At 36.9% G+C, this 576,716-nt stretch overlaps 1 protein-coding gene and 1 pseudogene across 1 annotated transcript; both read left to right on the forward strand.

The window, feature by feature from the left end:
- Positions 1–52,923: 52,923 nt before the first annotated feature.
- Positions 52,924–461,193, forward strand: GPR158 (G protein-coupled receptor 158). The gene is made up of 11 exons (XM_063101441.1): positions 52,924–53,825; positions 105,630–105,735; positions 274,143–274,245; positions 288,384–288,607; positions 340,538–340,606; positions 410,292–410,401; positions 434,204–434,442; positions 449,373–449,511; positions 454,733–454,838; positions 458,722–458,868; positions 459,718–461,193. Exons 1-11 carry the CDS (start codon positions 52,924–52,926, stop codon positions 461,191–461,193), a joined length of 3,621 nt encoding a protein of 1,206 aa, XP_062957511.1.
- Positions 461,194–509,130: 47,937 nt separating this feature from the next.
- On the forward strand, positions 509,131–515,994 carry LOC134381067 (interleukin-1 receptor-associated kinase 3-like; annotated as a pseudogene).
- The last annotated feature ends 60,722 nt before the right edge of the window (positions 515,995–576,716 follow it).

Consider the following 576,716-nt stretch of genomic DNA (forward strand, 5'->3'; position numbering starts at 1 on the left):
GTCACCTGCTGCTTTTGGTTATTCCAGTCCATATCTGCTAAAGACATTCACAGTGTCTCATGTCTCCCTGACAAAATATTTCTAACAAACTGAAAATAAAATTACCAAAGACACTTCCTTCATATGGCCATACCTGATCAACCTCAAAGATCTCTGAATCTTCTTTATTCTGTCATCATCTAAATCTCAAAATTTAATTAAGGATTTTTCCAGACTTCTTCCATAGAAGTGGAATATTTTTAGAATCTTTTCTAAAATAAATGGATTCGTGAGGATCTGGAAATTATATGTAAGGTTTCCTACAAATGAAATTTGGCTTTTATAGTGTTTTGGTACCTGTGAATCTGTCGCTTAATAAAAATCCTCCAGACTTTCTCTGAGTGATGTTTTTCTTGACAAAGATACAGACCTAGGCTTCCCAGTGTCCTCCTTGGGTGTATGGCTGTGCTCAGGTCAGCTGTGATGATGTTTTTCTGTTGCTTATAACACTATACCTGGAAATGCGTGATCTGTAAGAAAACAAAATGTTTGTGAGGCTGGGAAGTCCAAAGTCCAGGGAACACATCTGGTGAGGGTCTTCTTTGGTGGTGGCTTTACAGAAATGCAGGGGTCTCACAGGGCAGACAACAGAGGAGCAGAAAGAGAGAGACTCTCATGTGCTCTCCTTTGAAAGCCCACCATTATTAATCCATTCATTGTGGCATGGTTCTACAATCTAATCACCTCTTCAAGGTCCCATCTTTCAGTTACTGTAATAAGATTTCCTACCCTCTTAACACTGTCACAGTGGGAGTCAAATTTTGGGGGGCACTCAATCCAAGGCAGATGGTAAGCAGCCTGCCCAGAGAGTCTCCCGAAAATGGCTTCTAGGAATTTATCTACATCTTTAAAAGATTGGTCAGCATCCAGAAAGAATTTACCCTACCAAGGAGGCCATGAGTTCTGTTACTCAGCACAGGCACTTCCCCCAGGCCTAGTTTTTGGGGCGTGGGTCCTGAAATTCTTTCTGTGCCATACTTATGTAACCTTCCTTGCTCTGTACCTACACCGCAGCCTGTGCAACCTCCCTTCCCCTTCCCTGGGATTTTAGGACCTGGGAGTTTTCCACTATGTCCTCTTACAGGCTTTCCATGGGCAGGCCTGGACTGGCATATCATACAAGTGTAACTTCTTCACTGCACTCCTGCTGTACCTTACAGGCTTTGCTTGTGGTGCTGCACAAATGCTTCAACCAACTAAATTGAATCTGGCCAACACAAATGCTGGAGGGATGATTCAGTGCATGGAAGCACATAACAATACTGCATTAGAAAATGATAGTTTTTCTGTTCTTTTCATGACAATGATAAACCTCTTTGAATGTTTCCTTATGCCTGTGAATAGATGATCAAAATGGATTGAGCATATTTTTATCTCAGTGCTTATGAATATTGGCAAAAACATCTATTTTTAGTTTGTTATGGAAATAACTCCAATTGGGAAAGGTAGCTTTAAAAAAAAAAAACCACTAACCAAAACATAATCAATTGGAAAAGAATTTTGATAAATTCTTTTATTTTTCTTCTGAGGGACACAGCAAATAATGGGAAAAGGAAAGTGGAAAGGGCCACTCATCAAAAAATACTTTAAGGAATTTGCTGGCTTCTATTTCAAGAAGGTTCATATCGACACTGCTAACATAGACAAATGACGGAAAAGGAAATGCTGCTCATTAGTTGGAAATTTTCTGAAAGGCTGATTGATAATATTTTCGTATGTTTGAGATAATCAAGGACAGAAAGCAATGTCACAGGATATGAGTTACTCCCCACGATGGTGGGGAATGCTGTTGATATATTGATGCCTATTTTCTGTCTGTCATGCAGTGTGTCTGTCCTTCCCTTCCCAGCCAGTTCCCTTGATCTTTCTTCCTCTGACCCTTTCACATGGCTGACTCCTTGCTAAGGCCTTTTCCTAAGAATCTCTTGCTGATGATCTAGTCATGCTGTACTTATACAAAGCAAAGTGCTAGAAATAGGTACTCAGGGCATGACACAGCTTTCCTCCTCCTTGGAAGGGATAATAGCCTTACTCAAGACTGTTTATATTAGGTCTTAAGGTTTTTGTACAAGTCGCTCATGATCTCTCACAGATTCTAAAGGCAAAAATCTACGTCACTGAGCCCAGGTAGGAAAGTCATAGCATTGCACAGGATAATGATGGCGTTTCCAGTTTGGGGTCTTCTTCTAGGCCTCAGTCAGACCCATTTATGGGGACGAGGTCAAGTAGGAATGTCTGGAAAGGACTTGCTGTAGCCAGGCTCACTTACTCTTTTGCTTTGTATTTTTAAACACTAGTATTATAATTTTTGGCTATAGAAGTAGTAATTTTGACAATAAAAAAAATACAGGAAAAATAAAAAGAGCAAAATCAAAATCCCACAAAATACCACTGCTATTAAATTTTGGTGTCTTTCTTTCCACATTATATTTTCTGAAAAGAAAAATATAAATATTTGACAAGGTTTTACTATCTATACACATATATATGTGTATTTATATATATTAATTGTATTACAAGATTGGAATCATGTACTACATAAAATTTTGTATCCTATTTATTTTCACTTAGCCCTATAAGGTGGCCATTTCCTGATGTCTTTAAATATTTCTTGAAAACATAATTTTTAATGGCTGCACAATAGTCCACTAGATATGACTGTACCAAGATTTACTAAACTGTTCTCCTACTGGTCAACAATGCAGATACTTTTACAGTTTTTGCTACTATAAAGCAATGATAAATAGACTTTAGGCAACACTTGTATTCTCAGTTTTATTCCTTAAGGTAGATTTCTGGAAGGACAATCACTGGGCTAGGTGGTAGGAGCATTTCTGGGTATATACATATATCTTGCACAGTCGTCTTTGAGAAAGTCTTTGCTAAAATCTAAAACCCCATCGTTAGTGTTTGAGAGGCCCAGCCCCACTGCAACTTCATTAGCAGTGTTTGTGTGTGTTGGGGAGGGGGGGGTTGTGTGTGTGCAAACATATCTCTGCAAATAGGTAAAATGAGATAGATAAGAAGAGGTGGTGTCTGATTTTAACTTGAATATTTTATAATTAGTGAGATTGAGAATATTTTACATAGATAGTTGGATAGATCAAATGATCAGCTATTGGCCTGAATTATATTCATTTTCCCGGTGGATTTGTGAGGCTAAGAGATTTAGATCTTTTTTTTCTTTTTTTCCCCTTTCATGTTCCTTTTTATCATAGCAGCCAAAATGAAACTAGCTTTGCATATTTAGGAGGAGGTACTCTATATGTATTGAAATGAAATGTAAATTGTAGAATTATCCTGGCATTTAAGGACTAACTAGATCACACAAACAAAGCACACAGCAGCAGTAGAGGAAGTAGGGAGTTGAAGCTGGTAGAGCAAACAGTGGTCTTGTTGGAGGATTTGAGACTAAGTAAAAAATGTGAGAAAGAAATTAATAATAATAAATGGAGTTGAGGGATAATAATTCCCTCAACTTCACTCTTTCAATAAATCCAGTTGCCATTGCTGAGATAGGCAGCTTCTATACATAACTACCTGGGAAGCTTAGAACATAGAAGTAGAGAGCACTGGTTTTGCACCCAGGACTGGGTTTGGGCCAGGCAAAAAACTTAGTTTTCACCTGACCTCAGGCAAAAATGACTTAACCTCTTTTAGTGTCAGTTCTATAAACTGCAATATGGGGATTGCACCACCTACTTCATTATGTTGTTCTAAGGATGAAAAAACAGAATTTATATAAGCCTACAGCACAGTGTCTGATACATAATAGGAACCCGGTAAATGGTAGCTGTAACTGTGGTCACCTAGCAGCATGACACTGCATCTGCGGCAGCATTTTTTACAAAGGTCATGGTGCCGTGTCTTTGTGTCGTTCCTGGACAGTAAAATGATGGTAAAATTCATTTAATTCCTTCTTCCTCATTCTAATTAATGCAAATTTAGCCAGGCATCCTGTTAGTTGGTTTGATTTACCACCCACCCCATTTCTGGGTCAACTGATATTGTTTTTCTGAACCCAGGTGGGAACAAAAATGACTGAACTAGAGGAAATACAATAAAAAGACTAATCAAATGTATATCAGTGAGTTTTATTCATCCTCTACTCCTTTTAGTCTCTGGGTGTGACTAGCAGAATATGACAATGAACAGAAACGCAGACTCAGAGGTCTCTGATTCCAAAGACTACGCTTTAAGCATTGCATACTTCTTGTTACCAGCAGTGTTGGGACTCTTCATCTCATGCCTTTTGGCTCATTGAACCGTTTTATTTGTATTCATTTTCCATTTCTTTCATGGTTTAGACTCCACTTTAATCATATAAACCATACACACATGCATAACTTGACTATGAAAATTTGAGCCTATTAGAAGGATGGGATATTTTCTCTTACACCTGTTCCCAGCTCCCCTTTCTACTCCTTTTGCCCCACGAGGCAAAACGCATCTATTTTTTTTTTTCGCACCTATTTGAATAATAGATACATTACTATTAGTTAAGGGATTTAACCAAGATAAGTCAAGATCAAAGACAGAAATAAGGACATTTTTTGTATGATGCATGCAATTCAAATCTTCCCAATGACAAAGTCACTGTTGAGATTGACAGCGACATCCATTTGTTCTCCTGCATTGCATTAGCACTGTCCTTTCATGGAAAAAGGGTTAATACTCAGCCAGTCCTTCCAGACACCACAGGAAATGGCTGGGATAGCAGGGATGCTTCTGACCTAAGGCAGACCCTCCCCCACAGAGCCTGCCCGAGTTGGAGCTTGGAGCTGCGCTGGCACCGGCAGGCTCCCTCCTTCATGGTTTGGTGGGCAAGGAATCTGGTTGCTATGGCAACTTCAGCAGCAATTTCAGGCTAAAGGGAACATTCCCTAAGGCTGCTCTCCATCTGTGTATCCTTGGCGATTTCCCTGGCTTGGTGAAGTCGGTGGGGAATCACTTCCTCCAGGGATCTCTCCCAGCTCAGGGATGGTATAAATGGGCAGGGGAACTGCATTGCCATGGCAGCAACTCCTCTAGTTCTTCCATTCGAAGAGAGTCTGGCTCAAGGGATCTGCCTGGTGCTCCCAATGGCAAAATCAGCAAGGAACTGCATTATCATAATGGTTTCCACACAGTCTTTCCAAGAGACGGTTTGGCTTTGTGGGTTGGCTGCTGGGGAACTGGGCAGGGAGTTTGGCTGAAAAGGCCCTGTTCCCAGGGACCTCACTGCCATGGTAACGTCCCTAGTGGCAGGGACCAGGCAGTTCTCTCACCAGCTAAGCCCTGACGCCACTTTTCAGGTCTGTTCTTGTTCCGCGTATGCTGCCTTTCTTCTTTTTTACAAACCCCAGGGATTCTGCTGGCTTCTCCTAATTCTTAAGATCACTGTGATGAAGTCTTTCTCCTGCTCTGGACTAGACTTAGCTCAGGACACTGTCTTGACCTCTGCTCGCCTTCCCTGCTGTCCACGACAATTCCACACAAAAAAAGTGCCCTATGAGAAAAGGCAGATTTTGCATGCAAGATAACGGGGACACAGAGCAATCACATGAATAATCATGGGTACGTCCGACCAATTCTGTAAGTTGTGACTGCGCTTATCCATGTGAGGGCGCCCTTTCCCTTCGACCTCAGATTGCCTCCCGGTTACTGGATTTGGAGGCTTTGGTGGGAGCAAAGGCGGCTTTGCTGTTCGGACACTCTGGTTGGAACGTTGTTTTGATCTGTTCATATCAGCTGAGAGACTATGGGTGAGTCACATACTCTTTCTGGGTGTCCGTTTTCTCATTTGTAGAAGGAGAAAGGAAAACGTCCTCCTTGTCGAATTGTGGTGAGAACCAAGAGACGTAATATGTAGGAAAGTACTCTGGCAATACTTTACAAACCTTGATAATTTCAGTAATTTTCATTCCCATGGAGCATTCTTAATTGATCGATGCATTCAGTTATTCACTCAATGGATGAATTATGGAGCTCATACTAATACTTCCCTGAAGGCAGGTTACCTAACCTCCAGGAGCATCACGTTTCTCATCAGTACAATGAGATATCAGCAGTCTCAAAGTGCGATTTTGGAGATTAAATGAGGTACTGAATATAAATGTATACAGCAGTCCCACGCAGAGAATACCTGCTCAATTAGTGCTAATTATCAGTATCGATTGCCTACTATGTACTCCTATAGATTTCTCCTCTGAAGTCTTGGTTAGCTGTTATGGCTCAGGCCTTCCTCATTATGCTCTCCAGTACTTTTTTAGGCTGAAAATTAGCCAAAAGGATAAGACTGTAAAAATCCCCCCTGCAGATAGTAACTGTGCTCCAGGACCAGGGGTTATTTGAAATGACCAGAGGGCCCAAATACTTCCCAACAATCTTCATACTCAATGGTGGTTAGCAAATTTGGCCCCAAATTTTGGAGCAGGGACAAATTGTTTTGGGGAACTTCCCCTCTTTGTTGCCTCTTCTTCTTCTTCTTCTTTTTTTTTTTTTGTCATGGTTGTCTACCTCAACCAAGAGTCAATACCTCTTGTTGACACCCTCTGGGCTGTCACCCAGACCTGCCCTCCCTCGAGTGGTGCCACAAGCTCTCAGACTTTCTCTGTGTCCTCCCTTCCTCCAAGCTCACCTGACTATTCCTTTCAAATACAACTCAGCGTTCAGCACTCTAATCAATAATTTATAGATAAGACATTAAAAAGTAATGAACACTTAAAACACTGCCCCTCCCAGAAAATATTTTTGCAGTTCAACTGGAGCTTTCAAAGACTTCAGTCCTAACCCCTTGTGAAAGCTTTCATAGCTACATCAGCCTGCGGTGACTTGGCCCTCCCCTCCCTGAGCTACCACTAAATCTACAGCATTTCAAATTTAATTGTTTTTTGTTTGTTTGTTTGTTTTTTGGCGGCTAGTCAGTACAGGGATCTGAGCTCAGATTTAATTGTGCTTTAATTATTTCATGTGCTAGTCTGTTCTCCCCAATGAGATTGTAAATTTTGGGGGGGCAGGAATTTTTTTTTTTTTTTTTTTGTACCAGCAGTGTTGGGCATAAAATGAACTCTCAGTAAAACTTTTACAATTGATTAATAATGGTGACAATTCCTTCAACCAGGAAAATGTGCTTTTAACACATGGAGTTACATTTGGAAAGTTGAATTCTCCTAAATCCCTGATTGATTCTAGCAACAACTATTTTGGGGGTTCTGTCTCTATGTAATTCTTTGTGAATAACCACAGTAGGATAATTCTACTTCAATGAGAATATTATTTCAAGTGGGATAGCTTTAAGAGCATTCTTAGGATGGCTTTATATAAATTTACTTCCAAAAAGGCAGTTATGGACCTGTAAATACACTTTATTTGAAATGTCTAAGTATTTCTGATAAATCACTGGAGATCTTAGTTCCAGGAAGTCCAGGTTTAAAATAGGCCCTATTAAAGGAAGCGATGCATAATGGAACTGCATCTTCCTTATCGATTAAATATTTTTAAGATGTGCCTTTTGCTCAAAACCAAAGGACAGAAATATAAGAAAAGCATATTCTAAAATAGTTAAGTCAGAGAAAATTAACAGGTAAAAGAAAAATAAATGTTAAAACTAGTTAGGTTATCTCAGTTTGTAAGGAAAGTTGTTGTTATTGTTGTTGTTTTCTCACTTTCAGCAATGGGAAGGACACAGTCCTTCAGTTATAGGACCCTCCAGAAAAAGGCTGCTGATCTCTAGCTTCCCCAGGTACAATTTTTTTGGGGGGTGGTGGCTGGCTGGTAAGTGGATCTGAAGCCTTGACCTTGGCGTTATCAGCATCATGCTCTAACCAAGTAAGCTAACTGGCCAGCCCTCCCCAGGTATAAATTAAGGTAATGTTAATAATATCTCACAAGGTGTTATCAGCTGTCACATGGATATATAAGGGTAGAGCTGTTCTAGAAGGAAACATGAAATTCCTTTTTCTGGGGATAAATTAAAATGCCCTTTGAAAAGCAGTGCATTAACTCACAAGAGTAGCAGTGCATTAGCTCACAATGGTCAAAATAACATCCTCTATAAAGCCAAGGAGCCTGGCTTTCCTCTTGAGGTCTGCTTGCAGACAATTGAGTTATGCTCAGTCACACCAGCAGATGAAAGCTAGATGCAGAGGACTTCAGGGTTAGTTTTCCCTTCAGAAAGTCACTAGAGGAAAAGTTGGGTATCTTGGGTTATCCTATGGGGACAGAGACTGAGGAGGGAAGAGACATGGCCCCAGTTGCCCTGGTTCCCATATTCGGAGAATGTGGGAGTAGGGCATGTAGTGGGTGCTGTATAGATCACCCAGACGCCCAAGTCCCTCTTCAGGACTGAGGCATTCAGTCCCCTGGTTTCTGGGAGTGTTGGCTATTGAAAGTTCACTACAGAGTCCTTCCCAGGCAATTGCTAACAGCTGAAGAGAATTGCCTTGCCCAAAGTCAGGCTCTTTCTCTGGAGGGAGCTGCCACCAAGGACTCGCTGATGGTGAGAGATAGTAATAAAACCCCAGCCCTGTTGCCTCACTTAGGGCTTTGGAGGGCCATTCCAGCCCTCACGCTCCCTGTGTGATGATGGCTGAGGCCTCGTTGACAGTACCACAGCTCGATCCTGCCCTTTGTCAGTCCTACTTCCTTCCCTCCCTCACGAATGTTGATCCCAAGTGCATTCCCCACAAACTTCCTCACCCAAGTCTCCATTGTGGAGTTTGGTTCCTGGGGCAACCAAACTGAGACAGAACATCTTTTTAATTTTGAACGAGGATTGAGACTTTTCTGCCAGGAAAATTTACCTTGGATCATAGAAACCTAGAATCCTAAAACGTGAGAGGGCAACATTAGACAGTTTTATAGAGGATGAACTGAGCCCAAGAGAGATTGAAGGGCTGAGGTCACACATACACTGCAGTGTGGCCAGATCTAGACCCCAGCTGAGAGAACTCCCAAACTAGTGTTCTGACCCAACATCATGTGACATCCCTGAGATCTCCATGATGAGAGGCAGACAGCTGATAGGCAGGTGGAAATTGACTTGCTCCTGTCAAAGAAAGGAGTGATGAGAGACATTGAACTCATAATGGCTCCCCCATTCCTGCAAAGGCATTTAGATTTGTGTCGAGAAGGAGCTTCAGGGAGGTGTCTTGGTTCCATGGCTGCTGACATTCCTCCAATGTTTTTTTTTTTTTTTTTTTTTTTGATGCTGAGGGGGTTATGTTATGAAATAGGTAATAAATGCTGCAGAGAGGAATGAGGAGCTAAAGAACCCTCTAGGCTTCTATAGCTCAGCTGGTCCCATAATAACAGTCTTGGCAAGGAAGGCTGCTGCCAGAGTAACAGCAATAAAGTAATCCTGAGCTTAGGCAATCTGCAGAGTTAGTAAGTGTACAAAGCATTCCAATGATCACACTGTCATTGTTTAGTAGGTCATTCTTACACAACTCTTTCCAGGCACTGATTCATTTCCCCAGATATCACTCATGTGTTACTGCTTTCCCTTACTGAATGAATCTGAATCTTTCCAGTTTCAGAGGGTCTGTCTGTAGTGTACATTGTTGCTTTCCTTTCTGGCAATATTTCCCCCTCCTTGCTTCCTAGCACAATGTGGGTGGGATTGACGCCTGACACCCCCCACCCTCAAAGGGGCATTGGGTCCTGAATGACGTAAACCAATCAATATAATCCCATCCATGCTGCTGTGGTGACTATCTTAAAGATTACCTTCCTAGTTCTAAAACTATGACTGTCAGCCCCTGACAGTGCCCTGGTCTCAGTGACTAGTTGCAGCTGGGTTTGAAGACCCAGTTGGGTCAACTAGAGCGGAAAACTTTTGATGGCTGGAGAAATAAAAGTTTCCTCTCCTCCTAAGCATTGTGATGTGGAGATAGAAGGCCTGGGACTGATGCATCCATTTGTCCATCTTATCTTAAAGGAGTCTAGCTTGAGGATGAAGGTAATACACAGTGGAAGGCAGAAGAAAGACAATTACCAAGACTGTGCTGGAGTCCTGATCAAATGGCATGTGATTTTCACTCTGTCCTTGGACTTTTCAATCACACATGCAATACTTTTTAAAATAGTTTGTGTTGGGTTTTCTGTTTCTTGCAAACAAACACATGCCACTTGATATGCTTCCTGTAAAGGCCACCTCCTGTACATGGGGCTACTCTCCTGTGCAGTTTTATTTAGAACCTAGAGAAGAGCAATTACAAAGTGAACATAAAATGCTTTCCAGAAGGAAGTCAAAAGACTAGCTCAAAGAGCACCCGTAGATGGATTTTACCCAATGGTGTTGGCTTAACTTAACCTGGTGCTTGAAGCCTCAAGTTGTAGGTCATGTTTATTGGCCTGTCTAAATATTGAGCTTCCCTAAGTAGTTTGTAGGATCTGTGAAGGCAGCAGCAATGTGTCGTATGACCTGAATGTAATCCTACAATGCTGAATAAATGTTTTGCATCTATTAGGTGCTCAGAAAGTAAGAGCTGAACTCAAGTAAATTCAAGTCCTGTCCCTGCTACCAGCACATTTTCTAGAAGTTGGGGAGAAAGGACACTTCCCTCGACACTGTCAAGTTTGGGGATATAAAGTAAACTCCCTTGGCCAGAATTCTCTTCTGCTTAATCACTAGCAGCTAGAGCAGGGCTGGCCCAAAGTAGGCACTCGAATATTTGTTAAGTAAATTCACTTTGAATGTAAAACCACAAAACTCAAGTGGTCACTTAATTTAGCACAGTTCTACTTTTCCTTTCTTCAAAATCCTGTTTTATCCTTTTTCCTTTCTCTCTCTTAACGTGCCTCTCTTACAGACTGATTCTCAGCCGTAGAATGGTGGCTACAGAGGTGGGGATTGGAGGAAATGGGAAGATGATGGTCAAAGGCTACAAACTCTAATCTCAGTTAGACAGAAGGAATAGGGTTTTTTTTTTTTTTTTAGATCTATTGCACAGTGTGGCAAATACAGTGAATAACAGTGCATTGTACATTTCAAAATTGCGAAGATAGTAAATTTCAAATGCTCTCACCACAAAAAAATGATGAGTATTTGAGGTGATGGATTTGTTTATCAGTTTGATTTAATTCTCCCACATCGGCGGCTGGCTGGTTAGCTCAGTTGGTTAGAGCACTGTATTACAGCGCCAAGGTCAAGGGTTCTGATCCCCTTACTAACCAGCCACCAAAAAAATAAAAATACAGTTAAAAAAATTATTCCACATTGTATTAATAAATCATTAAAAATCACTTTATACCCCTAAATAGATACAATTATAAATTGTCAATCTACAATTAAAAAACAAACAATTCTCAGCCAATAACCGTGGGTCAAAAGTAACCAAGAGAAGAACGGGTCTCGTTTGCATTTTCACCAGCAAATTCCGATAGCTCCCTCCATCTGTCCTCGTGTATTTACTTAGGTAACAGGTATTTATTGAACATTTACTATAGCTAGGCGCTGTGGATACTGAAGCAAAAAAGACAGGTAAATTCCCTTCTCTCGTGTACTCTAGCAGGATACAAACATAAAGTATCCTTGCAGCTAGTGACCGTGCTGGCAGGAAAATACCCTGGGGCAAGGGACCACACAGGAAACTGGGGTGGGGTGGGGTGGGAGTGGGGTGGTTAGAATAGTCAAAGAAGGCCTCTTTGAAGAATTAATATTTAAGCAAGGATCTAAATAATAAAGAGAAAGCCATACTGAGATTTGTGGGAAGAGCATCCAGGCAGAGGGAACAGCAGATACAAGGACCCTGAGGGGAGACAAATGTGGTTTGTTCCAGGAACAGCGAGGAGCTGGAGCTCAGCGTGCCAGGAGTGGCAGGAGATGCCCCGACGCCCAGTGGTTCGCAGGGCAGTGGAAGCCCTCTCCTCTCTGCGTGTGTCTGTGACACCACCTGCTGCCTGCTTTTCCTCCTCCCTTCCTGCCCTCTCCATCTGGTTCCTGTTTTACTGAACCTTTTAATGTCAGAGTGGACCGGAGTGCATCCCTTGGACTCGTTCTTTATTTTCTTTCTCTTCTCTGTCTTTTCTCCTATCTTTTCTCTTCTCCTCTTCCCTCCCCTCCCCTTCCTGATATTTAAAGCAGTCCCAGGGCTTTAAATATCATCAATATACTGGGATGGGGCAGCCTAGACTTCTCTTAGCCTTAGACTTATACATTTAACTTCCCACTTGACATGTCCACTTTAATGACAAAATATGCATCTCAAAATTCACATGTCAAAACAGCACTCTTGATTTCGCCTCATTTCAACATGTACCTCCTGAAGTTTCCTCTGTCTTATTGATGGCACCAGTCAGTTGCTCATGCCGAGGACTTGAGTGCCATGCTTGAGTCGTCCTTTTTCCTCACTCCTCATATCCAGTCCATCGCCTGGCTTTGTGGTTTGACCTTCAAAATCTCAAAGCTGTTCACTTTCCTCCATCTTCACTGTCACTAACCCTTAATCTCTCTCACATGGACCAGCTTGTCCTTTTGTTTCTATTCTGTTTCCTTACTTGTGAAAAATCTATCTTCATAAAACAAACGGAATGGTCTCTAAAAAATAAGTAAATCAGATCATGAGAATTCTCTGCCTAAAACTCTTCAATACCTTCCAATAACCTTTTTATTGTGGCAAAATATACATAGCATAAAATTCACAATTTTTCAGTGTGCGATTCAGCAGCATTAAGTGCATCACAGTGTTGTGCAACCTGTGCCACCATTCGTCTCCACACTTTCTCATCCCAAACTGAAACTCTGTCCCCATTAAACTACAACTTCCAATTACCCCTTCCCACAGTCCCTAGTAACTACCATTCGACCTTCTGTCTTTATACATTTGACTGTTCTAGATACCCCATATAAATGTAATCACATACTATTTGTCCTTCTGTGTCTGGTTATTTCACTTAGTCTAATATTTCCCGTTTCATCCATATTGTAGCATGTATCAAAACCTTATTCTTTTTCAAGGCTGAATAATATTCCATGGTATGTATACACCAAATTTTGTTTATCTGTTTATCTATCAATGGACATTTGGGTTGTTTCCAGCTTTTGGCTATTGTGAATCATGCTGCTAGAACATCGTGGTACAAATATCTGTTCAAGTCTTTGTTTTCATTCTTCCGGGTATGTACCTAGAAGTGGAATGCTGGACCAACTTTATGTTTAATTTTTTGAGGAACCACCACACCGTTTTCCACAGCAGCTGCACCATTGTTCATTCCTAAGGAAATTCCTAACAATTTCATTATTCATTGCCCAATGGTTCCAATTTCTCCTCATTCTCACCAACACTTGTTATTTTCTGTTTGTTTTTTAAGTAGTAGCCATCTCATGTGTGTCAAGTGGTGTCTCATTGTGGTTTTCATCTGCATTTCCATAATGATGAATGATGCTGAGAATCTTTTCAAGTGCTTATTGGCTACTTGTATATCGTTTTTGGAAAATTGTCTATTCAAGTCCTTTGCCCATTTCTGAATTGGGTTGTTGTCATTGTTGTTGAGTTGTAGGAGTTCTTTATATGTTGTGGATATTAACCCCTTATCAGATATATGATTCACAAATACCTTCTTCCATTCTGTGGGTTGTCTTTTTACTCTCTTGATTGTGTCCTTTGAAGCATGGAAGTTTCAAATTTGATGAAGTTCAATTCATCTATTTTTTCTTTTGTTGCCAGTGAATTTGGTGTCATATACAAGAAACCATTGCCAAAGCCAATATCACAAAGCTGTTCCCCATTGTTTTTTTTATAAGAGTTTTATAATTTTGTTCTTATGCTTAAGTCTTTGATCCATTTTTAGTTATTTTTTGTATATGTTGTCCTAGTGACTTTAAAAATAAAACCCAAACTGGATCTAACATACCTTTTCAACTTTATCTCAGCATTCAAACCTCCCCACCACACTCTATGACACCCATTATGGCCTCTTTTCTGTATTTTTAACACATTAAGGGCTTGCTAACATCTGAGCCTTGTATTTGTTCCCTCTGTCTAGGTTACTGTTTGCATTGCTGGTTCATGCTCATGCTTCAGGTGTCAGCTCAAACAATATGTTCTTACAGATGCTTTATCTGGCTGCTCAGTCTTTCCTAGCTCTCCCTTCTATTCTCCTTCCCTCCCTTTCCGGGTTATTCTTTTTGATCCCATCCTATTTATTTCTTTTGTAGCACTTAGAAAGTCTGAAAATGCTATGTTTATTTGTTTGCTTGTTTCTTGTCCATCTTCTTTTCCATAAGTGAGGGAATGTGTCTCCCTGGATCACTGCTATATTTCTTGCATCTAAACACTAGTCAGCACAAGTAGGTCCTCAATACAATTTTGATAAATGAATGACTGCCTACAAGAATTAGTCATTGAATAAATGGGAAGTTAGCTCATAGAAGCCTTTAGTCAAGAATTCTCAAAAAAAATTTACATGCTTTCTGCTTAGCCTCAGAACTGTGCAAAAGTATCTTAAGTTTATCTTTTAAGGTGCTTAATCTATCAGTCAGGAATGTTGTGGATCTCAAAGATTGCTTATTTTCCTTTATGCTTGAGATACTATGTATTAAGTAAAGTCTAAATTTCTCTGTGTTTGGATTTGACTGATGATGTAGTATGAATATGTTTGTCCCCCCAAAGCTCCTGTTGAAACTGATCCCCAGTGTGTCAGTGTTGGGAGGTACAGCCTAGTGGGAGGTGTTTGGGTCAAGGGGGCAGATCCCTCATGAATAGATTAATGCCCTTTGGGGAGGGGGGCACTGAGTAAGTGAGTGAGATCTCAGAGGAATGGATTACTTCCCAGGAGAGCTGGTTGTTCAAAGGAGTCTGGCACCTGCCCTCCCCTCTTTTTCTCTCTTGCTTTTCTCTCACCACGTGATCTCCTTGCACACATCAGCTACCTGCCACTTTCCACCATGAGTAGAAGAAGCCTGAGGCCCATGCCAGATGCAGCTGTCCCAGAATTGTAAGCCAAATAAACCTCTGTTCTTTATAAATTACCCAGTCTCAGGAATTCTGTTATAGAAACACAAAAACAAACTAACACAACCAACTTTCCTGTTTGTCCATCCGTTGATGCATGCTGACCTATTGTTTCACTCTGAGAACTGAGGTGTGGTAAATTTTGAGAACCTGAAAAATAGGCCTGTCTAGAATAAGGGAAGGATGAGTGTAGGGTGGGGGCGAGGTGGGTATTCAGAGAAAGGATTGGTGGAGCTACTTGCCTGTAGGCAATATTCTATGAAAATTGCCCTTTGTTAATTTTTTAAATTTTAATATTTATTTGTACACATTTGTAGGATACAATGTGTTCTTTCAATATGTGCATATACTGCACAATGATTTACTTAGGGTAGATAGTACAGTTTTGTACCTATTAGTCCACCACTTTTCCTTCTCTCCAATACCCACCTCTGGTAACCATTATTTTACTCTGTACTTCTATGAGAACCACTTTTTTTTTCTTTTTTTTAGGTTCCACATAAGAGTGGTATCATGCAATATTTGTCTTTTTGTGCCTGACTTACTTCACTTAACATGATGGTTTCCAGTTCCATCCATGTTGCTGCAAATGATAGGATATCATCATTTTTTAAAAAAATAGCTGAATAGTATTCCATTGTGTATATATACCACATTTTTTAAAAAAGCCCATTTATCCATTGATGGACATTTAGTGTGATTCCATCTCTTGGCTATTGTGAATAGTGCTTCAATGAATATGGGAGTGCAGGTGTCTTTTTCATATATTGGTATTGATTTCATTTTCTTTGGTTATATACCCAATACTGAGATAGCTGAGTCACAGGATAGATCTATTTTCAGTTCTCTGAGGAACCTCCATACTGTTTTTCACAGTGGCTGTGCCAATTTACACTCCCACCAGTAGTGTAGGAAAGTGCCTTTTTCTTAGCATCTTCACCAGAATTTGTTATTGTTTGTCTTGTTGATAACAGCCATTCTAACTGGAGTGAGATGATATGCCATTGTGGTTTTAATTTGCATTTCCCTGATGGTTAGTGATGCTGAGCATTTTTACATGAGCTGTTGGCCATTTTTGTGTCTTTTTTTTTTTTTTTTTGAGAAATAACTGTTCAGGTTCTTTGCCCATTTCTAATTGGGTTATATGTTTTTGTGTTGTTGAGTCAGATTCTTTTTGTGTTGATTTTGTATCTTGCCACTTCACTGAATTCATTTATTAGTTCCAGTAATTTTTTTTGGTAGAATCTGGGGTTTTCTTTGTATATGACCATGTCATCTACAAGTAAGAGTAGTTTGACTTCCTCCTTTCCAATTTGAATGTCCTTTACTGCTTTCTCTTGCCTTATTGCACAGGCTAGAATTTCTAGTAGTATGTTGACTAAAAGTGGGGAAAGGGGGCATCCTTGTTTTGTTTCAGATCTTAGCAGAAAACCCTCCAATTTTTGTCCATTCAGTATGATATTAGTTATGGGTTCATCATATATGGCCTTTATTGGGTTGAGGTACATTTCTTCTATACCTAATTTGTTGAGTGTTTTTTATCATGAAACAGTGCTGGATTTTATCAAATGCTTTTTCTGCACCTATTGATGTGATGGTATGTTTTTTTCCTTCTTCTGTTGATGTGATGTGTCACACTTATAGATCTGCATATGTTGAGCCATCCTTGCATCCCTGGGATGAATCCCACTTGATCATGGTGTATGATCTTTTTAATGCACTGCTGGATTTTGTTTGCTGGTACTCTGTTGACAATCTTTGCATCTGTGCGCATCAGGGATTTTGGTCTGTAGTTTTCTTTCTTTGTTGTGTCTTTTTTTGGTTTTGGCATGAGGGTAATGCTGGCCTCATAGAATGACTTTTGAAGTGTTCCCTCCTCTTCAATTTTTTGGAAGAGTTTGAGAAGAATTGGTATTAATTCTTCTTTGAAAGTTTGGTGGAATTTGGCAGTAAAGCCATCTGGTCCTGGGGTTTTCTTTGTTCGAAGACTTTTGATTACTACTTCAATCTCATTACTGGTTATTGGTCTGTTTAGGTTTTTTAGTTCTTCTTGATTCAACTTTGGTAAGTTGCATGTGTCCAGGAATTTATCCATTTCTTCTAGATTTTTCAGTTTGTTTACATATAGCTGTTCATAGTAGTCTCTTATGGTCCTTTGCATTTCTGTGGTATTGGTTGTAATGTCTCCTTTTTTATTTCTGATTTTATTTGAGTCTTCTCTTTTTTTTTCTTTATTAGCCTACCTAAATGTTTATTGATTTTGTGTATCTTCTCAAAAAACCAATTCTTTGTTTCATCAATCTTTTGTACTGTTTTTTAATCTCTAATTCATTTATTTCTGCTCTGATCTTTGTTTTTTCTCTTTTTCTGTTGATTTTGGGTTCAGTTTGTTCTTGTTTTTCCAGCTCCTCAAGGTGTAACATTAGGTTGTTTATTTGGAGTCTTTCTTCTCTGTTGATGTAGGCATTAATTGCTATAAACTTCCCTCTGAGAACTGCTTTTGCTGTATCCCATAGGTTTGGTATGCTGTGTTATCATTTTCATTTGTCTCCAGAAATTTTAAAATTTCCTTTTTGATTTCTTCTTTGACCCATTTGTTGTTTAGGATCGTATTGTTTAATTTCCACATATTTGTATGGTTTCTAGTGTCCCTTTTGTTGTTGATGTCTAGTGTTATTCCATTGTTGTTGGATAAGGTTGTTGATATGATTTTGATTTTTAAAAATTTGTTGAGACTTGTTTTGTGTCCTAACATATAGTCTGTTCTAGTGAATATTCCAGAAGCTGCTGAGAAGAATGTGTATTCTGCAGCTGTTGGATGAAATGTTCTATAAATGTCCATTAGGTCAAGTTGGCCTATGGTAGAGATTAATTCTAATGTTTGCTGGTTAATTTTATGTCTTTATGATGTGTCCTTTGCTGAGACTGGGATATTATAGTCCTCAACTATTATTGTATTGGAGTAGATCTCTCCTGTTAGATCCAATAGTAATTGCTTTATATAACTGGGTGCTCTATAGTTGGGTGTGTATACATTTAGAATTGTTATATCCTCTTGTTGAAATGATCCCTTTATCATTATATAACGCTCTTCCTTATCTTTTTTTTCTAAGATAAGGAAGATAAGACTTGGCTTGAAGTCTGTTTTATCTGATGTAAGTATAGCTACTCTTGCTCTTTTTTTGGTTTCCATTTGTGTGAAATATCTTTTTGTTTCCCTTCATGTTCAGAAAATGTGTGTCTTTATTGGTTAAGTGAGTTTCTTGTAGGTAGCATAGTGTCAGTTTTTGTTTTATAATCCATTCGGCCACTCCATATCTTTTAATTGGGGCATTTAATCTGTTTATATTTAGGGTTACTATTGATATATAGGGACTTGGTACTGCCATTTTTTTCTTGTTGTTTTGTGGATGCTTTTCTTCTTCTTCTTTCTGCTCTTACTATTTTCCATTGCATTTTCTCTAGCTTTACATTTTGCTTTCTCACTATTTTTAGTATGTCTTTTCTAAGTTTTTGTGTTATGGTTACTGTGAGGCTTACAAGAAACATGTTATAGTTATAACAAATTATTTTAGACTAATAACTTAACTTTGGTGTCTGAGAAAAAGGAAAAAAACCAAAGCCAACTCTACACTTTGGCATCATCCTGTTCTATCCGTGCCCCACATTCTCTTGTTTCAAGTTACATTTTTTTAATATTGCCTTTCTCTTATATGGTTGTTGCATATGTTAGTGTCTTGTTAGGTTTATCCTTCAGTCTTCATATTAAGGATGTAAGTGGTTTATTCACCATCCTTAGGACATTGGAGTATTCTGAGGTTGTGTGTGAACTTACTTTACTTATGAGTTAAGTACCTTCAGATATTTTCTTGGTGCTCCTTAGTGTTTTCTTCTTTTAGATTGAAGAACTCCCTATAGCATTTCTTATAATGCAGGTCTAGTGTTGATGAATTCCCTTAGCTTTTGTTTGTCTGGGAAAGACTTTTTCTCTTTGATATTTGAAGGTTAGTTTTGCCAGATACAGTATTCTTGGCTGACATTCTTTTTCCTTCAGCACTCAATATATTATCCCATTCTCTTCTAGACTGTAGAGTTTCTCCAGAGAAATCCACTGAGGGATGTACTGGGGCTCTGTTGAATGTTATGTGTTTCTTTTCTCTTGCTACTTTTGGTATTCTCTCTTTGTCTTTGGTTTTTGGTAATTTGATTATGATATGCCTTGGGGTGTTCCTCCTTGGAATGAATTTGACTGCCAACCTCTGAGCTTTCTGTACCTGGATGCTGTCTTCTTTCTCCATTCTTGGGAAATTTTCAGCTATTATGACCTTGAATATGCTTTCTACATCTCTGGCTTTTTCTTCTCCTTTGAGTATGCCAATTATGATGTGGTTATTTTGCTTGAAGGAGTCCTGTATTTGCTGTATTTCTGTTTAATTTTTTTTCTTATTGTTTTTTCTTTTTGCTCCTCTGATTGGATACTTTCATGTGTTTTATCTCTGAGTTCATTGATTCTTTCATATGTTTGAGTAAGTCTGCTGTTGGAGCTTTCTAGTGAGTTTTCCCAATTCAGATAATACATTCTTTATTTCTAGAATTTGTATTTGAAAGGGTATCTACAACCCAAGGAACCAACTAATACAGAAAACAAACAGTAAATCAGAAAGAAAGGAACAAAAGACACCTAAGACATCCAAACAAAAATCAATAAAATGCTAGGATTAAATCAACACTTTTCAATAACAACTCTTAACGTAAAAGGCTTAAATTCCCCAATCAAAAGACACAGACTGGCTGACTGGATTAAAAAGGAGGACCCAGGGCTGGCCCCATGGCTCACTCGGGAGAGTGCGGCCCTGGGAGCGCTGAGGCTGCGGGTTCGGATCCTATATAGGGATGGCTGGTGTGCTCACTGGCTGAGCATGGTGTGGACCACACCATGCCAAGGGTTGCGATCCCCTTACTGGTCTAAAAAAAAAGGAGGACCCAAGTATATGCTGCCTTCAAGAGACCCACCTCACCCATAAAGACTCACCTAGACTAAAAGTGAAAGGATGGAAAAAGACTTACCATGCAAACAGAAATGAAAAATGAGTTGGAGTAGCTATTCTTATATCTGATAAAAAAGACTAAACTAAAAACCATAAAAAGAGATAATGAGGGCCACTACATAATGATAAAAGGATTGATCCATCAAGAAGACATAACAATCATAAATATATACACACCCAATGTTGGAGCAGCCCGATTTATAAAACAAACTGTTAGACCTAAAGAAGGAAATAGACACTAATACCATAATAGCAGGGGACCTGAACACCCCACTGTCAATATTGGACAGATCATCTAGGCAAAGAATCAGCAGAGAAACACAAGATCTAAACAACATACTAGACCAATTGGACTTGGCAGATATCTACAGAACATTCCATCCAACAACCTCAGAATATTCATTCTTCTCATCAGCACATGGATCATTCTCCAGGATAGGTCACATGTTAGGTCACAAATCAAGTCTCAACAAATTCTAAAAAATTGGAATTATCCCATGTATTTTAAAATTAGAAATCAATAACAGGTGAAAATCTGGAAACTATACAAACACATGGAAATTAAACAGCATTCTACTTAATGACATATGGGTCCAAGAAGAAATCAAACAGGAAATCAAAAAATTTATTGAAACTAATGAAAATAATGATACATCATACCAAAACCTGTGGGATATTGCAAAAGCAGTTCTAAGGGGGAAATTTATTGCATTACATGCTTTCTTCAGAAGAATGAAAGATGGCAAGTGAACAACCTAACACTTCACCTTAAAGAACTAGAAAAAGAACAATCCAAACCCAATGTTTTTAAAAATTGATTGTATTCCTTTGTCATGTTTCTTATTCTTCTCCTGAATTGTTTTTCAGATATCTTTTAATTTTCTATCTGTATTTTCTTGTGAGTCCCTGGACATCCTTAAGAGTGTTATTCTTCGTTTTCTGTCAGACATATTGTAGATCTGCTGTTTTTCTGCATACATTGCTGGTGCTTTGTTTGTTTCATTTGGTGGTAATATAGTTCTCTGTTCTTTCTTGATCTCTGTGTCTTTATGTTGATACCTAGGCATTTGAGGAGACTGCTATTTGCTGCTGGTTCTCTGGAGAAGGCTTTTTGTGAGGATTGTTAATCACATCCGGGTCTGGGCTGTGTGGAAATTCTGGCCCAGGACAAGATCTTTCCTACAAATTGAGCCCCCTGCAGTTCTTTTGCCCTGACAGATTTCCACTAAGACCAGCTGCCCACACTGCACCCAATTTTCCCCTGGTGGGGGGCCTTTCTCCTGCACTCCAACTGCTTCCCATGGCGCAGGCCATGTATGTGTCTCTTGTGATAATTCACAGGCCTCTGGGTGGCTCTCCTTCCAGTTAGTTGCAGCTGTCTGAGACTATGTGGGCCCAGGGGAATCTTGCCCATGGCCTTTATGGCCTGTGCGCTGGTATGGTGTGCTCCAAAGCTCTTCTTTCTCCTGTAGACTCCAAGCAGGTTTATGCGAAGGGTGCCATTGCAGCTTTTTCCAGCTTTTGGAACAGCTCATCTCTGCTTCTATACTGAGCTGGCTGAGAACAATAGACACTGTCCCTGTACTATCTCACTGTTGCCTCTCATGCCTTGATGAACGCTGCACATCTCTCCTCCTCCCCCAGCTCCAGCAGTTCCAGGTCAGCAGTCTTTGCTTTTTAATTGCTGTAAACTGGTTACTTACAGGAAGGTGAGATGGCAGGAATCGTCTATTCTGCCATGTTGATGACGTTACACTTCTCTTTGTTGATTTTTGATGATTGTATGCACAGACTCCTACTGGTTTGTAGGAAGTGATTCTTCTCTAAGCTGTTCATAAAATTACTCAGTCATGATAAATATTGAGTTGGGCAAGATGTTTTATCAGATAATAATCATTTCCTCTGGTGACTTTATCCTGGCAGATAATTGCCACTGCTAAGCGAGACAAAGAATGGTTTTTCATAGATATCATCTATCAGGCTGAACAACAGAATAAGCAGGGTACAGGGAATGCTTCCCATTCAAGACACTTTGGAGAAACAAGAAGAGTATCTTCTGTAGAAGAGTGAACAATGGTGGGCCAGCTGGACATGTGTTCTAGGTCTGATGATTATGTCCATTGGCCAGGTGGTGTTCAGGAGAACCTGCATGGAGATGTCTTTACTTTGTGTGAATCCTTTCAACATGTACAGGAAGTTGTGGCTGCCTTGTGCTGTGACTATATCCCAAATGAGCTAGAGTCTCTAACCACATTGGTTTCCATATATCTATATCTATATCTATCTATCAATATGTATGTATGTATGTATACACACACATATATGACGCAGTCTTGTACTGCATGACAATGTTCAGTCAACAAAGGACAACATAGATGGCACTGGTCCCATTAAGGTTATAATGGAGCTGGGGATGGCTGGTTAGCTCAGTTGGTTAGAGCGTTGCCTTGTAACACCAAGGTTAAGGGTTCAGTTCCTCTTCCTGGCCAGCCACCAAAAAAACCCAAAACCCAAAACCCACAAGATTATAATGGAGCTGAAAAATTCCTATTCTCTTTTGCTGTCATAGCCATCATAATGTTGTAGTGCACCATATTTCCTTCTCTTTGTTTAGATATGTTTTGGTACACAAATACCATTGTGTTACAATTGCCTACAGTATTTACTGCAGTAACATGCTGTACAGATTTGTAGCCTAGGAATTATAGCCTATGCTGTATAGCCCAGATGTATAGGAGGCTGAACCATCTAGTTTGTGTAAGTTCACTCTATGATGTTCACACAATGATGAAATTGCCTAAGAATGTATCCCCATGTTAAGCAACACACGACTGAATATATATATATATATATAGAGAGAGAGAGAGAGAGACTGTATATATATATATATATATGTGCATACAGTATAAAACCTTCTCACTTTTTACTGTGCATATACTGTATGACAAGAATTAAAATCATATGTAATACTCTTCTGTGAAATGTTTTTTAAAATTTAAACATACTACGAACATTCTTCACGTTCATATTTCTCATAACTTGTAGTAGAAAATTCTATCATATGCCCAATAATTTATTTAATAAATCTTTTAATATCACATAGTTTCTTTCTAATTTTTTCACTATTATAAATAATAACACAATAAACATCTTTGCATAAAACTATTTTTGCCTATTTTTGATTGCTTTCTTTATATAAACTTGTATAAACTTTCGATACATATTGGCCAATCTTGCCCCTATTTATAACCCCACAAATAGTATATGATTATCTATTTCACCCCTTCCTCACAAACCTTGGTATTTTCTCTTTTTGATTTTGTCTTTACTAATACAAAATGGGAAAGTGGCATTTATTCTTGTTTTATTTGTTTTCTTGGTTACAAATGAGATTCTCCTGCCCCTTTGAAGGAAGGGATCCCATCCTATGTAATTCCTTCCTAGACACAGTCCCATCATCCCCTTAGGGTTCTCCTCAACCCAGACTCTGAAATGTCATTGTTCTCTTGTCTTAACTTAGTCTGTAAAGTATTCCCAAGACAGGATCTATTCTGTCTTCTCATTCCTCCTTTCTGGAGTCTGTTTCATATTCTCTTGACTAAAATCAGCTCTTCATTTTTCCACTTAGAGAGTTTCTTCTTGTGAACAGAAGGAGGAGAGGGAGGGGGGAAATGAGGAATTGGTAAAGAGACACGAAAATCAACTATATTGTATATTGATAAATTTTAAAAAAAAGAAAAGAAAAAGAAAGAAAAAAAGAAAGTTCCTTCTATCAAGTATTGCTTGAGAAGCTAGAAGCCTTGCATTGGTTGTGCAGCATCCCTCAGTCCTGAGCATATGGGGGAAAGGGGGTTCGGGGGCCCCAGAGAGCCAGGCCCCTTGCCACCCCATGCATCCTCCCCTGTGTCTCCCCAGCTTGGCTTGGCCAGGAAATGGCTGGTTATTGTAATAACCTGCATATTCTCTACTTCTCCTGACAATTTTCTCATCATGTTCACTTTCCAAATACATATCCAGAGAGTCCTCAGCTGTAACTTCTCTGAATTGTTCTTTTCTTTAATTTTCACATTCCTCTTAGTCTCCAGGGTCATTCATTACTGATGTGCGTCCCTCTTCCTCCCCCTCTCCTCATCTCTTTCTCCCTCATTCTGCTCCTGCCGGTCAGAGGTGTGAGCAATGGCTCGCGTCATCCCTGGTCCCTCGTGCCATCCTTGGTCTGTGATGCATCACTTTAATGACACTGCTGACACCTACACAGTTCTCCTAAAATTCCCCCATTAGTCATTCCTTTGGTCAGGGCTCTTACGGTCCTTTTAAAATTCATAAATGCTCTTTTGGAAGGTGGCACATCTAGACACTTTTTAGCTATTAGTGCGTCTTATCAACTAGGTTCAGAGAACAGGGACATGAAGCAATTTTTAATAAAGGGGTTGGGTGATGAATAAATCTGAAGCATTGCCTTGGAAGAGGTGCTCCAACAAGGACTAAGCAGCCCTGAAGTGGCTCCAAAAGGCAGTAGAAAATGCTGACAGACGTGAAGAGAGACTGCAAGAGCCAAGTGCCTACTGAGATGGGTGGGAAGAATGGGGACAACCCTCCTGCTGCTTCCTTCATCTCTTCAGACTGACTGATTTTTGGCAAGCAGGTTTCCAGACCATCCTATAACTTATCACCCAAACTAGGGCACTTTTGAGAATGAAGTGGAGGAACTCTTAAAAATTATAGAGAACCAATAGGTGTAAACAAGGATTGTCCCAGACAGACAAAGACGGGAGATCCCCCTAGCTCCAGGAGGTACTGATGAGGAATCTGTCTGCAAGGTTTAATAAAGAATTTTGCATTTTCTCCTAGGAGCCAAATTTAAAAACCTGCTTCCATCTACCAAGTCCACACATAGTCAGAAGACATTTTATTCACTTGAAATGTTTTAATGTACAGAATTGTATTTATGTATTCTTGGTTCAAAGTAAAAGTATAAACACAGATTCCAAATGGAGAGGTGGGTTGGGGCCAGGTTGTGAAGGGCCTAATATGCCATGCTGAGGAGTATCAACTTAATCCTGTTTGCAAAAAGAAACTGCCAGGGGGACGATGCAGAATGGCCTAAGGTTTATAAATACCACCGTGGGGATGGTGTAGAGAATGTGTGAGTGTAGCAAACACGTTGGAAAGGAAGGCATTTTTGACAGGAAGACTTGTGTGACCATGGTCCAAGTGCAAGTACTGAGGAGCTGCGTGAGAGCTGTCATGGAGGTCACAGAGTGACACAGCTGTACTTGAAATACACTGTGGAGCTAGGATCAATAACACTTGGAGAATTATTTGGTGGGGAGCAAAGTAGAAGGTATCCAAGATGACTCAGGGATCCTGAAAGATTGACTAAGTGAAGGACAATGCTATCAACCCTGATTAGGGACACAGGGTTGTCCCTAATTGAGTATCCCCCCAAAACTTGACCCTTACTGTGGCAGAGTTAAGAGGGTGGGAAATCCTATTATGGTAATGGAAAGGTGAGGCCTTGAAGAGGTGAATCGATTCTGATGACCAGGCCCTAATGAATGGATTAATAATGGTGGTCGCAGGTGTGGTTCTGAAGGCTTTAAAAGCTGAATGAGAGTCTCGCTCTGCTCTGCTATTTTCTGCCATGTGAGACCTCTGTATTGCTGTAAAGCCACCACCAGAGAGGACCCTCACCAGATGTGTTCACTGGACTTTGGACTTCCCAGCCTGTGTAAACTGTAAGCAATAAATTTTGTTTTCATTGTAAATTACCCAGTTCCGGGTATTCTATTATAAGCAACAGAAACTGACTAATACACAAATAGAAGAACAAGATTGGGAACGAGATAAGATCTACATTTTATATAAAGTTTAAAGAATGTGTATTATGTTGCAGGGCTTTGCTGGTGCTTCACTTACCACCTAACTTAATTTTCTCAACAGCTTTCTTCAGTAACTTTGTCATCATACCCATTCTGCAAAGGAGGAAACTGAAGCACAGAGAGGTTAGGTGCCTCTGGTCACCCCGCTAATATATGGGGATATATATGGTGATAGGATGTGAAGCCAGCAAGAGCCCCTGCTCTTTATCACTGTGTCTTCCTCTCTGAGTAGAGTTTTACGTATGTGGAAGTGGTGGCAACTCCAGGGGTATCTAATTGTCCATATACATTTGGCAGGTGCAAATTCATTCTTTTCTGATTTGTTTTTATTTTCTTTATATTTCAGTATATTTCACAAAGCTTGACTCAGAGTCCTATACTCTGCTCTTTTCAGATGATATCCACTTTCACAGCTGCAGCCATCACATCCACCCCTGGGATGACTCCAAAGCACTTATCTCAGTCCTTGACAAACAACTTCCCTAAACTCCAGTGGCACCTCCTCAGCTGCCTGCTGAACACTCTTAATTGCATGACTGCTGCCATCAGTGTATCAGAATGCTCAAGCCCCTGTTGAGGATCTGTAACTAGCCAGCTGTGTTCACCCAGAAGAGTCACGTATCTTTTCAGAGCTTCAGTCTTTCTTTCTACACCAAGAGGTAGTTTGAAGTAGATCTGCAGTACAAGATTTAAGGCCTAGAAGCAGCCTTACATGTCTAGTTATTGACAGAGGCTCTTTAAGGACTCTGTCTAAGGACTCTGCCTAAGGTTCCTATAGTTACAACTTGCACTATCCAACACAGTTTAAATTTCAATCTAAGTTAGTTAAAAGTATATAAAATTAAAAGTTTCTTCCTCAGTCTCACTAACCACATTTAAATGCTCAATTGTCACATGTGACCAGGGACTACCATAACAGACAATGCTGACATAGAACATTTTCATCAACACAGAATGTTTTATAGGATAGTGCTGTAAATTAACCAATTATTGTGTCTAAAGCCATCATGTCTAAAGCCTCCCATTAGCTCAGACATCATATTCCCCATGTCTCATAGTAGCATATAGCACCATTGTTATGGACTGAATTGTGTCCCCCTCTAAATTCATATGTTGAAGCCCTAATTTCCAATGTGACTATACTCATAATTGGAGATAGGGCCTTTAGGTTAAAGAGCTTTTAACCTATAGATTAAAAGAGGTCATTAGATGGGGCCCTAATTTGATAGGGCTGGTTTTCTTATAAGAAGAGAAAGAGATACCAGAGATCTCTCTCTCACTGTGAGTGCACAGAGGAAAGGCCATGTGAGGATATGGTGAGAAGGCGTCTGTCTGCAAGCCAGGAAGAGGCCTCACTCGAAATCAACTCTGATGGCACCTTGATCTTGAACTTCTGGCCTTCAGAACTGTGAGAAAATAAATTTCTGTTGTTTAAGCTACCCAGTCTGTGATATTTTGTTATTATGGCAGCCCCGAGCTGACTACTATAACTGTTCTCTAAGAAAGCCAAACTTGAAACTCAGGTATGAAGAAAAGGGATACCACACTTCCATCCACCTTTCTACCCAAATCTAACACACCTTCTTCTTCTCTACTGAATTGGGTCTTCTTTTTGAAAATATCTTGAATATTCTCCTTCCTTTCCGTTTCTACTATTATCCTAGTGTGCACTCATATTTGAGATACTGAGCTACCTGGCACTATTTTTTCTTACTACCACACTCAATTTATAAATTAACATCACCATAGGTTATTTTCACTTATATCATCTTCTGTTATAAATCTCCAGAGGTTCTGTATTAACTCTCAGGCAAAGCCCAAACGTCTTACCCCCAAATTCACAGTCTGGCCACCATATACCCTTAATGCCTGCTGACTCAAACTGTGTACACTCTACTTTAATAATTACTGATCTTGCTCCTTATTCAGGTGTCTTGTCCCAGAATGTAAGGTGAATTCTGTCATACACTGTGATCATTCAACCTCTTCTTTGTCCTTACAGTCCCCATTGCGACCCACAGCTTCCTCTCTTTCTCTTGTAAACCTCATTCGGCAGCAGCAACATCACCACGATGGAAATTACAGTAAAAATGGCAATTGACTGAGTGGTTACTATGAGCCAGCAACTGTACTAAGAACATTAGATTTATTATCTTACTTAATTTTCACAAAAGCCCTTGCGATCAATATTGCTGTAGTCATTTTGTAGTTGGGAAAATGGATTGCTTATATTGCTTAAGTGAAGGCAAATCCTGGCTTGTTCTTCTTTGCCACATTCTATCCTCAACATTCAGTTGGTGCTTGGTACCAGAATATTCATCTTTTCAAGTGTGGATCCTGTTTCTCCTACTAGCATGGAAGTTTTTGAAGGCAAATCCTGTATCTTCATTTGGGCATCAGAGCAGATCTTGAACTGTACTGATTTTCTCTGTACTTACCTGTTTCTCAGCGACTTGCAAGCTTCTTTTTCTAAATCCTATCCCTGAAATGTTGGCAGTCCTCAAATCTCAGTCACAGACCCTCAGCTCTTCTTGTTCTGTACACTTTGCACTGTAACTCCATAACACCTTTGGCTCTATTGCCAATTGTAAGCATGGTGGAGTATTGCTCCAGAGGCATCAACTTTTGAGCAGTTCAGGGCTGCCTGGCATGCAGGCCAAGCAGATTCCTGCAGCAGAGAATACCCCTATGCAGAGAAATGCCAAAATGCCTCCGAGAGCACTGGAACTCTCTGTTGTGACCTCTGACAGGGCCTGCATTAGGGGGAGGCAAGTGAAGCACTTTGGGCACAGAATTTAAGAAGGTGCTCACTCTCGGGATTGTGGACTTAGTGAACCTGCACTTGCACATCCCTGAGAGCAAGTTCTGGCTTGACCTCTGTGGTTGGCCTCAGGGATAAACTTGGGGCACAAACAATGTCCAATACAGTCTCATAGCCCTTCTTACATTTATTATAATGTAATACATTTTGCCTTACATTATTGATAGAGTTTGGATGTTTGTCCCCCCAAAACTCATGCCAAAGTCTGATCCCCAACTTGACAATGTTAGGAGCAGTTTGGTTAATGGGGATAGATTCCTCATGAATAGATTAAAGCCTGGGGAAGTGGGGGTAGTGAGTGAGATCTTGCTCTATTAGTTCCCGTGAGAGCTGGTTGTTTAAAGGAGCCTGGAACCTCCCCTCTCTCTCTCTTGCTTCCTCTTGCCATGTGATCTGCTTGTACCCTTTGGCTGCCTCCTGCTTTCACTTTCTGCCATGAATAGAAGCAGCCTGAGGCCTGCACCAGATGCAGCTGTCCCAGAATGGTGAGCCAAATAAACCTCTTTTCTTTATTAATTACCCAGTTTCAGGTATTTCTGTTATAAGCAACAGAGATAGACTAATGCAATTATAGTTAGCTATGTGCAGGTCTTTCCCCTTATTAAATGTTAAGTTTCTTTCCCCCTTATTAAATGTTAAGTTTCTTGAGGGGAGAAATGTACTTATTTATCTTTCTAGCCCCTCCTCCCCAGTGCTTTATAACACACCAGTTACTCAAAAATCTGGTTGTGATGTTTAATTGAATTCCCTCTATCCTTGGCCTATCCCTGTAGCAAAAGGCTGTGTGAGAGTTCTGGTTCCATTTTCCCTCTCTGAATTTTATCCTAGACCAGCAGAGATAATATCTATAAAAGATTTAGGGAAGAAAGGGAGTCGATGTAGGAACAGGCACAGGAGGTATTAGTTCAGGAACCAGAGCGAGAGCAGAGATTCTCCGAGTGTGGCCCTGCATCCACGCATCAACCTCACCTGGAACTTGTTAGAAATGCAAATTCCCAGTCCTCACCCAGACCTACTGAGTTAAAAATTCTGGCAATAGGGACCAGCAATTTACATTTTTATAAGCCCTTTGGTTGATTCTGAGCTAGAGAAAGATCAGGTAGTGTGTCAATCTTAGGGCTGTAAAAGATTTCTTGGAGTTAGTCAGAGGGAAGAAACCATAACCATAAGTTATCAGTGTCGTTTGGTAGCAGAGCAGAGCCAGACTGACCTTGGGGAATGTGGTTCTATTAAAAAAAAACAAAACAAAAAAACAAAACTCAAATGCTTAGGCATTAAAGAGAAGGGTGTAGCTTATAGAGAATTCAATCTGTTGAATAAAAACTGAAAGAATGAAAAGCCTCCTGAAGGAATTTAAGAGCGTCAGGGGACACTTAAGCCTTCTCAGAGGAGATCCAAATTCAGAGCAGACAGGAAAGCACTGCAGGGGACCATATTGGACACAGGGACCCGACTCTTGAAAAAATGCAGATCATCTTCAGTTTGGTCCCATAAAAACAAAGAAGGACCAGCGGAGTTTGAAAGACAAGGAGGAAAGGACATGTTAAGACTACGTGCTTTGGAGAGAATAGGGAAACTTACATGGCAGGCTTCCCTTAGGACTAGGAATGCAGGAGTATCCATGCCAGGCTCATCCAGATGTGGGAACTGACTTTTCACTGGTCATAGGCCTTGTGTTAGGGTTCTCCATAGAAACAGAAATAAGACAATGTGTATATATATGTGTATATATATATACATACAAATACAAGAGAGAGAGAGAGACAGAGAGAGAGAGAGAGATTTTAAGGCATTTGCTCATGCAATTGTGGAGGCTTGGTGAGTTCTGAAGTCCCTGGAGACTCAGAGAAGAGCTGCAATTTGAGTGCAAAGGCAGTCTGTTGGCAGGATTCCTTCTTGCTCAGGTGATAGTAGTCTTTGTTCTATTCAGGCCTTCAACAGATTGGATGAGGCCCACCCACATTACAGAAGGTAGTCTGCTTTACTCAAAGTCCAGCAATTTCAATGTTAATCTCATCCAAAACACACCTTCATAGAAACATCCAGAATCATGCTTTTCAAATATCTGGGCACTGTAGCTAGGAAAAGTTGACACATAAAATTAACAATCACAGGTTTGCACACAGGAAAGCTGCCTGCTGCTACTGCACTGGACAATTAAGAGGAGGAGAGATCTGACAGGGAACTCCTCCCTAAAAGGATATAGGACTTTATTCACTTTCTCCTCATTTCTATTTATAAGCTATCCAATACCCTAGTTAGAGGAAAGGAATGAATTATATGAATTTATACATATAAATCAAGTACTATTTCTTAATTGTTTGAGACACTATATCTAAAATTTTTATTTAATTTCCCCAACGTTCTTTCAATCAAGGCTGTCCCAACTTCTAGGTCCTCGGCCTTGGCATGATTTAATTGCTTTTCAGGTATTTCCTGATTACTCTTCATATCTTTTGACTCTCTTTTCCCTGCCTTGCTTCTCTCTTTACTTACTATGAAAATTAACTATTTCAGTTTTGGGTTGTTATGAATAATATGACCATGAACATTTTATACAAGTGTCTTGGTATTTATGTATGCTCATTCCTGCTGGGGATCTTCCTAAAAGTGACATACATGCATGTCTTAGACCATTCAGGCTGTTATAACAGAATACATAGACTGGTTATTTATAATCCTATAAGCAACAGAAATTTATTTCTCACAGTTCTGGAGGCTGGGAATTCTAAGATCAAATCACCAACAGATTCAGTGTCTGATGAGGGCCCACTTCCTGATTCATAGATGGTGTCTTTTCACTGTAATCTCACATGGTGTAAGGGGCATGTGAGCTCTCTGGTGTCTCTTTTATAAGGCCCTAATCCCTTTCAGAGCCCTCATGATCTGCTCACCTCTCAACGTCCCCATCTCCTAATACCATCACATTGGGGGTTAGGATTTCAACATATGAATTTTGGAGGTACACAAACATTTAATACATAGCAATGCACATGCTCATTTTTATTAGACTGTGTCAAATTAAGTTTCCACAAGCTGCGTCAGAGCATTCCAGTTGCTCCACAGTCTCACCAATACTTGGTACTGTCTAGTCTTGCTATTCTGGTGTGTTTGAGGTTAGTATCTTATTGTGGTTTTCATTTGCATTACTCTGAGTACTAATATGTTTGAATTCCCTATGACCGTTTTAATATCTTTTTTGGGGGAAGTGCATGTTTAAGACTCTTGCTCTTTTTTCTGTTGAGTTGTTTCCCTTATTTTTTGTCTTTCTTTATATATTTCGGATACAAGTCCTTTGTAGATTTGGGGTATTGTGTGTACCTTCTCCTACTCGATGGCTTGTCTTCTCACTCTTAGTGGTATCCTTCGGTAAACAGAAGGTCTTGATTTTAATGTAGTTGAATTTATCAGGCTTTTCCTTCATGGTTAGTGCTTTTATGTCCTGTTTAAGAAATCTTTCTCTACTCCAAAGTCATGAAAGTTCTGTTATGTCAGGCTCTCTCTTTAAAAATTTACAGTTTTACTATTCACATTTAGATAAACTCTTACCTGGAGTTGACTGAAGGTATGAGCTAAGGTCAAGGCTAATTTTTTCCCATGTGTTCCAGGTTGAGTTCCCTAGGAAACGGAATCTGGCACATTGAGATTTGTGTGCAGGAGTTTTGCTGAGGTTAAACTCTCAGGCAGAACCTAAAAGGGAGCAGGATCCGAGGGAGGGAGACGTTAGGCTGTGGTGACGCAGTTGTAATAGTGACCTAAACTATTTCCACAGGGATGTCTTGAGCTGGAATGGTCCTTCAGAGACCAATCTAACAAGGAGCCAGGACGCTGAACCCTTACATCCACCAGTCATCAGATACGGGCTTCTCTCAGGGAGCGAGTATAATCTTGAATGAAGTAGCTTTCTTTGGCTAAGGGAAATTCCCAGAGAAGGATGCAGCTCTGAGCCACCAGCAGCCAAATTTCCCAATCACTGGGGAAATGCGTACCTCAGTCCTGAAGGTGGATCTGTGTAATCCGGTTGACTCAGAACCATTTATTGAAAAGATTGGCTTATTCTCACTGCTCTGTAAGCCATCTTTGTCATAGATCGAGTAACATGGGTCTGAGTTTGAACTCTATTCTGTCTCACTGGTCTCTTTGCCAATCCTTGAGCCAATGCCACCATGTCTTAATTACTGGAGCTTTATCATAAATTTTGATTTCCAGGAGTTCAAGGACATTCTGTTTTTCATGATCATATTTTCTATCCTTGGCCCTTTGCATTTCCATTTAAGTCCTAAAATCAGTTTATCAACTATCACACAAATAAAATGTCTATTGGATCTTTAGTTGAGCTTACATCGAATCAATAGATTCATTTAGAGAAAAACTGACATTTTTACAATATTGAGTCTTCTGTTTCATCATCTATCCTTCCCCTCTTTTGGTCTCCTTTAATTTCAGTAAATATATTTGATAGTTTTCTATGTAGTGTCTTTGTAAATCTTCCCTTTTTTTTTTGATACTGCTGTAAGTTTTTTTTTACAAATATTTCATTTTTAAACTATTTATATTGGTGTAAAACACAATTGACTTTTTGTATATTGTCCTTGCACTTGGCAACCTTATTAAACATATTTATTAATTCAAATAATTAATCTGTAGATTATTTTGGCTTTTATACAAGCACAATTATGTTGTTATTGAATAATGATAGTTTTATATCTTCTTTCCCACTCCTCTATTTTTTAATTTCCTCTTCTTACTTTTGGAACTCTGAGACAATTATGAATAAAATATTAGGTTTAATAGATGTACTAGGTAATTAAAGCACAACTTATTTAACCAATACCTGATTGAAGGACAATTAAATCGATCCATTCTCTTTTTCATAAACAATGGTACAGTGAAAATTGTTTTCACATACATTTTTGTGCAGTTGTGTCATTCATTTCTTAGAATGTATTCCTGAGTTTTCTGGGATACCCAGTCAATTAAACACATATAAAGTAAATAAAACATTTAAAAATCAAGCATATGTAGCTGTCAGACAACAGTGCATTTTCTTAGTAATGTGTCTTTGGAGTTACAAGGGGATCACACTTATATGGAAAAGAGTCTATGATCTTGAAATGCAAATCTAGGAAAAGGAAGGCTTTTGTGAGATGTGAGTATATGTGCCCGTTTGTGTGTCTGCTGTGTGGTACCCCTGACTTCCTGGGATTCTAACACTCTTATTGTATTTTTGAAAATCTTTTTCATAGTTTCAGAATTGCCTGATATCTTGACTTAAAAAAATGCATTTTCAACCTTTTTTGATATTGCAAAAAGAAAGCAGAGAGAAGCGGGGAGGGAGGGGGAAAGAGAGAGAGAGAGAAAGAAGTAGGGGAGAGAACTAAAGGGAAAAAAGAAAGTGTAGATGAACAGTTGTCCTCAGTCTTCCATTTCAAGGACTGTAATTCATCGTCTCAGGGCAGGTATGTGGCAGTTAGAAATCAGAACCATGTGCAGGACATTCCTGGCTTTGTTTCAAAAAGTCCAGTGAGAACAATAATTCCTCTGAAAAAGTTCACTTGGTCTGGTATTAGAAGAGGTTTATAATCCCAGAGCAACAGTAACCCCAGCCCTGTTTACTGGCGGTATCCCAGAGAGGCAAGAATAATAGTTTTTTTAGTGTAAATATGTTCCAAATATTGCATGGAGCACACTGACACCACAGAATTATTTGTCTGAAATTTAAATGTAACTGGATACCCTGGTTTTTATTTGTTGGTTTGGATTTTGCTAAATCTGGCAACCCTAGATCACAGGCATCTCAGAGCTCAGCTTTGAATGCGGCAAAGATTCCTGTGGCCTATGCATGACCTGGCATGCATCAGAGAACTGCTGGGTCTGGATATGTACAATCAGTGGTAAATGTCCTGTATAGACTCCAATGACTGCACCTCCACCCCTTGTCCTGTTTGGGGCCTGAGAACTCAAGTCCAATTTGGTATGGAAGAGGACGATCTTTCAGAATGGTTGAGAGTGAATTTCTGATTTGCTCATTGAGGTGAAGCATTAAAGTAAAAATTAAATTTGTTCCTAGAATACAGTAGTCCCCTGTTATCTGTGGGGAACACATTCCAAGACCTCCAGTGGATGACTGAAACTGCAGATCATACTGGACCCTATGTATACTATGTTCTTTCCTATGCATACATACCCATGACAAAGTTTAATTTATGTTAGGTACAGTGAGAGATTAACAACAATAACTAATAATAAAATAGAACAATTATAACACATACTGTAATAAGAGTTATGTGAATGTGGTCTCTCTCTCTCTCCAAATATGTTGTTGTACTGTACTCACCTGTGTTCACACTGTAGAAAGCAAAACTGTGGATAAGGGGAGACTACTGTTTTTAAAAGCCACACTCCATTTACATCTGAGTTTGTCAACTGAGATTCTTACTTGTGATGATTCAAAAACAAAAATCAAAAATGTTTGGTTTCAAAACCTGGGTGATTAGCAGCTTGACTCTTTTTTCCCAGTGGTCAGATCTCAAGAGAATGCTTTGTTTTTGTTGGAGAGGAGCAGAATTCAGGATTCAGGATGGATGTGTGGTGACAGCTGCTCGCTCCTGCATCTGAATATGTCCTCATATGGTTCTTCCATTTTCCCTGGGGTGTTCTGAATTGCAGAGTACTTGGTATGAGAGATCTGCCCAGCTCAGACCCAGAGGGCAGGCACCCGGCTCACCCTGCTTAGTCACAGGCAGCACTCAGACCTTCATGATGGCAGTAGGAGGCATTGGTGAGTCTTGGTTATGAAACGTGTGGCCAGGACCAGGCTTTGCAAATTCAGCCCAACTGAATGGGGTCCTCATTCAGCTATGTGTGTAGGGGAACTTTGGCTCTAACCTGCATGCAGCTCCCCTGACCCTGGTGAGTTCAGCTGGACTTTGAGCAGTTGCAAGGATTCTTTTGTCCCCAAGACTGAGAAGCCTAGACTGAAGGTAACCACATTTTCCTCTAGGCTCACACCCTAAACTTGGCCTTAATGCCTTATCACTCCTAGGGCAAGAAAAAACCCACAAAAGTCCAACCCGGTGAGGAAAGATAGATAACTTAGAGATTTTAGAAAGAAGATCTAGAATGGCCAGGCTGAACCACCTTCTCAGTGCTACTTTTCCCCCCAGCTCTCCTTTGATTTCCTCTGACCTTTGACTGGGGGCTATTTTTATTGATTTGGTTTGGGTGAGGATGTTGTGGAGTGAGGGAAGTAAGAGGTGCTTTTCTCACTAAGAGGGGGATGAGTCTAAATAAGGAAAAAAAAGATTCCAAAAAAGGAATTCAGGTGGGTATACTACACACAGATAAGAGCATTTATTTATTTATCTTCACTCGTAATGACTAAAAACCTACCCTTTAGCACTGTGGCCCAGTACTGTCCTGGTACTTGCCCCAAATCTTGGAGGGTATATTTGTCTGTTTCTTTTGCTTATAACAGAATACCTGAAACTGGGTAATTTATAAGGAAATAAAATTTATTTCTTACAGTTTCAGAGGCTGGGAAATCTATGGTCTAGGTGGAGCATCTGGTGAGGGCCTTCTCCTGGGTGGGAACTCTCTGTGCAGGGTCTATGGTAACCAGGGTGTCAGATGGAGAGATGGGCTGAGCAAGAGAGCTAACCTGCTCACTCACTCTCCTTATGAAACCATCAGAACCATGCCCACGACCACCTATGAAACTGTCAACTCATTACTCTACAAATTGATTAATGCATTCATAAGGGCACAGTCCTCACAATCGAGTCATCTCTCAAAGTCCCCACCTTTCAGATATCATAATTGGATATCCTAGCCACTTGACACTGTTACAGTGGGGATTAAGTTTCCAATGCATGAATTCTTTGGGGGACACACTGAACCCATAACAGAGGGAGTAAGGTGTGAGGGCAGGGAAACCCAGTTTTCTTCCTAGACATTGTAATACACAGCCAATAAACTAGAGGAGAAAACAACTTTGTCATAATTTTCAGAAAGTTCTGTAGTGGCTTTTAGGAATTCTCTAATTCAGAAGTCATTCGGCAATATGGATACTTATTTCTGGGCTTTTTTTTTTTTCTGAGAACTACTCTTTCTTTGAGCTCTGAGGGAATGCTATATAAAATCTAAAATCCTCTGCCTATATTTAAGAGAGATTCTGTGATCTAGCCTTTCCTACTTCAATTTTTAATTTACTTGGAATGAATTAAGTAGTAAGAAGCTCAGATTTAGGTTCTTCAAAAAGTTCATGGAAAGATTTGTATTGTCTTTTAATTCCATTTTTCCATGAACTTTGGGAAGTACCCTTGTACCTGGACTAAATTCTATTATTATATGGTACTGAAAATATGGCTACTTTTCTAGCTTGCTTATGTATCTAACTGTCCTTCCTACCATCTCTCACTGAACAGCTGCTCACTTCCAGTTTCTTGATGTTTAAAAAAACAGCCCCACAGGGAGGATTTCTCTTGCTTCTTATCTATTGTCAGAGAGAGGTCTGACCCGACACCTTTGACTTCCAAATGAACACTGAGATCAGCCTCTCTCCAGTATGCAGCTCTTTTCTTCTTCTAAGAGGATTTTAAAGAGAGCGTTGCGGGAGAATATTGTGGGAGGGCATCCTTTTTTCCCTGAGTTCACATCTTAAATCCTTTTTTAGGGAAGGAAGATGGGAATGGCCTGTGGAGATGCTCATAAACTTTTCATTTCATTTTATCTTAATTTTTAAAAAATTTACAGAGAAATTGAGTTGAAAGTACAGATAGTTCCCATTACCCCCCCCCACACATAGTTTCTGCTATTATTAACATGTTACATTAGTGTGCTACATTTGTTACAATTATGAACCAATATTGATATATTATAATTATTAACTCAGTTTTACATTACATCCCTCTTGGTGTTGTACAATTCTACAGGTTTTGCCAAATGCATAATGTCATGTATTCGCCATCACAGTATCATATAGAATAGTTTCACTGCCCTAAAAATCCTCTGTGCTCCACCTACTCATCCGTCCCCCTTTCTTTCCCTCCCTCCAACACGCGGGCAAAAACTGATGTTTTTTTTTTTTTCCCCATTATCTCAAACATTGATCTTCTCTTTGTGTTGGGAACATTCAAATCCTGTAGCTAATTGAAAGTATACAATAGATTGTTAATTATAGTCACCCTACAGTGCTATAGAACACTAGAGTTATTCCTCCTATCTAGCTGTGATTTTGTGTCCATTAACCAACCTCTCACTATCGCCCGCTCCCCGCCGCCACCAGGTTCTGGACAGAAACTCACAAACCTTTGTTTTTCTCTTTCCCATCTTTTGTCTGAGGGAATCCCAGAAACAGCTATTGTCAAATATGGGAAAGGCTTAGTATTTATACCTAGTTTTTAGGCGCCATTATTTTCATAATATATGTTATTAAATATGTCAGACTAAATTTGCCATGAATCTCATCTAATTTCAGTATTATTGTTTATTTGTATTTAAAAATCTAGGACAATTTCATCTGGGACCAGGCTGTTCTGTCATTGATCACAACTGGCTTTCTGGAGAATGACGCTGTGCCTCTGTGATCTCGCTGTGTGCCCCATGCTGGAAGCTTAGCTTCCCTCCCGGTGGGGACTCAGCTTCTCATTTCCTCAGCCTTCTGTTCACGATTTATGGATCTGACAGAGGATGTTGTTGGCTCCATCTGGAAAGTGGGTCAGCCAGTGTTTGAGGAGACACTTTGGAGCCTGGAATAGTGTACTGGATATAGACTACATAGATTTAGAGACTGATAAGGAAGGGAAGAAAGAACTTGACCCCCAGAAAGTGAAATCAAACTTTAGTCTGAAGTAGACCACTGTTGAAGATGAAAGCTCAGTAAAGTATTTGACATATTTTGAACAATTCACAACTATTATTAATACAAAGACCTAGTTGAAGGAAGGCACTGAAGAAAAATCCTTCCTGATCTCAAATACCTCCCCCAGAGGCCTACCTGAGCACCAAAACTTTCCACAAATAGGAAAGGCCACTGGGCTAAGGTCAGTGAGAAAGGCTGACTGTGTTACTCAGCAGGAGATACGAGGGTGCTTCAAAAAGTATATAGAAAAATTGACCTGAAAGATAATATGAATATGTCCATGCACTTTTTGGAGACCCTACTATGTCAGCACTTACTGGAATATTTACACCATTGGTTTGTCAGATCTGTCGGCCCAGTGAATTGCAAAGGGTGAGCAGTTGTCATACAGCCCATGAGGATCATTCATTTGGGGCCAAGGCCATAGAAGGAATAAAAACTGATAGTGATTTATTTCCATCCTTTTTCTTCCCCCTCTTGCCTTTTCTATTCGTTTCTTGAGCTCCTTTAATTGGCCTCAGGACCCTTGATTAACCATAATACTAGGTTCAATACAATTTTTTAAAAAAATTATTGTGGGACATTTTACCTATCACCCATTTCAAACATATAAGCCAATGATTTTTAGTAATTTTACTGAGGCCACTATTTACAGCTACCACTATTAATTAGGTATAGAACATTTTCATTCCCCCAGTAAGATCCCTCATACCCATTTACAGTTAATACTTGTCCCCATTTCCAGGTCCAGGCACCACTAATCTACCTTCTGTCTTTATAAGTTTGCCTTTTCTGGACATTTCATATAAATACAGTATGTGGTCTCTTATGTCTTGTTTCTTTCACCTTGCATAATGTTTTTGAGCTTTATCCATGATATGGCATGTGTTAGCAGTTTGTCCAGTTTTACTGCTGAATAGGGTTCTGTTATATGGCTGTATCACATTTTGTTTATCCATTCAACAGTTAATGAACCTAAAAACAAAACAAAAAGCAGTTGATGGACTTTTAGGTTGTTTCCAGTTTGGGGCTGTTATGAATAATGCTACAGTGAACATTCATGTGCACATCTTTGTGTGGATGTATGTTTTCATTTCTCTTGGGTAAGTACCTAAGAGTGGAATTGCTGAGTCGTATGATGTATGTGGGTTAAATACATATGCACGAGCTTTTCTGTTTGTGGGGACATAATAGGCTATATTCCTCAGTCTATCATAGAACTGTAGAAAAGGAATAAATTTTAATGGCCATTTGGTTCATCTGTCTATTCAGTCAGAATTAAATATCGCACATTTTTTTGATATATGGATATAATTTCTACTGGATACCACAAATTATTATTCAAGGAAAAAGACTTTCTTCAGTTTGTGGTTAATCCATGTCAATAAAGAACAACCTTGACATTCAGAGAAGCTTTCTTATTACTTTCTTCTTTCTTCCTTGAATTTTAATTAAATTTTAATTTTTTACTTAAGAAATCTGATTTGAGATATAAAAACAACAAGTTGAAACAGCAACTTTTTATCATATGTGGTACTCATGACATTGCAGATTCTTGAAAATTGTTTCTCTTTTTAGCCCTCTGTTCTGTATTCTGCTTTTACTAGGCAATATATAAGAACATGCTATTTCTGTACAGTGCTCATAAGAACTCATTTCTCCCTGGATATTTTGATGAGTAATGGTCATGTATGCTTTAAGTCAGCCCCATTATCGAAGAACATTCATTGACACAGAGAACAAAAGAGCTGAAAACCTCTCTAAAATTCTCCTGTCTGAGTAGGGAACTGTTGGTAAAGGCCAGGCAAAATTTTCCCTGAAACTACTCATTCCAAAGGAAACATCAAAATGACAAGTAGAAATGATTTATTTATGCCACAGCAGTCAAGCTTCTGCATCAGACCTACTTACTTAATGCTGGTACCAAAAGCAATCAAAGGACAACACTTTTTAGTACATTCTAATAATACTGCACAGGTATGAGGTTCTCTTTTTCCCTTTCTTTGGGGACAATTCAGACTTACAGTAATTTTTGAGCACTTAATGTCTGACAAGGAATAAGGAGGCGGAGGGGAAGAAAAAGAGGACGAAGTGGAGGAGGAGGAGAGGAGGAGAAAAGACCAAGTGACCAGAGGTTAGATAGAAAATTTCAAAGTATATTTGTCTCCTTTTTTTTTTTTTCTTTAGGGACAGCAGAGGTCTGGTGGAAATATTTTGAAAAGAACTGGCATGCCAAATATTACAGTTAAAATAAAGTCATAGATCCGTAAAACTATTTTGTATTTGGACTTACACTTAAGTTTGGTATTTTCTTAGCCTGAAGATATTTCTATCAGGATACATGCAATGATTTTCTTCTTTCACTATGTTTTGTTGGAACTGTTGAACAAAATTAAGGCTGTCAAGGTGGAAATAATTTTCTAAAGTTTATTGGGAGCCAAATCTGAGGATCGACCTGGGAAACACCATCCAACATAGAGAAGTGCTCTGAAGCACTTTATAAATTACAATTTCTAGTATATTACAAATAGACATTTCTCTGATGATTAGTGATATTGCACATTTTTTCGTTTACCTGTTGGCCATTTGTATTTCTTCTTTCCAAAAATGTCTATTCATCTCCTTTGCCCATTTTTTAACTGGATTATTCTTTTTTTATTGTGTAGTTTTTTGAGTTCCTTATATATTCTGGATACTAATCCCTTTTTGGGTGTATAGTTTGCAAATATTTTCTCCCATTCCTTAGGTTGTCTTTCTCCACTGTTGATTGTTTCCTTTGCTGTATAGAAGCTTTTAGTTTGATATAATTCCATTTGCTTATTTTTCCTTTTGTTGCTTGTGCTTTGGGGGTCTTATTCATAAAGTCTTTGCCCCGTCCTACTTCCTAGAGTGTTCTCCCTATGTTTTCTTTTAATAATTTTATGGTTTCAGGTCTTAATATTTAAGTCTTTAATCCATTTTGAGTTGATTTTGGAATATCAACTCAAAATGGGGAGGTACAGATTGAGTTTTATGCTTCTGCATATGGATGTCCAATTTTCCCAGCACCATTTATTGAGAGGCAGTCTTTTCTCCAATGTATATTCTTGCTGCCTTTGTCAAAGATCAGTTGTCTGTAAGTATGTGGGTTGATTCCTGTGTTTTCTATTCTGCTCTGTTGGTCTGAGTGACTGTTTTTATGCCAGTACCATGCTGTTTTGGTTACAATAGCTTTGTTAAAATGACCGAGAATAACAAATGCTGGCAAGGGTGTGGGGAAAAGGGAACTCTTCAACACTGTTGGTGGGACTGTAAATTAGTACAGCCACTATGGAAAACAGCATGGAGTTTTCTCAAACAACTACAGATAGAACTACCATATGATCCAGAAATCCCACTACTGGGTATATATCCAAAGGAAGGGAAATCATCATGTTGAAGGGACCTGCACTCTCATGTTCATTTCAGCTCTATTTACAATAGCTGAAGTATGGAACCAACCTAAATGTCCATCAATGGATGACTGGATAAGGAAAATGTGGTATATATACACAATGGAATACTACTCAGCTATAAAAAAGAATGAAATTCTGCCATTTGCAGCAACATGCATGAGCTTGGAGAAAATTATGTTAAGTGGAATTAGCCAGACACAGAAAGAGAAATACTACATGTCATCACTCATAACTGGGTGCTAAGAAATAAAGAAGAGAGAAAGAAAGAAAAAAAGAAAGAACAAATGAACCACAATAATACATTGAACTTTCAGAAGGAGAGAACAAACCTAGGGATACTAGAGATGGGGGGGGGGAGGCAGGGAGAGGGATTGGGTCAGGTAAGGGATATAAAGAATAATTACAATTTGTAATTATGAATATGCTAACAAAAATATATATAAAAACCCTAAATAGACTGAAAAGGCTGAAGAAAGCAGAGACAAAGGACAAAGAGCAGATTGGTCACTTAAAAATTACTTTCCTTGTAAGAGGATAGGGAGACAGAATAATAGGAAAATGACTGATTAGTTAACATCAGGTTACTTCAGGCTGTCTCTTTTGTGTAAGGATTAAAGCAGAGGGAACTTCATTATCATGCCTTTGGAAGATTTAAACTGGCAAGTAAGGGGAAATTGGCTGTTTATCTCTTTCTCCTGACTCAGAAGGGGTGATTCCATTTTGGTTTTTAGTCTGATCTGTTGGGGTCTAGTACAGAAACTGTCCAAAACAATGCCTTCTGATAATTTTTATGTACAGAATGTATTTCTGTGCTATGTTTGTTTCTTAATTTTATTTTTCTATACAATCCTGCCTTTAAGATGATATTGGAAATCTAGACAAAATCAACATTACTGGATTATTTTCCCTCAAGTTTTTTTATTTTTATTTATTTTATTCTTAAATTCTATTTTATTTATTGAATCAAAATCGATTATACATACTTTTGGGGTTTCAACATTGAGATATGTTGATCAAATCAATATTACTAGCATATATATTGTTACAAATCGTAATTATTCTTTATGCCCCTTGTCCAATCTCCCCTTCCCCCAGTCCCTCCTCCTCCCCCCTCTAATTAGCCTAGATTTCTTCTCTCCTTCTGAAAGAATCATGCTTACTCTGTTAATTTGTTGCCTAGATGATCTGTCCAATGCTGAAAGATGTGATTGGGCCCCCCAATATTATCATAGAGCAGATGCTGCTTCTGTCACTCTAAAATCGGCTTGGTGGAAAGAGACATCCTCTTCTTTTCTTTGACTCTGCTGGTGACTCTCCTTGTGTGAGTGCACTTTAGTGGTTGGTGGACCATTTGCGTGGTGCTTGTGGTGTCTAGTCACTTTCGTGGAAGCTATTGTTATTATGGAAGCTGCAGTGGGTCACCTACATGGAGGTGCTGTTTCTGGTATGCTCCTTGGCACTGGCAGTACGCCTGGTTGTGGAGTGTGTCTGGTCCCCTTCTCCATGTCTCTGGTCCCTGGGCAGGCCCCAAGTCACTGGTGCCATGTGCCAGGTTGTGGGAGGTGTGTCCAGTCCCCTTCTCCATGCTTCGGGACACTGGGCAGGCCCTGAGGCACTGGCACAGTATGCCTGGTTGTGGGAGAGAGGTCCAGTCCCCTACTCCATGCCTTAGGTCCCAGTGCAGGCCCCGAGGCACTGGTGTGGTGTGCCTGGTTGTGGGAGTGAGGTCCAGTCCCCTTCTCCATGCCTTGGGTCCCAGTGCGGGCCCTGAGGCACTGGTGTGGTGTGCCTGGTTGTGGGAGTGAGGTCCAGTCCCCTTCTCCATGCCTTGGGTTCCAGTGCGGGCCCCAAGGCACTGGTGTGGTGTGCCTGGCTGTGGGAGAGAGGTCCGGTCCCCTTCTCCATGCCCTGGGTGCCCAGGCAGGCCCCAAGGTACTGCCTGGTGTGCCTGGTTGTAGGAGGGTGGTCCGGTCCCCTTCTCCATGCCCCAGGTCCCTGGTCAGGCCTTGAGACACTGGTTTGGTGTGCCTGGTTGTGGGAGAGAGGTCCAGTCTCCTTCTCCATGCCCTGGGTCCCTGGGCAGGCCCCGAGGTGCTGGCATGGTGTGACTGGTTGTGGGAGGAGGGTCTGGGCCCTGGCTCCATACCTTGGGTCATTGGTCAGGACCCAAGGTGCTGGCTAGGTGTGCCTGGTTGTGGGAGAGAGGTCCATTCCCCTTCTCCTTGCCTCGGGTCACTGGGCAGGCCCTGAGGTGCTAGCACAGTGTTCCTGGTTGTGGGAGAAAGGTCTGGCCCCCTTCTCCATGCTTCAGGACCCTGGGCAGACCCCGACATTCTGGCACAATGTGCCTGGTTGTGGGAGAGAGGTCCAGTCCCCTTCTCCATGCCCTGGGTCCCTGGGCAAGCCTAGAGGTGCTGGCATGGTGTGACTGGCTGTGTGAGGAAGGTCCAGTCCCCTTCTCCATGCCTCAGGTCCCCATGCTGGCCTTGAGGCACTGGCGCAGTTTGCCAGGAAGTGGGAGTAGGGTCTGGTCCCCAGATCCAAGCCTCCCATTCCCAGGCAGGCCTCAAGATTCTGGTGGTGTGCCTGGGCCGGAACTAGTTTTTTGACCTTTGCTTCTAACAGGAGGGAACTTCTTGTGGGAACCAGTACTTGAGCTATGTGGTTGTTTAAATTGCTGCTTTGCTGCTGTTTCCCTAGGGAAGGTTTTTTGTGCAGCTCAGGGTTTAATGGCTGACCTTATAGGTACTTCCGGCTCTCAGAGACCCAGTGGATCTGTGTTCTGTAGAATCTCTGATCTGGGCCTGAGTTTTTTCATCAAACTGCACCCCATGCAATGCTGCATTCCTGACCAGTCTCCTCTGAGTGGTCCTGTGCTGATTGGGGGGCAGATCAGCTGTCCTTGCTGCACCCCAGTGTTCCCCTGGTGGGCCTGTCTCCCCCACCCCCGCCCGTGCTCCAAACACTTCCCATGGGATGGGCCCTGCCCTGGTCCCTTGCAATGACTCACTGGCCTCTGAGTGGCTCCCTTTTTCTGATTTTTCTGGCTCCTCGCTCCTGTGTGGGTCCATGGGAACCCTAATAGTGATCTTGCTGTCCTGGGGGCCCCCAGGGCCCCTTCTCTCCTGCCACCTCCAAGCAACTCCATCTGAAGGGCAAAGCTGTGGCTTCTGCTGGCTCCTGCTCCATGCGCTCAGCAGCTTAAGCCTTAAAGCAGCTGCAGCCCGAAATGCTCAGAGCAGCTTTTTCTTTCTATCATTGTGGCTTCTCCCGCCTTCACGAACTCTGTAGGTCTCTCCTCCTCTTCCCCTGAGCTCCAGCGGTCCCAGCTTGGCTGATGTTACATTTTTATAGTTGTAAATTGGTTGATTTGTGGGAGAGGGTGGTGCTGCGGCCCGTCCCGTCTATTCCGCCATCTTGACCGGAACTTCTTCTCTCAAGTTTTTACAGGCAGCTTAATATTATTCTAAACTTATTTTTCCTAAGTTTGTTTGGATTTACAAGGTTCAGCTCTTTTATTATTATTATTTTTTAATTGGCAGATTAAACTTGTATATATTTATGGTGTGCAACACAGTGTTTTGAAATATATATACATTGTGGAATGGCTAAATTGAGCTAGTTAACATATGCATTACCTCACATATTTATCATTTTTTTGTGGTGAGAACACTTAAAACTCTTTTAGCAATTTTCAAGTGCACAATACATTGTTATTAGCTATAGTCACCATGTTGTACAATCGACCTCTTGAACTTATTCTTCCTAACTAACTGAAAGTTTTATCTTTTGACCATCTCCCCATTTCCCTGCCCCTACCTCAGCCCCTGGTAACCATTCTACTCTCTGCTTCTATGAGTTTGACTTTTTAAGATTCCACATATAAGTGAGATCATGGAGTATTTGTCTTTCTGTGTCTGGCTCATTTCACTTTAGCATAATGTCTTCCGAGTTGTGTTGCTGCACAAATTTCTGCTCCTCAATTCACCAGTGAGGAATCGTCATGAATTAGTGTGTCCTATTGTGTGCATGATATGCACACATCATGTTGGCATGGCCCTAGACACTTGAAGTTCCCAACTTTCAAAAGCTCCTTTGTTAAGATAGAAAGCCAAGCCCTAAACTGATCATGAAGTTAACCCCCATTATGCCCAAGGTAATATGCTGATGAAAACAACATCACATGCTCTAACAACATATGGATACATGTGGCATGAGGTGCTTGACAAAATTCAACAAAGCAAAAATAATAATAATCCATTTCCCATATCTTCCTATCTGCAAAGTCCCTTTTTTCAGTAAATTTTGTTCTTGCTTATTGGTGGGAGATAAAAATAAATAAATAGATTCACACACACACACACACACACACACAAAAAAAAAACCAGGGGGGAGAAGAAGACATAACAATTACAATTCCTTGAAGTTGACATGACAAGCGTACAGAAAGGAGGTTGTTGGGTGGGAGAGGGAGAAGGGAGGAGGGAGGGAGGTTTCAGTAATGGGCAACAATAATCAACCACATTGTATATCGACAAAATAAAATTTTAAAAACATTTGTTTCAAATTCTTTGGTTGTTCTTATTTCTTGATAAGAAAGGGAGCCAATCTTTGGATTGAATGGAGTTGAGTTTTCCATAATTTGGTATGATTTTTAGTAAGTGCCATATTGGCTTTTCCCTGTGCTGGTGAAAGTTAGATCAGTGTCATGGAAGGTCATTTAGGTAAATGCTTTGCCTTAGCACACTCAGGATTTTTCTACATAAATGCCATTGCCTTCCTGGTGTTTTCTTCCCTTGTTGTCTGGAAGTTCTTTAGGTGTCTTCAGGTTTGCAGAATAATTTTATATGTATGTGGAGTAGTGGAGGAGGTGGGGGAAGCTATTAGTTTGGGTCAAAGCCCTAGTGACTATGTAGATATGTTTAGTAGTACTTAAAGTAAAGCACTTCACTGGGAATGCAAGAACAGCCTAAGTCATGCCTTCATAGTGAAAAGCAGAGGAGATGACACTGGAAAGAGTTGGAGTGGTGTTGGAAATGATGCTGACAGGAGGTAAGAGTTTTAAGGGTAGAATGGAGGCAGATGAGAATAAGCTGCTAAGTAAAAAAACATAAACATCTTGAGTAAGCTTTCTAAGTAGGAAGTAGACAGGCTAGAGAGATTTTTTTTTTCTTAGAAGATTCCAGGCATCTTTTCCTTCATTAATGCTGACTTTCTCATTCTTCCATGTAAAATGTGTGGGAAAATGTAAGCATATAAGGGAAAGAGATTATAATGGTGAAAAGCTTGGTGCAAAGCAGTGGTTCTCTAAGTGGGATCCCTGGACCAGCAGTGCCAACATCACTTGGGAATTTGTTAAGAATGTGGATTCTCAGGCCCTATTTCAAATATACTGATCAGCAGTTTTGGAAGTGGGGCCTGTGCCTGACTAAAGCTTTCCAGGTGAATCCAGCACATGTCAGCATTTGAGAACCACAGGTATAGTGACTAAGAGCATGGCATCTGGAGCCAGATGGCTATAGTACATGGGGCAATTCAATTTTTTGGTTGTTTGTTTCACATACGTAAAATAGTAACTGGTACCAAACTCATAGTGTTCTATATAATTAACTGATTAAATAAGCTGAAGTATGTAAAATTCTTAGAATAATGCCTGGTCACTGTGCTATATAAGTGTAATAATAATAATACTCTTTACTGGTTTTACTTTTTTCATGGGCTAGGTTTCACAATTCATAGCAAGGCTTTGCATTTACCAGGGATCTTTTCTCCCAATATCTTAGAGTTATTTCCTCAAGGCAATATTTCTCAGCAGGTGCTCCTTAAAGCATTTGCACCAAAATCACCTGAAGTGCTTATTAAGATGCAGGTTTTCAAGTCCCACCTAGATCCACAGAGATCAGAATTCTCTAGTGATACCTCTGCATCCTGAAAGTTCAAAACCACTCCTCTTGGATAACAAAGACTATAATCTTCATTTTGCAAATGGGCCCAGGAGACACAGGGATAACATATGCTTAGGGAAACCCAGAATCTCGGTAACACCAGGAATAAAAACTGGATTTCTGACTGTGTTATATTAAAAGACTATGCTATTGCTTTGTAGCTTTATTTGCCTTATCAGGAATTTGACTGGGGTTGTGCCACTTTGTTTACTGAGATCCAGCATTATTTAATTTAAAAATAACATTCGCCTTGTAAATCTAGGAGTATCAGGAACAATGAGTTCCTGGAAAATACACCTAGATCATTATTTGTCACTCAGCTGTAATTGTTCCGGCTGTGGATCATGTATCTGATACATCACTCTTATTTTACACATACAGCAAAGGGGCTCAGAGAGGTTGAGGAAATTGTCAAAAGTCACACAATTAGATAATGGCAGAACCAATTAGTATCCTTTCAGCATATTCCACTGTCCCAATCCTTGCTTATTTAAATGATTTAAAGCAGCACTTAAATATTTTTTATAATTCTACATATACTGCTGACATAAAGTCTGGTCTTAGCAACTTTTTTTTTTTTTTTTTTTTTTTGGGTGGTGGTTAGCTGGTACAGGGATCCAAACTCTTGACCTTGCTTGGTGTTACAACACCGCATCCTAACCAGCTAAGCTAACTGGCCAGCCTTGGTCTTAGAAACTTTTGATTTCCTTTAATTCCTTTTATTTAAAGATATGCTAATATAACATCTTTCTTTTTATAACAGTGATTAATCAATCATATAATGACAACTAACAACTCATAATTCCGTTACATATTGTTTTCCCATCAGTGCCAATTTGACTGTTCTAAAGCAATTAGATTGACTTTTCAGGTTGTCATGAAAAAGCCTTGGGCTTTTTCACATAGGACTTTCAGGTCTTGAATTCATTGTTCTATTACAGTTAAGTTCCTACACAGTATGAATGTGCGTTTAGACAACTTAGTTCTTAATTTTGAGATATGCACAGAGATATTTATCTGCATCCACAAATTACACTCGTACGATTGGGGGGGAGGGGATATTCACCTCAGGCCCACTTCCTATCTTGATCATTGTATCGAACGATTTTACTTTTGTCTCAGTTGTTTGTACTTTTTATATTACATATGAACTTCACCTTATTGCAGTTATCTTCTTCCATTCTCTTTCCTGCTAAGGAGAGAATATCTGTAGTCTCACTGTATTCATACACTACTCCCTCTATCTAAGGTAAGTTTCTTCCCGTCTTGCACTTAGCTAGTTCACTACTACCTACTATCTAGTTATTGACTCCTCATTCTTTAAGTCTCTCCTCAACTGTCACCTCCTCGTAGAGTTTTTCCATTATCTCTTTATATAAGAAGCTCCCTGCTCCCATTCCTTGCACTGTTTGTCATTTCACACTGTTGATTTCTTCATGGTACTTATCACAATATGTAATTACCTTGGGTTTTATTTTCTTTTTTTCTTTGGCCTTTTTATCTCTCTCTCCACCAACTTGGCTGTAAAAGCCATGTAGGCAGAAGATGTGCCTATTTTGCCACAGTACCAAGCACAAAGCCAGATATGTAGTAGAGGCCCAGTGAACATTTTTTGAATGAATGTGTCTTAAATGAGTGTCTGCTTAGAGGGGTGTGTGTTAAATATTGGTTATTTGTAAGAACCTCTTTTGGCTTATTTTCCTCACTGATGGACACTAACACGGACACAGGATTGTCTACCTACTCAGTTACCCTGACTCAAAACCTATTAAATGGGCTGGGTCTCCTAGAGCATTCAGACCGGGTTGCCTTATCTTGAGTGGACCTAGGATTTTTAGAGCCTTCTGATCCACAATGCACTGTCTTCTAGAGCTTGTACTCTATGATAGCTTCTGGCCACAGATGGCTATTGCATACCTGAAATGTGGCTAGTGTGACGTGCAATGTGCTGTGACTGTAAAATGCACATCAGATTTTACAGATACAGTACAAAAGATGTAAAACACATCATTAATGATTTTTATATTGTTTACTTATTGAGATAATAAAGTGGATATATTGTGCTAAATAAATTAAAATTATTTCCACTTTTTTCTTTTTTAATGTGCTATTGGAACATTTAAAATTATTTATATGGATCACATTTGTGACTCACATTATATTTCTATTGGGCAGTGCTGTTCTAGATCCAACTCACTCACCCCACTCGTTTTGGCAACACTGGCTGAAGGGGATCCACTGAAGTGAATGCTAACAGTGCAAGAGCCTTTCATAGTCTGCTCCTTTTTTGTTAGATGTTCAGTAAGGGAAGGACTGGTACCTCTGGAGAGTGGCTGAGATGCCACTTGTGTACAACCTCAATGTCAAATCGTGACACCCAGATACATTTTGTGTCCCAAGACACTTTAAACGTCTTGCTGGTGGTCACAAATATTTCTTTTAAACAGTGCTGCAGCTAGAATCCAGGTCTTTGAATTATGCTGAGTCATCGAATTACTTATAGAAGAAAATCATATCTTACTTTTTAAGTTAGGCACTAGAAAATTTTTAATTGTTAATAAGTTATGTAGGTTTTCTAAAAACTCAGTTGAGGAGGAGATTATACTTCAGTCTTTAGACGGTTCAATAAATGGAAAAGTATAGAGTATATTTTGATAAACTAAACAAACAGAAACGTCTTCTGTTATTGTTGCCACATATGCTATAGTAGAGCATTACACTGAGATGATCTTTACTTAGCATAGGAGCATACGTTGCAAAGCAAAATTTAAACAAAAAGTCTGATATGAACATGAAATCTACTTGTAAGTAAATAGAAATCTAATAACCATTCTTTGCATAGCTGTGAAAACTCACCTGGAGACCATGCATTGCAGCTTGGAAAATTGGTTGCTATGTGTTATTCCAAAAGCCCTCATCACTGGCATATCAGGCAGACTTCTCCTCTTGGGTGAAGAGATGGGATTTTTAAATAATTAGCTTCATCATCTTGATCTTCTGGTTCATTCATTAATTTAGCAAATATTAAGTGAAAACCTACTATGTGCCAGATAGTGTTCTAAGTGCTCAAGATATTACAGTGACCAATGCAGATACAGATTTTTGCTCTTTTGGAGCTTATATTCCAGTGCTTAGGTATTTTCTTAATGGAGAGAATGAAATAATATGGTACAATTAATCTAAGCAGTGCTATCTTAGAATGTTATGAATGACATTTTTGTTAGTTGAGAATTGAAGTGAATTTGGGATTTTCTATTTGTGCCTTTCTGGGAATTTGAAAATGGAAGTACATATGGAAAGTGAAGGTGCATAAAACACTACATATTTAGTACTAATTTATTTTCAGAGTGTCTGAAGACACTCTTACATTCCTTAATAGACTTCAAATAAAAAATTAGACGTGTTAAGAGATTTCCCAATAATTTTGGTGTGTGTGTGTGTGGGGGGGGGGTTGGCATACTTATCCAGCTATTTTTTCTTCTGCTGGGGTATCCCAACCTATAGCTAACCAGAAGTAAGTTCAGTCAGAATGATTTCCTTTCTCACTCAACACAGACTCATTCTCTCACCGTCCACGGGTCTTGCCCCTTGCACGTGCTTTCTCTCTTACACATTTTTACCTACATGCACTTTCACAGGACCCCCCTTCCACCCTGGTCCCCACTCAGAGATCTCTTAAATATGGCTTTGCTCGTTTATTTCTTAAAGCTCAGCTAGTAAATGTCTCTACAACTCCTTCATAGCTAAGACCAGCCTCGAAAGTAGGTTTTAATAATGTCTTTCATCGACAAGGAAGAGGATTTGATAATTTGCCTAAAATGAGCAGATACTCAGGAGGACACCTCTCCATCCTACGTCCCTCTCCTCCGATTTCAGTCAGAAATGAACACTATTCCCTTCTCCCTCTTTTCCAGGCAAAAGAAAAGGGTGATTTAACTAAGCATGCAATACGCCAACATCCTCCTCCTCAGTGCGTCCAAGTTTCCTTCGCTCGGAGCCCCCCAAGCTCTGCTTCTCCTCTCACTCCCGCCCACCCTACCCCACCCCCGCAGGTTTCCGAGTCATCAGGGAACGCGAGTGGGTGAAAGGACTCGGTGCTGCTGCCGCGCGCCACCGCCTCCTCCGCCGCCGCCTCCGTGCCGCCGCGGGTTCAGCACTGGACAGCTCCCGCCCCAGCCCCACAAGCGGCAGTGGGCTGATTGACACAGGAGCCGACCAAACCGGGACCGAGACGACTCGAAGCCGCCCTACAAGGGTTTGGTTGAGGCCAAGCTGTCTCTTTAAAGTGGCTTTCCTCCCGAGAGCAGGGAGAGGCAGGAGTGTGGTTTGTGGCCAAGCCTAAAAGCTCCAATTAACCAGCTGCCTGGCCCTCTCTCCTCTAGAGAGACAAACGTCTTAAAAGAAATCTCCGCTCCTTGGGACTCGCCGCTGCGCTCGCGGTGCTGGCTGTGTGCGCGCTGCGCGCCTCGGGGTGAAGCGGTCGAGGAGGAGCCAGAGCCGGGAGGCGGGAACGACCTGCCACGGGTGAGATGATGGAGCAGCATTTTCGGCGGCCGCGGCGGCAGCAGCAGCAGCAGCAGCAGCAGCTCTTGAACACACCTCAATGAGAGTGGCGGTGGAAGCAGCTGGGCAGAAAGACGTAAGCAGGCTAACTATAGCAGCCGCGAGCGCTAGGAGATGTAACCTGTTCAGCTCAAGGCTGCAAGGTGCGTAATTCCGAGCCGACCCACTGTGGAGCAGGTGCAGCCAGCATTGCCACAGGTGATTTGATTTCCTGTGACGGTAGCTTAGCCATCCGGCCCAATCTTGAAACAGTCTTACTGTAAAGTCCTTTTGGACTGGGTGCCATCTACAGAAGGGGGAAGATTCCCAGCGAAAGTCTGACTGTTGATAAATCAATGACCAAAATTTAAAAAGTGACTCTTCCCGTTACCTCCTCTCCTTTCTGAGAGACAGATGGGAGCCATGGCTTACCCCTTACTCTTCTGCCTCCTGCTCGCTCATCTGGGATTGGGAGCTGTCGGCGCCAGCCGCGACCCTCCGGGACGGCCGGATTCCCCTCGAGAGAGGACCCTGCGGGGGAAGCAGCATGCCCAGCAGCCGGCTCGAGCCTCTGCCTCGGACCCCTCGGCTCCCTGGAGCCGCTCCACCGACGGCACCATCTTGGCGCAGAAACTCGCCGAGGAGGTGCCCATGGACGTGGCCTCTTACCTCTACACTGGGGACTCCCATCAGCTGAAGCGAGCCAACTGCTCCGGCCGCTACGAGTTGGCTGGCCTGCCGGGGAAGTCGCCAGCCCTAGCCAGCTCCCATCCTTCCTTGCACGGGGCTCTGGAGACGCTGACACACGCCACCAACTTCCTCAACATGATGCTGCAGAGCAATAAGTCGCGGGAGCAGAACTTGCAGGATGACCTGGACTGGTACCAGGCGCTGGTGCGGAGCCTCCTGGAGGGCGAGCCCAGTATCTCCCGTGCGGCCATCACCTTCAGCACCGAGTCGCTGTCCGCGCCGGCCCCGCAGGTTTTCCTCCAGGCCACGCGCGAGGAGAGTCGCATCCTGATCCAGGACCTGTCCTCCTCCGCGCACCACCTGGCCAACGCCACGCTGGAGACCGAGTGGTTCCACGGCCTCCGGCGCAAGTGGAGGCCCCACTTACACCGCCGAGGTTCCAATCAGGGGCCCCGGAGCCTGGGCTATAGCTGGCGGCGCAGGGACGGGCTCGGCGGGGACAAGAGCCACGTCAAGTGGTCTCCGCCTTATCTGGAGTGCGAGAACGGGAGTTACAAGCCGGGGTGGCTGGTTACTCTTTCCGCTGCCTTCTACGGGTTGCAGCCTAACCTAGTCCCGGAATTCAGGTAGGGAGGGGGGAAAAGGCAAAATCAAAGCCTTCCTTCCGGTTTTGCGGGTTGGTGAGCGGGTGGGGATGGAACACTTAGCGGTGACACTCACGCCTGCAGCCCTCAGAGCAGAGACCCGGGCTGAGGGACGCCCCGTGCCGGCGCATGTGCTTAGGGGCGAGAAGTGCCCCAAGTCTGTCTGCTTCAGGCACTGAGCGAAACTCGTCTCTGGATCAGTTACCCAGCAGGCGGCAAGGGACCCGGGAGCACTCGGTAGAGCTGAGACACCTCGGCTACTCTGTTTCCTTCCAGCCCTCGAGATAGCAGGGAGGGTTTTCCGTCAGGGATGATGATGCCACGGAACTCGGCGAGCCGGGGGTGTGCAGGCTAGGCACAGAGTGGGGAGGAAAGGGAGCCAGGGGGAGAGAAAGTCTCTCGTTTCTGTCGCTTTCGGGGTAGCCTCTGCCTGCTTCCTCCGTGTGCGGTTAGTCAGTTACCAGCGTGTATAATTAAAGCCGTGCCATCCCCTGGGCAGTTCTGTCCCCTCCGCCGTGAGTCAGTCTCAGCAGCGTCTCTGTCTCCAGGATCCAGGCTTTGCAATTTGGTCAGTGTACTCCTTCTACAATCCTCCCCCTCCTCCTAATCGGTTTTTCCTTCCTTGGTGCCTTCTTTCTTCCCGTTCCCTGTATAAGGGCTTTCCAGCCATTCACCCATTCACACAGTTTAGAGCTGAACCTCGTTATCTCAGAGACAGTGGAGTCAGTTCTGACTGAATTCACTTGAGGGAAACTTTAACAGTTCTGTATTTCCTGTCTGAAGGTGTAGCATTTGAGGGAAGCTGAGAATTTGCAAATTAGAAGATTGTAACTTTTGCCCTGCCCTTCGAGGTGAGGAACTTATAAAAACAATCTTTAAAAGTGGATGTGAGGAAGGAACAGAAAGGAAAGAGTAAAATCTCCAAGGAGGGTTTGGGATCCTCTCCATTTCCCACGATGGGAAGCTCTGGAAAGAAGGTTGCTTCTGTACTTTTCCAGAACCTGGGCAGAAGTAAGAAATCTTTGTGTATGGTGTTTGTTTTGTTACTGTTTTTTAATGCTTTGGCACAGCCAGGACAGGATGCTGACCTGGTGAAATTACCAGGTCAGGTACTGGGTGGGCAAGTGGGAAAGTCAGAAGGCATGTTTGTTTTGGCACTGCCATTTACTGCTGAATGACCTTGAACAGGTTGCTTAACCTCTCTGAGCCTTAGTGACTTATTTATCAAGTGAGGGAGTTGAACTACATAGTTTCTAGGGAACAGTCCAGTTACCAAATTCTGTAGCTTTTAATGCTGGCAACACTTGAAAAGGCATAAAAAACAACACACTTTCTATGATTCTGTATGACCATATTGTGTGTGGGGTGTGTGTGTGTATGTGTTTCTGTCTCAAAGATCCTGTCTTAAACCAGAGTTACTCTCTCCTACTTTTAGGATAATCTCATTTCCTCCTGATTCCTGTAGGATCCTATTAGGAAGAGCTGAGCCCAGCTTTGAATCTTTGCCATATCATTTGCTCACAAGAGGAAAGATCAGCAGATGCCAATCACTGCCAGCAAACTGTTTGTGGCCTTTAGACAAGACTTTTCAGGGAGTCCCAGGTCCCAGGATCAATCAGTCTGTCTATGTATCCATCTACCTACCTGTCTACCTACTTTTTTTTTTTTTTTTTTTAAGATGACCAGTAAGAGGATCTTAACCCTTGTCTTGGTGTTGTCAGCACCAGGCTCTCCCAAGTGAGCTAACCAGCCATCCCTATATAGGGATCCGAACCCATGGCCTTGGTGTTATCATCACCTCACTCTCCCAAGTGAGCCACAGGCCAGCCCTCCTACGTACCTATTCTAACATTTACCTCAGTCTTTGTGCTAACTACTTTGCATGTATTATCTTGGTTAACCCTCACAGCAACCCTATGAGTTAGGTTGTATTATTTTCCTTATTTTACAGAAAAGAAATCTGAGGCACGGAGGGGTTAAGCTTCTTGCCTAAGATTGCATAGCACTTAAATACTAGAGCCAGGATTTAAGCTCACTTCATACTTTAACCACTAAGCTAAACTCTTTGTTTTTAAAGGTGTCCTAGGGGTGCTGCATACAATGTAGCTGCTGCATAAAAATACATGTATTTTCAAGGGTCAGATGTGGGACTGGGGATGAATACCGTTCATTTCAGAATGATTTCTCTTCAGAATCAGAAAGCATAGGTCACCTAAATAAACTCAGCGCCCTCTTTCCACCAGCCAATATGAAAGGCTGAAGACACAAAGGGTCTGAAGTTGTAAGAGCTCACATGCCCCTTACCTATTATTTTTTTGACAATGTTCAGAAAATAGTTTGTTTCTTTAAGTGCTTTCATAGTCATCGATGGTGTTCTTCAGCCAAGGCACAAAGTCTAGCCATTTAGTGTCTGGCTCTCTACAGAAGCTGGCTAGTCTCAGCAGCACCATGAAAAGCAGAATAAGGGCTCTCCTCAATAATAATAATAATAATAATAATAATAATAATAATAATAATATTGTTTATATTATTAATTATATTACATAATTAATTATATAATTATAATTATAATTATATAAATATTATTATTATAATAACATTTGCTTCATATCCTGTGCCCCTCAAGTACAGTATGGAGGATGTTAGTTATAGTAATTGGAAGAAATCATAAAGGGATCAGATAGTTCTACCTGTTGTTTCTATAGATATAGAAACAGGACTGAAGTGACTTGTCCAAAAATCACATATCAAGTCTGCAGCAACAACAGAAATGACAGTCAGGCCTCCTGCCTTAACACTATGCATAACATGCATATACCTAAAGCATATTTCCATGGCTCTCTGGACCTTTGCACACACCTATGTTGGGGACATACTTTATTCTCCATCATCTTTTAGGACAAAAAAATTAGCCCATAGGATACACAGCTGTTGATTTTTAAAAAATGATTATACTGTTTATTTCACACATTTGAGAAAATAAATAGGTCTCTTTTGTCTCTTCAGACTCATAAAAGGAAAGGTTTTTTTTGTTGTTGATGTTTCATCATCTAAGATGGGCGTTCTGAAATTCTACAATATAGGTAAATAATATTAGACAGATATGGCAACAGGGTAAACTTGAAATAAATTTTGGGGAAACCATGATTAGGGGCCCTAGTCATGTTTCAAATAGTATTTTAAACATAAAGAGTGTTGTTTGCAAAAATACGTATCTATAATGAAAAGTCCGTTTGTAATGATTTACTAATGGAAGAGCAAAGGAGGAAAGCCTTCATAGTTAAAAATTTTATTTAAGATCAGTTAAGATTTCCCCAGGTCTTGCTTCCAAGATTCAGGCATTTAAATTACATTGTATTTTATTTTCAGAGAACGTAAATCAAAACATGAAGTTCGAAAGTAATTTGAAGAACATGGTCAACTACCTTTTTTTGGTTTTGGGGTGCGGTGGGTGCAGCTGGTCAGTACAGGGATCCAAATCTGTAACCTTGGTGTTATAAGGCTGCACTTTAATCAATTATCTTTTTATATTAATATTTTTCACTGTAGAAAAAACCTCTCAGAATAAATTTTATTTCTCTTTGCTTCAGAATGACACAAGTATCCTAAAATTTAAAACCTAGCATAAGACACACACAGGAAAAGAAGTTTATTCCTCATATTTTTATTTCAAAAAATGGTACTACTTCCTCTTAACAAATTGTCTCTTGAGTCTTTTGTTATAGACCTAGACTATAAACATTTTTGTTCTCATTTTCCATCCTAGCAAAAAATAGAGAGTAATGATTTAAAGTATACTTTAAAATATTTTTACTTATAACATTAGGTTTGTGATGTTCTTGTAGAGTTTTGCTTAAAATTAGTTTTAAGCAAAACTTTGCTTTGCATAGTAATTTTTCTTTGTGGAACTTAAAGTACTATGGAGCTGGATCCCATTCTGCTGAAGGCACCGATACCTTTCTGACAGTGGTTGAAACTGCTCAGTGCCTAGGACTGGTAGAAGGTACTGAAGTGTTTGTTGAATTTAAGTGAAGGTGAGTTCCCTTGGGAATTAATTTTTTCTTGATGAGCTGAAAGGGTCTTCAGAATTCATTTGATTTTATCTTCTTATTTTACAGTTGAGGAAACTGAGCTTCAAAGAGTTAAAGGAATTTGCTAGAAGTGGCACAGCTCTTTTGTGACAGGTTAGAATGAATGGGAACCAATATTTATTAAGCACCTACTATATGTTAGATGCTTTATTTATACCACTGTATTTAATTCTTAGAGCTCTCAGATAGTTAAAACTTCAGAAAAGTTGAGCATCGTGTGCAAGGTAACACAGCTAGTAAATTAGGTAGCCAAAATCAAATTTGGATCTATCTAGCTAAGAGGACTGTGTAGGCTTTCCATGACCCTATACTGCTTTCTATCTCTTGATTCCCCAATTTTGTTTTCACCTTGTTATTAGAAACTATAAGATGGTATGGGTTTGAACTAATTGATGTACATGGCCTAAATAAGTGATACACATTTATTCCTTTTAGGCTGATCATACAATAAAGTATGTTGTGTAGTGAAAATAGTATTAGACTTGTGTCAGAACTTTTCCTCAAGTCTCAGTTTTGTCTCTGGCTGTATCACCCATCTAGACGTCAGTTTCTACATAATTAAAATGAGGAAATGGACTTGATGATCGCTTCATACTTTGTAGCTCTTTGTTCTATATGTTCTTAAGAGGCCCATCCGAGGGTCAACAAGTAAGCTTTGCAAACAGGGCTGACCCATAAATGCATTATTTTGTGGAAATGATATTGATGGAGGGAGGAATGACAATGTGGAGGAAGAGGAAACCCAGTGAATGTCAGACTTGGTGTTTGCTAAAAAAGCGAATCGGGGAATGGAGGAGAGATCACAGCAGTGTGGAAACCCCCTTTTAGAGACTAACAAACATCACTGCCACTGAGTGAATACCTGAGCGGTCCCTCCACTCTCTCCTCCACACACAAACACCCACACACCTCCGCCAGTGATTTTAGTACAGACTTATGCTTTCAACAAAAGAGGGCAATTCATACACTATAAGAGAAATGACCCTTTTGATCTAGGCCAAACATATCCTATGTCTTTTTTTGTGGGAGCTGGTAGTGGTGAAGAGGCTTATCTAAAGGAATAACACAGAGGTGTTTTTCTGTGTTATAGATCAAAGGATTTTCAGATGAACTTCTGCTACCGAGGCTGTTGAGTCTCAATTATGTCATCTGTAAACTGTGAATAGTAATGTGTATCTCCTTTGGGATTCTGTAAAGACTGAATGGAGAATTGTCATCACAGAGGAAGGTTACTAAATATTTTTGTGTCATAGCATCTGTCTTCACAAACACTGTCCTCAGTTGACCATGAATTTTCTCAGTTTAGCTATATTTTTTCTTTTTTTCTTAGCTCAGCTGAAGAGATAGTTTAGCTGTATTTAAGTCATGAGATTTATATTAATTTATAAATTATATAATGGTTTAATTTTATTCCTAATTATTGTGAAGGTTTGTAATGGCAGTGGATTTTGGTGGAAATACTGACCTTGGAGACAGAAGATGTTGACACCAGCCTGGACGACATCTTTGACTATGGTGTTACCATAGGTAGCAGTTGCCTCTCTAGTCCTCAGTTTCCTCATCTGTAAATGGAGGGGGTTGGACTAACCTGTAAGGCTCCTTTTAACCCTAAAAGTCTATGATTATACACATAATTCAATGTGTCACTCTATCTTTTGAAGTTTTATTTGATCACATTTCTGAAATCAGTTAATGTATGCTCATATAAATGCAGAACATGTCCATACGTTCAGTGTTTGACTTTATAATGGTCATCTACTCATAGAATATTTAGAGAAAGCCCTATCAGTGTATACTGAGTTAAGTATATAAACTAATAGAAATGAGAACTCTATTTCAAAATAAAAATAAGCATAATCTGGATTTCCAGATCTTGAAAGACTCCCCTGAAATTTACGTAAAGTCAATCAGATTTCTAAACCATGGGCCTCAGTATACCTGTGTAATTTCCCTCAAGATAATCAATGTTTAGAAGGTCCTTTGTTACACTTAAAAACAATGTTTTCAATTTACCTCTGTAGTTGGCTTTAAAATTTGAAAAAGGGCTATTTATTGCAGTGCAGCACTGGCACAGGATTGTCTTGCCATTTTCCAGAATACGCATTTGGATGGAAAAATGGGATTTCCCACACTGCTAAATGAGTTACGAGAGTATATGTTTACCCTTTGGAAAGGAAACTGGTGCCCTCACTAGACTGTCACACTCTCAATTTCTGGATAAGCCAAATGTTACTCTCAACCTCAGAAAAGCAGCAGTTTGTTGTACACTGTTCAGGTTTTAAGACTACCCTTTTTCAGCCTTAACAGTGTTATTGAACTCAACAGACACTGCATTTTGTGATTATGTTGTAATATATACTGGGATGCCAAGAAGTATGTTGTTGATGCTATTTAACACTTGGTTGGTACAGAAGCATTAGGGCCCTCTCTGTTCTCTCTCTTCAGGTCTGATTTGGCGTTTGAGGGGTTATTTAAGTAGAATTACTAAGATAGCACATTGGGATTTTGATAACTTTGGCAGCTTGATGGCCATTATGTGTAAATAGGCAGCTTACTGGTACTGGGGCTATGCTTGGGAGAGTTTGCAGCCAATAGTGTTACTAGGCTCTTTCCCAGCACAGCTATGTCATATGCCTCAGTAGGGCTTGTTTTGCTGGTCTGCTTTTCATCTTTTAGTAACAAACCATTTCTATGTGTAATTTCCACTTTGGCTAGGCATTTACTCATCCAACAAGTCTTTCTTCCCACGGGAAAAAAAACTTGACCTGTAAAAATATTTAATGGATGGCTATTGCATGAAATAGTTCTTCAGTTTAGGAGAAGATTAATTCTCTTGGTTAAAAGTCTTTCACAGTACTCCCCACCCCCAGCCCCTACCTTCCCTACAATGTCAAACCTAGCACAGGAGCCATGACTAAATTTGCTTTTTTACAGTTAAGGATATTATAGTGCCTCAGAGCAATCACAGGATACATCTAGTTTCATTACCTTCATTATAGGTAGAGTTTATAGAAAATACAAATTAGCTTGAATATGATCTGACCCCAAGATAAGTAGGAACATTTATTTTCCCAAAGAAAAATCTTGCTATCTTTTTGTCCAAGAAGGTGATGTCCCTTTGCCTCTGTCTCTTTTTTTTTTTCTCTCTCTCTCACACACAGAGTTACTAACAGTTGTAATTAATTGAGATCTAGTTAATTTGTATTCATTGTAATATCTGTTGTAACCTCCCCCCATTTGAGAATATATCTAAACAAGACAATGTAGGGTTTTTAAAAATCCTGTCCAATTAGCAAAATACCCAGTGCACCTATAACTTAAAAAAAAGTTAACTTAGATTTATGTAAGGTTTTGGTTTATTTCTTTAACCTCGTTTTCTCATCATTTATGTGTTTTGTCCTATGTGTGTGCCCTGTTATATTATTATGGAAGTGTGCCCTGTTATATTATTATGGAAGGACTTGTATAGAATAGCAACACATGGCTTTTAACTGAAAAAGAAGAAAAAGTGTAATAGTAAGGAATAATGCATTTTATCAATTTTAAGATGCACCATTTTCACATTTTGATGTCTCTCAGATTGAGAGCATATCATATGCAATTAGCATTTATTTTCCCTTAGTGGTACACAATATAACAGTGCATCTTATGATTAATGGCGTCTTATATTTGATGAAATATGATATTAGGAAATGGGAGAATAAATTCCAAGGTCTCTTGAACTGTATAGTTCTATTATCATTGGTAAGTTATCAAGATGCAGCAAAACATGGACATATGGAAACATGAAATGTAGACCTTAATGCTGTATATAAAATAAATTGCTATTTGTCTTCATAATAATTTTGTTTTAAAAGACAAGCTATACTAACATTTTCTTTTCAATATATATGAAATACACAAAATATTGGGCCTGAAACTACAGAAACTTTTATTTTCAGAATAGGTAAGGTAAGGATTATCAAAATCTTTCCCACGCCATCTGGCAAAGTATTTCACTCACACTATGGGAAAATGCCTAGGACAGTGAGAATAAAAGACCACTGATAGACTAAGGATAGGAAGAAATAGGTGTCTCCCCTTTCTGAAGTGCTTAAAGCCTTCACAGTGGAAGTAAAAACTTGCATAGCAATGTAACTAGTTTTGGCCAATGAGATTTAAACAGAATTGTGGTGGAGATAAGCATTTTTCTTTTTTCAAGTAAGTTGCCTGGAATAGAATGAAGAATTTGGTATTTCCCTTATTTGACACCTCAGATCACTGTGTAGAGCAGGGTTTCTCAACACCAGTGACATTTTGGGCCACATAACCCTTTGTTGTGGGGGCTGTCTGGCTCACTGTAGGATGTACAGTAGCACCTCTTGTCTCTACTTACTAAATGCCAGCAGTAATTCCTCTCCTCCACCCAGTGTGGCAACCAAATGTGTCTACAGACATTGTCAATATCCCCTGGGGGCAAAACTCCCTGTGGCTGAAAGCCACTGTTATAGAGAGGAACGCATATGATACATAACACATATCCTATGCTACTCTGGGGTTATCCTTATTTCTAGAGTTCTGTATGTATGTCTACATGTACGTGCATATATATATCTGTGTGTGTGTGTATAGACACACACACACAGATGTATATATACATTATATATGTACTCATATATGTATATGAGTTTGTATATATATAAACTCATATATGTATGTGAGTTTGTCAGATCACATTTGCATTTATATGTTTAGAATATAAGATCACTGTACATATAGAATCTGACATGACTGAGAACTGGAAAATTCTGATGAATCAATGGAATAGTAATTAATTTACATTTGTATGCCACCATGGCTCAAAAAGAATATCTGACCAAATTTGCAGAATATGTTGCTAGGCATGGTTTTACTTATATGGTTAAATGTTTTATATTTAAGGTTTCCCATTAAAAGATGCATTTTGAAAGGAAAATGTGTGTGTGTGTGGGGGGGGTTATCTGGGGGAGGACAGACAGAGGAGAGAGGAGAGTGAATAAATGGAGATGAATGAACTAGGGGAAACTATTAGCAATCTCTGATACTATGGAATGTTATTTTACTTTTTCACAAAGTCCTGTTTGCCACTGTGCAATTTTATAGTTCTGATGAAACTGAACTATTCTTCTTTAGCAGGTAGTTGAGGAATCAAGCTCCTGAAGATCAAATCATTATGAAGATAAGTAGACTGTGCTTGCATTTCAGAACTTTATTTCAGGAAGTGAAAGCTATTACTGAACTAATGCACAGCTTATCCCACTAAAGGAATATTAATACCTTAAAATATCTATTTAAAAATATTCTGTTTGCCATTTTAACTCTATGGATTCAACTAGAAGTTGTTCAGAATTTGAACTTATTAGAAAAGATATCCTAGATGAAATTATTGAAATACTATATTACACAGACCTTAATTAAGGCTTTAATAGACATATGTTTAATGATGCAGTTTTTCAGAGTACTAATGCTTAAAATTCTATGTCAGAAGAAAGCTTAAAAAAAAAATGACCACATGGTGAAAAAGAATGATTAGGCTTCACAGTGCAAATTATTTTAGCACGAAGTGATGAGTGACTATTTCTTCACTCCCTATCCATGAACACGTAATATATGTGAGCTGCAGTGACAAGGCAATGAGGAGCCTGCTCTTGTACTTTGTGTTAATTATGGAGAAGTGAGAGACGATATTGTGAATGTCAAAGATAAGTCCCAGGCTCATGAAAAGAAAGATGAAGATTATGATTTTTCCGGGTAAGTCAAACTTTTGAGAAAATTGTTTCAGATATTGATTTAATAATTAGTTTAATACAGTGCTCTGAAAGTTATTTAGCAATATACCCATCTTTCCACTTTTGTGAGGAAGAGGCGAATAACAACAAATGATACTGAGGCATTCTTTAAAGAAGCAATGTTTTAGTAAACATGCTGTGAAAAACTCCTTTTTTGAAGAATTAGAATTTTACAAGTAAAAGGGATTTTCGAGATCATGTAATCCAATTTATTTTTATGGGTAAGGAAATTGAGACAAAGGGAAGTGGGACCATCTCTTGCACTAGTTATAACTGCTGGGAACTTGCCGTTTATTACGAGGCATGTATAAAATGACACTGAGTCATCAAGTAAAGGCTAATTTACGTTCACTATTCACTTATCCCATACCTGGCTGGGCATCAGGATCACCTGAAGAGCCTGATAATATGCTCGTAGGCCCTTCCCAGCCCTTGTGAATGAGATAATCTGGGATAGATTAGAAGTTAAAACAAATTCTTTATAATTCAGAAGTAGCTAGTACTTAAACACAAACTTGGGAAAAAGTAAACAGTATTTGATAAGATTAAAACACATATAATTTGTTTTATGAGATTTTAAGAATAAAAATTAAAAATTGTAAATGGTTAGCAGCTCAGCTTTAGCCATTGAAATAATTTGCTTACAGGCCATTTTGGGTACCTGAAGCATTCCAATATTACTATCAGTTTTGCAAATTTTAGAATGACTAGCAGGTTCTTTATGAAAACAGGGAGCTCACAGGTACTGACAGCGACTCAGTATCTGGAAGGAGGAGCCACTGGGCTGCCTACGTCTGTTTCTTTCTCACTTTATTTTGAGTTCTTTGTTTTCTCACCTTTAAAATAGGGGGCTGTCATGAGAGCAAGCTGCTTCCTGTTATTATGATGTTTCTTTACATAAACATCCTGTTCCCCAAACTATTCTACATGTCCTTCAAGTACAAGGACCACATTTTATGACTTACAGTATTCTGTGCCTCTTGAAAGTGCCTTACATATTTCGGGCAGGCAGTATAGAAAATTGTCTATGAGGAGGGGGTTAGGGATTATAAACCTAGGTTTGAACCCAAGAGTTTCCACTTTCACTTACTGTGTGACATTGGGCAAGTTATTTAACTCTCGCTGTGGCACAATTCCCTCATCTGCAAAAGGTGCACAATACCTCTCATTGTTATAAAGAGTAAACAATCTTACATATGTAACGAGGCTAACATAATTTCTGGAATATACTATTCTTTTCCAAAAAATTGTAGAGTATATAACATGCACCTGGCTAGGGAGACAGATGCTGGGGATACAATAATGAGGATGACAGACAAAATCCTTGCCCTCATGGACTTTTTTTGTGGGGATGGGAGAAGATAGATAATAAACAAGTAGAATAGAAAAATAAATAATTCTTGATAGAAACAAGTATTATAAGGACATAAACAGGATAATGTGGTAGAGAATGGCCCAGAGGTAGGGTAGGATGTGTTACATAGGGTGGTCTGAGCTAAGAAGTGAAGGAAGAGAAGGAGACAGTCATGGAACAAGCTGAGGTAATCATGTTCCAGACAGGGAACAGCAACAACAAAGCCAGTGTTGGTGGGATGCAGTGAGAGGTGAGTAATGTGGTAGAAGATGAGAGTAAAGTACACAGAAGGTGCTCAGTGAATGACTAAAATGTTATGGTAGTGTAGAAACCTGTTAAGTGCTTTAAAAAATTCTACTCCTCTAGAGTGTAAATTGTGAATGCATTTTTGTTTTTTTCCCCATTGGATGCTTTTACTGTAGTGTTCTTGTTTTATTTTGGCTGTCTTTCTTTTTCCTTCTTCTTACAGTCGTGGCTGTCCTGCCCATTGCCTCTCTTAAGCTCTGAGAGCTTGGGTTTTCCAGTTTTTTTTAATGAGATTTTAGTGAAAGATGCTATTTCTAATTGCTCCATTCTCAAATGGGAATGAATAAAGTGGAATATTTGAAAGTCAAGGGAGGTAGAAATTAAAAATCTGGAATTTCTTGCAAAAATCAGTTCGGTGTTTTTTTGCTCTCAGGCTTAAACCTGTAAAGGGAAACACGTTCCAGACACAAAGAGCAGGAGAATAAAGGGAGAGGCACAGCAGGTAAACTCATGGCAAAGTATTTCTTCCTCACCAGCATGCCTGAGATGACATCCTGCAGGTCCCTGACCTCTTTCAAGCTGGCAGCTGGCAGGTCTTGTCACTTGCCATTTCCGGACGCATGCTTTGTTGCCTTTTATAGTGAGGTCTAAGATGGTGAGGTCAGGAGCTGCCTGAAAAACTGCCAGTAAGAGGCACAAGGCACAGTAGTGAGATTGGAAGAGCCAGAAGCGAGACCCCGAACATCTGAGAAACGAATTTGGATAAGGCAGACTTTACATGACAGAAAAAAAATTCCCCCAAACTGTAGGCAGAATATCTCTAATGATGTGTATTAACAATGGAAAACTGGGATTACGAATTTTAGGAATAAAATTATCATTAGCTTCTTTAACATGACAAATGTAAAATTTGGCTTCTTTATATGCTTTTTTTATTAGCCCTCGCCTCTCCATTGTTTTATTAACTGTATTTTTATTTTTAATTTTTCTATTGATTAACTTGATTTTTGCATCCACAAATTTTAGTTTATTCTGTTCCTTACTTTTTTCCCTTTGCCCTCCTATTCCCGTTGCCTATTCCAGTATTTTTAGATAATTAAAGATGATAACACATATTGTGTCTGTTACAAAGGAATCATGTCTTATTTCTAAGATCATGCAACTTTTTAAGTCATTTATTCTATTTGTTAAAGAAAATTCACATTTTTGTTGAAGCCATTGTTCCTGGCATCCCATAATTTTTACAAGTTGCTTTAGGTCTTCTACAGAACAACTATCAGGGAAATCCTTTCAAATTATTGGCCTTCTGGATTAATTCAACAACTATGTGTTGAATGCAGGTCCTCTTATTTCTAGAATTCCTCTTCTTCCTCCTCTTTTTTTTTTCCACCCTGTGAAGCACATTCTCACACACCTTTTTCAAAAAGGATATGTAAAAGGTAACATTTCTAAACCTTTCCATGCCTGAAAATGTCTTTGTCTTCATGCATGACTGATTGTTTAGAATACAGAATTATAGGTTCAAAGTCATTTTGTCCTCAGAATTTTAAAAGACATTGTTATATTGTTTTTAGCACTCTTTGTTGCTGATAAAACTCTGATGCTAACCTGATTTATTATACCTTTGTGTAATTCTTTCTTTTCTCCTCATGGCAACTTTTCTTTTTCCCTGGGTTCTGAATATTCATGATGATGTGCTTGGATGTGCTCACATGTGATTCTTTTTATTCATTAACCTCATCGCTTAGTAGGCCCTTTTAGACTTTTCCACTCAGAAACTTTCTTTATAATTGCTTAAATTATTTTCTACTGTTCATTTTTTCCTTCTGGAACTCCTACAGTTGGGTAATTGACTTTCTGGACTGATCTTCATACTCCTTAACTTTTCACTCATTTTCTATCTCTTTTTCTTTACATTCTGGGAGATTTTCTTCTATTTTCCTCCTTTTTTTTGTTGAATTGATTTTCATTTGGCAATCTCTTTTAATGTTCATGAATTCTTTATTGCTTTCAGATTATTTATTATAATTGTACGTTCATTTTCTTAATTCTCTTTGAAGATATTAATTAAAATATCTATAAATTCTCTTTTGTTCCTTGAATTACTGCTTTTTGTTCCAAGTTCAGTTGTTTGGCTTATTTATATTTGTTCTTCTCCTTTCTGCTACCAGTTCTCCTGAAATGTGATCCTTAGTTGGCCATTAATTTTATGATTGAAGGACTAGGTTAATTTACATAGTTAGATGGCATGTACCTGTGGCAGACGTGCAGGACTAGTTCCTCAGTAGATCTCTCCCATGGCTATCAGGCTTCATTCAGATTAGGATGCCTGAGAAGGAAGTTGTCAGTCTCTGCCCCACCCTTAGACCTTTACTCTGGGAGAACTAACAACTATTCTAGGAGCTTTAGCTCTTCCGAGACATTTCTTTCAATGTCTTTTCAGAACAGTTGTTGGTTTTTAGCTTGGAAATAAATGCCTTTACTGCACATAAGGGAAGGGATGTGCCAACTCTTTTATCTGTTTAGAAGGAAGTCTTTCAATTAATCACCTTCAGGTCTGTGTTAGTTTCCATTTCCGCTCTTGATGCCTGCTGACTTTGAGCTTAAAATCTTTCTGGAAGCTATCCTGGAAAGGCAGTTTCTACTTCTGCTCCAACCCTCTCCTGAGCATGTCCTGGGCTTATCTGCTACCACACTGGCTTAGCATCAGTATGATCCTGGAAAATTCTGTCAAAATTCTTTGGTCAGCTATTCCTCCTCACTGTACTTATTCCCTCTTGTACTTATTTACTGCCATTACAGTTGGATGGGGGGTGGGGAGAAGGTAAGAGAAACATATGCTCCATTCATCATCTTGAACAAGATTTTGAACCTAGGTCTTCTGACCAGTCTTCTTACCTTTAAACCTAGGGTATGGAAATCATATTTACTACCTGTGTGTCCTCAGGCAAGCCATTTAACCACTTTGTGTCCTAAATTTCTCAACTATTACTTAGGGAAAATAATACTGACCATATATAGTTGCAATATAAATTGGGGAGAATAATATCACTCATACAGTTTCAGTGAGGATGTCTTAAGGAAGTCTAGCATAATGTTTAACACATAATGAACATCCAGTAAATGATAACATAAAAATAGGGTTCAAGCCATACAAGTAAACCCTATGTTTAGTTTATGTTTTAGATATCTAATTAAAGCTCCTTATCTTAAATTCCAGTAGGAAATATTTTTATTTGGATGTATTTTCTCTTCTTACTTCTGGATCAGCTATATATATTTTACTATAAAAAATTACTCCTAAAAATTACCATGAACAGCTGACTTGTTCTTATTATACAAAATATTGAGGTCTACAAAAAATGTTATTTAGAATTTAAAAATTTGTGTGGATTATCAGCTGTGTCATTTGGATTTAAGATCTATATGAATAAAAGCCAACAGAAAGAGAGAGAGCAAACAGTATACTTAGATTTAAAAATTTATTAACAGAAAAGATATAACTTTGCTTATATATTGAAGTCAAATGCTAACATAAATGGAATGTTTAATTAAATCATCAGGAAATCTCAAGGTATAAGACAGCTATTATATATTTTAAGACAGATTACAGTGTTCACATTAGACATTTATTTTCTCTTACAGAATATGTTTTGTTCTTATTTTTCTTCCCTAGCAATTCAAAGAAGTATAACTTTGGATATATTATGTAACTTCTCTGAACCTTATTTTTGTCATACATAAAATGAGAAAAGCATTTTCTTTCTTATAAGACTATTTGAATTAAACAAGTCAGTAGAAATGACCTACTGGGTTCCCTGACAAGAAATTGCCTCACCCATTCAGAAACGGTCATATCTGAGGAAGTGTTAAAGAACACTGTGGGTATGTCTGATAAAATAAATTGTAGCTCAAAATTATTTCAGTGAAAGTCACAAAAATGAGATATTAGTTAGCTACCTCTGCAAAAGCAGCAGACTCAAAGTATGTTTTTCAGGGGAACAATCAGCTATTATAAGACTCTAAACCTTAGCAGTTTTAAGAGATGTGCTGCGTTTAACTTTGAAAAACTTGCAAGAGCCCCAATACACAAAGATTGTATTTATGGATGGAGAACAGATGTCCTATCATGATTAACCTTACTTCATTTTATACTTATTGGTTTTCTTTTTAAAATCAAACTAGTTATTTTTTTCACACAAAATACACAGACTTTCCTAAGGAATACTTGACCTAATTGCCAAAAAGATTTCCAAGAACAAGAAGCCAGACAGATGGAAGATGTGTCTACTGTGTAAAGTTTTGGCAAGCTTCTCTGGTCACGTCTGCTGCAAAGCAGTGTGGGGGAGGAGAACATTTTCTTGCTTTAAGACAGACTGCTGTTGGGCCCCACCTGGGGGCCTGGGTTATTGAGATGGGGACCAGACCCCCTGCCCACAACCAGGCACAACACCAGTGCCTTGGGGCCCTGCTTGGGGCATCGAATAAGGGACTGGACCCCCTGCCCACAACTGGGCAGACTGCCAGCACCTTGGGGCCCCAACCGGGGGCCTGGGACATTGAGCCCAGGCTAGCACCTTGGGGCCCCACCCAAGGACCCAGGGCACGGAGCTGGAGACCAGACCCCCCTGCATAACCAGGCACACCACCAGCACCAAGGAGCATGCCAAAAACATCACCTCCATGTGGGTGGCCCACTACACCCACCACAGTAACCATGGCTGGTGTGAAAGTGTCTAGATGTCACAATCATCATGCAGATGGCTCACCAGCCACTGGAGTACACTAACACAAGGAGAGTCACCAACAGAGTCCAAAGAAAAGAATAGGATGTCTCTCTCCACAAAGAGAGAGGCGGGGCCCTGAGGCACTGGTGGTGTGCCTGGTTGTGGGCAGAGTGGTCCAGTCCCCAGCTTGATGACCCGGGCCCCCAGGTGGGGCCAGACAGCAGTCTGTCTTAAAGCAAGAAAATGTTCTCCTCCCCCCCACTGCTTTGCAACAGACATTCCAGAGTGACAGAAGAAGTATCTGCTCTATGATAATATTCAGGGACCTGAACACACCTTTCAGCATTGGACAGATCATCTAGGAAACAAATCAAGAGTAACCATTACTCTTTCAGAGGGAGAGAAGAAATCTAGGGTTATCAGTGGTGGGAGGGGGGAGTGAGAGGGGGATAGGGAGAGATTGGACAAGGGGCATAAAGAATACAATTCATAACAGTATACATACTAGTAATATTGATTTGATCAACATATGTCAACATTGAATCCAAAACATATGTATAATCAATTATGATTCAATAAAATGAAAAAATTTTTTTAAAAAGGCAGACAGCTGTCACATTCTTATAGATGTTTTGGAGGTGATAAGTTCTTAAAAATCACGTTACCACAGGAATATCAAGTCATGGTTAAAACTATGGATAGTTATATGGTTGGAAAGTAGATTTAAATTAATTTCTGGCAATATTTTGGGAAGATAATTTATTTTTTACATAATGGCACTAGAGAACAAGACTGCCTCTTTAATTTGGCCTTCTAAATAAGCAGAAAACCATTTGATAATGATATTCTTATACAACTAATGATACTTGTTTTGGAGAAATGCAAGAGACAAAAATGAACTTATCTTAAGGCTGCACAGTGGGTCACCATACAGCAATGAGGAAAAAATAAGAGTATTTATTGTGAAATTGTGTTCAGTCATTAATGGGTCAAATACACTTGGTTGTCACAGGATGTACAATTAGTATGAATATTATTATTAACTTAGCACTCTGGCTATGAATGGGGTTCAGTTAGGTTCTGTTGAGGGTTTGGACATCATGATGATAAAGCAACTTCTACTATTATGCCACTGACATTTTCATTCTTGTTGTTTGTTTTAAGAGAGCATGCTGAAAATATTTCTGATCAGGTTACTGAGATTTAGGGGATTAGCCTTAAGTTTTAGAAATAATTTTTGCTTTGCTGCCCTGATCTGTACCAAATGTACTTGGTGGAATAGATGGAAGAGTTCGACTTTGGGCCCATATATTGATTCTTAAATATGCAGGGTTTTAAGAAAGAGTTGATTAAAGATGAGAACAAACCAGGTGAATAGTAGAAGAGAAAAAGTTTGGAGAATTGTGAAATATCTTACTCTAGAGAACTTTCTTTTAAAACAATTTTTTTTTATTGAAACATTGATTGTACATATTTATAGGGTACAAAGTTGTATTTCAATACATGTATACAACATGTGTTGATATATTCAGGGTAATGAGCCTATTCATCATTGTAAAACTTTACCATTTCTTTGTTATGTGCACATTTGGGCTCCTCTTTTCTAGATGTTTGGTTACATACAGCAAAACATTATTGATTATAGAATTCTGGGCCAACTGTACACAGAGTTGATGATTCCTATCTCACTATACTTTTGTGTCCATTAATCAGCTTTTCACTATCCCTCCTCCCTCCTCCTCTTTCCTGCTTCTGGTAACCCTAGTTCCTTTTAATAGTTCAACTTATTATTACTTGTTTTTGTTTGTTTACTTACTGTTGTTGTTATTGTTGTTCTCATTATCTTAGCTCTCACACATGATGAGAACAACACTATTTGTCTTCCTGTGCCTGGCTTAATTCACTTAACATAATTTTCTCCAAGCTCATCCATGTTGCTGTGAATGGCAGAATTTCATTCTCTTATGGCTGAGTAGTATTCCACTGTGTATATGTACCATATTTTCTTTATTCAATCATCTGTCAATGGACATTTAGGTTGGTTCCATATCTTGGCTATTGTGAACAGAGCTATGATGAACTTGGGGGTGCAGTATCCTTTCAACATGATGTTTCCATTCCTTTGGGTATATACCCAGTAGTGGGATTGCTGGGTCATATGGTAGCTTTCTCTGTACTTGTTTGAGAAACCTCCATACTGTTTTCCATAATGGTTGTACTAATTTACAATCCCACCAACAATGTATAAGAGTTCCCCTTTCTCCACATCCTTGCCAGCATTTGTTTTTTCTGTTCTTTTGATAATGTCCAGCCTAACTGGGGTGAGATGGTATCTCAGTGTGGTTTTGATTTGCATTTCCCTGATGATTAGTGACGCTGAGCATTTTTTCATATAACTGTGGGCCATCTGTATGTCTTCTTTTGAGAAATATCTATTGAGCTCCCTTGCCCATTTTTTAATTGGGTTATTTGTTTTTTTACTGTTGAATTGTTTGAGTTCCTTGTATATTCTGGAAAATAGCCCCTTGTCTATACATAATTTACAAATAGTTTCTTCCATTCCGTAGGTTTTCTTTTTGCTTGTTGATTTGATTGTTTTCTTTGCTGTGCAGAAACTTTTTAATTAGATGTAATCCCATTTGTTTATTTTTACTTTTGTTACTTGTGCTTTTTTGGTCTTATTCACAAAATATTTGCCTAGTCCTATGTTCTGGAGCATTTTACTTGTGTTTTCTTCCAGAAGTTTTATAATTTGAAGTCTTACTTTTAAGTCTTTAATAAGTTTTGACTTGATTTTTGTATATGGTGAGAGAGAGGATTCTAGTTTCATTCTTCTGCACATGGATATCCAGTTTTCCCAGCACCTTACACTGAAAAGGCTGTCCTTTCCCCAATGTATGTTTTAGAGCCTTTTTCAAAGATCGATTGGCTGTAAGTATGTGGGTTTATTTCTGGGCTTTCTATTCTGTTCCATTGGTCTGTGTGCCTGTTTTTTTATGCCAGTACCATGCTGTTTTGGTTACTATGGTTTTGTATTATAATTAAGTCAGGTAGTGTCATGCTTCCTGCTTTACTCATTTTGCTCAGGATTGCTTTGGCTATTTGAGGCAAAGTCTTTTGGCATTCTATATGCATGTTAGGATTACTTTTTCTATTTGTGTGAATAACGTCATTGGTAATTTGATAGGGATTACATTGAATCTGTATATTGCTTTGGGTAGTATGGACATTTTCACAAAATTAATTCTACCAATCCATGAGGATGGTATGTCTTTCCATTTTTTTGAGTCCTCTTTAATTTCTTTCACCAGTGTTTTGTAGTTTTCATTGTAGAGATCTTTCACCTCCTTGTTTAGATTTATTCCTAGGTATTTAATTTTTGGGGTAGTGATCATAAATGGGTTTGCTTTCTTGATTTGTTTTTCTGCTAGTTCATTGTTGGTGTATAGAAATGCTAGTGACTTTTGTATACCAATTTTATATCCTGTGACTTCACTGAATTTGTTTATCAGCTCTAAGAGTTTTTTGGTGGAGTCTTTAGGTTTTTCTCTATAAAAGATCATGTCATCTGCAAACAAGACAATTTGACTTCTTTTCCAATTTGGATGCCGTTTATTTCTTTTTCTTGCCTAATTGCTCTAACTAGAACTTCCAGGACTATATTAAATAGGAGTGGTGAGAGTGGTCCTACTTGTCTTGTTCCTGTTCTTAGAAGAAAAGCTTTCAACTTTTCTCCATTCAGAATGATATCAGCTGTGTATTTTTCATATCTGGCTTTTATTGTGTTAAGATACTTTCCTTCTATACCTAATTTTACAGTTTTTATCATAAAGGGATGTTGACTTTCATCAAATGCTTTTTCTGTGTCTATTGTGATAATCATATGGTTTTTATCTTTAATTTTGTTGATGTGGTTTATCATGTTTATTGATTTGCCTATGCTGAATCATTCTGGCATCCCTGTGATGAATCCCACTTGATCATGGTGTATAATCTTTTTGATATGCTGATGGATTCTGTTTGCTAGCACTTTGTTGAGAATTTTTGCATCTAAATTCATCAAGAATATTGGGTTGTTGTTTTCTGTGTTTGTTGGGTTTTTTGTCTGGTTTTGGTATCAGGGTGATGCTGGCCTCATAAAATTTTTCTTCATAAAGTCTGGGAGAAAAATCTCTGCTTGAGTTTTTTGGAATAGCTTGAGAAGAACTGTTATTAAGTCTTTTTTAAAAGTTTGGTAGAATTCAGCAGTGAATCTGTCTGGTCCTGGGCTTTATACAGATTCAATCTTGTTACTCATTATAGGTGTGTTCAGGTTTTCTGTCTTCTTGGTTCAGTCTTGTTAGGGTGTATGTGTCCAGAAATTTATCCATTTCCTTCATATTTTCAAATTTGTTGGCATATAGTTATTCATAGCAGTCTCTAATGATTTTTTTTGTATTTCTGTGGAATCAGTTGTAATGTCCCCATTTTCATTTCTGATTTTTGATATTCTTGATATTTTTGATATTTTGATCTTTTCTCTTCTTTTCTTGGTTAGTCCAGCTAATGGTGTGTCTATTTTGTTTATCTTCTCAAAAAACCAACTTTTTGTTTCATAGATTTTTTGTACCTTTTTTTGTCTCTATTTCATTTAGTTCTATTCTGATCTCTATTCTTTCTTTCCATCTACTAATTTTGGAGTTGGATTGTTCTTGCTTTTCTAATTCCTTGAGGTGTAACAGGATATTTATTTGGGATCTTTCAACTTTTTTGATGTAAGCACTTATTGCAATAAAATTCCTTCTTAGTATTACTTTTGCAGTATCCCACATATGTTGGTAAATTGTGCTTGTATTTTCATTTATTTCTAGGATTTTTTTAAAATTTCCTGCTTTATTTCTTCTTTTACCCATTGGTCATACAGGAGCATGTTACTTAATTTCTATGTATTTGTATAGCTTTCCAAGTTTTGTTTGTTTTTAATTTCTCGTTTTATTCCACTGAAGTCTGAAAATATACCTGATATGATCTAAATCTTTTTAAATTTGTTGATACTTGATTTGTGGCCTAACATATGGTCTGTTCTGGAGAATGACTGTGTGCTGGTGAGAAGAATGTATGTTCTGCAGTAGTTGGATGAAATGTTCTGTAAATGTCTGTCAAGTCCAATTGCTCTAAAGTGCTATTTGCATCCAATATTTCTCCTCTATTTTTTTGTCTAGATGATCTGTTGAATGCTGAGAGAGGTGTGTTAAAATCCTCAACTATTATTGTGTTTGGGTCAATCTTTCCTTTTAGATCTAATAATGGCTTTATATATTTGGGTGCTCAGATGTTGGGTGCTTATATATTTATGATTGTTATACCTTTTTGCTGCATTGATCCTTTTATCATTATATAATGTCTTTCTTTATCTATTTTTATAGTTCTTGGTTTAAAATCTATTTTATCTGATATAAGTATGGCAACTCCTGCTCATTTTCGGTTTCCATTTGCATGGAATATCTTTTTCCATTTCTTCACTATTAGTCTATGTGTGTCTTTATGGTGAAGTGAGTTTCTTACATGCACCGTATAGTTGGCTCCAGTTTTTTAATCCATTCAACCAGTCCATATCTTCTAAGTGGGGAATTTAAGCCATTTCCCTTCAGGGTTGTTATTGAAAGGTGTTGCCTTATTCCTGCCAATCTATTGATTTTGAAGGTTGTTTTAGATTTCTTGTATTCCTTTCTTTCCTCCTTTTGTTGTTTTTCTTTGCTGTTTGGTGTTTTGTTGTGCTGTTGTTTGTTTGTTTTTAGGTTTTGTAGTAACAATACAGATTTTCTTTCTCATTTGTGTATCTGTTCTATAGTGGTTTTTATTCTTTCTCATGTATGCCTGATGATAGTTATTGTTCTTTCAATTCCAGATAGAGGACTTCCTTGAGGATTTCTTGTAGGGCTGATCTTGTGGTAGTGAATTCCCATAGTTTTAGTTTGTCTGGGAAAGACACTATTTCTCTTCTGTTTCTGAAGGATAGCTTTGCTCAGTATAGTGTTTTTGGTTGGCAGCTTTTTTTTTTCTTTTAATATATCACTTTGAATACATCAACCCTCTCTCTCCTGGACTATATGATTTCTGTTGAGAATCTGCTGTTAGTCTGGTGGGGATTCCCTTATAGGTGATTTGATGCTTTTCTCTGGATGTTTTTAGAATTCTTTGTCTTTGACTTTTGATGAATTGACTATAATGTGTCTCAGGGAGGTACTTTTCAGGTTGAATGTGTTTGGGGATCTTTGAACTTCATGGATATGGCAGACCATGTCTCTCCCAAACCTGGGAAGTTTTGGCTTTTACTTCATTAAATAGGCTTTTCATACCTTTTCCTTTCTCTTCCTCTTTTGGTATACCCATAATATGTATGTTTATATGCTTAAGGTTGTAGGCTATCTTCATTTTTTAAAATTCTTTTTTCTTTTTCTTTTTAGTCCAACTGGGTTAATTCAAAAAGCTTGTCTTCTAGTTCAGAAATTTTTTCTTCTGCTTTCTAGTCTGTTGCTTAAATTCTGAATTGTATTTTTTATTTCTTCAAATGAATTCTTCCATTCCATGGTTTCTGTTTGTTTGTTTTTTTATAGTTTCTATCTCTTTGTTGAATTTCTCATACATGTACTGCATTTTTTTTTGACTTCATTGTGATTTTTATCTATTTTATATTGCCTCATATTGACCTTCCTTAAGATTGCCATTTGGGATTCCTCTCCAGGCCTTTCACCAATTTACTGCTGTTTTTGGTTTGATATTGGAGAATTATTGTTTTCTTTGTGGGAGTTATGTTTTTTGTTGTATTATGCTTCTCATATCTCTGCATTGATGTATGGGTATCTGGTGGTGTAGTCACTTCTTTTAATTTTTGGAATAGTTTTTGAGGGGAGAGACTCTTACCTATAGATGTGTTTGATGGTTGGGTTGGGCAATGTAGGTTTGGTTCTGGGTGAGCCTACTTGCTATCCATACCTTCTCTGCTGGTTCACGCAGGCTTGCTGTGTCAGGCAGGCCTGCTGCTTCAAGCAGGCCTCTGGAGCTCTCAGGTTAGGTGGGTATGGATCCAGACCACTGTTTCAGAGGACTGGTACAGTCCCTGCTTACTATCCATGGGGGTGGGGGTGAGGCTCTGAGCTCCTGGGGTAATGAGGGCATTAATCTGGGTAGCCAGCATACTCCCCCAACTCTCTACTGGTTCTAGCTGGATTACTGTGGCAGGTGGGACTCTGAGATCCCCAGGAAGGAGGGCAGGGACCCATGTGACTGGCACAAGGGACAGGCACAGTCCCTACTCACTGTTTTCTGGGGTGGAGGTGGCATTGAGTCAGGTGGGGTTCTGAGTTCTCAGCGGAAAAAGATCATGGACCCAGGCAGCCAGCTCTCTCCCCCAAGCTCTCTGCTGTGGGGGTAGAGCTAGGCCACTGGGACATTGAGCTCCCTTGGCTCCTATCCCCAAATAGTGACATTTAGAGGCAGCCAGGGACTAAGGGAGGTGAAGGGCACTCAGTGCTTACTTCTCCTCTGGAAAAGCACAGTCATGTGGGCTCTTAGCAGCTCCCCACACTGTGCTCACTGCCCACCAGGGCCTCATGGTTACTTTGCAGCATGATTTGCATGTATCTGTGGTGGGAGCATGGGCTGGCCCCTCTCCCCTGCCTACCTTGTCCCAGCATTGCAGGGTCTTTCCAATCTCTGCATCAGTGTTGGTCAGGTGCTTCCCCTGTCTTTCTATGTTGTCATATTGAGTTTACAAATCTTCGCGGGGGGCGGGGGGGGCAGGGGGTTCCTATTTTGCTGGACTCCATTGTTTTCTCCTGGACACTCTACAGATAACCATCTACTTGTTGCTTTGGACTTTTCTTGCATGAGAGACAAGAGCTGGGTGCCTCTAGTCAGCTATCTCACAACAAAACAAAACAAAACAAAGAAAACCTAGGGAACTTTTAAGGAGTTATTCTCTAGTTTCAAATTATAACTAGTTTCAAATTATTCTCTAGTTTCAAATTATAACTTTTTTCTATTCAAAAAATGAGTTCACTTAGAAATTATAAAAAGTAATGATCAACCAAAAGAAAAAATTCTAAGTACACACATCCTTAATGTTCAGGGATAATCACTGATAATATTTTGGCATATATTTTTTGTGTAAAACACATGTACTAAGAAATATTCTTCTTGTTTCCTAAAAATGTATATCAAACATCATATACTGTGTCATTGTTTAGATTTCAAAATATATTAAATATTCTTCTATTGCACTATTTTTAGTGGCTGCATATTGTGTCCACATATTCAAGGTTTACTAAAAATGTAGCCTTGATTTCTTACAGTTAAACAATTTACTTGCCAGAAGATACGGTAACTAACAGGTGATTTATAAAAGTGCTATCCAGATCCTATTCAGATTTTTCCTGCAACCTAAAAATCTAGTCTGTTACCATTTTATGGATGCTGCCAGAAGGCCTGAGCCTTCTGGATCCATAATGACTTAATTACTTTAGAGTTTCAATTCTGTCTGTCTCAGTTCCCAATTCTGCCCACTTCTCATGGGGGCGATACAAAGGGTCCATGATGGTTACCTGCATGTTCAGTGGGTTGTGTTACAGGAGGGGAATTCTGAACTCAGGGATTCACTGCTTTTATCATAAGCAGAAGGAACCATGCTCTTCATCTGGGAGGAGACATTACCTTATCCTTCAAGGCTGCTTATTATAAAACACAACCTTATAAATGGTCCAAGTGGAGAAGTGAAGACCTTGCATTCTTGGCATAACCAGCAAGACTGTGAAGGCTCATGGCAAATTGCTTCTCCCAACAGGTCCCTTTTGCTATAAGAATCTTTAATTGGCACTTCTGGACAGATTTCTTGCCTTATGGTTGTATTACTATTTGGGGGGATTTAAAATTTTTTTTTTTACCAAATTGTAGGATAGAATATAAGGTTATATTCACTACCAGATTTATTTTATATAATTCTACTTAAGAAGTCACAAAGATACAGTTGGTAGTACAAACAGGTTTTGAGGTATGTGGGCTTCATTTTTTCACTTATTAGACTTTTAAGGACTCAGATAAGTGTCAATGCTACTTTTCTTTATTATTCTCTGGGTGCTGGTTAGCTACTTTCAACACTATTTTACTTAGTCCTCTGAGCTATGAACAAGACAACTATGCATTTTATGCCTAGTAGTGTAGTGAAGATCAAATGAGATAATATAGTTAAAAATTCATTGAAAACTGGAAAGAACTATATGACTGTGGGAATTTAAAATATAATGTTTACTACATGGTATTTCAATTTGCAGAGCAGGGTTTATAGAATGTATTCACTTTGCTTTTTAGTCATATAACTTATTATTGGTCAAGTTTAGCAACAATTATTATTTTAAATTTAAATTTAAATTATTATTTAATTATTTATTTTAATTGATTTTTCATATTCATGTAAGCTAAGTTCATAATAACACTCAATTATGCATCTCTGGTGAATGTTCAGAGATTATTTTTCCTACTTTTACTCTGATTTTAGCAAACATGGCATTTAGATATGGCAAAATTTGAAAAAGAGACTTTGTCTTCTAATTACTGTGTTATAATTGAAAGAGAAGAGAAAAATAGAGTCTCTTAAAGTTGATTGACAGTTAAAGAAATGATTGTATTCAAGAGGTTTTTGTAAAAGAATAAACAAAATTCACATCCTGTACATCCTGTATTGGTACACATGACATTCATCCACCAACATCTTACCACTAGAACCATTGTTCTCAGCATAGAAACTCTTTGGTCCTATGTGAAACTGTGTGTGTGTGTGTGTGTGTGTGTGTTAGAACTCAAAAGTAAAAGAGAGGAAAGCATTGGAACTTTGTAGCATGTTGCTGGCAACAAGAACATCTTAACATTTCCTTATTACAGGGTGGCCTCTACAAATCGTCACATTAGGTAGGTCCAAAACCTGTTTTGACCTGAGTTAACCTGCAAACCTATCAAAGCATGTCTGTGGCTTTGAAATTGCTTGAGAAATGTGGTACAGGAAAGCAGATCACTTTGTTTTCTTTAGGCAGCTTTCTTACTTTTACATGTAATACATACATTTTATGGAATATGGTTTTCTGATCTCTGTTCTTCCCTTTGTGTCACTGCTGTTTGATCTGTACACAATTCTATCTCTTCATCTTCTAAGACAAACCCTTAAATGATCTCAATCTGCCTACTGGATTGACCATACCTAAATACCCTAGTCATGGCACAATGCCCTACCAGAGTGCTGAAAAGAATACAGAGAACCAGTGTTAATTCAGTAATGGTTGTCAGGTTGACTAAGCTACCATAATACTACATACTACATCCACTTCATATCTAACATTGTAACTAGCATAGTTAGTGCTCAATGCATTTTGTGTGAATGAATGAATTAATTGTATCTTTGCTTTTTTACCCCACTAGACCATAATCTTTTTTTTTTTTTTTTTTGTCTTTTTTCGTGACCGGTACTCAGCCAGTGAGTGCACCGGCCATTCCTGTATAGGATCCGAACCCACGGCGGGAGCATAGCTGTGCTCCCAGCGCCGCACTCTCCCGAGTGCGCCACGGGCTCGGCCCTAGACCATAATCTTTTAAAGAATTATATCCTATGTTTTGCAGCTATATCACCAACTAGTATACAGTCTAACATGTAGTCAGCCCTCATACACACACACCACATTGTCTTTGTATCTATCCACATATTTATCTTTAGTGTGTGTGTGTATAAAATCAGTTTATTATTTTGGCATATTGATACTGAAATTATTTCTGCTAAACATAGTCAAGCAGCTGTGATACAGAGAATAATTAATAGACTTCAAGCCAAACAAAGTTTTGAGTTCCTTATCTGACACTTAGGAACTATGTGTTTTCAAATAAGTCATTTAATCTCCAGAACTTTACTTCATCTGTAAGATGGGGATACTACTTACCTCTCAGATTGTTTCTGGAGAGTTCTTTATGACTGAAAAATGTTACAGGATATGTGAAAAATTGGCTTATTATTGTCATCTTTTTATTTAACCTTTGGCTTCCGAATCCTGGCTGGTGTCTTGATCCCTGGCTTTGCTCACTCAATGGCTTGTGATTCAAGTTCTAGTTATTAAAGGGAAAGTTAGCCATGTCCTGACATTTAATTTGCCTATATTTACTAAGTTAGCAGACAAGTACTTCAGCACAGGGATTGTGCCTGATGTTTTACATTTGCCAAGTATCTTCTCTGTCATTAATGCCCTTGGAGAACTATATTCTTGGTGTTCTTGTATTTCTGTAGTTATGGGCTTGAGCTAAAATGATAGAGTTGTTGTGTGGTTTTGTAAGCAATGTTTTCTCAGGATGAGAAGTCCCAAGTAAGGAAGACAGGCAAAGATGACTTTAGCTAAAACTTAAAGTCATTGAAATGTGAATCTAGTTATATAGTTATATGGTATCAGAAAGCAAATCACTCTTCCTCCACCTTCAAAAAAATCTCTTTCCCTTGACCTCACCCCATTTGCAAATAACCTATGAAGTGTGTTCTTCTGTTCATATGCTATTCTATGTGCAAATAACTTTAATTAAATAATTTATACATGAGGGTACTTCAAAAATTTTGTAGAAAAATAGAATTAAAAGATAATACAAATCCTTCTATGAACTTTTTGAAGTACCTCATATATCTCATTTTGCTTACTTTTTCATTCACAGAACTTTAATAAAATTCTTAGTGTTGCTACCTATATAACCAGTCCATTTCTCTACTGCTGTATGGTATGCATTATACGCTCCTTTAAGACATGAGTGATAATTTCTTTGAAAGATAAACACAAGAGCAGAATTTCTGGGTCAAAGGCAGGAGTAAATGAGATTTTACTAAATACTGTATGATTGCTCTCTATACAGGCTGCATCAGTTTATTTACCCATCAGCATGGCTCATATAGCCTCACATACCTGCCAAGACTTGGCATTATACAGCTTTCTAATTTTTTTCTAGTCTAATATTGTGAAGTGATATCTCACTATTGATTTAATTTGCATTTCTCTGATTACTAATGAGCATAAGCATCTCTTCATGTGCTTGTAGGCCTGTTGGGTTTACTTTTCTATAAACCATTTGGTTATATCCTTTGTCCATTTTTCTATCATGATTCCTTTAATTTTGTTGAGTTACAAGAGACGTTGATGTAGTTGAGATATTTCCTTGTCAATTTTAGACATTGCAAAATCACCCGATCTGTCATCTTTTAGTTAACTTTGTCTATAATGTCCTCCCTTGAACAGAATCTTTAAAAATTTCTGTTACTTACTTAATAAAAATTTTTCCTTATACTTTATGCTTCCAGGTTTTGTTTATTGTCTTAGTCCATTTTGTGCTGCAATAACAGAATACCTGAGACTGGGTAATTTATAATGAGCAGAAATTTCTTTGGCTTACGGTTCTGGAGGCTGGAAAGAACAAGATCAAGGAGCCGTACCTTGTGAGGGCCTTCCTGCTACATCATCCCATGGTGGAAGGTGGGTGGGCAAAAGAGCCTTAGAGTAGAGAAAGAGCAAGAGGGGCTGAATTTGCCTTTGTGACATACCCACGTTTGTGATAACAACATCAATCCATTCACGAGGGCACAGTCCTCATGACTTAATCACCTCTTAAACACCCAACCTCTCCACATGTTGCACTGGGGATTAAGTTTCCAACACATGAACTTTGGGGGACACATTCCAACCATAGCATTTATGAAGTATTTCAATACCTTGTTGTAAAAATATTCTCTTATGCTATCAATTATTAACTTTATAGTTTTACCTTTCAGTCAGGTCTTTCACATCTGGAGTTCATCTGTGTACACAGTATTGGGTAAGGGTCCAATTATTATTTTTATCCATTTAGTGAGCCAAGTTCTGAGTACTGTCATTCTTTATCATACAAGTAAGTGCCTTATATCCATATATCTGTCTTTGTGCTCTCTATTTTGTTTCACAGCTTCCCATGTCTGTCATGGTTAGGTATTATGTTTTAATATTTCGTTAGGCAAGTCCTCCCAACCAAATATTAAGTATTAATTATTAAGTATTAATATTAAGTCTTTTCTTTTTCACAGCTGACTTTTATTATTCTACTTAAACTTAAAAAAATCTAAGTTTCTCAAAAATCTATTAAGAATTTTGACTTGGTTGTGTGTTAAATTTATAGCTCCATTTGATGAGAACTGACATTTTTATTGCGATAAATGATCTCCCTTCAGAGAATAAGATCTCTCTCCATTTATTCAGATCACCTATTGTTCTTCGTGAGAGTTTTCATAATTTCTCCACAGAGATTTTGTGTATTCTTAAGTTAACTACTAGAGAATTTATGGGTTTTGTTGCTATTTTAAATGTCATCTTTTTAGCTACAATTTTTTATTGGAGATTGTTGGTGTGGAAAAATGCTAATGATTTTTGTTCTTTCATATTGTATCCAACTACTTTGCTGAATGTTATTGTTCTCATATTTGTCTGCTGATTTTATTGCTAGATAAATGATCATATCATCTACAAATAATGACAACTTAATCTCTTCTTTTCTGATCTTTACATCTCATTTCTTTCTCTTTACTTATTTTTTGTTTTCATAGAATTAGTTGGGATTTTCACTGCTATGTTGCACTGTACCAGTGATATAGTAAGCATTCTTGCCTCAAAGAGACCTTCTTACAGAAAAGTGTCTCCACTAAGTACAATGTCACTAGAGGCATTTAAGAAAGTTTCTATTTCTAATTTGCTATTAAAAAAATTTAGGCAACTTTATAAAATGCTTTCTTACATTGATTAAAATAATTTTTCTCACTTCTTGTATTAATATTGTGGATTTCATTGATATGTTTTCTCATGTTACAACACACTTTCATTCTTGATAGATACTCCACTGGAACATAGTGTATAATTATTTTAATATATTTTAACATTTTTTTAAAACAATTTTTTTATACATACACGTGGGGTACAACATTGATTTTCAATAATTGTGTACAACATGTGGTGGTTAGATCAGTAGAGTTAGGTTATTCATCATTACAATACGCAATCATTCTTTGTGTCCATTGACCAATTCCTTAACATTTGTTTAAGCAATATTTCCTTTAGGATTCTTACACCTACATGCATAGTTAAAATGTGACCTTTTAAAAATTTTTATTATTACTCTTACGTGGTTTAAAACCAAAATCACATAAAATGAATTGGATAGTTTTTGTTCTTTTTTGTTTGAAAACTTAAGAAAATAGAAGAACTAACTGCTTCTTAAAAGTTTAGTAGGATTCATAGATAAAGCCATCAATGTCTGAAGCATTTCTGGGAAGTGAATGATTTAAATTTCTTATGCTTATTGTTCTATTAAAGTTTTTATTCCCTCTCAGGGAAAATTTGGCATTTTACACTGTTTATTAATTTATACTTTTAAATCTTTTCCTCTAGTTTTCTTAAGTTTCTTAGAGAATAATTAATCACAATACTGTTTCTTAAACATTCCTTTGTATATTTGCACTCTGTGTGTTGTTCATTTGCATATTTTCTCTTTAATTTTCGATGTCTCCTTTTTCTTTTCTTTGAAAAAGAAAAAAACCTAGTTCTTTAACTAGGTTTTTTATTACCAAAAAGTTTTTACTATTTTAAAATAATTTTAGACTTTCAGAAGATTAGCAAAGATAGTACAGAAAGTTTCCATATACTCTTTAATTGGTGATGAATATTCATGGGATACAAAGATGATTGTCACTCCTCGTGCCCAGGATGTGAAGGCCAGATCCATACTGGCAACATGTACCTTACCACAAATTGCATTTGTACCCCAAGTCCCCCACCTAATTATCCCCAACTTCCCTCCCCCTCCCCTTTGCCCCCAACTCTGCTTTGTATCCCAAGGTATGTGTTCTCCTTCTGCAAGTCCAATGCACCACTGTGGTCTTTCTTTCCTTCCTTCTTTCTCTCTTAGCTCCCACTTATGTGTGAGTACATGTGGTATTTATCCCTCTGTGCTTTGCTTATTTCACTCAACATTAAGTGTCTCCAGGCTCATCCATGTTGCTGCAAATGGGAGAATTTCATTCTTTTTTATGGCAGAGTAGTATTCCATGCTGTATATATACCACAGTTTCCTTATCCAATCATCCAGTGATGGACACTGAGGTTGGTTCCATGTCTTGGCTACTGTAAACAGAGCTGCAATGAACATGGGAGTGCAGGTATCCCTTCAAAATGATGATTTCCATTCCTGTAGGTATGTACCCAGAAGTGGGATTGCTGGATCATATGGAAGATCTATCTGTAGTTGTTTGAAAAACTTCCATACTATTTTCCATAGGGGTTGTACTAATTTACGGTCCCACCAACAGTGCAGGAGCGTTCCCTTCTCTCCACACCCTCGCCAGCATTTGTTATTCACTGTCTTTTTGATTATAGTCAGTCTAACTGGGGAGAGGTGGTATCTCAATGTAGTTTTAATTTGCATTTCCCTGATGACTAGTGATGTTGAGCATTTTTTCATGTACCTGTTGGCCATTTGTATGACTCCCTTTGAAAAATTTCTATTCAGCTCCTTTGCCCATTTCTTAATTGCATTATTTGTTTTTTTTACTGTGTAATTGCTTGAGTTCCTTGTATATTATGGATATTAATCCCTCGGATGCATAGTTAGCAAAAATTTTCTCCCACTCTGTAGGTTGATTGTTTCACTCTGTTGATTGTTTCCTTTGCTATGCAGAAGCTTTTTAGTTTGATATAGTCCCATTTGTTTATTTTTTCTTATGCTGCTTGTGCTTTCAGGGTCATATTCATAAAGTCTGTGCCCAGACCTAGTTCCTGAAGTGTTTCACCTATATTTTCCCTTAGTAATTTTACAGTTTCAGGTTTTATATTTAAATCTTTAATCCATTTTGAGTTGAAAGATCGCTACAATGAGAACTACAAAATACTATTGAAAGAAATTAAAGATGACACAAAAAGATGGAAAGATATTCCATGTTCTTGGATTGGAAGAATTAACATTGTGAAAATGTCTACACTACCCAAAGCAATCTACAGATTCAATGTAATCCCCATCAAAATACCAATGACATTCTTCATAGAAATGGAAACATATGGGACAACAAAAGACCCCAAATAGCCAAAGCAATCCTGAGCAAAAAGAAAAAAAAATAAAGTGGTAGGCATAACACTACCTGACTTCAAATTATACTACAGAGCTACTGTAACCATAACAGCATGGAATCATCATAAAAATAGACACTCAGACCAGTGGAGCAGAATTGAGGACCCTGAAATCACCCCTCATGCTTACAGCCATCTGATATTGGACAAAGGCAACAAAAATCTATTATGGGGAAAAAACTTCCTCTTCTACAAGTGATGCTGGAAAAACTGGATATCCATATGCAGAAGTAAGAAAATAGATATGCACCTCTCACCATATACTAAAATCAATTCATATACTCTTTACCCAGCTTCCTGTAGTAATTCATCTTACATAACCATAGTAAAAATATCAAAACTAAGGAAGTAATATTAATAGAACACTGTTAACTATAGACTTTATTCAGATTTCTTCAATTTTTCCACTAATGTACCTTTTCTGTTCCAGGATCCAAAGTAGGATACTGTATGTTATGGGCTGAATCATGTTCTCCCAAAATTCCTATGTTGAAGTCCTAACCTCCAGTATCTTAGGATGTGACTATATTTGGAGATAGAATCTTCAAAGAGTTAATTAATTTAAAGTGAGGTCTTTAGGGTGGGCCATAATCCAACATGACTGGTGTCTTCATAAGAAGAAATTAGGACACAGATCTGTACAGAGGGAAGACCATATGAAGACACAGACAGAAGACAGCCCTCTACAGGCCAAGCAGAGTGGCCTCAAAAGAAACCAATCCACCTCACACCTTTACGTTGGACTTCTAGCCTAAAGAATTATGAAAAAATGAAGGTTTTTTTTTAGAGAAATATTCCCTGAAATCGGTGATTTTCACACTACTTTTAAGTATGGTGATTTATTTATTTACTTATTTATTTTTTAAATTTTTATTGAATCAAAATTGATTATACATATTTTCGGGGTTCAACATTGAGATATCTTTATCAAATCAATATTACTAGCATATATAGTGTTACAAATTGTAATTATTTGTTATGCCCCTTGTCTAATCTCTCCCTATCCCCCTCTCTCTACACTTTCCCCCCTCTAATTGCCCTAGATTTCTTTTCTCTTTCTGAAAGAATAATGGTTACTCTGTTGATTTGTTGCCTAGATGATCTGTACAATGCTGGGAGGTGTGATCCGTTCCCCCAATATTATCATAGAGCAGATACATTTTCTGTCACTCCAAAATGGGCTTTGTGGAGAGAGACATCCTCTTCTTTTCTTTATCTGCTGGTAACTCTCCTTGTGCCAATGCAATCCAGTGGCTGGTGGACCATCAGCATGGTGGTTGTGGCATCTAGCCGCTTACACAGCAGCCATGGTTATTGTGGTGGCTGTGGTGGGCCATCCACATGGAGGTGATGTTTTTGGCATGTTCCTTGGTGCTGGTGGTGTGCCTGGTTGTGGGGAGTGTCCAGTCCCTGGCTCCATACCTTGTGTCCCCGGGTGGGCCCTGAGGCACTGGCACAGTGTGCCTGGTTGTGGGAAGTGGGTCCAGTCCCCTTCTCCATGCCTTGGGTCCGTGGGTGGACCCGAAAGTGCTGGTGTGGTGTGCCTGGTTGTGGGAGGGAGGTCCAGACCTCTTCTCCATGCCTCAGGTCCCTGGGTGGGCCCTGAGGCACTGGCATGGTGTGCCTGGTTGTGGGAGGGGGTGTCCAGTCCCTGGCTCCATACCTTGGGTCCCCAGGTGGGCCCCACGGTGCTGATGCAGTGTGCCTGGTTGTGGGAGGGGGATCCAGTCCCCTTCTCCATGCCTTGGATCCCCAGGTGGGCCCCAAGGCACTGGCACAGTGTGCCCGGTTGTGGGAAGGGGGTCCAGTCCCCTTCTCCATGCTTCAGGTCCCTGGGCAGGCCCTGAGGCACTGATGGTATGAGTGGTTGTGGGTGGTGGTCCTGTCCCTGGCTCTGTGCCTCCTGTCTCCTGGTGGGCCCCAAGGCACTGGTGGTGTGCCTGGGCTAGAACTAATTTTTTGTCCTTTGCTTATTTCTAAAATGGGGGAACTTCCTGTGGGAACCAGTACTTGAGCCGTGAGGTTGAGCTAAATTGCTACTTTGCTGCTGTTTCCCTAGGGAAGGCTTTTTGTATAGCTCAGGGTTTAATGGCTGACCTTATACATACTTCCCACTCTCCAGAGATTTGGTGCATTTGGGTTGTGTAGAAACTCTGATCTGGGCCTGAGTGTTTTCATCAAACTGCACCCCATTCCATTCTGCATTCCCACCCAGTCTCCTCTGAGTGGTCCTGTGCTGACTGGGGGGCAGATCAGCTGTCCTTGCTGTGTCTCAGTGTTCTCCCAGTGGGCCTGTCTGCCCTACTGCCCATGCTCCAAACACTTCCCATGGGACGGGCCCAGCACTGGTCCCTTGCGATGACTCACTGGCATCTGAATGGCTCCCCTTTTTCAGTTGTTCTGGCTCCTTGCTCCTGTGTGGGTCCATGGGAACCCTATTAGTGGTCTTGCTGTACTGGGGGCCACCAAGATCCTCTTCTCCCCTGCCACCTCTGAGTAACTCCATCTGAAGGGCAAAGCTGTGGCTTCTGCTGGCTCCTACTCCCTGAACTCAGCTGTTCCAGCATTAAAGCAGCTGCAGGCCGAAACGTTCAGAGCAGTTTTTTCTTTCTCTCATTGTGGCTTCTCCTGCCTTCATGAACTCTGTAGGTCTCTTCTTCCCCTGAGTTCCAGTGGCCCCTTCTTGGCTGATGTTACATTTTTATAGTTGTAAATTGGTTAATTTGTGGGAGAGAGTGATGCTGGGGACCATCTGTTCTGCCATCTTGACTGGAACTCGAAAGGTTTGTTTTTAAGTCACCCAGTCCGAGGTACTTTGTTATGGCAGCCCTAGCGAACTAATATACCATATTACATTTGGTTGTTATGTTTACTTAGTCCCCTCCAATCTGTCTCAGTTTCTCAGTCTTCCCCTGTCTTTCAAAGATGTTCTCTTGTGTTATCAACTATGAATTGACACTTTTGAAGAGTACTGGTCAGGTATTTGGTGAATGTCCCTCAGTTTGGATATCTTATGGTTTCTCATAATTAGAGTGGGGTTATGAACTTTTGGGACAAAAACAATAATGGGGAACTTCCCTTTTCGTTACACCATATCAGAGAGTACATGAGTATATGGTATCAATATGTTTTAATATTGGTGATGTTAACCTTGATCACTTGGTTAACATAGTATTTGCTAAGTTTGTCCACTTGGAAATTATTATTTTTTCCTCTCTGTATCAGTTCATTTTTGCTGCTTATAACAGAATATCTAAACTGGGTAATTTATGAAGAAATGAAATTTATTTCTTACAGTTTTGGAGGCTGGGAAGTCTACGGTCCAGGGGGCACGTCTGATGAGGGCCATCTTCTAGGTGGCTTTCTACAACAACGCAGAGTATTACGTGGCAAGCACAGGCTGAGCAAGAGAGAACTAACTTTCCCAGTTGCTCTTCTTTTAAAGCCATCAGAACCACACCCATTATTCCATAAATGGATCAATCAATTCACAAGGCCACAGTCCTCACAATCTAATTAACTTTTAAAGGCCCCACCTTTCAAATAATATAATTGGATTTCCCATCCTCTTAACACTGTTACAATGGAAATTAAGTTTCTAATACACGAACTTTTGGGGGATACATTTGACCTATAGCACTCTACATTTTGGTGGACACATTTGACCCACAGCACTTTACTTTATTCATTTGAAGTGAGTCACTAAGTTAATCTCACACTCAAGGGGAGGTGAAGTAACTTCTTCTTCCTGGAGGGAGGGGTATCAAAGACTTCTGGCCATATGCTAAAACCACTACATTAATAAATAAATATTTTGGGGGAGATATTTTGAGGTTTTTCAAATATCCTGTTTCTGTCACTGATATTAATATTCATTACCAGGTCTTGCCTGCAACAATTATTACTGTGGTATTCTAATGATGACTTTCCAATTCTCTCATTCCTTCTACACTTATCAATGGAAATACTTCTATAAGAAAAAGTTGTCCTTTCTTCTCCATTTATTTAATCATTTATTTATATGAGTACAAACTTATGGATTTTTGTGTGTGAGTTATAATTCAATATTATCATCATTTATTTTGTTGCTCAAATTGCTCCAACTGTGGAAATTGAGAACTCCTTTAAGTTGGCTCCTGTGTTCTTTTGACATGCCTGTCCTTATTCTTTGGCACTACAAGATGATGCTCCAGGTGTATCTTGTGTTTTCCCTGCCCCAGGCCTAGAATTAGTCATCTCTCCAAGAAGAACCCTGGTTTATTTTACAGAAACATGGGTTTAGAAGCCAAGATATGGGTGCAAGGTGTGCTTGCAAAAAACTAATTTTTGGTTTTGTTTTTGTCCTGCATCATTTTGTTCTTTGTGTTGTTGACTTCTACCTCTTTGTTATGTGTATATTCTGAGTCTTTGTGTTCTCTCTGGTACTTCCTCACTTCTACCTTCTTGAACTAAATATTAAAGTTTTTTTTAAAAAACTTGTTTCCTAATAAAAGTACAGTATTTAAAGCAAAAGATTTCCTTCTATTTCACCTATGTCCCACATAACTTTTTACTTCTAGTGTTTTCACTGTCATTTAATTCTAAATATTATTTTTCAACTTATGTGTAATTTAGGAAATTTGTCTTTATTTACCAAACAAATGAGATATACTTAAGCTATCTTTTTAAGAAACTTACTTTATAATTTAATGCATTATGTATAAAGACATAGTATGAGATTGATCTTTGGGAAGTTATGGTTCTCTTTGAAATATAATATGGTTTATTTTTGGTAAATATTTGGTAAATATTCTATGCAGGCTATAACAGAAAGTAATTTGTGAGCCATATGAAGAGTTCTATTTATGCCTAATAACTTAAGTCTACTAATCATAATGTCTAGATATCTGCTTATATTGCTTCCTTTTGTTTGATCTATCAGTTTCTCAGAGGTGTATCAAAATTTTCAACTACAATTGTAGAAATATTTCTCTCAAATTATACCAATTGTTGATAAATACACACACATGCACACATACACACTTAGGTGCATATATGTTTTTGATAGCTATATCTTCTTGACTGTTCCCTTTCCCAATATACTATGTCTATATTAGTTAGGTGTTCCAGTTACCTATGTTTGCATAACAAATTACTGCAAAACCTAGTGACATAAAACAAGCATTTTATTTTTCTTATAAGTTTTTTGGTCACAAATATGAGAAGGGTTTGTTACTGATGTATGTAGTGTCAGCTGGGGCAGTTGGAGCAGCTGGGGTTGGAAGGTCCACTTCTACTATGGCTTCTTCACTCATATATTTGGCAACTGGGTTAGGATGTTTGGAATAGCTGGGGGATGTATGGGCACTACTTGGTAATCTCCGTCTCCACACAGTCACTCCATCTGGCATTGTAGGCTTCCTCACAGCAGGATAATCTCAGGGTAGCTGGGTCTCCTACATGCAAAATACTCTTATCCCTTCTCAAACAGACCCCTCTCTCCCCTCTCATCTCATTGTGGAAAGCAGATCCATAGCAGCATTATTCACAACAGCCAAAAGGTGGAAGCAACCAGAGTGTTTATCCACAGACAAATGGATAAATAAAATGTGGTATATACATACAATGGAATATTGTTCAGCCTTATAAAAGAAGGAAATTCTGACATATGCTACAACATGGATAAATCTTGGGGACATTACACTAAGTGAAATAAGTCATTTGTGAAAAGACAAATACGGTCACACACTGCTTAACAACAGGGATACATTCTGAGAAATGCGATGTTAGGCATACAAGCATCATAGAGTATACTTACACAAACCTAGATGGTATAGCCTACTACACACCTAGGCTATATAGCCTATATCTCCTAGGCTACAAACATGTACATGTTACTGTACTGAATACTGTAGGCAAAGGTAACACAATGGTAAATATCTGTGTATCTAAACATAACTAAATATAGAAAAGTTACTGTAAAAAAACAGCATAAAAGATAAAAAATGGTACACCTGTATAGAGCACTTACCATGAATGAAGCTTGCAGGCCTGGAAGTTGCTTTGGGTGAGTGAGTGAGTCAATGATGAATGACTGTTAAGGCCTAGGACATTACTGTGCACTACTGTAGACTTTATATATAAACACTGTACACTTAGGCTACAATAAATTTATAAAAAATATTTTTCTTTCTTCAGTTACAAATTAACCTTAGCTTACTGTAACTTTTTACTTTTTAAACTGTTAAATTTTTACATTTTTGACTCTTTTGTAATAACTTAGTTTAAAATACACATTATACAGCTGTACAAAAATATTTTATTTCTTTATATCCTTATTCTATAAGCTTTTTATTTTTAAAATTCGTTTCTTTTTTTACTTTTTAAACTTTTTTTGCTAGAAACAAAGACACAAACGCGATCATAAGTTTAGGCCTACACAGGATCAGGACCATCAATATCACTATCTTCCAGCTCCACATCTTGTCCCACTGGAAGGTCTTGAGGGGCAATAACATGCATGGAGCTGTCATTTCTTGTGTTAACAATGCCTTATTCTGGAATACCTCCTGAAGGACCTGCTTGAGGCTGTTTTATAGTTACCATTTTTACATAAATAGGAGTACACTCTAAAATAATAATGAAAAAGTATAGTAAATTCATAAACCATAAGCATAGTCGTTCATTATCATTATTAAGTATTATGTACTTTACATAATCATATGTACTATACTTTTAAACTACTGGCAGTGAAATAGGTTTGTTTACACCAGCATCACCAGAAACGTGAGTGATGCATTGTACTACAATGTGACAATGGCTGCACCATCACTAGACCATAGGAATTTTTCAGCTCCATCATCCTATGGGACCACTGTCATATATGCAGACTGTTGTTGACTGAAATGTCATTATGTGGCACATGACTGTACTGTATGATTCACATATATGAGGTGCTTAGAGTAGCTGAATTCACAGAGACAGAAAGCAGATTGGTGGTTCTATTCCAGGAGCTGGGTGGAATGGGGGAATGGGGAGCTGTTTAATGGGCATAGAGTTTCAATTTTGCAAGATGAAAAGAGTTCTTGAGACCGGTTGCACAACAATGTGAAAGTACTTAACACTGCTACTGAACTGTACACTTAAAGATGGTTAAGTTGATAAATTTTGTGTTATGTTTTACCATAATTTTTTTTTAAAAGCTGAAAAACAAAATAAAACAAAAAATACTAAGCAGCTCCTTTTTTAGTCCATATCTCTTTTTGTATTTATCATAGGCATCTAGAAAGAGCCAGATAGTATTCTGTACATTTGCCTAAAAACTTCCTCAGGTGACAGTGTTGCCAAACTATCCATCTACTATGTAACAAAGGTCCCTATTTCTTCTGCCTCCAAAAACATTTTCTGCATTGCCCTTCAAGACTCACCAGCAGATTCCCACTCTCATTAACTAAAACATGTACATTAGCTTCGAGACGAGGCAGAGGCAGAAGCTGAAAGGGCCTCAGTTTTGCCCTGGTACCCCATCATATTAACTAGACGGGCTGCTACTGCCAATATTTTGTAGTGATGGAGCAGAAAATTACTGTTTAAGGTGATATGGGGAAGAAGGAAAAGCAGAATTTCAAAGCTTTCCTTCAATCTATCCAGTCTCTCTTTCCATCCGTTAATCCATAACAGTTCATGATATTTTTGGTTTGCTTGGGAAGTCTCTCTCTTTTTTAGGGGGGAGGCAGTTTGGGGGGATCATTGTCAGGTTAGCTACTCCTTGCTTCTCTTTAGCATATGCAGTCTCCCCAAGGTTAATTTTGGGGGTAGACTGACTTGGAAGCTGAAGGAAAAATGTTCAAAAAAAAAAAAAAAAAAGACATGGGCCATGGAAGTTTTAGTCTTGTGGGGAAAATAGATAATTAAAAAATCAAATATTATAATACAGCATCCTAAGTGATAGGAAAAAGCTAAGCACAGGGTATTATGAAGAGGATAGAGAAGTGGTTTCTAAGTCAGACATACAGTTCATGGAAGGCTCTAGAAAGAGGCCATGTAGGAGTAAGAATGTAAAACACAGTTTAGGCAAGGGGACTTCAGGTACCGGGGTACTTTAAAAAGTTCATGGAAAGATTCGTATTATCTTTTAATTCTATTTTTCCACGAACTTTTTGAAGTTCCCTTATATAAAGGCATCTATAAAGGAATGGTTTTGTGAGATAGCATGAAGCTTTTTAGGACCCCAAATGTAATTCTGAATTGTCTGGAACAAAGAATGCATGCATGCATAAGAGTGGTTGGAGAAGTTAAAAGTAGGAGGGGCCTGACTGTAAAGTTATACCAAGGAGTCCAGATTTTATTCTTTAGGAAAGCAAGAAATATTAATTTTGAGTGGGGAATTGTCAGAATGAGATTTACATGTTTCAAAGATTACACAGACATCAGTATATGGTACTTAAGCTTTAGTGTCTCTAGTTTGTATGGGCACCTTCTAAAGTTCTGGAATAGGCACTAGCAAATGTTTACGGTCAACTGTTTTTGTAAAATTTTCAAAAGGAAGCCATTTTAAGTACAACGGTCGTTCTACTATAATGTGCCTCCACTATAACGTTCCACTGTAATGTATTACTACACTTTCCCCAGGCTGTGGAAATTTTTGGAAACTAATAAGGGGAAGTTCAGGATTATTTAGCGTGGTTTTAGTAATATTCATTAAATGGTTTGTAGACAGTTTGGTGTATAGCTAAGTTATCGGTAACCATCCTGGTATAGAAATGGCTTCTGGTAACACCCTTACTAACCAATGGTGCCTACCCATCCAGCAGTTATAACACCAAGAGGTAGGGCCAAAGGTCACATTGTGATATAAATGTGTATTCATGATTTTGTATTTGCTTCTTAAAGAAGGATCATAAACCGTATACACTTCAGGACTTACAAACCAGGACCTATACCTGGAACAATGCAGACAGGACCAGTGAGTATGCTATTATTAAAATTTCTTAGCCCCGTGAGAGATGAAGGCCTGAACCAATGATCAAAATACAAGAAGCCAGATATAGATAGGCGGTTTCAAGATGGCGGTGGCTGCGGTGGTTGGCGTGGAGTAGCTGAGGTGGAAAAGGCGGCCACTGGGCCTCAGGCAGCAGGGAAACTTGTGGACCTTCCTCTTGCCATCTCTTAAGGGAGGACCGCTGCTGGTGGCTGGTCGTGGGGGGTGACCGCCACTTTGCCCCCGGCAGGAGAGGCTGCCTCATTTACAGGCAACAGCTTTGAAGTGTGGAGCAGGAAAAGAACTGTTTCTTAGCTGCAAAAGCGAGTCTCGAAACAGGGAACACTGCGCCAGGGCTGCTGTAGATGCAGCCAGGATCCCGGAGGCCGGGGCCATGCTGAAGGCGGCCAGCTGCCCTATTCGGGATTCGAGGTTTCAGGCCAGCATTAAAGAAGATTCCCGGGAGCACCCGAGCCGCGCCACGACTGAACAGCCCGAGGCGGCGGCGGCCGAGAACAGGAAAGGCAGCAAACCAGAGACAGAGAGTGAGCTCCCGACCTGGCACAACCCTGTGAGTGACCCCTGGACCAGTCCTGTTTGGGGGGCTGACGCCCACCCAGCTCCCGCCTCCATCACCAGGCCACTCACCGCCCCGGGGCTGCCTCCATTTTCCCAGGTGCTGGCAGCTCCACCCGGCTCGGCCATCACTGAGCCTTCCCACTTGCTTGGCCCGGTGTCGGGCTTTCCGGAGCCTGCGGGCTGGCCTCCCCTCACACTCCCTCTGTGGTTCTCTGGCGGGTTGGTGGCGTGGGGCGTCCCCGGCCAGTGTCGGGAGGGCAAGGAAGTACGGGCAGGCCGACTGTCACTCCACCACACCCTGGACTCCGCCCCCGGTAAACTTCCTGTTACTGGGAGGCAGATACCATCTCTGCGGCCACCAGTTCGGAAAAAAGCCTAACCAATTTCTGGTTGGGAATAGTGTGGTAGGAGAGTTCCCAGGTCCGCTTGAACCTGCCGGAGAGCCGGCTGCAGGTGGGCGCTAGACTCGGTTTATACCGGGGGGATACAAAGGTGAACAAGTCCCGAGAAAGATCTACACAGTGCTACAAAGGCACCCAGAGCGACCGGTCGTCTGTGCCTACCAGAAACCTGGTAGACTTCCTGGGCGAGGTGGTGCCGAGCAGGGTCTTGAAGGCCCAGCTGATAGACGAGGGCTGCAGAAGACACGCCCCAGCCCAGCACAGTGCGCACAGAGTGGGCAGACGTGCGGCCAGGGAGGCGGAGACACGATAGAAAGCACATACCCTGTGGGGTCGCCACTGCGCGATCCAACACCCTGGGCCAGAGCACAGGAACAGGGAGAAGTCCTGCACAGGAAGTGAAAGCTCAACAGCGATCACACACCCTGTGGTACGTGATCCACCAGCCCAGCAGAGTCCAAGCTGACCAGAAAGGTGGCTCCCCGGAGAAGCCCAAGACCCGAGGCAACCACACACACAAGGCACTAGAGGCCAACAGAGCAGCCACGGAGGTAGCCATATGAAATTGGCAACCACAGCAACATCCTAGTTAGTCATTAGTCTCAAACCGGTGGACTGTGAAACCCCCGGCCACAATGAATAACATCAAAAAAAAGATACCAGAAATACAAAAAATCAAGAAAGTACACCACCAAAAGTTAATAAATCTCAAACTCTAGATCCTATAGAACAAGAAGCCCTTGAAATGACTGACAAGGAATTTCGAGTGATAATTCTAAGGAAACTGAATGAGATACAAGAAAACACAGCTAGACATCATGATGAAATGAGGAAAAGTATACGGGATCTGAAAAAGGAAATGTACAAAGAAATCAATGTCCTGAAAAAAAATGTAGCAGAACTTGCTGAACTGAAGAAGTTATTCAGCGAAATAAAAAACACAACGGAGAGTTTAACCAGCAGGCTTGTCGAAGTTGAAGAGAGAACCTCTGAACTTGAAGATGGGCTGTTTGAAATAACACAAGCAGACAAAAAGAAAGAAAAAAGAATCAAGGACATTGAAGAAAATCTGAGAGAGATATCAGACAACCTTAAGCGCTCAAATATCCGAGTCATGGGTATTCCAGAAGGGGAGGAAAATGGAGATTCCATTGAAAACATATTCAACAAAATAGTGGCAGAAAACTTCCCAGGTATAGGAAAAATCACAGATCTTCTGATCCAGGAAGCTCAACAATCTCCAAACATATTCAACCCAAAAAGGCCTTCTCCAAGACATGTCATAGTCAAATTGGCAAAACTCAGAGACAAAGAGAGAATCTTAAAAGCTGCAAGAGAGAAGCGTCAAATCACCTATAAGGGAGCCCCAATCAGGTTAACATCAGACTTTTCGTCACAAACCCTAAAAGCTAGAAAGGAATGGGATGATATTTTCAAAATACTAAAAGACAAAGATTGCCAGCCAAGAATACTCTACCCTGCAAGGCTATCCTTCCGAAATGAAGGGCAAATAGTATATTTCTCAGACAAACACAAACTACAGGAGTTCACTACCACACGACCACCCTTACAAGAAATCCTCAAGGGAGTACTGGGTTTGGTTCCTGAAAAATAACTACCACTGCCATAAAAACCCAAGAAAAACCAATACCCACTAGCATAATAAAAATGGCATTCATGAAGAGAAAACAAGCTAACAAAAACACTATCTACAACCTAAGGAACCAACAAACACAGAAACTAAACAGTAAATCAGAAAGCAAGGAACAAAAGACACCTAAGACAACCAAACAACCAATAAAATGCTAGGAATAAATCAACACCTTTCAATAACAACTCTTAATGTAAAAGGCTTAAATTCCCCAATCAAAAGACACAGACTGGCTGACTGGATCAAAAAGGAGGACCCAACTATATGCTGCCTACAAGAGACCCACCTCACCCATAAAGATTCACACAGACTAAGAGTGAAAGGATGGAAAAAGATTTACCATGCAAACAGAAAAGAAAAACGAGCTGGAGTAGCTATTCTTATATCTGACAAAATAGACTTTAAACTAAAAACCATAAAAAGAGACAATGAGGGACACTACTTAATGATAAAAGGACTGATCCATCAAGAAGACATAACAATCATATATATGTATGCACCCAATGTTGGAGCAGCCAGATTTATAAAACAAACTCTATTAGACCTAAAGAAGGAAATAGGCACTAATACCATAATAGCAGGGGACCTGAACACCCCACTGTCAATATTAGACAGATCATCTAGGCAAAGAATCAGTAGAGAAACACAAGATCTAAACAAGACTCTAGACCAATTGGAATTGGCAGATATCTACAGAACATTCCACCCAACAACCTCAGAATATTCATTCTTCTCATCAGCACATGGATCATTCTCCAGGATAGATCACATATTAGGTCACAAATCAAGTCTCAATAAATTCAAAAAAATTGGAATTATCCCATGTATCTTCTCAGACCACAATGGATTAAAACTAGAAATTAATAACAAACGAAACTCTGGAAAATATACAAACACATGGAAATTAAACAGCATTCTACTTAATGACATATGGGTCCAAGAAGAAATGAAGCAGGAAATCAAAAAATTTATTGAAACTAATGAAAACAATGGTACATCATACCAAAACCTGTGGGATACTGCAAAAGCAGTATTGAGGGGAAAATTTATTGCATTAAATGCTCACTTCAGAAGAATGGAAAGATGGCAAGTGAACAACCTAACACTTCACCTTAAAGAACTAGAAAAACAAGAACAATCCAAACCTAAAGTTAGCAGACAGAAAGAAATCATTAAGATCAGAGCAGAACTGAATGAAATTGAAAACCAAAAAACAATTCAAAAGATCAACGAATCAAAAAGTTGGTTTTTTGAAAAGATAAATAAAATTGACAAACCATTAGCATGGCTAACAAAAAAAGAAGAGAGAAGACTCAAATAACAAAATGAAAAAGGCGATATTACAACTGATTCATCTGAAATACAAGGAATCATTCGAGACTACTATGAACAACTATATGCCAACAAATTTGAAAATCTGGAGGAAATGGATAAATTTCTGGACACACACAAGCTCCCAAAACTGAACCGTGAAGATGTAGAAAATTTGAACAGACCAATAACAATAAAGGAGATTGAAGCTGTTATCAGAAGGCTCCCAACAAAGAAAAGCCCAGGACCAGATGGATCCACAGCAGAATTTTACCAAACATTCAAAGAGGAATTGACACCGATTCTTTACAAACTATTCCAAAAGATTGAAACGGACGCAAATCTCCCAAACTCATTCTGTGAAGCAAACATCATCCTGATACCAAAACCAGGTAAAGATATAACCAAAAAAGAAAACTACAGGCCGATATCCTTGATGAATATAGATGCAAAAATCCTCACTAAAATACTAGCAAACAGAATACAGCAACACATACGAAAAATTATTCATCATGATCAAGTGGGATTCATCCCAGGGATTCAAGGTTGGTTCAACATACGCAAATCAATAAATGTCATACACCATATTAATAAACTCAAACACAAGGACCATATGATCATCTCTATAGATGCTGAAAAAGCATTTGATAAAGTTCAGCACTCATTCATGACAAAGACCCTCTATAAGTTAGGTATAGAGGGAAAGTATCTCAACATAATTAAAGCCATATATGCCAAACCCACTGCCAATATCATCTTGAATGGGGAAAAGCTGAAAGCTTTTCCTTTAAGAACAGGAACTAGACAAGGATGCCCATTCTCACTACTCCTATTCAACATAGTGTTGGAAGTACTAGCCAGAGCAATCAGAGAAGAGAAGGAAATAAAGGGCATCCAGATTGGAAAAGATGAAGTCAAACTGTCCCTGTTTGCAGATGACATGATCCTATATATCCAACAGCCTAAAACCTCTTCAAAAAAAACTGTTGGAATTGATAAATGATTTCAGCACAGTAGCAGGATACAAAATCAACACACAAAAATCAGTAGCATTTCTTTTCTCCAATAGTGAACATGCAGAAGGAGAAATCAAGAAAGCCTGCCCATTTACAATAGCCACCGAAAAAAGAAAATACTTAGGAATTGAGTTAACCAAGGAGGTGAAAAATCTCTATAATGAGAACTACAAACCACTGCTGAGAGAAATTAGAGAGGATACAAGAAGATGGAAAGCTATCCCATGCTCTTGGATTGGAAGAATCAACATAGTGAAAATGTCCATACTACCCAAAGTGATATACAAATTCAATGCAATCCCCATCAAAATTCCAAAGACATTTTTCTCAGAAATGGAAAAAACTATCCAGTCATTTATATGGAACAATAAAAGACCACGCCTAGCCAAAGCAATGCTGAGCAAAAAAAAAAAAGCTGGAGGCATAACACTACCTGACTTTAAGCTATACTACAAAGCTATAATAACCAAAACAGTATGGTACTGGCATAAAAACAGACACACTGACCAATGGAATAGAATAGAGAATCCAGAAATCAACCCACACACTTACTGCCATCTGATCTTTGACAAAGGCACCAAGTCTATTCACTGGGGAAGGGACTGCCTCTTCAGCAAGTGGTGCTGGGATAACTGGATATCGATATGCAGGAGAATGAAACTAGATCCATACCTCTCACCGTATACTAAAATCAACTCAAAATGGATTAAGGATTTAAATATACACCCTGAGACAATAAAACTTCTTAAAGAAAACATAGGAGAAACACTTCAGGAAATAGGACTGGGCACAGACTTCATGAATACGACCCCAAAAGCATGGGCAACCAAAGGAAAAATAAACAAATGGGATTATATCAAACTAAAAAGTTTCTGCACAGCAAAAGAAACAATTCACAGAGTTAAAAGACAACCAACAGAGTGGGAGAAAATATTTGCAAAATATATATCTGACAAAGGATTAATATCCAGAATATATAAGGAACTCAAACAACTTTACAAGAAGAAAACAAGCAACCAATTTAAAAAATGGGCAAAAGAGCTAAGTAGGCATTTCTCTAAGGAAGATATCCAAATGGCCAACAGACATATGAAAAAATGCTCAACATCACTCAGCATCCGGGAAATGCAAATCAAAACCACACTGAGATACCATTTAACCCCAGTTAGGATGGCTAAAATCCAAAAGACTCTGAACGATAAATGCTGGCGAGGTTGCGGAGAAAAAGGAACTCTCATACATTGTTGGTGGGACTGCAAAATGGTGCAGCCTCTATGGAAAATGGTATGGAGGTTCCTTAAACAATTGCACATAGATCTACCATACGACCCAGCTATCCCACTGTAGGGAATATACCCAGAGGAATGGAAATCATTAAGTCGAAGGTATACCTTTTCCCCAATGTTCATTGCCGCACTCTTTACAATAGCCAAGAGTTGGAACCAGCCCAAATGTCCATCATCAGATGAGTGGATACGGAAAATGTGGTACATCTACACAATGGAATACTACTCAGCTATAAAAACGAACGAAACACTGCCATTTGCAACAACATGGATGGACCTTGAGAGAATTATATTAAGTGAAACAAGTCAGGCACAGAAAGAGAAATACCACATGTTCTCACTTATTGGAGGGAGCTAAAAATTAATATATAAATTCACACACACACACACACACACACACACACACAAACACACACACAAACCGGCGGGGGGGGGGAAGAAGATATAACAACCACAACTACTTGAAGTTGATACGACAAGCAAACAGAAAGGACATTATTGGGGGGGAGGGGGGAGGGAGGAGGGAGGGAGGTTTTGGTGATGGGGAGCAATAATCAGCCACAATGTATATCGATAAAATAAAAATTTTTAGAAAAGTGTATAGATATTAAAGCCTAAATAATTTGTATATGAACCTGAAACTAGAACAAACTAATAAAACAAATTTCTGATATCTAAAAAAAAAAAAAAAAAAAAATACAAGAAGCCAGCAGACAGTCCAAACTATGGCACCTGGCAATTGTTTTGACTTGGAGGCCCATTCACAGAGAAAGACAATTAGGGAAGTGAAAGTTTGATGGGCAGAGGATGGATCTAGTTTCAGGCGTCTGATGGACAAATAGAGGAAAATGCTGGTCTGCAGTGCAGGTGAGCACCCAGGTGTTTGGGGGATACTATTTGCTACATTTTCCATTCTCCGGAGGCCACTTACCAAGCTTTCTTTGGCCCTTGCTTTCCCGCCCTGAGGCCACGAAACAGCAGCCGCTCTCTCGCCAGCCCCAGACGCATCCCAGAGGCCCCCGCTCACCGGATGTGGGAACAGCATTTCCGCCCCAGAGGCGCCCACTCAGGGGACGCAGGGTGCACGAGCCGCGGGGTCCTTCGCCTGCCTTGCACGCTCCTGCGGATCAGGCCAATTAGGTGTTTGGATCTCTCAGTTCCTTTTCCGTCGGCTACTCTTCCGCACAAGCAGAGGTTTTCTTCCCACTCAACCCCCCAAACCTCCACTTCCCCCACAGGAAGGATGCAGCGCCTTCCCAAGGGCTTTGTAGGTCTCTGGGCGCCAAGGCCCAGGCGCTAATGAAGATGAGTCAGTGCTGATTTCCCAGCTGGGGAACGTGTGGCTCATTAGTTTTGATCGTTTTGCACAAGCTCGGAATGTTTCAGGAGCTGCCTGTAAGGTCTAGGGCGACTTTTTGGTTCCCATTTATGAACTTGGAATTAGGGCGGAAAGCTCTCAGTGATTAAGATACCTTTTCCTGAAGCCACTGTTCTCCAGGAAAGGGACCAACCACAGTAATTGCAGCCTCCTGGAATTCCAAGTTAGCTGATGTCCCTGAGCGAGCTGGAAGATTTCGAGATTTCCACTATTTTAGGACTAAGCTCTGGCAGTGTAGTGGGATAAGTTGAGGAAAACTTGAACTCATTATTACTAACAATTGTGCAACAAATAGAAGTGCATATTCTCATTAGTGTACAAATACTTTCTAAATAAGATATTCGAGGGAGAATATACAAAAATGTAGTCGACTACAGTAGTCCAGCGGGGAATTTGATGACACTGGTGATTTAGTGTATGAACTGCTGTAATTACACCTTGAACAGTGAGCTGAGTTAGAAATTTCACCTCAGGCTTATGACCACCCGTTAAAAAACATTTTAACCTGTCTTTCTACTCCCATCTCACTTACCTGCTTCAAGTTTTTTCTTTTTTTCACATAGCACTTCTTTCTTTGTAACATATAGTATAATTTACTTATTTATTATACCCATCCTTTATTATCTGTCTGTCCCACACTAAAATTAAGCTCCATGAAGACAGGATTTTTTTTTTTTCCTGCTTACTGATGCATTTAAAAGGCCAAGAACAATTCTTGCTCATGAATGAAGGAATGAATATGTTGTTTTCTAAAGATCTTTAAGTAGAACCATAAGTGAGATTAGATATTGGCATGGCCTATGTGGAATATAATTCTATTCACAGTCCTAGCAGTGAAAGTGATCAACAAGTCAACAAATGTTTATTGAATTCTTGCTTCACTCCAAACATAGTTTTCCAAATTCTTCAGAATTTAGTAACCATTCATCATTAAGCATTTTGATACATATTAAAGCATCTTATACCTTTTGGTGTTCTTTGGGGGCAAGGCGTATGTGGCTTGCCTTTGTGTCCTCCACAGCTTATCTTACAGTGATGTGCACCTACTACACAATAAAAAATTGTTGAAAAAGCAAAGGGGTGAACTGGGTCAAGGTATTAAGTTACTTGAGAACCTAGTTATTTATCACGTAAGGATTTGTTTTATGGCAGTATGGCCCACAACTAGTATTTTGCAAACTGGGGTCTATTATTCTAAAGGATTTGCACATTTTCTAAGATAACTTTTGGGTTTTTATTTCTATAATCATCTGAACAATTAACTTAAACATATTCTGGGTTATCTGGATGACCAAATACTGGCAGTAGGCTTCAGTGTCCCTGTTTTGTTTGTGTTTGTGTCTCTTTTGAGCATGTTAGCACTAGGTAGTGTAGTACTTTGTTGCAGGTTAAAGAACAGATGTGGACTAAGAAAGTAAATGATGTATTCACCCCAAATGAAGCCCAAATGACATTAAGCCATTCTGTCTTGAAGACTTCACAGTAGTTTAAAAGGAGAAAAGAGATGAGAGAATGAGTCATAAGATGTGGTTGCTGAACTAGCAGTCAGTAGCATATTTCTGTTTTGAGAGGTGGTTTAGTTTTGGCAAAGTATAATAGTCGGTTTTCTTAATATTTTAAATTTAATTTTGTTGGTTTTATAATTTTGTTTGCATTTATTTTGTAGTTTTATGGGTGTTTTTTAAAAAATAGCTACAAGAGGTATAAAATAAGGAATTTGAGCCTACTTTCATGTTTTATATCTTCAGATAATATAATGAAACTAGTTTAAGTTGGGGGAGTGGAACCTTGAAAATGTGTTTTTACTTTTAGCAGTTTTTTGTGGGATGTTTTAGTGGGATGTTTTACTCAAGTTTGTGAAAAACTACTTTGTAATGTGGTAGTTTTATAATGCTTCAGGCTTCAGGGCCCAGAACACAGAATATTTATTTCAATAAAATCCAGTTGTGGCAGTTCAGTGTATTATAGATATTTCTGCAGCAGCTGCTGCTAATGTTCTGTTGGTGGCGAAAAATGAAAGGAAGGGATCTTAGAAAAATGTAGAGAGATTGTTTGGAGAAAACCGAGGAAATGGGGGAATTTTAGACAAATTTAGAACTTTTTTAGCTTTTGGCTGGCTCTGAATTTGTGAGTTATCTTTCTTAGTGACTCTTCAAATGGCTAAGTGAAATGCAGTCTTTTCGTTTGAAGTTTTTTAAAAAAAGTTAATCAGCATTTCTGTAGGTGATGCAAATCTCTATGCTTGGTGTGGAACAATGGGAGATCTAAAGAACTGTTTAAAGTTATTGTGATAGAAGATCAGAGGAGAGAGATGCTTATTTTCAGATACTGTCTGGACCTCCCAACCTTCTCATCTCCAGTCTTGCAATGGGAAATAGGAGTAGAAAGAAATGAGATGAGGGCTTTATTTTGATTTACTTTAATAGAAGGGGTAGTGGGAGCAGGTATTATTTGAGTCAAGTTTTCTAGCGTGTCCAGAACAATATTGTCTGGAATTCTGGCAATCAACAGATATTTATTGAGCAACTATTACATGTCAGGCATTATATGAAGAGCTGAAGACAGAAAACAATGCAGAGTCCTTTCCATTGGGACTTAAGATAAAAGTAATACTTCATGATTTTTTTCTATTGTGTATCTTCATTTGGTACACTTTAGTTGAATATGAGTGGACAATTTGAAAAATTGTAGTGTATTCTTCATGCTGATTTGTCTGATTTTCAGAATGAAATAGAGTTAGAAACTGTAAAGGTTCAGATTAATTTTTTAAATATCTTTTTCTGTTTTTAGGGGTGTCATGAAAGTCGACATAAATATTCAGAAAATGGACATTGACCAATGTTCAAGTGATGGCTGGTTTTCAGGAACTCACAAATGCCACCTTAACATTTCAGAGGTAAGAACGCAAAAATAAAACCCTCTGAAATCAGAAGCTTGGAAATGTGTTACTTTTGAATATGCTGTATTTGTGTGGATGAATGAACAAGAGGCATCATACTGGGGAAAAAAATTCTATGCAGGTCTCAGTGCTGCCAAATGAACTGAAAGAGGAGGAGAAAATAAAATTTGTGCTGAATAACTGTACATTTGGGGGATAAGAGAAGCCCAAAACTAAAATTATGTCTGAAGTTTGACTTTATTCAAAGGGTGGCCCTATTCTTCAAAATGGGCTGGAAATTTAAAATAACTGTGAAGTGAGAAACCAGTCCCATGAGGGGTCAACAAGATTATGCACATTTTTATGGAATATGATGCTTATTAAGACAATGGTGATATTCATTCAGACATACTGCCATCTGCTAGAAAAGCAATACAGAAGGTATGGCAAGGCAATTTTGAAAACAAGGAGAAAACTGTATATAGGGACCTGAAAAGGAATTGTGTATATTTGTGTGTGTTTGTCCAATTTTCAGTCCTATCTGTGCTTGATTTGATGAGACTCTGGTTGATAAGGAATAGGTGTAGAGATAGTGCTTCTGGATATGACTGTCATTCGTCTTTGGTAGTTTCAGAGCAGAAATGTAATACTAGTGATTTTGTTTTCAGTAATCTATCTCTGAGGTCTCAAAATGCTATTAAACAAATGTGCAATGAAGTTCCTGTTCTTACATACTTGGGCTATCCTAATATTGATTCTATGAATTTGTGAGGAAAGTCAGCCGGATTTATTTAAGATAGAAGGGATACTTTCACAAATGTTGTAATCTACATTTTTAATTTGAATTTTTGACATTCATGAAAGGCAGTTTTACATAGTACACATAGTTTAAGATAAGGAGTATTTAATCAGAAGGAAATTTAACAGTATGCACTTATTTCTGCTGTTACACAAACAAAAAAGTGCACAGAGATATGCATAGGTGTACATGCATGTATATGCATGTTTATATGCCCATTGAATGTTTACCATGTGTACATCCTAACACACATACCCTTGACCACACACCCAAATAACCTTCCACTCTTCCTCATGTCCCCTATACACTCCACACACCACCACTCACCCCCACACTCTCTACCACAATATCCCTCAACCCTGCTGCCCCCTAATCCCTTAGAAACCTCCGCAATTCCCCACATCCCTCGAAATCTATCACACCTCTCCACCAATCCCCATGATCAACCCCACTTCCTCAGTACCACCCCCTCTCCCACATCTCCATATACCTCCACACAGCCAACCCTCTACAGCTGCATCTCACTGCCCACTACCCCACCCAACCGGGACCCAAAGATATGTGTGAGTGTTTCTTTCTTGTTAACTCACAAAAGTTAAGGTCCTGTTTTTGCCTCCTTTCCTTATTTGTTCCTATGATTTTGAACATTTCTGAGCCTCCAATTCCCTTTGGATGACTCTGGCATTTCTAAGGATGTGAATTTCAGTCACTGATTTGGTGAATATCTTTGGCTTGATTATTATCTCCATTCTAATGTCATGTAGCCACTTAGCATTGTCTTTTAGCCAGAATGTACTTTTTTCTGCATGGGTGTCATATTGTGGATATTGATCTGTGTGTGTGCTCATTTCTGTTTCATTTCTTGTTTCAGAGGTGCTCCTGGGTGGTTCAATAAGCAGTCTTTCCAGAAACAAGGAGATACTTACTTTTCAGTTTGTTACAGTTGCTGCTTGCCTCCAATAATCTTAGTGTGATTTTTGTGTCCTTATAGCATATCTATTTATTTGGCTAGATGGTCATGTTGCGAGAACTTATTTATCCTTTTGGAAGATTGATTTATTTTCATTGCATCAGGATTATTAGCTTTCCGGGTTTTGTGTCATTTTATGTATTTTTTTGGGGGCGGGCAGCTGACTGGTACAGGGATTAAACCCTAGACCTTGGTGTTATCAGCCCATGCTCTAGTCAACTGAGCTAACCAGCCAGCCCCTGTTTTGTGTCATTTTAAAGCTTTCAAATAAACTGAGTTATTTTAAGATAGAATATTATCCTCTATTCTGATTAACAGTGATTAGGTTGAAATGTGTAACTTTTGGGATTATGTATGGGGACATTATATTTATTCAGTTCCTGTTGGAAAAACATAACCTACAGGACAACTGACAGTTCAACGAATTTTATTTGAAAATGTAGAAAGAGGTTCAGTGATCAAAAAATAATATCAAAAACATGAGATCTACAGAATGCATATTTCGAGCAAGAATCTGGAGCCTTCCTATCCCCTTTCCTTGCCTAAGTACTGGAATTGGGAGTAGGGGAATTTTGTGTCCTGGGCTGGGCCTATGAAGCCCTTGTTGGGGTAGTGTGCCTTACACAGGGCTGTCTTAGAGCTCTTTACTTGTTTTTTTTTTTTTTTTCTGTTGGGCTTCTCTAAAGTCTTGTGGATGGTGCTGGTCACTCTAGACATCTGCCACAGTTCTAGACCACATCCTCAATGTAGTTACTAGGAGTGGTCTGTCAATTTCTTCCCTATACTGAAGTGAATTGGATATTAGAAGCTGGTTTCTCTTGAGGTTTTTATTGCTTGGGAAAGCTGAAAGAAAAATTTCTTGCTCAGGTCATTTTTTATCCACTCTGGTTCTCCTTTTCCTTGTTACAATTCTGTTACTGACCTCAAGGATCCCTGTGTAAACTGGCTTATTTTGGGAAATGCTTAACATGATTCACATTTGTAGGATGTAGGGTTCTGTCTCTATGAATATCCATATTGTTAGAAATATAGATACTCATCATGGTTTACAGTGAATTTTATCTTGCCAATGTTTAACATTCTTCCCTTGTAGATCATTGAGGAAGTTACAAATTTTAAAGGTATAAGTGAGGAAAACTTTTCACTTTTTAAATTTTTCTGGTGCATGTTGACTTTCCAGCCTCTAGTGTATGTTAAACCAGACTAGCAGGTCTGATGTTAGGAATAGATAAGTGGTATGAGACCAATGACAAAATCCTCAGGAGCATTTTAGAAAGGCATGAAATGGTTTGTGAAGAAAATAATTTCTTAATGAGTTTCAGTTGACACAAGTTCTAGGAGGCCACTAAGTGTTTTTTGAAGGACATAGTGAAACAAGATCTGAATCAATACCCTAAACTGGATTGCAGGATTATTCTGGCTATTTTTATTACTGATCCAGGTCACTGCAAAATGGACTTGATCATGTTTTAGTATCCATTTAAATAATTCTTGTCCTATTTTCCTATCAGTGTTTGTTTTCAGTATACAAAATTTTCTCTTACAGAATAGTTTATTGAAAACATAAAATAGATTGATGCTAATTTTCGTTTTAAGTGTTTTATTTTGCTTTCTTTCTACTATAAGAATTTTTTAAAATCGTTATTTGAAGTAGGAAATATTAGTGCCTTGAAACTTTTTGGTTTTATTCCATTAGTAAAAATGCTTTAAGCATCAACCCATCGTATATATATATTTTAAATTTACAGAGTATATGTACCTTTTGTAATACTTACATATTCTGTATATTATAAATCAAAAAAGAGTAAGGTTGAAATAAAGATGAAATAATATTTTAATGTAAATTACATTATTGTGTAAAAATAAGTATTTATAGTATAATGACAGCAATGTAATCAACTGATTCATAATTTTTGCAAAATTTTTAGCAAGAATGTTATGATCTATTATATCATGATTTTTGAAAATCTTAGTTTATACTTAGTAATGCAGTGATTCAGAGGTCTCTAAGTTCAGTTTAGTTTTATACTTAGTTTTAATATTTGTTGCAGTTGAAGAAGGTACCTCACAAGGATATATCAATCCAAACTGAAGAAATAAATTATTGGCTATGTTTCTAAATTATGTTGTTCATTTTTGAGTTTTATCTACCAATTTTGCAAAAGATTTTGCAGAAATACAGCCAAAAATTTTTCATTTTACCTGATGTCAATGTGGAATATTTTAAAACTGATTAGGAAATTTCATTTCCAAGTTTAAACTGTAGGGCTATGTGAATATTTATAGTTTTTGGCAACAAAACCCCATATAACACTGAAAATATTTTCAAATATCCGTTTTCAAAATGCTCACTTCAAAAGAATTTCTCATGAATTATTAAAATGTCACTTTTACTTTGAAGGTATGGCTTATGTATTGTTTTGAAAATATCTGCTACACAGACACTATTGACAACCCCTTGTCATCACAGAATAGGTCAGCAAATTTAGAATATTTGCCTTTTTTGTGAAGAACAATGCGTAATCAGTCTTTAAGTTTAGAAATAAGTACTTCAATTTGAAATAATCTTTTTTTTTAGAAAATCTTTGTGTGGGAAGATTTTCTGGGTTGCATGCCATCTCAATATAAAAATTAGTAACTATTATATAATTTAAGATATAATATACTATATATTATGCTATATACTCTGTAAATCCATCTAAATGGCAAAATATAAATGATAATAAACTGAAATTTGAAGGCAAATGAAGGAACCAAATAATCGCTGTTAATATTTCTGTCTTGAAACTACCAATTTTCTTTCAGGATATCTCAAGTGCCTTATCAGATTTGTGGTCATATGAAGCGTGGACTGAGGGGGGGCCTTAATGTTTATCCAAGCCTTAAATATTAGCAAAACTTAACATTTCTTATTTTGTATAGAAAAGTTACACATAAATAGTAATTCTGGTATTTTCTTCTTGCTTGTCAGTTAATTTCATGTGTCTTTACTTTGGAGGCCACTTTTTGATGTTATCAGATTCACTGTTCTATCCAGAATTACTGGAATGGTTGTGTCATCTACTCAGTCGGTGGTTTTATATTGCTGTAAGATTTTTTCTTCCTATCTCTCCTTTTCTATGGAATGTTTTGGGTGAGAATCTATTTGTAACTCCTTACTACTCCATTAGATGTAAGTTAATGAATCTCTAAAGATATATTTTTAAAAAGGTTAAAAAGGTAAGAAAGATTATAATTTATTATATGAAAAGAGGAATTTAATGCAAAGATCCAAAGAAAGCAGGAGATGTTCTTTCTTTTTTGAAAACCCTCTTAAAAACAGAACTTAATTTACTCATTTGACTACAGGGTTTAGAGTACTTTTCTAGAGATCTTTCGTTTAATTTAATCTGATTTAGAAAAAAAAGTCACATAGAAACAGCTATATATCAGTTCTCATTTTGTGGCTGCTGTCTTACTATTTATTGCTCTTCTTTTCTTAAGAAATTTCTGTTTTACAAATATTATTGTTCATCTATCTCTAGAAATGTGTTGTCCAATACAATGGCCACTAGCCGCATGTGGCTACCGAAGTTTAAATCAGTTAAAATTAAGAATTCATGTTCCTGGTCTCACTAACCTGATTTCAAGTGTTTAATAGCACATGTAGCTAGTAGCTTACCATATTGGAAAGTGTAATGGACGGCTCTGCTCTAGAATATGGTCTAGTTTATAATGTAGTTAAGTCACACAGGTTTTTGAAAGCTTTCAAATCCCTGAATTTCCTTGTAGAGCTGAATCAGTAACATTGTCTTTAAATTCACCGAGGGACATTTAAAGACAAACTTGAAATTAATCTACTGTATTAACTCAATTGAAAATAAATAATGAGAACTTTGCAAACTACTTTTAATGCCATTATTTCACCATGGAAACTGTGACACTCTTCCAGTAAATGGAAAGAAGTACTACTGGTAATTGTCTAAATATTTAAATTACTGTATTACCATTGTATTTGTAGCAAAAAAAATTTTTTTCTCTCATTACCAGTCCAAAATAGTTATTTAATGTAAAGCTGCGCTCTCACATTAGAATGTAGGACAATGATCAGGTGTTCATTGGTGCCTAGCACAGTGCCTGACACTGTATTGAATTGATGGAGATAGCTCACCCTGCTGTCAGATGGCCTTCCTATAGCCATTACTTTTGATTTATTCCACTGGAATTGCCCAAAACAAAGTTAAACTTTTATTTTTTTTTCATAGTAGTAGCCATTCAGATATTTAAAGACTGCTGCCAAATACCTTCTAAATCTTCTTTCTTCTAGCGAAATATCCTTTGGTCCAGTCAAGTATCCTTGCTTTACCAGCTTAGCCAAAAGAAGCTATACCACAACTGTATGGATCTCCATTTGTTTTTGGAGTTGTGAAGCCATAACTTGTTTGATTTTGTTACACAATCCTTCTTTCTAAAATTAATAGAAACAGATTGTATTTTTCTGAGATTTTCATTATGCTCCTGAGAGCTATTTACACTAGAGATTCTGGAATTATTTAAAAACTAGGGTTAGAAATCACTGTTCCAAAACCACTGTATTGGGTACCTGATAAATCAGTTAAGGGAAAGCTGGCTCTATTTCGGAGAAAGATGTTTCCAGTAACTGAACCAAGAGTTTGCCACAGTATGCCTTTATCTTGTGGTTGGGGCAGAAAGAGAGAGAATCTGTAGTAGGAAACTAAGTTACATTAAACTATCTCTTGGTTGTCTAGACACTGTTAGAACACTATACATTTTTCCTTATGTACTGTTGCCAGCTGGTTTGTGTGTTGTGTTCTGGTTAAATCCTAGACCAGTATTTCTAACACTGTCTCATGCAACCCAGTTCTGACTTTAGTCTACTCATATCTAATTAGGTCTACTTGGCTTCTCTGTTTGAGGCCCATTTAAAAAGTTTGCTGAACTACTATTTTCAGTAATTCTTATTATAATTATTATGATTAATAACACGTATGCTTTCTTTTCCATGGGACACCTTTTCTAACAGATTACTTCAAATTTATTGTTCCCATTCATGCACTGTATGTTTATTAGCACCTGCTGTATGCCAGGCACTGTTTTAGGGGTTGGGGATACAGTGGAGAACAAGACAGAAGAAATCCATAATTTAAAAAAAAATCATTTCATTCTAGAGGGAACCAGAGAACTTAAAAACGTATCAATTGACTTTACCTTTTTCAAGTAATAAATTTGCTAAGGGACTAAAATGTCATACATTAATTTTGAGACACAGGAGTGAATAATCCCTATCATAAAAGACAAGTCTTCACACATTTTCCAGAAATGCAAGAATTTACCTATTGGATTGACAAATAGTAAAAAAAAAATTATTGTATATAGTCTTGGTGAGGATATTATCATGCATTGTTGATAGGGATTTTAATTGTTAAACTTTCTGGCCATATGGTAAAAATGTATCACCATTAAAAAGTGTGCACTTCTTGGCTCCATCTGTTCTTTTTTGTACTTCTACTTTAAATAATTTATCTAAGGAAATATTCTGAAATTGTCATAAATATATATGTACTAGACTATTTATCACAGTATTGTGTATTGTAACAAAAATTTGGAAACACTTAAATGTATAGCAATAAAGAATTGGTTAAATAAATTATAATGCATCCAAAAAGTATGCTATTGCTATTTAAAATGAATATCATTCTTCATTTGTTGACATGAAATGATATCCACGCTATATATTAAAGAAAAGAAGCAGGTTCTTCAGTATAGTTTAAGGGTTAATAAGAACTTGGGGATATAGAGAAAAGGGGTGTTTTGTGAGAAAATCTTTCTGGAATGTACGAATATTTAGAAGATGTGTAGAGGCTTGGTAAGAAGCATCCAACTCTTTTTTTTCCTGAAAGTCAGCCCTTCTAATTTTGAGAAGTGAAATTTATAACTATGGAAATGTGTGCAGGGTGATTTGTATGAGGTGAGTGGATTAAAGGGAAGAGGGCATATGCAGTTTCAAAAGAAAAGTCGATCTTTTAAACGTTAGTGGTGCCTCTATCTAGAACTTGCAAGTAGTTGGGAAGAGGATGGAAAGAGTCAATTTGAAGAACCTTGAGAATATCTGTGAGGAGGCGGCAGATTCATTGCTATCCTCAGAGACTCCTTTTTCCTTTTTGGCTCACAGCAAGCATTGCTAATGCAAACAAAAACCCTAAAATCAAAGGTTACATTAGGAAGTGGGTGAATCTATATTAAAGACTATGGATATGTTTCACATTTTCTATTGCTTCAACTCAATAGATTTTATTAAAACTAGATAATAAAGTTTCTCATTAATATTAATACTAATAATGGCTGCAGCTACTTAGCAGTGCTTGCTTTGGGTTAAGAATTTTTCTATGTGCTTTACATGCTTTAATTTAATCTTTATAGTCTCCATTTTACTGATAAGAAAGCTAGGTTTATAAAGGTTAAATAACTTACCCGTAATTACACAATTAATAGTTGGCAGAGCTGGGATTAGAATCCAGATTTATCTGATTCCAGAGCCTATGCTTTTTTTACTACTGTCTTATACTCCTTGTTATCTTCTGTAAAACATAACATATAAATGATAAATTCATTTAGGATTAGGAGTGAGCATGTATGGGATGTTTTAGATTAAAAATTACATTTAACTTTGGGGATTGGGTAGCAAAGATTATAGGATATTGCCCTATGCTGGGAGTCACTTTAGATGTGGTGCATTGGCATTACGTAAAGTAATAGCTGTGAAAATCCATCATCTCCCTCAATGAGGAGAGGAATTAAAGTTCCCGTAGGCTCTGGATTTGTGTTTAAGTGTAAGGTTGTGCATTAAGAAGTGATTGAATGGATTAATGTTAACTTCCAGTGAAGGTTGTAGTAATTTGTTATAGGGCTTTGTTCAGGGCCTTGTGATGGTCAGAATGTACATCAGTTCTTTGAATAATGATGTAGGAGATACGTAATTAAGAATAACAAATTCATTGAAAGTTGAAATCAGAATCTAAAAAGATACTGCTGGGTTGGAGAAATGCATACCTCTATCATGGTGAAACTTAATAGGGACAAAAGTAATACGTTGAATGTGAATCAAAAAAGCACCTTTTTGAGCATAGGAAGAATGATGTGGTTTACTTGCAAGCACATGTGAACAATATTTGGGAGAATAATTGAAGGTTCAGAATGAGTCAGCAGTGCGGTGTGGCTGGAAAACAGTAGCAAAAAGCCAACTTATTTTTAGGTTGTTCTTTAGATCTGAGTAGGTTTACATCTCACTGTATTCTGACCTTAGCAGAAAATGCCTGAAATAGTTTCACTTCTCATACATTAAAGTTTGTGACAATTTTCAGTCTCGTACATTAAAATGTGTATGGACAAAATGGAACCCCATTCAGAAGAAAGAGTCTTATTAAGGACTTTGAAATCTTGTTTCTTTTGAACAGTAAAAGAAATTTGGGATGACTTTTCAGGGATGCAAAATCCTGTGGGTGATCTGATAACTGTCTTCAACTATCAAAATAGCTATTATGTAGATATTTACACTTTTTCTCAAGGGACCCATGGACTAGTCGGTGAATTATTGGTAAACCAATAGGAGCTACAGACAGCTCTGTGTAGCTCAAGGTGAGTGAAACTTTTTAACGATCAGAATTGTCCAAATTTTGAGATATGTTTTTAAATAGAAGATTGTAAACTTGAATGTCAGAGTTATTCAACCACATATTGCCAGGATGATCACTTGGTGAAGATGCTGCAGGCCTTGGTGTTTTCAGCGGTGAGAGGTACCACGTGACAATTTTGTGAGGCTCCTAAAAACTTCGTACAATATTGGCTGTATAGGTACCTTTTTAAGTTAACATTGGTCTAGATACCTTTTTAAGTTTCTCTGCAACTCTAATATTTTGTACTTCTAATATACCGTAAAAGGAACCACTAAAAGGTTTTTCCATCCAAAAGAACACTCTCATCGTCCTTACGTTGGCAATACCTTGAATTCTCCATTTTATGTTGATGTGCCTGCCAAACCTGAGATTTTCTGCTTTTTCTCTGTGATAATGTTAAAGCAAACTATTATTCAGCATAACAACCTTTATTCAATCTAGCTTGTAGGATTTGATTTCCAATCACCCATTAAACAATTTTGGTATCGTGTTGCAGGACTGATAAATTTTGATGGAAGTGAGATGGAAAAGCCAAACAATGTTTAGTTGCTGTTAGATTACAAGTCTGGAACAATCTGAGTCAGAAAGGAGGCCATATGGGGGCACCATTGTTTTTCTAAAAAATTCTGATTTGCCTCTTTTTCCCAAAAGTGAAGTGTCCCATTGGCACAAATTTTATTTTTCAATCTCTGTATAAGAAAATAATTACTTAATAATAATAAAGTCATATTTGTTTATACTTAATTACCATGTGAGATAGATACTATTGTTATTGCTATTTTCTAGATGAGGAAACTAAGACTTAAGACTGGTTTTAAGAAACTTGACCAATGTTGCAAAACTAGTATGGTAGTTCAGGAATTTAAACTTATAGGAAGGTAGTATAGGTGATGAATGGTTGTTTGTAAAAAGAGTTACTGACTGGTAGTGGCCTGTGGGCTGTTCGTTTTGTGGTTCTACCTACGGAAGCTCAGCTGAGAGACATAGTGGGATCTTACTTGTGTGGGAAATTAGGTAGAGACCAATTAAGAAGAACTGATCTAGCTTTTGGGTGGCCAAAACAAATTTCCAAGAGGGTGTGGCAAGCTCGCATACATGTTGGGTTAGAATCAATGTATAAGGGATCCCATCTTGTAAGTGTGTGAGTGGTGGCAGGAGAAGTTTCTTGTCCGTGGTGATACATTTGGTTCAGTGTATGACAGTGACTTGGAATGGTAGTAATGTCCAGGGAACAGAACCCAAGGAATAAGATCCATCTACTTGGATAGAGGTTGGTGAGGACTGTACACATTGTCTGGGCATCAGCTGAAAGGTTGGTGTTAAGGGAAAGGACCCACCACTCCTAGCAGAGAATTAGAACACAAATCAGAATGCAGGAATAAAACAAAGGTGAGTATGGAGGATTGCAGCTCATTGTGTGCAGGGATATCAAGAGGACCCACTACACTTATGATAATGTGTAAGTCGATTTTGGACTCTAATCACTGCTGAAGGCAAAACACCTAAAATATTGCCAGGCTTCTCTGTGGCATAGGCATTAGGATAGGGCCGAGTTTAAAGGCTGATCTGTAGCATATGCAACTGGTTGAGAGTAGGCTGGGGCAAGAGGATTAACTTCATACACCAATGGATATGAACTCAAAGTACCAGACTTTCTTGATCTTTTCAATTCAGTGAGAGAAAATCTGGTGAAATATGAAGTTAGTGAACAGATTTGGAATATGTAGCTAAATTTGTAACAGAGTCAATCAGAGAAAAAAATCCTACCTAGTGAACCTTTGCTTTTGTCATATTCAGTAGCAGAAAATTGCTACTTGTCCAATTCTAGATATGAGGAACAATCAGAATATACAGTAAGTGCCTGAAGGTGACTTTTGGGGGGTTAAATATAGCTTTGCATCATTAGCTTATGTGGGGAAAAAATCCCATTATGACAGCAAATCAGATCTAATCTGGCACTCCCTGTGCTACAATTATATAAAATATGGTGGAAACTTGTCAAAGCCTTCAGTGAGAAATGAGGCTACTGATGCTTGGCAGCCCCCTTTTTGAGCACAGTGAAGAATCATGTTGCTTAGCTACGGCCCTTGGCTGATTTGGAAAGCTTTAACTGACTGTATTATACAAGAGTTAAACTCCATTCCTTGATTTCTTTTTTTCCCCTAAGATAAAAAAACTTATTTTCCACCTTGACTTTTTTGGTATCTTTACCAAGTTATTTATTTGTATTCATCCAGGACAGGTTTCGATTTATCATTGTTTTTCCCTCCCCAGGGCTTATAGATTGAGAGAGAACAAGTAGGTGGTTGATGATACAAGCAGAACATAAAGTATTGAGATAACTTGAAAATGCTTTTGCCCTCAAAGTAATACTCGTCTATTTTAATTTTTTTTTTGTCATTTGAAGTCATTGCATTTTTCCCTTTTCTTCAGTTTATTCATAGTTTGGGTTGCTATTGTCTTTAAAATGCACAAGATTATAATTAAATGTGTAACATTTAATTATATTTTTGAATTTCAAAATATACACTCACATGTATGTGTATGGACGCGTGTAGGGAACAGTGAATGTAATTCATGAAACGAATAAGAGTAGGGCTGGAAGTAGAACAAAAAGCCTTTGAAAACAGAAGGATTAAGAGAAAAAACCAAGAACTGTACGTGGAGAAAACATACAGCAATTTGTTACACATGAAGTAGAAGAGTGTGTAAAGTGAGAAATGTTAGATGGTCAGAGCCAATTTCAATAGGATTAAAAATCCTCAGGGACTCATGCGTCTGAGGGAGACTTTAAGAGGCTTTGGTTCACGCTCTGTCTCCAGAAAGAAGTATCTTTACACTGTTCTAAATATTTTATTTTTATAGCTCTTCAGGAAGAGAGCTGTCCCTCAGCAATGCTTTCTATTATTTACCATAATTATTGTAATGAAGTGAAGCCATGACCTAATGTTGATTATGTAATTATTTCAGTAGATTTTATCATTGGCTTGTCAGTACAATCTCTGTTTTATGCATGCAAAAGCAGTTTTTCCCTGCTGATACTTACAATTCTGTGATCACCTGAAGGAAATTCTGTAGAGTTGATTTTATACTTACATTTGGAGATAGGATAATGCAGAATTGTCTCTAGAGGCTTGGCCTCATTACTGTTACAACTCTTTCAAAGCCCAGACTTCATAGACTTACAAGCTGATCAACACTGTTTATGGGCTACGTGTTTTTATGCTTGTTAGCAAATCAACTTTTAAAAATCTGCCACCTTTTAAAATATATTTGTCTAATGCAGTCATTTTCAAATTGTTGTCCTGGGACCCCTGGGGTTCTCAAGACCCTGTCAAGGGAGTCTGTGAAGTTAAAACTATTTTCATAATAATTCAGAATCATTTGTCTTTTGAGCTCCATTCTCCTGTGGGGATACAGATGTTATACAAGGTGTGATATGGAAACAGATGAAATGCAGAGAAAGATGAAAATCCAGTTTTCTTGTAATAAACCAGACATTAAAGAGATTTGCAGAAATATGAAACAATGATACTCTTCTTGCTAATTTTTTTTGTTTGTTTTGAAAAATATAGTTGTTTCTCATAAGTATTTGTAGTAACATGTTATGGGTTTATTGTCATTTTAAAACCAATTAATAAATATTTTTGAAATTTCTCAGCTTTGATATCTAAGATGGTGAATATGAGTAGATATAACCCACATAAATTAACTCTCTTGGGATACTCAATAATTTTTGAGATTATAAAGGGGTCCCAAGACCAAAATGTTTGAGAAGTCCAGGCTACTGCATAATTTTTACCTTGATTCCACTTCCTGGTTTCTGTGTTTTTTTCTCTCTTCCTTACTTTGATTCTACTAACATTTTTACCACGCACCGTCTCCCCTCTGTCTTCCCTCCTGATTATTACAGCTTCAGACCTCACTGAACTCTCAGCCTAGTGTCATCAGAGTTGGTGAATGACAGGACAATAATCACATTAAATAAAATAGCAGTCCATCCAAAATAAAATTTCACATGTTAAGTTTGATATGTATTTCTTACTATAGTGAATGCATTACAGGCAAAAATATTCATTTATTATTTCACTTATATAGTTTGAATAAAAAAGACACTTTTAGGATTTTTATTTTGACTTCATTTTTAAAACAAATTTGACCAAAATGCCAAACAAAGGATGGAATTTTACAGTTCAGTTAGTTTTTCATATCGGAACTTTAAATGTAAATTGAAAATCATTTACATGCTGAATCCTGTAGAACTGTATAGACTGTTGCAGCCCTAAGTATGTATAAAGACCAATGTGTCTATCTGGCTAGTGTTGTTTATTAATAATTTGGGTTACAAGTCAGAGGGCATATTCAGGTAGTTCCTCAAAATTTTCTTCTGAATATTGGTCTGAAATTTCACGCCTATCATTTGGTAAGCTGATCATGAGCTAATTAATTTTTGTTTTTAATTAGCAGATTGTAAATTCAGTAAGCATCGTTTTTTGTGTACAGTCAAGATATTCTTAGGACTAAATGAATACCCTGTGTATGTGCAAAATGAATAGACAATTTGGTGTTTTATTCCTTTCTTGAAGTAGCTCAGAGATTCCAGAATCTTTTTTTTTTAAGTGAAAGATTTTACAGTTTTCTTTTAATAAGCAAAATAATTTATTGGTAGCTACACAATGATATTTTGCCACCCCTGCTGCAGTGAGGAATGAGTTGGAGCTAAGGGTGGGGTTGGGAGGAGGGATGAGTGGAAATGAAAATCTGCCCCCTTTCTCCTTGGTCGGAGTTATTAGCTCTTGAGATGTAGCAGTGCTTGGTAGCCTTGTCTCCCTGGTGGCAATGTGTTAGGCTTTCCCTTTTCCTCCCACATCCGGTCACTTGTGATGTCTCTTGTCAGTTTTACCTCACTATCTCATGAATCTGCAAATATTTTTTCTTTCATTGTTACTGCAACTGACTTAGATTCTAGTCCTAATTATTTCTTGCTTGAACTTTTTTTTTCTTTCATGGCCTTAATGATATTTTAGTGTTTTGATATACTTACATCCAGTAAAGTGATACTGTTATCAGGCAAAGTAACATATCCATCATCTCACATGGTTACCTAGCTCCTCTTTGTGTGTGTGTGTGTGTGTGTGTGTGTGTGTGTGTGTGTGTGTGTGTGTGACAAGAGCACCTAAAATCTACTCTCTTAGCTTGCTTGAACATTTACAGTACTCTCTGTCTTCAGTTTTATTCCTCTCCAATTAATTACCTGCACTTCTGCCAATATGATTTTTAAAATAAACAATTTAATATGATAATTATATCATGCTGTATTTTTTTCTTGAGACAGTATTGCCCAGTAGTTAAAAGTGCTGGCTTTGGATTCAAACTGCCCATGTTTCTTAACCTTTCTATGCCTCAGTTTTCTGAAAAATGGGACAATTCTATAAGACGGATGTAAAATGCTTTGCAGTACATTCTCCAGAAATGTTAGCTATTCTCTATAGCACTTTGTATGCTTGAAATTATTAATTATTTATAATTGATTATTTGTATCGATGTTCTATGCTAGATGGCAAGCTTCATGAAGGCAGAAACTACATCAGTGTTGTTCGCCACTGTATCTTAAGTGCCATAGCAATGTCTATAATAAAGACAGTCAACAAATATTTATGGTTGGCTTTCTAAATCTAAATTCCTTCTCTTCTACAATACCCGCTGCTTGCCTTTCATGAGTGTACCATGCTGTTTCATGTCTCCATGCATTTATTTGCACATGCTGTCCTGTTGAATAACATACTCCTTTGTCCTTTGGCCACCTTATAGATTCCTGCTTATCCCTTCAGTCCTAGGGTTGCTCCTCTATGATTCCTTGGCAGCCTGTTGCCTACTTCAGACAGAACAGATTGTTTTCTTCTATCAACCACTATAGTACATTGTACTTACTTTTATTATAACACCTATAATGCTGTGCTAAAATTATTTGATTACTGTTAATTACAGCAACTACATTTACTGGATGCTTTTCCTTTCACTTTGTCGTATATGACTATGTATGCCTGCATATACATACAAGTATATATAAATGTATATAAAGTTGTATTTAATTATCAAAGCAGTACCAGAAAATATCTATTATTTTTCCAGTTTTACATCTGAGGAAACTGAGGCACAGAAATTTTAAGAAATTAATATAGATTACATATATCAATTAAGAATTTGGACTGATCAGCTGCTGATACAGGAGTACCTTGAGGCAAGGGTTATGACCTACTCATATACCTCATAGGTAAGGCTGTTGTTGTGGTTTAAATTCATGTGTAATATCATATTTATGTAATAGAGTATCTCTTATGGTCACTGATTCCATCACTATCTTACACCTGTAAGAAATACTTAGATATTAGAATTCTACTATAGTTTCCAGGCACTCTCATCTCTCCTTCAGGAATAGAAAATTCCAGGTAGAGCCTGATTACTTATGAACTCTTCCTAGCATCTGAAAACCTTCTTGGATATTTGGATTTTAGGTCTAACTTTAATTTGTTTTATGTTTTACTTCATTTAACTTATTGTAAGCATTTCTAATTAAAATTGAATAGTGGTTCAATTAAAATTAATGGTTTTAATTCTTATTGGAGAACTTCTATTATCATATGTACTATAATCAACCACTATTATTTCTAGAATCAAGTAAAAACTCTGCATATGCCATAATGACTTAGTTATGTGCTTTAGTTCCTATTGTTTTTCATTTGTGATAAATGCATTTTGTAAAAAGAGTATAAAGAATTTGGAGTAGGTGGCTCTACAGAGTAGTGATTATTCTCAATTCACCACTATCAAGTATTTTTGTCGTTTTTCTAGATTTGAAAGAATGAACACGATACTTTTAAAAACTGCATCTCTCTTTCTTTTTGACATATGAATAGTGAGCTTTAGAAACACTATTTAGCTAAATCCTTATAAATCCTCTTCCACAAACCAAACCACCAAATTAAAAATTAGGTTTTGTTCTCAACATGAAGTTTTGCAATATATATAAGTGTATAATTGGAAAAACTTATCTTCATCAATCTCAGCCTTCCCTTTTTTCTCTCCTCTCTCCTTCCATCCCTCGCTCCCTCCCTATCCTCCCCTTTCCCTTGCATTCCTTTGCCCTTCCTTCCTTATTTTGTTGCATTGTCTCTTTTATTTTCTTCCTCTCCTTTGATCTCTTCCTTTTTTTCTTTTCTTTTCCATTCTTTTCTTTTTTTTCTTCATCTCCACTACCTCCCAGAAAGAAAAGTGAAAGTTTGAAGCTCTAATTTCTGATAAATGCTGTGCTATGAAATGGCACAATTTGGGCCAAGGGTCTGGGAGTCCCAAGCATTACTAGATAGTAGTTGCATTATCTTTTAAGGTATGGTTGAACTTTTGATATCTGTTAATTGATAAAATAACACAATAAATCCATAATTTCATATGTCATTAATTATAACAGCTTTTGTATTCCTTTGGAAAATAAGACATAAATAGTCAAGATACATTTTAAATTTAAACTAGAAGGATAGCTTGGTGTAGTTTTTTGAGCTTTTTGAACTACTTGTGATAACTTCATGACTCCATAGAGATTTATGAGCTGCAGGTTATGTACAACTTTCAGAGTTTTGGGTTTTCCTTTCTGAGTCATCTAGTTCTGCTTCTGAAAAGGCATGTAGGATTTAAACCAATCAAACAAAATCAAGAATGGATTAGAAAGCAGGATTTGTTTCCATGCCAGCCAAACCAAATGCCAATCCAGCAGATCTTCATTAAGCCTAGTGGTAGACCTTCAGAACATGATCACATTTAGGTTTCTTGTTCTGGGCTCTGATTAGAATATGTTCTATTGAGTTGTTTCATACATTTGTCTTTATACATTTTATAGGTGTTATGGGCATGGAGATCAAGGAAATTTGATCCTTCTTCAACTTTATAACTAAAAAAGAACCCAAAGGCAGTATTATGTGGTCTAATTATATGTGTCAATCACACATTGTAATTCAGAACTGGAAAGATTATCTTCTGAGAAAGCAGCTTCATCATTAGGAGAGGTTTGAGTGAGTATGGAGTGAGGGAGTGAAGTATTTATGAAATGAAGAAACTGGAAGGGAAAACTGGAAGAGAGAGCCTGCCTCTGAAGCTAATTCTTGTTAATAAAGAGCTAATTTAGACTTTTCTTTGTGTGGGAGAAAAAAGAGGAGATGAGGTTCTGGGAGGCTCATTTTCCTTTGTTGGAGACTGGGGTTGAAAAGACGAACAACAGCAAGCAAACTCAAGATTGACCAGTTATGATTCAAAAAATATTGTTATCACCAAGCTTGCCTGGTTGGGGCACACTACCCTATATTTCTCTACTAGAGAAGATATAAATGAATAGTTTGTTTAGTTAATCTTAATAATATGTTTCTGCCAGTAGAATTTACAGCATCTTTCTTTGAACATTTCCTTCATTGTAGAAAATTCTATTGGACAGGCTGGCCTATTGGTATCTGTTATTTTTCTGTTTCTGGATTTAGCTATTGAAGATACTGGGGTAAACAAAACAAAGCTGATAATATATGCCAGGCACTTAAAATAGTAATAGTTAGCATTCAGTATATCTTAGTTTTAGTTATCATCACCATCTATTGAATATCAACTCTTAGGCAGTGTACTGTACTAGGAAATATGGAGATTTTATAAAATAGTACAATATGCAGTTCATGTCTTCCAAGGCTTGCAATCTTGGTAAGAAGATAGAATATCTATCTTAATATTCAAGATAAGTGGCAAAACAAATCAACTATTCTAATACATATTTCCAAGCACATTGGTTAATAGTCTAGTGACTTAAGGCTGAAATTCCTGATAGGGCATCCTATATCCTAATGGTGATTAAACTATTCAGTTCAAATGAATTGGCACCATAAAGTATCAAATAAGTGCTCTGAAAGTTCAGAGATGGAAGGGTTCACTTTTGACTAAAGTGATCTGGAAATACCTGAGTATTCATGCCTTTAAGAGTAGGTAGATTTTTGATTAGAAGAGAGAAGGAAATGTGAACTTCGTTGCTGTATCTCTTAAGTGCTTAGTACTTAGTGTGCCCAGTGCATTGTCTGCTGAAAGCGAATAGCTTGTTATGAAATACAGGGGGAATGGAAGAATCAGAAGTCTATATCATGTACTTTGTGTTGGATTCTTATGTGATAAGATATATGAATTCTTATTTCAAATATGCATACCAGAGTTTAATACCAAGAATCGATCTATCAGTAAATATTTACTAATTGGGAGTAGAGCTGCCTTTCAGAAGAAATTCCTTAAAATTCTTTACTCATGAGCCAAGATTTACCTTCATGAAGATATCCAACTAATTTGGACCAACTTCCTCAATGGTTTATTTATCGATCATCAGTTGCAAAGATGTTGATTATGGGAACATCTTCCTGAAAATGAATTCCTTTTACTTTTAATAAGAAGGTGGGGAAAGTGATAAATTCTGAAAATAATTGGATTATGACTACTTTTGCTCCTAATGAAATTTCTGGAGGAGTTTTTTCTTTCCTATGTAATTTTTTAACTCAATTAGTATCCAGTGCTGAATTTTTACTTTTGTATGGAATAAGACAACAACTCTTTTCTGCTTTCTTATCTTATTATGTGGTTTACTGGACTTCAGTAAAACTTAGGATGCCCAACTAACTTTTGAATTTGGTACAGCTAAATTTTTATGGCACTAGGATAGTTGCTGGACAATTCAAATACATTTTTCTGTACCTAGACCATTAGGTGAGTTACCTTAATGGAGGCATTTTTAAGTGTTTTGTATTTAGTAAATAGTTGATTGCCTCTGTACTTAATAGTTGAGTGTATGTGCTTAACAAATATTGGCTGAATGAGTAAATGCATGGCTTGAACAAATGAAATTTTTAAAATTTATTTTGAATCAACAAGTATTTATTATACATGTTTGTGGGGCACAGAGTTATGTTTCATTACATGTATATAATATGTGATGATCAAGTCAGGGTAATTAGCATATTCATCATCACAAAATTTATCATTTCTTTGTGGTGAGAGCATTTGAGCTATTCTAGCCATTTGAGAACATCAATACATACAATAAATTATTGTTAGTTATAGATGCCAATGAAATGTTTATATAGATTAAACGTGGCAGTTTTCTAAGAAAATTATTAATTCAAAGGACCTCTCAGTAGCTATATGGGTTTGTGGAACATGCAGGAAAACCCAAAAGAGGAGGTGGCAGTTGTTGATAGCATAAAACAACCTAGCCCACACTGAGGGTAATTAATCCGCAGATGTAGACAAATATTGGAAGTAGACCTGGTGAATCTTTGTTTCATTAAACAGTGTCAGAAGCTAGATGGAAGGCACCAGATGCTGAAATAAAACACATTTTAAAAATCTGGCCAGTAGAAGAGCTGACCATTAATTTCATGAAAATATATAACTATGAATTACAGTCATGGACTTTTTTTTTTTTTTTTTTTTGGTGGCTGGCCAGTACAGGAATTGAACCCTGGACCTTGGTGTTATCAACACCATGCTGTAACCAACAGAGCTAACAGGCCTGCCCTGTAGACTTTTTTTTTTTTTTAAAGCTTAAACATAAGAATGAAATTATACAAACAAACAAAAACCTCAGTATTTTATGAATGATCAAATTCCTGGGGGAAAACTAAATTGAGAATAAGGTTTCCTATATTTCTTGATCTCCTCTGTCTCTATTGACAGATAAGTGAATGAGGTATGTGGAAAGGGTTAATGTTAGGAAAAACACACATCATTTATTAGGACCAACTGTTAACAGAAACTTCAAGGTTGACTTCTGGATGAGCCCTTGCCTATTCTCTCTCTTCAAATAATGCTTTTCTTCACCTTATTTGAAACATTTTAGATTTAGACTGGAATTTCCTTGGCTTAAGATTAAAACCAGAATAATGTACAGAAGAAAAATTATTTTATTTCTTTTCACTCAATTAGTCTTGAGTGTACTCTCTTTTATTTTTACCTTTTTTATCAATAAAATCTGAATTAGTGGAATCTTCCTGTTATTTGCAGGAAATCTCAGAGAATACATATTGTGTGGTCAGTTTTAAGGCTCATCCAAATAGAAATAAATGCAGTAGGTCTGAGCATTTTCCTCATTGTATCTCCCACAAATTAGCCCAGTACCTGACTTGTTATTCCACTGGATGTCCAGTTCCTGGCCATATTCATTCCCATACCATATCTGGAATTCATAGGCCTGGTAACATGGAAGGTCCCAGGCATAGTTCACAAGAGTTGAGACATAATACAGGTAGCAACAGACAATGAGTTCCTACTGCTGTGAGATCAAGTGCAATCTTGTCATCATGGCCCTCAAGGCCATCTACGCTGATTTTATCCAATTTCTCTAAACAACTTCCTTTTCTGCACCTTTTTCACAAGTCATACTGTTTTTCACATATGTCATGAAAATCCTTTTTTCTAGCTCTTTGCGTATTATGTTCTCCCTGCCTAAAATGTTACATTTTTTAATTTAATTGTATCTGCAATCCATCTTTTATGTCATGCTCTGCTAGTTGACTATGTTACTTGATCATTATGTGTCCTCGGTGCTAGCCACAAATATGATGCCCGACAAAGAGTGGGTAATCAATAAATTTCTTGTTTAATGAATGTTTGAAATTGTGAATCCTCCATCTTCAGTAAGATTCAGTTACTTGAGGATTTCCTTTATGTTTAGCATAGAGGTTTATATATAAAAGACATAATAACTATTTATTTCATGTTTCCACGTGTTTCTAGCTAAGTAAAGTAGGAAGAAATGAGACAGGAAATGCTATATGACATTAGAGGAGAATTGATGGGCAGTAAATATTTCTAGGCTTTTGGGTACCTAATTTTCCTGTTCTGGGTCCCAATAATATGGCCTCACCACACCTACTTAGAACAAGAGTCATCCTTTTTATCCACATATTCATAGATATTGCATTGTTTAATGATCTGAGTTTGAAAAAATAAATAAATAATACCAAATTACTGGTATTACTCAAGTAATATCAGAAATATCCCAGGACAGGAGCCACTGCTTTTTCTTTATGATATTTTTCTGCTTATTGGATTAGAAGATAGGTTAAAACTCCATAGTGTTACCTATATGAATATAATTCATATCTTAGAATGTAGACAGTGACATCCAACAAGATCAGGAAAGGTGTGTGGAAATCCAGAGGAATCGAGAAGTATCCACTGTTGCTTTCTTCTTTATTTTCTGTTTTCAACTCTTCACAGTGGTGGAAGTGCAGACCCCAAAGCACATCTGAGTCCTCCTTTTGCATCTCAAGCTCAGCATCAGGTATGCCAAACAGCCCAGTCCTCAGCTCTGAAATAGTGAAAAGCTTGAGGAGTGGGGATGCTCTTGACTCTAACACCATCCTGGGTAAATGTTGGATGGTCATGGAGAGCAATTATCAATGGAGAAGGTTTGCCACTCCTCACAATGGAAATGGTCATCATCTTGGGGTCCTTACCTCTTCACACCCTAGGTATTTTTAATTCCAAACAAAAACCTTGGTATTTAACCTCCATTCTCCTGGATTTCTGGTTCACTCAACTGGAAATGGATGTTTCTTTGGGCAGGCACAAACGATGCTGGGCCTGTTCTGTTCACTTGGTTCATTAGTGCTATAGTTCTCAGTAAAGCTTTGAAATAACATTCTATAGTGCCTTTATGATCTATTATGTTCAGAATAGACATTCTGGTCAATTACTAAGGGAATTATTTATGCATTGTAAATAGGTGTTGAAGAGTGATCTCCAAATTAACTGGTTATTCTGAAATCATTTCGTTGGAGGCTTCAGATGCTTTGGTGAGGGTCAATGGTACCTTTTGGTTGATTTGGAGATTTTGGGGAATGTGTAACAACAATGGTACTGAAAAGATCCAACTTGTTTTTTCCACCATTCTTTTTAGCACTAGCTGACGTCATTCTCCTCTTCCTGGGAAGGTAATTTGTACTGTGACTTTCCATTGAGATGACAATCTTTTTTTTATTGATTTTTAAATTGATGTTGCATCAACTATATTAACAAATTATTACCTTCTATACCTTTAAAACCTAAACTTAGTCTTGTACAACACAATTTCTTCAACAACATATAAGGATTTTTAAAATTTAATTTCTTCTAGAATAATGAGGAAGAGGTCCCTCTTTGAGCCACTTACTTATTGGAGCTAAAACTAAGAGATATTGCATTCGTGCTTAAAAGAGCTGTAAAAATCATCCTCAAATTCATCATGGAAATCTTAAATAAGGGGAACCCTAAATCTGGGATTCTACCTTCAACTCAAAGCAGATTGGAAGGAAGATGGTTATTATGGGCAATGTCACTCAGAATTTTCTAGGACACAAGCAGAATATAATCATAAAAAGTATGCAAATTTTCAAAAGCCTACCGTGGAGAAGATATTGGTAAGATGTGGCATTTTTTTCCAGTGAATGATGCTCTATAAGCATGTGAGCCATGATGCGACTATAATGTACATAGTACTTTGATAGTTTTGGGCTGTGCTGTAATTAATGATGTGTAAAGTGGTTCTGAGTTGTTGATGGGATGACTATTTTTAAAAAAAGAGAAGAATTTCCTTTGGAAGAAAATTATAAAATTTGCCTTGGGACAAAATCAGCACAATGAATATTTTCCTCTTTGCTAATTTAGTAATTATAGAAGTAATACATCAGTGATACAATTATCGGAACAATAGAAAGTTTTACTCCTGACTTTTCCAAATAGCTGTCTCAGTCTGACTTAATTACTGTGGCTAAGACTCAAGAAACTTTTTTTTTTCTCACTAAGGTTTATACAACCACCTTTACTTGGGGCTTTGGCTTTGTTTGTGGTGTTTGTAAAATACTATCTAAGAAAACCAACGCTGCTTATATGAGTTAGTTATTTAATTTCTTTTTCTTTTCTTATTTCTTTTGAAACATGCACAAAGACGCCTTAATAAAAACTGTCTTTCTCCATGGTAAAACAGGACAAATGGATTTACAAAACCATGTGAGCTGATACACACTCTGAAAATGGGTTAGAAAAAATACTGTATGATGTAGTAGATCCTGAAGAGCAAATCTTATCACCTGACCAAAACATAACTGCTTTAGTTTAAGATATTGTTGTCTCTGAAGAATTCTGGTTTAGTTTTAAAAATGGTAGACAAAGGCTTTCTTTAAATATTTTGACTTACTCACTGATCCAGAAAGTTTTGAAAGGCTTATAAAAGAATGAGATTGTAGGGCATATCTAAGTTATAAAATTATAAATAATTTAGAAATAAGAAATAAATTGTGCTTCTAATAATATTATTGCACTGATACTATTGCATTTAATTACAGGATGAGCATTCCTAATCCAAAAATCCAAAATCTGACATGTTCCAAAATCTGAAACTTTTTGAGTGCTGACATGACACCACAAATGAAAATAACCTCATGTGATGGGTTACAGTCAAAACTTTGTTTCTTGTACAGAATTACTAAAAATATTGCATAAAATTGCCTTTAGGCTATATGTATAATGTGTATATAAAACATAAATTAATTTTGTGTTTAGACTTGGGTTCCATCCCCAAGATATCTCATTATGTATATGCAAATATTTCAAAATCTTAAAAATCCAAAATTTGAAACATTTCTAGCCCCAAGCATTTTGGATTAGGGATACTCAACCTGTATATGCAATAAACAAGGAAGCTCAAGAAGGGAAATGGGAAAGGAAACATATTTTAAAGATCTAAAATACCTTGCTATTTTTGTTAGAAAACAGTTGAGTATGTGATTGTTTGGATTCCAAAAATGCTTTTGAAAGCATATTAGTGTAATGTATATTTTGTTTGATTACTTATTATTTCTGATACATTAGCAAAGTAACTTTCTCCTCTTTTGGAAATATCCAGCTACTAGAAAAATTCTTCAACTACTTTTTCCGAAGAGTTAGCTAATTTGGAGGTTCAGCTACTTCAATAATCAGACCTTGAAATCAACACAGAAAGTCCTGGGTGCAGTCTTTCTATGTCTGTTACTTCCTGGAAATTCTTGTAGGTTTTGTAATGACATCAAGTGTTCTATGGGTCTGGACTCCCTGCTGTTCCTGGATGCTTTTCTTCATCAGTCTCTTCAATTATGTAAATGATTTGTATTCATTCTCTGTCTCTGTCTCTCTCTCTTTCTATTTCTCTGTGAATAGCTTACTCAGAGCAACACTAATATTGCTCTAAGTAGATAGTTTTGACAGTGATAACTGTTTTGTTTTTCTCTCAGGTTCCGTTATAGTTTTCGATATATTTCAGTTCAGCTTTGTTCATCAAATCACCAGATATGTTATTGGATGGCAGGGTCAGAATGGCTGAGTCTTATTTCTCATGTGCCATATTAGTTTTGTATTGCTGCATAACAAATTACCACAAAGTTAATTGTTAAAATAAGTTTACTATCTCACAGTTTCTGTAGGTAAGAAGTCTAGGCATGAATATGCTAATGGGGTCCTCTGCTTAGGGTCTCACCAGGTCTTAAGGTTTCAGCCAAGCTGTGGTCTAACTAGGAGCTTGGAGTCCCCTGTCAAGCTCATTCAGGTCACTGGCAGAATATACTTCCTTGTAGTAGTAGGACTGAGGTCCCTATTTTCTTGCTGGTTGTCAGCCAAGGGTCTCCCTCAGCTCCTAGAGGCTGTCCTCAGGTCCCGGCCATACTAGAAGCATGTTTCTTCAAAGCCAGCAGTAGAATTTCTTTCACATCAAATCTCTTTACCTTTTGAATAAGTCTCTCCTGATTAAGTCAGACCCATCAGAACAATCTCTTCTTTTAACTAAAAATCAGCTGATTTGGGATTATATCTGTAAATTCTTTTATCTTAGTCATGTAACATAATTTAATCATGGGAGTGAGATCTATCACATTCACAGAACTGTTCATACTCAAGGGGAGAGGATTTTAAAAGATATGTGCAAAAGCGGGTAGGAATCTTGGGGGCCATCTTATAATTCTGTCTTCTACACGTGACATGTCTGTTCAATACTGGAATTTCAATTTCCAGTTTTGGCTCAGAATCAATGTGTTGAGTTGCAGGTGTATCAGTGAGGGCTGTGACATTGCTTCAATAGCCCTCAGGCTGCCATCTGTCATAATTACCTGGTGCTTGCAATACAATTAGTGAGTACTTTAGACTTTTTATAAAAACTTATGTTTGGCAACAAAATAAACACTAAATATCTTCCTTAATTACTATCATAATCGAAAACTATGAAACTGTTTAGAAAAAGATGTGTATTTATTTATAGATAACTTCCAAGAATCTGTTGGAATTCTGTATACCTTATCATGATTTCCACATGGGAGAATCCGATCTTTTAAAATAGTGTGCTTTAGTTATTATCCTTGGTTGTTCTGTTCCATGCTCTAATTTAACATGTAGGTATATGCTCAGCAAATCTGCAGATGAAACAAAGCTGATAGCATTAGTAAATGTATTACAGTTACAATATTGAGATCCAAAAAATATTCTAGCAATAAAAATAATAGGCTGAAATTAACAAGATAAATTTTGATAGGGATAAATATAAAGCCCTGAATTACTGTTTTTCATAGACGAAAAACGTTTCTTCAGGTACAGGTTGATAAATAGATGGCTTCGCATACCTCTTAATAAGTGTGAAAAAAACTTAGAAATTCTGATTAATGTTGAGTTCCATGTGAGCCAACAGTTGTATGGGCCAGCCAGAAAGAGCTGATGGGCTATTTAGGAATGAGGGAAGCAGTAATTCTGCTTTATCTTCTAATCATAGAGGAAGTAAACTACATCTGCTGTTATTTTTTCTTTTGCTAACTTATCCAAAATAATTTCTCAAAGTTTGAAAACATTTTTGATAACTATTTAAGCATTCTTATTTTGTCTATTCTCTTTATTAAATACATATCACTTTGTATTCATATTATGTTATTAATTTGTATCAGCATTTACTTTGAATGGCCCTTAATTTTTGGCTACTGTTTGCAAGTTACATAGGTCCATTTAGACTTGTTTTGCAAATTTCTTGGCCTTGGACCAAGCCTCTGTCTTCTGTCCAAGAGGGATAGGAAATATGAGGAAGTTGAAAAATCCTTCCCTTTCTTGCTCATCCTTTCTCTCTTATATGCCTCCTGACTTTGGGATGTGAATGACTTTCTTCTACTAAATAGAAGTAAAATATGGTTTTACCAGTAGATTCCAAAGCTGTACACTTAAGAAATGAAAATAATCTCCTAGTCTCCAGGAAACTAATTCTATGAGATACTTTTAACTACCAGAGAATGTCACTTTGTTCCCAGAGCCAAATAGAAAGGTGTAAGCTATTTAAGATAAAACGCCTCAAACAGAATTTTAGACTAGGTGTAAGAAACTGCTCTTTGAGGATACTTGCTCATCCTACGTAAAGCATGCATGCATGCATGCACTCACTTATTCATTTTTTATGCATTTAAAATACACTTAATATAGAGCTTAACTGCATTATAGGCACTGTTATAATTTTTATATCTTTATATTCTAGCTTAAAAATAAGAATGTTTCAGTATAATCAATGACATTAAACTTAAAGGCCTCTTTTAGCCTTTAAGCTTGGCCGCTAGACTGGTTTCCTTTCTTCCTTTCTTCATTCCTGTTTTATCATGAAATACGAGTATAGCATGCATACAAATGAATGTATATAATGTATATTAATAGTGTAAGTAATAATTATAATAAAATAAAGACCTGTGTAAATACCATTCAGCTTCTAAAGCAAATGTATGAAGCCTGTGGGTTTCTACCAAAATACATCTCCCTACTATTACCTACCAACAGCTCTCTTTTTTAAGAGAGTTATTATTTTGAATTGTTAAAAAATAATTTTTTTTGCTATTTTTAATAGTTTTACTACATTTGTATCTCTAAACAACAACATGTTTAGCTTTGATTTTTGAAATATTTTATAAATGCAATTTATACTTACTTTGCTTAATGTACAGTTTTTGATATTCATCCTTATAGATGTGTGTAGCTATATTTATTCTTTCTACTTCAATGTTGCTTACTATTCTGTTGTACAAATATACCACAATTTATTTATCAATTCTATGGTCAGTTTTTTCAGTTTTTCCATTTCTTTTTCTGTCAGGAACAGTGCATCAATGAACATTCTTGGTTATATTTCCCAGTGCATGTAAGCAAGAATTCGTCTAAGGAGTAGAATTGCTGGGTCATAGACTGTATACATGCTTCACTTTATCATGTAGTGCTAAATTGTTTCCTAAAGTGGCAGTACCAATTTGTACTCCCACCAGCTTTGTATGAGAATTCCAATGAGAGTTCCACACCCACGGGTGTTAGTATTGACTAACTGTTTAATTTTGGTTTACATGGATGTCTTAGTATGTTCAGGCTGATTTAACAAATTACCATAAATTAGGTAGCTTATAAACAACAGAAATTTATTTCTTACAGCTCTAGAGGCTGGAAAGTACAAGATCAAAGTGCCAGCAGATTCAGTATCTGGTGAAGGCTCTCTCTTTTGGTTCTTAGATGGTTCCTTCTCCCTGTGTCCTTTCCTGGTGGAAGGACTTCAAGTTTCCTCAGGCCTGTTTTATAGGGCACTAATCCCATTCATGAGGGGTCCTCCCTCATGACGTAGTCACCTCCCAAAGGCCTTACCTCTTGATCCTGTCACATGAGGGATTAGGTTTCAACATATGAATTTTAGGGAGACCCAAATATTCAGACCATAGCATTGGAGGATGTGAAATGGTATCTCATTGCAGTTTTAATTTTCATTTCTCTGCCTACTAATGAGATAAAATTTTTATTTGTAAGTTTATTGATCTTTCATGCTTTTGCTACATGAAATGACTAATATTTGTTTTTCTTTTTTCTATTTGTCTTTTGGATTGCTTATCTTATTGATATGTAAGACTTAATGATAGCATGTTATGTATGATAATACTTTGGTCTCTTAATCTGATGTAAATATCTTACCTCGATGGTGGCTTGTCCTTTTGTGATTCTCTTTATAGTGCCTTTGAGGAACTAAAGTTCTTAATTTTAATTTATTAAGAATTTTATAAACCTTTTTCTTTATGATTTGTGCTTTTTGTATCTTATTTAACAAATCCTTCCTTACCTCCAAGTCATAGAAATATTTTTTCTGTAATTTCTTCTATGAGTTTTAAAAGTTTTGGCTTTCACATTTAAGTTTTTAAAAATCTATTTGGAATTGATTTTTGTTATAGTAGGAGGTAGGAATTCATTCTATTTTTTTTTTTCATATGAACCAAGAGTTAGCAAACTTTCTGTAAAAAACAGGGTAATAAATATTTTAGGCTTTTCAAGTTGTATGGCTTATATTGCAACTACTTAACACTGCCATTGCAGCATGAAAGCAGCCAACAAAACAAATGAATGGACATTGTTGTGTTCCAATAAAGCTTTATGTACAAAAACAGGAGTCTCACTGGAATTAGCCTGTGGACTATAGTTTACCAACCCCTATTATGGATAACTAATTGTCTCAGACAACTTTTTGGTCTTTCTTTACTGGTATCTAGTGTCTGCTCTGTTGTATAATGTTTCCATATATGTGTAAGTCTGTTTGTAGACTCTGTATTTTTTCTTTTTCATTGTTTTAGTTGTCTATCCCTGTTCCAGTATCCCACTTTCCTAATTGCTATAGCTTTATTGTATTATTTCATATCTGGAAGAGCAAAAACTCCCTACTGATTTTTTGTTAGATATGTCTTGGCCTTTCTTGGCTATTCCTTTTCTAAATAAATCTTAAAATCAGATTGGCAAGTTTCATGAAACTCCATTTAGAATTTCATTGAATTGTATTAAATCCATATGGAGAGCTAATGTTAAAATATTGAATTTCTGTTTTTGAACACATTATATCTCTCCTTTATTTTGGTCATCTTTAATGTCTTAAGATAATGTTTATAATATTTTTTGATGTCTTGCACATAACTTTTTAGACTTATTTCTATCTCTTATTTTTTTCTATCTACCTTAATTTGTGTGGCTATAATAAATAGTATCTTTTTTAAAGTTGCTTTTCTAATTCTTTATTGCTGATGTGTATAATTTCAATAAAATATTATATGCTGATCTTCTGTGCATTTACCTGGCTAAACACTCTTAATAATTCTAATACTTTCTTTAGGGTTTATCTTATTGTCTGTGTATGATGACAGTTTTGTTTCTTTCTTTCCACTCATATTTTTTATTTATCTTATTTTATTTCACTGACTACAACCTCTAATACAATGTTGAATAGGAATAATGAGTAGGAATCCTTTGATATTTTCCTTCCTTTTTAAAGAATGATTTAACTGATTGACTACTGCATATGATATTTGTGGTAAACTTTTTGTTTGTTTGTTTGTTTGTTTGTTTGTAAGATATACTTTATTAGGTCAAAGAATTTGCTTTATTTTTTATTTTGTACCTGATAAGTACAGTATTTGGTTTGATTCTTTATCTTTTTTCCCTTATGACTCCTTCAAGGAGGCTTATTTTTCATGTATTGTATGGCCATGTTTCTCAAAATGTCATCTGTAGAAGGTCTTTTAGGCCTGGATCAAAGTGTGTTCTTTGAGAAATTGTGTTTGCTTTTGTTAGTGTCATCACTACCATCTTAGGACTCCTGTAAGTAGATTGTTGGCCTGAGACTTTATGTTTTTATAGCATTTCTTAAAATTTTATTTTTTTATTGACATGTAATAATTGTACATATTTATGAGGTACAGAGTTTATTCTGAGGCCACATGCCCACATTCACATAAAACACCAAATGTCTAATATTTCTGACCCACTTCATCAAACCAATATGCCTTCTGTGAAACTAAGTCTATCACACCTCTGGTCAACTGAATAGGAAAGTGATCAGCTTATTTTTCTTTTTCTTTACAACATTCTGTTTTTTATGTCTTTTGCATTATGCTGATACAATTTTGTTTTCCTCTGCTGAGAAATTTTTAGTGCAAAGTCTCTTAATTTGCTAATTAATTCTGATAGACTGGTTTCATAGTCTCAGCAAATCAGTGTATGATATGTTTAGATTGTGAATAGCTTAGCATGGAAAATGATGTAATTTCAATGGAGTAAATTAGAGCCAATTAACATGGTAGAGTCAGTTGTCTTTTTGAATAATGCAGATTTGTTTAGAAAAGCACTCTGTTTTAATTGTAAAATGATCTACACTTTTAACCATTATGACTGCCTTAGCCCTTTTCCTTTTGGAGCTAATAGAAAAGGAGAAGATAAATGACAAGAGCAGGTAGGCCATATGTAGCAAAACAGAGAGGTAGGCACCTGTCATCATACTTTGTTCTAGGTCAGAGTATGTTAATTGACCATAACATGTTACTAAAGTGCCTTTTGTGACTGTCTTTAATGTAATACTCAGAGCATCTAAAAATAAGTGATGTAATTATAAATTTATAATTGTTTCTTCTGAGGAAGTAATAATGACTTATTTCTTGCAAGTAAAATAAGTTATATCACTTTCTAGAGCTTTCTATGTATCTTTTAGAGTTTGGGATCAAATAGAGTAAATAGAGATCTAGCTACAATATTAGTAAGTGATGAGTTTAACACGTTAATATTAGTGTCTACAAGATAAACGAAATTTCCCGAAGTGAACAGATGGCTTACGCAGGAATGGCATATTTCTCATGATTCAATGGTGAGAATTGAGGTCTGGAACGCTTTAGAGAAAAATCACATTCTTTGGGTACGGACTTGTGCAAGTTGGTTTTTAGAAGCCTGGTATTGCTTTCAATAATAGTGGATAATTATTATTATTTTCCTTAGGGGAACATTGTGTGGAATAATTAGTTAAAGATTGCAGTGCACTTTGGAAGACATTCTATGTAACTTCTTAGTATTTTTCACTTGTGTATCAGAAGAGAATGAATATGGACAAAGGAAACCTGTGAGAAAACTTACATTTCCAAATTTTGTGATATAATTTTTCTGACATTTTATTTTGTTAAAAAGTTTAGTTTACTTTCTTTTCAAAGGTGCTATTAAAATTTTATTTCTTGTTAAGATGCTGCTTCTCATTATTTAGAAAAAAAACCCTGCTGCTGTGTGATAACCACGTGTGCCTAGAAGTGGCTATAAGGTCCAATACATGGAACAATATGTTTTATATAAATGTCACATTTTGGTTGGTATTTGGAAACTTTTTCACCCTTATTTGATAACATAGGGAATTTGTTTTCAAGAACATCATTTCTAATTGACACATATCAGGTGTTTCTGACTATGGCTCTTATTTCCCAAACCAGTGTTGTGGTAGCTATTTTCAAAGATTCCTCCCTTTCAATGAATCATACTTCTGGTATTTATGCCCTTGTCTAGTCTTTTACACATTGAATCTGGGCTGTTTCTTCATAATCAATAGAATGTGACCAGATTGATGCTGCACATATTCTAAAGCTAGGTCCTATGAAGCCCTGCAGCTTCCACTCTGATTTCTTGGAATGCTTGCTGTGACAGAGGCTAGTTGCCATGTAAAAAGTCCAACTAACTTGAGATTTTCATGCTGTAAGGATGCTCAGGTGAGGCGTTTGGAGAGATCATGTGGTGAGAGAAGAGTTGGCCTGTCCATACAGCTGTTCTAGCCATCCCAGCTGAAATGCCAGATCCGTGAGTGAAGAAACATTTTGGATCTCCAGATCAGTCAAGCCCTCATATGAGTCTAGGCCTAGTTGTCATCTGACTGAAACTGCATAAAAGAACACAAGAGCTGCCCAGCTGAACCTAATCCACACATAAAACTATGCAAGATAATACACAATTGTTGCTTTAAGCCCCGAAGCTTTGGGGTGATTTGTTACATAGCAGAGAGAATGAGAATAATGGCAATGAAGACTTTGACAGTGATTGCTAAGTTGTTATCATAGTGTTTCTTCATTTTGTTTCCCTTTGCTAATAGTGTAATGCATATCCTTCATATGCCAAGATGGTGTTCTTAAAACCTGTCACTACGCTATCTAAAAGAGTACCTTTTCCAGTCTCCAGTCCTATCTATGGGCTTCATGCTTTCTTGAAAATAGACTTGAGACTCTGTGACCTATTTTTAATATTTCAAGAAGCCTAACAAAAATGGTATATTTACCCAAGATAAGACTGCACAGTTAACACATTTCTTTGCTTTTGGCTAGATATCTATCAACCTCTTGATGTACCTCATTGAAATGAATTATACTTAAATGCAGAAGTTTTATTGTTTGTTTTTGGTTTTGGTAGAATATTTTAAAATGTGGGATTCTTGTGAGGAGAATAAAAAGGGTTTTTAAAATGTATACTGAGCTTTATTAATGTTTCCCACTGTCTAGTTCTCCTTCCCTTCCAAGCCCACAGAAAACTGCTTTCCTGCTCCTTTAGATTTGAGTTGAACTGTGTGTCTGGTTCTGGACATGGACAGAGGGCTGTGAACAGAAATGATATATGTTATTTCTGAACCCAAGCATTTTATAGCGTTATGAGATATCCCACTTTCTCTCTTCTCAGACTACAGTAAGCAAAAAGTTCATGTGTTCTGGATAGTACAGTTTCAAGAAGGTGAAATATCTGATGTCCTGGATCCCTAATAGGCCATGAAGAGAAAAGTCCCCTATAGTCTTGAGATGGGCAAGACTAATATGAATGAGAAATATTTTTTCTTTTGTTGTGTAAATCCACTGGGATTTCAGAATGAATTTTTAAAATGTGCCCTAAGCGAACCTATCTGACTATATAGCAAGCTACTAGTTAAGGTACTTCTCACTTAAAATAAAGACTTTACAGCAAGAGTGGGAGAGATGGCATACTTCACTGATCTGTAAGCACCTACCTCTGATTAGTCAGTCATAGAAAGCACACAGCAGGGAACTGAATGAAAGACCTTTCAGTTGGCTACAAAGGAGAGGGAACAGGTAAGACAACTGGGATTCCACAGAGAAGGTGATAGTAGATGGAATTTTTTGGCAGAAGAACTAGGAATGTGGGGCTCTGGAAACAAAACTTCCTTTTCAGTTTTGTCCAGAACTGTTCCTGATTTTTTTTTTTTTCTTTCCTTCAGCAATCCAATCTCCACTTTGATGCTTGGATGATATTTTCAAAATGAAAATCTGATGTTATCCCCCTGCTTAAAACATTTCAGTAGCTTTACATTGCTGATTGGATTAAGATCAACATTCTAGGATTGGTGTGACTTACCAAACTCCTCTTCAGTTTCTCAGCTTCAGCCATACTGTATTTCTGAGGGCATGTTCTTTCTTTATCTGAAACCTTTTTTTCATTTCCCATCCTTCCAACCTCCCACTCTTCTCCTAGTTAATCCCACTCAGCCTTCAGTTCTCAGCTCAGTCTTCACATTCAGGAATCTTGCTCTGTTATGTTTCTTTGTGAGAGGTTTTTATGGAACTGTGTTTCTTTCTTTGAGAACAATCATCTCAGTCTATAATTTATATGTTTAAGAGCAATTATTTGATTAAAAGTTGTCTCTCACTCCATGAGGATAGAAACTTATTTGTGTTTCCTTATTCTATGCCCAGTGTCTGAGAAATAACCAGTACATAGAAGGTGGAATGAATGCCTTTGAAGGCCCTTTACTGTGTATGGCCAGAGATGTCCAAATGGATTTGAAGAGTAGGAGGGAAGAATGATCTATAGTACATTGCTGGCCATCCCTAATCAGATTGCTGGTTTTTTTTCCTAATGTGATTAGGTTCTATTTAATGGAATTATACAAACTGGGATTGACTACTTCACATGAGTAGAGTGGGGTTTCAATCGTCTGTTTTATATTCTAAGCTTCCTGAAGGCCCTGTTTCTTTTTCTTGCTCTAAGAGGTAAAAGACAAGCTTAGCACACAGTCTGGAAAATAAACTATAAATAGTAGCTGCCGTCAATAAATATGTGTTGAATGAATGAATGATAATGTTTTATAAAATGCTGTGAGCAGTTCATAACCTTATAAATATTTTTTGATAATGAGTGTGAGAATGATCCTAGAAAGAATCACATAGGAAATTGCTTTTTGTCCCTGAAAATGCTAGTGAAAACTTTAATCTGGCATCTTCTTTAAAGTATTTGGTTCACATTCAGTGATTGTCTTATTTTAATTTCACCACTTCAATAATTTATTTACTCAGATTAAATTGTAAGTGCCATTACCTTTCATTGGACTATTTAAGAAAATATATTTGAGAAAGATAGTGTTACTTCTCTTCCGGGTTTTTTCTTTCTACTTTCTCTTCCTCTTTAAATTTCAACCAAATGTGACTAGAACCTCTTTTCTAGACCTGATTATTAGCATTATAACATGGAAACAAAAATTATTAAATGAAATAACAATCAGGATTTAAAAAACATGAACAAAGGATCTCTAAAATGTTCATGAAGGTTGTATGTTATCATTTTTATGGAATTATTTTGGAACTGTGTGTAAAGAAAGAAATTCATAACCTCACCATCATCTCATTGGCTAAAAATGTGCCTTGCAATTTGACAAGCTTCTTTTTGGCAAAATGTATCCTTCATTTTGGATCTGTGGTTGAACCCAGTGTTGTTTTAAGTAAGAGTGACATCTTATCTTTTATATATTTAATGATAGGGCCCAAATTCTTGGTTATAACTTTTTGAAAATATATGAGAAGGGAATTATTTTGTGTGTGTGCCCAACTATACCTAACATACTTTGCACATAGGAAGTGCTAAGTAAATGTTGAGTTCACTGAATTGCAGAAAGATTACTCAAAGAGATGAATATTTCACAAAAATTAGTTTTCCTTAACCCATTACTTTTAATTTCATCATCCTATGACTTCCACTATAACTAGACATATTTGCTAGAATAATTTAAAATTAATATAAGTTTGTGGAGAGCACTGACAAGTTCCAGTGCCACCAAAGTACAAGTATCTTTTTGCAAGCAGTAACCTTAAATGGAGTGCATGCAAAAAGTGTGTCCTGTGTATGTACTCTGAATATACATTTTAATATCACACACAACAATTTTCTGAATAGTTTATATGTGAGATAAAGTGAATACTTAATCAAGTGAGGTCAAAGAATACTATTCTATCCTGTGAATAGGATTAAAAAGTAAACTGTTCAACTTGAAGAGAATGTTTACTTGAATATGATTGTCTTAAGGTGCTTTGTTATTTCTTGATCAAGGGTTCTTAACTTAGGATCTACCTATGAGAGTGCCTGGATAAGCTTTAGGGTATTTGTGAAGTCTTTGTTATTTTATATAAAATATTCGTTATATGTACATTTTCAAGGGAGAATCTTCCTGCGTTAGATCAGATTTATAAATGAGATCTATGACCCTAAGACTGATTGAATTATGTACATGAAATTGGTGAATTTTATAGTATGTAAATTGTATGTACCTCATTGCAGCTGGATTTCCCCCCCAGAAGCTCTGAATTAGTATTCCCAATGAAAGGCATTAAAAACACTATAGCAGACAGTTAGAAACCTGGAGATATTTTGTGTGGAATTTTTTTTATTTCAGTTCTGCTCTTCCTTCTAGAATGCCACCAAAACAGTTTCTATTTTTGTGTGCAGACTTCTATTGTCCACATGGAAATGGAGTCAGAGACTAAGGTAGGATATATTAGAATAGATTAGTCGTGATGTAATCATGCTGCTAACCTTGGCATTCACAGTGAACATCAAATAAGGTCAATAAAAGGTCATTGCTTTTCAGTGAATTCTTTTCAAATGATCCAATAATATGTAAAGGCTGAGTTAGGAACTTCCTAAGTATTTGAAAGGGTGCTTTATATCCTTATGTTATTTTGTTTTTGATGTTCTCTAAGGTATGAGTCAAAAAACCTACGCTTTAGCTGTTTTTTATAACCTATTTAAGCAGTTTCTTGTGATTTTAAGCCAATGATAAATAATTCTTGTCTCATATTTTTCACCTATAAAATGGAGATAATGCTACTTTTTCTATATACCTTAACGTCTCGTAGGATCTTAATATCTCATGACATAGAACCTAGCACATGATTGATGCTTCATTCACTTTAAAAAAATGAGCCAGTGAATTTCTGATAATAATAACAGTTAATTAATTGATGGATTAATTTTAGTTTGAATAGAGCAGATGGTATACATAAAAAAAATAGGGGAACATGAAGTTGGATTCTATTTTAGATTTTAAATATATATTAAAAATACCCAAGAATAAATTAGCATATGATGACATAATAATGTCCTAGTGAGCAGAGTTTGTGAAGAAATTCTATTTTACATCTTTTGTCTATGAATGGCTTTATTATAATGATTACAATGGGACCAGAATGATAAAATGACTTTGAAAAATGTTTGTATATTATATGTTAGTTATCTACATGGCTAAAAGACTGATTTTTCAGTTACAACCCTCCCCCAAACCCCTCCCCCTTTAGTTTTATATTGTAGCGTAGACCTACAATATAAAAAGACCGGGGCTTAAATTCTAGTTTTGTTTTCATAACTATAGCACCTCATGACTATAGGATCTCATAACTATAGGACTTTTGGCAAATCAGTTGTTCTGACTCATTTTCCTTAACGTAATGACAATAGATAACGTTATTGAACACTTACTATGGACCAGGCGCTCATGTAGACTTTATATAAGTTAGCCATTTAGTCCTCACTACAACCATAAAATGAAATTGTAACTATTTTCCCCATTTTCGGGGTGAGAAAACTGAGGAACAGTGCGGATGTTGCCAGGCTGTATCACATGTTGTGTGTATATTACTACCAGTGCAGTAAGATCCTGATATACAAAAGTATTTATCCTTTAAAATTTGTATTGTATCTGTGGTACCATTCAGTTTATTTAGTTTTAGTGCACTTATTGAAACTGTCAGTTCTCTTGCTAAGTCTCCTAGAGCTGAGCTCACTAAGGGTAAAAGGGAAAAAATGCTGTTTAAAACTTATGAGCCTTTCAAGGAAGATGATTCTGTTAGAAGAACTCTATGGATTCTTTGTGTTGTTGAAGAATACGTGGTCTTCTGTTTCACCTAAGCAGCTTGATTCTTTGTTCTCCTATTTGTAGGGGAAGGTTTGGAGCTGAGTTTGGAAGTAGACTTGGTGAGTTGACATTTTCTGTACAATAGAATGAGAAGGATTTGGAATTCCTGGAAGGCATGACTGAAGTATATGGGGAGGGGGAGATATAGGGAAATTCAGGCAATAAGGCAAGCAGTTTGTGCCAACAAGCCATCTACTTTTGGATGTCCCCAGTGCACTTCAGACCCAGCACACCCCAAACTGATCTCAGTAATACCACTCTGCTCCAACCTAGTCCTTCTCCATCCTTCCTGTCCGGTGAACGACACCATCTACCAACCTGCACAAGCCAGACATCTACAAGCCTTCCTTTACATATTCTTCTTCCTCATCACCTTATTCAAGTCCTGTTGATTTTACCTCATACATATTTTTGTCTATTTTTCTTAATATCCATCCAGCAACACCTAGTTTGAACTACCTAAAACTCAACCTTTCTAATGGATCTCTTTACATCCATTGTTGTCCCTTCTGCCCTGTTCTTTCTGCTGCGGTTAAGAGAGTTCAGAGTCTGATATGCTTAGTTTTTGATGCTTATCACTGCTTTCAGGATAAAGTTTAAATTCTTATCATGACATATAGCATCATGCATGCTCTGGTCCTGACCACTTTCTTATCTTTCTCTCACTGGTCTTAGATATTTATGCCCCAGTGAGGATGGCTTTGCTTTCTTTTAGATCATCTAATGTTCCACACTCCTTCATACCTCAGAATACCTACATGCCCAGTTAACTCTGCTTGGATTTCTTTCTCTCGTTTTTATCTACTTAGTTCAGTCTCTCCTTTAGCATTTCTTTAGAGAAGCTTCTTTTGACTTCTGACTAGGTTTGGTTTCACTGTTATTTGCTTTCATGGCATCCTATCCTGTTTCTTCATAGTATTTATAATAATTTTTAATTATGTATCTATTTATGTGATTATTTTACTTGGGTCTGTCTCTACCATTAGACTTCAAGCTACATGTGTTTGTTTTACCCCCAGTTTTATCTTTAATTCCTAACACAAATGCTTAACATAACAATAACTCAAATATCGAATGAATATAAGAATTGACATTACAGAAAGCCATCTTATTTACATACTGCAGGATTTTCAGAGAGATGTCTCTTTTAACTTGTGTTCCTGGAAGACAGACATATTCTGTTCCATCCACTCTGATCACACATTTGTCAAATGGCAGGGGAAGTTAAAGGTTTAGAATGTGGCAATAGACACCGAGGACTTTTGAATATTACCTGTACACAGTTCCAGAGTATGTAAACTAAGAACATGATATCACAGTATTATGATAAATTTCTTTGTGGCCAAAAATGCCCAGTAGTGCCCTTCACTGGTTCTTTGGTGATGATGAATGCCTCCTGAGTCATCTTAATCCAGCTCACATCCTTCCCATCAGTGGACTCAGAGGGTAGCTGTCTGAAATCCAGATCAACAGCGGTGAGCAAGGGCATCTGATACTCAGAGGTCAGAGAAACATTTCGGAGCTACAGTATAAATATAGACACTTAGTCCAGTGGTATTAATGTAATTAGTAATGTTTCCAAATAGTTAAAGTCATTTAGGCTCAAGTTTTCCAAATTCTTTCTAAACTTCTTAAGTGTTATTTTTAGGAACATATTGTTTGCTTATTTGCTGTTTTGATTCTTTTGTCACATTTTCTTAATGAGGGAAATTTTTGATTGGTGCTTATTCAGATGATAGAAATAGTACAATGTACTCACTACTCTGGTAGATGATTTATTTTGTACTTGTATTTTCTGTCTCCTCTCTTTTGCTTTCCTCTCCTTCTTTACCCTCCTCTCTCTAGCCCTTTCTCAAAACCCTCTCTCAAAACCCTATCTCTTATTTCATGCTTAAGTCAATCTATAAATATAGACAGAAAGACATAGAAATGTCAGCTTTCTGTTTTGAGCAGGAAATTACCTTCTCAGAATATTTATAAAAATGGATTACTTTTCTCAGGAGATTCATTCATCAAGACAGAAGTTGGTCCTCCTGTACGAAATGGAATGGAAATAGAAACAGTCAAAATATACTAGGATAAACAGAGCAATCAGAGATTGGGTGGGGAGGGGAAGCCTAATTTGGAAGAAAAAAGTTGGCTGCTTGTGAGGCAAAGAAATAGAACAGCAAATGTTCTTTCAAATTGCAGCAAGAGAGGAAGGTTATCCAGAGATGTTCTAGACTTTTAAAATTTTATCCAGGACTGCTTTTAACTGTGGCTGAGCTTCTAGAACTATAAATGAAGTCCTTGCTTAGGTCAATATCATAATATTATGGGATTCTAGATCACAAGAGAAGGAGGACATCCTAAGGCAAGAAAGGCTGTCTCTTACCCAAAGTCACACAACTGGTTCATGTCATAACTGGGATTATAATTCAGATATTATGAGTACCAAACATTTTTTTTTAATGTCACTGCTTACAAGGACTATAATTGATTTCTGGTTCCTGGAGATGCACTCCCATGTCACCTATGTCCTTTCTTATCCTCTCTGCTTTGCTCTATGGGATGTGATCATTAGGCATCCATCCAGTCATACTTTCACCACTAGTAACCTCATTGTCAATATTAATATTTCCTAATGAAGAATGGGATGGTTACCATGGCAATCTAACTAGTTTATCCTCACTTTTAGCCAGGGAGAAGAAGTTTATTTGATAAATGAGCTACAGTTGAAAATCCGTCTTAAAAATATTCAAAGACTTTCTTAAGGGAATTGATACCTTCCCTTTTTTTGTGCAAATATAGCATGAAGTAAAGATTTTTGGTTCTATTTTACCATTATATGTAGAAAATGACATTTGCCTTGATTTAAACATATTTTGAGATAAAAAGACTTATAAGGTAATTCACAATGACTACAACTAAAGTCGCTCCAGCAGTTCTACTATAGACTTTAATTTATTAGAGAGAGTGCAGTTATTTGCTTCCCAATTCACTCTACTTTTTTATTGGTTATGAATATTCATGAGATACAAAGCTGATTATCATTCCTGTGCCCAAGATGTGAAGGCCAGATCCATACTGGCAGCATGCCCATTACCACAAATTGCACTTGTACCCCATGTCCCCCACCCATTATCCCCAACCTCCCTCCCCCTCCCCCTTTACCCCCAACTGCACTTTGTGTCCCAAGGTATGTTCTCTCCCTCTGCAAGTCCAACACACCACTGTGGTCTTTCTTTCCTTCCTTCTTTCTCTCTTAACTCCCACTTATGAGTGAGTACATGTGGTATTTATCCCTCTGTGCTTTGCTTATTTCACTCAACAAAAGTGTCTTCAAGCTCATCAATGTTGTTGCAAACAGGAGAATTTCATTCTTTTTAATGGCAGAGTAGTATTCCATGGTGTATATATACCACAGTTTCCTTATCCAATCATCCATCGATGGACTTCGACAAGTATCACTTCTACATGATGATTTCCATTCCTCTGGGTATATATCCAGAAGTGGGATTGCTGGATCATATGGAAGATCTATCTGTAGTTGTTTGAGAAGCCTCCATAGTGTTTTCCATAGTGATTGTACTAATTTACAGTCCCACCAACAGTGCAGGATCATTTCCTTCTCTCCACAGCCTAGCCAGCATTTGTTATTCACCGTCTTCTTGATTATAGCCAGTCTAACTGGGGTAAGGTGGTATCTCAATGTAGTTTTAATTTGCATTTCCCTGATGACTAGTGATGTTGAGCATTTTTTCATATACCTATTGGCTATTTGTATGTCTTCCTTTGAAAAATGTCTACTCAGCCCCTCTGCCCATTTATTAATTGGGTTATTTGTTTTTTTACTGTGTAATTGCTTGAGTTCCTTGTATATTATATTCCCTTGTTGGATGCATAGTTAGCAAAAATTTTTTCCCACTCTGTGGGTTGTTGCTTCACTCTGTTGATTGTTTCCTTTGTTGTGCAGGAGCTTTTTAGTTGATATAATTACATTTGTTTATTTTTTCTTTTGCTGCTTGTGCTTTCAGGCTCATGTTCATAAAGTCTGTGCCCAGACCTAGTTCCTGAAGTGTTACACCTATATTTTCTCTTAGTAATTTTACAGTTTCAGGTCTTATACTTAAGTCTTCAATCCATTTTGAGTTGATTTTAGTATATAGTGAGAGGTGCATATCTAGTTTCATTCTTCTGCATATGGATATCCAATTTTCCCAGCACCACTTATTGAAGAGGCAGTCTTTTCCCCAATGTAGATTTTAGTTGCTTTTGTCCAATATCAGATGGCTGTAAGTCTGAGGGGTGCTTTCTGTGTTCTCAATTCTGCTCCACTGATCTGAGTGTCAATTTTTATGCCAATACCATGCTGTTTTGGTTACATTAGCTTTGTAGTATAATTTGAAGTCAGGTAGTGTTATGCCTCTGGCTTTATTATTATTTTTTCTCAGGATTGCTTTGGCTATTCACTGTCTTTCATTGTTCCATATGAAAGGTAAGATTTATTTTCCATTTCTGTGAAGAATGTCATTGGTATTTTGATGAGGATTGCATTGAATCTGTAGATCACTTTGGGTAGTGTAGACATTTTCACAATGTTAATTCTTCTAATCCAAGAGCATGGAATATCTTTCCATCTTTTTGTGTCTTCTTTAATTTCTTTCAGTAGTGGTTTGTAGTTCACTCTACTTCTTTTGTACCTTCTTTATGCATTGAAGAAAAAATTTTTTTCTAGACATAGTTCTTCTCTGCTTTGTGTGGTTTAGAAAAAGAAGCAAGATGGCAGTACACAGCTTCCTCTGAGATTGTCCTTTTGCAGTTGGGATATTTTTCTTTCCACCTGGCCCATTTATTCCATCTTTGAAGTCACCATTTTTATTGAAGTTATTTACACAGTGCCTAAGATTGTTTTGATTTCATTGCTCAACTCTTTAAGTTTTATTTTCTTTAGGAGATATTAATTTTCCTCCTATCTTCAGAAAACATGCTCATGCACACATGTGATCAAAGTAGTCTATTATTTCATGTGGTCAAATCACATTCAATGTAACATGTGAATAATAGGCTTGCTTCTGAAGCAAGCTAATCATTATGTCTTCAAATAGTAATGCTATAAAAGGAACATGAAAGAGCTCTATTGAAGAGAAAATTTTATAGTAAGTCTAATTTATATGTATTCCCTTCTCCCCAATCAGTATTCATTAGTTAGCAACAGAGGTGATTTAATCTGGCTTGTAAAACAACTTACTTTTCTATGTTAAATTTATATATACCATTATGAAGAAATTGATGACAACCAAAAAACAAATGATCAAATTCCAAGGTAGATGAGTGTATGTGTTTGAGGTTACAATGTGACCCACACTCTTGATGTATCCCAAAACCATTTTTCACCTCTCCCCCAGGGGAGATGGAGATGCAAAAGATTACTCAAAGCCCATTTCTCCTGAGCAGTGAGAGGCCCAAAAGGGTTAATTGTAGACAAATCCTTCAAGGGAGAAGAATTCTTGGAAACTAACCCTGAGTCTGAGTCCAGTCTTCTCTCAGTATTTATTGTCCAGGCAAGAAAGTTAAAGAAAAAGAACATAGGTGGCTACAAAAAGAACAGTAAGATAGTTGTCATGGCAACACTCAGTTCCCTAAGAAACTTAAAGTAACAACTGAAGACTTTCCCATCATTAGGTTTAGCTGTACCAAGGACATCTGCCCTTAGAGCCAGCATTTTTGCTGTGTTACAATTCTTTATCTACAACAGAGACTTTAGCCCTGGGAAAGTGTTCTGTCTTTACCAAGCTTAATATTTTTATGTACAATTCTAAAAAGTTAGGCCCTGTGAAATACATTTGTTTTATTAATGTTAGTACCCTCCACACCCATTAATGCAGATGTCTAAAAAACTAATTTTGCTTGATGCCACCTAACCATCAAAGCCATGTCACTTAGGCATTGAAGAGACATTACAAAGTATTTAGATTCTACCAAGTGTTATAAAAATGAACTAAACTACCTTTATTGTGTTCTTTGGTATATTGTAATGAATTAAGTAAATCTTCAATTGTAAATATAGGTTGTTCTTCATCATCCATATTCTAAATTCTGACTTTTGTGTGTGCTGAGAAGTGAAGCCTTATAAATGCTGATTTATGGTGACAATGAAATAGCAATTACTGTCAGGAAAACAATGCTGCTGGAAATACAGAAATTATCCTTGTTTGTAAAAGTGGTTGGGGCCATTTGTTTAGGAAAAAATATATTAGATTATGATAATTTAATAAAATTTTCAGATCTAGAATCCTAATTATAGCCTCTTGGTATTAAAGGAATATGTGCTAGGATTTTGCTTAAATCACCGTAAAACGGTTCCTGAAAGTTCAGTTCCATATGCACTGTTCCACAGTTCCATAGGAAATTTTGTAATTTGAGTTTGCTTAGAGATATTTTTCTAAAAGTGTGGTCCAAGGCTATATTCATCAGAATCATCTGGGGTACCTGTCAAAAACAGATTCTGAAGTCCTTTACAAACCTTCTGAATTACTGACTGAATAAGAATTCCAGGTGATTCTAATACCCCATAAACATTGAGAACCACCGGTTTATTTAAGTAGTAATCCTTTTCTTTTTATAGACCTCTTCCCATTGAACTCCTGCACTTGGTCTTTACTTTAGCTCTACATTAACAACAATAGCAGAAGAGATAAAAGACTTTAATATCAATAACAACCTTTTCAACACTCTTCCTTCACATGCTGCCAGGAAGAGAGATTCGGGGAGGTTTTCAAAGGGGAAATTGAAAAGTGAATGTTTGATACTTGATTGCTTCCATGCCTTTTTATTCATTTCATTGGTCCAACACAGACATGGCACCAAAGAATGATCATGATGATGACTTTCATTCATATGGCCTTCTACTGTTGAGTTATCATATATTATTTTTTTAAATTCATATAACTCACACCTAGAAGAAAATTTGGATCATTTAACATGTGAAGAAAATGATACTTAGGTTATATGATTCATTCAAGATTACACTCCTGATTGTTGGCCCAGCTGGGATAGGAACCCAGGTAACCTGACTCCCAGACCATTGATTTGGGGGAGGGCGGGGGCATGTTATTACTAAAAGTATTGTTTATTGCAATTATATTTTTGAAGAGAAAATTGTTTTGTGGCTAGGACATCATCTTTGATTTGTTATTCCTAATAGTCTCACTGCTTTCCAGGTCTGTTTCTATTTATTGTTATGTTGTGTGAAAACAGCTGAAAAACACATCTCTTATTGAGTGAGCTTTGTGCAAATTGTAGATTTCAGAGGAATTGTATCCCTGCTGCTTGAGGTTGAATTTGGTAACACTTTATTTTAGGTGTCAAGACATGGTACATTTAATTAGAATTCACTGTAATAACATTGATCGGTGTGAATTCTGTTGATTAATTGTGGATGGTAGTGTTACCATATCCTGAACAGAATCCACCCACATTCTCTTATGTTCACTGGACTCCTCTCTTTCTTGCTCAGTTTTGATTTAGAAAAAAACCCAAAAGACAAAAACTGATTTCTGTTTCTTCCTTTGGAATGTTTAATTGATGGTTATTGGACATGCTCAAAGTGTCCTGTGAAATGGGAATAAGAGTAAGGTCTTTTGACCTCCCTGATTATGTGACAACTCAATTGAGAAGTTATTAAATTTGAATGTAGACCATTTTGTATAACATGCTATGGTGATAAATGCTGCTGTTAAACAAAATTTAGACAGAGAGCTAAAAAACAGAAAGTATTAGTCCAAGCAGATCAGTAGAAATCCTTATAATTGAACCTCATCTGGAAAGAGATAAGGCAAGAGGGATACTCTAACTTGAATGAGAGAAGTGTCACTTTTTGTGCATGAAAAATGGTTGTCCAGGAGAACAGAATTTGCTGAGCAAAGAGACCATTTTTAATCAAGAAAAATGCCTTCTCTGTAACAAACCTAAGCGAGAAACTTACCTCAATCAATTCCAGAGATTTTGAATCAAGAAAAGTATAGGCAGGTAGAATGATCTGGGAACAAATTTGTCACAGAAGCAGTAAGGACATAAACAAAAGAGCAGTGAAGCATATACCTGAGAGACATTTTTTTTTTTCACAGCCATAGTATTACAAAAGCATCCACCTATTAATTTAACTTAAATTGAAGCTTTGAAAAGAAAACTAAAAAGTAACATGACTTTTCAGGTGGGATTATAATGAGTAGGGTAGCACATTCAGCTTCTGTAGGGAAAAAAATCAACATAAAAACTGCTTCTAGCAGAATGATAGATATGATATTCATAAGCTGGGTAAAATAAAATAAACACAATTTTAATTGAATAGCTAACTTAAAAAAAATAGATGTAGGGGAAATTCCCCCAAAACAAACAAGAAACAACCAAAACAAACTTCAAGTACAAAACAACTAGAGAGTTGAAATCAGGGACCTAAGTCATTTTGGCGACTCAAGCTGCTGTGAGAGCAAATGCTGGTATGAAGACACTTGTCTTGGGGATTAATGGCTTTCTGGTGGAGAATTCTGCAGAGACTAGACCCAGGGCCATCAAAAAGTGGCTAAAACTGGACCGTCAAAAGGATAGCATTCTTCAGAGAAAAATGGCCTGGGAAAAAACTCAAAATGGATTAAGGATTTAAATCTACACCCTGAAACAATAAAACTTCTTAAAGAAAACAAAGGAGAAACACTTTAGGAAATAGGACTGGGCACAGACTTCATGAATACGACCCCAAAAGCACGGGCAACCAAAGGAAAAATAAACAAATGGGATTATATCAAACTAAAAAGCTTCTGCACAGCAAAAGAAACAATTCACAGAGTTAAAAGACAACCAACAGAGTGGGAGAAAATATTTGCGAAATATACATCTGACAAAGGATTAATATCCAGAATATATAAGGAACTCAAACAACTTTACAAGAAGAAAACAAGCAACCCAATTAAAAAATGGGCAAAAGAGCTAAGTAGGCATTTCTCTAAGGAAGATATACAAATGGCCAACAGACATATGAAAAACTGCTCAACATCACTCAGCATCCGGGAAATGCAAATCAAAACCACATTGAGATACCATCTAACCCCAGTTAGGATGGCTAAAATCCAAAAGACTATGAACGATAAATGCTGGCGAGGTTGCGGAGAAAAATGAACTCTCATACATTGTTGGTGGGACTGCAAAATGGTGCAGCCTCTATGGAAAATGGTATGGAGGTTCCTCAAACAATTGCAGATAGATCTACCATACGACCCAGCTATCCCACTGTTGGGAATATACCCAGAGGAATGGAAATCATCAAGTCGAAGGTATACCTGTTCCCCAATGTTCATCGCAGCACTCTTTACAATAGCCAAGAGTTGGAACCAGCCCAAATGTCCATCATCAGATGAGTGGATACGGAAAATGTGGTACATCTACACAATGGAATACTACTCAGCTATAAAAACGAATGAAATACTGCCATTTGCAACAACATGGATGGACCTTGAGAGAATTATATTAAGTGAAACAAGTCAGGCACAGAAAGAGAAATACCACATGTTCTCACTTATTGGTGGGAGCTAAAAATTAATATATAAATTCACACACACACACACACACACACACACACACACACACACACACACACACACACAGAAAAAAAAAAAACCGGGGGGGGTGGGAGAAGATATAACAACCGCAACTACTTGAAGTTGATACGACAAGCAAACAGAAAGGACATTGTTGGGGGGGAGGGGGGGAGGGAGAAGGGAGGGAGGTTTTGGTGATGGGGAGCAATAATCAGCCACAATGTATATCGACAAAATAAAACTTAAAAATAAATAATAAATAAAAATTAAAAAAAATAAATAAAATAAAACAGCAAAAAAAGAAAAAGAAAAAAAAAAAGAAAAATCTCCACTTGGATGCAAATTTAATAAAGAAACCTGTCTGACACCTCGGTGCCTCTGGTTTCAGGAGTCAGGGGGAGGAGATTTCTTTTTTTTTTTTTTTTTTTTTTCCCGTGACCGGCGCTCAGCCAGGGAGTGCACCGCTCATCCTTATATAGGATCTGAACCCGCGGCGGCGGGAGCGTCCCTGCTAGCGCAGCATGCTACCGAGTGCGCCACGGGCTCAGCCCTTTTTTTTTTTTTTTTTGGGAGGAGATTTCTTGAGAATTTGCAAAATACAGGCCTCACACCTGCCCTCATCTGGTCTGGAGTGTGAACCTAAATGACCCACTTTGTAGGAGATTACAAGACATTTTAAAGTAATCCTTGCTTGGAGGCCCTCCTACAGAGCCTACCTGAAGAAAGTACAAATCTCTCCTGAAAACCCGTCTGTGATCCAAGACCTCAGAATTCCCAGAGACTGAGTTTAGCAAAATAGTATATGATAAAAGATGACAACCACATTAGGAAACCATGAGCAAGTTAATGAAAATGGCAAACAACAGATTCAGATTTCCATGTACTTCATTCAGGTATTGAGATTACCAACAAAATAAAACTTAATACTTAAAGATTAAAATGCACAAAATAATGCTTAAAGATGGGGTGGAAAAATGAGCAATAAATGAGAGATTATCAGATTTAAAGACAAATGAATATCTAGAAATATAAATACAAATAATAAATTAAAAACTCATAAATTAAATATTTTAGATTCAGGTGAAGAGAATTAATGACCTAGAAGATTGATTCAAGGAAATTTTATCAGACTGCATCTGATATTCATTCATGTCATTGTGTGTTAATAATTTGTTTCTTTTTATTGTTGCATAGTATTCCACTGTATGATTGTATCACAGTTTGTGTATCCATTCACCAGTTGAAAGACATTCAATTTATCAAATTTCCAGTTTTTAACAATTAGGCATAAAGCTGCTATAAATGTTCATGTAAAGGTTTTTGTGTGAACATCGTTTTTACTTTCCTTGGTGCATACCTAGGTGTTGGACTGGAATTCAGTAAATGCATGTTAAGCCTTATGAGAAAGTAGCACACAATTTTCAAAATAGCTCTATTACTTTGTATTTCCAATAGAAATATCTGAGAGTTCCATTTGTTTTTCATCCTCCCCAGAACTTGAAATTTTCAGCTTTTAAAAAATGTTAGCTACTTTCATAGATAGTGTACTTGTGGTTTTAATTTGTATTTCCCTAATGATTAATGATGTTGAGTATATTTTCCTGTGCTTATTTGCCATCTTATTTTACACCTTTTTGGTGAAATTTCTGCTGAATTTTGTGTGTGTGCCCATTTCCTAATTGGGTTGTTTGCTTTCTTATTATGAATTATCCATTTATATATACTGGATATTTTTGTTTGTGATGTATTATCACAACTTTTTATATATTAGCATTATTTCCCCCTTAAATATTTGGTGGAATTCAGGAGTGAAACTCTCAGGATCTGTGAATTTTCTTGGTTGGAAGGTTTCAAACTACAAATTCAATTTCTTTAGTAGGTGTAGTACTCTTAAGGTAATCTATTTCTTCTTGAATAGTTTGTGTCTTTCAAAGAATCAGTCAATTTTTCTAAGTTGTCAAATTTATGAGCATAGAGTTGTTTGTAGTATTCTTTTATTAGTCTTTTAATATCTGTGGGGTTTTTAGTAATGTCCTCTTTTTCATCCCTAATGTTGACAATTTATGTCTTCTCTCTCTCTTTTACTAAGAGTAGAAATTTATTAATTTTATTAATCTTTTTAAAGAACTCACTTTCAGTTTCATTGATTTTTTGTATTTGTCTTTTTTAATTTCATTGATTTCTGCTCATACTGTTACTCTTTCTCCTCCTTTTGGATTTAATTTGCTCTTCTTTGCCTAATCTTAAGTCAGAAACTTTTATTACCTAAGATCATTCTTCTTTTCTAATATGATCATTTAATGTGTTAATTTCCCCTTAAGCATTGCTTTGGATAAGTTTTGATATGTTGTGTTTTCATTTTAATTTAGTTTAAAATATATTTAAATTTCCCTTAAAATGTTATGTTTTGCACATGGATTATTCATGAGGGTATTGAATTTTAAATATTTGGGAACCTTCCTGATTTTTTTGTTACCTTTAAAATTGCTAGTCTAATTCTTTATAGTCACAAAACATACTTTATATGATATATATTCTTTTAAATTTGTTAAGAAAATCTGTGGCCCAGAGTATGGTTTGTCCTGGTAAATATTCCATGAACACTTAAACATAAAATATATTTTGATATGGTTGGATGCAGTGTTCTATAAATGTCGAATTGGTTGATGGTATTTTTCAGGTCTTTTATAGCCTTACTGATTTCCTTTGTACTTATTCTGTCAATTTCTGAGTAAGGAGTGCTGAAGTCTTCTGCTACAATCGTATATCTGTCTCTTTTTCCTTTTAGTTCCATCAACTTTTGCTTCATACATTTTGAAGCTCTGGTGTTAGTTGCAAGTATATTTCAAATTTTTATGTCTTCTTGGAGAATGTCTTCTTTACCATTGATTATGTAGGGTCCCTCTTTACCTTTGGTATTATTCCCTGTTCTGAAGTCTACTTTTTCTGATATTAATGAAGCTATTCCAGCTTTGTTTTGATTCATGTTAGAATAGTATATCTTTTTCTATGTCTTTATTTTAAACCTATGTTTGTTTTTATATTTAGGATAGATTTTCTTTTTCAAAGCATATGTTTGGATCTTGCTGTTTTGTCTGATCTGACAATCTGTCTTTTATTTTGCATGTTTAGATCATTTACATTTAATGTAATTATTGATATGGTTGGGTTAAAATGTAATATCTTGCTATGCATTTTCCATTTTTACTCTTGTCCTTTTTTTCCCTATTTTTCTGTCTTCTTTTTAAACAATTGGGTATTTTTTATGATTTCATTTTATCTCTAATTTGGCTTTTTATTTATGTACTAAAAAAATACTTTAATGGTTGCTTTGTGGTTACAAAACATATCTTATTTACGCAGATTCTACCTTCAAGTAGTAGTATTCTGTTTCACATGTAGTATAAATACCGTACAACAGTATTTTCTTTATTTCTTCTTCTTATCCTTTGTGCTATTTTTGCTCTATTGTGGTATTTTACTTTTCTATATACTATAAACACACAACACATTGCTACTACTTTTTATTTAAACTGTTGATTATCTGTTAGAGCATTTAAAAACAAAAATTGATTTTATATTTTCTTTTGTTTATTCCATTTCTACTTCTATTAATTGCATGTGTGTGTTGTGTATAGATCCAAGTTTCTGTCTGGTATCATATTATTTCTGCCTGAAGAACTCTTTTAACATTTCTTATAGGTATGTTGGCAAAAACTCAGTTTTGGTTTATTTGTGAAAAAAATTGTTTTGCCTTCATTGTTGAAAGATAATTTCACTAGCTCTAAATTTTGGGTTAACTTTTTTTTTCTTTCAGCACTTTAAAGATGGCATTCCATTGTTTTCCAGTTTTCAGTGTTTCTTATTAAAAGTCCACTATAATTTTTACCTTTGTTTCTGTCTATGTAATATTTCTTTATTGTCAGAGGCATTCAAGATTTTTTCTTTTTTTTTGGTTGTCAGCTGTTTAAATATGATATGCCTATGGGTGTGTGTGTGGGTATGTGATGTGTGTGTGTGTTTGTCTTTTTTCTTCCTTTTTTCCCCTTTTGTTTTAGTATATATTCTAATTGAGGTTATCTGAGCATCTTGGATCTGTGGTTTGATGTCTTTCACTAAATATTATGTTCTCTCACAAACCTTGGATGATTTCTTCTGATACCTGACCCCCCCTTGTATTAATTTGGGTACTTTCTATTTACCTGTATCCAAGTTCACTGAATCTCTCTTTGGCTGTGTAAAGTCTACAGATTAGACTGTCAAAGGCATTGCTCATCTTTGTTACTGTGCTTTTCATTATAACATTTCCATTAGATTTTTTCTTATAGTTTTTATCTCCTTGCTGAAATTACTCACCTGTTCCTGTATGCTGTCTACCTTTTCCAATAGAGCTTTTAATGTATCAGTAACAGCATTTTAGATTCCCCATCTAATAGTTCTGACATGTGTACAATATTTGAATCTGGATTTTTAGATCATTTTGTCTCTTGACATTGTGCGTGTGTTTTAAAATTTTGTGATGGTTTGTAATTTTTTTTGGTTGAAATCTGGATATCTGGTATAGGTCAGTAGCAACTGAAGTCGATAGCTTTTTTGCCTGGAAATGGGTATGCCTCTCCTTACGTTAATCCTTCAGTGTGATATTTACATCAATATGGACAGGAATTGGTCTGGGTTTTGGATTGTTGTTGGTGTAGTTACCCTCATTGCACCATAGGCTTTCAATTCCAGTAGTTGTTACCTTGTGCTTAGGGTGATAGTTTTCCAGGAATTTTTTTCTCAGTGTGTACTCTATACTCAACTTCAGGTTTTCTCTTTGTGCTGTGCTTTAGAGAAAATTTCTCTCCATATTCTTGCCCAATCTCCCTGCAGTGTACAATTTTTACTTCTTGCCTATTATCCTCCTGGTGAGAGTTGGAGGGATATTTTTTATCACTTTGATTAAGTTTCTGTTTCAGGCAGGTACTATGCCCATGAGTTCAGGAGTATGACTTTCTCAGTGCTCCTACACTATGCCTAGTTGTAGATCTGGGACTGGTATGTATTCCTGCTCTTCCCACAAATGTAGAGGGTTTTCTTTCCTTTCCTTTTTCCTTCCCCTGGCTTCCATGTGTTTTCACTAGTGCCCTGAGTGTGAGCATATTTTTTGGCCTTCCCCAAGTATTGGAGAACATTTTATTATTGTAGGTAAGAAAGGGATGGTAGATTCAGGTGAGTTTTCATGTCTTTTTTGAAGTTGCTGCTATTACCTTTCTCAATGCCTAAACCATATAGGATGCAATCTCAGGACTATCACCATTTTTTTTTCTTTTGTTGAGCATCAAGTCAGGACTGTGGAGAAGAGCTTGCAAGTGGTGTGATTCTCTCTTATATATGTGACTCTCCAGAATTCTATATTCTTGCTAGCCCACACTTATCCTTTACCAGTGTATTCAAAATTTTAGCTGAATTCTTCCTGATGTCTGGCAAATGCTTACATCTTGTCTCTCCTTGCAGATGCCTATTTTTCTTTAGATTTTGGGTTAGAGTTTGCTGCCCTGCCACCTCAGCATTCCAATGAGTTCAATGAAAAGTTGGGGGTTTTCATATCATTCAGACTTTTCTTGGTTATTTTTATTGTATTAAGGGTGGGAGCAATGCTCTTTTCAGCTTTCTACATCTCAGGTAGAAGCTGGAAGTATCCATTCATCATGTTTTATTGGGAGAGTATGAAAATGTGGAATATATATGCATAGAATATATTTACAAATTACCGAGGTCTTGGATTTGAGATATCTCAAACAGAACTCCCACTGTAACATAATTTTTATATTCTTACATTCACCTTTCCACCATTAAAATGGTAAAATTATAATAGCTAAAACATACATAGTGCATACTATGTGCCAAACACAGTTTTAAGCATGTTTCACATATTACCTCATTTAATCTTCACAACAGCTTCTGTATAACTTATAAAGAAACTGAGGCTCAATGAGGTTAAGTCACATGCTCCAGGTAACACACCTACTAATAGTAGATTTGAGGCTTGAACCCAAGTGTTTTCAATAGCTAAGCCTTACTGCTTCTCAGATAATAGTATAAAAGGATGATGAATCAGGATAATTTAGAATTCGAAAAATATCTAGTCCTGCTCTTTTATTTTACAAATGAGAAGTCTTAGATGAGTTAAATGACCTATGCAGGGCTAAATACATAGTTTGTGGCTGACTGAATATAGAACCAAGATCTTCCATTTCCCATCATATTTTTATTTAATAATAGCATTTGATTACAAATGGGAGTACAGTTCCAGTGCTCCAGGCAGGGATATTTATTTTTTAACTATTTCTCATATGGCTAGTGGCTAAGGCACTTTCCCTCTAGTCATTTATTAACTAGTATGTTTGACTACAGAAGTTGTTTCTTCCACTGAGGCTTTTTCAATAATAGCTGACTAACTTTTGTTAGTCTTCTGAAAAACTGAATCTTAAATATATAGTCTCTTCTATTTAATAAAATGCTCCCTTCCCTTCTATTTAATACAATGCTTATGGAAATTCATATATGATTTAAGGGCAGAGTTTCCATCTTATATTCTTCTTTTTTCTTTTCTACCTTTCTATGATGGTTGCATACACATAACAGAGCATATTGGGGCAAGGGTCAGAAAACTTGGATTGTTTATCACGTTCTATGATGTACTAGCAATTTGGCCTCTGGCAAATGTTTTAATATTTTTGAGCCTCCGTTTTTCTCACCTGTACAGCATGGCATATGAGGTTCAAATTAGATCATTCATTCATCCATAAGCATTTATTGAACTTTTATTATATTCCAGACACAATGATGGATACCAGGGACACAGAGTTATAAGACATAGCTGCTACTTCCCCATGAGTTCCTGATTTAGTACAGGGATTAATGTGTACATAATTATGACATGCAATGGAAAATATAAAAGTTTACTATGGGACAGGCAGACCTGAAAGAGTCAGAATATTTACAGAGGGTGGTTTTAAAATGTGAATAACAGTTTACCAAGCAGATGATATGAAAGCATTCCAGACCAAGGGAAGAGCTTTTAAAATATCTTCTAAGTGTGCATCCAGAACTGGTTGAGGCCCACAAATGTGGGGATTACCATTATTTTAAAGAAACTATGTATCAAGGGATTATGAAAAATATGATTTGAATTTTGAAAACCATCTTGTAATGGTTGTAGATAATAACCTTAGAGAAATGCTAGTATTAAATTCATGAATAAGATATGGAGATAGAATGACAAATCAAGACTATAATTGTAAGAAATTGAATCCTGCATGTTTTCATTACCATGGGTCATGTTAACATTTTCATTAATTACCTTGACAGCAAAATCATTACACAATTGGTGACCCTATGAGGTCACAAAAATATAACAAATACTAAGTAACATTGATTAGAATGTCGGGGTTAAATAATTGAAGGTAGGATTGGCTGGCATCATAGTCAAAATCCATATAGTGCAGAAAAACCAAGAAGTAAGAAAACTTACTCAGATTCAGTATGGCTCTTTTTATCTGGTTTGTCAATGACATTTAATAGCAGTAGCTTTTTGAAAATAATTCCATATTCTATATCTCTGATTTTCTCACATGATTGAATTCCTGTTACTACTATCCTCTTGTATAATGCCTTTTAGAGTACACTCGGTAAAATTTGCCTTTAGAGGTTAGAATTTAAGGAGAAAAGTATCAGGCAAAGAGTTTGAGAGCAGTAAATAAGGCTAAATTTAGTATAATGTCTTGTGAGAAGAACACAAAATTTGAAGCCAATAAATGAAAGACTGGACTTTAAAGATGTTAACTTGAATTTTGTAAATTTGAGCCAAATTTTGTACACAGAGAGTTGCTTCTATTTCTCTCTATGTGCACACACACACATATATGGAACAAGAGAAATTTATTTCCTAGACAAAACTCAATATTTTCTTGTTTAGGCCAATTCATTTTATCCAAGAACTTTTGTATTATTTTCTACAAAAGACACTTATTTGTCCAGAACTGTGTGGTTCATTAAGAAAGCAAACAATGATGGACCATGATAAAAATAACAAGAGTTGTAAGACAGTGGAAAGAGAAATCAGTCACATTGAGTTGGATGTAATTTTTCCCATTAGGAAATGAATGAAAGATTTGATTAATTATGAAGACAGTACCCAAAAGGTATCTTTTGCTATTAGTAGAAAATGGTCTTCTACCATTCCCGATCAAGGACATAGCTCATTAATTTCTAAATAACACTAAGATTTTGCAGTTTTTCCTTTGTTTATTAACTGTAAAATATATATCCTTAATACACTGCTGTCTCATGAGTTTAGAATTCCTTTTCTAGTGGAGAATACGGGAATTTGTGCTGTTGTTTATTTTTTGCTCTTGTCCATATGAGGAAAAACTTGTAACATAGTTACTGTGTGGAGTCAGGGCAGATGTCTGACCATTAAACTGAACCTGGTTCCAGACTTCACCACTTACTTAGTAGGCATGATCTGCCCAGGCTCAGTATTTTTAAATAAATGGGGATAATCTTCACAATGAGGTTAATCCATGCATAGGAGATTAAATGAGATATTATATACTTAACACAATGGCTATCAAATATTTGTCCCTCAAAAAGTGGTGGCCATTAAATTATTATTGCTGGTGGTATTATTTTTGGAAACAAATTGGCAAGAATTGTGACCACATTTCTTGCAAGGTTCTTGTAGGCACTGTACTTTTCTAGATAGGTATTTAGGATTGGAGAGAGAGAATGTCAGAAAATCAGATGCAAAAATTATTTCTTCATAGCAAGTTATATTCTTGCTCCTGTGGATCATTCTGTCTTCTTGACTCTGGTTTGGGGATTTTAATAAAGTTTTTAAAATCTATAGCTTCTTATAATTTAAATGATGTAGGTTTACTTACAAATAAATTAATTTCTTTTATTTTGCCATTGTTGCATCAACTACATTTATATTGTTGTTGTATAATCAATTAACTAATAAAAGATGAATAAGATTCCAGTTATTGGAACCAAGGGGAGAACTGCTGACTAAGAGTAAGCAAACAAAATGTCTTTAGAAGGAGGATAGTGGGAGAAGCTTTGTTAATCACCAAGATTTAACAGAAATTTTAATCCATAAAATCGTGTCTTAATTTTAATACTCTTGTAATTAAAAACAAAAGGAGTAGAAATCCCTCTTTAAGTCAGCTTGGTTTATAATTCAGTTCATGAAGGCATCTTTTTGCTAAATTTTCTGAGTCGTGCTTGTGACTCATTGGGCTGGCTTTGATGATGATGAGTCATTCCATATTTTCTGGGAATAAGGCTACCTATCATTACTTTGTCTCTGGTGTGCAATGAATAGAAAAAGTGTGCCATCACAGGTGATAGTATAGATAATAAGGGGAAAATCCAACCTCTATGATTTGCCTGTAATCTCTTCTATCTGGTAAAGGGTGAATGATTCACGCAGTAAAAGAGATACTATTCCAGCAGGTGTTCTAATATTGTCAAGAACTTCCTTCTTTGCCTCTGGAGAACATGGAAACAAAATTCTCCATAGTCATTGACATTCTCTTTGTCTTTGAAAACAAAAGGCTACATTGGGGTGAGATATTGGTCTTATCTTTGATTCATATGATGTCAAATTGTTGGTCAGCTTATCAGGTACACATCTAGATGTATAAAATGCATGGAAACTGAAAGTAAAAATGAGAACAATCATTAACATCTGATAATATTCTAATCTCTATTGATTTAATACTTAAAAATGAAGAGGGTTTGGAAGTTGACTGCTTTGTAAGTATTTAATTTGGAGATTTCCTTTACCTATCGTTTCCCAATCTGCTCCTTTCCCTATTCTTCCCCATGTCAGTATTTCCCCTTGTTACCCACATGTATCCAAAATCCTGAGTCATTCATAACTCTTGTTTCCAATTACCTACATCAATTCTGTTATTGAGTTCTGTCTCTTCCTTTAAAGTACATCCTATGTCCATGTACTTCTCATCATTTTCACTATTAAATCCATGGTTCAAACCATCATAATGTTTTATGTGGTCCTCTGTAGTAGTCTCCTAATTGGCAGCTCTACTTACATGCTTGCCCTATCTAAAGTCTGTTCACTCAGCCAGAGTAACTGATTTAAAAAACAAGTCAGATTATGTCTGTTCCCTGCTCAAAACAGGGGAAGCAATGGCTTTCCTTCCTTCCTTGGGTTGAATGTCCCCCCAAAACTTAATCCCCACTGTAACTGTCGAGGGTGGGAAATCCTGTTGTGGTAATTGAAAGTGGGGCCTTGAAGAAGTGATTAGATTGTAGGACAATGCCATAGTGAATGGATTAAAAATGGTGATCATGGACATGTTTTGGAGAGCTTTAAAAGAAGAGTGAATGAGCGGTTAGTGTCCCTTTCTGTTTCCACCGTCTTGTACTGTGAGACCCCTGGGTCACTGCTGCCACCACCAGAGGTGTTCCTTGGACTTTGGACTTCCCAGCCTCAGAAACTGTTAGCAATAAATTTTTTCCTTATAAATCACCCAGTTCCGAAATTATTCTGTTTCCGAGTTTCAAGATGGCGGCGGCTGCGGCGGCTGGCGCGGAGTAGCTGAGGTGGAAAAGGTGGCCACTGGGCCTCAGGCAGCCGGGAAGCTTGTGGACCTTCCTCTGGCCATCTCTTAAGGGAGGACTGCTGCTGCTGGCCGGTCGTGGGGGCTCAACGCCACTTTGCCCCCGGCAGGAGAGGCTGCCTCATTTACAGGCAACAGCTTTGAAGTGTGGAGCAGGAAAAGAACTGATTCTTAGCTGCAAAAGCGAGTCTTGAAACAGGAAACACGGCGCCAGGGCTGCTGTGGATGCAGCCAGGACCCCGGAGGCTGGGGCCGCACTGAAGGCGGCCAGCTGCCCTATTCAGGATTCGAGGTTTCGGGCCGGCATTAAAGAAGATTCCTGGGAGCGCCCGAGCGGCGCCGCGACTGAACAGCCTGAGGCGGCAGCGCCGAGAACACGGAAGGCAACAAACCAGAGACAGAGCGAGCGCCCGACCTGGCACAGCACTGTGAGTGATCCCTGGCACAGCTCTGTTCGGGGGGTGGATGCCCACACGGCTCCCGCCTGCACCACCAGGCCACTCACTGCCCCGGTGCTGCCTCCATTTTCCCAGGTGCGGGCAGCTCCGCCCTGCTCGGCCATCACTGAGCCCATTTGCTTGGCCTGGCGCGGGGCTTTCTGGACCCTGCGGGCCGGCCTCCTCTCCCACTCCCTCCGCGGTTCTCTGGCGGGGCTGGGGGTGTAGGGCGTCCCGACCAGTGTTGGGAGGACTAGGAAGTACGGGCGGGCCGACTGTCACTCCACCACACCCTGGACTCCGGCCCGGTAAACTTCCTGTTACTGGGAGGCAGATACCATCTCTGCGACCACCAGTTTGGAAAAAAGCCTAACGAATTTCTGGTTGGGAATAGTGTGGTAGGAGAGTTCCCAGGTCCGCTTGAACCTGCCGGAGAGCAGGCTGCAGGCGGGCACTAGACTCGGTTTATACCGGGGGGATACAAAGGTGAACAAGACCCGAGAAAGATCTACACAGTGCTACAAAGGCACCCAGAGAGACCGGTCGTCTGTGCCTAGCAGAAACCTGGTAGACTTCCTGGGCGAGGCGGTGCTGAGCAGGGTCTTGAAGGCCCAGCTGATAGACGAGGGGTGCAGAAGACACACCCCAGCCCAGCACAGTGTGCACAGAGGGGGGAGACGTGCGGCCAGGGAGGCGGAGACTCGACAGAAACCACACACCCGGTGGGGTCGCCACTGCACGATCTAACAGCCTGGGCCAGAGCACACGGAACGGGGAGAAGTCCTGTACAGAAAGTGAAAGCTCAACAGAGATCACACACCCTGTGGTACGTGATCCACCAGCCCAGCAGAGTCCAAGCTGACCAGAAAGGTGGATCCCCGGAGAAGCCCAAGACCCGAGGCAACCACACACACAAGACACTAGAGGCCAACTGAGCAGTCACGGCGGGAGCCATACCAAATTGGCAACCACAGCAACATCCTAGTTAGTCATTAGTCTCAAACCGGTGGACTGTGAAACCCCCTGCCACAATGAATAAACACCAAAAAAAAGACACCAGAAATACAAAAAATCAAGAAAGTACACCACCAAAAGTTAATAAATCTCATACTCTAGATCCTATAGAACAAGAAGCCCTTGAAATAACTGACAAGGAATTTCGAGTGATAATTCTAAGGAAACTGAATGAGATACAAGAAAACTCAGCTAGACATCATGATGAAATGAGGAAAAGTATACAGGATCTGAAAGAGGAAATATACAAGGAAATCAATGTCCTGAAAAAAAATGTAGCAGAACTTGCTGAACTGAAGAAGTTATTCAGCGAAATAAAAAACACAACGGAGAGTTTAACCAGCAGGCTTGTCGAAGTTGAAGAGAGAACCTCTGAACTTGAAGATGGGCTGTTTGAAATAACACAAGCAGACAAAAAGAAAGAAAAAAGAATCAAGGACATGGAAGAAAATCTGAGAGAGATATCAGACAACCTCAAGCACTCAAATATCCGAGTCATGGGTATTCCAGAAGGGGAGGAAAATGGAGATTCCATTGAAAACATATTCAACAAAATAGTGGCAGAAAACTTCCCAGGTATAGGAAAAATCACAGATCTTCAGATCCAGGAAGCTCAACGATCTCCAAACGTATTCAACCCAAAAAGGCCTTCTCCAAGACATGTCATAGTCAAATTGGCAAAACTCAGAGACAAAGAGAGAATCTTAAAAGCTGCAAGAGAGAAGCGTCAAATCACCTATAAGGGAGCCCCAATCAGGTTAACATCAGACTTTTCATCACAAACCCTAAAAGCTAGAATGGAATGGGATGATATTTTCAAAATATTAAAAGACAAAGATTGCCAGCCAAGAATACTCTACCCTGCAAGGCTATCCTTCCGAAATGAGGGGCAAATAGTATATTTCTCAGACAAACAAAAACTGCGGGAGTTCACTACCACAAGACCACCCTTACAAGAAATCCTCAAGGGAGTACTGGGTTTGGTTCCTGAAAAATAACTACCACTGCCATAAAAACCTAAGAAAAATCTAAACCCGCTTGTACAATAAAAATGGCATTCATGAAGAGAAAACAAGCTAACAAAAACACTATCTACAACCTAAGGAACCAACAAACAAAGAAACCAAACAGTAAATCAGAAAGCAAGGAACAAAAGACACCTAAGACAACCAAACAACCAATAAAACGCTAGGAATAAATCAACACCTTTCAATAACAACTCTTAATGTTAAAGGCTTAAATTCCCCAATTAAAAGACACAGACTGGCTGACTGGATCAAAAAGCAGGACCCAACTATATGCTGCCTACAAGAGACCCACCTCACCCATAAAGATTCACACAGACTAAGAGTGAAAGGATGGAAAAAGATTTACCATGCAAACAGAAAAGAAAAACGAGCTGGAGTGGCTATTCTTATATCTGACAAAATAGACTTTAAACTAAAAACCATAAAAAGAGACAATGAGGGACACTACTTAATGATAAAAGGACTGATCCATCAAGAAGACATAACAATCATAAATATGTACGCACCCAATGTTGGAGCAGCCAGATTTATAAAACAAACTCTATTAGACCTAAAGAAGGAAATAGACACTAATACCATAATAGCAGGGGACCTGAACACTCCACTGTCAATATTAGACAGATCATCTAGGCAAAGAATCAGTAGAGAAACACAAGATCTAAACAAGACTCTAGACCAATTGGAATTGGCAGATATCTACAGAACATTCCACCCAACAACCTCAGAATATTCATTCTTCTCATCAGCACATGGATCATTCTCCAGGATAGATCACATATTAGGTCACAAATCAAGTCTCAATAAATTCAAAAAAATTGGAATTATCCCATGTATCTTCTCAGACCACAATGGATTAAAACTAGAAATTAATAACAAACAAAACTCTGGAAACTATACAAACACATGGAAATTAAACAGCATTCTACTTAATGACATATGGGTCCAAGAAGAAATCAAGCAGGAAATCAAAAAATTTATTGAAACTAATGAAAACAATGATACATCATACCAAAACCTGTGGGATACTGCAAAAGCAGTATTGAGGGGAAAATTTATTGCATTAAATGCTCACTTCAGAAGAATGGAAAGATGGCAAGTGAACAACCTAACACTTCACCTTAAAGAACTAGAAAAACAAGAACAATCCAATCCTAAAGTTAGCAGACGGAAAGAAATCATTAAGATCAGAGCAGAACTGAATGAAATTGAAAACCAAAAAACAATTCAAAAGATCAACGAATCAAAAAGTTGGTTTTTTGAAAAGATAAATAAAATTGACAAACCATTAGCATGGCTAACAAAAAAAAGAAGAGAGAAGACTCAAATAACAAAAATTAGAAATGAAAAAGGTGATATTACAACTGATTCATCTGAAATACAAGGAATCATTCGAGACTACTATAAACAACTATACGCCAACAAATTTGAAAATCTGGAGGAAATGGATAAATTTCTGGACACACACAAGCTCCCAAAAGTGAACCGTGAAGACGTAGAAAATTTGAACAGACCAATAACAATAAAGGAGATTGAAGCTGTTATCAGAAGGCTCCCAACAAAGAAAAGCCCAGGACCAGATGGATTCACAGCAGAATTTTACCAAACATTCAAAGAGGAATTGACACCGATTCTTTACAAAGTATTCCAAAAGATTGAAACGGACGCAAATCTCCCAAACTCATTCTATGAAGCAAACATCATCCTGATACCAAAACCAGGTAAAGATATAACCAAAAAAGAAAACTACAGGCCGATATCCTTGATGAATATAGATGCAAAAATCCTCACTAAAATACTAGCAAACAGAATACAGCAACACATACGAAAAATTATTCATCACGATCAAGTGGGATTCATCCCAGGGATGCAAGGTTGGTTCAACATACGCAAATCAATAAATGTGATACACCATATTAATAAACTCAAACACAAGGACCATATGATCATCTCTATAGATGCTGAAAAAGCATTTGATAAAGTTCAGCACTCATTCATGACAAAGACCCTCTATAAGTTAGGTACAGAGGGAAAGTATCTCAACATAATTAAAGCCATATATGAGAAACCCACTGCCAATATCATCCTGAATGGGGAAAAGCTGAAAGCTTTTCCTTTAAGAACAGGCACTAGACAAGGATGCCCACTCTCACCACTCCTATTCAACATAGTGTTGGAAGTACTAGCCAGAGCAATCAGAGAAGAGAAGGAAATAAAGGGCATCCAGATTGGAAAAGATGAAGTCAAACTGTCCCTGTTTGCAGATGACATGATCCTATATATCGAACAGCCTAAAACCTCTACAAAAAATTGATAAATGATTTCAGCACAGTAGCAGGATACAAAATCAACACACAAAAATCAGTAGCTTTTCTTTTCTACAATAGTGAACATGCAGAAGGAGAAATCAAGAAAGCCTGCCCATTTACAATAGCCACCAAAAAAATAAAATACTTAGGAATTGAGTTAACCAAGGAGGTGAAAAATCTCTATAATGAGAACTACAAACCACTGCTGAGAGAAATTAAAGAGGATACAAGAAGATGGAAAGATATTCCATGCTCTTGGATTGGAAGAATCAACATAGTGAAAATGTCCATACTACCCAAAGTGATATACAAATTCAATGCAATCCCCATCAAAATTCCAAAGACATTTTTCTCAGAAATGGAAAAAACTATTCAGACATTTATATGGAACAATAAAAGACCACGAATAGCCAAAGCAATGCTCAGCAAAAAAAATAAAGCTGGAGGCATAACACTACCTGACTTTAAGCTATACTACAAAGCTATAAAAACCAAAACAGTATGGTACTGGCATAAAAACAGACACACTGACCAATGGAATAGAATAGAGAATCCAGAAATCAACCCACACACTTACTGCCATCTGATCTTTGACAAAGGCACCAAGCCTATTCACTGGGGAAGGGACTGCCTCTTCAGCAAGTGGTGCTGGGATAACTGGATATCGATATGCAGGAGAATGAAACTAGATCCATACCTCTCACCGTATACTAAAATCAACTCAAAATGGATTAAGGATTTAAATCTACACCCTGAAACAATAAAACTTCTTAAAGAAAACAAAGGAGAAACACTTCAGGAAATAGGACTGGGCACAGACTTCATGAATACGACCCCAAAAGCACGGGCAACCAAAGGAAAAATAAACAAATGGGATTATATCAAACTAAAAAGCTTCTGCACAGCAAAAGAAACAATTAAAAGAGTTAAAAGACAACCAACAGAGTGGGAGAAAATATTTGCGAAATATACATCTGACAAAGGATTAATATCCAGAATATATAAGGAACTCAAACAACTTTACAAGAAGAAAACAAGCAACCCAATTAAAAAATGGGCAAAAGAGCTAAGTAGGCATTTCTCTAAGGAAGATATCCAAATGGCCAACAGACATATGAAAAAATGCTCAACATCACTCAGCATCCGGGAAATGCAAATCAAAACCACATGAGATACCATCTAACCCCAGTTAGGATGGCTAAAATCCAAAAGACTATGAACGATAAATGCTGGCGAGGCTGCGGAGAAAAAGGAACTCTCATACATTGTTGGTGGGACTGCAAAATGGTGCAGCCTCTATGGAAAATGGTATGGAGGTTCCTTAAACAATTGCAAATAGATCTACCATACGACCCAGCTATCCCACTGTTGGGAATATACCCAGAGGAATGGAAATCATCAAGTCGAAGGTATACCTGTTCCCCAATGTTCATCACAGCACTCTTTACAATAGCCAAGAGTTGGAACCAGCCCAAATGCCCATCATCAGATGAGTGGATACGGAAAATGTGGTACATCTACACAATGGAATACTACTCAGCTATAAAAACGAATGAAATACTGCCATTTGCAACAACATGGATGGACCTTGAGAGAATTATATTAAGTGAAACAAGTCAGGCACAGAAAGAGAAATACCACATGTTCTCACTTATTGGAGGGAGCTAAAAATTAATATATAAATTCACACACACACATACACACACACACACACAAACCGGGGGGGGGGGAAGAAGATATAACAACCACAATTATTTGAAGTTGATACAACAAGCAAACAGAAAGGACATTGTTGGGGGGGAGGGGGGGAGGGAGAAGGGAGGGAGGTTCTGGTGATGGGGAGCAATAATCAGCTACAATGTATATCGACAAAATAAAATTTTTTTAAAAAAATAAATAAATAAATAAAATAAAAAATAAATAAATAAATAAATAAATAAATCACCCAGTTCCAAGTATTTTGTTATAAGCAATAGAAACCAACGAATACCCTTCCCTTTACCCTTCAAATAAAACCTGAAAAAACTTTTCGTGGTTTACTGGAACTATTTTTCTTCCTTGAATGTGCCAAATTCTCTCCAGACTGAGGGTGTTCTCTTTGCCTAACATACTCTTATAGACCTTTACAAAGCTCTCTTCTTTAGATCTCAGATCAAATATGAACTCTTCAAAGAGGACTTATGAGTCCCCCTTTTTAAAAATAATGTCTTAGGTTAGAGACCTCAGAAGCAGATTCTGCCATAGATATTCTTGCGAAAGTCATTTACAGTGGAAGTTCTCTCAAGAGAAGGGGAATGAGAGAAACATTATAGGACCAGGGGAAAAAGATAAGAAGGGATGTTGGGTGAACTGGGGACTTCAGATGGGTTGCAGGGGGAGCCCTAGAACACAAATCACCTCATAGACGTAGTACCACCTTGAGGCAAGGAGCCTGGCTATTGGTACACTACATCAGTCAATTATTGGCTGCCCCCAAGGTAGTGATAATGGCATTCAATCTCCTGGGTGAGGCAGCTCCTATTCAGTTGAGGGCAGTTCTCCAGAGAAGCAGATAGCTGTGGACCTGTAGCAGACAACACTCATGGCAGCTGAGGGTGGTTACATCATGTAGTGAGGAACATTGAGACATTAATAGAATTCACTACAAGTAGCCTTCCCAATTATGTACCCTGCCTAACTTTTTGTTACATTTATTCCTACCTGTCATTTTATTATCTTTATCTGTCTATCAATCTATCTATCATCTATCTATCTGTCTATATCTTCCCTTTCCAAGATTAAAAGGAAACCATTATGAGGATAGGGATTTTTGTCTAACTTATTGTTCTATCCCTAGTGCCTATATAAGTTCTGGATACATTAAAAGGATCAAATAAAAATAGTCATAGCTAACATTTGTCAAGTGCTTACAACATGCCAGGTATGATTCTATAAGTCTTAACTCATTTTCTTCTCATAATTTTTAAAGAAAGATACCATTATTATCTCCATTTTACACACGAGGAAACTGAGAGGGGCCAACTAACTTGCCCACAGTAACGTATTTAGGAAATGGTGGGTGTAGGATTCAACTTCAGGCTGATTCTACTGCCTCTCCATAAATATTCATTGAGCATTCAAGGGATAAGCCAATTGGGTTAGACTCATCAAGCAATTTCTAGGTAGTTTCTACATTTCTATTACCCTGTTGCAGCACTGTAATGAAATAGGAGCTTAGTAAAAATTCATCCTTCAGAGCCTTTCCGCACCCGTGTCCTACAGCAGAGGCTTAGGTAGCAAAAGGCTGACATTCTCCCTTCTCTACCCATTGCTTGTGACCCTAGCCTGTACTTTAATTAGCTTTCCATGACTTAAGTCATTTGTTTATTGCATCGTGTACATATCATAAGAACTTTACCAAGAGTTTAAAGATCTAGGTTCTATTCCTAGGTCTGACATTGCTATCTTTGTGGACTGGGGCAAACTTTCTCAGTCTCTTTGAGCCTCAGTGTCTTGGTTTCTAAAGTGAGAAGTTTGAACCAGATGCATAAATTCATAGACTTGAGGCATAGTAATGTTTGGTATCAATCTTAAAGGGTTATTGTATGAATTAATCAATATATAAGTGAATGAGTGAACGAAATGTGTAAGTATCATTTGAGTTTCCAAAGAATTATTTTGTGTTGTTTTAACTGTTTGGACCAGGAAGCCAGAAAGCGTAAAAAGTTATGGACCTAACTAGTAGGAACCATGAGCATTTCTTTTATGTTGTCCTCAATACATGCTACGTATGTTTCAATCCTTTCACATCGGTGTTATTTCAGAAACCAGGAAATATGCTCTGTTTTATCTCTTAACCCAATCTCCCATACAGATAAAGCTTACTAAAGCTCATATGAAGATAAAAGATTCTGGGGTAAATCAGTTCAGAATCACTGATACCAGGCAACATAGGTATCAGTGGCATGTAACCATATCTGTAGACAGAAAACTAAATTTGGGGACAACAGACATTGAGTTCCATTTTTGCTTGTGTCAGTAGCTGTATAATTGTGTTTTGAGGCCCCTTCTGATGAGCTAGAATGTCCCCTGCAAGAACAGTGAAATCTCAGAAGTTTTTATATGATGTTTGCTGTGTTGTACATTGGAAAGAGCATTCATAGGCTTGGGAGCCAGTCTTATCTGGGTTAAAATCCCATTCCTGCTCCTTAATAGCTGAGGGCATTGGGAGAGGCACTAAACATTTCTGAACCTCAGGTTCCATCTGCAAAAATGAGTAAATGTGAGGATATTGTGAGGGTTGTGCCTGACAGAATGCCTATTGAGACATTTAGAAACTCAATAAATGCAAACCAATAATAATAATAATAATAAATAATAATAATAATAATAATTTAGATTATGTTCTGTAATATTTAATAGGCTACTTCTTGGACACTATTCTTATAAATTGTCTATGCTGCATAGTAAGGCTTAACTTTAAGGTTACAGATAATAGAATCTCTGCTTGAATTTAGCTGTTTTCATTTTAATTTTCCTGTCTTGTTTTTGCAGCAAATATTCATATCTTAATTTAGCAAACTTTTGACCTTAAATAGTATTATTCAACAAAATAGATAATTTTCAGAGGAATTTTTTAAAACAGTTCTTCTTAAAAGAAGATTTAAAGTTGCTTCATTATTTTATAAACAATGGATTTTGCCACTAAACTAAGTACCTGTTAGAAAATTTCCTTTATTAAAAAAGAATTATTGTGAATTGACATCATGTATATTTTATATGTTTGTTTATTTATTTAATATACAAAAATCACTTGTATTTCTATACACTTGAAATGAACAATCTTAAAATAGAGAAAACACTTCCATTTACAATAGCATCAAAGATAATTAAATAGGAATAAATTTAACAAAAGAAGTGCAAACTATATCTTCTGAAAACTATAATGTATATTTTAAATCTAAAATGCTGCTTTTAATTCTCTTAAGAGTATAATACAAGTTTGTTTTCTTAAGTAGCTTAAGGTACATTTTTATCTTTCTCATTCGTTTTTTAACTTTTCCTTTAGCAGTTCAGCCAGAATCCTGGCTTTGAATTAAAAGGTGCATTGTCCAAACCTTTGGATAAATCATAATCTTAAACATCCTGGCCTGAGTACTTCTCAGAAGTTTTCTCCTCCACCTCCTCCTCCTCCTCCTCCTCTCTCGTTACAGGCCTTCTATATTTCTCTGCCTAGGCATTTTTGAGCTTAGAAAGAATGCCTTAGTTTGTTGTTTTTGTTTCTTTGCTGTTAGAGCTCTTAATAAGGTTGTTAAGAAAAAAAAAATCTCCATGTTTATTTATTTTCCCCAATCAGAATAAAGAGCTTTTCACTTTGCCCTTAAGTTTCTTTCTTGTACTTTCTTTCTTTGTTTCTTTCTTTAGCTGGATATTTACACAATGCTTGTTTATTTTCCAGACTATTTTTTCAGTAATGATTTGAGGTTGTGTTTAGCATGATTGAAAAGGTTTCTCTTAAATTTGTTTTGTAAAAGAATTATATTTTCTCCAAGTTCATCCATGGTGCTGTGAATGACAGAATTTTGTTCTTTTTATGGCTGAATAATATCCCGTTGTGTATATATACCACATTTTCTTTATTCAGTTGTCCGAAAATGGACTTTTAGGTTGGTTACCCAATATCTTGGCTATTGTGAATACAGCTGTGGTACACATGGAGGTGCAGGTATCCCTTCGACATGATGATTTCCTTTCCTTTGGGTGTATAACCAGTTGTGGGATTAAAAATTATGTTAAGTGAAATAAGTCAGGCACAGAAAGAAAAACACTGCATGTTCTCACTCATGTGGGAGCTGGGAAAAAAATAATAAATAAGTTGAACTGTTGTTAAAAGGAGAGAAAAACTGCAGTGACTAGAGATGGGAAAGGGGAGGAGGAGGGGGAAGTGAGAGGCTGGTTAATAGATATAAAATTACATCTACATAGAAGAAATAAGTCCTGTTGGTATACAGTTGATCCAGGAATCTATAATTAATAATCATTTACTGCATGAGATGAAATGCTCATATCACAAGGAAATGATTACATTTTGCAATGATGAATATACTAATTACCCTGATTAGATCATCACACATTATATACATGTATTGAAATATAACTATGTACCCCATAAAAATGTACAATGTGTTTCAATAAGAAACTATTTAAAAATATCTCTTTTTTAAAAAAGAATTATATTCTTAGAATAGTTTGAGTATATTTTCAGTACAAATTGTATTTTTTTATTTATGTGTTTGTTTATTTCTGTATATGTTTAAGATGTAAAACAATGTTTTTTTTTTTGTTGTTGTTTTTTTAAGTTTTATTTTGTCGATATACATTGTGGCTGATTATTGCTCCCCATCACCAAAACCTCCCTCCCTTCTCCCTCCCCCCCTCCCCCCAACAATGTCCTTTCTGTTTGCTTGTCGTATCAACTTCAAGTAGTTGTGGTTGTTATATCTTCTCCCCCCCCCCGGTTTGTGTGTGTGTGTGTGTGTGAATTTATATATTAATTTTTAGCTCCCTCCAATAAGTGAGAACATGTGGTATTTCTCTTTCTGTGCCTGACTTGTTTCACTTAATATAATTCTCTCAAGGTCCATCCATGTTGTTGCAAATGGCAGTATTTCATTCATTTTTATAGCTGAGTAGTATTCCATTGTGTAGATGTACCACATTTTCCGTATCCACTCATCTGATGATGGGCATTTGGGCTGGTTCCAACTCTTGGCTATTGTAAAGAGTGCTGTGATGAACATTGGGGAACAGGTATACCTTCGACTTGATGATTTCCATTCCTCTGGGTATATTCCCAACAGTGGGATAGCTGGGTCGTATGGTAGATCTATCTGCAATTGTTTGAGGAACCTCCATACCATTTTCCATAGAGGCTGCACCATTTTGCAGTCCCACCAACAATGGATGAGAGTTCCTTTTTCTCTGCAACCTCGCCAGCATTTATCGTTCAGGGTCTTTTGGATTTTAGCCATCCTAACTGGGGTTAGATGGTATCTCAATGTGGTTTTGATTTGCATTTCCCGGATGCTGAGTGATGTTGAGCATTTTTTCATATGTCTGTTGGCCATTTGTATATCTTCCTTAGAGAAATGCCTACTTAGCTCTTTTGCCCATTTTTTAATTGGGTTGCTTGTTTTCTTCTTGTAAAGTTGTTTGAGTTCCTTATATATTCTGGATATTAATCCTTTGTCAGATGTATATTTTGCAAATATTTTCTCCCACTCTGTTGGTTGTCTTTTAACTCTGTGAATTGTTTCTTTTGCTGTGCAGAAGCTTTTTAGTTTGATATAATCCCATTTGTTTATTTTTCCTTTGGTTGCCCGTGCTTTTGGGGTCATATTCATGAAGTCTGTGCCCAGTCCTATTTCCTAAAGTGTTTCTCCTTTGTTTTCTTTAAGAAGTTTTATTGTTTCAGGGTGTAGATTTAAATCCTTAATCCATTTTGAGTTGATTTTAGTACAGGGTGAGAGGTTTGGATCTAGTTTCATTCTCCTGCATATGGATATCCAGTTATCCCAGCACCATTTGCTGAAGAGGCAGTCCCTTCCCCAGTGAATAGGCTTGGTGCCTTTGTCAAAGATCAGATGGCAGTAAGTGTGTGGGTTGATTTCTGGATTCTCTATTCTATTCCATTGGTCAGTGTGTCTGTTTTTATGCCAGTACCATACTGTTTTGGTTATTGTAGCTTTGTAGTATAGCTTAAAGTCAGGTAGTGTTATGCCTCCAGCTTTATTTTTTTTGCTCAGCATTGCTTTGGCTATGCGTGGTCTTTTATTCCATATAAATGTCTGGAGAGTTTTTTCCATTTCTGAGAAAAATGTCTTTGGAATTTTGATGGGGATTGCATTGAATTTGTATATCACTTTGGGTAGTATGGACATTTTCACTATGTTGATTCTTCCAATCCAAGAGCATGGGATATCTTTCCATCTTCTTGTGTCCTCTCTAATTTCTCTCAGCAGTGGTTTGTAGTTCTCATTATAGAGATTTTTTGATATACGTACACATAGTAAAGTGATTACTACAGTCAAGTAAATTGACATATCCATCATCTCACAGTTACATAAGGTGTGTGTGGAGGGATGGGTAAGAGCACCTAAAATCTACTGTTTTAGCAAATTCCAGTATACAGTAAGATATTATTAACTATAGTCTTCATGTTGTAAATTGGATGCCTAGACTTATTCATCCAAGATAATTGCATCTTTGGACTCTTTGACCAATATCTTCCCATTTTCCCTACACTCTCCACCTGGTAATTACATTTCTCCTATGTATTTGATACCCCCCCTCCCCCAGATTCCACATATAAGTCAGATAATGCTGTATTTTTTTCTGTCTGGCTTATTTCACTTAGCATAATATACTCTAGGTTCATTCATGTTGTTGCAAGAGGCAGGATCTCCTCCTTTTTAAAAGCTGAATAGTATTTCATTTCTTTATCCATTCATTTATTGATGGGCACTTAGACTGTTTCCATATCTCAGCTATTGTGAATAAATTCTGCAGTGAACATGGGAGGGCAGATATTTTTACACTCATGTTTCTCTTCAGATTGCACAAATCAGTACGAATTTTGAATGAAGAGTTTAACTTACTTTATTATGCGTAGAAGCATTCTATCGCTTCATTTTCAGTTTTCTATCGCTGCTGTAACAAATTGAGCACATTTTAGTGGTTTAAAATAACACAAATGTATTATCTACCCTTCTGTAGATTAGAAGTCTGACACGGGTCTCACTGGGCTAAAATCAAGGTGTCAGCATTATGAGAAAATCTGTTTTCTTGCCCTTCCAACTTACTTTCCTTAGCTTGTAGCCTCTTCTTCCATCTTCAAAGGCAGAAATTTGCATCTCTCTGACCATTCTTCCACAGTCACATCTCCCTCTGACTCTCTTCTTCTGCCTCCCTCTTTAACTTTCAAGAACACTTGTGATTATATCGTGTCCACCTGCATAAGCCTAGATAAACTCCCTATTTTAAGGTATGCAACCTTAGTTGGATTCCATCTGCAACCCAATTCTCCTTTGCCATGAAAAGTAACATTCGCAGCTTCTGGGGATTAAGATGTGGGCCTCTTTGGGGTTGGGCATGGTGGGGCATTATTCTGCCTACCACACATTCTTAAATTTTCCTTTCTTCCATTTGAGTATGAATAAACTAAGGTAATGTTGCCTGGTAGAGGTTCCTAGGCAAGTTGCTTTGCTGAATAAATAAGAATGAATTTAACTAGTCTATCATGTTTATATGCAAATGTGCCATTTTGGCATGAGTGAGGGCAAAAGAAACCATTTTTACTTCCCCTAAATTGTCTTAATCCCCAGGTAAACCCTTATGCTGCAAAGAAATAGAAACGTGGAAGTAAAAGAAACTTCAAGGGGGTGAAGAGAGGGAGAGAGAACCTAATTAGACAAGGATGGATCATTCAGCAGAAGTAAAAACAATTGAATTCATTTGGTTTTGTCTAAATGAGGCACTCTCAGAGAGGACAGAGTAAAAAAATCACTACTTCATTGATTGGTATTCTTTCATGTGGAAGTTTAGACTAATGTGGTGGCTTAGTGGCCCATGAGTTTATCTAATTCAGCTATTCTTTCCTCATTTCAACCATTTGTGTACTATCAACGTAAGTTTTATATGATAACTACATATGGTTATAACCGCCATTCTTAATCCTTTTAAAATATATTGTGAGAATTTGGAAAAGATATATGTATCTATGAATTAGAGAGTTGGCGGGGGGGGGGGGGGGAACTTATTCAGAAATAGTGTTCTTCAATAAAGCTTTTCAATTAATAGTAACTATGTTGCATACCTTACTTAGTTTCTCCATATCTAAAATAAGATGGTCTGACTAGATGACCTTTTAAGATCCTAGCTTCTTACTTTAACAGTCTAGTGCTCTATGCCAATTCTTAACCCTGGCTACACATTAGAGATGAAATAGAAAATATCAATGTCTGGGTCCCACCCCTAGAGATATTGGTTTAATTGGTCATATTTTATTTCAATTCAGTGTTCTTTCACAAAATAAAGATTTTCATGATAAAAGAGATAGAGTAAGTTAAAGTGAATATTAGTAAGGTAAAACGTTCCCTGGATGAGTAAAGAGCTTATAAGTGAACACTTAACTTGCTTTGAATTACCTCCTGGCCTAGATAAATCATATTCTACATGTTGGGATTATGAGGAATTTGTGAAGAATTGGAAAGGTTGTTAAAAGGCCCAAGGGGCCAAATGTTCTGATTTTCAAAAAGGAAAAGTAGTTGAGTACTGTGTATTGCAAATCGATACCTTTGGCATTGATTTTTTTTTAATGAGATTCTAGAATCAATTTTTAAAATCATCTTTATTGTGGTATAGTTTATGTATAATAAAATACATTTTAAGGTCAAGTACTTCTCATAAAGATATACAGCTGTGTAACCACCACCCAATTCAAGATTTGTAGGATTTTCGTCTTTCAAGAATTTTTTTTGGTGTTTCTTTGCAAACAGTCTTGTACCCCACTCTGTGCCAGACAAATACTGATCCGATTTCTATCACTATAGATATGGTTGTTCTAGAATTTCATATAAATGGAATCATACAGTATGTACTCTTTTGTGTTTGGCTTGTTTTGTTCAGCACAATGTCTGTGAGATTTATCTGTTCATTGCATCTGTCAGTTATTTGCTCTCTCTTATTGCTGAGTAGTATTCCACTGGAAAACTCAAGATGTTTCTTAAGCCACTCTTCTTTGGCAGGCCTCAACCTCTAAACTCTGTCTCCCCTGTGAATCTTGTTGGGGGCTTGGTTTTAGGCTTTTCTAGGTGGTATCTAGAACACATTTTACTCTTGGACAAGGGCTGGAAAACTTTTTCTATAAATATTCAGGTAGTGAATATTTGGGGATTTGTGAGCCACTTATGGTCTCTGTCACCTATTCTTATTTTTTTAAAACAGCTCTTTAAATATCTTAAAGCAAATCTTAGCTTCCTAGCCATACTAAAACAGCTTCAGGTCAAATACAGTTTTCCAGTTCCTACTCTGGGTCAGTGCTGTTCACTAGAACTTTCTGTGGTGATGTGTATATCTGAGCTGTTTGTTATGGTAGCCTTTATCCAAATGTGATTATTGAGCTAGGATTCTAGAAAAGATTTTTAAAAACTATTTGTGAACAACTTGAAGAGGAAACAGCAATCAGATTATATCAAAATAGATTCTGAACAAATTATATAGGCCACCACAATTTTTTTGACTCAGTTCCTAGTCTGGTAGATGAATAAAATGCAGTAATTACAATAAATAACGTTTGACAAAGCCTTTCATGGTGCCTCATGTCAAGACAGAAAAATTAGATTTTAGGACAGTTAAAGATTCTTAATTGGTAAATGGTTATAGTAATCAGGTCAGAGCTTTGGTACTGTGAATACCAATTCATAGTGTGTTGCTGATTGCTGTGCTGTTCAATAAGTAACCACCAACCATATGTAGCTATATAAATTTTAATTTTAATTTATTAAAATTAGAAATTATCTTCCTCAGCTGCACTAGCCACATTTCGAATGCTCAGTATCTACAATAGTTTGTGGCTGCTGTATTGGACAGCAGAAGTTTAGAACATTTCTATTAGAAAGTTCTATTGGCCAGCACTGCCAGAGGGAGGTTTCTAGGGGCATGACAAAGAATTCATTCCTTAACTTTGTATTGTCCAACATTTTAAACATAATTTGGATAAAGATTACACAGATAAAGAGAATGTGATTATCTAATTTGTAGATAAGACAAGGCTGGGAAGGAAAATAAGTATGTTAAAATGACTGAATCAGCTTCCTGAAAGATCTGGACAGCATCTTTGGAATAATACTATCTCATACTGTTAATAAGTTAATACGAGTTATATAAAAATTGTCTTGGCCCAATAGATTTGGTAACTAAACTGTGGATCGAAATGCATCTCAGCATATTAATGGTTTTGAGAAATCCTGGAATAAGGCAATATGTTTTATTTTGTTTCTTAACCTAGAGAGATGGATTAGATCTAACAAGATAAAACTTAAGAAGGATAAAAGGAAAACCCTACTGTTTGGATCTCCGTATTATTTGCACAAATACAAGAATAAGTGAGATCTGTCCTAGAAGCAGCATATGTATAAAGAACTTAGCCAATTATAGACTCAGTGCAGTCAGTGATGGAAATTCTTGCCCTCATCCTGGCAAGAAGCTATTGTGATTTTAGGCTACACCATATATGTGTAGTGACTATATATGAAGAAGTGATTGTTAGTTAATTCAGTTGTGAACGCTGTGTTGGAACTTGTTGAGCAGCTTCATGTTTATTCCTTACAAACATGAAGTTTATGTTTTCCTTTAAAGGAAAGATGTAGTCAATTTTTTTTTTTCAAAACTTGGGTTTGGAAACACCTGGCTTTGAATAGCAAACTCACAACTTACTAGTTATATCACCTTAGCAAGTGTCCTCATCTCCAGGTCTCAGTTTCCTCAATTATAGTGATATTAGATAGTATCTTATACTATTATCCACATGGATATCTAAACTCAAGATTGCTATTGTGAGATGTAAATGTTTCTTCTTATACAAAACTGAGTTAGCCAGAACAGGTAAGTTGAAGAGAGGTAAGATGTTTCACCCCTTGTCTAACACAGAGTTTCAGATTTCTGGCTCCTGAAGCAGAGGGCATAGGTTCAACTCCTGGACTTGCCACCCTCATCTTGAGCCTGGTACCTAACCTCTCCGTGCTCCAGTTTTCTTATTTATAAAAGAAGGATGACAATACAACCTATCTCACAGGGTTGTTGTGGGGTTACATGAGGGTACTTCTAAAAGTTTTGTCTCTCTCTTTCTTATGACTTATGTTGTCACATGCTACTTTGTCTTGGTTGTCAGTTAGCCTGTAGGCTCTAGTTCCTGCATCCAGTTCCTGGATCCTTTCATTTTCTCCAAGTATTATTAACCTCATTATGATCTTCTTTCTCTCCTGCATAGACTGATCTATAGAACTGATTATATGAACTATATTCTCATGAGTACTCAGCTTTCTTGCCCTACAGATCTTTGGATTCACTTACCGAGCTCCCTTTCACCAATCATATAAGTGAACTCAGTTTCCACATTTTGGAGGTGTCATGATGCTGGAGAAAATAATCTAATAAAAACAATGTAAATTTATGAATTCTAATCTCAGCAGTGTCCTCACCACTGTGCATTAACTTCTCTGATTTCTCTCAATATCCACTTTAAGTTTTTCTTTCTTGTCAAACCATTAACCCAAGCCTATACCTTCCTTACTCTCAGGATTATTTTATATTCTATCATGTCTTCCCAAACTGAAATCATTCACATAGATATCAATGCTTTTCATCTTTCCTCTGGGCTCCTCCTAGTTCTTTCTTTATTAGATTTCACCTCTCTTTTAACTTAGTCTTCTACTTCTATTTAGTTCGGAAATATGCCTATCCTAAAACAGACCAAACATCGTTGCCTCCCCACAAGTTCTTTTCTCTTTTTCTCTCTCTTTTTTCCCATATCCAGGTGACTTAAAAGAGTAGTTCACACATTTTTCCCCTATCACCCATTCCAGTTTTGGAAAGTCATTGCCAATTCCAGTGGATGTGATTCAGGACTTATATTTAAGGCATCTGGCATTATTTTCTAGGCATCCATCTTCAGCTCACCTTTCCTTTCTCTCTTTATGTTCACCATGAGCAACCTCATCCACTCATATAACTGTTAAGCATAACCTGTGAGTCGGTGACTTCTAAATTAATTTGGGCACAGGTGGTGATGGTCAGCCTTGTACCCCACGAATATGCTTAATCAATTTTTTAAAATGGTAAAAAATATAAATTAACTTAAGCCTTGTTTTTCTCCCTAAACATAAGTCATATCTATGTTTATGTACTGAGTAGCTCTAGCTGGATATTTAAATTCCCTGTGGTTAAAGATTAATTCATCTTCCACCCAAATGTTAAAACTGGAGCATCTCCTGAACTACCTTTACCAGCTGGTAATGTGTCATTCATGCCAGAATACTGGAAGTCATCCTTAACTTTTTCTTTTTCTACCTCAGATCTAATCAAACATAAAATCCTCCTCCTTTTTATGTTTATTTCTTTAGCTCCTCATCATTTTTCACCTGGTCCAATGCCTTCTAGTTTATCTTCTTGCTTATGCTCTTTCCACTTTACACACAGTCCTCTAAAATTCTTTCATAATACAGTGGAGTCACATGACATACTTGTTAAACTTACAAATCCAACAATTATTTTTTAGGGAAAGGGGGAGAAAAGAGAGAGAGGGAGAGGGGGGGAGAAGCAGAGGAGAGGAGAGAGAGTAGGAGACGAGAGAGAGAGGACAGGATTTTTTTTGATGATTCTGCTCACCATTTTATTCAATAAATGTGTGCCCTGAATTGAGTATAAGAATGTGTGCCCCGAAGTGGCTTTAATATGATGAGAGTTGATCTGGTTCTTTCAGACAATCTTATAGTGTGACCATCTAGCTAGTATAGCTAGTATAAGAATAATTCTAGTATTTAAAGACATGTCTTTTACATAACAAAATGAAACTAAGCTACTTCATCACATGGTTTTCCAGGAAATAGTGATACATGCATAAACACATACACACACACAGAGTTGATTCTCCTTATATGTGGTAGTTATGTTACAGAAAGTCACTAAAACACTGAATTAGTGAAAATGCTCCAGAGCAAATACAGAGTTAGCTTTTTGAAAGCCTCTGGTCACAATATTTCTATCAATTGATCAATAATAACCTTGTTTTATGCGTATTTCTGTTTAAAGAAACCTTATTTAATATATAATGTTGATTCATTAACATTGAATTCACAGCCAACAGCACTAGAACTCATGCCTGAACGAAACTTATCTAACACATGAATTTTCTCTGTAAAGTACATCACAGCCTTCTTGCCCTTGAGAACACTAAACAGCACTTCTGCATTGTGCTTGGGGGCTGTTTTAAACAGCAAATCAGAAAAAAAAAATGTGGCATTGAATAGAACAAAAAGGATGCTTGTCTACAGTATGAGAGCTAAAACGAGAAGTGTCCCTTGTTTTACCTCAGCTTGGAATGGGAGCATTGGGCAACTTAAATTTTTCACCACTGTGTACATGTCAACAAATGATGGGTTACAAGTAAATTTTAATGTCTAGGTGAATTTGCAAGTAAAGAACCATGAATGATGAGGATTGCCTCTGTGTGTGTGTATACATGCACATGGATTTTTTTTCTCCATCAAATAAGAGTAAATTGCAGCTTTGTTATACCCTTGCCCCTAAATACTTCAATGTGTATTTCCTAAGAACAAGGACCATCTGTTATATTACAATTATTAAAATCAGGAAACTAAAATTAATTCAACACTATTATTTAATCTCAGCACTTTTAAAATATTTTACCAACTGTCCCAATAACGTCTTGAATAGCTTAAAAAAACTTTTCTAGGCCAGGATTCAAATCAAGATCACACTGTGTTTAAGTGTCCTGTCTCTTTATAGTTTCTAGTTTGGAACTGTTTCTCAATCTGTTTTGTTTTTCATGACTTGGACATTTTTAGAGTATATAGGCCAGTTGATCTGTAGAACATTCCTCAGTTTGTGTTTATCTAAGGTTTCCTCATGATTAGCTTTGATAATGCATTTTTGTCAAGAACATCACAGAATTGATGTGTTCTCTGGGCACTGTGACAAGGAGGTATGAAATATCTGTTTGTCCTATTACTTCTGATGCTAATTTTGCAGGCCTGGTTGAACCTAGTGTATGCTGGTTTTCTCCACTGTAAAGTTCCTACTTTTTCCTCTGTTATTTGTGGGGAGATACTTTGAGATTATATAGATATTCTGTTGGCATTCTACTAAAATGAAGAATTTTTACTTATCATTAATTAGTTAATTACGTAATTTAAGTATGGATTTATAACCAATTGATTATAATCTGTAATGGGCCGAATTGTGTCCCCCCAAAATTCATATGTTGAAGTCCTAACCCCCAGTACCCCAGAATGTGACTGTATTTGGAGACAGCGTCTTTTCAAAATGTTTTAGTGTTTTTTATTTTTTTTAATTTTAATTTATTGTTTTCTTTGTACACGTTTGTGGGATACAGTTTGTTGTTTCAATTCATGCATGTATTATATAATGACCCAATCAGAATAGTTAGCATATCTATCATCTAAACATTTACCATTTCTTTGTGGTTATAGCATTCAAGATCCTCTTTTCTGGGTGTCTTGAAATGTACAATATAGCATTCTTAGCTATTCTCACCCTAGGACACCAGAACTTATTCTTCCTATCTAACTGTGACCTTGTAACTTTGTACCGTTCTACCAACCTTTCTCTGCTCCCTGCCCCTGACACCTTTTCTCTGCTTCTAGTAACTACTGTTCTATTCTCTGTTTCTCTCTTTTCTCTCTTTTTATTTCTCTTAATTGACCCATGATACTTGTATGTATTTATGGAGTACGATAAGATATTTGGGTACATTCATATTGTGTGCAATGATCGTACCAGCGTGCTTAATATATCCATCACCTAAATATTCGTCATTTTTTTGTGTTAGGAAAATTCAACATCATCTCGACTAGCTATTCAGAGGTACACAGTACTTAGTTATTAACTTTAGTCTCTTTATATTACTATAGAACCCGAGATCTCATTCTTCCCATCTCTCTAATATTTAGTATTTACTTACATCCTCTCCCCATCACCTCTTCCCCTTCCCCGCATCAGTCTCTAGTAACCACTATTCTACTCTCTACTAGATTCTCTAAGATCAACTTTTTTAGCTTCCACATGCAATTGAGAACATGTGGTATTTCTCTTTCTGTGCCTGGCTTATCTCACTTCACATAATTTTTTCCAAGCTCATCCACGTTGCTGCAAATGTCAGAAATTCATTCTTTTGGAGATAGGGTCTTTAAGGAGGTAATTAAGTTACAATGAGATCAGTAGGGGGGTCGTAATCCAATATGACTGGTGTTCTTAAAAGAAGAGGAGATTAGGACACAGACATGCACAAAGGAAAGAATATGTGAGGACACAGAGAGAAGATGGCATCTATGAGGCAAAGGAGAGAGGCCTCAGAAGAAACCAACCCCTGTGCTCAGACTTCTAGCCTCCAAAATTGTGAAAAAAAAAAATTCTGTTTAATCTACCTAGCCTGAGGTACTTTGTTATGGCAGCCCTAGCAAACTGACACATATTTATTTTGATGCTTAAATTTTCTCAGATTTGGCCAGTGGGAGCCCCTTCAATCTGCCTTTGGTGTCCTTTTGTCATGTCCCCATTATTCCATGAGCACTTTTGTATTTTCTGGCACAAGATGTTCCTTGGCTGATCTTGGACTTTTTCTATCTTCACCCTGCCCTCAGCCATTTCTCCATGGAGTCCTGGTTCCTTTGAGGGTGAATGGTTTTTAGAACACAGATCTGGGTGCTATGTGTGCTCATTGCTACTAGAGTAGTATTGATTCTCAGGAAATCTATGTGTGTCCTGCCACCCTTTCTCTGTCTCTGTCTGTATGCACATGTACACATACATACCATGAGTCCATATTGTCACCTTACTTCCAATTCAACACCACTGGATTCATTCTAGTCTTCTTACTTTTCACTTTTGTATCTCTTCTCTGTCAATGAGAAACTTAGCTCTCCTTATCCTCAATCCTAGAATACACCAAAAGTAGTTTTGTAATTACTGAGCTATTCTACTGTGAAAAATAAACCTACTAACTAAAGTTTGATATTTGTTTATAGTTATTTTGGTTTTTAATTTGAGAATATATAATCAAAATATTGTGAGTTTATGTTATTTATTTGAAAATTTGCATGTTTGTATTTTATTTTAGGGTTTTTGTCCTTTCTTATTCATATTTTCACTTTTGAATGTTAAAATGTTAATGTGGTTCAAAAGTAAAAATATTACAGAAAAGATGTTCTGAGAAAAGTGTAATTCCTACTCTGTCCCTAACATTTTCTCACTTCCTTTTCCTACCCTACTTCTACTCAATCCCAAAGGTAACCCATTTCATTAGTTTATTGGGTTTACCTCTTGTGGGTTTTTTTCGCCTCCACAAATTAGTAGATACACACACACAGACACACAATTTAAAAACTTAATTTTTTTAGAGCAGTTTTAGGTTCACAGCAAAACCGAGAGGAAAGTACAGAGATATCCCATATACTTCCTGCCCACACATATGCACAGCCTACCCCGTAAGCAACATCCCCCACCAGAGTAGTACCTGTGTTATAATCAATGTACCTATGTCGACACATCATTATCATCCAAATTGTGTAGTTTACATTTTGCTTCACTTTTGGTGTTGCATATTCTGTGGGTTTGAACAAATTATAATAACATGTGTCTACCATTATAGTATCATAGAGAATAGTTTTACTGCCCTAAAAATCCCCAGTGCTCCACATAGTCATCTCTATCTCCTCCCTAACCTCTGGCAACCACAAATGTATTACTTGTCTTCATAGTTTTGCCTTTTCCAGAAAGGCATATGGTTGGAATCATATAGTATGTGGCCTTTTCATACTGGTTTCTTTCACTTAGTTTAAGTTTCCTACATGCATATGTTTCCTACATGTCTTTTCGTGACTTGTAGCTCATTTCTTTTTAGTACTGAATAATATTTCATTGTCTGGATATTCCACAGTTTATTATTCATTTACCAACTGAAAGAAATTGTAGCAAATTGATATTTCTTCCTTAAATGTTTGGTAGAATTCAACAGTGAACTCATCTGGCATGGTGCTCTCTTTTGGAAAGTTATTAATTATCAATTCAGTTTCTTTAATAGATATAGCTATACTCAGATTGTCTCTTTTTGTGTGAGCTTTGGCAGATTATCTTTCAAGAAATTAGTTAATTTCATGTAGGTTATCAAATTTATGGGCAAAGAATTGTTCATAGTATCCTTTTATCATCCTTTTAATGTCCATGTGATCTGTAGTGATGTCCCATCTTTCATTTCCAATATTCGAAATTTGTTTTCTCAGTCTTGGTTCCTTTTTCTTAGTTAACCTGGCTAGAGGCCAATTGATTTTGTTAATTTTTTCAAAGAACCATGTTTGATTTCATTGATTTTCTCTATTGATTTCCTGTTTTCAATTTCATTGCTGTTCTAATCTTTCTTATTTTCTTTCTTCTGCTTACTTTGTATTTAATTTGTTCTTCACACACACTTTTTTCTTGACCCCAAAATGCTGTACTCTCAATATTCTCCCATATTTAAATTTTTTGCTTAGCAATATAGTCTGAACATAATTGTCTATCAGTTCTTAGAGTTATTCTTCATACTTTTCCACAGTTGTTTACTGCTCCATTGTGTAGATGTTTCATAGTTTATTTAATTATTCTTCTATGTTTTGACTTTTATGTGGTTTCTTATATTTTGCTGTTTCTTGTAATGTTCTCATAAAGAAACTTGTGCATATGTATATTTATATTTTGAAGGAGTCTATTTAGGAAAAATTCTCAAAAGCAGGATTATTGCATCAAAAAGTAAAGAAATATGTTATTTTGTTGCATATTGTCAAATTTCCCTCTGCATGGGTTGTATGATTTTACATTTATACAGACAAGGTAAAGAAGCCTGTTTTTCCACAGCCTCACCAACATAATGTGTTGTTAAACTTTTTAATTTTACTTTTTGCCAGTATAATAGGTGAGAAATGTCTCAGCCCAGTATTTATATGTGTTTTTTATTACTAGTGAGTGTGACTATCTTTCTATATGATTATGAGCCATTTTGTATTGCCTGTTCATGCTTTTTGCCCATTTTAGTACTCCTTTAATTTAAGAAAAATTTTTAAAATTATGGAATACACATAAAGTAAAATTTATCATTTTAATCATTTTCAAGTACACAGTGCAGTGGTACTGAGCACATTCATTGTCATTGTTGTGCATGTATCACCATCATCCACCTTCAGAACTCGTTTCATTTTGTGAAGCTGAAACTATACCCATTAAGCAATATCTCCCATTTCTCCCCCTCCCCCTAGCCTCTAAAACTGCCATTCTACTTTCTAACTCCATGACTTTGGCTACTTTATGACCTTCATGTAAGTGAATCATACAGTATTTCTTTTTATGACTGGCTTATTTCACTTAGCATAATATCCTCAAGGTTCATCTATGTAGTAGCATGTGTCAGAATTTCCTTCCTTCTAAAGGCTGAGTAATATTCCACTGTATGTATATCACACTTTTTGCTCATCTGTTCATCCGTTGAAGAACACTTTGGTTGCTTCTATGCTTTGGCTATTGTAAATAATGTTGGTAGGAACTAGGTATACAAATATCTCTTTGATATACTGCTTCCAGCTGATTTGGGTGTATACTCAGAAATGGAGTTTCTGGATCATATGGTATCTATTTTTAAGTTTTTGAGAAATTGTTGTACTGTTTTCCACCATGGCTGTACCATTTTATGTTATCACTAATGGTGCACAAGTGTTCCAGTTTACCACATCCCTGCTGACACTTGTTATTTGCTGTTTCCTTCCTTCTTTCCTTCCTTTCTTAATACATAGTAACCATTCTAATAAGTGTAAAGTAGTATCTCATTGTAGTTTTCATTTGCATTTTCCCAGTGATTAGTGGTGTTGAGCATGTTTTCATGTGCTTATTGGGCATTTGTATATCTTCTTTGGCAAAATGTCTATTGAAGTCTTCTCTCCATTTTTGAATTGGGTTATTTGTTTTTGTTGCTGAGTTTTAGGAGTTCTCTGTGTATTCTGAATATTTGCGCTTATTAAATAAATGATTTGAAACAACAATCACAGTTCCTTGAACTTGTTAAGACAAGTGAACAGATATGATGTTGATGGGTGGGAGTGGGGAGAGGAAAGGGGGAGGGAGGAATTGGTAAAGGGACATGAAAATCAACTACATTGTATATTGATAAAATAAAAAAATAAAAAATAAATAAATAAAATAAATGATTTGCAGATATTTTCTCCCATTCATGAGTTGCCTTTTCATTCTGTTAAATTGTGTCCTTTGCTGTAGAAAGTTTTTAATTTTTATGAAGTCCAGTTTGTCTATTTTTTCTTTTGTTATCTGTTACACCTTTGGTGTCATATCCATGAAATCACTGCCAAATCAAATGTCATGAAGCTTTTGCCCTATGTTTTCTTCTAAGAGTTTTATAGTTTTAGCTCTTATATTCAGGTCTTTGATCCATTTTAAGTTAACTTTTTATATCATATTATGTACGGTTCCAATTTCATTATTTTGTATGTGGATATCCAGTGTTCTCAGCCCCATTTGTTAAAAAGACTGTCTTTTCTATATTAGTTTTCCGTTGCTTATAACAGAATACCTGGGTAATTTATAAGGAAATGAAAATTATTTCTCACAATTTTGGAGGCTGGGAATTCCACGATTGAGGCATGCATCTGGTGACGGACTTCGTCTTGGTGGGGACTCTGTTTAGACTCCTGTGGAATGCAGAGTATCACATAACGAGGGTTGGGTAAGACAGCATGTCTTTTCATGTCCACTTGTTCTCCATATGCAGCCACTAGTCTACTCCCTGATAACCCATTAATCTATGAATCAATTAATCCATTCCTGAGGTTATAGTTTTCACAATCCTATCACCTCTTAAAGGCACCACCTTTCAAATACTATGTTGGGGATTAAGTTCCAACATGGGGTTGGAGGAACATTCAAACCACAACATTTCTGTATTGAGTGGTCTTGACATCCTTGTTGAAAATAATTTGATCATATATGTGAGGGCTTATATCTGGGATCTCTGTTCTATTCCATTGGTCTATATGTCTGTCTTTATGCCCGTGTAACACTGTTTGATTACCATAGCTTTACATTAAGTTTTGAATTCAGTAAGTATTAGTCTTCAACTTTATTTTACTTTTTAAAAATTGTTTTGAATATTTGGGCTCTTTTGATATTCCATATAAAGTTTGGGATAGATTTTTCTATTTCTGCAAAAAGTGTTGTTATTTTGATAGAGATTGCATTGGATCTGTAGACTAGGTTGGCAAATATTGACATTTTAACAGCAATGTTAAGTCTTTAAATCCATGAATGTTTGATGTATTTCCATTTATTTATATCTTCTTTAATTTCTTTTGACAATGTTTTGTGTTTTTTGTCACATCCTATTCAATTTTTCAGTGTATTTTTTTCCCTAGGGATATTAGTATTTTATCTGTGAGAAATGTGCAAATCTTTCCTCCAAGTTAGATATGTCTCTTTCAACTTTGCTTATTGAACTTGCTTTGTTCATTCAAAAGTTTTATTATTTGTAGTGAAATTTATTATTTTTTCTTCTGGATTTTGAGTCAAAGTTAGAATTTTTGTTTTGTTTTGTTTTGGTTTTACAGTTTATGTTAGAATTTACCAATTTTTTTTTCTAGAATTTGTATTTTTATGCTTGGGTTTCTGATACATTTGGAATTGTGTGTGTTGTGAAGTATGGGTCTGATTTTACTTTTCCCAAATGTCTTTCCAAGTATTCAGCACCATTTATTAATATGTTGCTGCTTTTGGCCCCAGTAATCTGGGAGTTTACTTTTTTCACTGAAGTTCCACATTGAGTTTACTTCTATTTTATTCCGCAGTCTATCTATCTCTTTGTACATCAATACTACCCTATTTGAATTACAAAGATTTTTTAAAATTTTTATTTATTTATTTTTTTAAAAAGATGACTGGTAAGGGGATCTTAATCCTTGGCTTGGTGTTGTCAGCACCACGCTCAGCCAGTGAGCAAATTGGCCATCCCTATACAGGATCTGAACCGATGGCCTTGGTGTTATCAGCACAGCACTCTCCCAAGTGAGCCATGGGCCGGCTCAAAAAATTTTAATGTTTGTTTGGGCTAGTTCCCTATTAGTTTCTTTTTCTTTTTTTTCTGTTTTTCTTAATTTAGTTTTCATATTTATTTTTCCATATGAACTTTGTAGCTCCATTAAAAAAAAACTTTTTGGTATATTTTTGAAATAGTATTTAATTTATAAATTAACTGGGAAAAATGATATCTTTATGATGTTGAGCTTTCCTAGCCAAGAATAAGGGACACCTTCCTATTCAAGACCACGTTTGTATCTTTCAGAGGTGTTTTAAAGTATTTCTCACATAGGCTTTGCATTTTTTGTTATGTTTATTTGAAATATTTTGTTTTCCATTTTGCTATTGTAAATGCTTTTATTCTATCATAATATCCGGTCTGCTAGCTTATTGCTGTTGTATGTGAAGGCTCTTGATATCTGTATGTTAATTCTGTGTTCAGATACTTTACCAAATTCTTTTATTTCTTTAATTTGTTTTATCATTGATGCTCAGCGATTTTTCAGAAACTCTGCAAATAGAGATAGTTCTACTTCTTTTCCCATTCTAGTTCTCTAATTCAGTACTTCTCAAACTTTTTGGTGTCAAGGCCCCCTTTATGTTCTTAAATATTTTTGAGTTCCCCCAAAACATTTTCATTATGTGAATTAGGTTTATTAATATTTACCTTATTAGAAATTAAGACTCAGAAAATTACAAATATTTATTAATTTATTTAAAAATAACAATAGTAACCTTTTGCATGTTAGCACAGATTTTTTTAAAAATGAAAAGTAGCTATATTTTATAACATAAAAAGCTAGTGAGAAGATTATTATTACTGTGTATTTTTATAAATCTTTTTGACATCAGGCTTGTAGAAGATGGGTGGATACTTATATCTGTTTCTACATTCAATTTGTTGCAGTAAATACAACAACTTTTGGTTGAACTATATGAAGATTATCTGGCCTCATATAGGTAGGTAGTTGGTCAACGAATATTTTAGTAATGTTTTCAGAGGATTGTTGGTATTCTCCTTTATACTCCAAAACTTGACATGTGGTTAACTTCTTAAATGTTATTTGCAATGTGAAAACTGAAACAATTTCAATGTACTTGTACTATATTAATTAAAACCCACTAGTGTATCTCGCAATTTGAATGGCTCTTTTACCTATGCATAACTTTGTTATACCATCTATTGGAGATATTGTTTCGCTGAGTTATGCAGATATTCCAAATGTTGACACACTTCATTATAAAATATAAAAAATCCCATTTGTTAAAATTACTGGTAATTTCATCAAAAATTATTTAATATTGCGAAGTTGTCAGACTCATGATGGTAGATACAAGTTTTCCAAAACTTGAATTTTGTCTTTGGCAGAAAATTTTGCCAGTTGTTTTCTTTGAAGTGAAGTTCACTTGTGCATTTCCTAGAAAATGACTGACAGATATACAATCTGAATAACCATAATTTATCTGTCAATTTTTCATTCAAGGAAAATGATGTTCCATAAAATAAGTGCTAATTCGTGTGGGCGGGTCACTGTATTGGATGGGACACTGGGCTGCCAGGGAAGTGGGCATGGATATAGGCAGCTTATACACACCTGTGTGTTCTCCAGTGGTGCTGGCAGGCTCGTTGAGTCAGGAAGACCTCTGAGCTCCCAGAGAAGGAGGGTGTAGATCCAAGCAACCAGTGCAAGAGGCTAGTGCAGCCTCTGATTTCTGTCTAATGGAGTGAGAGTGGGATGTTGAGTCACATGGGGCTTAGAGGACGAGGTCATGGATCCAAACAACCAGCGCAGGGGGCCAGCACAGCCCTTGCTTGCTGTCCACTGGAACAGGTATGGAGCATTGAGTTAGGCGGGGCTCTGTGCTCCTAGGAAGACAAAGGGTGTATATCCAGGCAGCTCGCACTCTCTCCATTATGCTCTCTGGCATGTAGCAGTAGCCACTGGCCCTCCCCTGCCTACCTTGTTCTGGCAGTACAGGGTTTCTTGTCTCCATGCCAATCCTGGTAAGGAGTTTCTCCTGTCCTTTTATGTTGGAGTCTCAAGTGTCCAGGTCTTGGGTGGGGGGGTTTCCTCACTGTTTAGCTGGATTCCATGGTTTTTTTTCCCCTAAACACTCTACTCTTCAGGTGACTATGTATTTATTACTTTGGACTTTTTTTTGCATTAGAGGCAAGGGCTAGCTGCCTCTGGTCATCCATCTTGCTGGAAAAAAAATACTTTCTCTTTCAATGCACTGAATGCTAAAAAGAAATGTACTCAAGGGTTGAGATTTAATAATATTAATAATTTTTACTGTTTGATCAAGAACATTTTTAAATGAAATTGGATTTTTTTCTTCTAGTGCCTGACAGTGAAGAATGCCATAGCTATTCCTCAAGTTTGATGCCATCCCTTTGATTCATGCTAAGATACCAGCAAATTTAACCTCTATGCTTTTGCAACATCAGTACGGGTATTAATACAGTAGAAAAGCAAGTAATATCTTAGTATTATTGCAGAAAAAGGTTTTATAGTATGGACCCCTTGAATGAGCCTTGGACATCCCCTGAAGTTTGAGACTACACTTTAAGAATCACTGATATGAGTTTCATAATATAATTGTATAATAACATATTTTCTTCTCTTCTGTTTGCATCTACTGTTGCCTCCAGTACAGTCTTAAACAGTAGTGGAGAAAGTGGTTATATTTACCTTGTTCCTGATCTTAAGTGAAGTATATCTTGTATTTTCCCATTAAGTAAGATGCTGGCTTTAAGACTAAAGTATATATATTTTATTATGCTAAAAAGTATTTCGTTTTCCATTTTCTGGAGTGCTGTTTAATCAGCAATAGTTGTTAAATTTTGCCAAAGGTTTTATTTTTTATTTTTTGGTATTTACGGCAATAATCCTTATTTTTCCCCTAAAATGTTTTATTATGGTTTATTATATTAATGGACTCCCTATTCCATTAATATATTTCCTAGAATAAATCTTACTTGGTCATGATGTATACATATCTTAATATAGAGTTAGATTCAGTTTGTTAATATTTTATTTTGTAGTTTTGTACTGATATTGGTAAGTGATATTGATCTGTAATTTTCTTTTGCCATGCTATGTTTACAGATTGAGGTTTTTATTTTAAACTTGCTTTATAAAAATAATTTGGAAGGCTTCCTTCATTTTCTGTACTCAGGAATAATTTATGTAGCATTGAGATAATTCGGTCTTTTAAGATTTGTAGAATTTTTCAGTGAAACCATAGAGCCTTGTGCTTTTTAGTGGGGCATTTCCTATCCAACTTTCTCTGTTATGAGGTAAAAATTAATATTTTAAAACATTCTATTATTAGTTGGGTAAATTTTGTAATCTGTAGTTGCCTTGGGAATTATTTATTTCATCTAGGTTTTCAAATTTGACATAGAGATTTGCACCTAAGCCTTTTTTATTTCAGTGGTGTTTCTTCCTTATTATTTTATGTGTTTTATATTTGCTTTCTCCTTTTTCCCTTTTTTAAAATAAAGTGTTGTGGTATTTTTTACATTTTTTAAGAAGCCAGGGTTTTGGTTTATTAATTAAATCAATGTTTTTCTTTCTTTTACCTCATTGATTCTGTGTGTATCTATTATTTTCTTTACTTTGTTTCTTCTGATTTACTTTGTTGTTTTTTCTCTAGCTTGTGACTACCTTCTTTAGCACAATTATTCTTATTCTACAAAGTATTTAAGACTATAAATTTTCCTCTTATGACTGACAAATATGTGTATATGTGTGTTTATGTATGTATGTGTGTGTACATACACATACATACATACATACCCAAGGGTACTTCAAAAAGTTCATAGAAAGATTGTATTATTTTTTGACTCATTCTTCCACAAACTTTTTGAAGTACTCTCGTGTGTGTGTGTGTGTGTGTGTGTGTGTGTGTGTGTGTGTGTGTGTGTGTGTGTGTGTGTGTGTGTGTGTTCCCATTGACCCAAGAGTTATTTAGAAGGGTTTTTTTTCTCTTAAGATTCAGGAGGAAGGGCATTTTTGTATAATTTATTTTATTCCTGTTTTTAGTTTTTCTGAATGTTTGTCAGAAAGTGTTGATTTTAATACCTCTATTTTATGAAACTTACTCATGCATTCATTGTGAGCTAACGTCTGATAGACCTTTGTGAATATTTTATATGAACTTGAGATGAAGGTGTGTTCTCTAACTCATGAAAATGAAAAGTTTGATATATATCCATAATTTGCAGCTTATTGATTATAAGTTTGGTCTGCTATATTTGGTTTTGGTCTGCTATTTCTTTACTTAGTTTTACTCTTATAGTGAGGGATGTGTTAAAATCTCTTTTTATTATGTTTTTGCCTCTTCTTGCATGTCCTGTCAGTTCTGCTTTGTAAAGGTGGTTACTGTATTAATTGGTGCATGAATATTCATGACAGTGATATTTTTATTTATTAATGTGACTTTCAGCTTTAAAAAGAGTTCTTTGTTATGTTTAATTTTTTGAAATTGTATTCCACTTTGATAGCAAGATCACAACTCCCACTTTCTTATTGATTTCATTTGCTTTGGATGCTTCAGCCTTTCTGAATCACTTTGTTTTTAAGTGTGTCTTTGATATTTTAGTGTGTAGTTGGGTCTTATTTGTGAACTAAATTGAAAAGTTTTGTCTTATAATTGGTTTGTTAAACCTAGTCACATTTTTTGATACAAGTGTTATGTTCAATCTCAGCTCTGTAATATCATATTGGTATAATTTCTATGTGTAATATATTTTATTTGATGTTTTTTTCCCTCAGATTTTTTTGCTTTGTTCTTTAATTTCTAAAATTTTGTTTGGCACTTAGTAAGGTTTGATTTTTGTTCTATTCGTTACCTTTGTAGTTAAAATACATTTTTAAATTTCTGTTTTTAAATTTCACCTTTTACTATCTAATTTATCAGTTTTTAATTGTACCTTTAGACTTATTGTCCATAAAACAATCAGTAAGCTTATTTCACTTTAATTTTTCTCTCTCTTCCTTTGTCCCATGTTTTATTTGGTTTATTTCTGCTTTTTTAGTACGTACATGTTTTTATATGCTTGTCCTCATTTTTTTTTTTTGTCTTATATCTACAACTGAAGTTTTTCCAGTTATCTGTGATTAGATGATACTTGTTTGCTTGTAGCTATCTCTAGAGGGGCTCATGTGTATTATATTCCATGAATTCTTCCATGTTCAAAACTGTTTTTCCATATGCTTGATATTTGAGGGACAGTGTAGATGGATATAAAAACTGTTTTATATTTACTTTTTTTGCTTGAGTTCTTGAAAATGCTGTTTCATTATTGTCATGCTTTGTGTATTTGTATATTGCTCTTTTCTTTTTTTCTGGAGCTGGCTGATATGGGGATCTGAACCCATGATCTTGGTGTTATAAGGCTGTGCTCTAACTCATTGAGCTAACCAGCCATTCCCTGTATACTGCTTTTGAGAAGTCTGTTGTTAGTCTAATTCTCCTGCTCTAGTAGTTATTTGATTTTTTTTCTTGAGGTCCTGAAGATTTTTCTTTATTTTTAAAGTCTAATTGTTTTAGTAGGATATGCCTCAGAGTTGATCATTGAAGAGCAGTTTTCCAAGGTACTTATAGGCTCTTTCTATATGTAGACTAAAGAAGTTCCAAACTTCCTTTCTCAGTTCATGGTGCCTATAGATTCTCAGAAATATCTTCATGGAGCAACTAGGCCAGGAGAAATATGTAACAGTTCAACATATTAAGTAGTTTCATTCAAGCAACTTAATAAATACTTATGTCCCAACAACTTGGTGGCTGTTTGAAAACAATTGAAAGAAAGAAAAATTATTTTGTTTCTAATGCAAATCAGCTGTAATTGGGATGTGTGAGCCTGTTGAGCACTGTAGTTTCTCAAACTTTAGAAACAAATTGGACACTGCCTGTATCACACTGATTTTTATGTTGTGTGTGTTTTATGTTTTTTTTTATCACAACTATTCACAATTCAACTTCACAGATTTAATGTCATACAAAGAAGTATAGTACTATCTAATGTTCAATCTGGGAAATATTTTGAACTAGTTACTCATGTGATTTTCAACAGATGTCAAATATTGCCATGGTTTCCTCAAAAATTTAAAATATCTCACACCATGCCTGTGAGTTCATTCAGCACACTGGAATGCTGCAGCACACAGTTTGGGAACGAATTGATTAAGATCTTTTATATCTGGAAAGTTCTTTTGCTATATAATTTTAAATATTTTTTTTCCACTGTGTTATTTTCCTTCCTTAAGCACTGCAACTATACACATGTTATACTTTCTTTGCCTGTTTTAATTACTTTCTTTCTGACTTTCTTCATGTAGTTTAAATCTTGCTTTTATTGTCTTCAATACCCCTTGTTAAGTTTTTATTCAAATCCATTTTCCCTTGGGCATTTGGTAATTTAACCTTTATTTCTTATGTGGTTTTTGTCTTTTTCTTCTACTTTTTTCCTAAGGTCCCAAAATTCTGAATTCTATCATTTCTTCTTCTTTCTTGATCATTTTTCTTCTTAGTTTTGGAATTTCTGGCTCAGTAGTTGTTTTAATCCCCCAAATACTTGTTTGAGGATATCTATTTAACTCAGTGTAGAGTGTTTGTGGTATAGTCTTCTTTTGCTTTATGTTTAGGTTTCTATTAGCTGCACTGTTTTGATTCTCAATTTAAGTTTTCTACTTAAAGTTGCTTTGATTGTACCTCTACTTTTTTGAATAGGGCTGGCAGTTTTGATGTGAATTTTGCGATTTCTAGTTCAAGAGCTACCCACTTTTGTCAGTGAAGTGAAATGTAGTTTAGTTAATGGATGGCTGTTTTGGAGGTTAGTGAGGGGGGAAGGATTATGTGTCCTTTATTTTATTTTTAAACCCATGTGTCTTGCAGCATTCTTAATTTATACATTTGGCTTTTATTTTCCTTTACTGAGCAATTTATAATTGGTATCTCTCTCTCACTTTTCATCTTCTTTTTGTATCAGCACTACCCATTCAAGGCTGCTTCTTGGAGTCCCTTGTGCATTTAAGTCAATTATCTGTAATTAACACTTTGATTTATTACAATTGCTTTCTCCAGTATTTTCATACATATGGTAGACTTACTCTTTCTGAAGGTGACTGAATTCAATTATAGACCATTCATTCCATTTTTCTCTCTTCTGTATAGCTTTTTTTCTGCACCCTGACTTCTTGTCTGTAAAGACTTGGGGCAGCATGTTAAGAATGAGTTCCACTGGAAAATTGTGTTTGTTTTTTCTACATAGAGCTAATTTTATTTTTGGAGTGTTCTCAGTCTCCTAGTTATACTGCAAGTGTGTATTTTGTATAGCTTCATTTATTTTATTATTTATCTATGTAGTTTTTTGGAGGATGTTTTGCAATATTTTTGTTCATATGATCACACTATCTTAGCTATATGCACTGTATTTTATTAGAAATGAAAGTCTGACACGTAACACTCTTCTTTAGATCCATCAATTGCCATTAAGCCCCAATCAGGTATTATAACTATGTAAAAGTGACTGTATTTAATATAAAGAATGTTATTCTCTGTGTAACACAGGAGACTGTTTTTCCCACCTTTAGGTATTCAAAGGTAAAAGTTCAAAAAAACTCATCTGATGAAACAAAACAATTCTTCTGAATCTTCAAGTACATTAGGACTTCTACACAATTTACAATCCCTGGACTAAAGGTTTAGGTCTGAATTATTTAGTGTGATATAGAACACTTTCTTCTAATTGGCTCCTCCAGACTTCTTGCTCCAAGAGAATTAAACTGCACATAGTTCTCTACATGCACCAGCGTCTTTCAGTCTATTTCTTTTCTGGAATAGGCTTTGCCTTCTTTGTTTTCTTGGTTAACTTACTCATCTTTCAAGACTCTTTTGAGTTGTAACATCTGCCATCCTAACTGACCTCTAGTCTAGAGTAGGTAACCTTCAGTGTCCATCCTTACAATCCTGTGAACACCTCCATCATCATGATTGTTGCAGTATATTAACACTCACTGTGTACGCGATGGCCTAACCCACTAGACTGACCATGTCTGGGGCAGGAGCCATGCCTCCTTCTTCTTTTTTGTCTCTTAGAATCTAGTGCAATGGCTTGTATATAATTGGTGTTCAATAAGGATTTGTTGAACAGAATACTAAATATGAAGTCTCACAAGTTTAAAGAGAGTCTCTCAGACTTGATATCCTGGGATTTACAGAAAGAAATTTAATGTGACCAGGCAAAATTCTGGGGATATGTAATAAGCCATAACATACTTTTCTAGTTAGTGAGGAATCTTATTTGCTACTAAATGGGTCAATTTTCTTTAAAGCAAAAAAGAATATTATAATTAAGATAGTTGCTGATTAGGAAATTTTTTTTCTAACTAAGCTAATCACAGTGGTGATGCCGTTTTTTATATAAAACATGGAGAATTCTTACTTACTGTTAGTAGCTTATGCCCTGTATTTGTTAGTCTGTTTGTTCACACTCATGGATGGTGATAGTTACTATTGCTAAGACCCAAAGAATAACCGGTCTGATTGTATGTGTTTTGTAGCAAATGCAAAAAAGGGGTTCGAAATCCAACCAGGGCCCCTGATCTCATTGTGACTGAGGATTTATTACCTTTGTAGCAAAACAGCAGACTCAGCTTGAACTTTGGCATTGTTCATCCAATGTTCTTTTTGTTCTTGTTTTTTTTTTTTTGCCTCTATCACATTTTTCCTTAGCATTTGAGATTGTACCACCATAATCCAACCCCCTTAAGCCACATTGCTTTATAAACATATTTCTTAAGCACAGTTTATAACGGTACAGCATGGCTGTCTTTAAACATAATGCAGGGATACTGAGGTATCTTTATATATCTTAGAGGGCATCTTTTCTTATGCTATGGTTGAACCACATAGTACAGTCATGTGCCACATACAGATATTTTGGTCCATGATGAACTGCATATATGATGGTGGTCCCATAAGATTATTATGGAGCTGAAAAATTCCTAGTGACACTGCAGCCATTTGTAACATCTTAGCACAACACATTACTCACGTGTTTGTGGTGATGCTGGTGTAAACAAACCTACTGCAAAATATATTGAGAAGTAGTGCATAACTTACCCACAGGGTAACCCTTCCAAAGGTAACTCACACTTTAAGATAGAAAGCCAAGCATTTGACACATTAAATCAGACCCCAAGTAGAGGGTTGTTATCTATTTTAGAATTCTTATATTTTAAAATGATTTGCACCATCTGTGTATCAAAATAATAGTTAATATCAATAAACAATCACTGAGTCAGTAAACAATCACTTGCTGAGTACCAGAAACAATCCCTACCTGTAATTTAATTTTCATAACTTTGAGAGGGTGGTATTATTCTAATCCCCATATAATAGATGAGGAAAATGAGATACACAGACACTTGGTGACATGATTAGAGTTGTACTCTCATGCAACTAGCGGACAGTGTAGATAATAGGAGAATTAATTGTTGTTAATATACTTGTATAATACACTTTTTACACAATGATGAGATCACCTGATGATGCATTTTTCAGAACATATCTCTGTCTTTAAGTGACATATGACCACATATCTTACCTTCCACAAACTATACTTGTGATTGCCCTCATTTTTGTACTTCTGTGTTTCTTAATAATAAACTTTTAATGGTCTGTTTATGTTTGGTGGTTCTTGTGACACAGAGGACAAGCCAAGGTTAGGAAGGTTTTTGATAGTGTTGCATTTTATTCATTAGAGTCCAGACATATACAGACTGTGAACATGGAAGAGAGAGAAGCTATCTGGACTGACTGTGAGTCTGGTGATTTAGCCAGCTGAGATGTTCACTTGTTAAAAATGGCATCTGACATCACATCGACATGACCTTTCTTGTGGTATAGTGGTTTTGAAAATTGCTATGCCCAGTATAGAGGTACTTTTAAGAAGCTTTTTGCTTATAAATTGGTGGCCTACTATGAGATACTTAGTGTGTGAGTAGCCTTAACAGTTCTAAAATGTAAGTCACAAAATTTTTGCTGTTTGCGTCTACATATGATTATTTCCTTTTTCCACTGATTTTCAATATTGAAATGTCATATGGGTGTCATTCCTAGGATAAATCAGCAGTTTAGGGTGGGATTAAAATAATAATCCTGAAAAAAGGTCACACTACTAGGATTTTTCATTCTAATCAAAACTAAACTAACATGAAAGAAATGTAATTAAATAATGTTTTCTAGATCTCAGGTGGAAGTAAGTGAATTATATCTAATCTTCCTTTAATACATCTAACAGGAGAAAGACACAAATTTACGTGTGTAATTTACACAATGGCATCTATTTGTAACTTAGTCATAGGTAAATTCCTTAAAAGTTTGCACAGCACAAAGTAATAGAAAGGTCTCTTGACAGTCTGTGTAGACTTATTTTTAATTGTTGCTTGCCACTAATGAACTGTTTGAACCTGGTTATAGTACTTAATCTTTCTAGGTCTCAGTTTCCTCAACTGAAAGTGAGAAAGTTATAGACAATAGATACTCTCCCACTCTGTGAGTCAGATACACACTTTAATTCTGAACATGTATTTCTGTTGATGTGAAACTGAAGGATATTGAGTTGAATGTATTTTTTAGGAAGCTGAAATAAAAGTATCTCCAGATACAAGGGTACTTTTAAAAAGTTTATGAAAAACTTTTAAAAAGCTTCTGCACAGCAAAAGAAACAATTAAAAGAGTTAAAAGACAACCAACAGAGTGGGAGAAAATATTTGCAAAATATACATCTGACAAAGGATTAATATCCAGAATATATAAGGAACTCAAACAACTTTACAAGAAGAAAACAAGCAACCCAATTAAAAAATGGGCAAAAGAGCTAAGTAGGCATTTCTCTAAGGAAGATATCCAAATGGCCAACAGACATATGAAAAAATGCTCAACATCACTCAGCATCCGGGAAATGCAAATCAAAACCACATTGAGATACCATCTAACCCCAGTTAGGATGGCTAAAATCCAAAAGACTATGAACGATAAATGCTGGCGAGGCTGCGGAGAAAAAGGAACTCTCATACATTGTTGGTGGGACTGCAAAATGATGCAGCCTCTATGGAAAATGGTATGGAGGTTCCTTAAACAATTGCAAATAGATCTACCATACGACCCAGCCATCCCACTGTTGGGAATATACCCAGAGGAATGGAAATCATCAAGTCGAAGGTATACCTGTTCCCCAATGTTCATCGCAGCACTCTTTACAATAGCCAAGAGTTGGAACCAGCCCAAATGTCCATCATCAGATGAGTGGATACGGAAAATGTGGTACATCTATACAATGGAATACTACTCAGCTATAAAAATGAATGAAATACTGCCATTTGCAACAACATGGATGGACCTTGAGAGAATTATATTAAGTGAAACAAGTCAGGCACAGAAAGAGAAATACCACATGTTCTCACTTATTGGAGGGAGCTAAACATTAATATATAAATTCACACACACACATACACACACACACACACAAACCGGGGGGGGGGAAGAAGATATAACAACCACAATTATTTGAAGTTGATACAACAAGCAAACAGAAAGGACATTGTTGGGGGGGAGGGGGGGAGGGAGAAGGGAGGGAGGTTTTGGTGATGGGGAGCATTAATCAGCTACAATGTATATCGACAAAATAAAATTTAAAAAAAAAAATAAAAAAAAAAAATAAAAAGTTTATGAAAAAATGAAATTAAAAGTTAATGCAAACCTTTCTATGAACTTTTTGACGTACTCTCGTATATTGAGATTTATATTTCCAGGTAACTGTAATACTTAATAACATTTATACTAGAGGGTCTCAATTAAAATGTCCTTTTGAATAAACACAAAGACCTCTATTAGTTTTAGATCCATATATATCTATACAAAAGGAATTAAAGAAGGAAGATCTTTGGAATGATATATAGAGAATTTGTTTAGAAGTGGGGTTTACACAGAAAGCATACTGCCTTTACTTAGAATTTTTAACATAATTTTGGTAATTTGGAGAGGAGATAGGGATAATTGGTGCCACCATGCACCTGTCACGAAGAGATTTCTGTAATACTTTTAGTAGGGACTGCTTATATATCCTTTGTATACCCATTGGTCTTTCTTTTTTGTTGTTCCCACTGATTCTGCCTAGAATTAAGTTGTAGATATTGTAGATAAGTGCCTCAATACTCCAAATGTAGACCCTTGAGACTTCACAATCTAGGGCACAAGGGGGAACAAACAGCTTTCTATTTCATGAATATTCATAACCAATAAAAAAGAGGATTTAACTTATGTATATTGAACTTGTTCTTTACCTTACATACTTTGTAATTCTAACATTTTATGTTCTGATTTTACTTGTAATGAAGGATTTTGTTTCATTCTGTTTTGTTTTTTGAAAGGAGACATTTAACTGGTACTATTTATTTATTTTTATTGGATCATAGTTGATTGTACATATCTGTGGGGTACAACATTGAATACCAATACCTGTGTGCAATATGTGATGGTCAAATCAGGATAATTAGTATAATCTTCATTATACAATGTAATCAATTTTCAGGGCCCTTCATCAATTCCTTTCTTTCCTCCCTCTCCCTTTCGCACCTCTGGTAATCTTAGCTCTGTTCTCTTCTCCTGAAAATTCAACATATTATTGTGATTGTTGTATCTTTCTTTTTCTATTTACTTTTTTTTTTTTAATATGTGGTATTGCTCTTTCTGTGTCTGGCTTATTTCAGTTAATATAATTTTCTCCAAGTTCATCCATGTTGCTGCAAATGGCAGTATTTCATTCTTTTTTGAAACAGAATAGAAGACCCAGAAATTAACTCATATATCTACAGCCAACTGATCTTCAACAAAGGCACTGAGAACATACATTGGGGAAAAGACTGCCTCTTCCGTGCTGGAAAAACTGGACATCCATGTGTAGAAGGTGAACTAGACTCAAATCTCTCACCATATACCAAAGTCAACTCAAAATGGATTAAAGACTTAAATATACATCCTGAAACTATTAAACTCATAAAAGAAAACATAGGAGAAACACTTCAGGGAACGGGACTGGGTAAAGACTTCATGAATACAACCCCAAAAGCACAAGCAACAAAAGGAAAAGTAAACAAATGGGATTATATCAAGCTAAAATGCTTCTAATTAACAGAGTGAAAAGATAACCTACGTAATGGGAGAAAATATTTGCAAACTAAGCATCCAACAAAGGATTATCCAGAATATACAAGGAACTCAAACAACTTAATAATAAAAAAACAAATAACCTGATTAAAAAATGGGCAAAGGGGCCGAGCCTGTGGCGCACTTGGGAGAGTGCGGCTCTGGGAGCGCAGCGACGCTCCCGCCTCGGGTTCGGATCCTATATAGGAATGGCCGGTGCACTCACTGGCTGAGTACCTGTCACGAAAAAGACAAAAAAAGTGGGCAAAGGAGCTGAACAGACATTTCTTAAAGGAAAATATACAAATTGCCAATACACACATGAAAAATAATGCTCAACATCACTCAGTATCCAGGAAATACAAATCAAAACCACATTGAGATATCATCTCACTCCAGTTAGATTGGCTATTATCAAAAAGAGAGAAAAACAAATGCTGGCGAGGATGTGGACAGAGAGGAACCCTCTTACACTGTTTTCAGAACTGCAAATTGGTGCAGCCATTATGGAAAATGGTATGGTAGTTCCTCAAATAACTATAGGTTATGAGGGATATTTATAAAGGTGTTGTATTTACAAAAGAGAGAAGGTCAAGTATTAAGAGTGAAATAACCTCTTCAATCTATTTTAGATGTTCATGGTTGTAAAGCTTAGTGCAAAAGCATCTAGCTCCAAGTTGATTTATATGTATCCTTGTGAATCTATGTGAATAAAGGAATGAGATGAGTAGACCATTCAGACTGAGATAAATTTCCACATGTCTTATTCCAGTGGCAAGTGGTTGCTGATCTAGCCTGGTCTTTTTTCTTGGTTTCTGTTTTGTTTGCCTTCAGCCTATTTCAATTGCTAGCATTTCCATCAGAAGAAGAGAAAGTGATAATGTTCAAACCACATTTTCTCTCTTACTCTGAAAAACAAGAACTAAACGTGACTGAAATGGTCTTTTAATAGATTGTTAGAATTTGACTATACTCTGACAACTTACTAGCCATTCTTTGAGAACTTCCTTGATTTCTGAGACAAGATATTCCAGGCTCATCTCATACTTTCACCACTTCAGTCCAAGAATTGGTCATTTCTCCAAGGATACCTGGTTTCTTTTAGTGAAGAATGATATTTAGAAGCAAAGAATTGGACACTAGATGTTGGTTGCTGTTAGTATATTGCTGTTCCCAGACCTTTTTGGTGGACAGAACTGGGGAATATAAGTATACATCACACAATTGTGCATATACACATACACAAATATACAGACATTTACATCAATATTTATTTCTATATCTATTAAAACCATGAATTCCCACTGATATTTCTAATTCTAACACAGGTTTACTCTGGTTTTCTTTCTTTCCAAATTTGTACAACCTTCTCAGACAATGAGAAACCTGGCTCCTGTTATCCTTAATTAATTATTTTATGAATCCCCCTCTATACAACCTATCTTTCCTGTCTCTGCTGCACTTCTCCCCATGCAGATGCCCTCCCCACCCCACTTGACTTATACTAATATCAGACAAATTAATTTCCAAAGCAAACAATATTGCCAGTGATAAATAAATCACTTCATAATGATAAAGGAGTCAAACCCAGTCCTGAAAGTATTTTATAACTTAAAATTTTGTGCAAATAACTTAACAGTTCTGGTCCCGTATTTCTCTCATCTTAAAATGAATGAGTTAAAGTACTCTCTAGCACTGTGACAGTACATTGTTGTGTCAGCTTTGATCATGGGTACAATTGCTGGAATCTGGTATTCATCAACATATAGAAAACCCCCTACCAACAGTAAAAAACCCTCCCTTGTAGACTGAAATTCCCAGGATTAGATCTATTTTACTATGTTGACATAACATTTCTTAAAGTGTTTTTTCAGAGTAGTATTAGATCTTTTTTATTTATTTTTTTATAAGGATTTTTGTTATCAAATGCATTAGAAAACTCTGGGCTAAAAATGTTAAATGTATTTCTTTACCTAGACTTTATAAAACTTTAATATGCCAGGATGCTTTGTGACTCTGTAAGGGAAATATACAATTCATTGTTTCTAAGATTTAATTGCCTAGAGCAACTCTTTCAAGGAGTCCGTAGAAGTACTATTTTATGGAAAACATTTTGGAAAAGTCTAGGTAAAGACAAAGTGCATTATTAGAGAAAAATACAAATAAAACTTTATCATATGTAAAATATTAGCTCAGAATGGCATAAAAGAGTGCTTCAAAGAGTTAGTGGAAAAGTAGAATTAAAAGATAAAATGAATCTTTCCATGAACTTTTTGAAATACCCTCCTTTTATATCAGTAAGAGTCAGCATTCTGAAGGAATAATCTGTGGGCTAGATGGGAGTAGCTCAGGCCAGGGGTTATTCCAGCAGGAAGGCAGATCTGATGGTAACACTAAGTCAAGAGTTTGAGTAGCAAACTAGTATAAATGTCAGATAGTGGAAAAATCACAGAGTGGTAACCACATTGATTTGGGTTATTATCCGGGTTCTTCTGATTCCACATTGTGATTGCTGTACAATTCAATAACCACTCTGAGCCTCAGTTTTCTTATTACTAAAATGGAGATAAAGCAATAATGATAATAATAGTCATACTAGTAGCAAATGCTTATGTAGCATTTATAGCTAGGTACTGTTCTAATCACTTAATATACATTAACTGATTTAACACACACACGTGTACACATACATGGGGTATGTGTATACCCCATGAGGTTTTCTTATCACCATATAAAATTCTGACCATACAGGATTGTTGTGACAATTAGATAATGTATATAAAATGTCTGTTTCAGTGCCAGAGACAGACTGAGCACTTATTAAATGCTAATTATCATCATCACGGTCATCTGTCTTCTGAGTACCAAGTGTGTAGCAGGAAGAACTAAAGCTGAAGGGAAAGTAGCGGGTTATAAGAGTAGAGTGGAGGAGCACTAAATATCAATTTTCACAGCTTTCACAGCCTTTGCAGGAGCTAACAACAGCCATAATTTGTTATTTTTTATACATACATGTGGGGTACAACGTTGATTTTCAATAAAAATTCTTGTGTAGAATGTGTGGTGGTTAGATCAGTATAGTTATCTTATTCATCATAACAAGACACAATCATTCTTTGTGTCTGTTGACCAATTTTCCACCTCTAGTTTTCTTATTTTTACACACTTACAACCTTAATTTTCCTCTTACACTGCAATGTCGCTTTCAGCAAACAAATGTTTGTTTGTTTAATCAACAGATCTGTTTTCTATTGAATGCCTACTGTGTGTGAGGCACTATTCTACATGCTGGTATTTAATTAGTGTACCAAAAAAAAAAAAAATAATAAAGAATCCCTGCTGTCAAGGAGCATACCTTCTTATAGGGGATGAGGGATAATAAACAATATAATTATAATATATAATATATCTGATGATCATAGCACTATGGAGAAAAGCAAACAGGAGAGACAGATAGGAAGTGTACAGGTAAGGATGGGGTTGATTTTTATATACTTTCCTTCCATCTTTCCCTATAATTTTCATAGATCAAGTCTACATAGCAGAAGAAAAGGTGAAAACGGGAAGAGATGGAGAAACAAGGAAAGAATTAGGGCTTGACAATTGATTGGCATTTAACATTTATTTTATTCATTCAAAAGTGTGGAATACAGTTTTTGTCTTTCCGTGCCTGTCTTATTTCACTTAGTATAATGTCCTCCAGTTTCATCCATGTTGTCATAAATGACAGGATTCCCTTCTTTTTTTAAGGCTGAATAGTATTTCATGGTGGGACTCGAATCATGAAGGGAACTAGTCAGTTGCCAAAGCCCCCGATTATAATGGGTATGACCATGAAGAAGATTATATATATACACCACATTTTCTTTATTCATTCATCCACTGATGGGACTGAGGTTATTTCCATGCTGTAGTGAACATGGGAATGTAGATATCTCTTCAACATACTGATTTCATTTACTTTGGACATATACCTAGAAGTGTTATTGCTGGATCATATGCTAGTTTTATTTTTAATTTTTTGAAGAACCTTCATACTCTTTTCCATAGTAGCTGTATGTCAGGCTGGATCACAGGCCCCTGTACCCCGTCCTGTGCAGGTCATGAATTGGGTGTTGGAAAAAGATTCTGGAAGCTGATGGCAGGGTAGACATGCTTTATTCCAACACAAGCTCTGCCAGCCAGCAATTCAAAGCTGTTGTCTTTTATACCAAAAGTACACAATAGTGGCAATAAGCCAAGGAATATATGGGCATACATGCACAGTTACACTACTCTTATATAACTTGTTTACGACAGATGTGCTGAATCATATCCAGCTGGAGATGAGGCAAGGGAGCCTGACTATACTGACTCCATTTTCCTTTCACTGTACTAATTTATATTTCCACCAACAGTGTGTAAGTGTTCCCTTTTCCCCACTTCTTCACTAACGCTTTTTATCTTCTGTCTTTTTTGTAACAGTGATTCTAACAGCTGTGAGGAGATATCTCATTGTGGTTTTAATTTGCATTTCCCTGAGGATTAGTTATGCTGAGCACTTTTACATATACCTGTTGGCCATTTGTATATTTTCTTTTGAGAAATGTCTATTCAGGTCCTTTGCTCATTTTTTGAGTATTTGCTTTTTTGCTATTGAGTTGTTTGAGTTCATTGTATATTTTGGATGTTAACCCCTTACGAGACGTATGTTTTGCAAATACTTTCTCCCATTCTGTAGATTGTCTCTTCACTCCATTGATTGTTTTCTTTGCTGTGTGTGATCTCACTTATATATGGAATCTATAAAAGTTGAACTCACAAAAGCAGAGAGTAGAATGGTGGTTACCAGGGGCAGGGGGTGGAAGATGAGGAAGAAATATTGGCCAAAGGGTACAAAGAAGAATAAATTCTGGAGATCTATTGTATAGTAGGGTGACTGTAGTTAATAATAATGTATTGTATACTTGAAAATTTCTAAAGAGAGTAGATCTTAAATGTTCTCATTACAAAAAAATAAGTATGTGAAGTGATGGATATGTTAATTAGCTTGACTCATACCACAATGTATACATACATCAAAACACCACATTGTACACTGTAAATATATACAATTTTTATTTTTCAATTATACCTTAATAAAGCTGGAGGGAAATTGTGCTGAGAAAAATAAGTAAAAGGAAGAAAACACACACATACACAAACACGTGTGGAATGAAGAAAAACCTACCTAAGTACCTGCAATACCATTCAACCAAATGCACCTGCTCACATTTTTTTTAAACTAGTATCCTGAAGCCTTGATTCAGAATCACCCAGACAACCTGATTCCATTGACTTCTCTAGTTTTTCCATGGCCTTAAATATTTGCTAACATACTGCCTCACAAATGGCTAATATATCGCTGTGCTAAGCAGGATTTCTGTCATCAGTTCACAGTGAATGAAGTACCTCATGAGGGAAACATTGAATTAAATGGTGCACACTGGACTGGGTATATTCTCTCCTATTTTGGGATGACTTCACCTTCTCAGTTCCCAAGTGAAATAAAAAAATTCCTCTACTGTGGCTACACTTGCATTCTAAAGGGGTTTTGGGAATTAGAGATGGAAGGCAGGAACAATGAAGCACTAACAAAATTTAAATTGCTGTACTGGCTTTTGTAACTGTTACTATTGATGGGGCAGTTAATTGCCTGTGTGCTTCATTTTAACTACTGGGCTTAACTGGAAACTGAAAAGTTGACAAAATTGCAAAAGGGTTAGAACTGAGCCAAAGGTAAGAAAAGAGATTGAAATTAAGAATGATTTGGCTTGGAATATCAAATCTTTTTTATCACCACTACATTGGATTGATTGGAATCTTTTTTAAATTTGTATTTTTTAGAAGTTTGTATATATTGTTATTACAAGATATCTGTTAGGAGACATTTATGTTGACTTTACTCCTCTAGATTAACTAATAGTTCGGTTGCTAGAGAAGCCATTTTCTTTTTTTTGACCGGAAAGGGGATCGCAACCCTCGGCACGGTGTGGTCTGCACCACTCTCAGCCAGTGAGTGCACCAGCCATCCCTATATAGGATCTGAACCCACGGCCTTGGCGCTATCAGCACCGCACTATCCCGAGTGAGCCACAGGGCCGACCCTAGAGAAGCCATTTTCTAAAACTGACAATAAAGATTTGAAGAATGACAGTGTTAACAGTGTGTCTCATAGATAATGCTAAAGCATATACAATTTATTTCTAAAATTTGGTTAGTGCATTGGGTCTGAGAATTAATTTACTTGGAATGTACCTGAATAAGAAGGCACTAATTCTTGTCTTGCTAATGAATAAAGAGAAAAACATATAGAAAGCACTTGGTGTTAGATACCAAGGAATCCTCACAATTTTCGATTCTAGAACCCACCTGTGGCAACCTTTGGACCTGTGATTGAAGTTGAGGTCCAGAGAGATCCAGAAAGACTTAGGCCTGTTGATAAATTTTATTTAGTATCTATCTAAAAATACTTTCATATTTGTAGGAAATTGTTCAAAAATGTCAATAATAATAGTACCTTGTTAAATATATGTTTTACTGTATAAATATTTGATACCTAATGTTTGTTTTATTGGAATATTTCCTTAGCCTCTTGAAACCCTGAAGAATATATTGATAGCATAATAAAATCTTCAATGGTTTGGAAGCCAATGTGTTCAATAAAGCAAAGAATGCTATTATAAATATTTATTTTTGTTCGCAGAAGTGAGACAATTAAGTAGCATACTAAAGACTAATAATATGAATGGTATTTTATACATCTTAATTTAGTAATAATTCCATATATGCTTATTTTCCATTTACTATCCCTAGCTAAATGGAAGTGTTCTAGGATCATTTTCCCTCATAGTTTGATTGAAATGCTTATCAATTTGTTTTGCTTCAATGTAGATAATATGCATACTAATGTGCATTTTATTTTCATTGACTGGCCTGCCATATAAATATTCAATGGGTTTAAGATTTTATGGTTTGTATTTGTTAATCCAGCTCTTGTATTTCACTGTGCTCTCCTAAGGCACAATCCCAAAGGACAAGCTGTTTTCTCTTACATATATAATCCAGCTCTGTTTTATAACAGGTGTAGGATTATGTAACATCTGTGTTTATTTCCTTTAACTTTTTAAATGTTTTCTCTTCTAGCTAATCTATCCTTTTACTTCTTTCTTTTATTCCCAACACTCCCCCTTTTTACAATTGTCCCTAACAGTAATGACTCACATTTAATGAAAGTAGAATTTTTATGGCTGCTGAAAAAGCACAGAAGCAAAATCACATATACTACTATTTGGCATAAGGGAACTCAAGTTTGGGAGACATTTCAGTGTTTCTGTTCCTTGGACAGTTTGATTAGTAGTGTTATAATAGAGAGAGACCAAATTTGAAGAACACCAGGCTACCCTAAGCATACCATACAGGATTTGCAGCTTTGTGAGATCAATCCTTAAAACTCTGATCTGATTATGTTTAGAAATTAGAACTTGGGAATATTTAGGAAACAGTTTATGGTCTGTGCTCTTGGGGTTGAATTTTACTCTCCAATATCCTTCCTTAAGAAACTATTTTTTCTTAGCCCCCAGTTATGAGTGAGGACATGTAGTGTTTCTTTTTCTGTGTTTGGCTTAATTCACCTAACATAATTTTCTCCAGGTTCATCCATGTTGCTGCAAATGGCAGAATTTCATTCTTTTTCATAACTGAGTAGTGTTCCATTGGGTAATATATACCACATTTTCCTTATCCAGTCGTCCATGGGGCATAAAAAATTACACTTTGTAATAATGAATATGCTAATAAAAATAAATTTTAAAAAAAGCAACCATTTTTTCCTTCATAGATGAAAACAAGTTGATGCAATGGTAAGTTGTTGCAATTTGACTAATTGCCACCTGAATGGTTAAAGCCTTAACCTTACCTTTTAAAAAAACACCCCATTCTTTCAACTACTGAAAAGAATCCAATTAGGTAAAATATAATGTCTTTTCATAATGGAAGGATACCACAACTATAGCATAACATGTTTGGTCCTATATATTCCCAAATTATAGTAAAATAGTGATAGAATAATAAATGCCTGTTTTTAATTTTAAAACAGTACCTTCTCTTTACTGAGTATAATACTGCTTTTACATCTGCCACAGCAAAGAGAAAGAGAGGACCATCCTTTCTTAGGAGGTAGTATAACACATTTAGCAGTATTTCCAGTAATTTTTTTCTTTACTGACATATTTGTAATACTGGAATTAGATATCTCACTTTTCTATCAATTAATATTGTTTTGGTGTGATCAGCTGGTTTGGACTTATCTAGATTATGATTAGAGATGAAAGTGAGCAAGGGAATTTTATCTATAAACCCATACCAGAAAAACAGACTGACTTAAACATTACTGCAGGAGGTGTGATAGCATACTAAAATGTGTAGGGAATAACCTTAACCTTAAGAAGAGAAACCTGTACTTTTTATCAGTATACCTGTCCTGTCTCAGCCCAGACTCGAGACTTTGGTTGTGTAAGCCTCATTCCCCACCATATTAGGACATAACATTATTTTGAGAAGTGCCCATTTTGTCATGGTTTGAGAAAAGATCCTTTGCTCTCTCTGGGATTTGATTTTAAATAATATATGGGAGTGGCAGTCTAGATAAAATATGACTGGCAATGAATTGATAATTGTTGAAGGGTACTTGAGGTTTACTATTTACTCTACTTTGTATATGTTTGAAACATTCATTAATAAAAGGTCAAAACAAAAGAATATATAAACAAAAAATAGAGTTCAAAAGCAATAAAAAAGACAAAGGTCCTTTGTTAACATACAGCATCCAAGAAGAAAGACTATATACCATATAGTTCTGTGATTTTAAACTTAGTGATCTATGGAATGTTTTTATCAGAATCACCTGGGAGAGCTTTTGGTAAATACATTTCTGGGCTCCTGTCCCTGGAAACTCTATTTTAGGAGATGCTGTAGACAGGATGCTCCCCCAATCTCATTGAAGCTTAAATCCCCACTGTGTAACTATTGAGGGTGGGAAATCTTATTGTCGTAATGGAGAAGTGGGGCCCTGAAAAAGTAATTAGATTCTGAGGACCACATGTAGTGAATGGAGTAAAAATGATGGCCATAGGCGTGGTTCTGAAGGCTTTAAAGGGAGAGAGCACGAGGAGCTAGCGCTTGCTCTCTCTGCTCCACTGTTTTCTGCCATGTGAATCTCCTGCAGTGCTGTAAAACCACCACCAAAGAAAGCCCTCACCATAAGTGTTCCCTGGACTTTGGACTTCCCAGCATCTGAAACTGTAAGCAATAAATTTTGTTCTCTTAAAAATTACCCAGTTCCGTGTTATTTGTTATAAGCAACAGAAATGGACTAATACAGTAGGTCTGGTGAGGAAAACAGTTTCCCAGTGATTCTGATGTGCTGACAGGTTTGAGAGCCATTGCCATTGTTAACTGGATGGATTATGTCACAAAACTAAATTTAGAGAAAACAGATTTTGGTGAAGATAGGAAATGGTAAATTTGGTGAAATTCACCAGTTCTGTGAAATTGACCATGTTTCTTGAGATAGAACTGTAGCACTTTTTCAGTTTGTAGCCTATAATGCTGGTTTACTTGGAATGAGATCTAGCAAGAATTCATAGAATATTTGAGCTGAAATTTTACTTAGACATCTTCCATCCTATCTTTTTATTTTATGATAAAGAAGTTGAGGCCTAGAGAGAACATGGCACAAAATTCAGCGTCTGAGTTTAGCAAATGTTTGTTGGAAACATGTAAGGAGCCAGGCCTTGTGTTTGGATAGGCACTTGGAACACAGAAATTATGAAAAGCTGTAGTTCCTGACCTGGAGAAACTTAGCCATGCTCTCTGTCTGATTTTCATTGCATTGTTCTTTTTATCAAACCATGCTGCATCTCCTTTCATCTTTCCTCTTGCTTTAAACAATAGGTGTATTTATACTGTATGATTCCATTTATGTAACATTCTTGAAATGACAATCTACCTTAATTTATTTTCTGCATTTGATTTATGTGATTTACATGACTATGTATGCCTAGTAGATGTCATCTCTGGGACCAATATCATTTTTTAACAAATTAACAGTTGCCAGGGTTTGGGATGGTGGAGGGAGGAGGTGGGTGGTATTATAAAAGATAGCCCTGGAAGATCTTCATGGAGATAGAATAGTTCTGTGTCTTGATTGTAGTGATGCTTAGCAAATCTAAACATATGATGAAATGACACAGAACCATGCATACACTTTATACTATTGTCAACGCCTGATTTTGAAGATATAATCACTCAGGAAACTGGGTGAGGGTATACCGGACCTCTTTGTGTATCTCTGCAACTTTCTGAATCTGTAATTATTTCAAAATAAAAGGCTGTTTTAAAAAAAAACCCAATAAGTAAATAAATAATAGGCCTATTTAACTTCAAAAAGAGTGTATCAATATTAAATTGATCTCCAATATTTAGAATTTCTCCTTATAACTTAAAAAAATTGATGCTAATCTTAGTAATAACATTTGTTTACCATTAAGGAACATAGAGAACCATTCTTAACATAATTATTCTGCATGATAAGAATGGTTCCAACACATTTTAGTGTTCCCCTCTCAATAGCATCTAAAGAAGAAAGATGTCGTGGAGCAGCAAGAGAAAGATGGGGTACCCGAGTTTTTAACCCTTGCCCGATATTAACTGGACTCTAGAGTTTGAACAGGGTATTTGAGAGCAAGTTTAGAGAAACATGAGAGAAAGAACTTTACTTTCTTAGGATACATAGGATCATAGGGCCTTACAGACAGAAGGTACTCAAAGAATGTTAGGGTTCAGTCAATTTTTACTTTTTAACTTAAGCTCAGTTTCAAAACATAACTCTTCCCTGTAATGACTTTGCCACTTCCTCTAATTCCCATAACAGCAAAATATTTTACTTTTTATATTATTTGAGTTATAGAAGCCTAGTATCCAAAGGAAATGGAATAAACACTGTAGACAAGCAGGAACACATTAGAAATTTTTACCCATTGCCTTTTAGCTAGGGACTTAGTAGTTATCGTAATGTGGAATGGTTTGAATGCCTGCACTTCTGCATATAGTGTTTCCTTTGTTCAATTTTTAGGTATCCCAGTGGTTCTCAAATTTAATATGCAAAAGAATCACCATACAAGGTTGCATGTACATATTTATATACTGGCTTTAAGGCAGACTTAAAGGATTTTCTTAATTTTAGTTATGTAACATTTGTCTACATGTGACTTTAGAGCTTATCTCCACTGTAAGATGGTAGTGCTATAGTAAAATATTTGTCCCACTGTAACTAAGTGATTGGACGTGATACAATGGATATGGGGGAATGAATGACTGAAATGGATTTTCATTTAAGAGGAAAAGAATTGTTTTTTACATTCTAAATATCCTCCCAAATGAGAAGAGGTCAAAGATGTATTAAACAAGCATATAAACAGAAGTTATATATCAAAATTCTTTATTCTCAAAGGACATGGTGATTGTTCTTTTTCTAAGGAGAAGATAATACCAATCATTTAAATATCAGGTGATTTCCAGGAGCTTTGACAGAGAGAAAATGACTGGGAAGAGCTTCTTATATGACATGATTTGGGTTTAATTTCATGTGTTCTGGGGCAAGTATAGACAGCTCACAGACAGACTATTCCCTCTATTGTTGTCAGAGTTCCTCAGGTATTGCTTTATTTTTTTAAACCTATACATCATATTTCAAATATGCTATGGTTCCTTTAGAGAAAATGCATTAGTTCTATGAGAGTGCTTTCATATTAGAAATCAAGGGAATGTTTTAACTATAAAAAAACTAAAATAGAATTATTAAAAGAACAATAGGCAACTTGTATAAAATGACAACTAGAAATAAAAGTAGATTTATTCCAAGTTTTGGCATATGTAATAATAATAATAAAACCCTAAAAGTTTAGGCATTAAACTAGTCACTTTGTGGCTGGAAAAACATTTTTATGAATTTAAACAGTATATCATGAATAGAATTTAGAACAATTATTAAAATAAGAACCCCAAATGGAATACATTCTCAGCTTATTCTATTATTGCCATTTCCTCAAAATCTATAATTATCAATTTTGTCCTACTGGAAATGTACCCTACCCACCTAGGGCTCAATCTTCTGTCATTGTGAAACTTCAGTACATCTGATAACAGAACTCAGAAGTCCATAACTGTTTGACAGGTCAGTTTCAGTTTTAAATAAGCAATCCAGTCTCTCTCATAAATATTATGCAAGCAGAGCTAGAAAGTACAATATCTGAAGGAACCAAGGTATGAATGGGAAAAACTTGAGAACTAGATTCCAGTTATGATTGTTACTGAATAGCTGGGTCACTTCAGGCATTCAATTTCTGTGTGACCCAATTCTCTTTATAAAGTGTTATAAATATTACCTCCTTTACTGTCTCATAAAGTTATTGTGAGAATAAAATGTGATACTAGATTTGAAAAGGGAAGTACGAGAGAAATACAAAATAATATTTTTGACTCAACTCAGTGCTTCTATTTTATATTTCCATACTAAACTTTTAAATTTTTTTTTAAGTTGAATTCCTTTCAAATGTATTCATTGCTAATGTGCAAGTCAGGGAATGGGCAGGAATCAATGTTATGTTCAGAAAAGGTCAGGACAAAAAATTTTCATGGTGATCAGTTGGCTAGAGGGAAGAAGCCAATGCAAATCTTTTATTTTTAAAATAATTTTTCTTCACATTTATTTTTAGAGAAAAAACTGTACACCTCTCTAGGATACTGGCAGGACCCCAACTGTTACAAATAATTTACTTATTCAGAATATAAATGCAGCCTACAGATTCTTGTCATGTTCTAATATTTCTAGAACAATCCAACAGACTTTTGAGTTAGTACTGAACAGGAAGAAAGCAAATGAGTGCTATACTTGGATTTTTTATTTTATTTTTTGGCATAAATACATGATTTCCTAATGGCTTAACCTTGTTCAGATGCCAGAGACACAACTACATTCTTGCTATTAATATTTCATTGCTCACTAATAGCTTTTTGCATAGGAATAGAAATTTCTAGTGTTCTGAGGTGATGCAAAAAACAATTCCTTTTGTTGATGTTATAAGGGAGAAATATTGTTTTCATAAATAATTGTTGACTTTTAAATTTTATCCACAAATTTGGTTTAAAGTACCTCAACACGGTAACTGCAATATTCCACGGCTTATATGTATGGTACAGAAGATGCCCCTCTGCTGTTTTTTTATGGTCCTGTGGAATTTTCCTAAACACAGGAGTTCACTCTTGTTGTTGGTATTTTGTCCAGTCACTAAGACATTTTCTCTAGATAATCTCTTCTTCTCCCTGCCTAAGGAGTTGCAGAGTCTGAAGGAATGGATATTCTAATAAAGTCTTCTTTTCTTGAAGCTTGTAGAACAATGTTATCATTTTGTTTATAGTTTATGATAATCTGATACCTTGGTTGTATCATATTTGCATCTCTGAATCTGTCATTGCATTGAAAAAAATATTAATAAGCACTAGAACTTACTTTATTATATTGATGTCCTTTTAATAATCTTGTAGAATTGCCAGTCACAAATACAACTAAATGACTCTACCATTTACCAGTTGCAGGGCGTTGGAAAATTTAAAGAACCTTCCTGTGACTCTGTTCCATCATTGGTTAAAAAGGAGAAATAACAGTAGTAGCTAAAAGATTTGCTATGAAGATGCAAGAAGATTTCTTTATATTTTAAGTGCTAAAAATAGTGCACACAGTAAGCACCTGATAAAAATTAGCTCTCATTATAATTATCAAATGCGAAGATCGATGATTGTCATAGTACTATTACTGTAAAAGATATGGGCGATGAAGCTGTATGCGTATTTATTCAAATACTTAAACTGGCAAATATTTTAACAAGTGAGTCATTGTATTTAGCTTGTCTACCTATCCTAAAAATAAGACATAAAATATGGTTAAACCAACCTTTCTACTAGATGTTTTTTTGGATGCCTCTCCCAAAGTCATTCCCTGCTCTTCTTTCTTGTTAGAAGAATTCTAATTCTATTCAGGTATCTGCTTTTTCCCTAGTGCCTCAAGGTTATATTCTGATAGATCTTATCCAATTTGGTGTAATCTCCTATTCACCTTGCCCATAATTGGTTTAAAGAAGGGCATGTTATACAGCTGTAACTAATGAAACATGAGGGAAGTCTGCTGACGGGATTTAGAGAGATGTTTTATTTGTTCTGCAATGAAAACGGCTTCCTCTTCTGCTTCTGGACACCACTGCGCAGATATGACACTGAGAACTGTTGCACACATCTTGTGATTACTAAGTCACAAGCTTTAAGACAAAATTGATACACGAAGATAGCAAAGCAGTAAGCTGAAGCCAAGTCGAGTCCTTGACCATGGTGCTAAAGTATTGAAATAACCAAACTTAGAAATGCCAACCTCTCGGATTCTTTTGTAAGATAACAAAATTTTTATTGGTGTAATTTAGTGGAGTCAGTGTTTTCTACTGTAGTTTAAAACATCCTAAATAATATTACTCACTGTGTATTTCTGTTTTCATATAATATATCATGTTGAGAAATATGCAGATGGAAAAATAAGTAATTCTGTAGATATTTAAATTTTTAGACGTAATATTTCCTGAAAATATTGACATCTCTTTCTCAAATAGAAATAGAACCACTTCCTATAGTGTTATCTTAGCGGTACTTTGACTATATTTTTTAACTCTTTAAAATTTAAGAATGACATATATATAGTAAACTGCACAAATATTAGTTGACAGTTGATTTGTTTTTAACGTAAATACACCCATGTAAACCACCATCCAGAACAAGATATAGAACATTACTAGCTTCCCAGAAATCTTCCTTGTGCTTCCTGGAGTCAATTTCATTCCCTCAAGGGTAAGTACTTTTCTGAAACCATCGATAAAATTTCCTGTTTTTGAATGTTATTTATTTGAGTCATGTAATGTGCACCATTTTGTGTCTGACTTTTTTAGCTTAAGAATTTGAAATGTGGGATTCATTGATGTTATATATATGGCAATGGTAGTTCATTTTTATATCTATATAATATTTTGTATAAATTTATCACAATTTGTTCCATTATGGAATAATGGAATCAACATTTGGGCTTTTGTCTACTGTGAATGATGCAGCTATGAACATACTTATACACTTCTTTTGCTGTATATATATTTATACATTTCTGTTGAGAATATACTTAGGTGTAGGATTGCTGGGTCATAGGATAGGCAAATATTACTCATTAGCAGATATTGCCAAAGAGTTTTCTAAGATGATTATATTGATATAAACTTCTACCAGCCATATATGAATGTAAAATTTGTTTGACATACTTGTCAACATATGATATTGTCGGTTTTAATTTTAGCCTGTCTGATATGTTTGTAGCACTATCTTATTTTAACTTCAGTTTTCATTTCTGTGATAACCAGTGAGGTTCAGTATCTTTTAAAATGTTTAGTGGCCATTTGGGCATCCTCTTTTTTGAACTACATATTTAAGTCTATTGCCTCTTTTTCCAAAATGGGTTTTCTTTTTATTATTGATTTATAGGAATTCATTATATATTTTGGATATAAGTTCTTTGTCAAATGTAGGTATTGAAATATCTTTCCTCACCATATAGCTTGCCTTTTTACTCAGTTAATGGTATCTTTGTAGAGAAAAAAAGGGTTTTAACTTAAATGAAGTCCAATTTATCAGTCTTTTTCTTTATAATTACTGTTTCTGTGTCTTTGCCTCCTCTAAGGTCATAATGATATTCTCTTTTGTTTTCTTTAGACTTTTTAGTTCTTTGGTTCATCTGGAATTGATTTTTGTGTAGAAGTGTGGTAAGGGTAAGAATAAATTTATTTCTATTCAGTTCATCTTAGTGTTTTGCTGAAGCAACATTACCATAAATCTGATGGATATCTATCTATCTGTATCTAACCTATATATCTGAACTCTACTCTGTTTCATTTGTCTATTTTCTATTCCCATACCAACACATCACAGTTATAATAGAATGTTTCATAAATTCTCCAACTTTGTCCTATCTTCAAAATTGTTTTTATTGTTCTTGGAACTTTGCATTCTATATAAATTTTAAAATGAGCTTGTTACTTTACACCCAAAAATAACCCTGCTAGGATTCTGATTGGATTGCATTTAATCTATAGATCAATGTGGAAAGAATTTGCATCTTTAGAGTCTTCTAAGCCATTAACATTTATTTTGTTTTTCTTTATTTTCTCTCAGTGATGTGCTATGATTCTCTCTTAGAGACCCTGCGCATATTTTGTTTGATTTATTTCTATGTTTTTAATGTTTTGATGGTTTTGTTAATATCTTTTAAAATTTTATTTTCTAGCTGCTTGTTAGTATGTAAAATAAAGTAAATTATTAATTCTAATAGTTTATTTGTGATTCTTCTAGGGTTTCTATATACACAATTTTGTCATCTCTGAATAACAACATGCTTATTTCTTCCTTTCCAATTCTTCCACCGTTGTTTCTCTTCCTGATTGTACTGATTAGGAGCTCCAGTACTATATTGAATAGAAGTGTTGATACAGAGATAGCAGAAATCCTTGTTCCTATTTCAGTGCAAAAGTCTTCAATATTTCATTATTAATTATGATGCTTGCTGTATGTTTTTTTGTAGATAATCTTTATCATACTAAGGAAATTCCCTTTTCTTCCTTATTTGTCATAAAGGGGTTGAATTTTATGAAACGCTTTTCCTGCATTTGGTGCACTGCTGAGATGATCATATGCTTTTTATATTATATTCTGTTAACATGTAAGTTATATTGAACAGTTTTGGGGGGAGGTTGGTGATGACTTTATTTTTTAAATTTTTAAAAAATCTATTTCTTTTTCTTTTTTGTTTTTACTGTGGTGAAATACATATAACATAAGGATTTCTGGATATAAACCTCTTGTTGGATGCATAGTTTGCAAATATTTTCTCCTATTCTGCACATTGTTTCTTTGCTCTGTTGATTGTTTCCTTTGCTGTATAGAAGCTTTTTAGTTTGATACTGTCCCATTATTTATTTTTTATTTTATTTTTTCTTTTATTCCTGTGCTTTAGAAGTTGTATTCATAAAATCTCTGCTCAGTCCTATGACCTAAAGTATTTTCCCTGTGTTTTCTTCTAGAAGTTTTATAGTTTTGGGTCTTACATTTAAGTCAAACCATTTTGAGTTGATTTTGGTATATGATGAGAGATAGAGGTCTAGTTTCATTCTTCTGCATTATGGATATCCAGTTTTCCCCTGCACCATTTGTTGAAGAGTCCTTTTCCCCATGTATGTTCTTGTCTCCTTTGTCAAAATCAGTTGGCTGTAGGTACATGAATTTATTTCTGAATTCTCTATTCTGTTCTATTGGTCTATATGTCTGTTTTTGTGCCAGTACCATGCTGTTTCGATTACTATCACTTTATAGTATATTTTGAAGTCAGGGAGTATGGTGTCCTCCACTTTGTTCTTTTTGCTAAGGATTGTTTTGGCTATTCAAGGTCTTTCATTGTTCCATATAGATTTTGAGTTGTTTTTTTTTCTGTTTCTGTGAGGTATGTCACTGGTAGTTTGATCGGTATTGTATTGTATTGAATTTGTAGATTGCTTTGGGTAATATGTCATTTTGACAATATTCATTTTTCTAATCCATGAACATGGGATGTCTTTCCATTTTTTGTGTGTCTTTTTAAATTTCTTTAATCAGTGTTGTATAGTTTTCATTGTAGAGATCTTTTACCTCCTTGGTTAAATTTATTCCTAGATATTTTTTATTGTTTTTGTTATTGCTGTTGTAAATGATATTGCTTTCTTGATTTATTTTTCTGCTAGTTAGTTCTTGGTGTATAGAGATGGTACTGAAGTTATGTTGATTTTGTATCCTGCAAGTTTACTGAATTTGCTTATCAGGTCCAGGAGTTTTTTTGAAGAGTCTTTAGGTTTCTCTCTATATAAAATCTTGTAATCTACAAGCAAGGATAATTTGACTCCCTCCTGTCCAGTTTGGTAGCCTTTTATTTCTTTTTCTTGTCTAATTGTTCTGGCTAGGACTTCTAGTACTATGTTGAATAAAAGTAATGAGAGTGGGCATCCTCGTCTTGTTCCAGTTCCTAGGGAAAAAGCTTTCAGCTGTTCAGTTCAATATGATGTTAGCTGTGAGTTTGTCTTATATAGCCTTATTGTATTCTATACCTAATTTTTTGAGAGTTTTAATCATGAATGGATGTTGAATTTTATCAAATGCTTTTTCTGCATCTATTGAGATGATTACATATTTTTTCCTTTCATTCTGTTGGTGTGTCATGTTTATTCCTATGCATATGTTTAACATCCTTACATATGTTGAATCTAAGATAAATCCCAGTTGATCATGATGTCTAATCTTTTCGATGTGCTGTTGGATTCAGCTTGCTATTATTTTATTGAAGAGATTTCCATCTATGTTCATCAGGGATATTGGCCTGTCGTTTTCTTTCTTTGTTGTGTGCTTACCTGGTTTTGGTATCAAGGTAAAGCTGACCTCTTGTCTGAGTTTGGAAGAATTTTGTCCACTTCAACTTTTTGAAATAGTTTAACAAATATTGGTATTAGTTCTTTTCTTTGTTGGGAGACTTTTTATTACTGATTCAGCCTTGTTACTTTTTTGGTCTATTCACATTTTCTGTTTCTTGGTTCAGTCTTGGTAGCTCATATGTGTCCAGAAATTCATCGATTTTCTCTAGGTTTTCAAATTTATTGGTATACAGTTGTTCATAATGGTCTCTAATGATACTTTGTATTTCAGTGGTATTGGTTATAACGTCTCCTTTTGCATTTCTGTTTTTATTTATTTGGGTCTTTTTTTCTTGCTTAGTCTGGCTAATAGTTTGTCAGTTTTGTTTATTATTTTAAAACAACTTTTTGTTTGGTGGATCTTTTGTATTATATTTTTAGTCTCAATTCCATTTCATTCTGCACTGATTTTTATTATTTCTTTTCTTCTACTTGCTTTGGTATTGGTTTGTTCTTGCTTTTCTAGTTCCTTGAGGTACATTGTTGGATTGTTTATTTGAAATCTTTTTATTTTTTTCATGTAGGTGTTTATTGCTGTAAACTTTTGTCTTAATTCTGCCTTGGCTGTATTCCATAAGTTTTGGTATGTTGTGTTTCTGTCTTCATTGGCTTCAAGATTTTTTATTTTCTTTATCTCTGTTTTTGACCTGTTGGTCATTCAGGAGCATTTTGTTTAATTTTCATGTATTTATGTAATTTTGAAAATTCCTCTTGTTATTTCTAGGATTATTCCATTCTGGTAAGAAAATATACTGAAAATATACTTGATATGATTATGATTTTTTTGAATTTGTTGAGACTTGTTTTGTGGCCTAGCATATGGTCACTCCTGGTGAGTGTTCCATGTGCTGATGATAAGAATGTGTATTCTGCAGGTGTTGAACAAAATGTTCTGTAAATATCTGTTAGGTCCATCCAGTCTGTGGAGCCATATTCTATTAGTCCGTTTGTGTTACTTATAATAGAATACACAGAACTGGGTGACTTATAAAGAAAACAAAATTTATTGCTTACAGTTTCTGAGGCTGGGAAGTCCAAAGTCCATCTGGTGGTGGTGACAGTGACCCAGGGATCTCACATTACAAGATGGTGGAAGCAGAGAGAGCAGAGAGAGAGAAAGACAGACTCTCCTCTTCTTTCAAAGCCCTCAGAACCACACCCCTGACCACCATTTTTAATCCATTCACTACTGCATGGTCCTACAATCCAATCACCTCTTTTAAGTCTCCATCTTTCAATTACCATAATAGGATTTCCCACCCTCTTAACAGTCACAGTGTGGACTAAGTTTTTAATAAATAAAACTTGGAAGATAATTCAAGCTTCAGGAAGTTTTAGGGGGACATAATTCAATCCACTACACGTATAAAATCAATATTTCTTTGTTGATTTTCTGTCTCAATGATCTGTTCAATGCTGAGAGTGGGGTGTTTAAGTCCCCAACTATTACTGTATTAATGTCTATCTCTTCCTTTAGATCTGATAATATTTGCTTAATATATCTGTGTTCTCTGGTTTGGGGTGCACATATATTTATAATTATTAAATCCTCATGCTTTATAATTCTTTGTCACTATGTAATGACCTTCTTTGTCTCATAGCACAGATTGACAAGTGTAGCTACTCTTGCTTGCTTTTATTTTCCATTTGCATGGAATATCTTTTTCCATCCCTTCACTTTTAGTCTATGATGTGTGTCTTTGTAGGTGAGGTGTGTTTCTTATAGACAGCATATGGATGGTCATTTTTTTTTAACCATTCAGCCAGTCTGTGTCTTTAATTAGTGCATTTAATTTGTTTACATTCAAGGTTATTATCAATATGTGAAGTCTTACTCTTGTCATTTTGTTGGATGTTTTCTTATTGTTTTATGTATCCTTTGTTCCTTTCTTACTGTTTATCCCTGCTGTTTGCTGGTTTTGTGTATTGATAAGATTTGATTCCATTCTCTTTCTAATTTGTGTACCATTCTACCAGTAAGTTTTATATTTTGGGGTGTTATCATTATTTCCCTTTTAAATATCCAAAGTATTTCTTGTAAGGCTAGACTGATGGTGATGCAGTCTCTTAATTTTTTCTTGTCTGAGAAAGACTGTTCTCCTTCATTTCTGAAGGATAGCTTTCCTAGGTATAATATTCTGGGCTTGAAGGGTTTTTTTGTTTATTTGTTTTGTTTATTTTTTCAGTACTTTTAATATAACATCCCATTCTCTACTGGCCAGTATGGCTTCTACTGAGAAATGTTCTGTTAGTCTAATGGTGACTAATAAATGACTTATAAGTGACTTGATGCCTTCCTTCTCTTGCTGCTTTGGAATTCTCTCCTTATCTTTAACTTTTGACAGTTTGACTACATTGTGTAGGAGAAGATCTTTTTGGGTTGAATCTATTTGGGAGTCCTGGATTTGGATGCTCATGTCTTTCTCAAGATTAGGAAGCTTTCAGCTATTATTTCATTAAATGTGTTTTTAGTACCTTTTTTGTTTTCTTCGGGAATGCCCATAATTCATATATTTTTTCTTTCAGTAGTATACCATAAATCTTGTAGTCTTTGTTTATTCTTTTGTATTCTTTTTTCTTTCTTGTCTTCCTAGATTATTTCAAAACAGCTGTCTTCAAGATAAGAAATTCTTTCTTCTGCATTATCTATTCTCTTGTTGAATCTCTTGGATGTATTTTTTATATTTCAGTCAATGAACTTTTCAATTCTAAGATTTCTGGTTTTTTTATGGTATCTGTCTCTTTATTAAATTTCTCGTTCAGATCATAAATGTATTTCTGATATCCTTGAATTGTTTGTCTGTATTCTCTTGTATCTCAGTGAGGTTTTTAAAAGGTTATTTATTTAAATTCCTTTTCTGGCAAGTCAACTATTTCTGATTCTTTGGGATCAGGTATTAGAACATTATTGTGTTTCTTTGGTGGTGTTGTGTTTCCTTTTCAAGGTTTTTTCATGTTTCTTGTTCTCTGCATTGGTATCTGTGCACCTGGTAGAATATCACTTCTTTGAATTTTGTATAGAGGCTTGTGTAGGGAAGTACTTCCTCCTGAAAATGCATCCTTCATTGTTGATTGGGTAGGGTACAATGACTTTGTTCTGGATAGGTGCAGTAATATAGACTCTGTGTAGTTTCTTCAGTTGTAATCCACTTTCGCTGTGTATGTGCATGCCTTAGTGGCCTATGCTTGGGAGGTTTGTGGCAGCAGTGGCATAGGTTTGCCAGGGGTGGGCTTGCTGTTTTGGTCTTTCCCTCTGTTTGTGCTTCCCTCAGAAGTACAGGAATGGGTCTGCCAAAGGTGAGGCCATTGACCTGCTTTTTGGGCAGTAGGCAAGGCCACTAGGCAGACCTGCAGAGAGGGTGTCTTGCCAGTCCCTTCTTGGGTAGTGGGTGAGGCTGCAAAGCAGGCCTGCAAAGAGAGGTCCCAGCCAGCTGCTTCTTGGGCAGAGTGTGAGGCTGCTGGATGGGACTGTTGAGGGTGAAACTGCATGGCTGCTTCTCCAGAAATGAACAGATATGATTTATTGCTGCTGACCTGGGGTTGTGTTCATTAGGGTAGGGACCTGTGAGCTGTTTTTCCAGGCTGGGAGCTTGGATACATAGAAATCAGCCCATTGGTGATATCTGGCTGGAGATGTGGAGCTGCATCAGTTCCGCAGGTCTGGGATTGGCTTCTCAGATGTGCAGGATTGGGGTCACAGCCGCTCCTAGGCCCAGGCTTCAAGCCACTGGGGTCAGGCCCTTTGGCCTCTCCTGTAAGTGGATTAGAATGATGGCAGAGCCTTAAGGCTGGGGAAGTTCAATGGCTACTGGCCCCAGGGCAGGGCATGCTCCTGCAGTGACTGTTTCAAGATGGTGCTGTATTGCATCAGCTGAGGTAATAAGAATGGGGGTGAGGCATGCACAATATGTGCTTCTGTTCTGGATCAATGCAATGAATATATTCTAGGCATTTCCCCACACTTGGCTTCAGGCTTACAAAGGCTGTGGAATCCTTCTGCTGTAGAAACTGCAGGCCTCTGTGATGAGGATAGGAGCTGATCTGGGCCTTCTGCCTGCCTTTCCCCCCGCAAGGAAAAGTCATCCTCTGTCAATCCCAGTGGTGAAGACATGGCAGTTGAGGCCATGTGCCTGCCTCCCCTCTGTGTGCCGCCATTCTGGGCTTTTGTGCTCCACAGGTATCTCACCAGTCTGTTGCTGTACTCCTCTACTCTTCCACAGATGCTCCCATCAATATTTAGCTGTACGATTGTTGTTCTAGTCTTTTTCTGTGAGAGGGATGTACCCTGGGCACCACTAGTCAGCCATCTTGTCCTGTATCTTCTTGAATCATTTTTTAATGCTAAACTGACCTTGCATTTCTGAAACGAACCCAACTTTATCATAAGAAATCATAATTTTATATACAGCTGGACTCATTTTTCTTCACATATGTTCAGCTCAGAAATCAGAAATGCCCTTGGTAAAAGTGCTTACATATTAGCTTAATTTTTTTTACTTTTTCTGATTTTAAATCTTAGTCCCTCAAGTTCTGCCTGGCTTAATAGCACTGAACTCCATGTTTTGTCCCCCACATCAGTAAAATTAATGTACACTCTAGGCCATTACTTTAGCTTGGACTCTCTTCCCCTTATACAAACTTGCAGAAGTCATGAAGGGAGGTAAAAAATTCTGTAGTGGATAGAGTGCTCTCCTCCATGTGGTTTTCTTCTCTCGAGATCTTGGCCCCTCAAGTCCTGGTTGCTTTGGTTGCTCTCTAAAACCTTTAAACAATAATGAGTGTATTAGTCCATTTCTGTTGACTATAACAAAATACTAGGAACTGGGTAATTTATAATAAAACAAAATTTATTGCTTGTAGTTTCAGAGGCTAGGGAGTCCAAAGTCCAGGGAACACATCTGGTTAGGGTCTTGGTGGTGGCAGCAGTAACACAGGGTATCACATTGTGAAATGGCAGAACAGAGAGAGAATCAGCTCCTCATTCACTCTCCTTTTAAAGCTCTTAGAACTACACCCCTGACCACTATTATTAATCCATTCATTATAGCATGGTCCTGCAATCTAATCACTTTGTCAAGGCCCCACCTTTCAATTACCATAGTAGGATTTTCTACCCTCAACAGCTACAGGGGGAATTAAGCTTCTAATATATTGACTTTGGGGGACAAAATTCAATCAAACCATAGGAAGGGGTTTTTGTTTATATGTTAATTTTATGGAGGTCTTAGAGTTAGTATAATGAATAGATTTGGCTCAAAACAAGTTATGCTTTAATGGCCAGAAGTGGGAGTTCCATAAAATGAAAAAGCCTCACAAGCAGGAGCATATATTTTGGGAGGATACTCAGGCAATAAATAGTATGTTTGCACTCTATCAAATATGTGTTAAACTGAGACATTACAGTCAGAGGAAGACTTAAAATAACTGTCTAGTATATTCAGGGAATTAAATAATATTAAAAATTTCAGCACAGAACTGGAAACTAGTAGAAAAATTAAATGGATAGTCTCAAACAGAAAAGTACAGTAACTCAGTTAGCCATTTAGAGCCCATATTTAGATCTAAGAGTAGATTTGATATCTGAAGAAAAAACTTAGTGAATTAGAAGTTAGGTCAGAAGAAGTTATCCAGTATGAAGTATAAAGAAAAAAAAGATGTACTACGTAGAAAAGAGCTTAAGAAACACACGGAGTACGGTGAGAAAGTATAACATAGGTGCAATTGAGCTCCTAAAGGAAAAGGAGAGAACGGAGCCAAAACACTATTTGAAGAAATAATGGCTGAGAAAACTTAGAGACATCAAGACACAGATTTAGGAAGTACTATCAACCCAAAGTAGGATAAAATAGGAAAACCATGACTATACATATGATGATATGGTGGATGAAAACCAAGTACAAAGACAAAAATCTTGAAAGTAGCCAATGAAAGAAACATTATCAAAGGAGCTACAGCAAGACTGACAGTTGACTTTTTATTAGATAGGATGGAAGCCAGAAAACAGCATAATGACATCTTCAGAATGCAAAAAGAAAACAGGTGCTGGCTTAGAATATTATATCCTTCAAAAATGAATTTGAAATAAACACATTTTCATATAAGCAAAAAAATCCATCAGTACCAGAGCAGCACTAAAGAAAATAATGGGTATTATTCAAGCAGAGGAACATGATTCCAAATGGTAGTCTGGCGACAAAGGAAAGAGTGAAGAGGAATAAAAAGGTTAAATGAGGGTGAATATAAATGAATATTGACTATACAAATCAATAATTATAATGTTATGTTATAATAAGCTAGAACATAAATTGGTAGAGAATTTTATTGTGTATGTTAATGTTTATGCATTGTCTAAGTGGAGAATTTATATTAGATTTTGATAACTCAAGAATGGATATCATACTTTGCAGGGAATCATCTAAAGTAATAGTAAAAGGATCAATAACTATGAAACTAATAGATAGGAAAAATGAAAAAAAAAATTAATCCAAAAGAAGAGAATCAAGGAGAGAAAAAAGAACAAATATGTACTTTGTTGATGATTTACTTGTAGTAGAAGTGCTCATGACAGTGTCTGGATCACCTTGTTACCTACAGTGGAAATTCCTTTACCATCTTTTTTTGTATAAGCAAACCAATTGTTTCATCCTCCACTTCATAAACCATTATTTTTAGTGTTTTTTACCCAAGTCTTATTTATTCTGGATTTTCACTTGACTCCACGCTTAAAGGTCTGTGCCAATCTTTTGCAGCATTTATCCAAAGTCCAGTCCATTCTTAATATGTATTCTGAAGAAACAGGAGCAAATGAAATCTAAGCATATAAAGGACCCACTTTCTGACCCACACCCCCCATGCATCCACTTTTCTTTCTCTTTATAACCAGCTATGATTTAATTGACAAGGTTTCTGGTGCTTATTGCACTCAAACTGTTTTCTCTTCTAGCATCTTTGGTGAGACAAATATACCATACCTCTATATCTTCTTAAAATCTAGCATAAACATCTGTCTGAGAATAATTTCTTTCTTGGGTAATAACCCTCTAAAATTGCATGGTAAATTACTCACAGAGTTCTTATTTCTTCCACTTTGCTTTCATCATTAAGCCCTGAGGTGTGTATGCTGTCTCTGTCCTTTTAAATACTGAAGTGAACTTTTTAAAAAAAAGCCTAGATGCTAGCAATGACCTCCGTGTTTGCTATTAATCCCTACTGCCTTGCAGCATTCCCTCTTCATGTCCTCTTCTTTATTCTTATTTCTCCTGGTATTCTTTTTCTTTAATAATCCACAGAGATGTGATTTTCTGACTGACCATCTTTTCAACTCTTTCTTTTTAACAATTCTATTATTGTTTTTATAAGAAAAGTGAGTTATCTCTTTTGGAAAATTTTTGGAAGGCACAGAAAACCACAGTGAAGAAAACAAAAAGTACCAGAATCCTATCCTTCTGAAAGAATCACTTAAAATTGTGGTGTATGTATGCTTGGAGAAAAATATGTAATCCTTTGTCTTGCTTCAGACAATTATTCTCATTGTCTCTGGAATCTATACATTTTTTGCTGATGGTTATAAAAGAACAGAGATTAAAAGAAAACAGAGACCCCCCCCCCACACTTCCAGGCTTTGTTGTACATAAATTATAACATAAGAATGAGGATTAAATTCTTTTTTCCCTCAAATAACTTATATTCTTTGTCACATGGCTCCTGATTTTACATACTTCTTGGTTTGAATTCTGTCACAGAAGTTCAGTGTTTCTGGTTAAGAGATGTTCCTGTTGCCTGTCTCAGCCCCATGGGGAGTGTGCTGGGGATAAGTGGGATCTCCAGCTTTCTTCACCCAAGAGAGGAGTTGCATCTTCTTAGGTCTTCTCATAGTTGAAATAATCATCAAGTAAAGCATCAGTGAAAGTCTCATTTGAGCAAAATGAGACTGATCAGATGACTATAAAACTTTGTTTTCTATTGTAGGAGAGCTAGATTTAGATCTCTGTGGAGATGAATTAAGATGTCTTGGTAGCTCTTTTTAATCTCCTCAGGTATTAGGAGTGAACATTTTTTGCCTTTTTAAGCAATTGCTAAATATTCAGAATATCTAAAATTTAATATTCAGGATTTTTCAGGGGTAAAGGAAGCTATGACTCTCTTGCTTCTAAATTTTGACTTACTTGGAGGAAGAGAGAGAGTAAGCAGATGACTACAACTTGATAAGGTTCCTGATTTATTTAATTTTGTTCAACCCATGTAAAACTGAATACAGAAGACTGTTTCAACTTTCTCTCTTATGTGTGTTCTTATGAAGATATTAAATTGCTTAAGTCTGCTAGCATAATACAATGATTCTGTTTACAGAGAAAATAAGTTACTAATTTTATACCACATGGCTTATTTACTATATTGCTCTATTTCTAGTTTGGCCATAAAATCCTAGAGTTGGTGATCTCATAAGATCATCCATGACTTATGAAAATCTTGTGCAGTAGTTTCTAAACTATTGAGTGCCTAAAGATCATATAAAGTGCTTTTGGAAACTCCAGGTTCCTGAACTTAATCCCCCAAATGGTTTGAACTGAAAGATCTAAATGGGTCTCAGAAAGCTTGACAAGCAGCCCTGACAATTCTGAGGCAGGTGTTTCATGGACCATGTTTTTGAAAACCATTGCCTAGTCTATACACCTGCTAGAAAATACACACACAATATAGACTTTGGATCATTTAAAATTGTCAGCATGTTCCCAAGAAATAGAAAAAAACTCATTATTTCACAAAAGAGGGAGGTGCTGTAAAATTAGGTGTTTTACTTAAGACCATTATGCATATCAAAGAAAATTAGTAATAGAGGCTAGAGTATAACTCAGACCTTCTACACTAACCTGAAGCTACTGGGTCATATTTGCTTTCATTACTGTCTGAATTTCCATTATTGCTCTGTGTTTAGCATTCTTCTCAAAAGAGACATTTCCTCAGTATTCACTGTTTTAAAGGTTCAACCAGCTGGAAACACTCTTCGTATTGTGCGGTATTAAATGCAAGTATAAAGATGAGAAGAATTTGCTGGCAATATTTTTTGTTTTATTTTGTTTGGGCTAAAGATCATATTAAGAATTTCTTATCTTGATTTTTAAATTAATCTTTTTAATTAGTAAAAATTGTGTATGTTTATAGTGAATAACATAATGTTTTGATATAGTTAAATCTAGCTAATTAACAAATGTATTAATTCACATACTTAATTTTTAAAATTTACTTATTTATTTATTTTTACATTCTAAGATATAGTTGCAGAGCAGTTGGGGTGAAGGGGAGAAGAGAAGGGGGAGAAGGATAGGGTGGGAGGAAGACAAAGCAGGGGGCCATGGTCAAGGCCCATGGCATTCCTCCCATTCTGACAGGGGAACCCAGGGGGCTTCTGACAGTGGCTCAGTCATGGCTTGGCTGGATGTAAACTTCTGGGAGGCATGGCTGAGGCCCTCAACCCCCCACCATCCCATCCTGGGAGGCTGGGGCACTTCTGGAAGTGGCCTGGCGGTTGTCGCTGGGCTGGATGCGAACGTCTTGGGAGTGTGTTTGCTGAGGCCCTTGGCATTCCCCCACCTTGGCTTGGGAGCACAGGGTGCTTCCAGTCCTTCTAGGTTTTACAGGTGTTCTTTGGTGGTGTTAAACCTTTACAGGTTAATATCAGAACTTTGTCTCCAATATCAGAACTTTGTCTCCAATCTGTGTTTTTTTTGTTGTTGTTGTTTTCTTTCAGTTCTGTGTTGGATTATTTGCAATTCCCACCACTTAAACTCTGCACTGGAGCTAATTTGTTGTCCTTTGGTTACTTCTAAAATGGGGGACTTCCTGTGGGAACCAGCATTTGAGCCCTGTGGTTGAGCTAAATTGCTGCTCTGCTGCTTATTCTCTAGGAAAAGCTTTTTGTTCAGCTCAGGTTTTAGTCGTTGACCTTGTTAACACTTCTGGGTCTTGTGAGCACCAATACACCTGGATTGTGTGGAAACTCTGGTCTGGGCCTGGGCCTTTTCAGCAAACTGCACCCCCTGCAGTTCTGTATTCCTGATCAGTCTCCACTGAGTGGACTGTGCTGATTGGAGGGCAAATGTGTTCCTCCGGTTGGCCCATCTTTCCCCCACCTGCACTCCAAACAATTCCCATGAGACGGGACATGCACCAGTCCCTTGCAATGACTCACCAGTCTCTATGGGGCTCCCTTTTTCTGTTGTCTGTGGCCCCTTGCTTCTGTGTGGGCCCACAGGAACCCTGTCAGTGGTTTTGCTGGTCTGGGAGCCACCAAAGCCCTCCTCTCCCCTGCAGCCTCCAAGCAACTTCATTTGAAAGGCACAACTGAAGTGGCTTTTGCAAGCTCCTGCTCTGTGTGCTCACCAGGGCTAGGCTTGAAATGGCCAGGGCTCAAAATGGTCAGAGTGGGCCTTTCTTTCTGTCATCATGACTTCTCTTACCTTCGTGAACTCTGTAGGTCTCTCTTCCTCTTCCCGTGAGCTCTAGTGGCCCCAGCTTGGCAGTTTGTTGCTTTTTAATAGTTGTAAATTGGTTGATTGTGGGAGAGAGTGATGCTGGGGACTGTCTATTCCACCATCTTGATCAGAAGTTTATATGTTAAAGCCCATTTGAGCCGATTTTGGTGAACATGTTCCCACTGGACCTGGAGCCAGGAAACCTCACATACTTAGTGTTTTGTGGTGAGAACAGTTAAAATGTACTCTCAACAATATATTGTGTACTTGAAAATTGCTATTAATTATAGTCATTATGATGAAAAATATTTTAAGATTAATCTGGTTTCTCTTGTGAAAGTTGGAATTTGCTGGCTAATACTTGCTTTCATCATAGCTTGCACATCAGCTGTATAAGATGTCTTTATAAGGGCTTTCCTTATTTTACAGGCAGGGAAACCAAGACAATACAAAGCTTTCTGGGAACTTTTGAATTACTCTTGTATTTTAATCATTCATTCATGCGTTATATTTTCCCCAATATTTTGGTGTATTTTTACCTAGCATTTTGAACTTTTCAGAAGAGTGATAGCATTTTGAAATTGAAAATGATGTTGGTAATCATATGGTCCAATTCTCATTCTACAGGTGGAAAAGTTGAAGAACAGGCAAGCTGTATGTCCTGACTACAGCAATACAGTTTGTCAGAGGCAGTGCCAGTGTAAGAAGCTTAGTCCTTATTCCACTCCAGCATGTTGTGTCCACCATCATCACTATCAATGCCGAGCCTTTTATAGCCCTACTAGGATAACGTCTTTGGTTCAAATGTCTTTTGAAGGACCTTGGTTCCTAATGTGGTGTGTGCATGCCCTCTTCCTCCATACTTTTTGGCTATCATTTAGGGCTCTGGGCTATGCTCGCCCTGCAGCCTGCCAACAGATTAATGCAGCTCTCTGAGTTATTCTATGCCCTGAATTATTCTGTTATTTTAGAATTATTTTCCCTGAGTTATTCCATTATATGACTACTTTGTTCTTCAAAATTACAATCTATGATGGGTATGTTATATTGTTTTCATGTTTCAAGTGAGTGAACAAAGGCAACTCTTGAAAATCTTGGGTTAGAGACCTTTATGGGTAGAACTGCTGCCTTTCTGAATGTTTATGAGACAAATGCATGTAGACAAGAGAAAATGCTAAAGGTGATTCATATTGTTACTACAAATATTGCTCAGAAATGATATTTTAAGAAGACAGACCACATTGTATATTGTTCACATATATTGGAAAAAACATTTATATTTTCATCAGTAAATATTATAACTTTGCATAAGCAGGTTACAATATTAATAACACTAGGAAGCTACAAATAGTAGCCTAGTGTCAAAAGTTAATGAGATGGGGAGGGGTAATGCTATTGGCCTTACCTAGCATTCCACATTGCCAAAGAAAGAGAAGCTGAACATTCATCTTTTTTGGTAAAGCCAAATGCAGATTATTACTGGAATGAATAAGTTATACAACTGGGAAACTAGCATGTGTTATGTTAAAAAGAGGAAGCTTCAATAATAGGCCTCCTCAGGCCATGTGAAAACTTACTTTGTAGATTCACTCCAATCAGGAAGCTGTTTAATTTACAAAATGTTAAATTCTCTTCTGGAGCATAAGGAAAACCAAACAACCTGACTCTGATGTTTATTATTATTTCACCATTGACAACCCAATTCTAATTATTTGTAAAGAGGTATATGTTTCCTGTTGTTGCTTTTACAAATTAACCAAACTTAGTGACTTAAAACAACATAAATGTATTATTTTGTTTTCTGGAGGTCAGAATTCTGAAGTCAGTCTCACTGAACTAAAGTCCATGTGTCTGGAGATTCTAGGAAAGACGCAGTTTCCTGGCCTTTTATAGCTTTTAGAGGCTGCCCGTATTCCTTGGCTCATAGACTATTCCTGGCATCACTCTAACCTCTGCTTGTGTTATCACTTCTCCTTCCCTGACTGTGGCTCGCCTACCTTCCTCTTATAAGGACTCTTGTGATTGATTACATTGAGCTCACCTGGATAATCTAGGCTAAACTCCCTATCTCAGGATCCTTAACTTACATCTGCAAAGTCTTTTTTGCCATCTAAGTCAACATATTCACATGTTTCAGGGGTTAGGACAATGTCCAAACAAGTCAAGCTGGTGATACTTTCTGGTTAGACTAAAGGAAAACTGTACTTGCCATCCTCATATGGAAATTCTTCTAGTAGAATAAAATTATGGAAATGTGTCTTGCTTTGTGGAAGTAGTTTGATTCTCGATTCTTGTTGCAGAGGTGTATTAGTCCATTTCTGTTGCTTATAACAAAATACACAGAACTGGGTAATTTGTAAAGAAAACAAAATTTATTGCTTACAGTTTCTGAGGCTGGGAAGTCCGAAGTCCAAGGAACACATCTAGTAGTGTTGACAGTGACCCAGAGGTCTCACATTGCGAGATGCTAGAAGCAGAGAAAGAAAGCAGAGGGAGGCAGACAGATAGACTCTCCTCTTCTTTTAAAGCCCTCAGAACCACGCCCCTGACCACTATTTTTAATCCATTCTCTACTGCACTGTCCTACAATCCAATCACCTCTTCAAGACTCCACCTTTCAATCACCATAATAGGATTTCCCACCCTCTTAACAGTCACAGTGGGGGCTAAGTTTCTAATACATAAAACTTGAGGGAGACAATTCAAGCTTCAATGAGTTTTGCAGGGACACAATTCAGTCTACTACAAGTGGTGATCCTAGTGGCAATAAAAGTTGAATAAAGTTGAACTATGGAGTAAAAATAAGGTGATAGAGACTGAATTTCCACCTTTAGCTAGTGAACTGCATCCAGGCCTGGCTGATGAAAAGATGAATTGTTTATCCTGGGTTGACCCTAACTTTCAAAGATAAGTTGGGCATGGAGGGATGACCTCTTTCATGAGTAACTATGTCTTGTGAATATTCAGAAATTCATACTTTTTAATAAAAATCAACATTTTTAAATAAAATGAAGTAATGGTCATAAAATTCTTTTGTCAGGTTTATAGTCAGAAGAGGGCCATTGGAGAAATGGATTAAAATGACCCTTGGACCTCTATCCCTAGCTAACATATTTGTCAATATTATTCAACTAAATCGGTGAAAATTCCTCTGAATTGCTATTTTTTCCACTTCTCTCTACCCTGCCCTTTACACATGAACATAGTGTTGAGGGTGGTATTTGCAGAGCTACAATACCACTTTCTTGACTTGACCCCCTTGATCAATTTTATGTACTAATTTTTTTTTAATTCTTATTGAATCATAAGTGATTATACATATTTGGGGGGCTCAATGTTGACATATATTGATCAAATCAATATTACTAGTATATATGTTGTTACAAATTGTACTTATTCGTTATGCCCCTTGTCCAATCTCTCCCCATCCCCCTCTCCCACCTCGCTCCCCCCTCTGATAACCCTACATTTCTTCTCTCCTGAAAGAGTAATGGTTACTCTGTTGATTTGCTGCCCAGATGATCTGTCCAGTGCTGAGAGTTCTGTTCAGGTCCCCCAATATTATTGTAGAGCAGATGCTTCTTCTGTCTGCCTGGAATGGGCTTTGTGGAGAGAGACATCCTCTTCTTTCCTTTGGTCTCTGCTGGTGACTCTCCTTGTGTCAATGCACTCCAGTGCCTGGCGGACCATCTGCATGGTGGTTGTGATGTCTAGCCACTTTCATGGCAGCTGTGGTTACTGTGATACCTGTCATAGGCCACCTACATGGAGGTGATGTTTTTGGCATGCTCTTTGGTGCTAGTGGTGTGCCTGGTTGTGGGAGGGGGTCTGGCCCCTGGCTCTGTGCCTCAGGTCCCCTGGCAGCATGAGGCACTGGTGGTGTGCCTGGGTCAGAACTTATTTTTTGTCCTCTGCTTACTTCTAAAATTGGGGAACTATTTGTGGGAACCAGTACTTAAGCTGTGTGGTTGAGCTAAATTGCTGCTTTGCTGCTGATTCCCTAGGGAAGGCTTTTTGTGCAGCTCAGGGTTTAATGGTTGGCCTTATAGGTACTTCCAGCTCTCCAGAGACCCATGCACCTGGGTTGTATAGAAACACTGATTTGGGCCTGAGTCTTTTCATCAAACTGCACCCCATGCAATTCTATATTCCTGACCAGTCTCCTCTGAGTTGTCCTGCACTGATTGTGGAGTGATCAGCAGTCCTTGCTGTGCCCCAGTGTTCCCTCAGTGGGCCCTGTCTCCCCAACTGCCCATGATGCAAACACGTCCTATGGGACAGGCCATGCACTGGTCCCTTGGATGACTCACCGGTCTCTGAGTGGCTCCTTTTTTTCAGTTGTTCTGGCTCCTCACTCCTGTGTGGGTCCACGGGAACCCTATTAGTGGTCTTGCTGGCCTGGGGGCCACCAAGGCCCTCTTCTTCCCTGCCACTTTCAAGCAACTTCATCCAAAGGGCACAGTGACAGCTTTTGCCAGCTCCTGCTCCCTGCACTCAGCAGCTCCAGCCTTAAAGCAGCCACAGCCCTAAATGCTCTAAGCAGTTTTTTCTTTCTCTCATCATGGCTTCTCCCCACTTCATGCACTCTGTAGGTCTCTCCTCATCTTCCCCTGAGCTCTAGTGGCCCCAGCTTGGCTGTTGTTGCTTTTTTATAGCTGTAAATTCATTGATTTGTGGAGAGAGTGTGACGCTGGGAACCGTGTATTCCTCCATCTTGACTGGAAGCCTCAGATCTTCTTATATACTAATTTTGAAAGGATTAAGGCCAGCATCAGAAGTGGGGATGGTGAGGAAGGTAAGGGAATGGAAGCTTTCTCCATGTTCGTTCTCCAGAGAGGGGTATATTGGCAGGGAAGCCATTCTTTCTAAACACCTAAACATTTTCTGAGATTTGATTGCCTTGGAGACAGGACAACCATCTCAGGATTATACCTAAATGATGGAGAGCCAGGTATCAGTTGGTGATCCCTCCTGCCTTTGCCAGGACTCATCTGCCTTTCTTTCCTTGACATCTTGTATAAAACAAGAATATATGTTTCTATATACGTGTGCTCATCATAGCATTTTTATTTCTTGGACTTGAATTTCTCATTCTTTCATTCATTCCCCAATTCACTCAACAAATATTTGGTTGCCAGTTATTCTCAGGCTACCTGACTATATATTTAAAATGAATATTTTTAAGGTTATAATAGAAATGCAACCAAAATGCTAAGAGATCATAGTCAATTCTCCCAAGTGAGATGGAGATTCCTTCACAGAGGAGTGATGCTTGTGCAGTCTGTGAGCCTGAACAGGTATGTGTTTGCTGAGAAGGGCTGACATCCTACCTGTGCTCTCACTGTAAATCTTTCCTAATCACAGGATTTGCCTATGAAGGGACGGTATTCTTGGTATTCTGTTCAAAACATAGTTTTCTTTGTTTCAAGTAAGATATCTAACATTCGAAATGAAAATGTGACCCCTTTAAGAAGTCTTCCACTAAGACAGACTGAGGTAGGGAGGGTTAAGCCAGTCTGTGTGATAGCTTCAGCAGAAGGCAGTGGGTGGTGGTAGTAGCAAGTAAACAGCTTTATTTTCAAGTTAAATTGTCCTGGGGAGCTGGAGTGGTGGGTGGCAGTGCCTGTCCTCAGATATATGATAAAACATCGAAATCAGATAATACAGAATATCATGATAGGAGAGGATCTCAGTCTTCCTGAATTGGATCAAATGGTATCATATATAACAAGGACAAGGAATAAAGGAGTAAAGGTGGCTTCTGTCTCCTTGCATTTGAATTTTCGTTTTTCATTCGAATCAGGTGGGGGCTTGCTTCTTTAAAGGGTGACACGATGGCCTGATATATTAATGTTGCCATGCCAGTAATTTTTTTTCTTTAATAGTAGGTACATAGCCACTGCCTAGACCACTTATGTATCTGCTTTACCCCCTTCTAGTCTTGACCCATCCATCAGAAACCCTGCACCTCCCCAACTAAAAGAGGACTTCTGGGATCTGCAGGGAGCCTCCAGGACCATGCCTTAGTCCTAGGGCCAGCATTTGTTCTGATTGTTTGATATCCATGCCATACTGGTCATTAAATATTTTGAATATCACTCTAATGAAGCCCACAGTGATAAAGTTACGCCCATCAGTTTAAAGAAACACTAATGCTGCCAGCTTCATAGCAAGCTCAGAGATATTCTACAACTAGTAAGGCAGTTCCCAAATTGTTTCTTATACATAAAAGGAATCTTTGAGGTAGCAATTAAAAATAAGCAGAGAAAGAAATTCATGCAAAATTCTAGGACATTTTTTGGCATTCATCCCTGCTTTAAAATGGTAACTCAATTTATAGGAACTTTCTTGTAGAGTATATAAACTTTTTATATGCTTATATTAATATTATATTAGTATTAAGAATAAAAGGAAAATATGGCTTTGCTGATTGGTTGCTTCTGCCTTTTCAACCATCAGAGCCTACATGAATATCAAAGACTCTAATTACACATCCTTATCTGCCTACCCTGCCATCAGTGATGTTTGTGCCACATTAAAGGCACAGATTCTAGAGATCACTTCCATTTCTAAAAGGATAAAGCTGACTAATGATGTAATTTCATAGTGTGTTACCAATCACTGAATTTTGTTTATTGGTATCTGATCCATCTGACCCATGTTTTAGGTATTTATGGAATTAGAGTATGCATTGAATAGCTATGATATATATTATTTTTCTAATTCTTCCTGACGTTTCGTAGGATTAAACATGGTCATTGTAAATATATAGAAGAATTAAATATATGTTCAGAGAAGTACTTAAACATCTAAAATGAATGACATATGCAGGGCTAGAAAGGAGGTAAAAGAGTCTGAAAGTGATTATTTCTAAGCTAATATTCTGCAGCTTTGCTTATATTTCTGGGTGTCGTTAGTATCACAGTGTTGCTGTGATCATACCTATTATTTCTACAGTTAAACAACCTTGTTAAAATTCTGAAAGAGCAATAATGACTACAAGTATCGACAATTTAGGGAAAATAGATTTCTACTGTTGAGTACTTTGCTCTTCAGGAAAATCTAATTTTTAATTTAATAGTTAATTTTTGTAGTAGTAAAGCTTATTATTTAACATTTATGTAGTACTTGGTATTTTTAAAATGCTTTACAATGATTAATTATTTTCTATACCTCAGTTTAGTAAGGTGGATTTAGCTTAATTAGAACTGTTGAATCTAACACAAAGCAGAGGCCAAGCTTTCTGCTTTAGGTCACTGAAGGTTTCCATGACTGATTTTTTTTTAATAGTAAAAGTTGGGACCTTAGCCTAAAAATAAGATGTCAATTTTAGAGCTTTGAACATCTGCCTCTTGCTCACATTTGCGCCTGCTATATTTTATTGTGGGACTGGAGGAGGGTCTTCCCCTGCCCCCACTACTAAGTCACAGAATTTTCCTCTGCAGAAAGGCTAACTAATATTAAAGTGGTGATTTACCAATGTCCACTTAATTTTTGCAGGCCTACAAAGTAATAAATTTTAACTCAGCAATAAAGTTCTTTTGTGAAATATCTGAATATGTTGCCTCAATTCCCACAGTGACCTAATGTATATACTGGGAAACTAGGCATACGTTTTTATGTAAATAACTGAATGTTTTTAAATTTGTTATTCTTATGTTAAAATGTGCAGTATTTAACAACTATTTAATTAAGACATGATCATAATAATCATGTTTGCTTCCTATTACTAACCCCAAATTTTGTTAATTCATTCTCTTATATAAGAAAAAAATTGTCTAAAGTTTGTGGCTAATCACTGTTTGTTTATAGTTTGTTTATAGTATAGTTTGGTAGGTGTTTTTGGTACACCTACCAAATGTAGTTCTTATCAACTATTATTGGAACCCTAATACTAATTTTTTAACAAATTGCTAGAAATCACCATTACATTTTCCTTATGAAGTTTAACATTATTTATAGCAACTTGTAATAACAATTGTCAAATTATACTTAATATCTATGATAAAATCAGGAAGATCATTGTCCTTTTTGAGATATTGGATCTTTCTCATTTTCCGTTAGGAAAACAAATTGTTGACTATAATTAAATTGAGTTATTTGGATATACTAGAGAAATAATCGATCCAAAACAGTAAAATATTTTGGTCATGGATTATTTTCTAGAATTTAAAAATCAGGTTGGGAAACATACCAACACTCTTCTAGTCTAAATCATTTATGTGGTTTTTGTTTATTTTTTTAGAGCATCTTTGGGAAGTGGTTGCCCACCCAACCACAAATACTTAAAAAGACAGAACTAACCATATATTTGTATTTGACCATCTTTTACTACTACAAGTTATTTTATATTGAGCCAAAATGTGGTTTTAATCAAAAGAAGCAATTCCTTTGTGGTGAGTGGACAGATTTGGGGACTGATCAAAAAGGCATGACCGTGAGGTGGCAAGAATACACAACAAGCTTTATTTTGGTTGGCTGAGAGGGGGAAGTCCCTCACAACAGACCTTCGGGTTTCGGTGGGTGGGGGGAATAAAGAGGGTCAGAACCCCCCAAAGGGGAAAAAAATCAAGAGAACTTCGGGGGGAGATGGTTTGGCTTATCTAAGGCTAGCAGATACTAGGTGCAGTTTTGCAGGGTATGCAAAGCAGGAAGTTTCTTAATGGCTAAAAATATGGTTATTGGGGCAACATTTAAAGCAGTTGGATGTGTTAAAATTTGAGTTTGGTGCTGGCAGGCTTTGAGCTAATAATGGCCAGCCTGCTATAAAGAGGTAAATAACATAGGGCTCAAGTACAGAAGTCATATTTGCTCATTTATACAACACTGTTAGTGATAATTAGAAAATGTATTAATACATCTGTACAATACAGATATTAGTATCTCAGTATGATTTTACAGTGTTTTAGGGAGTGTTCATGTCTTTAATGAGCCTTTGCTTTTCTCTGGCCTAAATAGTTTTGGCTTTTACAGATCTAACTTTTATAATGCCACCCTGGTCATTTTTTTATTTCCTTTTCATTTTTTAATTTTCTTCTCTTTTTTTTTCTTCGTAAGATTTTTTTTTTTTTATGCTACTGTAATGGATATTTTCTTATTTTGTGTCCTTGCTAAATTTGTTAGTTCTAACAGGTTTTTGGTGACTTCCTTAGGATTTCAATATACAAGATTATGTCCTTTTCATAATCTTCCCTTCCTTCCTTTCTTCCTTTCTTTTTTTTTTTTTTCTTTCTTTCTTTTTTCATTTTGCCCAACAATCCTGGCTAGGATTTCCAGTATGATGTTGAAGAGATGACATCTTTGTGGCCCTGATCTTAGGAGGAAAGCTTTCAGTCTTTCATCATTAAACATGATGCGGGTTTGTAGTAGATGCCCCTTATTAGGTTGAGGAAGTTCCCTTCTATTTCTAGTTTGTTTTTAAATTTTTATTATGATATTTAATTTTATCATTTGCTTTTTCTATATCTATGGACACGATCATGTAGTCTTTGTCTTTATTCTATTAATATGGTGCTTTACATCGATTATTTTCATATGTTCAACCAACCTTGTATTTCAAAGATAAATTCCACATGGTCAAGGTATATAACCTTTTTATATGTTGCTGGATTCAGTTTTGAGGGTTGCTGTGTCTGTATACTAAGGAATATTGGTCTGTTTTTTTCTTTTCTTCTGTTTTTGTCTGTTTTTGGTTTCAGGACAATAATGACTTCATAAAATTAGTTTAGAAATGTTCTCTCCTCTTCTATGGTTGGAGGAACTGGTGAAGGATTGGTATTAATTCTTCTTCATAGGTTTCATAGAATTCACCAGTAAAGTCATCTTAGCCTGGGTTTTGTGTTGTGAGTAGTCTTTTTGATCACTAACCCAATATTTTTACTTGTTATAGGTGTCTTCAGATTTTCTGTTTATTCTTGAGTCAGTTTGGGTAGTTAGTGTTCTTCTAGGTATTTTCCCATTTCATCTACGCTTTCTAACTTGTTAGCGTACACGTATTCATAGTATTCCATCACAATCCTTTTTATTTCTGTAATGTTAAGAGTAACGTTTCCTCTTTTATTCTTGATTTAGTTTGTTTTCTCTCTTTTTTTTTTCTGGGTCAGTCTAGTTAATGGTGTGTCAAGTTAGTTATCTTTTAAAGGGACCAACTTTAGGTTTTGTTGATTTTCCTTATTTTTTTATTCTTTATTTATTTTTACTTTAGTATTTATTATTTCCTTCCTTTTGCTTGTTTTGTTAGCTAATTGTAGCTGTGACTTTTCCTCTATACAATGTATATCCTCTAAGTTTTGGTATGTTATATTTTTGTTTGCTTTCCCCACAATGTATTTTTACTTTGTGAGTATTTTGTTTGACTTGGTTATTTAGGAGTGTGTTATTTAAAGTCCACATATTTTTGAATTTCTAAGTGTTTCTTGCATTAGAATTTGGTTTCTAATTTTATTACACACTTTGTATAATTTCAATTCTTTTAAATTTTTTGAGGTTTGTTTTATGGCTATAAATATGGTCTATACTGAAGAATGTTCCATGTGCACCTAAGAAGATTGTATATTTTGCTATTGCAGGATGGAGTGTTTTCTAGGTGTCTGTTAGATCTGGTTTGTTTAAAATGTTGTTCAAGTATTCTGTTTTCTTGTTGATCTTCTGTCTAGCTGTGGTACCCATTACCGAGAGTGAGAAATTGAACTTTCTTACTACTATTGTGAATTTTCTATTTCTGTCTGCAGTTTTGTCAGTTTTTGTATTATGTCTTTTGGGGCTCTGTTTTTAGGTACATACAAGTTGATAATTGTTATGTCTTGAGGGATCGACCTTTTCTTTGGTATTTATATATATGTATTATTGTGATATATATTATTATGTGTGTGTGTGTATATAATTGTGGTAAAAAATGCATAACATGAAATGTACCATCTTAATTTTTAACTGTACAGATTAGTAGTGTTAACTCTATTTACATTGTTGTGAAAGAGATCTCTAGAACTTTTTCATCTTGCAAATCTGAAACCCTATAACCGTATACAATAACTCTCCTTTTCCCCCTCCCCTCCAGCCTCTGGTAACCATCATTCTACTCTCTCTTTCTATAAATTGGATTAGATACCACATATAAGTAGAATCATATAGTATTTGTAAGTTCATGACTGTCTAATTTCACTTAGCATAATGTCTTCAATGTTTATTCATGTTGTAGCATATAATAGGATTCCCTTCTTTTGTAAGTCTGAATAATATTCCATTTTTTCTGTGTACCACATTTTGCTTATCCATTCATCTGTCAATGGATATTTACATTACTTATACCTCTTGACTATTGTGAATAGTGCTCCTATGAACATGGGTATGTAAATATCTCTTCAAGATCTTGCTTTCAAATCTGTTAGATATGTACCCAGAAGTGGGATTATTGGATCACATGGTAATTCTATTTTTAATTTTTTGAAGACCCTCCATACTGTTTTCCGTAGAGTTTGCAACATTTTACAATCCCACCAACAGTGCTTAAGGGTTCCAAGTTTTCCAAATCCTCACTAACACTTGTTATTTTGGTAGTAGCCACATTAATTCCTGTAAGGTTATGTCTCATTGTAGTTTTGATTTGCATTTCTCTGAGCATTAGTGCTATTAAGCTTCTTTTCATTTACTTTTTGACCATTTATATATTATGTTTGGAGAATTTTCTATTTAAGTCCTTTGCCCATTTTTGCCCATTTTTAATCAGATTATTTAATATTTTGTCATTGAGTTGTAGTAGTTCATTTTATATATTCTGAATATTAATCTCTTATTAGATATATGTTTTACAAATATTTTCTCCCATTCCATAGATTGCCTGTATTGATTGTGTCCTCTGCACAAAAGTTTTTAAGTTTGAGGTAGTCCCATTTGCCTATTTTTGGTTTTGTAGCCTGTGCTTTTATTGTCACATCAAATAAATCACTCTGAAGTCAAATGTCATAAAGCTTTTCCTGTATGATATATTTTAGGAGTTTTATAGTGTTAGGTCTCATTTTGGGTTCATTATTATGTGCAGTGTAAGGTACGGTCTCAACTTCACTGTTTTGCATATGGATATTCAGTTTTCCCAGCACCATATGTTGTAGAAAATGTCCTTTCCCCATTGTGTTGTCTTGACATTCTTGTCAAGTATCATTTGATTATTATGTGAAGGATTATTTCTGGGCCCTCATTCTATTCCATTGGTCTATATGTCTGTCTTTATGCCAGTACCACACAGTTTTGATTACTGTGACTTTGTAATTTGTTCTAAAATCAGGCAGTGTGGGTTCTTTCTAAATCTGTTCTTTCTCAAAATTATTTTGGCCATTTGGGTTCCTTTGAGATCACATATGAATTTTAGGATAAATTTTTCTATTTGTGCAAAAGATGCCATTGGGTTTTTATAGGGGCCGTGTTGAATATGTAGATTGCTTTGGGTGGTATGTATACCTTAACAAGGTTAATTTTTCAGTCCACAACATAGGATGGTTTTCAATTTATTTGCATCTTTTAATATCTCTTTCACAAAGTTTTACAGTTTTTAGTGTATAAATCTTTAATCTCCTTGGTTAGGTTTATTCCTAAGTATTTTATTCTTTTTGCTGTTATTATAAATGAAATTATTTTCTTAATTTCTCTTTTAAGTCATTTATTTTAGTGTATAGAAATGCAATTGATTTTTGTGCATTGATTTTATATTTTGCAACTTTGCTAAATTCATTTTAATAAACTCTAGCAGATTGACCTTTTTATTCTTGTCAATTGTCCCTCTTTTTCTCTAGTAAAGATTTTTTTAGTTTAAATTGTTTATTGTCTGATATTTGTATAATCAGTTCTCTTTTGCTTACTAATTTCATGGCACATCTTTTATGGTCTTTTTGCTTTTAACCTATTTGTGTTTAAATCTAAAGTTCGTTTCTTGTTTATAAGATATAATTGAATCCTTTTTTTAAAAAATCATTCTTTTTTGCATCTCTTTCATTTGATTGTAGTCTCTTTACACTGAGGTTCTAAAAATTGAACTCAGTAATCCATCTGTGATTGGTTATTCATTCTATATTACTTTATTTCCATTAATGTTATCAAAGGTTGTTTTATTATTTTCTTGGCAGCCATATCATAATTTTGCAACTTATGTGGCTAGTTTTCATAGATCCAATCACAGGACCCTAGATTTTTATGTTAAATTGTATTTTATTCTAATAACCTGATTGAAGTCCTTTCAAATTTTGCTTTTATCCTCTCATATATTTGTTATCATTCCGATGATGATGATTGTGATGTCTACTAATATTTAATGACTATGACTTTGCTTTCTGTTTATCTAATTTAAACCCCACTCTGCCAATTGTTAGATGTGTGACCTGTGACAAATTCCTTAACTTCTCTACCCCTGTCTCCTTGCCTATAAAATGAGAATGATTATAATCAATTACATCTCTTCACTATGAGGATTACATCAATTAATACTTATGAAGTGCTTAACATAAAGTCTACCATATAATGAATACCATATATGTATTTGTAAAATGAAATAATCAGTTCTATAAAATAGGAGGTCTTATTATTCCCATTTTATAGGTTTGGAAAATAGATTTTAAAGAGATTAAGTAATTTACCCAGGGTTCAGTTTTTATTAAGTGGTGTAGCTGGGACTTGAATTAAAGTGTCTCACTCCAAAGTCCGTGCTCTTAACCACTTATTCTCTAATATCATCCTCTCAATCATTCTTAAACACATTAAGGAGAAGAGTATCAAGACCAGAGGCCTTGGAATGCACTAACAAAAAATTTCCCTCTTTTAATCAGAACCATTTTTTACAATCATTCAACAATATCCTTAAATTTCTAATTCTCTATGAATTTTAAAAATTTTAAATAAACCATGGATAATGCTTTGGTGAAGTCCATTTATATGCCTTCTATGTATATCCCTGACTGGTTATTACAGCAAACATCCTCGAAAAGAAAATGAGTTTTCTCAAAAATTTTTTGTCTCAGTGCTCATGCTGATTACCCATCGTATTTGTGAGTAGGATATTTTTTTCTAATTCTGTAGTCAGAATAGCACTTTTGAGAGTCTCTCAGTGTTCCTGAATACCCTTCCTTTCTGAATTTTATGTATATTTTACTGGATAGTTTTTCTTTTCTGCTTTTAGAAATCTGTGCTCTTAAAGTTAGGGTAGCTGTTAATTATAGTTGAATTCCCACTCAAAAATATCCAGAATGCTAATAACCTATATTATTTCCCTAAAATTTATATTTTCATCCAAATGTTTTTTTTTTGTTGTTGTTGGTGGTGGTGGTGGACAGACTCAGATTTAGAGTAGCAGGTAAGACATACTAAAGCATACCAAAGTTCTATTACCTGAAAGAGTGTGTGCTGGACTTTGAGTGTGTTATGCCACAGAGATGATTTAGAAAGGCCACTTTCAATGATAAAGTATGAAATGTTTATAACTAATACTTCGACTGTGTAAAACTGTATATTCCTCAAGTACTAGAAAATATTTTTATATGTTAAATACTTAAAACTTTTCCTGTTAAAAAAGACCACACCTTTTATGGTTAAATAGTGAACTTAAGGGCATTTTGGCATCTTGAAATTTTTTTCTAGACTAACAAGATAAATTGTTTTTAAAAATCTCACGTTTTCCAGCTGTTAATGATAGCAATTACATCAATTAAAATGATTTTCTTCTTGAGTGATAAATAATATTTTATTTTCTTCTCAGTGCCATTTGGGAATATAGCATTTATTTTTGATTTAGCATTTAATAGGCAGTGTAGTTCCTGCCTTTTGGTTTAGCCCTGTGCCCTTTATTTTTTAACTGATTTGCTAATTACTATTGAAAAATCCTCCAAAATTTCACTGGGGAAATGCAAATGTATATTCAGATTCTAAATACTTGAGAGGCAGCCAAGTACTTACGGCATGCAAACACATTCTGAATTTTACATAATTTTTATAGAATTTCTTTTAATGTCCAGAGGCTTCCTCCTTTAATATCAATACATAGATTCCATTTCTGCCAGCAAAAATAAAATAGACAAAATGTTCTGATTCTTTCAAATATGTCATAATAATAAAAAATAGAATTTCTATGATAAGTGAAAGAGAAAGAAATTAAAAGATATTTTGGAGAGAGAGTATGGCATAGTGTTAATTTTACAATATTTTTATTGAAATATAAAACATTGCATAAAAGCACACAGTCATAAGTATACACCAAGAGATCACACCCATATAACTACCACCTAGCTCAAGAGAAAAAACATTACCAGAATTCCAGAAGGCCTTCTTGTACCTCCATCCAACACGTCCTCCTCACTATTCCCCCAAATGAAGAAATATCCTGATTTTTAACACCATGTATACATTTTCCTGTTTTTATATACTGTGTAAATAAAACAGTGCAGTATATATGACATTTTGTTTAATATTGTTTGAATAATTGAGAAATACATTCTTGCTGTTGCATATAGCACTAGTTTATTTTCTTTGTTGTACAGTATTATGTTACATGTATATAGTACAATTTATTTCTTCATTCTTATATAGATGACCATTTGGCTTTTTTACAGTTTGGGACTATTGCAAATAGGGCAGTTATTTTTACATTTCTATTGGGGCATGTTCACATATCTTTTAGTGGGGTGTAATAGTTGGATTATAGGATTGAAATAGTTGGATAATAAGATATGTTATTTTCAAACTTAGTAGAGAATACCTAATTTGTTTCCAGAATATGTCAATGTGTACATCCACCAGCTCTATATGAGGTTTCTATTCATTCCACCTTCTCACTAACACTTAACTGTCAGCTTAAATTTTATACATTTTGGTGGGATTGCTTATTTTATTTTTTAAATTTTAATTGACAAATAAAAATTGTATATATATATATATATATATATATATATATATATAGTGTACAACAAGTATGCAGTACATTGCTGTTAACTATGTGTGTTAACCCATGTTGTAGGATAGATCTTCTGAACTTATTCTTCCTGTGTAACTGAGGTTTTGTATCCTTTGACCAACATCTCCCCATCTCCCCCACCCACTATTCACAGTCCCCAGTAACTACTCCCTGCTTCCATAAATCCAACTTCCATATTTTTTTATTTAATAGACTTAATTTTTATAGCAGTTATTGGTTTACCTAAAAATTTAGCACAAAGTATTGACAGTTCACATACACCTCCAACACACAGTTCTTTGATTATTAACATCTTATGTTCTTGTGGTACACTTGTTACAATTATGAACCAATATTGATACATTATTAACTAACTTTTACATTAGGTTTCCCTCTTTGTGTTGAACATTCTATGGGTTTTGCCAAATGCTTAATGTCAAGTATTTACCATTACAGTATCATACAGATTGGTTTCGCTGCCCTGAAGATCCTGTTTTCCACTTATTCATCCCTCCCTTACTTCCTCCTCTCCTGAAACCCTGGTAACCACCTATCTTTTTTTTTTTCCATTACCTCAAACATTTGTAATTTCTTTGTGTTGGGAACATACAAAATCTTCCCTTCCAGCAGATTGAAAGTATGCAATCAATTGTTGTTTATTGTAGTCACCCTACAGTGCTACAGAACATTATATCTTATTTATTCTACCTAGGCATAAATTTGTATTTATTTACCAACCTCTCACTATCCACCCTCTTCCCAGACTCTGGTAATCATCATTCTACTCTCTAACTCTCTGTGATCAACTTTCTTAGCTTCCACATGAGTGAGAACATATAGCATTTCTCTTTCTGTTTCTGGCTTATTTCACTTAACACAGTGTCCTCCAGACTTTTCCATGTTGCTTCGAATGACAGGATTCCATTCTTTTTTTATGACTAAGTATTCCATTATGTGTATATACCACATTTTATTTATTCATTCATCTGTTGATGGACACTTACATTGATTCCATATCTTGGCTATTGTGAATAGTGTTGCAGTGAACATGGGAGTGCAAATAGCTCTTTGATATACTGCTTTCCTTTCCTTTGGATATATACACAATAGTAAGATTGCTGGATCGTATGGTAATTTTATTTTTAGTTTTTTGAGGAACCTCCATACTGTTTTCTATAATGGCCATACTAATTTACGTCTTCGCTAACAGTATATGAGTTCTCTTTTCTCTGTAACCTTGGCAGCATTTGCTATTTTCTGCCTATTAGATAATAGCCATTCTAACTGGAGTGAGATGATATTTAATTGTGGTTTTAATTTGCATTTCCTTGGTGATTAGTGATATGAGCATTTTTACTTATACTTGTTGGTCATTTATATGTCTTCTTTTCAGAAATGTTTATGCAACTCATGTCTCCCATTTTTTAATTGGATTGATTATTGCTATGGAGTTTAGTTCCTTGTGTATTCTGGATACTAATCTCTTGTAGGATGCAGTGTTCGCAAATATTTACTCCCATTCTGTAGGTTGTCTCTTCGCTCTAGTGAAGAAGTGAAGAGACAGAGCTTCTGAAGAAGCTTTTTAGATTGATATAATCCCATTTGTCTATTTTTGCTTCTGTTGCCTGTGTTTTGAAGGTCTTCTCCATAGTCTTTGCACAGACCACTGTCTGGAAGCATTTCCCTTATGTTTTGTTCTAGTAATTTCATAGTCTTGGGTCTTACATGTAAGTTTTTAAAGCCATTTTGAGTTGATTTTTATATATAGTGAGAGGCAGAGGTCTAGTTTCATTCTTCTGCAAATGGATATCTAGTGATCGCTGAACTATTTATTAAAGAGATTGTCCTTTCCCCAATGAATGATTGTGTTGCCATTGTCAAAAATTAGTCAGCCATAAATACATAGCTTTATTTCTGGGTTCTCTATTCTATTCCACTGGTTTGTATATCCGGGGTTTTTGTTTGTTTTTGCTAGTGCCATGCTGTTTGGTTATTATAGCTTTGTAGTATACTTTGAAGTCCAGCAGTGTAATGCCTCCAGCTTGGTTCTTTTTGCTCAAGGTTGCTTTGGCTATTTGGGGTCTTTTGTGGTCAATATAAATTTTAGGACTGTTTTTTCCATTTCTGTGAAAAATGTCATTGATATTTTGATAGGGATTGCATTAAGTCTGTTGATCATTTTTGGTTGTATGGTTATTTGTCCAGTATTCACGCATTCAATTCATAAACATGGGATGTCTTACCATTTCTTTGTGTCCACTTCAACTTCTTTCATCAGTGTTTTATAGTTTTTATTGTAAATATCTTTTACTTTCTTGTTTAAATTTATTCCTAGGGTTTTTGTTTTGTTTTGTAGCCATTGTAGATAGGATTGCTTTCTTGATTTCTTTTTCAAGTTGCTCATTATTGGTATATAGAAATATGTCTGATTTATATATGTTTACTTTTATACAGCAACTTCATTGAATTTGTTTATCAATTCTAAGTTTTTCGGTGATGCCTTTAGGATTTTCTATATATAAGATCATGTCATCTTCAAATAGGGACAATTTGACTTCCTCCTTTCTAATTTGGATGCCTTTTAGTTTCTTCTCTTGCCTAATTGCTCTGGCCAATGCTTCCAGTACTATACTGAATAAGAGTGGATACAGTGGGCATTCTTGTCTCATTCCAGTTCTTAGAGGAAAAGCTCTCAGTTTTTCCCTGTTCAGTATGTAAGCTGCAGATTTGTCATGTATGGCCTTCATTGTGTTGAGGTGTTTTTCTTGTATACCTAATTTGTTAAGGGTTTTTATCATGAAAGGATGTTGAATTTTATCAAATGCTTGTCTGTGTCAGTTGAGTTGATGATGTATAGTATTTGGTCCTTCATTCTGTTGATGTGATGTATCACATTTTATTGCTTTGCATATGTTAAAGCATCCTTGCATCCTTGGGAGAAGTCCCATTTGATCTTTTTTTTTTTTTTTAATTAATTTATTTATTTTTTAAATTTTATTTTGTCGATATACATTGTGGCTGATTATTGCTCCCCATCACCAAAACCTCCCTCCCTTCTCCCTCCCCCCTCCCCCCCAACAATATCCTTTCTGTTTGCTTGTCGTATCAACTTCAAATAATTATGGTTGTTATATCTTCTTCCCCCCCCGGTTTGTGTGTGTGTGTGTGTGTGTGTGTGTGTGTGTGTGTGTGAATTTATATATTAATTTTTAGCTCCCACCAATAAGTGAGAACATGTGGTATTTCTCTTTCTGTGCCTGACTTGTTTCACTTAATATAATTCTCTCAAGGTCCATCCATGTTGTTGCAAATGGCAGTATTTCATTCGTTTTTATAGCTGAGTAGTATTCCATTGTGTAGATGTACCACATTTTCCGTATCCACTCATCTGATGATGGGCATTTGGGCTGGTTCCAACTCTTGGCTATTGTAAAGAGTGCTGCGATGAACATTGGGGAACAGGTATACCTTCGACTTGATGATTTCCATTCCTCTGGGTATATTCCCAACAGTGGGATAGCTGGGTCGTATGGTAGATCTATCTGCAATTGTTTGAGGAACCTCCATACCATTTTCCATAGAGGCTGCACCATTTTGCAGCCTCTATGGGGTTAGATGGTATCTCAATGTGGTTTTGATTTGCATTTCCCGGATGCTGAGTGATGTTGAGCATTTTTTCATATGTCTTTTGGCCATTTGTATATCTTCCTTAGAGAAATGCCTACTTAGCTCTTTTGCCCATTTTTTAATTGGGTTGCTTGTTTTCTTCTTGTAAAGTTGTTTGAGTTCCTTATATATTCTGGATATTAATCCTTTGTCAGATGTATATTTTGCAAATATTTTCTCCCACTCTGTTTGTTGTCTTTTAACTCTGTGAATTGTTTCTTTTGCTGTGCAGAAGCTTTTTAGTTTGATATAATCCCATTTGTTTATTTTTCCTTTGGTTGCCCGTGCTTTTGGGGTCGTATTCATGAAGTCTGTGCCCAGTCCTATTTCCTGAAGTGTTTCTCCTATGTTTTCGTTAAAAAGTTTTATTGTTTCAGGGTGTATATTTAAATCCTTAATCCATTTTGAGTTGATTTTAGTATACGGCGAGAGGTATGGATCTAGTTTCATTCTCGTGCATATGGATATCCAGTTATCCCAGCACCATTTGCTGAAGAGGCAGTCCCTTCGCCAGTGTATAGGCTTGGTGCCTTTGTCAAAGATCAGCTGGCAGTAAGTGTGTGGGTTGATTTCTGGATTCTCTATTCTATTCCATTGGTCAGTGTGTCTGTTTTTATGCCAGTACCATACTGTTTTGGTTATTATAGCTTTGTAGTATAGCTTAAAGTCAGGTAGTATTATGCCTTGATGAATGATATTTTTAACATTTTGCTGGAATTGGTTTGCTAGTATTTTGTTGAAAATTTTTGCATTTATTCTCATTGGGGATATTGGCCTATAGTTTTTGTTGTAGTTTCCTTAAGTGGTTTTGGAATCAAGAAAATGCTAGCCTCATAGGATAAGTTTGGAAGAATTTCATCCTCTTCAATTTTTTGGAAGAGTTTGAAAACAACTGGTATTAATTCTTCTTTAAATGTTTGGTAAAATTCAGTAGTGTAGCCATCAGGTTCTGGGCTTTTCTTTAATGGGGACTTTTTATTAGTGACTCGATCTTGTAACTCACAGTGGTCAGTTCAGGTATTCTCTTCTTCTTGGTTCAGTCTTATTTATTTATTTTTAGCTCCCACAAATAAGTGAGAACATGTGATATTTCTCTTCCTGTGCCTGACTTGTTTCACTTAATATAATTCTCTTTAGGTCCAACCATGTCATTGCAAATGGCAGAATTTCATTCTTTATTTATAGCTGAGTAGTATTCCATTGTGTAGATATACCACATTTTCCATATCCACTCATCTGATGATGGACATTAGGGCTGGTTCCAACTCTTGGCTATTGTAAAGAGTGCTGCGATGAACATTGGGGAACAGGTATACCTTCGACTTGATGATTTCCATTCCTCTGGGTATATTCCAGGAGTGGGATAGCTGGGTCATATGGTAGATCTATCTACAATTGTTTGAGGAACCTCCATACCATTTTCCATAGAGGCTGCACCATTTTGCAGTCCCACCAACAATGTATGAGAGTTCCTTTTCCTCTGCAACCTCACCAGCATTTATCGTTCAGAGTCTTGGATTTTAGCCATCCTAACGGGGCTGAGATGGTATCTCAGTGTGGTTTTGACTTGCATTTCCTGAATGCTGAGTGATGTTGAGCATTTTTTCATATGTCTGTTGGCCATTTGTATATCTTCCTTAGAGAAATGCCTACTTAGCTCTTTTGCCCATTTTTTAATTGGGTTGCTTGTTTTCTTCTTGTAAAGTTGTTTGAGCTCCTTGTATATTCTGGATATAAATCCTTGTCAGATTTATTTTTTGCAAATATTTTCTCCCACTCTGTTGGTTGTCTTTTAACTCTGTTAATTGTTTCTTTTGCTGTGCAGAAGCTTTTTAGTTTGATATAATCCATTTGTTTATTTTTCCTTTGGTTGCCTGTGCTTTTGGTGTCATATTCATGAAGTCTGAGCCCAGTCCTACTTCCTGAAGTGTTTCTCCTATTTTTTCTTTAAGAAGTTTTATTGTTTCAGGGTGTATATTTAATTATTTAATCCATTTTGAGTTGACTTTAGTGTATGGTGAAAGTTATAGGTCTAGTTTCATTCTCCTGCATATTGATATCCAGTTCTCTCAGCACCATTTGCTGAAGAGGCAGTCTCTTCCCCAGTGTATAGGCTTGGTGCCTTTGTCAAAGATCAGATGGCTGTAGGTGTGTGGGTTGATTTCTATATTCTCTATTATATTCCATTGATCAGTGTGTCTGTTTTTATTCCCGTACCATACTGTTTTGGTTATTATAGCTTTGTAGTTTAGTTTAAAGTCAGGTAGTGTTATGCCTCCAGCTTTGTTTTTTGGCTCAGCGTTGCTTTGGCTATGCGTGGTCTTTTGTTATTCCATATAAATGTCTGGATAGTTCTTTCTCTTTCTGAGAAAAGTGTCATTGGAATTTTGATGGGGATTGCATTGAATTTGTATATCACTTTGGGTAGTATGGACATTTTCACAATGTTAATTCTTCCAATCCAAGAGCATGGAATATCTTTCCATCTTCTTGTATCCTCTCTAATTTCTCTCAGCAGTGGTTTGTAGTTCTCATGATAGAGATTTTTCACCTCCTTGGTTCACTCAATTCGTAAGTATTTTATTTATTTGGTTGCTATTGTAAATGGGCAAGCTTTCTTGATTTCTCTTTCTGCATGTTCACTATTGGAAAATAGAAATGCTACTGATTTTTGCGTGTTGATTTTGTATCCTGCTACTTTGCTGAAATCCTTTATCAACTCCAAGAGTTTTTTTGTAGAGGCTTTAGGCTGTTCTATATATAGGATCATGCTATCTGCAAACAGGGACAGTTTGACTTCATCTTTTCCAATCTGGATGCCCTTTATTTCCTTCTCTTCTCTGATTGCTCTGGCTAGTACTTCCAACACTATGTTGAATAGGAGTGGTGAGAATGTTTTCTGTGTTTGTTGGTTCCTTAGGTTGTAGCCTTTTTGTTTGTTTGTTTGTTTTCTCTTCATGAATGCCATTTTTATTATACTAGTGAGTTTAGATTTTTCTTGGGTTTTTATGGCAGTGGTAGTTATTTTTCAGGAACCAAACCCAGTACTCCCTTGAGAATTTCTTGTAAGGTTGGTCGTGTGGTGGTGAACTCCCACAGTTTTTGTTTGTCTGAGAAATATACTATTTGCCCTTCATTTTGGAAGGATAGCCTTGCAGAGTAGAGTATTTTTGGCTGACAATCTCTGTCTTTTAGTATTTTGAATATATCATCCCATTCCTTTCTGGCTTTTAGGGTTTGTGATGAAAAGTCTGATGTTAGCCTGATTGGGGCTCCCTTATAGGTGATTTGACGCTTCTCTCTTGCAGCTTTTAAGATTCTCTCTTTGTCTTTGTGTTTTGCCAATTTGACTATAACATGTCTTGGAGAAGACCTTTTTGGCTTGAACACGTTTGTGGATCTTTGAGCTTCCTGAATCTGAAGATCTTTGACTTTTTCTATACCTGGGAAGTTTTCTGCCACTATTTTGTTGAATATGTTTTCAATGCAATCTCCTTTTTCTTCCCCTTCTGGAATACCTGTGACTTTGATATTTGAGCGCTTAAGGTTTTCTGATATCTCTCTCAGATTTTCTTCAATGCCTATTATTCTTTTTTCTTTTTTTGTCTGCCTGTGTTATTTCAAACAGCCCATCTTCAAGTTCAGAGTTTCTCTCTTCAACTTCCTCAAGCCTGCTGGTTAAACTCTCCGTTGTGTTTTTTATTTCACTGAATGAATTCTTCAGTTTGGCAAGCTCTGCTACATTCTTTTTCAGGGCATTGATTTCCTTGTACATTTCTTCTTTCAGGTCCTGTATACTTTTCCTTGTTTCATCATGTCGTCTAGCTGAGTTTTCTTGTTTCTCATTCAGTTTCCTTAGAATTATCACTTGAAATTCTTTGTCAGATATTTCAAGGGTTTCTTCTTCTATAGGATCTAGAGCTTGAGAGTTATTACCCTTTGGTGGTGTACTTTTTTGATTTTTTGTATTTCTGGTATCTTTTTTTTGATGTTTAGTCATTGTGGCAGGGGCTTTCACAGTCCACAGGTTTGACACTATTGTCTGACCTAGATGTTGCTGTGGTTGCCAATTTGGTATGGCTACCTCAGTGTCTGCTCAGTTGGCCACTAGTGCCTTGCGTGTGTGGTTGCCTTGGATCTAGGGCCTCTTCGGGGAGCCACCTCTCTGGTAAGCATGCACTCAGCTGGCCTGCTGGGTCATGGGGCGGTACTGCAGGGTGTGTGGTCTCTGCCGAGCTTCCACCTTCTCTGCTGGACCTCTCCCTGTTCTGTGCACACTGGGCCGGGCTGCTGGGATGTGCGGAGGCACCGCAGAGCGTGTGGTCTCTACGGAGCTTCTGCTTCCCCTGCTGGACGTCTCCTTGCTCTGTGCACCCTGGGCTGGGCTGGGAATGGAGCCAGGTGGCGACGTTGAAGCCTACCTGCTGGATCGAGTGGCAGCGGCCCCACAGGGTGTGTGGTCTCTACGGAGCTTCTGCCTCCCCTGCTGGACGTCTCTCTGCTCCATCTCTGCTCTGATCTTTATTATTTATTTCCTTCTACTAATTTTGGTTTTGGATTGTTCTTGCTTTTCTAGTTCCTTGAGATGCACCATTAAGTTGTTTTTTTGAAATCTTTTTTTTTTATGTAGGTGTTTATTACTATAAACTTCTCTTTTAATGCTGTGCTAGCTGTATCCCATAGATTTTGGCATATTGTGTTTCTGTTCTCATTTTTTTTTAAATTTAAATTACCTTCTTAATTTCCTCATTCACTTATTGGTCATTCCAAAGCACGTTGTTGTTTTTTTTTAATCTCCATTTATTTTTAAAGATTCAATAGTTCCTCTTGCTATTGATTTGTAGTTTTATTCCACTGTGGTCAGAGAAGATACTTGCTATGATTTCAGTTGATTTAAATTTGTTGAGACTGGTTTTGTGACCTAATGTGTGGTCAATTCTGGAGAATGTTCCATGTGGTGAGGAGAAGAATGTGTATTCTGCAGATGCTGGATGAAATGTTCTGTGTCTGTAAGGTCTATAGTGCAGTTTAAGTCCAATGCTTTTTTGTGTGTTTTTCTGTCTAGATTATCTGCCCAATAGTGAGAATGGGGTGTTGAAATTCTGGATTTTATCTCTCCCTTTAGATCATCATTTTCTAGTTTCCATAGGAATGACACCTGTCAAACTTGTTGCTACTAATTTGAAAGTATGGTCTTTTTTCTCCCCTATGGATTTATTTAAGATTTTCTTTTTCATTTGGTTTTCCAGTTTATCTATTATATGAATTTTTCCACTTTGGTCTATATAGTGCTGTTTGAATTGGGAGCTAGATATCTTTTTTTCTAATATTGTTTTGGTCTTCTCTCTTTATGTATCTCCAAATACATTTATATTATATCCCTCTATGTTTCATATGTCCCTTTTGCTCTTTTCTATATTTTATCTATTTTATTTTCAAGCCTCATTCTAGATATTTTCTGCTAATCTATCTTTTAGTTTGCTTATTCTTTTTTTTCTGGTGTCCTGTCTTTAGCTACAACTATCTATATAGTTCTTAATTCCACTTATTTCATCTTATTAGTTTTAGAGTATTCTTTTTCTTTAAAAAAATAGATTCTAGGTATCTGGAATCCTCTTTCTCTCTCTCTCTCTCTTTTTGTTTTATTGATTATAGTTATTTAAAATTCTGTGTCAGTAACTTGAGTACCTGGTCATTTGTGGGACTGTTTATGTTGTCTGTTCTGTTTTTTTCTTGGTGTGTTTGGTGATTTGAGAGTGAATGCGAGACATTGTATTGTTAGCATGGTTCTGGGTGCATTATCTTCTTCCAGAGAGGCTTTACCTTATCTCTGATAAGTAATTAGTTAGGCATATGTCACTGTAATCCAACCAGTGCTTGAGCTTTCTCAACAATGGACTATAGTCTATGAAAGGCTCAGACTACTTTTTGTTCACTCTTACTTCTAGGGGTCTTATTGAGAAGTTGGGTTGTTTACTAGGGCCCTTCATCCATGGAAGGTCCTAAATTCCAATTTGGTCTTAACATTGTGATGCTGGAAAAAAAATCAACTCTGTTTCTCTTCAGCTTCTGCTTAGCTTATAGCTTTTTTTTTCTAGGTAGCTTAAGAATTCAATAAGATTTTTGAGGATTAGTCTCATATCTTTGTACTTCTCTTCTCTCTGGAATTTTGTACCCTTGAGGCCTGAGTATTTTTGTAGCCCTAAATGTGATTTTTTTTCTTTCCTCAGGCCTGTGAGAATACCAAAACTTAGCTGGCTTTTCTACTTCTTACCAACTTATGTGTGTCTGGATTCTCAGTATTCCCCCAGTGGCTCATATCATGGAATACTCAGTTTGATACAGAAATAGGAAATGCAGAACTTTTATGTACTTCCCTTCTTTCTTGGATCTTGTTACCTCAATTTTGGCATCATGAGCAGCTTTCTGATGCCTCCACATAAGTTTTATTTATTTTTTTCTTTTTTTTCTTTTTTTTGTACCTTATCCAGATATTCTAGTTGGTTTTAGTGGGAACTTTAGCTTACTACAAGCTATAATGTCATAGCTAGAAACTAAAGTCAGTTTCCTTCCTTTCTTCCCTCGTTTCATTAATATTAATTGAGCATCTACTATGTACCAGGCACTGTTCTAATATTTGGGAACATTACAGTGAAGAAGTTTGTACCCACTATCCATCTTAAGAAATAGATTGTTACAAATACCTCAGAAACCTCCTGTGTTCTCCCCCTCATCCTATATCTATCTTCCCCACTAAAAGATAACTGTTATTTTGAATTTTGTTTTGATTACTTCTATTCATTATAGTTTCACATATCTATTTATCCTTAAAACTACTTTTTAAAGCTTTACATATTTCTGAGTTTAATAAAACTGAAATCATATTATATGTATTCTTCCACAACTCATGTTTTTTCTGGATATTTTCATTATATTTATCTAAATTGACATACATAATGTAGTTTATTCATTTTCTTTGCTTTTTAGTATTACATTTCTTAATATATTACAATTTTATGTGGTTTTCAGTCAACAGACATTTTGAATGTTTTAAAGTGCAGTTCCTTGGTTGTAAGGTCTATTCATCTTCAACTGTCTAAATAATGCCAAATCATTTTACAATGTGTGTGTACTAGAGACTTTAACTTTTTATTACTTTTAACTTTTATAATAAGAACTTATTTATGTAATCCATATGGAATTAAGAGTAATAATTAAAAAGAACAGTAAGATCGGTCTGGGTAATGTATAGCAAATGGATTGGAGGAATGCAAACTTGAGAAACCAGGTATGAAGCAGTTGTACTAATCCTATTGAGTGATGATGGAGGCTGTGGTTAGTATCATGACGATAGGGATGATGAAGAAAGGTACTGATTCTACATATATCTGGAAGGTAAAAGTGATAGAACTTGGAGGGTAAGGAAAAGTGAGAAGCTTCTAATCCACACTTCTGCAGTTAGCAACTACATAGATAGTCTTCACAACTGCGTCAAAGTTATAACATGACATAGAGTATAAATGTAGAGAAAGAATAAGTATAGAAGAGAGCACTGGGAACCCCAGTTGGTAAGATTGAGGTTGATTTGTTTGTTTGCTCAAAGGCATTTGAGGGAATTTTTTTCTCACGACTTTGATTCGCATTTCAAAATATTTTATTTAAATTAATCTTAAAGATATTATTCATATTAACTTCTGTTCTTAGTGTAGCATTTGGTGTTCTAAAAAAAATTTATTTTAGAAAAATGTCTAAAGATGGACTACTCAAAATTTCTCTGAGAGCCAGACTTTGTTCTTTGTTGCTGCAGCAAATGGAGTAAAATGAGGTTTAGTAAGAAAGAGCTAAAGTAAGTGAAGAATAAAAAGGAAGTACCTTTTTATTATGAACTGTTACCAAAGGGAGTATGGGAGTCAAAGGTAGAGCACAGATGCATCATAGTGAGTTTGTGGTTTAGTGGAGGGCAGTGTTCCATTTTTAAGAAGTGTTGAACATATTAAGAATCTATCAAGCCTCTGGGGCTATTTCTGTAGGAAGGTCTAGAAAATTGGGCTTGCTCACTCAGTAAGATGTAATTCTGACATTTTCCTGAGTCAGTTTTAGCCCCCACAAAGCATCCTGCTGTGTGTCAGTGTGAAGTCTGCAGACTTGTAATGTGTCTATGCCAGATGCTGTGTTGCTATCCTTTAGCCCTATTTTGTGAGAGCTGGTTCCACTGAATATAACAAGAACATTTCAAAAATTAATAATAGAAAACAGTTTCTTTTTTTATTTTAACTGTATCATGAAAGAAAACATCCTCCCCTCTGTCCTTCAACCCTGCTCCAGTTTATCATGCTTTTAAAACTGGGTTTTGACAGCTGCTGAATAATAGAGATAATGTAGTTTATTTTCTCCCTGGTGAAATACTGCATTATTTGTTATTCATGAATTCTTGTTTTCCTGAAAGATGGTTTGATGAAATATGTGGGTGATGTGTACCCTATCATTGCCTGGAGGCCTTTTAGATTTTGCTTTAATAAACTTGCAAATAGTTGTGGGGAAGAAACTACTGTATGTTAATGTAATTGACTTGTTTTAGTACCAGGTCCCCCAAAACCCACTCCCAAATTAGTAGATTCAACATTTTACAGTATTTCTTCACAAGTGGCAAAAAAGGAGTAAAGGATAAATAAAAGCTGCTGTACTTTTAAAATCTGGAAGACTCAGTTACTACATCTTGCCAGTGTCAAGCTTTTCATCTTTCTTTATTCCTCTATGGTGTTGCCATCTGCTTTTTGAATAAGGCTCAGTAAATGCAATACGGCAGGAAAATTTCTGGAATGAGAAGTTTTCAGTCAAAGTAGAGTAGAGCCTTGTATTTGCCACCATAGAGAAAAAGTGACAATCTGTACTGCCATAGAAACTCTTTTGTTACCATTGCTGGGCTTGCTCAATTTGGTTTGGGACTAAGTGTCTGCAGACCAGCCTCATGATTCACCTTAGACACAGAAGGGGTTTTGTTTTCATGAAATCCAGGTAGAGGACAGACACTTTACTCATATGCCCTGAAACAAAGATTTGTTTTGAAAGGTCTGAATTGAGAAACTCTGCATCGGGAAAGGAGAGGTTTATTTTCAAAATTTTTAATAGGTGTGGGGCTTAATTTCATTTCTTAAAATACATTTCATATATACATTTTTAAATTAACTACCTTTACTTATTTGAAGCTTAATGATTCAGCAAACTGATCCATCTGGAATACTACCTGAAACCAAGAAGAATCTAAAAGCAAAAGTCTTGGAATAATCAAAATATATTCCAAAGTGACCATGACTAGCATCTTCTTTTCATTTATGGAATACTGCTATGTACCCATACTTCCTAGAAAATAGTTCTTACTCTTTTCGGAGCCAGGCCCCTGGGGTTTAACACTGGTTCTGCCAGTTACTAGCTATGTGGCTTTGAGCAAGTTACTTCAGTAGTCTGTACCTTAATCTTCTCATCTTTAAAATGAAGATAATAATAGAGTTGATTCAGGATTGAGTTAATACTTGTGTAACACTTAAAACAGTGCCTGGCATCTGGTCAATACTCAGTAAATATTAGCTATTTATTATTTTATTTTCTCTTACTTTATTTTTTATTGTCTCATATACTATTGCTTTGTATGCTTGGTGATCTAATTTCACATCTACAGGCAATTATAACCATAATTTAGAAGGGGAAAAGATACGTGTAGAGAGGTAAATTCATATTTTAGGATTAAAAAATGACAGCTGGTACCTCAAAATAAAGAAGGAAAAAATGAAAACTAAGCATAAGAACTCAAAAATTACAGCAATCTCAGCTATTTAATGTTTGAGAAAATAGCCATAATCCTTCAGTAGCTCCAGAGGGTATTAGTGTTTTTTTTTTTTTTAGCTCAATTCAGTACCTATTGTTCAAAGTAATGATTATGACTCAGAAGAAAACATCAAATTCTGTTCATGGTGTTAAGTTGAGAGAAGGCAGAAAATGTTTTACATTTTAGGAAGATTCTAAAACGAAATAAAACGACAAAAAAGCACTTAAAGGTGATTTTCTAGAGAATTTTGAATTACATAAACTTTATTATATTTGCTTTTTTTTACCTCCTCTTTTCAGTTCAAATTAGTTTTTCTTCAGAATTATATGTAAATGTGGTTCTTAGGCACAAGCATTATTTCTGTTAAATGTCAAACAAGGCATTTAAACAATGTTAAATATACATCTTTGAGGAAGAAAGACTACTTTGCTGTAAACTCTTTAAAATTTTTTAATTGTGGTAAAAAAAAAAGCATAAAATTTAGCCACATTCACGTTGTGTAACAAATGTCGAAAAATTTTTCATCTTGCAAAACTGAAACTTGATGTGTGTTGAATGTCTCCCCCAAAGTCACTGAAGCTTAATTCCCATTGTAACAGTGTTAAGAGGGTAAGAAAATCAACCTATGGGAGTGTTGAAAGGTGGGGCTTTTACGAAGTGATTGGATTGTGATTGTGATGATTATGCCCTTGTGAATGGATTAATCTATTTGTGAGTAATTGGTTAATGGTTAATGTCAGCAAAGTGGCACTCATGGCTTTATAAGGACAGCAAGATTGCCTGTATCACCATGGGACCTTATAGAGTGTTCCCACCCAGAAGAAGGCCCTCACCAGATGTGCCCCCTCCTAGACCATGGACTTCCCAGCTTCTGAAACTGTAAGAAATACATTTTGCTTCTTTATAAATTACCCAGTTTTAGGTATTCTGTTGTAAGTGACAAAATGAACAAATACAAAATTCTATACCCATTGAACAACTTTCCATTTCCCCTTTATTCTGTCCCCTGCAACCACCATTCTACTTTGTATTTCTATGAATTTAACTGCTTTAGATACCACATATAAGTAGAATTATACAATATGTGTCTTTCTGTGACTGGCTTATTTCACCTAACATAATGTCCTTAAGATTCATCTATGTTGTAGCATATGATAGGATTCCCTTCCTTTTTACGTCTGAATAGTATTCTTTTATTTCTATATACCACTTGTTGTTTATCCATTTACCTGTCGATGGACATTTGGATTACTTGCACCTTTAGGCTATTGTGAATAGTGCTGCTATTTACATAGGTGTGCAAATATCTCTTCCAGATCCTGCTTTCAAATCTCTTAGATATATACCCAGCAATGGGATTGCTGTTCTATTTTTAATTTGTTGAAGAACCTCCATACTGTTTTCCATAGTGACCCTACCATTTTATATTTTCATCAACAGTGCACAAGGGTTACACTTTCTCCACATCCTCAAAAACATTATTATTTTGTATTTTTTGGTAGTGGCCATCCTAATAGGGGTGGAGTGATACCTCATTGTGGTCTGGATTTGAAATTTCTCTAGTGATTAGTGATGTCGAACATCTTTCCATCTGTTTGTTGACTATTTGTATATCTTTTTGAAGAAATGTCTATTTAAGTCCTTTGCCCATTTTTTAATCAGATTATTTGTTTGTGTTTTTGTCATCAAGTTTTAGAATTCTTTATATATTCTGCATATTAGAACATTATCAAATATATGTTTTGCAAATATTTTCTCCCATTTCGTAGATGCCTTTCATTCTGATGATTGCTTTCTTTGATGCACAGAAGTTTTTAAGTTTGATGTAGTCTGATTTTTCTATTTTTCACTTTGTCGGCTATGGTGTTGGTGTTATATCTGAGAAATTATTCCCAAATCCAATGTTAGGAAGTTTTTTCTGTATTATTTTTTGGGGGGGATTTTTATAGTTTTAGGCATTATGTTTAGGTCTTAAAAATTTTTGAGTTAAGTTTTACATATGGTGTTAGGTAAAGGTCAACTCCATTCTTTTGTTTGTGGATATCCAGTTTTTCCAATATCATTTGTTGAAGAGACTGTCCTGTCCCTATTGAGTAGTGTTGGCATCCTTATCAAAGATCATTTGACCATTACATGTGAGGCTGTATTTCTGGGCTCTATTCTATTCCATTGGTTTTTCTGTCTCTCTTTATGCCAATATCACACTGTTTTAATTACTGTAGCTTTGTAATATGTTTTGAAATGAGGAAGCATGATGCCTCCAACTTTGTTCTTCTCTTTTAAGATTGTTTTGGCTATTGAGGTCCTTTAGATTCCATATGAATTTTGGAATATTTTTCTATTTCTGAAAAACTGCTATGGAAGTTTTGATAGGGATTGCATCAAATCTGTAGATTGTTTTAGGTGGTATGGACAGACATTTTAACAATACTACATCTTCCAATCCAGTGATTCAATGAATCCTGGATGTCATTTCATTTATTTGTATCTAATTTATTTAGCAATATTTTGTAGTTTTCAGTTTATAATTCTTTCACCCCATTGGTTAATTTTATTCCTGTTTATTTTATTCTTTTTGATGTTATTGTAAATAGGATTTATTTTTTATATATTTTTATTTTAAAATTTAATTGTACATATTTGTGGGGTACGGTGTGTTGTTTCAATACATGCATATACTGCACAATGATTCACTTAGGGTAGATAGCATATTTGTGCCTTGAACATTTATTTTTCCTTTGTGGTGATTACAGTCAACATCCTCTTTTTTAGCAATTTAGAAGTATACAATAGAGTAATATTTGCTCTAGTTGGCCTAGAACACCATAAATTATTCTTCCTGTCTACCTGGAGCTCTATACCTGTTAATCTCCCATTTCCCCTCCCCCCTCCTGCCTTCATCCCTTCCCAGTCTCTGGTAATCATTATTCTACTCTCTACATCTGTGATAAATGAGAACCACTTTAAAAAAAAAATTCCACGTATGTGCATGATCATGCGGTATTTGTCTTTCTGTGCCTGACTTACTTAATATGATGGTCTCCATCCAGTTTTATTTATGTTGCTGTGAATGACAGAATTCCATTTTTTTTAATAGCTGAGTGGTATGCCTTTGTGTGTATATATACATATAATAGTTTTATTTCCACCCATTCATTGATGGGCATTTAGGTTGATTCTTTCACTGGGCCATTGTGAATAGTTTGCAATGAACATGGGAGTGCAGGTGACTGATATATTTATTTCACTTCCTTTGGACATATACCCATGTATTAGTCTGTTTCTGTCAATTGTAATAGAATACCTGAAACTGGGTAATTTATAAAGAAATGACATTTATTTCTTACAGTTTTGGATGCTGGGAAGTCCAAAGTCCCACAAACACATCTGGCAAGAGTCTTGTTCTTGGTGGTGACTCTCCACAGCAACACAGGGTATGATGTGGTGAGAAGGGGCTGAGCAAGTGTAAACTTACTTTCTCACTGCTCTTCATATAAAGTCATCAGAACCATGCCCATTCCTCCAGAAATGGAGCAATCCACTCATAAGGACCTAGTCCTCACAATCTAATCACCTATAAAAGGCCCCATCTTTCAAATAACATAATTAGATTTCCCATCCTCTCAGCACTGTTACAATGGAGATTAAGTTTCCAATACATGAACCTTTAGGGGACACATTAAACCCATAGCAACCCAGTAGTGGGATTGCTGCGTCATAAGGTAGTTCTATTCTTAGTCTGAGGAAACTCCATGCTGGTTTTCACAATGGCTGTACTAGTTTACATTCCCATAAACAATGTAGGAGCATCCCCTTTTCTCCACATCCTTGCCAGAATTTGTTATTTTCTTTCCTTTCAGTAATAGTGATTCTGACTAGAGTGAGATGATATATCACAGTGGTTTCAATTTTCATTTCCCTGATGATTAGTGATATTGAGCATTTTTTCATGTGCCTGTTAGCCATTTGTATGTTGTCTTTTGAGAAATGTCTGTTCAGGTCCTTTGCCCATTTTTTAATTGGATTATTTGGGGTTTTTGCTGTTGAGTTGTTTTAGTTCCTTAAATATTCTGGATATCAGCCCCTTGTCTGATGTGTAGTTTGTAAACGTTTTCTCCCATTCTGTAGGTTGTCTCTTCACTTTGTTGCTTGAGTCCTTTGCTGTGCAGAAGCTTTTTAGTTTGATGTAGCCCCATTTGTGTATTTTTGCTTTAGTTGTGTGGGCCTCTCACTCAAAAACGTGCTGCCCGCTGTCATTTCATGTAGTGTTTTTCCTGTGTTTTCTTCTAATGGTTGCATAGTTTCCAGTCTTAAGTTTAATCCATTTTGATTTGATTTTTGTGGATGGTGAGAGATAGGGGTCTACTTTCAATCTTCTGTGTGTAGATATCCAGTTTTTCCCAGCACCATTTATTGAAGAGGCTGTTTTTTCCTCCAGTGTATATTTTTGGCACCTTTGTTGAAAATCAATTGGCTGTAAATATGTGGGTTTATTTCTGGACTCTCTATTCTGTCCCATTGGTCTATTTGTCTGTTTTTAAGCCCCTAACATGCTGTTTTGGTTACTATCACTTTATAATGTATTTTGAACTCAGGTAGTATGATGACTCCAACTTTCTTTGTTTAAGATTACTTTTGCTATTTTTTTCCATCCCTTTGCTTTCAGTTGATATGTGTCTTTTACAGGTAAAGTGAGTTTCTTGGAGGTGGCATATTGTTGGTTCTTGTTTTATAATCCATTCAATCACTCTATGTCTTTTAATTGGGAATTTAATCCATTTATATTTAGAATTATTGATATATATATAAGGACTCATTATTGCTGTATTGTTACTTTTTTTCTATTTGTTTTGTAGATCCTTTTTTTGCTGTTTTTTGGTTTGTTTATTTTTTCCTGGTCATAGTCCTTTGTGCTTAAATGGTTTTCTCTAGTAGTATATTTTAATTTTTTGTTATTTATTTTTAGTATGTCTACTACAGATTTTTGTGTTATGGTTACCATGTGGCTTACAAAAAACATGTTATAATTATAACAGATTATTTTAAACTAATAACAACTTAACTTTGATCACTAAGAAAAAAGAAAAAAAACAAAGCCAACTCTACATTTTGATATCATTCCCCGAATGGGATTGTTTTGAAAATTTCCTTTCAAATTATTCATTTTTAGCATAGAGAAATAACCAGTTTTGTAGTGTCAATTTTGTATCCTGCAACTTTGCTAGATACATTTATTAGTTTTAATGGTTTTTTTGTATGTGTGGAATTTTACAGCTTTTACATATAAGATTATGTCATCTGCAAACAGAGATAATTTTGCTTTTTTCTTTCCTCTTTGGATGTCTCTTTTAGTTCTTTTTCTTGACTAATTGCCCTGGCTAGGACTTCCAGTATCATGTTAAATAGAAGTGGTGAGAGTAAGATGCATTTTAGCTTGTAAGTGAGCTTAAGGGTAAAACTTTCAGGTTTTCACCATTGAGTATGATGTTAGCTGTGGGATTTTCATATATGTTTTAATATGTTGAGAGAATTTCCTTCTATTCTTAGTAACTGTTTTTAATCATGAAAGGGTGTTGAATTTTATCCAATACTTTTTTTGCATCCCTTGAGATGATAATGTGGTTTTTTTCCTTCATTCTGTTGATGTGGTGTACTATGCCAATTGATTTTTATATGTTGAACCATCCTTGCATTCTAGGAATAAATCCCACTTGTTCATGGTGTATAATCCTTTTATTTTGCTGTCAAATTTGGTTTCTTAGTATGTTGTTGAGGATTTTGCATCAATATTTATCAGAAATATTTGTCTATTGTTTTCATTTTCAGAATTTTTGTCTGACTGTGGTACCAGGGTAATGCTGGCCTCATAAAATGATTTGGAAGTATTTCCTCCTTTTCAATTTTTGGGAAGAGTTTGAAGAGGTTTGGTATTAATTCTTCTTTAAATGTTTAGCAGAATTCTCCAGTGAAGCTGTCTGGTTCTGGGTACTTTTTGTGGGGAGGTTTGTGACTACTGATTTAATATCCTTACCTGGTATTGGTCATTGAGATTTTTTATTTCTTCATGCTTCAATCTTGGTAGGTTTCACATTTCTAGGAATCTATCCATTTTACTCTAAAATTTTGACCTCCATCTCTTGCCCATCTGAATCCAGTCTGCTCCTAGAAACCTAGATTTGATTCGGGGTTCTCAAGAGCTCTCTTTAGTAAATCTCTGTTGATGGCTTGGTAAGGTTCATCAAAGAGAGCATTCAATATTGTAAGCAGCTGTCTCACTCAGAGGTGTACTATAACAATATAAAAACATCAGTGTTTATCAAAGGCTACTCATGGAACAGTTACCCTCATGCAGGAAGAAGTGCTGCTTTTTCTATTTCCACTCTCTTTGACTTCAATGAAGACAAGGTAGGAGGGTTTAGATTTGAATATTTAAAATTAATATCATGAATATGTAAAGTGACTATCTTAAATGAATGTTATAGTAAAATTCTGAAGATTTTTTTTTGTATTAAGTGAGGATACATGTTTATAATCTAAATCCCTAAGGAGAAAAAATTATAAAAAGCAACTCCTTAGTTTGAATAGGGTAAATATTAGTTGTGTAGTCACCATACTTACAAGGATTTTTCTTAAACTAGATGACTAAACTAATTTCCTAATCTTGAAATTTTAGTTGGGAGGTAATAGGGATGAAGTGGGTAGGGGATGGTGGTGGTGGATGGAGCAAGACAGTAGGTAAGTTGATTGCAAATTTATAATCTCAAGAGAAAAATAAGTGAAAGTCACTGAATACTCCAAGGCAAGCATATGTAAACAATAGCACATTAGTTTCCTTGCACACATCACTGTCTTAGAGGTGCAGTGAGTACAGCAGGATGATACACTTTTGTTGATTTTAACTGACTGAAAGTTCTTTTCTTTTTTTAGTGCATGAGATAATTTAAGAATAGAACAAAAAGTTTGAGGTAACTAATAATTCATGTTACTTTGTTTTTGGAAATAAATTAGAAAGCATGTTTTTTAGGTTCGAGGGACTTTTTTATTTTGCAACTTTTTAAAAACTTTCATTTTTCTGTTAGCTCTGGAGTTAGTTTGTAGCAGACAGATGCTTTAGTTCTGATAAACTTTCAAATCTGCCCTAAGCATTAAAAATTCCCTGCTGAGTCACTCTTGTTGTGCTGAGTCATATCATCAGGAAATTAGTGCTGTTTTAATGAATAGCATTAACCTCCAAATTCCAGTGGGGCAAAATATTTAAAGTACTCTAATGTATTCTTAGAATCTAAAACTTAGTTTACCTGGATAAATCTTTGCACTATTTATGTTTAATAAGCCCACAACAAATTCCATATATTATGTTCGTAGCATCATGATGTAGTTAATGAAGTGAAGATACCCCACTGAATTGCCTTTCACTGTATCCTTTGGTTCTTCCTTTATGCCTAACTTTTTAGTACTTGAGAGGCTTCCTTTATGCCTAACTTTTTAGTACTTGAGAATCTCAAGTCTCACCACTTGGACCTAATTCCTTGAGAGCATGTTTAGAGGTTTTAGCAGAGGAGTGCAGGTGCTCATGTACCTTTGACTGAAGAATGCCCTCTATCGGGAAAAGTTTCCCTCTTTGACTTTCTAAGCAGCTTTAGGAAGGACACACATGGAACAGTGAAGGAGGAAGAGGACACCTGCCGAATCAGCAGATCAGCTGAATCAACCCTGGCAATCAATGGAGTGACATATGTTGCAGGCTGATTACTCTCATATCTTTAGACTTATTTTCTTAACTGCCTGCAGGCACCCCCTTAGTGATTTAGTTTTACCTCATCTCATGGCTTTATCTATCATCTTTATGCAAATATCTCCCAAATTATACAGCCCAGACATCTTTCCTAATCTCCATACTAGTTTATCACACTGTCTATTTGAGATCTTTGGGAATTATTATTTATTTATTAAATTATTTATTTATTTTTAAATTATTTTTAAATTATTATTTTTATTGTAAAGTAGTTGATTGTACATATCTGTGGGGTACAGAGTTGAATATCAATACATGTGTACAATATGTGATACACAAATCAGGATAATTAGTATATTCAACAATATACAATGTCATTGATTTTCATGGTCCTCTACCTTTACCAATTCCTCCCTGCCTCCCCGCCCTCTTTTCCACCTCTGGTAACCTCATTTCTCCTTTCAAAAGTTCAAATTATTTTTGTGATTGTTCTTTCTTTCTTTCTTTTTATTTATACGTTTATTTTTTAGCTCCCACTTATGTGTGAGGACATGCAGTATTTCTCTTTCTGTGTCTTATTTCACTTAACATGATTTTCTCTAAGTTCATCCATGTGGCTGCAAATGGCAACATTTCATTCTTTTTTATGGCAGAATAGTATTCAATTGTGTATATATACCACATTTTTCCTTATACAGTTGTCTGATGATGGGCATTTAGGTTGTTTCCAACTTTTGGTTATTGTAAATATAGCTGCAATAAACATGCGGGTGCAGGTGACATGATGATTTCCATTCTTTGGGGTATATATCCCATGGCGATTCTACCTGTAATTGTTTGAGGATCCTCCATACCATTTTCCATATTGGTTTCACCAATATACAGTCCCACCAACAGTGTAGGTGGGTTCCCCTTTTCTGTACCCTAGCCAGCATTTGTTGTTCTCTGTCTTTTTGATAATAGCCAGTCTAATTGGGTGAGATGATTTCTTACTGTAGTTTTGATTGGCATTTCCCTGATATTAAGCATTTTTTCATGTGTCTGTTGGCCATTTGTATATCTTCCTTTGAGAAACGCCTATTCAGCTCCTTTGCCCATTTTTAAATCAGGTCATTTGTTTTTTACTGTTAAGTTCTCTCCTTCTGCAAGTTCAATGTATTATATTGTTGTGATTGTTTCTTTTTTCTTATTTATTCACGTATTTTTTAGCTCCCACTTATGAGTGAGGACATGTAGTATTTCTCCTTCTGTGCCTAGCTTATTTTACTTAATTTTTTAAATGCTTATCCATGCTATTCTGAACAGCAGAATTTTATTTCTTTTTCTGGCTGGGTAGTATTCCATTGTGTATAAATACCACATTTGTTATACAGTCAACAGGTTGGTTTAATACCCTGGCTACTGTAAATAAGGGTGCAGTAAACTTGGGAATGCAGGTATCCCTTTGACATGATGATTTCTATTTCTTTGGGTATGTACCCAGCAATGGGATAGCAGGATCATATGGTAGTTCTATCTGTAGTTGTTTGAGAAACTTCCATACTAATTCCCGTGATGGCTGTACTAATTTACCGTCCCACCAACAGAGTATAAAGATTCCCTTTTCTCCAAATCCTGGCCAGTATTTGTTATTCCCTTTTTGATAATAGCCACTCTAAATGGGGTGAGATGATATCTTAATGTAGTTTTGATTTGCATCTCCCTGATGTTTAGTGATGTTTAGCATTTTTTCACATACCTGTTGGCCATTTGTATGTCTTCCTTTGAAAAATGTCTATTCAGCTCCTTTGCTCATATATGTCCTGGATATTAGTCCCTTGTCAGATGTATAGTTTGCAAATATTTTCTCCCATTCATAGGTTGTCCTTCAGTTCTGCTGATTGTTTCCTTTGCTGTGCAGAAGCTTTTTGGTTTGATATAATCCCATTTGTTTATTTTTCCTTTTGTTGCCTGTTCTTTTGAGGTCTCATTCATAAAGTCTTTGCCCAGCCCTACATCCTGAAGGGTTTTCCCTGTGTTTTCCTTTAGGAGTTTTATAGTGCCAGGTCTTATATTTAAGTCTTTAATCCATTTTGAGTCGATTTTGGTACATGGCAAGAAGTGGTGGTCTAGTTTCATTTTTTCTACACATGGATATCCAGTTTTCCCAGCACCATGTATTGAAGAGGCTGTCCTTTCCCCGAAGTTCTTGGCAACTTTGTTGAAAATCAGTTGGCTGTAAAAACGTGGATTGGTTTCTGAGTTCTCTATTTTGTTCCATTGGTCTATGTGTCTATTTTAATGCTGGTACAATGCGATTTTGGTTAGATTTGTAGTGTAATTTGAAGTTGGATAGTGTAATGTCTCTGGCTTTATTTTTTTTTTTTTTTGCTCAGGATTGCTTTGGCTATTTGGGATCTATTATTGTTTCATATGAATGTTGAGATTTTTTTTTCTGTTTCTGTGAAGAATATCATTGGGATTCTGATGGTGATTACATTGAATCTGTAGATCACTTTGGGTAGTATGGACATTTTCATGATGTTAGTTTTTAAAACTCTATCAGAAGAATATCTTTAGCTGTTAAATCTACTAGGTTCTAATTTTCTCTAATAGTTTATAATGACAAGAAGGTGAAGTGTTGAGATCTTGGTAGACAAACGTAAGAAAAGAAATTTCAGTGTTGATTGGATTCTTGAAGCACCCTTTTTTTACTGATGTGTTGTTCATAGTTTAACAGAAGTTATTCCTTGCTTATGTAATTCAATAAACTGAAAATGTAGTATGTTAGGCTGAAATTGCTTGGGGTAAGTGATATCCTTGAAAGTAGCCAAAATTAAGTTTTTGGGAGATATCTGTTGTCTGTTGGTGTGACATATTTGGAAAGTTGATCATTATTTTTCTTCTTTTTATGTATATATAGAACATTTATCTATGAAACAGATTTTACGTAAAGAGCCCTTGGGATTATTAATTCATTTTTATTTTTCTCTTCCAAATTTGTATTTTAAAATTTACTTGTTATTCCATCAGTTTGTGTTATTTTGATCAAAGGAGGAATGAATATTTAATTCATGAAAGCAATTTTCACGTTTTAAATTCTGTGTATCTATCTGTCAACCTACCTACCTACCTTTTCTTTGATATAAATATTTACTATGGAATCACTTTTGAAATATTCTTATAGGCTTTGGAAATATTTCTTAAAGCAATAAGATGATATGTGAGGCGTTAAAAACAAAAACTATGTCTAGTAATTACTTCTTGTGGCAACTGAATGAGTTAAAGATGTGTGGCAACTGTGGCTGTAATGGCATATATTTAGACAGGAAGCTCAATTTGCTATTTCTGAAAAAATGTCTGTTGGCAAACAAACCTAAAATAAAAGTTCAAAAAAGAGATATTTTATTTCTGGAAAATATGTTACTTCTCTCATCATTTGCAATGATGGATATTTATGAGTCTTTATACTATGAAATAAACTATGATCCACTATATTGCTGTCTTTTCTTTTTCATAGTGTATGCCAATTAAAGGCCTAGGATTCGTACTTGGAGCTTATCAGTGCATTTGTAAAGCAGGATTCTATCGTCCTCGAGTCTTGTCATTGAACAACTTTCAGAGTAAGTGCCTTTTATTTCTGTACATATATATGTATACATGTATACCATTATTAATCATTCTTTTTCCTTTTTGGAGTTATATGGTTAAATCCCCACTGGTTTGGCATTATCACTTAAGGAATTTCAATTTGGTTTGTCATGTCCAATGTACCACATAAAGCATGCTTATTTGGGGCCATATTTTAGTTTTCAATACATTTTAAAAGCCTGAAAATATTGTAGATACTGGGTAAGACCAATTGGGATTTAGTTATTGAGAGGTATTGCTGCAGAAAGTTCCTAAAACTAATTTTGCCAGTTTGTTTATTTTGTTTATCAGTTTTTTATATGTTAGTTTCCTATGCTTCATAAAAAGTTATCACAAAGTAGGCAGTTTAGAGCAATGTAAATTTATCACCATATAATTTCTATTGGTCAGATTTCTAGTTATGACTTAGCTGGGTCCTCTGCTCAGAGTCTCACCAGGCAAAAATCAAGGTGTTACCTGGGTTGTGATCTTCTCTGAGGCTCAGGGTCTTCTTCCAAGATCTTTCAGATTGTTGGAAGAATTGAGTTCCTTCCAATTGTAGGCCTGAGGTCCACATTTTCTGGCTACATGTCAGACTTTTGACTCTCTTAGCTCTAAAAGTTGCCTTTAAGGCCTAGGCATGTAATGCTCTCACCACATGGCTGCTTACTTCTTCAAAGCTACCAGGAGAATCCCCCCAGCCTGCTAAGACAGAGTCTTATATGACAAAATGTAATCATGGAGTGACCATCCCATCACTTTGCCAAATAATGTAACCTAACCAAAAAAGAGAATATCCCATTATAATTACAGTTTCATGCACATTCAAAAGGAGGTGATTCTGTAGGACTTATATTCCAGAATCTAAATTTGGTCATCTGTTTATGTTATTTCTACTCCAGAAAATGTCAATGTTACAATTAGAATATTGAAGATTTCTTTTTTTTTTTAGAAATAAAGAGAAATTTTATTTTATTTATTTATTTTTAAAAGAATGATTTTTATTGACATAAACAGCAAAATCAAATATAAACCTATATACTATGTATGTAAGAAAAACAAACTTTTTAAAATTATTCTCAATACTTTACTTTTTTTAAATTTTAATTTATCAATATACAGTATAGTTGATTTTCATGTACCTTTACCAATTCCTTCTTTCCCCACTTCCTCTCCCCCCTTCCCCACATCAACATCATATCTGTTCACTTGTCTTAACAAGTTCAGAAATTGTTGTGTCTTCTTCTCCCCTTCCCCCATTTATTTGCTTGCATATTTATTTATTTTTATCTCCCACAAATGAGTGAGAACATGTGGTATTTCTCTTTCTGTGCCTGGCTTATTTCACTTAATATAATTTTTTCTAAGTCTATCCATGTTGCTGTGAATGGTAGTATTTCATGTTTTTTATAGCAGAGTAGTATTCCATTGTGTAGATTTATCACATTTTTCTTATCCACTCATCTGATGATGGGCATTTAGGCTGGTTCCAACTCTTGGCTATTGTAAACAGTGATGCAACAAATATGGGAGTACAGCTACACCTTTGACATAATGATTTCCATTCTCCTGGGTATATACCCAGCAGTGGAATAGCTGGGTCATATGGTAGATCTATCTGTAATTGTTTGAGGAACCTCCACACCATTTTCCATAAAGGCTGCACCATTTTGCAGTCCCACCAACAGTGTAGGAGGGTTCGTTTTTCTCTGCAACCTTGCCAGCATATTGAAGAATTAACATTGTAAAAATGTTCATACTACCCAAAGTGATCTACAGAGTCAATGCAATCCCCATCAAAATTCCAATGACATTTTCTCAGAAATGGAAAAAACAATCCTAACATTCATATGTAATAACAAAAGACCATGAAGAGCCAAAGCAATACTGAGCAAACAAAATAAAGCTGGAGGCATAACACTACCTGACTTTAAACTATACTACAAAGCTATAGTAACCAAAACAGCATGACACTGGCATAAAAACAAACACACAGACCAATGGAACAGAATAGAGAATCCAGAAATCAAATACCTACAGCTATCTGATCTTCAACAGTAGCACCAAGTCTACACACTTGGGAAGAGACTGCCTCTTCAGCAAATGGTTCTGGGAAAATTGGACATACATATGTAGCAGAATGAAACTAGACACATACCGCTCACCATACACCAAAATCAACTCAAAATGGATTAAAGAATTAAATATATGTCCTGAAACAATAAAACTCCTTAAAGAAAACATAGGGGAGACACTCCAGGAAGTAGGACGGGGTACAGACTTTATGAAAATGACCCCAAAAGTGCAGGCAACCAAAGGAAAATTAAACAAATGAGATTATATCAAACTAAAAAGCTTCTGCACAGCAAAAGAAACAATTAACAGAGTGAAAAGATAACCAACAGAGTGGGAGAAAATATTTGCAAAATATACATCTAACAAATGATTAATATCCAGAATATACAAGGAACTCAAACAACGTAACAGAAAAAATAAACAAGTAACCCAATTAAAAAATGGGCAAAGGAGCTGAATAAGCATTTCTCAAAAAAGATATGCAAATGGCCAACAGACACATGAAAAAATGCTCAACATCACTCAGCATCACTCAAAGCACTTTGAGATACCATCTCACTCCAGTTAGGATGGCTAATATACAAAAGAATATCGAGTGTTATTTTATCTCTAGAGAATGCAGCATTGCCACATTGGCTTTTAGCCAGCTATTGCATATAATATCTAAGAAGAAAGAGTGTAATGGATAAGGGGGTGGTTTCATGAGAAGTTAGGGTTTGGGGTCACTGAAACTGGCATACAGGTCTCTTTCAGGTAATTATCCATAAATTTTTGCCAGCCCTACTATTGGTCTGTATAGGAATTTGCATCTCTAGCAGGAAGAGTTCAAAGGGTACATTGAGACTGAGGCTTGCATGTCTTCTTCTGAGAATTTTGGTAGACATTTATAGATTTCTAGTTTTTTTTATCTGTCTCTTAGAAAACACTATTCTCAGTCTTGAGATTGTTTACATTTAACTTCTGGGTTCTGGAGGTGAAGAACATTTTACTCTCCTCAGTCATTTATGTCAGGGGTCAGCCATTGTTCAAAGTAATAGTTGTTGTAAGTAGAATTCTAAGATGGCCTCCCAGATTCTGCTTCCACATGCACTGTATAATCCCCTCCCCTAAATGTGGATAGGATCTGTGAATACAATGGGATAGTCACTCCGTTGCTTAGGGTATGTTACGAAAGATGATGGTATAATCATCCTTGTGATTACATTGTATTATCTGACTCTATCATAGCAGACTGGAGATAGTGAGAGAGAGATTGTTTTGCTGGCATTGAAGATACCTAGTTGTGAAAGGACCATGTGGTTAGAACCTGAGGGTGGCTTCTAAGAGCTGACAGCAAACCATACTGACAACCAGCAAGAAAACAGGGACCTCAATTCTATAATTACAAGAAACCAAATTCTTCCAACAGCCTGAATATACTTGGAACAGGACCCTGAGCTCCAGATGAAAATGCAGCCTAACCAAAATCTTGATTTTAGCCTGGTGAGACCCTCAGCAGAGAACCCAGTTACACTGTGTCCAGACTTTTTAATCAACAGGAGCTGGGATATAATAAATAGATATTTTAAGCCCCTAAATTTCCAGTAATTTAATATGCAACAATAGGAAACATACAGTAGCAATGCTGATAATATATTTTCAAGAGTGGTTATACTTTTCCATGTGTGTGTGTTTGTCTGTGTGTGTGTGTGTGTGTGTGTGTGTGTGTATCAGACCATGGTGACATTAGAGCTACTTTGGCATTTTTCACATTTATGGTCCAGTCATAACATATGATTCAACACTGAAGGATTAAGGGAATAGGTTTTAGCTTATGTTCTGTGAAGGTATTTTGTATCTGGTTTACCCACATTTGTTCTCAGCTCCCACTGTGTGACTGAAATAAAACATCTAAATATTGTAGAACCAGAGAATGACTATACCATTTGCTTATAACACCACCAGGAGAAACTGGTTAACCTTTAACAACTTATCTTTATTTAATTTGCACACTCCTACTTACTTCCTTATTTTAAAAGCCAGTGTTTTTTACTGGACCTGCTCTCTAAGAAAAGGCTGCTTCTCTGCATAAGACTAACTTCCACATTACACACTATGCAGCCATGGAAAATAGGCCAGTTTATAGAAGGATGATCTATAATTGAGTATAGCTTTGATTCTGCTTTGACTTAGCACATGCTTAACTGAGACTGACCTTCCTCAGTGACAGAGCAGAACACTAGCTACATGTCATAATATGAAGCCAGTGAAGTGCTCTTTGACCAAAAATATCTTTCCTGATGGCCTCGTCAGGTTGCATGAAAATCCAACACTAAGCACTGCTTGTTCTAAAGAAAGAGTACAACAACATGACCAGAAATACAAGCTATACTCATGAGCGTTATCAATCAAGGACTATTCAAACTTTTATTTTTTGTATTTATGGTTATAATATATTACATGTTTCTGTGTTTTAATTTGTTAACTCTAATGTATATTAAGTGAGGTATCCATAAAGTAAAGAATGAATGCATGTTGACCTAGGGCCAAAGGCAAAAAAGGCTTTGGAGATCAAAAATAGGAAATAAAATATGTAAAAGTGCTATCACAGTGCATGACATATAATAAGTGTTTAATAGGTGTAATTAATTAAATGAAAACATATATACGTATATAAACAAACTTTAATGATACATGTAAAGAGATAATTTTTAAGCACTTTATCATAGATATATTATCACATTAGGATAACCAGTGACTTACATTAGAACTCTTGGAAAACAAATTCTGTGTGCATTAGAGGGAAGATTGGACAGCAAAAGTCTGTAGCAACCAGTGCTGCACTGAGAAAGGCAATAGGAAAGAAGAACACTTGGGAGTTAGAGGCAACAGCAGGAAATTAGTCACCTAATAGGGAGAATAGGGCACAGAGAACAGAAAGCATGTACTGCAAAGATAAAATGTACTTAATTTATAGTTGTAAATCTAGAAAAAGACTCAAAATTTCCACGTATCTTATAATCTTGTATCCCCTTTGGATAGAGGATCTAAAGTATGATGCTGGTCTCTTAGAAAAATGTAAATGTGACTGTTAATCCTGTTAAAGTATGAAGTGATTGAAAAATCTTTATTTAGACCTGAACCCACACTAGCAAAGGGCTTGTAACGACTAATAAGGGTGTGTTCAGATGACATAATTTGAAATTGTGCTGACAGCCAAGAGACCTTGTTCCTGGCATCTCTTTTCAAATTGGTGGTCATATGTGAGCTAATAGGATCTGACATCTGGATAGTAGCAGGATTTCAGAATAACCAAGTACTGATGTATAGCTGTCTCTTCAGATCCAGGTTGTTCACTTCCAGGTTGGTGAAAAGCAAACTTGTGGCAAGCCTATCATCCTCAAATTCATATATCTTTGTCTGAATTCTGTCCTCAGTGAAATCTTTTTGCTCTTTTATGTGGATATACTACCAGGCTTTCTGTCTTTTTTGTTTTGTCTTTTGGATTGACTTTGGCTTTTGTACATTTCCAGATAAATCCCAATTTTCAAATGCGTCATACCTAAAAACGATAATCCCTACTTTGTCAACTCCAGTGCTATTGATATGAGAAGCATATGGTGGGAGGAGGTAGAGGAGAGAAAAAAAGTAATTAGAGACTTAAAAAAAGTGTCGTTTTGGAAGAAAAGAAAGGAAGCTCTTTGAAAGCAGTGCAATTTAGGAATGCTGAGTTCTAAGGCAAACTGTTAAGCAAGACTAACTTATCTCTGGGATGGGCCTCTTTTTCTTCTCATACTTGGGTCTCACCTACATCTCTGTGTTTCATGGCTGGATATCTGGAGATATTTAGCCTCCTGTAGATTAAGCTCAGTATCAGTCTCTAGTACAATCCCAAACTTAGATGGACTAGATTAAAAGAGCTAGGACATCACCTTCTCATAATCAGCATTGTCAGTTTTGACTTCAGTCTTATGGTCTGGTTTTGCAGCTAGACTTTGGCTGGATTATAGAAACCTAGTCCTAATCAGCTTTAGTACAGTGGTAGTAGCAAAATTTTCTGTCTAATTGCCTGGGCTTATGTTTTTGCCTCAGTCTCTTGCCTAATTTTCAATTTTTACATTTTCTTTTCTTAGTCCTATTTGTAGAGATTGGAGCCCAGTCACTACATATGTCTGGCAGATGGTATTAGTTGCCTGTAGAGGAGTCCTCAGTGCTGCCAGTCTACTTGGAGTATTGACTATTGCGTTTACCTTGTTTATCTGTGACTATCTTCTTTTAAATTATTGGGACATACCCTATACCATGTTGGACTTCCCTGTTTGCTAACCTCACAGCTGAATTCCTACCCACAGTGTAACATAATAATTAAGCATATGGTTTTTAGAATAAGTCTTAGGTTTGAATTCTAGCTGTACTACTTACTTGCACGGTGACCTTTGCTGAATTATTTAACTTTCCCTTCATTTATGTCATATATAAAATTGGGATAATATCAACTGATTTATTAAGGATTAAATGAGGTGACAAATATAAGGTTCTAGACATAGTGCTTGGCATATATTAAACACTGAAAAATGTTATTTTCATCATTATTATGTAGAAGCTTGTGTTTGTTATGCTTATCTCTTTCCTCAGATATTCAGCTTATTTTCATTCCCTTGAGCCAGTATATGCTCCATTTCCCAACAAAGGAACGTATTTTCAGGTCTCAGACTTTTTCCATTTGCCTTGTCCTAAAATTGGGCTGTGCTCTGAGATATAATACTCCAGTCCTCCATAATTCTTCCTTCTCCTTCACTGGCTGAAATTGTACTTTATTAAACTTTTTTCCTTATTTATCTATGTTATTAGTTTTTTTATTTACATGATTTTACTTCATTAGACTGCTAATTAGAGATTTACTTATATTAAAAATCCATCTTTCTTCAAATATTAAAAAACCTACTGTAGGGAAATTTCACAGTCATTTACACATTAGTTCATTGTGGTAGATGGAATATCTGAAAGTTTGTTTACTAACATGTTAATGACTATTCTCCCTGCATGGTGGAACTATATATGATTTTATTTTCTTTTTGCCTCTGTGTGTTTTTTTCTTTCCTATGTAAAGATGCATTACTAACATAAAATCATAAAAGTTTTAAAATAAAATATAACATTCAGAACATTCACGGAAAGATTCTTATCTTTTAATTTCATTTTCCACAAATTTTTGAAGTACCCTTATATTCCTATGTGGCTGTTTTGTTCTCGTGTGAGGTTAAAAAGTAAAACTTTAAAACTCAAAATTCAGCAAACTTTGAAAAGAAACAAGATTTTTACATAGTTTCTAAGGATCCCTCCACAAATTACTTACTGTGTACAAAGAAAAATTAAGCTAAAGTGAACACACTTGCGGCACACCACCTTCCCACATAACCGAAGTTGGCTTCATCTGTTATTGGAGCAAACTGACTTTTTGTGCCTCCTGATATAATAAACTGAGAAGGACGTAGCATCATAAGTTTATGGTATTCCTGCCAAATATTAATAATCTGACTCTAATCATGAGGAAAAATCAGGCAACCCTAAACTGAAGGATATTCTACAAAATATGGCCTGTGCTCACAAAAATTGTCAAGGTCCAAAAGGACAAAGAAATGCTGACGAACTGTTTCAGACCACAGCCTAGAAGCATGGCAGCTAACTAAGTCCACTGCATGATCCTCCGTTTCATCCTAGATGGAAAAAAGTAGCTACCAAGGACATTATGTGACAATTGATAAAATTTTAATATGAACTATACATTAGATGATAATATTGTATCGATATGTTCCCAACTTTGATAATTGGAGTGTGGTTTTGTATGAGAAAGCCTTTTGGTTAGGACAAATTGAAGTGCTGATGGGTAAAGGGATTTAATATCTCCAACTTACTCTCAAATGGCTCAGAAAAAAATAGTGTAGATGTAAATTTATAAACATCTATCCAGAGAATATGAATGTTAGAGTAAATAAGGCAGAATGTAAATATTTGGTGAATCTGGGTAAAGAATATATGGGATTTCTCTGTATTATTTTTGTAGCATTTCTGAAAATTTTAAAATATATCAAAGTTAAAAATTGCAGAAATCTAATTTTCAGAAAATTATGTTTCAATTTAGAGGATTGAAATTTTTCAGTAATTGCATCATGGTGGGTTAATTAGGTCTTTGAGTTTTGGAGCAAAAATCCACTTAAGAAAGTGAATTCATTGCTGTCTAAAGGGACATTATTTAAAAAATTTTTTTAATACAAAAATATTACATTCTCATTAAAGAAATTTTAGAATATATAGGAGAGTAGAATTTGAAAGGACACTCAAAAGTCTTGTTCACTTAATTCTTTTCAGTTTACAATTTTTATGCAAATATCTGTATATATGATCTTTCTAAAAATTTGGTATTATAATAATTTTAAACATAATTTTAATAGTTGTATAGAATTACATTGAATAAATGAATTGTGGCTTACCTAAACATCTTAAGATTTTTCTAATTTATAGTACTTATATATAATATATATACTTATATACTAGTTTATATAAATATAAAACATAAAAATGTAGATATTTTAGGTTTTTCTGTTATCAAGGTAATAAAATTAAGGCAAGCAAATAGATTAATATACTGTTCACAAATTGTCACAATTTATTTTGGCAGGCTCATGTTTACAGGTGAATATTTTAGATTCCTCAAATATCCTGTAAATGCTACTGTAACCTTCTCCCAGTGTCCTCTATATTTTTGCTTGAGGCGGCTTGCTTGATCACCCATATAAGGAGCTGAAAAGCTGCTATTGCCAAGGCAAACTTTAGCAGAGTAGATTGGTATTCTGTGCAGGAAGAATGTGTTTCACATTGCTCAGAACTGAGATTTCCAAATCATCATCCAAAATAGTTTCTAAACATTTTCCCATAGGTGCCAAAGTTAACTGTAATAACTTATATTCTTAATGTTTTTTTTTCTAGGTTGTTTCTAGCATCTTAAAAAAAATATCAGTTTGAATAAATTCTTAAGCGTACGTAGTTTGAGAGCAAGAAGAATGGTGTATTGAGTTGAATATTATTTTTGGCTAAATATTTGTATTGCAGATCAGTTTATTTTTTTGAGAGAGCACTTTCATCATTATTTACTGAGTATGCAATATGTATAAAATACTACAATTGGTGCTAAGTTTGTAAAGAGATAAAGAACTCATGGCCCCTGTCCTTGAGGAATATAAAATTGTAAACAATTATAAAATTAAGGTACCATTTAACATGTTAACAAAAACCCCATTATTATTATTTATTAGTAGAATGATTTCTGCTAGCTGCATATATTCCCTTGTCTTAGATAGAGAACTTCAGCAAAAATAGATACAATATTTTTGGAAGTAGAAGATTGTTTAATTGTGTTTTGAGTCCTACAGGAAATACTGAATGTGGAGAGCTCTATCATTAATTTTAGTTGCTTTTTTGAGCTGTAGAAATCACATCTCTGACTTTCGGTTTACTTTCTCTCTCTTTTACCTTTGTGTCCACTATAGAACCTCACGATTAGCCCACATGCTAATTTCTTCTGGAAACACCCTCATGGACACACCTAAAGAGATAGCCTTACAAAGTTTCTTGGTATTGCTTAATCTAATCAAATTGACACCTATTCTTCCCAGTTCTTTCTATCTCATACTTCATTCCAAAAATGAGAAAACCATGAGTTAACTTTTGAGTACAAACTGGAAATCATGTAAATGAAGCCAGTGCCTTACAAAAATGGATATTGTCCAACAGAATGCAATTAAAGATGAGGAAATTGGGGCAAAAGTAAAATAGTAGTCATGAAAAAAGTCAGGAATAAGGTTAGGTCTTTTAGATTTATTAGAAATGGACCATAGATTTGGTTCTGGGCAAAGAGATATTCTCAAATTTTGATTGGTTAAAAATGATCAGAAATTTTACAAAGCTGAAGGATTTATCAAATGTAGCTAAAAATATGACTGAGACCTCTTACCATGGTCACATGCTACAAAAACTAACAAGCTCAAATATACTGAGCCAATGAGAAAATATCAGACTATTTAGCTGAAACAAGAAAGCAGAGTTTGCGTTAACTTTATGTAAGTTCATAAAACAAACAATACTTGCCACAGATACTTTTTCTTTATTAATTTAATTTTTGTTGTGGGGTTCTGCTTATGGTAGTTTGGTTTGTGTGAGGAGTGTTTGCACTTGTTAGGAATTGCTGTCCTTTGTTTCTGATGTCCAGTGTCTGTAAAATAATCACATTTCAGTGTTTTGTCCATTGTTTTTGGTTGTTTCTGATGGGGAGTTAAATTCAATCCCTGTTCTTCTATATTGGTCAGAAGGGAAAGTCCTAACCTCTGTCTCTCAAATGTGAATCTTGGAGCTCTGATGGAGTTTGGATGTGTTGTCCCCTCCTAAACTCATGTGGAAATTTGATCCCCAATGTGGCAGTGTTGGAAACTGATTGAGTCATGGGGGCGGATCCCTCATGCATGGATTAATGCTCTCTTTGGGGACGGGGGGATTAATGAGTGAGTTCCCGTGAGAGCTGGTTGCTTAATAGACCCTGGCACCTCCTCTCTCTCTCTTGCTTCCTCTTGCCATGTGATCTGCTTGTACCTGCTGCTTTCCGCCATGAGTAGAAGCAGCCTGAGGCCTGTGCCAGATGCAGCTGTCCTAGAATCGTAAGCCAAATAAAGCTCTTTTCCTTATAAATTACCCAGTCTCAGGTATTTCTGTTATAGCAAAACTCAACAGACTAATACAAGCTCAGACTTTATCATCTCCTAATCTCCAACTTCTCTTATTGCTCTGTAACTCTTGACATTTTAGTCACCCTCATCAGACCTTCAGACACCTTGGAACTTTCTGTATGTATTCACTACAGTGACTCTGGCTTCATTTACATGATTATCCAGTTTGTACTCAAGAGTTAACTCAGGGTTTTCTTAGTATCCTAGGCTCTCATGCTTGTTAGCTCTTGACTTGTGTGCCTTATTACTCCTCAAGTTTGTGTCTGGATTGGATACCCGTTTTTCATCACTTCAGATTCCTCTTGGCCCTACCTCTTGCTTTAGCCATTGCTATGAATTGCCATTGCTACCCGAATCTGAAGGTTTTGAACAGCTTTGCATAAGTACAGTTGTACTGTTCCTTTCCTCAGATGGGAACATCATACCATGCTCCCCACTTCCTGATCTGCTATGGGGCATCTCTGAAGTCATGGCACAGGATGCAGGAACCTGTTCTGGACTCATGAGTGCATAACCCAGAAATGTGAGGCAGATAATGACTCTGACCACCCTTGATCAATGAGTAAGGTTGATGGTGAAGAAATGTTTTCTTTTATCCCCAAGACTGACTCATGTTCAAGAGGTCCCTGGAGGGTTGAGCACCAGCTCCCCAGGGGAGTGAAGGCTGCAGTTCCATTACACAGCCTTGTATTGGCTTTTCCTCCTTCCCTTCTCTTATACTCTTCATTCCCCTTTTTTTATACTCTTGCTCTCTGGGAGCACATTTTCTAACCACATGAAAATAAGTCTAAAACAGTGTTGTTGGCACAATCCTCTTGCTTTATTCTCTTTCCTCGACTGCTCTATCATCTCCATTTGTTTCTATGCTACTGATAATTGTGGAAAAATCACAAAACTATCTTGTCTCTCCTAGTAAGTCAAACTGACTTACCCTAACTGGAGTCTTTTTCTGCCAAGTGATCTGACAAGTCATCTTGTATTGTTTTGCTGCTTCAACCTTTCATGTCTTCAGCCACAAAATGGACCTTCTTCACCCTCAACATATATTCTTTCCTGCTTTGATGAGAAGACTTTTGCAAGATTGGCTTCCACATTTTTTCCTCTATTTCAAAATGATATTTTCAACTTGATTCCTCCTCTCTGCCAAAAACAAAAACAAAAACTTTAAAAAATCTTTCATCTACCTCTACTTTCCAGTGTTAAAAGAAGAGACATCAAGTATATTCTTAGAGTTAATTTCTCCAACTGTGTTCTTGATTACATCCAATCCTATTTTTTCAAGTTCTTTATTTACCAGTCTTCCCATATTTTTCCTCAGTCTCCAGTGGCTCCTTTTGGTGACTTCAGCTGTGTTTAGATCTCATCTGCATAGAAGAAAACAAAACACAAAACCAAAATTTTGTGTGTGTGTGTGACCCCATCATTATTCCTATTAAGCACGAGTTTTTCTTGCTTTGTTCATTCAATGAAGTATTTATTGAAATACTGTTCTATTTTTTCACTTATTTAGTCTTTAAGCCCTGATGGCCAAGTTTCAATCTCTACCACTCTTTGGAAACTACCATCTTAAAGGTCAATGAAGGATAGTATCATCACTAAATCTCATAGCCTCTCCTTAATCATCATATCTGATCACATTCCAGCATTTTCCAATAAATCCTATTTTTCTTTCATGACATTGTAAATACTTCCACCTGTCTAGCATCTTCCTCTTTACATTCCCTAGTTGTTCTCATTCATTCCCAGAGCTTTCTGCTGGTTCTTTCTCTGACACTGATCTTGCTCCTACACTCCAGTCTTGTGTTATTTCTCACTTCTTATTGTATATTTCTCCTGGATGATGAGTTGGACCTCAAACATGTTTGAGATGGAGCTTACCATTACCACTCACTCCCTCCTTACTTCAGCTCTTTTTTCTAACTTCTTGTTTTCTGAATGGTAGTACCTTTCTTTAAGCCACAAACAAATTCCCAATTCTTTGCATCTCCTACATTTTGAATAAGATGAAAAAGAGCCAGTTACTGTGATTTATATATATCATCTAATTTAATCCCCACAGTAACTCATATTCCATAAACAAGTAAACTAAGATCCATAGTAGCCAAGTGAGTTGTCTAATGTCACAGAGTAATCTAGGGTTGGAAAGCATGTCTCCCTGACACTAAAATTCATATACTTTTCACTGTGTAACAGAATAACTCTCAAACAGCAATATATTCTGAATTATCAAAGATATATTCAATTATGTTTTTGCTATTGTATTTACTGAGGAAGAAAAGCAAGCAAGTACATTTTAGAAAGATTGGGAACCTTTAACAAGAGTTGAAAGACTTTCTCTTAAATTTTGTATTATTAAAATACTGTTAACTAGAAGATCCTCTTTCCTGAATTCTTCAGTTAACCAAAGCTGTGTTTTATATTGAACTGGGTACCTAATGTCTTTTATGTTGAGTTCAGAATTGAAAATAGTTGTGTGTGTTTTTTAGTATATGTGATTTAGTGGATTTTTGTTGGTGGTAAAGTCAACTCAACAATTAAGGAGTATCTTTACTTATGGGCCTTCAGAGCTAATTTAAGTTTGATAACTGAGACAGAAGAACCTAAAATTAAAGGGAAGATCAATAGCAACATTAGTGAATAGTGTAGAAATGTCCTATGGCTTTGCAAAGTGGGAAATTACATGATAGCTTGTAGGTATGGATTGTAGTCTGGGCAAAGGATGCACCATCATTAGGCAATTGCACACTGAACAACTGTCAATTAAGTACCATTTTTATCCAATTTAGACCTAATGAGCTTGGTAGATGAGATCCCTGCTGAATTAAGGAGCAATCAAAGCCTAATTTTGGCTTCTGAGCCATCTAGGTCAAGAAGTTCTAAAAGTGATGGGTATATTTACTTGGTACATGAAAGACATCAACTTTCTTATCCTCTTGGTTAATTCTTTAGCAAATATTTATGGAATATGACTTGTGCTTTAGGGAGTATCATCAGTTGGTGAGTGGTAGATAATGATATAAAAGACTTAGAAAATTGTTTCCTGCCCTTGATGATTTTCGTTTTCATTTTTGCTCATTTTTCTCAATTACTGTGAATGACAATTTTAAAATCAAAGGGATAGAAAGAACTTTGTTTGAGTCCAAGGGCCAAGTAGCTCTCTCCCCTGGCAGGGAGGTTGACAAAAAGTCTTTAATAAGTGGGAAAAGGAATGACAAGGCAAAGATGTGTTTTGACTCTGTATTTAATCTCTTCTACCTCGGAGGTGCTAATGACACTGTTGTTTTATTTGGAACTTTCAGGACGGGATCCAGATCACCATATTTCAGGAAGTGCAAAAGATGTGTCAGAAGAAGCCCATGTCTGCCTCCCCTGCAGGGAGGGCTGCCCCTACTGTGCTGATGACAGCCCGTGCTTTGTCCAGGAAGATAAGTACTTGAGACTAGCTATCATCTCCTTCCAAGTCCTGTGTATGCTGCTGGACTTCATTAGCATGCTGATGGTCTACCACTTTCGCAAAGCAAAGGTAAACCCAGGTACCCTGGTTGTGATCTTTCTTTTCGTTATGGAGTAACCTCTTTTTATGCAAATAGAATTTTCAAATCCCAGTTGTTTTTACTAAGCAGAAGTCTTTCTATAATATTATTGGAAATTTTAATTTCCAGTAATATGAGTTATATTCTTTAGCTTCCCAGGAAAAATACAGATTAATAAAATGATACTTTATTTTAACATTTTCTTCTACAGAATGTGTCCTTCTGTTTAGCATGGAGCTCAAATGCCTCATTGCCTTAAAGGACTCTCCTTTACGTAATCTCTTTGGCCTCTAGAGGAACTTATTCTACTACCACCCAATGTATTGATAATTTTTTCATGTCTAGAAAGCTTTGTTATGTTTATTATATTTCATTTTTATGTCTCTTAGTCACATTTGAAGATGGTAAATGACTCAACCACTTTTGAGCACATTGTACTTTAAAGGATGAATTTATTCATGACCTTATGTTTGCTTTTGCATTTGTATCCCAGGATAACAGTGATCCTGGGAAGACCTTCGACAGCTTTTGAGAGAACCTGTTCTTTGATTCTGTTCTGGGAAATCAAAGAGTAGTATAAGCTTCTCATCAGGGGTGAATGAAATGCTAACATGTTCAGGGCAAATTTTGAGGGGGAGCTTTCTCCAGTTGGTCACCTTATTAATTACATTTCACCAGTGTTATGTTAGAATTTGTGGTTCTGCTTGCAGAAACTTACTTGTGCTATTGGAAAGAAAAACAGCCCTAAAGTTTCAACCTTTTCTGAATTCAAATGACCCCTTTGTGCTGGCAAAGTTGTACAGATTGGTTCAGATTATAGAGCTCATTGAAAGTATAACATGTTCCCATTAGAAATTAAAAAAAGAAAACAACCTTTTTCGAGTGGCATCTTTTACAAAGCTTCAAGTTAACATTTTTTTTTTTAAAGTCTCTGTTGAGATTCTAGGAGAATGTATTCATTATGTTAATGTTATAGACTTTAGCAGTTTTTTAAATAGTTTGATTAACAGAAGCATGCAGCACAAATTAAAATCAAGCTTTAAGTCAGCAAGAAAATGCAGACAGGCAAATTCCTCTTCATTTAACCAATACTTGTCTTTCTTTTGTAACAAACTATGTGTTAAATTGTATATATAATAAAATAGTAGGCAAATGGAGTTAGGAAATATATAACCACTGTTACCGAGATAAAATTAATTTTTTTTGATAAGCCTGTCAGTGGCAAACTAGGTCGAACTGAAAGATCAATACAATAAATGGCTCTGAAATCTCTCTTATATAGTATAATTTATTTACACAGTAGATAACATGTAGTTCTTATGAATTTTAACTGATTTTGATAATTAATGATTGCTGTGCTAAATGAGTCAGTGATGCAAGGGGGGTAGAATATTACATTGGATATTGAGAAACCTGAAATAGTTCTGGCTAGACCAATGTCTTAATATGTGTTAATGTTACTTAACATTGCCAAAGTTACTAACCTTTTGAATTTCCTTGGACCCAGTTATAAATGGCAGGTTAATGACCAGAAGCCTACTTTATGGGTTGTCATGAGGATAGAGGATATTAGATAAATTAGACATTGTATAATTTTAAGATGGTCACCTTTTGAAGAAACCATTTTCACAGAATGTGACAACATAAGGGGGATATAAGTTAATAAAGTCAGTGAACGTAGATCGTGTATACTGTGGAAAAGAAGTGTTTGGTTCAGTTTTCTCTTATAATTTCAGTTATCAAAAGCAATGGATTAATTGTAAAAGCAATAAAACATTTCCAGTAGAGGGACTGCAAGGTAGACTTTGGCTTTGCTTTTTAAAATTTTCGTGTATCTTTGCAACATTTTTTTGGATAAAGCAGAAACCTGATGATCCCTTTTGGAGCAATATTGACATTTTCCTTAGGTTGCCAGGGGCTACTAGGAGCTACCAGGAAGGAATAATGGGGAGTGACTGCTGAGTTCAGGGCTTCTTTTTGGGGTGATAAAAATGTTCTAAATAATTAGATTATGGTAATAGTTGCACAAATCTGTCAATACTAAAAACCACTGGATTGTACACTTTAAAGGGGTGAATATTAAGATGTGTGAATTATATCTCAATAAAGCTGTTATAAAGTTTTTAAAAGAAGTTTACATATTATCTACCTTACAGAATCATTTTGAAGGATTGATGGGATAATTCATGTAAAACACCTTTCACTTAGTCAGTCTTCACTAGGCATTCATCTTTTGTTGTTATGTTATCTTGGACCTCTTTGTAAAATTAATAATCCATACTTGGCTTCCCACACTGGGGGCCAAGTATGACTTTTAAAATAATTCAAAAGAATAGGGGTTGGACAATATAGCCATGCTTGTTTGAAATAGGCATCCAAGCTCCATAAGTGCTCATTCACAGGCACACATGCATTGTTTAGCACACAAATGTTTCTATGCTGATAATCTTCTTCAAAAACCATTTACTATATATTTATTTATATGTGGCTTTTTGTCCTTTTCAAGAGTGATTAAGTGTACAACTAAGCTGTAATTGATTAACCTATTTATCTGTTTCACTAACCTGTTTAGGAAGATTCAGTTTAGAAGGTTCCACCTCCACCCTCAAAATGAGAGAGTTATGGATATCTCTCTTGGTTATAAATTATGAAAACATCAGGGATATTAGGAATTAAGACATGTAATCCTTGTGTTATTATAATAATAGCAGTTTAAAAGTTGTTTATATATAAATACATTTGTTCTCCTTTCATGGTTTTTATTTAGAAAGATAAAAAAAATTCCAGAACTAGAATAGAGTAACCTCTCATTTCATAGATAAGAAAATCCAGCCTCTGAGAAACAGAGTTGTCTAAGATAACACAGGTAGGTTGGAAAATTCATGTATTTACATTTTGTCTTATTCCAGCACATGAAATAAACACTTCCAGAAGATTAAAAGTATAAGTGAATAAACTGAGACTAAGTGAAATAAAGATAGAAAAAAATTAGTTGAAATGAAGGATAAGGTTAAGATATAAAATGGATGCCAGGAGGGAAAGGGTACTGTTCTAACCCAGTGCTAGAAAGAAGAGCTTTCTTGGAGATTTTTAGCAGTAGTGCAAAGGGGAGAAAAAAATGAATCACAATGTGCGTAAGAGAAAAACCAACTAGTCACCAAGATGAAACTCAAATATTCCTGGCATGGAGTCTTGAAAGAAATTTCTCCTGTGGATCCTTATATAGAGAATATTGTAAAATGTAGTTACTGACAAGTGCTCTTACACAGAATAGAATAGTAATTTTCATAGTAATTGTTTCTGTTAATTTTCTCTAATGTGTGCTAATGTTTGAATGCTTAAATACAGGTCAGGCAAATCAATTCTGTAGGGGTATCACCATGTGGTCCTGATATACAGTTCTTTGCTGGTGGATGTTAATGCAGGGCAACTTTTAGAGTGTCAAGACTATGGGTGGCCAGAATGCAGCACATGCCACCACTACAAGGCTATAATAGACACACATGACTGTCTTTCCATTTTGTCTGGAATCAGCCCGAGAACTGTTCTCCTCAAGCAGGACTCTAAGAAGTTTCTGTGCATGAAATCTATTTGCCATCCTGGATCTAGAAAAACGGGAGGATTGCAAATCCTTCATGTAAAATTTCATAAATACTGTTGCTCTTTACTGAGTTCAAAAGGTATTCACTGAGTGACACCAAATTTGAGGTTTTATTCCCTGTCAAGAACTAGATGACGGTTTCTCTACATTTCTATTGATTGTGAAGCTGTGTGCTGTAACAGTGAGTCAAACTGGGGATAGAATAGGCACTCACTAGTGAATGCTGAGGCGTCACCAAGACACACAGTTGAAGAGAAGTGCGCTCTCTCAAGTACAAGGAAACACCCTATGGGAGAGTCCAGGAACACCTGATCAGTGAGTCCCCAGAGCTAGAATCTGAGCTTTCTTTGTTCTCTGCATCCTCTTTCACCCACATGTGAACTGTATTCTTTAATCCAGTTTCACCACAATTCATGGTATGTCACATCTTAATTCCCTTTAGTGTGTGCCCCATATTTCATATAGGGCTTGCTAGAAATGGGTCATTTTGGAACTTAGGCCCCTTTAGTTTATATTGGACTATTTCTGTTAATTGATAGAAATAACCACATTGACAAATCAAAAATAGGAAAAGTGATAGCAATGTCAAGCCCAACAGCTGAACCTGTACTCCTAGGCAGCAAACAAACATGCTGCGATGGTAATAGAGAATTTTATAGTTTTAGGCCTTACATTTAGGTCTTTAGTACATTTTGAGTTAATTTTTATATATGGTGTAAGGTAAAAATCCAGTGTCATTCTTTCATATGTGGATATCTAGTTTTCCCAACACCATTTGTTAAAGATACTGTTAAAGATACTGTCATTTCCTCATTGTGTAGTCTTGGCACCCTTGTTGAACATCATTTGACCAAGTATGTTAGGAGTTATTTGTGGCTATCTATTCTATTCCATTGGCCTATATACCTATTTTTATACCAGTACCACACTGTTTTGAGTACTGTAGCTTTGTAATAAGTTTTGAAATGAGTAAGTGTGAGGTCTCAAGATTTTTTTGGCTATTTGGGGTCCATTGAGGTTCCATATAAATTTTAGGATGGGTTTTTCAATTTCTGCCAAAACACTGCTGGGATTTTGATCAGGATTATGGTGAATCTGTAGATTGCTTTGGGTAGGATTGTCATCTTAACAATATTAAGTCTTCCAATCCATAAACATAGGATATCTTTCTACTTATTTATGTCTTTAATTTCTTTCAGCAATGTTTTGTAGTTTTCAGTACAAGTCTTTTGCCTCCTTGGTTAAATTTATTTCCGAGTACTGTAATATACTCATTTTTACAAATAAGTTTTATGATTTGTTTTGTCCTTCAATTAAATGGGTTTCCTCACATGCTATCTTCCATAGTTCCAATTCACAGCAAGTCTATTATTTTCCTTTTGTACTTAACAATTGATATTTCTCTGTCATGCTTTCCATTTTCTTTGTCATTTATTTGGAGAAGGATACAGCATAATACAAGAAAATGGGTAGAATGGTTAGAAGCCAAGACTTGTAGGATTTCTGGAGCCTTCAGTGCACCTACAGGGGGATTGTAGAAGTTCCATACTGACTTACAAGATCTTTTTCTTGAACTTCATTCTAGTACGGGCCAACTGCTATACCCAATATAGCATGATGTTATTTACTTCTGTAGGTTTATGATAGATGATATTTTTCAGTTTCTGTTTTTCTAAGGGCCACAAAATTGACCTTGAATCTTATCATATTTTAATCCTATTGAACTAATAAAATACTACACAATATTATAGTAGTATTTTCATTCTCCTTTTAATGGAATATGAATGAGAAATTTTGCAGTTTTACTTTTTTCCTTATCTCCCCCTTTCCCGTTGTATTAAAATTTAATCTGGGGTAAGTTGCCATCAATTTTCAATAATAGCAATCATCAGCTTCAAAAGGAAAACAATTCTTTAAAGTATTTTTCCTTTCACTACATTTAAATAAATTATTTAGACTTCTTCCTATATGTTTAATTGCTCACTATTAAACCTTTCCAACTGTGATTTCTTGCTTTTGAGTTCTGATTTTGTCTAATCTTTTTACATTATTAAATATCTATATCTTCAAGTAGCTTTTACAGAAAGGGTATTTTTATACTCCTGTTATATCTGATCCCCCCCACTCCCTCATCTACTGACTGTGGCTTTTACATAGGAACAACTTGGCTAGGGCAGAATTTGAGGGTTACTATCTTTTTCTTTCAAAGCTCTGTAATTACCAGTTTATTTGTCTTCTAGAATTGAACATTGTAGACAGTTTTTAGGATGGCCCCTTTTTGTCCAGTATGGAACAGAATATCCTGTCTGAATGCATATTGACTTAATATTTACCATCATATATGATTCTCTTTTCATTGAGGTTACAAAATATATGATCTGTGCTCTCCAATTTCAGATTTCTGTTTTGTTTTGAGATTGGGAAATCCCTTGTGTGTTATTTCTTATGTTATCTCTTCTGCACCAGCTCTTATGGGCTTCTCTTTTAGGACCTATTTATACACAGGTCAAAATGCCAGGCTTTCTTTTCCTTATTTATTTATTTATTTATTTATTTATTTATGCTCAAATTAGTATAGTTAGTATATTCAGCATTACACACATTACACAATATAATCATTTTGTGTCCCTTTACCAATTTCTTGCTAACCCCTCTCCCCTCTCCCTTTCCCATCTCTGATAACATCATTTCTTTTCTCTCCTTTTCAAAGTTCAGTGTATTAATGTGATTGTTGTATCCTTTTCTACTTTTTACTTTTTTTTTTTTTTTGGCTCCTACTTATGAGTGAGGATATGTGATATTTATCTTTCTGTGCCTGCCTTATTTCACTTAACATAATTTTCTCTAAGTTCTTCCATGTTGCTGCGAGTGGCAGAATTTCATTCTTTTTGTGTCAGAGTAGTATTCCACTGAGTATATATGCTACATTTTCCTTATCCAGTCATTCATCAATGGACATGTAGGTTGGTCCCAACTCTTGGCTATTGTAAATAAAGCTGCAATAAAAATGGAAGGTACAGGTATCCCTTTGACATGATGATTTCCATTCCTTTGGGCAAATACCCATCAGTGGAATTGATGGATCATATGGCAGTTCTATCTGTAGTTGTTGGAGGAAACTACATACCATTTCCCTTAATGGTTGGACTAATTTACAGTCCCACTAACAGTGTAGGAGTGTTCCCCTTTCTCTGCATCCTAACAAATATTTGTTATTCTGTCTTTTTTATAATAGCCAGTCTAATTGGGGTGAGATGATATCTCTTATTTATTTATTTATTTATTTATTCATTCATTCATTCACTTATTTATTACAAATATTCATGAGAAACAAAGCTGACTGTCCCGCCTCCTGCCCATGATGTGGGTGCCAGATTCATACTGGGGGCATACCCATTACCAGAAATTACTTTTTTACCCTTTTTCCACTCCCAATTATCCTCCAACCTCCCACCCCTTCCCCCTCTCCCCTCAACTACAATTTGTAGCCCTAGGAATGTTCCCTCCCTCTGTTGGATCCCGGCACTACTATGGTCTTTCTTTCCTGCCTTCCTTTCTCTCTTAGCTCCCACATATGAGTGAGCACATGTGGTATTTATCCCTCTGTACTTTCATTGTTTCACTCAACATGAGTTTCCCCAGGTTCATCCATGTTGTTTCAAATGGGAGTATTTCATTCTTTTTTATGACAGAGTAGTATTCCACAGTGTATATATACCGCAGTTTCCTTATCTAATCATCTATGAATGGACATTTAGGTTGGTTCCGTGTCTTGGCTATTGTAAACAGAGCTGCGATGAACATGGGAGTGGAGGTATCTCTTCGACATGATGATTTCCAATCCTCTGGGTAACATACCCAGAAGAGGGATTGCTGGATCGTATGGAAGATCTATCTGTAGTTGTTTGAGAAAACTCCATAGTGTTTTCCAAAGTGGTTGTACTAATTTACATTCCCACCAACAGTGCAGTAGTGTTCCCTTCTCTCCACACCCTCACCAGCATTGGTTATTCACCATCTTTTTGATCATAGCCAGTCTAACTGGAGTGAGGTGGTATCTCAATGTGGTGTTTTATTTATTTATTTATTTATTTTGTCTTTTTGTGACTGGTAAGGGGATCGCAACCCTTGGTGTGGTGTCGCTCGGACCGCGCTCAGCCAGTGAGCACACCGGCTGACTAGTGATGTTGAGCATTTTTCATGTATCTGTTGGCCATTTGTGTGTCTTCCTTTGAAAAATGTCTATTCAGCTCCTTTGCCCATTTTTTAATTGGGTCATTTATTTTTTTACTGTGTAATTGCTTGAGTTCTTTGTATATTCTGGATATTAGTCCCTTGTGGGATGCATGGTTGGCAAAAATTTTCTCCCACTCTGTAGGTTGTCTTTTCACTCTGTTGATTGTTTCTTTTGCTGTGCAGAAACTTTTTAGTTTGATATAGTCCAATTTATTTATTTTTTTTCTTTTGCTTCTTGTACTTTTGGGCTCATTTTCGTAAAGCCTGTGCCATGACTTAACTGCTTAAGCATTTCACCTACATTTTCCCTTAGTAATTTTACAGTTTCAGGTCTCATGCCTAGGTTTTTAATCCATTTTGAATTGATTTGAGTATATGGTGAGAGATGCATATCTAGTTCCATTCTTCTGCATATGGATATCCAGTTTTCCCAGCACCACTTGTTGAAGAGGCAATCTTTTCCCCAATGTAGATTTTTGTTGCCTTTGTCTAATGTCAGATGGCTATAAGCCTGAGGAGTGATTTCTGGGTTCTCTATTCTACTCCACTGGTCTGAATGTCTATTTTTATACCAGTACCATGCTGTTTTGGTTACAGCAGTATAATTTGAATTCAGGCAGAGTTATGCCTCCGGCTTGGTTTTTTTTTGCTCAGGACTGCTTTGGCTATTCGGGGTCTTTTGTTTTTCCATATGAAAGGTAAGATTGTTTTTTCCATTTCTGTGAAGAATGTCATTGGTATTTTGATGGGGATTGCATTGAATCTATAGATCACTTTGGGTAGTATAGACATTTTCACAATGTTATTTCTTCCAATCCAAGAGCATGGAATATCTTTCCATCTTTTTGTGTCTTCTTCAATTTCTTTCAGAAGTGGTTTGTAATTCTCATTGTAGAGGTAATTGATCCCTAGGTATCGTATTTTTTGGTGATGATTGTAAATGGGCTTACTTTCCTTATTTCTCTTTCTGTTAATTCATTATTTGAGTATATAAATGCTACTGATTTGGGGGCATTTATTTTGTATCCTGCAATGTTACTGAAGTTATTAACCAGCTCTAGAAGTTTTTGGATAGAGTCTTTAGGTTTTTCTATGTACAGTATCATGTCATCTGCAAATAGGGAAAGTTTGACTTCATCTTTTCCAATCTGGATTCCCTTTATTTCTTTCTCTGCCCTGATTGCTCTAGCTAGTACCTACAGTACTATGTTGAATAGAAGTGGTGAGAGTGGACATCCTTGTCTTGTTCCTGTCCTTAAGGGGAAGTCCTTCAATTTTTCCCCATTCAGAATAATACTGGTGGTGGACTTGTCATAAATGGCTTTTATTGTGTTAAGATATTTTCCTTCTGTACCTAATTTGTTGAGAGTCTTTATCATGAAGGAATGTTGAATTTTGTCAAATGCTTTTTCGGCATATATTGAGATAATCATATGGTCTTTTTCCTTGAGCTTGTTGATGTGATGTATCACATTTATTGACTTTCATATGTTGAACCATCCTTGCATCCCTGGGATGATTCCCACTTGATCATAGTGTATAATTTTTTTAGTATGTTGCTGTGTTCTAATGGCTGATATTTTGTTGAGGATTTTAGCATCTAGGTTCATCAAGGATATTGGCCTATAATTTTCTTTTTTTGTTGTGTCTTTATGTGATTTTGGTATCAGAGTTATATTGGCCTCATAGAATGAGTTTGGGAGAGTAGTGTCTGTTTCAATTATTTGGAACAGTTTCATGAGAGTTTGATAGAATTCAGCTGTAAAGCCATCTGGACCCAGACTTTTTTTGTTGGAAGATTGCTAATTACCACTTCAGTCTCCTTGCTTATTATGAGTCTGTTCAAGTTTTCTATCTCTTCTTGGTTTATTCTTGGTAATTGATATGTGTCTAGAAACTTATCTGTATCTTCCAGATTTTCAAATTTGTTGTCATACAGTTGTTTATAATAGTTTCTAATGATGGTTTATATTTCTGTGGTGTCAGTTGTAATGTCTCCCTTTTCATTTCTGATTTTTGTTATTTGGGTCTTTTTTTTATTAATCTAGCTAATGGTGTTTCTATTTTGTTTATCTTCTTGAAAAACCAACTTTTAGATTTTGTTGATCTTTTCTATTGTTTTTTGGGTCTCTATTTCATTTAGTTCTGCTCTGATCTTAATTATTTCTTTCTGTCTACTGCCTTTAGGTTTGGATTGTTGTTCTTTTTCAAGGTCTTTGAGATGTAGCATTAGGTCGTTTATTTGGAATCTTTCCATTTTTTTGATATAAGCGTTTATTGCAATAAATTTGCCTCTTAATACTGCTTTTGCAGTATCCCACAAGTTTTGGTATGATGTATCTTTATTTTCATTAATTTCTAGGAACTTTTTGATTTCCTGTTTAATTTCTTCTTGGGTCCATAGGTCATTCAGGAGCCTATGGTTTTGCTTTGCACTTCCCTGAGGCTGAGTGATGTTAGGCATTTTTTCTTATGTCTGTTGGCCATTTGTGTATCTTCTTTTGAGAAATGCTTATACAGCTCCTTTGCCCATTTTTTAATTGGGTTACTTGTTTTTTACTGTTAAGTTGTTTGAATTCCTTGTATATTCTGGATATTAGTCCTTTGTTTGATGCATGGTTGGCAGATATTTTCTCCCATTCTGTAGGTTGTATTTTCACTCTGTTAATTGTTTCTTTTACTCTTCAGAAGCTTTTTAATTTGATATAATCCCATTTGTTTATTTATTCTTTTGAGGCCTTATTCATAAAGTCTTTGCCTAGTCCTACTTCCTGTAGTGTTTCCCCTATGTTTTCTTTTAGGAGTTTTATAGTTTCCAGTCTTATATTTTAGTCTTTAATCCATTTTGAGTTTATTTTGGTATATGGCAAGAGTTATGGGTCTAGTTTTATTCTTCTACATATGGTTATCCAGTTTTCCCAACACCATTTATTGAAGATGCAGTCTTTTCCCCAATGTAAGTTCTTGGTGCTTTTGTCAAAGATCATTTGGCTGTAAGTTTGTTGGTTGATTTCTCAGTTCTCTATTCTGTTCCATTGGTGTGAGCATCTATTTTTATGCCAGTACCATGCTGTTTTGGTTACTGTAGCTTTGTAGTATTATTTGAAGTCAGGTAGTGTAATGCTTCTGGCTTTATTTTGTTTTGGTTTTTTTGCTCATGATTGCTTTGGCTTTGGAACAACACAAAAGACCCTGAATAGCTTGGCTTTCTTTTTTAATTTTCTCATTCTATTAAGTTTGAAATGGTTTCCTCTGTGTTTTTAGAAGCTACTCAAGATTGTCTTTTATTTGGCTCTTTCATTTTTTAGCAGTGTCCAAACTGCTATTTCCTATCTACATAATACTTTTTAATTTGGCAACTGTTTTTACTTTCTGTACAACTGTTCATTATGTTTTATCCTTTTTTTTTTGCAAAGGGTTTTGAGGTCAAACAGCCTGAGTCATAATCCTGATTCTTCCATTTTCTTGTTGTGTCACACTAAGGTTACATAATTAATTAGCAATTCACTGAGTCTCTTTAGATGCGTTTTATTGTATGTAAAGTGGGGACAATCGTGGTATATATCTCAAGGTTTTTATGAAAAGTTAATGAGATAATACTACGTATGAACACTTAGCATAGTGTCTGATACATACTCTATATTACTACTACTGCTGCTGTTACTACTAGTCTTGCTTACTGTAGTTTCAAAGATGCAAAGTTCCCTAGAATTTTACCAAAAATTTAAATAAGATATTTTCCATATTTTTTGCTATAAATGTATTTCAGAGATAATTTTTCAAAAATGATAGATTTATTTAACAATTGTGCTTTGTCTTTTTATGCTTATCTTTTACCATACTAGTCTACAGTCAAACAGAGGATGAACAGAGTTCTATCAAGAGTAACTCCAACTCCAGACTGAATGTTAAAAAGAAATAAACAGTTATAAACCCTAGTTTATACAGCAGGGGGTGGGGAGGGTGTTGGGAGAAGGCCAAAGCATTGTATTAGTGAAATTTGGGGTACTTACTCTTTCGGCTTCTGATAAGCAACAATCACTATGGAGAGAGACTCATGTACCTCCTGCCATCCTCTTTCACTTCTACCTCTCCCCACACCATTTCAAGTTTGTCATGTTCTCTGCTTTCTGTGCTCGTTTATAATATTGCTACCTGAGACCACTCAATGTTGAGGGAATTGCAGAGAATTTGTTTTTTCAGGAATTGGTTACCAGTTGGACCATGATAGTTTCTTTCAATCAATACTGTATCTACCTGAAAATTTTTCTGTTTACTGATAGATATATGACCACCACTCATGGATGGTTCTTACTCTAATATAGATTTTTTTCATTTGCATAATTTTTATATCAGAAATTTATAAAAAAGAAATATGGAAATATATTCTTCATTTTCATGAGTGATTGACAAATGCAAATCAAAACATTGACATATAAAAAAAGATACAACAATCACAATAATATGTTGAACTTTCAAAAGGAGAGAACAGAACTGAGGTTACCAGAGTAGGAAAGGGGAAGATAAGGCAGGAATTGGTAAAGGGACATGAAAAACGATTACATTGTATAATGTTGGGTATACTAATTATCCTGATTTGAGCATCATATATTGCATACAGGTATTGATAGTCAACTCTGTACACCCCACAGATATGTACAATCAACTGTTACAATAAATAAAATAATTTAAAAAATTAAAAAACTAAAACATTGACATGTACTTTTATAAAAGTAATAATTCTCTGTGTTGATGAAGGTGTTAGGAATTGGGTACACACATCCATTGCTGATGGTTATGTAAATTTGTACAATGTTTGGATGAAGTTTGGCATAGGTGTATTATGCTTAAAAATGTACAGTAGTTTTACTTCTAGAAGTCTGTACTAAGGAAATCATATACAAGCACAAGGATTTACAAATACATGCCTATATGTTTATATGTTTGTCATACCATAATGTAAACTGGGGACAATTACATGTTCAAAATTGGGTTAGGTCATCCATGCATTTAAATATGTAACCCATAAAAGTGATCATGTAAATGATGGGTGAAGTGGTTTTAATGCGGTATTTAATTATCACCTTCCCCATCATACTTCCGCAATTTATTGAAATTTTATTATTTCCTAGGCACTGCTTTAGAACTTTCCATTTTTTTCTCTTCTCCTGTTCTTATTTTTCCTCAATTCCTCTCTGCCTACCTCTCTCCATTTCTTCTTTCCATTTATCCTCCATCTGCTGAGCATCTACTGAGTGCTTGGAATTATTATCCATACTGGGAATACAATAATGAACAAGGCAAACAAGGTCTCTACCTATAAGGAGTTTCTATTCCAGGGTGGAGCTGGCAGTGATAGGCAATAAAGAAATAAAGATGAATATATCAGGATATGATAAAAATAAAATAATGTGATGGCAAACGACTGTGGAGTTATAGAATTTTTACAGCCACTATTCCATTTAAGTGTGGTATTATCCTCATTTTACATTTGAATAAACCAAAACATAGACATTTTAAGAAACCAGTCTGATATTACTTGAGGAAAATAGGCCTTTATAGCTATTATATCTCTTAGCTACTGTGCTATACTGTCTCTCATATGTTTACAATGAAATTTGATCTTAAATTTTAAAAAAAGGGACCCAGCCAACTCTGGCTCCATTGTAGCAACCTAAGTTCTAGACCTGCATGATTTGTTTTTTTCTCATTCTCTTCTGCCTCATCAAAACTTATGCATCCTATGCTTTATTCTTGTTAGGTGCGTACTAAGAAGCTGAATAAATTAAGTTCTTTCATGGCACCAGTTTAATGACTTTATATGTTCCTTGACTCTGCTCATTTGTGTTACTGCCCACTTTTGCATTTAATGTAGTCCTTTAATACCTTAATCCAAGGAGCAAAAATATAATGCTTTAGGAGGGTGTGTGTGTGTGTGTGTGTGTGTGTGTGTGTGTGTGTGTGTGTGTGTGTGTGAAGGTATATGAATGTCAGGGTGGTAGGGTAAATATGAGAATAAACAGAAGGGTGGAGAACAGTTTACCTGAAGGGATCTCTTTCTTTGTGTGCTTCTTAAGATACATCATTTAAATAACCTCCTACTCCATCTGGTGGCAGCAATACCTATTGAGTTATGAAGAACTAAAGTGGTTATAATATTTGTATATGCCTCAAGAGATATAAAATACTTAATGATTACCACAGCTTCATTTCCAGGTTCTCTTGAGGCACTTACATTTACTTATGTTTATTTGAATAGTAAAGCCAATTACTTATTAAATACACTAAAATGTTTTAAAAAAATTAATGTTCTAGTACACTAAATTACTTGCTATTTTAAAAATATTGTGAGAAGTTAATCACTGGTGGTTTTTTTTCAAATTCCTAGAATCTGTATTATTTAAAAAAAATTTTTTTTTAGAGATGACCAGTAAGAGGATCTTAACCCTTGACTTGGTGTTGTCAGCACCACGCTCTCCCAAGTGAGCTAACTGGCCATCCCCATATAGAGATCTGAACCCTTGGCCTTGGTGTTATCAGCACCACACTCTCCCAAGTGAGCCATAGGCCAGCCCTAGAATCTTTGTTATTAAAGTCCATAAAATATTACATCAACAAAGACTTGCACATTTATAAATTAATGCCATCATTAACTATTTATTCATGAATATTTAGTTAGGTTTACAAAGATGATTTTGATGCTGGCTTGCCCATAAGTAGGTCACAATATAATGTGACAATTTTCTTTGTACCCCATGAATATTCATAACCAAAAAAAAATTAATTAATTTTAAGAAATGAGTTTCATTGGTCAGTCAGACTTATAGGAGGTAAGAGAGACAGTCTAGGCAGAAAGATATATATGCAAAGATATTAGAGAGCATACTCATATTCAGGAAAATTCAAATGTTTCATTATGGTTCCTAAAAAACCTGGCTAAGAATTTTAGACTTTATCCTATAGATAGTTGAGATGAATTGTTGAGCTGGCTAAAGATGTTAAACATGTGGGTCTGGCACTATAGAAATAGGTTTGTAAGTCATTCATTCATTCAGTGTTTCTAAAGGATGCAGTAAGTTCCCAGGCATTGTTTGTGGATAGTGAACAAGACAGGCATTGTCTGTGATTCTGTCGATGGAGTTTGTAATCTTGTGGGGTAAAAATGCTTGAATAAAGAAATTAATCAATATAAATAGTGCTAAGTGCTATGAAAGAAAGAAACAAAGTAAAGTGAGAAAAGTTAATAGGACTGGAGAGAATGATGAGGATAGAGAGAATTATTTAAATGGGGTTATTTCTGAAGACTTCTCTGGGATTCAACATTTAATCAGAGCCCTCAAGGATAACCAGGAGGGGGAGGGGGAAGAACAAGGGTGAGAAATGAGTACCCCAGGAAGAGGAAACCACATCTGTGAAGATGCCAAAGTGTGAAGAAGCTTGGAGTGTTCTGTAAACTGAAGGAGGCCTGCTTTGGAATAGAGCACTGACAGAGTGGGAGAGTGGAGAGAGGGGAGTTTGGAGAGGTAGACAGGGGCCAGTCGTTCAGATGTCTACAGGCTATGGCAAAGAGTTTTATTGCATTTGACGTGCAATCAGAAGCCACTAAAGGATTTAAAGCAAAGGAATAGATGATGTCATTTATTGAGATTATATTTATTTATGGTCTTATTTATTGATTATTAAACCAATTTCCCTAGCAGCTCTGTGGGGAATAGATTAGTAAGGGACAAGTGTAAACCTGGGGGAAATGACAAGAAGTCTATTGAATTGGTTTAGGGAAGAGATAGTGGTGGTAGTGTGGATGGAGAAATATGACTAAATTTGAGATGCATTTAGAGATAGAACTGACAAGACTTGCTGATGAATTTGATGAGTGGCAAGAAAAAAGTCAATTTTGATTCCTTCAAGTTTATAGCTTGGGGAACTTGATGAAGAGTGGCATTATCTACTAAAATTAGGCAAATGGGAAACACTGGGAAGAGAATGGTTTGAAGGATGGGGGAAAGAAAAACCAAGAGTTCCATTTTGGACATGTTAAATTTAACCAGGATTGACAAACTTTGGAAATAAATATACAGGATCCCTAGTCAAATTTGAATTTCAGACAAGCAATGAATAGTTTCTTAATATGAGTATATGCCTAATTTGACATGGGACTTACTCATCCTAAAACATTATTTGTTGTTTATATGAAATTCAAACTTAACTGAATATCCCATAATTTATTTGGCAACCCTAATGGTTAACCCATGCATGAGAAATTAAAGTGGAGATGTCAAGTTGGCCATTAGATATATGAGCTGGAATAGTCATAGCTGAGTGAGGGAGTTGGGGCTACAGCTATCAATTAGGAGTCATGAGCTTTAAGACATGGGAATTTAAGCTGTAAGAAAGAATATCATCCACACAGGAAATATAGAAAGAAGAAAAAGAAGAGAATGCCCAGGCCTGAGCTCTTCAACATTTCGAAGTAAAGTACAATGCAAAAACCTTTTGAATAATTGAGGAGTGGCCAAGGAAGTAGAGGGAAGCCAGATTATCATCATATTACAGAATCTAAAGGAGGATAGTATTCAAAAGAGGGAGAAAGCGACCAACTATGGAGGATACTACTGGGTGATAAAATATATGCCAATGGATTTGGCAACACAAAGGTTGTTGGCAACTTTTACAGGGCACTTTTATATAATGATTGAGGAAGTACCAACCATACTAGAGGAGTTTTACAGAGACAAAGGACAGAGGGATTCAACACAGAGGGGGTGTTAACAGTAGCAGATGATGCAGAGCTATCAAGAAGAATGAGGTCTAAAACAGTTTATTGCTGAACCCATGCACACTCTTTTAATTATGACAGTTTTATTGGGACTAAAGTGTTTGTAGCAAGTAGTCTTAATCTTCAAATTCTCTTGGATATTTTTAGTCTTTTCCATCTAATGGTTAGAGAAAGCTTGTCAAACTCAGTGCAAAATTCTATTGGGATTTTGATATGGTTTGCATTTAGTACCACAAAAACAATTATCTGTTCGCATGAAAAAATACAATATTAGGTCACTCTTTAAGACCATTTGCAATAAATTTCAAATGAAAATGAGTCTATTGGATTTGAAGATTATGAAGTTACTGAAAACTTTTGCCTGAGCTGTTTCTGAGCAGTGATAAGAGCAGAAAGTCTTATTGCAGCAGGCTCAGAGGAAGATTGGAGATAGAAAAGTAGAGAATGTAAATATACAGCATTCTTTCCAGAAGCTTGTCTCTAAGGTAAGAAGAGAGCATGACCAAATAGCCAAAGAAGAGACTGAATGAAGGTTGAGGGAGTTTTGTTTATCTTTAAAATGGGAACATATTTATAAACTGTTAGAAAAAGGAGAGAAGACCAGGTTGAAAACACAAGAAAAACATGGAATAATCAATGGGACACAGAACCATAAGCAACAGAAGGGAATAGGATCCTAAATACAGGTGAAGCTATTCACTTTGGACAGAATATCTGAATTTCATCTGCAACTACAGAAACTGTGATGCTGATAAGGCAGATAGCAATAATTTTGGGTCGAGACAACAAAGTTAAAGAAATTAAAGCATGGATTTTCTGGCCAGGATTTTTAATAAAGTTATTTATTGAGTGTTCTTGGTTGGAATGGGATGGAAACTTGAGAAGACTGTTGAAAGCTTGGTATAGCCACTGTGGGTAAAGGAAGCGAGAGTTCAAGTGCACATAAAAGGATTGCTGAGAGGCCAGATCAAGTTGGAAATCACAGAGGTTTCTTTGAAGTTCTGTTAAAATGAAGAAAAGACAGGAACTTGAAAAGACAGAAAGTATTATAAGTAGTTATATTAACTAAATGGTTATGATCTAAGAAATTGCAAGTATTTCGGCAAGTGGCATTTAGCTTTATGTTCATTTGTTTTTTCTTAAAGTGGTTTTACAAAATGTACATTCTCAGTATTTTTAAGCATTAATGCATATGACCATTAATTAATTTTAGAGAAATCCACAGGAGGGAGAGAAATAGCAGTAATTAGCATCTTCACTTACAAATGGATAAATTGATGCCTAAAGATACTCCTGAGGTCAAACTACAAACCACAGTTTACCCATAATTAAGTGAACAACATACTCCAAATTCAATGAAAGTAGCATATTTTATAAGATTTTAGTGGGAGTATTATGTTTCATGGCATCTTGAGCCAGTCCTGTCATAGCAGCTCAGGATATAGTTATACATAGGCCCATCCTAGTTAAATCTGAAATCAGGTATTTATTTCTAGAGTCTTATTTACTAATATAGAAGAGGTCAGCAAACTGTGGCCTGCTGCCTGTTTTGAAAAAACAGCAAAAGAAGAAGAATATTTCATGACATTTAAAAATCATATGAAATTCAAACTTCGGTGTTATAAAGTTTTATTGGAATACAGCCACCGTTGTTTGTCTACATGTTGTCTCTGGCTGATTTCATGCTACAATGGCAGAGTTGAATAGTTGCCACAGAGATGGTATGACATGGAAAGTCTAAAATATTTACTATCTGCCCCTTTACAGAAAAAGTTTCCTGTCTCTTAAAATATAACACTTGGCTGGTCCAGTTTCCATCCCCACCTCTTCATTTCTCAGTACCTTGCTCATTGATGCTCTACATTTCCTGGTGTTGTATAGTGTGCATTTGGGAGGCACTTCGATAATTTCCTGTATCAGCGTTTCTTAAACTAAAGGCCAGAAGTCATCCCTTGAGGAGTTTGCACAGTTTACACTAATTCCTTTCCTTATATTTGTGACTACAATATTCTTTGTCCTTTGACATTCTCTCTTCACCCTAAGTCTACAGGAAGGACAACCACAATAAGGAATTGTAGTTTTTCTTTCCACTGGAGATTTTTAGATATGAGCTATCATGAAACCAGGGCTCTATCTTATCTGCCTTTTCCATGTTCATAAAACTCACGCTGTCCTCCACACACCTATAAATACATAACTTGGCTTACTGAGGTCAAGAGAGAAACCTCTTCTTGATAGGCTTTCTTGTCTGCAATATTTAAATGTCATAGATTTCTCTGGGTTTCACCTCAACATTGGATCTTAACTCTTCCTTCAGTTTATCTCTCTTGTCTCTCAGAGAAAATAAGTGGATTCAATACTGGCTGAGCCCATGAGCCTGGGCCACCATCTTCAGACTCAGCCCAACTCTGCTTAACCCTGAGAGGCAGAGGTAGGCTGTTTTAAGAAAAAGCTCTATTGACCATGCCTTAAGCTGGGTTCCTTTATGTATCCAGTAAGAGAGAAAACAAGGCTTCTCAAACAACCCCTCCACTAGTTGACTGCTAGTTGATGTTTGTAGAAGCAATGCAGGGGTTTTCATTTTCCCTTTCAATGACCCATAATAGCACCCTACAAATAGTGCCTAAGAAATACTTTTGACAGTGAAATTTTTGTTTTATTTGGAAGAAGGCCAAATTGATATGAAAAAGTTTAAGTTCAAGAGAAGTAGAATTCTAATTCACCTTTTTATATCTTGCTTTGCAAAGTCTCTGAGCCTTAAATTATCTTTATAATGCTAATTAGCAAAGTGACAATTTCTTATTTATAAAGACCCTAGAAAAATACAGGATTTTTGAGAAATTAAAATGTCTTTAAAATATGTTTACCCATTCTAATGACTTTCCAGTTTATTTTATTATGTCTCTATAAATATTCCTAAATTTACGTATAATACTGTTTTATAATACTGCTGAGAGCTCTTAAGGGAAATATGTTATTTTCAATGTCAGCATATAATATTCAGATAGGATCATTTTTGACATTTCAGTAATGCACTCAATTTTTAGCTCTGGGACTTAAATTTAGAATAGATTGGAGGTAAGACTCATAGTCTCATTTCTAAAATATTTGGCCTCATTTTCCTTATGAAAAATAGGAAGGATAGGGAAGCAAGCTGAGTAACAATAGCAGAGAAGCTTAAAACAAATAAAAAAGGCAATAACCCTTATTGGCCTATGGCAATAGAAATTTAATACATAATTATAGTGGGAACTATTATCATCCACATTTACTGTCTGTTTACCTTCTGTCTTTGAGCTTCAGGACTCTGTCCACAGAATTTTCTCTTGCTAGTCAACTCTACCCTCTTAACTCAGATATACACATGCTTCACTAAAGCTGTGGTTCTGTCTCTCTGTCCTGGCTTCCTGCTTCTATTTAAAGGTGTCTCTTACCTGATTGAGTTAGGGATTAGAATAACACGTGCTGGCCACGCCAGTATAACCAGTTTTCCTACTTCTGGTCCTTGTGATTTAGAGATTGTCCTTTCTGCGTTAGAATTTATTCCATGATCCTCACTCTCTGCTAGGCCCTGGTTGGCCTAGTTAGACACTATTATTAGACACTCACTGCTGGTACCACTATTTCCAATGAAGTCTCATTAGCTTGGATTGGGTGGGTGTCACTTAAATACATTAGACAATCAATTTCAAAATCCTCTGTGCATCCTTTTAAAATTAGGATGAACAGATTACTTCTCAGACCTTATGCATAAGAGTTTCTTGGAATGAAGTCTCCATGCATGCATAATTTTAAAAATCATCACGGATGTTTGTGATATACCTTCAAGATTGTGAATCATTGACTTATAACCTTGAAAATTATCTTCTATGTCTTTTTCTGTGGCTGGAGGTAAAACCTAAAATAAGTTCTCATCTGGAGTAGCAGAAACATGACTTTATTAATCTTGTGCTTGTTGCAATCACATAGGCACTAAAACTTTTACATATCATAGTTAATCTATCTTTTTGGCTTTCCCTGTTCAGGGAGAAATAAAACCAAGGGAAGATGTGTTCCTTGAGAGCAGTGAATTTCAGAGACAGTGGAGCATGGATGAAGAGAGTAGGGGCCCTTTGAACTGTTCAAGATTCACTCAGTAAAATTAAATTCCTGAGTGTATATCCCAGACCATGAAATAGCTTAAAGAAATTTTTATTTAAAAATTTTTGTCAATGTAGAGAGGGTACGAATGTGTGAAAAGTGATTCTAAAAAGAAATCAAATATGGAGGAACACCCTTGATTAAACTATTCCAGGTGTTAGCAGCATAAAGTGACTAAGACAATAAAAGCTGCACAAAGCAGAAAGGAGTTTTAGGGTTTTTGCTTTTTTGTTTTTTTCTGTGACACAAATAAGCAAACAGAGGAATGCTTGCCTGAAAGTAAATGAGCAGTTAGGCACAACAACAAATGAACCAACAGTGCAGAAGGCAAACACTAGTGGCTCACCGGTGAGATAAATATGGAGAATAAGCTAAAAGACATGACTACATAAGACAGATGTAACAAAAACAGACAGCAGATGAGAATCACATATTAATAATAGAGGCAGCTGGAGTTCAACTGAACCCAGTACCTTCTTTTCTCTTATTATGTCTGCCTGGGCAATCTCAGACATTTCACTCATAGTCCCAACTGCCTAATTGATGTCTCTGCTTGTATATCAATGTGTCAGTACATTTAAAGCAAACTTCTAGAACTTCCCCTGCCAAACCTAATCTACTTCCACTTTTTCCTGTCTTTGGGAATGCCACCACCATGCATCAGAGAATCATTTAGAATCACAGCATCATCTTTGGCACTTGTCTTTCCCTCATTCTCCATAGCCAGTCTGCAATAAAGTTCTGTCAGTTTTGCACCCTTAAATCAATTCTCTTTTTTTTCCATCTCCACTGCCTCCATCCTAGTCCATCATCTCTTCCCTCAATTGTTATAGTATCTTCCTGCATTCATGCACGTTCTCCTTCAATATCTTCTTCACCCTACAGCCAGAGTGATCTTTTCTAAATTCAGTTTTCATAATTTTAATCCCCATCCTTTCCTTCCAAAACTCTTTAATGACTTTCCAGTGCCATAGGATGGAGACCAAAATCCTTAGAAGTACCAGCATGATCGGCATTGGCTGTCTTTACAACTTCAACACTGACTTCTCTCACCTTCCTTTTTGTATTCCAGCCACACCTTTTCTCATTTGATGAGATATGCACCCCAGGGACTGAATACTTGCTGGTCCCTCTATTTGGAACACTATCACTTTTCTCTCTCTATCACCATCCCGCCTAGTCAGCTCCTTTTTCTCCTTCAGATCTTTCAGATCTGAACTCATCCATCACTCTCAGTATAGCCTCTCCTAAGCCCTAGTATTAGTCAGATTTCTTTTCTATGTTCTGTATCCAAAACTATTGCAGTTCCAGATAGTTTTCCTCTAAAGCACGGTTTCTCATCTTTGCACTATTAACATTCTGGACTAGATGATTCTTTGTTGTGATGAGCTGTCCTGTGCATTGTAAGTAGTATCCCTGGCCTCTACCCACTAGATGCAAGTCATGACAATTAAAAATGTCTCCAAGCATTGTCAAATATCCCCTGGGAAGCAAAATTACCCCAGGTGGTGGAGAACCACAGATTTAGAGCAATTTCCTCTACCTCAGTCTCTGTGTCTGTCTTTCCCAAAAAACTGAACACTCCATGAGAGCAGGAGCAGTAACTGTGTGTGTATGTGTGTGTGTGTGTGTGTGTGTGTGTGTGTGTGTTTTGTGTGTGTGTGTTGAATGAAGGAATGGGAAAAACCCACTAGTGGGAAATAATGTCACTCTTGATTTTAACCTCCAAGTTTGTTCTTTCTTGTCTAGAAGAAAATTTCCAAACTCCATCCATTATATTATTAAATTTCAAAGCAGCATAATCTTGAGGTAGGTTCACTAGGAAATTTAGTTATGCAGTACATGCTTCTGGTTCACTGCTGAAATCCTCCAGAATATTAAGCTTCTTAAAGAGGGGACTTGACCTCTCTGTGTCTACATGGGAACCCTAAAAACCATTCACATTCTTTATGTAGTTATATGACAACTTAGTATTATTAACTATTTGGGGGGAAAACTATGCCTATACTGTAGCTAATGTTTAAGCTTGAAATGGAAGTGGAATACAAAGCCTTAGATGTAACAGGAATGCACTCTATGCCTTTGCTGAGGTATTTTCTAGCAGCTCCAGGTGACTAGTGAAAAAGGTAGACAAAAACATTAATAATAAGTGATAAAGTAGATAGGAATGGGTATACAGAGGAAGTAACATTTGATTCTAAATAGAAACATCAGGAATGTCTTCCCAGAAAAGGTGATATTTGAACTGCTTTGATGCATAGGAGTTTTCTAGGTAAGAGAACAGCATATGCAAAAGTCTTAAAAAGAGCACAATACATTCAAAGAGTGTCCATTCTGGAAGAAGAACAACATGTAGTCTGTGTAGTGTTTGAGATGAGGGTGGTAAGATTGGTAGGGGCTAGATATGAGAGCTTTAAATGCTCACCTAAGAAATTTGAATTTAGGTCTAGCAAACCCTCACATGGATTTGAGAAGGGAAATGACATGGTTACATTTGTATTTTCGAGGAACATTTCTGGCTAAATGTGGAAGGTAGCTTAGAATGTGTGAGACTGAAAGAATAGAGACCAGTTAGGAATCTGTTAGAGTACTTCCCAGGAGAAATGATAAGAAACTTGATTCAAAGCAGCAACACTAGGATGGAAGAAAGGGAAGGATTTCCAAAGATAATTAGGAAGTAGAAATGACATGGCATCGGCAGTGGTAACAAGAGAGAGAGAGAAGAGACTAGGATGACTCTCAGGTTTCTAATTTGATTTTTGGCGTGAGTTGTGAAGCCATTAACAAGGAGAGGGGACTTAGAAGGAACAGGTTTGAATGGACAAAGATGAGTCTGATTTTGGACATGCTGAGGTTAAGTCATTCATGAACCTCTAGTTGGAGAGGTCAGGGCTAATGCTCAGAAAAGAGGGTACTCAAATCTAGAGTCACATTTGAGTTACCACAATGGGATGATTACTGATGCTATGTGATGAAAGATATACCCCAGGGAAAGGGTATGAAGAAGAGAGGCAGACTCCTTCTATGTATCACTGAGGAAAGGCTTAGCTAAGAAGACCCTTGTTATAAGTCTTTATCCAAAACTTCAATCACCTGAAAGATTTGTATTTTAAGATTCAGAAAGAGAAGTAACCAAATTACTTTCAGGAGACGGACATCATCAAGACGGCAGAATAGATGTAGATGATTCCCAGCATCATTCCTCCCCCTAGGTAACCAATTTGCAATTATTAAAAAGCAAAGATTGCCCACCTGGGACCACTGGAGCTGGGGGAAGAGGAGGAAAGACCTGAAGTTCCTGAATGCGTGAGAGGCCACAATGAGAGGGTTTAGGAATGGTACCTGTGGATCTGAGCCTTAGCCACTTCTGAACCACCCTAGTAGGGGGTGGGGAGTGGGTGCTGCACACAGATCAAAGGTAGAAAAAGCCTAGTGGCATCCTTTGCATAAACCAGAAGGGCTTCAGAGTGCACCAAACCAGCCCACAGACTATAAAGACCACTGGTAGGATTCTCCTGGGCCTGCACAGGAGCAAGCAACCACAACCAACTGGAGAAAAAAGCCACTCAGAGACTGGTGAGTTATCATGAGGGATACTTACATGATCTGCCCAATGGGAAGCAATTGGAGTGCAGGAGAAAGGCTGGCCTGCTGGGGAACATTGGGCACAGTAAGGGGAGCTGGTCTCAGTGGAAATCAATCAGGGCAATAGAAACACAAGGAGTGCAATCTGCATGAAAGACTCAATCTCAGGCCAGAATTTCAACACAGCCTTGGCCCAGAAGTGATTAATGATCCACACAAAAAGCCTTACCCAGAGAATCAGCAGCAAAGCAGCAGTTTAGCTCAAGCACAGAGCCCAAGGTCTGGTCCCTAAAGGAAGTTACCCCAACTCAGGAACTAAACACAGCACTTTAGTTCCTGTGTAGAGTCTAAGTGGTGGTGGTAGCTATTAATCCACCAGATAATGCGGGGCGGGGGGGGGGACCATAGACCAGAGACAAAATTCTGACAACCACCTATAAAACCTAAAAGAGGTATCAGTCTCCCCAAATGCTCAGGGATCAACATAAACACACAAAGACTGAGAAAGAACAGAGAACTATGCTGCTACTAAAGGAAGAAATAAAGCCCCAGAAATGAATACAGAGGAACAGTAGATCTATGAAATGTCTGACAGAGAATTAAGGATAACCCTCTTAAGGATGTTCAGGGAATCACAAGAAAATACAAATAGAAAATTAAATGATACCTGAGAAAAAGTTCAGGAGCAGAAAGAGAAACTTGCCAAAGGAATAGAATCAATTAAAAAAATAGAAATTCTAGAAATGAAGAATACATTCTCTGAACTGAAAAACTCAGTAGAAAGCTCCAACGGTAGACTTAACCAAAAAGAGGAAATAATCAATGAGCTTGAAGATAAAGCACATGAAATTATCCAATCAGAGGAGCAAAAAGAAAAAAAAAATAAGAAAAAATGAAACAGTAATACAGCAAATATAGGATTCCCTCAAGTGAAATAACCTCTGTATAATTGGCATACCTGAAGGAGAACAAAAAGGAAGAGACCTAGAAAGCATATTTAAGGAAGTAATGACTGAAAATTTCCCAAGTGTGGAGAAAGATGACAGCATCCAGATATAGGAACTTCAGAGGCCACCAATCAAATTCAATCTAAGGAGAAACACCCCAAGACACATCATAATCAAATTATTAAAAACCAGAGACAAAGAGAGAATACAGAAAGCAGCTAGAGAAAAGAAAAACAGAACATTCAATGGAGCCCCAATACATCTGTCAGTGGATTTCTCAGTAGAAACCCCATAGGCCGGAAGAGAATGGGATGATATATTCAAAGTGCTGAAGGATCAAGACTGTCAGCCAAGAATTCTGTGTCTAGAAAAACTAATTTTCAGCTATGAAGGAGAAATAAAGTCTTTCCCAGACAAACAAAAGCTAAGGGAATTCAAATTCATCACCACTAGACCTACCTTACAAGAAATGCTAAAGGGAGTTCTTCAATCTAAAAAAAGATGATGCTAACAAGCAGCACGAAAACACTTGAATGCATATAACTCATTAGTAAAGTAAGTTCACAATGCCAGAATTCTCCAATATTGTAAGCATGGTGAATAAACCACTTACATCCTTGGTATGAAGACTAAAGGACAAACCTAACAAGACAACAACAAATGCACCAACCATATAAGAGACAGGTAATATTAAGATTTAACTTAAAACAACCAAATGTCAAAAAGTAGGGGAAATGACACCAAATCATAGAGTTGGCTAGGTTTTTTTCTTTTTTCTTAGATATGAAAGTTAAGTTGTTATTAGTCTAAAATAATTTGTTATAACTGTAACATGTTTTTTGTAAGCCTCATGGTAACCACAACACAAAATCTTATAATAGGCATACTAAAAATAAATAGCAAGAAATCAAAATGTAAAACTAGAGAAAACCACTCAACCACACAGGAAGACAGTAAGATTGGAAAAAAATTGAAAAGTATCTACAAAACAACCAGAAAAAAAAGCAAAATGTCAATAATGAGTCTCTATATATCAATAATAACTCAATGTAGATGGATTAAATGCCCCAATTAAAAAATACAGAGTGGCTGAGTAGATTATAAAACAAGAACCAACAATATGCTGCCTGTAAGAAACTCACTTAACCAATAAAGACTGACATCGGCTGAAAGTGAAGGGATAGAAAAAGATATTTTATGCAAAGGGAAATCAAAAACAGCAGGAATAGCCATACTTATGTCAGATAAAATATACTTCAAGACAAGGAAAGTAAAAAAAAAAGAAAAAAGAAAAAGGAAGGACAGTATATAATGATAAAGGGATCAATTTAACAAGGGGATATAATAATTCTAAATATATACATACCCAACTCCAGAGTACCCACTTAAATAAGGCAAGTACTATTGGACCTAACAGGAGAGAGAGACTCCAACACAACAATAGTTGAGGATTTTAATACCCCTTTCAGCAAAGGACACATCATACAGAGAGAAAATTAATGAAGAAACACCAGAATTAAGCTCTACTCTAGGCTGACTTGACCTAACAGACATTTATAGAACATTTCATCCAACAGTGCAGAATACACATTCTTCTCAGCAGCACATGGAACATTCTCTAGAATAGACCATCTGTTTGAACACAAAACAAGTCTCAACAAATTTTAAAAACCAGAAATCACATCAACTACTTTGTCTGACCACAGTGGAATAAAACTAGAAATTAACAGTGCAAGGGACATTTGAAACCACATGAACACATGGAAATTAAATAGTATGCTCCTAAACAATGAATGAGTCAAAGAAGAAATCAAGAAGGAAATTAAAAAATTCCTGGGGAAAAGTGAAAATGAAAACACAACATACCATAACCTGTGGGATGTAGCAAAATCATTTCTAAGAGCAATAAATGCATATATCAAAAAAAGAAGAAAGACTCCAAATAAGTAACCTCAAGGAACTAGAAAAATAAGAACAAACCAAACCCCAAATCAATAGGAGAGAAATATCAAAGAGCAGAACATAAATAAATGAATCAGAAATTTAAAAAAATACAAAAGATTGATGAAACAAAGAATCGGTTTTTTGACAAGGTAAACAAAATCTTTAAACCTTTAGGTATACCAACAAAGAAAAAAAGAGAAGACTCAAAATCAGAGATGGAAAAGGGGACATTACAACTGATACCACAGAAACACAAAGGATCATAAAGACTACTAGGGAGAACTGTATGTGAACAAACTGCAAGTCCTAGAAGAAATGTGTAAATTCTTGGACACATACTACTTACCAAAGTTGAATCATGAAGAACTAGAAAACCTAAACAGACCAATAATGAGTAATGAGATTGAAGCACTAATAAAGTCATCCAACAAGAAAAACCCCAGGACCAGAGGGCTTTCCTGCCAAATTCTACCATTTTAAGAAGAACTAATACCAATTTTTCTCAAACTCTTCCAAAAATTGAAGAAGAGGGAATACTTCCAAACTCATTCAATGTGGCCAGCATTACCCTTATACCAAAACAGGAAAAAGACACAACAAAAAAAGAAAATTACAGATGAATATCCCTAATGAACACAGATGCAAAGATCTTCAACAAAATACTAGTATTCAGAATCCAGCAACACATTAAAATGATCATATACCCTGGTCAAGTGGGATTCATCCCAGAGATGCAAGGTTTGTTCAAAATATGCAAATCTATAAACATGATACATCACGTCAACAGAATGGAGGGGAAAAACCATATGATCATTTCAATAGACATAGAAAAAAGCATTTGATAAAATCCAATACTTCTTCATGATAAAAACTCTCAATAAATGAGGTATAGAAGGAGTGTACTTCAACACTATACAGGCCATGTATGATGAACCCACATCTAATATCATACTGAATGGACAAAATTGGAGTCTTTTCCTCTAAGATCTGGAATAAGACAAGGATGCCCACTTTTCCCTCTCTTATTTAGCATGGTACTGGAAGTTCTAGGCAGCGCAGAAAGGCAAGAGAAAGCAATAAAGGGCATTAAAATAAGAAAGGAGGAAGTCAAACTATCCCTATTTGTAGATGACATGATCATATATATAGAAAACCCTAAGGACTCCACCAAAAAGTACTAGAACTAATAAATGAATTCAGTATAGTGGCAGGATACAAAATCAGCACACAAAAATCAATAGCTTTCTATACACCAATAACATGGTAGCCTAAGAAGCAATTAAGAAAGGAATCCCATTCACAATAGCTGCCCCCCAAAATGAAATACCTAGGAGTAAATTTAAACAAGGAGGTTAAAGACATCTACAATGAAAACTATAAAAGATTGATGAAAAAATTGAAGAGAACACAAATAAATAGAAGATATCCTATGTTCATGGGTGGGAAGTATTAACATCATCAAAATGTCTATATTACCCATAGCAATCTACACTTTCAATGCAATCTTTGTCAAAATACCAATGTCATTCTACACAGAAATAGAAAAAATGATCTTAAAATTTGTGTGGAACCACAAAAGATCCTGTATAGCTAAAGCAATCTTGAGCAAAAGGAACAAAGGTGGAGACATCACTCTCCCTGACTTCAAAATACACTATAAAGAGCCGGGAAACTTGTGGAACTTTCTCTCACCATCTCTTAAGGGAGGACTGCTGCTGCTGGCCGGTCGTGGGGGCTGACCGCCACTTTGCCCCCGGCAGGAGAGGCTGCCTCATTTACAGGCAACAGCTTTGAAGTGTGGAGCAGGAAAAGAACTGTTTCTTAGCTGCAAAAGCGAGTCTCTAAACAGGGAACATGGCGCCAGGGCTGCTGTGGATGCAGACAGGATCCCAGAAGCCGGGGCTGCGCTGAAGGTGGCCAGCAGCCCTATTGAGGATTCGAGGTTTCAGGCCAGCATAAAAGAAGATTCCTGGGAGTGACCGAGCCGCGCCGCGGGACCGACTGAACAGCCCGAGGTGGAAGCGGCCGAGAACGGGGAAGGCGACAAACCAGAGGCAGAGAGTGAACACCCGACCTGGCACAGCCCTGTGAGTGACCCCTGGCCCAACCCTGCTTGGGGGGCTGACGCCCACCCGGATTCCGCCTGCATCACCGGGTCACTCACCGCCCCAGGGCTGCCTCCATTTTCCCAGGTGCTGGCAGCCCCGGCCCACCTTGGCTCGGCCCCTCACTGAGCCTTCCCACTTGCTTGCCTTGGCGCGGGGCTTTCCAGGGCCTGTGGGCCGGCCTCCCCTCCCACTCCCTCCGCGGTACTCTGGCGGGGCTGGTGGCATGGGGCGTCCCTGGACAGTGTCGGGAGGGCAAGAAAGTACGGGCGGGGCCAACTGTCACTCCACCACACCCTGGACTCCAGCCCCCGGTAAACTTCCTGTTACTGGGAGGCAAATACCATCTCTGCGGCCACCAGTTCGGAAAAAAGCCTAACCAATTTCTGATTGGGAATAGTGTGGTAGGAGAGTTGAACCTGCCCAGGTCTGCTTGAACCTGCCGGAGAGCTGGCTGCAGGCGGGTGCTAGACTTGGTCCATGCCGGGCGGATACAAAGGTGAACAAGTCCCGAGAAAGATCTACACAGTGCTACAAAGGCATCCAGAGCAACCGGTCGTCTGTGCCTAGCAGAAACCTGGTAGACTTGCTGGGCGAGGCGGTGCCGAGCAGGGTCTTGAAGGCCCAGCTGATAGAAGAGGGACGCAGAAGACACGCCCCAGCCCAGCACAGTGCGCACAGAGTGGGGAGACATGCGGCCAGGGAGGCGGAGACTCGACAGAAACCACACACCCTGTGGGGTCGCCACTGCATGATCCAACAGCCTGAGCCAGAGCACACGGAACAGGGAGAAGTCCTGCACAGGAAGTGAAAGCTCAACAGAGATCACACACCCTGTGGTACGTATTCCACCAGCCCAGCAGAGTCCAAGCTGACCAGAAAGGTGGCTCCCCGGAGAGGCCCAAGACCCAAGGCAACCATACACACAAGGCACTAGAGGCCAACTGAGCAGTCACGGAGGGAGCCATACGAAATTGGCAACCACAGCAACATCCTAGTTAGTCATTAGTCTCAAACCGGTGGACTGTGAAACTCCCTGCCACAATGAACAAACACCAAAAAAAAGATACGAGAAATACAAAAAATCAGGAAAGTACACCACCAAAAATTAATAAATCTCAAACTCTAGATCCTATAGAACAAGAAGCCCTTGAAATGACTGACAAGGAATTTCGAGTGATAATTCTAAGGAAACTGAATGAGATACAAGAAAACTCAGCTAGACATCATGATGAAATGAGGAAAAGTATACAGGATCTGAAAGAGGAAATGTACAAGGAAATCAATGTCCTGAAAAAAAATGTAGCAGAACTTGCTGAACTGAAGAAGTTATTCAGCGAAATAAAAAACACAACGGAGAGTTTAACCAGCAGGCTTGTCGAAGTTGAAGAGAGAACCTCTGAACTTGAAGATGGGCTGTTTGAAATAACACAAGCAGACAAAAAGAAAGAAAAAAGAATCAAGGACATGGAAGAAAATCTGAGAGAGATATCAGACAACCTTAAGCGCTCAAATATCAAAGTCATGGGTATTCCAGAAGGGGAGGAAAATGGAGATTCCATTGAAAACATATTCAACAAAATAGTGGCAGAAAACTTCCCAGGTATAGGAAAAATCACAGATCTTCAGATCCAGGAAGCTCAACGATCTCCAAACGTATTCAACCCAAAAAGGCCTTCTCCAAGACATGTCATAGTCAAATTGGCAAAACTCAGAGACAAAGAGAGAATCTTAAAAGCTGCAAGAGAGAAGCGTCAAATCACCTATAAGGGAGCCCCAATCAGGCTAACATCAGACTTCTCATAACAAACCCTAAAAGCTAGAAAGGAATGGGATGATATTTTCAAAATACTAAAAGACAAAGATTGCCAGCCAAGAATACTCTACCCTGCAAGGCTATCCTTCCGAAATGAAGGGCAAATAGTATATTTCTCAGACAAACAAAAATTGCGGAAGTTCACTACCACACAACCACCCTTACAAGAAATCCTCAAGGGAGTACTGGGTTTGGTTCCTGAAAAATAACTACCACTGCACTAAAAACCCAAGAAAAATCAAAACCCACTAGTATAATAAAATGGCATTCATGAAGAGAGAACAAGCAAACAAAAACGCTATCTACAACCTAAGGAACCAACAAACACAGAAACCAAACAGTAAATCAGAAAGCAAGGAACAAAAGACACCTAAGACAACCAAACAACCAATAAAATGCTAGGAATAAATCAACACCTTTCAATAACAACTCTTAATGTAAAAGGCTTAAATTCCCCAATCAAAAGACACAGACTGGCTGACTGGATCAAAAAGGAGGACCCAAATATATGCTGCCTACAAGAGACCCACCTCACTCATAAAGATTCACCTAGACTAAGAGTGAAAGGATGGAAAAAGGTTTACCATGCAAACAGAAAAGAAAAACGAGCTGGAGTAGCTATTCTTATATCTGACAAAATAGACTTTAAACTAAAAACCATAAAAAGAGACAATGAGGGACACTACTTAATGTTAAAAGGACTGATCCATCAAGAAGACATAACAATCATAAATATGTATGCACCCAATGTTGGAACAGACAGATTTATAAAACAAACTCTATTAGACCTAAAGAAGGAAATAGACACCAATACCATAATAGCAGGGGACCTGAACACCCCACTGTCAATATTAGACAGATCATCTAGGCAAAGAATCAGTAGAGAAACACAAGATCTAAACAAGACTCTAGACCAATTGGAATTGGCAGATATCTACAGAACATTACACCCAACAACCTCAGAATATTCATTCTTCTCATCAGCACATGGATCATTCTCCAGGATAGATCACATATTAGGTCACAAATCAAGTCTCAATAAATTCAAAAAAATTGGAATTATCCCATGTATCTTCTCAGACCACAATGGATTAAAACTAGAAATTAATAACAAACAAAACTCTGGAAACTATACAAACACATGGAAATTAAACAGCATTCTACTTAATGACATATGTGTCCAAGAAGAAATCAAGCAGGAAATCAAAAAATTTATTGAAACTAATGAAAACAATGATACATCATACCAAAACCTGTGGGATACTGCAAAAGCAGTATTGAGGGGAAAATTTATCGCATTAAATGCTCACTTCAGAAGAATGGAAAGGTGGCAAGTGAACAACCTAACACTTCACCTTAAAGAACTAGAAAAACAAGAACAATCCAAACCTAAAGTTAGCGGACGGAAAGAAATCATTAAGATCAGAGCAGAACTGAATGAAATTGAAAACCAAAAAACAATTCAAAAGATCAACGAATCAAAAAGTTGGTTTTTTGAAAAGATAAATAAAATTGACAAACCATTAGCATGGCTAACAAAAAAAAGAAGAGAGAAGACTCAAATAACAAAAATTAGAAATGAAAAAGGCGATATTACAACTGATTCATCTGAAATACAAGGAATCATTCGAGACTACTATAAACAACTATACGCCAACAAATTTGAAAATCTGGAGGAAATGGATAAATTTCTGGACACACACAAGCTCCCAAAACTGAATCATGAAGACGTAGAAAATTTGAACAGACCAATAACAATAAAGGAGATTGAAGCTGTTATCAGAAGGCTCCCAACAAAGAAAAGCCCAGGACCAGATGGATTCACAGCAGAATTTTACCAAACATTCAAAGAGGAATTGACACCGATTCTTTACAAACTATTCCAAAAGATTGAAACGGACGCAAATCTCCCAAACTCATTCTATGAAGCAAACATCATCCTGATACCAAAACCAGGTAAAGATATAACCAAAAAAGAAAACTACAGGCCGATATCCTTGATGAATATAGATGCAAAAATCCTCACTAAAATACTAGCAAACAGAATACAGCAACACATATGTAAAATTATTCATCACGATCAAGTGGGATTCATCCCAGGGATGCAAGGTTGGTTCAACATACGCAAATCAATAAATGTGATACACCATATTAATAAACTCAAACACAAGGACCATATGATCATCTCTATAGATGCTGAAAAAGCATTTGATAAAGTTCAGCACTCATTCATGACAAAGACCCTCTATAAGTTAGGTATAGAAGGAAAGTATCTCAACATAATTAAAGCCATATATGCCAAACCCACTGCCAATATCATCCTGAATGGGGAAGAGCTGAAAGCTTTTCCTTTAAGAACAGGAACTAGACAAGGATGCCCACTCTCACCACTCCTATTCAACATAGTGTTGGAAGTACTAGCCAGAGCAATCAGAGAAGAGAAGGAAATAAAGGGCATCCAGATTGGAAAAGATGAAGTCAAACTGTCCCTGTTTGCAGATGACATGATCCTATATATCGAACAGCCTAAAACCTCTACAAAAAAACTGTTGGAATTGATAAATGATTTCACCACAGTAGCAGGATACAAAATCAACACACAAAAATCAGTAGCATTTCTTTTCTCCAATAGTGAACATGCAGAACGAGAAATCAAGAAAGCCTGCCCATTTACAATAGCCACCAAAAAATAAAATACTTAGGAACTTAGTTAACCAAGGAGGTGAAAAATCTCTATAATGAGAACTACAAACCACTGCTGAGAGAAATTAGAGAGGATAGAAGAAGATGGAAAGATATACCATGCTCTTAGATTGGAAGAATCAACATAGTGAAAATGTCCATACTACCCAAAGTGATATACAAATTCAATGCAATTCCCATCAAAATTCCAAAGACATTTTTCTCAGAAATGGAAAAAACTATCCAGACATTTATATGGAACAATAAAAGACCACGCATAGCCAAAGCAATGCTCAGCAAAAAAAATAAAGCTGGAGGCATAACACTACCTGACTTTAAGCTATACTACAAAGCTATAATAACCAAAACAGTATGGTACTGGCATAAAAACAGACACACTGACCAATGGAATAGAATAGAGAATCCAGAAATCAACCCACACACTTACTGCCATCTGATCTTTGACAAAGGCATCAAGCCTATTCACTGGGGAAGGGACTGCCTCTTCAGCAAATGGTGCTGGGATAACTGGATATCCATATGCAGGAGAATGAAACTAGATCCATACCTCTCACTGTATACTAAAATCAACTCAAAATGGATTAAGGATTTAAATATACACCCTGAAACAATAAAACTTCTTAAAGAAAACATAGGAGAAACACTTCAGGAAATAGGACTGGACACAGACTTCATGAATACGACCCCAAAAGCATGGGCAACCAAAGGAAAAAAAACAAATGGCATTATATCAAGCTAAAAAGCTTCTGCACAACAAAAGAAACAACTAACAGTGTTAAAAGACAACCAACAGAGTGGGAGAAAATATTTGCAAAATATACATCTGACAAAGGATTAATATCCAGAATATATAAGGAACTCAAACAACTTTACAAGAAGAAAACAAGCAACCCAATTGAAAAGTGGGTAAAAGAGCTACGTAGGCATTTCTCTAAGGAAGATATACAAATGGCCAACAGACATGTGAAAAAATGCTCAACATCACTCAGCACCTGGGAAATGCAAATCAAAACCACACTGAGATACCATCTAACCCCAGTTAGGATGGCTAAAATCCAAAAGACTCTGAACGATAAATGCTGGCAAGGTTGTGGAGAAAAAGGAACTCTCCTACATTCTTGGTGGGACTGCAAAATGGTGCAGCCTCTATGGAAAATGGTATGGAGGTTCCTCAAACAATTGCAGATAGATCTACCATATGACCCAGCTATCCCACTGTTGGGAATATACCCAGAGGAATGGAAATCATCAAGTCGAAGGTATACCTGTTCCCCAATGTTCATCGCAGCACTCTTTACAATAGCCAAGAGTTGGAAGCAGCCCAAATGCCCATCATCAGATGAGTGGATACGGAAAATGTGGTACATCTACACAATGGAATACTACTCAGCTATAAAAACAAATGAAATACTGCCATTTGCAACAACATGGATGGACTTTGAGAGAATTATATTAAGTGAAACAAGTCAGGCACAGAAAGAGAAATACCACATGTTTTCACTTATTGGTGGGAGCTAAAAATTAATATATAAATTCACACACACACACAAAACCGGGGGGGGGGGAGAAGATATAACAACCACAATTACTTGAAGTTGATATGACAAGCAAACAGAAAGGACATTGTTGCGGGGGAGGGGGGGACGGAGAAGGGAGGGAGGTTTTGGTGATGGGGAACAATAATCAGCCACAATGTATATCGACAAAATAAAATTTAAAAAAAATAAAAATAAAGAAAAAATAAAATTTAAACAATAGCCATGTTCTATACTATGGCAGGTTTCAGTGGCTACTACAGAATTTATTCCTATATGAAAAGTAAATGGTGTTGAATACATAAAAAAAAAAGTAAAATAAAATAAAAATAAAAATAAAAATAAATACACTATAAATCTATAGCAACCCAAACAACATGATACCAGCATTAAAAACAGAGAAATTGACAAGTAGAATAGAATAAGGAGCCTCAAAATAAACCCACAGATTTACAGCCAACTGATTTTCAACAAAGGTGCCAAAAATATGCAATGGGGAAAGGACAGCCTCTTCAATGAATGATGCTGAGAAAACTGGATATCCACATGCAGAAGATTGAAACTAGACTCCTCTCTCTTCATACACAAAAATCAACTCAAAATGGATCAAAGACTTAAATTTAAGACCTGAAATTATAAAACTACTAGAAGAAAGTATAGTAGAAATGCTACACAAAGTGGGAGCGGGCACTGCTTTTTTTGAGCAAGACTGTAAAGGCACAGACAGCTAAAGCAAAAATACGTAAATGGGACTACATCAAACTCAAACACTTCTGCACAGTAAGGGACACTGTCTGCCTAGTGAAGAGACAACTACAGAATGGGAGAAAGTACAAACTACTCATTAGACAAGGGGCTAATATCCAGAATATATAAGGAACTTAACAGCAAAAAACAATTAACCCTGTTAAAAAATGTGCCAAGGACCTGAACAGACATTTCTCAAAAGAAGACATACAAATGGCCTTAGAGGAGCATAAAAACATGCTCAACATCACTGATCATTGTGGAAATGCAAGTTAAAACCACAATAGGATATAATTTCACTCCACTTAGAATGGCTATTATCTACAAGACAAAAAAAAAAAATAGCAAATGCTGGCGAGGATGTGGAGAAAAAGGAACTCTCCTACATAGCTGGTGGGAGTGTAAACTGGTGCAGCCACTGTGGAAAACGGTATGGAGGTTCCTCAGAGAACTAAAAATAGATCTATTTAGTGAGATACCCAGCTCTCTCACTACTCAATATGTACCCAATATGTCAAAAAGATACCTCATTCCCATGTTCATCACAGCACTATTCACACTAGCCAAGAGATGGAATCAACCTAATGGTTGGTGGATTAAACCAACCAGTGGATGAGTGGATTAAAAACCTGTGGATATATACACAATGAAATACTACTCAGGTATAAAAAATAATAATAAAATGGTATCCTATCATTTGCAGCAACATGGACAAAACTGGAAACCATCATGTAAAGTGAAGTAAGTCAGGCACAAAAAGACAAATACCACATGATATCACTCATATGTGGAATCTAAAAAAAAAAATAATTCTCATAGAAGTAGAGTAGAAGAATGGGTACAAAACTATGCTATCCACCCTAAGTGAATCATTGTTCAGTACATGCATGTATTGAAACAACACACTGTACCCCACAAATATGTATAACTAAATGTTAAAATATTTTGAATAAAAAAAAAAAGAAAAGGAAAAAAAATTACTTTCATGTCCAGTTGCACTGATTTATTTATCCTGCTGGTATCATGCTGTACGCTAATAAATATTTGTAAAATTATTTCTAAAAAATCTTTGAAACTCTTTCTCTCCCTGTACATGTGTCTTTTTCATTTTTACAAATAGCTACATAATATCACATCATATGGATGAACTATAGTTTATATTCTCTGCTATTGATGGATATTCTAACTGTTTCAACTTTTTCACCAGGTTTTGAACCAATGGTGCTTTGGTAAACATTCTTGGGCATATATTTATGTGCAAACATGCAAATAGTGCTTTAGGATAAAACCTCCTAGAAGTGGGTTTGCTGGTACAACCAAATATATACTTAAAGTTTTGATAAACACTTCAAAATTGCCTATTTGTATTTCAATCAGTATTAAATTGCCCATTTTCTAGCATTCTAACTAGTGATTGATATTATCAAACTTTTTAATTTTTTCAATATAATGGGTTAAAAATGAAATAGTACAATTTTAATTTACGTTTCCCAATTACTTGTGAGGATGAACACTTTTTCACATTTTTACTTCTATTTGTATTTTTGCTTTGAATTCCTTGTTCACAGCAGAATGGTGGTTTCGTATTTCTCCTGTGTCTTTATATTTCAGGAGGAGTTTAGTAAAGGCTGCTTCAGGAGCCACTATCCAGATGCTATTTTAAATGACAGCTTTACAAAATTGGATTTAGGAAGTACTAGCAGCAAAGTTCAGTAATACCACTATGTAAAGCCAGTTCTGTCAATTTCCTTGGGCAAATGTTTTAACCTCTCTAAACCTCAGGCTCCTCATTTATAAAGCAGGGATGATAATAGTACCTGCTATTTGTTGTGTGGGTTAAGTGTCTTTGTGAGGGTTAATGAATGTGAAGTGCTTAGAATAATGGCTGTTTTAAAAATCCAGCCATCCACCAAGATCAAGGGTTCAGATCCCCATACTGGCCAGAGCCACAAAAAATCAAAACAAATCAAAACAAAATCCAGCTGTCATCATCATCATTATGATCATTATTGTTACTCACTCATCACCTCGTTTATTTCTAACATTTTGTAAAAGTGAGAAGGTATTTTTGATCGGGAAAAATTCCATTGAATGAGTGAATTAGCAATGCTGGATATGCTTCTAGATTCTTGTTTTATACAGTACAATGTTTCTAGATTTACCTTCCTTACCCCCACGTTGGCTTTTTATTCCCAGAATTTATGCTTTTATATCTTTTCCTGGTCTTTAAGATGTAGCCAAAAAAGAAACAGAGAAAACTATAGTGAATGGAGTATATTCTTGGAGATGGACGAGAATTGTTGTTGCGGACATTGAAGTGACACCCACCAGTGTGTCATGACACCTATCACATCATGAAAGCTGGATTTCAAAGGCAACTCCCATATTATACAAACTTCTGCCTCAAGAAAAGAAATGAATAAATGGAAGCCAATCTACTCCTTTAGCTTGCCCTCCACAAAAGCTTAGGGGTCTTACCGAGGCACAGTTGTGTGGTAGATGTGGTTAGATGGACTTAGCCTTTTTCTAATTTTAAAATATTTCATTGACAGGATGTTTTTGGCTATTAACCATCTTTTGTTATTCCATATGAATGTTAGAAATGTTTTTTCCATTTCTGAGAAGAAGGTCATTGGTATTTTAAAGGAGATTGCTTTGAATCTGTAGGTCATTTTAGGTAATATGGACATTTTAATAATGTTAATTCTTCCAAGAATGTTAATTCTTAAATCCAAGAGCATAGGATATCTTTCCATCTTCTTGTGTCTTCCTTAATTTCACTCAACAGTGACTTGTAGCTCTTATCAGAGATTTTTCACATCCTTGGTTAACTTTATTCCTAGGTATTTAATTTTTTCGGTGACTTGTAAATGGGCTAGCTTTCTTTATTTTCTGCTAGTTAATTGTTGGAGTATAAAAATGCTACTGATTTTTGCATGTTGATTTTTTATCCTGCAACTTTGCTGAAATCATTTATCAACTCTAAGAGTTTTTTTGTAGAGTCTTTAGGCTGTTCTCTATATAGGATCATATCCTCTACAAACTGGGACAGTTTGACTTCATCTTTTTCAATCTGGGTGCCCTTTATTTCTTTTTCTTCCCTGACTGATGGCTCTGGCTAGTATTTCCAGTACTATGTTGAACAGGAGTGGTTAGAGTGGGCATTCTTGTCTTGTTCCTGGTCGTATGGGAAAAGCTTTCAACTTTTCCCATTCAGGGTGATATTGGTAGTGCATTTGTCATATATGGCTTTAATTGTGTTGAGAAAATTTCCTTTTATACCTAATTTATAGTGTCGTTATCATGAATGAATGTTGAATTTTATCAAATGCTTTTTCAGCATCTACAGAAATGATCGTATGATTTTTGTCTTTGATTTGGAGGCATAACACTACCTGACATTAAATTATACTACAAAGCTTTAGTAACCAGAACAGCATGGTGCTGGCATAAAAACAGACATACACACCAATGGAACAGAATAGAGAACCCAGAAATCAACCCATACACTGGGGAAGAGACTGCCTCTTCAGCAAATGGTGCTGAGAAAATTGGACATCCATATGTAGAAGAATGAAACTAGGCCTGTACTTCTCACCATATACCAAAATCAACTCAAAATGGATTAAAGAATTAAATATACATCCTGAAACAATAAAACAATAAAACCCCTAAAAGAAAACATAGGGGAAACACTTCAGTAAGTAGGATTGGGCATAGACATTTTGAATACAACCCCCAAAGCCCAGGCAACCAAAGGAAAAATAAGCACATGGGATTATACCAAACTAAAAAGCTTTTGCACAGCAAAAGAAACAATTAACAGAGTGAAAAGACAACCAACAAAGTGGGAGAAAATATTTGCAAAATGTGCATCTGACAAAGGATTAATATCCAGAATATACAAGGAACTCAAACAGTTTACAGCATAAAAACAAGTAACCCAATTAAAAAATGGGCAAAGGAGCTGAATAGGCATTTCTCAAAGGAAGATATATGAATTGCCAAAAGACACATGAAAAAAATGATCAACATCACTCAGCATTCAGGAAATGCAAATCAAAACCACTCTGAGACATTGTCTCACTTCAGTTAGGCTGGCCAATATCCAAAATACTGAGGATAACAAATACTAGTGAGAATGTGGAGAAAAGGTAATCCTCCTACACTGTTGGTGGGACTGCAAAATGGTACAGCCACTAGGGAAAATGGTATGGAGGTTCCTCAAACAATTACAGGTAGATCTACCATCTGACGCAGCTATCCCACTGCTGGGTATATACCCAAAGGAATGGAAATCATCATGGTGAAGGGATACTTATACTACCATGTTTATTGCAGTGCTATTTATAATAGCCAAGAGTTGGAACCAACCTAAATGCCCATCATCGGATGAATGGATAAGGAAAATGTTTATCTACACAATGGAATACTTCCCTGCTATGAAAAAAATAAAATACTACCATTCAAAGCAACATGGATGAACTTAAAAAAAGTTAAGTGAAATAGGCCAGGCACAGAAAGAGAAATACCACATGTTCTCACTTATATGTGGGAGCTAATAAAAATAAATAAATAAAAGTACAAATAAATAAATGGGGGGGGGAGAGACACAATAATTACAATAATTCCTCAAACTTGTTAGATAGGTGAACAGATATGATGTTGATGGGATGGAAGGCAGGGGGAGGGAGATGGAAAAGGGAGGAATTGGTAAAGGGCCATGAAAATCAACTACATTGTATATTGATAAATTAAAAAATAAATAAATATTAAAAATATTGAACTGGCAAATAAAGACTATATATTCAAGATGTGCAACATAATGATTTGATATAGTTATATATGTGCAATAATGATCACAATCAAATTAATTAATACATCCATTACCACCCATGCTGCCTGTTGTATCCTGAGAACTTGTTCATTTTAACTGAAAGTTTGCACCCTTTGATCATCTCCCCATTTCCCCCATGCTACAGTCCCTGGCAACCACCATTCTAACTCTCTGTTTTTAATGAGTTTGAATTATTAGATTCTACATGTAAGTAAGATCATACAGTATTTGTATTTCTGTGTTTGGGTTATTTCACTTGGCATAGTATCCTCCAGATTCATCCATGTTGTCACAAATGACAGGATTTTCTTCTTTCTTAAGGCTGAATAGTAGTCCATTGTGCATATATACCACATTTTTTAATCCATTCATCTATTCATGAACACTCAGGTTGATTCCATATCTTGCTATCGTGAATAATGCTGCAGTGAACATGGGACTGCAGATATCTCTTTGACATATTGATTTCTTTTGTATATATATATATATATATATATATACCCAGTAGTGGGATTCTTGGGTCATAAGGTAGTTCTATTTTGAAGTTTTTGAGGAATCTTCATACTATTTTTCTTAATGGATGTACTAACTTACATTCCCACCAACAGTGTACAAGGGTACCCTTTTCTCCATATCCTCATCAACACTTGTTATCGCTTGTCTTTTTGATAATAACCATTAAAACAGGTGTGAGGTGGTTACATTTATTCCCAAGTATTTTATTCTTTGGTGCTATTGAAAATGGGATCATTTTCTTAATTCTTTTTTGGATAATTCATTGTTAATGTATAGAGCACAACTGAGTTTTGTATGTTGATTTTGTATCCTCCCACTTCACTAAATTCATTTATTCTCGATGAAATTTAAATGCATAACTGGAAATAAATGGCTTTTTTGAAGTGTTAATTGCTCCCTAAAATATTATTTTCAACACAAGATAAGGAAGATGGGGTCTCTTTCATTACTGAAAGGAACCTCTATATCCCAGTTTCCGATTGAATGTAGATACCTTGATTAGTTTTCATAGCTCAGAGCAGCCTTAGAGGAAACAGTCATAGACAGTGGTGTTTGGGGACATGAGAAGGCTCACTGTGCTAACTTCTCACTCTCTAGCTTTCAAAGTTAAGGATCTTTGCATCTAGATTTTAAGTGTTGGCTGTTTTGTCTTTGAAGTTTTACATGGAGGAGCAACCATTAAGTTATTATCAATCATTAGCAGCCTAATTGGAATTTATTATATTCTTTTTGTTCATAACATATAGGTAAGATTAAGGCATGGAATAAATTGAAAGTTGGGGATTGGGAGGGATATGGGAATTACTTTGAAATTTGTGTCTTACTTGAAGAGGGCAGACCTGGATGAGATGAGAAAAGGTGGCATAAATGTATTGGGTGTCCAAGGTGGGAAAGATGAGGGCAGGAGAGTACAATAAATACAGGGAAAGGCATTTGTGAGAAAGGCAAAGAGGACAGTGGCTTCATTTATGCTTGGGTCTTGTTCTGCCTCCACTCACCCTGTCTGCCTCGTTCATTTTTATCCCTGGGAAGCCAAAAATTAGTAGTATGTTAAGCCAAATATACACAGATGGTTTCTCCTATTTTCCCCCATCTTTCTTCTCTTAGTTTTTCTACTCCTTCATCCTCATTTTCTTCTTAAGGTTTGACTGTTTAACTTATTCTCTAAATCATAGAGAAGCCCATATGTTAGAATAATTTCCTCTCCACTTGAATATGGATCAACATGCATATTACTTTTTAGTCGAATCATTTATTTAGTCAGTCACTCATTTATTTATTTAATGAGGCAGTTGGTCAACCAATTTTAGGAGTTCTGAAAAATACCAAAACTGAAACCACGAATATCTTATAAAACCCACTTTTTTCACTTCCAGCCAGTAATGTACATTTCAGATATAGTTTGACTATAATGTAGGTAAGAAATTGATTACCCTTAACCAGGTTGTGAAACCTGAATAGAAAAGTAGTTTTTAATAATGTAGTTTTGACATCTTGAGTTTGAAGTTCCTATAGGTGATTCAGGTGGAAATGTCTTATACGTAAGTGAAATCATGAGTCTAGAGATAAGGAAAGACATTTGGGCTGAAGATATATATTTGGAGTCCTTAGTTGATAAAGCTTCAAAACACTTATTACTTCTAGAAAAAATTGATTTAGTAATAGTTCCCCTTTTAATGAGGTTAAAAACAATTGCTTTTAAAAAATCTATTATATTGTAAAACTTCTTTTCCTCATTTTTGGTTTTATACCATTGTTTTAACTTTTCAGTAATTCTTTACTGTCAAATTTCTGTATTACTTATTTCTTTTATGTCTTTTGTGCCTTTCTGAGTTGAAAGTCTGATCCTAATGCATAAAATAATATATTTTAGAGCAAAGGATCTATCACAGAGCAGAAAGACAAATTAAAACATCCATCAGTTAGTGTGAACTTTTTGAATTCTGTATAGAAGGGTTAGCATTTATTATCTAATTAAATCTGATGAATTTATTATTTGAAAATCTTTCCCGAACCGTGTTCATGTTATAAGATAAAACTCTAAAATATGAAGATGATTATGTAATTGCAAACATGTTATCATTTGCTTATCAGCATAAAGACTAACCGAAACAGCAGAATTTAGTGAAACAAATGGCTAGAATTGATGACAAAAAATGTGAACAGGGTGTCAGCTAATTAGTGTCCCCCCCTTTATTTTCACTTTGTCTTTTGGCAAACCGCTTTAAGAATGGTGGACTAAATTCTATAGTACTCATTTGACATTTCTTCTTAATTCTCCCGAGTTGTAAGCAAGTCAGAATCCAACTTCCTCCATGTAATACAGAAATATGTATACTATTTTAGAGATTGAGTTTTCAAATCTTGTCTCTATCATACTTGCATCTAAATAACAACTGTTATTTAGGTTTAGATTGTGTTCCCACAACGTTATATAATTCACTAGTGTATCTGTCAGATACAATACTAGTGTTTTAAATTTCTGAAGTTCTTACTCTTCTTGCAAATGGAGGCATCTGTTACAACTCATTAAATCATTCTTTGGTTTTCTTACTGAAATACTCATCATATTTCTTTTTATATTTGTAAATGTCTTGTCAGAATTGAAAATCTTTGTGTTACGTGTACAGTATGAAATAGGGACCATAAACAAGTCCTAGAATGTTTAGACTATCTCCAAATATCAGGCAAAGTGTGAAATGTTACTTCATTTAATGCTTTTTCTGGTCATCATACACTTCCAAACATGCTACAGAGGATAGACAATGTGTAAAGATAAGTTTAACAGTGTTGAGAAATTCTGTTCCTATTCTCACATTTTTTTTCCTTGTTTAAGAAGACTGAGGAGATGCTGATGTTGTTTAGCAAACAGTTGATGGACTCTATTGCTTAGGTGTGAACAGTAACATTTTAATGTAGTTACCTTGAAGATCACGGTTTTCAACGTACCGTATTTAAAAAAACCCAAAAACTTCTGAGATTAAACAGTGTTCAAATAATAAATAAAAATTACTTAGGTCTTTTGCTACTTAGCAATCAGGTGAAACTGAGCAATGATTTGTGAAATCTCTTGAATTTCTCTAAATATAAAATACACTCATGTATTTAAAAATACTATGTCAAAAAATAAAAATAAAAAATAAAAAATAAAAAAATAAAAATAAAAATAAAAATACTATGTCAAACTAAATGATATTTGAGTTCATCTTAGTGTAACGAAGAATGATATTTTGAAATAGCAATCAGTGTTTTATGTCATTCATGTCAAATTTTAAAATACTTAATATTTTTATATTTTAATTATTTTCATTTTATTAGGATTTTTTATGAGGAGGAGTTTAATGTTCTTTCAGTGATCCACTTTTTATTTGAAAATGTCTGGTTAATATTAATAGCTTTTAATGAGTAGTAAAAGTCTAAGCAAATGACATAGTATGTTTTAATAAATTCATACTACTTTATTTAAGGAGGTACAGTAATCCCTCCCAAGGCAAGATCCCTAGATGTAATATTTTAGTTTGCACGATTCACTTCTGTATGCTTTTTCGACATTTAGAGATTTTATTTCCATTATATGAAATATATGTTCCTCTATCAGTAGTATTGAAAGAAAAAAGAAATTGGAGATTACAAGTAGATTGCAAAGAAGTAGAAGTTACTTTTGCATATTTTTGCAATGAAGCCATGGTAAAAATAAGTACAAATAAGAACATGGTCATCACCATCTTAGGAATGTATTCTGGTGGCATCACAGCAGGGAAAGGGCCTCAGAGGTGAGGAAAAGGCTGATAGGAAGTGTTTTGGCATTGAGTTGCTTTGGACATGAGCAAGACAGATAAGCTGACATTCCCTCTCATGTATCTAAATTATTCTGCATCCCTGCAACTGCAGTAAGAGTACTCAATTTTGAGTCATAAAATCAGATGAGACTGAGAAGAATACCTTTAAGTGTTCACATTATCTAAAACAAAGCAAAATGAATTGGTAAGTATCTCATTTAAATTCTACAAAAAAAAATAGCAACCATGAACAGTTTCAGTCCAGCAATAGATGGTAAATCATAATTAATAATGAATGACTTCTTATTACTTAATTCACATGTATATAAAACCATTTTTTTCTCTTTATTTTGTGTGCTATACTGTTTTAAGAATATGAAATTATGTACATGTCACTCTGGGCTTTATTTTTGGATAAACTTTCTTTTCTAAAAGGTATTAAACTGCTCAAGTATAAATTATCATGTCATATGAAAAGCGGGGTTTCTTGTGAAGTCTTAGAAATTAGAAAGAATACCTAATGACGGTAATGTGACAATTTTTTTAATGCTTTACTTAAAACTGTCAAAAAATTTAAATTAACTAGTAAACTTTCTATAACATCTGAACCAAACCCTTACTTGTAGTTTATTTTCTACATCACTGAGAATTAGATTGGACATACAAAGGAAGTCACACTGACTTGGGAATCAGCAACTACAGAAGATAGGACTTTGTTCTATTACCCCTTGGCTGAGTGAGCTTAGGTACTCTGTTGACTTCACTTCCTCCGTCTATACATGAAAGATTGACAGTGAACTACCATTGACTGAGTGCCTGCTCTGTGTTAGGCAGCCTCATTGCTAACTTTTATAATAGTACTGTAGGCTGGACATAATTATACCCATCTTATAAATGAAGAAACTGAAACTCAAAAGGTTAAGCAACTTACCCAAGGTGACACAGCTAATAAGTGGCTAATACTGAGGTTCCAAACCATCTGGATATAAAGTCCATTTAGTTTAGTCCACGAATTTATAATTTTCTGAATTACATCTATTTCACTTGGGGAATCTCAGACCTGGCCATTATTTGTGTTTTTTTGAGTACCTTTTTTATTGTTGAGAATTCTTCTGAAAAACTAAAATTGGTTTTAACTGAGCACATTTTGGGCAATTGTTTCTTGACAAATCTTCTTAAATTTGATTGATTTTTCAATATTTTCATCACAGAACTTTTTAAGCAAACTAACTGCATAAAGTGGAGATAGTCTATTCTTATCCATTTATATAATTGTTAAGAAAATTATTGAAAAATAGTGTCTTAATACCTCACAGTGTTAAGATTCTCTTTAGGATCATCTTATTGTCAAATTGTATGGTGTAATTATTTCATCAGGTGTTTGTCAAGTTTCATATGAAGTCTCTCCACAGATTTCTCTATAGTAATAGAAGAATTGAAAGAAAACATGCAGTTCATAAGTTTGGTCTGCTGCTAGCATGGTTAATTCTTTATGTAAATATATAGATTTATAGAGTCTTGGTTTATCATTCACACCTATGTTAGTATATGTCTTCCAAAATATAATTCTATTGCTCTCATATTTTCCTCATATATTTTGAGGCTCAACTGTGTAAAAATATGTTTATGCTCAGAGGTTTCTTTTGTACCGGAATGAAGGTTAAATCCTACAAGGCTGAAGAGATTGGCAATGATCAAAAATAGCTGCCCTGTTTTAGCAAGATATACATTAATTTCCCGAGAGGTTAAAAAATGTTTTTAAAATATAAATGAAATAGTCCCTGTAGAATCAGGGAAATAATAACAAGCCATTTTAATTATTTTTTAAAATTCAGCCTTCAGCATTCTTATCTTCTTATTACTTCTAATGACTTGGCTTCCTCTGGATGCTTACATCCTGGGCAAATCTTCTTACAGCAACTGCAGCCGTGCTTCATCTCTTGCCTCTACACTTTGCATCCAAAGATTATGGAATTTAGAAATTGACTTCGACATCATTTGATAATGATGGTATAATATGATTAGCCCTTTGGTCTGAAGGTGTGATATCTGATTGTTATAACCTTCATAAGTCAGTTATGAAAGTTAAGTGGGGAGGATGGGATGGGGATGGAATGTGGTAGAATATACTCACCTCCATTGTAAACTCTGGAATTGTGCTTATTAGGCTTTATGAATTTTAATCCAGAGTTACTCTCAGTGATAACTCCAGCTTTATATTAACCTGTAAGTACTGTAAATACACTGTTTGATAATTTATGCATGCAGTTGGTGCTTAATAAAAACTTAAGTGGATATTAGTTAAAGAAAGGGCTTTGTTTAGACATTTTTTGCATATTATAATACCTAATTGTAGAATTTTCTAATAGTTGAATTGACATATTTTAGATCATTTTTGTTTAGTTTTCTTCATTTAATTATTAAAAATCATCTTACACAGCAACGTATGTCTACATTTCCTTTAAAGACATTAAAATATTTCTAGATAAATTGACCTATCCCCAAATCTATTCTCTTCTCCAGAAGAAACCATTGCTACCAGCTTACTATTTATCCTCCAGACATTTATTTGGGGGTGTGTGTATGTGTGTATGCGTGTAAATAGTAGCATGTTGTATATTGTTGATATCTTTCAAGAAAGTTTTTCAAGAGTTTGCCAGTTAGCAACTCTGGTTAATAATAGTTCCATAACATAATTTCTATCTCAAGAAAAACTGTGAAGGTTATTATTATTTTTTTTTTGGCCTCTATTATTTAGCTCATTATCTCTCTCATCCATCTGTATTTTCCAATCCCTCCTCCCTCCCATATGCACTGAGTGCCTCCTCTCGCCTTCCTTACCCTATCACTTAAACTTAGGAAAAGATTCCTGTACTTTACTTCGAACTTAAGTGAGTGCACTACTTAAAACAATTGTGTATTAATCTTTGCCACCAAATATAAAATAAAAAGCTTTGTTCCAGCTAAAACTTCTAGCATCAATAAGACAGTAGGGGAAATGTTTTAGAGAGCATGGGGTCTCTTCTTTGTCTCTCAAATCTCACCTATTAGGTTCCTGCTCATTCTGTGAGGCCCTGAAGCCAGGTCCACCAAAGAGTATTTTGAAAGGAAAAAGTGCACATTTCAAATAGGCTTTACATTTGAATATGGAACCACTTGTCAGTGTTTCAATTTATAATCTGAAATTATGGGCTACTCTGCCAGGAGCAAGGCAATGAAGTGTTAAGAAGATTGCTCAACATTTCCAGATGGAAAGGAGACAGGGTATCTGTCCTGAGAATATGTAAAAGCACATGCTGCTACCGCTGCTGTTATAAGGTAATAATGGCTGTAACACAGGTATAGAGCTGAATGGTCCTGAAACTATCAGAAGATATTGCAGGATGGAAGAAGAGGCCACCAAACCACAGCATGACCACAACCCTAAGAAAGAACTGCTGGGTTCCCTACCCCTGGGGTTTTGACTCCTCTGATGTCATTTTGGATCCCAAGCGTTAAAAAAATTTTGGCTGCTAGCTGTCTGTACCTTTGTAGTTTTCAAATTCATCATCCTGGTGCTGCTTTCTACCTTGAAGAATATATACCTACTTATTAAATACCAGGCACAATACTAGCCATTTTGTATATTTCATATTTAATAAACCTGTCAGATTTAATATGGTAAAGATTAGGATATTGCTTTATGTGTGAGGCCATTGAAGTTCCATGTTGCCTAACTCAGTCGTTGTTTCATAATTCAAACTGAGATAGAAAAGCCTGTCTTTGCCACAGCTTCTTTTCATCTCTTTTCCCAATCAATATTGAATAGATTATTTTATAAGCAGTCTTATACAGTCTTAACATTTTGCATTCTCCCTCTTACTGTCATTTTTGTGGAAAGTTTTAAAAATAAGCTATAGAGTATTTATAATTAGGGATACTATGCAAATGCAGTTTGCCATTTTGAAATTCTACCAGCCAAAACCCATTTAAATGCTTGCTGATAAAAAATATCTTTTCACTAAAAGCCTCTGCTAGTTAAAATAATGACCAATAGCAGGAAGCCACTCAAATAATCAAGTCTGTTCACTGACTAAACTTGTTTCTCCATTTCCAAATTCTTAATGAAAGACCTGAGTTCTTTTGAGGGATTACATAAAGTATTTCTATCTGTTTAACAATTTCTATCTGTTTAGCCCCTACCAGGGCTTTGGAAGAAGAATTAGAACTTTCTTTCTTTGCCTATCCAATTATCTGATAGCCCATTTTATATAATGCATTCTTGTAGTCTGGCTTTTCTGCATTATTTTGTTGTTGCAAAATTAATTGTTACTACTTCAAATTATTTTCTGCTAAGTAAGATATTTACACAAGGTATAATTTACACAAGGCATATATTTTATGTTGCATTTAGTAAAAACACAGAGACCCCAGAATGACCTGCTTATGTATTTGGATTCTTAGTTGATATATTTACTCTATATTGATCCTTGAACTCATCAAAGCAAAATTTATTGATAGAAGATAAGATTGGTTTTTTTGACCTTATATTTTTTTGCCTTAACTCTAAGCATTTTGCTATGGGAGCATAATGGTGTTTTGAGTCTGACAAACTATTCTAAAGGTATTAGATATATTTATGTGTAGCATACTAAATATTCAGGAAATTTATTTGAAAATCAACTTCTTTTGAATTTTGAGTGAAGAATAATATTTAAGCATGTTCATAGGTGAGATACTTCTGTTATTTAATGTGGCTTATTTTATTCACATAGTGGAGCTGTGTTAGTGAGTTTTGATTATATTTTGGCATGGTGGGAGGTATATCGTTGAGACTCCAAGACCTTGTGCATGTGCATGTTTTATCCCAGACCATCCTGCAGGTATTTGTGAAATGGTTTAGGGATAGCATTCAATATGCACTTGCGACTGATGTTTCCGAAACACAGGCAATATCTTCTATGTCTATGAATGTCTTGGATTGAAAGGATCTTCAAGATAGTGCTCTCAGCTGGTCAGACTGTTCAGTAACTCAAATTTTATTTATTTATTTATTTATTTAGAATAGGACTTAACACTGAGCTGATCTTTTTTTTTTTAATTGTTATTTAGCTGATTGTACATATCTGTGGGGTACTGGGGTACAGAGTTGAATATCAATACCTGTATGCTATATGTCATGCTCAAATTGGATAAGTATATTCAACATTATACAATGTAATCATTTTGCCTGGCCCTTTACCAATTCCTCCCTTACCCCTCTTCTCCTTTCCCCTTTCCCACCTCTGGTAACCTCAGTTCTGTTCTCTTCTTTTGAAAGTTCAATGTATTATTGTGATTGTTGTATCTTTCTTTCTTTTTAAAAACATTTATTTGTTTATTTTTTAGCCCCCACTTATGAGTGAGGATATGCAGTATTTCTCTTTCTGTGCCTGGCTTATTTTTCTTAACATGATTTTTTCTGCGTTCATCTGTGTTGCTTTGAATGGCAGTATTTCATTCTTTTTATGGCACAATAATATTCCAGTGTGTGTGTGTGTGTGTGTGTGTGTGTGTGTGTGTGTGTGTGTGTGTGTATGTGTATGTCCATTGGACGATGAACAATTAATTTGTTTCCAGCTCTTGGCTATTGTAAATAGAGCTACGATAAACATGGGAGTGCTGGTATCTCTTTGACATGATGATTTACATTCCTTTGGGTATATACTCAGCAATGGGATTGATGGATCATATGGCAGTTCTGTCTGTAGTTTGAGGAACCTCCATACCATTTTCCATAATGGATGTACTAATTTACAGTCCCACCAACAGTGTAGGAGAGTTCTCCTTTCTCTGCATTATTGGCAGCATTTGTTCTCTGTCTTTTTGATAAAAGCCAGTCCAACTGGAGTGAAATGATATCTCAGTGTGGTTTTGATTTGCATTTCCCTAGTGTTGAATGATATTGAGCATTTTTCATGAGTCAGTTGGCTGTTTGTATATCTTCATATGATAAATGCATATTCAGTTCCTTTGCCCACTTTTCCATTGGGTTATTTGGGTTTTATTACTGTTAAGTTGTTTGAGTTCCTTGTATATTCTAGATATTAATCCTTTGTCAGATGCATAGATTGCAAATATTTTCTCCCACTCTGTAGGTTGTCTTTTCATTCTGTTAATTGTTTCTTTGGCTGTGCAGAAGCTTTTTAGTTTGATATAATCCCATTTGTTTACTTTTCCATTTGTTGCCTGTGCTTTGGGGTTCATATTCATAAAGTCTTTGCCCAGTCCTACTTCCTAAAATGTTTCCCCTACATTTTCTTTTAGGAAAACTCTTTTATAGTTTTAGGTCTTATATTTAAGTCTTTAATCCATTGACTTGATTTTGGTATGTTGTAAGAGGTATGGGTCTAGTTTCATCCTTCTACATATGGGTGAATGACTCAAATTTTAGAGAATAAAATCCCATGAAGCCACTGGCAATATCATTAGTCTATCATCACCTTTGTATTCAGTCTTTTTGCATGTTTCAGTTACCTGCCCACCTGAATACTAGCCAATTTTCATTTATTTATTTAATTTCCAGCAAAGAATAAGAATGCTGTCTTACTCTTGAGGCATTTTGATGATAGCGTACATTTTCTTTCATATCTAGAAATGTAAATTAACAGCGACACTTTTATTTTGTTTTTTAGAGCATCAGGGCATCAGGCCTTATCCTGTTGGAAACGATCCTTTTTGGGTCTCTGCTCCTATACTTTCCGGTAAGTAACATAATTGCATTTTTTAAATAGACATTTATTTTATTTTTCTTTGTCAGTATATATACTGTAAGCCTTTATTTACACACATACACCACACACACGTGCATGCACATGCACAAACATGGGCTTTCACAAATATTTAAATTCTAGCTCTTGCCATTTGGGTGACGTTACACAAGTTACTTAACATTTCCAAACCTTAGGTTTCCTCTTGTAAAATTGAGCTAATTATACTTTTCTTCCCAAGTTTGTGAAGCAGGTTAAATGCTTGAGTGAGATAACATATGAAGGGCATACTTGGTATGTATCCTTAGTATATACAAATAAGTATTAATCTCCTTTCTCCTCCCCCTCTATCTAAATCAGAACCATGACACACACCAACTAGTTAATGCTGGAAAATCCCGAATGGTTACATAGAAAGATAAACATAAAGAAATAAATGTATGTGTGGTACTCATGGTTTAGATAGTCATAGTAGACTCTTCCTATCACGCTAGAAACATGTTTGTGACCAGAAGATAATTACTGATTTTACTAATTCAATCCAACAAATATGCATTCAGCAGTTGCGTGCCAAGCACTACGCTAATTTCTGGGAATACTCTATAAGTAAGATAAACTTGATTTCTGCTCTCAAGACTCATAATTTAGAGGAAGAAATGAGTTTGTACAATTATAATACAATGTGACAAATGCTAAGAGACTAGTAGGGACCGGATGCTGTGGAGGCACTGAGGAGAGACTCCTAACCAAGTCTAGGGAATAAAACATCACTTGCCAGTGATCTGAAAGATGAGTAGCTGTTGGAGAAGGAAAAGAAGGGCTGCCAGGACACCATATTCTTCTTGGTATTCCTCTTGCCTCACTTGCTGTCCTATCTCAGCCTTTGTTGATTCTTAATCTTCTCTCCCACGTCTTAGTTCTTGGGCACCTCAGCAGCGAATCCTTGTAACTTTTCTTAATCCACACTCCCACTTAGTGATCTCATCTAGCCTCAATATTTTAACTACTGTGAGGGTACTTCAAAAAGTTCATGGAAAAATAGAATTAAAAGATATGCTATCCATCCTAAGTGAATCATTGTGCAGTATATGCGTGTATTGAAACAACATGCTTTAGCCCACAAATATGTACAAGTAAATGTTAAAATTTTTTTAAAAGATAATATATATTTTTCCATGAACTTTTTGAAGTACCCCTCTATTTATATGCCAATGACTGTGAAATTTATATTTCTAGCCTAGACCTTTCCCCTGAACTCCAAACTCATATTCGATTGCTTATTCCTTTTGAAGGCCCAACAGAATTCCCTATCATATTCTTAACTGAATTACTGATCTCTCCCTCTAATTCAGTCTCCCGATTTCCATTGATGGCAATCTGTTCTTCTAGTTACTCAACATAGTCACTCAATATAGTTTCTCCAAGCTCATCCATGTTGTTGCAAATGGGATTACATTTTCTATTTCTCCTTAAAATAGATATATATTTAGATATAATCAGTGCTGTGGTCTGACTGTGTCTGCCAAAATTCATTTGTTGAAAACTTAATCCCCAATGCAGCAGTGTTTGAGAGATGGGGCATTTTGAGAGGTGAGGGTGAAACCCTCATGAATGGACTACTATCATTATGAAAGGGCTTGATGGAGGGAGTTTGGTCATTTTTGCCCTTCCATCTTCCACCATGTGAGGGTACAGCAAGAAGGCCTCACCAGGACTTTTCAATTTCCAGAACTGTGAGAAATGAATTTCTGTTCGTAATAAATTACCCAGTCTCAAGTATTTTGTTACAGCAGTACAGATGGACTAAGATAATCAGTTTTTATTTTTCTATAAAATTATCCATATTACTTATGTTTTCTAATTTACTGGCATAGAGTTATACATAGTAATTAATAATAGAAGCAATATAGTAGTATAAGGACTGAGTGTTTACCATGCCTGGTACTCTTCCTGGATGGAGAAAGTTATGCATGTTAACATTTAATCTTCCCACAGAACTACCAAACAGGTATTTTACCAAAATCACAGAATCACCTAATGAGGAAGCGAAATTCCTGAAGTGACTTCGATAATTGGAAGAATAATCTTAATAACCTGAATATCTGCTCTTAATGTCATCATTCTTTTTTCTGAACATCTGCTGTTTTTTTTTTTTTTTTTTTTTTTTTTTTTTTTTAAAAGATGACTGGTAAGGGGATCTTAACCCTTGACTTGGTGTTGTCAGCACCACGCTCAGCCAGTGAGCGAACCGGCCATCCGGATATGGGATCCGAACCCGGGGCCTTGGTGCCATCAGTACCGCACTCTCCCGAGTGAGCCACGGGCCGGCCCAACATCTGCTGTTTTTAAATCCATTTTCTGCCCAGTAGCCAGATGCATCTTTAAGAATATCAAATCTAACCCATTATTCCTTTGATGGCTTGGCAGTGTTCTCAGAATAAAGATTAAAACTCTCGACAGGGCTTGTGATATTAGGTATAGTGTATTCTCTGCCCACCTCCCCAGCTTCATGTGATACCACTTTTCTTCTAACTTTCTGCTCCCCAGCTACCCTGACCTTCCTTCAGTTCTCAAATAAAACATGATCTCTCATGGTTGGCATGATAATGGCTCCCCAAAGATGTCCACAGTCCTAATCCCTGGAACCTGTGAATATGTTACCTTACATGGAAAAAGGGACTGTGCAGGTGTGATTATGTTAATGAGTTTGTGATGAGGAGATTATCCTGGATTATCTGGGTGAGCCCAAGGATCCTAAGTGAAAAAGGAAAGCAGAAAGGAGAGAACCAAAGAGATAGCATTGTGAAAAAGATCGGACAGCCACTGATGACTTTGAAGATGGATGAAGGTGGCCACAAGCCAAGGAATGAAGGCAGCTTCTAAAAGTGGGAAAAGGCAAGGAAATAGATTCTTCCCTATACTTCTAGAAGGAATGCAGCTGTGCCAATACCTTGATTCTAGCTTTGCAAGACCCATTTCAGACTTCTGGCCTCCAGAACTGTAAAATAACAAATCTATGTTGTATAAAGCCACTACATTTGCTGTAATATGTTACAGCAGCTAGAGAAAACTAATACATCTCTTGTCAGAGGACATTTTCACTTACTTTTTCTTCAGTTTTGAAGAGTCTTCTCTTCCATCTCCTCACCCCTCCCCACCAATACTTTGGCCTAATTAGTATCTGGTCATCCTTTAGATTTCTACTTAAGCATCACTTTTTCAGCAATGCTTTCCTTGATCCCCAATCTGAGTCAAATTCCTTATAAAAACTTTTCATGGAGTCCTGCTGTTTTTCTTCATAACACCTGTCTCAGTTTATAACTATGCATCCAAAAGTGTAATCACTTGATTAATGTCATTCTCTTGCATAGACTCTAAGTTCTGGGAGAGTAGAGGCTGTTTCTGTTTTGTTCACCATTGCTTCTGCAGTGCTTAGCACAGTGCCTGACACAATAAAAGAGCACAGGATGCACTGAATGAATGAATGAAGTAACACTTGAATGAACTTAAAACTGTACCCTAAAATAGTGGTTATTGTCTTGTTGAAGCAGCCTCCAAGGAATCTGCTTGATTGTGGAAGACTTAGAATGCTGGCCTGTATTTGTATTACTTTATTAAATGCCTACAGTTAGGCAATAAAACACTCTTTAACATTATTTTGAGGTGTTAGCAGAAATTTGGTTTATTTTTACTTATAAAATTCATACTTACTCAAATCAAGTGGTCATCTTAATACATATAGAAGAATTGTAAAGCCTCTTAAATGGAAGAAGTACTCTAGAAAAGTAGGACATTTGAAAGAATAGTAAATGTCAGGCTGCTAAATGTTCAAAGGAGTTATTAGAGCCCCTTTCAATGACTGGGATCTAATTTTGAAAGACCTCTGATGGACCTGTACCTATGGTGATATGACATTACAGAGAAAAGGAGCAGAGAGAATGGGCAGTTTAAAAGAAATATAAGATGGAACTTCTTGATAATTCCAATATGCCTGGGAGGAAGAATCCAGAAATGGAGGCTTGCCAAACAAATTCTACCCAACAGAAACAGCAGGATACCTCATCATGTTGACTTCATACTTAGACAACTAGCTGTCTATTTCATTTTTCATGATGTAAATTCCTTCTGTAACTGCTTGAGATATCAGTGTGTAGCTCCCAAGTTTATACTCTGTACTTTGGTTTTAATTAAGTTAGTGTTCATGCTCTGAAGAGAGAAAGAACCAAATTATTTTATTAAGATTTAGAAGTAGCATAAGATACGGGGAGAGAAAGGAGATTAAAATATAGCATTGGTTGAATCTGGAAAGAAAAATAATTTTATTTCAGGTGAGAGATTGGGTGATGCTGTTTTGGTAATTGATAATAAAGTCTTTAGCTACACGTGGATATATGGATGTGCTTGGATATACATGCATAAAGCCTTCTTGACAAGGGAAAACTAACCTGGTTATTAGCCCAGGACTCATTGGCCTCCTTGGGTTTTTCAAGAAAGATGTTTGTAGCTTTTGGCTAGTTTTGCAATAAGGAAGACCTGTATTAAGTTAAGTGGTTAAAGTGATTATGTAAATTGAATATAACCAAAAGTTCCAATCATTTGATGGTGTAAATGTGACCAAATACCTTTTGTATTTGCTAAATATCTTACCTACTTTCTGTGTCCTTGGTATGGACTATACTAGAATTTCTCATAAAGTTTCGCTGGGGGTTACAGGTTTTTAAAAAAGTGTACTTGAGTAAAGTAGAATTGTTTCCAGGGCAGGCTAACTCCATGGAAGGAGACTTTCGGGATGTTCACTGTTCTACTGAGTTATGTAATGAGACTTTTATGCTGCATATTGTTGTTCAGATTTGGGAGAATTAAGGTTATTTTTTGCCTTTTCTAAGCAATCTTAGACTACAGACAATTTCATAACAATGCTTATATTGGAAAGTCCAAATTAGAGATTATCATCATTGTGCAGATGAGGACAAACCAAAATCCAACTAAATTTAGCATTGTTATAATTGGATAGCAGAGAGCTGAAGCATTGAAAACATTTTCTTGCAGATTCTCAAAAGAGAATCATGATTTGAAGTCTACATTTGTGAATAAATGATTAGTATTCATAAACACCTAAAAACTTTTTTGTAATTTATAAAAGAAAGAAAAAAGAACTTTAATAAAAAAAAACTAAAGAGTATTTTTCTTGTTAAATTACATAAAAAACATTTTATAGATTAATAAAACATATTACTGGTAGTACAAAAATCTAGAATTTTGTTTTACATTGACTAAACCTCCACCTTCAGTTAATAAGATGGGATTTTTCCTTGAACCCTGGTTACTTATTTGGTTGGTGTGCCTGTCTGATGTGCCTGATGCTGATGTGCCTGTCTGTAAAGACACCAATACATGTGTAAATGCAATACTTATTTTCATGTTGTTCCCCACCCCCACCCCTGGTCCTACCGAAAAACCCTGCAAATTATTAGAACTGGGAGGGACATCAGAAATAACTTAAGTCTTATCCAACCTCTTTATTTTGCAAACGGAAAAAGAGAGGCTGAGAGAAGTTGTGATTCATCCAACTTTTCTCAACTAGGTGATGAGAAAGCTGAGACTAGAATCCAGTCTAACTTCTAGTTTACTGCTGTCTTCACTCTCTGACAATAATTTTCACAAAGAATATGAATGTGATATTCAAATGGCATCAAATAGGGAGCCAGGGAGGCCCATGTTCTTGCTCAGTCTCCCTTCCTCATTAAGTCTCCAAGGAAATAAGAGACACAGAGGATGAAACAGGGAACCAATTTATAGTAGCTCAGAGTTTGGCCTTAAGGCCCAAGGTAAAATTACCATGAGCTTAGATGGACCACGTTTTCTGAAGTTTCTGATACTCAACTATTTTACCTGTAAAAGTGACACTATTATGTTTCAACCTCATATCAGGTTGGTTTCAGTCGCACAGAACCTAAGTCAGTTGAAATTGTTTTTTTTTTATGATCACCCCAAAGCCTAAAACTAACACTTGGATTTTTTAACTCCAAGAAAAGCCAGTCCAGAGCACATTTATCATCCAGAAGCTAAGGGAAAAACAAGGAAAAGACTCCCATTCATAGAGCTTAAAGGGAGGGAGATAAAAGAGAGAAAGTTGGAAGTGGGGAAGGAGAATGAGAGAATGAGACCATGATAATATAATTAAAGGAGACAAGTTTTTAATCCATTGCTATTATTGTTTATTTTGATGCTTAAATTATCCCAGATTTGGCCAGTGGTAGCCCCTTCAAGCTGGCTCCTGCATCCTTTTGATATGACCCCATCATTCTTTGAACACTTGTACTTTCTAGTACAACAGAATATTCTAGACTCATTTTATACTCTTCTTCTCCCAGTCCTGTGACATGTAGTCAGTCTTTTCTCCAAGAAGTTGTGGTTCTTTTTAGGGGGAAGTGGTAACAGTTTGGTTCTGAGATAGCTTCACTTCCACCACGACAAACACAGAGCAGAGAGTTCCCAATTTTATAGGTAGATCAATGTTTTTAAGCTAATCTAGAATGCATCTCACCTGGTGTCCTTTAGATCCATTTGGATTGATACCAAAGCAAAAGAGAAAAAGAAATTAGGAAGAAAGTGAAATACTTATGATAGTAACAATTGAGGAAACAATAGTACGGGGATAGTTATTTCATGCTGAGATAGCTCATAAAATATGGGAACAGGAAGTTCTTACTCCCCAAACTGCTAGAGGATTTCAGGAATACTGGCTAAAATATTGAAAGCAAAAGACATTAGTGAACTGGGCTACTTTCTTTGAGGGAGTTTGAAGAGTGTGATGCCCAGACACCTCGTTTTCTTCTATAAGGTAGGATAGAGTAATAGAAAAATTCTGTGTAGTTGTATTTATCCACTTGGCTTGTACTCCTTTTCTGTCCTCAACCTGCCAGAGAGAAGTCTGATCATTGGTGGGGGTGGTTGTCAACATGGAAAGGCATGGAGACTTTATGTCCAGTATGCATAGTCTAGGATATTTGGTTAAGAGTCTTGGATCAGAGATGTGTCAGGAATTAACTAATAATCTTTCTTTAGTTGAAAGGATTTTAATAAACTGAAAGTGCCTTGGAGAACTGAGAGTTTTAACCCTGGCTTTAGTTTGTCAGTGAAAAGCAACCGTGTTATTATCTTTGCTAGAATAAACACCAATTAGACTATATGTCTTTTTAAAAACACCTTGTTGACTTTGTGAAATATAATTCATCATTATTTACAAGCTAGAACAAAATTTCAAATACAAAGAAAAAGGTAAAAGATCAACCAGTTGTTATTAGCCAGAAATAATCATTGTATACATGTAATTATTTGAGACATCTGTGAATGTACATCTGCGTGTGTAATGGTGGATGATAGAAATTGAGATACAGAGAGGATTACTCTATGAAATTTAATAAAAGATACTAATTGTAATCTTTATTATTTTAACCAAAAAAACTGAAGTGAAACTGAAGATATTACTGATTTTTAGATAAATGTATCTTCACAAGCATTATTAGTTCTAAACGATCTTGCTAAAGTTAAAAAATATTATGAAAACTAGATAACACCAAGGTCAAGGGTTTGGATTCCCATACTGGTCAGCCACAAAAAGAAAAGAAAAATTAAAAGTTTGGGTTATTTTATTTATTTAATTTTGGGGGGCGGGGTGGCTGGCCAGTACAGGGATCAAACCCTGGACCTCAGTGTTATCAGTACCACAGTCTAACCAACTGAGTAACCAGCCAAACTGGGTTAATTATTTTTCACTTTGCTGTATGTTTGAACTTTAGGCAGTATCAGCTTTAGCTATGAAAGCTGAGAAGCTGAACTCAATTATGGTTCCTTTTGTCTTTTCTTTGTATTCATTGTCTGAATATTTCCAGGTCCTGAAGATGTGCTGATTTCTCCCTCCTGTAGATGACTTGATATTTCTTCCCAGATGCCAATAAGAGTAATTCTTAAGTCTTGGAATTAAATAATGTTTGAATTTATCATTCTTCATCACTTTTTCCTGAATCATGATATTTCCTTTCAGTATACAGATTTAAGACATTTTTTTATTCCTGGAATTTTTTTTAAAAATTGTATCTTTAATTTTTTTTTCCTGTTGTATTTTTTTTCTTCTTCAGGAACATAAATTATGTGTACATCAGATTTTTTTCCCTTGAGTATCTATAATCATTTGTAAATCTTTGTCCCTTTCTATTTTGTTTTGTGTGTTTCCCTCAAGTCTTTTTTATGACAGTCACAGTATTTTCAGTTATGTTTGTTCTGCTTGAGTTGATTCTAACATTCATGTAAACTCTCTGATGTTTTTATTTTATTTTCATTTTCACTTTCTCCCCACTATCCCTGCTTTCTTGGAGCAATTTTATTTCTTTCTCTGTTTTTCTTACCTCCTCTTTGAGCTCTAGTATCTTTTTCTTTGAGCTTCTTTGTCTGAAGTAGCATGTTTCCTGTAATTTCTTTGAAGCTATGAGAATTGCTTATTTGAATCTTTATCTGTTTTCTTGAGTAATGTCCCTTTTGTTGTACATTCTTCATCTGCTCACTCCCTAGCCCCAACGCATTTAAACAGAGTCTGTACTGGTGCCTTTCTGATTTTTATTGATTTTTTATTGTAACAATTTTTTATTGCATAAAATATACATAATATAAAACTTACATTTTAACAGTTTTTAAATATACAAATTCAGTGACTTTATGTGCATTCACAATGTTGTGGGACCATCACCACTATTCATTTCCAGAGCATTTTTATCATCCCAAACTGAAACTCTGTATCCATTAAACAATAATTCCTCACTCCTCCTTTCCCCCAGCCCCTGGTACCTCTATTCTACTTTCTGTCTCTCTGAATTTGTCTATTCCAGGTACCTTACATGGTGGAATCATACAATATTTGTTCTTTTGTCCTTGGTTTATTTCGTCTGGCATAATGTTTTAAAAATGTATTTATGTTGTATCATGTATCAGAATTTCATTCCTTTTTATGACTCAGTAATATTCCATTACATGTATATACTACATTTTGTTTACCATACATATATCCATATGTGTATATACTACATTTTGTTTACCATGGACACAGGTTGTTTTTACCTTTTGGCTGTTGTGAATAATGTTGTGTTATATTTCTCTCTATACATAGAGTGGTCTTGAACTCTAGCCCTGCCCTGTTGGGGTTCCAGGAAGTTTGGCCATGGAGGTTTACAATTTGCCTTTCAGGAGACACTTTTCTTATGCTGGTGGGTGGCCTGATACCCAAGTGTCAGAACCATGATCAAGTGATCCTCTCACGGGAAACCTGTTTATACCAGCAGACACCTTTGTGGCTCTTGTCTGACCTGTGTCCAGTTTATTCTTGCCAAGACAGCCATTTGATAGGAGAGCCTTGATTGGGAGAAGAGTTAGGTTGAGATGTGTCAGTTGGGTGAGACACAGAGGAGGCACCACAACAAAAACATGTGAAATAACAGAAATTTATTACTCAGGTTCACAAGAGAGGAGGGGCACCAAGGAGGGCTGAAGAGCAGGTTGCAGGGGCAGTGAGCTCAGCCAGCAGGTTGGGAGCCAGAGAGAGACAGACTTATGGACCGAGGGCTTTGTTAGGATCCAGGGTGTTACCTAAGCAGGTTCCTGCTGGGAGTTCTGATTGGTGGTTTAGAGCAAGCAGGTGTGCATTCTGTGGTATCGTCCTGTGACTAAGAGTGGTCACTGCAGCCCCTAGCTACAGTCTCTGTGCGGTCCATGTGGGGTGTGGGGTCAGTGGGATGAGGCAAGAAGATGGCATCTAGCTCTTGCATAGGGAGGTGATTACCAAGAGGCAGTTATATGAGGTAGATATCTGGATTGACATTGAGGAACTGGGACGAGATAGAGAACTGGAAACTGTCAAGGGTGACTGAGCCCTGCTTCTGGTATGAGAAAGTTAAAACTGTATTTAAAATGCTAAGGCAACATCAAATTATAGGAATTCCCTACATGCTGCTATGAGCATTGGTGTGCAAGTATCTGTTTGAGTCCCTGCTTCCAGTGTTTTGGGTATATACCTAGGAGTGGAATTGTTATACTCAACTTTTTGAGAAACTGCCGAAGTTTTTTTCCTATGTGTCTTCACCATCTTACATTCCCACAAGCAATGCAGAACACTACAATTTATCCACATCCTTACCAATAATTATTGTTTTCCATTTTATATTTTTATAGCAGCCATCCTAGTGGGTGTAAAGTGATATCTCAGTATGGTTTTGACTTTCTACTTTTGGTTTCAGGGTATCCGTTTTATGAAGAATCACATGGAGAGCAGTGGGAGGAGTAGGTTGAGGCAGGCTATTCCTTCATTTTCAAATCACATGAAACCTCACATTCTCAGGCTGCATTATACCCTGGTGCTTGGCCTTTCTCCTTCACCGTGCTTTAGCTCTGGCTTTCTTCCTTGCTAATGAGCCACATAGGTACATCAACAAAGATGACATGTTTCTAAGTCTTCCACCAATCTGGGATGACACTGTTTCTACAAAAAATCCCCTAGTTCTCTTTTGGCCTCCCGTGCCCTAAAATTTGTTTCTCCAGTGAACAGATTGTCATTTCAGGATTGGAACAATGCTTTCTACTGAGATCTGAAATGGGCATGTGGCAGCTCTGTCTCCCCCTTTATTTTGGTGCATTGATAACTCAGCTCTTGGGTCTTCTTTTTTCTCTTTTCCCTTATTGATCTCATACATTCTCATCTCTTAATGTACTCTCTGCTTTCCAACAACATCCAAATTTATATCTCCAGCCCATATCTCTTGTGTGAGTTCCAGATTTACATGTGTATGTACCTAGTCAAAATCTTACAGACATTGCAGACTTAAACTATCCAAAACATAACTCCTAATCCCACCACCAGCAGAGGCAGGTTGCCCAATTCATTGGTAGCAATTCCACCTTTCCAGTTGCTCAGGACAAAAACCCTGGAGTCATCCTTGACTCCCCTCTATCTCTCATATCTCACATTTAATTCATCAGGAAATCCTATTGCTTCTGCCTTCAAGATATATCCAGAACCCATCCATTTCATGTTGCTCCCACTGTTTTCATCTTGGTTTGAGTCACCATCACTTGGTATTAGATTATTACAATAACCTAACTAGTCTCCCCATTTTCCACTCTTGGCATCACATAGTCTATTCTCAAAACAGCAGCCAGAAATCTCTTTTTAAACCTAAGTCAGATAGGTTATTCCTGTTCAAAACCCTGCCATAGCTCCCCATTTTATTCCGAATATAACCTAAAGCCCTGAAAGACCTATATGATCTGCTCACCTATCACTGTCTCTTCCCCTTGCTCACCCCGTTGAAGTAACACAGGGCTCTTTGTTCTCAAACAGGCCAGGCACACTCCCACCTTAATGCCTTATATCAGCTGTCGCCTTTGCCTGGAACTCACTTCTTCCCATTTTCCAGGTGACAACTTCCTCCCCTTCTTCCTGTCTTTGCTGAAATATCACTTCTCAGTGACACTCACCCTGACCACCCTACTTTAAATTGCAGCCCACCCCACTTCTCACAATACTTCTTCTCGTTCTCATTCTGCTCTTTTTGCATAGAATTTATAACTTCTTCCGTACTATATTACTTTTATTATCTTTGTTTCTTACACACACACACACACACACACACACACACACACACACACACACACACGTATTTTGTCTCCTCCTCCCTACTAGAATTTAAGCCCACTGCTGTATGTCAGCACCTGGAACAGTGCCTGGCACATAGTGGATGCTCAGCAAGTATTTGTTTAATGAATGAACATTTTTCAGACAGACCTTCTTCATAGATTAACATAGGGAGTGTAACTCTTCCCTTGTATTATTAATGATGGATTTTCATACCTTTTAAAAATTATTTTTGATATTCTAAGTTGTAATCAGCAGGACTTTTTAAAATTATTATTGTAAACCTTTCAAGAGAAGGACTATGTCTGCTACATCTATTTTCATCACAGCACTTAAAATAATTATTGAATTTCAATGTAATTCTAACTAAAGCAATGACATACATTCACATAATATAACTGTATAGCTGTACATATCTGTTTTTATCTTCGTGTCTCTTTGTTTCCAAGTTTTTATCTCTAATTCCCTTATGGGGTGGTAGAAAATAAGACCTGAATTCTAACCTACAAAGTCCTATGTGATCTGGCCCTTCTTTACCTCTGTCACCTCAACCCCCACTGCCCTCTGCCTCACTCCCTCTGCCACGACAATGCTGGCCTTCTTACTCTCCCTTGAAAAGGCCTGGCACATACCCACCCTCTGGCCTTGGCATTGGCAGCTTCCTCTTCCTAGACCACTCTCTTAACCAGTGTGTGTCCATGGCTAACTCCCTCATCTCCTTTAAATCTTTGCTCAAATGCCGACTTCTCTGTGAAAGGAAGTTAAGAAACTCATTATTTTAGAATAAACAAAAAGAGGATAATTCAAAAATTGTGACATTACAGTGAGAATAAACCACCACAATTGCAGAGAATTTCTAATGGGACTAAATGGAGACAGATTCAGTGATGATGTGAAGGTAGAAATGTCACAATTTGGCAGTAGACTGAGAACATCATGAATGATCCTGAGATTGCCCTCATAGGAGCAAATGAGGGGATGCTAGATCTGGCAACAGAAAGGAGAATTTGATAGTTAGATGATTTGGGTCAAAAGATAAGAAATTATGTATCTGCAGCAATGCCATACATAGCTGGAATGTTTCAGCTCACCAGTTAAAAATTTAGAAAAGGGTAAAATGTCAGTTCATTTTTAATTCCCTTGCTACAGTTCATAGGTTAATGTCTTTGCTCATGGGCAAAACATGACAGGGACTCTTTCTGTCTCTTTTTCAATGGTTGCTATTTCTCCCTTGATTACAAAACTTCATCTGGAATTTTCTTGTGCAGACCAAGACACATAATTATCCATTACTAAAGTTAGTCTGAAAAGTTATTTTCAGTTAATAAAAATGCAAACAAATTTAGACTTTAGGTTTTAGGTATTATATATGGATGTGTGATTTTAGAGAAATTTAACAGTCCCTGAATTTAACAATCTCTGAATTGTCAAACATTTATATTAGCAGACTACTAATAATGTGGTGTACAAGTTTATCTCTGTGGTCTTATATGTGAACTACTTGACATAAGAAGAGACGTTTGAGAGAGAATTAAGAAAATGACTACAGACAAAAAATATTGGGAAAATATTGTAGAAGAGTTAGAAATGCATTTAAAATAATATAAAATACTCTTTTAAAAATGACAGGAAGATGACATTTTGACAAGACAAATCATTCCTAAGTGTCAGTGGCTCTACAATGTCTCTAAAGAGTCAGAATTCAATGATACATCTACTATTTAAAGAAAATAGCAAAAGAGGAAAAATATAAAAGCATAATACTTAGAATTATATTAATAAAAACCCAACCTCAAATGATCCAGAGTCAGGTAAAAGTGTGATTGAAGAGACAATTTGTATCTCTAGCCTAAATTAGAAAGGTCAATGTGAATTTTTAGGAGAATGAACAGGATGCTTTTCTAGAATATCAGAAACATATCTCAATTTATATGTTTATTTTAGTTGTTCATTTACCTCAAAACTATGGTTATTGGATATGAATATTTCTATGCCATAATTTTTGGAATATGAGTAAAGTAGACTATATTTTGTGAAAATTTTATTGCTATTGACAGATCTTTAGAAATACATCATATAAATTATATAAAGGAAATGTTATTTATGATTAGATGTGTATAATCTCCATTATTTGACTTCTTTAAATATTCCAAATTGAGATCTATTTTCAGTGCCATCTCTGAATGTTTCCATCCCCCCATAATTCATTTTGAAATTCTAACACTCAAGATTATGTTATTTATTAGGACGTAGGGCCTTTGTGGGGTGATTAGGCCATGAGGATGGAGCTCTCATGATTGGAGTTAGTGTCCTTATAAAAGATGCTCCCAAAAGACCCCTCACTCCTCCTCCCATGTGAGGTTAGAGTGAGAAAAGGCTGTCTATGAGGAAGAGACCCCCATCAGACTCCAAATCCACCAGTGCCTTGATCTTGGATGTCCCAGCCTCCAGAACTGTGAGAAGTAAGTTTTGGTTGTTAATAAGCTACCCAGTTTATGGTATTTTGTTATAGTAGCTCAAACAGACTAAGTCAGGAATCCTATAAATTTGATTAATTAATTCAATTATAGACATATTCAGATGACATCCTAATCTAAACACTTTAAATTCAACTTTGGCTTTCTTCATTCTTTGTACTTTTACTTCTGTAACTAATATTGATTTCTTAAATTATGCTTACAGAAATATAGACAAACATACTTGTCCTGCTCGATGGTCTTGTCCACTTCACGCAGTCATGCTGTTAGAGTCTAGGTGTGACCTACCTGGCAGCCCCCATACAAATGCTGCTGTTCTGTCTATGAGGGAGGGATGAAGAGGCTTAGTTGCTTATGTGGGTTTCTCTTGAAACAGTTGACCATTTCACCTTACGGTGTACAGCACAGCATCTCATCAAATGCTATAAGAATAAATAAATAAATATATAAACAAATAAATGGGGAGAGAAAAATAAAGACATAACAATCATAATAATTCCTTGAACTTGTTAAGTAAATGGATATGATGTTGATGGGGGGAGGAGAGGGAGGGAGGGAAGAGGGAATTGGTAAAGGGACACGAAAATCAGCTACATTGTATATTGATAAATTAAAAAATAAAAAAATTATAAAAATAAAAAAATGCTATTAAAAAACAGATGCTTTAAAAAAGAAGAGGTCAAGTAGATCTGCTCCTACGTGGGAAGTCACAGTGAACATTAGCAAATTAAAGGCTCTGAGAGATGCAGTAAAGGAACTCATTTAAAATCCAGCATTTCCTCATCTTGCTTGATTTCTTTATGCTCTTTTCCACATAATACCTATTAAAATATTTGTCATTATAACATAAATCCCATAATGTCTGCCTGAAAGAATACATACTAAAATTTTGCCACAGTATTATTTCATTTATGTAGAATATAGAATTGGGTGTGTGTGAAATGATCATATGAGGTAAATGGTAAGAAAGCAAGAGAATGGCAAACATGAAATTCAGGATGATGGTTACCTCTAAGAGCAAAGGGAAGAGAATTGGATCAAAGAGGGGCATGAAAGGAAACTTTTAGCTAATAATAATATTCTTTTTCTTAAACTGAGTGGTGGGTAAATGGGCATTTATTGTATCATAATGACTATATATGTCTATATCTATCTATCAATTCTGAGATGCTCTAATGCTTAGAGTCTAGCAGATGAAGAGGATCCAGCAAAGGAGGCTGGGAATGAGCTGGCAGGGAAGCAGGAGAAGGGCCAAACAAAAGCACACATCATGTACCAAGAAGGGAGTGGTCAGTTCCTTCAGATGCTGCTGATTAATCCATAAGATGAGGCCTGAGAATGGTCACTGAATTGGGCAATGTCGAGGTGATTGTGGCAAGAGCAGATTTGGTACAGGGCTGGGTGACGAAAGCCTAACTGTGATTCCAAAGAAGGCCTGGAGAAGATGGAGTAGAGGCAGCAAGTAAACATAATTCTTTCTAGAAGTTTTAAAATAAAGGGAAGCAGAGAATTGGGTTTCTGGAGGAAGTTATAGATTAAGTAGGGTTTTCTTTAAAGAATATAGAAGATGCAGCATGTCTGCATGGCTACGGAATGACCCCACAGAGAAGGAAAATGATGATGCCAGGGAGAGATGAATATTGTCATTAGTGAAGCCTTTAAATAGACAGAAGCATGTGGGATCCAATGAGTAGGGGGAGGAATTGAACTTAGATCAGGAGACAGTCCATTTATTAACTATAATCAGAATGAAATATGTACTAAGACATCTCTTCCATAAATATCAGGTGAAACTCTGGAGTTGGCAAAAATTAGAACTTGGGACATCTCTGAGAATGTGGAATTTGGGGCAATTTCTCTCATTTCCCTGTTGTTCAGGGTTTCATATTAGAGTCAGGTGGTATCTCAGTGCAGTTGAGGTTACGAGCCCTTATAAGTAAATTATAACTTTCTAATAACTAGCAGTGACTTCTCAGACCTTGTCATAACTACGCCGTGGTGTACTGTGTATCTGGCTTCATATCTCTCCCCCAGAATATCGTGCACTCTGGCAAAATTACTGTCTTTAGTAGAATAGTGTCTACTGATGATAGTCTTATTCATGAGGTCTTATTCAGTCCCCCAGACACATTTGGGTCCATGTCCTCTTCAGAAGCTGTCATTGTATCAGTTAATAGTTACATAGTTACAGTGAATCAGCTATCGTAAAGCAAATTGAACATTGGACAAATATCTACTTATTCTGAAGTATGTGGACAGTTAGAACAGATCTTTAGGACTAAAACTGAATTGATCTGTGACATGAGCTCAGAATTTTGATTAAAAATCTTAAACTATAAAAATGGATTAAACACTTAATATCCCAGGGTTCTTAGTAGCTCTTGATGATACTGTGTAGTGCTCTAATTTTTTACTTGTTCAACCTTTTGCCATTTTATTTCACCTCCTTGTACCTACCCTGTGTCAGTAGAATGTTGCAAGTAAAAGTTGAATACTGAAAGTTGGGAAGCCATATTATTTTTAGACAATGTTTAAGTGCCATTATTTTTACCCAGGAAATCTTGGCTTTGAGGAAGTGGAACATTTATCTTTAGGTGTCTTCTCAGTTCTTCCTTAAGGAAAGTAGATTTTATTTCTGCCCCTTTCTATATGAGAGAAATGAATCCATGAGTCAGTTCTAGAAAAAGTCTTATGGTGACTTCCTAAAAACATTAAGGAATGGAGTCCTACATTCCAGAGGCCTGAACTTCATGGAGGAAGAGGAAGGAAAGAAAAAGGGAGAGAAGAAGATGATCTTTCTATAACATTGTTAAAAATTGAGGGGAAAAGTATTAGTATTACAGAATAACTATTATAACTTTTGTTTCTGTACTTCAGTATTAACTGTATTGCTTGGTTTTATGGTCAAATTTCTTTGTTTCTCTCACTAAGCAACAACACAGAAGGACCAGCTTAATGATAATGACAGCTGACATTTTATTGGGACATTTTCCATCCTGTATACCACATTACATATCCTAAGTGCCTTCTATGTGTTATCTTACACCATGCACTTTTGCATCCCCCAATGTGTAGCACACTGTCTGGCATAGAGTAAGAATCCAGTAAGTGCTTCTCCGGTTTCAGGGAATTAGATAACAGAGAATTAGATGTGTCAACAATGCAGAGCTTTGACATGATATAAAGGTTCCTGCCTTATAATATGTAAAAGGCTTTGAAAGAACCATGTGATGAAACATATCTCTGGGGTGACATGCTAGTAAAATTAGAATTGTTACTTAAAACTTTCTGGAGACACATGATTAAATTGTGTTAATGAAATTGTTTCCTGAGAAGCTTAACACACTTGTGAATACCTTATGTTTTATGTACTTCTCTGACCAGTCTTGGGCTTTGGAGTATAGAGGCTAAGAGCATGAACTGTGGAACCAGACTATAACTGCCACTTATCAGATGTGTGACCTTGGGTTAGTTATTGAACCTCTTTGAACCTCCATTTTCTCATCTGTAAAATGGGAATAATAAAAGTGTCATGGGAGATTTAATGATTTTATGCATGCAAAATGCTTAGAATACTGCCTAATGTAGTATGGGTTGTATAAGGGTTAGTTATTATCCTAAAGCAGTGGTTCTCCAACTTTAGTAAGCATCAGAATTATCTAGGACTTGTCAAAACACAGATTGCTGCTCCTCACCCGAGTTTCTGACTTAGTAAGTCTATGGCAAAGTTGGAGAATTTACATTTCCAATAAATTCCAAAGGGATGCCAATGTTGCTGGTCCATGGTCCTTGAACCACATTTTGAAACCACTGGCCAAGAGCAGTGTTTTTCAAACTATGTGTGGTGAAGGAATGGGTTTGGTTTTTTTTTTTTTTTTTTTACTTGTTTGTTTTGTTTTATTCCAATCTATCATAGACTTTTTTTTTTTTTTTTGGTAATATGTAATAAATATGAATTGCCAGGAAAGTAAAATTTTTAAAAATAGATAAATGGGGAATTTCCTATTCCTTGAGTTTCCCAGGTGGCTCATTTCTAAATAAATGAGAATATTTTGTTCATATCTTGGAAAAAGGAAAGAATTCATATAGTAAATAAAAGTGAATATGTGCATTTGTGTTTCATGTTAGGCTAGTCTCTCTTCTGGTATTTTAGCAACCCTTTCTTTTATCTGCCTTTTATTTGGAGGGTCAAACTATAACAAAGTCACAGGTTTCTGGGATTAAGATGTGGATATCTTTTGGTGCTATTACTCTGCCTAAAACACCAATCATCAAAAATTTGAATTCAACATATAAGTCAGGTGATCATGATCTAAACAGAGCCACTGCAAATCTTTGAGACATTCTAACATCCAAAGCCTCATTTTCAGCATAATCAGTTTTCAAGACAGAAAACTCCTGTTTTGTAGTGCTGTAGGGAAAGTGAAGGAAAATGGTCAGGGCTCCTCAGATGTTCAGAATCTCACCAAGCATTTGATGTAAATATGCGCATGCGCCCAGGTGTTCCTTTGTTATTGTCTAGTAATTGTGCATGTGCACCCAGGTGTCCTGGGGTTATGGGCTTAAGTATAAAGGATGAGCAGCTCTGATCTATGGGGCCCTCTGCCTCCGGGATGCCCCCTGTGGGGGGGCTATGGGGAGGTAGCTACTGCTGCTGGAGGCTGTTGCTGCAAGCTGTTGCTGCCAGGGCCCCCAATACGCCCCCCGAGAGGCCACCACCACTGCTGCTTCTGCTGCTACTGCTGCTGTAAGCTGCTGCCGCTACTGCTGAGGATTGAGCTGGTGTCATCTGCTAATGGCTCCTGGGATCTTTCCCAATTACCTAGAGCGTGGACCTGCTTGTGAGGGTTCTGGTGACCCAGCCTGGCATGTGAGGCGTCTGTGACCCAGTCTGTACAATGGGTTTGAAGGGTCTGAGCACTAGCCCTGACAATACAAATGGAAACTTAGTATAACTAAAATAATGAAACGTTTTGGCTTTAGTTATGGATTGTCTAACCATACAATTGGCGTAGTCATGTAACCCGACAACTGGCGTAGTCACATCCCTTTTCAAGTGCCTGTATTACAAATCTGCTTTAAAGAAATTTTCTCTCCTGCACAGGGATTAATTTATTTTTCCCTAATTAGTTGCCAACATCTTTTTAAAAATAGGAAAATTCACATAAAAAATACCATTTTCCTCTTTGACTCTAAATATCAGGCCCTCATTCCCTCAATGCCAACCATCTGTTGGAGCAGCATGGTGATTCTCCCAGTTAGGAATGTGCCTGTGTATTTCTAGTTTTTCACCTGACCCACTTTATTCACGTAGACTAAATTATTGCCTGGCCTTTCAGTCTACTGTTTGATTTTGCTGTCCTTGAAATTGAAAATTTTGACAAGAAAAGGGAAAAGCATTCTTCATCTGACACCTACTTACAGCTCCAATTTGAAAAGATAAAACTGCCTTTAAATTAAAGAAGCCCCTGTACACTCCATGAGTTCCCAATGTAAACTAACTTAAAAATAAAAAATTTAAGAAGTAATACATCATTGTGAGTGTTTAAAAGCTCAAAAGGTAGTAATAAAAAATAATGGTTAGATGATAGTATTGTGATTCGATTAGGATTAGGGTTGTCTGAAAGCACCAAAGAATGTAATAGAAGCTTTAAAAAGATAAATTTTATTTTTCTCCCATAAAAGGAAGTATGAAAGTGGGTAGTCAAGAGCTAAATGGTATTTCACAGTGGCAGGATTCTGGGTAACTTTTATTTCCTCTAACCGTTCCATCCATTACATTTTTATCCAAGCAAGAGGCGGGAAGAAAGGGGGAGAGTGGGAGAGAATACTATACGTCTATTTAACCTCATTAGTTGGAGTTTAATCACAAGGTCACTCTTAGTTTCAAGAGAGGCTGGAAAACGGTCGTTTATCTAGAGGGCCATATGCCCAACTGAAAACAGATTCTTTTCATAAGGGAGAATTACGTGTATTGTAAGATCTCTATCTCTGCCATGCATGTGGCTTTTATTTTCTTCTAGTTGCTTCTCTGTATTATCTGCATTTCTACAATGCATATATATCTTTATAAAAAGAAATATGTCTTTTTGTATCTCTGACTCTGACTCTGCGTAGCCATTATTTTGGGGGAGAAAACTAAGGTTGCTGAGGTACTGATTATACAACTCACAGCACAGACTTCACTTTGTGGAAAACTGCCTATCATTATTAATTGTAATCTTTATATAGCTCTTCCTTCTTGTTGTTTCTCTCACTTGCTTAGAAAGAAAGTAATTATGTAATAGATGTGATTCAGACATGAAAGAAAGTTCTTATTTAATCTCTGAGGTTATTAGGTAACCACTAAAGAGGGATTCACCTAAGACGGATTTTCTCATATGGGGTTTTTGGGGTTTTTTTGTTTCTTTTTTTTTTTTTTTCCTGGTGACAGCTGAATTCCTTTTAGGGTACACTAATTTCAGTGGCTCAAAAACCTTTGGAAGTTATTTTAAGCTGTACTGTAGGCACACTAAGTATAGTACACTGAAACTGATGGGGAAAAAAAGGGAAAACTATGCTTTTACTTTGTTTTATTCTCTTTGCCATGGATTTATATATATATATACTTTTAAAAAATTTTATCATTACACAATGTAAACATTTTTTGTGGCCCTTTACCAATTTCTCCCTGACTCTTCCTCCCCTTCTCCCACCTCTGGTGGCCTTAGTTCCATTCTCTCCTTTTGAAAGTTCAGGGAATTATTGTGATTGTTGTATCTTTTTCTCTTTCTTTCTTTCTTTTTCTTTCTTTCTTTCTTTCTTTCTTTCTTTCTTTCTTTCTTTCTTTCTTTCTTTCTTTCTTTCTTTCTTTCTTTCTTTCTTTCTTTCTTTTTCTTTCTTTCTTTTTCTTTCTCTCTCTCTCTCTCTCTTTTTTATTCAGCTCCCATTTATGAGTGAGGACATGGGGTATTTCTCTTTCTGTACCTGGCCTATTTCACTTAACATAATTTTCCCTAAGTTCAACCTGCCAAGAATTTTTTTAAAAATAAAGATACTATTTCTACAAATTGCCAATTTTTTTCCTTTGAATTATAAAGAACAGAAATTTATTTCTCACTGTTCTGGAGGCAAGATGCTGGCAGATACAGTGTCTTGTAAGAGCCACTTACAAGTGGCTTTAATGAATAGCAACATGTTTAGAATTTCTTCAAAGTCAGGGGAGAAAATGCAACTAAAACTTTTGTTGGGCCTGAAATCCTAGTCAGAAAGAAAAATAAACAAAATTTTTTCTTCCAAATGGTTTTTCTAAAATGGAACAAGATAAAAACCTACTGAAATTTCTGCCTATCTAGAAATTGGATGTCTGAAATCAGAAGAATTGCTATAGAGGTTTAAGGAAGATTCACATGTAAAACTGTGGACATTTTGTCTGGACTGGGGCTAGGACCAACTTTTGGCCGGTGGTGATTCTCATCAAATGTATTCAGCTTTTACCTTATTTTTATGTATATCACATGCTTCTAATTTTTCTTCAGTCCATAAGTGGATGGCGATGGTAAGGTTTCATATTGTATAGAGTGCTGATGGGAATTTGAAAAGCATTAAGAAGACTTGTATTCTGAGGAACCGTTTACCAACCATGTTCATAGATATTGTAGAGCACTGAATGAGGTACTGTTTTCAAAGAATACAGGGGTTTCACACTAGAACGCGTCCTTGAATAATGATTCATTTTTGGTTACGCCTACTCTCCACCCCTACCTGTATGCTACCCTCTTCACCATTTAACTTCGATTATCCTTCAGGTCTCAGGTTAAACTTTATGTTCCCAGGAGAGATATCCTTAAACTGCTGCTCTCATCCAATCACCTTCTCTTTCTTCTGTCCCTACCACACATCTTTATGGGATCTTGATATGTGCACAAGGTGACATAAAAAACAGTGAGGATAGGACACATTCTTCAATGAATACTGTTGAGACAAGGACTTCTATATAGAAGAAATAGTATCAGATCCTTACCTCACACCACATACATACACACACACACACAGAAGTTACACATGAATTAGAGATAAAATATGCAAATCAAAAATTAAACTATTAGTAGAAAGTATGGAATACTATCTTTGTGACCTTGAAAAGATTTCTTAAACTAGTACATAGAAAGCAACAAAGGTAAAAGCAGATTTTTACTATCAAAACTGAAAACATCTGTGTGAAGAAATACATATAGACAAGGTAAAGTATATCAAAAGAAAATTTACAGAAGAGGAAACCCAGTTGGGCAATATACACATAAAGAGATGCTCAACCTCAAGTGCAATTAAGGAAATGCAAATTTAAATGGAGATACTATTTTGCATTCATCAGCTGCAAAGATATGTGGAAACCTAAACCTAAACTGGAATTCTCACTTTTTGCATTTGTATGCAGACCCAATTTGAAATGCAAAATGTCAGCATTTATACAAATTTAAAATACAGAGAAGTACATTTTTTTATGTTTATGCATAAAAATACATATAACATGAAACCCAACAATACCACTTAAATATATACTTTAGAGAAAGGTTCACACTTGTTTACAAGCAGATATGTTTAAAGATATTTGTAGTAAAAATTTGTGGGGGAGGTTCTAAATACTCACCAATAAGGAAAATAAATATATGTTTGTTTTGGAAACTTTGGAAACCAAAAAAAAGAAAAAAAGCATGAAAAATTAAGTTTTGTGAAATTAATGGTAGATTTTCATTATGGCTCTCTGTTATAGATGGGGTGTGTGTGTGTGTGCGCATATCAAAAATTATCATTAGTTTTAATTAGTTTCCTATAAACCCTTACAGCAGAGACTATTGTTGCTCACCAAATATTGCTATATTTCTTTACATTTCACAGCCTCCTTTGTAGTTAGTTTGAGAACCATTTGATTAGTTCTGGCTGTGAAATATGCACAATAATTTGGAAAAGTCAATTACGAGCCAGTGTGTCTCCTCCATCTTTCTCTTCTATGGTAATCTTGGAGGATGTGTTTTCTTCTATGTGTGTGACTGCAAGAAAGAAAAGAATTGCCTGAGCCGGACTGGATTTTGTAAGAATGAGATACAAGCCTTTGTTTAAGTCATGGGGATTTCAGAGATTGTTTGTTACTGCAACTTAGCCTAGTTGAACATTGACTAATAAATATATTCAGATAAATACACATTTCTCAAAAGTGTTGAGATAAATGATCATTTGTTACCATAACCCACTTGGATTCCCCTTATGTTCCTAAAAGTACTCAGATTCCTTCTCTAATTTTTAAATGTAATTTTTAATGTTTTTTATTATAAAAATAATGTTTACTTTTACAAAAGTTAGGAATTGAAGATAAGTATAAGGATGATAATGAAAATTACCCATAATTCTATTGCTCAGGGATAATTACTGTTGACAATTTAATAATTCTGTTTTCCTAAATATATATTTTTTTCTTCATACCACTGAACAACATTCTATTTAACAACTATTTAGCTTTTCCTTATGTGGATGGTCCAAAAATGCATTTAACATATCCCTAATTGTTGGACATTTATATTTTCCTATATTTGTCATTATAATCATTGCTATGAAGAGCATCCTTGAATCAAAAACACTATTCAAATAGAAAATGGGATGGTGAATTTCTTCTATTAAAATAACTATCCTTTGCTTACAGACTTTCCTCCACCATCTCTAGAGTCTTTGGTGGCATTGTTTTTTTTATTCTGTCACATTCTATTTAGGACCTTTCAAACAAAGGCACTACATGTCTACCGTGAGTGCATTGTATGTAACAAAAGATTTGTTCTTTCTGCTCCATTCCTTTTTTATCCCTAAGTCTTAGATTAAACTCTCTCTTGAAAAAAAATATATTTTTATATTTGGGTTCTAAGCTCTTTATGCTCTTAACCAAAACATTACAGACTTTTGACTATGTTACATCTGTATGCAGACAAGACTTTTTGAACATTCAATGTGAATACTGTCTACACAAAAGAAGAGACTAGAGCAATAAATCAAGACATTTCACATTAAGGGGTGAAAACGAATACGTTCATCATAATGAGCTTATTTTACTGGCCTCATAGCAAGTGATACACAATTCAACCTATCCAATCAATGAAAAGTTAAATTTTTCTATTTTGATACTAATGATATTTATTATCCAGTATGTTGATATTATTATCCAACTTGTGGATGAGACTTCTTTTCTTAAATGCCCCTTTACATTTTTTAATATGTGAAAATGATTTCTTGAGAACCTTTACAAAAATTAGCGTTTACAAAAGGTAAAATCAGCAGGGACTACAAACACCTTAACATTACAGAATTGCAGCTTTAAAGAAAACCATATTTTCTATTGGATTTTTAAAAATTTATTGACATACTGTTGAGTCATGGGTGCCTTTGTTCAAGCAGCAATGAAGAGCTACACTCTGAGAAGTCCCCTAGCGTGGAGCCTACTTACACACAATGGCAGCGAATGCCCTGTGTTATGCTTTTGTCCTCTCTGTTCTGACTTCATCATTACTCATGCCATCATTCTCCCTTTTATGTTACGCAGTGCCATTGTATTCTAGCCAAGTTTATCTCTGCTCCGCTCAGATAAGCTCCATGCTGCTCCTTGTAAATGTCACTCTTAGAAGAGGTAGGGAGTCTTCTGAAAGAGTTATTTTTCAAAAGGTTCACTGACTGAATTCACTCTAAAGGATAGTTTGGGTAGGGGGCTTTTTAAAAGAAATTTATTTTTTGTTTTGTTTTTTAACCTTTTAGGAGAGCATCTGGAGACAGATAGCCCATTGTTGACTGAGGAAACTCACTAGACTTGCTAGCTGGATAAACAGAGTGAAAAAATAGGTCTAAATAGATTTTCTACAGTGGCTGATGCAGGTAGCTGAGTTTCTTAGGTAGCCTCATCTGTCACAGATTTTCAGTATCTGCATTGAGAAATTATTCAAACAATGTTTACCATTTAGACTAGTGAATTAAAATAATAATACTTATCATTTGAATATTAAGCCTATGAAAATGTGTATTTTGTAACAGGTTGGACAAATCTAGATTGTCTACTTAGAGTCAGCAATATCAATGACTTTTCCTTTTTATTTACAAGAAAAGTATACGATGTGATTTTGTAGTTTTTTGCTTACTGTGCTAAAGTTTTTCCTTCAAAGTTCGTAAATGGCTGCCTATGATGTTTAAATCAATCCTAAATGACTAACTATAAGATTTAAATCATTTAAAAAATGAACAAAAAAGCAAGTATCATTTAACTTCTACAATATTTTAGATTTAAAACTAATTCATCCATTATAAAGTCACAAAAGTTTTCACACTAGAGAGGGGGATTGACTTCTGCATTTAGGGAACCTCAATAATCTCAATACCAATTTGAGGGAAAGGGGAAGGAGAGGGAAGCCAAGAATAAAATTTACCAGGATAACCTACAATAGGGGGAGAGAATCTTTAGTATGTTTAATAGTATTGCTAAATAATATTTGTTTTGTGTAGCATAAATCAGTATGCAAAGAGAACTCACCAATCTCTATTATGAATTAATTTTAATTCAAATACTTGTTTACTAATATCGCAATGGTTTTAATTTTTTGTAGTTTTTCTAACCATAAATTCTTATCTGCTTTATTTAGAAATTTATTCAGTGTAAAGCTATGTAAAGAAAAAAATTAAAATCATCCACATCACATCACTTAGAGATAACTATTTTTAGCGTAATCATGCATTTTGTTTGGTACTACTTTTGTCTAAGTGTGAAAATTGGAATCTACTGTAGATAGCTTTTTTATCTTATTTTTTTCATTCACCTGTAAGTATTCACCAGCATCATGAGTTTATAATAATTGCATTGTAGTCCACTATATGGATGTACTATAGTAACAAAATTTATTCAGCTATTCCTGAACTTTTAATTTATTCCTGGACTTTCTCTGGCTCTCTTTTTTTAATGTTTGAGGCTAGTTTAAGTCCCTCCACAGTGTAGTTATTTTTATATGACTATTTATCGGAATCTCTAATTGTTTCTGTAAAGTGCATTGCTATATTAGTGGGCTAAAGAGTATGGACTCTTTTAAGTTTAAAAATGTAAATATTTTCAAACTAATTTATTATTTTAAAATAAGCATTACTTATTTTAACAATTTTTATTTGTTCATCATAGCCCATGCCTTGGGTTGAATGTCCCCCTAAAACTTAATCCCCACTGTGACTGTTAAGAAGGTGGGAAATCCTATTATGGTAATTGCAAGGTGGGGCCTTGAAGAGGTGATTAGATGCTGAGGATCATGCCTAGTGAATGGATTAAAAATGGTGGTCATGGACATGGTTCTAAGGTCTTTAAAAGGGGAGCACCGGAGGAGCTCTCTCTCTGCTCTGCCATTTTCTGCCATGTGAGACCCTTGGGTCACTGTGGCCACTACCAAGGCCACTACCAAATGTGTTCCCTGGACTTCAGACTTCTAGCCTCTGAAACTATAAACAATAAATTTTGTTTTCTTGTAAATTACTCAGTTCCAGGTATTTGGTTATAAGCAACAGAAATGGACTAATACAGCCCCAAACTGGAAACAACCTAAATGTTCACCAATAGATAAGCATATTTCCGCTCAAAAGCATACATTCTGTATGATTCCATCAATATGAAACCGTAGTAAAGACAAATATAATATGTAGTAATGGAAAGCAGTGATTTCCTGAAGTCATAGGTGAGTGGTGGGGGTTTATTCACAGTAGAAAATTTAGAAAGTGTAGATAAGCAAAGACAAGGAAGTTATCCCACCATTTAGAGATATGTATAATCTGCTAACTTTTTTTAGACGCAAAGGTACATAAAGAACAAATTCAGTTTAGTGAAGTTTATTTATTGATTTAGCAGATGAAATTTAATGGATAACTCTACCACTTTTGCTATTCTCGAGATTATTTTAAGCTGTCATTTTTTTCTGATGTTTTAAATTTTTTTTAATACTGTGTGCTGCTGTAATTCAACAGTAAAGACAAATTGCCAACTGATGATAAATTGTATGTTAAGTCAGTCCATTTCCTATTATGTGTTTCTGCAGCTTTGATCTCTATTTATTACAGAAAATCGTGAAGATTCCATAAAATTATTAACAGCCTGCATCATAAAAATTACTAATATGCATTTAAATTGAACAGTAACCTCTTTTCTTCTGTCTCTCAGCTGAGGAATTTTGCATGCCCCATTAGCTTCCACTGTGTACCTTACAGCAGGATTAACCTCAGCACTATTAACATTCTGGGCTGGATAATTTTTGTTGTGGGGGGCTGTTCTGTGCATTGTCGGATGTTTAGAAGCATCCCTGGTCTCAACTCACTAGATGCCAGTAGCACCCCAACCCCAGTTACGACAACCGAAAATGTCTCCAGATATTGCCAATCATCCCTTATGGAGCAAAAATCACTCCTGGTCAAGAACCACTGACTTAAAGATAATCCAGCACTTTATTGCTTTATGAATATTTTCTCTATTACACATGCCTACCACTCAACCACTTAAGCATTCTTCTGAATATTAGCCTCTGGCTTTTCTGTCCTGCTGTGATTTCAGATTGGTGAAGTAGACTTTGAAAGGCCTTGGCTGTGACACGTCCATATTCACCCAAACTGTTTTTGAACATCGACTACACTAAGGCAGCCTTTGGAATGCCACTAACTTGTAACATTAACATTAGAAATGGAGAGACACTTTGAGGGATGTCCATGGTTCTCCTTACTTTATGCCAGACATTTAACTATACGTAACTCACTGCTGGATCTCATTCTAAACAAACAAAGCAGACTTAGTTTTACTTCTTCTATATATAAGCAGCTGTTTAACAAGGGTAATAGTAAAGGACTCTAGAGAATTGTCAGGTTAGTGGAAATCTTTGGTGCTTTTCCAATTAGCTAGGAAAGGATGCATGGAAGAATTAGGATTCATTTGAGAGGAAGGAAAGAACTTTAACAGCTGAAACAGCTGTTCTCATTCTCATTTTGCGTTAAGTAAGGATTATTCTCCCAGGCAAGCAGGTAGCTATACCTTAGAAACAATTATTAACCCATGTTTAACAATCACTGTGCTAAAGGCACCATGCCAGACCATTTGAGTGAGAAACAATAAGAAAAGAGCATCTTGGTCCTTCTGGAGCTTACAGTCAAGGGGAAAATATACACAAACCTTTTTACAGTTGGTTAACATTACTAGCAGTGAGAAAGAGTTATTTCATCAATGGGGCAATATTTCATCAATTGCCAAACAGGTAGTACAGACAGTAGCAGCAGGAGTTTAGGACAGAGAGAGAGAGAGAACCCTGCAGACTGGAAAGGTCAGAGAAATGGGTTTAGAAAAGCTTGGATCTGAGCTTGGATTGGAGATGGGGAAAAAAGGTGAGGAAAAGTATCCCAGTTAAGAAAAATGGCATGTGTTAAGAAGCTGAGATAAGAGAGCTCAAATCATGTGTATTTGGTGTGTATTAAGAAGACCTGAGAACTAAAGCCTGAAGGAGAGGATGAGGTCAGATCCCTAAGGTTCTGGAATATCAGGCTAAAGAATTTTGATTATATAAAGGAAACTAATGTTTCCCAAACTGGATTCTATGAAACAATAATCCCTGGAGATGCTCTTTGAATAAAGTGTTTTATGGCTAAATAAACTTGAGAAGCATATATATACTCTCCTGGTGAAAAATGCATATTGGTATTTAAAGGCTATGGTTAACTTCGTTTAAGCCCACATTTCCAAATGTATTTGCCCACAAGGTGGATGTGGGGGAGAGTTATGAGAAATAAGAACATAAAGCACTTAGTAACAGTCAGCGGAACAACTTGGAGAGAATTTGACAATAGGGAAGCATTAGCTACTTTTTAAAGCAGGAGGTGATGTTATCAGAGATATTTTATCCTGGTATTAGTGTGTAGACAGAACAAGTGTGTATAAAATATTCAAAAGATAGGACCCTTAAGAAGGCAGCCTCTGTTCCAGGTATTTGTTTATTTACTTTTTCACTTTTTCATCCATCCACCAAATATTTATTAAGCAAATACTATGTGCTGTGTGCTAAGCAAGGTAAATAAAATGGTGAAGAAGAGATAAATGATCTTGTTCTCACGGAGTGTAGAATCTAAAGGAAAAAGACAAATGTAGAATTAAATTTTTTATGACTCCTGTAAAAAAAGAAAGTATCCTTCTACATTTTTGTTGAACAATTATGCTGAGAGAGAACTTTCCTTTTCCTCTTAAATATGTTATCAATATGCATTTTAATAGTAGCAATATCACTAAGCCTTGTATATTATACAGTGTATATTATATACAGAAAAGTGCACATATGTGTACCTTGATTAATTTTTACAATCTTAACACACCTGTGTAACCAAACTAGAATGTTACCAGCCCACCAAAAGCACCCCTTAATACCCCTTAATTTCCCTTCCAGTCAAAACCCACTAGAGTAACCACTATCCCAATTTCTTTCAGCATAGATTTAATTTGCCTCTGTGTGTGTGTGTGTGTGTGTGTGTGTATGTGTATGTGTGTGTGTGTTGTGTATAAATGCATTTATTCATTATATAGAGAGTTTTAAAGGAAGACCAGAGGCATACTCAGTTCTAAATACAGATCTTTCTGTAATGCAGTGGTTCTCAAACTTGGTCACAGACTGGAAGCACATAGGACCTTTAAAAATTACTGACATTTGAGTCCCACCCAGAGATATACTTACTGTAATTGCACTGAGGTGGAGTCTAGGCATCAACATTTTCAAAGCTCTCCAGATAATTCTAATGTGCACCCAAAGTAATGTGTTGAAGATAAAGCTATAGATGTTTACATAATATTGGAGCTAGCTTTATGCCCAGCTGTCTAATATTTGTAAACCTGGGCTTTCTTTGTCTAGATCTTAGGTTATACTTTGGCAAAAGAAGTAGATACTATATGTGACTAATGACCCTCCCACGCTCTGTCACCTGGGCAGCAAACCATTTTTGAATTCAGGACTGTATGTGAGATAAACAGGGTTGCCTTGCTTTAGAACAGGCTCTGTGTACAACATGTTGGAAAGCCATCAGGTAGGCACTGGATGGCAGAACTGTGAGATTCATGCCAAAAGGCATTACATCCTGAAAGAAAGTGAGCCGAGATGCCAGGCACCATTCAAGCTTTATTAAAGAAAGAAATCTTCCGGGCTGTACTCAAAATGGAGGACAGCCCAGGGCTGCCCTGAAAATGGTGGACAGCCCCAACAATGGGTTGGTGATAGTTTATGTTAGCTTTTGGGTGCGAAATGTATGGGGGGAGGGACCCTTAGGTTGATGTAACCGGGTGGAGAACTGCGCCGATGCAGAAGCTGGAAGGTTGTTTCTAAGTCAGGAGGCTTCTTGTAAAGGGAAGATGGGAGGGGCTTGGTGCTGGAGTGGAAGACGAGGCCGGCGGCTGTTTCGTGCTGGTGCTTATTGTGTGCACAATGGCACCGGCCACATCCAAAATCCATCACATCCCAGGCATCGAGACTCAAGAGCAGTTAATCATTTGCTTCAGGGTTTTAGGAACCTGAGGATGGCCCTGGGCCTGGGGATGATTTTCTTCTCACAGCCTAAGGAAGCCTTCAGGAGTGACTAAAATATTCCAGACTTGGAAGAATACAGAGTTGAATTCTCAGGAATCTGGTAAGTGAGAAGGGCAGAAACATCTGATATCTATGAAATTATTTTTATTTTAGCCTGAAGACTGACTCCACAGCAAGCTGATAAAAGTTGATATATTTCAACTTTTATATTTCGTTTCAACTGGGAATGCCTGAATTTATTTTTCTTTATATTTTTCCAAAAGTTTTCTTATTTCAGTAAAATTTTGAAAGAATTTTATTTCACGAATGATAAATTGCAATTTTAAGAGTTTAGAAGAAGTTCACTATGATTCAATGAAATGGGAGTTTACCTTTCCTGAAGTATTATGTGCTCAGAAATTCCACACCAAGGGCTCTAGTCCTTTCTGCAAAGGCTCCTCATGAAGGCTTAGCCCCACCATTCAGAAGAGGTGCTGTGCCATCCTGGGATGTCTGTGTACCATGGGGATACATTGAGTCTCAGCCATCCAAGAGCCAAGGATGTTTCTTCCTGTTCCCTGAAGATCATTTGTTGTTTGTTCCTTGCCTCATGTATTTCCTGTGGTCTGAACTACTTACCTGTTTGGTTTTTGAGGATATTATAGTTAAAAATATATAAGACCCCTGCTCTCACGGAGCTTATATTCTAGTACAGGAGACAGTTGATGGATTCTATGAAGAATACAAATCAGGAGAGGGGTGGTGGGTTAAGGCAGCATTAGAAGACCACTCTGCCAAAGCGACCTGTGACATGAGATATAAATGAAGAAAAAAAGCCATTTTTGTAAACATTTACAGCAACAGCAGGCAAAAAGAATAGCCGTATAGTGTAAAAGCCTTGAGGCAAGAATAGGGTTGGACGTGTTTGAGGATGGAAAAGAAGCCCAATGTGCTTGGATTATAGTGAGAAAGGGGAAGAGCAGTCGGAGGTGAGCTCAGAGAGGTAGGGAGAGGCTAAATTGTGGAGCTGGCTATAAAGGAGTTTGGATTTTATTCTAAGTTTAATGGGAAGCCTTTGAGCCCAACAAGTTGATTGCCTTTGCTTGATTTGATTTTAGCATATGATTAACCAAAAAAAAAATTTTAAAGCAGAATGAATCCATTTTTCTTAGATCAGACATTTGTGAATTTTCTTTTCAGTAGCATATTAACTTGAAGATTAGTACCATGTTATCAAAGGAAGATATGAAAAAGACATGTTTGAATTCTTGCCCCTTACCCCGGTAATAATTGAGCTTGTGGTCTGTGACAATCATTACTTTAATTGAATTTGGTTTGCCAAGAACTGGGGACTTTGTTGAAAATATTTGATAAAATTAGAATCTCTATGTATTGCAGATAAATATGTAAAGAGGCACTGGTGTGAGACCATCATGGGACTTTAGAATGATATTGGCTTTTAATTTGACGGTCTGCTTTGACTTTTTCAAAAGACCTAGGGATCACTACATGCCTTTTGGCAGAATAATCAAGAAATGAAAGCATAGGTTGGATTCCTATCACTTTTAACTCTTGAAAGAAAGTCAGGCCTTGTTAAGTTACTCTAGAATGTGACACATATAACCTTTACACAGTGATTTATTTGAGATGATCTATCTTAACTAAATGATTAAATTTTTATTTACTTGTTTGGAATTAAACCGTAAGTACTGGTAGATTTTCTCTGTTTTTTTTTTTTTGTTTGTTTGTTTGTTTGTTTGTTTTTGCTGACCCCCAGAACTAGCTGGGCTTATATTTAGGCAGATGCATGCATTTAAATCTTGAAGAGGTATATGCAGCATGAAGTGATTGATAAATGAACAGGGTTTACAATTGCAAAGTTATTGCACATGGCAGCTTATTGGCATATAAATTAAACTGCTGCAAGGTAGAAGAATGGGAAAAAATGAGGTTGCTGTGTGAGATCAGATTAATTCGGGAATCATTTGGACATTTTATGCCTCTGAAAACAGTTTGCTTGGAGCTCTCCAGCTTTGTTTGGCATCAGGCCACATTCACACTGAAGGAAAACGTGCTTTAAGACTCAAAGTTATACAACACACACTGGTATCAGTCTGTCATGTGCATAAATGGATGGATGCTTTATGGAGATAATTTCTGGTAGGAGGTGGAAAACAGAAAGGGGCACAAGGAACAGCAGGAGCACAGACCTGCTCTTGGGCAACCTGGGCAGGAGAAATCCCCCCAGTGATAGCACAGAACAGAAAAAGTCAAAGGCTGCTTTGAGAAGAGAATTGCTGAGGGGCTTGGGAGGGGGTATCAGCACTAGGCAATAAGGATTTCCCACAGGGATGCTGCACTGCGCAGTCTCGCTAGAGGGGTGTGGCATCCTTCTTGCTTATCCTTTAAGTCTCAGCTTTAACGCCACTTTCTTCAGAGGGACCTTTCCTCACATCTTATCAAAAATCTTTCCTTCCATTATTTTCTATCATTGAAATTAGTTTTTCCCCCCTTCATGATAATTTGAAATTATATTTCTATTTATGCATTTACTTATTTATTGTCAAACCAAACACAGTTTCTCCCATTATATTCTTAAAACAGGCTTCTGATACCAGATGTGTGGGGATTTCTCCCCACCCACAAGCAATCAGTTCTGCCATGTACAGCAGTTGGGTGTCTTCTAATCCAATTCAATTATGATGCTACCTACTTGGAGATAGCATCAGATTCCACAGGTTGAGGGCTTAGTCCCACAAGACTGTCCCCTCACTTCTGATGACAATTGCAAACCCCAGTCGTTTTACCTGTGCTTCTGACCTACTAGCTATATATCAAGGTTCCCACAACACTTTCCTTGGGTTTGATTAATTTGCTAGAGCAGCTCACAAAACTCAAGTAAACACTTCCTTACATTTACTGGTTTATTATAAAGGATATTACAAAGGATACAGATGAAGAAAAGTATAGGAGAAGAGGTGCAGAGCTTCCATGCCCTCTCTGGGTGTGCCACCCACCAGGAACCTCCACATGTTCAGCTATCTGGAAGCTGTACCGACCCAGTCCTTTTGAGTTTGTATAGAAGCATCATTATGCAGGCATTTACTGAAGCATGGACAACCATATAGAAATGTGATTGAACAAAAAGGGTATGATATAATACTAAGAGACTGAGTGTGGAAATGCAGCAAGGCCTGTTTGTTCAGATTCTTCTTGGCCTCTCTGTGAAGCATTACTTCCTCTGGGTTCTGAAATGAGGATCTTATGACCTACAATCAGACAAGGCAGGTCAGATAATTTCTTTATGGCCAGCTCCAAGATAGAAAGGCGGGGGAAATTTAGAGTAGTTAAGAGCCAGGAGCCATAGACAAAAATCTATATATATGTCATAATGTTATACTCTCCCTTACTAAATTACCCACAGTTTACACTAGGGCGTGATCATATTTTCTTTGTCAATGTTTCCCTAGTACTTAACTCTGCCTGGCAGATAGAGGCATGTATGAAATATTTTTTGAATAAATATACAGAGCCTGGAGGAAAAAAGTCTGAAAACTGCTGTAGACTAGGTTGTACCCCAAGTAGGACAGCCTTAGAAATGTGGCTCTGGCTAGGGTGCACTCAGAAAGACCTATTTATATTCCCCACTCCAGTAGCCCAAGGAAATCAGACTTGAGCCTGCAGATCGAATTGGTGAGGGTGCTTGACACTATCTTGTGAGTTCTCCTAAGACCTATGAAATAGACTGGAAGAAATCATAGTTTTCATTTTAGTGTTTAGAATACAGAAACAGCACACTATGAAAGAAACCATCTAACTTGCATGGCTAATGAATAGCAGAGCCAGGATTCGAACTTCAAGACCCGTCCTTGGCTTTACTCCCAGTTTATGTCCTGATGCTGCTTTCCCTATATTTGGCATCCCAGCACTTGCAAACTATTTATCTGTCCCTGCATATACCAAGTATCAGGACGTGTTCTTGAGTTCTGTAAAGCTTCTGCCTCCAAAGCAAGTCTGCTTACTCTCCTCCCAGGTGATGCTGTATCATGAACCCTTTGCCCTGGAAGATTGCTGGCTCTGATTCCTGCTTCTTACAGTGAGACAATCCATTCCCAAACTGGGAATGCCTGAATTTGAGACTATTCTGAGCTTCTTCTGAGACAGAGACAGGTTTATATAACCTCTAAGCAGTCATGATTTCCAAGGCTCACTGCAGAGCAGATTAAAGTAGATACAGGTAGGGTGTTTTCCACAATAAACCACCCTCCCCAGGATCCTCGAGAAGGGAGAAAACTACCATGTACTGAGTACCTCCCATGTGTCAGACACTTTACATAGATTATCCTGTATAGTGTGAACCAAGGTACTGTGAGATTGAACCAAAGTCCTGTGTGATGCTCTAATTTACAGCTGCATTTATGGAGTTGCCCTGGTACTGGCACTGTGACTCTGGGTCTAGGTGGGACCACTTTGCAGTCTGGTAGTCCTCCAAATGCTGAAGATAAGCTGGCTTATTTTCCTGTCCCTACTGGGAAATGATGTCCTATATAGCCAGTAGGTTTTCAATATTGGGGCACTTGCCTGCAAAACGTACAGTGTGCAAACTAAGAGACCAAGAGACAATAACTGCTAATGATGTGGTCTATAGGCAGGACCACCTTTGCTGCCAAAGAAATGGACTGTGTGTAAATTTCAAGCAAGGAAAAGCTTTGAGTTACATTTACATCTTCTCTTCCTTGCATGTGTGCCCTTCACATATAAGGGTGCTGTGGTATTTACAACATTCCTTCCTATAGACACTAATGTGGCAAAAATGATAAACATAAGTAGTAAGTTGGCTCTTTCTTTTACAAATACATAGAATTGCCCAGCAATTCCAAAGAAAGTTCCCAAGCCACTTTCATAAATTTTTTTGGCTATAGATACTGCCATCAAGAAGGCAAAGTTTCTGTTCTTTGATAAGAAATTTCAGGGAAGGTAATTGTAGTGGATTGAATTCTGTCCCCCCAAAACTCCCTGAAATTTGGACTGTGTCCCCCAAGTTTTATGTATTAGAAACTTAGCCCACACTGTTAACTGTTAAGAGGGTGGGAAATCCTATTTTGGTAATTGAATGGTGGGGCATTGAAGAGGTGACTGAATTAAAGGACAGTGCAGTAGTGAATGGGTTAAAAATGGTGGTCAGGGGCGTGGTTCTGAGGGCTTTAAGAGAAGAGGAGAGTCTTTCTTTCTCTCTCTCTGCTTCCACCATCTTGTAATGTGAGACCCCTGGGTCGCTGTCACCATCACCAGATGGGCTTTGGACTTCCCAGCCTCTGAAATTATAAGCAATAGATTTTGTTTTCTTTATAAATTATCCAGTTCCAAGTATTTTATTATAAGCAATGGAAATGGACTAACACAGTAATTTTAAAATCATTGGTCTGAAATCATGAGTGTAAATTTACAGTTGTGGGAAAACATAAAAATATATATGAAATAGAAATTTAAGTCACTTCTACGTTAGCATTAATCAAAAATCCCAACCTTTATCAGAGATATCTAATTATCTATGCACATATGGCTCTTTGTCCTTGTGACAGAGTCAGCATTATTAAGAGTGGAGATAACTAGAATTGGGAGAAAAGTGTAGTCAGCATCGGCAAAGGAATTTAGCTCCCTTACTAAAGCGAAATTCAAAGTCTATTAGGAGGAGACTTTCTGGGTATTTCTGTTCCTTTCCAGTTCCTCAGAACATACTAAGTTCTGCACAAATCAGATCTCAGCCTGCAATTATTGTCCTCTGAAAGACTGACTTTCTGTCCTGCCTTCAGTATCACTTCATTAGAGAGGCCTTGTGGTCTACCCACAGTACTCTCCCTCACTGTCATTTTCTATGTGTGCATGCTGTTTTTTTTTTCAGTCACATTTATAATAGTTTATAATAAATATCAATTTGTTTATTTATAGGGTATCTTCTTTATTTGGTTTCAACTCCATTTTTATTTCGGTACATTTTTTTCTATACCAATTCATTATCCTTTACCTAGCATAGTGCCTGTCACGTGAATTCACATTTTTATTGAATAAATGAGTGAATGACAGAATAATAAATTAGTGTGACAGAGTGACTGACCAAATACTCCTGCCTTTGCTAAATATATTGAGCCCCTCATTTAACTTGCTTTGATCCTCACCACCTCCAAGGCGTTTACTGCTTTAGTCCTGCTGAAGCATAGACCCCGATCTTTTAGCCTTGTTTGGTTTCTTACTTCCTAGCCCTAGGCCACCTTCCACATGGTGAGCACCATTTTACAATCCATCACCTGGGAGGTGCCTTTAGTTACCTATCACCTTCAAATTCAAGACCAACAAAGGCAGATCACAACTCTGCTGCCATATAGGGCCTTCCCAGTAAGTCTGCTTTCCCTGAGGGAGATCTTCTTCCCTGAGTGACTGACATCATCGACACTGATTGATATCTTGTTCTTTAGGTAACATCTCACCTCCTACATGGAGTGTGGCTTTTCTCTACTGACTCAACCCTTCTATCATAACTAAATACTCTAAATTCATATACAAAATGATTTCATCCTTTAATGGGAGTTTTTTTTATACTATCACATATTATAATGTGCCCTGGATTAGAAACTTGAATATTGATTCTAGATCAACTATTAGCTATGTAGCTTTTTTTTTTTTTTTTTTTTTTTTAGATTTAAAAAAATAAACATCTGGCTATTCTTTTCTTTTCTTTTCTTTTATTTATTTTTTAAGACATAACTTCAGTATATAATCATATTTTAAAAATCAATAATAATTCCTTAATATAACCAAACATGAAACATGTTTAAATTTCTCCAATTCTCTCCCCCTCCATCTCTCTTTCTTACAATTGTTTTGTTTACATCAGGACCCAAACAAGTTCTGCTCGTTGCGTTGGTTGCTGTGTCAGCTGTCTCTTATGTTTCTTTTAATTTATAGGTTCTCCCTTCATCTACTTTTTTCTTCTTTACCCCATAAAGCTTCCCAAGGTCTGGATTTGCTGGCTCCATCCCAGTAGTGTCATTTAACATGTTCCTCCATCCCCTGCATTTCCTGGTGACTGGTTGCTGGATCTTGAGGCTTGGTCTCACTCAGATCAGATTTGGCTTCAAAGGTATATGTTCTTACTGCAGGAGGCTCGTTATGTCTGATTGTCTCTCTGTGACATTAGCAGACATTGATGATCATTTGCTATATCCATTATTTCAATAGAAGTTTGCAAAATACCATATTCTAATTATTTTATTCCCTCTTTATTTACTAGATGGGATACTTCAATAGACAGAAATGTTCCCTCCTCAGCTATCTATAGTTACCCTGACAAACAATTCATATAGGAAACACTTGAATGCTTGTCTCTTCCCTTTTACTTACTAGTTTTAGAAAAATGAATTGTTTCTCTACCATGTTCCAAAGAGACTGAGAATTTGTTTGGTTTTGTTTCATTGTCATTATGTTTTTTTGTAGTGGTAAGATTTAGTTTCTTTCTCTTTCTCATTTGCATTTCTGTTCTACCAGTGGGTTTTGTTCTTTCTTGTGTATTCATGTTGATGATTACTGTTTTTTGGATTCCAAATGCCGGACTCTCTTAGGATTTCTTGCAGGGATGGTCATGTGGTGGTGAACTCCCACAGTTTTTGTTTATCTGGAAAATACACTATTTCTTCCTCATTTTTGAAGGATAGCCTTGCTGGGTATTGTATTCTTAGAGGGCAGTTTTTGTCTTTTAGTGTTTTGAATATATCATCTCATTTTCTTCTTGCCTGTAAAGTTTCTGTTAAGAAGTCTGCTATTAGTCTGATAGGGGACTCCTTATAGGTGACTTGATTCTTTATCTTTTCCTTTAAGATTCTCCCTTTGTCTTTGAGCTTTGCAAGTTTAACTATAATGTGTCTTGGAAAGGATCTTCTTGGGTTAAATCTTTTTGGGGATCTTTGAGCCTCCTGGGTGTGAAGGTCCACATCTCTCCCTATGTCTGGGAAGTTTTCTGTTGTTATCTCATTGAATAGGTTTTCCATGCCTTTTCCTTTCTCCTCTCCTTCTGGAACACCCATGATTCGAATGTTTATGCACTTAAGGTTGTCTGCTAACTCTCTTAGATTTTCTTCATTTTTTTAAATTCTTTTTTTCTTCTTTTTTTTTGTCTGCCTGGTTTACTTTGAAAAGACTATCTTCAAAATCAGAAATTCTTTCTTCTGCTTGTTCTAGCCTGCTGCTTAAGCTCTCAGTTGCATTTTTTTATTTCATTGAGTACATCTTTGAGTTCTATGAGTTTCGCTACATTTTTTTAAGGTATTAATCTCTGTAAATTTCCTCCTCCATATCCTGGATTTTTCCCCCTCATTTCATTATGTTTTCAACAGAGTCTTCTCATATCTCAGTGGTTTTCCTTAAGATTGTTACGCAGAATTCCTTTTCAGTCATTTCAGGGCTTTCCTGCTCTTTAGGGTCTGGTATTTGAGAATTACCATATTCTTTTGTTGGTGTCCTCTATGTTGATGTCTGGTCATCTGGTAAAGCAGTTGCTTCTTCTGTTACTCTGGAGTGGGCTTTGAGGAGAGAGAAATCCTTTTCTTTTTCTGGTCTTTGCTGGTGACGTTCCCTGTGTCAATGCAGTTGAGTATCTGGTGGGCCACCTGCACAGTGGCTATGGCTGGTGCTGTGGTGTCAAGCTGCTTCTGTGACAGCTGTGGCTGTGGTGAGCTACCTACATGGAAGTGGTGTTTTTATTTGCTCCTTGCCGGCTTTGAGGCAGAGGGGGCTGCCCTCCTAAGTAGGTCGCTTAGATGTAGCTAAGTGTAAGATTAAGCACATAAGCTCTAAAGTAATATTACCTGGAATTAAATCCCACCTCCACCACTTACTAGCTGTGCAAATATAAAAAAATTATTTAATCTTTTTATACCTCAGTTTCCTAATCTATAAAATGAGAATAGTAATAGTATCTACCTCACAGTTGTTATAGGGATTAAATGAGATAATATGTATAAAGCTTAGAGCAATACCTGACCCATAATAAACACTTTGTAAACATCAGCTTTTGTTTTGATGATGACAGTGACAACTAAAGCCTATCTTGTGTTTTCTGTTCTGTCTTTTTATTTCTAAAGTAAAGGGGCTGTGTGAGATAAGCCCTTAGATCATATCTCACACAACTTGAGCCAAATTCAAGAGTCTATGCTTCTCCACTTCTAAGCACAGAATTCTAAGACTGTAGAACAACTTCTTAACATGAGTGCAGGCAAATTCATATTTTTTTTCTGATAAGCAAGCCATTTTTATGCTTGCCTCATGTTTTTATTAAGATTGTTTCCTCTGACTATTTAGCTGACTGAATACCTTTTTCTTGAACTTCTGTTAAATATCTGCTCCCTATATATGCTTCTCCTGCTGGCATTTTTGCCAGAGACTCAGAAACAGCTGTGGTACACTAGACAACCACTTTTGGGTCTGCTGCTTTCCTCTAGGAGCTCCCAAAATCAAATGGTTTTGGCTCTGTTTGTTAATTGACTCAGCCCTTAGCTCAGTAACTCAGGTAGGGGACAGAAACTAGATTAAAAGTGACCAGTCTAACTAAATTGTCTCTAAAATATAACCATCTGGCATTCAAATAGCTATTTTAAACAGACTTCTATGTTTTCTTCTAGGTTTATCTCTGTATTTCCTCATAACATCCCATGGTGAAGTTCTATGATTTTATTTGGTCTTGGAGTCCATTTTTTAAAATATTTCTCTATGTTTCCTCTGACACATCCAAACTCCTAGAAAAAGTTTGTATTCTTGGCCTCTGTGGGATAAATGAACTTTAACTTGTTTCACTTACAGAGACTAAATTTTAATCCAACTGTTCTTTGTTTCTGTTTTTTCTTTTTTAAAAATTAATACATGTGTACATATGTAAGCTGTATGTTGTGTCTACCTGTGTAAGTCCATACACGTATTCATATATTGTTTTCATGGTACCAAATTGGCATATAAATAATGTGCACTCCAGTGCTTATAAATAAGCCTAAGAGCTTTTTAAGTTCACATGATTTTAATTTCTGACAAATAAAGCTAGTTTTTTAAATTGTTGGTAAAATACATATGTTTTCATAATTTAATTTAGATAAAAAAGACTGTTTCTTCTGAACAGAGAACAGAGAGGTTCTGTACTCTCTGTTATGTCTGCCAAGTTTATGTGCTTCAAAGTCCATCTCAATATTTTAATATTCTGACTCTACAAGTTCCTTTCTTTTCTCTCATCTCTGGATTTCTTTTGCACTTTTTACTTCAATGTCATCCATCATCCACATAACTGCCAAGACAAATTTTAAAAAATATACATCTGACTATGTTACTCTACTGCTTAAAACCCCTCAGTGGTATTTTACCAATCTCAGCTCTTGGTACAGTATACAAAATCCTCAGTGACAACCCTGTCTTCATATTCAGCCTCTCTGTTACCACTCTCCACTTCACACATATCAGCAAATATGACAGTGCTTGTGTTTCCCTGCTACCGTGAAACTATCCCTGCCTTCATGCCTTTGTACATGACTCATACAAACACCCCTTCCCTTTTCTTCAACTTGAAAATTTCTCCTTCTTCTTTAAGGCTCATTTAGCTTTTCTTTTCATCAAGGAAGTTTCCTTACTAAGTTAGGCTCTCTTCCCTGTGCATGTCCTTCTACCAATAAACCTTTTGTCATTGTATTCAAATGATTTAGGCACAGCTTTTTCCCCTCCATTAGACTCTACATTTCCCCATGACAAATGCAGATCTTAGTTTTCTTTGTGTTCCAACACAATGTCTGACACATATAAGTAATCAGTCAGTGTTGAGCTATTTTGTATCTCTTTGAAAACTTGATGCTAGATTCTGTACATAGGACAAACTTATGATTTGTCTTCAAATGCTTAAATCCCCCCCCATAGCCAGTCACAGGATTATTTTTGTTACTTGTTTTATATATTTCTGAAAGTAACCATCAGAGAGGAATTACAGGGAATGTTTATAGCAATCACAGCATTAAGAGAAAAAGATATGCCATCCATAAATCTTACTCGAAGGCTGACATTTTATGAAACCTCGTTAAGCTCTAGTCATGCAGAGATTATTTAAAAACTATCCTCCAGAAATTGGACCCCAGTTCAGCCAGATCTCTCACACTGAAGAGTTGGGTATCCATTGGTATATTCTTAATCTAACCCCACAGCAGGATAGTTAAATAGGCATATGGAAATAAGTAAAGAAGAAGGTAATTTTTGAATCATCCTATTGTATTTTGGTAGAACAATAGAATTTAATAGGCATATATATATGGACCCTTTTAAAATATAGTTTATTGCTATATACTCTTAAAATACAGGTGAAATCATGTCATTTAGAATATAAGTGTATTAAATAACAATAAAAGGGCTATAGTGATGATCCACTGAATAAAAATAAAATCATTTTTATTCTGTGATGTAGATAAAACAAGGATTTGGAAAAACTTACAGAAATCTTTCCCCCAAAATAACAAAATAATTCAGAAATGATAAAATACCAAAAAAAGTATTTTAGAAAAGTTTATAGAGGGTACAGATAGATAGATATAGAAATAGATATAATATATCCACAGAACAAAATAACAAAAATGATTCAGAAATTAAAACATAGCAATTTAGCAAAAATCAAAAGGAAAAGAGAATTTTGATAGGAAAAAAATGATGACAACTAGTTAATTCCCTGATATATCCCATATAGTTTTGTGTTTTCATAAGTTGACCAGAAATGGACCACAAATTTGACTCAGAACTTGCTAACAGCTAGCACAAAGTGGGAAACATGGTTACATGATTTACAACTTCACTGAGCTAAAAGCAAACCACTTTTAATATAGGTGTTCCTCATACTGAGTCCCAGAGGTTCTCATAAAGAGACACCTCTGTTGTGCTTTCATGTTCCTCCAACAAATGTAATAATGAGTTTCCTAGGGATATTTCCTGAAACAGTTATCAGTGAGGGCTGATAGCATACACTAAAATGCAGTTCAGCAAAATCTGTAAGAGCCCAACCAAGACAGTATGAGAATGCAGTACTCTGATGATACCATGCCTTCATTCAGATACTTAGGAGTAGCTGGAAGAGAAAATTATTATTTCTTACAGCTTATCTTTTTCTACATATTGGTTAACATGGAATTATGTACCCTGATACTCAAAGTACAGATCTTATATATTATTTGAGGATCAACCTCACAAGACAGGTTTGGCTGATGTCCATTTTATCAAAGTGTATCACACAAGATAGACTAGGCTATGCTGTGGTAATGAATAATCTCAAACTCTTAGTAGTTTAAATCAAGAAGGTCTGTTTCTGGTTCCCGCCATACATCTACCATGGATCAGCTGAGGGCTACAGTCCATGTGCTTGCTATCCTCATTCTAGGATCCAGACAGCTCTATGAAACATGACTAGCCATAGAATAGATAGATGTAAGAGAGCATGTGGCAAGGCACACTGGTTCTTATAGCTCCTAACCAAAAGTTACATGGTCGTTCCTAATTTTAAGAAAGAATGGAAGGGTAATCTTACCATTGCCTGGAAGGAGAGAAAAAAATTTGTGAGCAGCACTAATGATTGCTACATAAAGTTAAGAGCCTGGTTGAAAAGTTACCACCATTCAGAAAGAAGATGGAGCCACAAAGTACACGCACACTCAGAGATATTTCTCTCTCTGTTTTTTTTTTTTTTTTAATTTATTTTATTTTATTTAATTAATTTCTTTATTTTTTAATTTTATTTTGTCGATATACATTGTAGCTGATTATTGCTCCCCATCACCAAAACCTCCCTCCCTTCTCCCTCCCCCCTCCGCCCCAACAATGTCCTTTCTGTTTGCTTGTTGTATCGACTTCAAATAATTGTGGTTGTTATATCTTCTTCCCCCCCCCCCCGGTTTGTGTGTGTGTGTGTGTGTGTGTGTGTGTGAATTTATATATTAATTTTTAGCTCCCTCCAATAAGTGAGAACATGTGGTATTTCTCTTTCTGTGCCAGACTTGTTTCACTTAATATAATTCTCTCTAGGTCCATCCATGTTGTTGCAAATGGCAGTATTTCATTCGTTTTTATAGCTGAGTAGTATTCCATTGTGTAGATGTACCACATTTTCCGTATCCACTCATCTGATGATGGGCATTTGGGCTGGTTCCAACTCTTGGCTATTGTAAAGAGTGCTGCGATGAACATTGGGGAACAGGTATACCTTCGACTTGATGATTTCCATTCCTCTGGGTATATTCCCAACAGTGGGATGGCTGGGTCGTATGGTAGATCTATTTGCAATTGTTTAAGGAACCTCCATACCATTTTCCATAGAGGCTGCACCATTTTGCAGTCCCACCAACAATGTATGAGAGTTCCTTTTTCTCCGCAGCCTCGCTAGCATTTATCGTTCATAGTCTTTTGGATTTTAGCCATCCTAACTGGGGTTAGATGGTATCTCAATGTGGTTTTGATTTGCATTTCCCGGATGCTGAGTGATGTTGAGCATTTTTTCATATGTCTGTTGGCCATTTGGATATCTTCCTTAGAGAAATGCCTACTTAGCTCTTTTGCCCATTTTTTAATTGGGTTACTTGTTTTCTTCTTGTAAAGTTGTTTGAGTTCCTTATATATTCTGGATATTAATCCTTTGTCAGATGTATATTTTGCAAATATTTTCTCCCACTCTGTTGGTTGTCTTTTAACTCTTTTAATTGTTTCTTTTGCTGTGCAGAAGCTTTTTAGTTTGATATAATCCCATTTGTTTATTTTTCCTTTGGTTGCCCGTGCTTTTGGGGTCGTATTCATGAAGTCTGTGCCCAGTCCTATTTCCTGAAGTGTTTCTCCTATGTTTTCTTTAAGAAGTTTTATTGTCTCAGGGTGTATATTTAAATCCTTAATCCATTTTGCGTTGATTTTAGTATACGGTGAGAGGTATGGATCTAGTTTCATTCTCCTGCATATCGATATCCAGTTATCCCAGCACCACTTGCTGAAGAGGCAGTCCCTTCCCCAGTGAATAGGCTTGGTGCCTTTGTCAAAGATCAGATGGCAGTAAGTGTGTGGGTTGATTTCTGGATTCTCTATTCTATTCCATTGGTCAGTGTGTGTGTTTTTATGCCAGTACCATACTGTTTTGGTTATTATAGCTTTGTAGTATAGCTTAAAGTCAGGTAGTGTTATGCCTCCAGCTTTATTTTTTTTGCTGAGCATTGCTTTGGCTATTCGTGGTCTTTTATTGTTTCATATAAATGACTGGATAGTTTTTTCCATTTCTGAGAAAAATGTCTTTGGAATTTTGATGGGGATTGCATTGAATTTGTATATCACTTTGGGTAGTATGGACATTTTCACTATGTTGATTCTTCCAATCCAAGAGCATGGAATATCTTTCCATCTTCTTGTATCCTCTCTAATTTCTCTCAGCAGTGGTTTGTAGTTCTCATTATAGAGATTTTTCACATCCTTGGTTAACTCAATTCCTAGGTATTTTATTTTTTTGGTGGCTATTGTAAATGGGCAGGCTTTCTTGATTTCTCCTTCTGCATGTTCACTATTGGAGAAAAGAAATGCTACTGATTTTTGTGTGTTGATTTTGTATCCTGCTACTGTGCTGAAATCATTTATCAATTCCAAGAGTTTTTTTGTAGAGGTTTTAGGCTGTTCGATATATAGGATCATGTCATCTGCAAACAGGGACAGTTTGACTTCATCTTTTCCAATCTGGATGCCCGTTATTTCCTTCTCTTCTCTGATTGCTCTGGCTAGTACTTCCAACACTATGTTGAATAGGAGTGGTGAGAGTGGGCATCCTTGTCTAGTTCCTGTTCTTAAAGGAAAAGCTTTCAGCTCTTCCCCATTCAGGATGATATTGGCAGTGGGTTTGGCATATATGGCTTTAATTATGTTGAGATACTTTCCTTCTATACCTAACTTATAGAGGGTCTTTGTCATGAATGAGTGCTGAACTTTATCAAATGCTTTTTCAGCATCTATAGAGATGATCATATGGTCCTTGTGTTTGAGTTTATTAATATGGTGTATCACATTTATTGATTTGCGTATGTTGAACCAACCTTGCATCCCTGGGATGAATCCCACTTGATCGTGATGAATAATTTTACGTATGTGTTGCTGTATTCTGTTTGCTAGTATTTTAGTGAGGATTTTTGCATCTATATTCATCAAGGATATCGGCCTGTAGTTTTCTTTTTTGGTTATATCTTTACCTGGTTTTGGTATCAGGATGCTGTTTGCTTCATAGAATGAGTTTGGGAGATTTGCGTCCGTTTCAATCTTTTGGAACAGTTTGTAAAGAATTGGTGTCAATTCCTGTTTGAATGTTTGGTAAAATTCTGCTGTGAATCCATCTGGTCCTGGGCTTTTCTTTGTTGGGAGCCTTCTGATAACAGCTTCAATCTCCTTTATTGTTATTGGTCTGTTCAAATTTTCTACGTCTTCACGGTTCAGTTTTGGGAGCTTGTGTGTGTCCAGAAATTTATCCATTTCCTCCAGATTTTCAAATTTGTTGGCGTATAGTTGTTTATAGTAGTCTCGAATGATTCCTTGTATTTCAGATGAATCAGTTGTAATATCGCCTTTTTCATTTCTAATTTTTGTTATTTGAATCTTTTCTCTATAGGCGATAACAGATGTTGGCGTGGAGGTGGAGAAATTGAAACTCATACATTGCTGGTGGGAATGTAAAATGGTGCAGTCACTTTGTAAAAGAGTTTAAAATTTCCTCAAAATGTTAATCATGAGTTATATTACAGCAATTCCACTCCTAGGTATATAATCAAGAGAAATAAAAACATATGCAAACACAAAAACATGTACATGAGTGCTTATAGCTGCATTATTTATAATAGCCCAAAAGTGAAAACAGCTCAGATGTCCATCAGTCGATCAGTGGATAAACAAACTGTATTACATCCATACAATAGAACATTATTCATCAATAAAGGTAAATGAAATGTTGATACAAGCTATAATGTGATGAACCTTGAAAACATTATGCTAAATCAAAGAAGGCAGTTATAAAACACCATATATTATATTATTCCATTGTATAAATTGTCCACAATTGGTAAATTTATAGAGATAGGAAGTAGATTAGTGGCAGAGGAGAAATGAGGAATGACTGCTAACCATTATGGGGTTTTTTTTTGGTGAGGGCAGGTAAAATGTTCAAAAATTAATTGTGGTAATGGTAATACAACTCTGTGAATATAGTATAAAAAAACACATTGAATTAAACTATGATAGGGTAGTAACTATAAAGATACAAAGAGAACTCTAAATAATATCCTAGGGCTGAGGAACAGTACCAAAGGAAAAGCAAACTTGGAAAGGAGCTCCCTGTCTAAAGCTGGGATTCCAGTGTTGTGGCAGTAGTTGTGGTTGCAGCCCAGTGGATAGCAGAGATATTCACTGGGTTACCCAGACAGAGATTTCCCACAGTTGTCAGGGAAACAAAAAACAACCCTTTGGGGCCCAGGTAAATTTAGGCTGATGGGCAGGAATGCAGAAAGAGTCAAGGCTTTTGAAGCTCACTCACGGATTGGGCAACACTTGGACAAAGATTGCCAGACTGGTAAAAAGCAAGACCCAGTTATATGCTGTCCATAAGAGATGTATGTTAAACATAAAGATATAGATTGGATGAAATTAAAATGATGGAAAAAGATATAATTATAAGAAAATTGGAGTGATTATGTTAATATCAGACAAAATAGACTTCAAGAAAAGGGATATTAACACACATAAAGAGGGACGTTTTATCAAAATGACAAAACTATCATATTCATCAGGAAGCTATGACAATCCTAAAGATGTATAAATGCATAAAGGAAAAAATGATAATGTGAAGCTAAATGTACAGATAGGTAAATTCACAAATCAGATTTTTACACTGCTGTTTTGATAATAAACAATACAACTATATAAAAAAATCCATAGTCATGGAGAAGATTTGAAACCACCTGACATAATTGATATTGATAGCACGTTGCACCCAACAGCAGAAGAATACATCTTCTTTTAAAGTACACATGAAATGTTCACCAAAATAATTATATGGTGTTCCATAAAATAAATCCCAATAAAATTTTTAAATTGAGATAAGAACATTCTATGACTTCAGTGTGAATTAAGTTAGTAATCAATAATATGTTTGCTAGTAAAGCCCCAAATAATTGGAAATTTAAAAAATTTCTAAACAGCTAGTTGTAAAATAAGAAAATTTCAGTGGAAATTGGGAAATAATTCAAATTTAAAATACAAGATATCAAATTAGTGGGATGCATCTAAAGCAGTGCTTATAGGGAACTTTATAGGATTAAATTCTAACGTTAGAAAAAATAAGAATCATAATTCCACTTCACAAATCTAGAGAAAGAACAAATTATACCCAAAATAAGTAGAAAAAGGGAATAATAAAGATAAAAATCTATTAGGAATAAGACAAAAAATAGAGAAAATTAAAACCAAAAGCTAGTATTTTTTCACAATAAAATTGATAAATCCCTAGCAACACTGATCAAGAAGGAAAAAAAGGAACACACAAATTACTATTATTAGAAATGAAAAAGAAAATATCACTAAAGATTCTGCAGACATTAAAACTACAATAAAATGGTATTACGATTAAACTTTATTTTAACAAATTCCACAACTTAGATGAAATGGACAAATTCTTTGAAAAATGCAATTTACCAACATTGAAAGAACATAAGATAGAAAATCTGAGTAGGCATATTTGTATTAAATAAATTAAATTTGTAATACAAAAAAAAACTTCTCAGAGAGAAAACTATAGGTCAAGTTGTCTTTAGCTATTTCTCCCACACATTTAAGGAAGTAATAGTGTCAAGTGTATACAACTCTTTCAGAAAACAAAAGAAGAGGGAATACTTCCTGACTCATATTATGCCCATACCCTTATACCAATTCATATTACCATGCCCTGGTACCAAAACCTAAGATATCATAAGAAAAGAACATAACAAACAATATCCCTTGTGAACATAGATTCAAAATTTTTTAAACAAAATATTAGCAAATTGGATCTAGAAACATATAAAAGTGACAATATATCATGGCCAAGTGGTGTTTATCCCAGCAATTTAAGGTGAGGTTAATATTTTTTAAAAATAAATAAATAGTGTAATTCACTACAGTTACAGGACAATGGAGAAAATTCATCTGATCATCCCAATAGATGCAGGAAAAGCATTTGACAAAATTCAACATCTATCTGTGATGAAAACTCTCAGTAAGCAAGAAATAAAAGAACTTTTCCACAGTATGATAAAGGGCACCTATCTAAAATCACAGGGAATAGTGAAATAATATACACTTTTTCTTAAGATCAGGAACAAGGCATGGATATCTGTTCAAACTATTTCCATTAAACATACTGGAAGTCCTGGCTACTGGAATATGGCAAGAAAAATAAATAAAAGGCTACAAATTGTAAAGAAAGCATTTAAAATGCTTTTTAATTAACAGACAACATAATTGTTTGCATTAAAAATCTGGAGAAATCTACAGCACTAAAAACTAATAAGAGAATTTTGCAAGGTTGCAAGATACAAAGTCAATATACAAAAATCAATTATTCCTATATACAGTAGCAAACATCTAGAAAATGAAAAATTTTAAATTACATTTACGGTCATATCTAACAGCACTGAATACTTAGAAATAAATTTATTAAAAATTGTGCAAGATATCTAAACTGAGACCTACAAAATATTGCTGAGAGAAGATAAAGAAAACCTAAATAAATGGAGAAACGTATGATGTTCATAATTAAATGATGTCAGTTCTCTTCAGATTGGTCTGTAGAACTGTTCCAATTGCAATCAAAACTCCAAGAGTTTACTTATAGTAATTGGCAAGCTGATTCTAAAATTAAAATGGAAAAGTAAAGACTCTAGACTAGCTAAATCAATATTTAAAAAGAACAAAGCTAGAGGGTTTATACTATTAGATTTCAAGAGTTAGTCTAAGGCTATAGGACTCAACACAGTGTTAATTGGCCTAAGGGTAGATAAACAGATCAATAGGACAAAATGAAGCAACCAAATACAGATTCACACATATAAAGTCGATTGATTTTTTTTTTTTTTTTACAAAGGCTTCAAGGTAATTGAACAGGGAAAGTAGTCTTTTCAATAAATGGTGCTAAAACAACTGGATAAACAGATGTGGGGAAATGATGCCAACCTTAGGCAGTCACCAGTTTCTTCAAGAGGACACAAAAATCACTGAACATAAAAGATAAAGGAGATAATTTGGAATTCATGAAAATTAAAGACTTTTGCTCATCAAAAGGCATCATTAGGAAGCTTTCAGTTGCAGGGAGGGAGGGTGGTTAGCTGCACTGGAAGTTAACTTGGCTACTCAGACATTGTCTGTACTTTACTGTTATTTTCCTAGCATGTTCAAGTAGAAAGTAAAAGCACAATGGAAAGGTTACTAATACAAAAACAATGCCAGGAAATATAAACACGTTAACACCACAGTAAGTTAGTTGTGACAGTTGAGACAGGGTGAAAGGAGACACAGTAATCTCATCGTCACTTGGCCTAGAGACAGCTGCAATGGAGAAGAGCCATTCTTACAAAGGCCTCCTTCATTCCTGGCCTGATCTTTCCCTTTCAATAGTTTTCATCTGGTTTGTATAAAAGGCCTTGGTTCTACCTCCTAGATTGTCCCTGTTCTGCCTGTGTTTTTCTACTGCTCTTCTCTTTCTAACAACTGCCAGGCAACTAAGAGTAGTTTTCACACATTTTTGTCTCACTTTTCCATCAGTTTTAGTTAGAAAAAGCAAAACCTCCTGGCCCTTCTTATCGACTTGCTTTAGTGTTACACCATCAAACATTTCTAGTCTTACTCCATGCCCCCAGGAACAGTGCCTTTTACCTCCTCCAGCCTCCTCTCCTTGTAGGTTGTAGGGGGAGAGGCGGAAGATTAAGTGGCAGCCAAGAGATCTTTGCACACATTCTCTCCTCCTCGTACTTCTGGGATGGTTTCCTCCTGAACCAAAGTGGAACTGTAATAACCAGGTGGCTTCTTCAATGAAATAATGCATATGAAAAGTGAAAAGTGCTTGAAAAATTCCAAGGGCTTTCCCACTATGTGGGAGTATTATAATGCCAATGTGAAGCTGGTTACTGCATCAAGAATGTGATAGTCATTAAGTCTCACAAAAGAATTCAAAGGAATCTCACATCTTTTGATTCCATTTCTGTGAAGTTCAAGAACAGCTCAAAATGACCTATAGTGATAAAATATTATTACAGATGTAGAATCCACAGGACTTAGCACCTGACTGGACACTGGAAAGGCAGGAGGCCCATCTGACAGTGCTTTGAAGTGTTTGCAGCTAAACATCCTTGCCCCACCTCCCCGCAGGCAATGTGCTACAGCAAGAACGCTATTGCCGGTGAGACTGCAGAGGCAGAAAAGATTAAAATCATATACAATAAACAGTTTATCTGTTATCCAGGTAAATAAGCACATATGCAGAGAAAAAAATTCTGCTTAAAGTCTTGCTTACATAAAATATTTTTGATGTGATAATGCTCCTGGAAACAGAAGACATCTTTAGAGGAAGCAACAGGAAACAGACCAAGGAACAGTTCCTCTCCTCAGTGTCTGTCTCTCCTTTCAGCACCTCTTTCTGCATCAGTGAGTACCAAGCCCTTTTCCAACCTTGGTGTCAGCTCTCTCTGGTGTCCTGGAGGCTGCCTCACTGGGATCATCCCATCTGAGCAATAGACCATGTCCTGAATATTTTCATCCTTTCTACTTTGCAAAAAAACTTACCCATCCTGTGCCCATTCCTTCAAGATCTTATTCTTTCCTGAATGGCTTTTACTTAGTGGTTATCATCACTCCTAATTCTTTCAAATAAATTTCTTTTTAAAAAAATGTTTTGTTTTATTTTATTTTACTTCTCAAAATACATTGTACTTGATTTTCATGCCCCTTTACCCATTTCCTCTCCACCACCCCCCCACACACATCAGATAAATTTCTATAGGGATCTTCTGAAGATAAACAAGTGATTGATTCTAAGAGTAGGTATTTTAGGCATTCTGACAATCAATAGGAAAATGTTTTTAAATAATTTATTATTTTGTTGGAGCCTTTAAAATTGCACTATGTATAACACATAATACCTTTTAAAGCCATCAGAACCATGACCATTACTCCATGAATGGGCCAATCCATTCACAAGGGGACAGTCCTCCCAATCTAATCGCCTCTTAAAGGCCCCACCTTTCAAATACCATAGCTGGATTTCCCACCCTCTTAACACTGTTACAATGGAGATTAAGTTTCCAACACATGAACTTTTGGGTGTTACATTGTACCCATAGCAGTGGGGATGTATAAGAAGAGCAATTTGTATGCAGTTGTAAACAATGTAAACTTTCATTAAAAAACAGGAAGCCAAAAATGGTTTCTAAGCAGGGATGGGATATTATCAGAGTTGTGCTTTGGATAGAAAAACTTTAGAAAAATATGGGGAATAGACCAGTGTCAAGGAGATAAATTCCAATGATACTGAAAGAATCCACATGAGAAATTATGAGAACTGAAACTATGGCAGCAGTAGTAGGGATAGAGCCAAATTTGAAAGACATATGTGAGGTAAAAATGATCTGTTTGGTCATTATTTAAACGTAGTAGATTAGAATCTTGAGTGGGTAGCAAACTTGGATTTATTCATTCTTTCAGCAAACAAACATTGATGACCTATTATGTTTCAGGTACCATGCTTGGAACACAAAGGAGTGTAAACTATAGGCACCATGGTCCCTGTGCTGGAGATACAAGCTATACTCTCAAGGAACATATAAAGGTTTCAAAAGGCTATTTTTAAAATAATGTAGTAAATTTCATACAGATCATGAAGCTACTGACTTTCCTGGGAAAGATGTTGAAAGCTTCCCTTCCCCAAAAGGTGATGTTTGAGCTAGATATTAAAGAATGGGTAAGAATTTTCTAAGTAAAGTATTAAGAAAAGAAGATTCCAAGGTAGATGGAACAGCCAAGTTACAGTTGTGTGAGAAAGTCTGGTTTGTCCAGAATAAAGTGTGGTAGAGTGAGGCTTGGGGTATGGCAGGAGGTGAGAGTCAAGGGTCAGGATCAAAATGTTTAGACTATATATACTAAGGCATTTGGATTTCATTTAGCACCAGAGCTAACTCTACATAAAAGCATTTGAGGAGGATGGGAAATCAGGATTATTATTTACTCTCAAGTGGTTCAGGAAAAGAAAATCTTTATGCATGAAAGTTTTCTGTACATCTACAATTGTTTCTAAGTATAAATATAAATAAAATAAAAAGAAGTAGGAAACAGTCACATTAGCCAACAATAGAAGAAGTCAAGAAGGAAAGAAGGTCCAACAGTGAATTGACTAGGACAAGAAAAAGGATTGCTAAATTGTACTGAGGGTTCAGCCGATGTTGGAAAATGGAAATATGAGAAAGTACCAGTTGGGGGAGTTTTAATGTTTTCATGCTTGGCATTCCAGGAATAGGAATGGGAAGTTTTGTGGGGTAGATGCAGCTGATGGATAGAAATGATGTACCTGAAGACAATGAGGAAATGCTGTCAAGGTACCTACCCTGAGATCAGCTGGGAGGGGAAGGCAAGGAACCTAGAAGGAGATTGCTATAGTGTGTAAAGATGGAGAGATCAATCAAGGGATTAAAGACCTTGCTTAGGCTATGCCAGAGTCATTTGAAATAAGGACATGACATGAGAAGACAGGGAACAAATGGCCTTCTGTGAGAGAGGAAGAGATTTCAATGGCAGAACTTTTTTGGGTGGTACCAAGATTCAAGGGAAGGGCTTGGGTGTAAGTCACTGAGGAAGACTAGAGGTGAAGGACAATGGAGTAGGGGAAGCACAGGAACATCGAATTGCAGAGCTGAAGGAAGAAGATAGCAGCAAGCCGATACTTCCATGGAGGAGAGGTACCTTAGAGTGCAGCTTCTAGAGACAAGGGTGGGGGAGGTGAGCAAACTGTATGAATTTCAAAGGGATAAGGTCTATGTCTGAACATAGAAGAAAATTATCTGTAGAACGCTGACCTTGAAATACTTAGGTTGTGGAGAAATTACAACTTGGCTTTTGCCAAAAGGAAATGCAACTTTTGGAAACCAAACAATTTTCATTACAATGAAGAAGGAACCTTCTGGGAAAATGTTGACAATTTAGGGTAATTCCACCTTTGACATGTTTGAGCTATGTTGTCTTGGGCAAGTCACTTAACCTCCTAAGTATCTCAATTCGGGAAAAGAGAAGATCAAGTATGAAATAAGCAGTAGAAACCCTGTGTATATGTTAGTTTTTATTATTGATAATGACTATGTGTTACGCAGAGCACTGCAGAGGAGGCAAGAGACTAGAAGGAGAATTAAAAATATATTGAGAAAATCCGCTTGTTATTGCTTACTGACAAATTCTCAAGAGCTTTTATGGCAACCTATAGTTACACTTAGATGTTTATTTTCAGCCCCTTTTATTTGGAGCTGAGTAATAAAAATGTGTCCTCTCAAAAGGAATGAGGCAGTGAGTCAGACAGAAGCAGGCTGGCAACGCAACTCCATCATAGGGATTTGGTATAATTTATGTTAATTTGCCATTGAGAGAGAATTCATAATGACCTGGTATAGTCATCTAACACTCACTTTAAACAGGAATAAAAAGGGGTTTGCATCAATCTTAGAGGAATAATATAAGAGAAATAATTATACCACTTGACATAGTGCTTTAACATACCTGTTTCTCCCCCTGTGGGGGAGGGGGAGAAGGGAGGATTATTAACTCAGCTTTCCAGGTGAGGGAGGAGATGGTCAGAATGACCTGCTCAAATAAAACAGTTATTAAGCAGCAGAACAGTCCCTGGATCTCCAAATCTTATCATCTTCCCACCACATCACCCTCCTTCTCGATAACTGTATGTTCATTTCTGCCCAGGGCATTGACAGTTGTTACTGACAATGGTGACTTCTCCACGGAGGGAGACATAGGATTAACAGGCCAATTCTGAGCCTGGGTTGTGATGGTCACTTGCATAACTACTATTTACACTTTAAGTTGTGGTTTATGAAACTTAGTGCTTTATATGTTTTGCATACATTCTTTAACCGAATTGGGAAGGAGACTATTGATGTAAATCTTTGGACTCTGAGCAGAAGGACAGGTTTTTCCAATGAATGGTCAGTACAAAACTATCAGTGAAAAGGATGAGCCACAGTACTAAGCTAAACAGGCCATTGCCCAGAGACAGGGACTACCTGAGGACCAGGAGTGGTACACTAACCATGTTTTTTTGTATAGTCCGTCCTTGCCTTTAAGACAAGCTTTTACCTGTAATCATTTTATTATATATTGTGTGTCTTCATTTTTTCTCCTTCTCAAAATGTTATACTTTAACTCTTGGGGGAGGAGGGAATTCTGTTGTACCTTTGTTTCTTTATTGAGATCTCAGGTTCTTAAGATTCTCCAGTTTCTCTTAGGTAACCTTCTGTATCTTGTCACTTCCACATGATACCACCTTGTATGTATTATATATGATACTTTTCTCCATTTTCCTTTCTGATCCCCAATACTTAGAAGCCACCCTCCACACCTCATTTTAAGAGCCAGACATTCACCGTGATTACAATGAAGTAGTGAGAAATCCTTTCATGCATTTTTTTATTCCTTTATTATAAAAGTGATATATTCTCACAGTTAAAAAAAATCAATTAGTACCAAAGCATGTAAGTTAAATAGTAAAAATCTCCCTCTCCCTCCTTGCTTTCCCAATCCCCAGTTCACCCATCCAGAGGTAAATAGTCTTAATAGTCTATTGAGTGTGCATCCAGATAGTCCATTTGATATATACACAAATAGAATCATATTTTAATATCATTCTGCAACTTTCTTTTCACCTAACAATTTCTCTTGAAAATGTTTTCACAGCTACAGAATGAGAACTACTTAATTATTTTAAATTTCATCGTTTTCAGTTGTATAGATATAACATGGATTACAGTATTTAACCTATCCACTATGAGTGGAGAATGTTTTCAGTGTTTTTGCTCTTGCAAATAATGTTTTGGTGAAGATTCTGGGATGTACAGCTTTGCATATTTTGTGTGAGTGTGTACATAGGATAGTTGTGTAGAAATAAGTTCTTGCTGCATTGTAGTAGTATTCAGACATTTTCCTTACGCCTTCCTACCCTTAGTCTGAGCTTTGGCTATACAAGTTACACATGTGGCTAGCTTCCAGGCTAAACTAGTATCAGCCGCCCTTTGCCCTTGTTAAGTTAAAACAACCTGTGGATCCTTAACAAAGAAAAAAATAAAAAGCAGATTATTGATTATTCAGGCTGTGCCTTGGACTTATTGAATCAAAGTTTCCAAGAAGGAAACCTGAATTTTCATATTTTTCAAAACCACCATAGGTGATTATGGTATTCAGTGAGAGTGGAAGATCACTGACTTGGTTCCTGGCTCCCCGTTTTTCTCATGATTATGGCTCCTTCTCTCTGAGTCAGTAGTTCAACTTCTGGGACATCACTCTTTGCTTTCACAGTTTTCTCTTTATGAATTATTCCAGTTTTCTTTAAACATTGATTTTTCCTATTTGTTAACTATGTTTTTTATCTTTAGTTATATTTTGAATTTCTTTTGTAGGAAAAGTGAAGGAAAATGGTCAGGGCCCCTCAGATGTTCAAAATCGTGCAGAGCATTTGATGTAAATATGCACATGCACCAAGGAGTTCCTCGGTTGTTGTCTAATGTAATTGCGCTTGTGCACCCAGGTGTCCTGGGTTATGACTTACATATAAAGGACGAGTGGCTCTGATCCAAGGGGACCCTGCCCCTGGGATGTCGGGGGGGTGGGGTGCGGTGGGGCACAGGGAGGCTGCTACTGCAGCTGGAGGCTGTTGCTGCCAGGGCCCCTGGGACCCTCCGGGAGGCAACCGCCACCACTGCTGCTACTACTGAGGACTGAACTTGTGTCCTCTGCCAACGGCTCCCAGGATTTTTCCTGATTACGTTGTCTGGACCTGTGTGTGAGGGGTCTGGTGACCCAGCCTGGGATGTGAGGGGTCTGTGACCCAGTCTGTACAGTGGGTTTGAAGGGTCTGAGTCCTAGCCTTGACAATACAAATGGAAACTTAGTATAACTAAAGTAATGAAACGTTTTCGTTTTAGTTATGAAATGCCTAGCCATACAATTAGTGTAGCTATTGCGTCAACCCAACAACTGTGGGTTGACAAAGCGTAGTCATGTAGCTTTACATCCTTTTACTTGAAAATTATTTTTACGCTGTCAACAGTTATTCAGCTCAACTCCTCCCTATTCACTGCACTGAACAAGTCGGCCAAAGTTCTAGGGCATGAGGGATTCTACAACATCCAGCCTCCAACAAAGACCCAAAGACCCCTTTCTGCTCTGTCCTACCTATGTAACAGCAGGCAGTAAAGCATGGCAATAATGAGTTAGGCTTCAAATTCAGACTGAGTTTATACCTCAGCTCTACCACCTACTAGTTGTGTGACCTTGTAGAAATTCCTTAACTTTGCTATGCCTCAGCTTCCCCTTATATAAAATCGGATAATAATAATGCTTGCTTCTCGGGATTGTTATAAGGAATAAATAAGTTATTTTATGTAAGGCACTTAAAAAGTAACTGGAATACTTGTACAGCTAGCATTCAGTAGACGTTATTATTATTATTACCCAACCCTCTCAAAAAACATTATGAGATAGTCCTCTCTTCTGGTCCAGGTTTCAGCTTTCTTTGATGCCTTCATCTGATTATACCTTGCCATATGCTTCCCACTTTCCATTTTCTAGAATTGTGTTGATGTGTATCATCTGTTGTCATTTCTACTTGTATTCTTTTTTAGTCTTGGTTGTTTTACAGTCTTTCAACTAGAGATTTCAGAAGCAGCAGACATAAACATGTTCAATCTGCCAGGTTTTACTTGAAGTCTTCTTCCATAGTCACAATTTTAACATAAACATATACACTTGAAAAGATCCAGTTTATTTCTCCCAACCCACCATGACCACATCATATTTTTCTTATTGTTTAAAAATGTTGCAACCAAAAAAGTCATTTATCAGCAGTTCCTAGTCATGAGCTATATGCAGCAATCCCAGAATTATGGACTTGATAATGGGTTGTACTCTACTGGAGAAGGCAGCCTTGGTGGATTTCTTTTCTTTTTAGAGAACTTCTTTAAAGTTATTTCTTTATAGTCCCTTCTCCAAATGCATGCTGTAGGTATTTAGTGGCTTTTTATCCACTATTCTTCTTACATCACTTACGTCATTTGCTTTGAACCCAAGTAGATAACACCATTTCTGATGATTTAAAAGTAGGGTCTCCTTTTGTGGTAGATAGCATCTAAGATGGCCCCAATATTCCCACCTGCCTAACTGTGTAACTTCCTTCCTCTGGCTAACCTGTTTCTAATAGAACATATCAACATTGAGAAAATGTCACTTCCATGTTGAGGTTACAAAAGATTACCTCTACCACCTTGCTAGTAGACTATTCCTTTGGCTTTGATGAAGCAAGTTGCCATGTTGGTGAGGTCCACATGGCAAGGAACTGAGAGCAGCCTTCAACCAACAATCAGCAAGGACAGAGGCCTTGTTTCCCTTGGTCCTCAAAGAATAAAGTCCTGCCAACAACCACATGAGCTTGAAGTGTATCTTTCCCAGTTAAGCCTTCAAATGAAACCCCAGCCACGAGCAAGTTTGATTGCAGTCTTGTGAGAGACCCTGAGGCTGGCAGTGTCTGGATTGCTGATCCACTGAAACAATGAAATAAGAAATGAGTATTGTTTTAAGCCTCTAAGTTTGTGGTAATTTGTTATACACAAACAGATAACAAATATACCTTGCTTCCCTTGCTTTTATCCATCATATTCACAGCTCTGTTTCTGCTTTAAGGAAACTCAATTTGCCTTGTCTTTTTTCTTTTCCTCTCCCTATATCCTTCATTCCCAACTCTGCAGTATTCAGAAGCTTCTTTTTTGTCAGTATTTGAAGATACACATAGAAGATGAAACAGATTATTGATTCATTCGAATGTGACAAATATCAAAAGTAATTCTCATATGTTAGTAATGAAACTGGCATTTCTCAGTAGCTCTGTGGTTTATTAAGTGCTTCTACAAATGCTATATTTTCATTAAACCATTGAGAAAACCAATGCCCAGAGAGCTTAAGGGATTTGTCCCAAGTCATATGTCTCATTAGTGGTAGATCCTAAACTGGCATTTAGGGCAACTAACTCCAAATCCCTTGTTTTGTACACTGCATTAGACTGCAGCCCCCTTCATCTGACTGGTAGGTAATTCATATTTGCATTATTTTACAAATAGATTTTCTTTAATTTTTAAAGTATTTTTTGTTTTATTGAATCTCTTCTGCCTCCTTTATATAAAGTTATTTTAGTTAAGCTACTTAATTCATTCTGTATGTGTATTTTTATTTAGATCTAACGCAGGTATGTCATTCTGTCAGCAATCAAAACAAATCTTTCTATGTGTTGCAAATATTTTATATTCTGAATGAAATAGTATAAAGTTTCCAAGTTTCTAATGGCCTTTCTTTACCACTCTATTTACCAGCTCCTGCACTGTTTTTTTGTCCATTATCCAAAAAAGAAAAAGAAAAGCTGTATTAATAAGTCATTAATTATATTCAAAGCTCATTTGTTTCTGAACTTTTCCATTTCTCAATAGATACATTTTTTATCTCTCCACCAATTATTTTAACTCATTAATGCCTGCATCTTTCTTTTAGTCAGTGTATTAGTCCATAGTCTGTTGCTTATAAAAGAATGCCCGAAACTCAATAATTTATAAGGAAATGTAGTTTATTTCTTACAGTTTGTAGGTTGGAAAGTCCAAGATTGGGCACATCTGGTGAGGGTGGCTTATCTTCTGGATGGGGACTCCCTACAGAGTCCCATGGTGATGCAGAATATCACTTGGCAAGAAGGCGGGAAGAATGCTTTTAATGTTCTCACTTGCTCTCCTTATCGAGCCACCAGTCTACTCCCTGATAACACATTAAACCATTAGCCCATTACTCCATGAATTGATTAATCCTTTCATGAGAGAATAGTCCACACAATCCACTCACCTCTTAAAGGCCCCACCTTTCGAATACCATAATTGGATTCCCCACCTTCTTATCACTATTACAATGGGGATCAAATTTTCAACATGTGAAATTTTGGGGGACACATTTGACCCACAGCAGTCACATATTTGGAGGAGATGCAAAAGATCTTTATGTTTCTGTTATCTGCATGGATTAAACTGAAAGATTCAGTTATCCTATGCTGTTAGGCTTCACTTTCTGTGTTTTGCCCAATTCAGCCAGCCTTTGCTACTCAAATTGTGGCCCAAGGACCAGCAGGATCAACATCACCTGGGAGCCTGTCAGAAATGCAGAATCTTGGGCCTCCTCCCAATCTATTGAAACACAATTTGCATTTTAACAAGATCCCCAGCTGATTCACATGCTCATGAGCATTTGAAAAGCACCATTCTTTACGGCCAAGATATGAGTGCTCCATGCCCACATAGTGGCACCACTTCTATTCCAAACTCTTCTGACTCAAGTTACTTTTTTGTTATCTGCCATAAAATGATTGTCCTAAATCTAAAGTAGACAATGTATTCAAGTCACCCTTGTTAGTGGTGCAATGCACAAACTGCACAATCATCTGCAGAGGCCCTGCCTCACTGTATATTCCTTCCACACAAAACAAAGTAATTCCCATGAATTATTATATTGTACTCTCCATACTTCCGTTATTTCTGAAGACTCAATTTATTTAGCTGTTTCAGCCTTAATATACTCATATTGTACCTGATAAAATCATCTTATTCCTAAAGCTTAGGATCTTATACATGTTAGACAGCATCTTGACATAAATATATTATTTACCATTTATCAATTACCTGTAACAGATATTGGAGTAGTTTCCTATTTTAAATTAACCTTTCTTATAGAAATGTGTAAAATACTGAGATGTCAATGAGTACCTAATACTAAAACCAGAAAAACACCATCAACACTTTTAACTTTGTGAAATATGTATAGACACACACACTCACATACATATATATAAAATGGCATATATATTTATATTATTGAAAGTTAACTCTTTCTTAATCACATTTATAGTAAGGTTTTGAACTGGAGCCTAACTGCCCATTTTTGGAAATATCAATTTGATCATAATAACAAAACAAAACAAAAAATGTTAACTGTAATTCCTGGATCGCAACACTCATCACTGTGCTCACTAGTGTGTGTTTCTCATAGCAACGTGCAGTTTGTTCATAAGAGCATCAGGAGGGAAAAGAGGAAGCCAGAGCCATAGCTTTGGGTTTTTTTTTTTTTCCCCCCATTGTTTTTCTTTTTTGGTGATTATAAAGAACATAATTTTTGGATAAACTTCTTTAGAGGAACAAACAATACAATACATTTTCCCCTTTAGCTAATATGCATAGCTCCTTTATGCCTTGTTTTCTGGAATAAACAAAGGGCAACAAGCACGGGATAGGTATACTTTCATTTGTATGTATTTGTGTGTTGGGAGGATACACATATACTCATATATACACATAAATTTTAAGTATAACCAATATCACACTGTATACTTTATATACATTTTATGTGCTGTTTATTTTTTCACTAAACATAAATTCTGAGAACCTTCTCGTATTCATTATTATTTTTGAGAGCATGATTGTTAAGGAGGTTAAGAATTATCTATCATAAGTCATGCACCATACTTTATTCTTGACCAAAACATTATTTCTTTTGAACACATAGACTGAGAGGTTGTAAAAGTTTAAGAAAAAAAAAATAGTCATGTGTTTCTATGTTTATTATGTTTGTTAGAGGGCTATTTCCTTGAATAGTGAAGTGCCTTTCCTTGTGGAGAGATGGGGAAACTGAGACCAGGGAGGGTAACTGGACTTTCTGTCATGCACCCGCCATGCACTCTGCTTCTCTTCACCTTGCTGTGCTTTTTCCTTAGGCAGCTAAGTGTTACAGTTCGGAATGCTGCATCCGGGGTGCTCTAGGGGTGCTCTAATCTCTGAATGGATGAAGAGGAGAGGAGCTGGCAGGGGAGGGGCAGTAATGGACTGGAAGTCTCCAGAACTGGATGATGGAGAAATACAACTGTGTACAACTATGTACAACTGTGTAGTTCCTGCACAGTTGGATTTTTTAAAAATTTGTGTTGTTTATAAAAACTTATGGGTCTCAGAGTTAGACCGGGACAAGGAATATGAATGAAAATCGTTTCCTGCTGTCTTTGGAGTTTCAGATCTTATTCTGGTTCAGAGAATGAGGTATTTGGTGTTAATTTAAGAGGTGCTTCTTAATTCTATACCTTCTACCAAGCAACAAGTAGAATCACTGTTAAGACTTTGGGATCTTGTCATCTTTGCCTTTAGTGTTTAGAGCTGTGGCCCCTTTTAATTTCTTTTTATATTTTCAGGGGTATTATATTGGGAATTTTGGAGAGGATGTATCAGGAACATCATATCTTCTGTGACAATAATCCCCAAATCTTACTTGTATAGCTTATAATTTTTAAAAAGTTACTTCTGTAGTTTATATTTTTAGTCTATTAATTGATCCCTTTTTTGTTGTTTTGGAGTAAGAGGAGCGAAGTACAAAGTAATAAATTCTAGACAATGGTTGTATAAAGACATGTAACCACAATCATAGCCCCTTACATGTGAGTGTTAATTGCATAAATGTAAAGCTGCATAAAATACTTTTTATTTTTTGTGATTTTGAATCCAACTCCAGATAATAAAACATGCACAGGACATATACTTTCATCGTAAATATTTCCTATGTATGGCATCATATTTATTGCCTAATACAGAAAAAGTGATTTCAGAACACACTGAGGGCTTTGATTAAAGGCCCTTTAAAAACAGTCCTGTATAAAAGTGCATTAATGTACATAGCTCTGCCTGAGTGACTCACTTCCAGCCTCCTGCTTCAAAAGATAGTAAGCCTGGATGGATTAAGTAGTAGGTTTTAATGTTAGATATTTCCAAGTGTTACCTTTGTGGACTGTCTTCCATCAAGATAAGATATCAGCTTAATTTTTCACTTGTCCATAAAGATTGTTGGCAGCATAGCAAACCTGAGGCAGGTGAGTGGCCCTGGTAAATATTTGACTAGTGAGCCCTTTCCTTGCAGGAAGCAGAAGGAAATTGCAGATATGGTGGAGAGTCTGTGAAGCCCCAGTAGTCCTTCAAATCCGTATTAAAGGACAACTTCAACTAAAATATTGTCATCTGAGTCAGTACATTTTTTTCAATAAAAAAACTGTTCTCAGAACCCCTACTAACAGAAGCCCGAAAGCATGTAAAACTTCATTCATCTATAAAAGTGATTTAATTCACAACCAGTTTCACCAAACTGAAGCAAATACACTTGACGAGTCAATTAGCAAAGTAGAACTGCTGTGGTCGACACTATTGCTCAGATTCTTAAAATATCAGGCCTAAAACAAAAGCTTCAGACATCTCATTCTCAGAGATTTGGGAGCAGAGTTGGGCTGTGATAGTTTCTGATCACGTACCTTCTAAGCATTCATTGTATCTACTGAGCAGACACTGTGGAAGTTAATTTTCTGTCTCTGGTGCTGTGTCTATACTTGTAAAAAAGTTATTCTGTTTCAAAAAGTTCTTCTATATTGCACGTATATGAGAAGCCTTGTTAGTCTTTTCCTTTGTGTTTCTCTTTTCTCCTCCATTAGCTGTGCTCAGTATGCAATAAGAACAAGCAATCAAGCAGACTTTAAAACCTGTTTAAAAATCACATTTGATGGAATGAGAGAACAATCTGTGCGGATTTGATTGTACATGAGGGCAAGGCTTGGAAGGCTATCACCACAACAAAAATACTTTTTGGAAACTCAATACGGAGTATCCCACCAATAAGATCAGCTGATTGAACTTTGTAAGAATCTGAAAAAACTTCCCAAGGTTAAGAACCAAGCTCTTAAATTGCGCATAAAGGTATAGCTACCTTAAGTCTTCACACTGAAGCCTTGCTCTCAAAGAGAGTGGGGTGGGGCTGGCCCGTTAGCTCAGATAGAGCATGGCCTTGTAACACCAAGGTCCAGGGTTTGGATCTCCATGCTGGCCAGCTGCCAAGAAAAACAAAGAAAAGCCTTAAACTTCAAAGAGAGTGGGGGAAACAAACTGTCAGGCAAATGGTAGTGAGTCCCCAAGAAAAAATATTAAAGTAAAAGAAAATTGGTGGTTTGGGTGTAACACCTTCTCTTAATGACCCTGAATGTCTCTTTTTCTCTCACCCTACTCCCCTTAACCTAGGATGTCTTATTTTACAACACCTGTCATTTATACCTTTTGTTCATTCATCCAGCAATTGTGCATGTTCTTCAGTTCTTAGGTTACTTAATGAAAAGACTGATACACATACTCTGCTTCCCACACTTTAAATGCGGTATCTTTATATCTACCATTAGCTCTAGTATTGGGAAGAGAATGGGGATAGTTTTACCCTGAAATATGTACTTTGGGGTTATGCCTTAGGCAGTTCTTCCAGTAAGGGGACTTTCCATGGGTTCTGGTTTAAAAACTGACTATTTTCATAACCATGGCAAATTAGTTAAGCTCATTAAGATACAGTCTCTTGGGGAAAATAAAATATATCTTGGACCCTAAGTATAGGTAATGTATCTAGCATAGTGATCAGTGTGTTCTGTGGCCAGGAGTAGCTAATGTTATTATTGGTACATAAAAATGACTTATATTAGTGTATCGGTATTATCATCATCATTCATAAATTCTTCAGCTTACTGGTTAAGTTTTCTCCATTCCTTCTTTTCTTACCAAGGTCTGTTATAAAACATGTTATTAACTTGGGATTTGGGAAGGAGTATTTGTTTATAATAGTTAGGCTAAACTATATGTTGATATATTATATTTAACAACAAATGGTCAAACATTGGGATTTGAAAGACATTGAAACTTTCTAGTCTTGTTTTTGATTTTGTTATTGATGCTTTCTCATTATAGAGTATATTAACTATGACAAAGCGAGACCAGAATTGGATGTCCTATTGGCAACTTATGTTGAATACATCCAAAAATAAACTTATTATCTTCTTTCCCTCTTCACTGCCTCTCTCCTCCCCTCCCTCCTTTCCTTTTTTTTATCTTGTTCCTTCCACATACCTGTATTTGTTACCTACTATTGCCAGGTTCTATACTAGAGAATGGGTGTGCAATTATGAATAAGACAGTTACAATTCCTGCCCTCATGCATCTTATAAATCAGCTAGAAAGACATATTAAACAAATGAATTATAGAAATAATTATTTCAAAATAATAATTGATGAGTGCAATGAAGGAAAGCTCTGCATTCCACAAGAGTAAATAACATGCAAACAAGATGGAAACCTAACTTGGTTGAGGGGTGCTGGGGAGAGTCGTGGATGCCAGTCCTGAGCTGCGACATGAAGGAGAGGTGGGGAAGTTTCTAGGGAGAGGTAATATCATTTCTCCCAGACTTACGCATCCTTTTCTTTTTTCTGTTTCATTTCAAAGATGATTGTTCTGCAATACAACCAGGCTTAAAATCTTCACATTGTCTTTAACATTTTATTCTATTTTGACTGAATAAATAATTGGCCAATTCTCTTGATTCAGCATCTTCTTTCCTCTAGTCCCATGATCGTGACTGAATTCCCATTCTCACTACATTTGTTACATCTTTCTTTGCCGTTTTCCTGTAGCTTTATTTTTCCCTTCATTTAATAAATATTTATTGAGCTCTTCTTGTGTGCTCTGCTAGTGCCGGTGTCACAGAAGTGAACAAGATAAACATGGCTATCACAGAGCTCGCAATCCACAAGAGGAAAGAGATGATTGACAAGTGGGGACAGTGTGCTAAGCCACAGGGAAGGCTTTCTCTTCCTAGACGAAGGGGTATTCAAGCTGAGGCCTGAAGGGGTGAACCGGAGGACTAGAGGGCTCAGGTGGGTGACAAGCAATGATGTAGCGGAGACAAGCTGGCTCCAATTGTGAAGGGCCTTGCCAACCATCTTAAATAGTTTTTTTTTTTTTTTTTCCTAAAAGCACTGAGAGCCACTGAAAGGTTTTAAGCAGGACAGTGAGGTGATCAGAAACATCCCTTCCTTTGTGGGCTGGAATGAAGAAGGATGCTGAGATAAATATAGGAAAAGGAAAAATTTGGTGGGGAAGATGATGAATTCAGGTTCTTTTCTTCCAACTGGTCCTCTCATCTTCAGTCTCCTCCCCTTCCATTGCCCATCCAATCTTCTTACATGCTGCTGTGTAAGATGAATCCCTGGCACATGCTTCTGATCTCCACTCAGAGAATTTTAGTGATGTGTCTACAGTACAAGGAATAAAATCTAAATTCCTCACCCTATTATTTAAAGCTTTCAATGATCTGGCCCCACCTCTGTTTAAATCTTTATTTTCAGGACTCCTGTTTATGTCTTCCTGGCTGTAACCATGCACTCCACACTCCAGAACTTTCCCACAACATGCTTTTGTCTTGGGCTCCCCCCTCCTTTCCTCTTCGCCTTCACTCTGAAACCTGTTTCTCCTCAGGTCCTTGCTCAGACATCAGCCCTCCTGTGATAACTTCACTTGTTTGCACTGAAATTAATTTCCCTTTTCTCTGAATCCTCATCATCATGCAATGCACAGGATAAAGGCCTTCATCACCTCCCCCAGATAGTAGAGCCATTTAGAAAGGCAGGACAATGCAGTTCTAGTAAGCATGAACTCTGGGACCAAACTGCCTGAATTAAGATGCTGGCTCTGACGCTTCCTAGCTATGTGACCTTGGGTACATCACTTAAATTCTCTGTGCCTCATTCCTCATCTGTGAAATAAAACTCCCTCCTTTATAAGGTATTGTGAGGAGTAAATGCATGCAAAAATGCTTAGTTTAGTGTCTACAATATTGTAAGTGCTACATGAGTATTGAGTATGATCGTACCATTATTTTATCATTTACATGTGATAACCAGTCTACTAAATTATAACTTCTTTGAGAAGCTAATCCACATCTGATTTATTTTTATGGCTTCCAAATTCCTTACTGCCTCACACAGAGTAAGTACATATTGAGCATATGAATTAGAATCACAATGATTAGTGAACTCTAAACAGAGTTTTCCAATAGTTTATTTCTTTTTAAAATTAGCTAAAATAGATTATTGAGCAAATATTTCATGTGTATAACTTTTCTGTTTTCAAAGCACACAGAATATAGGGAGAAGTGGGCCCTTCTCCAATTTCACATTTGTTTCAGAGAGACACCCATAGAGATAACTACGATGTAAGAGACAACAGAAAAAGTACAAACTCAAAAAGTGATCAAAGCTATTCAAAAGAAGGAGTGGCTAGAGCAATCAGAAAAGAATTCATTGAGATGATGGGATGTAGTTGTACTGCAGTAAGAATGGTAACTTTTAGAACAAAACATAAACCAACTCTTCTAGTAATATCAGCTAATACTTATTGAATATTCACTGTACCAGGCACTGTGTTCGACTGCTTACCATGCACTGTCACATTTAACCTTCACAATGGTCCCAGGAGGAAGTGTTATCATTGTTGTGTTCATTTTAAAAATGGGACAACTGAGGCATAGCAAGGCATTGTTAAGTAATTTGTCAAAGCCACCCAACTAGCAAAGAATAGAGCCAGAACTGGAACCCAGGGAGATTAGATGCAGAACCTGTACTCTTCACCACCGTCTGCACTGCCTCTGGTACATCCGAACTAGGAGTTCAGTTCACTATCTGCTGAAGTGTTTCTAATACTACATTTTATTAAGTTCACTAGAATTTCACTTTTTATTACTTTCTAAACTTATACTCATCCATGTATGCTGAAAAAAAATTGACTTTATTCTTTCATTTATTTCTGACCGACTCAATCTTTCACTTACAGGAACAAGTCCAAAAATTTCTCATGGGTGAAATGAAAGTTTGAAGGTATATCAGTAGTTGCCAAACAGTGCAAGAGTAGGTTTTTTTTTTTAATTAAAAAATGATGTGGACTTCTGTGTTACAGTTGTTCCCCTTTGCTCCTCACTACCTCAACAGAGCTTAGTGTAGAATGGAAAGATTTACAGTCCCCAAATCTGCTGTTCTAGAATAATTTCTAAGGCCATTTCTAGTGGAAATATTTGAGATTTTATACATTCTAGACTTTAGATCCCTGTCTCTCTAGTCTCTAATCTGACATTTCTTTCTGCCTTGGGAAGAAACACACACACTACCCGGATCCCTTAATCTTCTATCAAGGTTTCTCTATTTGTTTTTTTCCCCAAAGTTTTCCTTTTTTTTCCTTCAGCTTAAATTTCTTAGTAAGCAAGAAAGCTTGCTGTGCAGAGTTCGTAATTACTATTGGACTCGTGTGCAAAGAAAATATGTCTAATGAGCTAAAATTTAGAGTACAAATTTGTAGAATTTTAACTTGCTTTAATAGTACATAAAAGAGGTTTTAAAACATTTTTTTTTTTTTGCTGAATTCAAATATTTAAATCCTGAAGGCAAATCTTTGTCTGTATCTTCACTATAGACCCAGTGAATTGGAAAATTAAAGACAAGTACCAAGTTTAGGTAAAAGAATAAAGTTGAAATTTTTTTACTTGACTTTGAGTGCACAAAGCCACATCATCTCATCTATGCCTATTGTTTCCTTTAATTTCTCCTTGACACTTTGTCCATTGTTTTCTCTACTCCTTGAGAATCTAATCCTAATATAACATCTTTATATAGTAGAAATATTTGAGAAGTAACGGGAGAGAGTTATAGGTAATGCCATTCTTGGTACTGCTAGGGAAAGGGGCTCCATTTGTAAATTATCAGCAAGAAAATGTCAGTACCCACCTTGTGGCCCCCAGCAATACACACATCTGTGGTATGATAAATGAAAGTAACACTCAAGGTTTGGGCAATGGGTGTATTTCTGTTATGGATTTATTTTCAGCAAAATCGGTTGAGGACAACTGCTCCAGCAGAAGATTATGAGTCTCCATTTTTCAACAGCATTAATCCTTTAGCACAATACAAGGTTCCTTAAACAGAGTCAAACCAATTCTTGTTCTATGAGGACTTTTTCAAAACCACATAGTAGCATATGAAAGGTAGAGAATGCCTTGCAAATATCTTTTGACTGTCCCCCTGGAGTTGGCCACTTGTTCCTTCGTGCTTCCACTGAAACTGAGCAAATATTTATCACAGCACCAGTGTTACTTTATACCACTCCTTGTTTACGTGCTTCACTTCTTCTTGTTATTGGCCTTTGTGTCTTCTATCAGCATCACTTAGCACGTGCCTGGCTCATAATAAATGCTTACTTAATATTCATTGAATAAAAAATAAATATGAAGTGGTGGATTGTGGGGTACAGTACAGGGTAATCTTGTGAGGGCTGTTTCAGATGGGGGAAGTTTTGTTAGATGTGTGGAGGTGGGAATAAGCAGGCAATTAAAGCCAGTCTGGCTTGCCCATGTAGGGAAGGAAAAAGAGATAAGTTTAGACGTACTAAAGACTTAGAGACAGTTGATAGAAACTCCTAAAAGTTTGATTTAAAGAATTCAGATTTTATTTGAAAGCAATAGGGAGACTGTCATTCTTTGATCTGGACAATGAGTGATCAAAATAACATTTTAAAGAATTATTCAAATGGGTATGTGCTTATATTAAAATTCATAGGTATAAAAATCAGATTATGAAATATTGACTTTAGTCTGTGGGTCACCAATTGATCCCGAAGGTCTCTGTTTTTCTATTCTCATCCTACAGGTTGTTATTTTGTATTTTGAGCCAAGCACATTTCGCTGTATTCTCCTGAGATGGGTCCGTCTCCTCGGTTTTGCTACTGTTTACGGAACTGTCACTCTCAAGCTTCACAGGTATGTAAAATTTTGTCTTCATTCCCATGAAGGATCAAGGTGGTTGGCCTAGAACATAACTGTAAGCTAGATTGGCCACTTAAATGGTTTATTTTCAGTAATTTAGATAGCAAGATGATATATTTTTTAATTTCAAGACAATGTCTTCTGGCTTCTCTGGGGAAATCTTTAATACAATTGAACTCTTTGAACAAGATGCTTTAGTAAAATGTGTCATTGGTTATGGAAAGGGTTAATTCTGGGGGGGGGGAAAGGTTTACAATGTGAAATAGTATTTACCATCCAAGAATAGAATGGAATACAAAGACAGTACAGCTGAAATAATGCTACATGTCCAGAGCTACCATAGAATTCTGTATAGTAGAATTCAGCAATATGCTTTTTCAACAAAAACTACTGTCCCCCATTTCCATGTTTTAGGCCCCAGAGTAATCCTGTGATGTTCTATGGGTGAAGTTCAAAAAAATAGGGTTCTTGGCTTTCCTCCTTAACCAGTGTGGTCCAGCGATTATCGATCTTGGAAAATGGAGAATACTGTAAATTCCCTTATACTTAGTTTCATAACCACCTAAATATTAGGAAGAAAGAGGCAATTAAATAAATTAGCTGTCCACAAAGGCTAGGGATGGCTGGAAATTATCCCTTGCCTTGTCTTTCCAAGTTTAAAGAAAGTCTCAATATAGTGGTGCCAAAGAGCATAGGAGAGAAAAAATAAATTTCTCCCACAAGATAAAACCATAGTCCTACAGAGAAAACTCTTTGCACTGATCAGCTTTTAAGCTGTTTTGATAACCATCATAAGTCATTCATATTTTCTTGCTAATTTGTCCATAAGTGTTTCTCAATAGAAGTCTTCTCATATGGCTCATGCAACAGTTTATCTTAGGTGCCATGAAATGAATTACATTTGTCTTTAAATATCCCCCCTTTCAATCATTTTTAAAATGTGGTAATTACACTACTATCTACCACACAAGACACTCCATTTCTTTTCCTGTTTTTTTTTTTGGTTTGTTTGTTTGTTTGTTTTGGTACTAAATTCCTAGGAATTCTGTAGATTATCTTTTTGGAACAAACATGAATATTCTTGACGCTCTGGATTCCTGTCTTCTATATGTGGTATAGCACAAAGAATATAGGAGGAGGTCCAAATATTTCAGAAGGTCCATTTTAAATCTCATTTGAAAGAAATCATAAGCCTCTATTTCCTAAAAGGAAAGGATTAGACGAATCTCTAATGTTCTTCCTGGCTGTCACTTTATTCTATCCTCCTCACACCATACTTTGCTCCTGTTTCCCTCTCTTCTTCAAGCACCTTCCAGGTTTCCATTTCTCATATAATAGCTATTTTTCAACTGGGGCTAACCAAAGGAAATGGGAAATCAATGACAGCACATAATGGACAATAAACCTTCTAGGTATTGTGAAAGAGTAGGTGCCCTCTTGAGACTTGAAAATGACCTCTCCCCCTAGTACGCTAGCACTCAGTGTCTATTTGGTCCTCTATTATAATTCATACAGTGCTTTACAGTTTGCTTATTTAATTGTATTTTTCACTTTAATATACCTTCTCCTTGAAGTGAGAGTCTACCACTGAATCCCTAGCACTGAGCACAATGACTGACACATGGGATGTGTTGAATATGTGTTAGTAGATGAGTGAATGAATGGAAATGTCAGATGCAGACCTGGAAGCCGCTTGCCACAGTTCTCTCCACACGCAATACATTCATATTCCCCGACTCACTGTGTGCTACCTTAGCATGTCCCCAAGTGCCTGGAATACATAACAGTGTGGTCTGCAAGAGGATGTGTGATGTGATGTGACACGGTATTAAATAGTACTGAATCATATAATGAACAGATTACTTCCATTCACATTCTCTTTCAAACCTTCTGATTATTTCTAAGAGGAAGATTAGTTTGGAACTAGTAGGTCTTCAACACTTGCCAAACTAATCTTCCTTTGCAACAGAGTGAATCAGGCTTCAGGCTCAGAGCTTTTCACTGCAATGCTATCTCGGTAAGATTCATTATCTTTGTTTCACTGTATTTATTTTTATAGTTACTTTCTATTTATGGAAAGTGTTATTTATCAGTTTTTCATTTAATGTAGCAATATAAAATTTTCTTTAAAACATTTTAAAGCAATAAATAGAAATTGATTTGAAGAAAATATTAGCTGGTGCACAGATACAGCAGAAATCTTGAGAGTGATATGCAAATAATTAGAATTTGGGAAACTAGGTTACTTCATCATCTCTTTTGTTTATTTTAAAGACTGAAATTAAAATTATTTTCTTTGTGTGTCTCTAGAAGTCACTGCAGTGAAGAATCACTCCATTGAAGGCTTTTAAATTGAGTGTAAACTATTTCTAATTTATTGAATGGAATTATTCTATATGAACCATATGGCTTTACTATTATATTCTAGGCTTTTTTCCATGTTACTTAAATTTAACTCATTCCCATATTGTTTGAGTCTATAAACTGAAAAATCAGCATGTCAAAGGAATGCGAACAACCTGAAGGAAGGACTGGCTGAACCAGCTCCGTATTCCCTGTATCAGTGGTGTACCTTGCTATATTCTTTGTTCAACATGTAAAATGAGCAAATGGGTGGGTGGTTATGGAGCTGCAAGGGGTGTTTTTGATTGGTATCTCTTAGACACAAGCAACATGTAGCCCTGAAGAAAGGACTTCTAAGCTTTTGTAGTGACATGATAGGAGAGATGTAAATCCTGACAAATCCAAATTTGAATTGTAATTATGCTATTACCTATGTATACAACCAAGAATAAAATACTTTAACATCTGAGAATTAATTTTCTCGTCTATGAGACAATGTAATACCTCACCTGTAAGTTGTAAGGATTACATGCAATTTGAATGTATGTAAATATATCAATAGGGTTTTTTGGTTGTAAGCCACTTAAAGTGACTATGGCTAAACTTGAGTTTAAAAGAAAAACTTTAGACAAGTTAAATTTAACAGTTTAAGTGAGCAAAGAACAAGCCACCAGAACCAGAACAGGTTTAGATGCCTCCACGGCTGCCGTGAGGTCGGCTAAAACTTATAGACAAAAAACGGTAAAGTGACATACAGAAAACAGAGGTGAGGCACAGAACAGCTGGCTTCCTACAATTGGCTGAGACTTGGCTACTTGTTACAAGAGTACGTTACAGTCTGCTTGCACATCAAGTTAGGTTACAGTTCACTATGTCTGAAGAAATCTTTAGGTTAAACTTAATCTAACAATTCCGCCCTTTTGGTCAACCTCTCAATTTTGATTGGCCAAAATTTTAGGCACTGATATCATTCTGTGTCATCATTGTAAATGGACTTATTTGGTCTCAAATTCCACTTATAAAATGGTGGGTTTTATAAGGTGAGATCAGGGAAACAGAACATTGGGAAAAAAAACTGATTAGCATCAAGTTACTTTTTTATAAGGATGAGAGGACTTCCTTATTATGCTAGAATCTCTTGTTTTCAGGCAAAAAAAACGGGGGGGGGGGGTCTGTTTTAAAGTCTATCTGCTTTCCGAAAGTTTTAGTTTGATTATGTGGCACTTTAAATATATGACTAGATTTTGGTTTGGTCTGATCTGTTGGTTACTAGCGCAGGAGTTCTATTCAAAACAATAACAAATAACCCAATTAAAAAATGGGCAAGGGAGCTAAATAGACATTTTTCAAAGGAAGACATACAAATGGCCAACGGATACATGAAAAAATGCTCAACATCCCTGGGCGTCATGGAAATGCACATTAAAACTACATCGAGATACCACCTCACCCCAGTTAGACTGGCTATAATCAAAAAGACAGTGAATAACAAATGCTGGTGAGGGTGTGAAGAGAAGAGAACACTACTGCACCATTGGTGGGACTGTTAATTAGTACAACCGCTATGGAAAACAGTATGGAGGTTTCTCAGACAACTACAGATAGATCTTCCATACGATCTGGCAATCCCACTTCTCGGTTTATACCCAGAGGAATGGAAATCATCATGTCAAAGGGATACCTGCACTCCCATGTTCATCGCAGCTCTGTTTACAATAGCCAAGACATGGAACCAACCTAAAAGTCCATCGATGGATGATTGGATAAGGAAACTTATCTAATTATGTATAAGGTATATATATACACCATGGAATAGTACTCTGCCATAAAAAAGAATGAAATTCTCCCATTTGCAACAACATGGATGAACTTGGAAAAACTTATGTTGAGTGAAATAAGCAAAGCACAGAGAGATAAATATCATATGTACTCACTCAAAAGTGGGAGCTAAGAGAGAAAGAAGGAAGGAAGGAAAGACCACAGTGGTGTGTTGGACTTGCAGAGGGAGAGAACATTCCTAGGGATACAAAGTGGAGTGGGGAAGTGGGGAAGAGGAGGGAGGTCGGGGATAATTCGGTGGGGAACATGGGGTACAATTGCAATTTGTGGTAATGGGCATGCTGCCAGTATGGATCTGGCCTTCACATCTTGGGGACAAGGGGTGACAATCAGCTTTGTATCTCATGAATATTCATAACCAATAAAAAAAGGGGCCTCCCATAATTTTTGTTTAATATACCTAATCTCCCACTTTTTTCTTTGGTGGTCTCTCCCTGTGTTTGAGTCATACAACCAAAGACTACCATACCAGTTCAAAGGGAAATTATAAAAGAGTCCTTTGATTATTAGTAATGGAATACAGGAGTGACTAAGTTGGGGGTGGGGATGGAGTGGTCTGTCCCTCCAGTAGGAGTATTTTATCACTGGCATTGTTTAGAATTACCAGCAAATCGTAATGATAAACAGCAGACCAACTTTTAGTTGCCTTTATTACAGCCTTAAATTCCCTACATACAACAGACAACCTTGTTGCCTACACCCAGGTCAGACCACTCCTACCGACTCACCTCGCTGGCAGGCCATTCATGCAATGCAATTTATTTGAACTCGAAATTGTTTGTTCCTCTTTGGAGAAATAAAGGAAGGGTGGGGGTGCGAAAAAGGAATGAAGGGAGGGAGGGAGGAAAGAAGAAAGGAAGGAAGATGAAAAACGGTAACGGTTTTATCTAGCTCAGTATAAATCATGAGGATAAAAAGAGCTAAAGTAGGGAAAACAAAGAAGGTTTACTTATAAAAAGGAGTTTCCTTCAGTAACCATAGATATGTTTGACTTGGTACATGAATGATATGGACAGATCTAAAAAGAACATCTAGCACTTCCGTGGATGTGTGGGTTCACAAAATACTTGCTAAGCTAGTTTTTTGCTTTTTCTTTTTTCCTAAGAAATTTGAGAAGGCAATATCTCTAGGCTCAGAAAAGCTGGCAATATTTTCAGGAGGCAAAATGAGGAAATGTTTTAAAATGAAAGGGGGGGGAGAGAGATTTTAACACTTAATGTTAAAAGATTTTTTTTATTTGCTGTAATATGATTTCTGAAAACACATTGACTTTTCCTTTTTCTAAGGCTAATTAAGAAAAAAACAAAAAACCTTGTTTTGTACTATGTTTAAAATGAATATTTAAGCAAGCTATGAAGAACCTTCTTCTGGCTGTGGCCTGGGATTTGTCATTTCATGCATTATTCAGTTCTCCTTGCTCTGGGTACAACCCATGGCAGTTTTCTCTACTGTGCTCATTAGCACCACATATTTGCAGCTCTGGGAAGGATTTTTTTTTTTTTATATGTTTTAGTTTGTTTCTTAGTAAATTTTGCAATGTGACTGGGAGATAGTAATTTTTTTACACGTATTCTTATAAGGATACATAAAATTTAATAAGATAACTTAAACTTTTAAAAGAGCCAAAGTAAAGCAAATATGTGGCTATCTAGAAAAATTAAGAGCTTATAGTATAATGAAGACTGACTCCTTTAGCTTAATTTGTGACTATCATTGGGTGGGAAAGAATTTAAGATGGAGCCTTAGGCTAATGCCTGAAGTGCAGTTATTCAATTTTGTCAATTAAATGTAGATCCATCTGCCTCAACAGATCACTGAACAAGGTGTTGATTATCCTCCATTTATAAAAACCCAAAATAATAACCTTTATTCTTAGCCTATGGACATCCACAAGATTCTTGTAAAAGTCTCCTTGCATTTCCCTCAGCACACAGATAATGGTGTTTAAGGTACCAAGTCATGTTTCAAAGGGTTTTAACATGAAGCATGATAACCAAAAACTCTACTCTGACCAGGTCAGCTAAATTATAGTCCCTTGGGAGATCTGGGATAAGTCACCGCCACCCGTCCTGGAAAACATTGTCATAAGACCATTTTTACTTGGAAGCAGGCTTACTGGCACCATAAAGCCATAAAAAATAACCTAGAATGCTTCTCATAACCCTTATCCTAGATCCCTGCTTGTAAGATGTAACCTAGTAACAATCCCAAATTTATACGTCCTGTACAACCAATAGAAAACCTGATGAAGTAAGTAGGTGGGGCCTTCCATCTCTCTCTCTTCCTTTGACCCTTCCCCCTTCTTGTGATTATAAAATGCAAGCTCTGCTGGTCCTTTTCAGAACCCATTTCTCAGGGTGACCTGATCTATGTGTCTCCCTAGTTGCAATCGTCATATTGGCTCCATAAATCTTTGTTAAATGTATTTATCCTCAGTTTCTTTTTAGGTCAACAAGCAATTTCAAAATGGTTTTAACCAGTTGCCCCACCTCAGCCAAAATAATATAACAAAAAAGCATCCTTTAAACATGTAACTAACTAGGAAATGGAAAAAGCTTGCCATATGGATCCTGGAATGACTTGGATTTTGGGCCTCCTTTCTCCTGAGCCCCACTGTGGTTTCAGGACTTCATTGACCAGCTACTCTGGGATATAGCATACCTTCAAGCAGAGAATTACTCATGGTGACATTTCTTGAGGACCACATTCATTATTCATCAGAAAAAAAGGGATTCATCCTTAAGCTTCTGAGGAAGGTGTGTTTCCCTGTTCATGAGTAAACTATTTGGACAGGAAGCTGACTAAGCAAGTTCCAAAGCCAAAGAAAGTTACTTGTCTATTTTGAGGTTTACCTCATACACTCATGCTTCACATATATGAGGGCACTTCAAAAAGTTCATGGAAAAATAAAATTGAAAGATAATATGAATCTTTTCATGGACTTTTTGAAGTACCTTTGTACTAGTAGAATAGCCTTACAGAAAAAGACATGCTTCAGGTGACTTATTAGAGGATAAAGTATTTTTTTGGCAGCTGGTCATCAGGGATTGAAGAGGATAAAAGATTTAAATTGCTGTTTCAGAACTAACTCTAATGCTGGTATTTTAAGAAATTTGAAAAAATATTAGTTTTGTAGGTGACTTAGTGACTTGACTTTCTCTTTTCCTGTTTTTTAACTCATTAAGTGCCACCTTGGGATTAATCTGAGATTAAGATTTGAACAATCTCCCTAGAGACATTTTTACCATTTTAAATCATACTTAATGAAACTGGAAAGATCAAGTCATTTGAGTCTTAACAAATATAAATTTAATAAAATTTAACAAATATATTCAACAAGTATATTTATTTAACAAATATAAAATGTAATTAATTAAGAAAGCACTGATGTGGACTGTACCATACAGACCCATGCTAGTGCACAGAACTACTTGCGTGCTATCTCACTTCTAATGTATTCTCAGAAACTCTGTGTAGTTACGTGCGTTAGCTTTGCAGGCCCTACATTCTTGTCATTCTCATCATTCATATTCTTAGAAGCATTTAAAGAAGAGAAACCCTTGAATACCCAAGAAATGAGCCAGTGGTGCCTCCCACTTCTCTGTCCTACATTCATCTTGCCTTTCTTGACATGCTCGTAGTCTGTCTGGAGCTACCTGAGTCTGAGTCCCTTGGGACTTTGCACATAGCTGGTCATCATGAAACCATGAAAACAAAACCCCCTAAGCTCCAAAGAATCACACTTTAATTGTAAAATCTCTAACTAGCTAGAAAATAATTTCCTCTGCTCATTCCTCCAGTGACTTCTTATCCACTGTCCTGTCCAGCATGCTGAAGGACCCCAGTTGAATGTCCTACTGCTATTAATTGTGTTGGTATACACGTGTCACTTTAGGAACTAATGAAGGGTTTCTGCCTTAGAAAGCTCCATTTATAAGTTAATATGTTGAGTTTAGTCTACTCTTATGAAGTAATAGTTTTGGGAAATATATTTACAAAAGATGTATTTTATTAACTAGAGATCTGTATTCATATAGAATCTTTAACATCAATGAGTAGCTTTTGAATAAAAATTAAAAGCAAAATTCATTTTAATGATTATTCCTTTCAGAACATACTATTAGATATAAATAAGATAGGAATGCAGCTCACTCAGAAAACCAAGGGGACTCGAAGCTTTATTTTGTTTGACTTCAGATGTCCTACTTGCTTTGTTTTACAACACACAACTTGGAAACACACTTTATTTTGTAACATTGACACTCAAACCTTTTCAGTATTGAACTTCTCCTTTTAAAATACTTATATGCATGCTCTAATTTATAATTACATCATCAATATTTGATGTGTTTGTTTCTGAAGAGGCTTGCATTAGGCTATATAGTTTAGGAGCTAGGTGCCATATTTGAAACATGAGATATTTTTGTTGCCTAAGTTGTATGGGTTTCAAGTTGATATATGTGTGTGAACACTTGTGTGTGTTCTAATCAACTTTAAAATTACAAATAAAGATTCTGGTGATTTAGAATTAATAACTTCTCAGACTATAGATGATAAATACTTCATTATGTTTTTTGTCAGCAACTCTATATCCAAATCTTGTATGCCCTCAAGTGGGAATATTTCTTCCTTATGTGAAGTAGATAAGAGAATAAGTGGGAAATGCAATTAATTCATTCATGCAGCAAAAGGAAGGAGAGCCAAGCTCCTTTAAATTCCAAGGCGAAACAGTCTGCTTCTCAAAGCTGTTTGCTGCCATCACGTGCCTGCTATTGTCAGCTGCCTGCTGTTGTCTGGGCTCAGAGTCAGGGTCTTGTCTTGCTTTTGGATGGATACACCTATGATCCTTCTAATGTGCCATCAGCTCGCCTGGCCCCTGCAACTTACCCACCATTTGCCTCTGTCTAGTCCAAAACAACTGAGTTGTGTTTTAATTTTCATTCAGTTCAGAATGATTTCTAACTTGATATATTCTTTGTCCCACAAGTTGTTTAGGAGTGTGTTACTTTCCTTGGGGGATTTTACATAGACCTTTCTGTTACTGACTTCTAATTTAATTTTATTGTGGTTTGTATACATACTTTGTATGTCTTGAATCCTTTTAAATTTATTGAGACTTGTTTTGCCCAGAATATGTTCTATCTTGTAAATGTTCCATGCTCACTTGAGAATAATATGTTTTCTTCTGTTTGGGGGATATTTAATAATGTTATTCAAATCTTTTATACTCTTTCTAATTTTCTCTCTATTCATTCCATCAATAATTGAGAGAGAGGATGGAAATTTCCTTTTTGCCTATTTCTCCTCACAGTTCTCTGTGGTTTTTGCTTCATGTATTTTGAAGTTCTGTTCTTAGATGTGTAAAATTTAGAGTTGCTATGTACTCTTTTTGGATTGGCCCTTTTATCATTATGAAATGGCCCTCATTAGCCCTTGTAATATTCTTTGCTCTGAAATCTACTTTGTGTGATGTTAAAATATAGCCAATCCAATTTTTTTCTTTTTGATTCGTGTTAGCGTGGTATATTTTATTACTATAATTTTACTCTTAACCTATTTTTGTCTTTATATTTAAAGTGCATTTCTTATAGAAAACATATAGTTGGTCCTTGCTTTTTTATCTCATCTGACAATCTCTGCCTTTTAATTGGGGTACTTAAACGATTTACCTATAAACATGGTGATTGATAAGTTTGTGGTATTAGATAGTATTACTTGTGTTAATTTTAATGTACTGTTGACTCATCTGGCCTCTGGTTACTCTGATGTCCCTCATCCAGCATTTATATGTGTCTAGTCCAAGAGAGTTGTCCAAACAAGGAATTTAATAGTAGAAATACAACTATTCTAGATATTCCTAGAAAGACACAAACTACCAAAAGTGATTCAAGAGGAAATAGAAAATCTGAAAATCTGAAGAGACATAAACAAGTAAAGACTTTTAATTAGAAATCAAAAAGCTTCCCACAGAAACAAAACAAAACAAAATAAAAATCTCCCATGATTAGCTGGCTTCACTGGGAATTATACCAATGATTTAACTCTAATTCTTCACAAATTATTCTGAAAAATAAAAGATGAAGCAACACTTCCCAACTCATTCTAAGAGGCCAGTATTACCCTGATAAACAAAACCAAAACCAGGCATATATATCACAAGAAAACAAAGCTACAAACCAAAATCCCTTATGAATTTAGACACAAAAATCTCAACAAAATACTAGCAAACAGAATCTAGCAACATATAAAAAGGATTACACATCATGACTAAATGCGATTTAGCCCAGGAATGCAAGAGTGACTCAACATACAAAAATCAATCCATGTAATTACAATAATATAACAAAGGACAAAAAGTACATGATCATCTCAACAGATTTGGGAAAAGTATTTGGCAAAAATCCAACACACTCATGGTAAAAACACTCAGTGAACTAAGAATGTAAGGGAACTTCATCAACCTAATAAAAGCCATCTATAAGATATACATACCTGACATCATATGTAATGATAGAAGACTGAAGTCTTTCACCCTAAGATCAGGAACAAGACAAGGATGTTGGCTCTTACCCCTTCTATTCAACATTGTTCTGTAAGTTTTAGCCTAAGCAATTAGGCCATGAAAGAAATAACAGATATACAGATGGAAGGAAGAAGTAAAACTATCTCAGCAGATGACACGATCTGTAGAGAAAAACCTAAGGAATCCACTGGAAAACTATTAGAACTGATAACTAAGTGTAGTAATGTTACAGGAGACAAGATCATATACAAAAATCAGTTGTATTTCTATATACTAGCAATAAACAAACTGAAACTGAAATTAAGGGAAAAGATCAGTTTACAATAATATAAAAAATAAACTAAGTAGTAACAAATTTAAGAACATATCTGTAAGACAAATACACTGAAAACTACAAAATAGTGTTGAAAAAGATTAAAGAAGACCTAAGTAAATAGAAAGACATTCCTGCTAATTGTTTGGAAGACTTAGTATTGTTAAGATTGCAATACTCCCCAAATTGATTCAGTACAATCCCTGTCAAAATCCCAGCTGCCTTTTTTGCAGCTATTGACAAGCTGATCTTAAAATTTATATGGAAATGAAATGGGTCCAGAACAGCCAAAACAATCTTTAAAATAGGAACAAAGTTGAGACTCACACTATAAAATTTACTGCAAAGCTACAGCAATCAGGAGAATGTGGTACTGGCATAAGAAGAAATGTATAGATCAATGGAATAGGATTGAGAGTCAAGCGCAAATCCATACACTTAAGAGCAATTGATTTTTGATAAGGGTGCCAAGACAATTCAATGAGAAAAGAATAACCTTTTCAGTGATGATGCTGAGACAATTGAATATACACATACAGGGGCAGCTGGATATTTCCATGTGAAAGAATAAAGTTGGACCTCTACCTTACACCATATATGAAAATTAATTCCAGATAGATCAAAGACCTAAATGTAAGAGCTAAAACTATACGACTCTTAGAAGGAAGGAAAAATAGACATAAATTTTCATAACTTTGGGGAGACACCAAAAGCACAAGCAACAAAGGGGAAAAAAGATAAATTGGACTTCATCAAAATAGAAAATTTTTGTGCATCAAAGGACACTATCAAGAAAATGAAATGGGAGAAATACTTGCAAATCATGTATCTGATAAGGGTCTGGTATCTAGAATATACAAAGAATAATAACTCAACAACTAAAGGACAAACAACCCAATTTTTAAAATGGGAATTGAATAGACAGTTTTCCAAAGAAACTAAGCAAATGGCCTATATATGAGAAGATGCTTAACTTTGTATTAGTCATTAACAATATGAAAATCAAATCACAATGAAATGCCACCACAAACCCACAGGGATAACTGTGGTGAAAAAGACAAACAATAACAGTGTTGGTGAAGATGTGGAGATACCAGAAACCTCACACATTGCTGGTGGGATTGTAAATGGTGCAGCCATTTTCTGAAATGGTTTGGCAGTTTCTCAAAATGTTAAAAATAGAGTCACCATATCACCCAACAGTCCACTCCTATGTATATATTCCCATGAGAATTGACATGTCCACACGAAAAACTTGTACAAAATTTTGTGGCAATATTGCTCATGAAAGTCAAATCATGGAAACAACCCAAATGTCCATCAACTGATGAATGGATAAGCAAAATGTGGTACAACAATAGAATGGAATATTATTCAGCCATAAAAAATGAATGAAGTAACGATTCATGCTACAAGGCGGATAATCCTTTAAAACATTATGCTGAGTAAAAGAAGCCCAACATAAAATGCTACATATCTTATGATTCCGTTTATATGAAATGTCCATAATAGCCAGATTCATAGAGACAAAAAGTAGATTCATGCTTACAAGGGACTGGGAGGAAAGAGGAATGAGTAGTGACCGCTAATAAAGCTTCTTTTGGGGGCACTGAAAATGTCCTGAAATTAGATAGTGGTTGGTTATGATTGCACAACTTCGTGAGTATATTAAAACCACTGAATTTTACACTATGAAAAGATGAATTCTATGGTATGTGCATTATATCTCAGAAAAAGAATTATTCAAATAATCATGAAAGTTCAGTTAAGCAAATGTAAGCAAGATGTGTAGGTTTGTATGATAATCAATGGCTTTTCGTTTGCCTTTAAGCTGGAGAAGATAATAAAGAAATCTACTCACCATCTTAAGTGTAAACCTGAAATACTAAGGAATAATCCCTAAGAGGTGATATGTGTGAGCAAGATGAAAGCGCTATAGAACTTTTAGAGAAATTTGGGGAAAAAATCTAAATAGATGGAGAGACATTCTGTGCTGTGTTACCAAATGGGAAGATTTGAGGTGGGAAGGCTCAACTTGCAAGAATACGTGGTCCTGAGGCAGGGACCATCTGTATCCTCAGCTCCTGGCATAGCAGGGTGCCTTGAGAAAGTGAAAATGCTGAGTGAATATTTGTTGGATGGATAAGCCAAATGAGAAAACATAAAAAAAAATTATTCTAATGTTCATTTTTAAGAGTAAAGAAGCACCAGGAACATTTGCAGGAAAACAAGAACAGGAAGAGAATATTGTAGATATTCCAATGTATTATCAAAACATGATATTAAAAAGATTGAAATGATAGAGCACGAGGACAAGGTAAAGAGCCCCAAACAAACCTTTATTCCAGAAGATCTATTTATATGGTAAAGAAAGCTTCCCCAAATAATGGGGTGAGGGATAGCAATGGCAACTCAACAAATAAGGACTGGGAAATCAGCTATATATCTAGAAAAAAATGGTCTCAGAGCCTCATCTCAATCTACAAGAATTTCAATACATTATAAATCTAAATGCAAAACAAACAAACAAACAAAAGAGTAAAGCAATGAAACCACAAGTGTGAGCCACATATATAATTTAAAATTTTCAGTAACCCTATTAAAATAAAAAGTAGCAGGTGAAATTAAATTTATTGATATATCTTATTTAACTCACACTATTCAGAATATTGTCATTCCAACATGTAATAAATATACTAAATTATTAATAAAGTGTTTTCTTGGTTTGGATAAGTCTTCAAAATCTTGTGTGCATTTAGCACTTTCAACACATCTCAATTCAGACAGGTACTCAATGGTCACATGCATCTAATAGCTACCATAAGAGAAAACGCAGTTATAGAGTTAACAGGAAAAGAAACTGTTAAAGCTGTGAACAGTCAAATTAAAGGAAAAGAAAGACAATTGGCCAAAAAGCACATTAAAAAAAAAAGTTCACTGAAACTAGTAATTAAAGCAAAAACACTGTGATACAATTTTTTTATTAATTATAATAGGAAACTGTTCTTTTTTTTTTTTTTTTGTCTTTTTCGTGACCAGCACTCAGCCAGTGAGTGCACCAGCCATTCCCACATAGGATCTGAACCCACAGCGGGAGCGTCGCTGCGCTCCCAGCACCGCACTTTCCCGAGTGCGCCACGGGCTCGGCCTGGAAGTTGTTTTTTAAAAAATTATAGTTGTTGTTAATAGTAAGTATCCAGTGGGCTAAGATACTCTCACACTATGCTGGAGAGACCGTAAATTGATATAATTTGTGTGAAATATTTAGAAATGTGTATGAAGAACTTTGAAAAAACTGAGTTATTTTACTTTTTGCAATCTAAAGAAAAAATTAAGCGTGTGCACAAAGATTTATCTGCAAGAATATTAGGGTGTGGCTTATAATAAAGAAATGATTTGATTAAATGGTTGTGTGCAATCAAAACTTATGCTGCTTACAGATATAGAATGTTATATGAGAATATTCAGAATACCATATTATATGAAAAAAGCATAGTATAATTATATATTATAATCCTAATGTTATAAAATATAATCTTAATGTTATAAAATATAAATTATAATTCTAATATAAAATATAGAAGTACTAGAGAGTAAAATTTACTCCATGAATATTCATAACCAATAAAAACAATGAGAAAAAAGATATTAATGTACAACTATTCTTTAGAATTTAGTATTTTTTCTTGTTTTTATAAATGCTCACACATGTTAAGTAGTAAGCTTGTATTTGCAAAGAATATTGTCATCTTCTTGTGATCCCCTGTGGTCTGGTACCATTCTAAAGAAACTGAAAAGTAGAACATTAACTCTTATAAAATTAGACTGAAACTGTCCTTCAACAGAGAAATGATTTTTGTAGTAGTCATTTCTACATTCTAATCTGGACAATCTTGATTAAAAAGAAAACAGATTCCAAACACTTTTCCTTATGATATTCCTGAGAAATATTTATGTGTAATTAACCTATTTTGGAGGGAAAGGCTTTTTTCATACCACAAAATGTTTATATATAACTACAGCTATTTTAGATGGTTTTCATTCCTTTCATTATATTTGTTTACAGTTTTTTTTTTTTACTTTGACCTTGTGTTATAGTTTTAATGGAGGAATCAATTTGAAATCTTCAGTGAGAAGTAAGAATGCTTCAAGATTTAAATATTGATATTAAAATAGCATCTTTTTAGATATTTTCTATCTAAAAAACCTTGCAATTAATGATGTTTCCCTTTGAGATTGTAATAAAATTGCTCATTTAAATAATGATGCTATTAGGCAACTATCTGTAATAAATTTGTTTTTATAGTTTATCTGAAATCACATTTTTGAATACCAAAATGTTGTATTAAATAGCAAAAAACTAAATTTTAAAAATTTTAAAAGCTAATTCTGGAATTAAAGTTTAATTTAAAATTATTTCTGCTGATTAATTGGTGCTAAATAACTGAAATGTAAGGACAGAACCTATTCTAATAGGTACTTGACAGAAAATGGCCTTAGAATTCACATTTACTCTGGATATAAGGAATGGAAAAAGCATGGAATTGCTAAATTTTTAATAATCTGATTTCTTCTTGATCTGCAGGATGATTGACTGTCTGCTTATTGCTTTAAATATATTTATAGTAAATTGTGGGTGGGAGAGCAGTGGAGAGAGGCAGTAGTATCTATATGTGAATTTGATTCTCTTGTTTAGCTTTTATGCCAAATTTTTCAAAACTAAACATCTTTGGAGTACAAGCACCCAATTGCTATCAAATGTCCTTTATTTGCACTATTGTTACAACTGAAACAGATTCAGAAGAGTGGCTTAGAAAATAAATGTTTATGCTGAGTTAAAATAAAGAAGGTCTGATTTGAGATCAGTTAGAGAATCAACCATGGTATATTATTAAATGTCCTCCATCTTTTCTTACAGATCTGAGATTGTACAGTGAACTCTTGTGAATGTGGAAGGATATACATAAATTTAAAATAGTCACGCTGCAGATAAACTAGTACAGAGCCCAGGTTTTAAGGCTGGTGAACCTCACATATGCAGCCATGGGAGGGGAGGGACAAACAGATGGCTGAGGATACCCTGGGGCTACAAGAGACAGGGGCTGCAATGCTCAGGAAGGTGCAGAAGAATTTTCTCCTTTTCTGCAAGAATAAGAACCATAGCTTGTTGGGATTTTTTTTTATTGAGGTAAAATTCACATAACATAAAATTCACCATTTATTGTATTCTCTTATAATCTTTTTTATTTATGTAGGGTCGATAGTAATGTCTCCACTTTCATTACTGATTCTAGTAATACGAGTTTTCTTTTTAATTTCTTGATCAGTCTAACTAAAGGTTTATCGATTTAGTTGATCTTTTGAAAGAACCTACTTTGGTTTTGTTGACTGTCTCTACTGTTTTTCTAGTCTCCATTTCATTTATTTCCAGTCTAATATTTATTATTTCCTTCTTTTAGCTTCCTTTGGGTTTAGTTTGTTCTTCATTTTTTAGTTCCTTACAGTAGAAGATTAGGTTATTGATTTTATATACCTCTTTTTTTTGCATAGGCATTTGCAGTTATAATTTCCCCCAATTATTGCATTTGCTACAATACATAAGCTTCGATATGTTGTCCTTTTGTTTTCATTCATCTCAAATTGTTTTATTTCCATTGTGATTTTTTCTTAACCCATTGATTGTTTGAGTGTTTTATTTAATTTTCACATATTCATGAACATTTCAGTGTTCCTTCGGTTGTTGATTTCCAATTCAATCCATGTGGTCAGAGGAGATATTTTGGTATGGTTTTAGTGTTTTAAAATGTGTTCAGACTTGTTTTGTGGCCTATTATATGGTCTATCTTGGGGAATGTTTCATGTGCACTTCAGAAGAAAGTGTATTCTGCTGTTGTTGAGTGGGGTATTCTAAATCTGTAAGGTCTAGTTTGTTTATAATGTTGTTAACGTCTTCTGTTTTCTTATTGATTCTCTCTCCAGGTGCTCAAACCATTATTTAGAGCAGATAATAACTTCAATTATTATTCAGTTATTATCTCTCTCTTTAATAATGTTAGTATTTGCTTCATATATTATGAGATTCTGATATTTGGTGCATATGTGTTTATAATTGTTCATCTTGAAAATGACCATTTTATAAGTACATAATGTTATTGTTTGTCTCTTTTAACAAATTTTGTCTTAAAGTATATTTTGTCTGATATTAATATAGTTATCCTAGCTCTATTTTAGTTACTATTTGCATGGAATCTCTTTTGCCATCCTTTCACTTTCAACCTATTTGTTTCTTTGAATCTAAAATGAGTCTACTGTAGACAACATATAGCGGGATCATTTTAAAATATCAATTCTGCCGTTTTTACTTTTTTATTGAAGAGTTTAATCAATTTACATTTAATATAATTTCTCATAAGGAAAAAATTCTTCCAGTTTGCAATTTGTTTTCATGTATCTTATATCATTTTTGTTTTTAATTTCCTCCATTACTGCCTGCTTTTGTGGTAAATCAATATTTTCCAGTGTACCATTTTTATTCACTTCTCATTTCTTTCATTATGTTTTAGTTATATTCTTAGTGATTGCCCTAATCACTAAGGTGTCCCTTATTCAAAATGCTTAAGAGAGAATTATATTAAGTGGAACAAGTCAGGCACAGAAAGAGAAATACCACATGTTCTCACTTATTGGTGGGAGATAAAAATAAATAAATAAATTCACACACACACAAAAGAAAAAAAACTGGGGGGGAGAAGAAGACATAACAATTACAATTCCTTGAAGTTGACATGACAAGAATACAGACAGGACATTGTTGGGTAGGAGGGGGAAGAGGGAGGAGGGAGGGAGGTTTCAGTAATGGGCCACAATGATCAACCACATTGTATATCGACAAAATAAAATTTAAAAAACAACAACAACAAAATGCTTAAGACCAAAAGTGTTTCAGATTTCAGATCTTTGAATATTTGCAGAATGCTTATCAGTTGAGCATCTCTAATCTGAAGATTCAAAATCTGAAATAGCTTGATGGGCTTTTCCATTGAGCATCACATTGGTGCTCAAAAAGTTTTAGATTTTGGAGCATTTTGGATTTTGGATTTTCAGATTAGGGATGCTCAACCTGTAATATCCTAAATTTATAACAATTTAGTTCAAATTTATAGCAACTTCATTTCAATAATATACAAAAACTTTGCTCCTCTGTAGCTCTGTCCTCCCCTTCTTCATTGTTATTGTTACAAATTATGTCTTCAAGCATTGTGTGCTCATTAACATAGATTTATAATTACTGTTTTATGCAATTATCTTTTAAATTGTATAGACCGGGAGTTACAAACCCAAAATACATTAATATTGACTCTTACATTTATTGATGTAGTTACCTTTCCCAGTGTTCTTCATTTCTTCATGTATGTTTGGGTTACTGTCTAGTGTCCTTTCATTTGAGACTGAAGAACATAATTTAACATTTCTTGTAGGGCAGGTCTACTAGTGATAAATTCTTTCAATTTTTTTCTTTATCTGAGTATGTCTTAATTTTTCCTTTATTTTGGAAAGAGAGAGTTTTGCTGTATATAGGATTTTTGGTTGGCAGGAGTTTTTTTTTTTTTCTTTCAGCATTTTGAATATGTCATTTCATTGTCCCTTGACCTCCATGATCTCTGATGATAAATTAGTTCTTAATCTTACAGAGGATCCTTTGTACATGAAGAGTTGCTTTTTTATTGATGCTTTCAAGATTTTCTCTCTGTTTTTAACTTTTAACAGTTTGATAATAACATTCCTTAGTGTGAGTCTCTTTAAGTTTATCTTACTTGGAGTTCCTTGAGCTGCTTGGATGTGTAGATTTATGTCTGTCATCCAATTTGAGACTTTTCAGCCATTATTTCTTCAAATATCCTTTCTAATTTTTTGCTTTATTTTATCTTTCCGAGATTCTTATTATGCATATGTTGGCATGCTTAATAGTATACCACAGGTCTGTTAGGCTCCAATCATTTTATTTCTTTTTAAATATTTTTTCTGTTCCTCAGACTGAATAATCTCAGTTGACCTTCTCTTCAAGTTCACTGATTTTTTTTCTTCTTCTTGGTCAAACCTTTCTACTATTGAACAACTTTAGTGAATTTTTTACTTTAGTAATTGTACTTTTAAACTCCAGAATTTCTATTTGATCTCTTTTTATAATTTTTATCCATTTATTGATATCCTATATTTGGTGAGACATCATTATCTTGGTTTACTTTAATTCTTTGCCCATGGTTTCTTTTAGCTCTTTGAGTGTATTTAAGACAATTCGTTTAAAATCTTTGTCTCAAAAGGGCTATGCCTGAATGTCCTCAGGTAGTTTCTATTAGTTTCTTTTTTCATGTGTATGGACCATATAGTCTTGTTTCTTTGCATAAAGAAAATAATAAAGTAAAGTAGGATTGACTAAAGAAAAATAGGATTTGAAAGATTTTTAAGAGGTAGAAATTAAATTCTTGATGATTCATTTGATTACTGGAATATAGGTAAAGGAGAAAAATCAAAGTTTATTCCTAGATTCCTTCTTTGTGGAGTTAGATGGTACTGTTCACTGAAATAGGTAACACAAGAGCAAAATGGGTAGAGGGAGAAGTGGGTAGAGGGGTGATTTTATTTTGGGACCTGTTGATGTTCAGTAGGCCCTTGAGTATACAGTTCTTGAGCTCAGGAGGGTGATCTGAATTGAAGATATACATGTGGAATTTGCTGGCATGTAGATGATAACTGAAACAAGAGAGCAGATGGAATTACTTGGGTATGATATGTAGCATGGGAATAGATGATGGCCACATTTAGGAGATCCTTAAGAATTCCCATTTAAGGGGCAGACTGAGGAAGAGGAATCTGCAACAGGAAAAGGATCTGACAGAGAAATAGGGAAAAAAAATCAAGAGAAAGTGACATAAGAAAAGCTAAGTGCTTCAGCCATAACAAAAGCTAGAGAGAGGTCAAATAAAATAAGGCAGCATAAACAATATAAATTAGATATTGGAAGAAGGTAACTGATAACCTAAGTACAAGTCCTTACAGTGGAATTGCATGAGCTCAAACCAGAGATGTGTAGGAAGTGAGAAAGTAGAGACAGATGCATGTAGTGAAAGATAATTTCTGGGTTGCCCTTTTTCTTCGTCATTTTAGCATGATTTCCATGAATTCATCTATGATTAATAATGAGAAATATATATTTAAGTGTGCCTTTTCATATTATATTAAATTCTGGAAATTTGTTACAGTCTTCTCATACATGTTGCTTCTTTCCTTCCGATATAGTGAAAGCTTCTGAACAGATGGTTGCCTGAAGATTTAGCTATAAAAATTAGTGGAAAAGTCATCTATATCAGAATTCTAATTATTGTATTTTTTTCTACAGCTGTAATTTATATAAACACAAATGTCTAGGTATTCTTTTTTAGAATTTGGTTTCTAGGAGTGAACTCATATAAGATAACAAGAGCCCATTTTTTAAAGATATAACAGAATTTCCTCATTTTGTTTGAAGGCAATTCTAGAAAAATGCATATTATTCCATTTTACAAAAACCAATATTCCGAAATGCTTTAGATTGAAGAGCAGAATTGTATTATTATGTTTCCTATTGTCTGAAAGCCAGTAAAAGCAATAGGGGTAGACTCATGAGGGGGTTTGCTTTGGTTTTTCCTCTCTGGAAATGAGATTATGGAATTTATGACAATCTTGAATTCTCAGGCTATACACGCCATACAATAAATATCCAGAGGGTCATCTGGAAAACATGAACATTTCTGATAATTTAGAAGTGGGATTTCTTGATTAAAACACTCATATAGATTTCCTCTGCAAAAGACAAAACTCATCTGATTAAGAAGTGTCTTAAAGGAGACAGTTGTGTCACAAATCTACTATTAGCTCCCTTTGATACTGAGAGTTTCGGTGTGGATTGTGAAAATTTGGGGGGATGAGAAAATAAATGATTTTTTACATTTTCGGCATGGAAAGAAAATATAGATCATAACCATTTTTCTCTGAAGCAGTGTTTCTTAACCTGATTTTAAAAACTCCTCACAGTAAGTTGCAAAATCCGTAGGAGTTATTGGGTATTGAGAATCACACTTCCCTTCCTACCAAGCAGTTCCACCCACTGTCCCCAAAGACAACTTACATGCCTCTGCTTTGTACTTTGTTATGTGATTCCCTTCAACTAGAATATCTCTTTATATCTTATCCACTTTCTTCCATTTCTACCTATTGATATTCATCAAGGTCCAGATCAAATACCACCTATACTGTTATGTAAGAAGTCATATTATCAACATACTACACATAATATATACTGTTTCATATGGTCGCTATTTGCAAACTTATTTCTAGTTAGAATGCAAGCTTCTAGAAGACAAGGATTATGTCTGATGCCTACCATGTTGCCTAGCATGATGCCTAACATATGATCGTCACTATATATATGTTTGTTCATTGTAATTATATTTCAGATATTCAAATTAAGAGTAAAGCTAAAATTTGGAACATTTCTCCCTTTTTCTGCACTAGCCAAAATATAGAAGACCAGAAAAATGGGTCAGGATCTGTCCTTTGAGAGCTTAGTCATTCAAAATTTAGAATTCATCCAGTTACAACCAGAAACAATCATGTGTACATAGTGACTGCAAGTTTCTCCTACAGAAAATAAGATTGAAACTGGCAAAAATATTAACTTTCAAAGATATTTCTCTTATTGCTGTGATGTAGGTTTTTGATTTTTTTGATCTGCTGGTTACAGTGGAAAGTCGTCTTACCCAATATATTTGGGATACTAATTTGTCAATTTATTTATAAAGTTGTTTAAAGTAGGAAAACATTAAAGAAGTATATAGGAACTATAATTTATAACACACAAATAATCATTTAGCAGTCTTTTTGAAATTTGACCTCTTGTTTCACTGTTGGTATTATATTTAGAGTTTATTATTCTCTCTCTGGCAAAAATCTCCATAATGCATTGTCTACTTTATTGTGTTGCAGTAGATACATTGTGTTCACAATGTTGGATTTTTTAATAGGAGTGAGAGTCTAAGGAATATTTTTTTAAGTAATGAGTGTAGAATCTTTCTAGATTTTTATGTTTACTGTCCACTTCTATATATTAAAATTTTCTCACTTTCCCCTAAGCTAATATTTTATCTTAAGAACTTATTTTAGAATCTTTCCAAAGCATTCAAGATAGATTATATAGAAATAAGTGTCCTTTTGTTTCACAATCATATCTAATTATTTAACATTTTTATTCAATATTTAATTGAATTACATAATATGATAACAATGGGCATAATTTGGGGACGTACAACTGATTCATAACAAGTAGCATTAAACTCGTTGGAGCAGAAGTGCTTGAGGCATACTAGAGAGGAGTAGCACGTTAGCTGTCAGTGTTAGTATTAAGCATGACGTGGGCAGCATTCAATACGTTTTACAGAGAATGGAGAGTAACTGTTGATCTGGTGAACTGGTTAAGTGGAGAGTGGTTAAGAGATCTTCTGTTGTAACCTTACTTGATACTAATATCTTTCTGACATTGCTCCACAGAAAAATTGAGGACAAATATTTTATTCGTAATTGAATAACTTTACCTTCTGTCTTAGCTGAAGGACAATGGAGTTAATGAGGGGGGGATAAATAAGAATCTGCTGCAAAATAACTGTCTTTACTGGATGTGTTGTGTTAATTCAAGGAGAGCTACCAAAGATCTACATATAGAGGAAAAAATAATGTAATACCTCTAGGCTATTTCAGGTATATTTGTTTCATTTCTGGATTTATAGTGATTCTTATGAAGAATTCATATGACTAAAATTTATGGGTGGATGGAAGATCCCTATAGTAAGATTGGATTTTGTCTTTACACAATATTTAGAGATAGAACAGTTCTTAGAAATCATCTAATCCAGTAGTTCTCAACCCTGGCTATTCATTTGAGACATATACAGAAAAAAAAAAATATATATATATATATATATATTTTTTTTTTAAGTCACATTTCTTATAGATCATCCCAAACTTCTTTCTTAATGCCGTGAATTTATTCAGTTAGTATAGTGTTTAAATATCCCCTCATTGTTCTTATAATTATTTCATTATTATTTTTGGTAATGTGATTAAATGACTATGAAGGGAGGTCACATGAAATGATTTCCAGAAAATACCTTTGATAGCATTCTGCTGTAAAAACAAATAACTGGTTCAAGAAAGTTTTTGACTAGCATAATATTGTAAAATCCAACTACTTACTTTCAGGGCTGTTTTTTGATCCCCCAGAAACCCTGTTTGTCTGAGCAATGTTTGCCTAAGGTTCTTTCTGAAGTCCTAAGAATTTTCCTTGAAATATTAAGACATGCTCAAAAGAATTTCATCATTTATGAATATTGACTCAGTGCCTCAAATGCAGGATATTTGTTTTGCTATTGGAAGGTAAACTAAAATGAAATTAAATAAAAATATGAGCAATGCTGTTTCTGGTTTTTGTCATGTTAAAACTCTGCACATGGGCCAGCCTGTAGCTCACTTGGAAGAGTGTGGTGCTGACAACACCAAGTCAAGGGTTAAGATCCCCTTACTGGTCATCTTTTAAGAAACAAAAACAACAACAACAACAACAAAAAAAACTTCTGCATAAAAGTGGGTTTTGGTGGGTTTAAATGTCACCTAGAAAAATAAGATAGTTTAGAGTTTTACTTTGCAGGTGTTAGGTTTTTCTTTACATTTTGATCTTTTGCTTTTCTAGGGTTTTGAAGGTGTTTCTTTCACGAACAGCCCAACGAATTCCATATATGACTGGTGGACGGGTCATGAGGATGCTGGCAGTAATACTCTTGGTAGTGTTTTGGTTTCTCGTTGGCTGGACTTCATCTGTGTGCCAGAGTTTGGAGAGGCAGACTTCACTTATTGGCCAGGGGCAAACATCTGATCACCTCATCTTTAATATGTGCCTCATTGACCGCTGGGATTACATGACAGCAGTTGGTATGTGGTCACTTGTTTGGTGTGATTGTCTTGCTCTTTTTTCAGTAGCATTAAAAATTGGCTTCTTTAAAAGCCTTGCCAAACCCTTTCACAAAGCCTAAACAAATTTCATCTAATATGGTTTTGGTAAAACAACCATATGAAAATGACAGTAATGACATGAGGAATGCAAACTTTTTCTGGAAGTTTCCATTCTTTTTCAAAGGTATGTAGCTTTGTTGAAAAAATGTAATGAAGTAAACCAGAGTGGACAAATACAGCAAATAAAGGCAACCTCTGTGTACAAAGAAACTTTCTGCTTTCCATCTTATCAACTGGTTCCCATCTGATTGACAGTAGCTATTCTCTTGACTAATTTCTTTAGATGGAAGGAAAAAGGAAGTATGTTGGTATTTTTATAGTTTGGGTTTTATTATATATCAGACGTGGTGTGTATAGCACTCTTTGTGAAGAGATTGGCTCTGTAAAATTTCTGATCAATCTCTCTTTCCTATCTTACCTCTAAGGATAGTTTAGCAGTAATTCTCTGGAGGTTTAGTATTACACAAAAACCAAACCATGCTACTTGGAGTTACTAAGAGGATGTAGCTGAGCAACTGGAGAAATTAGAAGAACCACATCATGACTTGGGTCAAAAACACAAATTACTTTTCTGGCACTCCAGTGTTTTGAAAAAATGAACAAGGGAAATCCATAAGAATTTTTCTATTGCTAATATTAGGCTATTTTAAGCTAAGTCTCTAAAGAATAAAAATAAACCTTTGCTATTTTGTTGTACCCCTCAGTAAGCCACAGGACAAATCTTCATGTTGTTAGGCAGGTGTGAAAAATAAATATTCTCATTTTTTGTCTCCTTCATATTTGGCAATTGCTGATTGAATATTTACATCTAGTTTTGCTAAAAGCTAATTAAATGTGTTTTTTGTTTCCAGCTCAAATGGAGGAATATTTTTATGGGCAAGATATTTTAGGAATCTGACAGGCCTGATAACTGTAATAGTGAAGTAATGTGAGTATGTAAAGGGGATGGTTATAATGATAATATGTAAAGCTTATCGTATTTTGAGCAATATAACCATCAAAAGATAAAGCATGGAACCAAAGCAGGAAGCAATTCTGATCTTGACTTTAGTCGGGATCTGACAATTAAACAAATTGTACAAGTATAGTTCATAAAATTTTTACTCAATAGAAACCTCTGACATTATTTTACACTCTTCAGTGCAAATTAACCAAATAGGAAAAATCATTTCCTCATAATAGTATGAAAAAGAAAAGTCTACCAGATTTCTTGTCTGTTTTACAAACAAAATAATACGCAAAATATATGAGAACACGAAAAAGCACATAGCATTGCCTGTTTGCCCAGCATTTTTTTTGCATTTTTATATATGTGTTTTGAGATGTATTCAAGACCTTTTTCAAATTTATTTTACACTCAGAAGAGGATCTCATTTGTGATCTCCATATAAAAATATATAGGAATACGTAATTTATGGTAATCTGAAATTAATTTTATATAAACTTTATAGACAAGTAAGAATTCTATACAATCAATAAGGTCCACTGGGTACCTATAATATTTCTAATAATGTATTGGACACTTTGAGTGAGATATAAAATGTATAAAGTTCTTATTCCTCCATTATATAGCTTGTTATTGTTTTATATCGAATATAAGAATTGTTAAAAATTATTAATAAAGCAAAATTAAGTGGTCAAGACTCATGATGCAATAGTAGTTCTATTAAGGAAGACAACAGTTTGGACCAGAACCCAAGAATCTGTATAAAGGAGAAGTTCTTTGAGCCATTGGTAATATTTAGATTATTGAACAGAGGTGTAAAGAACATTCCATTTGATAAGAATAGTGGTGGATGGAGATCAGTGGGAATTGTGTGAAGGTACTTCAAAAAGTTTGTGGAAAAATATAATTGAAAGATAGTATGAATCTTTCTATGAACTTTTTGAAGTACCCCTGTATGAAACATGAAGGAAATGTCTAACTGGAAATCAGGATTATGTTGGGATACACTGTGAATGATATTGAATGATTACATTTTATTGCAAGTTTATTAAATACATTGTGAATAATGCTGGATGGTTAAGATTATTGAAAACATCTTAGAGGAATTTGGAGAACCAGGAAAGTGATTTGATAAATCAGTAAATTCATTCTAGATTGCTTTCAGGATGTAGTTTTTAATAAGTTATATATACCAAATTCAGGGATTTGGGTAGGAATCATTAGGGGAGAGAAATATTTAGAGCAGTGGTTGTCAAAGTGCAGTGCCCAAACCAGCAGCAGCAGCAGCACCTGGGAACTTGTTAGAAATGCAGATTCTTCAGCCCCACCCCAGACTTCCTTTATCAGATACCTGGGATAGTGGGGCCCAGCAATCTGTGTTTAATAAGCACTCTATGTGATTCTTTTTTTTTAATTTTTTTTATTTTTTTTTATTTATTTATTTTTTCTCTATGTGATTCTGATGTTACTCTAAAGCAGAGAACTACTGACTCAGGAAGTAATCAGATGAACTTACTGGAACCTAATGATCACTACTCTCAACTGTGCTCTGGGAATTCCATAACACACTTACTGTTCCTCAGATCAACCACCAGAACATTCTTCACAATGATTATTTTAAATCTTGTATCCTCTTTTCATACCACCAAACTGTCCATGTTTCTCTTTTCTCTTAGTGGATGACTTCTAGTTGAAAAAATAAATAGGAGCCATCTGATAAGAGTGTCTTAAAATTCTTGCCTACCTGTCTATAAATCTTCCAGTGTCTTCACTCATTCTTATCTATTCTCGCTCAGTTATCCTAGCCAACACTTCAACCTGTGCCACACTCATCCAACATTTTGACTCATCTCTACTGACCTCTCTCACTTTATGTGACCTTTCTGTCATCGGAAACTCCCCTACCTCCAAAATCACTCATTGCAGAATTCCATTCTGACCACAATTTTCCTAGCTCATTTGTTTAACTACTCCCTCTACAATAGCTCTTTAATATCACAGACTATTTTCACTGTACTTTAGTGCCACTAAATTCTGCTCTCCCCTATAGAGAAAGCTTACCAGGTAGCAAATTTTTTTCACTAGCGAGGAGGGAACTATAAACAAAATGGGCATGTTTTTATATATTAATCCTAGGTAATACCAGGGAAGGGAACAGAGAGAGCAAGGAAGACCCTGAGCTCAATTCCTGACCCTGAAGTATGTAGTGCAAGAAAGAATAAAGAGTCATAACTTGAACACAAACTATAACTGTGTCTCTCAGGGAGTCATTCTTCAGAGGCCCAAGCATCATCTCCTGTCACTGCAATGCACACTTCCTCCAAATTACCATTATTCCTGAACAATGAGGAATATTTTGGCTCTTACGCATACACAGTTATTTTACAACACAAGAAACATAGTGCACACATTTGCAATTCCAAACACGTAATCTGAATACGTATTTTTTATTACAGAAAAAAAAAAGATTTAGAGCTTGAGAAGGCTGCAAGAATGCAGTTCCTTAGGCAATAACCAGGTCTCAATAAAGGTAAGGAGATGGAAAGAAGCTAAGAGAAGAGATTGATTATGGTGGTAGGATCTAGGTCGTGGCTTTAGGAGTGAGATAAAAGTAGCAAGACTTGAGAGGCAGGAATTAAACTAATACTCCCAAAACATTAGGTGATAGCATTGGGGTCTCCTAGAAAATCAAAAGACTAGCGACAAGGGTGCAGGGACCAAGAGGTAAGATGAAGTTAAATTTTTGGTTAGTGGTGTTTTTGTTATTTCCCAGCCATTGTTTGTCCTACGGGAGCACCTTAGTTCCCATACTGTGCTTTTCCTGCAGTGACACAATTCTCTTTCAAAAGGTGAGGACACAGCATTCAACAAGAGCAAGTGGTTGAAATTAGAACTGTCTTGAAAAATCTGAGATATGTGGTTGCTGTAACTTTTTTTCACACTGCCTACAGCAATTTTCATTTACTTCTCTTCCAGCATGTAGCATTAAAATATTCTGCATTTAACCTCTCTTAATTTAATGTTTTCTAATGTGTTGCATATGCCTCTTTCCTGTTCTCTTTATATAGTTCTGTAAGTAGCATGTTTACCATTAGATTTTTTATATTCAGGCTGTTATTTAAGAATATATTCGTGTATTTTCAGCCAGCCAGAAGACCTGTACTGAAAACCAAATTATTCCTTAGTTCCTAAGCAGAAATGTTTCCATGCAAGAGAGGGGCTGTGGAGAGGCAGGAAATGGCTTTTACTCTGAGGTTGTAGGAGATCTTTGTTGAGAAGTTGCATATATTTATGCTTGTGTCAGGAGTCAATTTGGAGGAAAGAAAAAGTGATGGTTAATATATTGGTAAACTTGCATCCTGGATCAGCTTTACCTGTCAAAAATAATCTATTTTTCTTTAATAAATACAAAATAAAGAACTATTTGAAAGAGTGACGTACTAGTTTTTCCACTGAAGTACAGCTCTATTTAGAAACGTGGACCATAAATTTAAAGAATGGATCCATTCTATTTTTGTGTGTTGCACCAGGCTGTTCCAAAACTGTTCAGATAGATAATTTTCCTACCACAAGTGTTTCAGAAAGAGAAAACATGTATAGAAAAAAAGTGGGAAAGGGCCGAGCCCGTGGCGCACTCGGTAGAGTGCTGCGCTGGCAGCGCGGCAACACTCCCGCCGCGGGTTCGGATCCTATATAGGACTGACCGGTGCACTCACTGGCTGAGTGCCGGTAAAAAGAAAAAAAGTGGGAAAAAAATTTATGAACCTCCATGAACCTCAGTTTCTTTGAAGAAATTATTTGCATGCATAGAAGGGGAAGAAAAAACTTTCAGAATCCTATTGTCATTTATGCCTACTTATAATTTTGGTAATGATTATGTTTTCTGTATAAAAAATCGTGTGATAAGCTTTAATGGAAAACAAATAAAGTTATAAACATTGAGACTGTGGAAGACTGATGACCGTTGGACAATGTGAGAAGTGCTCCACAGGCCCAGCTGTCAGTTGGGTTTTTTCTTTTTCCAATGGTTTTGTTTATCTAGTGGAAAGGGAATTTCAAAATTTTGGATGTTCCAGATCAGATTAGAATTCTTATAAAGACTTAAACTGCCATACCTCTTTGAGAATCATCTATAATAAAAATAATACTATAGTACTTACACTATTGATCACTATATGACTTAGCACTTTGAATTTTTCTGAGTGCATTTAAATATATTTTCTGTAGCTCACTGAAGGCAACAGAAAGGATCTTTCCATCTGCTCACCCCTCTTTCCTCTCGCAATCCAGCAGCTGTGTGCTCCTCAGCAACATTGCCTGTGCTGCTCATACTATTTCCCTGACACCTAACAAAATATCTGTCAGTTGTAGGCTCTTGATAAATATTTATTGAATAAACAAAGAATGAGCTCCGTTCTCCTTATCTTGAGATAGGTTGTATGGTCAGAATTATACCAGTATAGGAAGCATGTTAAAGCTAAAAATTCAGAAGTTATACAGTTATCCCCAATTTTATTTTAATGGTAAAAGTGTATGTTCAAATTTTGGCAGGTATTTTTTTAGCATGTTATATAAACTAAATTGATAATTCCCAGCCATTTTATGAAACTCTGCCTCTGACTTCTCTAATAGTCAACATAATAGACTGGTACAAATTTGGCATGGTAAATTAAAATTACAATTTAAGAAATATTACATATTATAATTACAAATATTGAAGTAGAATTAAATTAATTTGCTGTTGATGAAGATTTTAATTATTTCTTTATGCTTCTCAAGCTATATAAAGAGTAAAGAGGTTGAGACTGGGAGACATTCTCCTAAATTAGTGAAGAAAACAAATAAACATCCCAGGTCATACTGGTTTTGTCAAATGTTAGTAGCAGGATTGCTGACTTTCTTTTCTTTTTTTTCTAAATCTAGCTACCCAAGTTGGTAAGTTGGTGGTCAGTTGTCCATGTTCAGGATTTTTCACAGTAGCATTTAAATTTGTCCTATTAAAAAGTCAAAACTTTATTCCCTTGTGAGTTGCCTAATTGGTTGATACAAACTGGCAAATGAGTAGAACTGACTTTTCATGCCTGAATTAACCTTTATAACTTCACCCCTAAAACCAAATAGACCACATCTTGACTCCTAGATTTAGATATTCCCAGCAGGGTCCTCCAATATAGGGCTTCCAAATTTGGAGTATATTAATTTAATAGCAGAGCTAGTGATGTAATGGAATTCATCCTGTGGTATATGTAGTTGGATAGCACTCAATTTCTGACTACACATTTAGAACACATATTAAAGACAGTGAAACGGTGCTAGTGACCAAGATAAGTTAGACTATGTGGGCAGATTCTTACCTTATCTACAGGAAACAACAGGACTGCAAAAAAGTGGCTGATAGATGGTAACATCAAGGACATTTAGAACTTCCATTCCATGGTTCAATCTGTGCATCAGACTTTAGCTCAGAACTAGATAAGCACTGAACTGTTCCCTTGGTTTCTTCCAGAAGTTAGGTGATGATAATCTAATGTGACAAAAGGGAATGTAGTTAAGAATAAAGCTATTTTACTGTATGTACAAAAAGCTCTATCTAGGCTCCTATTTATCTTCTGTTATTCTATTTTTCTTTGTCACTGATATGGCCTAACTCTTCTCAATGGCATATGTGTGATCTAGTAATTATTCCCTGACAAGGACCCTGTTATAAATTAAGTTCTCTCCCCACCTCTCTACGGTTGTAAAAAATGTACCAATACATGAGGTGTCTGATGGTTCTGGAAGTTCCGTAGAGCTTGACAACCCTTGCTATATATTTTATTCACCAAATTGGAAAGAAAGACATAGAGAAAAATTTAAGCAGTAATGAAACAGGTATGATTAGTTTGGGTTTCATTTGGTAACTATAAAATATTTGTGCTTTTAGTGAATTCAAATATTAATGATCCAACTGTTGAAAAGTACTGGTTCATTTCCACGGATTTCACATAAAATATTTTTACTACAGAAAATGTATCTTTATTTTTATCTTCTTCATTGACATGCTTTTCTTCTTTGTTCTCCTCCTTCCTGGTATAATATTTTAAACACCCAAAACAGACAATGTGTTCATTACTTTAATTAGTCATATGCCAGTGTTTAGAAAGAACTGAGAAAAAATACAGTAACTCTCTTACTGAGTTATATAGGAAAATTCTAAAATAGCAACTGTTTCTGAGGATTTAAATACTTAATTACCCTAGAAGATTAAGCTATATTATTACAGGTGAAATTTGATATAAGCACCATTTAATGAGTATTGGGGAAAATAGATAGACTGCCTCTTCATCTGACAGATTAATGGTTTTGATTTAGGTTCTTCACACACATTTCCTTTTCTTCTAATGTGCTATATGCCTTAATCTACACTGCATTACTTGTTATCATTTTTAAAGTGTATTTTTAATTTTCAATCAAAGGATAAAAGCCTGGCAACATGAACAGTTTGTTTAGGCTTAGGCTACATCTCTAGAAACAATGCATACTTTTTGAAGGCTTGCTTGAGTATTTTCAGCATGACTGAAGTGGGGATTTTCTTATTTATATACCACCTCTTCTGAAAAATATTTTACTTCTCTGAGGAGTAGTTATTTATATGACATTAAAGGGCAGAGAGAAAGGATAATTTATTTTTACCCCAATTTTATGTTTGTAGTTCCATTTTCCTCTTTGGGAAGGTAAAAAAAAAATGTTGTCACAGGGTGGGGATTGTCTTGGAATGGGGCTTGAGGGACATGGAGGAAGAGTTAAAATACCTGTGGTGACTACTATTTCTTCTGTGGAGTTTCAGCTCCTTTGCAAAACCCTAGGATTTTTTTTTTTTTTTTTTTTTTTTTGTGAACGGTAAGGGGATCGCAACCCTTGGCTTGGTGTTGCCCATACCGCGTTCAGCCAGTGAGCGCACTGGCCATCCCTATATAGGATCCGAACCCGCGGAGTGCCACTGTGCTCCCAGCACCACACTCTCCCAAGTGAGCCACGGGGCCAGCCCAAAACCCTAGGATCTTAAAAGGGGGAAAATAGAAGAATAAAAAAGTTCTCTTTTGTTGCTTGAATAGAGATATCCCCTAAATTAACTCAGTTGTCAAGAAGATTTGGGTAGTCATTTCCCTTATATGGAAAAGAATGCCATAATTTAAATAAAAAGCTGAGACTCCCTATGGACTACAATGTGTTCTAATAGCCCCACCAATTCTGATTTCTGCAGTAATTATAAAGAGAAGAGTCTGATGCTATCATTTCCTCTGAGATTAAGTACTTAGAATACGGAGTAGAAAGGTTTGCAGGTTTTCCCTATTTCAGCTCCCCAGGACTCATTCCCCATAGTAGTTAAAACCCTGGGATAACTTATATAAAAAAAAGACCACTGGCCAACAGAGCGACAGATTTGTAATGACCACATAAATCCCTCACTCAGAGGTCAAGTAATATCTTGAGCCAAGCCTAACTCAGCAAAATTGTCTGAAAGATTTTATAAGCCATAAATTTACAGTAACTTCCAAGGAATTTAACATTTCTATAACTTCCAGAAGAGAAAAATGGCACGGGAAGTATAAAATTAAGGTATAAAATACACTTATTCTTTCTCTTTGCCCTTTAGCATCATTCAAACCACTTCAAAAAGGTAAACATTTTTCCACAGAGGTGGAATGTAAATGAATGACCAACCAACCAAATACCCAACCTACCCCCACTACAATCATTCTAAAAACACTCAAGCTAGTCCTTCAGAAAGTATGTGTGAGTTTCCAGTACTGTAGCCCAAGCAAAGGCAAATAAATTGTTAATGCTATCAGGCTTTCAGAAAGGATCAAAAATTAAAAGTACATTTTTTAAATGAGAGCAAGTAATCCCAAATCCAGCTCCCTCCCCAAACAATAATGCACATGCCGAAGAGGGGGAGAGGTAAATGGAAGGAACATTATGGGAAAACAACAGCTTATTACCCTGACCTTGAATCTGTGCCCTGAGAGGTCTCTCATTTATTTTGTCTTTGGGAGCTCTTCACATTCATAATCATTCACAATCTTTAATGTGTGTCCATAAGCTCTGAAGTATCTGGGCACCCTACATCAAACTTTAAAAATCCTAAATGTGTATGCCAGAGAGAGAGAAAAGTATACTTTCTCTACCTTTCCCACTTAACTTCCAGAAAAGAGTTGGTCCAAGTTCTAGATGTGTGTGAAAGGAAGCAATAAAGAAAAGCCAGCTTGCAAATGTGTGACCGTTCACAGCAGTTCTAGCCTCAGAGAGCTCCTTAGCAGTGAGTGGGTAAGGGAATAGATGTACCAGGTTACTGTATGACCTATTATAGTCGATGTGCTTAACCATATTATTCCTCAGCACCCAACAGTACGTCTGACCCAAGCTTGAAATGTCAGCTGTCAGAATTTTGCCCCCAGCCACAAAAGGAGTCATGAGCTCTACAACAAAACCCTCACAAACGTAGATAACATACAAAATGCATTTAGCACAGTTCCTGGCACATTCAAATGATGTTAGTTGTGTTATCAGGATAATTGAGGAGACAAAAAGTACTTTGTAGTACAACTCCTTTGATATTCCACAGACTATTTAATTCAAATTAAAATATTAGCTATTTAAAATATAAACAGTTGATGATTGAAATATATATATATATACACACACACACATATATATATATATATATTTTAGTGGGATAAAAATATTTCCAATCCAAGGTTTTAGTCTATGCCTCTGTTAGCAATAGAGCAAAAGAAATTTCAGCCCAAGGATGTAGTTTAGGGAGCACCGGTCAGGAACTAACAGTCATGGGTTCTAGACCCCGTTCTGCTGCTCACAGAATGAGTGCACCTGGAGTGTGACAAAGTTCTCTGCAGGCGTGACCTATAGCCCAACTCTGTCCTCCCTTCTGATTCCCTGCTTCCAGAGAGCTGAGAAGGAAACAGACATTCTGGCCTCCATTGTCCTAGGTGTGAAATATGAAGAGTCTTCAAAAAATTCATGGAAAATACATATTATGAAAAAACTATGCACGGATTTCAAAAATGTTTTCACCCAAGTCAACTCATACTAATTTGTTATAACATGTCTGAACAGGATCTAGTTTACTTATCTAGTTTACTTAACCAGTCACTACGAAGGATAAGACATCAGTTTGAAAAAAGCCCCTATCAGAGCAACACGAATTCTGCTAAAATTGCAGTAGGAACAAACATCAAATTTATGGTGAAGCTTGGGTGGAAGAATGGTGAGATCATGAAAAGTTTATGGGGACAATACCCCAAAGAAATCAGCACGTTACAAATGAATAGCACATTTTAAGAAGGGACGAGGCAATGTTGAAGAGGAAGCCCACAGAGGCAGACCATCCATATCAACTTGCAAGGAAAAAAAATAATCTTGTCAGTGCCCTAATTGAAGAGGACCGTTGATTAACAGCAGAGGTAGTCAACACCATAGACCTCTCAATTGGTTCAGCTCACACAATTCTGACTGAAAAATTAAAGTCGAGCAAACTTTCCACTCAATGGGTGCCAAAACTGTTGCACCCAGATCAGCTGTGGATAAGAACAGAGCTGTCAATGGAAATTTTAAACAAGCAGGATCAAGATGCTAAAGTATTTCTTCGAAGAATTGTAACAGGAGATGAAACATGGCTTTACAAGTACTATCCTAAAGACATAGTACAATCGAAGCCATGGCCACCGAGAGGTAGATGTGGTCCAGTCAAAGCAAAAGCAGACAGGTCAAGAGCAAAGGTCATGGCAACAGTTTTTTGGGATGCTCAAGAAATTTTGCTTGTTGACTTTCTGTAGAGCCAAAGAATGATAACATCTGCTCATTAGGAGAGTGTTTGGAGAAAGTTAGAAAGTTTTAGCAGAAAATGCCCAACTTCACCAGAAAGTCCTTCTCCACCACAGTAGGGCTTCTGCTCATTCCTCTCATCAAACAAGGGCAATTTTGCCAGAGTTTTGATGGGAAATCATTACATATCCACTTACAGCCCTGATTTGGCTCCTTTTGACTTCTTTTTGTTTCCAAAATCTTAAAAGTTCTTTAAAAGGCATCCATTTTTCTTCAGTTAATAATGTAAAAATGACTGCATTGACATGGTTAAATTCCCAGGACCCTCAGTTATTTAGGGATAAATTAGTTGCTGGTATTATTGCTTACAAAAGTGTCTTGACCTTGATGGAGCTTATATTGAGTAATAAGGTTTATATTCTTTTATTTTTACCTTTTAATTGCATTTTCCACAAACTTTTTAAAGTCCCCTCATATAGTACCACATTCACCTTCTGCGTGCTTCTCTATCCAAATCTGAATAAACTGACTTCAAGACCAGCTGAATAATAACTACCCTTATTCCTGGCCACATAGTCACTCAAAACTGTACCCTCTCACTACATGATCTAATAAAGTCACTTCTAACTAAAATTCTATCAGAAGTATCCTTCTCATTGTTTTAATTATTCTTATTTTAATCAAAAGAAATGCAGGTAAGCCTCCAGAGTATCAAAGCTTCTGTGTGGCAGTTGAACCATAGAATGCTGGTATTTGAGATATTCTCAAGCATTAATGAAGTTGTTTGATTTAATACTTAACAATAACTTCTGTGTTGCCCACCATATTATTAGACTAAGAACAAAATGAGTTATCCTGGATGGATTTGTAAATAAGTTTTTACTTTGGCCATTTATTTCCTAAGTGGCTAGGACTTAGCAAAAAAATAGAAGACATTAAAAGAATCACTTGGGAAACAAAACATAATGTTACATCATTTATGTATTTATGCTGTGTAAAAATACTTCTTTAATGAGGCTTAGAAGTGTAAAATGTTATTAATACAAAATGCCTTTGCAACATGGCAAAGCAGGGTACCACAGCTCGAACGAAATGTTTTCTTTGAAGTTACTCTCCCCTCAGCCCTTGTGGGTGGTCTGAGATTACAGAGCTAAGGCATCTTTCGTGTCAAAGGACTGATATTAATTCTCACTTCTTAGCTTGTCCCAGCCCTTTGGAAAAATTAATTGAAATTTCTTTCATTATGGTATATTAATTTTTAAAAGGCTGTGGTAGTTAACTTTTAAACCAAGTGTTATCCCTGATAGATTAAACATAAAATACTTCAGTCTTCTGAAAGCCCTATTTGGATCTTTAAATATAAATGCAATTCCCTTTTTAACTACACTCATGCCTCTCACTGAAGTTATTTAACACCAGAAATTATTTTGTAAAGTAGAGCACAACACATATTTCAACTCCTACATAATAACACTGCAAAATTTGCTAACATCTGCATATTTTCTTTACTAATTGCAGTGTTAGTCTGAAGTTAATTATATGAAATGGATTTTTTTCTGAAGCACAACTTTTATATATCACATTTACTTTAATTGGTGCTTTGAATAATAAATTGTTTTTTAGCTGAAGCATATTGTTTGATGTTGCTAATGAAATGATTTTAATGTTCAGCTTAGCTATTATGAGAAATCTTATTTTGTCTTATATTTTTAAATATAATTCTGCATTGTAGCATACCAATTAACCTGATAACCACTTTCCTTTTTTTGAATCTTCAGAATAACACTATATTAAAACACCGCAGGAAGTGGCAGGAGATGCTATTTTTGTCATGCAGCTACATCTGAATACTTCAACTACAGCATATTTTTTCTGCTAGCATTGCTTAATAATATTTTTGCATTTACCATTCTTTTGTGCCAAACGCACTACTACACACTTAATGGTATGTCAGTAAATAGAGGTTGCCACTGTTAATAGTAATGCCAGTATGATCTTTAGATCACTTACAGACCTGTTGAAAGGAAAACTTGAGAGAAAATATAATTTAAGAGTTTACTTGAGCAAAGAATGATTTGTGAATCGGGAAGAACCAAAAACTAAAGAAAGTTATAGGCTTCATCATAGCAGCCTGAGCATCTAGCTTTTGTAGGCTATGGAAGCAAAGTAAAGAAACTACTTGATTGGCTACAGCGAGGTGTTTCCTTATTGGGGTATGGTCTGATGGGCAGTCCCAAGTTAAAGAACCAATCTGCCATTTAGCTATGACTGGCTGAAACTCGATTCAAAATTAATTACAAGGAGTGCTTCTAAGTTAAATTTCTGTTCTCTTGCATAAAGGTTACTTGAACAGAAACAGTACGAGGCTAATGGCCTCTTACTTATTTGGCTTTAACAGGTCCTGCGATGTTGAATGGTGTGGCAAGGTAACAAAAAGACAGAGTCTCTAATGATTAAAACATAAAACATATCATTTAGAGTCATTCAGTTCAACAAATATTTCTTAAATCTAAGTGTGCTTAGTACTGTTGCTATCACCTGTGTGAGCAATGGGAGAAAAAATAATTGAAAAACTCGATTCTTGCCCATTAACTAGTTGGGGTGGTGGTGATGGTTGACTAAAAAGACCCCATGAACAATTTTCTCCCAATTATATATTGTAATTACTAATAGATAATTTAAATAGATAATTAAAAACTACATGATATTAGAGGAAGGAAAAATCAATCTTTTCAGGTGGTTTTGTGATGGAGGTGGGACTGGAAAACTTGGCTCAGATTTGCAAATGTGGGTAAGAAGAGATTTCCAGTGGGAGCAAGAGCTTGGGCAAAGCCTCAGAAGCAAGACCGGCTACATCAGGGTTCTAGAGTAGGTCCTGACAAATTTGTTTATTCAAGAGACTTTCCATACCTAGGTCACTACCTAGGGTTTAAATGCCGATAGAAATATGCTGAAACTTAGGCAGGTAAAACACCTTGGTGTTTTAAATGAAGATCAGTGTTTCGGTATACAGCAAGGTTATATCTAGGTAAATGCATTTGATAGAATGTTTTCTACAAATTGCAGCTTTCTTATTATTAATTAGATATTATCTTCCAATAAGGTCATGTCACTATGACAGATAGAACAGGTTGTAAATATTATTGGTCAAAATGAGTTAAAACAGCAATGCTCAGTTTGCAAAAAGTCAAATGAGAAGTGTGGTAATAAGAACCATTTATTTAACAACTGTTATGTGTCAGAAACTATGTTAAGTGCTTTATATGCATTACTCGATTTGATAAGCAAATAATCCATGAAATATGTATTTTTTTATCCTCATTTTCCAGATGAAGAAACTGTGGCCAGAATGGTTAAGTAAATTGCCTAAAATTATGCAAAGTTAGTTAGGGATAGAGCCAGGTTTTGGATTCGGACTAGTATGGTCCTGAAGTCCTTATTCTCAGCTGCTACATTCTGCTTGTTTCTTCTGGCTGCAGTGATCAAGCAAGGTGATTGTGAATTTTACTAAACCTTTCAGCACTCGACCCACAAAAGATAGATTTCTGTCATGGGTGAAGAAACATTGTTTCATTTATAAAATATGCCACTAAATGTTTAGCAACCTATGTTCTCATATTTCTGGCAATAAATATCTTTACTTATTGAACTGGGTTCAATACAGTAAGAATTTAAATTTCTAGAAGCTGCATACAAACATGTGACAGGCCTTCTGTTGCCTAGATAACTTTATTGTGACCCAGGTCCTCCACGAGCATCCAAACTTAGATTGGGGATGTGGAAAGTTATTTTACAATAGTTTTAGGAAAAAGCCAGGTATTAGCAAAAAAATTCTGATATTCCAAATGCTATTAACAACAACAAAGTGTACCTTTAAAAAATCTTGTATACACTGAATAAAATTTGAAAATGAATATATGGCATCTATGTTTATATGTGAATGGCACTTTCCAAGCATCTATTTCTTACTAAACTTATGTTTCTTTAATAGACACAAAATGTATGCTAAAGAACTTATATTTCATTTTTTCTTTACTTGTAAAACTAATGGAAAATTGTTTGTTTGTTCTTCTCACAGCTGAATTTTTATTCCTCTTGTGGGGTGTTTATCTCTGCTATGCAGTGCGGACAGTCCCATCGGCATTTCATGAGCCACGCTATATGGCTGTTGCAGTTCACAATGAGCTCATTATCTCTGCTATATTCCATACAATTAGGCAAGTGTTCTGTAGAACTAGTAAATAACTTTTATTTTTCTGATGTGTCACCATTTAATTTATATAGTAAAATTGGATAGGATGCATAATGGAAAAATTTAGGAAGGATGGTTTTTATAAGCTTTTATAAGTTGATTAATTTCTTTTTTTCTAAACTCTGTTATTCTTAGTTCCTTTCAATGTGTTATTTATTGCTTTCATTTATTGTGAAGGTTAACTCAATGTTATTCTGTTATGTTAAAGCACTTATGGGAATGTCATTGGATATTGTTCATAAAATATAATGCTTTTTGCCAAGAAGGTATAAAGCAATACATACATACATTATAAAGCAAATATAGATAATGCACCTGTGTTTTTATGCATGTTTAATATGCTAGTTTATACTTTCAAATTCTTAATATTCAAATAAACAGCTTATGTGTGTGAATTCTGCTGAATATAAAACCAAAAAAAAAAAAAAAAGATTTCAATCTGATGAGTGGATTAGTGTGTGCAATAGGATTTTGTCATCATCCCATTTTAGCAATGAATTTCTGGGGTAGGAATGTGTAACCTGACGCTCTGCTCTGTGATTATCTCATGTATCTCTACAGCAGAGTACAAAGGAGGAAGAGAGTGACATACAATGAAGTGAACAAAAAGAAGCATGTGTGACTTATCATCCAAGATTTCTAAATGGAAATGAAATAAAAATCTCAGGGTAGAACTAAAAAAAGAATTCTATTGTTTGAAAAGCAACAAACAGTGATGACAGTGTATATTGTTGAATATAATAATTATTCTGATTTGAGCATCACATATTGCATATTGCACATGAGTATTGATATTCAACTCTGTACGCCACAGATATATACAACCAACTCTGTTACAATAAAAAAATAATAATAATAAAATTAAGGAAAAGAAAAGCAACAAAAAAAATATCATTCAATTGCTGGAGATATTTGCAAGTTAGGACACACTCAACAATGTAATTAAAATTTTGAATATTTATTTTTTACCTTCAGTGGAAAGAGGGGATCCCTTTTCTCTGGTTTCAGTCCTTTGTTGGCATTCAGACTTCCCCAGAGACCAATAAGAATGGGATTTGGGGAGGTTGTGGGAAACTGTGAACCTGTGGAAGTTTTGCAGGATGTTTATCATCTCTCACTTTAGTTAAAAGTCAGAAAATGCTATCTTGTACCTTTAGCAATAGATGATGCCGGACAGCAGTTGGGCCTTAGGTACAGCCTACACTTTTCAAACTTTTAAGTAAGAAAAGGAAGTATCTGTGGTCTGGAGCCTCGCATGCTCCATCAAGGGGCCAGGAATCAAGGGAATTAGCCTCTTAGCTTTGTCTTGTTGTCCCTCAAGAGAAGAGAGATAAAGGAGAGAAAGAGATTAGAAGAGGGAGGAAAGATGAGAATGGAAATATGAGATTACAAATAAGCAAAGGGAGGAATGCTTTTTCAACTCTACTCAACTAAAGTTCCAGGATCTGAGAGAAGGATGTCCTCGGTGCAAAATGTAGGGAGCACCAGAGAACACTGTCATGGTACCAGAGCTCCAGCAGCCTTTACATTTCTCCCAGACTGTCTTCCAAGAAGAGCTACCTTTTTGTTGTTTCCAGAAAATCAAGCATTTATGTTTCAAGATCTAACAAATATGTTCTCTACTATCAGTTACAAGTTAAATTTTATATTAACAAACCAACTAGAGTTACAAACCTGTGAGAAGACTGTTACAGATGAGTTTAAATGTTTTCTACTGTCAGAATGTGACTATATGATGCAAAGAGTTCTCTACTTTTGCCCTACAATAAGCTGTTAGACTTCTTTGATGCAAATTAATTGTCCAAGTAATTAAATCTGTTCAAAGCAGTTGCAACTCTTTAGAAAAATCATAAAATAAAGAAAAATACAAACTCTCTAATCAAACCACCCAAAGATAAGCACAAATATATTAGTATATCACTTATAGATGTTTTTATGTGTGTCTATGTTTCTGATACATTACATTTTATAACTTCCTCTTGGTAGTGTCACAGTGCAAATTAGCATGCTCAAAAGTCTTCCTGTAAGGAGACCTACTTAACTATGTTTAACCAGCATTTTCCAAACTTAATTGACCATGGAATCCCCCCAACCGTCACTTGACATCTGATAGCAGCCATCCCTTAGTACTGAGACAAGGTGATGGGAGATATATTTTAAACACTGATTGAAAACAGCTTTCCTACTTTGCTTTAAGTCTTTCATATAGAGACCCAAACAACCCATCACTCCAGCAAGAAGAATTATATGAATAGGAACTGAGTTCAAGTAGACACACGCTCTGATTAATTAACTCACAGGATCAATTTTCTTCCATACAACTGTGTGGACCCTATCCATTTTGCACAGAGAGGAATTCCAGTGGTAGCAGAGTGACACAGGGAGAGTAACCAGCTTTGGTAGACATCGATGTTTCCTCAAGCAAGCCTAAATGAACCTGAATAAGAAGCCATACATTTTAAGTTCCAGGTTTGGCCTATTTTTCTACCTAGATCAGATTGGATCAAATTGTGGTATATTGGCTTTAAAGAAGTATAAAATTTACTAGCTACTTTCTCTTAGAAATTAAACTTGTATGGCCATAGAGTACCAAGGAATGGAACTATAGCTTAACACAGTAAATCTGCAGAACAGTGATTTGGCGGTGATAGGTAGGGAGCAAGTAATAGGCAATAATACTTAAAGAAATCAAGTATGCACAATGTCTTATTTACTCATGAACTAAATTCATACATGCTATGATTCCAATATTTATAAAGTCCAAGAATAAGAAGCAATAACATAATTTAAATCAGCTGGATTCAACTTGGTAATTTTTTCCTTGAATGAGATATTAAATAAGGCTTCCAACATCAGAAAAGATATTCTCTAGCAATTTGGAATATGTGTTCCTTCTTGTCTACTTAAAATATAAAATTATATGTGTTTATGTATATATACACATATATAAACATATATATATATAACTATGACTATGTGTTGTATATGGATTTACCTTCATTCTAACCAAATCATCAGGTTGCACAAAAATAAACTAATATCAAAGGATTAAGTCTAGAAGGGTAAAAAATGCAGAAGGCATTTTTCTCAGCCTGTTCTAATCTTTTCCTTATTTTTAGTACTAAGCATAAAACAAACCTTTCGGAAAGTGCAAGACTTTAAAAAGTTTGCTTCATATTTAACCTCAGGTTTTAAATATTTTTATGCTCTTGGCTTTTTGACCTATTTTTAAAAAGTTGAAATACTCTTAAAACATGAAGCTTTTAGGAAGAGGAGGAGGTTGGGACCAGAAAATGAAGCTTTTAAACTATTGCAAAACCCAGTATTTCTCAAGATATTTCTAAGTCAGAACTGTAACCTAAAAAACCTGGCAGTAATTTAAAGCTGATCAATTTGAGGGTAATTGATGTCAGTATATTTCAAAGTTACTTATTTGGAAGATTCACTATTTTAATTTGAAATATATGCGGCCATTCTTCTTTCTAGATATTGTCATGCTGCCTTAAAGTTCACGCATGTTGGCATTTAAGATAGGAATTCCCAGTACATGAGGTTGCTTTTAGACTGTAAATCTATCTCCTTTGATGTAACTTTCGACTCCAATACTGGCAATGACACTCAACAGATTGAGATTGTATTATTTTTCAGTGTACATTATATATTGCTTATATGCCTCACAAACTGTAGCTTATAACTGAGTGTGTGTGTGTGTGTTTGTGACATGTTGCATTTTAACTTCCTTTTGGGAGTGTCACAGTGCAAATTCTATTACAATGCTAATAGTGATTCTATTACGATGCTTAAAAAAAAAAATCTCACCTGACCCAGGAAAACAGACTATGTCAAAAGTATCTCATCCCTGAACAAAGTAAATATTCAGTTATATTCAAGGCATGTGTAAGGCCTCTTTTCTCACAAAAGAGTTAGAGAAGATGGTAATCCAGAAAATCCTTTTTAATGATATGTGAACTATCATAAGTGTTCTGCACGTCTAGGTATGTTACAAGTCTGTTTTGTTTACGTCTCCAGACACAGGGGAAAATACCTCTCCATTTTGGATAACTCTTGAGCTTTCATTCTAGCTTGAGGTATTTGGAGGAAAAGGGTAGAGGTAAAAATAAGAAAAAATCCCCTCGATGGCAATTTTGTTTTAAATATTAATATATTAATTTATGTAGTAAATTTGTCATGAATGCAGTATAATACAGATTTAAAAAAATAGTTTCTTCCCTTTTTAGCCATTCATATATGTTTGTTTTGTGACTATGATATTATAAGCATTTTCTTAGGATGTTAACTTTTCAAATTTGATGAAACAAGTCATCATTGAAACAAAAATATCATTGAAACAAAAGTCTGATTCTCTAGTTCCAAAAGCAGTAAAATCTCATATTTAGCTTTCATGGATAAACAATGGATGGGAAAAAACTAAAAGAAGAATATAGCTGCAAAAAGACCTATATAAAAGCAACTCCTGATATCTGTATGAGGATGAGTTCTTAAAACAAGAGCTTTGGTTTGTACATGCACCTACTGATTAACAAAAATATTCCAAAATTACTAGAGTAGACCTCAGTACTGGATTTCTCTGCACCATGTTTCCCGCAAGGCCATCCTGGAACACAACTTTATAAATTCCTCAGTAAAATAAGATTTTAAATACTACATTTTTAATTATTTAACACTTTAATAATTAAGAACAATTTTTATTTTAAAGGTGCATTTTACAAACCATTAGTATATTCGTTATATCCATTACATCATTTACCATTTAAACCTCTGGGATTATTCACAAAGACAGATAATTACCCACTTTTTTTCTTATTTCTAACTAATGTTCTTAAATAAAGAATATTAGAATCAAGAGTTATTTGGATGTGTCCTATAACTCAAATTTGCCCGAAAACACCAGTTTGTAACCTATTCTTCTCAAAATTATAGTCTTAGAAATTATTATGCTATCTTTCTTGCTATTGATAGTCTAAAATAATAAATAATAAAATGCTCATATGTATCCAGTTAAGGTTATTTAGACCTTTATTCTTCTTTTATGAAAATATATGTCATAGATACAGCAATATGATTTCTTTTTTCAAATACTCTGAGGAAAAGAGTTTCCGAGTATCCTAGTGTTTTAAGTAGAAATCTTAATCATGGATTGTTGACTCATTGAATTCTTATTTCAGGTTTGTTCTTGCCTCAAGACTTCAGTCTGATTGGATGTTGATGCTGTATTTTGCACATACTCATTTGACTGTGACAGTCACCATCGGGTTGCTTTTAATTCCAAAGGTATTCTTCTAACATTACTTTTTTTCTTGCAAGACAATTATTTTAAATGAGCATGAAGTCATTTCTCCTTTTAAAATATTTGGCAACATAGACAAAAGGAGGTGTGGAAATCTGCTTGGCACTACAAGATTTTAAGGCTCCCTCCTTAGGGAGTATCTGTTTTCTTTTTGGATTTATTAAACACATTAAATTTTTTAAAAAATAAAAACGTATTAAATAATTTTTTAACAATTTATGTTTAAAAACCCAGCATTTGTTTCAGTTCTTTTCTAGACATTTTGATGTCTATTTATGTTTTAATTATCATGGGTTCAAGGTGGCTTTTATTGCAGCTCTAACATCAAGATCATTTTTTGAAAGAACCATCCTATTCTAATACTCCTGGTTTGGATTTACATTGCAAAATTCTTATGTTTAAAACATTCAGAGAAATTTTTATGTAAACAGAAATAAATAATTCTACTATGTATAGAAGAATCTCAATAATGACAGATACTTTTTTTATTTTATTTTATATTTTTTGTCTTTTTCGTGACTGGCACTCAGCCAGTGAGTGCACTGGGCCATTCCTATCTAGAATCCGAACCCGCGGTGGGAGTGTCGCTGCGCTCCCAGCGCCACACTCTCCCGAGTGTGCCATGGGCTCGGCCCTCAATAATGACAGAGTCTAACACAGACTTAAGCAGGCAGCATAATGAAGTGGGGAAAAAATGGGCCAGGACTCAAAATGCAAGGATTCTGAACACATGCTCTGCCACAAACTAGTTGTATAATTTAACTTTAACCAAAACTGATCTCTGGGTTTAATTTTCCTTGTCTATGACATTGTAGCAGTAAGACTGCTTGGAATAAAATAAAATATCAGAGTTTGGCGGAAAAAAACACTTTGTGCAAATTATAGCATTATCATTATTTTCCTCCTTTATATAGAAAGAAACATGAAATTAGAACACTAAACAGATGCTTCTTGACTTACAATGAGGTTATATCCAGATAAACCCATCATATCAAAACTATCATACATTGAAAGTACATTTAATACACCTAACTTACAGAATGTCATAGCTTAGCCTAGCCCGCCTTAACCATGCTCAGAACATTTACATTAGCCTACAGTTGGGCAAAACCATCTAACATGAAGCATATTTTATGGTAAAGTGTTGACTATCTCATGTAATTTATTATATACTGTACTGAAAGTGAAAAACAGAACGGTTGTATGGGAGGTATGCCATACACCGTCTGTAAAGTCAAAGAACTGTAAGTTGAGCCATCGTTAAGTTGGGGACCATCTGTGTCAGTGCCACACAATATAATGATAGCACAGCTAAAACCAGAATTGTGATTTGTTGTCTTTTACTCCAGGCCTTATCACAACTCTCACAGTTAACCAAAACATTGAGATTCAGCCTGATTGAAAAAGCCAAATGGTTATAAATGGAGCAAAATACCTATTTTGTTCCCTACTTGAATTACATTAACTAGCCACAATTTTCATAGACTAGTCTTTTACTGCAGTTTATCTTAACTACTATAATGCTTTGCATCATATGATTACACATTTATTAGCTGGATGTATACTTAGACTATGTATTCATTCAATAAATTGTTATTGAGTTCCAAAAAGAGTTGAAACATACGTTCATACAAAAACTGTATACATAAATGTTCATAGTAGCATTAATCGTAACACCTAAAAAGTAGAAACAACTCAAATGTTTGTTCATCAACTTATAAATGTATAAACAAAATGTGATATATTTGTACAATGGAATATTATTTGTCAATAAAAAGGAATGAAGTACTGATACGTGCTACAGCATAGACATACCTTAAAATCATTATGTCAGATGAAAAAGATTTCATTTATATGAGATTCCAGAATAGCAAATCTATAGATACAGAAAGTGGATTGGCAGGAGCCATGGGTGGGAGAATGAAAAATAGAAGTGACTGCTTAATGGGATCAAGAATTCTTTTGGGGGTGATGAAAATATTCTGGAATTAAATAATGGAATGTCTGCACTACCTCAAGAATATACTAACAATCACTGAATTGTACACTTTAAAATTGTAAATTTTATAGTATGTGAATTATATCTCAATAAAAAGATAATTAACAATATTTTTGAGGAGCTTTACTAGGCACTGTTCTCTATCCTTAGAATAAGAATAAAGAACAGATAAAAATCTGTGCTCTTATGGTACTTATATTCTGAAGACAGGAAGGGGGAAACAGACAAGATAAATAAACAGATGAATATTTAAAATAGTAGCTTAGATAGAGATAAGTGCTAAGGAGAAATAATAAAGTAGGAAATGAACAATATCTGACAAATGACTCTGTTTCTTAAAATCATGATTGTCAGGGCCGACCCCGTGGCTCACTCGGGAGAGTGCGGTGCTGGGAGCGCAGTGGCGCTCCAGCCGTGGGGATGGCCAGTGTGCTCACTGGCTGAGCGCAGTGCAGATGACACCAAGCCAAGGGTTGCGATCCCCTTACCGGTCACAAAAGAAAAAAAAAAAAAAGAAAGAAAATTATGATTGTCTCCAAGACTGCTCAAGACAAAGAATTTCATTCTTATAAATAACCTCCAGGTGGTTTAACTAGTATCATGAAAGATTTTGGAGGGCAGGGACTCTATCATATTTACAATTTATGGCCTTAAGTTCATGGTACTTTTGTGTCTTACAAACATAGGTCGAAGAGCGAAGGAAAGGTTCATAGTTTCTGTGGGTTTCTCAATCGGTCCCAATTACAAAACATTCATTGTTACTGAAATAGAGAATTGCAGTTTCACATGTTATCTCATATACATGTTCACCTGGCTAACTGAGTATTTTAATAAAAGGAGACATTAAAATATCTCTGTATGATCAAAAAGTGATCTATTAACTTTTCAAAGGAATATTTGACCTAATGATAATCAGGGAGAAGAGAATGCATGTCCTCTAAGCTGTCCTCTCAGTTTTCATAGGACAACCATTTGGTTTACATATTGTGTAAAGTGTGGCTGAATTGTTTTGATTCTCCTTCCTGCTTTCTGTCATTTACCTAATTCACTCTTCCTGACTTCTCATTAAAGAGGAATAGAGATAGCAAGAATACAGGAAACTGAAAAATATCAAAAGATTACATGAAAGTAATCAAAATATAGCAAAATGTGATGAAGGAGGAACTTGAAAAGAATGATGAGCTTGAGGAAAAATCTGTAATTGTGGCGAATCTTTCAATTTAAACTTAGATACCATCTAGCCCAGAGCTCTTTAGGCTGAAAGGGCACTGTGCTCCAGAGAAGTTCCATGTCTTATTTAAGATCTCACTGATGACAGAGTTGAGACTGGAATTCAGATCTCCTGTGCATTGAGTTTTGATAGCAGAATGAAAGTCACATTGCTGTCACTAGAGCCAGTTGTGCCCATAGGTGAAATATATCCTCACCCATGTGAAGCAAAATTACAAACAAAATTTTGAGACCACACTGCTCAAAAAATTTTTCATCCAACTGCCATTGGGCCTAAACTGATCCTCTTAGAGAATGTACCTTCAAATTCTTATACTTATTTTCATTTTCAAAATGCAAATACATCACAGAAGAGGAGTAATGAAAGTTAACATTGAGAGCCTAGAGAAGAGACGAGGGTAAAAATTGGAGTCAAAGAGAGGACCAAGTGCTATATTGCCTCACGAAGAGCTCCGGCAAGTAATATGAAAAGCAAAACACAAGTATAGCAGCAACTCTTTGGAAAGAGTTTAGTGAAGAGTTTAGTGAATGAATTCATCACATTGAAGAAATGATATTAACATTAGAACCTTTAGAAAATTATTGCACTGTCTTACAGTGGGTTAATGTTTACAGCTCATATTGAATATCTATTGCAGTTTTCACATTCAAGCAATAACCCACGAGATGATATTGCTACAGAAGCATATGAAGATGAGCTAGACATGGGTAGATCTGGATCCTACCTGAACAGCAGTATTAATTCAGCCTGGAGTGAGCACAGCTTGGATCCAGAGGACATCCGGGTAATGCCAGTATTTTCTTTCTATTTCAGATTAGACCCATTTATACAGGCAAGCATGTATGGGTTGGGGTGCGTGTGTGTGTGTGTGTGTGTGTGTGTGTGTGTGTGTGTGTGTGTATGCACATGAGTGCTCACGTGTGAGAGAGAATGTATGTCTGAATATGAACTGAACACATCAAATTAACCCAGAGTTAACCCAGTTCTAACAAATATAATCATGCATAAATTAGAAAGTACAGACTATTTCAACTCATAAAGCCTGGCCAACCTTGATAGTCTGGTTTATTGGCAGCCATAATGATGAACTGATTATACATGTTCCATAATGCATGTTTATGACATCTTGCTGATGGAAAGTTAGGATAGATCTGTGAGCAGAGAACCTGGATTATTTAAAATAATCTATGACAACATATCAGCATGTGGTGCTTTTAGTAGTCAATGGACTATTGTCCCCTAAACCTAATCTAACATCAGACATAACTTTATCAGTGCCATATGATCCTTTCAATACTATTCAGGGATATGGTTCATCAGTAGACAATATGCTATGTTTTGTTATGGTCCAGGCTCAGTCTGGTCCACACAACTTGAAAGTTCAAAGTGCTTGCTCCAGGAAGCGAGGGTAGCATGCATGAGTTCATCTCTTGAAATTCAAATTGCGAGTGAAACAACACAATAATCAGAAAGTCGAAATGAGGAGAAAATTGATGAGTACAGATGTCAGGAAAAGCTGCAGAGCAATTGCCCAAAAGGACTCAAGCCTACTGAATTCAAACACTATTTAGTGATATTATCGGGCCAAAGCACTAAATTCTATACCTCTTTGAATTTGCTCTTGTTCTGGCAGGATGAGCTGAAGAAACTTTATGCCCAACTGGAAATATATAAAAGGAAGAAGATGATCACAAATAATCCCCACCTCCAGAAAAAGCGGTGCTCAAAGAAAGGCTTGGGCCGTTCCATCATGAGGCGCATTACTGAAATCCCGGAGACGGTCAGCAGGCAGTGTTCCAAAGAGGACAAGGAAATGGCAGACCATGGCACGGCCAGAGGCACGGCCCTCGTCAGGAAGAACACACCGGAGTCTTCAGGCAACACTGGGAGACCCAAGGAGGAATCCCTGAAAAACCGAATCTTCTCACTCAAGAAATCCCACAGCACTTATGACCATGTGAGAGACCAAATGGAACAGTCCAGGAGCCTACCAATGGAAAACCAAGAAGAGGAGGCTACAGAAAATTCCACACTGGAATCCCTGTCGGGTAAAAAACTAACACAAAAACTCAAAGAAGACAGCGAGCCTGAGTCCACGGAGTCAGTGCCTTTGGTGTGTAAGTCAGCGAGCGCTCACAACCTCAGCTCAGAGAAGAAGCCTGGGCACCCACGAACATCTATGTTACAAAAGTCTCTCAGTGTCATAGCAAGTGCCAAGGAGAAGACACTTGGATTAGCTGGGAAAACCCAAACATCAGGCACAGAGGAACGTGCTAAATCCCAGAAACCTCTACCAAAAGACAAAGAGGCAAACAGAAAATACTCAAATTCAGATAACACAGAGACTACAGATTCTGGCCCCCAAAACTCCAATCATTTGGAGGAGCCAAGAAAGCCTCAGAAACCTGGGATTATGAAGCAACAAAGGGTCAACGCCCCCACTGCCAATTCTGACCTGAGCCCCAGTACCACCCAGAAGAAGGATAACTTTGACATTGGGGAAGTGTGCCCTTGGGAAATTTATGACCTTACTCCTGATCCTGTGCCTTCAGAATCAAAGGTTCAAAAACATGTATCTATTGCTGCTTCTGAAATGGAGAAAAACCCAACTTTTTCCTTAAAGGAGAAACCTCACTACAAGCCTAAGGCAGCTGAAGTATGTCAGCAATCCAATCAGAAGAGCATAAATAAGGCTGAAGTATGCCCTTGGGAGAGCCAAGGACAGTCTGTTTTTGAAGATGAGAAGCATTTGATTTCCAAAAATCCAATTCTCCCAGGGAGAGCTAAAGATGAGAATGGAAGTCAGCATCCTGCAGCCAATGTGTATGCTGGGCAATATGAAGAACTGCCCCCCAAAGTTGTAGCATCAAAAGCAGAGAATGAAAATCTCAACCAAATAGGAGAACAGGAAAAAAAGACATCTTTCTCTGAGGAAAATGTAGCTGGCTCCCATAACTCAAGTAGTAACTTCCAGCAGCCACTGACATCACGAGCCGAGGTGTGTCCTTGGGAGTCTGAGATCCCAGATCCACCAAATGCTGAAAGAAGTGTAGCTTTACCTTCCTCTTCTGCTTTCAGTGCAAATAAGATAGGAGGGCCTCGAAAATAAAGGGTCTGGGATACTCTTAAAGTGTAGCATCCCCAAGAAGAAAAGAAGGTGGAAAGCCCAAATTCAATATGACAGAATATATAAGAATCAAAAATCCCCAAAGAGTATTTGTCCATCAAGTGAAATATGATGGATAGTGAGGTAAGGTCAAAGGCATGGATGGAAAAAGACTAGGAAGGTGGGAACAACAGCATCATTATGGAGAAGTCAGACTTTGGCCAAGAAAAGTCATTCCCCTGATAACCCCAAGAAAATCTTTACATCTTAGCACGTTCAAGCCCTCAATGTCTTCCCCTGATCAATATTTACCTGTAGGACTTTGAAGATCCTAAGCAAGGCAAATCAGGAGACACAGAAGGCGTATTAAATTTTGCTAAGAAGAAAAGGTATGGATATATATGTCAAATTCTAAGCAGCTGACTGACAGTAACTTTACCTATTTAACCTTGATAGTACTGCTAACTTAATGCATCCCAAAAATACCTTTTATATTAATGATTGCTCTCATTTTCTTATAAATGTATGTTTCAGTATGTTGTTGTGTCTCATATCCAAGCATTCCAGGTTGTATAATTTTTGCAAATAACTATGAAATTATGTGACACAACACATTTATGCAATCTGCAGCTACTCAATTAGTATTGCAACTTACAGAATACCTGCTGTCTATCAACTTTAGTTGATTCTTGAAGTACAGTAAGCTTTTTCTGGCTTGGGAAGCCATACTGTTAAGATAAAAATTTTAGTTTTGGCTGTGGTTTATATATTGTGAATTTGGATTTGACTCTATTGTCTCACATTGTAGTTTGTTATACTGTCTCAATCAGGGGTTTTTATACAAGTTGAGTTACTTGTTTTGCACTTCTTTTTAGGACTCAGAAGCTTTATTAATATTGGAGATCAAGTGGTCCTACTTAGTCATATGTCTCAATAAGGACAACTTATCCATTGTTTGTTCAAAGTTAGAGTTAGATAACACCTTCATTCCAGTTACTTGTCCCTTTTAACTCTTTCAGTATTTCATACTTAGCAGCATTTCCTAAGGAAGAAGCTAAGAGTGAGAAAAATATACTGTGCATTATTGTTACCATTGGAAAGGGAAGACTCTAGGAATGATGTGAGATTTATAGCAGTACTACAGAACCAGGAAAGTTGCCTTTCACAGCAAAGACAGAAAGGTAGCTCCTGATAGCACTTTCAAGGGATTATTTTTATAAAAAGAAAAATTGCGATAGCATCAAGATCATTGTATGGATATATTTTTATTATACATACTGAAAATATAATATTTTAAATTACCTTAACCTATTTATCCTCATAAATTCTTATTCATTGCTTCAGCTAGAGGTAGAACTTGCTGGGCTCAGATCCCAAAGAGGTTTTATAACCTGATTTATTCAAAGCCTATAAGGTGCTGTGGGCTTTTCATTCTCCCAAGCACTTGAAAACTTACACGAAAATTGCCAGTGCAAGCCACCTCGCTCAAAATGTAAAGTATAAGATTTGTTTGCAAGGCAAAACAGCCCCTAACGCATATTTTATAAAACTTCTTGCATTCCACACTGATCTCTTGGCATGAAAATCCTAAGCTGCTGACTTAGCCCTACTGATGTGATCAATGCAGTGAGATTCCAAAGCTCAGTCTCACTTTATTTAAAGATGAATCACTTAAAAATAGAAGCCAGCCTTTCCTGTCTTTCCCGCTAAACACTGAAGTATCAACTGCTTGTTTTGCCAGGGCATTTCCAGCCTAAATAAATTTTTCATTTCATGAGCAGCAAAGAGAACATGCTAGGAGGATAAAAGATGAGAAAAGGGAATCAGAAGGTGGATAATGGGCTGTTCTTAGGGAATATTATTCTCAGTGGAAGGTAAAAACAGAATTCTCTGTATTTATCATCACAGTTTTCTCAGTGATTTTTATTCAGGAGTAAGCGAGCACTTTGCAAAACTGCACAAATCTCCCTCACCCATTGGCTTATTTTATGCGTTACTCAGGTTGGTGGGGTAGGTTTGGAGAGATAGAAATTCTATTTTTGTGTGTTTCCTTCATTTTTTTTTCTTTTATCCCTTCCTATAGTCAAGGCCTATCTGCTTGGTGACCTACTTTAAGGTTGAATTTGGCTTGGAGTCTCTAGACCCACATGCTTGTTCATTTATGTCTGAGATCTGTTAGCACTTTTTGAGAAATAGTGGTCAAGCGTCATTGACTTTCTATTGCACTTGAGGATGATCCTGCTAGAGAAGTGGCTTAAAGAAGACTTGCCAAATTATATCTTAATGACATTCTGCAGTCCATAGATTATTCTCCACCAGCATAAATCAGTAAGAATGCCTAGGGTCTTTCCTAGAGTTTCATTGCCATTAGTTACCACCAAGAGAAGTTTAAATCTACAATCCTTGAGGTTATTTTCCCAGGTCAATAACAATAAGAAAGTGAAGAAACACTATTAAGGTCACAAACATTTGCTAGGTTGTCCTTCTCAGTGCATGTGCAGGCTGCATCCTATCCTTGTTTTTAAGCCAGAGTTTATAAATAAGTAGATTTATACCAATCTTAATAGAACTGTATATTTTATGCAAGAATTAAATGCTTTACCACATGAATTATAACTCAACCCGTTGTAAACTTTGGTGGCAATATGGATTTGAAACTCGACAGTTCTCTTGTATTTGCTTCCTAGGTTTCTGCATGCGAGTGGTGACAGGTAGGACTGAAAAAAACACTGCCTTTTGACTTCTAGCATTTAGCAACTGAGAGTTGTAGAGTCAATAAAGCTGTAAGTCTCTTCACTTAATCTGTGGTTCTTCTGAAACTATTATCTGAAACCTACAGCATCCCACCCTGAAATATTTGGTAAATTTATGTTGTGATGTGTTGCAGCATGTAAATAATTATAACTTCTCTGCAATAAAACATATTTATATGAAACTGATTTGTGGTGTTCTGTGTGTTTATCAAAAATTGAACTTTTTTGTCTAGCCAATTTTCAAAGGAATTCCATATAGATCTTTGATTTTGGTACCCTTAAACACATACATCCTCATGTTGTGTGGTTAGCCAAATGTGGCATCAAGTATACAGGTGATCGTTTGAAGCCAATAAAACTTATTAGGACCAGTGGTTTTGATTTGAGGAAGCTCTGCCCAAATGGAAACTGAACTAGCTATCTTTTTCGTTTATTCAATACACACACCAAGCAATCTACTAAACAATAATGATATGAAGATAAACAAGACCTCCAAGTACACTCAGGCCCATTAGAGTATCCAGTTACTGGTATGATAATACACAGAAGAGCATAACTAAGTCAAAGAGTCAGGGAAGACTTGGTAGAGAGTTCACACTCACCAGGCCGAAACTCTGCACAGGCATTAAGTATGAAAGAGAAAGAGTGTACAGCTGGAAAGGTAACTGCACAGGCTTGCATGCTATGCTTCAGGTTAACTATATGGCTTTATCCTGTAGTACTGGAACCTACCAAAAATCTTTAAACCAGGGTGTGATCATGTCATATGTTAGAAGGATCATTTTGGTAGCAGTCCAGAAATGGACTGAAGTGGGAAGAGACTAGAGGCAGTTAGACCAGTTAGACTAGTGTGAGAGTCACTGTAAGGAAAGACTATTGTTTATTTCACCAAAATAACATCTTCAAATGGGTTATTGCTTTGTTATACTCATGCAAAGTAAGAAAAATTAGAGTCACATAACTATGTCAAATATCAATGTTCCGTCTAAGTCTGTTGACATTTTGGCTAATTTCAAAAGCTTTAAAAGCCCTCTTTGAAGACCTGTAAACTTCGTATCACTTGCTCATGAGAAAAGCTGTAGAAGAGGATGCCAGGTTCATGTCGTAGGAAACCTAGATAGTAAACTGGGCTGGGAAAGAAAGGAGTTTGTTTGCTGCAGGATGGACGTAAATTCCTATCTGAAAGTGGTGGCTCTCAAAAGCATCTTCAGAAAAAGAAGCAGGTATGGCAAGAGGCAGAGGAGGGAGCTGAGTTCCCCACCTTATCCCAGAACACCTCTTTCCTTAAATGAGGCACAGGGATTGCCCTTTCCCATCTGTTCACACCATTGTGTATTCCGTATTCTATATACCCTTGGCTCTTATAGAATCAGTGGCTATAGCTCTTTGAACAACGCTGAAGGGCTAAGACAAAAGTGTTTGGGGATTAACATGAAAGCCGTGTCTACTGTGCTTTCTCATGATAAGGAGTCTTTTCAGTTATAGTTGGAATTGCTTAGTTGATGGCTGTATTATTTTTCATATATATGTATATATTCATAATGCTAGTCATTGTTTCTTTGTTCTAAATTTAGAATCTTTCTGTTAAAAAATGCCTAACGAAAATATTTCTATCAGAAATGATCTTTACCACAAAAGAAAGAATTAATGTTAATCTATTCTTTGAAAACAATGCAAGTGTATTAGTCTGTTTCCATTGTTTATAATAGAATACCTAAAACTGGGTAATTTATAAAGAAATGAAATTTCTTTTACAGTTTTGGAGGCTGGAAAGTCCAAGGTCCAGGGAACACATCTGATGAGGGCCTTCTAGGTGGGAACTCTCTACAGGGTCCCGTGGCAACCAACGTGTCACATGGGGAGAATGGGCTGAACAACAGACTAACCTGCTCAGTTGCTCTTAAGCCATCAGAACCACACCCGTTACTCCATGAACAGACCAATCCATTCATGAGGGCACAGTCTTCACAAACTAATCACCTCTTAAAGGCCTCACTTTTCAAATACCAAAACTTCCCACCCTCTTAACACTGTTATAATGAGGGTCAAGTTTCCAATACATGAACTTTTGGGGGATATGTTAAACCCATAGTAGCAAGTTAGTTAAGGTTTTATTATTTCAGCATTTTCCTTCCTTTCCCCCTCAATAGTTACTAAAACAGAAATAATATCTTTCTGATTTTGGTTATTCTCTTTAAACATTTGTTTCTTGGAAAGTACAAGGGCAAAATTCAAGCACTTTTTATGTTCCAAATCCATGTAACTGGTTAGAAGGCAGAAAATAAAATGTAAGAATTGGTTTTTAATTTTCCTCTCTTTCCCTATGATGTGAAAATAGTACATTGTCAGAAAGGAAACTGTCTGATCAAATGAACATGGAAAATGAGGGATAAATATAGGAAAAGGTCTGTGCTGCACAGTAGTCATATTCCTAGAAAGAAAAATAAGTTAAATATGCAAATAGAAGGCTCATGCCAGTTCTTGTAGAACATACTCCCACTTCAATTCAAACAGCAATAGAAAAGGAAGAAAATGGCCTCTTTTGTTTCTACAAGAGAAAGACTGTGAAATTTTCCACCAGATATACCATGGGGTCTATTCTTTCATGCTTTCTATATTTACTGTTTGGTTCCACCTGAAATTTTTTTCCCTACTTCTCCCTGTCAACATCCTATGTGTGCTTTAATACTAGAGTGATCATATACTTTACTGTCCAAAGAGAACCTTCAAGAGTAAAAGTGCAGTATTAAAAATTACGCCTGGATGGGCCGAGCCCGTGGCGCACTCGGGAGAGTGCGGTGCTGGGAGCGCAGCAACGCTCCCGCCGCGGGTTCGGATCCTATATAGGACCGGCCAGTGCACTCACTGGCTGAGTGCCGGTCACGAAAAGGACAAAAAAAAAAAAAAAAAAATTACGCCTGGATAACAGTGTAAACTGGGACTATCCCAGGCATGCAGGGATGTCTACCTGTTTACCCTTTTTAAGGAGCAGCACAAACAGCTTCTGTTCCCTTTATGAAGCCTTTGCTAATGCCCCAAGTCACAGTGGATTCCTCCTTCCTGTAGGTTCACCTTAAGAATTTATTTAAAATTCTTACGGCTTTGACTTGCAATTTAGGCACATACTCCTCTGAATCATCGGCTAAATTTAGGGTTCCTTGACGGCAAGGATTCATTTTGTTCATCTATATATCCCCAATCTCAAGCAGTGTGCTTTGCCCTGAGTTCGATAAATAGTTGCAAAATTGAAACTTTTATTACTAGTTATTATTTGCATACACTTGAAGAGAAAGAGAAATTCAGAAGTTGAATGAAAACTTACTACAGAATTTCTAGATGTCGGATATTAACTGATCTTCCATATAAATCATGGCAGTTCCTGGAAAATCCACAGCTTATAATGGAACCACATTAATTCTAACTCTCCAGCTTTATAATGTAAGTATTGATTTGCCACCATAAGGAAGAAGAAGCCTAAGGTTTAGTCCATGGCCCAGCTTGTTAGAGCTGTAAAAGATATTTCCATATGTCATAAAAAGTAATAAATATTTAATTAGTCTGTAGGAGCTTGCTTTTAGTTATTTGAACTCTTTATGAGAAATAAAGCATGGCCAAGTCTATATAAAACATCTATATAAAAATAGATTATAATGCTAAGCTTTCAGACATTTCTGAAAAATGACATACTTAGTTTGAATAAACTGTTCGGATATTTGTCTAACTTTAGAATTTCTTGTCTATATGTTTCATGTCATATAGAAGTAGTCACAATATACATGCATATGACTATAAATGTTTCATATGTGAACAGAAATATATAGGTTACTTGTAGATACATATACACATACGACTTGTTGGTAATTGGGAAAATGTATATATAAAAGTCATTAAACTTGCCACATAGTGTGATATTAAAAGATCATGAAAAATATTTTTTGTCATTTTACATCTTAAAGACTAGTAACTTATAAGCACATAGAGTGAATAATTTAACTTATGCATTTGTTTCTCTACTTTTAATACTCATTCCATATAGTAAATTCAGGAACTTGGACTTATTAATGTGGTTCTCAAGACCAAATTCAGTATCAGAAACATGTCAAAGGTAGGTATTATACCAGAATCAAGAGATAGACTATAAGAGAACTACTTTCTGATACATGAGAAAACTGGTGATAAAACTGTTTAAGAATATCCAGGTTCAAACTCAGTTTCAGAACCACTTGAATAAAAGTCAGCCTGGAAAGGCTGCTGTGCAAGTATACATTGGCACTGCCTCTTTTTACAGCTGCAGGAAAAGACGTGGAAGAATCATCAATTTTCTCAATTCTGACGGTGTCCCACTTGTGCAGAGTCACCAGCGCTGTGAGGGACCCTGGAGGCCTGGAAAAGACAAAGCAAAGCACACCTCTCCTCTTGCTCTGTGTCCCTACTTGACTGATACAGAAATTGGTATGAAGAAATAGGGTGCTGCTGTAACAAACAAACAAGATGTAACATTGACTATAGGGCTAGGCAGTGAGTATCGAGAAAACTGTAACTAGAGGTTGGCATTTTTAGTTGCAAAATATTTGGTAAAACGGTTGTTTACAATAAACTCAGAAGTCAGACAATGTCCTTAATGAACTTGGGACTTTAGTCAAAAATTGGGAAAACAGAATGGTGAAATTATGAATTGGTCAGTCATTGGCTGAATTTGACAAGACACTACAAGAAAGAGATGAGCTCAGAAAAGAATTGGCTGCTTTGTAAGCAGAAATGAAAGGGGTATCAAAAATCTGGAGATTCTGGGTCGTGCAGGCCTGGGAAGTAGGCCTGCAACTCCAACTTCTCAACTGCAACTGATAAAAGGTAAAACTTAAAAAGTTTTGAGCCAAAAGGCCAATTCTGCCTTAGCTTTAGTGCAAAGATCTAAGTCTAAATTGAATTGGCTTCTAGTAAATCCCTTAAATGAATAAAATGGTTCATGAAACAGTGAATAAGGGCTGAGCTCTCTCACAGAAACCTAGTAAGATCAATCAATTAATCTAGACAGAAAAGTCTATCTCAAAAAGTCTATCACAAATTACATGTGTGATTATTGGCACGTGGTAATGATAGACATGAAATTAATAAAAAGATGAATTTTTGCAAAGCATTTACAGGATAATTGTATAATTTACCAGCCAAACTTGAGAGATGTTCAAGTTTCTTATATAAAATGGCCTAGTGTTTGCATATAACCTGCACACATCCTCCCCTATACTTTTCATTTTAAGAGAAAAAGGGGCATTGTTAATTATACAGAGACAATAGCCATAAACCAGGTTTACTGGGCAAACCAGAATATATGACTACCTTAGGAAAAAGAGACTGTGTTGGTTTGAGATATAAAATGAACTTGGGGTCCCCAACCTTTGATAAGCGAGAAGAAACCTGCTCCAGCTCCAAGGAATACATATTCTCCAAAGTCACATTCATATGAGGCCAAGAAGAATCATGGAAAAAGAAGGGCTGCCTAGAGTGGAGCCAAAGGCCACAAAGTACACTGTATGGGGAAGCTACTTCCAGAAAATGAACCAGTTTCTGTTCAAGAAACATTTCCTCCCCACAGGATAGGAAGGTACTTTTATTTTCTGACCAATGGGATTTCATAACTGCCATGTGACTACTGGTGCCCCACTGTGTCATCACCCTACCCACCCCACACTCTTCCCTGTTCAGAACAGCCATACTTATGTGGTCATCCTTTTTCACTCCACTATTGTTTCTTGGGTGTATGGCTGTGGGAGGGGGCAATAACTTGTCTTCGTGGTTCAGAGAACCCCAGATCAAGGATAGCTTTACCTGGACCTGATAAGGTGACTGTCATGAGATGGTGGACTTTGAGCTTGATACAGTGCCTAAATGGAACTTTTTCAGTGCCCTTCTTGGAGAAGGTATATTTTGCTTAACTTCTTAACAAGAAGTTGGACTGTTGTAGACTGCACTATTGTTCCCACGCCTATGAAGCTCTCTGTGTAATGGTAGTACAGGAAGACCCTTACCCGTCGACACATGACTTGCAGAGCTCCCTTCCCTGATGACTTCAGGCATTCAAGGAGAGCTTTAGGAGTCTTCATATGGTTCTGGCTTAGTTGTTCTCTCTCTGCCACAAGAACAGCATGTTCTAAATTGAGACTTCTCCTTTGGCCTAGATTCCAGAATAAAAATAGGCACGTGGAGCAGAGCCAAGAAGAGCCCAGCAAAATCACAGCTGTTCTACAGCCAACATATGACATGAGCAAAATATGAAACTTTGTTTCTATGGGCCACTGAGAATGTAGGGTTGTTTGTTACCACAGTACAACCCAGTGAAAGCTGACTGATACTTAAAGTCTGTTCAGTTTATTGGCCAAACTGTAGCCTAAACCCCACCATTTCAGCCCTTGCTTTGGACCTGCTAACCATGCAGGTGTGTGAGGGGGAGACAATATCATAAGGAGAATAATTATTAAAGAGATGAATGGCCTTTCATAGAATTGGAAACTATCCGGTTCATGAGGATCTATTCTTTGAAGGCTCTATATCTTAATTCCATTCTACATGCTGCTTGAGGTCACTCCTAAAATGTACCTGCTGCGTCAGGTATTATGGAGGTCAGTGATATGCTACGTCTGTACCTCTTTCTGAGTAGACCTCCTAATGGTGGGCTTGAGTACAGAAAAAGTTTTAATTTTACAGAAGAACTTCAGGTAGAGAGAAGTTACAATCTGCCTTTTGTGATGAAGTTTAACACAGATTGCTGCACACTGAGAGACAGAGTCGAATTTTCTGATTAGTTTTGACCAATTTACCTGAGTGGCCACCCTTTCTTAAAACTGGCATTGCAGATAATGGTGTGCTGGAAAATAGCAGCAAATCAAGTCGTTTTGAAGCCAGATTTCTGTGCTTCTATATGCTCTATCACTTGGTCCAAGACCATCACTGCATTATTTCAGCTTTCTTATGATGCAGCTCTAATGCAATTTACTGGCCTGATGATCAGAATATACATTTGACCCTGAACAGCTGGAGCAAGATGATAGGGCACCCTTTCTGCTGCCTCGTGGGTAGCTGGTGACATGTGCAGCGGTTGGTTGCAAGTGGTAGTCTAGGTTCCCATGGAGCAATTATAAAAGCCCAGAAAGTTTCTCAAAAATACTCCTTTCTTGGTTTTATGATCAAGAGTCTAAGACAGAATCCCAAAGAGAACTGAGCATGGGCACATCATAAGGATATAAAGCTACTTTTTTTTTCTAGAAATGATAATTTAAAATCAATATGTGAATTAGACAATTCCAGTCTATCCAAGAGAGATTCTTTCTAATATTAAGTTTCAGCAAGAAAGTAGTGAAATGACCGTGTATTCACTGAGTTGTCACATTTCTTTGTAATTCACAGTCCAACCCATTATAGGGCAACTTTCCTTTCAAACCAAGTCAGTGCATGAGTTTTTATTGGGTGCCTTCTGTGAACTGAGGACTGAGCTTTGAAGAACAGGCTCCCTATCTTTAAGATGCTTGATATTCTTTCTGAATCCTTTCAATCCCCAGTGTAAGAAAAAATAGAAAGCTGTTTGTGGATTAGGAGTTAAATCCTTTTAAGACCAATTTGTAAGTGTTAAAACCCAATTAAGATATTAATATGTTGATACAAATTTGCAACCCCTGCTTATCCACTTTGCCTGCAGGTCCCCTAGAAAGCGTCCTCCAAATGAGCAGGTCTGGTCCATGAAAAGCTGGAAACATTTGCATCCCCAGGATTCTGTTCTGTCTGGCTAATGCCTGACCTTTGTTGAGCACCTTCAGCACCAAGGATATAAAAATAACCTGGCATTTACAGAGCATCTCTCTCCCGCTCAGCTCATTGTTACAGGAATTCTCACAGGCACTTTCCTCATCAGTGTCTCCTCCTAAAGGCACATCCATTCTAAAATCTCATCTCATTTAATCCCAGTTTCTCAGTTTTATTAAGAATGTATCTGCTTGTTTCCAGACTCATGTAAAAGAACACAATTCTAGTAATCCAGTTGCTTCATTTGCATCCCAAACATAAAGTAAATAAAAGTACATTATTTGGTATCTATTACCATTTAGCAGCCACACTTTCTGGATTTTTCAGTCTCCTTTACGCTTCATCTGACAGAAGTTTTGGTTTAATCTTGATTTGTGTGCGTGTGTGTGTGTGATATTATAATACCTATGTTTTTCACATATGGGAGGTCTAACAGCTTCAAAGTTTAGGGACAGCCCTAAACCTGGAAGTGAATCAGTGCTTGACAATGACCAGTAACCAAAATGGCCAAGAAATGCTGCAAACACTCAAAGTCCACAAGTAACAGCAGAGGTCAGTAGTGAGGGACCAGCAGCGTGCACACAACCACCTGCAGCACCAGGTGGCCTCCACAGACGGGCCCAGCTGGGGTGCTGAAGTGCAGAGACAATAAGAAAAATCAGAAACGTGACCAAACTCTCTGAAAATGATGATGCTGCAGCGCCATAACTGTGCAGATAATCAAATACTCAACACAATCACTGTGCTCTTCTTTAAGATGGATACCCATAGTCTGCAATCAGCACATTTACAATGTGAGCGCTATAAAAAGCGTTGCGCTCAGTAGGATAAAATGTGTTCTCTTCCCTTGAGGAGTTTATAATCCAGCCAAGGTGAAACAAATTCAGCAGAGTATGGAAGGGGTTTTTTGGTTTTTTTTTTTTTTTTTTTTTTTTTTTTTTCAAATCAAATCCCATGGCAAATGGTTCTAAAAGAGTAATTAAAGCAGTTTTCTGGAAAATGTCCTTTATATGATAGAAAAATCCAGTTACTCTCCCTATTATCAACTTAAATTTTTTTAGTTTTGTTCAGAATTCTTGGTTTGCTTAAGGGGCTTCTAGACCAACATTTAATAATTCACTACCGTACAAACTTGTTACCCTCCACTGAGGTGCACAGAGAAAAGCTACCTATTCCCTAACATTGCTCTGAACTTCTTTCCAGGCTCCCACCCCTATGGGAGACAAGGACAGCTTTGTGAGCCAATTATTACTGTTTTAGTTTCTTCTAATTTAAGCAGTTTTCTTCCTGTTGATAAACATTCACTCTTTTCCCTCTTGGGATCATCTTTGGTAGGATGAAATGTACATAAAAGACGTCATATTTCATCCCTCCCCCTCCTGTACCCATGCACCTGGCGGTAGGAAAAGCTTCTCTGGGTCTTCACAGTGGTTGGGGGACACAGGGTCTGGTTCTATTTGGTATACTATGGAGCACTGGAGTGACTGCCACCCAGTGGCCTGATTGGTTTGCTCACTGGTCCTGCGACTACTGATGAGCAACATGCATCTTCTCTGTGTTCTGTGCTGTGGCCATCCCTGGAGCCCCTACTCCTCAAAACTTGTCCCATAGGTAGAAATCCCTAGCTCTGTAGTCTTTGGCTCTGACCCCAGGTCTCTGCAGTCCACTGGCACTCTTAGCACCTCCACATTTCATAACTGGGGCCCAGAGGGCCATCCAGTTCTCTTGCAAACCAACTATAGGCCTTAAGGATCAGGATAGCATCTCTACTCAACCATCTGTGGTCCTGCACCCACTTCCCACTATTACCCCAGGTGTGTTGGAACTGACTGTATGCAGAGTTTCAAAGATTCACAGCCTCCCTCTGCCCCCAGTGCCAAGAGAGTTATGCCATGAGCCTAAATATTCTTGGTCTCTCCCATGGCTCTCTGGGTATTCTAAAGACATTCCTCCACTTGAGATGGTCCAGCCCAGCAGGTGGAATGGGTAGAGGGATAAGATTGCTGGTACCTGACCTCCTTGTACTCGCTGTCTCTCTGTCTTTCCCACAATCCCACCAGACTAGAAAGGGCAGACTTCAAGTTTGTCCCTTCTCTGCATCATATTTCCTTCCCACTCACTTATGAGTGAAAAGAATATCTTCTCTCCCTTTAAGGGATAAACTCTATTATCCAAGTCTTCCAGGCCCAAAGTAATTCAGAAAATCCTCTCTATATATATAAAGCCAGGCATGCAAACTTATTGCTTTGTTGCAGAATCTTATTTGGAATAGCAGTAGTTCAAGGTTAACTCTTTCTCTTTAGACTCCTGCTGGATGGTCCTCATGCAGACCTCCATTTTAGGGAAAGTGTTGTATCAGACTTGCTTGGGAGATTGTCATTTTCAAAGTACAAAAGAGAAAAATATATTAACTTGGAGAAAAAAAAACACTGTTAACTAAATATTGAAAGTATACTACAGAAATGAAAGTTAGAAAGAACTCAGTGAGTTTTGAGTTCAATATTCATAGCTAGGGATTAGCAGTACTTGCTATACCAAAGGGGAAAGAGTCCTTGACTCAGAGGGGATGAAAACTCTCTGGAGGACCAGTCTGCTCACTTGATTTCAGGCTTGTCCTGCTGTCGTGTTCTCCTGGGTCTTCTGCTCTCCTCTCCCTTCCCTGATACATAACCCTTGCACCATTTCTTTGAGGTGATGATCCTGACATGTTAAAGTCTTTTGCTAATTTTTCCTGTAGAGGGCATTGCTCCTTCTCAACACTGCTCTGTCGCATGGTTTTCCTCTTTTATATGTTTGTAATTACTCCTTGTGTCTTGGCATAACAGTCCCCAAAAGTGAATTATTTTAGGTTTGCCATAGTTCAGTCTCTTAGCAGACAACACACACACACACACACACACACACACACACACACACACACACACACACACACACACACACACACTCTCTCTCTCTCTCTCTCTCTCTCTCTCAAATTTCCAGCAATGCTCCATGAATTCTATTGTATTTCATCAGCCACCATTTATATATAAAATAATTCTTTTTTTCAAGAATTTACCTTTTCTCATATGATCTGGGTTGGGTACTTAGCCATTTCATTCTATCTCCCTTGAGCTCGTAGATGGTTTTATTAAGAAAACACAAAGAAAGGCATGGAAAACATTTGGACCAAGAGCTTTGGTCAGGGATAGATGTTGAAGGTTTGATTAGAGTTAGATTTCTTGGGGTCCTTTTTCCTCCCCACCTGCTTAGCAGCTCCTAGAAATCTCCAGAGTACAGTAGAGAGTATATAGACTTTGGTATTGGAGTCTGGACCTGAGATAAAATCACAGCTACACAAAATTGCTGTGGCCCATTTCATGTTACTTCTTCATTACCCTCATCATTATAATGAAACTGACAAACAGTTATATGGCACTAACCAATGTGTCAGCCACTGTACCAAGCACATTACAGGTATTAACCCATTTGAATTGACAACAACCCTTGGGATAAGTAAATTTATATCTCCAGTTCCCACAGGAGGAACCACAAGCCCGGAGAGGTTAAGAAAACTGTCCTTAGTCTTTAGCTAAATTACATCTCAGTTCCTCATCTCATTCTTCTGGAGAGTAGAAATCACACCCCTAATTGCACCTCCACCCTCAAACCCTAGCCCCACATACAACTGAATAGTATAAAGAAAGTGTCCTGACCTCTCCAAGCGCCAGTGCTCCCCTCTGGGAAATGGAAATCTCAATCTGTGAATCTCCTGCCCCATCACAATGTTTTATCAACTCTCTGAGATTTCATTTATTTATCTGAAAATGGGAGTGCTTAAACCCCTGCACTTCTAACCCCTTCACAAAGTGGTTGGGTGGAGTAGACTGAATAATGACCCCCCTCCAAGATATTTACATACTAATCCTCAAAATCTCTGAAAATGTTAGGTTATATGGCATAGAATTTAAATTTCTAAACAGCTGACCTTAAAATAGGGAGATTAGCTGGGATTATCCAGGTGGGCCCAATACAATCATAAATCCACTTAAAAGTACAAGAGGAAGGCAGAAGAGGAGGTGGGAAGGAGTCCATCTGCTGTTACTGGCTTTGAAGACCAACAAGGGACAAGGAACACAGGCAGCCTCTAGCTCTGGAAAGTGCAAGGAAACGAATTCACCCCTAGAGCCCCCAGAAGGGAACTCAGCCCTGCCAACACCTTGATTTTAGACTAGTGAGACCTGCGCTGGACTTCTAACCTAAGAACTATAAGATAAAAATTTGTTTTGTTTTAAGGCACTGAGTTTGGGATAATTTGTTACAACAGGCATAGAAGACTAATATTGTGGGTGATGTCAGACATGTTCCTTAAACTCTCTGAAATTCAGTTTTCTCATTAGGAAATATAATAATCCTGACTCGGTTCCTGGCCTTAAACTGAATCCTAACTGTAATCTTAACTCTGTTTGGATTCAAACTCTACAGCTAAGTGAGTAACAAACCAGTTAGTACCAAAAACAAAACAAAACAAAACAAAAGCATTCATGTATTTTTGCTTACTAGCTTTGCTTATGTTATGGTGCCAACGTCAGAATCAATGAGTTAGTGTGGATAATGAGTCTAGCGCATAGGTGGCCCTGAAGAAACTTGAGTTTCCTTCTTTTACCTGCTTTCCCTTTTCTGTCACCCGGCCCTACCACGCTGATTTCAAATTATGCTTTATTCACCCACTCTAGGGTAAAAGGAGCAGGATGCTGCAGACTGAGCTGTTTCAGAGATTGTTGAAGTAGAGGTGCAAGCTGACTTGAATGAAGGTGTGAACAGTCAAAAGGGATGACTTTCACTCCCCTGGAGTTCACCTACCTGTTCAAGCTTCACTTTGTGTAGTTCAGAACATTGACCGGCCCACAGGGACTTTCACTATTTCTTCCACAAAAAGAGAGAGGCAAGGAAAAAACAAAATAGTTATTGGGGTAATTTGAAGTCACCTAAAGAGTGGTAGCAGGTAACATTAAACTTCAAAGCAAATAAGAATGTTGTCCAGAGGGGTCATGCTTTAAAAATAACGATAAATAGTTCAGGATTAAATGTCTATTCTGTGATTTCTTGGTATGTTTCATTTCTCTCCTTTGCCTCCAACCCCAACTCTCAGTTTCCAGTCGTTGCAGGGATTAGCCTGGTATAAAAGGCCATTGGAAAAAATGCTACCTTCTCTCATTTGAAATATCAGTTTGACATTTTATATGAATGCCAAACAAACCATAAATTGAAAAGGAAAGAATTTTAGAGCATCCAAATGAAAAAGAAGTCAGGGAGGTTGCCGATAGCAGAGAGGTTGGAGAAAGGAGATTGTCTTTCGGATCCGACAGGACAAATTATAATACCACAGGGGGAATCTCACTTTAAGCAAACTTAATACGTGAAAAATCTAGATTGACTTAATATAATTCAGGAATTGCTTATTCATTTTGCAAAATAATTCAGGCAGTGATTCTTGAAAATATGCCACTCTCCTAATACATTAAAAGACAACAACTTTTGCTGGTTAGCTCAGTTAGTTAGAGCAGAGTGTTATAACATCAAGGTCAAGGGTTTGGTTCCCCCTATCAGCCAGCCACCCAAAAAACAAATTTTTTTGTATAAAAATGCAATTAATACTTGATTCTCCAGAAACACAGCAATTGCTTAAGAAAATTTGCACCTATTCTTCCCTGGAGAAACCCTTATTTGAACTGTCTATTCCTAGATTTACAATACCCATAGCTTTCTCTATCACCTTGAGCCTTTTCTAGATTGTCTGAATGTAGAACTCATGAAAGCTAAGTGCGAAGCTAAATTTTGTTCTGCTGCTCTAAAAGATGTCAAGAGCCTGAAGTCCAGTGACCTTTGATAAATCTATCCAGAGCGAGAGAAATGCTCACACCAAGATTTTTGGCAGGATTCTGGCTCTTGCCTGAGTCAGTGGCTTATGGATAATGATGAAAAGTTTGTTTTGCTTTTGTAGCTTATGGCTTCCTCCACTTTGGTGTAAGGTTTATTATTTTATGGATTCTCACTCTTTTGAAAGGGACAAGTGTAACTCACCTGCGTTCTGATGGTGGCTCCTAAAGCAGACCTCTCCTGCAGCTAAGGTCTGGTCCTGGGTGAGTAGCATTGCTGCCTCTCAGGCAAGGAAGAGAGTCAGGTAAGGGTCCTAAAACCTCAGGCTCTGGAAACAGACAAACGAGAAAAAATGTTGTCTCTGCCACTTACTGACTAAATGAGTTTGAGCATATTGCGGATCTCTTTGAGTTTCAGTTCTTTCACATATTAAATTGTCTGATGGTTAAATTTTACATGTCAACCTGGCTAGGCTATGGTGCCCAGCTGTTTGGTTAAACACTAGTCTGCATGTTGCTGTGAAGGTATTTTGTTGAGACCATTAACATCTACAATCAGTTGTCTTTAGGCAATGAAGGAAACCTTCGATAATGTGGATGGGTCTTATGCGATCAGTTGACAGCATTAATAGCAAAAACTGAGATTTCCTGGAAGAGAAGGAATTCTGTCTCAAGACTGTAGCATAGAAATCCTGTCATAGTTTCCAGTCTGCCAGGCTTCTCTACAGACTTGCCATCACCCAATTCCTTAAAATCAATATTTCTCCCTCTAGCTCTCCATATCTACACATCTGTCTATTCTATTGGTTCTGTTTCTCTGGAGAACTCTGACTGATACTAGGTTGGTCCTGAGAGTGGTTCCACAGGAACAGAAAGTTAAGGATGAATTTTCCAAGTTGGTTCTGGGGTTTCTAGAACTGGTTCTCTAATTTGATTAGATTTAAATGTACTATTGACTATTTCCAAGAGTAAAGAGGGCACTGATCATTCAGGTGTGATGTGGTGATAGAGATTTACAAAATATCACCATTGAATATTCCTAATCAAATATTCATATGAGGCAAGGTTCTGGGGGACCATGTATTTGACACCTTCAAACATTTTTTCGAACTAATGAGTACGGTGAGATTGGTTGTTTATTCCTAACTGCTCTGGACAAAGTGGGGCAAGAAAAGGATGAGTTCAGGATTTAATTTCCCAACTCTGGTGCTGCATAAATGACCTGAAAGTTTCTATGTCTGCTCTGAATGAAACCTTTATCCTATAGCCACAGAGCTGCAATTTATAAAAACCGAACCCAGAGTCTCATCCAGTGTGTAGCTGAATACAAATTGAATTCCCTGCTTTACAGTGAGTGGAAGTAGCATTGACTGGGAAGAAATGGAGTCTTAAGAACTGAAATGGGAATATGTGGGTAGATCCTGATGAAGCTGAGGACACCAAACCCCGAAATTTTGTTGAATCTTCTTTACCAGTAGAAGCAGCCCTTCCACCCCCGTCTGAGGGGATTAACCCTGCTTAGCTTGAGGAAACTGTAACGGCCTCCCCCAAGGGAGTTGTCTTGCAAGTGCTGCTAATTCTCCTGAGATCACATCCCCACCCTCGCTGCTTATAGATCTATAGTGAAACTCAAGTTTCAGTAGGCGCCGTAAGGTGAGGCACAAAGTGTGACCCATGAAGAAGTGTGCTACACTCCAAAAGACTGCATGATTTTTTTTCCAAATCATACAAACAACATCTGGGGGATACACACAGAAATTGATATTTAGGGGTGTGGGATAATGGTGAAAGAACACAAAGTTAGATCAGGCTGAGTGTGTTAATACAGGCTCACTAATAAGAGATTCTGCATTTAATGCTGTACCTTAGGGAGGTAGAAAAGGCTCTCACTGTTCATTTAGTTAGCTGAAACGTGGAACAAAAAGTGGCCTACACTAAATCAGTTGAAATGCCAGAACTGCCTCAGTGTGTTATAGAAAAATACATCCATAGGTTTAGGGAGATTTGAATGTTAGTGGATTCATTATGCAAAATCTGCTGATCCACCATGGCTAAAGAACCAGAAGACACACTTTTTACCATGACTATTAAAAAGAAATTTGTGACGGGCCGAGCCCGTGGCGCACTCGTGAGAGTGCAGCGCTGGGAGCGCAGCGACGCTCCCGCCCCGGGTTCGGATCCTATATAGGAATGGCCAGTGCACTCACTAGCTGAGTGCCGGTCACGAAAAAGACAAAAAAAAAAAAAAAAAGAAATTTGTGAGGGGAGCCTCAGCGTCCTTAAGGAACTCTGTGGTCACTCTTATCTGTAGGTCAGAAATTATGATGGGAAATGCTGTTAGTAAACTGGGATTGTTAAATTTGATGGGGATAATTGGATCTCAGGGTGGCAAAGGGTACTGCTGGGACTGATCACCAAAGATAAGGTGGGAGTGGCTGCTGTCATGCACAGCAGAGTCAAAGCAGCAATGAGAGTGGCCTGACTCTCAGAGACCCATGTCACTGGCTAGTTGATCATGGTTTCCCTAGAAGAGGAATAGTCAGTCTACTAAATTCTTACCTGATTTGCATAAGTCAGAGTCCTAGGTCAAGGGAACAGAAGTCTAACATAAATAACCAAAACAGAGAGTCAGATCTCCTCAGTCAACTCCAGACTGGAGCCAGCTTACAGACCCCTTCATCTGTCCCTCGAATGAAGAGGAGGCCCAGTTCCCTTTGTGGAATGAAAGACTCCACAGCACCGCCAAAAATTCATACCGTTAGTTTTTTTCCCAGCCTTCTCCAAAGAGACCTGTAGCCTTTTGGAAAGATGCTTGTGTATTGGAAAAAAGGAAATAACCAAATTTTCTCTGGGATAACAACATTGGCTCTGAACTGACACTGATTCCAAGAAATACAAAATGTCACCGTGATCCACCATCTGAGTAAGAGCTTACGAAGGTCAGGTGATCAATGAAGTTTTATCTCAGATTTGTCTCTCAGTGATTCCAATGGGTTCCCAAACCCATCCTATGGTTATTTTCCCAGAAGAAAAATGAATAATTGGAAGAGACGTAGCTAGCAGCTGGCAGAACTCCCAAATTGTTGCTCTGAACTATGGAGTATGGGCTAGTATGGTAGGAAAGGGCAAATGGAAGACACTAGAACTGCCTCTCCATGGGAACATAGTAAACCAAAAGCAACACCACATTTCTGGAGAGATTGCAGAGACAAGTAGCATCACAAAGGACCTGAAGGATGCAGGGGTAGTGATTCCAACCACATCACCATTCAACTCTCCTATTTGGCTTGTGCAGAAGACAGATGGATCTTGGAAGATGACAGCATATTACATAAATTTAACCAGGTGGTGACTCCAATTGCAGCTGCTGTTCCAAATGTATTTTCCTTGTCTGAGAAATTTATATACCTTGGGTATCTGGTACGCAGCTATTGATCTGGCAAAAGCTTTTTCGTCCATGCTTGTTAGTAAAGACCACCAGAATCAGTTTTCCTTTAGCCGATAAGTCCAGAAATAGTCCTCACTGTCCTACTTCATGGATATATCAATTCTCTAGCCCTATGATATAATTTAGTGTGCAAAGATTTTAATCACTTTTCTGTTACATAAGACATCACACTGGTCCATTACATTGATGATATCATGCTGCTTGGAACTAGCAACCAAGAAGAAGCAACTATTCTAGAGTTATTGGTAAGACATTTGCATGTCAGAAGGTAGGAAATAAATATGACAAAAAATTATGGAGCTTCCATCTCAAGGAAATTTGGGGGGATTCAGTGGTGTGGGGCATGTCAAGATATCCCTTCTAAAGTGAAGGATAAATTGTTGCATCTGTCCCTCTCAAAACAAAAAAGAGGTACAACACCTACCTGGTCTCTTTGGCTTCTGGAAGCAACATACCCTCATTTGGGTGAGCTACTCTGGCCCATTTGCTGAGCAACTTGAAAAGCTGCTGGTTTTGAGTGCAGCCCAGAACTAGAGAAGGCTCTGCAACAGGGCCAGGCTGCTGCGCAAGCTGCTCTGCCCCTTGGGCCTATATATCCAGCAGACCCAATGGTACTTGAATTGTCAATGGCAGATAGAGATACTCTTTGGAGCCTTAGGCGGGCCCCCAAATGTGAATTACAGTGAAGACCCTTAGGGTTTTGAAGCAAAATCCTGAACTCCTCTGTGGACCACTAATCTCCTGTTGAGAAACGGCATTTAGCTTGCTACTGGGCCTTAGTGGAGACTGAACACTTAACCATGAGCCACCAAGTTCAATGTGACCTGAGGGGCCCATCATGAACTGGGTGTTGTCTGACCCACCAAGCCATTAAGTTGGGTGTGAACAGCAGCAGTCCTTCACCATCAAAGGGAAGTGGTATATACAATAATAGTCTTGAGTAGCTCCTGAAGGCAAAAAACAAGTTACATAAGGAAGTCCAAGGGCCCAAAGGCCCTCCTTCTACTATACTCCTTCTTCCTCCTGGCCCACACCTATGGCCACATGGGGCATTCTCTATGGTCAGTTGAGTGAGAAATAGAAAACTTGGGCCTGGTTTACAGATGGTTCTGTGCAGTATACAGGCAGCCCCTTTCTGGAACACTCCTGGAATGTAGTGAAGAAAATTTCCCCGGTGTGTAGAACTTCAGGCAGTGCACCTGGCTGCTTATTTTGCTTGGAGGGAGAAATAGCAAGAGGTGTAATTATATTCCAATTCATAGGCTGTGGACAGTGCTTTGGGTGGATAGTCAGGTACTTGGAAAGAACATGATTGGAAAATTGGTGACAGAAAATCTGGGAAAGAGGTACATGGATAGACATTCTCAGAATAAAGGTATTTGTGTTCTACGTGAATGATTACCAAAGGCTAACCTCAGCAAAGAAGAGTTTTAATAATCACACAGATAAGATGATCCTCTGTGAATACCAGTCATCCTCTTTCCCAGCCACTCCTGTTATTGCCCAGTGAGCTTATGCACAAAGTGTCCACAGTGGCAGGGAGGGAGGTTACAGAAGGGCTCAACAGCATGAACTTCCCCTCACAAGACCAACGTGGCTATAGCCACTGCTGAGTTCCCAACTTGCCAACAGCAGAGACCAACACTGAGTCCTCAGTATGGCATCATTCCTCAGGGTGATCAATCAGACATCTGGTGGCAGGTTAATTACATGGCACCACTTCCATCATGGAAGGGGCAGTGTGTTGTTCTTACTGGAGTAGAACTTTACTCTGATTGGACTTCCCTGTATGTGATGTTTCTGCCAAAACTACCATCTGTGGACTTACATCATACTGCCTTATCCATTATCTTGGTATTCCACACAGCACAGCTTCTGATCAAGGAACTCACTTCACAGCAAATAAAGCCACAACAGAGGGCCCATGCTCATGGATTCATTAATCTTACCATGTTCCCCACCATCCTGAAACAGCTGGATTGGTAGAACTCTGGAATGGCCTTTTGAAGACTCAGTTACAGCACTAGCTAGATGCAATACCTTGCAGGACTGGGGCAAGGGTCTCCAAAGGGCTGCTGCATATACTCTAAATTGGTTTCCAGTATACGGTGCTATTTCTTCCATAATCGGGATTTGCAGGTCCAGGAATCAAGGTGTAGAAATGGGCTTGGAATTGCTCACAATTACCCATAATGATCCAATAGCAAAATGTTTGCTTCCTGTCCCTACAACCCTATGTCCTGCTGGCCTAGAGGTCTTAGTTACAAGGGAAGACACACAATAAGTCCATTGAACTGGAAGTTAAGAATTCTGCCTGGCCACTTTGGGGCTCTTCATGCCTCTGAATTAACTGGTAAAAAGAGACTTACTGTACTGGCTGAGATAATTGATCCTAATTACCAAGGAGAGATTGGATTGCTACTACACACTAAGAGTAAGAAAGAGTATGTCTGGAATATGGGAGATCTCTTAGGATGTCTTTTAGTACTACCAGGTCCTGTGATTAAAGTGTATGGAAAACAAAGACAACCCGATTCAAGGCAAGACTGCTAAATGACCCAGACTCCTCAGGAATGAGTTTTGGTTCACCCTCCTGGCAAAGAGCCACAACCAGCTGAGGTGTTTCCGAGGGCAAAGGGAATACAGAATGGGTAGTGGAAGAAGGCACTTACAAATATTAGCTACAACCATCTGACTAACTGCAGAAACAAGGACTGTAATTTAAGTTTTGTTAGATTTACATCACAGCATTTATGTTACAGGGTATCAAGGAGGAGAGTGACCACCAAAGGGTTTTGCATCCTCTTCTGGAGAAAAGATTAGTACTCATTCAATTGTATGTAGGATGGTGGTATCATATTAGGTATAGGAATGACTGTCTTTTTTTTTATTTGGAGATTAAGTATGATTTAAGATGTATTTGGATACAAAGTAGACAAGAGGTGGGCAGTGATGGTTAATTTTGTTTCAAATCAAATGGGCTACAGTGCCCAGTTGTTTGGTCAAACACTAATCATCTAGGTGTTACCATGAAGGTATTTTGTAGATGTAATTAGTGTCTCCAGTCAGTTGACCTTAAGGAAAGGAGTGGGCCCTATTCAGTCAGTTGAAGCCCTTAAAAACAAAAACTGAGGTTTCCCATCCTCAAAACTATAGTAGAAATCCTGCCTGAGTTCCCAGCCTGCCAGCAGCAGGCCCTACAGATTTCCAGCTCAAGAGTACAACATCAACTGCTGTCTGAGTTTCCAGCATGCTGGCCTGCCCTACAGACCAGAGTTCCGCAATTGCATGAGCCAATTCCTTAAAATAAATCTCTCAATATACACACGCACACTCACATCCTATCAATTCAATTTGGAAAACCTTGACTCATACAAATAATAGCTCTAATTTATTGGCTTTCTGTAAGGATTAAATAAAATAGTATGTGTGAACAACTTAATATGGACCTGGCACACAGTAAGCCTTCAATAAATGATGGCAGCTGTGGTAGTGATTACCAGTATGTAATCTCACACGCTTCTTCTAAGGGTTCTTTAGCTGCACAGTTTGTGTTCACAAGAGCAGCAACACGGTGGCTCCAAGAACCATTTCAATATCTTCCTTTTGAACAGCAGCCATGTGACGACCAGTACTTTCTGCTTCTGCAGTTCCAGCAGCCTTGTATACATGTCATATGATTTGGGCTTTTCTAACATGACCATCGTCCTTCGTGGACAAGTAGAGATGGGGAAGGAGGATGCTCTAACCCAGCAGATGGTATTGCAGGTAACATGACACTTGAGGGAATTTTAGGGCCCAGTATAAAATGAGGTATCTGTGTGAGCACCGGGGAACAAAGTCCAAAGCCTAATCACAAACAGGGCCCCAACAGAGGAAGGAATCAACAGTAGAAACTACAGTGACCAGAGGCCAAGGATGACCTATCCATGAAGGACTTCCACATCAGTCAGGATCTTTTCAGAAAACAGAAACCACCCTAGTAATTTGCACTGGGAAAGTGTAACATAAAAGTGATTACCTAGTAATAAGAGATCAACTCCTAAGAGGGGTAAAGAGAGCTCTTAATGATGCAGAAATAAGAGTGCGGTTCCTACCTCTAGGGCTGAGAGACAGAATGCCCAAGGAAGGCACAAACTCGGAATGGCTCCCCTCCATGGCTGGCATTCACCTCGGTGGAGAGGACATATCTGTAGCTCGCTAGATGGTAGAGAAGCTCAATCAGGTGCCACAGGCCAGGACTGGCCAGTAGGAAACTGCCCATGGAGGATGCTGGTGGAACTTACTGGGAAGCCCTCACCCTGGATGGCAGTGGAGGGTGTGCGCCACTCGGTCTTTCTCGCCCACTGGCAGGAAAGCCACCTGCTCGCAAGAAACCCTCCTGCTGGCACCCATGGCCATGACGGAAGGGAAGGGGGAAAAAAGCACTGGAAAGAGAAAGAGAAGCCCCTTCCTCTTGTTGTATCTCCCCCGTGCTCTCAAGTCTATCAAGGGCTACCAGCACACCAGCTAAGGAGAAATATTTCAGGATCCATCTCCAGTGGCGCAAAATGGGGCAAAGAAGGGTGGATTTGGAGCTGAGACACTGGTAACTTTTTAAAAAATTTATCTAATTATTATTATTATTATTATTACTTACATTCTAAGATGTTGTTGTGGCGCAGTAGGGGGAGGGGGAGAAGAGAAAGGGGAGGGTGAAGGGTGGGAGGAGAGGGAAAGGGGGGCATGGTCAAGGGCCAAGGCACCCCCTCATTGTGGCAGGGGAGCTCAGGGGGCATCTGGTAGTGGCTCAGTCGTTGTTGGGCTGGATGGCAGATGGTATGGCTGAGGCAGTCAGACCCCACTGCCCCAGCTCAGGGAACCAGAGCACTTTCAGCAGTGGCTCAGTGGTTGTCGCTAGGCTGGGTGCAGACATTGGGGGGCATGGCTGAGGCCCTTGGCCCCCACCTTCCCTGGCTCAGGAGCCCAGGGTATTCCCAGAAGTGGCTCTCTGGTAGTCGTTGGGCTAGGTGCGGATGTTGGGGGTCTGGCTAAGGCCTTCAGCCCCCCACTTCCCCGGCTTGAGAGACCAGGGCACTTCCAGCAGTGGCTTGGTGGTCATCATTTGGCTGGATGGGACATCAGAGGGCCCACTGCTCTCTCCCCATCCCAACTTGGGAGCCTGGGGGTTTCCAATCCTTCTAGGTTTTATAGGTGCTCTTTGGTGATGGTAGACCTTTACAAGTTAATATCAGAACTTTGTCTCTGATCTGCGGGTATTTTGTTTTTTCTTTCAGTTCTGTGCTGGATTATTTGCTGGTCCCACCACTTAAACTCTGAACTGGAACTAATTTGCTGTTTTTTGGTTACTCCTAAAATGAACCAGCACTTGAGCCCTGTGGTTGAGCTAAATTGCTGTTTTGCTGCTGGTTCTCTGGGGAAGACGTTTTGTGCAGCTCAGGTTTAAATTGTTGACCTTGTAAGCACTTCCAGGTCTTGTGAGGCCTGGTACACCTGGATTGTGTGGAAACTCTGTTCTGGGCCTGAGTCTCTTCAGCAAACTGCAACCCCTGCAGTTCTATATTTCTGACCAGTCTCCTCTGAGTGGGCCTGCACAGATTGGAGGGCAGATCAGCTGTCTACACTGTGCCCAATGTTCCCCCACTGGGTCAGTCTCCCCCCCCACCTGCACTCCAAACACTTCCCATGGGATGGGCCATGCTCTGGTCCCTTGCAATGACTCACTGGCCTCTGAGTGGCTCCTTTTTTCAGTTGTCTGTGGCCCCTTGCTCCTATGTGGGTCCACGGTCTTGCTGGCCTGGGGGTCACCAAGGCCCTCTCCTCCCCTGCTGCCCCCAAACAACTTCATAGGAAGGGCACAGCTGCAGCTTTTGCCAGCTCCTGTTCCATGCACTCACCAGGGCCATACTTTGAGCAGCCAGGGCTCAAAATGGTGGGAGCGGTCCTTTCTCTCATCATGGCTTCTGCCTTCAGGCACTCTGTAGTTCTCTCCTCCTCTTCCTCTGAGCTCTAGCAGTCCCAGCTTGGTTGTCATTGCTTTTTAATAGTTGTAAATTGGTTGATTGTAGGAGAAGGTGATGCTGGGGACCATCTATCCTGCCATCTTGACCAGAAGTCCAACATGGATAACTTGATAGGTTCAAAGTAGGTAAAATGAAGGCATAAGTTTGGAGAAATGTCCTGAGTCCACCAAGGTGAGTTTCACTGTCATGCTCATGACCTCTGACAAGGGAATATTGTGACTAATGACTCCACAATTAATCTGCCTCCACTCACGTAACTGTAAGTTCTCTAACTTCTCTGCCCCCCAACCCACTTCTTAGAAGACGTGTCACGCACGGGCTCCCTACTTGTCTCAGCGGGTCAGTGTAGACCTACCGTGATGTCTGTAGCATGCTCTGTGTTGGAGCTTCATGCCTGTTACTAGTCACTTCCCAGAGCACAAGCCGGAACTGGGAAAAGGGAGGTTTGGAGTAAACATTGGCTACTGGAGCAGTTAAACCCAAATTGAATATTTTAAAATTTAATTAACTGTTTTTATGAATTGTATGACTGAATTAACCAACTAGTTCAGTCAAAATAGTCAAACAGGCTGCTATTGCAGTTTGATTTCTGTTCCTAACCAATCATGTAATTGATTCATTGAGAGACACTAGGAAATCTCTTCCAGTGAAATATTTAAGAATCAAATTTTATCAGCCAGTGTCTCAAAGGACTTAATTTCAGAACAGTAATTCCTTGTTTTCTCTTTCTACTGCTGAAATGTGGTGAGTCTACATTGGACTAATTGGAGTTGCACACAGTGATCTACCCACATGACTGGAAGAAGCCTCTAAAATCAGCTAAGCCCTGGAGATGTCCCATGTGTTAACTCCAGGACTGGCGTAGTCCTCTTTTCTGGCCTGCAAGATTATTTTCCTGAACTAAACTGGTTAACCTGCTGTGGACCAGCTATACGCTTTACATTGAGGGAGGATTTTGCAGAAGAAAGAAACTGACTAGCTCGGACATATGATTATCAGGAGGCTACAAAGAGCTAATGTTTATGTGGCACAAACATTAACTACAAGAGATATTTAGAGACGGGGACAATCTGTGTGTGCTTGAATACCTGGGACAGGACTCATGGAGAAGACAGCACTGACTATGCCTGACATTTTGGGTGTTTGTGTGTGTGTGTGTGTGTGTGTGTGTGTGTGTGTGTGTGTGTGTTGGAATGGCATATTGAGTACTAGTAGCATAAAGATGTGAAGTAACATAAATGCTAGATTGCAGTTCTGCCTCATCTACTCAACAGTTCTGTGACTTCAGACAAAGTATTCAATCTGCTTATTTCTAAAGTGAGAATGATAACAGATGATTTGTCCACACAAAATGAGACTACGTAAAGTTTCAACAGCATTTATTATTATTAACTAGGTGCACTTAACAAGACTATGCAATTAGTCAAAATCTCTCTTTTCCTGGCCATGCCTGATGATGGTCACCTTTGAAAAGAATTGCACTTAAATGAATTTGAAAGGAAAACTGCCTTCAGCTGCATAATTCACCTAGAATAAAGGCAATAGCAAATGAAACAATATTCCAGGTTCATATATTATTTGTTCTTTATTTTAACCTAAAGAAAGCACAGATTGTTTTAAAGTTACAAGCAATCATGCCAAGAATCCAGGTTTCTTCAGCAGATGACAGCTGAGAGTCCACGATGAGTTGAAGGCTCTATTTTTAGTTTTCAGTCCAGGGATAAAAAGCCAGACCTTCCTGTGGGAATCATCTATTCTGAGTCATGCAACACCATCAGGCCAGAATAAAGTAGCTCTATAACCCAAAGCATTCATTACCTGTGAAATAAAGAAACAGAAGCAATTTTAAAGATTCCTCTCCCGGTAACCTTAGAGCTTTTGTGGCATTCTGTGAGATAAGCATATTGCCTTTAGTGAGTGCAAATAGGCCAAGTAGAAGACATTGTGGTTCAATGGGAAAAGAGAGCAAGATGCCTTTAAAAATTCAGTATGAGTCAAAAATTAAAGATTACTTAAATCCAAGGCAAAGAAAAAAGCAACTGGCCACTCTAAACATTATTCAATAAATTGTTTGACTGATAACATCTAAGCTTTCTGTCCATCCTGGACTAAGTCTATGTTTCTATGTTCAGGCATCAAACACATACTTGGTTACTCCAAGAATGTACAGAATAGGATCACAGAAGCAACATTCAATGTCATGTAAGGGTTATGGACTCATACTCAGAAATTTAGATATCCTCTGATTTAAACCCTTTTATTTTTAAAGTGGGGTAACTGAGACCCATAGAATTTTAACATTTTGCCCCAGTCAATTGGAAAATTAGTGACAGAGCAGGATCTAGAATGCCCAGAGCAGAAATAGTCAAAGACAATAAACAGTTAAGGTCCTGATCTTCAAATAAGGGGAAAGAATAGGTTCCAAGAACTACAGGCTAATGTAATGGAGGAATCATAGACTCAGAACTGAAAGGAGCAATAAAGATCATCTGTTCTGACCCACTCACTTTTGAGATGAAACAGGACAAGATAGAGCCACCTGCCTAGCACTCAGGTGGTTAGTGACAGAGCACGGCTAGAGCCTGGGGCTCCTGATCTTTGCCTGCGGATCTTTCCACTTCACTAGCATTGAGATTCTTCTCAGGCACAATTCTAGAATAGATTATTAAACAGATGGCTTGGGAGCATTTAAAAAAGAAAGCAATCATTAGCAGCCAGCATGGGTTCAGTTGGAACAAGTCATGCCAGGCTAACCTCATTTTCTTTCTGATGCAGTTTACATACATGTGTATACATTACTGTGTACTGTAGGCTAAAGGGGGGATGCTCCAACAGAATTGAGGTGAGCTATTTTTAGCCTGCTTAAGGTCATAGCCAACCTATTTTGGTCTATATTTTTCTTCTTGTTTCCCTGGCCTATGCTTTTTTAAGAACTCTACAATCCTCCACTTCCCTAGCTAAGATTGGGGCCATCCAGTGAGAATCCACATTCCTTCTTTTATAACTTATGTGCAGCTGGGATCCTTTACCATTTCCAAAGTCAAGATATAGGATTTATATAATAATAGAATTTATTTTGTTTGAGAATATTCAATATTGGGGAGAAAACCCATAGACATAATATCCTTAGTGGGAAGAATTAGGGAGCTTTAGATTTACCTGGTGATTTTTCTAGAGCTATTGGGCAGGTACTAGGCATCCTTAAATGCCAAGAGGCTCAGGAAGGAAGGAAAATATGATTACCAGGATGTATGTGCAGAGATAAGCCTCTCTCAATTTGTGGTGAAATAAAATTATCAGGTTCTTCCATTGATTATGATGGTATGTATTATTATGGAAATCAGAGGTGGATGAACTTTGAGGAGATTTTGAAAATTTTGCAATGGGAAAAAGGGTTTTAATCTGTATAAATCTTTGTCACATCTCTACCGGAACTGAGCTTACTCAATAACATTGCCTGCCACCAGGATCAGAGGATAGAGTAGACTTGCTTACTATCAGAGGGCAACATGAGGTCATTGAAGCTCCCTAGACTAGAAGGGTCACACAGGAATATTAATAGAATACATGGTGTATTTCTGTAAGACATTGTCAAAGACTTCTGTGGTCTCTTCATCAGGCACTGGGACCAGATTTTAGGACATGGCGTATCTTGATTAATGGTTCTAGAGTTCTCTAAAAGGTGACCCCCATTCTGTTTGGGGCTCTTTAGTGTTCAATTGATGACCTGAATGAAATCATATGCTATTTGCTGATCAAAATATTAACTAAAAATTTAGGCTTGACTTAACTTTTTAATAACTGATGCTGTGCAAAGATGGTGCGGCCACAGGAGAGAGTCCGTTCCCACTGCAGGAGGTGGTAGAGGCTGGATAAAGCTAGGCAGAGACACAGCCAGGGAGAGTAAATATATCTATAAGGCCATGCCACGGGGCTATATCATCTTTAAAATTCTTTCTATTTTGTGATTTAATTATTCTAGAATACACGTCCTTGAAAAAATCTGAAATGCAAATACATACTATTTATTAATGGTTAGGAAGTGTAATGTTTGTTTCTTTGTTTATTATACTCTCTTGGTGTTGCCTATCCAAGGTGACACATGCCATATGTGTTCAATATGCTCAAGACCTGGATGAATAACTTAGAGACTGGTGACAATAGGGAGCCTCTAGGTTAAAAAGGTGAGAGGGAGGCACAAGTAGATACACAAATTATATTTTCACGACAATGCTTGGGTTAGAAAAGTAATCCAAAGGAAACATGATCTGTTTATTCTGATACCCTAATTTAGAGAAAATATTACTTCAGGTCAGAAACTGAGCCCAAAATGTACTTTCATTCTAAATCAAAGAACTCATAATAAAATGTTTCCTGAATTTTTTTTTTAATAGAATTCTCCCGGCTTCTTTCCAACAAATATGTAGCAAGAAGCGCTCTCTCCCTATAGATTTTGAAAAGGAACCCAAGTGTGCAGGGCTGCCTGGAGGCTGGTCAGGGCGTATCCACGTGGGTTTTGATGGTCAGAGTCCCTCTTGCCAGAATCACTCTCAACCATTCAGAAATTATTTAACATCTGCAGTATCCTCCCCATTTCCCAATATTCAAAATAATGCAAACACAGAAAAATAGAAGACACCGTCATGATTTGTAATCTCCCTAGTTTGTGACAGAAGAAAGGCCTGCAAACCACAGGTTGGCATAAATTATGGTAGGAAAAAGTGAGTCTGTTCCGTGCAGCCTTCATGCTCTCATAGCTGTGGATCCTTACCTAAGTCTCACAGTCTCCCTTAATCTCCATTTTCAAGGGAAGCGTTCTTGAAGATGGGGATATTTGAGCAAAAGCCTGAAGGGTGACAAGGATTCAGCCATGTGAAGAGGTCTTCAGACAGACGCATCATCAGGTGAAAGAGTCTTCAGGGAAGGTAGAGTTTAAAATTAAGGCCAGAAACTTAAAGGAGGCTGGCGTGGCTGTGACCGAGAGGGAGAGAAAGGTGGGACGGAGAAGTCAAAAGGAGCCAGGTCGTGCAGGGCCTTTGTGCTACAGCAAGGAGTTTAGGTTTCTTCCAAGCACTCCAGAAAACAATAAATGGATTTTTAAGCAGGGCAGAGACAGGTCATGAGTTATGATTTTTAAAGCTTTCTCAAACCATTGTATGGAGAATAGCATCAGGAGCAGCATAAACAAGATGCATCAAGAGTGTATATAGATAAGTAGGAAGACCGGCTTGGTGGCAATTGAAGGTGTCCAAGCAAGAATGTTTAAAGTTTCAAATAGAAGGGTGGGGGAAGAAGTGGAAAACAGATATATTTAGAGGAGGCACTGACAAGACTTACAGCTCATGGCTGAGATTTTGTGTGGATAATCCAGGGAAGAATAAATGGGTTGAGAAAGTCTGAATATCTACACAAATGCAAGGCATTGCTGTTAATATAGCAGCACAGATCAAAGTGTGGCTCAGGCTGTAAGTCTGCTCTTGGGTGACGTGTTTGCCAAACTTACTCCTGAACATAAGGTGATTGAGGGGCTCTGATGGGTCTTATCAGTGGGCAGGCCGGAAAGTCATCAACAATAATTACGGTTCCAATTACTTCTCACTGTTACCCATCCACCATGACCAGGCCAGGGCCATCCTTTTACAACAATGCTGTCCTTGTACACCTGGGCAGCATCTTGAACTCAACAGTACCATGCTGATTTCATGAATAGTTTCCAAGAAACTACCCAGGGAGGCCGCCTAGGACAGCCTTTCTACTTTCACAAGGCTTTGGGACTTGCAAAAGATACATGCATAAAGCCCAAATAGCCAAGCAATTTTGGAAGCCCCACATCATATCATTTATGTGACATTGTAGAGAGAAATTAAATGGTTTATTATCTGAATTTTTCATCTTTCAGCTATAAGGATGGGTCTTATTTAGACATTTAGACACTGCCAAAATCACTGCTCCATAAAGAGCTTAGGGCTACCCTGACTCTGAAAGATGCTAAATAAAACTCAGTTCTATTTCCAAGACTGCTATAGAACCAAAATAAGTCATTGGCAGTCTGTACATTCATTTATACATACATACTGTACCATCTCTAACTGAAAATAAGGCACACAACAGATTGAATTCAATATGCTTTCCCTGAAGATGTTATTCTGAAGAACAGAGTGTTGTTACCTAAAATAAAAAAAAGATAACAATGTTAATTGCACAGTGATTCTATTGCCTCCACATCATCTCCACTGATGATTTGCTTAACCTTTCCAATGACAAAGTGATCCAAGTAAGTGTCTTAGTTTAATTTAAAAATAGGCAGTTGAGTCCTGTATTTGGGGCAGGTTGCATTTAGAAGTCATAAATTAACAGCTGTAGTCTAGGAAAAATGTCTTTGTGATATTTCAGATTTACTTGGGATCAGTATTTACTTTCTAGATATTGGATAGCAAAAATTGATATTAATATAAAGTGGGTAATGTGGAATCCCTTTCAAATTGCATAGATTCATTTTTTTCTGTTGTCAAGAAAGACTATTTAAAATGATATTACTCAATATAAGCAAGAATATTATGAATTACTAGCAGCATTGCAATTGTTCTAGTCCTTTTTGAAAGTAATTAAGCAATCTAAATCAAAAGCAATAAAAACATTTATACCTTTTACATGTTTATCTTCAACTTAAAAAATTGTAGCCTAATAAAACATTCCTAAAATATGGAAAAATTATATTTACAAAGAAGTATTTCAGATCATTTTCACTACAAAAAAATGAGAGAAACTGTATATCCAACAATAGGGAAGTGATTGAGTTATGGAGTTTCCATTCAATGTGATAGTATAAAACCTTTTTTAAATTATGGTTATAAAGACTATATAACAGCATAAATAGTGCTTATAATATGATACTAAATATTGAATCAAGCTTTATAATTATTTGTACAAATCATTTGAGCAAGATATAAAAAGAAAATACCCTCATTGGTAAGGCCAACTGTCTAAACAGGATTGGAGTTTTTAATCAAGGAGACAGTGGGAGATGGATTACACAAATTTATTTCTACAGTTTTCATGTTATCTTGTTATCCTAGTGTGGCCTTGAGACTCTTGAAATTTTTCAAAATCTTAGATGTCTTATTTAAAGGCATACTATGAGTTGAAAAAAACAGAACCACTAGGAGTAAAATAGACTAAGGGTTTATTACAGGGGTTAGATTTTACGAAATTATGGTCACTGGTGGAGGAGTCTATGCAGAGCTGTTGTCTCATATCTGATGTTGAAACTAAAGTCATAGAAGAATAACTGAGGGGGAAGCTAAGTGGATGAGAGCAAAGACAAACCAGAAGCCTTAGAAGACAAATGCCTGGAGACAAACTGTACCCAAGTCCCTTGGATTGGGCTTTCTGTCACTTGCAACCTAAAGAGTTCTAACTAACAAAAGTAGATCGGTATTGGCATTTGGGATAAGTCTGATTTTTGTGTAGATTCCCAACCCTGGCCCTATTTAGTGATAATATCCGTGGAAATGAATGACTGACCACCCACTCTAGAGACCAAATAAGCAGGATCTGGAGTGAAAGTGGAAGAACCAAAGATGGTAAAGAGACTGAGGGGCCATAGAAAAGAAAACAAGATGAGGGACATCAAAAAGTAATTTAGTAACCTTGAGAGTCTGGAAAGAAGACTCTCTGTGTCCACTGAGTAACTTGGGAATCAGCTGAATTACATGAAGCAGCTGCTCTCCCATCTCCACCTTCTGTGCAGTCTGTGTGGGTTTGACCCCTGGTGAAAGGCCATGTTCTTCTAGACTCTAGACTTTTGGCCCACTAAGGTTGGCATGGTACTGGGGTGACATATTGCGAAGACAACCAGCTATGTGTTGACTGATAAGGCCAGCACCTACTGCAGTGTATATGCCTCCATGCTACATTTTTATGAGTAGTCCTAGAAATAGAAACGAAGAAAACAAAGAAAAACTCTTGGTAAATCCAAGGTTGTGTGTCTATAATGCCTTCATGTGACCTATTGCTATATCTTGACGGTGATCTTGTGATCATTTTGCTCTAAAGTGGACTCCCTCCCATCCCTCTGCCCTCCCCTGTGCAACTTGTCCTCGAAGATTCTTAATAGAATGTTCTGCTAATATGTCCTTGTTGAGGAGAGGGAAGCTTGGGCTTCAGAGCTCTTTGCCTCTGAATCCCTAGCTTATGTCTGTCCAGCCCTCTGAGAAGTAAGCATGACTTGTAAGTAAAAGCCACCCAGGGGCTCACATGGGCTCACGATTTATCTCTACAGTTTTTAAACTATCTTATTATCCTGGTGTGGTCTTGAGACTCTTGAAAATAATACTTAAAAAGATTAACATTCTCATATCTAAATGGAGTTCATTGTTCCTTTTTGTTTATTTTTTTTTTCTTATTAATTAACTTTATTTATATATTTTTTGCATTCTGAGACTTTATTGCAGAGCAGCTGGGGGGAGGGGGATGGGAAAGGGGAGAGAGAGAGAGAGAGAGTGGGAGGAGGAGGAAGGAGGGAGGGTGGGCATCCCTCTCATTCTGGCAGGAGAGCTTGGGATGCTTCTGGTGGCAGTTTGTTGGTCATTGCTGGGCTGGATATGGACTTTGGGGGGTATGGCTGAGGCCCTTGGCCCCCCACCACCCTGGCTTGGGGGCCCAGGGCACTTCCAGTGGTAGCCCAGTGGTCATTGTTGCGCTAGATGTGGATGGCAGGGGAGGGTGTTTGAGGATTTTGGCCCCCCACTGCCCCAGTTTGGGGGCCCAGGGTGCTTCCAGTGTCAGCCTGGTGGTCATTGCTGGGCCAGATGCTGACATTGGTGGGCATAGCTGAGGACCTCAGCACCCCACCACCCTGGCTCAGGGGCCTGGGTTACTTCCATCCTCATCCTGGTGGTCATCACTGGTCTGGATATGGACATTGGGGGGGCATGGCTGAGGCCCTCAGCCCTCCCCCAACCCTAACTTGGGAGTTCAAGGGGCTTCCAGTCCTTCTAGGTTGTATAGGTATTCTTTGGTGGTGTTAGACCTTTACTGGTTAATATCAGAACTTTGTGATTTGTGAGTTGCTTTTTTCTTTCAATTCTGTGTTGGATTATTCGTTATTCCCACCACTTAACTCTGCACTGGAACTAATTTGTTGTCCTTTGCTTACTTCTAAAATGGGGGAACTTCCTGTGGGAACCAGCATTTGAGCCCTGTGGATGAGCTAAATTTCTGGTTTGCTGCTGATTCTCTGGGGAAAGCTTTTTGTGCAGTTTAGGTTTTAACTGTTGATCTTGCATATATTTCCGGGTTTGTGAGTTCAGGTATACCTGGGTTCTGTGGAAACTCTGCTCTGGGCCTGAGTCTTTTCAGTAAACTGCACCCCCTGCAGTTCTGTATTCCTGACAAGTCTCCACTGAGTGGACCTGTGCTGACTAGAGGGCAGATCAGCTGTCCATGCTGTGCCCCAGTGTTCCCCTGGTGGGCCCTTCTGCCCCACCACCTGTGCTCCAAACACTTCCCATGGGTTGGGCCCAGCAACAGTCTCTTGTGATGACTCAGTTGTCTGTGGTCCTTTGCTCCTATGTGGGTCCATGGGAACCCTGTCAGTGGTCTTGCTGTCCTGGGAGCCATCAAGGCCCTCTTTTCCCCTGAAGCCTTCAAACAACATCATGGAAAGGGCACAGCTGAAGTTTTTGCCAGCTCTTGCTCCATGCACTCATGAGCTCCAGCCTTGAAGTGGCCGGGATTCAAAATGGTGGGAGCGATCCTTTCTTTCTCTCATCATGGCTTCTCCTGCCTTCATTAACTCCATAGGTCTCTCCTCCTCTTCATCTGAACTCTAGTGGCCCCAGCTTGGCTGTCATTGCTTTTTAATAGTTGTAAATTGGTGGATTGTGGGAGGCGGTGATGCTGGGGACCATCTATTCTGCCATCTTGTTAGGAAGTCTCTTTGTTATTCTTTTCTTATACCCTACCTTGCTAGAAGAGGATGGGTGGAAGCTTGGTATAATGCAATAGAGTTAAAAAAAGAAAAAAATGAGTGAATCAGGACAAACAAAAAACAGTGATAGAAAAAATGTTGCCAGTTGGGTAAGAATAACAACCGCAATGCATTTTTTAACGTCCTGAGAAACTAAGCTGTATTTTCGATTCATAGCTTCCCAGCTTCCGTGGCAAAAATGGAGAACTGATGGTTATCACTAACATTTACTCTTTCTAGTAGCTCCAGGAAGTTTTTTAAAAGGGACTTCAGTGGAATAAGATCATCTTTCCATCACTCATATTTGATTACTTACAGACTTTTCTATTTGAGGACAGGTTAAGGAAAATGTGCCTTGCAAATTAATGTGGTCAAAAGCATCGATCAACACGCATACCCTGACGTAATGTCCTTAAGTGCCTTCAGGACATTAGCTTCTGTAGCCGGTGTGGACCAATGTAGGTATAAAAATAAAGTTGCAGGTTTAGGGTTGATAACATCTCTGCTTCATGTATTTCCACAGAAGTCAGCATCCTTTAAAATAGGAAACAAGAGTTAAAATAAAGTATCTGATTGGCAGAACTGAGTGGAATCAGGAGATATCTTCAGCTTTTACCTTGATTAATCAGCTCACAGTGAAGCAAGCTTCCATGAGAGCATTAGGTATGTCCTCACACCCTAATTTTTTAAAGATAAAATGAGATTTTTTATATACTAAGGTTGTAAAGCTTACCCAGAAGAGGAGCTGATTAACAGCAAGGCTAAAATTACATGTACACTAGCCTGCATTTGAGAATGTCTGGTTCGATATTCCTAAGTTACAGATTTTTTTCTGTATTGTTTGTTGGCTTTGCTTTACAACTTTATTGAGGTACAATTGATAATGCATAAACTGTCCATATCTAAAGTGTACTGTTGGTAAGTTTTGATGTAATATACTCCCATGAGACCATCTGCAGTCAAGTTAGTGACTATTTTATTACCCCTACCAGTTTCTCACATCTTTTACACTCTATCTTTAATTATTGTTTTTTAAATCTGCCTGTTTTCATTATACAACAAATAATTTAGTTTTAAGAAACAAGTTTATTGTGATAAAATGGGCATTGATCATTTGCTCTTTTAAATTGTGATTGACGATTCGATCACTTTTGTAAGTATCACAAAAGGGATTTCCTCTTATGCAGAAACATGGGCTCAGCGGATGAGTCAGTCTCCTTATGTATTTAGGGTGGGTTGAGAAGGTGGGGGGAAGGGGCACATTAGAAGTGGAGCAGAGGCGAGGAGCTGTAAGGAATGGTAAGAAAGAATGGACTGCTGAAGAACTCAACTAAAGAAAAAAGAGAAGGGAGAATGAAGGGGCAGAGAGTAAGGAAGGGAAGGAAAGAAAGAAAATATTAAGAGCAACTGAGAGGAGAAAAAGACAAACTGAAAACACTGGGGTTGGGCTTCGGGCTAAAGGATGCAGAGTGACTTTTGTGGTAAAGAAGCCAAAGAAAGTCGTGAAACGGGTATCCACAAAAATAGGTTCAGCCTGTGAAGCTGTGGCTGGATGAAGAGCATCAGAGACAGGGGGTGACTCGGCTGGAATAAGATTCCTCCACCATCTCTGCCCATAACCAGAGCTGGAAGCAGAGAAAAACTCTCCCCTCTCAGGAAAAGGGAGCTATTTTTGTCCAGTTCAATGAGCTTGAACCTGCAGAGCTGAGTTGGCAGATGAATATCGTTAATTGGTGCAGTTTCTTCAGTGCAGGAAAGAGTTTCCCATCAGACTAGCAATTCATCTGCCACACGAACAGCAATTTATGAATAAAATGAAATGAAATTTGAGACTCCTTGATAGGATGAGCTCATAGTCCTCCGTTCCCCTTCGCTTCTGCAGAAGAGGAGCTTTACAGTTATGCCACTGTGGTATCTTCCCAAGGCCATTCTTTACATGGCAACCATTCAAATGTGGGTTTTTTCCCCCCTAGGAATTTCCAGATTTAGATATCAGATCAAGCTGCTCTAATTGCCTAATTGTGATTCTCCTTTCATCCACAGACTTTTCAAGGAGTTTCTGATTCAAAGTAACTGAAAAATCTGCTAGGTACCTCTTATTCTGAAAAGTGAAAGGGAAAAACACCCCAAAACAAACAGAGATTTAAAAAAAAATTTTTTTTAAAGATCTTTTTTAAAACATCAACTTTGTTTGTTTTAAAGATTAATGAATTAGACAAATGTATGCTCCCACTAACCACGATCTCATTAAGACATGGAGCGTTTACATCACCCAGGAAGTTTCATTGTTCTCGTTGACAGTGACCCACTTCCAAATCCCAGTGATAGATTGGTCTGCTGTCACTATAGATTAGTCCTGCCTTTTTGAGAAGCTCATATAAACGAAGTTATATAATGGCTTTTTAAAAACTCAACTGAATGCTTCTGAGATTCATTCTATACTATTGTGTGATTATCAGCAGCCCGTTCCTTTTAATGGCTGAGTAGTGTTCCATTATACGATTATGCCACAATGTGTTTATACTGGACACTTGGGCTCTCCTCTGTTTTAGGCTATTCTGAATAAAGTTGCTAGGAATAATTGTGCCAAAGTATTTTTGTGGACGTATGTTCTCATTTCTTCTCTTGCACAGATGCCCAGGGGTGGAATTGCTGGGTCATACGGTAAGTGCATTTTTAACGTTATAAGAAACTGCTGGCCGTTTTCTAACTGGCTATAACACTTCGCGTTTCCATCAGTGATGTGGGGGACTTCAAGTTGCTTCAAGCCTGAGCCACTGGAATGGGTATTAGGTGGTACAACATTGTGGTTTTAATTACATTTTCCTGATGACCAGTAATGTTGGATATTTTTTCATGTGTTTATTGGCCATTCATTAAGTTGTTTTGTAAAGTGTTTGTTAAAATCTTTTGACCATTTTTAAAAATAGGATCATTTTGAGTTGTAAGAATTTTTAATATATTCTTAAACACAAGTCTCTTGCCACAATAAACATTGTGAATATTGTCCTTTTCATTTTCTTAATGGTGTCTTTCAAATAACTACATTTAAAAATATTGAAGTTCAGTTTTTCAATTTTTTATGGTTTGTGCTTTGTGTGACCTAAGAAAGCTTTGCCTACTCCATAATAGTGAAGATGGTTTCTGATGTTTTCTTCTAAAAGTTTTGCAGTTTCCACTTTTAAACTTAGATCTATCCTCTATTTTGAGCAATTTTTTACACATAACATGAGGAACAAACGGAGGGTTTTTTATTTAATATATGTCTATTCAGTTATTCAAGCACTATTTGCTGGACTATACTAATTGAATTAGCTTGCCAGTTTTATAAACAGTCAACTGACCATACATGTGTGGTCAATTTCTGGACTCTATTCTAGTTCACTGATCTGTATGTCTATTTGTACACAAACACTGCATTATCTAGATTACTGTTACTTTATAGGAAGTCTTGAAATCAGATAGTTATAAGGTCTGCATTTTTGCTCTCTTTTTTTCTCAAAATTATTTTGACTATTCTATGTCCTTAGCATTTCAATATAAATTTTAGAATCAACTTGTTAATTTCTACATAAAAAGATTGTTGAGATTTTGATTAGCATATCATTTAATTTACAGAACGATTTGGGTAGAATTGACATCTTAGCATATTGAGTTTTCTAATCCATTAACATGGTACATTAATTTCTCTCAACATGTTTTGTAGTTCACAGAGTGCAGATGTTTTAGAGTAAAAGTGTTGCATGTTTTATTCAATTTATTCCTAAAAGCTCATTTTTTAGACAGTATAGTAAATAATGTGGTTGACAAAATTTTATTTCCAATTGTTACTTCTAGTATATAGAAGTACCATTGAGTTCTTATATTGATCTTGAATTCTGACTTTGCCAAACTCGTTAGTCATAGTAGCTTTTTATGTAGTTTCCTTTTGACTTTGTACATAAGTGATCATGTTGTACATAAAGAGAGACAGTTTTATTTCTTAATCTGCATGAGGTGTACTTATCTGTTTTTATCTTACTGCATTGGCTATGACTTTGAGCACAGTGCTGAGCAGAAATGGTGAGGCGAACGTCTTTGTTTTCTTCCTCATCTTGATTTTTTACCGTTCAGTATGACGATGTCTATAGGCTATCTTTTATCGTATTGGGGAAATTAACTTCTCTCCCTAGTTTTCTGAAATTTTTATGAGAATGAGTGTTAAATTTTGTCGAATGATTTTCTGTATCTATTGAGATAACCACATGTAACTTTTTCTCCTTTATTTTGTTCATACAGAAATTACATTGATTTTTAAGCACTAAATCAGCCTCACATTCCTGGGATAAAACCCTCTTGGTTATGGTACATTATCCTTTTCATATACTGCTGGATTCAATTTGCTAATATTTTGTTAAGGAATTTTACATCTATGTTAATGAGGAATGTTGATCTGTAATTTAGTTTTCACATAAAATGTTTGCCTGTTTTGGGAAATGCTGACCTTATTAAACAAATTGGGATGTGTTTTATTTCCTTCTATTTTCTAATAGAGTTTGCAAAAAATTAGTTTTATAGCATTCTTAAACATTTGATAGAATTCGCCAGTGAAACCATCTGGGTCTGGCATTTTCTTTGTGGGAAGATTTTCAATTGATTGATTGATTGATTGATTGATTTTTTTTTTACTTTACCTTCTCAACATACATTGAAGTTGATTTTAATTTCTTTAATAGATTGGAGTATTCAGTTTTTCTGTTTCTTTGATGTCAGTTGTAATCATTTGTTTCTTTCTTTTAAAGAATTTTCTTTTTAATTTAAGATATCAAATTTATTGGCATAAAGTCATTAATAGTCCACTTAACACAAATAGACTCTGTAGTGAGACCTTCTTTGTAATTCTTTATATTAATTCATATTTTTTCAACTTTTTCTTTATTTTCTAGCTAGAAATGTATAACTTTGGTTTTGTACAGATATAGTTTTTTTCATTGATTTTCTCTGTTAATAATCTATAATTGATTTCCTGTTCTTATTTTCTTTTTTTCACTTTTTGCTTTATACTTCTGGTTTACTTTGCTCTTTTATTCTACCTTCTTACACCCTCTCTTCTTTTCTAATATTACATTTAAAGTTGCAAATTTTCCTCTACACTCTACCTTTGCTGCATTCTACAAATTTTGATATGTGTTATCTATTATTTTTTAGCTCAAATTGTTTTCATATTTCCCCTTGTTATTTCTTCATTGACCTATGAATTATTTAGAAGTATGTTGTTTAATTTCAAAATAGTTGGAGATTTTCAAGATATGTTTCTGGTTTCAATTTTTCGTTAATTGCATTGTGATCAGAGAATATATTCTGTATAATTTCCATCTTTTGATATATTTTAAAATTTGTTTTATGTTTCAGTGAATGGTCTATCTGGTCAATATTCTATATGAACTTTAAGAAATATGTGTTTTGCCTTCGTTAGGTTGATTGACACTTTTTCTCTAGACTTTCTAATGTTTATTAATTTTCTTTGTCTACCTGCTTAATCAATAGCATAAAGAGATGTGTTGAAATCTACAATTTTTAATATGTATTTATTTCTCTTTCAGTTCTGTCAATTTTTTAATGTATTTTGCAGCTCTATTTTTAGATGAGTTGCATACACATTCAGAAATGTGATATTTTATTGGTGAATTGACTCTTCTATCAGTATATCTGGCAATATTCCTTGCCCTGCAGTCTACTTTGACTGATATGAATATAGCCACCCCAACTTTTTTATTATTCATGTTTGAATGGTAAATATTTTCCATCCTTTTACTTTTAGCCTATTCATGTCTTTTTATTCAAAGTGGATTTCTTGTTGATAGCCTTGCCTTGCCTTTTTATCCAGACTAACAATCTCAGCTTTTAATAGGAATATTTAGACCATTTATATTAAATGAGGATCTTGATATGGTGATCTTAAATCTACATCTATTTGTTTTCTATTCATAGCATCTGTACTTTGTCCCTTTCTTTCCCCCATGTCCTGCCTTATTTTGGATTAATTAAATATTTTTTAGTATTTCATTTTATCCCGTATATTGGCTTATTACGTCTACCTCTTTGATTTACTTTTTTAATGGTTACCTTAGGGTTTTCAATGTGCATTTTTAATTTATTGGAGTCTGCTTTCAAATAGCATTATATAACTTAATGTATAATGTAAGAACCTGATGCAACAATACTTCAATTCTCTCTGACCTTTGTGCTGTCATACGAGTTATTTCTGCATATGTTATAAACCTAATACAATGTTAATATTTTTACCTTGAATATTGAATTATATTTTAAAGAATATAAAGAAGGGTAAAAAAAATTGCCACATGTTTATTGTTTCTTATTCTTTGTTTACTTGTAGATGAGAGTTTATATCTGGGATCATGTTCCTCTGCCTAAAGAACCTCTTGAAGGGTATAAACCCTGCTAATTAATTGTCTGAGAATCCTACCTGCCTTAAAAATTCTTTATTTTGCCTTCATTTTTGAAGGATATTTTTGCTGTATAGGAAATTCTTGGTTGACAGCTTGGTTGTTTGGGGTTTTTGTTTTTCTTTTCTTTTCTTTTTAAAATAAGATTAAAGATGTGTTCTACGGTCTTCTGGTTTGCATGGAGATTTCCATGGTCTTTCTTATCTTTGTTGCCATGTACACAATGCCTGCTCTCCAGCAACTAGGTGTTTTTCAGATTTTCTCTTACTTATTTTTTTTTTTAACAATTTGATTGTGGCATGCCATGGTATAGTCTTCTAGGATGTTTATTCTGAATGGAGTTTGTTAAGCTTTTAGGATCTGTGGTTTGAAGTTTTAATATTTTTCAGCTATAACTTTAAAAAAAAAAATTTCTGGCCTCCTCCACTTTATGTGGCTGAAATTGCACATTTCACTGCTTGAGATTATCCCACAGTCACTGAGACTATTATTTTTTTATTTTCTTTTTCTCCGTATTTCCATTTGGATAGTTTCTAAAGCTATCAACTTAATTGCTGTTTTCTTTTATAGTACTTAATCTGCTGTTAATCTGCTGTTTATTGTTTCCAGTAAAAAATTTTTTGAAATATTATACTCCTTCTCTCTATAAATTCCATTAGGTTTTTAAAAATACATTTTCCATATCTCACATCATAGTGTTTATATTTTTCTTTAAATCTTTTGCTGTATTTATAATAAATATTTTAGAGTTCCTGTCTGCTAATTTTATCATCACTGCCTTTACTGGATCTTTGACATCTTTTTTTCTAAATTTTGAATGAATTTTACTGCTCCTTCATATGTCTACTAATTTTTAATTGGAAGCTAGGCTTTGTAATTAGTACAATATTGAGTGCTAGATTTTGTTGTCTTTAAAGAGTGTTAGACTTTGTTCTCAAATGCAGTAAAATCACTTGAGGATCAGATTAATTCTTTTAAAGCTTGTTTTAAAACTATGTTAGGACAGGTAGAGTGTTGCCTTTCCTTTAGGGATAGTTTCACCCTACTATTAAACCACGACCTTTCAGGGGACCCTATTGAATGATCTAGTTCTTCACTCTGGTTGGTTGAAAGTTGAAGATCTCCTAGCTTTGTGTGAACTATTGGAATCGTTTAACATACAAATCTCACACCATTCTTTTCTCAGCCTCATGAACATTTACGCTTTGCATGTGCAATTTAGTATTCCACAAAACTAGGGTGACCTTCTTATATATATATGTGGAACTCTTTTTCTGCATACCCTTCTGCTCTCTGGTACTTTACACTGCAAATTCCAGTTGCCTCAATCTCTGAAGACTCTGATTTCTGTTTTCTCAACTCAGTGCAACCGTCCTCTTCTCATGTTTCTCCTGCCTGGATGGCTGCCTAGAAAATACCTCCAGACAGAAAGCCAAGGTGATGGTAAGGCTTGCTTTCTTTGTTTCTCTTTTCTCAAAGATATCAGTCCTATACTACTTTTCTTCCAATGCCTGAAAACAGTTTTCTAGTTGTTTATAACAGGACATCAAATCTGATGCCAGTTACTCCATCATGGTTTGAATGATGCATCCATTTTAAAAAGATAAAATGTAAAGAGTTACATAATTAATGATATAGCAAATATAGTCAAATTGTAATCACTTGTGCATTTTTTCATTTGCACCACAGAACTGAAGTAGATTTTACCCTGCAATTTTATGTTACTACAAATAGGACCTCAGTAACTCCTCTTTTTTTTTATTAAAAATTCCCCTAAATTTTTTAGAGAAACAAGGGCTAGACAATTTAATGAAAGTTAAGGTAAGAAAACTTACTTCTACTGGAAATTTGCATTTAGAGTATGTTTTTTACTTTATTAAGTAATTCAGGACAGATTTTATTCTTCTATTTTATAATGGACAAGGGAGTGTCTAATTCTTACTAGTCAATTATAAGAAACAAAACAAAACTGTTTTTCTGCTTTGTATTTGCCTCTTTCCTTTTCATTTGATTAATCTTTCAAGGTCCAATTTGACAAGTCCATTTCTCCAGGGAGACTTACCCAACTATTTCATCCCCGTCTTAGTTATGGTGAAGCCAAACTACTGCTGAAAAAGAGACTATAAAACACAGTACCTTAATGTACCTGGAAATTTCTCTCTCAGCTAACAACAGTTTGAAGGTAAGCAGGGGAGCTTCTTTTATGATTCCTCTCAAGTCAATGTGCCATAATACCTTAGATGCATCCCCTCCATAGTCAAAGCTGGATTTCTGCCACTTTCTGTCCAGACAGCCTGTTACAAAGGAGATAATGTAGTGGAGAAAACCATATCCACATAGATTAAGTCCCAGACTCACACTTTATTGGTGAGAACTTAGTCATGTGGCCATACCTACTACAAGGTAGGCTACAATGTATAATCTAGCTAGACAGCCATAGTATGTCTAAAGTAGCACATAAGAAGGGCAGAATGAGTTTGGATGGACAGTTAGCATTCTCCTCATTAAATTCTCCTTTCTCAGAACTCAATTTTGTGTTTATACCTAGCACAGCAGTCAGTTTTGATAATCAGACAAGCAAGAAGTTATGCTCAAAGTCAGAGGGTCCATTTTTTATTCAAATAAAGACAAATTGTCTTTGATTTCTTCAAATAAGGAGTCAGTAAAACTGACCCTTACTAGGTGGTTTTCATTGGTTCTTTATATGAAGTTGCATGTTCATTGGATCTACTAATGGGACGTTCTCCAGACCAGTTCCTGTTTAGTGCTCATTTCAGATAGGCAGTAGAGATATGTAATGTAATTCACTCATTATTACTATAGGTTTGGGGGACAGACAAGCCAGGTTGAAATCTTGGTTTTCTCATTTCTGAGCTTTGTGACTTTGGTGAATTACTTGACTTTTCTGAGCCTCAGTTTTTATAATTGTAACAATATCTATCTTTCAGATCATGGTAAAGATTAAATGATTTATTTGCAAATGTCTAATAAAGTGTCTGAGCACACAGTTGTAGTCCAGGAAATTAGGAAAATACACACACACACTCATCTCTCTTACTCTTTCACTTTCTCACTGTTCCCCTTTCTGTGGAATGTTTGACAATTAATAATGTGTACCTAAGAGATACTGATGCACATTTTATTCTGTTCCACCACAAAAGTACAAATTTCCTTTCTGCAGAAGCAGCTCATTTTTTTCAAGCACATGTCCAGCATTTCATAAATAATTATCATCAATTAAACTTTGAAAATTTCAAGCAACATTATAGTCAAAAGAGAAGTTACTTTTTTCTTTTTTTCTTCTCTTTCCTTTTTTTTTTTTTAAGAAATAAAAAAAAAATCTAAAGATACAGAACATGCCTGGGGTTCTTAGGCAGGAGGTGAGGTCAGCCCCCTCCACCTGGATGCAGGCAAGAAGCAGAGCATGCCCAGGGTCCTTAGGCACAAGCCAAGGGCAGCATCCCCCACCTGGAAACAGGCTAGGAGCATGCCCGAAACACCACCTTCTCGTGGGTGGCTCACCATGGCCCCACAGCCCCTGACACAACAACGGCTGCCACAAAAGTGGCTCAACACCACAGCGGTAGCCACAGCTACCATGCAGGTGGCCTGTCGGACACTTGACTGCAGTGACACAAGGAGAGTCACCAGTGGAGACTGGAAAAAAAAGAGGATGTCTCTCTCCTCAAAGTCTACTCCAGCATAATAGAAGAAGCAACTGCTGCACCACGCCCCTGCTTTATTTCTGATTTTAGTCATTTCTGTCTTTGCTCTTTTTTTCTTGGTCAGTGTAGATAAAGGTTTGCAAATTTTGTTGATTTTTTTAAAGAATAAAAAAAAAGATTATTTAGCAGTGTACAAAGCACCATTGATGTAAATTTTAATCAAACATTACACAATTCTTTCAGGGTATAATAATCTTTATATATATATTGTAACTTGTTAAATATGTAACTATCATTCATTTTCTTTGACAGACTTTGTTATGGGAGATTGAAATCAAGCTCAAAACTTATTTCTCATTATGATCTAAATTTTTTTCCTTACTTGATTTATTTTCTGCATCTCTTCTCTTAAGACAGTTTTGAATTTTCTAAATCAGATAGTTAAGAACATTTTTGTTTCAAGAGTTCATCATAATACATTTCTATATTATAAAATAAAATAAAATCTTTTTGGAGATCCACAAACTAATATGTGGTAGTAAGAGGGCCTGTTTGGGAATCTCCATACTAATCTGAATTCTTCCACAACTAGCTGTGTGACCTTGAACAAGTCACTTAGTCTGCCTGGGTCTAAAAAGAATAATAATCGTTAACTGTCACATGAGAAATTACTATCACTTGCACTATAAGTTCATTTTTATATTCAGTTTTTCAATCAAGGCTAAAAGAACTTAAGTAACTTGTCTAAGGTTTCTAATCAATGGAGCAGTGGTTTCACTCCAAATCTGCTTTATCCCCAAATCTTGCTCTTAACCAAATAGGGAGATCAGACTAGCTTATCTTTTGGGTACTGAAAGCTCTAAAATTCAATGACTCTATGAATTTGGGTCAAAGAAAGATCAAAACAAAAGACAGTTGTCTGGAAGACACCACACTGAAAGCTGTTTTTTTTTTGAATAAGGCAAATACATTTGCAGTTCAACCATTCCATTTAGCACGTTAACATATGTACACAGTCTAAAATAGCCTACTAGGAAAGTTGTTCCCTTTCTCTTACACTTGTGGGTCAGGACACTTGAAAACAAGGAATAATCCCATGGAGGGTCCATGAATTGGGAATTCCTCCAACAGAACTTACCCATTAACTACCTTCCACTTTCTAGTGTGGAAACTCTTACATTGATTCTCTGTTGCATCCAATTGTTTACTTGCCCATCATCTGTCTCCTCTATTAGACTACTTTCTCCAGGAGAAAGGTCTATGTATTTAAAAGTCTTCTCCAGGCCCAGGGTTGCTGGTTTTCCTTGCAGGGTGGCGTTCTTAAGCATCCTCCTGCACTGTGGTCCACATCAGAGATCCTTGCTCTCTGCTGACTGTCTTGGCGTTGGTACTGAGTTCCACGTTATAGCTTTTGTTCATATTTTAATGTACAATTTAGTAAGTATTTCACCATAGAAATTTGCAGTGATACCTGCACTCAAAATCCACGGTTTCACAAATAACAAACTGAATCTCACTCAGTACGTGTTCAGTTAAGACAGCCTGCTATGCTATCATTTATTTCATTCTCATGTTTACCACAAAACACGCTACATGCTTTACATTCTTTATCCTATTTAATTCTCATAAAAACCACACATAGGAGACATTATCTGAGCTTTGGGATATTTTGCCCCCTTTATTTCCATTATGGATCTGCGTGACATCTTTAAATACCTATTTTCTAAGCCGGTTTTGGCTTTCATCTGGCTTGTAAAACATTTTATTTATTAAGTTGTAGATGCAATTGGTATAAACCCAAATTAGTTTAAATCCCAGCATAAAAGTAAACAACATAAAACAGGTAAGAAACTGAAGTTGTCATCCAGTCAGAATCCCCCCAAAATAAAATAAAATAAAGAGGGATCTGACATGGGGCTGTGGCTTTAAAGGAGTTAATTGTTTATTTAATCATGCAATTTATCTAATCCAGCCAGAGGCATGATGACAGATGAGGCATGTGTTGGAATGAGCACCCAAGGGAATACGTCATACTTGACAGCTGTCAAGCAGGAGTCAGCATGTAAGATTTTTAAAATCTCAAAATAAATATGCATTTCCCTTCACACCTCCTAATCTGTATATGTGCCCCTTTTGACGTTACCAATAGACAAACCCCAAGGAAGCAATTGCACCCAGTGTACTATGAAAGTCACCATCTGGAGGGCCTCCTGCTCAGAGAACCTCCAGCTCAAAGTTGAGTCTCAGGAGGGTACATGCCACCGTCGTGGAGCATCGTGTGTAGATGGGGTACCACTCTGCTATGCCTTGCAACACCAAGGCTTGAAATTGGTGAATTGGCACCACTGTTGAGCATGACTGCAAATTTTCCTGGTGAAAAAATGTGCGTGGTGCCTTCTCGTTTGTGAATTATTTTCACATCTATCACCTAAGGACATAGTCATGCCCATGGTCATCAATGAAACAAAGATTCAAATAGTAAGCAGTCATTTAAACACTGAGCAGTAAGAATATTCTTCATGTCAGTCAAGGTCACAGGCAGGAAAACACTGCACATAAGAACAGTGTAGCTTCATAGGTAACTAAATCTGTACAATATGAAGGAAAAGGAAAGGAGCAAATGATAAGGAAAAGAAACCCTTAATTTTAAAAATGATCTACTATCTACATTTACCTACATACTTACCTGTCTATCTGCCTAATTTCACAAAAGATTTGAAGCACCGTAAAATAATCTTCACAGTTAAACAGAAAAAATACAAACCAATCAGAGAAACTATTGACAAGAGAGGAAGATAGGGTCAGGTTAACGATAAGAACCAATCTCTAGATATCTTGAAGCTTATATCATAGTTAATGCCAGTTTATCACAAAAGGAAATATTTTCCTATACTTAAGCTTGAAATACATTTCTTACCTAAAATTAAAAATAGAGATCACTAAGTGACAAGTGGATGACATTCTTAACCATTTCTTTTCACACATGCAGCATCAGAGTATGTAGGGCTCTTGCTTTTAGTATTCCTGAAAGTCAGCTAGAGGCTTGCTGCCGAACTGGAAGTTTGTAGGATAACACAATGTAGTTTCAGTCTGCAGATCTCTCAGTTTCAATTTTATCTAGAGGGAAATTCTAGTATGTCTGGCTGAATCATATTTTTTCAGTTGTACATAAATATCAGATCCCTTATTTGGAGACTTTTAATGAAAAGCTAAGCTGCTGATAGGTCAAGATTACTTTTCTCTGAAATGTAGATATATGCAAGAAAGGTGTGAGAGCACAGCATTTAAAGGCGATGGCATCTGATAATAGGACATGTTGCGAAAACTGAGGCACTTAATCAGGACTCTAAAGTGAATGGACAGGCATCTCATCCCTCTACCAAGACTTGCTCTTAGAATGTGGTCAAGCAGACAACTGGCGGGCAGTGAAAAGTCTGAGACTAGCATTAGGTGCCGCCCTGACATCTGCAAGCAAGAGGCCCTCAAGTGGCCTAACCGCCGGTTCCTCTCTCTACTCTACTCCTGTGAGTAAGGTCTCCTAGCCAAACAACCCTCCAAAGAAGGCGACTAGGCACAGTCCCTGCTTATCTCTGAGCAGTGGGTTTCAGTTCTCTGCCAGCCCATGGAATTAGTCACAAGCCAAACACATCCTCCTGCAAGAACCACCCTCTTTTTTTTTTTTTTTTTTTTTACAAAATTTTAAAAAATTCCATTGAATTATTTTTTTTTATTATACATACATGTGGGGTTGACTTTCAATAATTGTGTAGTGTGTGTGGTGGTTAGATCAATATAGTTAGCTTATTCATCATTACGATACGCAATCATTCTTTGTGTCCATTGACCAATTCCTCATGAGCCCACCTCCCTCTGCCCCTCCCCTCCCCTTTTCCATCTCTAGCTTTCAAAAAGTTCAATGTATTACTGTGATTGTTGTTTCTTTCTTTCTCTCTGTCTCTCTTTATTGTTCATTTGTTTATTTATGGATTCAGCTCCCAGCTATGAGTGAGAACATGCGGTATTTCTCTTTCTGTACCTGGGTTGTTTCACTCAGAATAATTTTCTCCAGGTTCATCCATGTTGTTGTGGATGGTAGAATTTCTTCCTTTTTTACAGCTGAGTGGTATTCCGTTGTGTAGATATAGCACAATTTCCTTATCCAGTCATTCACTGGTGGACATTTAGGTTGGTTCCATTTCCTAGCTATTATAAACCCAAGAACATACTCTGGGGAAAAGACAGCCTCTTCAATAAATGGTGCTGGGGAAACTGGATAACCATTTGTAGAAGAATGATACTTGATCCGTACCTTTCACCGTATACCAAAATCAACTCAAAATGGATTAGAGACCTAAACATAAGGCCTGAAACTTTAAAACTCCTAGAAGAAAACATAGGGGAAACAGTTCAGGATGTAGCACTGGGCAAAGACTTTATGAATAAGACCTCAAAAGCATAGGCACAAAAGAAAAAATAAACAAATGGGATTATATCAAACTAAAAAGCTTCTGCACAGCAAAGGAAACAATCAATAGAGTGAAAGGACATCCTACAGAATGGGAGAAAATATTTTCAAAAACTGTATCTGGCAAGGGATTAATATTCAGAAGATAAAAAGAGCTCAGACAACTTTACAGCAAAAGAACAAATAATCCAATTAAAAAATGGGCAAAGGAGCTGAATAGACATTTCTCAAAGGAAGATGTAAGAATGGCCAACAGGTACATGAAAAAATGCTCAACATCACTAATCATCAGGCAAATGCAAATCAAAACCACTCTGAGATATCACCTCACCCCAATCAGACTGGATATTATAAAAAAGACAGAGAATAACAAATGCTGGCGAGGATGTGGAGAAGAGGAACCCTCCTGCACTGTTGGTGGGACTGTAAGTTAGCACAGCCACTATGGAGAACAGTATGGAGGTTCCCTAAACAACTACAGATAGATCTACCATAGGACCCAGCAATCCCACTCCTGGGGAGACATCCAGAGGATTGGAAATCATCAGGTCGAAGGCATTCCTGCACTCCCATGTTTACTGCAGCTCTATTGACAATAGCCAAGCGATGGAATTCACTCACCCTCTTGGTACTACAAAGTCAGCTTCCCAAGGCCCCTGGCTATTCACTCTGTTTTTAAGTGCAATCTCTGTGTGTCCCTGCATGGCAATCAAAGTACGGCCCCAACATTATGCCCTCAAGTATATTGAAACAGCCTGGTCACCTTCTCTGGCCACCAAAAAGCATCCCTGGACCAGAGGTGATGTCAGATGGCCCTGTGCCCTCATTCTCTTCTCTTGTCCTAGCTGAAGAAAAGAAGCAGCAGAAGAAGGACCTTGTCCTTCTCCCCACGTTTATCATTTTCCTCAATCTTTGCTTTCTCTTCTTTCCCTCCCATTTTTGTACTCCATCTCTATGCTACTCTATGTGACTGATATTCTTTATTTCTAAAAATGCTATCTTCTGTTCCAATGGTATTCACATCTAGTGATAAACAACTTTTTTCTTTACCAATGTTTCCCAAAGTGTGGTGATAAGACCACCTACTTCAGAAGCATCCGGAATCCTTGATAAAATGCTGATTCCTGGACCTCACGGATCAGAATCTCTGAAAGTGGGTCTTAAGGGTTTGCATTTTTAACGTGCTCCCTTGGTGATATTGTGGCACTTTAGGACTACTGACCTAGGCATTTGGTTAAATGACAGCAGCTACGTCAGTGACTGTATATACACCCAACCTTAGGATACCATAAGGTGAGACCCAACCGCAGAGCCTAGGTGGGTTTGGAGCCCAAGGACACCAGCTGTGTGCTTTAATTGCTGTGACTGTTTTAGTGCAGCACTTCATCTTTGTATACTGGTAAGGGATTCTATTGTCTCACACACTCCCACCTCACACATATAGCTGGAGAAACTAAAAATAGACCCCACTGCACAGAACATCCCCAAATGGGGCTGCTTCCTCTTTTCTGATGCTGTGATCCAGGGACATTGCTCTAGAAGCCTTTGTTCTCAATTACTCTTGCTGAGAAGTAACATGTGGGTTCAGACAGCAGTGTGACTTCTTTTTTGTTCAAAGCTCTCATGAGAAAACACCAAAACTGTAATTGTAGTCATACCTATTGACATTATATGTCAGTTAACTAAGAAATTTACCAAATACTGCATATATTTTGGCATATTTAGTTTTCTATTTTCATGAGACATATAGTTTACTATCTGTATGCAAAGTTTAGTAATTATAAATTATTGTTGGTCTTACAAATAATTTGACCCAGCAACAAAAAGCTAAGAATGATCTTTATACATATTTGATGTTAAGGTGATCGGATAACAATGTAAATCAGTGGTTTTAAACCTAATGTGCACGTAAGAATCATCCAGGGAACTAGTGTATCATAGTGTCTAAGAGTGCTTTGAATTCCAGTTCTGGTTTAGAATCCCAAATTCCAGTTGTGCCAGGGTATCAGTCAGAGTTCTCCAGAGAAACAGAACCAATAGAAATTACACACACACAGATACACACAGACACACACAGGAAGGGGTCTTCCAACGATTCATGGAAAAATTTATATTATCTTTTAATTCTGTTTTTCCATGAACTTTTTGAAGTACCCTCAAATATATGGAAAGAGTGATTTATTATGAGAAACTGGCTCACACAATTATGGAGGCTGAGAAGTCCCAAGATCTACCATCTGTAAGCTGGAGACCCAGGAAAGTCAGTGGTGTAATTCAGGCCAAGTACAAAGCCTGAGAATCAGGGCAGGTGTTGGTGTGAATCCCAGTACAAGGACAGGCAAGACAAGATGAGATGTCCTAGCTTAAATAGTGAGGCAGGAAAAAGGGGAAAAATTCTGTCTTCTTCCATCTTTTGTTCTATTCGGGCCCTTAGTGAACTGAATTACACCCACCCACGTTGGTAAGGACAATTTCTTTTATGAGTCCACCAATTCAGATGCTAATCTCATCTTGGAACACCTTCTCAGACCCCCTCAGAAGTAATGTTTAATCCGGACACCCTATGACCCAATAAAGTTGGCACATAAAATTAACTTCACAGTCAGTAATTTGCATGTAACCTCTCTATGCCTAAGTTTCTCCATTTGTAAAATTGGCATAGTAATAGTATGTACCTCATAGTGTTGGTCTAATAATTGAATTAATATGTATAAAGCTTTGGGAAAGTGTCTGTCAAACAACGCACAGTCAATATTTATATTATTCAACAAATATTACTGGACTGCACTTTCAAAGTCTTGAGAAATTCATCCAGAGTAGATCCTAGTAATCTACGTTTTAAATAATTATTTCCAATAATCCTGATGCCAATGGCTCATGGACAATCATGTGAGACAGTAACCCAGACCAGTGATCTTCCAAGGGGTGGATGAGCAGGTGAATAAGACAATCCATTAGGATTTAGGGGAAAATGTTGGTATTTTCTTTCTATTTGCCTTCTTTATCTAAAAATAAGAAATTTTATATGAGAGAATGTTTTAGCAACATTTGGGCCACTTTTTTGCCATTCCTATGCTGGGTGGTCTAAGGCTATACTTACGGTTATTAATCCTTTTAACAAATGGATTATATTGACAAATATTTACTTAGTATCTTCTGTAGACTCAACATTGTGCTTACATAAACAACATTAGATGGTCATTGTGTCAGTGCCCAGTTGTTTACCCCAGGCTGTGTAGTAGGAACTTAGAGAAAGGAGGAACATTGGAATTCAGAATTGTCACAAGACAACATGTAGGAAGTGAATCTTATGGGTGCAAAGAGAATTTGGATAAAAATAAGGAAGTGGGGGGCACTTTCAAGATGAGGAGAATAGCATAAAGAAATCCCCAAGACAGCAATAAGCCCAGTTTCTCCTGACTGCACTGCACTGGAGAGAAAGTCGATCTGACTCTAGTCCATTCCTCATCTTCAGAGTGCAAAGATATTTTTGGATGATCAGTTTTGACCCAAGCTAACTGATTTTGCAGTGGCACACTTCTGACGCCCCCCTCCAGAACATCAGAGTTCTGCCATCAGTATGACCAGCAGCATCAGTAAACATCTGTGGTACATGCCAGAAGAGTAGATCAGACAGGGAAAACTTTCCATCAGAACCGATGTCTACAGCTTTGGAACTGTCATCATGGAAGTTCTGATAAGTTTATAGAGAGGTGTTAGATGATCCAAAACATACTCAGCTGTGGGATCTTCTGATGGAACTGATGGAGAAAAGAGATCTCAATTCATGTCTCTCAGTTTTGGATAAGAAAGTATATCCCTGTCTTCAGAATTTCTCCACCAAGCTATTCTTTCCGGCAGTCCCGTGTGCTAAAAGATGGACAATGTTGAGTGTTGGTGGCTGAAGTCCTAAATATTCTTGAAAGTACTCAAGCCAGCTTATGTTTTGCTGAAGATCTTCCCACATCTCCAAAGTCCTTCGTGTGTCCTTCTCCTCTCTTCTTGGATAAGATGCCATGTATTCTGGTGGAAGATGACACAAACCAAAATAATCATTCACTGTCTCATGATAAAGGTTTGAGGAAAGATGGAATGACTCATAAAATTCCTTCTGAGTGCAGGCAGTCTGAAGTTACATTTCTGGGCTTGGACGGAAAGACAGGGAGCAAAAGAAATGAAGATGCTTGCAACATGCCCAGTTCTTGTGAAGAAAGTAGGTTCCCCAGAGCATGTGGTTGGTTCCATCCCAGGACATAAGGGCCTGTGAGATGAATATGGACCTTTCTCTAGAAGCTTCAGGCCATTCTTACAGGAGCAGGTCAGTGGAGACCACCTATTGTTCTAAATTTTCCTGGTATGACTATGAACAATACAAAAACTAAATTTCACCAGAAGATAAAGAAAAAAGCAAGTGTTGCTGAGGTACCTGAGCACAGATATCCCCTTGAAAAAGCATTTTCTCCGTAAGTCATGCCAAGAGTGATTGATGGTGATTTGGGGCAATGCAGATAAACAATTTGAACAATTTTATTTCTTCCTTCTCAACCCCTAAGACATAGTGTCTTAAAAAATTGATTTATCAAGAAAATTGCCTCATGATCAAACCCAGGCTAAATTAGAACCTTTCAAAATTACTCAAGATCATGGGTTCTGTCTTCAGCCAGACATAAAGGTACTGGATGCTAATGTCTTCTCCATCATCATCAGCGTGAGTCCTCGGAGCCTCCTCCTGCTAAGTACATGCAGTCGGATGTCATTGTTTGGTTTAGCTTACTTCTGAGGATTGTAGGAAATGTCTAATTTGTAAATGTTGATAGATGCCTTTTTAAGGAAAAAAAATAAACATTAGAAATTTGTTTCAATAGTATTTAAAATACTAGTTGATACTGGGGCCCTGACTGTTATCATATGGTTTGGACGCCATATAGGTGGCTCTAGGAATCCCCTGTCAGGGAGGAATTGGAGTCCCACAAGATAGGAGCTGATGGTTTCCATGTGTTGTCATGAATCTCAATTTACATTGCAATTGAATTGCTGAATGAAATGAATTTATAGATTACATTTATCTAACTATACATAAATTAGGTATATCCTTACAAAGTGGACAACTGGCTTGAAAAGATTTTCCTAAGAAATTATACATGGATGATAACGCTAATAATTTCAGCAACAGTGAAGGACGAGAAAATGGCAGAATTATCATTTACATCAGTGTTGCTAACTGCATCTCCCATCAAAGTAATCTCCATATAATCAACGTGACAAAAAGAGGACCAAAAGAGTGCATTTATCAAGAATACTGTTTGAAATAGTCATTACTTCTACTCTCATTAATGATTATTTCATACCAAGTATATATTATGTTTTGATATATCAAGGAATGTTATCAGTGTATCTAAAAAGTTTGGAAAGCATTAGAGTAAATTTTAAGATTCACGATTCGTTTGGCAACTAGTAAATTCACATGTGGAGAGATGAATAACAAAAGTAAGAAGTTGTCTTTTTAAGTTGGGGAGAAAACAATCATTTCGTAGAAGTAAAGTAGAGAAATTTAGTATGCAATCTGAAAGGTCCCATGCTTTTTATGTTAAGTTGTTCCCTTGGAGCATAAGATAAAATTAAAACCAGTTATTCAACCTGGTCCCAGTTACAATTGGTTTCTCTTCCTTTCTGTTTGTCCTTAAGATGTTTTTATAATAAAGCTACTTGAGGAGAGATCTGAATATATTTTCTGTGAGCAGAGGTTGATTTCCCCTTAGCCTTGGGAGATGACTCAGCTAAAGAAAATCTGTGGGGTACAGAAGAGTTACATAGACAACAACTAAAAATTGGTGTGATCGATGCCTCACTGTAAGCTGAGTAAAATTTTTGCAGACCAAATGCTTTTGAAAGGCATTTACTGTGTTGTATGTAACTCTCTGTAATTATAACAGGGAGTCATCCCTTCACTTTGGACCTGATACATGCTCACTGTCAAATGGCCATTAGCATCTGATTTAATGCTGTCAGGGGAGGGGTCAGGAAAAATAGTTGTTTTAGATTTTCTACAGCAGAGGACGTATCATGTACACATATTGCTCAGGCCTTTGGGGAGCATGTTGGGGAGCTGAGCTTTGGTATTTGTATTTTATGACATTTACTAAGAACTGAAAGGCATGCTCTGTGCTCCTGAACATTTAAGTAGTTCTGTATCTTGTGTTCTGTAGTACCACACTTATTGCAGTAACCTGCCTATTAAAATTAAATATCGGCTCATGGTCATAATTACAGGCACCAGCCTAAGGCAGCAGAGCTTAAAATTAAGTTGAATCATATGAATTGCCATTTTTGGAAACCAGAAATGATCAAATATCAGCTTTAGGGACAAGCAATTCTGAATTCAGGTTGGGCCTGCCAATGTAGGTAAGTGTCCCTCTCCAATCCAGGGCTGCCTGGCTCCAAAGCCAGCCCCCAGACTCTGAATATTATACCTGCATGTATTCCTCTCATGAATGTAATGTTTCCAAAACCCTTTGCTAAAGGTCTTATGTGCTGAACTTCGTTACACAAGAAATCTCTGCAAAGGGAAGTTGAACTCTAACTTTTAATGTCTTTCAGATGGAATATATTCACTTTCCAGAAGTGATCTATGCCTTTCAACATCCAGAAACTGTTGAGTTTAGAGAAATGAAATTGATATATGAATGCACAGGCCGTAGCTTAACCAAACAAATGAATTTTGCCTTCAAGGTAGTCTCTGTGGGAGCCTATACATTCATCCCCAAGATGAAGTTATTGTTTGAAATATAGTCAGCACTACTGTTGGCATTACCCTGAGAGAGTTTATAAAAAGTATCCTCATTATCTTATAGTCACACCTCATAAATCTGTTTACCTTGGGGTAATCAAATGAGAGGCCAGCACTACATGTACCTGTATGCTCGATATATCTTAATAGTGATGAAAACACCAGGGGGTATGACCACTTTGTCATAGTTTAAAGGAAGGCTTCCTACAGCTAGAAACTCTGGGTTGAATCCCTGGAGTGCTTACAGATCGGTTTAGTAGGACAATTGCCATTGCAATATTCACTATAAGTTGAAAGAGGAGTGGAATAAGCATGAAAAATCATTACGAAGGTGATTAGATTTTAGTATTTGACGTCTATCCAGTGCTATTTTCTAAGAAACTCTTAAATTCTGCTATATGGTTTTATGAAAATTCTCTAAAGTTTGAACATAAAGAATGAAAGTTCCTTGGAATCTGTCAGATCAGTCCTCTCTGAGACTTCTGGGTTTGAGGTGTTTTTTGTTCTGTTTCTTGTTTTGTTTTGGTTTGGTTTGGGCCTGGGGTTTCCTCAGGAGGTTCTCCTCCACAGAGAGCCAGCAGCGTATCTGCACACTCCATCCAGCTTTTCTTGGTAATAGGAAATAGAGCTGGGAATTACAAGGTAGACCCGTCTTCATTTCCTTTCCCTTCTAGAAGTTATAGCACCCAGTTTACCCTGTGGGTCAGCTTTCCATGCTTAGTGAATGATCAAAAACACAATTTACTCCCATCAACAGCAGCTCTTGCCATGGCTGCTTGGACAATTTCCATGAAGTCAGCATTCAACCCAAGGGTACAGTGGCAAAAACTGGAGTTGTCTCTTTTTTGGAGTGTTTCTTATGCACAAACATCTATTCTAGCCAATCTCTATGCAAATGACAATATCATGGTTCTACCTTATAGAGACTTTCAAATTAAGCCCAATCCAATTAGACTTTAATGTCCATTTTTATTTAATGGCAGTAGAGAGGTTGATAAATTTTCCTGATTAAACCTTGCTCCTGTAGATTCCCTTGCAATTCTGATCTTATAGACTAGCAGTTCTTTAAATGGCCTCTCTCCACACCACACGGTCATCAGATTGTTGGAAACAAGGAAGATGGAATGAGAGCTACTGGGCTGAGAAATATGCCCAGACTATCACCTCTTTTAATTACATAACCACCCACACTGTGGCTACAATTACTGGTGGGGGTGTCTCACATGGGGATGTTATCTATCAGACGTGTTAAAGAAGAAAAAGATTAAAGATGACTGGCACCAAAACCCACTGAGTTTAGAGGAAGTAAAATGGTACAAGGATGCCTGTACTGGGTGATAAATATGGGCATAACCTTCTAAGAGTTTGGGAGCTGGCAGTCCTGGGGTGCAGCAGGGCCACTCACCAGCACTTCCAGGCCCAACTTGTATTCAGGATTGCTTGGCCCCAGAGCCTCTTTTAGACTGATTGTGGCCAACAGAAATGGCAATGTCACATAGCTCAACTTAATTAAGCTCTGCGGCCTGAGGTCTCTTCAGCGCCCCCTAGTGCTTCAGGTGTTTTCCTCTCACACCAAGCGCTGCGTTGTCGTTGTCGAGTAGCCTCTTGCTGTATCCTCTACTTTGCATTGACCCTGAACTCTCCTCCTTTTCCTGCACCAAAATCCACTGTTCCCCAGTTAGCCCGCACCCTTAGGTGCCGCTGCAGCTCATGCATGACTCAGCTTCCACCCCATATCACAGATGAACCAAAAAAGATCCACCACAATAAGAGAATTTTTGATTAGAGTAGGAAAGCAAAGAGGTTACTTTTGGATAGATCTGGGGTGATAGGGGACCTTTCTTGGACCCCGATCGGATCGCAGCAAAGTGGCTTCCTACCTCACTTACTGATACGACAGCCTTTTCCTAAGGCCTTCCTGTGGGGATTAGGAAACTGGAGAAAACATTACATTGTTCCCCAGGCCACACTCAAGAGGCGTGTTTCTGTGACTCATTTTGCAATGGCTTTAAATAGGGTAACTTGAAAGACATTTTGAGATCAAGGAGTTTACCTTTGAGATAATTTCTCTTCTTTGTCAGCTTTGAGGCCACTCTTTGGCACAAGATAGATGCTGTTATGATATTGCAATCCACTGGGATAAAAATAACTCATGATGTCACACCCCTAGCCCAGGAGAGCTGCCCTCAGGAGAGCATCTGCCAGGAGGGGAGGCAGGGTGGGCCAGGCCCAGAGCTCCCACAGAAACGAAAATAGAGTGCATGGCCTGCAGTGACATGGAACAGAGTGGGAACTGGACAGATTTATTTATAAAAGAAAAACGGCTCTGAGCACCGGCTACGCTCCCCTTCTCTTCCCAGGTCTATTTCTGGCTTCTCTTCCTCCGCACAGGTAGCACCTCAAAGTAAAGAGCCCTTCTCCTGCCTGCCCTGGCCCACGAGCTCTGACAGAGGCAGGCCATGAATGATATTGTCAGTGTCTGGAGTTTTAATCGAAAAACATCCCCCCGATGGAAAGACATGCGGAGGGAGTGACCTCATCGCCATTGATTTTCCCAACTTCCTAGTTCGTTTCTTCGTGGAACTCAATACAGCAGCGTCCCCTAGTGGTTCTACTCCCGAACTTCAGGGAAAGCGGGGCTGCCTGTGAATGAATTCTATGACTCAAAGGAGAGGCCAGGGAAGCAAAATTTCAAACCTTTGTCCAAAAGGTGAAGACCTGTCTCATTAGGGTAGCCGAGAATAGCTTCTTCCTCTACGCTTCTCTCTGGACTGACAGTGGGCAGTTTGTAATTCACACTTTGAGTCATGGGAGTGACCTCACATGAATTTTGGTTTGGAATGGATGTATAGGAGAAAAGTGAGGGAATTAAATGCTGCACAGAAATTTGGAACTTCTGTCCAGCAATAGAAAAATCAAATGAAAACTGTATTACATTTTATTCAAAAGATTCTTGTGAAGCAAACCTTATTTGGAAAAATATATTAATGCGATTATTTTGTGTTCATAGTGTGTGACTCTACTTACAAACACTTAATCATCATTACAATCAACCTTAGAGTAAACTCATTAATCAAAATTCAGGCTTCCTTCTTTAAAAAAAAGTTAAAAACTTCCTTTATACAAATTTGAATTCACAGAAGCAAAAGATTAGATTGTGATTCTGCCTATTGTGGCAGAGACAGATAAAAGTGCTCAAGATTCTCTATGTTCATATTTTTACCTCACAACTTTGACATATCCACAAGAATAGAGTTTTATTTCTCTTTTTATTATGCAAGTGGTGAACCTCACAGAATGAATTCCACAATAAACCAAGGGACTGGACCCCAAATATGGATCTATCTCTAAAGATTCTAACCAAAGATTGTATTTACCTCTCAGAGGAATACGTGTCTTAGTCCATTCTGTGTTGCTATAATAGATGGAATATCTGATAGTGAGTAATTTATAACAAACAGAAATTTATTGGCTTACAGTGCTGGAGGCTGGGAAGTTCAGTGTCAAGTTTCCAGCATCTGGCGAGGGCTTTCTGGGTGCGTCTTCCCATGGTGAAAGACAAGACGTCAAGAGAGGGGCAAAAGAGGGCAGAACTTATTCTTCTACAAGGCACCAATCCCACCCGCAAGTGTGGAGCCCTCTTGCCTAATCACCTCTAAAAGGTCCAACCTCTTAATACTGTTAAAACAGCAATTGAGTTTCAACATGCGTTTTGGAGGGGACAAACATTCGAACCATAGCAATAAGGGTGGGGATACCTCTCAGGAGATGAGGGAAACATTAACAGCTCATGTTCTCATCTCTGCCTGGTCAGGAGATCAAAGTGTTAATGTTTCTGTTGGTTAAAGAATGACCCAACAGAGCAACTACCAAGGGAGGTCAAGTGGCTTCCACAACAAGCCCTCTCCACCTGGCACCTGATGTGGTTCTAAAATGACTCAGCCTCGTGGGTTTGAAAATATGATTTGTCAATTTCCCAGGGGTGGTCTGACTCTTGGGGACAGAGATGCATTATTGGCACTTGAGAGACTGATCTATATCCCAGAATTCTAAATGTACAGTGAGAAATAAAACTGTCGAAATGAACTTGAAATGTTCTTTCTACCTTCTCTCCTGATAGAGAAGCTACGTGGGAAGATAAAGTTGGAAAATGGTTTGGTGCTTGTGGAATCAAAGCATGAGGTGGAGGAAATGAAATTATCTGAATGGCTAATATCACTGGGACTGCAATCACCTGTCTTACTCATCTCGACTGAGACAGGCCTGCCAAACACTCTGGGATGCCTGTTGTCTTAGGCTGGGATCCCCAGAAACAGACAGACTCTGGGACAAGGATTCATGTGAAAGTGGTTTTTTAGAATGTATTTCCAGAAGAAATTGGTAGGTGAATGGAGAAGCAAAACAGGAATGGGAAGCAAACTAAGCAAGGCTGAGTTATCAAGCAAAGTCCCCAGGAAAGTAAATTTGGTTCAATCTCACAGGAGAGCTCTGGGGATAGTGTAGTTCCCATGTCAAACTATCCAAGTCAGGGGTAGAGGGGCTGCACCCATAGTCATGAGGTAAGAGGTGCCCAGGCGTGCAAGCAAAGCGGACTCTAGCAACCCAAAGAGAAGCCAGCTCTGGCCTAGGGTCAGCGCTCAGAGAGATGCAGGTGCCGGCAGTTGGAAGAAAAGCATAGCAGAATACCAAGCGCACAGCATGGCACAGATCCCTGGGGGGGCGCACTGCTGTGGCCCGCTGCATCTCTGCTGGAAGCCAGTGCACCCCGCCCCGACTGTTGCAGGGAGGCTGAGTCACAGGCTCCCTCTCACCCTCCTTCCAGTCTTGAGCACGCCCTAAAGGTCATTCCCTTACTTAGCCATGTCCTGGTCTCTCAACTTAGGCTTTCACAACCTATATCCACCCCTTTATCAAATATAACTTAGGGCAACTTCATCTACATATGGCTCAGCTTGATTTTTATACGTCCACATACTCTTACTTTGCACTCAGAGAAAAACGTCGATATCACCTCAGATACTTACAGCATGCACTGCCTAAAGTGGGGAGAAAGAGGACTGGAACCACATGGTTAACAAAGGCTGTGTAGTTGGTCCACTTTCCCCTCCTTGGGGTCTGAATTATGTGACTGAGGGTAACAGTCATTTAAATGAAGAAGCTAAAATCCTCCCCTTCTCTAAAAGGACAGCTATGGACTCTAAATATTTCATCTTTGACTATGATAAACTGAGGGGCAATTATCTCCAGGAGAAAGGCCATGCGCAACCGTGGTTGAGGGTGTGGAAGATACCTCACAGCGCCGCCTCGCCTGTGCGCACAAGGCTGTGCAACCGACACAAACAGACTGACTTGCCAAATCCCTTCTTCCTTCAGCCTCAGATAGACAGCCCAACCTCACGTATACTATTTCATCCAACCGTTTTCCTCTCCCAGCACACATATATTCCCACCCCATACTTATCCCCCACTGCATCTCTGACTCACTCTCTTCCCCTCTTTCTGTGTAGAATTGTCTTACTTTAGTTCCAGGGAATTTTTTTGCCTAACACGTTTAAAGTGGACAAGCTATTCTTTATGATGAAATAACAAAAATCTTTCTCCATTGAGAAGTTATTTAAATCGGTCAGGAATGAACTTCTGCTCAGCTTTCATGATACCAACGACAGAGCAGCGACTTGAGCTAGGTACCACAAGATCCAACATTGCTTTGTTTCATATCGAAGATGAAATTAAGAGAGAAAAGAAACAGTGCAGTTAGCAAGAAAGGAGTTCTTAATCTTGAGTAGATGGAAATGCTGTAAGAAGAGGAGGGAATTTCAATCTGCAGCCCTGCCGAGCTGCAGCGAGGTTTCTGGGTTCTGTTCTTCTCCTTTACCAGGTCACAGGAGACCCAGAGGCAACTTCAGCTTCAAATGCAGCTTCATATCCTGCTCTAGGACTCAGGAGCAGATGCACGGACCCCACTCCTGAGTATAAGATGCATAACTCATATGTAGCATATATAACTCATCGTATAACATAAGCTTTCAAGAAACTTTTACTAAAATCTCACTCCCGTGCTTCGTGGTCAGCGCCCTGGCAATTTGGGAAGAGCGCCAGCCACTTGATCCCACTGGTGAACAGACCAACTTGAGTTCAAGATCATTTTCAGTCATTAATGAATCTCTTGGTAGTATCGCTTTGGAGCTGAAATTCACCAGTTTTTGTTTGGACAATGACGTAGCTGAATTGGTAAAAAGAAAAATCGTACAAGCAGCAGGAACCTGTGGACTAGCTGAGGACTTTGACCAAGGCAAGAATTTGTTAGGGCCTCTTATAACCCTAACAGCAGCTGGCTGAGTGGGCTCTACCTTTCTTAGTCTTAATTTCATCATTTCTAAGGTAGAACATCATGTTCTCTCCCATGATAATGAATATTCTTAGGAATGAACAATCCTTGGGAGTTAGAACAGTGCTGTGGAGTGACGGACTAAGTTCTAGTCCCTAAAAATGAGCATACTCTCAGCAAACCATTTAACTTCTATGTCTTGGAATTCTCATCTGTAAAATTAGGGCAAAGTCCAGCAAAGCGTGACCCTCCCTAAAAACCCTGAACCTTGGCAGCCATGGTGCTTCTGACACAAGGGTCCAGATGCCACTTTTTGCATGTCTACAGTGTTGAGGATTTTTTTGCCTTGAATGCCTCCACTTCGTCCTCCTAGTCCATTCTTCTCCATACACATCTGAGTCTGTAATTCCTGTAAGATACTTCATATCCAACTCAACTGCTCATCCCTCCATAGTCCCCTTGTCACAACTTTTCAGCCTGGGACCCACAATAACTTGGAATAGTCTCCTTCATGGAAATCTTTTTTTTCTATTATGTAAGTGCCTTGACTTAATTTTATTTATTACTCCAGCATCAATGTAGTACCTCTCTGTGCTTTATTTTCTTCATCTATAAATTAGGGATAATAATAGTACCTGCCTCAGTGGGCTGCTGCAATGATTAAATGAATTAATATATATATGAGGTTAAATGAGTTAGTATAAATGAGAACAGAACCAGACACATAGTAAATGTTCAAAGAAGTTAGCAATTATGATGATAATGTTTATTGCTATCTTAATAACCTGATATAGTTATAAGAAATATATTGGAATGAATGAATAGGTAAAAATAATTATCAGTTACCCTGAAGCATGGGTGACTTGGAAACAATCCCAAGTCGCATACTCCACCAACAGTTTGTTCTGTTGTCACTGGCCTCATTGAGAGAGTCTGGATTGGCTGTTGTCGTTAGGTCCATGTAATGATTTCCAAGTCTTACATGTTTGTTAGATAAAACCCCAGATAAAGCTAAAAAGAAGAGACCCAAAGACAGTGAACTCTTATCAGAAGTAAAGGAAATTGCCATCATTTTATCATTATTATTTCAGAATAGTAGTGATTTCTGCTGCTGTAATTTTCTTTTTAAATTATCTAAATTTGAGAGTCTGGGAAATGACAAGGAGCTTCATTGCTCAGTTTTAACACTGACATGTAAACTCAGGAGACTTGGAACCTTGGAACCTCTTAAAATTCTTTAAAGGGCTGATCTTAATCACGGTGTCAGTCACCACTGATACATTTAGTTTGTAAAATATTGTTTAGTACTGATGATTTTCCCTACATTATTCTATGTTACATGTTATCTCTCCCTCAAAGAAAGGTAGTAAACTCAGAAAAAACTCAATAATCTGCATTTCTCGTGTGTCCATTCTTCCATAGAACTTGACAGACTGGTGGATCTCAAGCTTTGGTGAGAGTATTGCTGGAGGATTTTGCAATAAATACAAATTTCAGAATCCACTCCAAAGCTTTCAGATTCAGTGACTATATCCAGAAATATACCTTTTAACAAGATCTTTTAAGTTATTCTAAAGCAGGCATCCTCTGATCCTTGTATTTATGAACACTGTTTTCTATAGACACGGGAAAACACAGGTGCTGTTTAACCAGAATAGTATTAAGTTTTATTGTCATTTATGCATTCATTACAATGTATTTCATTTGCCAAGTATTTATTGAATAGTTAGGATGTGCAATAAAGATACAGCAGTTAAAAAAGTCCCTGCTCTCATGAAGCTTAGATTCTAGTGGGTAGAGACAATTAGTAAAAAATTAAACCCACATGCACACATATATGTGCATGTATGTGCATGCACATATATATGTGCATGTATGTTTGTTTATTATATATGTAGTATGACATTATACAATATTTATGTTACATATATGTACTATCACATTATACATAGTGTAACATATGCTTCTGTGAATTGAATGTTCCCCCAAAACTCATTAAAACTTGACCCCCCCCCATTGAAACAGTTCTAAGAAGATGAGAAATCTCATTATGGTATTTGAAAGGTGGGGCTTTAAGAAGTGATTAGATTGTGAGGACTGTCCCCTCCTGAATGGATTGGTCAATTCATGGAGTGATGAGTGTGTTTCCAATGGCTTTATAAGGAGAGTAAGGGAGAAGGTTAGCTCTGTCTTGTGCAGCCCGTTCTTGGGCCTTCCCACCCAGAGCAAGGCCTTCACCAGATGTGTTCTCTGGACTTTGGACTTCCCAGCCTCTGAAACCTTATGAAATTTCATTTCTTTATAAATGAGCCAGTCTCAGGTATTCAGTTATAAGTAACAGAAAAGGAGTAATACATATGCTATATAGTATATATAGGTTGTATGTATAAGACATATGAGGGGTCTTAAAAAGTTCATGGAAAGATTTGTATTATTTTTTAATTTCATTTTCCACAAACTTTTTGAAGTACATTCATATATGTGTATAAGACACTATATTCTACTATATATAATGTCTAAATGTATATGTCTACATATAGATATTATATATCATATAAATAGTATGACAGGTGGAAATAAGTTCTTTAAAGAAAAATAAAGTCACATGAAGTAGAGAATGAAGGTTTATGTAGAATAATTGGGAGATCTTTCTGAAAAGGGGCTGCTATGATTTGAATATGGTTTGTGCCCACTAAGACTCATGTTGAGGCTTGGTCCCCAATGTGGTGGTGTTGAGAGGTGGCACCTTTAAGAGGTGATTAGGTTATTAGGATCAGTTCTCCCAAAAATGGATTAGTTCTCAAGATGGTGGGTTGTTATAAAGCAAAAACTATGGATTAAAGTGTGTCCCCCCAAAGTTTAGTGTGTTGGAGGCTTGGTCCCCATTGTGAAAGTGTTAAGAGGGTGGGAAATCCTATTATGGTAATTGAAAGGTGGGGCCTTGAGAGGTGAATAGATTGTAGGACCATACTGCAGTGAATGGATTAATAATGGTGGTCGGGGCATGGTTTTGAGGGCATTAAAAGGAGAGCACATAAGAGTATTTCTCTCTCTATTCCACCATCTTCTGCCATGTGAGACCTCTGCACCACTGTAAAGTCACCACCAAAGAAAACCCTCACCAGATGTGTTTCCTGGACTTTGGACTTCCCAGTCTCCAAAACTGTGTAATAAATTTTGTTTTCTTACAAATTACCCAGTTCCATGTATTTTGTTATAAGCAACAGAAACAGACTAATACGGTGAAGCTGTCTCTTATGTTTGCCTCTCCACCTCCTTGCACACGCCTGCTTGCTTTTCTGCTTCTCCGTCATGTTGTGACACAGCACATGGCACTCACCAGCAACTGGGCAGATGCCAGTACCATGCTCTTGGACTTTCCAGCCACCAGAATCCTCAGCCAAATAAACCTGTCTTCAGTATAAATTACCCAGCGTTGTGTATTCTGTTCTGGCAACACTAAATGGACCAAGGGGCATTTGAGGAGCAATTGAAAGAATGAGTGAGCAGCCCCAGAACCATGTGGAAAAAGGTCACTGCAGGAAGCAGTGAAAGCAGGTGTTATGGCCCTGAGGTGGGCGAGTTTCTCCCGTGATGAAGAAATGTCAAAGAGGCCCATGTGGCTGTGGAAGCGTCAGCCGGTCAGAAAGTATTGGAGGTAGACTCAAAAGGGTGGCAGGGACCAGCTCATGACAAACAGGACTCGTAGACAGAGGGTTTTGGCTTTTGTTCTGAGCAAAACGTGAAGCCACGGAAGGATTTGAGCAGAAGAGAGATGTGACGAGACATGTTGAAAAGGATCGCTGAGACTGCTGTGAATGCCAAGAAACCAACAGCAACACTCCAATGCTGAAGAAAAGGCATGCAAAAGCCACAAAGCACCCAGCCTCCTTATCAGAAGTCAAGGAGGGAAAATGTAATACCAGGAAAATAAAGAACTTCAGAAAACACACATCAGAGGTTACTGAGTGAGGATTCATAACATCGAAAGCAATTGTTTTAATTCAGGGTAGTTTTTTTAAGGCAAAAAATACATCAGAACTCTCCCATGCCAAGCTTCCCTTTGAGTGGGGAAGATTCTACATGAATCTTGCGGCAGCCATGAAAAAGCGTAGACTGGACAGAGAGACAGCCACCAGCCAGCTCTGCCCGACTTTCTGCCTTTCCTAATGGGCTGGACTTGTTTGGCCAACTGTGCCTAATGAATGGGACATAGAATCTGAATTAAAATGCATTCCAGAATCATCTTTTTCCTTTTCCTCTTTCTCTGCCTCACTTTCTTACATTTATTTTTCTATTCCTCTCTTCCTCCTTCTTCTCGTAAACTCCCTCTGTCTTGAAAAAATTGTGCACACTCCTTTTGAAGAATCTAAGCAGTGCTTAAAAGTACAAAAAAATAAAGTTCTCTTAAAAAGCTTCCACATGGAACAATCACCATGAGCATTCAGTCAACAAACAGAAGATGGCACAAACGTGGTGGCTGAAAACATCACAAATGGACTGACTACCTTACAGCTCTGTAGGTCATGAGTCTAACATGGGTCTCACTTGGTTAAAATCAATCTGTACACAGGGATATATTCCATTCTGGAGACTCTAGGCATGATTCCGTTTCCTTGCTTTTTCCAGCTTCTGGAGGCCTCCTGCATTCCTTGTCTTGTGGCCCCTTCCTGCATCTTCAAAGCCAGCAGTGCAGCATCTCTATGACCCTGCTTCCACAGTCACATCCCTTTCTCTGATCATAGCCAAGGAAAGGTTCTCCACTTATGAAGACTCATTTGATTACATCAGGCCCACCCAGGTAATCCAGAATAATCTCCTTAACCTTAATCACATCTGCAAAGTCCCTTTTGCCATGTAAGGTAACATAGTCACAAATTCTGGGGATTAGGACAATGACATTTTGGGAGAACGGCATTATTCTGTCTACTGGATAGGTAAACAAAATGCTTCTATAAAACTGCAATATACTATACAGATTACTTTTTAAAAAGTGTTCAGTTTCACCTAAATTAACAGATTTCAGAATTACTGCAGAGAAACACCCTACAGTCTTGCTGTGGTGTGTTCAATGGCAGATGTAATCACAGAAAGCTAAGAGGCTTAGATCAAGGGTCGAAAATTTGCACAGAGACAAAACAAAGTATTGTGCAAAAATCTATGTAGTGTTAAAATAAGCCTAAATGGGATGCTCTTTTTTGAAATATCACCTAACTTACTTAAGTTGATGTTCCATTTTATCTCTAGGCCTTATCACCACCCTGCCCCTCCAACCACCACCACCAACAAAAGTTGTAAGCTAATCGAGCATTAGCTTTTGAGTTTCCAAAGTTTAGGCCTGGTGGAAATGGAAAGGGGCCAGGACACGAGCAACATGTGAGTGACAGCCAGCTCTTCCCACCCTTTGCTCACTCCCTGCTACGACAATGTCAGGAAGCCCCTCCCAGCCACATGGCAAGGTCTACTAGAAGAGAATCGAAGGCCCTATCAATCAGCAGCTGGCATCAACTGGCAGCCAGGTTAGTGAGGGCATTTGGAAGCATCCAGACATCTCCAGCCAACATTATGTGAATCAGAAGAACTACCTGGTGAGCCTACAAAATCATGAAAAGTTAAATATTGCTGATGATTTATGTCACTAAGTTTGGGTGTGGTTGGTTATGCAGCAATTGAGTAAATACAACAGTTTGAAGACATTGGTGGAATCCAGGCCTTTGGTGAATATAAAGGAACAGCCTAGTGTTATGGTCTAGCCTGACACATGATAGAGACTACCTCCTGTCTGCTCACCATTGTGATTGTTCAGGTCATTCCAGGGGATCACTAGCCAACCAGCATGGACTTTGTGGGGCACAGAAAACCATAACTGTGAAATTCAGCCTACAGACCTTCAAAAGGAAGCAGCAGGATGGGGTCTCCTACGCCTCCATGGCTGTGTGCACTTGGCACAGTGACAGCTCCCACGCTTGCTGGCTCACATTTTAAAATGACCTCTGCTTGTCATACAGGAGGTGTTTGAAAATGCCATCCTGGATATTTCCTGGACCCTGATGGACGTGACATTTTGCCCTCTCTCTCGATGGCTCTGTAGTCTTTCTTAGACTTCTCCAGGACGTGAACTTGGAGATCCCCTGAGTGAAGAGAAAGCTACAAGTTCACTTCTAGTAAGCATTTAGCCACAGTGAGCTACTGAAGTTCAAATTTTTGTGACCACTTTGGAGAAAAAACAGATCTGAAGAGGGTGGCAGAGGAAAAGGCTAATGCCTCTGTCAAGGCAATACGGATGCCCAACAGGACAAGCATGGAAGCCATCACAGGGTATCTTTCGAGACGACAGGTTGTCATGTGAATGACAAAAGTTCAAGGAAGAACTGCGCAGATGGGCCCTAAGTTCCCTACAAGCCCCTCCTGCAATGTGGAGTCCCGACAGGCTGCAAGCCCTCCTCTCACACAAGCAACTGTAACATCCCACAGTCATGGCACTGACTCCCTCACCCCTCTCAAGCCTGTCACTTGGCTTCCAGCACTGCCGTCCCCATGAGGCCCCAGGACTCAATCTCCTGCTGCAAAATGTGATCTCTCAGCCTGTGATACAAACTCTTAATGGAAGCAGTGGGTTTCCTGAGGCAGCTTTGGATTTTCCTAATCAGAGAATTTAACTCTTTTATGAGTTCATCTTGGACAAAGTCATTTACCACTGAGCTCTACGACATGGAGGGACCAGGTGTAGTAACAGAGGCTTTCCCGGGGCTCACTGGTGGAAGCTCCTGCAGGCTCAGGTTACTGGAGGCAGCTCCTGCTTTGTCTCTGAAGGAGGCCAAGGCCAGTGTTCTTAGTGTTAACCTTAAACAGAACCACGTCTCGCCTGATATAGACCCACCTATTAAGAGATAGCCCAGAGTTCTCAGTTCCCCCGCGACCCAGTGTGGTTTTCAGGGAGAAAGCTGCAAGACTTGTGACACGGTGTATGACATGCAGGACCTGACTTCCCAGAACATCCTCATCCAATCTGGGTCCAAGATCTCTTGTACAGTTTCCACCGTAACCCTGGATTAGATCCTGGGAATATTTCCAGGAGGATGTGGCTCCATGTTGGATCTCAGTAAGCTTCCAGAAAATTCTGAGAGCTGGGGGATTTTGGAATGAGTGAGGCCAGATCCCCTCAGCCTATTGCTCACCCGCACAGCGCAGCTTTTGGGAGGAGACATGGTCCTGCTCCTGAGCAAGGCATAGCTGTGTCCCTGAGATGAATAACCCATCTGTAGAAGAAAACATGCAAAACTATTAAGGTTTTGTTAAAGCTAAAAGTCTAACCTGGGACCTTTGTAAAAAGGAAAGGCTGTTTTGACAGTGGCTATTTTTCTCCTAGAATTTGCTACCTTGTAACACGGCATTTTCCCTAGGTTACAGCGGAATTTTAGTCATTTGGAGGAAATTTAAATCCCGATTGCAGTAATTAGGTTGTGAAATAATTATAGCAAAATGAACTTATCCATTATAATTTTGGTTTTGATTTTTAAATGGTCATTGGTGAGTGTTTGAAGGTGGGACTCAGTAAGAAGCAGAAGTGTGACTTGATTCTAAGCTTTCTGGCTGGGACTGATGCTGATAACATGAAATACAGAACAGGGAGCAGATCTGGGGAGGAAGATGACTAATCCGGCTTTGGATTTGCTGAGTGTGAAGGTTGCTACATTTTGTCCAAGTGGTTGATGTATAGCAGGCACTGCAAGTCTAGGGACATAAATTAGCCATTTGCATCAATGTGGTGGGTGAAACCACAAAGGATGGAACCTTGTGCTAAAAATGGACTGAAGATGGCCAGAAAAGGAGTTTGTGAGGCGGGTGGGAAGAAATAGTGCACAACCATAAGAGAATGGTGTCACAGAGGCCCAGGGGAATGAGCACCTTAACGCAATTAACCTAAGACAGAAGATAAAGAGACATGAACACATGTTTATTCGAGTTGGAAGTGCGGAGGATGAATACCCCTCTTTGGCCAGTCTTTGCCAGGACCTGAGAATGAGGGCATTAAGGTGGTCACCTCCCTTGTATGTGTTCAGTCCTTCTTTTCTTCAGTTTGGGACATTCACATGAGCACTCCTTACCTTGATTGGTAACATAGTTTTGAATATCTTCCTTAGGTAGGGAAATGTTGTGGACTGAGTTGGGCTCCCCCCAAATCGTATGAAGCCCTAACCTCCAGTACATCAGAAAATGACTGTGTTTGGACGGAGCATCTTTCTATTGTTTAAACCATCCAATCTGTGGCATTTCATAAGGGCAGCCCTAGCAAACCAGTACAGGAAGGACGTACAAGTTCTGCCAAGCAGGCATGTCTGCAGGGCTGTGTCTGCCATTAATGTTGCTTGTGTGCACTAGAGGGAGGTCAGTGTGCACTCTGTGAGGTTGTCACTGCTGTCACACTCACCTAAAACCAAAGGGGAAGGGAGTAGGAGATGAGATCAGGAAGACGACAAAGGGATCAGATTACGTAGATCATTTCAAGGACATCTCTTGAAATTTTTTTCAAGTTACAGTGTTTGGGCTTGATAAGCCACTGGAAAAATAGGAAACATGAATACAAAATTAATCGAGTTAATTTTAAATAACACCTATCATCTTGCATCTCGAGAAAGGTAAACAAAGAACAAAAGGCACAAATCTGAAATGCTGGGCAGAGGGGTTGTGGTGATATCACATGGGGAGACTGTGAAGCTGTCTGAGCATTAACGACTTTGAATGGTGAGAGCCATTTGAGGAGGGTCAGGAAAGGTTGGCATGCAGGCAGAAGCAGAGGACATTCCCAGACCCAGCTACCTGCCATGCCCCCTGCCTCCTACCTCCTGTCACATCAGTACTTCCTGGAAATGTGGGCAGAGGAGCCCCTGCCCCCAGCTCCATTCTTTAGAAGATGCTGCTTTGCCCTTCCTCAGACAAGCTTCTGCCACTGGGCAAGGAGCCTAAAAGGCCAAGGGGCTATGTTCCCCAGAACCTGTGTACCCACTTCCAAACCACACCCTCCTAGTACCTGGGACCCTGGAATTATCTACCCCAGCAGTCCCAAGTGCACTTCCAGCATCTCTGCCTACCTCTTTCCAGGGTCCATCTTCTGGAGGGCCAGGGAAGCTTCCAGTGTGTGGACCCAAAGGCAAGGTGCTAGGGGCTGCAGCTGGAACTTGGGTGTGATGCTGGATATCCACACATCGTCAGCCCCCTTGCCAAGCAGGAGGGAGCCAGATGAAAAGAGAAGGGGCTGGGTTATAGACTAGGGGCAGGGAGGCTGGTTCTCCTTGCAGGGTGGCATTCTGGCACTTAAGATGGAGAAATTTGAGTTCTGAATTCAAAGTAGGCATTCCATGTCCTTATGAAGCTGTGTTTGTCAAGAAAGGAGATAAAATACACCTATGTAACAGTGTATAGCTTGATATAACTTTAGCCATTGTACACATGGCATGTGGACCTGTGTTTGCACCGTGTCCAAGGCAGTCTACCCTTTATCTGACCTCTCTCCTCAGCCACTGACTCTGAAACCAAGACCCTGTTACGGTCGATCCCAATGATTGACCTTTTTATTCATTTTCCCTTGATTTTAGATCATTATGTCTAAATTTGTCATTTCCTCCTCAAAGCATTAAATGGTGATATTCTCCACTAAATGTTTATTAACAAATATTGGGATTTGTGATACTGCCCTCTGTTTACACATCTGAACAGGAAGAATGATGGCCATCCTTTTGTTATTAACTCAGTGATTTGGCATTTGTGTTCTCACTTTCTATTTTTCCAATAAACTATCGATCCACACTGTAACTTTGGTTTTTAATCCTAATACCACAATGCTCGTATGTATATAGAGACATCTATCCTAGTTTCAATTAATTCAGAGGCATTGGGACACAGGTCTTAGACTGCCTGTCCAGTTTGCAGCCTTACTTGCAGTGACTGAGTCCGCTCAGCAGATGGCAGCAAACGTCCTGTGAGAAAGAAACTCATTATTTAGGTTGAATTAAAAATAGAGCGAGAGAGGGAGAATGAAAATAAATACAGGTCGCTGAGAAGCAGGCTGCTACAAAATAGCACCTTTCTCCTAGGACGGGGGAGTGTGGATCCCTGTAGAATCTGTTCACTGCCACTCCCCACCTCACACACCCCTTTCACGCACCCACTCATTCTTCAGGAGAAGTTGTTCACACGAGGTGTTCAATCAATGGCACACTCAGGCTGGGGAATTCTGAGAGAGGGAGGTCGAGGTTGGGGTGTCTTGGAGTGCAGAAGGTTGCTCCTGACTCTCAGCCCCCTAGGAAGGGCTGGCTGGGTGAGTGACACTGTGCCACTCTGAATGTCCCACTGTGACCTGCTTTCCACTGCAGCTGCTTTCCTGGTCCTCCTGCTGCTCTGTATGTACCAGGCATACCAGGCAGGCTCCTAGCTCCAGAATGCACCCTACCCCCCGGCAGCCCAGCCTGAGAGGGGACTGCTAATTTAACCCCATCTCTGGCTTATCTGGCGGTTGCCATGGCAGCTCCCAAGGCTCCTCAGACTTTCTCACTGACTGACCACACCAGGAAAACCATTCTGGAAGTGACGGTGCTATATCTGGGGGAAATTTAAAGAAAGAGCAGCTTGACCTAGTTTTAACATTGCTCAATGAAGTGGTGGAGATGTGAGGAGTTACCGGTTAGGCAGGGATAGTTGCTGCCAGAAAGATGGGAAGACTTCAGAGGCTGAAGGGATGTAGAGCAATGATCTCGTACTTCTCTATTTCCTCATCTTCCAACAAGAAGAACTCAACACTAAAATGAGTGGGGCAATTCTCCAGCATAGTCGAAGAATTTCAGCAAGTGCAGAAATACAGAATTTTTTTATGTTTTAGTAAAGATATAAATTTAAGATTATTTTACTTCCTTAAAAGAGGAAAACAAACCAAACCAAAAAAAAAAAAAAAATGCATTTCTCATTGGGAAATGTGGGGGAAACATACCTGCCAACATAGAACTAAAATTGCCCTGAACTGCTCATATTGATTTTCCCAATTTCCAAAGGCAAAGAGTCTCTCAGATGTCCCAGTGAACCTGCCTCCAGCTATTCCTGTCCTGTGTCGCCCCTTCCCCTTTGGTATGGTCTGGACTTACCCATTTCCTTCTAATGATTAGAGTACAACAGAAATGATAGTGGTGTGACACTTCTGAAATGAGGTATAAAAAGACTGTGTTCTGTCTTAGGTGCTCTCTGACTTTGTCACGGGGGTCACTAACTGCTGTGTCACGGGGACAGGCAGACAGCCTTTCCTCCCTCTCCTACGGGGTGGCTCACATGGCAAGGAACAGAGACCTGCCAGCAGCCACCTGACAGAGCTTAGAAGTGGACTTTCTAGCTCCGGTTGAGCCTTGAGGTGACTGCGGTCTCCACTCACAGCTTCACTGCAACGTCATGAGGGACCCAGAGTTCTGACCCACAGAATCCTTCAGAAAACAAATGTGTATTGCTTCAAGCCACTACATTTGGGGGATTTTGTTACACAGCAATAGGAAACCGATACAGACAGTTGGGTTTTTTTTCTCTTGCTTCCATGGTTTGAATTTTGTTGTGAGTGTGTGCTCTTCGAATCCATCTGGTTACATTTGATTCCAGCTACATGACCTACAGCTGTAAGTGATGTAAGGCAGGTTACCTGAACTCTCCAAAACTGTTTCCTCATCTTAATAAAAAAATTTTTTTAAAGATTATATGAGTTAATATTGAAAAAGTCTTAGAACATACCTAGCTTATAGAAAATGCTTTAAAAGTTAGCTCTTATCATTATTATTGAATATAAATTATTCACATTTCTATACAACAATTTTCCTCTAAGTCTATATATATATAATTTGTCTTCAGTGACTGATTTTCCCCCCAAAATCAGCAATAACTAACAACTGTAGATGCATTCTGAATTGGAACTGTGCAGATGAGACCTAAGAGGCTTGCAAAGGCACTGTGATCCCCACATCTCTGTAAGTCTGTGAATTATGTCTCAGACCCCCGGTTAGATCAAAGCTCCACATCCTATGTTCAGAGAAGAGTGGAATCTAAATAGCCAGGAGGGCAAGTATCAGCTAGAGATTTTGTGGGCATCCCATAATTTTTAAGAACCAACAAGGCAAATATGTCTCAGATGGATCTGCATTGAAAGATAGTGAGAGTTGCAGGCCGTAAGGTAATGCGTGTCTTTGGAAGGTAAATTGGTGCACTGTATACAGCCGCACCCTGGGCATGGCATTGTGCCCCCTCCTGCACCGGGTCAAAATGGGAAATTACAGGATAATGCCCAGGAGAGATGAAGAGCACGGATGTGTGAAATCGGTTCAGGGAAGGAAGGGCACTTGCTTTCAGAACTTGTGTGTGGCTCCCTCCACAATACCAATTCCACATTGTCAAGATTGACAGAAAAAATAAACGCAGTGACTGTGTCTCCTTACTCTTGGTGTCACCTACAATGTGCATCCAATCCATGACAGAGAAAATTCAGGGACTTAGTGAAGTTTGTTCCCTCTTAAGCTAATAAGTACTAATGTATCATGTGTCAATTGCAGCCTCAAATTTAGGTATTTGCTGCTGGTAGTAGTTTGTTGCAAATATTTATTGAACACTTGAAGTGTATTAACTGAACAACCCTTTAAGCTAGGTACTTTTAGACTTGTTTTCCAGATGGAAACAAACTAAGACACAAGGTGGGCAAGTCACCTGCCCAGCCACACACAGGTCATTAAGGGGCAGAGCTGGCAGTCTGCCAATGCAACCTGCATTCTTAACTCACTAGAAGAGACAGACTCTGGAGTATTTTTCTAAAATTCAACTTTGTTTTCATTGCAAGCCCATACTCTGCTGGGTTGCAGAAACTTAATCTCAGTTAAAAACAAAACCCAAAACACACATAGTGTCGCCCATTTTCCCTAGGGTCATCTCTTAATTTGTTGGAGTTCTTAAATAGTACTTTAGAATCCAGGTGGCAGTGGGGAATCTGATCCTCGGCCATCAAACACACAAGTTGTGACTGCTTTTTTCCTATAAATGGCGCTCAGGCCTGGCTCCATCCATGATCCCTTGAGTGCTTGAGATGCACTAGTCAACACCATGGGCTGGTGTTTGGGAGACTCTGCAAGACCCTCAAGCCCTGATAGTACCTACACATAGCACTACTCGGGTTTAGTCTAGATCTGCCACCTTCTCAGCTCTCTATGGGAAGAGAGCCAAGAGGAAACCAGACAGCTAAGACCTTGTCTCACCATCCTCGCTTGACTGGATTGAAGTGGTTGGGTGGGAATAAGGGGGACGTGCATATGGCAGCCAAGATCTAGGGTTTGAGTGTTTCCATTGCTGCTGCCCACCCACCCCCACCCAGATGTGCTAAGCAAGGGTCTGCCCTTTCCAGGACTTTCATCCATACACTAATGACAACAGCGATGCCCGAGAGGGCCCTGGCCAAAGTTTTACTTGAGATGATCCAGGCTCCTGACCTGTTCAAAGACTGCTTTGCCAAAAGACTTTTCAATTCGCATTTTTTACTGAAAAGGTAGTGAGTACTCTGGAGACTTTCAAACCTGAAATACTTTAAAAGGCAACAGTTTCCTTGAAGACAAACAAGAAAATGATGAAGGGTGGGCAAAAGAAGAGGAAGCAAAAAAGAAAACATAGATTAATAGATCACTTAACATCACCCTGGGGATGTTGCTGCCACATTGGCACCGTCACTGTCAACACCATCGCCATCGCCTTCTTCCCCACCATGTGTTCACTGCCTGCTCTGTTCCCGACGCTGCATTGTGGGATCTGCAGACGTCACCATTAATTGCTTGCTCAGCATGCAGAAAAGGACAGCCTGTTTGGGGTCAGCTTCCCAGGGTAGGCAGGAACCAGCTCCCAGTAGTTCCCTCCCAGCCCACTTCACTCATTGAGGTACCTGCCACCCCACAGGCATTTGTGTGTCCTCTTGACCCTGGGAGGATGGGGCAAGCCCAGGTAGGGATCTCACCTGGTATCCACAGGATATCTACCACGCACACGTAGTTCAGATGCCTCTCTGCCAAAAATAGACCCCAAATAAGAATCTCAAATGAAGCAGATGAAATCCACGACCTTAGGGCTGGTCACCCTGAGTCTCAGAATTGTCCCTTCCCCACCGACTGTCTCTTCCTCATAGTCTTACAAGTGAGTCCGTCAGGAGTGGCTTCATCTCCTCCCCACCCCTGGTGCCATCTCCAGCAGAGGTTGGTGTGACTTGTGGGTGACTCTCCCCAAACCCTCACCCTTCCCTAACAGCCAGAAACAAAACAACCCAAAGATCTCCAGCTGGTTTTGTGCCTAACTTTTCATCCTAAAGATTTGGGGGGAAAAAAACAAAACCCTGATAAAATATTTTCTAAATGGGTTAATTCATTTAGTCACTGACAGCCATGAATGCATCATTATGAGTTAATTGACCAAACTAATCAATTTAGTCCAATAATCAGATCAAGCAGATAGCAAGCCAGTGTGCTCTGGGTTTTATTAATTAGATGACTAGAAAGATGAGGTGATTTGATCATATTAATCAAATGCTTTTTACAAGCATTCACAGAACAGAAAATGAGAGGCATGCACAGGGCACCAGAAGCTAAGCTGAGCGTGCTTGAGGGATGGGGCTGGGGGCGAGGGACTGCCTGGGATCCTGATGTTTGTCCTGGGCTCAGGTTTTAGAACTTCTGCAATTTCAGACACAGGGCTAAGCAACCAGGTTCCTGGACAGCTGAGTTAGTTTCCTGTGGCTGCCATAACAAATAACCCCAACTTTAGAGGCCTAAAATAATATCTTACAGTTCTGGAGGTCAGAAGTCCCAAGTGAGTCTTCCAGAGCGAAATCAAGGTGTCAGGAGAGCTGTATGTCTTCCGGAGGTTCTAGGGGAGAATCCGTTCCTTGTCTTTTCCAGCTTTTAGAGGCTGCTGGCATTCTTGGCTGTGGCCTCGTCACTCCATCTCTACTTCTGTCATCAGCCACATCTTCTCTCACTGTGACTCTCCTACCTCCCTCGTTCCCTTGTGATCACACTGGGCCCATCTGGATAATTCAGGACAACCTTGCATCCCAAGACCCTTAGCTTAATTCCATCTGCAAAGTCCCTTTGCCATGTAAAGTAACATATTCACAGGTTCCCGGATAGCATGTGTATGTCTTTGGAGGGCCATTATTCTGCCTCCCCCAATAACTTAAGGCCATTACCAGAAGCCAGGACGGTATGTCTGGTCCCTTGCGGACACCTCCATGTTCAGGGACACCGAAAGACCTCATGAGATAACACCACACACTCCTGATTCTGCCACAGCTCCTAAAGCTCTTAAAATTAAAGCAATCCCCTTACATTAAGGCTTTACTTCCAGAAAACTCCTGTTACCATAGAAATATATAACCTGGGAGGATAAATGATATGCTTCCATTAACACCCATCACATATCATTAGAAGGTAAGGAATTGGTTGTCAAATTCCCTATGATTAAGAGGTGCTATCATTAATTACATGTTGGGAGGAGACTGGGTGATGTTCAGAACTTGGGACTCCAGACCCAGCTCCAAACTCCACAAAAGACAAAAAAAAAAAAAAAAAAAAAAAAACATTGAACTTATGGGGTTAGCGATTCAACAGAATGAATTTTGGAGGATGGAATTTAGCCTCTCAAAGAAATGTAAGGCTTAGCAACACAAAGAGGAGGAGTCCACAGAGGTTAAGGGGGGAAGGAGCGCATATACTTATGGAAGGGAATGCTCAAGAGGGGACCACAACTTGGGCAAAAGGAAGTTTAATTTGCCCTTAATAGAGAAATGACAGCAGATATAGGGAGACCAAATACCAAGGAGGCTCTGGGATGCTTCTGGATGATTCACCAATAAAAGTTTAGCTTCAAGGTTTTGGGGTCTTCTTTCGTCTATATTCTGCTTGTCATAGCACTTATAGTGCAGCCACATTTCAAGAGTACCCAGAATATGTCTGTTTCCCTCTGTGACTAAAAGCTCTGTCTTTAACCTTCTATTATGAGACCATCTATCAGAATGGAGGAGCTATGCAAGTTTCCCCACTTTATGACCTTGAGGACAGACAACTCTGACATATATAAGCATCTTCCTGAAACCTCTCTGCCTTAACTTCCTCATCTATAACTCATTTTTTTTTTTTTTTCCCCAGTGGCTGGCTGGGACGGGGATCTAAACCCTTGACCTTGGTATTATAACACTTGGCTCTAACCAATTGAGCTACTGGCCATCCCATCCTCATCTATAGAATGAGAGACTATCCTGGATGATTCTAAAATCCTATCACTTAGTGGGTTTGAAAATTCAAATCTACTTACAACTTGAAAGAAAATTACTTATGTTTCCCAGAGAAATATTAAATTAAAATCATGACTGCATAATGGCTAAATACCAAATGAGGATGAATATCAATAAAAGCAATTAGCAAAATAATAAGTTGCTATACTGTTTATATTTTATAATTGACATTAATCACTTCCTGAAGGCAATTCCTGCCGGTGTTAGTTTGCTAGGAATATCATAATAAAGTACTTCAAAGCAGTTGGCTTAAACAGCAGAAAGTTATTGTCTCACAGTTCTGGATCAAGGGATTGGAGAGCTGGTTCCTTCTGAGAACTCTAGTAAAGAAGCTCTTTCAGGCCTCTCTCCTAGCTTCTGGCAGGTCCTTGGCTTGTGGCAGCTTAACCCCATCTTGCCATGGAGATCTGCCTGGGTAGCTCTGTCTCTACATGGCTGTCTTCTTACAAAGACACCAGTCAAACTGGATTAAGAGCCTACCGCACTCCAGGATAACCTCATATTAACTAATTACCTCTGCAAAGACCCTATTTCCAAATAAAGTCACCTTCTGAGGTACTGGGAGTTAGGACCTTAATATATGAATTTGGTGGGAGACACACATCAACCCATAGCACTGCCCATTGATGGATTAAAAATAGGTATTGACAGCATTTAATTCTCCCACCTCTTCCATTTCAAAAGAGACACTCAGATTTAACCAACATGCGTGTAAATTTTCTATAATGACACTTTTAACCAATAATTAAATCAAAAGCAGTTTTTAAAAAAACAAAACTAAGTCAACTAAAAAAGGAATCTTGATTATAAAATGATTCCTCCTTCATGTCTGCATAAAATTTGCTTGCATCTAATTTTTTGTTTTCTTTTCTTTTCTTTTTTTTTGCTGCTGGCCAGTATGGAGATCTCAGATCTGTACCCTTGACCTTGGTGTTGTAACACTGCCCTTTAAAGAACTAAGCTAACTGGCCAGCCCTTGCTCTAGAATCTATCCAGTCCTTCTAGCATGTCCGTTTTTGCTCCTCCAACTCGTGTATGCATTTGGTTTATAGGTTACTTTCAGAATGCCTTTCACTTAAGGATCCTTGAAGCAACAACCTATTTTAGGCAATCTATGTTGATTCAGGTGTCTGCGAGGACCCGTAAGGAAGATAACCAGTCGTTGCTGGTTGCTCAGAGCGATTCCAGTTTAGATGTGTTTGGTAAATCTAAGGAGAGTCTCCCTAACTGCAGTCTAGACTCACTCAGCACTCTCCAGAACGTATATTCATAACAAAAACAAATGCTACAGTTTTATTCCTCCTTTATCTGGCAGTAAACGTTGACAGAACATACTTTCTTTAGTTCTTCACTTTTAGTTAGCTTTTACAGAGAGCAATATTGCTGTAAATACCACATTACAGTGGTAGCATTTTCTGGTAACTTAAGGATTCAAAGTGGCCACAAAAGATTTCCACAATTTAGGAAAACCATAGTTTAATATGGACCTTTAAAACATAAATGTACATTTAGCATTTAGGAATATTCCTTTAACTCTGGTTTGAGGATGTCTGCTATTCTGAACATTTAATATCTGATTTCTTCAGGGCATAACATTTTAAAACAAGATTTAGAACAAAAATCTCATTAAATATTACCTGGCTAACATCCTCAAAGTAAATCAATTGAAATGAAAAAAAGACTGTTTAGATACAAAAGTATCCTCCAGAGCTTTGGAGACATCTTGTGGCCAATTTCATTAAAGTTTATTAAAAATGAGATAATTTGACTCAAATAAAGTGAACAGTTACAATGTGTTAGTAATTGTGCTATATGCAGAGAATATAAAGATAAAGAAAACATAAGCTGTATATTTGAAGAAGCTTTCAGAATAGAAAGAGACTGAGCTATTTAACATGGTGAGGCCTCATTTTATTTATTTATACACAAGTAATCTAGATATCCAGTTAAAAAAATTAAAGTACAGACGTAATAAACACCTGTGGTTTTTGCCTGTTCTTCATACATCCCACCTTTCCTAATACCTGTGCCCCAGTTTTACTTTGGAGACCATCCTACTCTCACTCTTTGTGCATGTGTTGGGGTAGGATGGCTGGTCTGCCCCTGTGGCTCCAGGCCCCTCTAGTCCTTGTATTCTATCACAAGCACAGCTTCTAACCTAAGTCAAGGTACTTCACTTGGAATGAACTTGTGTCTGATCTATAGAGGGGAAGACGAACTCTTCCTTCTGGTTGAGTGTTAACCTGGAGCTGCTGGTAACCAGCTGTCATAATATGGGGAGAGCCCACCTAAGAGTGAAGGTGCCAGGGCAAAGCAAAGCTAGGAACTAAAGAGCCTTTGAGGTCTGACCACAGGATTTGAGCACCTGGATCCAGTTATACTGCCATGGAATGTTCAGTAAAAAGGGTTGATCCTGCAACAAAACTGACTGAATTAATAAAAAAAAAAAAAAGCAAAAATATAAAAACAAAAAGGAGATCCAGATATAGGTAGTAGATAGAGATACATATATACAAATACATTAATATTTACACAAATACATAATAAAATATATTTAAATATAGTTCTAAAACTTAGTTTTTCTGACCAAACACATTGTGACAAACTTGCCACAGGAATAAATGTCACACTGCATTATTCTTAAGGGTCACACAGGTTTTTATGCTCTAGAGGCATCATAATTGATACAATCAGTTGTCATTCATTGAACACCGTAAACATTTAATCTGTTAGCAATTTTTGTGACTATCAACAATGCTGCAATTTCATGTTTTCCTGAGAAATTGCCGTAGAATTTCCTTAGAATTAGAGAGGATTTTTTTAAAGTTCCATCTGGAATTATGAAATTATATTTGAGATAAAATGAAGATAAATGGATGTAGTCACATGGTTTTATTAACTTTGGAAAATATAGATGCCAGAGCCGTACTAATGTTGAAGATTCAGACAGTAAGACTATTTGCTTCAGGGATCAAAATTTCCATTCTGAGAAGAAAAATACCCAAATGCATAAACTTCTCTCAACCTGGTGCCAGGAAGGGGAGATGGCAGATCCGGCAAATGGTATCATATGCTTATTTTCCTTTTCATCTACACACCCACAAATAAACACATGAAAAGACACTCAACATTACTGCTGGTTAGGGATATAAAAAATGTAACTACAATGACATGCCTATACTAAGATAGCCAATTAGAAAGATTAAAATTAAAAAGACTTATCAAGTGCTGATAAGGACATGGAGCAACTGCGACTCTCATAGCTGGTTGATGGGAGTATTGGGTGTTGCTACCACTTTAGAGAATTTACAGTTTCTTCCAGAGTTAAACATACTCCTACCATAGGACCCAGCCATTGCATTTCTAGGAATTAACCCAAAATAAATAAAAACATATTTCTACATGAAAATTTGTACGTGAATGTTCATAGCAGATCTTTTCATTATCACCCCAAACTAGAAACAACCCAGATGTCCATATGTATTAATTTATAATATATTCATGTTATATTATACCACTCAGCAATACAAAGAACAAACTACTAATTCATACACAACAGGGATACATTTCAAAATCATTACTCTGGGTGAAATAGCTTATCACTGAAGAGGACATACCGTATGATTCCTCTTACAGAAAATTCTGTGAAATGAAAACCAACCTGGAGTGACAGAAAACAGGTAAGTGCTTGCTTGGGATTGGGGAAAGATGGACTGAAATGTGGCTGAGAAAAGTTTGGGGACAATGGAAATCTTCATATCATGATTGTGGTCATATTTTCATGGATGTATATATCTGTCAAAACCCACTGAATTGTACTCTTGAGGTGGAGGCAACTTATTATACATAAATTATATTTCAATAAAGCTGATAAAATAATTTAACCAGCAAAAAACATATGCTGCTCACAAGAGACATTTTTTAAAGTATGTATAAAATTTGAAAACAAAAGCATGAAAAGATGTGCTCTATGAAAACACTTAGCAAAAGAAAAAACATATCACAAAATGTGGACCTTAAAACAAGAAGCACTATTAACATAAAGAGGAATATTTCACAATGATAGAAGAGTCAATATTTCAGGAAGATATAATTGTAAGTCGATATGTACCCTAATATCATACACTCAAAATATTTAAATGAGATATAATTTAAAGGTAAAATACTCAAACTTACAATCATGTTTAAAGGTTTTTATCACATTTTTCTTAGTAACTGCTATAAGCGATAAAAATAAGTAAACCTATAAAATATTAGAACAAAATGATTAACCAATTTCAGCTGTTTGATACTTACAGAACACTACGCCAGACAATTGCATTATTTTCAACTGCACCCAGAATAATTAACAAAATTGACCATTTAATGCACCGCAGACAAGTCCCAGTATATTTCAATGAATTATAATCATAGAGAGAATGTTCTCTGACCACAGTGAAATTAAATTAGAAATCTATATTACAAAAAAATTAGAAAATCTCCAAATGTTTAAAATTAGATGATACATTTATAAATAACTTATACATCATAGAAGAAATAACACTGGAATTTAGAAAATAATTGGAATAATTAAATTAAATCAAATTACCATCAAATTACAATTATCTAATTTAATTACAATGAAATAATTGGAATAATAAAAATGAAGCTTTCCAACATGTGCCACACAGATAAAACTCTAGGTAAAGGGCTGTAAATACATATGTTAAAAAAGAAGAAAGGCTAAGAATAAATAATTTGAGAGCTTCAGTTTTAAAGACAGAAAAAGTGTTAGCATACTAAGACCAAATGCTACAGAAGATAGTAAAATATAAAGAAAATAGAAAACATAATGATAACGAAGTTGCAAAACTTAACAAAATAAAAAGTCGATTCTTTGAAAAGACTAAAAAAATTGATAAATTTTGGCATATGATTTTTTAAACAAAAATTAGAGATTACTGATATCAGGAATGGAAGAAGAGACCTCAATATAAACTCTAAATATAATAAAAAGCTAATCATGGGGAACCCATAAAAGATACATCAATGGATTGCAAACAAAATGTAAAAATAAAATATTTACAAGATGATTGGAAATTTGATCACTAAGTATTACATAATAATTAAATTATTGCTATATTTTAAGTGTGATGATGATAATGTTACTAAATGAAAAAAGATACTTGTGTTTTAGAGACACATACCACATGCTGCTGTATAAAATTATATGACGACTGGGATTTTCTCCAATTTCGTTAAGAGAGTGGAATAAGCGGTAGGTACAGAAAGAGGCAAGATTTGCCCCATGTTGCTGGCTGTTGGAGTGGATGATGGGTACATGGAATTTATTAAACTATACCATCCACATCTTTGATGTTCAAAATTCTCCATAATAAGGTATTTTTTAAAGATAATTTGAGCAACTTCATGTTCTTTAAATTTGAAAATTCAAATAAAATGGACAAATCCCTATAAAAATATTATCAATCCAAACTGACTCAGGAAACTGTATATTCTTACACATGGTAAAGAAATAAAATCCATAATAATAAACCCTTTTACCCCAAAACAAGCAAACAAAACTTCTGATGCACATGACTTTATTGGCAAATTCTTCCAAGCATTTACAATAAACCAATGTTTATTGTATTCTTCATTGAACAGAGAGAAGGAGAACAGTTCTCAATTTTGCAAAACTAGCATAATCTTGATAATAAAACCTGACAAGGACATTTTAAGAAAGGCAGATGACAGACAAATCTGCTTTGCAAATATAGACAAAAAGATTTGGGGACAAAACATTACAAAACTTAGTCCAAAAATAATGAAAGAAAGAAGAAAGAAAACAAGGTGGATTTATTCTGAAAATGCAAGGTTGCTTTATCACTCAAAAATTCACCAGCATTCATCACATTAGGAGAATAAAGGACAAATATTACGTGATCATCCCAACAGATGTAGAAAAAGTAGACAATAATTTTAACAACCACTGATGATAAAATTCTTATTCAACTACTAGTAGAAGTAAAAAAAAAAAAATAATAATCAAGAGAATATACAAAATATTTACAGATATCATTATATAAAATGGTAAAATAGTTGACGCTTTCTCCTTGAGACAAAAAATGAGACAAGGATTCTCATCGTCACCACTTATACGCAACGTTGTGCTAGATCTCCTAAACAGCACCATAAGGCAAGTAAAAGAAGCAAAAGATATAAGAACTGAAAAGGCATTTTAAAAAGTGTTATTATTTTCATTTGCATTATTAGTACACAAAAAAAGTCAAAATCTGTAAGTAAATTTGGCAAGGTATCTGCTTACAAAATCAACTGCACTTTTATATTCGAGCAATTAGTAATTAAAAGTAAATTTTTTTTTGAAATGACATTTATGCTAGCATCTGAAAACAGTAAATGCAAAGGAATAAATATAGCAAAATATGTGTAAATCCTATGGACCAAAAGTTATTATACATTAATGTTAAATTAAAGAAAAATACAACTAAATGTGAAATATATTTTATAAATTGGAATACTCAATATCAAAAAGGTGCCAGTTCTCCCAAACCAATCAGTAGATTCACTATAATTTTAATCATAATCCCAGCAGGACTTTTTTTCAGAAATGAAGGTGATTCTAGGATTTATATAGAAATGTAAAGAGCCCGAATATCTAAGACTTTAAAAAAGGAACAAAGTTGGGGAGTTTATTCTACAACACACAATACCAATGAAGAAAGATGATATAATCTAGACTCAATAAAATTTACAATTTAAAATTTTTCATCATATAATTTTAAAAATGAATAAACACACACAAAAACAGAAAAATATGATTCATAATAAAGGAAAAACAATAGCAACTTACTCTGAAATAAAGATTTTAGAATTAGCAATCAAGGACTTTATGACAGCTATTATAAATAAAGTCTAGAACTTAAAAGAAATTAATAAACCTGGGGAATCTCAGCAAAGAAACAGAAACTATAAAAAGAACTAAATAGAAATTCTAGGACTAAAAATAACATCTGAAATGAAAAAATTCACAGGATTGGCTCAGCAGAAAAAGTCATTGTGTTTGAAGACAGATCATAGAAATAATCCAATCTGAAGAGCAGAAGGGAAAAAATGATGGAAAAAAAATGAACAGAATCTCAATGACTTTTGAGACAACATTCAACAAGTGTGTAATTTGACTGCAGAAGGAGAGGAGAAAATGGAACAGAAAAAATTTTGAATAATGACTGAAATTTTCCAAAAGGTGGTGAAAAATCAATTTATAGAACCAAAAAGTACAGCAAAATCTTAAGGAGGAAAAATAAAAACAAAACCACATCTAGCCTGAGAGAAAGCAACCAGAGAGAAAGATGGAATTAAGGGAAACAAATATGCAGATGACTGCTGACTTCCCATCAAAAACAATGTAATGAAATGGCCAAAACAAACAAATCTGGCAACTCAGCACTTTATTTCCAAAATATAACCCTCAAAACTGAGATTGAAATAAAGTCAGTTTTAAGGAAATGAAAGTTGAAAGAATTTGAAGGCAGTAGATTAGCACCATAGGAAATGCTAAAATAAACTATTGAGGCTGAAGGAAAATTATACCAAATGAAAAACTGCATCTACAGAAAAACTGCATCTACAGAGCGTTGGAAATGGTCAATCTGTGGATAAATATGAGCATATATAAGACTTTTTTTCTCTTAACTTATTTAAAAGACAACTATTTAAAGTAAATATAGTAACATTATATTGTGGGTTTTACAGAATACATAAAAGTAAAATAAATGGCAAAAGTAGAACAGAGGACAGGGGCTGGCAAATGAAATTATACTTCTGTAAGGTTTCTACATTTTATGTGATGTCATATCATTTTAACTACAGACAATAAGGTAAGTTAAGAATGAAAATGTCAATCCCTAGGGCAGCTATTAAAAAATAATAATAAAGTAATAGCTAAAAACACAATAAAATGAATTAAATGAAGTACTATATTAATTTGCTAGAGCTGTCATAACAAAGTACCACACACTTGATGGCTTAAACAAGAGAATTTTGTTGTCTCATGATTTTAGAGTCCAGAGTTCAAAGGTAAGGTGTCACAGCAGAGCAATGCTCCCTCTGAAGGCAAGAGGGAGGGACCCATTCCAGGCCTCTCTCCTAGTTTCTGGTAGTTACTTAGCTATTGGCAGCATAACTCCAGTCTTGACTTGGTGCTCTTCCTGTGGGCACGTGTGTCTCTTCACATGGCATTCTTTTCATAGGGACACCAGTCACATTGGATTAGGAGTCCACCTTACTCCAGGATGACCTGATCTAAATTTAACTAATTATACCTGCAAGGACCTTATTTCCAAATAAAATTACCTTCTGAGGTACAGAGGGTTAGACCTTAACATATGAATTTGGGGGAAATGGGGGAGACACAACTTAACACATAACAAATTCTAAATATATTTGATTAATACAAAAGAAGTCAGTAAAAGAGGGACACGGGAATCGAAATAGGAAAATTTTAGAAGAGATAACAAAATGGTAGCCTTAAATACATTCATAGCAATAATTTCAATAAATATAAATATTCCAATTAAAAGTTAAGGATCATTACACTAAATAAAAAATCAAGCCCCCCACCCCACTGCCTTGGACTCAGGTATGGGGGGAGCTCCAGGCCCCACCCCACTGCCCTGAACCAGCACCACACAGGTGAGCCCACCAGCACCAGCCAGCCAGTGCATGACTCCACATGGCCTCTCATCCCACCTCAGACCCAGGGGGGAGCACCAGCCTACGGATCCAACCCACCAAGTTTGGCCCAGCAGAACTCCACACATTAGGGGCTCATTGTATGACCACAGAGTCCAGAATGGGAACCAAGTTGGTTTAACATAACCACCACCACTGTCAAGTAAGACAGTCCACCCCCTGCAGTAGCAACCAAGGCCACTCCACAGCCAACCTCAGTGTAATAGAAGAAGCAAACCCCCTACCAAATGACAAAGGATCAGCAAAAAGAACAAAAATCAAAAAAACACTAGAAGTACAAACAATAAAGAAGAAATGACACCACCGAAAGGCTACAGTAATGCCCCAAAGTCAGACTCCATGGAACAGGGAATCCTTCAAATGTCTGAAAAAGAATTTCGAGTAATGATCTTAAGAAAACTTGAAGAAATAAAGGAAGACTCAATTAGAGAACACAATAAAACAATAAAAAACATCCAGAATATGAAGGAGAAAATCCACAAAGAGATTAATACCATAAAAAAGAGTGTAGCAGAACTTCTAGAAACAAAAGACTCACCCAACGAAATAAAAAACCTGACTGAGAGCTTGAGCAGCAGGGTAGAGCAAGCAGAAGAAAGAATCTCGAGCTTGAAGATGGTCTTTTTGAAATAACTCAGGCAGACAAAAAAAAAAATGGAAAAAAGAATTAAAAACAATGAGGAAAACCTAAGAGAGAGAGCAGACAATCTCAAGCATTCTAACATCTGAATTGTGGGTATTCCTGAAGGGCAGGAGAAGGGAAAAGGCATTGAAAACCTACTCAAGGAATTAGTAACAGAAAACTTGCCAGGTGTAGGGTGAGATACAGACCTTCAGATCCAGGAAGCTCAAAGGTACCCAAACAGATTTAACCCAAAAAGATCCTCCCCATGACATATTATCATTAAATTCACAAAGCTCAAAGACAAAGAGAGAATTCTACAAGCAGCAAGAGAAAAGTGTCAGGTCACTTATAGGGGAACCCCCATCAAACTAAGAGCAGACTTCTCAACCAAAACCCACACGGCAGAAGAAAGTGGAACAATATATTCCAAATACTAAAAGAAAACAACTGCCAGCCAAGAATTCTTTACCCAGCAAAGCTCTCCTTCAGAAATGAGGGAGAAATAGTGTATTTCTCAGATGAACAAAAGTTGTGGGAGTTCACCACCACACAACCAGCCCTGCAAGAAATTCTCAAGGGAGTCATTCATCTGGATTCTGAATAATAGTGACCATCATCACGAATATACAAGAAAGAGCAAAACCCACAGTTAAAACAAAAATGCCAGCAAGAAAAAGAAAGAAGCTAAACCACCCCGTCTTAAATCCCCAACTCACATTGAAGAAGAGAAATAAAAGGGAAAATAATCATCAAACGATATTTAAACCACCTAATTAGCAATTAAATGACAGGAATTAAACAACACTTCTCAATAACTACTCTAAATCCAGACTAACTGACTGGATTAAAAAGATAGACCCAAGTATATGCTGTCTTCAAGAGACCCACCTCACCTGTAAAGACACTCATAGACTAAAAGTGAAGGATGGAAAAAGATATATGTTCAAATGGAAACCAAAAATGAGCAGGAGTAGCTATTCTTATATTGGAGAAAATAGACTTTGAACCAAAAATTTTTTAAAAAGACAGAGAAGGCCATTATATAATGATAAAGGGAACTATCCAGCTAGAAGACATAACAATCATAAACATGTATGCCCCCAATACTGGAGCACCCAGATATATCAAGCAAACACTCTTAGATCTAAAAAGGAGATAGGCCCTAATAAATTAAGAATGGGTGATCTGAACACCCCTCTCTCGGTATGGGACAGGACTTCCAGGCAACAAGTCAACAAAGAGACACAGGCTTTAATCTACACCCTAGACCAACTGGACTTGGCAGATATATACAGAACATTTCACCCAACAGCTAAAGAATACATTTTTTTCTCATCAGCTCATGGTCCATTCTCCAGGATAGACCACATATTAGGTCACAAATCTAGTCTCAGCAAATTTTAAAAAACTGAAATCATTCCAACAATCTTTTCAGACCACAATGGACTAAAACTGGAGATAAACAATAAGCAAATTGCTGGAAGATATACAAATACATGGAAAATAAATAATAGGCTCCTGAATGACCTATGGGTCCAAGAAGAAATTAAACAGGAAATCAAAAAATTTCTAGAAACTAATGAAAATAAAGATATATCATACCAAAACTTGTGGGATACTGAAAAAGCAGTACTAACAGGGAAATTTATTGCAGTAAATGCTTATATCAAAAAAAAGGAAAGACTCCAAATAAACAACCTAACACTATACCTCAAAGAACATGAAAAACAACAACAATCCAAACCTAAAGGCAGTAGATGGAAAGAAATAATTAAGATTAGAGCAGAGCTAAATGAAAGAGAGACCCAAAAAACAATAGAAAAGATTAACAAAACTAAAAGTTGGTTTTTCAAGAAGATAAACAAAATAGACACAGCATTAGCTAGATTAACAAAAAAAAAAGAAGACCCAAATAACAAAAACCAGAAATGAAAAGAGAGACATTACAACTGACACCACAGAAATACAAAGAATCATTAGAGACTATTATAAACTGTATGACAACAAATTTGAAAATCTGGAAGATATGGATAAGTTTCTAGACACATATAAATTACCAAGGCTGAACCAAGAAGAAATAGAAAACCTGAACAGACCAGTATCAAGGAAGGAGATTGAAGCGATAATTAGCAATCTTCCAACAAAAAAAAGCCCAGGTCCAGATGGCTTTACAGCTGAATTCTATCAAACTTTTAAAGAGGAGTTAATACCAATTCTCATGAAACTATTTCAAACAATTGAAACAGACTCTACTCTCCCAAACTCATTCTATGAGGCCAACATAACTCTGATACCAAAACCAGATAAAAACACAACAAAAAAAGAATATTACAGGCCAATATCCTTGATGAACCTAGATGCTAAAGTCCTCAACAAAATATTAGCAATTAGAATACAGCAATATATTATAAAAATTATACACCATGACCAAGTGGGATTCATCCCAGGGATGCAAGGATGGTTCAATGTACAAAAGTCAATAAATGTGATACATCACATCAACAAGCTCAAGGACAAAAACCATATGGTTATCTCAATAGATGCCGAAAAAGCATTTGAAAAAATTCAACATTCCTTCATGATAAAGACTCTCAACAAATTAGGTATAGAAGGAAAATATCTTAACACAATAAAAGCCATTTATGACAAGCCCACTGCCAGTATTACTCTAAAAGGGGAAAAATTGAAGGCCTTCCCCATAAGGAGAGGAACAAGACAAGGATGTCCACTCTCACCATGTCTATTCAACATAGTGCTGGAGGTACTAGCTAGAGCAATCGGGCAAGAGAAAAAATTAAGGGAATCCAGATTGGAGAAGATGAAGTTAAACTTTCCCTATTTGCAGATGACATGATACTATGTATAGAAAAACCTAAAGACTCTATCAAAAAACTCCTAGAACTGGTTAATAACTTCAGTAACATTGCAGGATACAAGATAAATGACCAGAAATCAGTAGCATTTATATACTCAAATAATGAACTAACAGAAAGAGAAATGAAGAAAGTAAGTCCATTTACAATTGTCACCAAAAAAATACAATACCTAGGGATCAATGTAACGCAGGAGGTTAAAGACCTCTACAATGAGATTTACAAACCACTTCTGAAAGAAATTAAAGAAGACACAAAAAGATGGAAAGATATTCCATGCTCTTGGATTGGAAGAATTAACATTGTGAAAAAGTCTATACTACCCAAAGCAATCTACAGATTCAATGTAATCACCACCAAATACCAATGACATTCTTCACAGAAATGGTAAAAACAATCTTACCTTTCATATGGAAAAACAAAAGACCCCGAATAGCCAAAGCAATCCTGAGCAAAAAAAAACAAAGCCAGAGGCATAACTCTGCCTGATTTCAAATTATACTACAAAGCTGTTGTAACCAAAACAGCATGGTACTGGTATAAAAATAGACATTCAGATGAGTGGAGTAGAATAGAGAACCCAGAAATCACTCCTCAGGCTTAGAGCCATCTGTCATTAGACAAAGGCAACAAAAATCCACATTGGGAAAAAGACTACCTCTCCAACAAGTGGTGCTGGGAAAACTGGATATCCTTATGCAGAAGAATGAAACTAGATATGCATCTCTCACCATACACTCAAATCAACTCAAAATGGATTAAAAACCTAGGCATAAGACCAGAAACTGTAAAATTACTAAGGGAAAATGTAGTTGAAACACTTAAGCAGTTAGGTCATGGCACAGGCTTTATGAAAATGAGCCCAAAAGCACAAGTAGCAAAAGAAAAAAATAAATAGATTGGACTATATCAAACTAAAAAGTTTCTGCACAGCAAAATAAATAGTCAACAGAGTGAAAAGACAACCTACAGAGTGGGAGAAAATTTTTGCTAACTATGCATCCAAGAGATTAATATCCATAATATACAAAGAACTCAAGCAATTACACAGTAAAAAAAAAAAAAAAAAAAAAAACAAATAATGCAATTAAGAAATGGGCAAAGGAGCTGAATAGAAATTTTTCAAAGGGAGTCATACAAATGGCCAACAGGTACATGAAAAAATGCTCAACATCACTAATCATGAGGGAAATGCAAATTAAAACTACATTGAGATACCACCTCACCCCAGTTAGACTGACTATAATTAAAAAGACAGTGAATAAAACATGCTGGTGAGGGTGTGGAGAGAAGGGAACGCTCCTGCACTGTTGGTGGGACCGTAAATTAGTACAACCACTTTGGAAAACAGTATGGAGTTTTCTCAAACAACTACAGATAGATCTTCCATATGATCCTGCAATCCTTCTTCTGGGTATGTACCCAGAGGAATGGAAATCATCATGTCGAAGAGATACCTGCACTACCATGTTCATCGCAGCTCTGTTTACAATAGCCAAGACATGGAACCAACCTAAATGTTCATTCATAGATGATTGGATAAGGAAACTGTGGTATATATACACTGTGGAATACTACTCTGCCATAAAAAAAGAATGAAATACTCCCATTTGCAACAACATGGATGAACCTGGAGAAACTTATGTTGAGTGAAACAAGCAAAGCACAGAGGGATGAATACCACATGTGCTCACTCATACGTGGGAGCTAAGAGAGAAAGGAAGGCAGGAAAGAAAGTCCACAGTAGTCCCATGATCCAACAGAGGGAGGGGACATTCCTAGGGCTACAAATTGAAGTTGAGGGGTGAGGGGAGGGGGAGGGAGGTTGGGGAATAATTGGAAGGGGACAAAGGGTACAAAAGCAATTTCTGGTAATGGGTACGTCCCTAATATGAATCTGGCCCCCACATCATGGGCAGGAATGGGGATAATCAGCTTTGAGTCACATGAATATCTGAAATAAATAAAAAAATAAATAAATAAAGACCCAAACATATGTTGTCTAAAGAGATACATTTTAAATATATAAACACACCTTTATTGAAGACAAAAGCACAGATTTATTAAATATAAACCTTAAGCATAAGAAACCTGGTGTGTCTCTATTAATATCAAATACAATAGACTTCAAGACAAGTTATATTATGGAAGGTAAAGAGAAGTAGTTCATATTGATGTGTAGGTTAATTCATCAAGAAAACATAATATTCCTTTCATATCCAAGTGAGCTCACCAGGAAAAAAAAAAAAAGGCATAACAATCTTAAACAAAAACACACGAAGCCGTGAAGCAAAGACTGACAGAATTTCTAAAAAAATAGACAAATCCACAAATACAATTAAATAATTGCCACTAATTTCTCAGAAATTGATAAGACAAATGGACAATGATCAGTAAAGATAAAAATATTTCAGACAACATTATCAGATGTTGATCAATGTATAAGAAGAGCACAATGTATAACAAGTTGTTATGACTGAATGTTTGTGTCCCCCAATTCCTGCTGAATCCCTGACCCCCAATGTGATGGTATTTGGAGATGGAGCCCTTGCAAAGTGATTAGGGTTAGATGAAGACATGAGGACAGAGCCATGATCTGATGGGAATAGTGCCCGTTAAGAAGGGAGAGCTTTCTCTCTTTCGCTCTCCACGTGTATGCACCAGGGAAAGACCTCACAAGCACACAGCAAAGGCAAACAACTGCAATCCAGGAAGAGAGTTTTCACCAGAACCCAACCATGCTGGTACCCTGACCTTCCAGAACTGTGAGGAAATAAATTTCTGTTGTTTAAGCTACCTAGCCTACGGTATTTTTATGACACTCTGAGCTAACACACAAGCACAGAATATAAATACTTTTAAATGCATATGGACGGTATATCAGACTTAAAATTTCTCAGTGAATTTCAAAAGATTAAAATTTCACAGTGTATATTCTCCAACAAAAATGGCTTTAAATTAGAAAGCAATAACAAAAGAACATCTGGAAAATATCCACATCTGTATGTTTTAAAAACACTTTTTAAAAAAGTAATTAGTATAACAAAAAAATACATGTGAAAGTAGACAATATTCTGAACTGAATAAGAATAGAAAACACAACATAGCAAAATGTGAGAGAAGCAGCTAAAGCAATGCTTAGAGGGAAACTTATGGTTTTAAATGTCTATATCAGAAAAGAAAAAAAACTTTTTATATCAGTTAATTTTTTTTCTTAAGAGGCTGGGAAAACAGCAACAACCACCAGGCCACTGCTGGAAGTGCCCTGGGCTCCCACATCAGGATGAGAGGAGCCAAGAGCCTCAGCCAGCCCCCCCCCCCCCCCCCCAATATACCCTTCCAGCCCAGCAACAACCACTAAGCTGCCACCGGAAGATCCCCCAGGCTCCTGAGCCAGGTGGGGAAGGCCCAGGGCCTCAGCCACGCACCCAATGTCCACATCCAGCCCAGTGACAAACACCAAGCCCCCGACATCCACATCCAGCCCAGCAACAACTGAGCAGTGGCAGGAAGTGCCACGGGCCTTCAAGCCAGGACAGTAGGGGGCCAAGGGCTTTAGCCACACCCCTACATTATCTGCATCCAGCCCAGCGATGACCAAGCTGCCCCTGGAAATGTGCCAGGTTCCAAGGGTAGGGAAGGCCAAGGGCGTTAGCCACACACTCCCAAAGTCTGCATCCAGCCCTGCCGCTACCGGATCACTGCTGGAAGCCCGCAGGGCTCCCCTGCCATTATGAGAGGGGTGCCACAGGCCTCAACCGTAGCCCCCCTCTTCCTTGTACTTCCACCCTATCCCCCACCTATTTTCTCTCTCCCTCTCCCCCCAAACTGCTCTGCAACAATATCTTAGAATGTAAAAATAATAATAATAATAAATAAATTAATTTTTTTCAAAAGATGCTGGGGGAAAAAAATCAAATTAAACCAGATTAAGTAGTAGGAAGAAAATAATAAAAATAAAAGAAGAAATTAGTGAAATAGAAACCAAAGAAGAAAATTAATAAAGTCAAAAATTGTTCCTTTTAAAAGAGTAATCTAATAGATAAGCCCCCAGCAAAACCAATCACACATATACACAATATCTACAATTGAGAATGAAAGAGGGGATAAATTCATCAATTTAAATGAAATGACAAATTCTGAAATTGACACAAGAAGAAATACTAACTCAGAATAACCCTGTAGCTATTAAGGAAATTTGATATGTAATAACTAAGTTTTCCATAAAGAAGACTATAATCCTAGATGGTTTCAGATGGTAAATTTTATCAATTACTTAAATGAGAAAAAAAAAATCAATCTTACAAAATCTCTCACAAAGTAGAAGAGAAAACACTTCCCAACTCATCTTACAAGGCCAGCATCACCGTGATACCAAAACCTGACAAACCAGAAAAGAAAATTTCAGACAATATCTCTCATGAACATAGATGCAAAAGTCTTCAACAATATAGAAAATCAAATTCAGCAATATACAAAAATGATATTACATCATGACCAAGTGGAGTTTATCCAAGGAATGCAAAGCTGATTCAAGAATAGAGAACCACTCAAGTAATTCTCCACACGGACAAAATAATGGAAGAAAAACAATACATGACTATCTCAATGTAGGCACAAAAAAATTGACTAAATTTAATATCATTTGTAATAAAAACTCACAGCAAACTAGGATAGAAGCAAACTTCCTCAGTCTCATATGGGCATCAACAAAAACAACCATTGCTAACATACATGATAAAATATTAAGCCCTCTCCTGCAAACTTTGGGGAAAAAACATGAATATCTGCTCTCAACAGTTCTATTCAACATTGTACTAGAAGTTAGAGCTACTAAAATAAGGTGAACTTAAATAAATAATTTCTAAAAAAAAGAGATGGAAAGGAGGAAGGGAGAGAAGAAGGGAGGAAGGAAGGAAAGATTAGTTTGGGAAAAAAGAAGTAAAACTGTCTTTATTTGCAGATAATGTGATGTTTATGTAGAAAATCCTAAGGAATCTATAAATAACTTACCTGAATTAATAAGTGAATTTAGCAAGGTCACATACTACATGGTCAAAATACAAAAACCAATTGCTTTTCTATATAGTAGCAGCAGACAATTCAAAAATAAAATCTAAAATTATACTATTTGCAATAAAGACAATGACATAAAATACTTAGAAAAAAATTTTAAAGTCTTGAAAGAATTCTCTACTCACAACCACAAAGATGCCTCAGAAAAACCATAGAAGACATAAATAAATGGAGAGCTATATGCATGAACTGAAAAACTGAATATTCCTAAAATGTGAATTCTTCCCAAATTGATCCATGGCTTTAAAGCACTCCCAACAAATTCCCGTAAAACTTTTATTTAAGAGAAATTAACAAGCTGTTTCTAAAAGTTATATGGAAATACAAAGGACCTAGAATCACTAAAGCAATCTTTAAAAATAAGAAAAATAAGTTGAAAAAGATTCATAGTACCATATTTCAAGACTTACAATAAAACCGAAGTAATCAAGACAAGGTGGTATTTTCAGAGGGAGAGAATAGGTCAGTGAAACAGAGTAGAGTCCAAAAATAGACTCATACATGTACATTTTTATTAATTTTTGATAACTAAATTTACTCAGTACTCTAGTTTTAATATATGTACATGAACAGTATAAAATACAAAACAGATTTATATTTCTAACATATTAACATTAGACTGCATCCTTTAGGTAAAGGAAGAGATTGAAGGGAGAAAGAAGATTGTGGTCTAGCTAAGAGGACTAGCTTTAAGCAAATGGAAAAGTAGAAATAACATATTAAAGTATATTCTAGAATCAATACTGTCACCAAAGTATATAAAAACTCACTTCAAATATATCTCAGGAGGAGGACAGTAATAGCTGGTATTCTTGTAATGCATCTCAAAGTCTACCTCAACAAGGATGACCTGTCATCTAACTCACTGTGTAATTTGTGCACATGGTGGCAGGTAGCATGCAGGTCTTTTCAGAAGGGAAAAAATATAGAACTTTAAATTTAGATTAACTACAAACAGTCTATAAAAGTGGTGCACCCTTTATTGGTGTTTATACTATCTGACTTTTAAAAATAAGCACTAGGCTGAGTTATGATAAGGTAGGCAAAATGCTTCTCCCACATGATTAATATTTAAACGGGCAATATTTTTTTTCCTAAATGCTATTAGAAAAAAGGAAATGAAAGAACCTTGGTTTGAACACAAATAGAAAAAGTCTTTCATGAACATTTTATAATTTAAGGGGTCCATTTAATGAGTTACCAGTGCTTACCACCTTGATACCTCAAAGTTCAGGAAGTCTGAACAAAGAAGGCAAAACAAAACCAATTAACCTAAGCATTTGTACCTCTCTTTCCTTGTAGTAGAGTTTTTACTTTAACTATAGAGAAGGAAACAACCATTTAAATAAGTTCAAATATTCATTCTACACAGGTAATGGTCAATTGAAGTAATCCAAAGCCAAACTGAATTATGCAGATTTTTGGTCAAGTCTATAAACAGTTATGTCATAAAATGATCAATTGATTTTGACAAGGGCATCTACAAACAGTGCCTGAATAACTAAGTAAGCATATGGGGAGAAAATGAATCTCACCCCATAACTTATCCATAAGCAAAACTAATTCAAGATAGATCATAAACCTAAACATAAAAGCTAAAATTAAAAGTATCTAGAAGAAAAGATAGCAGAATATCTCCATGAACTTTGGGTGGACATATATTTCTTAGAGAATTCAGAAAAAGTATAGAGATAACATTGAGAAATTGGACTGCCATATAGTTAAGGCTGCTTATCAAAAGATATTGTTAATCAGATGAAAAAGTCAATCATAGATTGGGAGAAAAATATTTTCAGTATATTGTTGCTTTGCCTCCCACGGATTTGTCACTCCTTTTCCCCTGGGTGACGGAGCACCAAAGATTACTCAGAGCCCATCTCTTCTGAGCAGTGAGAAGCCCCGAAAAGGGGTTAATCTCCTGGAACCCTCAAGACAGAGGCATTCCTTCCATTTGGGAAATAAACCCCAAATTGGTGTTCTCTTCCCACATTTATTCTCCAGACCAGGAAGTTACAGGAAGAGAACACAGGTGGGGTTTTTTCTAAGTACAGTTTAACAAGTTTAACAATAGAATCAGGTAACATCCAGTAAGAAAAGCAAGGTGACATTCCATAATGCAATTTTCAAGAAGTTATGTTGATCTGCCAACAAAAGCTTGATCTTAGCAAACATTCTCTTCTTATAGCAATTTGCCAGTATCTACATATCAATCAGTAACCTCTCTGTCTTTGAGCCAGCAACCTTGCTGTGTTACAATTCTTTATCTTGCAGCAGAGACTATAGCCTGGGGAAAATTTCCTGTCCTTCACAAGGTCAATATTTGAAACTGCAAGGCTTTGGAAAACCAGGCCCTGTGAAGTACATTTGCTTTATGCATACTCCACAATATATAAATCTGACAAAGGACTCATAACCGGAATATATTAAAGATGATTATAAATCAATATTCAAGAGACAGTTGACCCAGTAAAAAATAGTCAAAAGTTTTGAACAGATACTCCATAAAAGAAGATATATAAAGAAGTGTATAAAAAGTTCTCAAGATTATTAATCATGAGGAAAATAAAATTAAAACCACAATGAGATACTACTGCACAACCACTAAAATTAAAAAGACAGAGAACATTAAGTGTTGTTGAGGACAAGAAGCAATGGGAATGCTCGTCCTTACCATTTTGGATAGCTGGTAAATATAAACAACAGAATTCTACTCCTAGGTATTTCTACAACAGAAATGGCAACATATGCCACAAAAAGACTTGTCTGTGAATGTTTATAGAAGCCATTTTCATAATAGCCCAAAGCAGGAGACAAGCCAAATGTTCCTCAAGCAGTGAATGGATGAATTGTGGTATAGTCACACAATGCAATACTACTCAGCAATGTAAAACAACAGCAAAAATGAACTTAACTGACTAGTGCAACAGCATGGATGAAATAGAAAAACAGCAAGTAAAATGAAAGAAGCCAGACACGGAAGAGCAAATACTATATGTATGATTTCATGTACAGGAATTTATATGAATTTCAAGAACAGGCAAAATTAACTCCGATAATGGAATTCAGAACAGAGGTTGTCTTGGGTGCAGAGAGAATATTAGCTGGAGCAGTTCGAGAAGGGACTTTCTGGAGTCATGGAAATGTTTCCTATTTTGATGGAGGTGTTTGTCACACAGGTGGATACAGTTGTGAAAACCCATCAAACTGTACTTAAGATCTGTGCATTTCACATGTAAAATTTACTTCAATTTTATAATAAAGGAAAAAAGAGAACAAAACACACGCACTCAAAATGAAAAAAACATGTTCTGCAAGAATATACATAAAAATGGGGGTGGGGGCAGGGCTTATACTGAGATTCAAGGAGCAGTCTTGGCCACAGCGCTGAATGATTTCCTCATGCGCTATATTTGGGTTTTCATTCATTTTTTGAGAGTGAGACCATAAGTTTATTTGGAGAAAAGAAAAAAAGGAGTGGGGAATGGGATTAAAAGAAACAGAAAAGGAGCTTTCTGTGGGCATGATATTAATATGCCATAGATTGTGAAGTATGAAGAAATCAACACTGTACATCTCAGTTACCATCTCTCCATTTGTGCATTATCCTGCAGACACGTGTCGAAACCTTTGATGGCCCCTTTCCTAGCTTCATCATTTATGAGAGTCTATATATTTCTAAGAAAATTTTTGTTACTTTCTTTAGTATCATGGATGTGATCTGAGATAGAAGACAATGTATCATTAAGTGACCTTTAATAATCATTTCTAAATTTGGCATTGTCAAAAAACAATTCTGCAATTTGAATGATAAATTGTATAACTACACTTATAAAAATATATCCCAGAAACTGGATCAAGACTGAACTGAGATGGAAATTGCCAAGGCCGCTCTGTTCATTGCTTCATGTCACGTTGGTGTTTTTTTCCCTAGGTAATGGCTTTTATCATATGTGTATCCATTTGTGGCCACTAGATGGGTCTCTACTCAAAAACACTGGCTTTGCTCCTTTCTCCTACAATGCTAGGTAATTATGTTAGCTTTAACCTGTTCTCTTCCTTCCAAAATGTGTGTTGAGTTTTCATGGGTACACTAAGAACAAAAGTACTAATTCCAAATACCTAATACTTGAACAAAAAATTGCTATTTTAAATAAAGGGAACATTTGTTATTGCAGGAATTCTCCACTGGGTCAGTCATAGAAAGGGTCCCAGCCATGAGTTCAGTAAAATGTGCAATCCCTCCCTCCTTCTCTCTGCCTGTTTCTCTCTCCCTTTCCCGTTTCCTTCCTTCTTTCCTTCCTTCCTTAGCACTTTATTTTTTTGTTTCCTCACTTCTTTGGCACTGTGAAGCTTTGCCTCCAGAATGTACACAAGTAAAAGAAACTAGAAGCTCGCATGCTGGGGGGGAATGACAGTTTCTGACCTGGCAACTCTAGCAATCTTCCTCACTTGTTTTCCTTCTGCGGTGCATGCAGAGTGGGAATGCTGCCCATTCCTCGGTTGCTCCTTGATGTCGTCTAGCAGGTGAAGCAATTGCTCCCCCAGTCACTTACACACAGGAAGGGTCGGAGAAATCAGGGCCCACTTGCAGTTCAAGTAAAGGGAAATCTGATTTGAGCACTTCAATCATACATTTACTGGGACCACCCATTGGCCCTGCTGACAAACTCTGTCTCACTTTATCTGTAGAGAAAGGATAATACTTTTACCTACTTCATGTGTGTGTGTGTGTGTGTGTGTGTGTGTGTGTTTAGTATTAAATGATTAAATTACTTAGAATCATATCTCAGACATGATATGTGATCAATAAATGTTAGCACTAATAATACTAACGATTACTATTATTAACACAAACAAACATAAGAGTCAAGATTAACAAGGAGTGGATGAGATGAGTTATAGTTGTTCTTTGTCTTGAAACTTCGTGTTAAAATCTCTTTGGACTGAGAGCTAGGGTCTTGTCCATGGTTAGAAAGGTTGGCTTACCAGGGCAAAATGCAAACTGAAAGCATGTACCCAGGCATTTTCAGTGACTCCTTGAAAATTTTCAAAGCTTCCTTGGGCCTTTGGAGAGGAGGGAGGTGACGGAGGAGGGAACAGGAGAGACATGAACACTAAATATTTGCAAAATTCTTGGAGACCAGTACCTAAATTCAAGATTATCCTTTAAAGTTGTAGAGAGAGATACATTTAAAGATATAGACTTCGATCTTGGAAAAATAACAGAGGTTTTCCAAAATTAAACCCCTTCTGTGGAGAGAACGGGTTGTGACTTAGAGCATGTTTAAAGGTGGGCAGTGTCTACACTGCTTCGTTTTGTTTCAGAATGTCTCAATCTAAAATAGTAAAGATCCCATTGTCCGGCTTCCAGATGGTATGTAATTGCCTAAAAATTTGAAGTGCTTTTTATCCTGGAATAACATCCTCTCTGTGTGGGAAGATATGGCTATTTCCAGAAGGAGTTACAGCAAATGAAGAAATCACGGCCTTGTCCTGGAATGGGTCTTTTAGTTACATTTCCAGAACAAGAAGAAAAGTAAACTTAAAATATTATAAGGATGTGACACCGTCCTTACACAGCCATAAACTGTGGTTATACGTATGGTTTCTTAAATAACATTCTCTATCATCATGAGAGATTACTTGTAAGATGTGGGAGTACCAGAATAGAAAGGGGGAAAACTTGGGTTGTTTTCATCACATAAGGAATCATGGTCGGAAATGATAACTAATATTCTAGGCAGACACACTGTACTATTTCTGAAAATCTCTTTTTTTGCTTAAGGCTTCATTTTCAGATTTTCAGAAATCGCAGATTTAAGTTTGTGTAAAACATTCTGCTTTGTTCCTAAACCCTGAGGACTTCATTTAATTGTTCTCAAAGTTTGCAACAATGTCTGTCTTGCTAGGTCTGGTGGGTAGTGCTCATTCGTGATGTACACAACATATCTAAAGATTTTGACACTGTGAGTCATTTATTCCAAAAAAATTCTTGCTTTGACTTTATGAGATTCTTCTAGTCTTCTTACTTCTTTTTTGGATTTTGTATCTTAAGTTTCCTATATGACTTCTCTCTCTCAGGTTGTAGAATTTGAGGTAACAAAAAATTCACTAGAGGGATTCAATAGCAGTTTTGAACTTGCAGAAAACAGAATCAGCAAACATAAAGACAGATTGCAATTAAGATTATTTAGTCTGAGCAAAAGAAAAAAGAAATTTTAAGGCATGAACAGGGCCTCAGAGATCTATGGGATACCATCAGTGCATCCATGTAACGGGGGTCTCAGAGAGAGCATAGAAAGAAAGAGGAAGAAAAAATATTGAAGAAATAATGGCTGAAAATGTCCCAAATTTGATGAAAAACATTAATCTGCACATGCAAGTAGGATAAACTGAAAGAGATCCACATTTAGACAAATCATAGTCAAACTTTCAGAAGCCAGAGAAAAAGAGTATCTTGAAAGTTTCAAGAGAAAAGCAGCTTATCATGTACAAAGTCTCCTGCATAAGATCAATAGCTGACTTCTTATCAGAAACCATGGAGGCCAGAGGCTGTGGGATAACATTTTCAAAGTGTTGAACAAAAAGACTGTCAACCGAGAATTTGATATTGAGCAATATTATCGTTCAAAAAAAGAAAAAATTAGGGCATTCCCAGATAAGGAAAAGCTGAGAGTTTATTAGTATCAAGCCTACCCTATAAGAAATACCAAAGGGAATACTTCAGGTTGAAAGGAAAGAAAACTAGACAGTAACTCAAATCCACACAAAAATATAAAGAGCACTGGTAATGGCAACTGTATTAGTCCAATTCTGTTGCTTATAACAGAATACCTGGAACTGGGCATTTTATAAAGAGATAAAATTTATTTCTTACAGTTTGCAGACTGGGAAATCCACAGTCCAGGGGGCACATCTGGTGAGGACCTTCTTGGTGGTGGCTCTACCGAGATGCAGGGCATCACATGGCAAATGAGCTGAGAAAGAGAGAGCTAACCTCCTCAATGCTCTCCTTCTAAAGCCATCAGAAACATACCCATTACCATCCATTAAACCATCAATTTATTCCCATGAATGGATCAAACCATTTAAGAGGGCACAGTCCTCACAATCTAATCACCTCTTTAAGGCCCCACCTTTCAAATACTGTAATAGAATTTCCCATCCTCTTAACATTGTTATACTAGGGATTAAGTTTCCAATGAATGAACATCTGGGGGACACATTTAACCCATAGCATTAACTATACATGTTAATATAAAGAACAGTATAAATACATTTTTGTGTGTAACTTTCTTCTTCTCCTATCTGATATGACAATAAGAGGCAGAGCAATATGGCTGACCAGAGTCATCTGGTGCTTGTCCCCCCCGACACACACAAAAAAAGAGACCAAAACAGCAAATAAACAACTATATTTTGACCAGAATGATGGAAGAAGTATGCTGCAGAGCACCAGGGGAGTGAGAAAATACTTGTATAACACGGAAAACCAGGATAGCACGGTAGCAAGCAGAGCAAGGCATCCCACCTCTGCCTCCCTGTCTCCCCACAGGGACCAGCTCAGAGTCAGAAGGTAAGCTGTAAAAACCTCACCTGTTTCCACAACTGTCACAATCACCAGCAATCTCTGCCACAAGAGAGTCCCCAAGTCCTGCCAGGCCCCAAAACCAGTTTGGAGAGTAGCTGGGACTTTGTGCAGCTGCACGGCCTCATAGTGGAAGCCCAGGGAGAGCAACCCCAAGCCTCCCTACCTAAGCAGCCATGGCACAGCACCATCTGGAAACCCAGCCTGCTGCTAGAGTGTGTCCTGCCCTGGGGCCAGCGAAAACTGACTCCCTTCATCCTCAGGCCCCACCTTCATTCTACCATGTTCACATGGGCACTGGTAGGACAATGACCCAGGTGTCTGGAGCCTAAGCCAGACAGAAAGACAAAGACCCCATCATTGAACTTACATGGCACCCCTTCCTCTTAAGAGAACAGGCAGACTTGTTCAGTGGGGAAGCCACCAATAAGCAATGGGACACCACAGTCACAAGCACTCACCCTGCACAACCCAATGGCCCACTGAGCCCACAGGTGCTTGTGCCAGCCTGACAGTCAGTCCGTCAGTAGCTTCACCTCCCCCGTGGCTCTCCAAAGAGCCACCGGGCCATGCTGCACTAGTGTACACCTGCTCCTTGACTGACAGTGATTACGCAGTGGCTTTGTGTCTCCATGGCAGGCTTCTACAGAGCTTCAAAAGCATAAGAAATAACAGCAAAAATAGACAAGTGGTATTACATCAAACTAAAAAGCTTTTGCACAATCAAGGAAATGCTTAACAGGATGAAGAGACAACTGATAGAATGGGAGAAAATATTTGCAAACTATACATCCGACAAGGGGTTCATATCAAGAATATATAAGGAACTTAAACAACTCAACAACAAAAAGCAAATAACCCAATTGAGAAATGGGTTAAGATCTTAATAGACACTTCTCAAAAGAAGACATCCAAATGGCTAACAGGTATATGAAGAAATCCTCAACATCGCTAATCATCGAGAAAATGCAAATCAAAACAATGAGATGCCACCTCACTACAGTTAGAATGGCTATTATCAAAAAGACAAAAGAAACTAAGCATTGGTGAAGATGTGGAGAAAAAGGACTGCACGTTGTTGGTGGGAGTATAAACTAGTATAGCCATATGGAAAATAGTATGGGGTTTCCTCAGAAAATTAAAAATAAAACTACCATTTGATCTAGTAATCCCTTTATTGGATATATACCTAAAGGAAATGAGATCAGTATGTTGAAGGGATATCTGCACTTCCATGTTTATTGCAGCGCAATTTGCAATAGCCAAGATACATAATAAACCAAAGTGTCCAACAATGGGTAAGCAGTATATACACACAATGGAATACTATTCAGCCATAAAAAAGAATGAAATTCTGTCATTTGTGGCAACATGGATGAACTTACAGGTAATTATGTTAAGTGAAGTAAGCCAGGCATAGAAAGACAATACCACATAATCTCATTTGTATGTGTATTCTTAAAAAAAAAAAAAAAAAAAAAAAAGTTGATATTATAGAGGCAGAGAGTAAAACAGTGGTTACCAGAGACTGGGGAAAGAAGGGAAAACAGTTAGAGGTACAATATTACAATTAGATAAGAAAAATAAGTTCTGGTGTTCGATTGCACAGGAGGATGACTATATTTAACAGTTAAGTTTTGTGCTCTGCAGACCCCTGCAGAACACAAAAGCCCAGGATGGCACCCTAGAGAGGACAGAGAGGCACACAGTCTCAGAGGCGAAGATTCTGCCACCAGGATTGGCACAGAGGGACTTTCCCTTGCAGGGAAAAAGTAGAAAGAGAGCCAACTCCAATCCCCATCCTCACCAGAAAAGCCTGCAGTTCCTACTGCAGGAAGATCTCACAGCCCGTGCAAACCCAGAGCCAAGTGTGAGAAAATTCCTAGAATACACACACTGCATTGCTCTGGAATAGAAGCACAGCAGTGTACTCCCCATTTTCCACCCTCATGACCCAAAGCAATGCACTACCACACCATCTTGAAACCAGAGGAACTGTGGGAGCATGCTCTGCCCTGCGGCCAGTAGCCACTGCTCTTCCCTAAGCTTAAGGTTCTGCCATCATCCCAACGCACTCACAGGAAGGGCTACAATGCCCTGATTCTGATGGCTTGAAGCCTGGGACCAGGAGTGGTGGTGACCCCAGTTTTGCACATCTAGGAAGCTAATCCCAGGCCTGCTCAACTGATGCACCCCCACATCCCAGGCCAAAGTCAGACAGGCAGCTCTCCTCTCCCACCAGTGAACTGAGTTTTGTGTGTCCACGCTCCCTAACTGAAAAACCAATGGGTCCCTGTCCTAATGAACACACCACCGAGTCATCAGGAAAAGGACAGCCACGCCCTCCTGCAGAAGCAGCCAGGAAGTTTCACCTTCATCAGTTCCACCTAGAAGCCTTGCCCACTGCCCAAAAATGTAGTTTGGTGGGCCCCCTCTCTTCAGCCCTGTTTAGCAGCCTAGGCCACCACCTGAGAAGTGGCTCAGCAGCAACACCCTTGGCAGACCTACTCCCAAACCACCAAGGGAAGCATAACCCTGCACCTGACTCTGAGTAGTGGTGCAGCAGAGTGAATGGGCTCCCAGAAGCTATGCCCAGCTAACCAAGCTAAAGCATGCCCAGGCCCCAACACAGAGAAGCAACCCAGCTGTCATGCCCCTGGTGGGCCCACCCCTGAATCTTTGAGCCATAACACACACATGCATTCACATGAGAAACAGAATGGCTGGCGTGCCCCTGACAGACCTCCCCTGGTCACAGAATCAGCCTGGTGACCCTGCCACTGGTGAACCTGTCCCAGAATTCCTGACATGCTAGATGCCCACACCCCCAGCCTGAAAATCAGTCCAGCAAACCCATCCCCAATGAGCCAGCTTCCAAGATGACTAACCCACAGTGAGCACATGCATATCCACAGCCTGAGGACCAACACAACAAGTCAACCCCTAGCAAAGCTGTGGTTACCTAAGCATAGGTCATTGAGGCATATGCAGTCATAGTGAAAGTGGATTACAGATGAAGAAACTACACAGAGGGCACACTACTGTACCCATCCAGAACAAAACCATTTTACTCTACCCAGTTGACAACCAAGGGTGCAGTTGCAGGTTAAAGTCCTTTCCCACACAGGCCACTGTACAAAATTAAAAGAGGTGACTGTTCCACCAGAAGCACAGATATCAGCACAGAATAACAAGAAACATAAAAAACAAGGTAACATGACACCACCAAAGAAAATAATGTTCCAATAAATGATCCCAAGAATTGGAAATTGCTGACTTGCCAGAAAAAGAATTGAAATTAATAATCTTAATGAAACTCACTAAAATACAAGAGAATACAGATGAACAATTCAACAATATCAGAAAAACAATTCACAATCTGGATGAGAAATTTAACATTTCCTTTAGATATATATATCATTTGAAAAATCAAACAGAAACAGGAATTAAAGAATTTACTGAATAAAATAAAAAAATACATTTCAGTGTTTCAACAACGGACTTGAAAACTGCTGTTTTGAAATATCCAGGAAGACAAAAAAAGAAAAAAAGAATGGACAAGCCTATGAGATTTATGGAATGATATTAAGTGAACAAATATTTGAATTGTGAGCACTCCAATAAAACAAAGATATTGAAAATGTATTTAATCAAATAAAAGCTAAAAACTTTATTAGTCTTGATTATGGGCAAATATTCAAATCCAGGAAGCTCAAAAGTTCCAAAATAGATTCAACCCAGAAAGGTCTTCTCCAAGACATATTGTAGTCAAACTGTCAAATAATTTTTGACAAAAAGAGAATTCTAAAAACAATTAGAAAAGCATCAAATCACTTATAAGGAAATTCCCATTAGAGTATCAGCAGACTTCTCAGCAGAAATCCTACAGGTCAGAAAGAATGGAATGATATATTCTAAGTACTGAAAGAAAAAAAACTGCCAGCCAAGATTATATCCAACAAAGCTATCCTTCAGAAATGAAGGAGAAATAAACTCTTTCTCAGACAAGCAAAAATCAAGAGAATTATCACCACTAGTTCAACACTACAAGAAATGCTTAGGGGAGTCCTACAACTAGAAGAAAAAAAATATCAACTATCATAAAAACACCCGAAAACATAAAACCTACTGGTAGAATAGATTCACAAATTAGAAAGAGAAAGGAATATCAAACTTTATCAATACAGAAAACCACCAAACTGCAAGGATAAACATTAAGAGAGAAAGAAAGAAAGAAAGGATACACAAAACAATCAGATAACAACCAACAAAATGACAGGAGTAAGACCTCCTATATCAGTAATAACATTGATTGTAAATGGATTATAAATTCCCTAATTACAAGACATAGAGTGGCTGAATAGATTTAAAAAAAAAAAAAAGAAGACCCATCCATATGCTGCCTATAAGAAATACACTTCACCTACAAAGACACAGGTAGACTGAAAGTAAAGAGATAAAAAAAGATACTCCACACAAATGGAAAACAAAAGTAAGCAGGAGTAGCTATTTTTATATTAGAGGAAATAGACTTAAATACAAATCTGTACTAAAAGACAAAGAAGAGCATTATATAATGATAAAGGGATCAATACAACAAGAAGATATAATAATCATAAATAGATATGCACCCTACACTGGAGCACCCAAATTTATAAAGCAAATATTATCAGATCTAAAGGGAGATATAGATTCCAATGCAATAATAGTTGGGGACTTTAACACCCCACTCTAAGCATTGCACAGATAGATCATCAAGACAGAAAAAGAACAAAGAAATCCTGGATTTAAACAGCTCCATAGATCAGATGGACAGAACAAACATTTACAGAGCAATTCATCAATGGCTGCAGTATACACATTCTTTTCATCAACTCATGGATCATTCTTCAGGATTGACCATATGCTAGGACACAAAATTAGTCTCAACAAGTTCAAAAACATTGAAAGTTCATGTCCTTCTCAGACACAAATGCATTCATTTCATCCTCATAGCCCCAAAGTCTTAACTCATTCCAGCACCAACTCAACAGTCCCAAGTCCATAGTCTCATCTATCAGCCTACTAAATCAAAACAAGTTATCTACTTCCAAGATACAATGGTGGAACAACCATAGGGCACATATTCCCATTCAAAAGGGAGAAATAGGCCAAAAGAAAGGGTTAACAGGTCTTAAGCAAGTTTGAAACCCAGCAGGGCAAGCATTAAATATTAAAGCTGGTGAATAATCCCTTGATTATATGTTTGGTGTCCTCTACACACTGGTTCAGGACTTGGGCCTCCCCTCTAAGTCATTGGGCAGCCTGGCTCCTATGGCTTTCCTGGGCTCAGCCAACACTTCAGCACCCCCAGGCTGGCATTGCATGCTGGTTACTCTATAACTCCGTGGTCTTGTGGTGGTCCCACTCTTATGGCTCCACTCGGCATGGCCCTGGTGAGGCTTCTTTGCTGCAACTCTGATCCCACATATCCACTTGGCATTGATTTAGTGAAGGCCTTCTGTGGTGACTCTGCCTACGTGTGAAATCTCTTCCTGGGCTCCCAGGCTCTTCCATACATTTTTGCAATTGGGATGGGGGTTGCGATGCTTCCACAGCTCTGGCATTCTGTGAGCCTGCAGACTTAACACCAGATGGACAGCACCAAGGTTTCTGACTTGTGTCTTCCAAAGCAGCAGGTCTATCAGCACTTGGTACCAATTTAGCCATGGCTGGAGCAGTCAAAGAGCACTGTGCTGAAATGCAGGAAGCAGCTTCCTGAGGTAGCCCTGAGCAGTGAAGTCATGGAAGGCACCCAAAGCCTGTTTCCCAAAACCATTCCATCTTCCTAGGTCTCTGGGCCTGTGATGGAAGGGGCTCGAAGATCTCTGAAGTGCCTTGAAGTTCCTTTGTCCATTCTCTCGATATTCCTTTCCTTCTGTACTAATCTTCTTAGAAGACAGTGGCTGGGCTACACCCTTGATTTCCTCTCCCAAACATACCTTTTCTCTCTTACATGGCCAGGTTGAGAGTTTTTCAATATTTTACCCTCTGCTTCCCCTTTAATTATAAATTCTAATTTTACATCATGCTTTTGCTGCCGTAAATCAGCATAGGATCTTATAAGTAGCCACGGAGCTGCCTGAATGCTTTGCCACTTGGGAATTTCTTCTGCCAAATACCCTCGTTCATCAATTTTAAGTTCCACATTCCATAAAGCCCTTGGGCATGAAAAGAATGCAGCCAAGTTCTTCATAATTCTATAATAAGGGTGACTTTTGCTCCAATTCCCAGTAAGATTTTCCTCGATTCCATCTGAGACTCCCTCAGAATGGCATTCTGGTCACTGTCATTTAACCAATCACTAAGAAGTTTCAAACTTTCGCTGGTCTTTTTGTCTTCTAAACCCTCACCAGAATCTAGCTTTTTTTCTAGGCTGCTCCTCCAAATTCTTCCAGCCACTGCCCATTACCTAGTTCCAAAGCTGCTCCCACGTTTTCAGGAATTCATTATAAGCAACACCCCACTTCTTGGCACCAATTTTCTGTGTTAGTCTGTTCCTGTTGCTCATATCAGAATACCTGAAACTAAGTGTATTGGCCCATTTCTGTTGCTTATAACACAATACATAGAACTAGGTAATTTATTTTAAAAAAAAAAAGAAACAAAAAAGAAAGAAAGAAACTTATTGCTTACAGTTTTGGAGGCTGGGAAGTCCAAAGTCTGCGGAACACATGTACTGAGGACCTTGGCGGTGGTGACAGTGATGCAGGGATCTCACATGGCAGAAATGGTGGAACAGAGAGTTCCTCATGCACTCTCCTTGTAAAACCCCCAGAACCATGCCCCTGACCACCATTATTAATCCATTCAGTACAGCATGGTCCTACAATTCAATCACCTCTTCAAGGCCCCAGCTTTCAATCACTATAATAGTATTTCTCACCCTTAACAGCTACCGTGGGGATTAAGTTTTCTTTTGGGGGGGATGGAGAGACACGGAGCCCAAGGCATTTCACCCGTGGCCCCCAAATATTCATGTCCTTTTCATATACAAATGCATTAAGTTCATCCCCAAAGTCTTAACTTGTTTCAACTCAAAATCCAAAGTTTAAAGTCCCATCTGTGAAATCAAAACAAGTTATCTACTTCCAAGCTACAGTGGTGGAACAATCATAGGATGCATATTTTTATTCAAAAAGGGAATACTAGGCAAAAAGAAAGGGGAAACAGGTTCTAAGCAAGTCCAAAACCCAGCAGGACAGACATTAAATCTCAAGGCTGGTGGATCATGTAACCTCACTCCATGTTCAACATCTTCTGCATGCTGATGTGGGGGTTGTGTCCCAAAGTCTTTAGTCAGCTCTACTTCTATGGCTTTCCTGGTTGAGGCCATGCTTCCCTCTCACAGGTTGGCACTGTTTACTGGTAGCTCCACAATTCTGGGGTCTCCATAGTGGTCCCATTCCCATGGCTCCATTAGGCATGGAGCTGATGGGGTTTCTCTGCTGCAACTCCAACCCCATGTATCCACTTGGCATTGCTCTAGCAAAGGCTCTATGTGGTGACTCCACCACTGCAACAGATCTGTTCATAGGCCTCCAGGATTTTCCATACATCATTTGAAATCAGGGTGAAGGCTCCCAAGCCTTCCCAGCTCTGGCATTCTGTGAGCCTGCAGACCTAACACCACATGGACTCTGCCAAGTCTTCTGGCTTGTATTTTCCAAAGCTATAGGTCCAGACACACCTGGGCCTAATTAAGCCACAGCTGGAACAGCTGAAGCAGCTGGGGTGCTGGTGTGGGGAGCAGCATCCCAAAGGGGCCCTAGGCAGCAAGCCCTTGGAGGGTTCCTCGGGCAACTTCCCAAGGCCATTCTGTCTCCCTAGGCCTCTAGGCCTGTAATGGAAGGGTTGACCCCAGAGCATTCTACAATGCTTTCAGGGTCTTTTTGTATTCTCTTGATAATCCCTTTCTTTTGCACTGATTTTCTTATCACCATTGCACTTTTCTCCTGAAAATGCTCTGTGCTTCTCTACAATATGGCCAGGCTACAAATTTTCCAAATCTTTGTGCTCTGCTTCCCTTTTAATTATACATTCTGGCTTTACATCATGCCTTTTCTGCCATGACTCAGCATAAGTTGTTGCAAGTAGCCATGCAGCTTCCTGAATGTTTTGCTGCTTAGAAATTTTTTCCACCAAATACTCTGAGTCAGCACCTTTAAGTTATACATTCCATAATACTTTGGGGCATGAAAAAAATGCAGCCAAATTCCTTGCCAGATCATAGCAGAGATGATCTTTGCTCCAATTTTCAATATGTCCCTCCTCATTTATATCTGAGATCTCCTCAATATGGCCTTTACTCTCCATATTTCTATCAGCATTCTCACCACCATTTAACAAATTTGTAAAAAGTTCCAAACTTTCCTATGTCCTTCTGTCTTCTTCTGATTCCTCCAAATTTCTCCAAACTTTGCCTAATATCCAGTTCCAAAGCCAATTCCACATTTTCAAGTATTTGTTATAAACAACACTTCACTTCTCTGGTACCAATTTTCTGTATTAGTCCATTTCTGTTGCTTATAAAAAAATACTTGGAACTGGGTAGTTTATAGAAAAATAAAGTTTATTTCTTACAGTTTCAGGGGCTAGGAAGTCCAAAGCCCAGGAAATATATATGGTGAGGGTCTTGGTGGTGGTGACAGTGACCAAGGGGCCTCACATGGCAGAAATGGTGGAGCAGAGAGAAACATAGTTCCTCATGCACTCTCTATTTAAAGTCCTCAGAACCACACCCCTGACCACCATTATTAATCCATTCACTGCAGCATGGTTCCTATAATTCAATCACCTCTTCAAGGCCCTACCTTTCAATTACCATAATAGATTTTCCCACCCTCAACAGTTACAGTGGAGATTAAATTTGGGGGATACATTCACCCCAGGGTCTTGGTAATTGTCAAAGAAACAAAATTTATTTCTTAAAGTTTTTAAGACTGGGAACACCAAGGACCAGGGTGCATATTGGGTGAGTACCTTCCTCTGAGTGAGTACTCTCTACAGGGTCCTGTGGTGACCAGTATATTACATGGCAAGAGAATGACATGAACAAGTGAGCTAACCCCATTTGCTCTCCCTATAAAGCAACCAGAACCATGCCCATGACTACCCATTACACCATCAACCCATTACTCCATGAATGGGTCGATCCATTCACAAAGACACAGTCCTCAAAATCCAATCACCTCTTAAAGGCCCCACCTTCCACTACTATATTGGGGTTAAATTCCAACATGATCTTGGGGGCACATTCAAACCACAGCAATAGTATATACATGCAATGGAATATTATTCATCATAAAAAGGAATGATGTACTATACTGACACATGCTACAGTGCAGATGAGCCTAGAAAACATTATTCTAAGTGAAAGAAGCCAGACACCAAAGGTAACATATTGAATGCTTCTATTTATATGAAATATTCAGCAGAGGTAAATCTATAGAAGCAGAAAGCAAATTGGTGATTGCTCGTGGCTTGGGGAAGGTAGGAATAACTGCTTAATGGCTATGGGATTTTATTTTGGGGTAATGAAAATGTTTTGATCTAGATAGAGTGTGTAATTATACAACATCATGAACATACTAAATGCCAATGAATTGTTCACTTTGAAGTGGTTAATTTTATGTTATGTGAATTTTGCCTAAGTTTTTTTCTTTTAAAAGAGTATACACCATATCCATTTAATGGTATCAAGAAAACCCAGCAGTAAAAGAATAATCTTTTCAACAAATGGTGCTGGAACAACTGGATACCCACATGCAAAAGATAAAGTTTGACCCCTAGTCCATGCCAAATGCAAAAATTAACTTAAAATGGATCACAGTCCTACATATAAGAGCTAAAACTACAAAACTTTCAGAAAAAAATATAGTAATAAATCTTCTTGACTTTAGGCTAGGCAGTAGTTTTCTAGGTATGACATGAAATGCACAAATGACAAAAGAAAAAATAGTAAAAGTGAGCTTCATCAAAATTAAAAAGTTCTGTGCTTCAAAAGACACCACCAAGAAAGTGAAAAGACAGCTCATAGCATGGATGAAAATATTTGCAAATCATATATCTGATAAGAGACTTTTATACAGAATATATAGAGAACTCTTACAACTCAACAATAAAAAAAAAGTAACAAATTTAAAAATAGGCAAAGTACTTGAATAGGTATTTCTGCAAAGAAGATATACCTATGGCCGATAAGCACATAAAAAGAGGCTCAATATCATTGGTCATTAGGAACATGCAGGTGAAACCACAATGAGGTACCACTTCACACCCACGAGGATGGCTATGATTTTTAAAAAAGAAGAATTTTTTAAAAGAAGAAGAAAATGACAAGAATGTGGATAAATTGGAAGCCTCCATACATTGCTGGTGGGAAGGTAAAATGGTGCAGACATTGCGGAAAACAGTTTGGCTGTTCCTCAAAATGTTAACCGTGGAGTTACCACGTGACCTAGCAATCTACTCCTAGGTATATACCTAAGAGAACTGAGAACAAATGTCCACATAGAAACTTGTGAATGAATATTCATAGCAACAATTCATAATAGCCAAAAAAATATAAAAAAACCCATGTCCATCAACTGATGAGTAGATAAAAAAAAATTGTGATACATCCATGCAATGGGATATTAGCCATAAAAAGGAATAAAGTATTGGTAAATGCTACAACATGTAATAACCTTG

Source organism: Cynocephalus volans, chromosome 6 (assembly GCF_027409185.1).
Source record: "Cynocephalus volans isolate mCynVol1 chromosome 6, mCynVol1.pri, whole genome shotgun sequence".
NCBI classification, from domain to species: Eukaryota; Metazoa; Chordata; class Mammalia; order Dermoptera; family Cynocephalidae; genus Cynocephalus; species Cynocephalus volans.

Bases quoted from the DNA above. Each gene is read 5' to 3' on its own strand.
- GPR158 (XM_063101441.1), top strand. From the start codon at position 52,924: ATGGGAGCCATGGCTTACCCCTTACTCTTCTGCCTCCTGCTCGCTCAT. The intron at 53,826-105,629 runs GTAGGGAGGGGG...TTCTGTTTTTAG, and splicing joins AACCTAGTCCCGGAATTCAG to GGGTGTCATGAAAGTCGACA. The intron at 458,869-459,717 runs GTAATGCCAGTA...TTGTTCTGGCAG, and splicing joins TGGATCCAGAGGACATCCGG to GATGAGCTGAAGAAACTTTA.